Raw genomic sequence first — 487,855 nt, 5'->3', positions numbered from 1 at the left:
CGTATTGAATATGCGTATGCGAAAGAAGTTGAGGATGATGGGCAATGACCCCACTAATGCAATTATGAATCATTAAAGAAACCACGAGTCGAATTCCGATAAATATGCAAGCTCGTTCTCATTAGCAGGAACCACTGCGTGATGCCTGATGCCGTTTATAACAGCTTATATCGTCGTTAGCGGATTGTTAAGAAGAGAGTCGTGCATTTCAAATGAACTGCATCGCTTTGCAAATCCATTGTGCTTTCCACAATCAAATCGGCTACAAAGCTATTAGATTCACCATAAAAATTGAATACGATGGGGAGGTTACAAGACCTGAATTTTCCGATTGCCAACTCACCTGACATTGTTATTGAGCTTCGAACGACTATAGAGGTCGTCGGTAGTTGACCGTGACGTTGTCTTCCAACAACTCCAAAACGCCACAAGGTCTAAGAAGTAATGCCGTTTTCATAACATCTATCACCTTGGATTTCCCTTGAATTGTTGACTAGTCCCCCCCGCGCTGGGCAGAACGCGGTGAAAGGTGCGCAACATCATCGATCGAAGAAAAAAAAAAACAGCAAGGCTTACTTAATGACACCGTTTAATGGGCTTTTCTGGCGAAGCATTGATTTATGTCTAAAACGTAAACATCCAGCGGGGTAAACAGGTAAACACCACGAAAACAGTAGCGGGGCGTATAAAAATGCCGCATCGAATCAAAGGAAGAGCACAGAAGAACTTGTTCTCAGACGCGGACAAGTTGTATCCCAACTCAAATCATCATCTCACCATGGCAAAGGTATAAGAATAAAACATCATTTCATTCAAACCAAACTTGGGTCGAGTAGTTGAAATTGCAATCGCATTTTATTGTAAAAAAAACAAACAAAACAGGTGTCTTTCCTTTTGATCGTCGGATTGGCCTCGCTGGCATTGGCTGAGCCGACCACGTACGGTGCTATGCCTCCTCCAGCCAAATACGAAGCTCCTGCACCGGCTCCTACTACTCCAGCCCCGGTCAAGTACGAAGCTCCTGCCCCGATGAAGTACGAAGCTCCAGCTCCCGCTCCAGCCATGTACGAAGAGAAGAAGGAGGCATATCCGATGAAAGCCGAATACAAGAAGATGGAATACGGTGGTAAGAAGTACAGACGTTCGGTCGGAGACGAGAAAGAAGAAACGAAGAACGATGCGAAGCAGAAAAGCGACACCAAGGAGGATGCCGTGTCGGCGAACAAAGTCGAACGTCTCAGAGATGCCGTCCTCGAGGACATCGCTTCCGATCCGATTTTGGGTTTGCGTTTCGGCTTCCGTCGCTATCCTAATTACGGGTTTGGGTATCGTCGCTTCCCCTATTACGGATGGGGTTTCCGTCGTTATGGCTACCGTCGCTTCTGGGATGGCGAGCACGATGCCACGTCTGACGATCAATTCGCTAACGATTTCGAGACGGAGAACGATGATGATGTAGCGGGAGGCGAAGCCGAAGAACACGATGCCATTGCAACTCCTAAACGTAAATGGTGGAGTGAGGATGTCCTGTACAAAACGATGGACGCAGCTCCTAAACGCAAGTGGTGGACCCCTGAAGACATGGACGCTGTTGCAGCTCCTAAACGCAAGTGGTGGAGTGAGCGTGATCTGGAGGAACTGATGGACGCAGCTCCTAAACGTAAGTGGTGGAATGAGGAGGACATGGACGCTGTTGCAGCTCCTAAACGCAAGTGGTGGACCCCTGAAGACATGGACGCTGTTTCAACTCCTAAACGCAAGTGGTGGAGTGAGGATGACCTGGACGAAACGATGGACGCATCTCCTAAACGCAAGTGGTGGAGCCCTGAAGATATGGACGCTGTTGCAGCTCCTAAACGCAAGTGGTGGAGCCCTGAAGAGTTTGACGATGTGATGGATCCAGTCGGCCGCTATTGCATCATGATGGGTCGTCGTCGTATTTGTTACCCCCGAGCTCGTTGAATTGTCTTTGATTTGCCAATCGGACTTTGCCCCCTCTCCGCATTTATCGACATGAAGCTTTTCATTTCCTTCCTTCTCGTTTGAGAATTGTGTTTGCTGCGAATGTCGTTCAATGCGATCAGTGAATACAACGAAATCTTTCTCTGCTCAAAAACATTCCTTTTTTTATTGCACTGATGAAGACAAGACGTAAAACATACAACTTGATTTCTGAAAAAAATCCTTATTTGAAAAGTACGGTAGGTTTTCATTGACTTGGAACGAAATGATTTCACGTGTGGGCATTTGTGGGGATTGATCAAGTGTCATTCGGCACTTGTTCTCACGTCGCAGTTGGTCGCAACACAGCGAAACAGCACGTCGCACTTTAAATTTCATTGCTATTTAAACAAACATTGACCGTGACGCACGTCGGAGAAACGTCTTCTCATTGATTCCCGGCGCATGTTCTCTTTACCTGAACGACACGATATGTGATAGGACGGCGTGAATGAGGAGCAATTCAACATAGAGGCTACTTTCTAATGTCGGAATATAATTGAGCGTCGATATATGGATATACCCGTTTTGAATTTGAATTGTAATGTTCTTTGTATTTTGTGTAAAACCCAATCGAATACAGACCGAAAATGAAAACAAACAAACAAACAAAAATTTAAATCTAGAAATAGGTTATCGTAAAATCGTTTTCATTTTCGAAAGGAACTGCGTTTTTGTTTGATCCCGTGAAAATTGACCTGCAAGTCGAAGGCTTACGTGCAAAGCTTAATACCAAATGGGCCTTTAATACATAGTGGATCCTTGGCCTGGTCTCCAACACACTGCATTCCTCCTCTTGGTGACAGCCAGCAACGCATCCTCGGGTCCATTTCTTGGCCGTCATTGCCGACGCAAATCCTTCGGCCGGTTCTCGTTGTGTAGCACACCCGGATTGGATCCATTTGGTTAGCACCGTCGTTTCTCACGCAGATTCTTCTACCGGATCTCGAGGTGTAACATGCCCGGATTGGATCCATTTCTTGTTCATCGCTACCGACGCAAATTCGTCTTCCGGATTTCGATCTGTAACACACCCTGAGTGGGTCCCTTGCATAATCACTGCGTTTGGATCCGACACAGAACCTTCCAACGCAAAATTTAAGCGGCTCGGCTTGTTCTTCAGCATCGGCTACATCGGAACCGTCGATATCGTTGGTGATGGATGGATCGTTATCCCAGAAACGGCCGTAACCAAACGGACGGTAACCCCAGCCGAAGTATGGGTAGCCCCAAATGGGATCGGATCCCGTTGAATCATCAGCTGCATCTCCCGTTTCTTCTTCGGCATCTCCGATGGAACGTTTGTATTTTTTGGGCTGTTCCATTTTCTTGTATTCTTCTTTTTGCGGCTGTGGTTTCATTGGATACTCTTCTTTCTTAGGTTCCATTTTCATTGGGTATTCCTCTTTCTTCTCTGCGTAAGGAGCCGGAGTCGTGGTGGGCATTTCGTATTCAGCAGGAGCTTCGTACTTGGTCGGTTCAGCCAAGCTGATCGAAGCCAACCCGCACAGGATGGCGAACACGAAGGGACCCTGTTTTTAACATTGGGGTTTTGTTGCTTGCGGGAGATCATTTCTGTAAGTTATTAGATGGGGTTTACCTTTATCATCGTGAAAGTTGGTTCGTATAGCTGATGGATACAACCTGTCGATGTCGGAATCGGATTCCGTTCTGTGTTTCTACCCAAACTCAACCGTTTTTTTTATACGGACGGCATTGATCGTGTTACACACGCAAAATGGGCTGAGTTTGTTTTTGTGTTCGACCTTCAGCATAACTATTAACACTTAAACAATTAAGCCTTTAAAAAAGTACGTGTCGTTTCTCTCGAAAAACCTTGCATCGCAAACGAACTCGTTCCATTGTTGTACATCACTACCTCCGTTATTTTACCTGTGTCATTTCTACGAAGCAGATGCGATTCCAACAGGTGTTGCCATCAAAGATGAAAATATAGCCTTGTGTTGTCCTTGTGTATTGCTCTCTTCGCATTTGGCAAACAACATCTTCTGCTAGGCAACCTTCATTATCAAAGTACTATAAAGCGGCATCGAATTGATAGAGACAGGAACAGTCAGGCGTTCCACAACACCATCGAGACTAACGTCATGAAGGTATCGAAACATTAAAACATTAACATTTGTTCTGTTAATTGAATTCTCTTTCATCAATTCGCAGGCTATTTTCTTCTTAATCGCTTTGTTCGTTTTCGGTTTGGTTGTCGATGTGACGTCGATGACAACCGAAGATGACGAAACAGCTGACGATGAATTCAATCACGGATTCTCAATGGCCGATGGAATTGACGAAGACGATTTTGAAAGTGATCCGCAGGTGGATGACGAACAGGAAAGAATGGGCGATCCTCTGCGAGTCCGCATTCGTATTCGACGTCCATTGTACACCCCACCTGTTCTTGGATTCGGTGGATATGCTGGACTTGGTGGGTACGCCGGGCTCGGAGGTATTGGCCTCTCTGGCGGACTTGGACTGGGTTTCGATGATATCGAAGACAGCAACGTCCGTGCAGAGGAGGACGAAAGTGCGTTAGATGCTGATGATGATCAATATGATGAGCCTTTACGCTTTGCGGATGATCGGATGGAAGATGCGGCCAACTTTCGCCGGTTAAAGATGAAGTCCCGCGTGAGCCCACAATTGGACAGCAAACGGATGAGATTGGCGATGATGCGATCAGAAATGGCGCGTCTGCGTGGCATCTACCCTCCGCTTGCCAGTCGTCGGTTCACCTTCAAAGGCAAATGCTTATGTAGATGCCCTTAATGTCGTTGAAGAAGGTTCCAAGTTACACGTCCGACTGTTTCTGATTGTGATCCCTTTTTTTTTTTAAATCTATGGTTCCAACAATAACAAGTGGATGTATTTTGTGGGAGAATCAAATTAATTAATACACAACGTTGAATTGCATAAACAAAGAGTTCTGTCTTGTGGAAATTTCATCGATATTTTCGTTTTTCGATTCGCTCAGCATAAGAGTATATACTTGTCCAAGTACTTTTAGTTGATTGAATATCGCTATAAAATATTATGAAAATGCTTCGATATGGATGGGAATTCAATCATTACATCCCGCATACGATGAATAGCAATTTGATTCAATTGGCAGCTAGGACATGAATAAGGGATTGATGCACCCGTTCAAAAGTTAAATTAAATCGTTTCTACTTAAAGGGATTCAATCTTTGTTTTGCTGGGCAAATCATCCGCCTTTCACCTTTAATTAGCGAGAACAATATTTTGCCGATTCTCCCGACCTTGATCAAAGAGAAAGGTTACACGAATTCGATGAAGATGTTATCGAAATGATTACACCTTGGGTGATTCCCCTAAAAACATTTACTGTCTTTTCGTTTTTCGCGCTTCCCTATCACCAAAAACTATTCCTCAGCGATGTATAAAAAGATGTGCTCTTCATGGTGGTTGGTATCAGTTGATGGTTTGTTCTCTTCAGCATCGACAGCAAACTTAGTCCAACAACGATATCCAGCACATCGCCATGAAGGTATGCATTTCTATGTTTCGCTTAGCAATCTTCGGATTGTTGTTTCTAAAATTTCATTTTCCCTTCGGCAATTCAAATTGAAGGTTCGCTTTATTCTGGCCGTCCTGTGCGGAATGCTTCTGGCCGTGACGGCGCTTACGTTCGAAGATGAACCTGTAAACGACCTGAATGATTTTGATGATGGATTTACGGACACGACATCCGACGAATTCGAAGATATGCTGCAGGACAGATCCAAGAGATTGATAGAATTCGGGAGCCGCCGTCAAGACGCCGAAGAAGACGACGACATGATGGATGACCCGATGGCCGATGAATTTGAAGAAACGTTGGAATCGTCTGATGCTCAAGGCTGGAGAAGAGGCGGTGGAGGCTGGAGGAGAGGCGGTGGAGGCTGGAGGAGAGGCGGAGGCTGGAGAAGAGGCGGGGGATGGGGAGGGGGCCGCGGAGGCTGGGGAAGAGGCCGCGGAGACGCTGAAGAAGATCACGATATCCTGGAAGATGATACGGACGAAACTCTGTACGACGAGTTAGACGACACTTCGTTTGATCCTCAGGGTTGGAGAGGCCGTGGTGGTTGGGGTGGATGGGGTAGAGGTGGATGGGGTCGTGGTGGCTGGGGTGGATGGGGCCGTGGTGGATGGGGCCGTGGTGGATGGGGCCGTGGTGGATGGGGCCGAGGTGGTTGGGGCCGTGGTGGTTGGGGCGGATGGGGTCGAGGTGGTTGGGGCGGATGGGGTCGCAGACGTTTCTGAAAACTTTGTAACATCGGACATCACTAAGCTCTGTTTACTTAGAACATGTTACATTCTTTGACTATGACGAAATGATATGAAATAAACGAGAATAGCGAACTTCATCAAACTCGTTGCCCCGTGTGTAAGTCACCGCTACGTAAGTGGATGTAACATTACAAGTAGATATCTTGGCTCAGTATAAGATACACAGTTTCATTCGATAGTGGCTCAATTCATCTGTTATTGATCATGATTATTCATTGTTGTATTAGTTAATTAACAACCAAAATGACTCAGTTGCTTGCTGTGGTTTTGAACCCACTTCCCGGATGATTGAGAAACTCTTTTGGATCGTATGGAGGCGATACAGAGACTGATACGCCTCCACACCCAACAAAACGATTAAGCCTTTCATTTATTCACGAACCTATCTTGATATCAAACACGATGGCAACTTACTGGACGAAGGATAGTTCAATAATAAGCTATTTCATCATTTCTTGTTTGGCAATTGGTCCTCTATTTTGCTGGGCACAAGCCACCTCGAGTAAAGAAGAGCTTTTATCATCTGGTAAGTGATTTTAACTATTTAATTTTCCCAACTTGATTACACGCACCGTCGTGTAAATGGATTTGCATAAAAGACACGTTTCATTTTTAAAACGAGCTACGAGGTCTGCGTACACCTCCGTGCATCTTTAAAAAGGGATTACAATGTTCACGCCTCTACAAATCATTTCATATTCTTTTTCCTATCCCTCTTATTTGGAGACGATGAGTCACATCGAAAAAAAGAAAATTTTGGGCCTAGAAGAATTGTGTTTATTCTCCTTATTAATGGGCAAATGTTGATGAGAAATAAGGAGCTTACTAATGTTGGGCTGTTGCAGCCACGTGAATAATAAATGCCGTAAGCCCCTCCGGAATTAATCAGAACCATCTGGCCGCTCTAGAAATGTTTCAATAAAAGAGATTTCAAGGTCTTATTTCCTCTTAACAAGGGACGTACGAAAATTTGAATAGCGAGTCGTGCAAATTCTGTTTTGTATTAGAGTAATTAAGCAGCTGTGTCTGAAAAGATTGAATTTATTCTTTTAAAAAAAAATGTACAGACAATGAGTTGAATTCAGCCAAAGTGGATCAGAGACTCGTCGTGAGGCCGGTCGTTCGTGAATTGCCAACGACGCGTCACGTGCGATCGATTGATCATGCAGATCACGCCGAGCAACTCACCGTTTCTCTTCGCGAATTGCCTATCGTCCTAGACCTTCAATTAAACAAGTAAAATCTATTTCAAACGGCAGGGAATATTGGGAAAACCATGTAATAACCCTTCATTTGCATAAAACGTTTTAGAGATCTAATCCCGCATAATTTTTACGTCCATCATCACGGAATTGAAGATGTTTGGAGATCAGAAGAATTTTCGGCACAGTCTTTTCCCGTGTGTCATTATAGGGGAAGGGTACGGAACGTGTCCAATTCATGGGTGACGTTGTCTACTTGTTTTGGCCTCAGGTGAATACCCAACTCTCTCGATTCGATATTTTCATTTCCCAACCTTGCGCTACATTTCAATATTTTCGTTCCCTATGGAACTACACGTCAGTCTTTTCTTACTCAACCTTTACACGGCATTTAAATATTTTTCTCAATCCCTAAGCCTTTCGCTGCACTGAAAACGTTTCCATACCTCTACACTTCATTTAAATATTTTCCTCCTTTCTTCTCGATGTTTCTACCCTTTTCTACCCAACCTCTTCTACATTTCAATATTTTCATTATCCAACCTGTTTTTTTGTGTGGGTTATTTGGCAACTGAAGTGGCGCGGTTTTTGATGGCGCTCATTTATTCTACATCGAGCCGTTGAACAACACGCTCGACGGTGACCACTCGTGGATTCCACACTCGCAGCAATTGAATTCGTCCTTCACGTTTTGTGGTATTACTTTTAATTTTTCGTTAGATACCAAGTGTATTTATTTAAAATTGTTGAGTGTAGATGAAGATCATCATCGGTCATCGGAATGGCAGAGTGTCAAGGTATTTCATTGTTCAATTATTGATAAATATTAAGATTATGTGACTGTGAAACAGGTGAAAAGACAAACATCAAATCACGTGGCTGTCCACAATGTCGAGTTGGTGTTGGTTGTTGATTACGCCATTTATCTGAGAAACAATGGTGATATGTACAAGATTTTGAAACGTGTATTGGACATTGTCAACGTTATTAAACAGGTAAGAATTAATTATTCAAAGTTACGTTTCCTTATTAAATGATTTCAATGACAGATTTACTCGTCCCTGCAAATATCGGTCATGTTAGTGGGTGTCATCGTTTGGTCGTCAGGTGACAAGATCAACATTGACAAAGATGCAAGCCAGACCTTATCCAAGTTTAAGGAGTACCGGCACGCACACCTGGAAACTAAAGTTCACGACAACGCACAATTGATGACGTAAGTAAATAATAATTTAATGTATTCCATTCTATTCTTACCTGTTAACTTCTCAATTCAGTGGCGTTGATGGCAAACATTTCGGTGGTCCCGTTGGCAGGGCTTACGTCGGGACGTTATGCCACACTCACGATTCTTGCGGGATTGCTGTTGATGATCCAAATTCTCCAGCGGCTATGACAGCATCGATCATGGCTCACGAAATAGGCCATAATTTCGGCATGCATCACGATAATGAATCTTGTTCATGCCCTAAAGGCGATTGCGTCATGGCTGCAGCCATCGGGTGAACTTCCATTAATTTAAAATAATATTAATTTATTTTATTGAACTGATAATGTGCAGGCAGCCAACAATGCACTGGAGCTCTTGCAGTCGTCAACTCATTCAAGATTATACGAGTGACGCCAGATATAAATGTCTCCGTAATCGACCAAGCAGGTGATTTGCATATCGCGTTAAAAAGCCTATAGTGTAAGTTGATTAGTTTTCACGGTATATTAATTATGAAAGGTGCGGGAATATGGTAGTCGACCCCGAAGAAGAATGCGATTGCGGCCTGCCCAATTATTGCCGGAATCACTGCTGCGATCCTCACACTTGCAAATTCAGCCGGCGAAGTCCCAAGGTTCAATGTGCTGATGGCGGTTGCTGTAATCTTGTGGTACAACATAATAATTCAAAGTTGAACGTGAATTCAAATTTTTTATGCTAAAGACTTGTCAGTTGGAATTACCCGGAGTCGAATGTCGTTCAGCGGAGAACGAATGTGATTTACCTGAATATTGCCTGGGAGATGGCCCTACGTGTCCGCCTGATTTGCACAAGTTCAACGGCATTACGTGTCAATCACGCAAGGTGCATCGTGATCCTTTATTTTCTGATTAACTTGATTCCTTTTTTTCAAAATGGGTTTTGTATCTATGCAGGTTTGTGTTGACAAATGTTGTACGACGTATCTGCCAGGTGGACCGGTACTGTGCCCAGCAAATTGCACGAACGGGGGATTCTGCAATAATTTAGGTAAATGCCATTGCCCTGATGGATTTAGGCCTCCATCATGTCAACATTACGGAATGGGAGGTAGCGAAGACGGTGGGCCTTCTGTAGATCCGAAAGGTATATTTTTGCGAATTCAATTTGTTACAGAAAATGTATGTGATTCAATTTTTCTTTCAAGTCCGCCGGCTATTCCAACTCGAATTGTACGTCGTTTTCTTGGCCATCGTTCCAATCGCTGGATTCTTGTTCTTCGCCTTTTACTTCTTCCTCAACGACGAGCAAAAAGAGTCCTTTTGGGTTTGCGTTCGCCATCGTTTCGGACGTGGAGGAAATAAAGGATCCGGCATCCGACTATTTCATCCAGTGCCGTTGATTCAATCGGTCAGCATCGAAAAGCCGATCGATGAGCTGCGTGAAAAGCGCCATTTTAGCGACTGGGTGAAGAATCGTGTTGGGTTGACATTGCCCAGCATCAATTTTTTGTCTGCGAATGGCCCGTCTTCCACGATATTGTCGCCGGCTAGCGCTTGTTCGACGGCCACCGTCACCCTCAGCGCTCTCAATACTCCGGATGTGGCGCTATCGACTCCGAACGCGTTCCTGGCTGTTACGCCTTCGCTGGATGATAAAAAACAATTGACTCCTCCGGTTCCACGAATAATGCGTCCAGCTCCGCCTCCGCCGCCCAAACAGACAGCGAGTGCTGACGATAGTGCCAAGTCAGTCAAGAGCAAGTTTCCTTTGCCTGTTCCATCAAGTTCGGCCAAAACTCCGTTCCTGTGACGCGTTTGTCTTCGAAGTGCGAAACGATGTCTCCGCCCACGGTTCGTATCACCCGAAAGTTTTTGAATCAATTCCCTCACTTTTTTTTTCTTTTTATTCTTTTTTTACGTGATTTACATCTTGTCAGTGGCAATCGTCTGAATCAAAGTTTTATTTTTTTCGTTTGTGTTTAAAATGTAGAACAATTTCATGTTGATTAATCAACATGAGATTAGTTTATCAAGTGTTGAGGCAATTGAATTCGAAATCATTTTCTTTTTACTTTGTTCGTGTGTTAGTGTGTTACTCTATTCGGTATGTTTTCGAGTGGAAGTTTTTGAACAGGTAGGACATCATCGATTGGAGGATGCAGCACCAAGAGTATAGACGATGGGTGGGTCACGATAGACGGGGAGCGGAGGCAATCCGTGCAGGCCAATGCAAATGAGCTGCATCATTTGTAGTACAGTCAAGCATTCCTCCCACCGGAGATGTGTTTGATGACGGGATCCCGCGCATTCCAGAGATTGGTAAAGATACGTAGCGCAGTGGACCGGAGTGTTGAATAACGGAGTGGTGGGCGTCTGACCGCTGGGCGTGAACTGGAAACCGAAGAAACAAGCGACGGGCATGACGCAGTGATGGAAGACGTGAAAGAAAATGATTTGCTTGTTTTTCTTGCGAAAAATGAAGAAGAGTATCGAGCAAGTCTATAAACTTGGACACGTAGAGACTCTAGCTCATCAGAATGGATCGGACGGCTGTAGGAGGGTTCCAGCGGCTAGCAAAGCGGATTGTAATGGGTGGTCCATAATAGATGATATGTGTAGCAGAACATCCAGCCGTTGAAAAGCCTCTGAAAATGTTGAACATCTCGTAACTGGAAAGGCGAATGTTTCTTAATAATCACCCTGCCGCGCTCCCAGTTTCTACATTTTTGAACGCGAGCAATAGTTAAACGTTACGTGGAAATCGGCAACTAAGCTATTCTGCAATCGGACCAATTACCAAAAGTCCTGAGTTACCTTTAAGATTGTTGAAGTAATGCTCTTTGATGTCTTTGGTCGATGGACTCGAACCCAACGAATTGTTTCTTTTATACGTCGATCAGCTGTTTTGTTGGAGTGGTTCATGTACGATGCAATATCACTTATTGCGTGCACTTATTGCGTGGGGAGGAGGAATGTTTGCTTGCCTTGGATATTTAACCTTCCGGTTTCATTTTCACAGGTAAAAGCGTTTGACAAAACATTGATCGATAGTATCGGCAGTTCTAGGGAAGCCAACGTGATGAGTTCGGCTGTGTGCGTCAATGTTCTCGAAAGTAAAATTCGTTTGTGTATTTTAGAGAACAAGTTTTTTTGCGGGGGTGTTGCAGTGTTATGCCATTGTTTCTATTGTAACGTGTCACGTTCTTGTTTCACGATCGCTGAATCGGTACATCTGCACGGTTCTCGTGAAAAGCCTTTTGTGTTTACATTGTACGCTTTGCTGTGCGCTGAATGGATATTGATTTTCTTTCCCTAGCGTTATGCCGGGTTCACGTGGATCGACAGAAAAAAAAAAAAAAAATTGAACAAGACAAGCGAAAAGCAAAATTACGCATCGCTGCGCAATGACGTCACTGAAATGTTGTCCGTCACGTGACAACTAGAATGTCGTAAGCTTTCGGAGCTGTCGGATCGCACGTTTCCTGTTGGGCGACTATAGCCGGATTGGACGGAGGGTCCGGAATAGCGGAGGCGCATGAAAAGGGCAACGCAAGTAAATGGATCTATGTATTTTTTTATTTAAATTTAAACGCTGCGTTTAATCGATTTCGACTTGATTTGCCCATCTTTAATTTGTTCTCGCTTTATACTCTACTTCCATCGCACTCTCTGCAGCTGCGTTTTTAATTTCTTGTCTTTGATCATCTTATCTTTTTCTTTTTTTTGATTAGTTCGCTTGCTGGATTGGCGTTACGCAGAAATCATTCTACTTGGCGAGATGGCCCTTAGCGATCGCTGTGTTGCCCGTCAAAGTCGAGCGGCGAAAGTGAAGCACCGTACAAATGGGATTTGCGTGTCTCACTTTGCACTAATTATCATTGGTATATCCATTAGGTTTTAAGTTTACGTAGGAGCGGGCGTGCGTGTGTTATGCCCGTGCTACGTGCTTCAGAAATTGGCCGAATGCTTTCTTGATCGCCTCCCATCTTTCCATTGTTACTTGCGCTGCTGAATTTTTCGGTTAAGAAAATTGCAGCAAGTTTACGATTTTATGGCAGTGGAGTGCTTTTTAGCTTAAGAGGTTGATGAAAGGTTTGCAAAACTACGAAGTAGGTTGGTGTATTTTGTTACTGAAAACGGTGAATACTCGTGTGTACCTCGCTGTTGCTTTTAAAAGGGTAGATGTTAAGAAGAATAGCAATAAGAATCGACAAAGGATTATTGATATTCACACAGTGAATAGGTATGTGAAATCCTATGTACTTCGTTCGTGTTAAAGATGCAACATCATTTCGTACACGTACAATGAATTTTATTTTTAGTATAACAACCAAGTCTTTACCGTTGAAAAATACTTAAGAAAGGAGGATAAACATTGTATAAAAGGAGGATAAACATATCTTGAGTCTGCATTTGCATCTAATGAAGTTTACAGACTTATCCTCGTATGAAAGTTAAAGAACACTTGCTCCATTTCACCTAACCTGGTGATAATTGGCCATTTATTATCGTCGGACAAATAGCAATTCGTCAGTGCGAGTAGAGGAAATTTTCGCAATCGTACCGAAATGAATCAAAACTTTCAATAATCGATTGTTCTATCATCTGATTGAATTACGTTTAACGTAATAAAAAAAGATGCGATGTTTCCCGAACAAGATTTTTAGCAACTATCGATTTGTTATCGCTTGACTAGGTTTGATGTAAGACTTTGCAAGGAAAAATGACCGTGATCATTTCATTCCTTTTAAAAAGATAATATTAACATTGAATAACAAATACGTACTTAGGCAACCAAAGATTCTGTTGAATATTTCAAAAGATTTATGTTATAACGGGATGTGGTATCGAGTAGTCGAATTATCCGAAAGTAAGTACACAGGTCTTTTATGGCTTTACATCGTTGTTGCTTTTATCCGAGAAGGGCAGCCGGTTATTGGAGACATGCGCTGATTAAAATAACATGAATAGCTAGGGATTTAGTTGTCGTGGATACACAGATGTTGTCCGAACAGAGATACTTGAATAAAAAAGAAAGACGACTCCTTTTTTTTTGCTATGTATACATTGTAGAGGCTTGTTCGCGTATATTTCTTGCACTGTGTTTGTACCAAACTTCTTGCAACTGCTAATGGAGATTGCGTTTGCATAAACAAAGAAGAAAGGCCAACTTGCAAATGGTTCGTTCATGACGTGGAATTTTGTTTCTACCGTGTTCATTTAATTTGCTTGCCCTACACGAACTCGTTTGTTAAAGCCGTTAGCATGTGCGATAAAGTGCTTGTATTATTCGTTTGAAGGAAACGGTGCAATTACATCGAATCAATTGTTTAGGCCTATACTTTGTCTCACGTGCCATTATTGATCGAAATGATTTGAATACTCAAATTTCAGTGACTGGACGAGTTTCGAGATACTTTTTGATGTTCTCGTGGCTCGAGACTCTTGCGAGCAGCGCTGTTATGTTGGGACAATCGTTCAACACATCGGGATTCTTGCTGATCACGAACGAGAAGAACGCATAGCAAGCTATATCGGCCCAAGTGACATCCTTGCCGACGAGAACACCTCCGTTCTTCGCTAACTGAGCTTCGATGACAAGCATGTGCGGGATCATCGTGTCCGTCATGAATTTGTTCATCAGAATTTTCTGCTTCTCGGGATCGTGTTCTTCGTACACTGGCCGTCCGACTAAGAATCAATTACATGAAAATAGAAAGTTTGAAAAAAATGCGTCGCTGCAATTATTAATTACGGATCATAAAGTCTTTGATGCAGTCGGCGTACATGTCGACCTGTGCTTGTTCCCAATCGTCTTTGCCGGCCAGTCCGTGTTGCCGGGCAACGTAACGGGCGATAGCGTAGGACTGGCTTAAAGGCTTACCGTCTACTTCGAGAACGGGCACCTGCCCAAATGGCATACCTAACGTAATATTCAATTCATATCACAGATCGTTATTTAAATATCGAATATCGCTTTTTTATTGGTATACACTTACTTGCTTTCAATTGGGGCCATTCGCTCTTTTCGAAACGGACATCCTCGAACGCCACTCCGGCGTAGTGGAAAATCAAACGGGTTAACTCGGCCATTCCGCGGAAGTTGAAATAATGCAGTTTATATTGCGGCATTTTTACGAGTTAGCAAATGGGAGCTGATGACGATGCGCTTGGAGATGCGATGATTGATTAAAGTGGCTTTTGTTTCAATGGGTTCTATTTATCTTATACTGGATGGGATTTGTTTTTAAATAAAAAAGAAGGAGCTCGCACAAGCGCACAAGATGAGGTCGTGTAACGATGGATACTAAGCAGTGTTCAATGGATCGTATCGGATGTCAATGAATATTTTAAGGCTGTCCATTGTGCGTACAGACTGGACGTTATGTAAAATTCAGATTGGGGCTGATACTAAAAACAGTCAGATCGATTGGTGCTTAAAAGCAAACTTAGCAAGTCAGACCGAAATATTGGCTTTTAAGAACTCGGAAAATCTAAAAAAATTTCATTTTAGTTATTGTAGTTTTAATTTAGAATTTAAAACGTTCATGATTTGCGCATCAATTATGCCGTTGTTGAATCAAAAGCGAAGGATTGGGGTTTTAGCGCCACCTCTTTGAAATCGAATAAATCCAAAACTATACGTTTCACGTAAAAATAAAATCATATTTCGTGATCTTCGTTTAATTCTGCATCTAAATCATGTATTTTTATAGCTATAACTAAGTGTTTTGAAATTTAAAACATTTTTGGGAAAAGTCGGGGTTATTTCGTCGGGCTTATTTTTTAAAGCCTCATTTTTTTAATCAACGTCAAATTTTGATTTAAATTTAAATTAAATTTAGCCTAATAACAAAATTAAATCCTGATCCTGAATAAATCATTTGTTTATCCGTACATCGCATATTTTAAGAATTAAAAGGAATCAAAGCTCAATCGTATTATAAAGACTGAAGAGCGTTGATGTGAATTTCTGAAGCAAACGTTTTATTTTTCGTGAAAAACATAGGCAAGCACAATCGACTGGATATCAAGCTTAAAAGAAAACTCATCAATTTACAATGGAATTGGTTATGAGCATTGCACACACAGAGAAATGTAGTTTAATACCATAAATCGATTTATTGATGCTCATGAAATTTTATGATGGTAAATCAGGCAGTCTCCATCGATCCAAAACGATCCCCAGTTTCAATTCGGCAACAAAAGCCGACGTTAATAGTTGATGCCTTCGTCGTTGTTTCCCAATGTCTGTACGAGGACTGATTCCATTGGTGAACTCGATGAACGTAAACAATAGAATAGACAGAATCGATGGGGCATATAAAAAAAAAATGCGTCTACGAGACAAGAGGAAGATGAATCGATTTTAAGTGGTCGTTTCCCGCGACCGATGGATGTCACGGGGTAAAAGAAGATGGATACATTCTTTAGGTCTCTATTTTTGTTTGGCGCACATTTATTAGTATATCGATTGTTTTTCCATCGCAACTGATGGATATAACCTAATTCGGAAGCGATAAATGCATTCTATTATACAGATCTGTTGACAAGTGCTAAGGGTCAGTAGCCTAGCGAGAGAACCATAAGATGACGCAACAAAACATAACCAGTTCTATTGTTAGCTTTCGGTGCTTACAAGCCTTTCAACGTTAAGAGTCAACGTACGTGTTGGAATGCGCCGGGCGTATCCAATTCCGCTTAGACCCAAAGTCCGGTGAAATAAAGGACAATGATATTTATCTACGCAGATTGCCAACGAAAGAGAATGCAGAATTTTGTGTTAACATTTTAACTAATATATTTTTCAACGTTTTGACTTGATTTTGTAACAATAAGAGTTTTAAATTTCAGTTTTGGGACGAGATTCAACCCACTTCTTAATGTTGGGCAGCTCTTCGACAAGAGCAATCAGACTCTTCAGATGTGACGCATCTTTCAAGAAATCTTCGCCGAATTTTTCAACAAGGAAGGAGAAGAAACCATAGTAAGCCAAATCAGCCCAGGTCAACTATGAATGCAAAGTTAAAATCATCCTTGTTCGTAACTTTAATTAGCAACATGTTGTCCTATCATTTTTACCTCTTTGCCAACTAAGTGCCCAGTACCGTTCTTCTCCAATTGCTTCTCAACAATAGCAACATGAGTTGCAATGGTCTCAGTCATGAATTTTTCATACAATTCTTTCTGCTTCTCTGCATCCTTCTCCAGGAAAGCTGGTCTCATGCCTGACAACAAGGCTTTTGTCACTCATGAAAGTTAAATACAATAATATGGTCATTTACCAGTCATCAAGTCACCAATGTTGTCAGCGTACATGTCAGCCAAACCCTGCTCCCACTCATCCTTTCCAGCAAGTCCATGTTTCCTGGCAAGATATCGAGAAATGGTGTTTGATTGGGCAAGCATTTGTCCATCAACTTCCAGGACAGGAACTTGGCCAAAAGGCATGGCTATACAAAAAAAAAACAACAATACAATAAAGCCATTGAACATTGTCATCATTTTGCACAATGAACTTCTACTCACTGGCTTTGAGAGCAGGCCATTCAGTTCGCTCGAAACGGACATCCTCAAACTCAACACCAGCCTGACTCATAATAAGACGAGCCAACTCAGCACGTCCTCGGAGATTAAAGTAATGAAGTTTGTAAACAGGCATGTTGAACTAGAGAAAGAAAAAGTAAAACGAAAAATCAACTTGCTATCAAACTGCGCAGTTCGGCTGCCGACAAATGTCAACAACAGCTGATCGATGGGGGGCGGCTCAAAGCCAAATACCTCTCACGAAATTTATCACGCGCATCAAAACATTTACAACAAAATCCTTTCTATCTACTTACTCAGATCAGGCGTGTGAGCGACGAATCGTTGAACGAGACTGAACGATTCCGAATAAATGTTACGCTGTTTTTATACTGTTCATGTGAGCCTATACGGCGGGAAAGGATTGCGTGAATGCCACAATTGCCACGTGTACTCAGTAGGAGGAATTTAAAAGGATGTTTTTAATAAGGGGGGAGGGCGCAATAGCAAAACGTCATTCCGTATAACACTATCTGCTTTGTCCCCCCCAAGGATATTTCTTTAATTTTTGCGTCACGGTTCTTCTAATGCCGCTAGCGCGATAGGCAGGGCGTCTCTTTCCAAGGGCGATTACTTGGCTATACAATAATCAACAAATAAAAAAAAAACCGAATCTATTCGGTTCTAGACGCTATCGTTTGAGGCTATGAATGACTAGACAGCCAGACATGTCTGGTTTTTTTTATTTTTGCGACACAGGCCAGCCACAGATGCATGCACATCGATTCGATGTCAATTAACTGTCTACCTCTAAAAAAAAGATACTTGATCACTGCTTTTCACTTTGTTAATGGGACTGGAAGATGTGCCGTTTTTCGATTTCTTTCTTTCCCTCCACCGATAGTGGCTTCATAAGGAAAAGGTAAACTACGTAAGATATGTTTTGAATAAAGACCTTCTGAATGAAAATAGAATAGAACACACGCCAATGTCTCCATTTACAAAGGAAAATACAAACAAGGAAAAGTTTTATTTGCTTTTGAATGCTTGCTGTGTTTGAATACACGACAGCTATGACGCACGAAACCAACAGACCTGCAACAGGAACGTTTCTGATTTCGTTTTCGTACAAGTGTGTGATTACCTTCGTTTGACGTTACCCTTTAATGCCTTAACTGCTGATTACAAGCCAAAGGAAGCCCTGCCTTTATCGAAACATCAATACATCAAAGCGTGTCAAAACTTGGAAGTGAAATTCGTTCTATAGAAGTTGAAATTGTGATTATACAGTTCTAGTCCTCTAGGAAGCCACATACTTGAACGATGAGTCAGCAAATTGCAATGTGTGCATCATCAGCCGCGACCGAGGCCATCATTTTTCATTTTTGTTCTGGTCACGATTTTTCACGTCTTCAAAAAGCTGTTTGATGCCAACATTCTTTATAGCCCATATACGTATTCTTGCGAAGACCGGAAATGCCCCCGTCATCCTGATTTGCGTGTAATATAAAACACAAGAATAGGGACGTGCATTTCGCTGGCTTATATTTGATGGCTCATTGAATTTTTCCAAAACCAAACCGGGCATGGGGCAACTTAACAACAGATGTTACCCAGGATTACATAATATCTAATGGTTAAATGGTCATTTAATATCTGATTCTCTTAATTTTCTTCCGGGTATTTGGAATTCCGATAGTCCGTCCACTTCTTGATATTCGGCAGAGCTTTGACGCGATCGATCAAAGCCTTCAAACGCGGCGCGTCTTTCAAAAAGGCACTACCGAATTTCACTTCCATGAAGTCGGAGAAATACGCGTAATAAGCTAAATCAGCCCACGTCAACTGTAAAATGCAAGTAATACAAGTTATTACTTCCAACCGGCCAGACGCCAACGTTTCAAGACACTGCGGAAATGGACTCACATCGTTGCCGACTAGATATCCGGTGTTATTCTTGTTCAATTGCTTTTCAATGAGGACAACGTGATTGGCAATCGTCTCGGCCATAAACTTTTCGTACATTTCTTTCTGCTTCACTGGATCCTTCTCCATGAACGGGACGGCCGCAGCTGCTCAAGCGGAGTTCAATGAAAGCTTCAATCATTTTCAATTTTAGTTTTGCTTTTTTTTTTAAAGGATTATACCATTCAAAAGATCGTGAATGTTGTCAGCGTACATGTCAGCCAAAGCTTGCTCCCAATCGTTCTTCCCAGCAAGGCCATACTTCCTAGCGAGGTAACGGGCGATGGTGTTTGACTGGGCCAATACTTGTCCGTCAACTTCGAGGACAGGAACTTGGCCGAACGGCGTGGCTAATAAAAAAGATTTTTGCATGCTCATTAGAATACGTGATTGCATTTTTATTTTGCCTTCAAACGATATTTACATACTGGGTTTAATGGCGGGCCATTCGCTGTGAGGGAAGCGGATGTCTTCGAATTCCACTCCAGCCTGATGAAGAATAAGACGACTCAGCTCGGCACGGCCTCGCCGCGGGTTGTTGAAATAGCGAAGCTTGTAAACGGGCATGCTGGACGGGAACTTTAACGTGATCAAACTTGAATTGAATAATTTTTTACTGAGACTTACGTGGAGAGCAATGGAGATCTGCTGGAAGGACACTGAATCGTTTGCCGAGGGCGTCCTGTTATTTCTCCTTTTAAACGTTTTCATCGTTTGCGTTCGTATCCCAAACGGCAAGGCGTCCTGCCTTAGGGGATATTACGCAATGACAATCAACAATTTAAAAATGAGAAATGATTCCGCATTCAGCAGAGGGATCCAATAGGGAAATGGCTGATGAAATGCTTCACTTATCTTCCTTCTTTAACACGCCTGTTCACGATGACTTGCTTATTTTTTTTTGTACAACAACAGTTGTGTCCTTCGTTCTCGACACTATCAGTTCAGGGTTTTGCATATGGACGGGACGGACACGATTCATCCGCTGTTTACACAGCCACGGCCAAGGGCATTGCCATAGTCTAATTAACGAATGTTTTTCCTAAACAAAATTTCATTATCTCCGTGTGGTTTGACAATCGTGCGGTACCACGTGTTTTAAAAAGTACATTCACGTACGTGATTGATTCTTATGCATCTTCAAATGATACGAGGGGGATAACTGATTATTTCTTATCACTGTTATTCTCTTTCTGTAATCTCGGGACTATGATCTAAAAATAAACGTTCAAAATGCATTGCCTGATCGTTATTGTAGCACAACAAATAGTAGTAATATTTTGGTCTGCTATAAGTGGATTCGAACAACGCAAAGCCTTTTCCACGAAACTAAGATAAAAGGCTTTTTTTTTGTGGAAATCTATATCGGTAAAATACATGATGTTGGAATGGCAGTGGCAGAACGATCGACATGGAAATGTGTTGGGTATTTCCGACCGTGCCCAACGCAGACGTCTAAAGGCTACGAGAAAGTCTAAAAAGAGAAAGTTCTGAACATGTACGTCCCTCGATACAGTATTCTGAAAATTCGCTTTTAAAGACATGATTGATAATTGAACTCGCAGTAAGAAAGAAACGAATGGACGACGATGAAAGATGTTCATATGGTGGGAAACGAAGGGCCCTATATAAAAGCTATCGTAGCGAATGAGCTCAGTATCGTATCAGACATCATGGCTCTCAAACAGGTACCACATTTCATGTACCGCAATGTACTTAAATGACACATGCAATCAATTGTTTTCTTTTAAAGGTATTTCTACTTTTGGCTGCGCTTGGCGCTGTGATGGGCAGACCGACGGACATGGACGATCCTTCGTTGTTGAAGCCAAGTGAGACATCAGAAATGGGCAAGTCTGATCTTGAATCTGAGCATACTGGAATGATGGGCATGAACTACTATCCGCTTGGACGACCCATGGCGTTCATCCCGGTCTATTACTTACCTCCTCACGGCATTGTACCTAAACTGAGGCTACGCCGGCCTATGCAGAAGGAAGGCGAGGCAATGCCGACCATGGTCTTTTCAAACCCAAAAGGCTGCGATAAAACGATGCCCGAGAAAGAGATGCCATTACAAGCTGGGCAAGCAAAGAACTTGCAAGATCTTAACCCTCCTTCCATCGCTGCACAACCTGCCCAGCCAATGAAGAATCCTGACAAACTAATGAGCACGTTACCTAATGTAGAAGAACAAAGGACACACGAGAATGCACCGATCATGAATGCGCAGTCCAGTTCGCTTGAATCTTCGGCTGGACCGATGCCGGCATTGGATAAGCCCATTTCGAGAAGTATTGAGAAAGATCAGGAGGATGTGATTGGTATGATGGATGCCCAGCGAGATCTTGTTCCTTTGTCAGAGCCATCACCTCTAGCGATTCCAAGATTGAAAAGATCTCCCCAGTTTCATCGTCCACCATATTATGGATACGAAAGGTACGGCTACGAAGGCTATGGCGGTTACGATGGCTACGGCGGGTACGATGGCTATGGTGGTTACGGTCCTTACGGCTACCCCGGGTACGGTGAAGAAATCATCGATATTGATATCGGAATGTATTGAAAATGTTGAATCAAATGTATAGTTCACTGAATGTTTAATGATAAATAAAACTATTAATTGAAGTTCTTGTTTATGAATGATGTTTATGATATGATTTATGAACGTATTTTATTTCGTATGATGGACGTAACTTCTTCAAAACGATTTAGCTGCGACCGTATCTTCTGAGAAATGCACTGTCCAGTACAGCAAATTCCCACGAATTTAAAGAAATAGTATTGGCCGCTGTTTCTATTATTTGATGGCTCGTTTCAAAATAGGCAGTCGATCAATCAGAAGGGCACAAAGTCCCATGTTTCTATTGCTCCATTGGTTTTTCACCCAACAATCAAAGTCTATAAAAAGCTGCATTGCAATTCAGTTGAGTCTGTTATTCTCGTAATGTATTCCAAACAGGTCCGACAGTCCCCTACAATCAGTATTCGCAATTTCAATTGGCTTTTGTCATTCCTTCCAGGTATTCGTAACGGGCATGGAGAAGGACGAGTCACTCCATCCATTGGATCAGTCCCAATTCATTTAATCTATGGTACTGGCATTGATGAATTTTTAGCAGTTACAAGGAAGATCCCCAAACATGGACCTGCTCCGTACCCATCCATCCGGCCTCAAGCATCCTACTCGTGAAGCTGCCTTTTCTTTACTCATCACATTCCTTGTACTGTTTATGTAAACGACATTGCGTCCGTCATCGTGACTTGGTCATGCTTTCTTGTTTACATTTGCCACAGAGTTAACACGGCCCTCTCCACTCCTTCTGGAAGTGTCGTTCATCTAATCAGACTTCAGGATAGGCTGTCACCACCCTCGCATTTTACAATGATCGTGGCCTCCAAAATATCGACACGGGAGGATCCGAGAATGCTAATAGCAATAGCAGAAAGATCAACATAAACATGTTGGAGTAGTTTACGACAATACCCAATGTGTTTGAAATTCGCCTGAAAAGTTCCCGAGTTCAAAGCAAATTGTTGCTAGGAAAACGTAAGGACGACGATGATACGCGCCCAGCATATTCAAGAAATGCAATGGCTATATAAGGGATGTTCCACAAAAAAAAACTGCCCAGCATTGAATGTGTCATCATGGCTTTTAAAGAGGTAAATCGTTCGTTTGCTGCCCTATTTCAAAAATACACACACACACACACACCATTGTTTTCCATTAAACGTACTTGTACTATTGGCTGCGCTTTGCGTTGTGATGGGCACACCGGTGGAAAAGGAAGGCCATCACACGGAGTGGAATCGCACAGCGGAATTTGGCGAATCTCGTAATGAATTTGATCGGAATGAAATGGGAAACGTGGTGAAGTACAACCTGTTTGGACGGCCGATGGCATTTATTCCAGTCTATTACCTGCCACCGTACGTTATCGAACCGAAACCGAAGAAGTGGAGGCCCGTGCAGAAAGAAGGTGAGGCAGCCCCCACCTCGGCCTATTCAAGCCCAAAAGAATAGGACGAAATGACGCCTGGAACTGAGCCACCATTGCAATTTAAGCAAAAGAAACTAGAAGGTCCCGAAGGTATTCGTTGGGGTCATGAGAATCCTAGCGTGATGGACGCCGAACCAGGCCGTACATCTATACCCGAACTATCACGATGCGCCATTCAAAGATCGAAGTGATCTCCTATATTTTCGATGGGACCTCTTTTTGGCGGCGGTGCCTACGGTGGCTATCCCGGCGTCCCTGGCGTCGGTGGCTATCCCGGCGTCCCTGGCGTCGGTGGCTATCCCGGCGTCCCTGGTGTAGGTGGCTTTCTCGGTATGTATCCGCCTCCCAACATGTACTCCCAGGCGTAGTGTTACCTATAGACGGTGGATATATTTCTGATTGAAAATGTTGAGTCAAATGTTTGTCCACTTTGGAAACTTTGATGGAAAATAAAATTGTTGGTGACCCGCTGACGAGTTCAAGTTAAAGGCTGGTTTGAATTGCGGAAAGGAATATTTACTTAGCTGGTTCTGAATGTTTTGTTGTACAACATGTAAAATGTACAGACGCATAAAATCATTAACATAGTGGTGATCACAACTCTACTCCATCGATATAGAGCGAATCGTAAGGATCGATAACGTCCCCTCCCGTCTTACAGCCTCCCCAGCGGGTTATGCGAAATGGGCCGAAATGAATTGGGTTACATTAATATTTTCTCCATGATCCACCAAACGAAATCAGTGCATTAATATCTTGTTAAAAAAGAGAATGTTTGTCATGTGCCCGTATCTTATCTTCGTATACGGTACGTAATTGAACATGTGAAACGATGTAGAGTCGACCGCGTCTTCCAGGAAGACCAATGTCCAGACCAGCAAATTACCACGAATTTGCAGACAATATTTGCCAAGTATTTCCAATACTTGTTCGTTCCAGTTCGAAATAGATAGTCTCATAAGTCGACGAAGAGTAACGTTGTGCACAACGCGTGTCCTATTGGCTGTAACCAAACAATCAAAGTCCATATAAAGCTGGTTGCAAATCAATCGAACCTTATTACTCTCATCATGGATTCCAAACAGGTTAGACAGCTCGTCTTTGTAATCCCGCAATCGCAATTTCAATTGGTTTTCTTGAAATAGGTATTGATGCTGCTCGTCGTGGCCGTGTGTGCTGTGACGTGCAGACCGTTGGAGAAGGACGAGTCTTCCATCCGTAGAAACCCATCCGTAGGAATAGTCCACATTCGTTTCATCTCCGATGCTGGCGTTGATGAACTTTTGGGCATCTTCAATCCAGAGGCACTCCAACGTTCTCTAGACAAATTGCCAGAGAAAATCCCTTCGTCCGATCTTGGTAAGCCGATGGAAAATCCATTGGACCAGAAGAAAAGCGAACCGAACGTGGAACGTCCACCCATGGAGAAGGACGTTAAAGAGAATCCCGTGCATCTGATGGAAGAGAAAGAACGTGAGAAGAATCCTGTTCGTTTGCCCGAACAGAAGGAAAGAGAACCTATCTTGGAGAATCCATGGAAAGAGGAAGATGCAGGGAAGGAAACATCTGAACGCGAACAGATTCATCGGCGACGAGAAGTGCCCAAGAGTGAATTACAAACGGAATTACATGAGCCGAAATTGCTGCACGAATCACCAGACAAGATGCAGGAACAAAAGGGTGGCAAAGATTTCATAAAGAAACAAGAATTTCATCACGAGATTCCGATGGAAAATCCCCTTGAATCGAAACATGTTGAGCCAGAAAATCTCAATCCTGAAAAATCGAAACTTGGTTCAGAAAAATTGAATCCTGAAAAATCGAAACTCGGTTCAGAAAAATTGAATCCTGAAGAACCGAAACTCGGCTCAGAAAAACCGAAACTGGGCCAAGAGAATGTGAATCTTGAAAAACCGAACCTCGGCTCAGAAAAGGAGAATGTTGAAAATCCGAAGCTCGACATAGAAAAACCAAACCCTGAAGAACGGAAAGAGAGGCCTGACGTGTCAAAGGAATCGGAAGAAGAACGAAAAGAGAAAATCTATAAGTCAAAAGAATCGGAAGTAGAACGGAAATCGGAATCATTTCCTTCGGCATTACTACCACCAAAAGTCATGTCTAAACGGAGGCGTTCGGTGTTCGACGGCCTTCCTGTGGGTGATGTTGCAATGTACGATGAGAGGTCTCATTACCGTTTACCAGGCTCCACAGACATCCAATTGAGTGAGGATAGGCCTCGTTACGCAATGAGTGGAACGTATGGCGACATGTCTCGTTATAGGGTAGATGACCCGTACGGCGATTCACGCTATGGAAGACTCGATAGCATGGGCAGGCCAATCTACGACGATAGATACGGATCCTATGGAACTGATACCCTTGTTGATATCAAAATGAAATAATGCGATGTGGTGGAAAATGAATTGTACTCTTTGATTTTCTTAAAATTCTATACCGTAATTTTTACTGTTATTTTTTGGTTTGTTATAAATTTATCTCAATGTAGTTGGTCGTTTTTCAATACATTTCTTGATGGATGGGATGTTACCAACATGTTTCATTAGTTTTTTTCAAATGCTGGTGGCCGTATCTATAAGTTTCTGCCCGTCCACGGACTTTAAAGTAAATTGGTTTGTACTTTTTCATTTCCTACTTCGAAGGAAACTGGTAGTTTTCACGACGCAATGTTATTTGAAGGGATGATATTCAATCGAGGCAGAGAAAACGACAGATACAGATAGGTTTGGTGGCCAATCCTTAAAACCAACCATTCTTATCTGACAGCTGAGATAAACATGATCGTGAGCTCTCAACAACTAAGCTGTTACCATGCGCTCACATAAAAATATAGTAATATATTGCGTTTCATTCTGCAGAACAATGACCATTGATCAGTCTCGTGTTTTGGAGCAGGGCAGGAGCTTTCAAAATCAGTGAAACGATATAATACTGAAGTTGCATTTGAAATAGATGTATCAATCAAATCCGCAATAGGTTACAAAGACGATTGAAAGACTGCTTGTTTTATTGCTAGCACCACTGGAATAGGATTGAGGTTTACAGCCTGGAAGCATAGTTCTCGTACATTTAACCAGAGGTCACAGGGCGCGTTTCCACGTACTTTTTGATGTTGGGATTATTACCAACCAATTCGATCAACTTCTTAAGATGAGGAGCCTTGGTAAGAACTTCACCGCCCAAACGGGTCATGATGGGTGTAGTAAAGAATGCATAATACGCAATATCAGCCCAGGTCAACTGTAACGTTTAAACATTTTCAGTTGGTAAAACATTTCTACAGTGTACTTGTATATTCACTTACCCCTTGGCCAACTAGATGTCCACTACCATTCTTAATGAGGTGTTGTTCAATCTTCTCCAAATGGGGTTGAATTGTTTCTTCATTGACTTTATCGAAAAGTTCTTTTTGCTTTACAGGATCTGCTTCCCAAGTGGGTGTTCTCATGGCTGTATTTGAATGAAACACTAGTGAATTATCAGCCCTGATTTTATACACTTCTCAAACTTACTTCCATGCAAATCATAAATGCAATCAACATACATGTCGGCTCGGCTTTGCTCCCAGTCATTTTGACCAGCTAATCCGTGCTGGCGTGCTAGATAGCGAGCAATTGTGTGAGACTGGGCCAACATTTTATCTCCATCGATCTCCAAGACAGGGACTTGCCCAAAAGGCATGCCTAACAACACAAATGCTAAGTTATTAACAACATTCTCTGATCAAAATAAATTTGATTACTGAACTTACTGGGTTTAATTGCAGGCCATTCTTTGCCCTCAAAACGAAAGTCCTCGAACGGAACGCCAGCACAGTGCAAGATTAAACGAGCAAGTTCTCCACGTCCTCGAACATTGAAGTAGTAGAGCTTGTAACCGGTCATTCTGCAGGTACAGTAATAACACAACGAGTTATTCTTTTGCCAATAAGCATGTTTATGACATTGTTTAGATAATATAAAAACACTTACCTGTTGATCACGTAGTAATTTGACAGACGAAAGATGGATGTATAAACACGACACCTAACGGTATCGCAATGGACTGGTCCCTGTTCAACATTTGTTGCGCAAAAATCTTAAAATTAAACTATTTAATATGCGATAAGCTGATAAAGTCCCATTTCTTATCAGGGAAGAGTGACTCAGCATCCCTTATTTTGTGTAAGAAAATATGGTGATTTTTCCCAAAATGTTTACTTTTCACTAGCCATTTATCACTGTGAAATGAATTGAAAAACGTACAAGAAAGAAAGCGAAATGACGGTTCATGAACAGTGACAGGGAAAAAAGGAAACCATTGTTTCAATAAAAATTCAACCTTGTCAAAAGGAGGTTCTTGAACAGACAATCGCATCGATATGAAAAAGTCGATTATTTGAAGAGGGTTATCATGTCGCACGACATTAACGGAGACGAGCTTTAGAGAAAAACAGAAAACTATTCCATCACATATGGTGGTGCGCAGCTATAACAGCTACTTTGAAATTTCAGTCGTGCAGTTGAAATGATGAAATACCATTCGGTCTGTGAACCCATCGGTCACGATTTATGTGAATTCGGAGAGCAAAACGAGATATGATACTACCTTTGTGTACCAAGTTATATGTCTTAAAAATACGTGTTTTAGCATGAATGATTTACGTAAAACTTTGAACCGGACATAACTAGATTTTTCTGCTAGATGTGCTATGCCAAAAAAAATAAAAGGGAAGACGGCGGCCATCTTAGCCGGTAAGCCAATTTTTTGGTGGAATGAATATGCGGGCATATAATTATGCAGCTGGCGTGTTCACGAGCTGTATCCGTTTGATTCATTGGTAATCGTTAAAGAAACAAAACACATAAAAATTCGAATGTTAGTTTTATTGCCGCTGACGTTAGTGCCACCTACCGAAAGACAAACGAAGGCAATTAAACTGTCAAACAAACGGGCGAGCACATGGTCGGGTTTCTTTTTTTCGAAAATGAGCTCTTGCCCGAACGCACAAAAAAAAAGGTCAAGACTGGAAATCCGTTTGTCTGTCAATTAAACGAGTATAAACTCGGTCAATTAGACAAAGTTCTCGTCAAAAATGATTCTAATGGCACATAAAAAGTCCATATTTGGTCATCAACGTTCTTATTGCGTTCAAGAGTTTGTTTGCTTTTTCCAGTGCAGTGTGCAACCTTTTATCACGAAACCGGTGCTATTATACTAGTAGGCGAACAGGTTATTCCAGTACGACCATCAGGAAGGTAAGCAGCAAATTTTTTTGAATGGAATCTGTGCAATCCAAATTGTCTCAGACAGCACTGAGTATGATTACGTAGTTCATTGATATTCCCTTTTTCTGTGTGCCTCTCTTTTCTAGATTGGTTTCAAGTTTTTCTACAGACAGAGCATCTCAAATGGGAGACTCACTTTTCTGAATGCAGTGCTATGTCTTCCAACCTACTGGCATACATTTTTCAGCCAGAGATTACAAGGTCTGTCCACGGCAGGTGGATAGGCAGAACAAAGGACCAATTATATTAACCAATGTAAACACACTAGACTTGGGTGACACAGAGATCCCTACACGCTGATCAACAGATGGCCCAATTTTCGTTTTCCATTTTATTTGTTCTGTTTCAGAAAAAAGCTGACTGCAGGACTGAACCGAGCGTACCGATCGAACTTGACAGTTGACGAAAAAGCTGCTGCGCCAATCGGTTCAAAGATCATCGAAACTCGCCTGCCTCTCTCCAACCCGTCTGTCGCCCTTATCGAATGCTTCCTGTCAAGTGTCGTCCCAGATGTTGGAACCGCGGCTAATAAAACAACATTAGCATCGAGAAATGTGGCGCTACATCGAACATGTACGACACCCATCGCCTAATAAAATCCGTAAGATGTTCGATTAAGAAGAAAAAAAACAAGACAGAAAACAATTTTTATCGGTGAGGACGTTGAGAACGAAATAGGATCCCTCGTTCCAGCTGTACTCTACTAACCCGTTCGGTTTCTTTTTCCAGTTGACCATATGCGAGTTTGAACTGCCCTCTCGGTGAATGAGTCTATCACGTGGATATCAATGACGATCAACAAGAGAGTCCTCTATTCCGCCCTTGAGGAACCCTTGTAATCATTTGGGTACATGTTAACAGATCAGCAGGGGTCAAAATGTTATTGGTAAGTATTACATTTTTCCTTCTTTTTTTCTTTGTGCGAGCAGTGGGAGAGAAGTGGGGGGGTTTACTTGTCTCATCTTGACAGAACCTGTCCATTCATGCCATTTTCCCCCGTTCCTTTTTAAATTTTCCTACTCCGTTACCTCCCACCACCTTGTAGCCCCACCCGCCCCTTACTGGCACAGGACTGACTTTATGCCAGCTGTGTATATGCGCTTCATCAGCTGGCTACTACTAGCCCAGTCGACGGCCGACCGCCCAGCCAATTGGACGTGTACCCCCCTTTTATTTATTTATTTTTTTTTTTTACCTCTCTGATCCATTCGAAAAATTTCAAAACCAATTTGTTTTGTTTTTTAAATACCCAGAGACTGTGGCCCAGCAAAAAGCCTGGCGTGTTTACTGCCCTCCCAGTGATGAACTGAGTTTGTGTTAATTAAAAAATAATAATAATAAGAAAACAACAACTCGCAATCTGGAAATTTGATCAGGATGCTGATGCGACCTCATCGCCATTATCAGCCGGAATCGCCGGATTATTATACGTCGTTGACTGCGGCCGCTACCAGTCCATCATTGTCATTGGGGATCATCTCATCATCGCTCGAGGTAAGAAACATACCAAGTGGACATGAACACTATATTATTTTCTGTTTGTCTTGTCTGTGTTTGCCGATCTCGTGTGGGATTTACACGTCCCCCTTCTGACTTGAAATGACACAGGGAGACACAGCACACACAGAGAGAGATGGTCGCCCGTGTGTTTGCGTCTCCTATTGTCCAAAAAGGCAAAGATTTTTCTTGCGTTGATAAGATTTCCAAAATCGACATGTAAAACACAAAACGTTATTTAGATTTTTTTTTTTTTGTGTGGTCCCCCTTTTTTTATCCGTTGACATGTTTAAAGAGCTTGCCCAATCACGTCGCCTAATTCTTAATTGGAGACAGGTCCATCGGTTCTATTATCAGTAAAAAAAAAAAGATTGTAGGCATTTGATTTCTTTATGTGTTCCAGATGGCACGTGTGTCCCCTCTAAACGTCTAAAAAAAAAAAATCTGGAGTTGATTTAAATTAAGAAAAAAAATAGGAGGGGGGGAGAGAAATTCTAGGACTACATTTATTGTGTCAAAGAAATTCTTCTTTAAAAAAAAAAAAATGCAATTCAAAACGTTCGGCGGCAGAGTCGGCGGCAGTTTCTTTTTTTTTTTTTTTTCTTTTCTTTTCTTTTCTTTTCTTTTCTGTCTCTCTCTCTCCAGTTGCAGCCGCGCGCCAGGATCCGGGACAGTCTGGCGCCACCGTCCGCCGACTACTAGCTGGGGCTGGGCAACTGGCTGTGCGCTGCCAGGTCCTTATATATACTGGCCGACTCTTTGGAGCCTCCTCTCTTTCTTTTCCGTCCTTTTTTTTTTTTTTTTTTATTCTTCCCATTCTCATTCTCCCTTTTTTTTTTTTTCGATATTAGTTTGTCAGTTTTTTTTTTGTGAGGGGTGGGGGGCCACCTAAAAAAAAAAATAGTCCCTCACCTTAAACGCAAATGAAAATGAGTTTTTGTGTGTGTGTGTGTGTTGAGAGAAAACGTTACAGACAGAGTATTTTAGGTAGCGCGCGCGCTGGGAATATTTATTTATATTTTTAAATTATTAAATTGACTTTCAAGAGAGCGAAGAGAAATGTGTGCGCGCTCCCACCTGTCCCACCCCTCAAGGTGCTCACCTGTACGTCGCCACCTGCTCTTTTCCTTGACGCCAGTTTTTTGTTTTTGTTTTCAAAGGACCTATTCTTTTTTTTGTGTGTGTTTTTATTCGCCCCTCCGACTTGCTTTCTTTCTTTTTTTTTTTACGAGTCTCTTCGTTTTAATTTTTTTCTTTTCTTCGAAAACGGTGTGAGAACGTCGGCCAAACTCATTCGTCAATTACGACATTTTTCGTTTTTGTTTCGCCTTATACGGTGGCACGAAATACCGAAACCCATCGAGACTCGTTACGAAGTATGACGCAAACAAGCGGGAGATGTCAAACGAGAGCCGGGCCAACAGAAGAAGAAAGAAAATTAAAGGAAAGGCAAACGTTTCGTTTTGAATGTGACCGCGCGGGACGGTCCGTCGTGCATAATGAATCGAACTTATTCACGGGGACACACACACACACACACGATTTGATTGAAGGGTGAGACAAGAAGAAATGACGACATGCCTTAAGCTGTTGGGTTGTGTGGGTCAAGTTTTGAAAATTGAGGGAGTCAGAGCAGACGAAAAACAAAACAAACGTAATGGGAAATGCTTCATTCAGCGGATTACGTTTGCAGCGGGGCAGAGAAATTTGAAACGCGCGCGCCCTGTGGTGGTATGTCTGTGCGCAAGACATGGAAAAGAAAAAAGAAAAAAAATCTGTTTTTATTTTATTTTATTTTATTTCTTTTTTTTTTTTTTTTGGTGAGAGGGGGGGGGGGGTTCAAATGGAAAAGAGGCGCCAGACTGTCGGGCGGGAGCTTGTATAAGAAAAAAAGGCGCGCTCGCTCAACTCTTTTTTTTTTTTTTTCTTCTTCTTCTTCTTCTTTTGCTAGACCAGCAAAAAAAAAAAAAAAAAGTCCTTGATGACCGAAACAAAAAAAAAATTCACTTTGTTTGTTATTATTATTACAATAGAAAATTTTTAGGATCAAGTTTTTTTTTTTCCCGTACCATTTAACCCGGGACAATTATGTTTGAAAAAAAAAAAAAAATACGAAAGTGCGCGTCCTATCTCGTTCCAAAATTTAAAAAAATGGAGAAAGGTGAGGGGGGAGTGATGATTTGGACGAGTCAATAAAAATGAAAATGGTGCGCATCTGTAAACAGGCGGTCAGTTTGCTCGGCTGTTCGTGATTGCGTTTGATTGCCATCTTTTGTTCTAAACGGCACGAACCAAAGATAGATCACACACGTCCCGTTTGCGCCCCTTGCGTTTAGTGGCCCCTCGCATCTCCACACATACACAAAAAAAAAAAAAAAATGCGGACTCGAAAATCTTTTATGATTTTTATTATTTGTTTTTGAGCGCGCCCAGTGAATGTCGTGATAAAGCACACAACACCCTCGAAACGCGACGAGCGTGTGCGGCAAGAAACTGCCAATCAAAACAACATATCCAGGTGTGTGTGTAAAGCCTGTAAGTAAAAAGGAGAATCTATTCTTGGGGTGTGTGTGTGTGTGTGTGTGAGCAGAGAGAGAGAGAGAGAGAGAGACAGTTACGTAAATATTGAAGAAAAATAAATATAAAGAAGCTCTTTCTTTTAACGAACTGCGTGAGCGATTCGAGCCACCTGCCGTTTTGTCCGGCTTCTGTTCAACTGGCCAGCGCATTTTGGGACCTTATTTTTTTTTTTGGCAGCTGTTCAGTGTGCAGTTTAAGGGTTACCCAACAAGAGCGCAACAAACAGCCCCACTTTTTATGCAAAAATGTTGGCCCGGCCGAACTTTGCATTGGGACTCCTTTCAACCGTCTGATTATGCCATGTTCTCACTTTTTTTTTGTGCGTGCCAACGGTAAAGAGGAACATCGTTGGAAGTGTTCCAAAAAAAAAAAAAAAATTTTTCGGGATTTTCTCTGCTAGTCAGAATGTGTCCAGTCATCTCTTGAAAATGAGGTAGAAATGAGGGGGAAGAAAAAGGAGGAGAGGCTGAGTGTCAACCGATTTTGAGGCAGTTTAAATAGTCGTTCCAGGACCATCGTTTTTTGGAGTCTGCACGTGCTGATGGGCTGTTGGGAGTGACGCCGCTATCGTGTCAATAAACCTACGCAACTCCCGATACGTTTTGGAACGCCTGCTGGGACAGCAGCTGGAACATCTGTTGCTTACAAGACATTTATACTCTTTCGCCTGCTAGCAGAAGGCGCAAGAAGAAAGAACAATAAACAAATAAAAAAACAAACTAGACCAAATATCTCAGTGAGTAAAACACACGCACAAAAAAAAAAGGGATGTTCCAAAAGTGTACATTATAAGAGTCTCGAGAGAATGTGTTTATCCAGACACATGTTCCCAGTGAGAGAGTTCCAGTCGTGTTGCGATGAAAAGTGTAAAGGAATGTTTTTTTTTGTTGTTTTTTTTTTCCCCTTGATGTTGTGGAACGTGACACACACACACACACACACACACACACACACACACACACACACACACACACACACACACACACACACACACACACACACACACACACACACACACACACACATATATATATATATATATATATATATATATATATATATATATATATATATATATATATATATATATATATATATATATATATATATATATATATATATATATCTACCAGTTCTTCCCGATGCCCAGCCGGCCAGAGGGGGGGGGGGGGCCATATGGTTCATCAGCTGACCAACACTTTTTATATTGAAATTTCAATTATTTTTGTTGTTGTTTTTTTTTTTTTTTGTTTGGAACAAAATGTTTCTTTGCCAAGAACATCTGGAGCCTCGTTCCAGAACACGTGTCGAATGATGTGCTAATCGTTTCAGATTTGCATCTATTCAACGATTAATCGTTATCAAACCGGGGAGGCCAGCCAATCGAATCTGATTTGTTTGGCTGTGAAAAAAAAAATGGAATTCTTTTGTTTCTTTATTTATTCAACTCTAAAATGATAAAAAAAAGATGTGATCGATTGTGCGTTATTGGCAGGGGAGCATTTATCTCCCTTGTTTCTTGTTGTTATTTTGATTGAATTTCATTTGTCCGTTTCATTTGTTTAAATTCAATGACTAAACAGAAAATGTTTTGGAATTGCAGAAAATGCCAGTGGAACTGAGACTGAGGAGGTCCGCTGCTTTGACGCGCGATGAATACGAGAGGGCCGCAGCGCTGGACGAGGAGCTCTCTCCAAAGACGGAATGCAGCGACGACAGCGTCGAAATCCGATCGACGCCGATGCGGATCCATGGCGCTGCCATCAACAAGCCGCTCATTTTGCGACCGAACGCAATTCTAGCCGCGCACGCGCCTCTGAAGCGGCCCTGCAACAACAACAACAACAACAGTAGTCAAGACAGCCGTCATAAAATGTCGCATTGGAACGACGTGGAACAGCCGGAAGAGAAGCGAATGCGCTTGATGGTGGGCAGCCATCCGGCGCCGCTGTTGACGCCCTTTTATCACGCGCCATCTGTTGAGCAACATCAGCAAAACGGGCTGAAATTAGCCGGCCATCCGCACGATTTGCTCCTGCTGGAAGCCGAGAGGAACCGGCTGTTCCAGCATTGGATGAGACCCGACAACTGGCCGCCGGCCGTCGCCCATCCGACGGTGGAAAGCGCGGCCGCCGCCGCCCATCATCTGATGACGTCGGCCCTCCATTACCACTACCCGCATCTGATCCAGCCGGCCGGCAGCGGAGGCGGCTACAGTTTACCGCCGCCACCACCGCCCCCTCCTCCTCCTCCGCATCATCACGCGTTCCTCCATCCGGCGCCGGCCACTGCTGCGGCGGCGGCGGCGGCGGCCATTTTTAATTTATCCTACGGCCATTTGTTACCTCAGCCGATGATGTTTCATCGACGTCCCGCCTTGTTTTCGCCTCCGTCATCCGTCAGCGGAGTGAAAACTGTTGGGCCGCCTTCGCCCGTCTGTGCCCGATCCGTCACTCCTCCGCCGCTGTCGATGCTCGGGCCCCTTCCTGCCCTCGTTCCGCTTCACGACACGCCTCCGCCTTCGGATTGCAGTCGCCAAGAGTCGGCCGTCCGTCCGATGGCCAGCGCTTCCGGCCAGTGCCTTCCGTCGCTGGAGAAAAGGAAGGACGCGAGCTCGTCGCCCAGTCAACAACACACGACGCGGATGAGCCGGAAAGAGGAGAGGAAGTGCCTTCCGTCGATCGATTCCGGAAGCGATGCCAATAAATCGAACGGAACGAGTGGCGTTAAATCGGCGGCCGTTCCGCTCTTCCTCAGCGTCGAGACGCTGCTGAGCCGTGACAAACCGATGGGCCATCATCATCCTCATCATCATCGGGTCGGCCAGCCGGAAGAAGAGGAAGAAGAAGAGATGCGTCGACCGGAATTGGGAGCAGAAAGAAACGAAGAAGAAGAAGAGGATGAAGAAGAAGATGATGAAGAAAGGCGGTGGAGAGGGCGGACGTTGCGCGACCCTCGGCATCAATTTCAGCTGGCCAGAGCGGGTCGAGAGGGCAGCTCGGCCGGCACGACGACGTCCACCAGTCAGCGCAATTACAAGAATATGACGCGAGAGAGGCGGATGCAGGCCAACGCCCGGGAGCGGACGCGAGTCCACACGATCAGCGCCGCATTCGAAGCGCTGAGACGGGCCGTTCCGTCCTTTTCACACGGCCAGCGATTGTCGAAGCTGTCCATCTTGCGGGTAGCGTCGGCCTATATCGCGGCGCTCGGCCAACTGGCCGGAGAGGATGGCGACCAAGAGGGAGACGAAGGCGGCCAGCACGGCCGCTGCCAGTTGAGCGAGTGCGTCGACCGTTGCACCCGCACGCTCATGACCGAAGGTCAACTCTTGCGCCGCAACCGGAAGCGATCGGGCGTGGCCGGCCGTCCCAAGAACGCCACCGACGACGAAGATGAGGCTGACGATTCAATTCGATTATGATTTCATTTTTTAAATTTCAAATTCATTTTGTTTTGTGATGTTGTGTACATAGTGTTCATACTATTTCGTATGTTTTGTTTTGTTTTGTTTTTTTTCTTTTTTTAGCTTTTGTGCAATCATCTTCTTTATCAAAATATTATATTACATTCGTTTGAAAATTGGATTTACTTTTCTTTATTTTTTTTTTCGCACTGATTTTGATTACGTTCATCTTTTCTTTTGTGTTCGTTGTGACCGATGATCGTGTTCAACGTCTGTCCATTTCTTTGATTGATGCTTTTCAACAAGTTTCTGATCGAAGAAAAGCCGACGCATTTTGTGAGGTCACTCAACGAATCTTATCAGTTGATTTTTTTAGTTTGTCTTTTGGACTGTAGAAACATTTTTTTTTTTTTGTTTTTTTGTTACAACAAGGTCGGCTCCTCCTTCGAATCCCGGCCAGTGGCGAGTCCCGGCTCGTTTAATCCCGTTCACATCGTCCAACCAATAGGGTGTTAGTATTTTTTTTCTAATCACATTTGACGTGCGTAATGATCACATAAAAAAAAAAATGGCGTCGACATTCAATTGTTTTTTGGTTTTTTTAATTTTCGTCAACTGCCGTCGGAAGTTGATCCGAAGGGCGAAAAGCATTTGAGCATTCGCAGCTCGTTGCCGGACATTTGTGTGTGTGTGTGCCCAATCGGCAGTGAAAAATGGCGGCTCTATCAGATCAATTATTTATTAATAGAGAATTCTAGACTCGTTGGATTTAGAAGAAAAGAACTTGCTTAGTTTATTTATTTATTTATTTTATTTTATTTTTATTTTTTTTTTTCTCTCGACATGTCTACGCATCACTAGGAGCGGTCGGGGGAGGAGAAAAAAACATTTTCAGTTGTCTTTTCTACAAGGATAGAAGTGAAAAGAATAGATATTCCAAGAGCGGTGTGTGTGTGTTGAAGGAGAGTGTTGGCCGCTTACACAGTGTGTATGTGTGTGTGTGTGTGTGTGTGTGTGTAAATGTGGCGGCAGGACGGACGGCGCCAGGTATTATAACCTGACGGCCAGACCAAAGACAAGGAGGAGGGTTTTGTGAATGTTGGGTTTATTTTCTTCAGGTGAGAAAGCCAAGAAGAGAATATTAAATTATTTTCTTTTTTTTTTTTTTATTCTTTTTTTTTATATAATAATTACTGCATCGTCAGCATCGAATTGAAATGCAAAGTCTTTATAAAAATGTTGTTTTCTCATTGAATCGTGGTGGAACAACAGTAGCGGAAGAACAGGCCAACTGCATTATCGCTCGAGATAAGAGAAAGTTGACATTATTTTTCTATTTGCATTCATGAAATTTCGTGCCTGATTGATTTCGATATGTTTTTTTAAAATTATTTTTATGTAGAGAAAGTCAAGCTTGGTGTGTGCGTTTATGGCCGCCATCATCGTCCGAGAAAAACTGTATCCTCGGGGAGCACTGGACAATCATCGTCGGTAATGATCCATCATCAAACAGAGACTTCGTACGTCATTATAATAAATCATAATTGAATTTTAAAAATAAGGGAACACAAGAAAGAAAAATAAAAACATACCGCCTTGAATGTCCGAAGGCTACCAGGTGGATTCAAACGAAATTAGCGTGAGTAGCAGGCGGTAATAATAATATTCATGCGATGCTGACGTTCCCCGTGTGTTCCCGCAACGGCCAATTTCTTCACGGTGAATCCACGCCATCTATCGCCAATTTCGTTCTTTAAAAAAAACGTACGGAAAACAAACGGCATTTCATGCCGATCGAGAGTGATCATCACGTTACCCTATGAAAACAGGTAGGCATTTTCAATCAAACCAAAGAGAAAAATTCAAATTTAAATGTCTATCATTATCTCTATACGCTTGAATTTGACTCTAGGAATTAGTAATTAACATAGCGGTGCCGTGAAAGAAAAGAGGGGAGATGTTTGAATGGAGTGGCAGGTCTACAAGACATTGAAATTGCTATTTAAAAACGAAAAGAAGGCTGGATGGGTCGTGGCGCTGACCACCCGCGAATCTTGTCTATCATCATCAGCAGCACATTTTCACGTAATAGAATTATTCATAGCACATCACGCGCTTCTTTCTAAATTGTTTTCGTCGCCCCCCCCCCCCCTTGCGTGCGCTGACCGCATTTAATTCATTTTTCACCGTGTTCCATATCAAACGCGTCTCTCTACCGCTTGATTTTTTTTCCCCCCAACTGGAACACGAAGAACAAAAAGATTTGCCGACGTCATTGTTTGTTGTGTGTTACCATGTCATTGGCCATTTTCTTGAGCTGCACAGTCATGGGGGGGGGGGATGAAACCTTCATTTTTTTTGGCAATCTTCTTTTGCTGTTCAACTTTGATCGATTGGCCTGATGTTCTTTTTGGCGGCTTCCCAGTTTAGTGTGAAACAAGCGAACCTCGCGCTCATCTTTCATCTTTTCTTTTTGTTTTGTTAACGTGATCTTTTTTGTTTCTTAGTGGACCGCGTGATCCCAAACGTTTTCCAATAAATCTTTAGGCCTACGATTTTTTGCAAAGGTTGCGTAAACCAATGGTAGTAATTTTGAACGTTATTCTTTTGTTTTTTTCTATCTCAAGTTGCTGTTTAACCCAACGCTTTAAACAGCTGTCTCTTGCACTCACCTACACCGACCTGACAGGTAAGCCAACGTCCTTTGTTTTTCATTAAATTTCAGCGTTACGTGTTTAGCTGTTGGCTTAAATTCTAGATAATCTTCATCCGATCGAAATGAATAGATAGCGATCAGAATTATTTTTCGATTGTTTTGGTGCAGGATTTGGTAGATGTTTAAGTTATTTTCGTGTTACGTTTCGAACTCGTGTTTTACGTCTCGTAATCAGTTTGACGGCGCCAAAGATTTCCAAAAAAAAAAAAAAAGGGACGCGACTTGCTGTCGGTTGCTCTTCTTTTATGCGCATAGCTTAGACATGAGGAAATAATAACAAAAGAAGAGAGAGAGGGAGGGGGGGGGGAGGAGATCTGTCGGCGGCACCTGCCGCCTTTCAAGTGTTATTTCAAGAATGACGAGGACGCAACGTTGTGCATTTTCGATTCCTATCCCAACTCACGCTTCATTTTTATTCGATGCTCCGTTTCTCTTTTGTTTTTTTTTTTGTTTTTTTAAAGAAAGACAACTGGCGCCATCCAAAGATTGCATTTCGGTAGGCTGCCGTATTATTAGAATTATATTTAGAATCGGAGATCGATCCGAACGTACCCGACCACGAGGACATAACCGATGCTCATGACTTAAAGGCATGACGTAAGTGTTATACATCGCAAAATGCCACGCCCTACTCAATTATCGAGGGATGGGTTTCACCTTTTTATTTATTTTTTTTTTAAGTCTAAAAAGATTTTTTTTTCTTTTCTTTTAAAGACACATCAACATTGATTGATTTTGGTGTTTAAAACGAAATCGGAAAGCCTTTTGTGTTTTTAATTTTACATGTGTACCTGCTGTGTGTGTGTGTGTGTACATCTTGTATTTTCTTTTCTTTTGTTTTCTTTCTTTCACAGGTAGACACACACACAGAAAGAAAAGAAAAACGTTTGTGTAAAACAAAAGAAAATCTTTTTTGGGGACCGAGGGATTTCGTGGGGGGGTGGGGGTGACTCTGGACGTGTGCCCAAATGTACACCTGAGAAATGCAAGCGGGGGATAGGTGATTAAAACAGGCAGTGTAGACACGACTCTCTTGTATGTGTGAGAGAGCAAGTTAAAATAAAACAAGAAAATGAGGGGCGACAAGGAGGCGCCAACCCAAAGTTGAAAAAAAAAGAACCGCTCTTGTCTGTTACAGACATGCCCCCCTCCCCCACCTTGTGTTTTTTTCCCCTCTTTTCACGTCCTAACAATAACGAAAAAAGAAAAAGACACTGTATAGACACACAGTAGGGGGGCTCCAGGTTAATTCAGCGGGTGGTATGGCGGGTTCTCTCTCTTTTTTTTTTTTTTTTTCGAAAGAAAAGTTCAGGTAGAATTCGGGGTGTTGGAACTACATGCGAAACTACACCTTTTAACATTTTCTCTTCCTTTTTTGGGGGCCTTATTTTTTGTTACCTGGTAATTGAAGCGGCTCGTTCAAATAGTGTCCCTCCCTTTATCCTTATCTTTTGATTTTTTTTTTTGTTTAAAATTAAAAAAAAAAAAAATATGTACCATCAAAAGAATTTCATTTCAGTAGCTGGAAATGTTTTTTTTTTTTTGTTTGTTTGAAAATGAAAAAAAAAGGACTATTAAAAATTTTTATGATTTGATAAACTGGACGAGGACTTAACTTGCTGTATTATTAGGTGATGATGGTGATGAAGATTGGGGTGTAGCAAATGCGGCTATAAACACGTTAATAATGGCGATAAAGAAAACGAGGGCCAGCGTCAAGTGATCGATCTTATTCAGCCAGTGCAATCGCCGTTGGGCGGCGACGTTTGCCGGACTCGAATTCGATTGCTCCAAGTCTTTGACGGCCATCGATTTCGATTTGATGTAAGAGCCGATAATTAATAAGACGCCCGTTACGAGCTAAAGCGTTTGCAATTGAAAATGTAATTAGTTTTTTTTTTTTTTGTTTAGTCTTTTAGACTGTAAATGAATGAATGAAAACCTGTAAGATCAAGCTGATTGAAATGAGGACAATGGAAATGAGCCGTTCGGGACCTTCGGTGTAGGTCGAGTTGACGGCATTGTGCAATTGGTTGGCGTTGGCCGTTAGGAAAGCGAAATCCACTAGGCCGTTGGCCAACGTTTTCTTGCTGTTGAAAACACCGGAAAGGACTGAGTAGTCCGCGTGTTGTCCAGCTAAATTATTAGCTTCGTTTGGGCCTTCTGTCTCGTTTGATGATGCCTCTCCAGGCTGACGAGTGTCTCTGGATTCGCAAACCACTTGTTCCAGATTCCGACGTCTGCCGGATGAAAACAAATGTCGAAAACAGTCGGTCCACTTAGACTTTTGTACGACGTGACTGCGATCCTGCGTTTCCTTTATCACAAACATTTTGTTTTTCAATTAGTTTTGGGGACTAAAATGGTTCACGTTTTGTTTATACCTCTATTGGGGCATCTTGTTCCAGCGAATCGTTCTCTGTTGCCTGCTGGACAGCAGTTGTTTCTTGGATATCTTCACCAGTCGAATCCGCCATTCTTCCTACACCAGGGCTTTTAAAAAACAATTGGTGTGCAGCACGACGCGAAACGTATGCCACACCGAATGTATATCCTAAAGCTGAGAAACTGTTTACTGTTTCATTAACGGGGACTATTAAAATGATGGCAATGATAAGGCAGCATTTTTTTTTCTCTTTATTGCCCGTCATTCACAGACAAATGAAGCTCGTTGATAAAATACCCCTCCCCCCCCCCCTCTCTATTTTGTTTGTACTATTTATGAAATAGGGTCAAAGAGATTATGAAATGGAACACCGAAAACTCACTAATGGCATTAATTTTCGACAGGTGGCTCAACATCAGGAGTTGATGTTGATGTAGTGGAAAACGCGGCTATGAAAATGTTGGTAATGGCGATGATGAAAACGAGTGCGATCGTCCAGTGATCAATCAAAATTGAGCCAACGTGTTCGCCGACGGATGTACGCTTCGCTTGCATCTTCCGAGTTCGTTGTGCCATCTTGCTGATTGTTAAGTTTAGTCGGGACCGGTTTGGATTGCATGTATGACGTGCAAATGAGCAGAATGCCAGCTACGATCTGTTCGGTCAAACAAACTGCTGACTGAGTGCATTTCAATCTTTCAAATTGCATCACGCCGTCGGTTATTTTTTTTTACCTGCAAGAAAATACTGGTAGAGATGAGGACGATGGAGACGATTCGTTCGTTACCCGAATTACGGGATGCGACGGCGTAGTAGAGCTGATTGGCGTTGGCCGTCAGGAAGGCAAAGTCCATCAGGCCGTTAGCTAACGTCTTCTTGTTGTTGAAACCACTAGAAATGATGGCAAAGTCGTTATTGTCTTGCTGTGGAGGCCTGTTGGCTCCACCTAACGTCCCGTTAGTTGTTGCTCGCATCTGACCAGGCCTTCCAGGAGTCCCCGTTGGTGCCTATGGATGTTTGTTCAACGAAAATGTTTTACTTGTTTAGACTTAGAATAGAATCGTTCAATAATGGTGACGTATTGATGACCTCATTTGTCGAGTCCGTCTGGGGTGGTGTTTTGCCGAACGGCAAAGCATTTTTAATTCCACCAAGGAAACTCCTCTTTGCTTCGGTGCCACCGGGATTATTTTCCTGAATTTGTAATAGGATAATATTTAACGTCTATCATCCGAGTTTTGTTTTCCGTGATAAGATAAAAAACAAAAATAAACAAAAAAAAACCTCGTTATTGGGATCTTGGGGTCCGTCAGGATTACTTCCGTCCACTGCGACCGTTGATGACTAAAAAAAAAAAAAAAATCGTATTATCATTTGCATTCGATGTTACGGGAATTTACATGAACAAGGACCTCGTTTAGATTGCTTTCCGATTTTCCAGATTTGCCGAACGGCAGGACACTTTTGAAACGATTAAATTTTCCTGGAGTGCTCTTTTCTGCCACAACTTCATCTGGATCGTTTGCGTCAATTGCATCGGTCGATGTCTAACAATAGTTTAACAATCAAAACACTTTTCACTTGCCGAAATTAGACGAACGTTACAGTAATATCTGACGACGTAATTTAAACGATCATTCGTTATGAAATTAGTGAATGAAAGGGCATTTTTCCTTCCACCTAATTTATGTAGACCTTAGATTATGTGACTGGGATTCGTAATTGCCCAATCGGTTATTCCCAGCATATTGAATAGTCATTTTTACCTCATGATCTGGACCTCGCGGATGATCTAAATAAATTCCGTCTTCATCTATGCTCTCTCGGTTTGTTACATGGATCGTCGGATCGGTTCCAGTTCGCTGCGGTACAGCAGATGAATCTTCACTGAACGAGTCCATCGTTTTCGCTTCACGTATTTCTCACTTTTGATGGATGGTCCTGAACTCTAGGGAACCAATACTTTAAATCAAACTCTTAAACAAATTCTAATATTTACAGTTTTCGATTTATCTTATCGTTTGTCCTGAGTAGTAATCTGCAGTATAATCGAAGAGCTGATACGATTACCGATAACACTTTTGTATTGTTAAATCTTGTCATCACCTTGTCGAGGGGGAAGCTGGAGCTAACTTTTTGTTTATAGCTGATCCAAGTCCATCTCTTCTATACATTCCCCGTAAAGCATAACGTATAGGTGCGAGTGGGGAATCACAGTATAATAGTCAGGTATAGGATGACGCCAGGCCGGCGCCTCCAATCTATTGGCCATTCCGACAGAGTCACGTCGCCATTGCACCTGTAGTGTACGTTGTAATCTCGGAATTCGTTTTCATCTGTGAGAAGAGTTTGTTTTTGTTTTGTCTTTTAAGAAATGAAAAATCTTTTTACCCAACAATAAAACATTTGATGGTCTGCTGCTGAATAAAAAAAATTCCCCTTGTGTTTGTCTATTCAGGAGGTTAGAAAATGGCAGGGGGCACAGGTGTTGAAGTGCACATTGGGAGTCAAAGTTTGTCTTATAGTGCCCGTCACAGCATGCACTGCTGGACGTTGGCGCCGTTCATGATGACTTTTCCTGTTCTTTATACCCCATCAAGGAGAGTTTTACGCCACGGGTATTCCGTATTTCTTGAATTTTTGTTTTCCGATAGACATTTTTCGTTTTATCTGTGTGTGCAGAAAGCTCCTGGTGCCTGACACTGGTGAGAGATCATTCCCTTTGGAATTTGATATCTTTGAGACGAGTTAGGCAAGTTAAATCCACAAAATGGAGGCAAACCAATAGACCCAGTCGTTTCAACAACGTTTGTGCTTATGTTTGTTGATGACATTATAATTGTGACGATTTGGATTTTTTAGTTAGGTTGACAACGTCACTTGAGGCAAAATTTCCTTCTTCACGGATGGAAACTAGTTTTTAATGTTGCACAAGTTGGGTTTTCAAACCAGTCGAATTGCAACATCATAACCTTAACATTCCGGTTTTCGACTTCCATGTCATCAAGACGCCACCTAACGAGAAACTCTCTTACTATGCTTCAATGACTCACCTTTCCAGAAAGTTGTTTTCGCGTAGACAACGTAAAATTAAGTAACGAAAGTTTTCCCGTAAAAATCTGCGACATCCTATAGTTTTATTTCATTTTTCAAACGGCATTGTTGACACTGAGTATTAATCAAAACCAGGCCTTCCTCCCCCGCGCTGTTGGAATTGGGCACTGTCGTCGGGGAGAGAGTGAACAAGGAATAATAATAAGATGAGTTTTCTGTTGTAAGTTGTACTATTCTGTTGGAAACGACGGACCGAAATCGTTCTGGACTGAATCTAATCAACTACTTTGTTTATTACACTTCCATGGCTGACGATCGTTTTAATCGCAGTGGAAGCCGCTCGTCAAAGACGTTCAAGCCCAAGAAGAACATACCTGAAGGAACTCATCAGTATGATTTGATGAAACATGCAGCTGCTACACTTGGTTCTGGGAATTTAAGGCTAGCAGTTATGCTACCAGATGGAGAGGATCAGAATGAATGGGTTGCAGTCAACAGTAAGTGTTTTTTATATTCGTAATGGATTCTTGTATTGTTATGTAACAGTCATTTTACGTCTTCCCAGCTGTTGACTTTTTCAATCAGATCAACATGCTCTATGGTACGATTACTGAGTTTTGCACAGAAGAAAGCTGCCCCATCATGTCTGCCGGGCCAAAGTATGAATACCATTGGGCAGATGGTCAAACAGTAAAAAAGCCCATCAAGTGCTCTGCTCCCAAGTACATTGACTACCTCATGACCTGGGTACAAGATCAGTTGGATGATGAAAATTTGTTTCCATCAAAAATTGGTAAGTCTATACATTATAAACGTGAAATGTGAAAGGTACCAGTAATGATTTCTGTTTTACAGGTGTTCCATTCCCCAGAAATTTTTTATCTATAGCCAAAACTATACTAAAGCGCCTTTTCCGTGTCTATGCTCACATTTACCATCAACATTTCCCTGAGGTGGTACAGCTTGGGGAGGAAGCACACCTCAACACCTCTTTCAAGCATTTCATATACTTTGTCCAGGTTAGATAGAAGGGAAAAAAAATTAATTTTAATTTAAGTTTAATTTTAATTTATGTCCTTCAATATGATAGGAATTCAGTTTGATTGATCGAAGAGAGCTGGCTCCTCTCCAAGAGCTAATTGACAAGCTAGCCAACAAAGAAGGAAGATGAACTAGTTTCCCTGAATCTGTTGTTGCAGCCACTTCATATCATTTTTTATTCAAGAGGCCTTGAAACTGTCAACTAGACTCTGCTGTCAACTCGTTGTATTTTCACATGGATTTATACGTAGGATCTGCCCCTCCATGAATGCCGCTAAGGCATCTCTCTCTATCACACACATATACGATTGATGACTCCCCTGAAGTGTCACCTGAAGGATTATCTTGTATTGCAAATTTATCCTATTATTGATCGTCGCCAGGTTGTTTAGGAAAGGTGCGTGATCCGGAAGAAAATTTCAAGTGCTATTGTCCATATTGTTAGTGAGAACCGGTAATCAGGTCGTGTTTGAAGAAAGCCTAGCTCGTATGATTTCCTTGCTGCTTTTATGAAGATGGCGTTTCGTCTCACTCTTTTTAATGAGGAAATTCCCCCGAAAAGCCGCCCATCCTTTACCCCTCCTGTTAGCGTATCGGATTTTCGGTGAGACAAATTTTTTAAAAATATTATTATATAAAACAATTTTGCGCGCAAGATAAGAACAACCACGAAAAAATGTTCTTGTTCATTGTTTGTTTACCTTGTAAGTGTAAATAAACAAGTCATGTAAATATATATCCAGACATCGGTACACAAGAGTTTGGTCCACAGTTCCCTAATGTGAATGTATTTTGGTATTTAGATTTTCGTTTCCGTGAATAAGAAAAAAAAATGGAAGGAGTAGCGTATAAACCGCGCATAAAATAATGAAGATTGGAAGGCACAATGGTAAATAATAGTTCAAGTCGTCGACATAGTTTACAGTACGACTAAAATCAGATACAAATTCCTTAAAATGTAAAATTGTCAGCGCTGCCAATGCTCGAAAAATTTGCGAAGCATCTTGCACAACTGGTTTGGTACATCCGACATGATGTCATGGCCAGATTCTGGTATCACTTCTAGGAAAGCACGCGGAATAGTCTAAAGAGAAAACAGAGATCGATTAAGTCTCGTTAGTGATACATCGGTTACCGTCAAGCCGACATACCCTTTCCATTTCGCACATTTCAACCAAAGAGACGAAAGGATCTTTCAATCCGTGAACAAGAAGAGTGGGCATCACTATTTTGCGATGGAAGGCAACATCACCTTCCGGCCACGTTTGGCCAACTGCAAGATGATGCCGAACGTAGGATGGAAGACTCTGAAAGTAAATAGTGTCGTGCAGACAACTTTTGCCTATTTCGAAAATGTAAACATTTGTGAAGGCTAATTCGTGAGTGACAATTTACCAAGATTACCACGTGGTCCATAAAAGACATTTCTCCTCATCCCACACGGAAGTATGCTCCGCAAGCAATGAAGCATCGATGCAGGAAGTTTCCACTCACGCCGCCAATTGACTGGAGGTGCAAGTGGAGTTGGACCACCGCTGCTCAGCAAAGCTAACAAGGTAACATTGGCACTTCTTTGTCGTGAAAGGGCAACAGCGAATGAGCAACTAGAAATTTAAAGAGTATTATAATGTTAAGCAAACACAATTTGTGTGGAATTACCCGTATCCGTGCCCTATCAGGGCACATTTGCGTCCATTGGATATATGCGCATCAAAGACACTGATAACGTCTCCCAATAGTTTTTTAAATGTGTAGGATTTTTCTACAAGTGGTGTATGACTGAATCCGTGTCCTAGCAAGTCTATAGCAAGAACCTCATAGCCAAGACCTGCAAAATGGTGCATGAGGACCTTCCAACATTCAGAGGATTCTCCAGCACCATGGATAAAATACAGTAGAGGTTTTGTCACATTTTGCTGTTTAAAGTCATTGGCAGTGACAATTGATGCACCGGGGTCACTGGGAGAACCTTCAAAAGCCAAATTGACAACACCGTCTTTTTTTTCAACTTGAGCAGAGTCAGAGCCTGTTTGAGAAAGATCTAAGCAAGTAGTTGCGGTATTTTTATTGCTGAATTCACGGGATGCCTCTTTGATTATTTGTGAAGACTGTTCCACGGCAAAGGTAGATACAACTTTCAGATCTGTGGTGGTACTTGAGTTTTCAGATTTTGGAGTTTTCTCTGCTGCAGGAAGATGATTTTTTATGAGCCCTATAATGTTTTGCTTTTGCAGATGTTCTGCTTGAAATCGTTTAACAGTTCTTAGTGGCCTTGACCATTTGGAGAACCAATATTCTTCATTCGATGAGTCAGATTCATAGCCTTTATCATCACACACTACCTTTTTCGCAAAAGCCGCTAGTGAACTGTCTTTCTTGGTCAAGATGTCACAGCTCAAAGACGGGTCGATGTGAACTACACATATAACTCTTTTTCCTTTCCTTCCAAGTGTCATGAAGTCAGAATCACTGGGTACCGGATTGACAGGAGCCACCTTCCGCCTAAAACACGGACACCAACCAAATCTAAACAATCCTTGACACCACAGAAATCTGCTGCCATTTCTTTGAAGACTATTTTCTGTTGTCATACTCATTTCACAAAAAGACGCCAAATCCGGGCGGTTTCAAGATTCCACGGAAAACGCAACAAAACCTAAAAAGGTCAGCTTAAATAATTCATGTCCAGTGAAAGGCGAAGGAAAGCTCGACTGTTTGTAAACAACTGCCAAACTTTCACATTCGAGGATGCGCTAATCAGATAAACAGCATTCCCATTTTTTACCCGCCAAGAGGGATCGGTAACAGTGCATAACCGGCCCCGCATCATTCGGGTCGGTTTTTTAAAGACCTGGCTAGCCATTTTGGTTTAAGGTCTCTCCTTTTTGGCCCTAAGCCCTGGGTTTGAATCGTTCAAATCGCGCACAACGCACTAAATTGCTTAAAACGTACAAATCTGAATCGTAGTCGATTGATTATTTTTCGGGTAGGACGATGTGGTTTAACGGGGTCTCAGGTAACCGGTGCCAATCTTTATCCGCCCCGATTGGTTTAGGGCTGATCCGGCGATCCCTATCTTTACCACCAGAATTGGAGTTGTGACGCCATTGTTTAGGCAAACCCGAGACAGACTTGTTGTGATCTCGTTTACAAAAATTGTTTGATACTTCTTAGTTCGTGGCTTCATGGAGAAGCAGGAACCTAACTATGCCTTACGACCAAGAAGATCGACCGCGAAAGGCAAATATCGTGAAATGCTGGGTATCAATCAATGTAACGAAAGTGATCCTACTATCCGCGTGGAAACAGTTAGCAACGAATTGTCGAATGATGGGAACAAGGGATGCAAAATCTTCCTTTTACCGCTAGTGGTTTCAGGCGAAAGTGATATTCTTGCCGACAATACCATTGAAATTGAAATATCAGAAGATGTTTGTGTTTCTGAACTACCTGAGGCAGTTTTTGTGAATGAAGATGAGCAGAGAGCAACACAGTTGGAGAGAACACATGAGAATCCATTGAGGCATATTGAAGAAATCCTAAAGAAAAATGACCAACTTATTGAAAGCATACCAGAACCACCCAGTTTTAAAAAACATGGTAAACATATAAAAGAAGAAAAACATCCTGAAGCTGATGAACGTTTCCTGAGTAGTAAGTTCAGTCAGAGCTTTTCAAGTATTCCACATTGTTAATATGTTAATTGATTTCTAGCTTCTTCCCAAATTGTAAAGAGGGCAATTGATGATGCCATGGAATCAGACGAATATGGCAAAGATGAAGATTATGAAATTAGCATCGATCCTTCCCTTTACCAGAACCCCACCAAGAGTCAGCTAACAAGAAAGAGTGCTAAGAAACAAAGTTCAGAGAGAGGGTAATGAGACAAATGATATTGGCAAAAGGCAATTACGTGCACAGTAAAATTTATAGGGATTCTGGTGAGGACGGAGATGAAGGGAAAGAATCGACGGGCGAACCATTTGTCTGCGATATCTGTGGCAAGACTTTGAAACATCAAAAGTCACTCTATTCCCATCGGCGAACACACACAGACGCCAAAGCTGTTTGTCACATCTGCGGAGCGACACTTAAAAGCTCTCGCTATCTTCATCACCACCTACTACTCCATAAAGATGTCGAGAAACCGCACAAATGTGACAAGTGTGGCAAAGCCTTTTTCTCCAGTAGTGCCCTCAAAGGTTTGTGAGTATTCTAATGTTGAAGAATTATGTGAATTAATAATTAATACTTGTTTGGTAGTTCACCACTATTACAACCACGAGGAACATCCTGGACGCTTCCAGTGTACCGTCTGTGGGAAAAATTTTAAAGCTAAACAAGGATTACAGGTACAGAACCAGATGCCAATCTGAAACGTTCTATATATTTTTGTGACACGTCATTCATGTTCAGTTTCATATGGATTCTCATTCAAACGAGCTGCGGTACGAGTGCTCTTACTGTCACAAACGCTTCAGAGGATTCAAGACTTGTCGAGTCCACGAAATGCGTCATCGGGAAGCCAACGAACCAAACAAATTTAGCTGCTCGATCTGCGGGAAGCTGTTTAAAACCAGACAGACGCTCAAGGTAGGGCATTGGCATATGTTACTTAACACATCAGTAGGAAGCGTATCGTTCATTTAAAATTTATTCTCGTATTCGTTAATAATAGAACCACGAAGACGTCCATGCTTCTTTCAACAGGTATCAGTGTTCTCTCTGCGAAAAGCGGTTTAAATTACGGAAGTCCTGCTTGGCCCATATTCGAGTTCATCACACCGACCACGAACGCGCTGAAACCCAGCAAACAATTGTCCCCGATGAGGTTTTGATTCTTACTTCCCTTCTCTAGTACTTTTCCTAATTTTCAAAATTTTTTAGGGAGAAGTGGCCATCGAGTCTTTGCTAGCTGACGGAGAGGAGTACGTAGTAACGTTAGAAGAAGCTCCCGAGCCAGACGGGCTTCTTCTGGAAGAAAGTCAAGAAGAAACAATGGAAATCGTTGTTCCTGAAGCAGACGTAGAATGCGAGGTTGAAAATGTTTCATGAAAACCGTTTAAAAAGAAAACTTGGAATGAACGTTGAGGTTCGTTCTAGAGAATAAATTAATAAAAACACTAAGAAATGCGTTTACCAAATAAATGTATTTCTTGTGTTCTTATTAATAATTCCGTAAACATTCAACATAGGATCAGAATAAGGAAAAGGGAGATTGAGGTTCAATCTTTACAAGAATGTCAAGAGGGCTACGTATTAAAACAAAACACAACACCTAAATACGATCCAACCATTGCGTGATATTAAGTGGATCGGTTGTAAAGCTTATCCAGAGCATCGCACGATTGCATTTTGAAAGAATTGGCTCGATCCATCATTGTCTTGTCACCATATTGGCGGGCACGCCAAAGAAGACTCTCTCTTTGACTTCTTTCACGGTAACAGTTATGACGGAGCATTCCCACATATTCTTCCTCAATATTGGCTTCTAATCTGCGTAAATTTCCATCATAGTATTCGTTGAAATTCTCCTTGACGTAGTATGGCACCCTCAGAGCTGTGGTGTGCTTTTCAAGCGAGTATTTTCTAAGTAAATCGATCCGAGTTACAGAAAGCTTTTCTTTTACAGGAATTGAACGATTTCTAAAGCACTAACCCTGATTTTTGGAAAGCGTAAATTGGATCGGAGACGAGAAAGTTGCTCATTACTGATAAGAAGACTAGGATTAAAATGGGCATGAGTTGCAACAACAATCCAGTTCCAACAGATCCCTGCTTCAGTAAAAAATATAGTGAAAAGTGAGATTTTGTGAAGGGAAGTGTAGCTGTTGGATAATTACCTGATTCGCATTTTCAGTACGTTGCCTTTCCCATTGGCGTCCTCGTCTGACATAGACGTTCGGCCCACCGAATGAGCCACCAAAAAACATATTGAAAAGTTCCTCTGCACTGACTTCGGCTGATCAGCGTGCAGTGAAATAAAATATCGATTGATGAGTTTTCCGTTGAATAGCAGACATTCTTTACAGTTATACCTTCAAATCCTCTAGAATAGTCATGTCGATTACGATGGGAATGTCTCCTCATGCTTGATTGTTGGTCTTCCAGTGGACCATAGAGATCATACTGCTTCCTCTTTTCAGTATCATTCAAGACAGCAAATGCATTTCCAATTGCTTGAAACATGAACAGTTAGTATATGTTTGTTTAATCAATATTATAAATGAAATGTTTTACCTTTAAATGCTTCACTTGCACCTGGACACTAGTATCAGAGTAAAAGTAAAAAAATTCATGATAAAAAGCAATGCACAGAGCAACATTCTTAAAAAAAAAATACTTTGTTTTTGTCAGGATGGAATTGTAGAGCAAGTTTCCGATAAGCTTTCTTTAAGTCTGTGTCTGTAGCTTCTTTAGTAACACCAAGGATTTCGTAATAGTCCCTACATTGTTTAATTTTCTTCACTGCATCCATCTGTTCTTGTGTGTACTCAGTTGAAGCAGGTTCTGGTTGCTGAGTTTTGCGCTGATGCAAGTGTGGTTTGTCATCAGGTTTCTCTTCACTTGTAGCATTCCCGTTTTCTTTTGCATCCTCTTCAGGACCAAAGTTCAGAAAATCTAAGAGCTCTGTGCATAAATATAAGTACATTATACTATGTACATATGCCACAAAACGTAACGGAGAAAAAGTAGGGCAAGCTTGATTGGGATATTAGGTTGCACTACCTTTAGCTTTTTGTGTTGGGTAAAGTTTTTCCGCTTTTAATAAAAACCTTTTAGCTTTTGCTCTATCACCGAATTTCAGATAATTAGTCGCTAAATCTATGCACCTAAGACTTTCTTCTTTGTTTCCATCCATGATGAAACGTCAACAGATATGTAAAATGTCAACCAGCACAAGTAACTTAGTATTAGACTGCCGATTAACTCTCGTTACATCGGCTGCTAGAGCAACATAGCAAAACAGCAATTAACGATCGCTAGTTCCATCGATGCCCGATAGTATTGGAGAGATTATAAAAAGATACATTAATGCAATAAGTTTCTGTTTAATGAAAACCGTGTTACTTTCGTGTTTTGAACAGAGTATAAACTTAGTTTATTGATAAAGAATTTAGATTATTGTCTAAATGAAAAGGATTACTATCAGTAATATTTTCCCCCGTGGAGTGGCGAATAAATCAGTGAAAAATGGCTACCATCGTTCATAATGATATCTAGTGGTTGGGAATCGCGCTAGCATTGCGTCAAATATTCGGTGTATTTCAAAAACGATTAACTTAATGAAAAAAACCGCAATTTTCGCGGAATCAGCATTCAATTTTGAGTATACCCTGTGATATTCAATCAATTCCGATGAGTGTCAGTTTTTTTCAGAAAATTTTTTGTTGTCATGTGATTCTCATTGTTTACTTTGTTTTTACGTTGACAACGTGTATTTGAGTTTCCATCGTCTGAACGGTATCGTTATTTCTGTTATTTTGTTTTTTTTTTGTTGCTTTTACCTCCACCCTTATTATCGATGTGCAAATATTGCACTGCTTCGTTACCTAAACGAAATGTCAGCCGTTGCACTTGGGCTTAGAATGAGGTAATATTAATATACTTTTGGAGAACCAGGTTTCATGTTGTATCATTCTGGGTAAAGCCAGTGTTATCAGCAGAACTGTGCATGATATTTGGTGAAAATTGATGGTTTTTGTATTAACAACCTAAAGCCAATTTTCAGGATTATTAAGATAATTAATTACTACTTTTTTACATTTGAAACATGTTAATCTTATTCTGCTTTATTAGTAAACATATCCAGTAATGTAGTTGTAAGTAACAGATGAGTTCTGTTGTGTACTCTGCACATAACATGGTTTGTTGCATGATTTTATTACTTTACGAATCAATTGTAAATTATTTAGGAATTTAAATGCAGATGTTCATGCCTGGGTGTTAATGCAAAAACTTTTTTCTTTTTTTCCGACACGTAGCCATCTACCGCTCAGACTCATTATTACTGGCGTAGGCCATTTCAGTCCATTGGATGCCATTCGCAGTTAGTTCAGTAGCGTGGATGGAGAATAACGCGTGGCTGGAGGAACAATTGAAAAATGGATAAGATAATACAACAAAAGGATGGTAAGTATAAACATTATTATATTGGTTTTCAATTATTAATTATTGTTTATTAGATCAAATTATGGACCTGCAGGCTCAATTATTGCAACAGCACAAAATATTAGATAACAGCAAAGCTAAGGATGGTAAGGCCTAATACATAATGATTCTATTTATTTGCTTTTATTCATTTGTGTTTTGTAGCTCAAAGTTTGAGTCTACAAGCTCAGCTAGGGGAAAAGAACAAATTGGAATGGAACAGTTTCCAAACAGTGAAGGAGGTTTTTCCAAACTCAAACCTAACTGAACGTGAGGATGAATTGGCATTAGGCGAACACAGTCAGGTACCTAAACTTTTCAAATAAGAATTCAAAATAAGTATAGAATTTTAACAAACAATTATTTATTGTTTAGTTATTCAGTCTACCACCTGACTGTGTTAAATTTAAATTCTGTTAGTGCTGCACAAAAAGAATCGTTAGTAATAAGCCCATGCAGTGAAGGAAGTGAACAATTGTGGGACCGTATTTGGGCCGAAAATGGGTGTAGTACAGAAACCAAGATATGGCACAAGTTCAACATGAAACATGGATTAGGTACTTTTCGGTTTTATGTCTATTGAAAAAGTATTTTTAATGCTATTATTTTGCATTCACAGAATTTAATGGGGGATCAAATCAAGTCTGGAAGTGTTATAGGATGGAAGAGTCAGCCTACAGATGAAAAAACACAGAGTGCATTACCATTAAGGTATGAGGTAAAGTAATAGAGTATGCACATTGTCTAATGAGAAGTACCATCTTGTGTTAATAAATCCAGTACAACAGCAATCCTTTATAGTTCTGTCACAGCTAGAAACCTCAAATAATTCTGCTTCTCTGTCTCAAGAACAACTTGTCCTTTACGTTCAGAGTGTTGGGGAAACTGGGTACTTAAATGGCCCTAAAGATGTTTTAATTTTGCTGCCATTGCAGAGATGAACATCATACATGGACTCTTTAGGTATGAAAGGATTTTTCTTCAAATAATTTTGAATTTATGACGAAGAATTTCTCCTCCTTTTTGCCAACCAGGTCTAATCTACCAAAAAAAATTTTATCCAATAGGAAAGGATTTTCATGTACTGGGAACACAACTATCAACAATGCAACATTGTACAGGTGCTAGTTTATCATTCAAGAGCCTTATACAATGATGTTAATCTGCAATTTGTATGTCCTTCCCCAAGCTTCCACCAGAAGTTGAATCTATGAGTCATGTAAGTTATATGATCAACAGTTGATATGTTTAACGGTGTTGTTTTTCTTTTCTCAATATAGGTTAATAGTAACATTGGATCTGAAAAAATTCTTGGTTGGGGCAAGACACTGAATAAATTGTATTGATTGGATGGATGACATGACATTTCTATACTTAATTCGGATTCCCCAGACGGTATTTGATATTTTAAAAAATTGAAGTGCATATCTGGGCTCCCTTCTTTTCTGAAGCCCCGTTTCCCCTTGACTCGTAATAAGCCCGTAGGGGGTCATGCCCCTACTGTACGGTATATATAAAAACAACATATACCGAGGTTTGGAGGGCTCTGGCCGGAAAGGGGACGTGGGGTGCCGCTTCGTCCGATGATGTGTTCACGGAGGGTGACGTGGCTGCCCACAAATCCGAACTAAAGGTTAATCGCTCCTGTAAAAATGTTCCAAATCTTCAGCTCTTCTTCCGGCTTCTCTTAGCCAATCACCGGGTAATCTCCCCGGTGGGTCAACAAGGCAGTGTCTCCCCCTGCCTGGGTTGACGGCAACTTTTGAAAGGGATATTGTGCCTTTTTAAAGTTGCAAAAATAATTGAAATGTGCATAGATTTGTCAATAAATTTTTTTTTATAAAATTTTTTTGCAAATTTTGTTTCTTTCACTGTCTGTTTTCACACATTACATTTATCAACTTTTTTTTTATTCAGCTTGCGCAATTCAATTTTATTGTTTTTGCCACAGTTGTATCGTTTATCTGTAAGTATTCAATTATTATTTATTACACTTTTTGAATTCATGAACTTAGACAAGGAACAACATGTAATACCTTGATATTTTCTGAAGTAATTTTGTATTTGTATATTGTTTTACTGGCATGGGAATCGATCCCCAGACATTCAGCGTGCAACGCCGATGCTCTAACATTGAGCCACGAGATATATATTAACTTTTTATTATCGCATATCATATGTTATCGTCTAGGATGTTTATGCAGTCTTTCACAACTATATGTTTATCTTTGTATTACTTTTACAATGTTCATAGCTCTTTGGTAGAGCATTCATCTGCGATAACTGTTACCCTGGGTTCAAACCTTACCAGATGTATAAAAATCTACATCTAAATGGAGAAAATAATATTGCAGTATTGCATTTCAGTTTTATTCAAAGTGTAAATGCAAGTCCGCAAGTGACTAGAAAAAAGCCAACTTGACATCATATGATTCATGGCTCATTGGTAAAGCATCGGCGCGGAATGCCGAACATCTAGGGTTCGATCCCTGGATAATAATTGAATGCTTACAGATATACTATGCTTACAGGAAACAATGCTTACCATTAAACGTGGCATAAACAATAAAGGAGAATTAAGAAAGCTAAATAAAAAAAAAGTTGATAAATGTAATGTGTGAAAACAGACAGTGAAAGAAACAAAATTTGCAAAAAAATTTTATAAAAAAAAATTTATTGACAAATCTCTGCACATTTCAATTATTTTTGCAACTTTAAAAAGGCACAATAGCCCTTTCAAAAGTTGCCGTCAACCCAGGCAGGGGGAGACACTGCCTTGTTGACCCACCGGGGAGATTACCCGGTGATTGGCTAAGAGAAGCCGGAAGAAGAGCTGAAGATTTGGAACATTTTTACAGGAGCGATTAACCTTTAGTTCGGATTTGTGGGCAGCCACGTCACCCTCCGTGAACACATCATCGGACGAAGCGGCACCCCACGTCCCCTTTCCGGCCAGAGCCCTCCAAACCTCGGTATATGTTGTTTTTATATATACCGTACAGTAGGGGCATGACCCCCTACGGGCTTATTACGAGTCAAGGGGAAACGGGGCTTCAGAAAAGAAGGGAGCCCAGATATGCACTTCAATTTTTTAAAATATCAAATACCGTCTGGGGAATCCGAATTAAGTATAGAAATGTCATGTCATCCATCCAATCAATACAATTTATTCAGTGTCTTGCCCCAACCAAGAATTTTTTCAGATCCAATGTTACTATTAACCTATATTGAGAAAAGAAAAACAACACCGTTAAACATATCAACTGTTGATCATATAACTTACATGACTCATAGATTCAACTTCTGGTGGAAGCTTGGGGAAGGACATACAAATTGCAGATTAACATCATTGTATAAGGCTCTTGAATGATAAACTAGCACCTGTACAATGTTGCATTGTTGATAGTTGTGTTCCCAGTACATGAAAATCCTTTCCTATTGGATAAAATTTTTTTTGGTAGATTAGACCTGGTTGGCAAAAAGGAGGAGAAATTCTTCGTCATAAATTCAAAATTATTTGAAGAAAAATCCTTTCATACCTAAAGAGTCCATGTATGATGTTCATCTCTGCAATGGCAGCAAAATTAAAACATCTTTAGGGCCATTTAAGTACCCAGTTTCCCCAACACTCTGAACGTAAAGGACAAGTTGTTCTTGAGACAGAGAAGCAGAATTATTTGAGGTTTCTAGCTGTGACAGAACTATAAAGGATTGCTGTTGTACTGGATTTATTAACACAAGATGGTACTTCTCATTAGACAATGTGCATACTCTATTACTTTACCTCATACCTTAATGGTAATGCACTCTGTGTTTTTTCATCTGTAGGCTGACTCTTCCATCCTATAACACTTCCAGACTTGATTTGATCCCCCATTAAATTCTGTGAATGCAAAATAATAGCATTAAAAATACTTTTTCAATAGACATAAAACCGAAAAGTACCTAATCCATGTTTCATGTTGAACTTGTGCCATATCTTGGTTTCTGTACTACACCCATTTTCGGCCCAAATACGGTCCCACAATTGTTCACTTCCTTCACTGCATGGGCTTATTACTAACAATTCTTTTTGTGCAGCACTAACAGAATTTAAATTTAACACAGTCAGGTGGTAGACTGAATAACTAAACAATAAATAATTGTTTGTTAAAATTCTATACTTATTTTGAATTCTTATTTGAAAAGTTTAGGTACCTGACTGTGTTCGCCTAATGCCAATTCATCCTCACGTTCAGTTAGGTTTGAGTTTGGAAAAACCTCCTTCACTGTTTGGAAACTGTTCCATTCCAATTTGTTCTTTTCCCCTAGCTGAGCTTGTAGACTCAAACTTTGAGCTACAAAACACAAATGAATAAAAGCAAATAAATAGAATCATTATGTATTAGGCCTTACCATCCTTAGCTTTGCTGTTATCTAATATTTTGTGCTGTTGCAATAATTGAGCCTGCAGGTCCATAATTTGATCTAATAAACAATAATTAATAATTGAAAACCAATATAATAATGTTTATACTTACCATCCTTTTGTTGTATTATCTTATCCATTTTTCAATTGTTCCTCCAGCCACGCGTTATTCTCCATCCACGCTACTGAACTAACTGCGAATGGCATCCAATGGACTGAAATGGCCTACGCCAGTAATAATGAGTCTGAGCGGTAGATGGCTACGTGTCGGAAAAAAAGAAAAAAGTTTTTGCATTAACACCCAGGCATGAACATCTGCATTTAAATTCCTAAATAATTTACAATTGATTCGTAAAGTAATAAAATCATGCAACAAACCATGTTATGTGCAGAGTACACAACAGAACTCATCTGTTACTTACAACTACATTACTGGATATGTTTACTAATAAAGCAGAATAAGATTAACATGTTTCAAATGTAAAAAAGTAGTAATTAATTATCTTAATAATCCTGAAAATTGGCTTTAGGTTGTTAATACAAAAACCATCAATTTTCACCAAATATCATGCACAGTTCTGCTGATAACACTGGCTTTACCCAGAATGATACAACATGAAACCTGGTTCTCCAAAAGTATATTAATATTACCTCATTCTAAGCCCAAGTGCAACGGCTGACATTTCGTTTAGGTAACGAAGCAGTGCAATATTTGCACATCGATAATAAGGGTGGAGGTAAAAGCAACAAAAAAAAAACAGAAATAACGATACCGTTCAGACGATGGAAACTCAAATACACGTTGTCAACGTAAAAACAAAGTAAACAATGAGAATCACATGACAACAAAAAATTACAGTAGTTCGATTTCAGACGCTAGAGGCTGATGAATCTGCAGCGCCATCTAGTGGAAATACAGTTTGGTCAGGTTTTAAAATATGCCCGACTTTTATTATTACTTTTATTTCTTTGCAAAACCTAGATATTTCCCCAATAATACGTGATGTGGATTTAGCATTTAACTACGATGACGTAAAATCAGTAATTTTGACTTGGGAAAGGAAATAAAGTTCGGCCAGGTTTTAAAATTAATCCCGACAAAAAAATAAGCCCGACTTTTCCTGTTCTTTTTTTCGTTTTTCAAAAACCTATATAGTAACCCCAATAATAATTTTAAGCCCGACCGAGAAAAGTCGGGCTTAAAATGTTTTTTTTTTCGGTCAGTGTATGTAGAAAATTAACTAGAAACGTGACCAGTAGATGGCGATAGCAGTAAAACAGAAAAACATGGCCAATATTTTTAATTTTTTGTGGGTAAAGCGGATTGCCATATCTGTGAATGTTTGAGACGTCATATTGCATTATGCTCTCAGCTCCGAAAATTGATACTGAAACCCCTGGCGTTCGAAATTAGATTTGCTAATACAATATATATAAGTAAACATAAAATATAAGTATATACAAATAGAATTGATTTAAGCCATCAAAGTAAAACATACATAGAACTCCTAAACCTGTTTAACAATATTGGTAAGTTCATCTGAGATTATAAATAGAACTGTAACTAAAATTCTTAGACATCTTGTCATTAGAATTTTACAGAATAATGATAGGTAGATGTTCGTGTTGGAGATTCCAGGGTGAAACTATTCAATCTTCTTTCAACATGTGTTTTTCGATCATTTTGGAAATTCATAGCCATGTTTTCTTGTGGAAATGGAACATAAGCACTCATGGTTTCTTTGGTTATAATATATTCTGTGATTTTATGCAATGAACTCATAATTTCTCAATCACCAATCGAACATTCAATTGTCTAAGACATCCTTAGTGGAATAACAGTCCAGGATATAAAACCCAATCTCTTTGTGACATTGTCAATTGTCAAAACTACAGAGCATACCTCAATAAACAAGGAACAAGTTCCAATTACTGCAAATGAATGGTATCACAATAACTCCAAAACAAGTTTAATGTCTTCCATACGATCACAGATAACTGGAAATAAAATGCTAATACTCCCATTAATTATGCACTATTGTTGCAGTGTAACACAATTAAAATTGTCATACAACAAACTGGATAATGTGGGAATTTCTTCTCATATTTCTAATATGCTTTCCTTCAGAAAAGGTATACAAATGAAACGGTATATGCAAACCACCTTTCCAGGCCCTGCATTTAGATTATCTTTTCTTCAATTACCATTTTTCATCAAATACATGTACTTCTCCTTCCACATTTTGTTACCCAGTTCAACCAACATCCTTGATATTCTGGTCAGTTCATAAAAAAAAAAAACAGTTGATACCATTCTAAACTATGTTTACATATGAATGGAAATAAATATTTGCTTATACCTTAATATCAGTATGCGCACTGAATTCGAAGTGTTAGGTAATAGATGCTGCATACTGAAAACAATTTTACAGGATGTTCATAGGTTTCAATGAATGAAACCTATGAATTCATGAAACCTATGAACATCAGGTTTCAATGAATGAAACCTATGAATTCATGAAACCTATGAACATCCTGTAAAATTACGAATGAAACCGTTTCATTGTGAATATCTAATTGCTACGCTATTTTTTTACTCCATGCAGATTCCCAGTATAATAGCTTGAAAGAACTTAAAAAATTAGGTAATCAGGAAAACACTGGTAGACGCTTATGTCAAATAATGCGTACGATATACTTAACAGGTGAAATGATTTGACTCTTATACTAAGTTACCATTTTCTGCCACTGTCATTAGTCGTCTGCTTGTAGCTTGTAATAAGTATTAAAATTGTGCCGCTGATGGCAGCACGTTGTGAACACGACGTAAATCACAGGGCCTCCAACGAAATTGTCTCCAATACACTGCCATCTATTGGTATATAACATGTAACAAAATTAAAACCTCCAAAATGCTACCGTCATCTTTTGAGCTTTCCGCTTTCGATTACGTTTTGTCTAATTACATATTGAATTGCGTCTGTAAACAATTCCTGTTTACTTTCTCTTCTTTCTTATACTCACTGCTTTCCTAACGATATTGTTAAATAACGATTTCAAGGGAGGCCGGTTAGGTTGTGTGGCCACTTCGTTTCTTTTGTCATTTATCCTTTATGAAATAAACTTTCTTACCAAAGGAAACTTACAGCAGTACCCTTCAATGCCAAAAAGTTCGTTCTACGTCTTTCTATTACCTACTTGGACATTTTGACTTATCCTTCTTCATTTTGGATCACGAATTCGCGACTACCTTTGCACTGTTTCCGTTTGATTTTTTTCCAAGCCGAACAACAGTTAACTCATACTACCAGTTAATTTCAGCTAACCACATGTTTTCGCCGCTATATGCTTTGGAAAACATCTTTCGATATTTCCACGTACAGAGAGATCCCAAATCTTCATACTTTAAGGAGGGATCGGCGTACTATCCTGGAGGGGAAAAAAAATGATCATAGAAAATTGCATTGCCGTAAAGTGATTTATGGCGGCATCGGAGAAATCGAACAATACAGCATAGAAGTAGTAAAGATCTGTTAGTCGTCATCGTCTTCCGTCATTCGTTATATCTCAAGTCATAGAACTGGCTTTTTAAATGTTCTCAATCTATTACCATTTTACTTTTATACTCACACCATTGCACAGAATGTTAAAACCTATGATTTACCTTGGTTATGGTTGAAACATAGGCCTCAGTAATACCACCTTAAGGTTTGATGATCATACCACAGAAGAGATAGGAGTTCCTCTGCAAGAGAAAAGTAATTCAATCTATACTGATACAAAAATATGACATTGAACAATACCCAAAAGTTAGATTATATCAGATCCCATTCGCTGAAAAATCCCAGAAGAGCAGTGTAAAATCAGGTCCAGCTTCATTTTCATCTTTTCCATTCTGTATATGCAACTGTGTAAATATCCCAACAGAAACTTGGCATTTAACAAGCACTTAAATTTTGAAGAATGAATGTGAAAAAAATAAATTGTTGACCAAAATAACCCTTTTTCCAAAACTAAGCCAACAATAAAGAAACTAAATCTGTTGTCAGAATTATATAGCATCCCTAGTGGCATTATTTGTAAAGATGTTTTTTTTTTACCATTCAAGAAGAGCCATAACTGAGTTTGTGAGTGTTCATTCTTCGAATGTTCTTTTTCGGCTATTTCCATGGTTTCAGGTTTCTCGGTCGTTAGGTAATGAAATTTTTCAGGCACGTTGACGCTATTTTAAAAAATCTAAACAAAAATCCGTATTATATGAAATACTAATGCAAAGTAATCTAATTCATTGCATTTACAACGATCTTCTGCACAACATCTGGGAAAAAAAACACATTTTCGCTGAGAATCCACTTCAAGTTCACTCTGTCACACGAGGAGCCGGAAACAAGCGGAGCCATCTAGCAGAAGAAGAAATGATACAAGCAACGTTGCCTGCATCAAACACAAACAATTGCCTGTTACGCAATGAATTTGTTTAAACATTTTTTACGGTTACTTAAAAAATATAAGCCTAACAAAAACAATTTTGGTTTACGTCTGAAAAGTGTAATATGCGGAAACTGGTTTAGAGTTAGCAAAACTAGATGACGCTGCTTCTCCCTCCCCCACTCTATGAGTCACGCTGCACGCAATTGAAATTTTTCGAGAGCCATTTTCCTATGTATCTTCATGTCCCCTGTAAATTGAAATCGATTTCCCGTGTCACAAATTGAAAAACAGAAAATGTACAAGAGACATCGAAATCGAAACGTCATCTATGGTCGATCTGTTTGCCATCTATGGAGGAAATCTCGAGAAAAGTGAGTAAATTGAAGTTCGTTGACATGGAACAAGAGGAAATACTTTAGATAGAATCTCTACTACGAAACTATGCCATATCAGAAAATATTGCGGAAATTTTTTGAAAAGTTTTCGTGTAGTAAAGCACATCATCCTTTTGCGATGAACGCCATCCAGCTTTAATTGACAACCACAATTCTCACTACCCAAGCTCCGCATCGCTCTACCGGATCCTTGTGCCGCTGAGGGCACTGTATATTCAAGAAATGATTTGGCTATTGTGAATTTCACGAAAATACCATGAGGCGTTTAAAATGTTACAAGTCATGACGGATCACCATCGTGCGGAACGCCTCTGTGAAACGTCGTAAGCATTGCGAGGTGAAACAACCAATCAATAATTCGTGCGATTCAAACATAATTATTCGACTTGGATAGCACAAATGTATCTACCTCGTTGAGCAAACTTAAATCTCCTGAAACCTTAATCTTAAGGTCTTAAATGCGTTTCTTTCGAGTTTTCACTTTGAACTCCGTGTTGTGCTGGCCGGGATCTCCCAGTTTTAAGTGAGTGGCGTATGCGTCACCTCAACATGGCCATTTAAAATGCAATAAAAAAAATAATAAAAAATAAAGGGTTAGGTTTAGATTAGGGTCAGATTAAGGCGCGGCACTTCGTGCAACTATCGCCCACTTATCGTGATTGATAGGGTGCTGCACATCATTCGATGAGCATTATTTTATGCGATGGCTATTGCAATGCGAATTAACCATCAAACAATAACAGACTCCATCGTTTCTGGTCTGGGTTTGACCTCGTCTTATCACCTTGATGAACGCTGCAAAATGCATTGGGAAAGGATGACCGGAGAACTTCACGAACGAGAATGTCGAATTTCGTTTACTTGTCGTTTTTGTAACAATATGTTTGCTATGCGTGTGGTGGAGGGAACAAACGCCTTTTTATTTCGCAATTCGCAATTCGATTTAAAAAAAACGGGATTCAGTGTATAAGTGGATCATTAAGCCAGAGCGTAGGGAACTATAGTTGCTCACTATATACGTGCTGCACGAAATGGAAATTTAATAATGTTAAAATGATAACCGTAGGAGAGGGTTAGTGGCACGAAGGAGGATGCACGATTTTGGGAAATATAATTGATTATGACACACGGAATCTGTGGAATATAATGATAGGCGGATAAACAAAGTGCAAGATGAATAAGAGCCCATTTTTCGACCAGGCAGGTCAACGCTTGAATTCAAGGACGGCATATAGCAGTACCGATTATTAACAGTTGGCAACCATTGGCTGTTGAAAGAAGTTTCAAGTACCTAGAAGTCCAAAAGTACAACCTCCTGGCGTATATAAAAGCGCAATGATTTCATTACAGCCAGAGTGCAAAGATTTGTGTTCGTTGGCAAAGATGTTGAAGCTCAATCTTATCCTGTTCGTCTTGTTAGCGTTCACTAATTTAAGTCGTGCTTGTGACGATACTAGCCGCGATGAACAATTCGCGACAGTGAGACAAGATTCAGATGAGTATTGGGCCAGTGCGTACGGATACACTCCCAACACATTTGACTCGCGATACTACCAACAAAACCCTTTTGTTCCACCAGGTATTTAAACTTTAGCTAATCCAAATCCCTTTAACGTTTTGACACTGGATTTTCTATTTCAGAACCTGTCGTTCCATATCAAGGACGTAGCCGTCTTAACAGACCAAAATTTAACATCGAACCTTTCAAAGCTTATGTCAGCAACTGTGAGTACAATCAAGTTTAGCCTTCTGTCAACAAATCTTTATCAAACTAATTTCAATTTGAATCGATTAGACAATGATGATTACGAAAACCAGGCGCAGGGGCGTTTTGCTCTTGGTGGTTTGAAGGCTTCTCTGATCAACACGGGCCTCTTCAACAACAGATTTACGCCGGCCAACACGTTCAGACCATTCCAAGGGCTGGGCACCAGGTCGCCCGTCGTTTTGAATCCCGAGTTCGAGAACCCAATCTCAACATTCGATGGATGCACGTCGCCCAATGGCGAATCCGGAATCTGCGCTCCAGGAAACATCTGTTCGCTGTTCGGGGGTCGACCTAGCGGCGCCTGCGTTCTGGGAAAAGTTTGCTGCATTAGTAAGTTTACACATTACCTGACGTTGCTAAAGGATTTCTGATAGCGATTATTAATTTCATTGAAACAGACGCGATAACTGCGTGCGGTGGTACCGTCACGTTGAACAACACGTACTGGCAATCACCGGCTACGATTAGCGCTCCCACTACATGTTCGTTGTCGATTAAATTGGATGCCAAATTCGTTGAACAAAAGAGACCCATTTGTCAACTTCGGTACGTTGAAATTATGTGTTTTAAAAAAGAGCAGTTAAAATAATGAATCCAATCGCGGTTTCAGCTTGGATTTCATTTCGTTCACGACCGCGCAACCGGTAGCCGGCACTTGCGCAGACACTTTTCAAGTCGGAGGATCCACGAATAGAGTGCCTGTTATCTGTGGTGACAACAATGGGCAGCACAGTAAGTTAGTTAGTGACATAAATCAAAATTTAACGCGAAGAGATAGATAGCCAAAGTTGCCCGTTTGATTTAATCCTTTGCGTTTAGTTTATCTCGACGTCCCATCATCAGCTGCTAAAGCTACCGATGTCCAATTGATGTTCAACTTTGCTGCTGGAACGGGAACTATTCCACGTTCGTGGAACATCAAAATCGCCATGCTGCCGTGCGGAGCCTCATATCTTGGTAAGTTAAACCGCACTCCCTAAATACCATTCCAATGAAATTACAGTCAAATGAAAATCAATTGTTAAACTACAGCTCCCAAGGATTGCCTCCAGTACTACATGTCATCCACCGGAGTGGTTAGATCGTTTAACTGGAGAGACACTCCAGGACCCGCTACCCGTCAACTAAACAATCAAGATTACAACATCTGTTTCAGGACTGAAGAAATCGACAAACAGGTTCGTTTCCATCCTCTTTCATCCGCATTGATTCCGCATCTATCTAAACTTCTGTCGTACATTACACAGCTCTCAAACCAGGTGTGCTTTTCCACCTGTACAGTGACGAATGGTGGAGACGCCTTCTCGCTGACCACACGGCCGCCTGCGGCGGCACCTGGCAACCCTCTCGCACCTACGCCAGCCGAAATAGCTGCGGCCGCAGCAGCCGCACTGCTTTCCGCAGTGGGTGCTACCAATAATGCAGGCACGCAGGCTCTTTGCCTGTACGATTTCCTTCTCATCGCCGGCGGTTTCAATCCAGCCACCGGTTTAGCTGCCGACCGCTATTGCGGAAACCAATTGGACCCAATTCCAGGTGGAAACGCAGCCAGTGTCACCGTTTGCAGTAAGTCACGGGGAAATACTTTAATCACAGCTTCCTTGTTTTTTAATTAAAACTAAATGTTGAACGTCATTAGCTCGAATCAGACCGTTTATGCTTTCCTACCGGACTGACGGCACTGAAGCAGCGATTGCTGCCAATGCTCCGCTTGCCATAATTGCAGCGGCCGCAGATGCACCTGACAACGTAGGTTTCTGCCTCGATTTCCAGCACAGGACAAACTAAACGAGCCAAATGTGGATCCGAGAATTTGCTTTAGTGTTATTTCGCTAGCCCATGTCTTGTCTGATTTTAACATGGCATTCTTCTGGTGAAGGGTGGTGCAATACGACATTTTTTTCCACTGGATTTTCCTAAATGGCCAGGAAGGCGTGACAACTCTTTAGAGTACATTGAAAATTATGATATGAAATATTGTTTCAGGCTTAAATTATTTTCAATGATTTGCCAACTATTAATTGCCATTATAAAAAGTTTTTGTTGTTATGAAATAAATTGTTTTCGCACCTAAAACAACGTTTCGGACCTGTTTTTCTTTCATTACATCGGAGCTGACTTGTCTCAGTATCGCGTTGCGCAAAGTTAATTCCCACTTGCAATGTAACAGCCCTTATGTTAAAAGTTACGTTCGGTATACAAATAGCTTCTGTAGTTCACATGGTACTTCTTTATTTGGGCTATCGAAAATGTCCGGTGTTATGTAACCGATGAAGCTGACGTTAATCCATCACGCGAAACATGCGTATGCACGTCCAAAGAGTTGCAACGTTTTCATTTGAAAATGTATTGTAATCGGGACATCATCTTTGGCTAGTATGTGTAAATTACTATCGTCAGTGCATCCGCAAACACAATATTTGTTTTTTTGTTTTTTTTTCCGTTTATTTGCATGTTATCAATTATCCTGACACACGGTGTAGCCCAAGTACATTTCTCCTTTAATTTATTCTCTGTTGGAAATCAAGACAGAAGCCCACATTTCCCGCATCGCCAAATGCCGGAATAATGATTCCCTGATTATTGGCAAACACAGCGCCTTCGGTGTTATCGGTCTGATAGGTCAGCTTGAAAGGTTGAATTCGAGCTGCAATAAATGCAAGTATATTAAACCAAAGTCCCTCCAAAAATTTGCCCGACCAAACTTACTGCAAACTGTGACGCTGACTGCCGCGCCGTTCGGAATCGGATTCAGTTGATTGCCGCAGAACCGGTCAGCAACGAGGCCAGTGATTGGGTCTGTACCTTGCGCAATCAGCAAGAAATCGTACAGGCAAACTGCAACTGTAGCTACCGGTGGAGGTATTGGATTTGGGCCTGTTGTTCCCACGGCGGAATTAGCAAGATTGCCCGGCACAGACGTAATGGAGAACGCGTCGCCTCCATTCGTTATCGTACATGGCATCAGACACATCCGGCTTGCAATCTATGCATCCCCCCAAAAAAGGCCCCGTTCAAATGCGTGTTGGGAAAGGAAAGAAAATAATTGCAAGACCTGTTTATCCATTTCCTCGGTCCGGAAGCAAATGTTGTAGTTTTGGCTGTTGAGTTGGCGAGTAGCAACTTCAGCGATATCTCGCCAGTTAAACGATTTAATTATACCAGTAGCCGATGTGTAATATTGGAGGCAATCCCTCGGAGCTATGGGTTATGTTTTTAAAGTACAAGAGTTGATCTCGTTTGTTTCTGTGAATATGAAATGAATTACCGAGGTAATTTGCTCCGCACGGAAGCATTGCGATTTTAATGTTCCACGTACGTGGACTGTTGCCAGATCCAGCTGCAAAGTTGAACATAAGGCGGACATTGGTAGGACCATTGAGTGATGATGGGACATCAAGGTACACTATAAAATAAAATCTAATACGTTAAATTAGTCCCGATATGGACATTCAATGTTGCTTACTGTGCTGCCCGTCATTGTCCCCACAGATAATCGGTGCTATATTAGTCGATCCGCTCACTTGAAATGTGTCCGTGCAAGTTCCAGCTGTCGGCTGTGAAGTGGTGAATGAAACAAAGTCTAATCTACATAAACAAAAATGAATTGCGGCTTAAAGTTTTCGACATTTAACGCTTACCGAAGTTGGCAGATGGGTTTCTTTTGCTCTACAAATGTCGCGTCCAGCTTGACAGTTAACGTGCACGTCGAAGGAGCGCTAAGGATTGCAGGAGATTGCCAGTATGTGTTGTTAAGGGTGGCAGTTCCACCACATGATGGAACCACATCTATATTTAAACACCGTCCAAATAAAGAAATGCTTTTTATGTGTTAGACTTTAAACGATTAAGTTGAATTGTTCTGGAGTTCCCCTACTGATGCAACAAACTTTGCCCAGGATGCAGGAACCACTGGGCCGGCCACCGAACAGAGAGCAGATGTTTCCTGGAGCGCAGATTCCGGATTCGCCATTGGGTGCTGTACATCCATCGAACGTGGTGAGAAGGTTATCGAAATTAGGATTCAAAACGACAGGTGATTGTTTGCCGAGTCCTTGGAGTGGCCTGAACGTGTTGGCCGGCGTGAATCTGTTGTTGAAGAGGCCCGTGTTGATTAGCGAAGCTTTCAAACCACCGAAAGCAAAACGTCCACTTGCTTTGCCATCAGCGTTCTCTGTTGCAAAAGAAAAACGAAATCAACCCTCCCTTCGAGCGTATACAGATGACTGATTGCTGTATACTTACTCTTAATGAAATAGTTTTTAAATGGCTTGGTGTTAGAATTAGCTCGGTTCAAGGATGATCGCCCCTGATATGAAATTGCTGGTTCTAAAAGAAATGAAGGAAAAGATAAAGCACGTAACTTTTGATGGCTTTAAATTCCCATGAATTAAATACCTGGAGGGGAGGCTTGCTGGTGGTAAGGAGGATCGAAAGTGTGGGGAGGTAATCCATACGAACGTACCCAATAATCATTCAGCTCTCGCCATGTACCAGGTAACTGCTCGTCTTTATCATCGTTACAAGCTAAACTGGTTTGATTCGATAAAGCAACGATGAAAAGGAATAAGCCAAGCTTTGCCATCTTCGCTCTGTAATTTGTATGTAAGGCAAACGTGACGAGCTTTCCTAAGCAAAATGTTTGGAACAAAACGGGCCGCATAAGATTGTGGGGAACGCTGTAGCTTATATAGCCTTGCCTAGCTGGATGATCGGCGTGAACTCTTGATGTTGCAGAAGGTGGAGTGAGTCATCCCAACCACAAGAGGTTGTATCTTTTGAGTTCTCCCGTTCCATCCCATTTATGCGTGGAGTGCCTCGTTAACTTCTACCTTTGGAACGTAAAAACAGATGACCTTAGTCCGCAAAATGCGCAAGGGCAATTTGTCATGTTGTTGAGACGATGGAACACGAAATGCGCCTCGAAGAGCACAGCGTTTAAAAAGAAATCTTCATCGGTCATCTAGTCTTTCATTTACGTTTCTCACGTCAGTCCTGAGATGCTCACGCTCTTTGAATTCAATGATTATCTACTCAGAGTGTTTTGATACTCGAGAATGTAAATAAGTGTAATTAAATACAATTTCCCTTTAAATTCAATGATTTATACGAGGCTGAATCTTTGCCACAAGAGGCAAAACAATTGGAAGTCATTAAGTCATTATCGGTCTTCAACCAAGGCTAGATTAATCAGCAAAAAGACGCGTCATCACATCGACGACATGGAACGCTCAATGTCTGAAAAGCATCATACGTACCTGCATGGTTGTTCAAAGCATTGACTTTGAATCGTCAATATCTCAAACTTTCCGTGAGTCACCTTGAATCTGAATCATTTTTTCTTCTTGTATTTTTATGTCTCATTCGTAATTGTGGTTTATTATTATTATTCTGGCATCCACAGCACATATTGCAGCATCATCATTGTTTTTTTGCATGCTTAATTACGGGTGTTGGCTGTACGTAGATACAGCCCGATAGTCATTGCTATCATCCCCCTCATCATCACGGGATTTCCCTTTGAAAAACCTGTTTGTTGTGGACGCCGAATGCCTGACGGTTCGTTCAACCCTCAAATTATACAGGTAACGATGTTGCTGTGAGACTTTTTCAAGATGGATATTTTGATATTTTGGCAACGTCATTTAATGGATAAAAAATTGAACGCATCAGTTCTCTGTATAGCGATCTTGAGAGCGAAGTTCAACGCTCCCGGTTGTACCGACTAGATAGCATTTTTTGCTTTACCAAGGCCAGCAATTAATAAACGATTAGTTTTTTTTTTTCGGAGACTAATTTGAATATACCTGAAAAAAGAGTCATCAACATCTTCGCATTAAACATAACCGTAGAAGAAAGCAGTTCTTAAAAATTTTGAAACTAGATGTATCAAATTGTTTAGTTGTCAGGCATAATGGCACATAAACTATCCCCAAAATGCTATTTGCTGACGAGTCCACCACCAAAGAGAAAATTCAGCAACGAATTTACTGAATACGGAAGTTCAAGCAAAATCCGCGATTTCCATTTGTTATTGAATCTGCCGCAGGTGTAGTAACCGTCTCATCACGATTGGTTCTGTAGAAGATTCTCAACGGCGTCATGGTAGCTAATGGAACACAAAGAAAAAAACAAAAACAAGTAATCAACATCAATTTTACAAATCAAGAACAAATGCTGCTGGAACTTACTGCAAACGGTCGTTGATGCCTGGCTTCCAGGAAGCGCATTCAGTCTCTCTCCACAGTAGCGGTCATACGCTATGTTGGTTACGGCAGCCGGATTTCCGAGATTAAAACCTCCGGGAATGACGAGGAAATCGTTGTTACAGTTCAGGGATCCAAATTGACTCACATCGGGGGTAGTGGCTGCGGTTCCCGTCGCTGGCAGAGTAATCGGTAAGCTGATGCTAAACGCTTTCTGGCTTGTTACCACCGCGCACGGCGTCAAACACAATTGCCTCTGTATAAACATGAAATTAATTTTTTTTTTAGCTCGTTACATAAGAGAAATGGTGATGAGGCTTTTACCTGAATTGGTCCTGATCGGAAACAAATGCTGTAATCTTGGTTGGCCAATTGGCGAGTGGCTGTTCCAGTAACGTCTCGCCAGTTGAACGTTCTGACGCTTCCCGAACGGGTAGTGAAGTATTGCAGGCAATCGGGAGGCGCTGAACGAGGGACGAAGAAGTTTTAAAGCAACGATGAATCAGGGATTGCAATGAATTAAAAGGGAAATTGTTTTACCTAGAATTTTGGAATTGCAGGGGATCATGGAAATCAACATGTTCCATTGACGACTTTCGCCTTCCGCTGGTCCGAAATTGAACGTGAGCTGAACATCGTTGGGTGCCGGTGGAACGTGAAGATACACTTCAGAAAAACATAACGTTTCAAGATTCATTTTGATTATGCAATAGAAGAAAAGAGTTACTATGCTGTCCGTTATTAAATCCGCAAATAGTCGGGACTGTGTTCAAGGCTCCGGATACTTCGAAATAATCTCCATTGCAAACCGATTCGGAATCCGGTTGAGAAATCGTAAACAAAACAAAATCCAACCTAAGCACATACAGTTATACATTACCAGGATGTTTTAGATAGCACAAAAGGGGAAAAGTACTGACCGAACTTGACAGATTGGCTGGTTCACTTGTGAGGGTAATGTCGTGTCTAGTTTCACAGTTAACGTGCAGCTGGACGAAGGAGCGATCGTCCTGACAGGTGATTGCCAATAAGTGTTGTTAACAGTGACGGTGTCCAGCTGCCTTGCAAATCCATCATCACAAGTGTTGATGACATCTTTAGTGGAAAATAAAATCGATTTAAATTTCCCACGGAACAATGAATTGTAATTCAATGGACTTACTAATGCAACAGACGAGGCCACTGTTGCAGGATCCGCTGGCCCGACCGCCACCCGACGTGCACGATCCACTGTCTAAACAGATACCCATTTCTCTGGTCGTTGGTGATCTGCAGCTTTCACCTTGACCGCCCAACAGTTGTCGTGTGTCAACGTCTTGGACATCGTCCAATTCTGTGAGCAATTCCGTGTCCAAAACATCGCCAGGGAAAGGATCTTCTAAATCATTGCCTTGTCGAAACATGCTGACGCTGTTGAAAACAGGATTGATGGCTACACGAAAATTACAAATGATTATCACATCACGATGGAAATTCGAAAAGAAAATTTACATGGAATTCGATCGGCTGGATAGTATGGAAGAGGAGTCCATCGTCGCCATGGATATCGGGCCATCACGTAAGGATTGGCGTAAGATCGATGAGTCGTAAGAGCATTCCTGATATTGTGTAACAGCGTTTGGTCATCCCAAGCGCTGCAGTTGCAGGCTAGTGCTAAAACTAAAAGTAGAAAGCAAACCTTTGACATTTGGTGTTATTGGAAGGGCGTGAGAACAACGTCTGTGGAAAACTAACCGAATTTTGGTTTTCACTTCATCTTATATAGTCCCGAAGTTCAATTTAGAAAACACGTAAGGTAGAAGATTACACACGCGAAATCAAGCTGCAAGCCACAAACCAAGTGCGTGTATAGATCATAATTTTTTCAAAACTACACGTATCGGGCAATTGGGAGTGAGCAACCCTTCGGGAACTGTAAGTTTCTCTTGTTTTCTACGTGCCCTTGAAATCAAACATTGACCTTAATGAATACGTGATAATAGAACACTGACCCTAACTCGTACGTGAAACGTCCTTTCATACCTGTACAGAGTAGTAATTCGTGATTGGTATATCAATAACGAACAGACGGGTGACACGAATGGCAAACGTGGTAGAAAATCCCATGGGCACTTGTCTGGTCATCAAAAACTATTTAAAATGTATCTTCATGTTTCCTTAGTATTTAAAATGTGGTAGATAACTGGTAGCACATTTGCTCTATAGTTAAATGTCCATTCAGTTATTTACCTCCACTTTTAATCGCAGAGTGTTAGAGACGCACAGGTGTCACCCGTAAGACCTCGAGCTTTTAAATGTTCTAGAAGAAAATGATACAAACCTGTTTTTCCTTTCGAATCTTTCGTTCCACGTCTCCAATGTTCCACAGCCTCAGGTAATGAGCGAGGGCGAAAGTAAATCTGGAGGATAGGCGATCATTTTCAAGAATAGATGGGGGCGTAAAAAGCCGCATGCAAAAGAAAAACATAGTACCCCAAAATGAATACTAGTTCAGCTTAAATCTATTTGCATTTAACGCACAGCTGACATTGTGGAACGTCACCATCTGCCGTTATACATCCTGAATGTTTATTTTCTCGTATAAGATGTAGTACAGGTTCAAAAGCGTGCAGTTCGTAACCGACATCTCCATAAACATAAGGCCCACTTTAGTTTTTTCAACTATCACCGCATGCGTATAGTACATTTTAATAGTAAAAATTATACATCGAGCTGTAAGAAAAATTCATTATTAAATACGGAAACTGAGACAGAATCCGATGTTTCCGGCCGTTGCTGTGTCCGCCGTTGGTATAGTCAACGTTTCATCGCGATTAGCGTGATACACGATTCTAAACGGCTTTACCATACCTTTACAATGAAAAGCAAAATAAAACGATTAACAAAATACATTTTTAAAGAATGCTATCGAACTTACTACAAACGGTGGTTGATACAGTGCTTCCAGGAAGGGCATTGAGTCTCTCTCCGCAGTAGCGATCGAAAGCCATGTTGGCCACAGGTGCGGGATTGCCGATATTGAAACCACCTGGGATGATGAGGAAGTCATTATTGCAGTTAAGGGACCCTAATTGGCTCACGTCCGGCCTAGCCGTAGCCGCCGCATCAACGGTTCTTGCCACGCTGATACTAAATGCCTTTTGTGTCGTGACTACCGTGCACGGTGTCAAACATAACTGTCGCTAAACGTTGAACATTGGTTAGACATGTGGCAAGATCGGTGTTCACGCTGAAACAAACCTGGGTCAATGCTGATCGGAAACAGATGCTGTATCCTTGATTGGCTAATTGACGCGTGGCTGTGCCTGTTACGTCACGCCAATTGAACGTTTTGACGGTTCCCGTACGAGCGGTGAAATACTGGAGACAATCCGATGGCGCTGGATGTTTTAATACAGCACCATGAATTCTCAGTAAGTTGGATTGATTAATGGATCACACTTTTTACCTAGGAGTTTAGAGTTGCATGGGATCATGGCAATTAGAATGTTCCAACGGCGAACGTCAGTGTCTACCGTTCCGAAGTTGAACGTCAGTTGAACATCTGTCGGTGATGGTGGCACGTGAAGATACACTATAAGAAAAAGTACGTTTGTGTAAATTCAAAATGAAAAGCGTATTAGTTGAATTGGGGTACTATGTTGGCCGTTGTTGAATCCGCATATAGTCGGGACTACATTAGTAGCTCCGGCTACGTCGAAATAATCGTTAGCACACACAGTTTCAGCGTCTGGTTGAGAAATTTCAAACACAACAAAATCCAACCTACGCAAAAAAATTTAGATAATTGATTCACCTTGTTAGTACGTGCGAATACTAACCGAACTTGACAAATGGCCACATTATTTTGTTCAGGCAGCGTCGAATCCAACTTGACTGTTAACGTGCAGCTGGAAGACGTAGCGAAATTTCTTAACGGTGATTGCCAGTAAGTGTTGTTTAACGTGACTGTGTCACCTAGCCGGGCCAATCCGTCATCGCACGTGTTCACCGTATCTTTGAATGTCACAATGTCGTGTTATTCTTGTATCAAACAATGAAACAAGTGGATGAGCTAAAACTTACTAATGCAGCAAACGAGGCCGTTGGTGCATGAACCGCTGGCCCGGCCACCGATTGCTGTGCACGTTGTACTGTCAAAACAGTTACCCATCTCCCTGGATAGTGATCTGCAGCTTTCGCTGACAAGTTCTTGCCGTATTCCGCTTCCGATAATAACAGCATCGAACGGTTGGGTAGCTGGATCAGGCTGGCTGACGGGCAAGAGCGACGGACCTAAAGGAACACTGGATGGATTCGAAGGAAGACTAAATGGGCTTGAAGGAAAGAAGGGACTTTCAAGCGAGCCGAATTGGCGAAATAAACCGGAATGGCCACCAATATCGCCATTGATGAGCGGATGGCCTACCTCACCATCCGGTGCGTCTGTTTTAAATATGATGGATTATTGGAAAGGCATTGGGAATGCATTAGTGTTTTGTAATACGTTGGTTTCGAGCGATAGGCTGGTAAAAATGAGGATTCCATTGTTGCCAAGGATAAACGAGGAATTTGTAAGTGTTGGGCGAGGACTCGACTGCCTTCCTGCTCGAGTCTCCGAGTTCTTCGTCGTTGTTAACGTCGTCCCACTCGGCGCAACTGGCTGGGGAAAACAGGTGAACAAGCGAAAGGAAAACGAACGCTTTCAGCATTTTGTTTTGATGTCAGCTGCGGTTAAAAATGTCAAGAGCTCGTGGAGCTTGACGGACTGAAACTATGCACAAACTAGCTCCGTTTTATATGCTCTAACCAAGTAGAAGAGAAAATGAATCTAAAGAGACAACCACGCCGGTGTAATAAAATGTTACCACCCGAAGGTAATGCATCATAGATCATTGTCTTAATGAAGGGGTACACAAATACTTTTGAATGATAACCCTTCCATACTTGTACCCTGTTCTTTTTGCCGTCCTTGAAATGAAACATCGACCTTGGCAAAGACCTTTCGGTCGTGTTTTTATTCACGAACGGCGGTCGTCCACTTCTATTCGATAGTGATCGCCATCGTTGATGGATGCACGAATGCGGAATACAAACAAATGTGAGTATAATCTTTCATTTTTGTGCTGGAATTCATTTATGATGTGATTATAAATGGGGAATTTCCAAGACACATAACAAGGACGTTTTCATTTGTCTTTGAGTCACCACCACTCGCAGAGAACGCAAAGCCACGTGATGGTTCCATGGTCGGAATTGACCTGCAGGGCCTCAATTATTTAGCGCTTTGTAGTTGAAACTGGCTCATTAGCAAAAATTTTGTTTTTTTGCGCGAAACTACGCAACGGACGGGCTGATGTGTTAACCAGGGCCTTAACGTCAGATAAAAGCAATGTATTTTATAATCTTATGTTATTGGACACCGTAGAATCATTTGCGTGACTATTTTAATGATCCAAACCACGTTAATAAGCTGGAGGGTGTCGTTAATTTTGATAAGAGTAGATCTCTGAATGTGCTCAAAAAACTGCGTTCGCTCATAACGTACAAAGCACAGTCTTCTTGTTCCCTGCAGTAATATCGAGATTAGAAGGGCTCCAGAGTATTTGATCAATTGAATTGTTACAGCAAAACATAAAAAAAAACACTTACTCGTTGATGGAGTAGCCCATGATATTGTCATTGTAAGTCTTGTACTTGCTTACGAGCTCTTCGTTGCCCACTTCGCTGAGTACGCAGCGATCATACAATTGTTTGTTGGCTTCCTCCAATAATTGAGTTTGCCTCTTAATGGCAGAATCGACGTCAGACAGGCCTGTTGGTAATGTCGAATATTTCCAATTGAATTCGGCTACCTTTTCGTCGAATCGACGAGAGAAATATTGAAAGATCTGCACGTCGGCGGCCAGCCATTTCTCTAGCACCTTTCTTTCAGCGACGCTCAACTTGGAAGACTTCTCTGGCTTCCTCCTGTTCAAATCTAGATGGACGACATTTTGTAGAGGCCAATTGAGCAATTGCTTCATGAGGATGAGGGACTCGTCCATCCTATTTGCAATCATCACAAGATGGAACTCGTGATCCAAACGCTGAATTTCTTCCGTTATAGCGTTTTCGTTGTCGAAGATGTCGGGCGATATCCCCAAATCCCAGGCTATTTGGTTGCGTCCAATGCTACCCAACCAACGTTTCTCCACTACATCTGATAGGGTGGCGTTTCTGATAGCGCGGATCATATCGTGAATATCCTGGACGCCGTAGAAGTTTTTCAATTGAGGATCGAGGTAGTGGAACAAGGATTCAAAGACTTCCACGGGTTCTCGAATGACGGTGAAGGCCGGTACATCTTCGCGCAACAGCTCCAGAACTTCTTTCTTGTTCCAGCGATTGTGCAAAGCGAATATATCGAAATTGAGGTCTTTCCACTTCGTGTCGTTCAATGAATTATGGTCGAAAAGCTCAGTCCTCGACAGGTAGCTGCCCTCTTCGGGCAACACAATGTTCAGTTCGTTTTTCAATGCAAACCTGTGTGAATGGTTGAAATACAAATAAATATATGCCTCCGGGAAATGAAGTAAGGAACATTAAGTGGTGGATGATTTAAAAAAAAATACCGGAATATGATGTTTTCGATGGTACTAGTGCCGCACTTGTGAGTTTTCATAAAAATAAATTTCCTGTAATTCAGTAATTTAGAGTTGAATTTAAATGAATACGGTGCGGTAATCGAGATTCCATTTGATTGGTGCAACTGTATTGATTTTACCGAAATTCTGTGGAATCCAGCGTTTCTAGTTGCTGGAACAAGGCACGTTTTGATAAAAAAGTTAGACAACAGCTAATGATCACCGCCACGACGAACCGTTTGAAACAAAATCGTTGCCGTCGAATAGCCAGGTCATTTACTTTTAGGCACCTAACACATTTTATGCATATATCACTATGCTGCTATAAATAGATTGCGATTTCAAGTACCTGATCTCCATCGCGCGAATAGCTTTGATAGGATTTTGTCAATCTCGACAGCAAGAAGGGAAAACGTATTCTTTTGATGCTATTTCAACTTCAATCTTTTCCTTCGGAGAGGGTGTGGGGCTATTATAAATTGTAAACGTACCTGTCAAGTGATTTATGCAATACTGATGGATGATGTGGATGCACAGATGATTCAAAATGTTTTTGTTTGCTACAAATCACTGAGTTAACCAGCAAGTTTCAAACTCTGTTTGCAACTCATCGAACGTCCCCCAACGCATGTGAGTAAAACAAGCCGCCAGCCATATGAGAACCTGAACTGGTTACCTTGTGTGACAACATTTTTCGTTCGATTATGTTGCACCGCCTTTATACGAGCCCGCTAGCGGTTTGCCAACCTGAACTGCTTTGCTATTCGACAACATTTCCGTTTTCGTTATGCTAATCCACTTTTCCTGTCGCCGCAGGTACGGTAGGCTACATAGCAACAAAAGGAAAGCAAGGGCAAATTTCGAATGCAATCGGAGCTAATTCCCAATGTATGTACTCCGGTGTTTGTCATGTGTGATGCGAATATCTTTTGTACTAAACTTTAATTCACTGTTGGATAAACGAGAACTGAACTTTTTAAAAACAGAATAATCGTACTTGTGAAATCAAGCATTGACCTTCGTCAAAGAAAGACTTTAATGTGATTCCCCCCAAAAAACCGGTCGAAGTTGTTTGCTACCAATGATTTTGTCATTGACTTTAATTTATGCGCGTAGGAGTCCAGATAGACACGAATGTCACCTCCGTTTATTTGAACTAAGCTTAATAAGGCATTATTATGAGAGAGAACCAAAATTTCAAGACGGTTTGGGGCAATGATTGTCGTTTCACTGACAATCATTGTTTGATTTTTCTATTCCCATGCTTATATAACTTTTGAAACTTTCCTTTTATAGGAATTCATTTCCTATTTTTCTCAGGTGTTTTTTTTAATTCAAAAATATGTTGCGGACGTTTTTAATTAAATTTTATTCAGTTAAAACAATATAGAAACGCATAAACGGAAGTGATACCGTTCGTTATAATCCTTTTACCGCTAGATGGTACTCTTTGATCATAACAAACATTCATTGTGTTAGTCATCGGAGTGATGAGGGGATCGAGAACAGTTTACCAAAGAATATACTAAAAAAAAACCTGCCATATGTTTGTTGCAGGTTAGTCATTTGTCAACGCAGAGTATGCATTAGTGTATAACAGGTGGATTATTACGTCTGCGCTTCAGTACGCACCCTGCATCGTAATGACCCACATCACGAATCTAGACACTGTTTGGAACCACCTGAAAAGTGAAAATGTAGACCACGAAGTGGTACGTATTGTGCCCAAGCTGTTTGAACTGTTTTTCAGTTTCAAGTGACATCTTTTCCCCAAATTAAGGATCTTCAACCTCCAGAAAAATATGGTTGGTTATCAGTCTTCTGCAATCTCCTGCAACCCAAATCAAATTTGCTGCCAAAAGAACTGTCTGATGAGAAATCTGTGCTGATTAAGCTGTCAAAGTGTAAGATTTTAAAATTTAACTACCAAACAGCAGATTTTTGTGTTTACTGGTTTTTTTGAAGGCCCATTCAACCATGAAGATCTGATCCACATGCAAATGATCTCTACATTGTTCAACAAACTTACTGGCTTAAACAGTCCTGCAGCCATTGGAAGTCACTGGGAAATAATTGGGTTTCAGGTATTGGATTTCTGTAGTTCACTGTTATTCAGGCTGTGTAATTTACTTTTCACATGTGTTTTTACAGGGACTAGACCCTGCAACAGATTTCAGGGGAGTTGGAATCTTAGGCCTTCTGCAACCATTGGCTGTATGTTTGTCTGTTGACACATTGCCTTTCATGTCCAATGTAGTGAGCCTTTCACATAGTCCTAGTCAAGGTTTCCCGTTCATGGTTTTGAGTTTGAATGTGTCAAATATTGTACTGAAAGCTTTAAGGGATGGAGTTTTAGACAGGTATGTTATAAGAACAATGCTTAAAGCAATCCTATTTATTAATTAGAGAGTCTATTGCCTCTAGAATGATAAAGGAAAAAGAGGCTGTCTTGGGGGTCACCACAAAATGCTATACAGCAATCTTATTTTTTATCTATGACAACTGGAAGAAAGAGAAGCTCACCCTGTCAGACTGTGGCCCAGTTTTTAAAAGTAATTGATCGCCTTTCCTGGTTGGTTTGTTTTTATGTTATCTTTTTTTTTATTGGTTTCCTTTTTTTTCTGAAGGAGCTGAAACTATTTGCAAGAAAGAGCTGATTCGTCACATGAGCAATTTCGATAATTACGTCAAGGAACTTACCCTAAACGAAACGCCTGCTGTCCAGCTGGAACAAGTGCAATTTGATTTCATGAAAGACATGTCGAATTCAGCAGCAATGACAACGTAGCAGTACCCCGTCCAGTTGATTCAATATCGTTGCCCGTTTGCTGGTCATACAACTTTTAGGCCATATTTTTAGAGGAGTCAAAACCCACTCCAAAGTTTGCTCTATTGTTTGTTTTTTTATCTCTACTGATATGAATTACTTTACAAATACCCGTTGATAACCATTTGAAATCCAGTAAAAACATGGCGGAGCCCGGTGCTTCTCAAATTCAGTTGCCCGCAGCTTTTTTTTATTTAAATGATGATTTTTTGTGTGAAAATACACCTGTGCATCTAATTGAAGTGAGTTTACACTTGCCTTCTTAGTTGTTAATCCAGGTGATTCAAATTATTTTTCAAATTGCGCTTAAATATCAAGAAGGAGCTCGAGAATGCAACAAGTGGCGAAGATGATTGCAAACCGGCCACGCCCTTGTACATTTACAGTCAAGCGCAACTGCATCGCAATATCCAAGTAAGATTTCCATGCATTGCCTTCCGCTATTATTTATATTTTATTTATTATTGTTTTCAAGGGATATAAAAATGCGATTGAATCAGCTAACATGCTCGATCGAATACACATTTTCTATGCTGTTAAAGCAAATGCAAACCTCCATCTGATGAAGTTGGTGCGGAAACAAAATTGCGGAGCTGTTACAGTATCCGGCTACGAATTGCAAGCCGCATTGAATACGGGATTTGTTCCAGAAATGATTCTCCTAAACGGCAACGGCAAACAAATGTTCGAAACATTAATGTTTTGATTAATTACCTTTAAACGTAATAAGGATATTTCTGATTGCAGGTGGGAGATCCATTTGGCTGTGAAAAACGGCTGCATGCTCAACGTAGACTCGCTTTTTGATGCTGAAAATATCATCAGCGTCGTTCGTGAGTTACAGAAGTCAGCCAGGGTGTTGATTCGGGTTAATCCGGGATTGGAACAATCAAGTACACCTGTCCATTGTTACCTTAGCACCGCATTGAAGAATAGCAAATTCGGAGTTCCTTTGCATCAATTCGATCAGGTGCTGAAACGAAAACCTTAGAATGAACTGTTCTTCTGAACGTTTACCATGTCTAAAAGGTTTTGGAACTCCTGAAAGCAGAGAATTTGATTCAATTAGTCGGACTCCATTGCCATGTTGGAAGCACCATCCGTGACGCAACAATTTACACCACCGTGACTGGAATACTTTTGGACATTCGCCAAACAGTATTTTTGTCCCAGTCGTTTTGATTGCACTTCATTAAAATTCATTATTTAGTTGATAACTCAAGGATTTGAAAATTTGAAATACCTGGATATCGGAGGTGGTTTGGGCATTGATTACTACCACGGGACTAACGAAGGACAGTCACCGTTGTCATCGACAGGTGATCTCATTCAAGCCATCGCTTCTTTATTACCATCGGACGTGGAAGTGATAATTGAACCTGGAAGATCGATTGTTGGAAACACAGGTGCGCTTAAGCTATGCAGTTGATGTAATAGAATAATGGCTATGGAACAAAACTTAGGTATCTTGGTGACCAAAATCCTTGGCATCAAGAAGAGCCCTGATGGTGGCAAACAGTTTGTGGTTGTGGATGCTGCCATGAATGATCTGATACGTCCCAGTTTTTACCAGGCGTATCATCACGTCTTACCAGTCCGCAAAACTGATTCCTCTGTAACTATAGTCTAATTAGTACGATGATTGATTGGAAGAGGAATGTTATCATTGTTTTATTGCAGGAAGGCGTTTATGATATCGTTGGGCCGGTGTGCGAGTCCGGAGATTTTTTGGCCGTCGATCGCCGTCTGACGCAAGAGCCTGTTAAGGGCGAACTGTTGGCTATAATGGACGTAGGAGCTTACGGGATAGCCATGGCCTCTAATTACAATATGAGAGGACGGGCCATGGAAGTGATAGTCGATGGTAACAAGTGGAAGATTATTCGACGTCGAGAACGGTTTGAATCCCTTGTCCAGACAATGATTGATTGATGACGTCCAATCGATTTAAAGAACCAATTAAATGGAATGCAATTAATCGGACAGTTTAACATTGTCAGATTTTGTGTTATTTCTTACGTCATTAAACACTTTCGCATTCAAGGGTGTTGACGCTTATTGATTGGGGAGTAGAGAGTAGAATTCTAGTGTCCTTATTACAAAGACCATAACAAACACAAGGTCTGTTACCCTCGTTCGTGTCGTGAATTTTTACGTGACCCATCATATTTGATACGCAGTATTCCACGGTCCTAAGGTGTGACACTGTTTGCATTTCAAAACAACAAGTAGTATTTGTCTATGTTCGGGGCAACACGTAAACTTATTAGAGATAATGAAACACGCCCGTGGCCTGCATGCTGAATTTTCATACCGTTGCTCGTACGAGTACCTCAGATTATGGCCAAAAGACACATTTCTAATGCGATTAGGTTATACATTTCAGAAAAACAAGCATGTTAAAATAAAAAAGAGGATGACTACAGTTTTCAAATGTCCAAATTGTTAAAGAATTGTATACTTAACTGAGCATACAGTTGGGAATTGCTGGAACTCTAGTGCTCGCTACTGTCCAGCGCTTTGAGGAAACGACGTTCTATGAGACGTGGGACGATGAGGTGACGAATGGGCAACAACGAGAGGAGAATGACCGGGAAGACCATCTTCATGTACGGCCATGGCACGAAGCCAAACAGACACATGAGCATCAACTGGGCTAGTTGGCAACAGGTAAACTGATGGATTTTACGCTGCGGAACCCTACGGATATAGTGATTGGGTGGATAAGCGGATTGCTCCGTAAAGAAGAGTGCAACGCGTTCAAATAACTGATTGCCGCCTAGACCGGTGACGGCCACGTAGAGGAATAGGCCGTTGAGAACGGAAGGTGGAATGTAAGCCAACGGATAAGGCAACAAAAGGAGCGACAAGCCGATGAGAATGTGCGAAAATAGGACCGTCAGTCGAGTCTCTCGCACTCTAACAATTCTGGAATCAATAACGAATTGAGATTTAAAACTGAAAATGACGGTTGAATTTTAATTTACATTTGGTAGACGTGGCCTTGATGGACCCTCTCTTCGACATCGGCTAACGCACGGGCGTGTAGTGGAGAATGAGGTACAAGAGCGTGCATCCATGGCAATCCAACAGCTGACAACGCGGCTGTTAAAATAGCCATGACAAACAAATCCCAATGATAGGCCGGCCCTTTTTTCAAACTGAGTAAAAACGAAAATGAATTAAAATATGGAAAGAATAGCTTACAGAAAGGAGGTCGATCTTACTTATTTAAAGGTGTGTTGACCATGGCCGATGAAATATTCTGGTCCATCAAAATGAGAAGAGATAAAGCAAAACCCAAGCCCATACCACCGGCAATAGCCAATCCGGGCAGCCGTTCCAGCGGAGTCACCGTGAAAACACTTTCATTATCGTCGTATCGGAAAGGCTCAGCTATAAATGGAAACGATAATGAATTTAAGTAAATTAAACTAATCAAAATAAACATTGGCCTACCTTTGATATCTTGAAAGAAAAAGGAACCAACAAAGCTCATGGTGAGGACAGCAATAGGCAATGCGTAGTCGGCTAGAGCTTCTCGTTTGCCGGCCGAGAGGAACGGCCTAATAGAGTCATAAACATTTTAATGCTTTCCAAAATTCAAGAACTAAATGTTAAGTTACGTTTTCTTGAAATTGAAGATAAAAACGCCAACCCAGACGGTGCCCAGCATCAGCAAAAGAAAAAGAACCGAAGTGGCTTGATTGCATTCGACGAGCTCATCATTGGAAATGACATGGCCATTTTGTGTTTGATTCAGCAAATAATAAGCTAAGGTTGAACTGATGTTGCTGTCAATGTCCCCGAAGTTATCATTTTGACACTGCGGCGAGTTGTAATTCTTCTGAAAATCTGTTTATCCCGAAAACGTTTAATTAAAAGGTTATAAGCGCGAATGGGCAAAGAGAACTCACTTTTAGCCGTGTCACGGAACGCATCGACGCAGAAAGCGATTGAAATGAAAAGGCCGAAAATCTCCTCGGTCGAACGAGTACACCAGCACATTAATCGTGAAACGTTAAACAGTGAATACAAGAGCAGGAAGAACGCGCACCAGAGACCAACGCATCCGTACATGGCGTAAAAATCCAGCTCGAAATCGTCGCAGATACTAGAAATGACTTTATATAAAGCAAATGAATTTTATTAAATTATTTTTGGTTCTATCTGTACAACAATTGAACACATACCTTTAATGTAAAGCGCTAATGGAGCAGTTGTCAACATAATCAGTAACGGCTGGCCCCCCAAAAAGGCAAAGAACAAACCACCGATTGTTTGGCCAACTATAACTTTACGGACACCTTAAATAATAAAATGATGAGATAATTAATCATTGTAAAATAACAAGATGCGTACCAATTTTTCCGTTGGTGTTATGATCGTTTAGTACCCCAAACGCGATGGCAGGAAGTAGACAAGCGAAGTATAGAAAGAAGGTGGTAGACATTACTTTCTGCGGTGTTTGGAGCCAACGATGCCATCGACATAGTCTGAAAGATAATGAGGCAAACGGCGACAAAGATCTTCGCGAATGCCTTGTCCAAATCGACAGAATTCCTTTACCTTTTCATACGCAAAGAGTTAGTTTTACAGCTGATAGAATCAAACGACGAACACCCTCACCTTATTACAATTCGCATCGCTGTTGTTAATCGATTGGACGCTGTCCAGTTTGATATGACCGTACGAACGACTTTGTTGTTGTTCAATGACAAGCTCTTTCGCTCGTTTTAACACGATATTTTTGAATTCCTCTTCGCTAGTCACCTCCAACAGCTGGCGTCGTAGATTTACATCCGCCAAGAGAGTAGCGAACGTGCGGCTAGTTTCTAGTCCATTCTTCGTCCCTTTCTTTAATACAATAAAATATGTAAATAATTCATTGCAGTACATTTGTTCATCCTACCTCTTTCCCAGGACACAAGATAAGCACAAACAATTGAACGTCATGGCAAGTTTCTCCCATATTTGTTGGATGTTTCAGCCTCATTATTGCAATATGGCGTTGGGTCAATGATGGAACATCACCCCTTTAAAAAGAATTTCATTATTTGGACTTGTTTAATGTGATAATGAACTCACATTGTGCAGAGCCATGACTCGTCGTAATCAAAGGTGTTGCTGTTGACATTGTCTCGTGTGCTGTATGTCGCTTGAATGGTCTTGGCCAAGGATGGAACTTAAAATTCCAAGTGTCATGTTATTTTATTCAATAGAATGAAAGTGGATTAATATACCAATGTCGTGAGTGATGAGAATTGTTTTGGCTTCTTCAATCACACCAACTGGTAGGTCCATTTTGCCAAGTAGAAGATCAACCAGGTCCACTGGCGTCGATGTCTGTGCCACTTCATCATCTAGGAGAAGGACGCACTGCTCCAGAAACTGTTCGACGTCAATGGCCGGTCTGACTTCACCCTCAAAATCCTGAAGAGGCAAAACCTGCATTCCACGAAACGTTATATGCAAAATTCATTTAATACAGCAATTAATATACAAATTTACCTCCTGTTTCGAGTACAGCAAACTGACTTCTTCTCCATCTTCTGAATAATGACAAAGAAAGAATGTATAAAGAGATTTTAAAATGAACCTTTTCTTACTAACCGGAAGTAAGGTGCCATTTGCTGTCGTGAAAGGACCAGATTCCGCCTCCCGCTGATCTATTTTCGTCGATACTTACCCGCCGACGTTTGCGGTTAATAATAGAAGGCGAGCTGCGGCCGTTCTCAATTGTGTCGAGGCTCATCGCGTTGTGACTGGGCGAACTGAGTTGCGACGAGCTGTGTTCAGTTTGATGCCACCTTGTTGATTCCACAGCATCCTCAGTAATGACCTTCATTACTTTTGTCACGAAACTAATTTTTAAAACACTGTCACGGTCGGCTGTTGATAACAGACTAATTGACGTTATGTGACAAGGCTGAATCTTAATGCCTCTTTTGTAGTCTGAAACACGAGTGAACACTGTACCCCATGAACCCAGCAGATGAACTATGTACAAGGTGTCAAGCAAGGTCGATAGAAAAATTTAAAAGAAAATTTAGGGGGTGTAGGCTGGGAAAAAAGTGGGCGGTTTATCGATTTTTGTTTTTAGGTTTAGGCATAGTACACCTGAGTTGCGAGTGTACCTGACCCTCACCCCCCCTTTTGGAAAAAGAATGTACCGCTGCTAATTGGCTACTGCGCAGTGTTCACTTTTGCATTCGAATGTCAGAAATAGTCGTGATCGATTATATAACCACAATGGTAAACACGTAAGAGGCTTAAGTTGGCGTTACCTTTTCAGTTTTACTGAAGAATTGCATCATTTTTCTTTTTCTTATGTAATAAACGTTTTTTTCCGTTGCTGTCTCGAGTCGAAGCAGGAAGAGGCTGTATAATATTGGAATCCTCTTGGTAATGTTTAATGGATGTCAAATGTTAATTCTTCCGGGATTGGAGTTTACCGAAGAATTTGGTAATTCCCTGCAGAACATTCCAAGGCTAGAATGCACCGCAAATTCGCAGAACTTTACACACGTAAATGTTCGATGAACGTTTTTCATTAAAACCGTTGTAACATCTGTTATGTAAACATTTGCTACCTATATTGCATAACCCACAAATCGACAGGATTCTTCCTAAACTGAAATTCGAAAGAAAAATTTAGAAGCACGTATTCTAAGAACTGATGCCACTGGCATGATCAATATTGTGCTTCAGGTTTCACTGGCGATTCTGCGAAAATGATTTCATAAATCTAAACTTAACTCCTTACCGTAATGCAATTTACCAGTTTAATGCAACACGAAAAATAGAAATCCCACATATTTTTCAGTGTCAGAATGCAGCGACGTTCACGAATGTTTCCCCCTCGATGAATTCCGCATAGTAGACGGTCAGATGTATATCACGTAAGAAGAATGTTCGGAACGTTACAATTTGTCCACGTCTGTGTGTGGTATGACAAATTCCAGTCAACACGAACGAATGTGATGGAATTTTCCACCAACAGTGGAGGTGCTGCTGGTATCGCTCACCAAAGATTTATTACACACCCAACAGCGTGAATAAATACGGATATTTTCGTGCGGATCGTTGCCTTTTGGTTTTAGGATCTTGTCCAGACAATGAAAGTAAGGTGCAATAGGTAGGGATAGCAACACGTTAAATTGCCCAGAGGCATCGAGGTGTCGATTGTTTTTAGGTCTGTTTCATCGTTTCAGGTGGTTCTTATTCCCTTTAAGTTTCAACAGTTCTGAGAAAATGCAAATTTTTCAAGGACTTTTGCCACAAAACTGGGGGAAGGGGCATCAAAAATCCATGCTTCCCCGTTCTTTCTTTCCTTAATTATTCAGAACATCAGAGTTACCTCTCAAAACTAGGGTTGTTTCTGTTTGTCCCTGATTCAATGCTTTTCTAAATATTTCAAGTTGAAAAAGGTATTTCAAGTACCTCCTTATATGGGCATATGACCTCTAGACGATGAAATGAAATATGGGCATTTTTATAGAAATGCGGGCCTTTCACAAAGTGACGAGAGAATTCCATGACGTTTTGAGAAAGAGCCTCACCGCCGTCATTTGCGTATCGACGCAATCAAAAAACAAAAACAAGTGATAAAATAAAGGCTGACTCACGTCATTTACTAAGTAGGCGTGTACAGCCTATCAGTCCTTGATGTCGTCCCGCTTAACTGGCCTTTGATTTCAACCGCCAATCACGCCCACCCCTTTCACGTTTGGACAGATGCTGCCCACCTAACAGTGTTTTAGTGCTGTATGAAGTCAATCAATAAACAGGGCGTTTATCTTCCTCAATTATTAATAAAGCAAACGTTCGTCGATCTGTCAGCTGATTGATGAACTTGTCGTATTGAATGAATAATTGATGAGGCTGACTAGCAAACCTTTTAAGTGTATGACTAGTGAAGCTTAACCGGTGAATTGCTATTTGACATCTTACGATAAGCTTTGGCTCCCAAATGGACTGGTCGTATGCAAATATTTTTACCTGTTGCATCGCTTATTATGGGCAATTAGGTGTTCCTGTCATGTTAAACAATCTGTGAGAAGTGACTTAAGGTCGATGAACCGTGAATTGCGAAACCCAATATTGATCTTTATTTGCTTCAAAGTCAAAACTCAAATCTATTTAAACAAACTATTCCAGCCATGTAGAAAAAAAAGGATATCTAGAACAATTTGTTTTCGTATGCCCGCACGGAATTAGTGCTGAAATTCCGGAAGCCCTGTGCCGTGCAGGATTTTCAAGGACAAAGGTGATGGGCTACTATAATATTTTATGAAATCTGACATGCCGTACTTGCCCATAGTGTCATCACACTTTTTCTTTTATTCCTCCCTAGATTGACTGATGATTGGGTTGAATATAAAAGGAGCGTGAGTAGCCATTCTCTGACTCAAACGGACATCAGCATTCGAATAAGCTTCTTATTGCCAATCGCTGCTGCATTGTTATTAATTTCAATTTCTTTCATTTCTAAAAAATGATCAAGTCAATCAGTTTGCTACTGTTCTTCGTCTCTGACCTTTTCTACCTTGCCCAGTCGTGCGATGGCAATCACGGAGTCATGGAACAGGACTGGGAATTCCGTAATATCCAGTCTGACGATCCCTACCGTTACGTGAACATCCCTTACCTGATTCCGTATTACTATCCAACGAGTTCCAGCTTCCACACCTCAGGTAAAATCAAACGATTCCTTTTAGTGTTAACTAATTACAAGTATAAATTTTAAACAGATAACTACGAAGCGAGGACACCTAGCAAATTGGGTTTATCCAATCCATTCAAACATTCGCCTCTGAAAAGTAAGTCCATCATCTTTTGAGTTTGCTAGTGATATAGTTTAATTCAATCGCAACATCAACGAGCATTTGTTTTTTTTCGCAGATGAAGTTAATGAAGATGCTGCTGAGAATCGATTTTTAGGCAAATTGAGTTTAGCCTCTTCTTTGTTAAGCAATACTGGCACGTTCCAGAACATGTTTGGTAACAATGCAGTCGGATCCAACCACGGGCTGAAACCATTTTCCAAAGTCAGTAAATGGATGCCCTCGTTCAATAATTTGGATGTGTCCAGTGTGCTCTCCAAATTTGAAACGTGTACGGCTGCAAGCCAAGAGGAAGGTATCTGTGTTCCAGGTGCAGCTTGTTCCTTCTTCGGTGGCCGGCCAAGCGGCTCGTGTAACGTGAAAAACGTTTGTTGCGTCAGTAAGTTCGTTTCTTCTGGAATAAAAAGCATAAATTGTAATTAAATTTTTATTTAATGTATTAAGATGCTGTGGCAAGTTGTGGAAGGACAATCACGCTCAACAATACTTATTGGCAATCACCAATGACCTTACCTTCTTCCTGCTCGTTGACTATCAAACTAGACCCGACATTGCTGGAACAGGGCCAGGAAATTGTTCAAGTCCGGTACGATTCTAAGTTTTTTTTAATTCTGAAAATTGGAATTAAATCATGTCCTTTTCTTTGAACAGTTTGGATTTTATGTCGTTCAGTATCGGACAACCGAACGCTGATGGTAATTGCGCTACTGACGTTTTTCGTGTGAGCGGTGCCGACAATACAGTACCCGAGATTTGCGGCGATAACGCCGGCCAGCACAGTAAGAGAACGCCCACCTTGACAGATAAAAGCTTATTATATTTTTACCTGTAATTCCATAGTGTATTTGGACGTGCCTTCAACTGGAACGGGAATGACCTCTGCATCATCAAAGGAGATTTATCTTTCATTCCAACTCGGAGCTCAATCAAGTGCCTCGCGTGTATGGAACATTAAAGTCTCCATGTTGGCTGCTGGCTCCAAATATCTCGGTAATTGAATTCATTAATTAATTGAAATGCAATTAAAAACTGTTGATTGTAGCACCTCAGGATTGTTTGCAATACTACACGAGTCCTACTGGCCGAGTTCGTTCGTTCAATTGGCAAGATGTTGGTGGCACTGCTACACGACAACTCAACAATCAAAACTACAACATTTGCTTCAGAACTGAACTCATTAACCGCCAGGTAAAAATTATTCTTTTCAAAAACGTTTTAAAATTTAATTTCTAAAAAAAATTAGAGAGCCAATGAGATGTGCTTGTCCGTTTGTCCGGTCCAAAATGGAGGTGATGCTTTCCTGATAACTACCCCAACAGCTGCAACCAATCCAGCCGCCATTGCGGCTAATGCCCAAGCGGCCCGTGACGCAGCTAAACTTGCAACTGCGCAAACTTCTCTCAATTCAGCCCAGTCAACGTTAACAACCGCGCAAACTACTTTAACAAGCGCTCAAAATGCCGTAACAGCTGCTACACCAGCCAACATGGCCGAGCTACAGGCCGCAGTGGCCACAGCGCAATCCAATCTAAAACTAGCGCAGAGCAATCTCGCCGCAGCTCAAAATGCTTTGCTGAGTGCAGGTACCAATGCTACGCCCGAACAAGCCCAGGCCGTTATAGACGCCCGGACAGCTGTAGCAACAGCCCAGGCGGATTTGACAGCGGCCCAGGCCGCAGCCAACCCTCCTGAATTGATTGCAGCACAAACTGCGTTTGTTTCTGCCCAGTCTTCGTTCAACTCCGCCCAGTCTGCTTTTAATAGCGCCCAAAGTTCGTTCAATGCGGCCCAATTAGCATACACCACTTCCTCTAGCGCTGCTTCGGCCGCCAATGCAGCCGCTTCATTTTCTTCTTCTTCCGGCACGACTTTCACGACAACCACAACAACGTTCGGACGTCAAGAGCCTCCGGCTGACGTAAAAGCTGGAGATGTGACTTACGGAGTTTGTCTATACGATTATCTGCTCATCGATGGCGGAAGAGACGCCAATAATGCCGTGACGGATCGTTATTGTGGCAGTCAAATGAATCCGGCAAACGGTGGAAGCAACAGCGTCCAAGTTTGCAGTAAGTTTTTTGGATACATTTAATTGAATTAGGGTCTGATTTGAATATTTTTTGTGATAGCTCCCATTAAACCATTCCGGATTACGTACCACACGGATGGCACTGAAGGAGCAGTGACTGCCAGTGCGAATGTCCTTCCAGCAACGGCTGATACGGCAAACACTGGATTCTGTTTAGACTTCCAAGAGCGATAGATTTTAATGGAGAAATGACAGCATCATTTGATTTTTTAAATACCCATTAAATGAAATTGAAGGTTTTTTGTTAGTTAATGTTAGTTTTGGTGGTGGAGTTAGGTTAGTGCATTGCAGCTAAAAGCTCATTCTTTTGAATTTAATTTTATCTATTGAAATTGTAGGAATTTGAGGTGGCATATATTACAATGGAAATTTTAAAAAAGCATTGAAAACTCAATTCTCAAGAGGCGATACGATATTTAAATATTTTGCAGCGAATTTAAATATTTTTCTATTCGTTGCCTACCGCATACCCTCCCGCACCCCCCTTTTCCGCACCTTTCCCCATCTTTTCCAATCCATGATGGCCGACTTTGGCCTCTCGACCAATAAGATTCGAGGGAGGTAGGGTGAGAAAATGCAAACTGCGTCTGAGTCATTTGTCCCATGGCATCTCTGAAGAGAAAAAAATAAAACCTGAAACGTTTTGTTTTCTCACGAAAGCTTTATGTAAATTCATTTCGAAATGAGCCATAAAACAGTTGATAATAAAAAGATACTTAAAAATTTTAAAAAAATTTAATAGACATTATTGTCTTTTATGATTCTAATGCAGAAAATTGGCATAGCTTTCCCCTCTTTTGGCCTGCGAAGTCTCTCGTCGGTCAGACTCACTGTCGTCTGTGACACCACGACACGTAAATTCGACGTTATTTCGTAACCTTTCACAGTGCATTACTTTGATGATTGATCGGTAAAGACGAGCCTTGAACCTGCGTCTTGAAAAATTCCATGATATTGGCCTTTTTCACGCCAAGCTTTTCTGTTTGTTCCATGAACTGCGTCTTTTTTGTGAGTGTCTCATTTTCCAGATTTAGTAAGAAAAAAAATTGTGGATATTACAAGGTCAACAACACCGGCGATATGCTAATTCATTGCAGAGGTAATACACAAAGTGTGAAAATCTTTTGATCGTCGGCGTGCTCTGTATCGGCATATCATATTCCATCAAGATGATCCGTCAAACTCGAAAGGCCAAAAATCCAATCAAGAGGTTGGATTACAACCAGTCCAGACAAACGATAAAAAACAGTTGAGGTCAATGCCGAATTGTTCATTGAACTCTGCGATTTTTCTTTGCCAACGTGTGCCATTGACCATACAAACCGTCCCTTGGCCTCCGTATTCAAATGTACTGTCGCGTTCACCTGCGTCCTGAACGATGAAAACGGAAAACCAGACAACGTTTTTTTGTTGTTGGTGAACAAAAAAAATTGTCCATTTGATGTATCGGTTCTTGTTACAATACCAAACCTTAGTGGGAACTGCTAAGATGACAAATCCAACAGTTTGCTGGGAGTATATAAGCCGGAGCGATTTGGACCATCATCACCAAGTCCTCTTTCGTCCTTTCAACAAGTGACTACATCTCCTGAGTTAAATTCTTTAAAGGTATTGAAGATGTCGAGTATTTATTTAATTGTTTGCGTCGCAATGATGTTACAAGCCAGCCGAGCTTACTACCACCACTACGAGCATTTTCCATCGTCTCATCCGTACGGAATCGTTGCTCATCCTTGGAATTATGTCTACAGCCAAAGTCCCCGTGTTCCAGGTAATTGAGTAAAATGTAATGATACATTTTCAAGATTTATTTACAGTCTCATCGATAGGCCACCAGTTTGAAGGACGTGTCATCAACAGACAACAGCCTAGCTCCTATCCATTGTGGAAACACTTAGCTGATAGTAAGTTTAATGTATTTAACATTAAAGATTATGGTTAATGGATAAATTTAATTTTAGATGAAGTGGGCGAAGGTGAAGTGGAAAGTCGGTTGTTCAACAGGCTAACTGCCAACCTTATGAACGCTGGCTTTTTCGGCAACAGGTTCGGCAACAACGTTGGCAACGGCAAACCTGTTCAGAATTCCAGGCCCTTTTCGCTGGTTAACAAATGGATTCCGCTGACTGTGAATCCCGATTTTCCCAGTGTCATCTCGAAATTCGAAAGCTGCACGACATTCAGCGAAGAGGAAGGCATTTGCGTGCCAGGTGCTGCCTGTTCGCTGTTTGGTGGCCGGCCATCCGGCTCCTGTGGCCTGAAAAGCGTCTGTTGCATCAGTAAGTATGGTAACAATTTTTCGTGAATAATGTAAATTTTAATTGAATTTCATTACAAAAGATGCCGTCTCAAAATGCGGGACTACGATCACGCTCAACAACACCTATTGGCAGCCACCAGTTACTTTGGGCTCATCGTGTTCGCTGACCATCAAGTTGGATGCAAGTTTGGTGGAACAACCTAAAGAAATCGCTCAAATTCGGTTCATTCTACCCCCAATCCGCAACGTGAACATTTTAAATCAATTATCTTTTTTTTTTGTAGTTTGGATTTCGCTACGTTCAGCATCAGTCAACCGAACGCCGAAGGTAATTGCGCCATGGATGTGTTCAAAGTCATCGGAGCTGACAACGAAGTACCTGCCATCTGCGGAGACAATGCTGGCCAACATAGTAAAAGATTTTTTGTTTCATATTCCAAAAAATTCTATTAAATATTATTCAAAATTGTACAGTGTACTTGAACGTACCTTCCCGTGGTCCTCTGAGGTCCGGCAAAGCGACGAATGCACAACCATCGAGAGAGATCACGCTCTCTTTTGAATTTGGTGCTTCGTCCACAGCTGCACGAATGTGGAATATTCAAATTTCCATGTTACCTAAAGGCGCCAGTTATCTCGGTAACAAAACAAATCATAATAATAAAGACACAATTGCAAGAATTTGAATTTCACGTAGCTCCTGCGGATTGCCTTCAGTATTTCGCTGCTGCTAGGGGACGTATCAGTTCGTTCAATTGGCAAGACGTTGAGACCACTACGACTCGTCAGCTGAACAACCAAAACTACAACATTTGCTTCAGGACAGAGGAGATTGAAAGAAAGGTACGCATTCAAATTAATGCATCATTTTAAAGTATTTCATACGCCGTATTTCGATGAAACAGAGAGCCAGCGAGATGTGTTTGTCTGTTTGCCCGGTGAAGAACGGAGGTGACGCTTTCTCCATTACAACTCCAACTGCTGCCACTGATCCAACAGCTATAACAGTCAACGCCCAGGCCGCTGCGGACGCTGCGGCTCTCGTTGCTGCTGAAGAAGAAGCCGCAGCAGCCCAGGAGGCCTTAGATACCGCTCAAAATGATGTCACAGCTGCTGAAGAGGGTCTTGCGGCCGCACAGGCCACTTTGGCCGAACAAGAAGCTAATCTCGCTGCAGCAGATGCAACATTGGCTGAAGCTCAAGCTGTTCTGGCCGATGCACAAGCAGCTGTTGACGCCGCAGGAGGGAACCCAACAGATGCTCAAACACAGGCCGTTACGGACGCACAGGCCGCAGTTGATCAAGCCCAGGCCGCAAGGGATGAAGCGGCAGCTGCCGTGAATCCTGCTGAGGTAGATGCGGCCCAAGAAGCTTTGACAGCAGCTCAAACGACTTTAGCAGATGCTGAAACGGCCCTTACAGCCGCACAGGAGAATTTGGCTGTCGCTCAAACGGCCGCTACCGACTCCGCCAACGCAGCCGCTGTGGCCGGTGATCTCGCCTCAGGTAATGGAGCTGTTGGCACCGTCTTTACCGTTGATGGTGGTGCCACGACGGCTACATGCCTGTATGATTATCTTTTAATTTCCGGCGGAAGAGACGCTACTAATGTCGAAGCCGATCGTTATTGCGGAAATCAATTGAATCCAGCCGGCCCTGCAGGCCTAGCTGTTAGTGTTCCAGTGTGTAGTAAGTTCTTTTTTTTCAGTTTATAATGTGTAATGAATTTTGTTTTAAATGTGTTTTAATTATTGCAGCTCCAGTCAAATCGTTCAGGATGACATACAGAACCGATGGCACGGAGGGCGAAGTAGTTGAAGGACCCAACGTTATTCCGGCGCCAGCTGATGACTTAAACACTGGATTCTGCCTCATCTATCAAGAGAAATAAGATCACTGATGAGCCCTTCACTTTTTATGCAAATGTATTGCGTGATTTGAACTATTTATCTGGTTGGGCTTTGGATTTGTGTAGCTTTCTGATTTGAGTTTTCGGGCAAACGGTGAACTGTTTTACTATTTTAAATTGATTTTGTTTGCTTTAAATAAACGGTGTGTGGGATTTGAAAACGTTGTACGCAGTAGACATTGAAGGTACAGTTGACTTTGCCTGCGGGAGATCGTTTTACACGAGTTGCAGCAACGATCCATCATCTTGTCCTACCAGTTGTTTTACCGACCAAAACTGTGAGAATTTGATTCAAGGAAGAACAATGACAAGTACCCAATGACCTGTCTGGACCTTGGATTTACAATGTGTCTTTATTGACGTTTATTCACACTGTAATAAGAAATCACGTACGTGGACTTCCCCTACTGCCCCTTCGTATTTTCACACGCATTTACAGTAATAAAATGATAGTCAAGTCATATAAATATATTCTTAGTCCAAATCATATTTTTTTATTGATTGCCCTTGAATAAGGTGCAATTCAAGGCCTTTTCGACACTTTGTTTTCGTTTGAATAAAAACGGATGGTTGTTTGTATGTCGTCTTCATTCGCCTTCAACAACTTCTTGCACTCACCTTTCAAAATGTTTAACAAATACTTTAGCCTCTTTGCTCTTTTCTTAGTCACTTTCCAATCTGGCCAGACTTGTGATGACAGTTCGCGAGAAGACTTGGCTTCAATGATCACTGAAGCTCCTAGATTCCCGTTTAATCCTTATTACACGCTAATGCCAGTCAGGTATCCAACAGGTATAGCTAATCTAAGTTATTTGATTACGTAATAATTCAATTTAAAAAAAAACCAACTGCAGCTGTGAGTACAAGGACGAACCCTGCGTTCGTTCCCTTTGCAAGCTGTACAACTCCCAATAAGGAAATGGGCATTTGCGCAGAGAGCGGAGCTTGCATTCGAAGTGGTGGCCGGGCCAGTGGCACTTGTGACCTCGGCCGTGTTTGTTGTGTCAGTAAGTTATGTTGTTATTCATCTTAACATGAAAACCCTGCTACTATATCAAATTCTGTTTCAATTCAAAGACGTTGTGTCCAACACCTGCGATGATGAAGACAGGCAGGTGGTTACACTGGACAACACGTATTGGCTGTCTCCTACGACTGGCCTTAGTTCAACTACGAGCAGCTGCAGTTTGACCGTCAAGCTGGACGCCACTTTACCAGAGCAAGGAAAGGCCGTCTGTCAAGTCCGGTAAAGTGTAACTGATCCACATGATAACTGAAATCTTTTATTAATCACGTGTTTTTTAGTTTGACGTTCGTGTTGTTCACCATCGCCCAACCGAATGCAGAATCCGTTTGCAACACGGACACATTCGATGTGGCAGGTGCCTCTAACAAGATCCCGACTATTTGCGGGGACAACGAGGGACAACACAGTTCGTTTTTACTATTGATGTTGGTTTGAAACTCTATTTCATTGGCGATGTATTTCAGTGTACCTTAATGTGCCATCTTCAGACACCTCTCCAACTGACTTGCAGTTGTCATTCAATTTTGGAACGAATTCGAACTCTATCCGCGCTTGGAACATTCTCATTTCCATGATACCTTGTGATTCGGTGAATCTCGGTAAGAAATATTACTAGAAGAAAATTATAATATTATTATTTACAATGTCAGCTTTCATAGCGCCATTGGACTGCCTGCAGTACTTCACCGCACGAACGGGAACAGTGCGTTCGTTTAACTGGAGGGATGTTGCAGGAACGCGTACCCGACAATTGGCCAATCAGGATTATAGCATCTGTTTCAAAACAATGCCCGGTTTCACGGTATTAGTAATTCATTTTAAAATCCGTTTCTAATGTTGGGTTTTCAATCATTTCGTTTGTCATTGTTATAGAAGACTTTATGCTTGACGCCGTGTACGGTAACATCAACTCAAATGCCATTCAGCATCAGCGTTGCGTCTACCATTGCAGTGGCGGGCAGAGTGCCGGTACCAGCTGTGCCTACACCAAACCAGAGCCAACTCGCCCCTCTGAATTGTAATAACGATTACCTGGTCATTCCGGGTGGGTACAATAGTGCAAAGCCACCGTCCGTCGATAACATGGCTTACGATCGCTATTGCGGAGAGAGGCTCAACGCTTTGCCCGGCAACGTAGCATCTACAACTGTTTGCAGTGAGTTTGCCTTTCATTCTTTTTTTATTCAATTTATTATTTGATATGATTTTGCTTTGATGAGCAGCCACTGCGACGCCATTTAGGCTTTTATTCCGCACCAATGGCGACGAGACGACGACGACGCCAACTCCCGATTCACGCACCAATGGAAATCGTGGATTCTGTCTCACTTTCCGAAATCAATAATTCACGCAATTCAATCGCCTTATTGTCATTGTTATAGTTGTAGTGGTGTTTTCTGTATTCAATTTAGACTGGGATTCAAATAAAACAAGGTTTTTCTTTACAACTGAGCATCACAGTTTGAGTTTGAAAACGGACAGTGTCCGGAGTTTTTATTATGAAACGTTGTTCTTCTCCAATCGACATAATCTTCATACGCAGTTATTGTTTACTGGGACTAGTTGCCAAATCAGAATAACATGCGTAAACTAAAGAATATTGGATGAGATATGCAAATTTATTTTTATAGTTCCTTGTGATCAAGAACAAATAAGAGCGAATGATAAATATGAGTCCTCGGATCATTTGAGTATGTTTGGAAAGAGTACATTGACTTCACGACGGAACTCATAAAAAATCACGCGGTAGCAGAAACAATCATCGTGAGTGAAGGTCACGTCGTAGTTCAAGAAAACTTCCCCTGCGCTGCAGATCGTTTTACACAAGTGATGGCCATAAAAACGACATACACGTGTACCTTTACACGAAAACAAAGTTCAATTACCCTGAACCATTACGTTTGCCTTACATAAAAACAGCCTGATGATCAGAAGATTGTCTTCATTCAGTCACCTGGACTGCTACATAGAACATCACCTCTCTTTTAGATAGCTCACGAGATGTTTAATGTTAACTTGCCAAGCTTTTTCTTAGTCATTTTGCTTATCCAATCGAGTTGCGCTAACGAAGACGATGTCGAAGATTCAATGGAATCCGAATCTCATGAATCGGGCATCGGTGAAAGCTCACCTCGATTACCTGTGACTCCGTGGAGGCCTCAGTACTTTTACGGGCCAATGTTGCCCCAACATTCACCAGGTAATTGAAATTCTTTAAATAATTAAATTTTAAATCTTACTCCCGTTTCGCAGCTTTAATTGCAAGGACTTTTCCTGCATTTATCCCATTCACAAGCTGCACATCGCCTAACAAAGAAACTGGTATCTGCGCTGAGAGTGGGGCTTGTACCCGACTCGGCGGCCGGGCAAGCGGAGCGTGTCCAGAAGGCCGCATTTGTTGCATCAGTAACTTTTGACTTTCCCCCAATATCATTTTAAATTCATTTGACCTGGAACAATCTTTTATTTAAAAAAAAGATGTCGTCACTAACACATGCGATGATGCGGATCGTAAGGTCGTCACGCTGGACAACACGTATTGGCTTTCACCGACGATGGGGATCAGTTCTTCGACGACCGGCTGTGCTCTGACTGTGAAATTGGACGCCAAATTATCTGAACAGAGAAAAGCTGTTTGTCAAGTTCGGTTAGTTTAAATGATTTTACATTTTTTACTGGGTCATTTCTAATTGCTATTACGAATAGCTTGAACTTTGTGCTGTTCACGATCGCTCAGCCGGATACGGAATCCGTTTGTAATACGGATGCTTTCGATGTAGTGGGAGCTTCTAATAAGATACCCACCATTTGCGGAGATAATGGAGGACAGCACAGTAATAATTTCTTATTCATTTATCTTTAAAATCATCAACTAATTTTGTATGTCAGTGTATCTGAATGTGCCATCATCTGCCACCTCTCCGACTGACCTACAGTTGTCGTTCAACTTCGGGACGGATTCGAATCCCGTGCGTGCCTGGAACATCTTGATTTCCATGATTCCGTGTGACTCTCCTAATCTCGGTAGAGTATTCTGAAAAAATGTATGAATCTAATTACATCATATCTAACATTTTATCGCGCACAGCACCACTTGACTGTCTGCAATATTTCACCGGACGTTCGGGGACTGTCAGTTCGTTCAACTGGAGAGATGTAGCTGGAACGGACACCCGTCAATTAGCCAATCAAGATTACAGCATCTGTTTCAAAACTATACCGGGCTCTAGGGTAAACTAGTAATTAAATTTTATCCACTGCAATAAAATTTTATTCTTCTTGGAATTCGCACAGAGGACTTTGTGTTTAGCTCCGTGCACGGTAACGTCCGCTTCTTTGGCGTTCAGCATCAGCGTGTCAAGAACTGCAGGCGCTGTGGCTTCTCCTGCTGGTAGCAGCCAACTCCGGCCAATCAATTGCGAGAAGGATTATCTCGTTATCCCAGGCGGTTTTAATGTTGGCAATCCGCCGAGCGTGAACACCATGGCATTCGATCGTTTCTGCGGAGAGAACCTAAACGCCAATGCGGAAGTAACTGCGTTGACGTCAGTTTGCAGTGAGTCATTGTTCTTTCATGTGTTTGTAACGTGGTAATCGAATGATGGCTTTTTGAAATAGCTACTGCTACGCCGTTTAGGTTGTTGTACCGCACAAGTGATGACGAGACGGAAGACAAAACGGCCGGTGTAGTTGACCGAGGAAACCTTGGATTCTGTCTCACTTTCCGCAATCAATAATTCTCTTTTTTTTTTTTTGTTTCGTTTATGATTTTTGAACGTTGATGTCAGGTATCAGGTGGTAGTGGTTCGCTCTTGAAAGTTTTGGATTGTGATTTGATAATAAACAAGCTAATAGTAAAACAACATTTGTCATAAATCCATGCATAAAAGAACGACGAATAAATGCAAATGAACAACAACAAATAAAAATAAATCTTGCACAAAAAAAGGGACGGACGTGCCTATCGAATGCCTGTTTAAAACGTTCCCGTGTTTTTTACAGCAATAAAAACAGCACCAGTACAACATCCAGAAGATAACAATCTAACGTGAAAAACGGCGTTGTATCCAATCTCATTAACGACACCGGTAGGAAAACATAAATAGTTTTCAGCTTCTCTAATACAGAGCTACTGGAACACTGGCTCCGGTTGGTATTGGATTCACTCTCGGTTTCTGATAGAAATAATCAAAATAAAAAAAGATCGAAGTTGAGAGAATGGCATTGGCTCAAACCTTTATTGGCAAACGAATACCATAAAATCTAATACATAAAATTTTATTCATTCAATAAAAATGTTGGTAAAGAAGCTTGCTGAAAGTGCATTGAGTAAATACGTGCACGTACAATAAAATATTATGGCAACTAACTGTTTTGGTAAGGACCATTTATGGTCTGATTGCAAAGGGAAAGAACGCAAAGTTGACCGGGTGATTGCCCTTCCGCACGACAGTAGAACGTCCACACGCTGAAGGCTTTAATTCATTCAAAATTTCCGCACATTGAAACATGAAATTATCACGTTTGTGTGACAATGAAGTTCGCCCACTGTATTCCGATCCTCTTGGCTGGCTTGAAAGGACGTGAAAGACTGTCATAGACTTCCCGGGGCGTATTTCTTAACTCATAGTTTATTGAAGTCCATATCAAAACAGTTATTTAGCAATGACTCACATTTCGGCTTTTGAGAAATGGAAATGATGAACTTGCCGGAAGAAGGACAAGCCCAATGCTTGTCACATTTATGGCTGCAATTGGTAGCTAGTATGCAAATTCACATTGGCATAACAATTTCACGATAGACTGCATTTCTGAAATAAATTCGATTTGCAACCCGCTACGTGCATGTTAATGCAGTCATAAAAATATATGCAGTGACGCCTCTTTGCTAAAAAACAAGACAATCTCTTACTTATCGACAATGTATCAAATAACCCCCAGCCCACGGCAGCTGAGATTTCAACGTAGGTCTTTTGAAAATCCCGACTGATATAAAAAGGACGCGGGTTAACGTTGGAAGGCAGTTCAATCCGAGTTGTTCCAGCAGTACCATGAACGTAAAAAAAACCATGTTTGCTGGAATCGTGAAGTTCGTTCTTCTTGCGTCTTGCGTTCAAGCTGGAAATGCTTGCAAACACAACACGATCGATCAGCCGGTCTTTCGTGAAGATTCTTCAATGATAAACAACGTCACACCGACAGAATTGACTACCAATCCTTGGTTATCTTATTACTACAATAGCCAACAACAAGGCCGCTCTCCTGCAGGTAAAACAATTAAATATCATTTTTTGAAAAGGTAAGCCAACATTATTTTGAATCAGGAAATCGAGGATCTGGAGACGATCAACGTATCGAGAATCGCGCTGTGTTTAGCATTCCATCCATGTTTCCTAATCGATTGTTCGGGAACGGAAACATCGCCAATCCTTTCATCTTTAATCCGAGGTCATTGTTCGGTAAAAGTTCCAGTTCCGCGGTTTTCCCTTACGATAGTTGTTCGTCCCCTAACGGAGTGATGGGCATTTGTGCTACTAGCGGAACGTGCAATCAAATCAGTGGCACGGCCAGCGGTTCTTGCGCATTCGGCACTGTTTGCTGCATTAGTAAGTCTGAAATTTAATGCTCTTTATTATGAATATTAATATAGTATTGTGTTAAAGATATCGCTACCAATTGCGGTGGAACTGTCAGCCTCAACAACACCTACTGGCAATCACCAACAACTGGCATCAGCAGCTCGACAACCAGTTGCGCTTTAACAATTAAATTAGACACGAAATTAACTGAACAGCCAAAGCCCATTTGTCAAGTTCGGTCAGTAGAATTGTTAATTAAATTCTTGAATTGTTTTCTAATTTTATTGAATTTTTGAAAGGTTGAATTTCGTGCAATTTACCATTGCCCAGCCAGACGCCCAGTCCTTGTGTACAAACGGAGATTTCTTCGATGTCGGAGGGCAAACCAACAAAGTGCCCACCCTTTGCGGAGATAACGAAGGACAACACAGTAAATTATAATCTAATTCATTGAATGATAAGCTTTTTTCAACTGATTTCATTTAATCTTAGTGTACCTGAACGTGCCATCGTCTGCCACTAGTCCAACCGATCTCGAATTGGCTTTCACTTTCGGAGCTACAGGTGCTACCCGCGTATGGAACATTATGATTTCCATGTTGCCTTGTGAAGCCAATTACCTTGGTACTTTCCTTTTCATTTGTATAGAATATCTTGACAATTGTTAACATTTGAACATTTTTTAGCCCCACCTGATTGTCTTCAGTATTTCCCCAGCCGTTCGGGAAGGGTAAGTTCTTTTAACTGGCGAGATGTTGCTGGAATGGGCACTCGTCAACTGGCCAATCAAGATTACAGCATCTGTTTCCGGAGGACATCTTCAAACACTGTTGGTTTAAATCATTATCTTCCTAAAGGCCACATCCTTAACGTGATTCCAAATTTGTTAGGGTCGGTTATGTTTCACGCCTTGCGTGACCGTTAATCAGCTAGCGTTTGGTGTTAGCGTGGCTAACACAATAGCCAATGCACCCGCAAAACAGATAGGTGTCAGCCAAGGAATTTCCACCGATTGCAACAACGATTTCCTTGTTATTCCGGGCGCATTCGATCCAGCAAGTCCAACCCTTCTTGTCGCTAACATGGCGTTCGATCGTTTCTGCGGAGAGAGGCTCAATCCTCGACCTAATAACGCTGCATCGGTCACAGTTTGCAGTAAATTCGATTTTGTTAAAATTTATTGTTACACTTTTAAATACCTTGCTTATGTGTTTTCTTTTTCTTATTCGTTTTTTGTGTTTTAGCTATGACGACTCCGTTTCGAATCGCGTATCAAACGAATGGCGATGAAACAACGACACCAAGTACCGATCAGGTTGGCAATGGAAACCGCGGATTCTGCCTTAACTTCCAACAGTGATCACTGGAAGACTGCAAAATTATTTGATTAGATTAGTTATGAAAGGGTGATGGTAAACGGAGGGGGAAATTTCATTTGTTTATCAAGTTGCTACTGACATTCAATGCTTGCCAAAGAAATAGATTTTTTTTCAAAGCTTTGAAACTGCAACAAATTGCGAAATGTTTTTTCATTTTATCACTTTACCTGATTAGCAATAATGTTTTGGAGGCACGTCGTCGTCTCAATCAATTTCAATTGACACGTACATGGCTTTACTTGAACACTGCCGCCTCGTAGCACATAATGCGAAAGTTGTGTACATGGAAACAAGTATCGTTGCGTATTCAAACCTCGTCTCGTTGTACTGTTGGCAACCTACGCTTCTTTTCACCTGAACTGGAACACATGTTTCTTAAAACAAAAAAAAAAAGGCCACAATGTACAGAATGTACCATAAAATTCCCGGACAGAATTTCATAGACTATGTGCTATCCTTTGCTGCGTGTGTGCGTGATCACGAACTCTTGAAACTCCCGCTGTTTTTTTATTGGGGGGAGGTCCCACCAGTTAAAGCATAGTTGATCACGTAGAACGCATTTGAAATTGCAGACATGTTGGACGTCAGCCAACACCCTTTTGAATGGAGCTGGATGGTTACCATTTATCGGCTTCGTTTGCCATCTGTTTGTTATTCGGCCGCTATAGGAACTAACAGCGTCATATACGTTGAGGCAGCCATTGATTTGTTATTGCCCAGCACAAACGGCTCTTTTCTCATGTACGTTGCCATGCCCGTAAAAAGGAGAAGGGAAATAGGAATCACCTGGTAATGGCAGCCGCAGGAGGCATTTAACTAGAAGGAATATATTTGTTTTCCATGACCCTCAGTAACAGCCAGCGATGAGAACCAGGGCTGGATGCAAATAAGGTGGATGTGCATCAAGGCTATGCAATTTTTTTTTCTTTAGTCGGTGCTGCTTTGTCTTTTAGAAGTGAAAACTGATACTTAAAACTGCAAGGTGAAGGTCAAGAAACTTCAGTTTTCCCCAAGTTTGGGATGAGAGAAACGCGGAATAGCCAGAACGCACCGGGCGTGAAAGAAGCAACGACCTTTCAACTACCGGGCACACGTTTAGCCAACAGTATAAAAACACCGGCTATTCCAGATGATGTTTCAGACTGTGCAGTGGTCACTGAACAAGCTGTCGCATCTTTCCCCCATTGAACTGATACATTCATCATGTCCCGATTAAGCTGTTTGTTTCTCTTTGCCACTTTGATGTTCCATAGACAAGCCAGCTGCGCTTGGGAAGATGAATCCGGCGAAGAGGAACCTAAAATTGCTAGACCAGTCGTAGATAATTCATTTCGGGCCCCTTATAAATTCGCTGCTTATCCATGGCAACAGTGGAGCTTTCCTTATCCTGGCTATGCGCCCCTCCATCAGCCGAGTTTTCGAGTTCCACGTAATTCAATTTGAATCTCACACACTGATGAGGGGGAAAAATGTATTTTAAAAAATATTTTCTATAGAAATCAGCGAGGAGGCTGTCACTGTCTATTCTCGCCACACTCCAGGATTCACGCAGAGCTGCCGGTCGTCGTGCACGGGAGAAAAGGGCAATTGTTTCGATACTGCCACCTGCTCTGCATTGGGAGGCAGGGCCAGTGGCGACTGTCTAGGCGGCAATGTTTGTTGCATCAGTAAGTTGAAACCTTATTAAATTTCATTCTATTCTTAATTTTGATGCGATATTTTTTCGATGGTAAAAGACGTGGTGAACACCTGTCACGGTAAACACTTGCGTCACAGTGATGCGATCACGCTCAACAACACTTACTGGCAATCGTCGTTGAGGCCTATCCCTGCTTCATCCAGCTGCACGTTGACCGTGAAATTAGATTCGAGACCTGGGAACACGCCAGTCCCACCACTACCCTTCCCTCCCGTGCCTGTGTGTCAAGTACGGTGAGTACATCATCGATTGAAAACAAGTGAAAGACATTAGTAATAGAAAAATTGTGTTTAACAGTTTGAGTTTCTTGGTGTTCACAATCTCTCAGCCGGATTCGGAATCCGTCTGCAGTGGGGACTACTTCGAAGTGGTCGGAGCCACTAACACAGTCCCGAATATTTGCGGATTTAACGATGGCCAGCACAGTACGTACAATTTTTTATTTTTTGGTTGGGTTTAAATTTGAAATTTTGGCTTGTGTTTCAGTGTATTTGCATGTGCCACCATCGGATGTGACGCCAACAGATTTGCAATTGACATTTAACTTTGGTTCGTCTGACATCGAGACCCGCGCATGGAACATTTTGATTTCCATGATCCCCTGCGGTTCTCCTAGATTAGGTATTTGCTTTTTTCATTTTCTATTCAAACAGAGGCATTTAAATATCATTTGGTTTGCAGCTCCAGCGGATTGCCTGCAATATTTCACCACCAGATCAGGAATCGTTCAGACGTTCAACTGGAGAGATGTGGTCGGTACGGCCACCCGACAGTTATCAAATCAAGACTACAGCATCTGTTTCCGATCAGCGCCATATTCTCCTGTAACATTTGCATACAAAAACCAAAGAAAACAGAACATTCTTTAAATTTAATTTAATTTACAGAGGCAATTGTGCTTGACGCCATGCACGGTGGTCACGACGCAGAAGCCATTTAGCCTTAGCACATCCTCTTCGTTGACGTTGGTAAACACGGTGAATGTTACTTCACCATTGCCCGATGTTAGTCAATCGGGATCCCTCGATTGCAATAATGACTTCATCGTCATTCCGGGCGGATTCAATATCGGCAATCCTGCACCAGTTGCGAATATGGCCTTTGATCGTTACTGCGGAGAGAGGCTGAACGCTCTCCCTAGAAACAACGCATCCACAACTGTTTGCAGTAAATCATCGAGTTTATTCTTTTTTTATGAAATCGTTATCTTGATTTTTTGTTATTTTCCATAGCCACTGCAACGCCATTCAGAGTGTTGTATCGCACGAACCGGGACGAGACGCTGAGTTTCCCGACAGCGGATGCTGCGTTGAATTCCATTCCTGCCAATGGAAACCGTGGATTCTGTCTCAATTTCAGACTTCAATAATAACATTGAATTCCCTTTTTTTACTGGTGGTGAAGGGCACACACGATTTCCACGTATATTTTAATCTATCCTCAGTTTAAAAGATCGTGTAAAACCTTATCTATACTGACACATTGGTGCTGTTCTGGTCTTAATGAAATAAATACTTTGAAAAATCAGTTGTATGTCAAGTTGTTCGTAAAGTTCTTGGTATGGGTCTATTTTGTCTCGGTCCGTTGTTTGATGCACTGTACAATAAGCTACGATTGGCTTTTGAATTCGGAATTGCTTCGAGCTGATCTAATGCGAATGGATTCATATAAACGTTCTACAATAGAATTTTCGTGATTTTCATATACAATCGTCCGTGTTCAACTTTTAATAAAATATTAGGCATCCATCAGATCACTCATAGATCTGCATATTTAAGAAAAAGGTCTTTTGCTATCAACGACCACAGTAAACGGATATGGCAGTCCTTCGCGTAACATGTTTACATTACTTGTGCAGCAAAGTCTTTGCCGATCAATGTATTTTTACCAATACAAAGCTTTTGAACACATTTCCGCTCAGCAAGTCAGTTAAGCTAGTCAAACGACCTGCATAGATTGCATTTGCTGATTTTCAATCTCCTTAGTATGCCGTATAGGTTCCCGAATTCGCGTAGCACCAAGGTTACACGGCCAATAAACTCCCCCACGTACTAGCCAGTGCCTGTTTCCAATAAATGCTATGCAAAAAAACAAAGAAGAATTGCGTAAGCAGAGACTAAAAGATGGCTTGTGGTTGGCTCGCGTGCGATCACCTTCCAAGGGCAAAGACCAACCACTATGCGGTATAAAAGAGCAGGCGATGCGAAGGACCTTCCAGGTCTTTAGAAGCCACTAACAAAAGCGCTTCTTTGATCGAGAGAAAGAAAATCGGATTGGATATAATAAGCAAAGAAAACAAAAATGCTGAAACATTTGTTCATTGTATTTGTCGTTTTGATATTGCAATCTAGCTCTCACGCGTCGAATGATTTCGACGAAGAGGACATAGAGGCGGAGAGTCCGCAAGTGGCCGATTCATTTCCTAGAGCTTACGCATTTGCTCCGTATCCTTGGCAACAATGGAATTTTCAATCCTACCAGCTACACCCTCGTATTCAACGTATAATCTAAAAAATAGTTTAGCCAATAACATTCTAATTCAACTACCTGATTTTTTGCAGAACGAGACGATGATGAGGGGGACTCCGTTCCACACGCTGATCCGCGTTTCGTTACCAATCGTTGTCATTCAGCACATTCGTATACAACTACAACCTACCCTGTTTGCACGTCAACATGGACAACAACTGTGACTGTAACGAGTATCATCACTAATTCATCAATTACGACTACAAGCAGCACAACTGAAAGTACTAGTACTACAAGCATCACAACTGAAAGTACAACTCCCACAACTATTCCTGCATTTTCAGTATTTGCTTCTTCGCCTGGTCCTCTCTAAATATTTCTTGTTGGGGGCAAATTAATGAAACATTGGGTTTGTAGAAAGTGTCCCTCTTTGTATTGGCTGTGGGATTTTAAATCAAGTTTCAGAATAAATACACGCATTAAAACATACGCAAAAGATTTTTCTGTTCGGATATCCTTTATGCGCTTGAACTCTAAGCGCACGAAATCTAAATCGTAAACGAATTTTAATAGCAATAAGACGTTAACAAATCATTTCTTCACGGTGTGATATCTCTTTGCACTAAAAGATGAACAGCTTTCGTCCTTTTTTAGTTGTCTGGCGTTCCCGTCTACCCCGAAATGGTGATGTGATTGGTAGTGCCCTTCGCTAACATATAAACGCGTGTAGATCGCATGCGTCAGGCCCATTTTTCTTCACGCTCAATTTGTATAATAACACGTGGAGGTCTTCGTAATACGAACGAAGCAACGTTTCTTCTAGCTTCCTAGGACGTCCTTCATCAGCCATCTGGTCGGTACCAGCCAGTACCATATTACCGTTCCAGTCTATTTGGTAAATCCCCTTATTAGCATATAAGCAAAGGCTATTCACATAAACCTAAATGATTCGATGTTGTTATGGTTAAAAGGGTTTCCTCAATGAAAAAAGAAAGCTCATAAATATTCCAACACCGTAAGCAACATGTGTTTGTATCCAAAGACATCGAAAAGAATTTAAATTATACACGTACTCTCTCCTTTGCCCGTTCAGATTGCCGATTTTCGGCGAACAATTGCAGATACTAAAAAATCCATCGTATAACTTAAAAAAGAAAAGGCACGGTCAAGCATTTCTCCCGCTCCTCCTTGAATTTTTCACAAGGAAACTTGTAAATGTGCATATCAAGGTTACGCGAATGTCTAGGCTACACTTCAACGTACGTGACGTATTGCTAAATGAAATTTTAAAATCGTTTAACTTTAAGCCAAGGTTAAACGGTCAACACACTCTTTTTTCCTTGAGGCTCTCCCGAAGACAAGTTACACGTTTCGTGCCACGTTTGGAAAAAATGAATAATTTGTGCTGATGACTATAGAGCCACGTGACCTCTAAAAAGATCAAACTTCAATTCTTCAAGAGGAGAAACCCACCAGGAGACGTGGAGTATATAAGATGAAGCGAACCAGACGATCCTCCATGTCTTCAGCAAGTCTTGGAACCCGCTGTTTATATTTTGAACTATCTGGCTATTCTCTAGGAACCAGGATGTCACAGCTGCGTTCTCTTCTTTTAGTCCTTCTCATGTTAACAATCAGGTATTCTTCAGCTTGTGGTGGCACTAGTGGAGGACTCGGCGTCAACGGACGAAATGCAGAAAATTCAATTAGTTCTGATCGAATGATTTCTTATCCTTGGCAATCGTGGAATCCATACGATCCTTACCGGTCCCAGTACCAACCAATTTCTCGAGCTCCTCGTACGATAAAGGCTTCCATTTACTATTTATCTTTATTTGAGCTGTAACACAAACCTTTCAGTTCAATTGAATGTTTACACATTTTTAAACATTAACAGAAGATACTGTTGAAGTGGGTGGCAGTATTAGTTCCTACCCTTATCCTGGTAACATCGACAGCTGCAGGTCTTCATGTACCGGAGAGAAGGGCAATTGCTTGGACAGCCAAACATGTTCACTTGCAGGCGGCCGTGCCAGTGGCTCTTGTGCAAACGGCTTCGTCTGTTGCATCAGTAAGTTCGTCTTTATTATCGATTGGTTTTGTTGGAACGTTGATTATATTTTCGTCATTTAAAGACGTCGTGAATAGCTGTCATAGTGGTTGGGCGCGACACGCTGATACCGTCATACTCAACAACACTTACTGGCAGTCTTCATTGAGACCGATCAAACCTTCATCCAGTTGTTCATTGACGGTAAAGCTGGACTCGAGATGGCCGGCTGAATTGCCACCTCCCAATCCACCAACGCCCTTCTTCACGCCCGTCTGCCAAGTCCGGTGAGTTTTCGCTCACGTTCGCATTCAAATCACGAATGGAACAGTGATGAATATGGCTACATTTATATAGTTTGGATTTCCTGGTGTTTACAATTTCCCAGCCGGATTCGGAATCCGTCTGCAGCGGGGACTATTTTGAAGTGGCCGGAGCCACGAACACAGTACCCAATATTTGCGGATTCAACGACGGACAGCACAGTACGTACACCTGTGGTATTACCTGATTTTGTTTTGTCTCAAATTACAATTTTTGGCTTGGTTCAAGTGTATTTGCATGTACCGAATTCGGCCATCGCGCCAACGGATCTCCAACTTACGTTTAACTTTGGATCGTCCAACAGCGAAGTCCGCGCATGGAACATTTTGATTTCCATGATCCCCTGTGATTCCCCAAAACTAGGTATTCATTGCTGACTTGATAATCAATATCCCAATAAATTTTAATCGATTTAAACTTACGTAGCTCCATCGGATTGCCTTCAGTATTTCACCTCACGAACGGGAACCGTCCGTACGTTTAATTGGCGAGACGTTACCGGGACAGCCACTCGCCAGTTAGCCAATCAAGACTACAGTATTTGCTTCCGTGCAGCTCCAACCTTTCCAGTAGGTCAAGAAAATCATCCTACAATAGTCAGAATCAAAATGAATATTTATTTATTTTTTATAGAGGCAATTATGCCTAACACCGTGCACGGTGGTCACGACACAAAAGGCATTCAGCCTTAGCACACCATATGCGGTGATTGCTGGCGCTGCGACGATAACTACTTCTTTACCCGTGGCTGATGTTAGTCAAATTGGATCCCTCGATTGCAATAATGACTTTATCGTGATTCCTGGCGGATTCAATATCGGCAATCCTGCACCAGTTCAGAATATGGCATTTGATCGTTACTGCGGAGAGAAGCTGAACGCCCTTCCTAGAAACAACGCTTCCACTACTATTTGCAGTAAATCATCGAGTTTTATTTTGAACTACTCTATTATTTGTTTTAATCTCATGATCAATCTTCCATTTGACAGCCACTGCAACGCCATTTAGAGTGCTGTATCGCACCAATCGTGACGAGACGTTGACTTCCCCGACAGCGGATGCTGCGCCCAATTCCATTCCTGTCAATGGAAACCGTGGATTCTGTCTCAATTTTAGAGTTTAATAATGATCGGTGAATAGTGCTATGATTTCTTTCTGGTGGAAGTTTTTTATTGAAAACGGTTGATGGGATTACACGTTATGCATACTTGGACCTTTATCTCGATGCCTCCGCTTAGAAAACATGAGAATGAAAATTCAGCTTAGAATATCGGGTCTTGAACTTGTTTTTCTCAAATACGCCATCGAATATGAGGCGTTGTCTTTCCTTTGCAGGATTATTACTTAAAATATCGTGTTTTTTGGAAATCAATGACCATTAAGCTCATTGAGGCTGCTGTTTAGCCTCTCTTATTCTTCGTGTAGCAGACGCCTTTCCAATTACATAATTGCTGAATCATTCTCTGTTACAGTCCATCCTAAGTGGTCGCAATAATTAAGTCTCGTACTACACCGAATCGGACTACTATGATTCCAAAAGTAAGTTAGATGTTATTAGGCTAATGTTTCGTATGCTCATACAAAGAGTGGAAAGAATAATGCTGCGTCACATGTGACGAAGACTAAGGTCACAATTGATTCCCCTGCTGTGATAGAGAAACGTGTTCCTTGTTTAGTTTCACCCAGCTTTCATATCATGACCTGCCACGTTAAGCTTACTCACCAACGGCCTTACTTTGTTCATAGTAATCAACTCAATTTCGTATACGACTGCGAGCTATGTGCGTCACTCTTGAACTAGGACATAAAAACCTTTGACAATCTGAAATTTGTGGATGAAATGGCAAATGAATTTCTTTGTTTGAGATAAAGGTACCTTATTTTATTTAACTAACTAACCCAATTTTGAGGAATGTCAATTACGATCGCAATAAAAATAGCCCCACTGTAAGCACCGACATCCCAATACTACGAGAGACGACCAGGTAAAACATTAGATTGGAGGAAATCGAAATTCGATGTCAATGGCGAAAACACATTCAGGTGAGCAGTTAATAGCAAACTTTTTTCCAGTAGCACCTCTTCATGTACGGTGCAGGTTTGCATACGAAAATCTTCTTATAAATTGGACGCACAATCCTTTTCACGATGACTGGACGAACAATCTTTTTCACGACGACTGGACGCACGATTTTTTTAATGATTGGTCGGACGATCTTTTTGACAATTGGCCGGATGATTTTTTTTACGATTGGACGATAGATTTTTTTAATGATTGGACGGACGATTTTCTTCACGACGACTGGACGCACGATCTTCTTCCTAACGATAACTGGACGTACGATTTTCTTTTTCACGATAACTGGACGAACGATCTTTTTCTTTATGATAATCGGACGTGTAATGCATGGGGGAGTTACTTGGCATACGCACTGTTGACCCTTGATTTTCAATTTTGCATCGATACGTTTCTTTATTAGGAGGCGCAATCTCTTTATCCCAGGGCTGAATAGAAGGCTCCTGTCTTCAGATGTTTTTTCGTCCTCCTCAGGAGCACTCCTTTCCAAATGGGTCAAGTCCTCCTCATCGTGATCAGCCGTTGATTGCTCGTGTTCGAAGGATTCCGTATCTTGATCGTTGGCGGTATCATCAAACTGTTCAGTTGCATCGCCAAACGTGTCAACATCGTCGGACGTAACTGAATCCTCAATCATGGTCATGAGGCTCTTCATGACAGCGTCACGTGCTGCTTCGATTTCCTTAGGTGTGAATTCCTCCGCCGTCATGTCGGATTCGTCGGTGATGTCTTCCTTGCCTACTTCAGTTTGCTCGTCGATAGCTCGCTTGTACTTCATACCACCGTCCATCTTTGGATATTTAGGAGCAGCAGGAGTTTCATATTTTGGTGGAGCTGGAGTCTCGTATTTTGGCGGAGTCGGAGTTGTCGGAGCTGGTGTTTCGTATTTTGGTGGGGCCGGAGTTTCGTATTTTGGTGGAGCTGGAGCCTCGTATTTTGGTGGAGTTGGAGCCTCGTATTTTGGTGGAGCTGGAGCTTCGTATTTTGGCGGAGCTGGATATTTTGGCGGAGCAGGTGTAGCACCACCGTACATGGTCGGCTCTGCGAGTGTCACGCTGAGCATTGCCAATCCGCATAGGACAGCCAAATGGAAATTCACCTGCCATGTTTCATTATTTAATAAGGTAAACAGTAGAAGATGGATTTAATTTTATTACAAGTTACCTTTGTCATGGTGATGAAACTTAAAGAACTGCCCGGTATCAAAGACGAAGCTCCTCTGCGTCTATGATTAACCTGACCATGCCGTTTTTATATCCTTCTTCAAATGCAAGTGTCTCTGTATTGTTCCAGAGAACCCATGAAAGGTGTAATTAATCTTGTTTTTCTATCCATTAGAAAGTGAGACTTAACGATGGCCCACTGCTACGTTTTGCTGGTGGATCAACAGTTCGACGAAAACAAATGCCTGCATCTTTAGCCTGCGCGTAACTTCATGGTCGCCAGGTTGTGCGGTGGGACTGTTCCAGAATAACAACATGGACAGGTACACGATAATAGCATTTAGTTTCGCTCGCCTTAATTTATCATAGACTGAGAACAAGTAGAGATTCTGGCCTTCAGTTCCAATTTTTTGGGGAAATAACGAATAATAATGTGACAGAAACGTAAATTTGACGATTAACATGGAAGAGGCGTTGAAGCAAATGATTCCATACTATGCAAGTGCTCAAACGTGAATTTAAAGAATTAGGAATAATTGTTGACTTAGTTACACAACATTATTTATTAACCAGAAGCAAAGTCATAAGCTATACCCGTCTATTTAGCTAGCTTAAGGTTTAGCTAACGGTTTCTTTCTACGAGTCTAATCCGTGGCAATCAGGAAAATCAATATTTGAATAGGAAAATTATCAAAACTGATCTCTCCGTGGCATAGACGATTCAACATGAATTGTCAATACTAAGCATTGAAATTTGTACAAGTCAATGACCGATACTTGGCAGATGAACCTCGTCTGCATTTCAAAACCCACCGTGTACATTTCCTTCCCACTTTTAAATCATTCTTTAAGTTAATAATAACGAAAAGTAGCCTTACCTAGCACTCTCAGAAGAATCCAAAAATACCGACAAGTCCCTACAACGTTGTGTCTATTTGAATATTTGCAGAATTCATTATCGACTTCGGTGTTTCTTGACCCCCAGAAGTCTGACGCAGAGCTAAAATTACATCAGCAAATAACATGAATGTTTGTTGAACGGCCTGCAACAAGTCTAGAATGATTGGCCGTTCGATATAGTCATGAAATGGCCGAAAAAAGTGACAAACTAGAGATCAGTAGCCAACTTATGGCTTGACCCTTTTCACTGTAAGACGCTCTTGTTCAACTTGTGTTACGCCAATGGACAAGCAAAGTAGTTGGCCAAACAATAAGATGACGACAGTCGTGAAATAGACGTTCAGCGTTGATTGAAAGAACAGCAGAAGCTTCACTGCCACTTCAGAGAACGGTTCGTTGAAATTCCTTGTCTACGATTTCAGTCAAAGCATTTGGTTTGCGTTTCATCGACTGATTCATTTCCGTGCAGAACGCATCAAAAATCGCGATGAATAAAATTGTAATAGGCTTGCTGTTCGTCGGTGTTTCAGTGTTCGTGGTCGAAGCTCAGCGAACAGTGATCAGAACGCAAATCGTTACTGTTTTTTCGAGCGAAATTGTCTCGAGAAATGTAAGTTATTTCTAATTTGATTAGTTATTCCTATAACACATTATTAACTTATGTTAATTTATGTTTTGTTTGTTTCAATAATAGTTCGCTTGTGCTAAACTGGTCAACGTGACCGGACAATGTCGTCGAGGTCGTGGTGGTCTCCTCATAGACGTGCCCGTTATTCTAACGTTTGATGACGAAGTGGAAGATTCTATGGATGACGCATTTAATCGAATGCTACACCAACAATTCCTACCAACCAGAACGCTAGGGTATCAGTTCTGATATTTCTCTGAGTTCCACGTGATCCTTATTGTTTTTAACATGATTTTTAGCGTGGAGGTGACGCCCTTGGCGATCGACCCAACGGATAATTTACACGACGCAGCCGATTTCAAATATTTCCCCGGCAATCAATTTCATTCCCCTTTGCCAACCAACCACGTCGTCCAATCGTCACAGAATCCCAGTGCCAGAAATCCTGGGCGGAACAAAGTAGGCGCAGAGGGAATTGAACCGGAGCCACGGATCTATTTCTCGCAAATCAACTCTGTTCTTAACCGGATTGTTAACAATTTCAGACTAGTGACCGTCAGAGTCACACGTTACGTTACACGTAAGTATATATCCTTTTTAATATTTGTTTTGCCCGACAAACTGTTGACCCACGTTCCAAATCAACATTCAGGAACAACGCGTGTTACGGCAGGTAGCGCAACAGGTAGCTTCTTCATTATGGGATGTACTCCGAATCCTTTCACTTTTGCCACCTGCTCAAAAGCTCCTCGATCCATCTCTACTTGATGTGATGATTTCAACATTACAAAGGATAATTGTTTCATTATTTATTCAAATTTTATATGTTAACCTTGCATTTATCAAGAACTCGTATAGGTAATGGCCATAGAGTACTAGAAAATAAACCGTTGCAGCATTTGCATACGTGTTTTTGGAGAGGGTGTAGGACAAGGACGTGATTGAGTTTGAAATTGGCTAGAATGATAACCAACTTAGTTGGCAGCTGAACGATGTTCAAGTTGCGCATCGTTCAAAGTTCGCCATTGTTCGAGATCGGGTTGTTGTTTGTTTTACCAATGTCCAATCCGTGCCTTGTTGTTTTACATGTTTCTTATCAGTTTGTATCCCCAAACATCTATTTACCTTAATGATTTCAAGTACGTGTATAAAACCTGGCTACTGATTGCGATAGCAATTGGATCCAACCGTTCTCGTCAAGAGGAGGTCGATTTGTTTTCGTGCAATCCTCTTGGATACAAAACAAATGAAGACCATTTGGTTCTTGGCTGTCAGCTGTTTGATCGTAGGATCCGTCGTGGGTCAGTACGATCCAAATTGCAATGGAAAAACGGTGATTGTTCATTTTTTCGAATGGAAATGGAGCGACATTGCTGCCGAATGTGAGAGGTTTCTCGGCCCGGCCGGCTATTGTGGTAAGATTTAATAATTATATGATTTCTAATTTTCATTAATGATCTCTCTTTGTTTTTACCAATCCATTCCCCAGGATTTCAGGTAACTATTTATTGAATAAAGTGGGATTGACGATGTTCTCAATTTAACATCTTGTTTCTTGATTTGTTTAGGTTTCTCCTCCGATGGAACACGTCATCCTGCCGGATAACAACCCACCCCAGCCATGGTGGCAACGCTACCAGCCCGTCAGTTACATTTTGCATTCACGTTCCGGAAATCCGGACGAGTTTGCAGAAATGGTCCGCAGATGCAATGCTGTCGGAGTCAGGTATAATTAAATTTGACTCAATTCTAACGTGTTATATAACACTGATTGTAAACATGTTTGCATTGGCAGGACGTATGTCGATGCTGTTATCAATCACATGAGTGGACTTGGCCGTCTAGGAGTGTCGTACGCTGGCTCGCCTTACGATGGAGACGCATTAGATTTCCCAGGGTCAGTCAATCATTTCACAATTTGCGATTATTTGTAATACGATGTGTGACATTTAGGGTACCTTTTTCGGCCGAGCACTTTACCCCCAAAGATATGTGCCCGTCTTACGACGGCAATGTCAATAATTACGGAGATCCGAACAATGTGCGCAATTGTTATCTCGTCGGACTGACGGATCTCTACGGCGCATTGGATTACGTCCGTGATGCCGTGGCGGGATATTTGAATAATTTGGTAGCAATCGGAGTGGCTGGCATTCGTATCGATGCCGCCAAGCACATGTGGCCTTTGGTTAGTTAACATCAATAATACAAGAGAAATTGTTTTTAATTAATTCACGAAAAATTAACATATTCATAGGACATTGCTGCAATTACATCACGAGTTAACACTCTGCCAACCGAGCACGGATTTCCACCCAACTCGAAATTTTTCGTCTACAGCGAAGTGATTGATCGAAATGATGGGGCAGTTAGAGTCGATGAATACTACGACGTCGGTAAGGAATCATTTATTATTGTCAACCCAAAGCCAATTAACATTATTTCATAACAGGTCTGGTGACCGAGTTCCGTTATTGCATGAAACTCGCGTGGGGAATCAATGATTATGGCCAGTTAGGCGGTCTCATCGATTATGGATGGGGCATGGCTAGAGACGATCGTGCCTTCGTCTTTGTGGACAACCACGACAACCAGCGAGGGCACGGCGGAGCGGGCGACGTTATCACGCACAAGGCGCCGCGCGACTACAAACAGGCTGTGTCTTACATGTTGGCCCATCCGTACGGGTTCACCCAAGTGATGAGCAGCTACTATTTCGACAACAGCGATGTTGGCCCACCCCACAACGAAGACTACAGGTTCGTATTTCATTAGAAAATAATTTTTGCCTTTTGCATAACATTAGCATATGGAAATAGGCTCCTTAATTGTTTGAATTGTCTTTAATAGCGCGGCTGATGTTATCATTAAACCGGATGGCAGCTGTGACGGTGGATGGGTCTGCGAACATCGTTGGAATCCGATCGCAAAGATGGTGCGATTCCGTAACGCTGTGGTAGGTACAGCCATGGAAAACTACTGGAACAATGGCGGAGCAGTGTCATTTTCACGAGGCAATAAGGGATTCTTTGCCATGGCTAAAGGAGGAAGCATGACCGAGACCTTAGTCACAGGTAATAAATCATTTGGAACATTTGTGTTGACAAATTTCTATTAATTTGATTGATATGATGAACAGGTTTACCAGCTGGAACGTATTGCAATATCATCGATGATTGTGCTACCAGCATTACGGTTGGTTCCGATGGCAAAGCGCTTGTTCAAATCAATAACTACGAAGAGCCCATTTTTGCCGCTTGCGTTGGCTGCGAAACTGGTCCTGTTCCAACAGCAACTGCTGGAACTGCCCGTCCCACCACACCCACAACACCGAAAACTACTGTATACGTTCCAACAGTGCCGTGCGTTGGACCTGGTTGTTCCATCACAACCACTACTACAGGTATTCAATCATCTCTTATTTATTTGTATCCTTTACTGGAATCGATTTGCATTTTTTGCTGGAAATTCAGCTCGTCCTCCAAATGGCAACCGTACCGTAATTTTCATCCAGAAGCAAACCAATCCCGGTCAGGATATGTTCATCCGAGGTGGAATCGATCACACTGTGAGACCTGGATGCGTCGAAGATGCTGCCACATCACCTTGCGCCGTTCCAATTCAAGTAAAACTCTAATCAGATAACTCATTTATTATTCGTACTAAATCATATTTTCAAATGTTAAATTTACAGATTGCTTCTTTGGGTACCACTGCTCATTACGCCAAATATGATGCATGGGCAGTAGGTGACACAAGGTTGGACTGGTACGGTACACAGGTAGGCCAAGGTTCTTACACAGGTCAGCCAGCATCTGGAACTCCATTGGCTTGGACTTCGAATAAACCAACTGAAGCTGGATATCAAGAACTGAATACGTAATCATCTTTAAGTTTTTACATTCTAGCACCAGGGTAATTCAAAATTATTGTTAATGTGATATAACCAATGGTTTTCAGATGGGGAGATCACTACTGGATGGTGGAGATGGATATGGACTGCTCAAAGACGGAGCAGGGTTGGTTTGAAGTTAAGGCTTTCCTTACCAATTCCGGTAAGATTAATAAGAAACATGTGGAATTGATTGAAGGTTGGATGGTACTATGGAGACCTGATGAATACTTTAATTGACAGGTAGCGGATGGGAAAGTGATGTTGTACAATCGGCTTGTACTGGAAACGGTGCTGGAACTCCACCCTACACTAGCCTGTCGAATCACATGGGTCGCTGTGGCTTCATCAACGTTTTCACTTTCAGCGCAAACGTGTGCCAGATTATTGCATTTGATTAAAGTGGCTTATAACCTACCTGTAATGACCAATACCCGTTATTCTCGAAGTATATTAAGAAATTTATTGGATTTTCGTATCATTTCATTTCGTTTTCCATCTTATTTCAAAAACAAACAAAAGAAACTGGTTTTTATTTTTGCAAACCGAAATGTTTACAGCAACCATAAATACCGCGTTAATATAAAGCAATGCCAGATCGCTATTATTAAAACTGGCGGCACTTCCGGCTGAGAAGGTATTGAAGAAGGATGGGTAACAAAGAGGAAATTTCAGGTAATGTATGAAAAAAATGGTGGAAAAGGTTAGAGTGCAAAATCTCAGCCACGATATTTTTATCTTTGGGAGGGTAAAGATAATTTATTTGAAATGTGGGATGAGTTCGGAATAAAATTTGCTGGTGGTGAAAGGAGAGGCAATTACTCAGTCAGCATTTTGTCGTCGTAATCGATGGGGCGTTTATGGACCTCGTGGAACTTGCATGGAACCGTTATTAGTTGTTTGCAATTTACAGGTAACAATGATTTCTAGTCATAAAAAATGTGCTTGTTGATTGTTCAACTTTGTTGTTTGCTTTAATGTCAAAGCCCATCACTCCACGATGTAGTTAGTTTACTTTATTTTGGTAACACAATGTTACATAAAAAATGTATACCATCCATAAAATTTTTAACTTTATTCAATTTCTAACTAGATTCTAATATTACACGCAGTTTGATGACAACAAAGGAGACTACCAGCAAGACGTGTGTTCTACGTTTATTCTGGGCCTGGCACAAAAAAGTTACGTTTTACGCCAGAACTCTCCACAATTGAAGTAGCGTCAATAACAATACAACCTACAGCGACTGGTGGACTAAGACTGGTCATTCGTACAATCATACGGTTCGTCTTAAACTCGGTGCATTTTTACCATTCACGTTTAAATAGTCGATAAGTCCTTAGGCTGTAGCCAAGAGGAAATCCAGGTGTCAAACGGACGAACGATGGTTAAACAAACAGTACGGGGGCAAAGAACGATATATTACCTGTATTTACCTAATGTAATAAATCTTCGGCCTGAAATTCATACTTTCGTGTTAATCGGTGACCATTCAGGAGACCTTGAAATTGAAATTCTTCTTGTCACGAATTAACACAAGTATGGTGTTTGTATAGAGACAGATGGATGTAACCACAGGGTAGAGTATGAACTTCGGTGTATTGACTCTTTCTAGTGTTACAATGTCAAAAGGCTATGTGTTGACCATCATAATTGAATTAGCTTTGACCCCACCTTCATTTTCCATCATGTTATGTTAAAAATGTCACATTGGTGAGAATTCTTTGTTATTTTCAGGGTCATTCTCTGATGTTCATTTTCCTATTTTTTTTTTGCTGAGGAAGATGTTAACTGTCAACCAGTTTGTCAACCCCATTTCAAGGCTTGGGACAACCAGGATCATTGATTGTCAAGTTCTATGAATTTGTTTGAAAACTAATCATGAAAATAGGTAAACCTGATTTATCCAACATTCACTGTGCAATGTGTGGAGCCTCCTGCAGCAGACACTATCTCTGGTAGCTATAACCAGATTGCTTGTGTGTCCTGTTTACCATCAGGATTTTGAACTGAGAAAAGCCAGCAGTTCGTCCATCATAATAATTTCCAAGGCCAGCTAAATTTTTTAGTTGTATGTTGATTAATTTTCAAATTAACTCAAGGTTTAACTTGAACCAATATTTTACACTTCCAAAGGATATATCCATTCAAGTTATACCAAAAGACAAGTGACATGAAACTACGTGGCAAAAGTTAGGAGGATCCCGGACACGCTTATGGAGTCATCGACCATATATATATTTCATGGAACATGTTTGCACGTTAGTTAACGTTATACAAGACTCACTTTAAGCAAATAATAGCTCTCCTGTTGCATATTGCAGGAGCTAAACAGTGATGCGACGGCATGGAGCTTTTGTTTCAATTTACGTTTCACGAACAGCCAATCTTTGCATCGTTCCTACTTCACATGGTGATGACTGGCAAACATCGTAGAGGATACAACCCGTTGCTGTTTATCTTTGGTTAGCTTACCGTCTGGCACTTGGTATAAAACACGGAACGTTTACGTTCATTGGAGTCACCAGCGTTTCTGGAGAACAACCAACTAGCTGAGTTTTCACAAATCGTTTAAAGTATAATCACATTTGTTCAGACTCTTTAACTTTTTGATACAGCTAAAGTTATCTTTAATTCATATTAGACTATACGGCTACTTGTGGGCCGCTGTTAGTAATGTTTCCATTCTTGATTTGACAGATGAAATTCTCGCTAGTTTTCCTGTGTGCTTGTGTGGTCATCACTCATCAACAATTCCAGAGAACAAGGGCTATGCTTTGGCTTTCTCCTTATTATTCTTCACCACAATCGGCAGTCAACAACTATCAAGGCTATCGATACAATGACGTCCCCTACCTGGTGAGTACTTCATACGCAACAATAAACTTGCAACTCTAATTGTTCTTCACTAGACATTTTGAAACATCCTATTTCTATATTTTTGTTCGTTCGTCATATAATCGTTTACTCTGTTTTGTTTTTAGAATGATGAGTTCAACAGGGAAAAAATGGAGAGCCATGACAACTTGGATGGAATTCAATATCAATCGAAAATCAGAGGTTCCCTTGCGCAAGAGCAGGTAAACCCGCGATTTTTCTTCGGTTTAAATCCATTTGCTGGATCGGGTTCTTCTGCGGCTGTACCCACCATCATATCAATGGCTACCACCGTCGCTTCTATTGTAACATGCATTCCGGCCTTCCAGTTTTCGATTGCAACTCCCCTGCCATGCGTTGGTCGCAAGAGGCGTGAAATCGATGACGTTGCTTCTGAGCACATTCAATTTCCCATCGCACCTACTGCAACGCTAAAGTAAATAGCTCTAATTAGTATTGTTCGATGCAATTTAGCCAACAAATTTTCATTTGTAGATTGACGCCAACTCATTTGGTACGAGAAAACCGTCAGCTGACCACCGACCAGTCAATTGGTGACATATTACATCCGTCTAAGGACGATGTTACCCACGATGAAGTATCGTATGGGGACCAGACGAATATGAGAGACAGGCGATTTTTCTTAAATAACGGGATACTAAGTAATGGTTTGTTTGGTGGCAGCAGTGCCATGGGAGCGACTCCTGTGGTGAGCTACTCATTTGTTCCCACAACTTTGACACAGACAGTAAATCTCCTCGTTCCAGCTCCAACTACTGCGTGTATGACTCCAGCGTGCGCTGCTTGTTTGCCGGCAGGCTTCGTTGTCTGCCGTGCCTAAAACAGGCATTTAGTAGCTGTGCCGCCGACTCGAATAAAATATAGATTACCTTAGTTTTCATAAGATGTACTTGACGGTGTTGGTTGTCATTGTATTTCAACTCAGATTCTGTTCACCAAATAAATTCACCAAATAAAATGGAATGGCTATGCATCCAGGATATCTTCACTGCTGCCGCAAAGTGAAAAAGATCCCCAAAGTCTCCTTCGATAGCAAATCTACGTTGAGCTGCCCTCTTTTGACATCACTCCTACACAAGTTTCGGGTTTTGATACAGCCGGAGTTCTAACCATTTCATTCGTTCGTCTTGAGCTGTTTGAGCCAGTAATAAGCCTGGCCCTACTTATTCTGCCATCTGTGCTTCCTGGAACACTGATTGCCCAGCATGTTATTGACGCCACAATGCCCAAAAAGAACCTGATACAAGTTTCCCAGCAACACAGGTAACATTAGTTGTGTTATCGAATTTGTTTTTTTTTATTAAGTTCTGCCTTTATCACAAACCAATTTACGTTTATTACGATGTTGGCTGCTTCACCAAACTTTGGCCGTGCAATTGTTTTAGATAATCTGATTAATTTGTAACGTTTTATTCCACGTTTCGATTCACCACGAAAATGTCTTCTTCCACCAACGAACCGGTAAAATGAGTGTAGTGACGAGTATCATCGATTAGATACACTCCCGGCGAATGATTTTCAATCTTCACCCACACTTGGTCGCCTGCTTTCATATGAAGCGTTGCCTGGAAGCCCACCGGCCTTAGCTGAAAATCGGTAGGAATATTCACCACATCAGTCCAACCTGATCCAACAAAGTTTCCGTTCAAGTAAAGGCCAACTCCAAAATAGGTATAAGTCAACGTTGCTGGATAAAATATGTGCCCCGTGAACGAAAAGGAATAAATTCCTGTCCGAGGTGACGTGAATATTCCTGTTTCTAGATCCATGGCATTTCCTTCATTGATTCTTGCTATTTCAAAAGCGATGGGAGTATTCAATGTTGCAAAGGAAGAGTTTTTGGTAACGTAGAAATAGATGGACGCTGATTTTAAATCGGCGTAGCCTATCCAACGCTGGAAACCTGTTGGCGTTCAAATACGAATAAATCTGCACAAAAGGTAATGTTTTAATACATACAGTTATATCATTTACCTGCATCGTCAGGGAATATCGAAAAGTCACAGTAAACAGATTCCACCATTGAAGATCCCTTTACGTTGTAGATTCCATTCAGGGTATGGCCGATGCGCCAAAGATCTTTGCATGAGGTCGGCATTCCAGTGATCGCCACTTGCCCAGAGCATTCGAAACGGCCTAGTGTGTGAACTCCGGAAGATGTTTCCAGTTGCGTTCTTCCGAAATTCAAGCGAGTAATGGGCAGAATGTCCATATCGTTGATGACGCCTAAGGTAAGTGCATTCGGCATTAATAACAATTTTTTTTTTTTTCATTCATTGAAAAGAAATAATTAATTTACCACTATCGACTAGTTGCAGCGGTACTGTTGCGTCACAATTGCATTTAACAGTGGCATCGACACAATTTCCATCGATTCCGCATTGACAGATGTGAGCTTCCGTATTGCCACCGGACCAGAAATACTTTGCATTTCCATACCTATCGTTCCACCAGGCGTACGGAATGGTATTAAACTCGAAAGGTGCATAGTAGCAGTCATACTAACCAGAATGACATCTATGATTGTATCGAATTAATTTTAATGATGCCTGAATAGTGGTAAGCTACCTTGATCGCCTGATGGCATTCAGTTGACAAATCAACCAAAGCTTTCATTTGCCTGCTGCTTGCATAGTAGTTAACTGGTCTTGAGTAGCATCCAGGATCAGCGCAATGACCCACATCCAACGGCGATTCGCAGTCGTGAGGAATTGCTGTCGTACCTGTAAGGATAGTATAAACAAAGAATCTTATTTTGAGAGAAAACGAGAGACAACTTGCCATTGTTACCTGTGGTCATATTGCAATATACGTTGATCGGATTATCACCAACACCTTGGCCATCAGGGTCGATCAAGTGTAATCCAGAAGGAAGAGATGGATCAGCTGCATGAAGTTCTGCGCACGTTCTTGCCATTCCAACTGATTTAGGTGGACTTTCAAAACTATTTTCAACAGATGTTTGGTGTCTTGAGGCTGTTTCTTTCTGTCGAGGAAACATGCTAACGAAAACTGTTTCTAGCTGTTGGATTCTAGATTCCAAGACGTTGAATTTTGATAATAAATCTTGTTTTTCGTCATTCTGAACAGAAAAACAATGTATAAAAACAAAATAAACTTGAATTCTATAATTGCAGCGGGCAGACTTACACGGCCTTGTTGTTGGGCTTCCAGCTGCGTTATTTTTTCTGCCAGGTCAGTATTTTTGGCTAAAAATAGGGCATTGTTCTTCTCCAGTCTCTTCACAATTCTATTTAATTGAATCTAAGGAACGAGTATATTGAAGCACAGGTCAATTTAGGCACGACAGACGCATAATGAGAAGTAAAACTAAGTAGGGTAAATGGTGAAGGAGCTTACGTAATTTTCTCGTAGCTGATGGAATTCTTCTTCCAATGGAACGGCAGCAATGGCCGTCATCCAGCATATGGCAACAAATAGCACACTGAAGCGTACAGATGAAGCAGTACACAATTGAAACATTTCACAATCGTTAAAGTAATTTTATGGATTCTGTGCAGCTATATTTTACAACCTTCTCTGGCTAAACTGACTTCACAAGTTAAAAGATATCGAATGCGTACAGAAATCTTTAAACTGCACACTGTCAAATAGGCAGTTATCATAAGATAATAATAGCAATAATAGTGTTTTGACGGGAACCCCGGTATTGTGCAATTGTAGATTTTTCCCCCTTAGCCAACTAAATTTTCAATACAAGGTTTGGCCAAGATTGAGCTGTTTAAACAGACTTCCTTAACCTGCTTTTGTAGATTAGCTATGTGATGAAGGTATCAAGGAAAACAGAGTGATAGAGCACGTTATCTTTTTCGTCAATCAAGTCGTACCAACTGAAACACAAAATTTTAAAGCTCTTGCTTAGGCTAAATCCATTATGTACTTCAAATTTTAAGATAACCTCCTTCGTTTGCCTTTTTTCTGATGGCCGTTACGACCAAAAGAAAACTGCCATGATGTTCAGTCAGCAATCGTCAACCCAAGTACATTTTCTTTTCCCTTCATTTATCAAATATTCACTTTGTCAAATACTCACACAAAAAATAAACAGCAAAAGAAAATTTTCAAGGCTATTACTAGAACCCTAATTTGTTCAAATCACCTAAAGCAATGCACACGTCAGCTTAAAATCGGTTAAGGTAGGGTGAGAAGTTTAGTTTACCTCGTGGCCGCTAAGGCATTAAAAAAACAGTGAAAAAGAATGTGCTTTGACCTAATGTTGCACGAAATCTTTCTTCCTGAAAAGGAATAACTGATTAAGTATTCTTCGGTTTTCCCAGACACCGAATATATGGCATCATCAAGAGCGGGTAAAGAGGTAACTGAAGCAGTTTACTATTTCAATTTCTTTTACTTTCTGTGGAAGCTTGATTTTGCTTGACAAAATGGCGGCGAACAGTGTCAGTTGTCTAAATCGTTTTTGCGCTTGATTGTTCGAAAGTGAAAGATTTACACGTAATGTTAACTGATTCCAGTTTCGTACATGTTCTAGTGTAGGCAAAGGCCATAGTGTTATAGGAAAAGAGTCATTCTGAAAGAAAAACAACTATACAGCCACTAGTGTTAGACGATGTCTGTAACTACAGCATCGTGCATGAATTTGTAAGTACACAAGACTTGCTCAAAGTTGGCTCATTGCCAAAATTGAAATCGTGTGTAAATCTTCATGCAAATCAAGATGAACACAAGAGAATCCTTGACGTCCCGCCAGACCTTGACTACCAGTAGCATTCACCTGATGTTTGACTTTGAAATTTGAACATTAACTTGGGCATGCTGCTGTATGGTTTCTGCTACTCCTCCATAATGTTTTGGCCATTGTTAAGTTCATTGAGTTGTAAAAAGTAAAGTTTCATATTGACTTGTTTGTGCCTCAGTATTATATTTTTCTGCTAGAATAGACAGGTGGCTTTAATGAGAAAGGTGTGGTCACCATCAGTCGTAGAAAGCACAGACGTCTTAAAACAAAGTCATTTTGTTTTAATAATGGTATAAGAATTTTCATTTTTCCTTTTTCATTAAACAATTTACTGTTGTCTTTCTAATTGCAGGTGAGTCTTCTGGTTGTCAAAAATGCTGGTGATCACCTTTGTCCTGCCTGTGTTGTTTTGGCGACGACATGGAACCCTCACACCACGCTCACACCGACATGGAAGCCGAGACCTTATCCCATTAGAAAAGCTTGCTGTACATGATATCAAACGCTTTCCGCTAGTGCGAAGATAGTCTCGCCCGAATGCCACTTTCATTATGCAAAACAGGGCCAAGCGGATCGTACGATAGCAAATCGTTTAATGTCACAGAGACGAACGTGCCGGCTACTGCAGTTTGCCGGTTAAGTATGCAAGCCATACGTTTGTCTACATGTTCTTTTTGCTTTTTTTGTTTTTTATCAAGATTATATAGCCACCCTGTGCCAGAAAAATCTTCCCAGACGATGCGCTGAAGTCCTGATACGGATTGTCTGTCTGCCCTCGTTGTGTTCTTAGTTTGCCTATAGTGCAGAAACGTTTGCTGGATCTTCAGCCAGTTCAGCTGGTCATTAAATTGATTGGACCTTTTACATTTGGATGGGCTCCCAGACGTTAACCGCATGCAAAGGTTGCTACCCGCTTTGTCTACGTTGCAGATTCCACGTACGCAAAGTTGTCTCAACAGCCGATCCGTACTGTAATTCCATGTACCCAAAGTTGTCTTCCTGTGGCCCAAGTTCAAGGAAAAGCTCAAGAGCTGATCCGCAGTACTATATAAGACGGAACACTACAAAAAATGTTTCAGAAGTTCTTAGACGTCTTCGACCAGCATCAGTTACAGCATCTTGTATTCGTTCTGAGATGATGTCGTCTTTTTATTTGCTGCTCGCGGCCGTTTTGATGGCACAAATCAGCCGAGCCTGTGATGGTGGTAACGAGGAACAACTTTTGACGCAGGATCCGAGAGATTTTTACACCCAAGCCTACGGTTATACTCCTGAAACGTGGAACGTTCTAGAGTACCAACTAGCGACTGTTGACTCTCCAGTTGATGGTAACAAAAAACATTAAAATAGTTAATGAAAGATTAAATGGTTCTATATATCTATATATATTCTATATCTACTGTTGATCTTATGTACTTGTAATTGTTGTGTTTAAAGGTTATTCGAACCTGTACGACGGGAGGACACTTAACAAGCAGCAACACGTCGTTAAGACGTTACAGTCCACTAAAAATGATCTTCAGTCAGAAGGTCGTCTGGCTCTCGGAGGATTGGGTGCCAATTTGATAAACGCTGGCTTCTTCAACAATCGATTTACACCGGCCAATACTTGGAGACCGTTTGCCACTCTCGTCAATCGCCTTCCAGTTTCTTTAAGTCAAAGTTTTGACTATAGGTTTGATATGTTCGAGACCTGTGTTTCACCTAACGGTGAATCTGGAATCTGTGCGCCAGGCTCAGTTTGTTCGCTGTTCGGTGGACGACCGACTGATTCCTGTAGTTTTGGAAAAGTCTGTTGCATTAGTGAGTTACAGCCGTGTCAATGTGTCAAACGTAAAAAAATGTTATAACTGATGTGCCTTTTGTTTTGGTTGGACAGATACGATCAACAAGTGCGGAGGCGTTGTTACTTTAAACAACACGTACTGGCAGAATCCGTCTGCGCTCATTAACGCTCCATCTTCCTGCTCGTTAACTGTGAGGACGGACACGAAACTCACCGAACAATCAAAGAGACCTATTTGCCAAATTCGGTAAATTATATTACTATTTTCACTGATGCGTAGATGGCGAGTACAGATCTCACCGAGCGTTATATTCGTATCATTTTTCTCCGATTTGTAGTTTGGATTTCATCTCGTTTACAATTGCCCAGCCAACAGCTGGAAATTGCATTGATACATTCCAAATCGGCGAGGCAACTACAGTGGCACCTACCATCTGTGGTGACAATAGCGGACAGCACAGTATACGGAATCAGAAAATTAACTTTAAAATGATCAGAATTTAGAACCTTTTTTATCTCTTAGTGTACATTGACGTCCCATCGTCGGCCATTACTCCTAGCAACGTACAGTTCATGTTTAATTTTGCAGCTGATACGGCCAGTCGTTCATGGAACATCAAAATCGCATTGCTTCCTTGTGGGGGTTCCTACCTCGGTAACTTAACTTTAACGTACCAAAAAAAGTAGCCTGTCTATTGTTTTTACATGGTGGACTTCTTCTACAGCTCCGGCGGATTGCCTGCAGTATTTCACGGCCGCCACGGGGAAAGTACGGTCTTTCAATTGGTTGGATATCTCGGGCACAACAACACGCCAATTGAACAATCAAAATTACAATGTTTGCTTCAGAACGGAACTCATTTCCGGATTGGTACGCATCATGAATATGCGACTTCTTGCTCACAGAACTGACGCTTGATTTTCATTTGATACAGAAAGCGACTCAGATGTGCCTGTCGGTGTGTTCGGTTAGGAATGGTGACGCTTTTTCTATCACGACGCCCACCACTACCCCCGCTGCTATTGCGGCGGCTGCGGTTGTGGCTGCCCAGAATGCCCTCACAGCTTCAACAGCCATTCAGACCGCTGCACTGGCAGTTCTCGCAGCCGCTGGAGCTGGTGCTACGGCAGCTCAAATTCAGACGGCAACTGATGCAAATATTGCTGTCAGAAATGACCAGGCATCTCTTGCATCCGCTCAGGCTGCCGCTGCTGTCGCCAACACTAACGCGGCAACGCTCTCCAGTATTGGTACGAGTGCATTCATCAATGCAGTTAATACTGCCACGTGCCTGTACGATTTTCTGCTCATCGCTGGGGCTCGAGATGCAAATGATGTAGCGGCCGATCGCTATTGCGGAAACGCACTCAATCCCGCCGCTCCTCCAGTAGCGACTAGCACCCAGATTTGCAGTAAGTTGAATGACACTTAAGTTTGTTTAAGTTGGTAAAGGAGTATAGGTTTGAATGTTTGGGATAGCTCCAGTTAGACCATTCCGGATTTCGTACCATACAGATGGTACGGAAGCGGCTGTGGCTGCGGGGACAAACATCCTTCCTGCACCGGCCGATACAGCCAACACTGGTTTCTGCTTTAATTACGAGGAAAAGTGAGGTGGAATAACAGTGTCTGAAGGGTTTGTGTAGCTAAGCAAAATTCAAAAAAAAGGTTCCGTTAGCGTTAGTTATGGTGTGGTGAAGGATCATTTTAAACTACATTTTTTAAATAGTTATACTTTGACTAATTACAGATGGATGTAAAAATCTGTTGGCCGTTGTGTAACGGTTGGTTTGTTAAGTAATAGTGGGTAGAGTGAATTGAATATAATATTTTGGCGTGGTTCGCTTGCCAATAATTCTTTTTCAACCGTAAAAATTGAAATTGTTTGTTATCTAGAAGCAGCTGATCGCAGAGCCTATTCCTGTTATCAAATTGATTGTTACAGCATTAATCGTTGCTTTTGCATCTGATAAACAGGAAAGTTAATTTTTAAAAATTAAGGTAGGCAGATGGTTGGTGTGACGTGTAAAACTGACGGACAAAGCTGTGGAACCCGTACCGCAATCGGACTGATGCCCAACTCCACAAACATGTAAAAAATATGCTAGTATCGTACTGAAGATTTCATATTCAAAATATTTTTTTTCTTGCTCTTTGCAGGTTTTTATTGAATGACGCAGACCTGATAATTGAATATTAGTTATTCTCAATATGTTCTTGTTTTTAATAGTAGCAGGGAAGGGTAGTGACCTCTTCACGATAGCAATCTACGGTGAGGCGTAGAACTCTGGCAGTTTGAAGTATTTTTGTTGTTTTTCCAACGGAGTTTTTTTATCTTGTTTTTTTTTTTCAGCACTTAGTCCTTTTTCAGTCCTTTTTCAGATAGTGAACCAGCTTCGTACAAATGGTTCCTTGAACACCGACGGAGGAAATACTACATCTACCCTAGAGCGCTACGTGTAGGACGAAATGAATCGCTGGCTCTTCATTTCTTAATTTTTTAGATTTCGCCCACAGCAAATTTACTGCTAGGATTAGCATTCAGTTGAAGTCTGGATAACCAAGAAAGGAAACAAACAAAATAACGCGAGGCCTTTGTTTTGCTAACTTTTGTACACTGGAACATGACCGCACTATAAGAATTTGATGTACACCGTTTTGAGTGCAAAGTGGTAGTTAAACGCTACACCGACACTGAGAAATTCAACTTTGCATTGACCAACGCCTCTGCAGCCTTTCGCGTTGATATCTTTGTTTAGAAACGAAGAGGTGAGTTCAGTCTTTTGCCTTGTAATTTCCTATAGCTGGAATGTACAAACTGAAAAATTCATCTCATCATTCTCTCTAAGTCTTGTTTTCTTTTCTTACAGGTCTAGCCTGAGACTCCATTACAAGGAAGGAATGAGACGTCAACATTAGTTGTGGCCCAAGATGCCCGATAGTGGTGCGGAAGAAGTAGGGTTTAATCCTACCACTCCAGTATATAAGACCGTGTAGCTCAAACATTTTTCAGACGTGTTCTGAGGCATTAAATCAGAAATATGCCGAAGCTAAACGTAGTATTCTCAATTGTTTTAGTATTGTGAGCTGTCCACCCTTGCGATGAGATTGGCGAAGGGGAGCAATTAGCATTCGTAGGTTTTCAGCAATTAAATGATTCTGTCTTTGCCTACCACTACAGTTCTAACCCATGGAATTCATTTGATCGAATGAGGAGTCGTTTGCCAGGTATGTTGATGAGAAATTAAATCAAAAGAACGATTACCAAGCATTCGCTCCGTTTTTTAGGGTATGTCGATTTGTACTCAAAAGGACGAATTTCCGTCAAGAAGCCGGACTTAATCCGAAGAATTTATCCTGATGGTCGTTTCGCAATTCGTGATTTTGCTTCTAATTTCACCAACATTGGGGTTTTCAACAATCGAGTCACGCCGGCAAACACATGGAGAATGTTTCCTAATCTGGCCGACAGGATTCACGTTTCCTACATCCTACTTTTGATGATCCACTAGACAATTTTGATGCATGTGTAGGAATCAGCGGGATCTATGTTCCAGGTTCTAGAGGCCTATTTGCCAAATACGGTATGCTAATCACCATTTACCGCTGTGTTATTGATAAAATTATTTCATTTTCTTTGGTAGGCTGGATTTTACATCTTTCACTAGGACGCAGCCCACAGCCGGAACTTGTTTGGATAATTTTCGAGTCGGTGGCGCAACAACTGTGGTGCCCGTTACTTGTCCGTCTGTTCGGTCATCAATGGCGGTGACGGCTTCTCGATAACCAGCCTCTGTGAGACATGGGACGACTGGCTTTAATGCTATTTCCGCAGTCCAAAACGCAATAGCACTTGCCGCTGCGAATTCTAATGTGGGCACAACTGTCACCATCACTGCTGGAGATACTTTTATCGCGGCATAATTGTACGATTTCCTTCTTATCGGAGATGGTCGAGATGTCAGCGGAAGCACGGTTGACCGTTATTGCGGAAATAAACTGAACCCATTAGCGGGTACTCATTAGTTGCCAGGATTAGGCACTAGCAATCCCAGTGTGCTGTAAGTTACACAAGTAAAAACATCTAAATTTATAGTGCAGAAGCATTTTGTTTGATTCGTTTTGAAAAGATACCAGAGCTCCGATGAAACCGTTTCGTGATCTAATACTAAGCAGACGGGATTGAAGCGGATGATTTCACCAGCGATTCCACCAGTCAATGATTAAACCAGCGATTCCAGCCTTCGCCAGAAGTGATATCTTGAACACTGGATTTTGTCTTGATTATTAAGTGCTTTAAATGAAATCTTGGCGTTGTGAATCTTGTATTGTTTATAACCCGCATTGTGTTGCGTATAATTGTTCTTGGGATTCTTTGCACTAGCAATCAAATTATGTCACTAGCATGGAGTAGTTTAGGTTTAATGTATTTAGATATCACATGGTGTTGGCATGGTGTAATTTGTACCTGAAATTGGGTTTTCTCTTTGTTAAGGTTTCAATCAATCTAGTAGGATTGTTTTTTTCTTACTTTAAATAACATTTAACTTGAATTTTTTTTCAGAAATATGTCGGTTGAAGATAAAACACTTTAATCGCACATCAAATGAGAACTGCTAACTTACAGACCTTTATAAGTTTTGTTGTTTCTGTTTTGAAACTATCAAAAACGTATGGAGTCAAATCTCGAGACACGGACTTGGAAATTACTACTTGCTTTTATGCAAAAAATTACGCATTCCTATCATTTGGGTTCCCGTTGCAATGAAAGAATCTTACATTTCCTATTCACACAAAAGGGTTATTAAGTAAATTCCTTATACATTTTCTGTAGATATGTCGAAACTATTTTAAAGACCAGTGCAATGGCAAACCATAATGGCACAAATGCCACAAACGTGTAAACCAAAATAGCCATAAACTTGTGGTCGCCAACCCGTGATAGACAACTCCAACAATCAACTTATATAACTTTAGATGTTTCGATATGCATGGCTGGAACGAGCTACGGCGAATTGTTAACGTATTTCAAGTGTATTGAAAAGACGTCTTCATGATATCTCAAGCAAAGTGCACACCCTTGTCACCAGAAATAGCTCTTAGAAAACCCTCCTTGCATTACTTAAGATTTATGAACAGATGTGAAAACTATAATTTCTTAGGGCAACGTCGGCAAAATTCAAACAAACACGAACGTTAATACTAGCACATCTATGCTTTCAAACAATTTGTTCGATTTTAACGATGGAAGAATTTTAAAAATGATATTTCTTTTTTTCAAATACACCATTGTCTACAACACTGAAGTGACCAAGTTGAATAACCCTTTTTAAAAGTAAATTTTAAATACCTTTATCCATTTACTTTTTTACTAAGGTCAATGCCAACCTGTTGCATACAATTAGATTTGCATAGATAGGTGAGAAAAAAGAGATATTTCAGCAGATTCGCATCACACCTTTCTCCATCGTGAAAACATCCACCATTATCGATACTGCTCGCACCAACGATTTGGCAACATCTTCGTAAAAATCGTACCCTTCCCTCTAAATATTTAGTTGCAGACGATTTTTCCAGTTGCCAATTTCAGGGCTTTAACCTTGCCAATGTCCTCGCCGAGTTCACGTCGGCATTGAAAGGTGATCGTGCATAGCTTTATAGCAATCCTTCAAGTTGATTAATAGGTAACTAGATTGGGTTTCGTGACCTGTCGTGTTTTTTACATGTATCCAACGAATTCCTTCCTCAAACGGCGGGCCGTTTGTTGTACTTCTAAAATTCGAATCAAGCGTCTGTGCTGCAGGTAAATTTGCAATTCACACATATGGTCACAGCATCTCGCCCTTGATGCGGCACAATGCCCTTCGCGAAGTCAAAGCCTAGTTAAGGAAATTGCAGTATTTGACCATTGAGTCTGAAACGTACCAGCACTTCCTTAAGTGCTCTCTCGTTTATGTTTCAACGCGTTTTCTCAAATGGCAATGAAGATAAAGTTCACGGGAAGGGTATCGGGACAAGGTTTGGCACTCTACATACAAAATGCGCCAGCTGCTTATCGGTGAATAAACTCGGAGAAAGGTCGCGACGAAGAAATGCGTGGATCCTACCTTTTCAGGTACTATCCTTTGCAAATGTTTATTGCTATCTACACCTTGACAGCCAAATCTTTGGCTACGATCTTCTCGACGAGATATCTGGTTGTTTTTTTTCTTTACGTCGTTGACAAAACCTATGCAAATGCTCCACACGCAACGCAAATCGTTTTTAGTACTCTGCTTGTTCTAGACGTTAAGGTAGTAACTTTTTTTGTTTAATTTTTGGCTAATGTCCCAGCAGGTGGACCACACGCTTGAGTACGAGACAAGTGAAATAAAGATAAGTCGGGTCACAGTCCAATCTTCTGGCGTATAAAAGGCAGAAGTGATTCGGATGGAAGTTCATGTCTCTGCCGGACTTCGACGAGTAACAACATCTTTGAAGAAAAACGGACGCAGAGCGAGAAGAAATCAAGGGAGAAAATGTCTACCTTTTGTATATTATTCTCAGTTCTCTTGATGTTGCAAGTTAGCCGAGCTTGCGATGGTAACAATGAGGAAGATCAATTAGGATCAGCCCGACAGCAATCGGACGATTACTACGCAAACGCCTATGGATTCAGCCCCGAGAGTTGGAATGCTCTTTATTATCAATCATCAGGCGTACCCATCACAGGTAATTATGAAATAATTCTCGGTGCTTTGTTTCATAATCTAATAATTTCTTGTTAATGTTGCATAGAATATCCTGGCCAGTATGAAGGACGGACTACTCTCAGCAGCGGTCAGCCGATCAGCGTCAACCCGTTTGCCAAATACTTCGCTAACAGTAATTATAGTCCAGCTATTGTATAATATAATTATGTTATGAATAATAACGTACTTTACAGTTATAGTTAAACATTTTTTTCTATGCCGTATTGCTAAAGAAATCCATCGTGTTTTAGGTAATACGGGCGAAGAGGTGAATCCAGCGGAAGGCCGTTTCGCGTTTGGAAATTTAGGAACCAATTTGATCAACACGGGCATCTTCAATAATCGCTTCACGCCGGCAAACACTTTCAGGCCCTTTCAAAATTTTGGCAACAGAGTTCCGCTCATTGTGAATCCAAATTTCAACAACCCCATTAGCGGTTTCGACGATTGTACTTCACCAAGCGGCGATTCTGGAATCTGCGTTCCAGGAAAAGTCTGTTCACTGTTTGGCGGCCGACCCAGCGGTTCTTGTGTCCTCGGCAAAGTTTGTTGTATAAGTAAGTTCGTAAAGTCTCCAAGTTACAACCAATGAAGGTTGCCCAACTAAATTTAATTGATTAATAGATGCTATCACCACTTGTGGAGGAACAGTCACCTTGAACAATACTTTCTGGCAATCGCCGACTACGAGCGTTAGCGTCCCGTCCACCTGTGCCCTGACTGTCCGAATGAATAGCAAGCTAGCGGAACAATTAAAGAAGCCAATTTGCCAAATTCGGTAAGTACAAATTTATGTATTCGAACAGTCGGTACAGCGAATAACTCGGTGTTTTTTTTCTTTTATACAAATTCTCATATAGTTTGGACTTTGTTTCATTTACCACTGCCCAGCCAACAGCTGGAACATGCACAGATACATTTACGGTTGGCGGAGCAAAATCCGTGGTGCCCACCATTTGCGGTGACAACACTGGACAGCACAGTAAGCTGAGAAAAGAATATTTAACTTTTAAGTATAGATGACTGTTTTCTTGCTATTGAAACGTAATTTTTAGTGTACATCAACGTGCCGTCATCAGGAATTACCCCTACCGATGTTCAGCTTATGTTCAATTTTCCTACTGGAACAGCCACTCGCGCTTGGAACATTAAAATAGCAATGCTTCCATGCGGTGCCTCCTACCTCGGTAACATTTTTAAGAATTGTGCATTTTCGTAAGACCTGAAGACGATTACGGTCTTCCCCAATATTTAGCTCCGACTGGCTGTCTCCAATACCACACCACTGCCACCGGAAGAGTCAGATCATTCAATTGGCAGGATGTGGCGGGCGCACGTCAACTTAATAATCAGAACTACGACATTTGTTTCCGGACTGAACTCGTTGCAGCTCAGGTATGAATTCATCTTTCGAAAGTTTGCAATTAACTGATGAAAAGTAATTTTTTTTTTTTTGTTGCCGTTTACCACCTTGAATGATGGTAATGAACAGCGAGCAACACAGATGTGCTTGTCGGTTTGTGCGGTCACAAATGCCGGTGACCCCTTCTCCATTACAACTCCAGCAGCTGTGTTAGTTGGAAATGCCAATAATGCTGCGATTTCGACTGTTGCAGCCGATGTGACTGCCGCCGGTGCAAACTCTAACGTGGGTACAACCGCTCGTAATACTGCTGGCGATACCCTTGTTGCCACCTGCTTGTACGATTTCCTTCTCATCGCCGGTGCTCGAGATGTCAATGGAGTTGAGGCTGATCGTTATTGTGGAAACCAATTGAATCCAGCAGTGGGCACTCCTCAACTTCCAGGCGCAACCACCAGTGTTGTAGTTTGCAGTAAGTTATCCTTACAGTTAAAACCACGAAATAATTTTCATTTTGTTAATCATAAATTATAATTCACGCAGCTCCACTGACGCCATTTAGAATGACTTACCGAACAGACGGCACTGAAGCAGCGATATCAACCATAAATGCGCCAACCGTTCCAGCTTTCGCCGGAGCTGATACAACCAACACTGGATTCTGTCTTGACTATCAAGAGCGATAAAATTACTGACATTCAATAAGTATTATTTACCGAATTACCAAGTGTATTTGAAGTTCATTTTGTTTCGCATTATGCAGGTGGTGGGTTTCTTTACCCGTTTCTGTAATTCCGGCGTTTCTTTCGGTTAGTGTTATTAGTTGTCAATTAAGCAATGCTTTGTGTAACTCCCCTGATGTGATTTGCCTTTGACCTGTTCGGTTACGGTGATGAATATCCGCCTCTTGATTGAATATTTATTTGTAAGCACCACTGGAAGTTATCCTACCAGGCTTTTAATTTTGTTTTGAAATAAACATGACTGAACCATTCTTGGGTATCAAAATAAACAGCAAACTGTAATCCTGAGTTAACGTTCATTCGTTCTTCATGAATAAGAAAAAGAGAAATGAAATTGTGATAAAAAAATTTCTACATCTTTTCATCTATACCACTTGAAAACTGAACTTAAATTTCTGTGATTATCAATAGATTTTTGAATAGAAATTATGTATTTTAAGCAAAATTTGAAATTTGGCCGGAAATGAAAAAGTGGGAAGGGTATGCCACTTTTGTCGAAATGTGTGAAAAACAACATTTCTTGAAATTCGACAAAAATCATACGGCACAATCAAAATTACCGCTGATTTCGATTAAGCTATTGGTTTTTGCATTAAACCAGCGATTTTACCTTTCAAATTACCTGAGGCTGATACAGCACAAATCACCCCACTAGCGCCACCTTCTATTCACGGGGCAATAGCACTTCTTGACACTAGAGCCCCGTAGAATCCACAGGGCAATCTTACCTTTCAATTATTGGAAGACCGTTTCGTTTAAACCGTTAAGTTAAAGTTTCTTTTAAATCGTTAAGACCGTACGTACGTAACTCAATTGGTTGATGTGAGGTTTTATGGATACAGCCGTGAAGACTTCAGAAACTGGGTAAATGTTTTTAATCTTTCCGATCAGTGACCGAAAGAGTTAGCTTTATAAATTTTTTTAAAGGTGGAAGCTATGACGACGAGTGTGTGTTGTTGTTGGTCTCGTCAAAATAGCCTTTCATTATGCCGATTAAAATCCGTCAGATCTCTTTGAAGTACAACAAGCTTTTAATGCAATTATGGAAACAATCACTTGGAGTCAAATTCAAACAAAACCTATGGTAAATTACTCATATAATTCGAAAGGAAGGATTTTGTTCATTCTGGGAACATATCTATCAACGATGCTAGCTCCAATGGGACATGTCGTATGTTGTACGTGTATATATCAAGTATGTTATGATTTGCAGTGTCTCTCCGAAGCTTCTCTCAAAAGAATATGCTAAGCAATCAACTCACGAATCATATAAGGTATGAAATATATATATGACTCAAAAGTTTTTATGCTTAATGGAGTTTTACTGTCTTATTATAGATAAATAATAAAGTTTGATCTGAAAAGGTTCCTTGTTTGGGGCAAGGTCCTGAATAAAGTATTATGATTGGATACACTACATGGAATTTCCATACTTTTTTCACATTCTCATTTAAAAACGGTATTTAATATTTAAAAAATTGAAGTGCATATCTGGGCTCCCTTCCTTTCCGTAGCCCCGTTTCCCCTTGACTCATAATAAGCCCGTAGGGGGTCATGCCCCTACTGTACGGTATATATAAAAATAACATATACCGAGGTTTGGAGGGCTCTGGCCGGAAAGGGGACGTGGGGGTCCGCTTAGTCCGATGAAGTGTTCACGGAGGGCTACGTGGCAACCCACAAATCCGAACTAAAGGTTAATCGCTCCAGTAAAAATGTTCCAAATCTTCGGCTCTTCTTCCGGCTTCTCTTAGCCAATCACCGGGTAATCTCCCCGGTGGGTCAACAAGGCAGTGTCTCCCCCTGCCTGGGTTGACGGCAACTTTTGAAAGGGCTATTATGCCTTTTTAAAGTTGCAAAAATATTTCTATTGTGCAGAGAATTGTCAATAAATTTTTTTTTATAAAATATTTTTTGCAAAATTTGCTTCCTTCATTGTCTGCTTTCGCTGTGTTCACACGTTACATTTATCAACTTTTTTCTTTTTATTGAGCTTGCTCAATTCACCTTTACTGTTTTTGTTAAGCATTGGGCCACATTTGATGGTTAGCATTGTTTCCATTGGTTAATCGTTTATCTGATCAGTAGATTTCACTTTTCGATTCATTAGGGAATCGAACCCTGAATGTTCGGCATACCGAATCAATGCTCTACCAATGAGCCATGAATCATATGATGTCAAGTTGGCTTTTTTCTTGTCAATTACGGACATGCATTTATACTAAGAATAAAACTGAAAAGCAATGCTGCAATAGTCCTTTCTACATTTATTCTGCTTTAATTTTATACATCTACTGAGATTTGAACCTAGGGTAACAGATACCGCAGCTAAAGGCTCTACCACAGAGCTATGGACCTTATAAAATTAATAGACAGATAAATATATACTTGTGAAAGACTGCATAAACATCCTAGACGGTAACATATGATATGCGATAATAAAAAATATAGATATATCTCGTGGCTCAATGTTAGAGCATCGGCGTTGCACGCTGAATGTCTGGGGATCGGTTCCCATACGAGTAAAATATAATACAAATACAAAATTACTTCTGAAAATATCCATGTATTACACGTTGTTCCTTGAATCGAAGTTGAAGAATTCAAAGAGTGCAATAAATAATAATTGAATACTTACAGATAAACGATTAACCAATGGAAACAAATGCTTACCATCAAATGTGGCCCAATGCTTAACAAAAACAGTAAAGGTGAATTGAGCAAGCTAAATAAAAAAAAAAAAGTTGATAAATGTAACGTGTGAACACAGCGAAAGCAGACAATGAAGGAAGCAAATTTTGCAAAAAATATTTTATAAAAAAAATTTATTGACAATTCTCTGCACAATAGAAATATTTTTGCAACTTTAAAAAGGCATAATAGCCCTTTCAAAAGTTGCCGTCAACCCAGGCAGGGGGAGACACTGCCTTGTTGACCCACCGGGGAGATTACCCGGTGATTGGCTAAGAGAAGCCGGAAGAAGAGCCGAAGATTTGGAACATTTTTACTGGAGCGATTAACCTTTAGTTCGGATTTGTGGGTTGCCACGTAGCCCTCCGTGAACACTTCATCGGACTAAGCGGACCCCCACGTCCCCTTTCCGGCCAGAGCCCTCCAAACCTCGGTATATGTTATTTTTATATATACCGTACAGTAGGGGCATGACCCCCTACGGGCTTATTATGAGTCAAGGGGAAACGGGGCTACGGAAAGGAAGGGAGCCCAGATATGCACTTCAATTTTTTAAATATTAAATACCGTTTTTAAATGAGAATGTGAAAAAAGTATGGAAATTCCATGTAGTGTATCCAATCATAATACTTTATTCAGGACCTTGCCCCAAACAAGGAACCTTTTCAGATCAAACTTTATTATTTATCTATAATAAGACAGTAAAACTCCATTAAGCATAAAAACTTTTGAGTCATATATATATTTCATACCTTATATGATTCGTGAGTTGATTGCTTAGCATATTCTTTTGAGAGAAGCTTCGGAAGAGACACTGCAAATCATAACATACTTGATATATACACGTACAACATACGACATGTCCCATTGGAGCTAGCATCGTTGATAGATATGTTCCCAGAATGAACAAAATCCTTTCCTATTAAATAGGGAAGAGTTTACATAGATAATACATAATTATGTAAAAGCTTCATTTTTACTTACAAGTAAATTTTAAGAAGAAGAAATTGGTCCTTGAAATGTTAGTGAATAAGAACCTAATCCGTTTAATGTAATACCTGCAACATCAACCCTGAATCTCACTCAAAAACCAAAATTTCAATTAGACCCCCAAATAGCAAACTTAGAACAAATAAGGATAATATTGGTTGTGTTGTGTATGTGAGTGTTACTTTAAAATAAACTTGCAGACAAGCTGTCATTTGTAATTAGGCAATCATTTCACTCATCCTTAATTCAAGATAAATTTAATAAGAAGCATACCCCCACCTCAACTTGGAATGTGATTGACAAATCATGAAAATTGACAATTTTGCTGCCAACCTTTCTTACATCTGGGATGGCTGGCCACAATGAGAATCTTTTCAAATTCACGACAACCATTCAGCTATGAAAAGAAAGAAAATGTGTCACAATAAAACATTTTTGCTGATTAATTTTATGTTTAGCTCACATAAGGATGTTTTAGTAGAGAAATACTGGCATGGGAAATCAAAGCAGTATCTGGCCATTTTACAGTAGAGCAATGTGGTTGAGCACTCTCTGAAATCTGAATGGATTAAAAAAATTTGTTTGGTTAATGTTGAAGTATAGGTTAAATTCAACATGGAACTGTCAGTTCATAGTTTACTCGGCATTGAAAGAGAGCACTTTGGCATTTCTGTTACAACTGTTCCATCTTTTTTGCTAGTGAAACATAAAATGAAGCATTTCCCATTGAACACTCTTAGAAAAAATGAATGTAGCCTTTTTACAATTTATTAAACTGTTGATATTACGAATCTGAATAAAATAACGGAACTCCCATCACTATCACTTCCTCACAAATCTATCAATCCACTATTACAAACCTCTGTTCCTTGTCTTACACTGCTTGGTACGTACCAAAAAGAACAGTGAATGCTAATTGACGGTAAAATGCGAATCCGACAATTAGTTATTTAATGAACAAAACGTAACAACATAAGAAAGTTCGGACTACTGTGTGCCAAACCTCAGGATAAGGAATTAGATCTACATTGTTGCCAGTTTACTCTTTCCCCTTCTTCTGCGCCATGGGAAACCCAAATCCAAACAGAAATTCGCCACTTGCGTCAACATGTGTGGTTACTGGCGAGTTACTGACTTTTTTAATCTTTGCCTGAAAATCAATATAAAAAATTCAAATCGCTTTTGTGAGTTCTTCAAGAGGGATGAACGTTACAAAATGTATGACACACAAGAATGTGATGTTGCGATTCTTCACCTCTCTTCGCATTTAATTTACCAAGCACTTCTGGTTCGTTTGGTTAGACCTCTTGCACCTATTTCAGAATCGGAAAGCCAAAGACAGTATTCCAACAATGTTTTGTGAAACGAACAAAAGAAGTTTATTACCTTTTACAGACTTATGTTTAATCCATTTGTTATACTTTGCATTCAGTTCATTACCTCGGGTTTCATTGCCTGCATTGAAATGTGCGCTGACAACAAAACTGTCATCACGAATTAATTGATAACTTATCTCTCGTGTCTTCTGTCAATACGTGCAGTCTTTTTTCTAGCGGACCTGTGGCGAAAAATAAATTTTTATTTTTTGAAAAAGGAAGCAGGGAATATTGGCGAAACCGTTTGCCATAATACCATTGCATAATTTTGCTTCTGTAATTGACGCCCTTTTTGGGCATATGCAAACGGCATGGTCACACTTATTGTGCCGTTGGACTAATTCCTGGAATGCAAATTTTGCGAACAACCGTATTTTAATTTTAACCTTGACATGTGCACAGGAATATAATAATTTTGTCATTGATTTAAAACTTTGCTTTTATTCTTCATAGAGCAATGTGCTTTTAGTATAAGTTTAATATTCGAGCATCGTACTAACTAGAATTAGAAAGTTTGTTTCTACCGATAGCATTACCTTTTTTTAATATTAGATGGATAGAAAAATATCTTGTAACGTTCATTATACAGCAGAATTTTTTTGCTTATGTTAACTTTATAGCTTTCAATTCAAAATGGACGTTTCTTATCTTAATCTGAAAACGGAAACGCAAACTAATCTTCACGGCTGAGCTATAAAAACAAAAATGCTAAACGTAAACGATATTCAACATTAAGTCCCAGTAAAAATGATGCAAAAAATCGTGCCGATATAGAAGGATGAGGAATAAGCTAAAGAGTCACGAATTTGGTTAGATTAAGTCAAATATGGTCTGTTCGTTGAAGAAGCACTCGGCACAAACACCTTTTAGTCTCTATTACTGAGGTGTTATACGATGACGAGTGTGCGATACGAATGGACTCGAGTATATAAGGTGAAGTAAGCTACACGATATCTCGCAAGTCTCTGATAAACCACGTCGGAGTATACAACGTTTTTCAAACAGAAGCAGAGTAAATCAAATTTTAAACAAGGGAAATGCAGAAAGTCTGGCTATCAATCTACACCATTCTGGCGTTGCAAACTTGTCGAGCTTGGCACGGCGATAACGAAGAAACCCAGGCTGCAATTACCAAACAATTGGACGAGTACTTCACCGATGGCTTCGGTCTTACCCCACATCGCTGGAATTCTCATTACTACCAAATGAATCCTCAGTTTCTAGGTAAGAAACGTTAATGATTAATTCCATGAGTTTTCAGTTACAAACGTCGTTTCGTAGAGCAAGAAAGTCTTTACGAACGACGTTCACCTTCCAGCAATTGGAAATCTCACGGAAACCAGTTCAGTAAATACCTTCTTGACGGCAAGTTCGCCTAAATTTCTATCTCCGTGTCAAACAATTTAACTTGATAATTTAACATTCAGGCAATCTCCAAGAAAACAAAGTGGAAGGCCGTTTGGCCCTTAGTGGCTTGGGCGCCAATCTGATTAACACAGGCCTCTTCAACAACCGATTCACTCCAGCGAATACGTGGAGACCTTTTAACAGTTTAGCAAACAGAATTCCTATTACGTACAACCCAAATTTCAATAGTCCTCTCGACGACTTTGACGGATGCACATCTTCCAGCGGCGAAGCAGGAATTTGCGTTCCAGGATCAGCCTGTTCGCTGTTTCGAGGCAAACCAAGTGGATCCTGCGTCCTGGGAAAAGTGTGCTGCGTCAGTAAGTTCAAAAACTCTTTAATTGTTAGCCTTTTAAATATTGGAAATTATGTCCTACCTTTCTACACAGACGCCATCACTGGTTGTGGCGGAAGCGTTACGCTAAACAACACGTACTGGCAGTCTCCTATCACGGCCGTTAGCGCTTCGTCCAGCTGCACACTGACCATCCGATTGAACACCAAGTACGTGGAACAACTAAAGAAGCCCATCTGTCAAATTCGGTAAGACATGTGGTTGATTAATTCGGCTACATAAATCAACAATTCGAATTTGATTATCGTTTAGACTGGATTTTGTATCGTTCACGACTGCCCAGCCGACACTAGGAACTTGCACAGATACGTTCCAGGTTGGTGGTTCGACTTCTACAGTTCCAACTATATGCGGAGACAACAGCGGACAGCACAGTAAGTATAAAAGAAAACGAACTAATCCAATAAAGTGTAGAAAAATGGACACGATTAGTATACACTTATGTTATATTATCACAGTGTACCTTGACGTACCGTCATCTGCCACTACACCCTCTGATGTCCAGCTCGTCTTCAACTTTGGAACAGCAACGGCTACACGTTCATGGAACATTAAAATAGCAATGCTCCCGTGCGGCGCCTCCTACCTGGGTAAACGTCATTCACGTCAGATTAGGATAGCTAAAACGACTAACATAAATTGCGTCTGCTACCTTTATTGTGTTCCTAAGCTCCTGCTGGTTGCCTGCAATACTACACCGCAAGCTCAGGTAAAGTTAAATCATTTAACTGGCAAGACGTCACCACTACCGCCATCCGGCAACTCAACAATCAAAACTACAACATTTGCTTTAGGACCGAACTGCTTTCAGGACAGGTACGAATCAGTTTTACCAATTAATTCCTACTAAAGAAGAACGTTCATTAATTTCAACTTAACTGATTAAAATTCTATTTATGTCTAGCGAGCAACTGAGGTGTGTTTATCAGCTTGTACGGTCACTAGCGGTGATGCCTTTTCTATTACAACACCGACAAGCACCGCTGCCGCTACCGCCGCCAATGCAGTCGCGACAGCCACAACAGCAGTAGCAGTTGCCCAAGCTAACGTTGCCGCTGCCACGGCAGCAACATTGGCTGCTGCCACCGCAGCCCTCACAGCCGCCCAAGCCGCTCTTGCAACCGCACAAGCTACCGCTGCTACAGCCGCTGCTGCTGCTGCCCTTCTCTCCGGAGTTGGCACTAGTGCTGTGGTGAATGGCGTCACTACAGCCACCTGCATGTACGATTTCTTGCTCATCGGTGGTGGTCGAGATGCGGCAGGGATCGCGGCAGACCGTTACTGTGGTAACGCGCTCAATCCCGCATCTGCTGGGTCGGCTACAAGCGTCCAAGTTTGCAGTAAGTTTCAATTTAAATTTGCATTAAAACGTTTCAATTGTACACTTACTTTGGGTTGAATATCACGTGACAGCTCCCATCAAATCATTCAAAATGAATTACCGGACTGACAGCACCGAAGCTGCTGTGGCTGCCGCCACCAATGTTCTTCCGGCTCCGGCGGACACACTCAACGTCGGATTCTGCCTCGATTACCAGGAGAAATAGAGATGCAAAACTGTGTTTTACATCATTTTATCTTAATGGAGATATTAATACTTCCCATCGTCTCCTGGTGCTGGAATTTAATGGGTTTTCTGTAAGCTACCGTGACTGTGGAAACATGTACTGTACTGCAAACATTTAATTTTGATCAGTCAGTTCCATTTTGTTATGGTGAATATGCATTATAAATAAACAGAACATTTCACAAAACATTTAATTTTTTATCAATCGCCACTATTAATTGTTGATTATTATTGTAATACTACTATTGAATTGTTAAACCGTTAATTATTACGTCGTCTATAACTTAAGTAACATAAGGAATAAAAAGGATAAATTACCTTAATCTTTATGGCCGAGTTTCAGTGACGAGTTACATTTTCTTACTAGAATACAAAAATAATTAATGTTAATACACAACCGCTTCCAATGCGATTTTATACCTTATATTCTTCTGTATCACAGGCTCCTTCCAAACGCGTCCGCTGAATATGTTAGATGTTCCATCAGATGCGTTTAAATCATAAACATAATAATCCCTTCAGCCAAAAATTTTGATGTTGAAATTCTTTGAGGGAAATTTTCAAACTTACCAACACCTCTTCACAGTTTAACACATAAAACCACACTATATAGACCCATTTAGTCATGCTCCAACATACCTTAGCAGCCTCATCCATGGGACAAAATGTACAGTGAATCAAATTTTCAAATCACAATCAGTTTATGGGCATTAAACCAATGACTCGAAGAAGGCTAGTTTCCCTGCTGGAAACATCCGTACGTGTTGTTTTATAACCCCTACCTATTCTTTAAACCACGTACGGTCGACATTCCGGAAATGTTTTAAACGGCACGAACTTCTTTTCCTCATTCTCCGTTTTCCGCGCACACCCTGACGAATGACTGATTAGTGTTTTAATTTTAAAGGTAAGTTATTAACCGACAACCAGATAGAAATAGGTCCTCTTTTCTGGAGCGTGATTCTAAGATCCAAGGGCATGTCCGCAAACGAAACGTTCTACCTTGAACTCAAATCCCGTGAAAAGCGTCAATGCCTTTCAAAATATGGATTGAAAGCTCAAACTTGAAATGGCTTTTTATTCAGAGCGGCTTACGTCGTACTCTTCCATCTAGAAAAGAGCATCACTTATCCCGTAATCCGCCTGCAATCGCCATTCCCGGATTTGGGCTGAAATCTTTTGAATCTTGAGCATGCATTGCCTTCAAATACCTAAAAAAAAAACAAATAGAGACCAGCTAAATCTTCATATTTGAATGACAATATAGAGCCATAATCAACAGCACCATTAAAAAGATAAAGAAAAACGTACAAGAACTATAGAAATAAGAGGCCAAACAGCCCAACAGTCATGCAAAGCAAAATAAGACCCACCTGTTGTACTAGGATCATCATTTCCCCCCTCTGCACGACGAATTGCCATAATGGAGTTATAAGGTCGACCGTCCAACCCTTCTCAACTATATAAGATGGACCAGCCCGGTTGATCTGCCACAGTATCCGCAAGTTTTCGTTTGACGACGTCTTCGAAGAGAGAAAATTACAGAAATACTAGTCGATGTCGAAGAAAATGTCAAAATTCTACCTACTCGTTTCCGTAGGCTTGATGGTAGGGCAAGTCAGCCGAGCTTGTGACGAAGGTAACGAAGAGGAGCAATTAGCAGCTGCTAGATACCAATCAGAAGAGTATTTTGCTAAGGCTTATGGCTACGATCCTGTAAGTTGGAATGCTCTTTACTACCCGAAAACTGCTCAAGTCCCTGGTAAGTAGAAACGTCTCTAGTTTAATTGCAATTACATTGTGTTATTCACCTCGTATTGCTTCCGTAGGGTATGACAGTCCGTACGAAGGGCGAACAGTCTCCAGCAGTCTACAATCCAGAATCGATCCACGCAAGAAATATTACGGAAGTAGTAAGTACATCATTGAATTATCCTAGGAAATGTAGCAGCAACGTAACCAGTCCTTGGAAGAGTAAGATTAATTAACGTAATCATAAAATGTTAAAATAGAAACCTACACTGATGAGCTGGACAATCAACCAGAAGGCCGCTTCGCCCTTGGTGGGTTAGGTGCTTCGATAATCAACACAGGCCTCTTCAACAATCGTTTCACACCAGCGAATACGTGGAGGCCCTTCGCTAATTTTGCAAATAGAATTCCTGTATCGTACAATCCCAATTTCGACAATCCTCTCGATACCTTCGACGCCTGCACTTCGCCCAGCGGTGATGCGGGAATCTGCGTTCCAGGATCTGTTTGCTCTCTGTTTCGTGGACGACCTAGTGGTTCCTGCGTACTGGGAAAAGTTTGCTGCGTCAGTAAGTTTCGAATTTTCTATTATCTTCATTATAACATAACAGAATATAGACATTTGTATTGCCTTTGGTTTGAAGATGCGGTCACAGCGTGTGGCGGTACAGTCACGCTGAACAACACGTACTGGCAGTCTCCCACTACACCCGTAAGCGCCTCCTCCACTTGCGCTTTGACCATCAAATTGGACACCAAGTTTGTGGAACAGCTTAAAAAGCCCATCTGCCAAATCCGGTCAGCTTAAAATATATTAACCTAAAGAGAAAAATGATTGGAATGTTTGGTCTCTCATTCAGACTCGACTTTGTGTCCTTCACAACAGCCCAACCAACACTTGGAACGTGCGTTGATACTTTCCAAGTTGGAGGATCATCTTCCACAGTGCCCAGCATTTGCGGCGATAACAGCGGACAGCACAGTAAGATCCAAAGGCATAACAATCCGACGCATCTCCTGTCTGTAATCCTTTAGTTTAAAGAGAAGTAATATTAATGTTTAATGTTATCACAGTGTACCTGGACGTTCAGTCTTCAGCCCTTACCCCCACCGATGTCCAGCTCATATTCAACTTTGGAACAGGAACAACCACACGTTCATGGAACATCAAAATCGCATTGCTTCCTTGCGGCGCCTCCTACCTGGGTAAACAAAGTCATTAGACAATCCCACAAACAACTTTCCAAAAATGAATTTTGCTTTCCACTTTGTTTCGTAGCCCCAACAGATTGCCTCCAGTATTACACATCATCTACAGGTAAAGTGAAATCGTTTAACTGGCAGGATACCACTGGCGGCGCTATCCGTCAGCTCAACAATCAAAATTACAACATCTGTTTCAGAACCGAGTTCATTTCAGGACAGGTTGGAATTATCCTAAATTACCTTTTAAAAGAAAGTAACAGGATAAATTAAATTTCATTCTTTTGGCTGTTTACTACCTTGAATGATGGCAACGAACAGCGGGCAACACAGATGTGCTTGTCGATCTGTTCGGTCGCGAATGGCGGTGATCCCTTCTCCATCACAACTCCAGCAGCTGTTATAGTTGGAAATGCCAATAATTTGGCGATTTCGACTACTGCAGCCCAGGTTAATGTCGCATCTCCGAACTCTAACGTGGGTACAACCGTTAGTAACACTGCTGGCAATACCCTTGTTGCTACCTGCTTGTACGATTTCCTTCTCATCGCCGGTGCTCGAGATGCAACTGGAGTTGAGGCTGATCGTTATTGCGGAAACCAATTGAATCCAGCAGTGGGCACTGCTCTAGTGCCAGGCGCAGCCACCAGTGTCCAAGTTTGCAGTGAGTTATCCTTACTATTAAATCACAAGATAATTCATTTTAAATTAATCATGAATTGTAATTTACGCAGCTCCAGTGAAGCCGTTTAGAATGACTTACCAGACAGACGGGACCGAAGCGGCGATTGCGACCTTAAACGTGCCAACCGTTCCAGCATTCGCAAGAGCTGATACAACCAACACTGGATTCTGCCTCGATTATCAAGAGCAATAGAATGAATGGCATTCTATGTCTAATCAGAATTACCAAATGAATTTGTAGACGTCCCCCTTTTAGTTCAACATTAGCCCGGTGGTGGATTCTATTCGGTTCCGTATGGAAGGCCTTCTTTTCGGTTAGTGCTCTGTCAATCAAACAGAAATGTACGACTCTTGATGTAATTTAACTTTGACCTGTTCAAATGATGATGAAATATCCCACTTGTCATCAAGTATTTATCAGCTGCCTTGTTAGTCATCTTAGAACATTTAAAAAACTTTCAGTACAATGTGTACGTAATTAAACATGAACCAATCACAAGTATCTAATAGCATACTATAATCCTTGAGTCAACGTCTAACCTCTTTCTAGAATCAGACAAATAAAATTATGAAGGACATGTTTCCACATCTTTTCCTTACCTTTCCATCCTCCTTTTTCGGGGTAGTCAGCTTCAAACCGCGACAGTTTTATCGGTCTGGACAACACGTATGCAGCAATCCTGGTTTCTAAAAACCTCTGGAGGGAAAGTGGTGGTACCAGTCTGCATCAGGAAACGAGAAGTTATCCTTCTGCTGCATGTTATTTTAACAATACAGTCAAAATGGCCAATTTCATTTCCCCATTACTAGGCTGATTCCACTTTCTCACGCAGTGGCCTCCCTCGTGCCAGGTATTCCTTTCTCTTCTTCCGACACAGACTCGTACGAAACCTGGCCTTCAAAGCGTCCTAAGTCCCAGTCTGACCTGGCTGACTGCAACCTCCATTTTTATGGCCGTTTAGATTGGCTGGCAAAACACGAAACAAAATCAAGTCTGACTGTTAATTCATTTAAAGATTAGACATACAAATCTAAACTGCTTAAGTGAACTTACCTGACCTGTCGACTCGTTGTGTTCCTGCATTTAACCCCGATGTTCAAACGGAAGTACAGTTACACTAAGAGAAACTGAATGAATAAAACGCAACGTAGGATCCCTAAACACTAACTTGAATTTGCACCTTCTGTAATGGAACTTAACAGAATTCGGCCAGTATGCGACATCTTCACCGAATGAAAGAGCGACATGTTTTGTTAACAGTTGCGCAATGCGAATGACATCTACAACGTCATTACGGCCTACAAGAAAACAAAGGGAAAGGGACAGCTGAGGGGAATGGGTAAGATATTACGCCAAAACGAAAAGTAGAGAAAAAAGGTCTCTTTGCATAATTTCCTTTTTCCAAAGAAAAAAGCGACCGCTACAAAAATAAAAAGCCCTCGTAATCTTGTCAACAAATGTTTCTTTACACGTTCACTATCTGCTGATTGATGTGTGTAAAAAAAGAAACAAGACCGAGTACTCCATAAAAAATAATAAAACCTATGTGACGCTTTTTACAAGCAGGTGACGTTTAGATACTCACTACCCCCCCAAAATGGAACGTTATTAATTCGATACTTCACCTGTTTTCATGTGCTTTTGCTGACCCTTTCTGCCGGCTAGGTGGGCGTTTTTTTTTTCCTGAATTTTCACGGTTGTAAAAACATTTTGCCTTTTTGTTATTTTCAAATACGTAGCCACTAGGCACGTAGACACATAAGCCGGGCAGTTGTAAATCATACGTTTTTCGAAAACATAAAGCAAACGCGCTGTTATTGTAATTTTCCGTGCATAATAATTACGATCGGTTGCGTTTTGTTGTCTCGCCGTTGTTTTTCACTTGAGATCGGCTTGATAAAAAAACTAACAAGAAAAACAACCGTAACATGTTTGGCCATCTTCCATACGAACGTGAGTCAGCTGGTTTATAGAGGAAGTGCGTGAATAAATCACGAGATATGATGTCTTCAGAAACAAAGAGAAGTATAAAACAAAGCCAATGCTTGGTCAGCGATTCAAAACTCTTTCGTTTAAACCATTATGAAAATTTGCCTCCCATTCTAAGAAATTTTTGGATAGGATAGCTCAAAGGCAATCAAGTTTTTATAGATTCCAATCACGAAATTTCGCTTTTTTTTAGCTTGTCTGGCGACAAATGTCCTCGTTTTTGGACATCATCATGAGAAGCTGCTAGGCGCACTGCGGGACATCAAATACGACAAGTTAAAAAAAAAAAAACCACAGTCAAAATATTTTGCCATTTTTCCCTAACCGATAAATGAGTCAGCCCAAAAATTTGGCAAAGGCAAAACTATAAAAAATAGTACAGGAAAAAAAGAAAACGCTGAATTTTGTCTCAGCCTTTTTTCGGATGGAAAGCTGCAAGCGATTCTGGAATTTTTATAGGCCATAACGGCTAGCCAACCAATGTTGCAATTCTTGTTTTTTTTTTCTGTGGCCATGGCAATGACACTTTTTTTAAATTCTTTCCTTTTGGAACTTGTACAAAAACTGCGGTCACTCGGGATGTTGATTGGATTTCTTCCAAAAACAACAACATTCGTTTTGGAACGATCCCATTTTAAGCAAAGTTTTTGCCATCTATTCTCATTAACGTCTGCGATTTTTATTCATTCGCATTCGGAAAGCGGACAACAGCTGAATGGTTTAAAGCTTTGCTTGTTCAACAAACAAGTGCATAAATAATTGGCTGTTTCCCCATTCAGTTTGGCAATCGATTTTTACTCTGCCCTTGAGTCTCTTCGATAGAATTCTGTGTATCAGCTTGTATTCAACATTTTTTTTTTTTGTTTACAACGAACCAGAAGATGTTTGTTTAGTTCTGCATGAATACGACAGTTTGTTTGCGACTGCCGGCGTTTTCCTCGACCTCAAGTCCAACATCTTGCCTCAATTCTTTTTTTCCTTAAAAAAAATGCTGATCATTTGCCGCAGGTGCAGAAATGTTAACCGTCCAAGTCCCTGTCTGTTGCTTAAAATGCTCATCACCGCGGCGCCTTAAAGTATATAGCAATGTTTACTTTACTTAGTACCCTTTTTTTCCTTTTTAAAATATTTCAAGCGCTAGAACAGTATCATCATGAGGTGCGATCAAGCCATTTATTAGGTCCCTATAAATGCCGACCAATTTCAAAGTGATGGTAGCGCCGATGGGCATCCATCTATGTTACGAAGGCCGATTGTGCACCATCGGTACACAATGTCGCATTCTTTTGTTATGTTCGCCTTCTAGCAGTGCAATGCTTAAAAGATAAAAAGCTTCGAATTATCTTTAAGTGTCAAGAAAAGATCGCCGTTGCCTTTGCGAATGCTCATCGCCCAATATGGCAGAGGTACTTAATAACGCGGCTTTGACCGAAGCTTTTTCTTTTTCCGCAAAATGAAAAACCAGTCGCTGTCTGACTTCTAGAAAGCAAAGAAACACAGTTTTAGCATTGTCTTGTTTATACGATCGAGGGGTGTATAACTTACAGAAAAGATGGACGTCCGCTAAAAAACTGCGCACAATTTTTTTTTTTTTTTACGAGTTTCTTCTGCTTTTGCGGGAGCCATGTACATCATTGGGCGCTCATAAATTGCGAGGAGGAAAAAAATGTTTTTGGCTTTATAATGATCGATATAGACAATGCTGATAGAACGGCCCATCTACGGTGTAAGACAACGTACATAAATTGCGCTATACCTTTCGAGTTCATTGCTTCATTTGAATAGCATCGTCGGCGTATGCTCCTGTATGAACCTCGGCGTACCACCATTTTGCATTTTTTTCGATTCAAGGCCTCCGGTTTGTTATGAAGAGGTTCTCTTCTCTTTTTTCTCGTACGTAAAATGCACGTAAACATTGCGGGCTCCGTAATTAGAATTTGTAACAGAGACAACATCTTTCTTTATAGTCTCTCTAAGAATGTGTGTATCCTTCAACGCGGAGGTCAACGCCTCGTTTGCACTCGGGCAAACTGGGCTAAAACAACTAGGCGCGTTTTTAATGAGGTCATTATTGTTTTAATTTTCAATCGTGATTTCTGTTTTGTTCTTTTTTGCACATACTTGTTTTATGATCTGTCTGTGAAAAAACAATAAACTCGAGGTGTAACTCATTTCGTTTCAAGCGAAGGCCTGAGGCAGGCTGCAAAAATCTTTTGCAATTTTTTTTTTTTTACGATGACAGAAAAAAAAAATGTATACGAGCTAATTGACTGCGCGTCCGTCTCCTGCTAAGGAAATAGAAACGCAAGGGATCGAGCTTTATATGCACGATTGGTTTGAGCTTGGAAAAAAAAAATAAAATAATGATTGCGTATAGTTTTGGCGTCACTGCTGTCATAAACTATCTCCTTTTCAAAATAAATAAAAGTGCGCATCTCTTAGCCACTTAAGACAACCATTATGGATTTTTTTTTTCTTTTTCCTTAGGCACATGTAGCCTTGAACTCTGATGCAGATCGAATGCAAAAGGCCACGTATACTCGTCTTTGCCCTAACGCAAAATTCCAAAATTATCCTTTATTCTTCTTCGGCTGTAATGCGAACGCCTATGCCATCGACCTGCTGATGACGGGCCTGTTGTTTCTCTTAGACGCAACGAAAAAAAAAAAAAATGGTTTCAACCTTGGCGAGTTTGAAAAAAGAAAATAAATTTGTTTTGCCAACATATGCGTTTGTGTTGAATGCAGCTGCTGTAACTGATTCATTGGCTGCAGACCGGAGTACATGCATTACAATCCGTTAAACAGAGCATCCTGTGGGTACTTATTGTCCCTCTGTGCTTATTCCTGTTGTTCGTTTGAAGTTCTGAAAACAGTGTCAAGATTGCGTCCAATTATGCGCCATTCCGAAATTACACACGAGCAGTGGAAAATGCCTTGAAATTCACGTCAAGCCTTGATAAGAAGAACCTTGTCTTTCATTTTTGGAACTTTGTTTAAAGTTTATCGTTCCATTTGTTTAAATCACACCTCTTTTGGAATGCTGGAACGCGTAGACGTACATTTTCGGAGCTGGGCGGGCAGGATTTGTTGCCAAAAACTGCGCAATATTAAATCAAAATGGCAAGTGTTATTCGATATGTTTTGCAAAAATTTTTAAAAAGCAAAGCGCACACACATTTCTCATGCCGAATACGCTGGAACACGATAGGGCCAATGCGTGTTTCTATGACCACTGAACAACTGACAAAACTCTTGTATGGGGATTGAACTCTCCTGACTTGTTTTGCTACTAGCGAAATAAAAACGGCCAGGATGGGATAGGTGTCCCGCTTTCTGATTTCGCAACTGGAAGGCGGAAACGTTTAAACTGCCCACATCAAGGCTAAAAAAAATATATATATGAAAGAACATTGTGTAGTTTTGTACTGCCTGTTTATATGATTATTAAAAATTCTGCGCTCAACGGCCAAGGCTACAGCGGTCAATAAACCCCGTTTTCATTTTTTTTTTTTTCCACATTATCTCCAATAGGCAAAAAACAAATGAAATGCGCGTGCTTCTTCAAAAATTCAAGACATGGGAAAAAAATGGCCTCGTCTTCTCTTATTTTTATTTTACGACACGTATAGTCCGAAATTTTTTTTTTTGCTCAAGGTATAAACTGGATTCAAGCCGAGAGTTAGCCTGACCTTGATCACAATGTGCCGCACCTTTTCATCAGCCAAACTTCCAATAAAGTCTTCAAACTGATTACCGTGTGCGATTCAAGAGAAAAGGCGTACGTGCCTCTATAAGATAATAGGAGTGGCATTTCAAAAGCATCTCGGTTACGACAGGTCGTTATACGTCGCTAGTGATGGACGTTAAATTTTGACAATACAAAAAGAAAATATTTCAAAAATTCGGACTGAGGTACAACTGCGAGTAGCGCAAAAGATGCGCAACGTCCCCCTGTAGTTTGTTATTTTGCGAACGGTCGTATAAGGGAAGTGAACAGTACGAAATGATAAACGACTTTGATGGCAATATACACGCGGTGATTTATTGGATAGAACTGGTTGGGGTCGAGGAAAAGAAAAAAAAAAAAACGGCGATGCGTTTCAAATACAACACGCCCGAATTGATGCGAATAGGCCATTTTCGGTCGGGGCAGGGTCAGCGTTTGAATTCAAGGGCAGGTGAAGAGGTGGAAGAGGAGAACAAAACGGGGGGGGGGGAGGAACAACACGTAGAGAGGCTGTTTACATAGAGAGATATGGATGAATAAGGTAAGCCGGCAAAAAAACACAACAAGCAACGACCTGTAATGATTGGCTCTAGACACTCCTCCTACTTGCAAGAGAGAGTCCATCCTGCTGGAGTATATAAGACGGAGCGATCGGGAGTATCAACCAGGTCTTCGACGCTCTTCTTCCTAGCAAGAACAAGCTGTTTTGGCATAGACGTTAACGTTTGAAAAAGAGAAAAAGAAAATGTTGAAATTTTGTTTGCTCTTGTCAGTCGTTTTGATGTTCCAAGCCGGCCGTGCTTGCGATGGTAATAACGAGGCGGAGCAACTAGCGGCTGCCAGGCAAGAATCCGACGAGTACTTTGCAAGTGCCTATGGATTCGATTCGGCTCCGTGGGGATCTTCTTACTACCAACCCAGCGCTCGCGTCCAAGGTAATTTTCAAAAATTCAGCTTTACTTAAAAAAATCAAAGCTTGAGTGCCAACGGTACTGTTTCATTTATTACTATGTGATGCGACTTATTCTAGGGTATGCCAACCCGTACGAAGGACGCACTCCCCAAAATAGGATGCAACCCAACTATAACCCTTTCAAGAAATACTTCGCCAGCAGTGAGTACATAGCTTAGAGTATACGTAGACACAAAATTGACTGAATTTGTTTGTAACAGGCACTGGCAATGAAGAGAACGGTCAACCAGAAGGTCGTTTTGCCCTCGGTGGTTTAGGTGCCAATATTATCAATACTGGCCTTTTCAACAATCGATTCACTCCCGCAAATACATGGAGACCATTCTCCAGTCTGTCCAACCGTATTCCGGTTACAGTGAATCCCAACTTCAACAGCCCACTATCTAACTTCGATGCCTGCACATCCCCCAGCGGTGATGCCGGTATCTGTGCACCAGGATCTGTCTGTTCGCTCTTCGGTGGAAGGCCTAGTGGTTCCTGTATTCTAGGAAAAGTTTGCTGCATCAGTAAGATAAAAACCCTTTTCTTCTTCCGTATCAAATGTAAGACTTCAAACATATTTTTCAACAGATGCTATCACCACTTGTGGAGGAACTGTCACTTTGAACAACACGTACTGGCAATCACCATCTACACCCATCAGTGTCCCATCCACCTGTGCATTGACTGTCCGGTTGGACACCAAACTCGTGGAACAATTAGCAAAACCCATTTGCCAGATACGGTATTTCAAAGCGACAGAGCACAGATAATAATTGGTAAAAAACAACTCACGTTGTTCTTGATTTTTAGCCTGGATTTCGTTTCATTCACCACCGCCCAACCTACACTTGGGACTTGCACTGATACTTTTATGGTTGGCGGGGCAACTACTAGAGCCCCAACAATATGCGGCGATAATTCCGGACAACACAGTAAAACAGAAATCTGAATAGTTTCAAAATGAATTTTAGAACTGAAAATGTTCAACAGATAAAATTACTATGTTTTTCCTCATTTTTAGTGTACCTTGACGTCCCGTCATCAGGTGTAACCCCTACGGATGTCCAGCTCATGTTCAATTTCGCAACTGGAACGACCACCCGTGCATGGAACATCAAAATCGCTATGCTGCCTTGTGGTGCATCGTATCTTGGTAATGTATACGCCACTTTATGCTGGGTTACGAAAGTTAAGCGCCTAATTATCATTTTTTGTTCCATTTGTTGTCCTTAGCTCCTACTGATTGCCTTCAATATTTTACTGCCGCTACCGGCCGAATCAGGTCCTTTAATTGGCAGGATGCAACTGGGGCTCGCCAGCTCAACAATCAAGATTATAACATTTGCTTCCGAACAGAACTTGTTGCATCGCAGGTTGGTTTTCGTTTAAAAAATTTGCTACACAAGCATAATGGTAGAAAATTAACATAAAGATGTGTTTTGAATTCATATGACCGTGAGATAGAAAGCGAGCCAGATTTGCGTGTCAGCTTGCACTGTCACTGTTGGTGACGCATTTTCAATAACTAATCCAGCTGCTCAAGGCGTCGACGCTCCAGCCCAAAATGCCCTGGCTGCAACCCTCTCTGCTGTGGGTACGACTTTCGTTGATGCTAATGCAGCTACATTGGCGGTTTGCCTGTATGACTTCCTCCTCATTGCCGGTGGCAAAGACGCCAACGGGGTTGAGGCAGATCGTTATTGCGGCAATCAACTAAACCCAGCACCATTACTCTTCACAAATGCACTATTAACAATTCCAACTCCTGGTGGTGCAACCACCAGTGTCCAAGTGTGCAGTAAGTCGACACAGTGTTCATTTATAATTGTACATTCGTAATAAGCGCTTCATATTATTGCAGCTCCGGTCAAACCTTTTAAACTCACTTATCGAACGGACGGCCAAGAAACAGCAGTTACCGCCAATCCGCCTTCAGTTCCTTTTGCGGCTACAGCTGATACAGGGGTCGCCAATGTTCCAGGAAATACTGGTTTCTGCCTTGACTACCAAGAGCGATAAACAGTGAATTTGAAAAAAAAAACTCTTACGATAAGGCTCTGTTGCAGCCCCATTGACATTGATGTTGTTTTGTTTTCTTTGGTGTTGGAATTTTAAAGTAGATCTTTCTCCTGGCAGTAGGCACGTCTCATTTATGGGTTCTTTAGCTTTTATGGTCGACTCTAAATACGCTCCATGCTATCTGTTACACGCCTATAACTTTGCCTTTGATTTTCACTTGTCATTTTTGAACAAATGAATCCAAGAAAAATGTTTATGCAGAGATAAATGCAGCTTGCAAGCATGTAATCTTTGTCATAAACTTTTGTCTCGACCTAACTGCTTATGCTTAAACTGGAATCAAAATTTCCATGTTCTGGAAATAACGATATCATCGGATTAATTTTATGGTTCGTCGTAACAAACCAGAAATCACTACTTAGAGGTGATTGTTTTTGTTGCAAATTGTTCTTTAGGTACAGTATTGAGTCCAAATTACCAGTTTGTTTCATACACAACCATAAATAAAGAGCGTACCGACCACATTATAAATAATTCTGGTTTTTTCATTGAAAAAAAGGGAAAGGAGAGTCAAAAGAAAGAAATAAACAAAAATTCTGCGCAAGAAAATGAACGTCTTAATCAAATCATAACGCAACATTTCCTTTGTTTACCTAACTGGCTGAAAGTCCGCCGGAACCTTGTAGCCGGTTAGTAAAGAAACGCTAAAGTTGATAGATCGCCAAAAAAACCGAATGTATGAAACAATTGAATGGAGGATTTTGCAATATTCTGATCCATTCTTTTCATTCAGCCTGCGTTGCTGAGTAACGAGAATCCAGGGGAGAGTTTTTCTTACCTTGGCGTAGGGCAGGGGTAGCTGCAGATATTAAGCTTCCCTGAAGATTGTGGCAGCTGTTTGGAGACAGTTGACGGTCGAACAAAAGTATTCCAGCTACATTTTTATTCGGCATTGAAGGCGGAAGAGCACAAGCGAGAAGAAATCGTTCACTTTGTTTTCATGTTTTCATTTTCGTTCGAATCCAGCAAGAAGCAGAAACAACCAGAAAATAAGGTTTTCCGCAAACACTGTAATTTTTTTTTTTAACAATACGTTTTTCAAAGTAAACTTAACCAGTAATGAATGTTACCCCTAACACGACTAGCGACAGTATGGCAATGGGCGTTTGTTCAGCCGGAGATGTTAGACTTTACCTTTCACATATCACCGTAGGGTAAAGTGTTATCAACCCCTTCCTCTCATTTTCTTTTTGTGTGCCGATTAACGCATCTCACAAGGGCGAATACGCCGACCTAAAAAATATATTTATATGGCTGGATTTATGCTTCTAATAGTTTAAAAAGAAATTCCACTGTATATACCATTTTTTCAAAATGAAATTTTGGCAAAGCCACGGGTTTTCCAGTTGCATATATGCCGTTATAGTTGATTTTCAATCATTCATGACTATTCCGCACAATGTTAAAGAGTTAAATTATCCATTTTTCCAATTGTAATATCAAATAATGGTTAAATAATCACCGCCGCTGAATAATATAGTTACAATGTAAAGCGATAAATAAATTATTAAAATTCTATTAAGTTATTGTCAAATTAAATTACGGCAGCAAAAAGCCATGTCCATATATAGAAACAACCCTCACAACGTGACAGGTGGGAAATAGTGCTGACTATGTAGTCCGTAGTCCGTATCTCCCACCACAGTGTTTTAAATTCTAAGCTTTCTAATTACGTCTTTTTTATTATTGTTAATTAATTAGGCTTTTCTGAAAGGATAAAGATTTTGCTACAAAGTTCATTTTTTGCCTTTCCGTTTAATTACCTCTTATTCCACGAAAATAAGCATCTTTAGTTCGGGCTGGCATCAACGTGGTTTCGATGGAAAATAACATGGTATATAAGACTTGATGGGGACAGATATACCTTGAGGAGTGTCAGCGATGTATGGTCTAGCGAAAAATGGTTACTTCATTAGAAGTAGGCGAAAGGCTGGAGAAAATGGATAAATCTATCGGGCTGGATCATAATAGGTGGTCTGTTAAGGCGTGGTAGGTTCGATGCCGATCGTCCCCGTCGCGGCCGCTTCGCCATTCCATGGTGACATGGTTTGGCATAAGTTCAAGTTAGATAGGTGGAGCTAAAAATAAGCCGAACAGACATTGCTCGCATTCCTCTTTTGTCATTTTTGACTGGCCGTTTTGTTTATTACTGTTTAGAATTAATATGTTCCCGACAAAATTAACCAGATGTCACCATCTCCATATTTTCTCTTTATGGACCGTCGAAGCTGCCGCTGTGTTTAATACTTACACGTCGAACGATGAAACGGCAAATTATTCAAAGCCCAAATACCTTTGGCGTAGAGGGACAGCCTTATCAGGTCTTCTTGCACGGGTTTAGCGTGAGCGGCCTGTTTCATATGTTCTTCCATAGCCGTTCATTCAGGTGTTTATCAAAACGCTATCATTCCTTTTTCTTTTGAAATGCGATTTAACTTTGTTTACATTTTGTGCCTCATAATTAAATTTACCTTATATTTGACTACAGTTTTTTTTAGAAATCTGCATTCACCAGCATTAAAAAATTCAAAACTAAGACTTTGCAATTTAAAAGAACGTGAATAATGTATTGTCAGAGTTTACACAAGTTTATTGAGCAAAGACTAACAAAGCAGAATCAAAGACTTGTTGATCCTCACGCCAAACAATTTGAATCATCGCCAAATCATTTAAACGTAGGTGACGGTTTAGCTGTATGATATTGTTTTACCAAAATGCTGTTCAGGCTCTTAGATGGCAAAGCTAAAATTAGGCAGTACAAAAACTGATTCAGTCCAGACAGTTGCTTCCGTAGCGCTACGTTATATTATGCATTGACAAATATTTAAAAAGCCCGCTTTATCTGACGAGAATACCTTAGTTGAAATAAACAGCATTTCCTTGAGTCATCATCTCCATACTTTCTTTCTATAGGCGGTCGAAGCTGCCAATGAATCAATCAAAAGATTTGCCTAGTAATAGTTCGAAGTAGATATGGTAGATAAATTATTTCAAATTCTAATTAAGAGCGGGACGCAGTGCGCGAACAGAATCAAGACCGAAATCAAGACTGAAAATCATTGAAGCAGCTCGACTTACCTTTGCACAGGGCAGCGCCGTAAGCCGCATAAGTTATCCATCAGGTTAACAAGCAGTTGTTAGGAGACGGTTGACAATCGAGCAGATTTATTCCAGTAACTTTTTCCTTTTTTTGGTACTAAAGACGAAAGACCACAAAACGGAACTACTATTGTATAGCGACCACTTTGCTTTCTTTCATTCCTGTTTGTAACTAGAAAGAAACAGAAACGACTGAGTACAGCCACACCCCCAAAAGAAATTTTTCCACAAACACTATAACTGATTTTTAATAGCACTTTTCAAAGTAAACTTCAGCATAAAAAATGTCACTCTTCATAGTCAACGCGACTAACGACAGGATTGTAATGGGCGTTTTTTTCAGCCGGTGATGTTCAACTTTGCCTTTGACGAAACACCGTGGGCCAAAGTATTTTCAACCTCTTCCTCTCATTTTTTGTGTGTATCGCTTACCGCATCGCACAAGGGCGAATACGCCCCCTTAAAAATATATATATATATATTTATGATATGAGTAAATCTTACAAGAAGACCCTTTAAACACGATAGAGCGTGTATTAGAAATTTTGTGAATGAACAAAAACAAACAAAAAATTACCGTCTTAACATTGAATTTTGGATCCAAAAAAATAAGTTGATTTGTGGGATTTCTGGGTTTAGTTAACGCCAAGTTGTTACGAGGGGAATTACAGAAAATTTCACTCAGTAACACTTAAACGTCATCATTCCCAGTTCCAGTCTCACGACAACACATGCGATAGCATCCGTTCCCACTTTACGAAAACAATTCCGCATTCATCATATTGAAGGTGAATATCCGCGCAATGTCCTGGAACAGGGGATACAAATAGGGTAGTAGGATTATAGCGTACATACAAGTATGACGAGTTTGTCCTTTTCTGTGCACGACTAGATTGAGAGAATTCTCGATGACTCCACGATCAAAACACGATATTCTGCCTCTCACTTCTGGGTTGTCTTCCTGTAGCCTTTTCCACTAATTTGACTGGTAGCTGGAACTCCATGCTGATAAATATCGAATTAAAATCAAAGGAAATTTGTGAGTACCATCGGGTTCCAATAACTGCTTCAATGCGGTCGTCATTTGCAACAATCAATGGAAGCATTGCCATTTGACCCATATACTCTACCTTGACTTTACATTCTCCCATCAGTTCCACGATGTTATCCGAAGTGTCGCGCATTACTCGTGTCGTAGGAGTCAAAGCAGGGCTACCTAGTTTTTCCCAAACGGATTGCCGGACGATGGATGAGGTTGCGCCGGTATCCAACATCATGCGCAGCTCGATGTTTTGAATTTTCACGTTGATATAAAACGGCTTAGTTCTATGCGTCATGGCAGATGCTTTCAACTTGTTCTTTGTGCAGATGGCAACGTTCGATCGAATAGTTATGGTTTCAAGTTTGAAAAACATGTTCCAGTCGAGATCCATTAAAGTTGGAAACCACCTCCGTCCAATCAGGCACCGCGTACATTCATTTTCCGACACTAAGAGTGAAAGAATATGTTCTCTTCCAGCCAAATTCACTTTCGCGTTAAAGCTACCTTTTACACGAACCTCTGCTCCTGTTGCCGATCGCCTGATGGTATTGATCTTAGTTAAGGAAGGCTCACCGAGCTCTTTCCAGGTCCGCTTATTGATGATCGAATCGTGGCAGCCAGAATCTACTTTCATAATTAAATTATAACCATTTATTTCTAAATCGAGAAAATATTTCTTACCCTCCATGGTGGTAAAAGGTTATATTCAATTATTCTGAAAAGATTAAACATCTTTTCTTGCGGTCTGGTCATAAATAAAGCCGTTCTTTAAACGATTTCTGGTGAGCATGACTTTCAGCTCTCCTCTTTGTTATTTCCACATTAGTGTTTGTATAAATGCCGTTATAGTTGATTTTCAATAATTCTTGACTATTTCGCACAATGTTCAACAGTTAATTCAACATTTTTTCAATTGTAACATTAGAAAATGATTGAATAATTACCACCGCTTCACACATTTTCTTTTGAAGAACTGCGTATTACACCTGAACAAAAATGCTGTATAAATATAATTACAATGTAATGTGATAAATACATTTTTAAAATTATTTTAAGTTAATGTCAGATTAAATTATGGCAGCAAAACTAATGCCAGTATACAGAAACAATCGTCACAATGCGACAGGTGGGAAATAGTGCTGACGTAAGCAGTCCATAGTCCCTATCTCCCACCACGGTGTTTTTGAATTCTAAGCTTTTTAATTACGCCTTTTATATTATTGTTAATTGATTATGCTTTTCTGAAAGGAGAAAAAAATTGCTACAAAGTTCATTTTTTGCTTTTCCGTTTAATTACCTGTTATTCCACGAAAATAAGCATCTTTAGTTCGGGCTGGCATCAACGTGATTCCGATGGAAATAACATGAGTATATAAGACTTGATCGGGACATACATACCTTGAGGAGTGTCAGCGATGTATGGTCTAGCGAAAAATGGTTACTTCACTAGAAGTAGGCGAAAGGCTGGAGAAAATCGATAAATCTATCGGGCTGGATCATAATAGGTGGTCTGTTAAGGCGTGGTAGGTTCGATGCCGATCGTCCCCGTCGCGGCCGCTTCGCCATTCCATGGTGACATGGTTTGGCATAGAGTTCAAGTTAGATAGGTGGAGCTAAAAATAAGCCGAACAGACATTGCTCGCATTCCTCTTTTGTCATTTTTGACTGGCCGTTTCGTTTATTGCTATTTAGATTTAATATGTTCCCGACAGAATTAACCAGATGTCACCATCTCCATATTTTCTCCTTATGGACCGTCGAAGCTGCCGCCGTGATTAATACTTATACGTCGAACGATGAAACGGCAAATTATTCAAAGCCCAAATACCTTTGGCGTAGAGGGACAGCCTTATCAGGTCTTCTTGCACGGGTTTAGTGTTAGTGGCCTAAAACCTATGTTCTTCCATAGCCGTTCATTCAGGTGTTTATCAAAACGCTTTCATTTCTTTTTCTTTTGCAATGCGATTTAACTTTGTTTACATTTTGTGCCTCGTAACTAAATTTACCTTATAGCAACTACAGTTTTTTTTTAGAAATTGCATTCACCAGCATTAAAAAAAATTAAAAATAAGACTTTGCAATTTGAAAGAACGTGAATAATGTATTGGCAACCAGGGTCAGAGCTTACACAAGTTTATTGAGCAACGACTAACAAAGTAGAATCAAGGACTTGTTGAACCTCACGCCAAACAATTTGAATTGCAAATGCCATTTATCCGTCCTGGCAAAATTACAACACAAATGAAAAAAAAAAGGGAAACCTCCTTTAGCGAAACGCAGCGGGATACATCTCGACTCAGCAACTCAACCGTCAAAATCAAATATAAACACAGAAGGTGATCATAGCGAATTAAACTTAGTCACGAACCCAGCAGCAAACACTGTCCAATTTTCCACATTCAGGTCCCCCGTTAACTTCTGATGAATACCAAGATTGCATTGATACTTGGCTTCAAGTACCCCCTACCTGTCTGTGAAGGTAATAACGAACAGTTGGGCAACCAGTAGCTGCCTCCAGCAATATCCAGGTATCTCTTCAACGAGCAAAAAGACCCTTTGGTGAGGCAATTGCGCGAGCACAAAAGGCTCACGCTTTTATCCTTAAAAGCATCTTTAAAAATTCACTATAGCTGCTGCTGCAATCATCTTTGAGGGTCAATGGATGGGCAACTATACAAGTCCTTGGCCCATGGAACGTTTTTTGTTGCGTGAGATTAACAATAGCCATTCTCCTGAAATGAAATGAACCACATCACTAAGTGTTGAAACTTAAATCTCATAAAATCGTTTGTCTAATGGCAATTTTTTACCTTGAGTTTTCTTTAATGGAGAGCCGATCAATGTTGAACGAATGGCGGAAGAATTTAGACGTGCGGCTGGACTTTAGAGTTCTTGTACTCACGAGAGGTTGTATCGCGTCTTGATTGCCTTTCTTCACGCGTTTCGAAGAGGAAATGAGTTGGGCATCAGCGGTTGATTAAGATCGACCTTGGGACAGCAGAAGATACTCATAAATTCCAGCCAGGCCGGCAGAAATTTCCTATCCCGGCATTGCTCCTAATCACGATAAGGTAAAAGAAGAAGTAAAAATTAGTGTTTTGGCGAAGGTGCGTTTTAGCTAGACACACAAATAGCAACATCATAAAAACTGAAAACCAATCGACGTAGCTCATATTTTAGTTTAGCTCGATATAGGCATTTGCATGCGCATTCTGCATAAACAAATACATTGTTCGTGAAGGACGGTTATAGGCACCGCACATCGTCTGTGCCAACAAACTATTTGTTTGGCCATTGTTGAAAAAGAATCGATTTATCTTGGCAGAAGCGCTGGAGTTCCTACCTGACCGAGAGAAATCGAAGTTCACATTGTCTAATAAGAAGCAAATGTCCCGTCGCTTTTGTTTTTTAAATCGTACACACTTCAAATTTTATTTTGAAAATAAGGTTCGGGTCATTTTTCGTTTACGGACAAGAGCATGGAAAATACGCAGGGGTATCTTTTTTGGCAACGCCTTTGAAATTCGTGATCTGAACGTAACCGATTATTGTTTAGTTTTTGTAGTCTGATTTTGGAAGTTGCACATAAAAAAGTTTACCAAAACTGCCAATTCCTTTTTATGGAAGCGACGTTCGTTGTCTACCCATTTTAGGAATCCCTGAAGTGTTTCGAAATTTCAACGTTAGAATAGCGCATAATTTAAAGTCGGTGATGCTTGAAAAGATATTGTGCCGAACGCTCTAACCGACAATTCCGTACAATCCGGTCCGATTTAAAATATCAGGAAAAAAAAAATAGGGATTATGTTCCAAAATCGTGTAACGCAATATGGAGGCTCTTACAATAATAATTAGGCAAGGACTTTAAATCAAAAGGCTTTTTATGTAAAATAGAGGAACAGAATTCGCGTGAGTGTATGTTTACATATCCATGCAAGGAAGATGAACGTTTAGGCAACATACAGTCAACATATTCTGAACGAACGGCGCAAAAATGACATAAAGGAATTTCTCCGAGGCCAAGGTGAATGATATTTTTAGCCTTTCGGGACTCTGTCCCGATTAACTTAATGTATACCATCGTCCTTGGACGGGATAAACGCAGAACCAATTAGAAATACAAATCTTTCCATTTCAAATAAAAGGTGGCAAATGATTATTCATTTGTTTTCTAACCCGAACTCGACATGTTTCTAAATGAGATGTAAATGCCCTCAGCGAAGGGTCAATTTACAAACTTAATACCCGCAACGTATTATCCTAATTCAAAACATCACGATCCTCAAAATGTACGGAACAAAGAGTTCTTTGCACTGAACTAATTTTCTGGAGGGCCCCTATCATTTACCATAAATACGGGCATCATTTTAACGAAGAGTCGGCGTCCTGATACAAAGGATGGTCATACAAGAAAAGGCAGTCTATACGGAAGGCTCCTTGCATTTGGCAATCGCAATTTAAATGGAAATACGAGGACAACGTCAGTTCGTGATGATGAAAGAAATCGATTTAAAAAATTGGGCATAGAGAAGTATACGGTTAGTAGGAAAGCCCGACAATGTATGGCCTCAAACCACTTACGGTAAAAAACTAGAATTATCTGTGCTTTAACCGAAGTTTAGAATATGAATGCCGACCGTCAAGGCGCCACAGAGTCGTGAACTTGGCGGTCGGGAGTTCCCCTGACCTCTCGTTTGTTATTAAGTAAAGACGAAACACGAACCGATAACGTGAAAAAGAAAAAAACGGTTTGTAAAAAACAGGAAAATGAAATGTGAGAAATCTCATTCGAGCGGCCTTGGGAGGCACTGTTGATACTCGACACGGCGATGATTTATGTGCTAGTAAAAAAAAATCGCATAAGACCTACGCGTTGAGAGTATTTTTACGAGTAGTCGTAGCTCATCCGTTCAAATCCTGACGATCAACTTGAATCTCTTACACATTAACTTTAACGTACGAATAAAAAAAGATGAATTTCTGTAGCTAATTGCATAGCACCGACGTCCCATATTTGATTTACGACTTGGCCGGATGGAAAACAAATTTGAACGCGCAACAACGTCGACGGTCGTTGATATTTATCTGCCATTTTTTTTGGCCTTCCACGTGAAGATCATTAACAGAAAAGTTTCCATCTCGTTTGCCAAAATGTCGCAACGGCGAAAAGGCCAGCCCCTCCCCTCAAAACGTAAATCATCGCCGGAATATTAGAAGAAAAATCACAACACAATGGCAGTGTTCTGTCCAAACGTCAACTGACAGGCATTCATCTCTGCCAAGAGTCGGTTCCAAAATAAAGAAAAAGATTTGTCATCGCATCACGCTCAGACAATCACGTTCCATCAATGACACGCCGCGTTCACAAGGAGACCCCTGAATACAAATATCGGTAGATCAAAAAAAAAAAACCGACCAAGAAGGTCATTTAATATGAAGGCCAAGATATCGTAATCAACAAATCGATAATTGATTTCTCTATCTGTCAAAACTGCTGGCACTCGAGGGGCGTTGTCTACACGTCAGTCTGAGAATGGCAGTGTCTACTCAAGATCTGGTTTCGTTTCCTATTGTTTGCGATGGATATCCATACCTGATTTTCGATTTGGCAGGTGCTGATGACGTGCAACAATTGACCGAATTCATCATGAAAGAGTTCTTTCATAGATTCCCCTTAAAAGACAATTGGGACGTTGAGAAAGAACTACGACCTTGGATAGGGCAGTACATCAGTCACGTGTGCTCCAAGGGTGTTTCCATTATTCTTCGTGATACCAGTAACAATAACAGAATAGCAGCCGCAGCTATAAACGACATTGATTACAAGAATCGATCAGAAGATGATATCAGTTTAGTATCATTTACTGATCCTATCGAGCGGCCTGGGTGGCAAAACGTCTGTGATCTACTTGAAATGCTTCACGAAGCGATGAACTTGGATGACGATCCAGTCCTGTCTATCGACCTGATGACCGTGGGTGAGGACTACGCCAAACGTGGGCTATCGACCCAGTGCACCAAACTGACTGTTATGCTGGCCAAATCCAAAGGATTGCAATCGATTAAAGTCGAAGCTGTCAACGAATTTATGGCTCACGTACTTGCCAAGATCGGCTTTCAAATGGTAAAGGAAATCGACTATAACCGGTTGGAAATTAACGGAAAGATGCCTTTTGCAACGGAGGATATCCATCGATACGCACGATTATACATTTTAAAAATCAAAGACTAAAAATTAAGTACCACTAACCTTCAGTTATGCACGCTTCATCAATTTGATTTGGTAAGCCCGTAAATTTGCTGTCAAAATTGTATTGAACATGTCAATTTACGCATAAAAATGTTGATGATCATATGTATGTCTTTGTTACCATTCATTTCTTCTTTGGCGGCTTGGAAAGGAGACTGGGATCTATCTCCTCCATGGAGAGTCCTTTGATACTGTAAAGACGTGATGCACGTTCTGAAAGGGATCCACCACATTTCAGGCCAAGTCGTTGCAGTTCGTGTTTCAGATGGTTAAGACCTAACGACTCCAAAGCTTTGGAACTGTCGAAATTCTGCAAGTCGATAGGTAAGAAGACCGTCGGTTCGGGAGCGGCTGGTGTAGGAACGGCAACCTGTTCCTCGACTGCAGGTGTGGAGGGAACGACAGTCTCTTCAGCAGTTTGCAGTTTGGGTGGGGTATCAACTACTGATTTAGTAGGACTGGCCACAGGAATGTTATCTTCTTTTGGAGTATTGGGGGATTCGGTTTCATCGGACGTTTCAATTGGTTCGGTTTGCCGCTCGTCAGACGCTTGGCTGTTGGGTTCAGGTGCTTTAGATTCTCCTTCTTCGGTCTTGCAGCTAGTGTTCGGTGATGATTTGTGTTCATCTTCCGATGAGTCAGATTCTTCATCGGAAACCCCAATCCTATTTTAGAAATGCTTGTTAAATTTTGGTATTGAAACAATCAAATATGAAGAAACAGGTATACCAAAAGGCTGTTTTTTTTAATGCTGGCCCATCCTCAGAAGCTTTATGTTTTTTCAATGGTGGCTCAACAGCTGTTGAACTGGAAGCCTGTAATCCTGAAAGTCAAAGATGATGCAATCCAAAGCAAGGACAATTAAAGTAGACAATGTAACTACCTTGTTCCAAAGCCTCATTCACAGTGTCAAGAACCTCTGATCTCACTCTAAAATATTCAGGATCATGAAATTCATGATGATATTCCTGTCTTAGCTTCTCCAGCTTTTTCTGTTTTCTTTCTTCTCTCTCCTTTTCTCTATCAGCTTGCTTTGACACCCAATCTTTAAGTCTGCATTTTAAAGGGTGTTTAGATTTATATTACCACTACCAAATACATCAACAAGACAACATACCTTTTCTCCTCATTAATATCCCTAAGCCGCCTCCCACTCAAGTCACGACAAGCTTCACGGTTGGTAGTTTTTTCAATTTGGGCTCCAATAGCTCTGAAGCCATGAATCAAAAATTATAAAAGAAAAAATAAGTAAAGAAAAATTAATGAAAGAAGTAAATACAATACCTCAACATAGAACCGAAGCCACCTTTCCCGCCAGCCAATGAGATACTTGTTCTAACAAAAGTATCGCTTTTGGGCCATGGGTCACAACTGCCAGGCAAAATTTGAGAGTGTCCACAGAAAAATTTACATTGAACATCTTGCCTTGTAATGCCAAGGTGCTTAGTAAGCTCGTCGACAAGGTAATCATGAGACAATGAAGTTTGCCTTTCCAACTGAAGCCAAACCGAAAAAGGAAACGATTCGAGATAAACGTCGGCCATGATGTGTTTTGGTACGGGACTTTCGAGCGTCTGATTCCTCGTAACAGTGCAAGTCCCACAGGCAAAGAAACTAAAGAGGCTCGATAGATGGCGTTGTTGTTTGATATGATTCCGGAACCATTCCCTAGATTTCCCTTCCTTCGTAGCATGGAAGAGAAGTGAAGCAGGGTAAAAAAATGGACATGGACGATGATTCCAGAAGCATGTTTGCATTCGATGGCAATTCAAATGCTAGTTTAACAAATTTAATGTTACCAGTTTATCATGAAGAGAAGATCACGAACATTCAAGATTACCTAGATGGTAGTATCGACTTAAATACCTGTTTTGGTGATGACTTGAACACATCCGATAAAAGTGTAAGTTCCCTGCAAAATTTAACAACACCGACCGAAAGCACCGATCAGGACATTGAAAATGAAGGGTATTATAACATTTTAAAATATCTTTTCTAATTTGTTGGATTCTAATAAACATTATTTACCAGGTATATCCAGCACACTATTTCTGCCAATGAGATTTGCATGCAAATCAATCCAGGTTCTTCAAATTGTATGCCCAGTCAACCAAGTCATGCAACACTGACCATTGAATCTGTCAACTCTGAAACAGATGAAAGGACCAAAAAACGCTTCCGTTGCAGGTTTGAAGGATGCCCACGAACTTACAGCTCTGCTGGTAATTTGAAAGCTCACACCAAAAGTCACACAGGTTAATAATAGATTTTAGTAATTTAGAAACACACATTAATTAGTTTGATTTGAAATAGGTGAATATACTTTCAAGTGTACGGAAGAGGATTGTGGGAAAGCTTTTCTCAATTCTCACAGTCTCAAGATCCATGTTCGGGTGCACACCAAAGATCGTCCCTATGGCTGTGATATTGTGGGATGTGAGAAAAATTTCAACACACTCTACCGCCTGAAAGCTCACCAAAGGGTGCACAACGGCACCACTTTTAAATGTGAACAATCTGGATGTGTAAAGTTCTTCACCACTCTCAGTGATCTCCGTAAACACAAGCGCGTACATTCAGGAGACCGGCCATTTAAGTAACTAGCGCAATATGAATTCAAAGAACCAACCTCATCATTTTGTTTTAATTGAATAGATGTGAACATGAAGGTTGCATGAAATCTTTTCGCAATAGCCATCACCTGAAATCGCATTTGTTATCTCATACGGGTGAGCGACCTTATGCCTGCAGTGACTCCGGGTGTGGTCGGACGTTCGCCAAACGCAATTCTTGGAAGTTACATTTGATCAAGCACAAGAATTCTTCCTCCCAAAATGGCGATGTCAACTCATGCGACGAAACGATCGGGCGCCAAGTGCTTAATTCGGTCAATCCTGATGAAATTCGATTGACTACCGTTCCTTCTGTAGATGGGGTCCAAGGTAACATCATCTCAAACATTTCACGGCTATCTTTTTTATTTTAAATTTTATTCGTATACCATGAAGCGTATGCTGTGATTCCACTGAGCGCTGAAAGCGTGAACCGAATGACGCAACGGAGCGGGATGAGTCTCGAACAGCTTCTGACTGATCGCAATTTAGCGTTGCAACCTACAGAATCTATCGATCCATTGGTAGAATCATCTCCTTCCGCCATTACTGAAGACAGGTCCCAATCCATGCAGGACAAAGCTTTTGATGGTAAGTCCTTCGTCCAGTATGATTTTTAAAAAATAATAATTTCATTGGCTATTTTAAATAGAAACAGAGGTACCTACCGATGGTGCTGGTATTACAGACATGTACCAAACGGACATAGTAACGGCAGCTGATACTCGAGCTATAAGTGACCTTGGAAATATATGCAGTCCCCAGATCGACCAGCCAGAGCATCTTCTAAATGAGGATCACGATCGATTGCTGAAAGATGTGGCAGCGGCTGTTGATATTTGCCATTGCAATCCATGTCGCTGTGACCCTTTGCTCAATGATTGCACTGTCTCATGCAACCCGGTTTTGGATTCTTCATCGATGGATGATTCCAGCCAACCGCTAACGACAGGAAAAGGTTGCGGCTGTGGTTGTGGTAAAAAACCTACCAACGAACCCGTGGCGAATAAATCAGCAAGTCGGATGACCGGATGCGGTTGTAATTGTGGACCATCAAATTCAGCACTCGAAAATAACGTAGAACTCAACCCAGTCCAGCATCCGGCTTCTATATCTTCGTGTCATCAAACTGAAGCTATGCCTTGCTCAGAGTCATCGGATGCAGATCCTTGTTGCATTGTCGTTTGTTTGAAACACCTCAAACGACAATTTTTAATGGATCGACCTAAATGCTGTGCTTGAAAAAAAATAATTAATCTACTTATCTTAACTTCTTCACCTTATCGTTGTTGGCTATCTTCTGGGAACAAAGGAAAAAAGAAATCAAGTCACGTTTTAACTGTTCCTGCCTACAGTTTTCCCCTCCTCTTCTGCTGTTACACCATTCTTAAAAATTAGCATCTTTTCTTCCCTGTTATCTTACTATACGTTTGGTGCCGGGTTTTCTTCATTTCCAATTTTTGATGTCGAAAATGATCCTCCTCTTCTGTTGCTGTATGTTTCCAAGCGGCGATTGATCTTCTCAGACCAGCTGTTGTGTGTTAGATGTGTATTCTCTCCCCCATCAAACAGTTGCATTTCATAGCATAGCCATATGCAAATTAACTGTCATTCAAAGAGAGGAGCTATATAAACGGAATTAGAATAAGCGAACGACGTTTAATTTGTTTTTAAAACAATTAAAGCCCCCAATCACGATCATCCCATTATCTAAATGCAAATCTAAGCTATTAACGTAATATAGTTGATTAATTATAATCAATGGTGGTTTGATTGAGTCGTACCACCAATACAGCCATTCAATTGAATGATTCCTCCTGGTCCGCTCAACGAAGACGAACCCATTAACATTTGATCTACCTCTCGTGCTGCTTGCCGGCCTTCGGCAATGGCCCATACCACCAGTGATTGGCCCCTTCTGCAATCTCCAGCAGCGAAGACACGGGCAACGTTAGTCGAGTACTGACCATTAGGCGTTGCCACATTACTGCGAGGATCTTCATCGAGTTTTAATTGATCGATAATGTAGCGTTCGGGACCAAGAAATCCCATGGCTAATAGAACCATATCACACTTGAACAACTAGAACACGAAAACATTTCATTAGAATTCTGATTGTTATTATTTGATTAAAATTAATGTTACCTTTTCGCTACCAGCAATTTCCGACATGATCCATCGTCCGGCTGAGTCTTTGGTCCATTCAACTTGCACTGCTTTAATACCAGCTACTCTTCCATGTCCATCACCCACAAATTCTTTGCTCATCATATTAAACAGACGTGGATCTTTACCGAATTTCGTTTTGACTTCTTCGTGACCGTAATCAACTTTAAAAACACGACCCCATTGAGGCCAAGGATTGTCGGCAGCTCGTGAAGTTGGCGGAGGTGGAAGAATTTCAAACGTCGTTATAGAACGCGCTCCCTGGCGGAGGGACGTACCGATACAGTCACAACCAGTGTCACCTCCGCCAAGAACAATGACATCTCTATCTTTAGCAGTAAAAGCTGGATTTCCTAATTTATTATTAGGAGCCGATTGCTTCTTTTGCCATGTTTCTAAAAATGCAACGGCCTGATAGATTCCATCTAATTCTCGGCCGGGTATCGATATATCTCGAGGTTTAGTGGCCCCAAGGCAAAGGACTACGGAATCAAACTTGTTGTGCAATTCCTATGTCAAAATATAAAACCAAAAATGATTTTTGTATTAAAGAAAAAAAATATTTTAATTGATTGCAAACCTTGGCAGAGATGTCCTTGCCAATATTAACCCCTGTTTGGAAGACTATTCCTTCTTTTTCCATTAAATCTATTCGCCTTTGGACTACAGTCCTCGAAAGCTTCATGGTAGGGATGCCATATTGAAGTAGGCCACCAATGGCATCATCCCTCTCATAGACAGTGACTAGATGCCCAGCCTAAATCAATCAGAAAAGGATTAATTTATTTAATTGATTCAAATAGAAAAACAATAAAAACTTTATTTAGCTGATGTGCGCAAGCTAATCCAGCTGGACCGGAACCTACAACGGCGACTTTCTTGCCACTGCGGATGGCAGGAGGGTCGGGCTTCATCCATCCCTGTTCGAATGCGTGATCTATGATGGCGCATTCGATCGACTTGATAGTGACGGGCGAGCTATTAATCCCCAAAACGCAAGCGCTCTCACACGGAGCCGGACAAACGCGTCCGGTAAACTCGGGGAAATTGTTCGTCTGCAAAAGTTGCTCCAGCGCTTCTTTCCACTTGTTCTGATAGACGAGATCGTTCCATTTCGGAATGATATTGCCCAGCGGACAGCCGAAAGAACTCTGACAAAAAGGAACTCCGCAATCCATGCAACGGGCAGTTTGAACTTTCAATCCTTTGCGGATGTGACTGAAATTATAAATTTCATCCCAGTCGTTCATCCGTTTCTCAACAGGCCTGTAGGATTGAAGTTCGCGATTGTATTTCATAAAACCCCTCGTCTTGTCCAAGGCTTTCTCAGTTGTTGCCGAACCCAAGCCGTTGATCACGGTATCCTCAATGTCTTGAATATCAGCTGATTTCTTATGAAATCCATTCGTTTTGGCAGCAGAATTACCGTTCATCATTCGCTTTTCACGCTCTTTCAGGGCTTGCAGAGCTCGTTGATATTCATAAGGAAAGACTTTGACGAAGCGGCTGCGCGATTCCGGCCAATGTTCGAGCAAAGATAAAGCCACGTCGGATGATGTTTTCTCTACAAACTCTTTAAGTAGAGAATGAACAAGAGTGACATCTTCATTGTCGACTAATGGTAACAGTTCCACCATCGACGTATTACAAACACTAGCGAAATCGCCTTTAATATCCAGGACGTAGGCAATTCCGCCCGACATTCCAGCAGCGAAATTACGTCCCGTTGATCCTAAAATTAAGACTATTCCGCCAGTCATGTATTCACATCCATGGTTTCCAACTCCTTCTACGACGGTAGTAGCTCCGGAATTGCGGACGCAAAAGCGTTCGGCTGCTACACCACGTATAAAGACACGTCCCGAAGAGGCCCCATAAAGACATGCATTACCAACGATGATGTTTTCTTCAGAGCGGAAGGTAGAGTCCGGATGCGGATGTATAACGATCTCACCACCAGACAGGCCTTTGCCAACGTAATCATTGGCATCGCCTACCAGAGTGATGTGGACTCCGCGTGCTAAGAAAGCGCAGAAACTCTGCCCAGCAGATCCTTTCATAAGAATGTTGATGCTTCCGGATGGAAGTCCTTTATCTCCATGTTTTTTAGCGATGTGGTAGCTAAGCGTCGTGCCTACAGCTCGATTCGAATTGACGATATCAACTTCAAAGTCAACTCGACGGCCGGTTCCATTTAATACAGATGCGGATTCCTTTATTAATATCTGATCCAGATGATCCTCGAGACCAAAATCTTGGGCAATGGATCCACCAACGATATCAACTCCAGGCCGCATTTTCTGAGCATTGCGTAGCAGAGCGTCAAAGTTCAATAGTTTGGCTTTAGATGGAGCAGAAGAATCCAGCCCGTCACGGACACGTAGGAGATCAGTTCTTCCAATTAATTGCTGGAATTTCGTGAATCCAAGCCTGGCCATTTCCTTCCGGATTTCTTCTGCCAGCAGAAATAGATAATTAATAACATGTTCGGGTTGGCCATTAAATTTCTGGCGAAGAACGGGATCCTGAGTCGCAATTCCGACTGGGCACGTATTCAAGTGACATTTCCGCATCATCGTGCAACCCAATACAATCAGCGGTGCAGTGCTGAATCCAAATTCATCTGCACCTAATAAAGCGGCCACTATGACATCGAATGCCGTCCTGATTTGGCCGTCCGCCTATCAACCAATAGGAAACACGAATTTATTACGCCATAAAAAAAAAAAAATAAAGGAGCAATTATTTTAAACCTGGAGGACAATACGCGAACGTAAATCATTCAAGACTAGAGTTTGATGGGTTTCGGCAACCCCGAGTTCCCAAGGAAGTCCTGCGCTTTTGATTCCGGTCCAACTACTAGCTCCAGTGCCTCCGTCATGTCCAGAAATGGTAATGTGTTCCGCTTTGCCTTTGGCAACGCCAGTGGCTACTACACCTACACCCACAACAGACACGAGTTTCACGGATATGCGAGCCGTGGGATTTGCGCATTTCAGATCGTAAATCAATTCGGCCAGATCCTCGATGGAATAAATGTCGTGATGAGGTGGAGGAGATATCAAGCCAACTCCCGGCACGCTGTGTCGCGTGCGTGCAATCTCGGCCGTCACCTTGTAACCGGGTAATTCGCCACCTTCACCCGGTTTGGCTCCCTGAGCCATTTTAATTTGCAACTCGTCAGCATTGGCAAGATAAGCTGCTGTCACTCCAAACCGGCCACTGGCAACTGAACAACGTTAAGAGATAAGAAACAGGTCCGACAGGAAAATTGACTTTAAAAAACCTTGTTTGATGGCAGAGCGATGATTATTTTCAGGATCTTGATTCAAATAACGTTCCGGATCTTCCCCTAAAGCAATTAAATTTTATTTTAACTTTAATCATTTTATTTTAAAATTAATTTGACATTTGCCTCCTTCTCCAGTGTTGGATTTAGCTCCAACGCGATTCATCGCTTTTGCAAGGGTAGTGTGGGCTTCCATAGAAATGGATCCAAAGCTCATTGCACCTGTGTAACACATGTCATAAGGTTTCTTTTAATTAAAAAACAGTTGTTTGAAAAAAAAACCTGTTACGAATCTCTTGACAATCTCTGCAGCTGGTTCGACATCGTCAATGTTGACCGGCGATTTCGATGGAATCAGCTCCAACTGACCTCGCAAAGTGCATTGACGTAAACTTGCCATAGTCGATTCTTGGAAACGAGCAAATGCATCTCGACTATTGTTTTTGGCTGCTTCCTACAAGAAAACAGTGAGATTAATTTGATTTTTTTAAATTAATTGCGCAGTTCCTACCTGGAGATTGCCAATACTATTAGGATCATTGACATGTTTTTCTCCTCCATGACGCCAATGATAAATGCCTGGCTCGCGTAATGTGTACGTGTCACACTGACGTTGTTGAAACGTCAACGCGTGACGACCCATTGTTTCTTCAGCCAGTTCTTTGAATGTTACCCCACTCAAACGCGACGAGGTGCCCTACGATAACGCAAAATGTTGTAATTGGAAAGTAGATTGACTAGTTTTTACCTTGAAACACTTATCAACAATCTCTCGAGACAGTCCAACTGCTTCAAAGATCTGAGCTCCCTTGTACGATTGAAGGGTCGATATTCCCATTTTGGCCATGACTTTTGATATGCCATTCTCCATGGCCGAAACGTAATTCTGCAAGGATAATTTATAATTAATCAAGAGGTCAGTGATACAAAAAAAGATTATTACCCGAAATATTTCCTTGTCGTTGTATTTCTCATTTAGGATGCCTTCTTCTCTGAGACGACGGGCGGCATCGAAAATCAGATAGGGACAGATGGCATCGGCTCCGTAGCCCAGCAAGACGCACATATGATGCACCTCTCTTATCATAATAGAAATCATGTTATCAAATTTTTGTTTAAATTTTAGAAGTAGACGTACCTGGCTTCGCCCGTTTCTAAGATGAGGGCCACTTTCATACGAAGCCTCTCTTCAATCAGATGATGATGGACAGCTCCTAGAGTTAAGAGGGTACTCAACGGCGTCCTTCAGAAACGAGTAAAAATATTGTTTAAAAAACTTTTAAATACTTAAGACTTTGACAATTGAAAATACCTTTCAATCCCGGCTTTCTTATCAGACAGGACAATGAACTGGTACTCATCATTGACAGCATCTGTCACTTCCTTACAAATTCTGTCCAATTCCACGATGTAATCCAAGGGTTTACCGGCTTCAATGGTAATATCTACCACTCGAGTCTAGAAAAATCAATAATATTCAAAATCTCTGCATTTCTTTTAAATGTAAAAATTAGAAACCTTCCAATCCTGAAGGCGAGAACGGCAAATGACAGATAGATCATCGGGTGATAGAATGGGCTGGTCCAGGTATAAGCGACGACATTGTTGTTCACTCGGTTCCAAAATATTGGCTTCTGGACCAATAGGGCAAGCCAACGACATGACTATCCTTTCACGGAAAGGATCGATCGGCGGATTAGTGACCTTTAAAAAAACATTTCTATTTACATCAGGAAAAAAAAACGATTTCTGCAAATATTTAGTTTTACTTGGGCAAAGAGCTGTTTAAAATATTCGTAGAGTAAAGGATGAAATTCCGAGAGGCAAGCCAACGGGGCATCGTTACCCATTGACCCTAAAGCTTCTTTCCTAAAAAAAAAAACATTCAGAATTTAAAAGAAAATGTTTTTTTAAAAGTGTTACTTGGTAGTGAACATGGGAACGAGTAAAAGTGTTAGCGTTTCTAACGTATAGTTGAATAGCGACAGCTGCTTCCGGATATCGATGGTCGATTCGAGTTGGGAGACTGGAGCAGATGGTTCACCGTTCGATATCTCCGACGTCGCTTTTCTTAAATCATTCAGGGTGACCAGCTGGCTCAACCAAGTGGAATGCGGTCGACTACGAGCGATGCTCGTCTTGATCTCATCATCACCGATGATGACTCGGTTGGCTGTATCCACCAATAGCATTCGGGACGGTTCCAATCTTCCCTGAGTAAATATTAGAAAATAGAAACTTCCTCTCACTTTAGAACGAGGATTTCAACTCACTTTGTGTACAATATCGATCGGATCGATGTCGTAGACGCCTACTTCCGAGGCCATGACAACCACATTCTCTCGTGTGACGTAATAGCGCGAAGGCCTTAGTCCATTCCTAACATCAAAAGAAACGCATTCTGAATAGGGACAATGCTATTCTCGTCATTATTAATATCTTGCTGAACCAGCAGTTCCTAATGAATGCTCAACGAGCACGTACAAGGAGAGATTAAAGTGTAATTTTGCACAGCTAAAGATAGAAAGGTCAAAGGATTTATTTTTTACCGGTCGAGAACGGCGCCAATATAGCGTCCGTCGGTGAAAGCCATCAAAGCCGGTCCGTCCCAAGGCTCCATGGCGCATCCTGCCCAGCGGTAGAAATCTTTCTTCTCCCGATTCATATGCGGATCCTTCTCCCAGGCTTCTGGGATCATCGTCATAATAGCCTTTCACAAACAGATAAAACGTTTTTGAAAAATCTTTTCTAAAATGATTAAAATAAAATTACCTCGGGAAGTGATCTACCTCCAGCACGGACGAGGAATTCAAGGACGCAATCAGCCGATCCTGAATCACTGAGATTGGGTTCGACTACAGGATAGAGCTCAGCCAGCGCTCGTTTGCCGAACCGTTCGGAACTCATCAAACCTTCCCTGGCTTTCATGTAGTTAACGTTACCTCGAAGCGTATTAATTTCGCCATTATGAGCCAACATCCGCAACGGATGGGCACGTTCCCAACTGGGGAAAGTATTGGTCGAAAATCGAGTATGCACCAGTGCCAGATAAGTTTCATACTCGGGTCTCTGTTGACATTTAATTTGAAAGAAAAAATTCGATTAGAAGGGGGAAATGTCCGAATATCAGTTCAAAAACTTACATCCAGATCAGCGAAATACGTCCAAACTTGGTCGGACGTCAGCTGTCCCTTGTAGACGATGACGTCTGGAGATAAGCTGCAAATGTAGAAACGGGCACCGGGCCTTGGGATTCGGTGCGTTACCTTCTTCCGCAGCACAAAGACCTTAAAATATAAAGAAACTAATAATATTATTCCGTCATGTGCGAAGAAACCACTAACGTCATAGAAATGTGTGCATGTTATACAGAAGTCTATGTAACATTCTCTTTTAGGATCAATGCCAAAAAGGGTAGGACGTTATCGATCCTTTTACACGGAAAGAATTGCACTTGTTTATACCTCCTTGTATATTCCCGAGTCAATAAAAAAAAAGTCTTTTCAAACTTTTCTTAATTCAGTTCTTTAGAAAATTGGTACCCAAATCAAACCGGAGATGAACCGAGCCAAGAAAACGTGAATTAACATGCAAGCAACGTATTCTAACGAGCTTCTATTGTATGCGTCAAGGATTCAATTCCCTCTGTTTAAAACACGAACTATTCCGGTGTCAAATCTAATCCACCAGGGAAGAAATTGAATAAGGATATTCTTTCTCAGTTGGTAACATCATCTTTTGCAACCGCACAGATTTTCACGATTGACGTCACAAGAAGCAACGCCAAACCAAGTTGAGCAAATAAAAAAAAAAAAGGATCTTCTTCCCTTATCGATCGTAGAGTTACCCGCTTCCTTTTTAAAAACATCTAACGAGAATCATCCTTCATTCTTGGCAAGGGTGTATCCATTAACTTATACGAATCGTATCGATCCCCACAAAAAATGTGCTCCCCCCTTTTTTTTTGAACCGTTCAAACGTTCAATTTGTTGCCTTTGTGCGATTTTATCTAAAGGGTCAAATTTGAAACGAACCTTCTCCAAGAAGACACTTTCGTCTTCTGGCGAAGTAAACGCCGGATTGTCCCATGTAACGAAGACTTGCCTCATTAATGGTTCGCCATTGCGGGCCACTTGTCCAATGACTGAACTGTCAGTGGGTACCGTTCGCCAATAGAGTACCTAATAAAGCAATTATTTTAGGGTTTTATTTCCAATTGAGTATTGAAGAATAGGAAACCTGAAGAGAGCATTCTTTGGCAATCTCCTGGAACATGGCTTCGCTTTCGGCATGATGTTGTTTGTCAACAAAACAAATGCCAGTAGCGTAATGGCCTAATGGAGGCAATTCGATATCAGCTTCTTCCCTACAACATCCATCAGATTAAAACGGACGTGTTCAATTGTTTAAATGAGAAGAGCTTACCTAACGATGGATGCGTAAAGCTGATGAGGGATGGCTGTTAATACTCCAGCACCATCGCCCGTGTCATTGTCACAGGAACAGGCTCCTCGATGGACTAAACGAGAAGCCAACGTCCGAGCATCTTTAAGAATCTGATTTTAATTAAAAATTGCATCATTAGTCATGACATGATGCAGGTAACAATTGCATTTCTTGTTTAATCAAGAAAAGAATTTCAGGAATTCATTTGGCTTACTTTATTGGAACGGATGCCATCGATTTGGACGACGAATCCAACTCCACAAGCTTCTCTCTCTAAAGCTGGATCGTAAAGGCCGTCCACTTCAGTAGGAGCGATCCAATCATGTTTGGATTCAACTGTTTCCATAATTCCACAGTTTGGCCTCCAACTGTGTCTCCTCCTAACATAAGTAACGGGCATATTTTGTTAAAATCGATTTGTCCACAGGGCAGATTTGAAACAAGGTTCTTTTTACCAACCGATCAGACAAGAAATCTTTGTAGTACTTGTCGTGTCTGAGGTTGTTTTCGAAAATATATTGCCTTTTGAAAAGAAAGCGATTGTTTTATCGCTTCATTTTTGCCTTTGTCACAAACAGCTGTCGAGACTTTTTATGGCTTGTAAATAAAACACCACCCTCAAAAACTATCGTAAAGGACCGCGTGTTTTCAATCACTTTTCGCGATCTGACAATGTGCAAAATTCAGGAGGGAATACTAACCGCCAATTGTTTCTACAACAGAGATAAGATTCTAGGAATTACAATTAGCTGTTCTATTTTAATCAAATGTTTTTCAAGAAGATACACAGAAAAATGAGTTACTATAGAAACGATTAGTTTTTATTTACCTTTTTTTTTTTTGCTTCACTACGAACCGAGGGTATGAATGAATTATGAACACGAAGGCGTCGGATAGACGTCAGATCACGTGGTGAAAAAAAAATCAGAATAAACAAAATGATTGTTCGTGTAAACACTTTGTGAATCGATACTGTCGTTGCTGATTGTCAAACACCAATTTTGGCGCGTGTAAATTAAAAATAAATCAAAGACACAGGAGTCACGTGCAACCCACTACGACCGAAGGTTAGGGATCGACTGGCACAGAAATGCAAAGGAAACAGCAGCGAGGGAGAGAGGGGGGGTAGAGAAGTAAGTACACCAGTGGTGTAGTGAGTCGAAATAAAATAGGAACAGGAAGGAAAAAAAGGGACTAGTGGGGGAGGAAAGACAGGATAAAATTGGCTATATTTTTTTGGGTATCTTTGGAACAAGTCTTACCGTTGGCTTGTGGATGGTTCTATTTTCTATATTCAAACTTTTTTCCCCCTTCCCCACAGTTCTTCTCACCCCCTTCCCCTGTGTGTGTGCGTTTGTCTGTTGTTTATCGATTGGATGGGGGAAACAAGTAGAAAGGGAAGGGTGGCTGATGACGTCATCATTGTAGTGCGGTTTGGGTGCAAGTGCATTGTGTTGGTGTAATCATTCGTGAAAACTGTTCGATTGTCATCAGTTATTGACGAGTGAACATGTTGGTAGATTAAAGATTTCCCAGTTTAGCAGTTTGTATTTTCAGAAAAGAAACATTCGACACGCCATCTATTCATACCATTGATCACTAGGAAAGAAGTGTCGTCTGCTACAGCCATCTACAGTGTGGAATCTAAAATGCGTGAAAGATGTAAGGAAGGAGACAAAGGTAAAAGAGAATAAATACTTGAAAAGAAAAAAAAATGTACCGGAATTCCGGGTGTTGATTGAAGACAGTCAAATGCGAACTGGCTGATTGATTGGTACAAACCAAAAGAGGGCAGCCATAGCGGTTGATCGAAATGAAACAAAACGAAACCAAAATCCCACCAACTAGTAAACAGTGCCCTCCATTTCGAAATGAAAACGAGAAACAAGATCATGTTTTACGTCGTGATTTTGATACATTTCTTGTCTTTGAACATAATTATTCATGTCAGTTATGTGTACGACTAGGACGATATGAAACATCTTTTGCTATCTTTACTTGTTTTACTAGAAAACCACTCAAATCAACGTGCAATCTGACAATTTGGTGGAGTAAATATCATGCAATTTGTGCATTAAACAAATCTGCAATTCATTTCTTTGTTACAAAACGCCGACGTCAATGTGGGACATCGGATTCGTAAAAAGAGAACCTTCCCCACGTGTTCCCCAAATGAGAAAAATGTTCAAAGTAACGGACACCGTATAACAACATCCTACACTACATCATTCGATACACACACAGGGATTTTCCTTCTTGGAAAAGATATTGGCGAAAACAAAAAATTGTGAATAATCAAAAAGAAAAAACCTGTCTGGTTTCTCTCAACTGATTTCCTCTCTTCTAACGGATTGAATAATGACTTTCTCCTTCGTGTTTCAAACGCTACAGCACTTGATGTCGATCGAAATTGATTTCTTTCAGACGTTGCATCATCGATGTACGTACCCAAACTGCCATCCTGCTTAAAACAAAAGAAGAACGGGGTTAATACTGGGGCCGATTGACAGACATAACAAATGACTGTGATGATAAAAACAAAAAGAACAAATTAGTTCGTATTCCAACATTTACCGATGACTTAATTAAGTATGCAAATCATATCGCAAAATTGCTATTATTCAAACCTAATGGAATGGATTTTTAAGGATGAAATAAAAAGAGGTCAAAACAAAAAATAAACAGATTTTGTGTGTTATCCGAGGGCGAAGAAATCTATGCTGGTAATAAAAGCAAACAGCTCCAAAGGTCTCAATGGTCCTTTTTTGTGTGAATTATGATGACGTGAAAGTTGAACCTGTTACAAAACCTGTTCTTTTATCCGTGTACCTTCTTTTCCCCCGACTGGGCAATTATGGTGCCCACCTTCAGGCTAAAAGTCTACAACATCATAAAAAAGGAAAAGAAGAGGCTTACATAATCGCCAGGTAGATATGCAGCGTGTGTCCATAACATACCTTTTTCCTTCTTCAACAACAACAAAAAAGGGAGTGTTTCGTCTTTCTTGGCTAGAAAAATCTCCTCCTATTTAAAAAAGAAGTAAATAAATCAAATTGACAAGCGTCTTTTCTCTAGTTTTTACATATTCTAATGGAATCACGATACTATTCGACGTACATTGTTAGTCTCTACATAAATACACTTGTCTTGTTTTTTTTGTACTTGTCGGTCTGTTAAATATTGCCTAGCAACACATTGTGCTTTTTTATAATTAGAACGTCTTCATGTGAAGAAGAATTCATTAATTATATAACATGAAACGTCTGCTGCTGCCGTCTTCTCTCCAACCCATTTTCCAATGTTATTTTCGTTGACTTTAAAAAGTCGTAAAAAAGAAAAAAAAAGTTAAAAGTGTAACCGAGACAATTAAGAAACAAACAAAAATAGAAATCAATAAAAAAAATTTTGGGAGACCTGCACAAGCCGGACACACGTGGAGAACATTTCCTTCCTTACGGTCCCGATAATTTGGCACTCCATTTTTGTTTGCTTTTTTGAAAGCGCAAAAAAACAGGAACCTAATCAAAACGAAATAAAAAAGCAAGCCAATGCACAAAAATAGTTCATGTAAGGCGTATGTAATAAATAACAATAATACAGCGCGAATCCGGCGAACCAGCGTGAGCGTGTCAATAACATCCGCAGTCCCGATATACATAAATATATATTTTTTTCCCATCTGTTTTTATCTATTTGGGACACGTCATGTCCTTTAAAAACTAAATCCTCAAGTTTAATTATTTATCGATTTTTCCTGTTATGTGTTTTCTCTCTCTCTAAGCGTTTCGGGAAAAAATGAATATTTACTCAAACAAACATATCGACGTTTTTCGTTGCAATGTTATTGCATATAGCCTTTCTGTTATGACTATGCCATTTTTCTTTTTTTCCATAAACTGTCCTGCGTTGAGTAAAATGGTGTTACGTTTCGACGTGTGTACTCGTTATGTGTACATGTGTTGGAGTTTTGGGTGTTGTGTTGGGGTTTGTTATTTTAATTTCTCTTCTTCGTGTGCTCTTTGGGCATGACCTTTTTCGCAACCTATGCAAGCACCACAGCAAAAAAAAAGATATCAGATTGAACTGTGACGTCAACTCAATTTTCGGACGAAAACAAAAGACGCACAGATGAAAATCGATTTTTAAAAAACGTTTTCACATGGACTAATTCAAATTGGAAAATTAGTATCACAAATAATGAAAATAAAATATGAATTATGGTATGTATACACAAAACACGAACCGAACCCAATACGTCGAAAACCTTGATCCCGCGTGAACCCTTAAACTTGATGCCATTTTCAATTAAAACATAAGAGAGAGAGAAAACACAACTTTTGGATCGAGTTATTGATTGTTGCTGAATTTACACGACATCCATGATGTAAACATCTACCCCACTAACGCTGGTTTCTATTTCCCAGAATCCAAAAAAAAATTCAAATAAAGCTGATAATCTTTAAAGAGTACACAGTTACCTTTTCCGAGAAATACTGAGTTCATTCCAACGTTTCCCCAAAACAAAAATGTCTTTTGACTATTTTACACGATAACCCCCTTCTTTTTCTCCTGTTTCAATTAAAAACAACACGAGAGTTTCATTTGAAATTTCTCGTGAAAACGTATTTCTTTTCGTTGGGCGTGATACGGCGTGTACCATGCAAAGGCACTATAGATTTCCTGCCCACACATAAAGGAAGAACCTTGAATCGAAACCGGGAAAAAAGTGATTGAAAATTCATGCCGGCATGCCAAAACGATGAAAAAAGAAAAATAGAAATTTTTTTTTCTCTCCTACTTTGTTTGTGTTGCTAACCGGATTCCACAAGGCGAACGTTTAGCATTGATAGCTGCTGCTGCTACACATGAAGTCAAAATCACAAATTTATGTACACTAGCATCTTTTTTTTTCTTTTTCTTTCTTTCTTTCTTTTCACTCGTGCGAAAAAGCAATGGCGTCGTCAGTTCTGCTGTTTATCAAAACCGAACACAACAAAAACAAAGTTTTGGCGTACCCGAAAGCCAACGTGACGTAACACACTATAATATCCGATGGGAGGAATAAAATAAGCTATTAGCATTTTTTGATTTTTTTCTAAAGAAAAAGCCCAGTGGGGTTGCTGTTAATAATAATTTAATCAATAACGAATGAATTCAGAAATAAAACGAGTTTTATCTGATTGCATTCAGTAATGATTTTTTTTGTATGATTAGGTTTGGCCAACGTTCAATTCATTCTTTTTTGGCAAGACGAATCGTTTGATTTCGTTCGACACAAAGAAAGAAACGTTCAGCCAAAGTGAAAGAGGAAGAAAATCGGAGGGAAACACGACGATCCACACACACACGATGTCTTTCCTCATTATCGTCTGCTTGTTGTTATTACGTTGCCACGTGCCTGAAACAGCCTCAGCGTGAACACATTCCTTGTTGTCAGGTTATGCTGAGTTTGTAATCTGAGATGTAATATTACGATGATCGACATTCCACTGGACTGGTCACTCGTTTTTATTATTATTTTCAAATCATAAAGGCAAATTTAAAAGAAAACCTGCAACGTTGTTGGCTGTTGCTAAGCATTCTCCAATTTTGGCTTTCGCACACAATTTCCTGTTTTTATTTTAGATTTTCGAGTGACAAACAAAAACATGAAATGTTGCCATCCGTCGAAAAACTTGACAAAGAGTTTTTTTTTCAGTTGGTAACAAGGGCAAAATTGCAACTTACCTTACGGCTCTGCCCAGCAACCCAGTGTCGGTCAGGCGGGGGGGCTGAATCAAGCGCGCATAGCAACTGGAACAAGACACACAAAGGGGGAAAGAAAAAAATTGTGTTTGTATAGGAATGGAAGAAGAAGAAGAACGAAGGGAGAACCATCATCATCGTTCGGTATATTATAGAGCTCCCATGCAAAGTTCCGTGAATAATGACCATTCTCCCTTCATTTCTTTTTTTTTCTTTCACGCTGTGTCCTTATTTTGTTGTTAACATTTCTTTGGCTCGTTACGCACCCCGCTCTACAATCTCATACTCTTTTTTTTTCTCTCGACTCTTTTGTAATGTCTACAAGATATTTGAAAAAATTAAAATATAAAAAATTCGAAGAATAATCGGCCTTTTCCTGTCTTCTTTTTTTTTTACTTTGTCTGCTTAGCTCCTCCCCCCTGAGTCGTCTGCATGTATACACAGCACCACGTCCTGTAAAAGTCCATAGCTGTTTAACTACGCACGAAACTCAGGACCGTTGAAAAAATATAAATTTTAAACTAAAAATATAAAATGAACTTTACAAAGACTTTCTTCAGCATTTTTCTTGTGTCGGTCGGCGAATATCAAAATGTCATAAAAACCAATTAATGAGGCTTTGTTTAACGGCTTCATTTTCCAACGTTGCTGTTATCGCTTATTCCTCTTTTTTTTTTTCGTCGTCAGTTCAGATGAGAAAACTAATGTTTCAATTCTTTCCCCCCAAAAAAAGTTTGCTGTCGTGTGGAAAAAAATAATTTTCTTTTTTCTTTGTTGCAGGCCGAGAAAAAAAAATTAATATGCAATCAAATTCAGACGGAATCATTTTCTTGTTATAAAAAAATTGTACGAGAAATGTTTACGACTTGAAGCTATAAAAAAAACTATGCACACGAAGAGTCTCTTATAGTCTATACTTTTGGATAATAAAAAAAATATGCATTGAAGAATAAGAAAATTATGTAACACGGCCCGGGGTTGCGTGTGCTTTACCGACAAATTCATTTATCAATTTGTTTTTTGTTCTACGTTTTAATCTTCTTCCGTTGACCACCATGTTTAATTACAATAGAAATTCAATTCATTTTAAATATAATACAAGTTTCCAATGATTTTTGAACCAATAAAAAAGAAGGGGGGGGGGTGTTTTTAATGGTTTGTTGGTTGTAAAAAAAATGGCGGCCGAACAACAAACATGGAAGTTAAAGAAGGAAGGTCTGGGCTTCGTTTCTTCTTGTTATCGGTTTGTACTGTCTCCCCAATTTTAGTATTTTTTGCATCGAAGTCTAGTTATGTGTGTGCGTGTGGAATTGTCTCAAGTTGTTGTTGTTGTATGCGATAACAAAAAAAGAAGAAGCAGGAGAAAAGTGGAATGTCTCTCGCGTGCCAATTTGTTGCTTGACCGACTCGGACCTCGTGTTTTCTGGTTTCGTTTAATAATGAACTGAAAAAAAAAAAAGAATTGACAAAAATGGTCTGAAAATTCAGAATGACTCGTGTTATCGACAAGGTTGCGAATAAATTTTCAGAACCAGGAAAAGGCCTTCGTTTCTTCGCGAAAAACAGCAAGACGTTTTCCGCTAAATTGGAAAGAAAAAAGCAAGCAATGAGAGACCCTGAAAATAACTCTCTCTTTCCAAACGCTTTGGAACGGCTTTGGCCACACACAACAAGAAAAAACAAAACAAAAGCAAAGTAAAAAATCTTGAACTTGGCTCAGCTCCCACATCTTTACACATGCCACCTGAGATAAACCGAAAGAAATCTACATACTGGTTGTCATTTTTTTATTTTTGGTCAAAACAAAAACAAATGCCAAGGAATCAAGACCGGAAAGCAAACAAAAAAGAAAAATAGTTCGGATTTTTGTGTGACTTTTGTTTTGTTTTTTTTCATCGGATGTTTGAATCGGGGCACGTGTGGCGACACTACAAAATACGCAACAAAGTCAGAAATAAAAGAAAGAGGTCAAGTCGCCTCCCAAGGTTATTTTTTAATTTAAAAAATAAAAGGCAAATTGAAAAAAAGCGTCTGCTAGACTGCTACTCTCTCTTGTCGCGCCTGTTTTATTTGGCAACACGCGTCACGTCCATGTGTCAACTGAACAGTTTTTATTTTTTTCTTTCTTTGCTACACCCAAAAATCAAGAGAGCGAAAGAGAGAGAGATAAGGGACATTTGCATAAATCCACAAGTCACCTGACCCTTCCAAATAGACTTCCTCTTGATACTTTGCTTGAACAACGAATGTGGACTGGGCCAAGGCTTTTTTTCTTTCTTTAATTTGATCTGGAAAGAAAATCAAAATTGAAAATGGCGGATGTTTCCCTCCTAAATCTTATCGTCCTGAATTTCAATGTATATTAACAAATTCCAAGTAAAAGTGATGAAAAATTGACCAAGGACTTTAAATTATCTGTGTCAAATAGAAATTAATTTATTTAAAAAAATAAATGCCACGCGTATTAATGAAAATATGGAATAAAAAAAAATCTGACAGCAGCTGGATCGCGATTCGTCACGGGCGGGAAAAGAAAAGCCCGCCAAAGTGGGGTAGGTTCGTGTGACGTCACCTACCGGCGAGAACGAGAAAAATGCCGTCGTCTGCTATTGCACAGTTTCTTTTGTTCCCACTGAGAAAAAAGAAATGGCGGGTCTGTGATGAAAGAATGCAGATCAAAGTCGATTGTTACAATATCCTGGAAATGTTTCAACAACTGGGACGATAAATTTTAATTACAGCACCAAAAGTTTTTCTCTTTTTTTTTTTTCCCAGTGTGTGGTTTTAGTCCTCTATGGTTACACACATAAACAGAGAGGAGCAACAAAAACAGGCACATTGTCTATGTCCCTCCAAGGCGCCGAGCAACAATCGATAGTGGTGTGTGTGTTGGAGAGAGACGGTCGGCGGCTCTGCCAGTCACAGAGACGGCCATGTGCGTGAAAGAACTTTTTCTTGTTCGCTTTTCTCCGTTGATGGAGAATTTCGACAAGGTCTGTACACAGTTGATTCCGAGATTCGTTTTTACAGCAACAAACAACAACCAATCATCATAAAATGTAATAAATCAATACGAGACGAGTCAGAGAAGAGGTCATTATGCCAGTTTGGATCACGCAGAGAGAAATGTGCTGACGGTGAACAAACAAAAATAGAGAAACATTACTTCCGGCAGCATTTTCTTCTCAATTTTTTTTAGCTTCACAGAAAAATATTAACCACAATGACGAAAAGATTCCTTCTGAGCCGGGCATCCTTGTATTTCTTAACAAAAAAAAAGTTGAAACGTCACGGTGACTCATTTTTAGATGGCCGGCCCTAGCAACAAGCCCAAAGTTCATTGTCTGAAATCGCCCTAAAAATTTTCTTTTTTCACTGAAATAATTCCTATCAACTTAAAAATGATAACAATTATTTTTATTTTTTTTTTCACAGGCCTTTACAAGTTTTGTGTCTTCAAGTGCTTCATCTTCTTCGTGCCCAGTGGATAGAAAGCTGGGCCGTAAAAATACAAAAAAAAAAAATAAAATAAAAGAAGATATGATGGTGGTATATAGGGGATTCCGGTGCGGATTTCCATTATTCGCCCGTAAATGGATAGGCCCCTTCCTTATACTCGCTGCAGCCTTTTACATGCTGGTGTGTGTGTGTGATGGAAAAAGGGGACTTCTTTTTGTTTTGTTTGTATCTGCCTCCGTCAACAGCTGGCTCTTAACCTTCGTGGATAAAAAAAAAACAAATTCCGCCCTCACATCATACACACACACACAGACGGACAAAGAATTGTGCGTTAGGCCTTTTACATACCAACGAAACAATTTTTTTTTCAGGCTTGACCCATAGAGGAATTACATTAATTTTTTTTCTAATTTAAAAAAATATTTAATCTCTTTGGATTGATATAGAGATTTGGTGCCAAGTATTTTCACAGAAATCCTTGAGTGTAAATGGAATTTAAAAATGACGAAATAATGGCGTCTTGTTACCATAAGAAGCTCAACAAGAACCTCCCCTCATAAAGATAGTGGGGCAAATCACTCTAGGGGATTCTAATTTAACTGGAATTTTTATTTTATTTTCTTTCTTTTCTGGCTGATGAAATAATAGATCGCCATTGCTGTATGGTTGAATCTTGTTGGTAAGAAATGATGCAGAACTATCTGGAAATCAAGAAATTGGTTGGAGATGATTTTGGGTGATGAGACAAGTTGTTGATTTCTCTGTGGAAATTTATCGCGGAACTGTGCAAACAGTAGGGAAAAAAAAAAGAAGGGCGACGGTAATGACTTGTGTTGGGAATGTTGACAACGCATCATTAAGGAAAGCCCCCGACACAGAAATTAGAGAGAGAACCGTATGATGAAATTTATGGCCTTTCTTACTTTTCACCGGAAAACGAAAAGCACCTACGTGCTCTACGTACACACAGTCAACAACAGCAAAGATAAATAAAAAGAATCCATTTTGTTTTTTGTCTTCCCCTCAATGCCCAAACCGCAATAAGGTAAAAAGAGTTTCCCTGTTTTGTTTTTTTTTATGTTCGGCTACTTCGTTAAGTTTCTTCTGTTTCATTCCGATATTCATTTTTTTTTTTTTTACGACGGAGCAAAGTCGTCTGCAATTTGAACATTTCATACAATGAACTTTGTCCGTCGCCCTTGGTTCTGTACAGCTCAGCCGTACAATTCGGTTTTCAGCATGTAGCAACACGTTCGAATCGTCCAAAATGAGACACACAAAGTTCCAAGTACAACAGAAGACAACTGAAGGAGAGAGACAGAAAGAAAGAAACGCCATTGGGGAAAACGGTGTATGCCCTGACGACGATCACCAAGTGAGGGATTCCCTTCCCTGCCCATCCTTTTTTTTTTTTTTTTTTTCTGTGCACCAGAGTCTTCCCCCGGTAACAGCGAAGCTCCTCCCCCTAAACGTCTGCGATTGGCTGGCCGTTCTGAAGCCCGGTTAGCAACAAGCTCTTTTAGAACAGAACGGCCCAGAAACAAAAAGAGCCGTAACCGAATATAAAATATTGGCGAAAACATTTCATTTTTGAAGTTTCTATTTTTCTTTTTTTTTTGGTTTTGTGTAGAGACTAAGTAAGAAAGAAGTTGAATAAATTTCTGAAATTCTGGACCAAACACGTTTTGACCAACTAAACTGTTTTTTGTTGGATGGGGGGGTGTGTTGCTGTAGCGTTCGCTACGGCCGAGAACCGATACGAGGATTTATTCAAAGGGTCTCTTGCCTCTTTGTTGGGTAGGAAACAGTGGCGAGGACAAAGAGAAAAGGAAGAAGAAGACAAAAAAAACATTAAAAAGCAACCAAAAGGCATACTTACGAAGGGAGGAAAACATGACCCGTAACTGGTAGGATTGTGTTGCCGAACCCGATATGGTGTGATTCCTCCCACCCTTCCTTGTTGAGCCACAGCAGCGCCACCGCTACCTCCCTCAGCAACCCGGAGCCGACATCGCAACTTCGTCTGCCTTTGTTCGTCTCAGTTGCTGGCCGACCCTCATCCCAACAGGGTCGTAATCATTTCAAGTTGCATACAGTTCTCTTTATTTTCCCTCACATCTTCTTCCAGTACACATCCACTAACAGCACAGCATCTATCTTTTTTTTTCCTTTTTTTTTTTTGGTTTGAAATTCACATTATTGGCTGCAGTTCTGTCGAATCCAACCAGCCATTTTCGAAAAGAAGGAAAAGAAGTCATTCCCTGGTCTATCATTCGTTGTCGAAATTCTGTCTGAATGTATTTAAAAGTGGAGAGTGTCAGTGCTGTGGAGATCACGTCAACGACATCACGGTTATCGGGTGCTGTCAATCCTTTGTCCTCTTCATCGAGTCAGCGTCAAGGAGTTGCAAAAATTCCTGTGCCGCTGCAGCATCGACAGGGTGGCGGGGCGGCCGCTGCTGCTGCTGTTGCTGCGGCCGCCTCTGCCGCCACTGGAGCGTCAGCTTGCACTCCCGACGAGATCTATTGTTACACTCAGTCCAATTCCAACATCAATCGGACGACGAGCCTCCTTTCAATCACCTCCACCACCTCCATCAGCAGGAGCACTATCAATACCATCACCATTACAACCAGGCAGCTGCTGCTACAGCAACAACGGCCGCCTTAAACAGAGGATTTTCTAGATTGCCACCTCCTGCAGCACAACACCACTACGATCCTGCATCTTCAATTGCCAATTCGTCTCCCATTATGGGCCTCCATCACATTGATGTAAGTTTTATTCGTTTACCTTTTTTTCTTTCTCTAAAATGGGGAGGTTTCCCCAATTTTTTGTTTGTTCGGGAAGGGTTTCTCAGTTTCCCGCTAGGGGAGCTAGGTGTGATACAGGGAACCGCTTATAGCAACTAGAAGGGAAAAAAAACCTAGCTTCGACATCATTTATCTCTTTGTGAAACGTATTTAAAGGAAGGAATGATTTGTGGGACCTTATGGGATTATGTAACGTGGTAGTGTGACGTCATCTGGGACGATAGATAATCTTGGACCGGCGATGAACAAGTTTCGAAGCTTCTCGATTGGCCATTGGTGCACTTTTCCGCCATAGTATCGTCTTCTTTTGACCATGCTTCGTCTGCTAGCGGGAAAAAGAGCTCATTTAAATAATCGATTTGCGTTTTCGGCCAAGTTCTGCACCTCTCCTGCTAGAAATAGCACATCGCGGATTTTGACTTAGGAACAAAGGAAACAAAAAGGCATCGTATATAACGTCACTTCGAATTATCAAGAATCATAGTTTTTAAAGAAACTAGAGATGGCGCTGCCTGTCGTCCCTATGTTTTCCCTTTTCTTTCTAGGGTACAAGAAAGAGATTACATGTCCCGAATAGGGCGGGGTCGACGACCTCCTTGCAAGTTTCTTCTTTCTATCCCAACTCAATTAACAACACAATCCCATCACCTCCCCAAAATGGTGGAAATTTTTGTTACAAATTGTGACCTAGTGAAGTCGTAAACAAAAATAGGGAAGAAAGAGGATTAAAGTGGGGCCTACTCAACGAGAAGTGAAATCGGTTCCCTTTTCTTTTTGTTATTGTATTTTACGATCGTGTTTTTCTTCATGTTTGCCTTCAGGTAGCGTGAACAGCTGATTTGGCTGTTCGCCTATTGATTCTAGCCCTAGGCGTTTTTTTTTTCTTAAACTTACCGAAGATAATGTATGGGTATTTGAACACATCCGCTTTTTGTTGTGCTTTAAATTAGTTGTAAGGGGGGAGGGGGAGTTTTCTTTCTATTTCAAATTCAGTCCATTGGCTTCATCAGTTCCGCCCCCATCGTTTTCTTTTTTGTCCGTTTGATTAAACGAGTGACACATCGGCTGGAGCCTTTATGCTTCTTAATCGAGTTCTTAGTATTCACGTGTCCCAGTGTAATTGTTTTATAAAAGAAAAAAAAATGGTTCTTCCTCCCTTGGCGATCGGGTCAAGGTGAATTCGAGGACGCACACTTAAGATTTCTTGTTGGGAGGAGGTATGACTTTAAGTGACGTCAATTGAAAAAAAAAAAATTGGGATGTTTTTCTTTTCTGTTGGGTTAAACGCGAAGAGACGAACTGCTGTGTGTTGGGGTCATTTGAATAAAAACAGTTAAAGAATTCCATATGAGGAGAAAAGCCATTTTGTTTGTGCCGTTTTCTCTTCCACGTCTCGTAGAGAGGACGGGCCACAGAACACGAGAATCTGTTGGCGTCATGCGCTTGTTGTTGTTTCCAGGACGGGAGGAGGAAAATAAGTTAACGTTAAAAGCCACTCAAAAAAGAAAAAGAAAAAAATTCAAACAAAAAAAGAAAGTTATTGCGTCGCATCGTAACTTAACGCGTTCGATGTGTTAGTGGAGATATGTACCCATGACTGAAGCCATGAAAATAGAGGGGTCCCCTCTTGTTATGAAGGTCGTTTAGACGTAAACAAGTCGCGAGGTTGCTGCTTTAAAAAGAGTTGTTAGTGGTGTTTAAAAAAGAAAAATTATTTGATTTCCTTTTTTAATATGAAAAAAAGAAAGAAACAAATGGCTCCGTCCTTGGCTTATCTTTTTTGAATTTTGGGTTGGGCGGACACTTGAAAAGAATTTATCCCGCAGCTATTTTCGATTGTTGACAACGAAGCGTTTCTTTTCACGATAACAATTGGCTGTGGGGAGAAGGGGAAAAATATGGTCAGCTTATTTTTTTTTATTATGTTTTTTTTTTTTCTAAACAAAAAATAATAGGCGACAGCTTACGCTTCGACCGTCGATGTACAACACGGACCCGGTCGACCAGACCGCTTGGAACAGGTATGGACTTTCTTAATTAAGATTATAGTTTAATTAATTGGGAAAAATCTAAAAAATTGTGATATTTGAACTTGCAGGTTATGGGATTGCATCCGCAATATCTGAAAATCTACAACAAGTCGCAGTCGTTCATCATGCGAGGCGATGGGCCGTTACCCTTCCACTACCGGCATTACATCGCTATTATGGTGAGTCCCCCTATTTGCATTCGACATCACCTGCCCAAAGGGAACAACGTCAGGGGAGAAAAAAAAAACATGTTTGACGTTGTTTTTGGTCAATTTTCATTAACATAAAATTCGGGTGGCACTACGAATTTATTGGTGGTTATTTTCGAAAAGATGTCTGCGTCCTTGCCAAACCCTTTTATAGTTTCGGGTGTATCTAAAAACTTTTTCCCTATTGTCCGAAGTGATTACCATATGTGTGCCGTGTGTGTGTGCGTTGGCATCAGATTGCGAATGCGCACCTGTGTTAAAAAAAAAACCAGAGACGAGGTCAATGTTCGGCCCGCTAAAATTTCGAGTTTCTTTTTTTTTTTTTTTCGAATTGTGAAAATAAAAAAAAGATGTTTCTCTTCCCATTTACCTATCCCGCCCTAGGCTGCCGGACGCCATCAGTGTTCCTACCTGATTGAACAGCAGGTGAACGAATTCCTCCAACAGGGCGGTGACGAACGCTGGCTTGATGGCCTCCATGCGATTCCTGCCAAACTGAGGGATCTCTATGAAATTAACAAAATCCTGGCGCACAGACCGTGGCTCATCACCAAACACCACATCGAGGTATGCGATCAATTCTGATATTTGTAAATTTTTATTTTGTTCAACTCATTTCGTTGGTTTCATGCGATTTGTTTTTAAAATTCTGTGTGTGGCGCGCAAGAAGAGAAATGGATGCACTTAAAAAAAAAACCCAGTTTGTTCCAGTTTACGCACGCCCCGCTACTTGCGATCAATTCGAAATGTATGTGGCGACAGGATTGTTACGTCTGGTAAAATATATAAATTCCAAAATGGATGCGCTCCTATTTATAGGAATCGAAGGAGATGCATCCCAAGTTAAAAGTGAGATAGGAGGCAGCTGCTTTTCGGGGATGTTGGTAGTGCAAGCCAAGAGTCTCACACACACCAAAAAATGGGCAGTTAAAACTAGAAAGAAAATGCGAGAGAATGTTTTTGGCGTGTTGCCCGGAGAAAGAGAAAAAAGACATTTTTATTTTATTATTTTGGAACATTTTATTTTATTTTTTGCTGGTTCTGCTAGACGTAACTCGCCTATTCCGGTTTAAAAATTTCGTCTAACTCATTTTTTAAATCTCAAACTTGAAACGGTTGTTGTTTTTTTCTCGAATTGTCCAGTCTGCGCCAATGAGGCAACGGGTCTCATCATTTTGATTGGACTTGCATCGTTTGCTTTGCTCATTGTAGAAATGGGATAGATACGTGGGCAAAGAAAAATGCCGGACATTGGAATATGTCCATATGCTCCTGTCGTGTTTGGACCTTGTTTAGTCCAGTTTTTTGTTTTTGTTCTCTTGGCTCGGGCGATAAAAAACGCGGAGAAATTGGGACTGCGGAAAAAAAAAGAATGTTACAAATAAAAATTGTTTACGTCTACTGTCCGAATTTGGTGATTCAAAGGTCTTGCCTCAATAGCTGGGCTCAGTTTTCCTGTTTTAAATTATCAGCCGAGAAAGAAAAAAACAGGTTGAGTCACTCGGGAATGTTTCAGCCCAACAAAATGCAATCATCACTCGCGATCGTGTTATCTAATTTTTGTTTTATGTTCATGTTATCTATTTTATGGTATTTTTAAATTTTTTTATTCAAACGTCGGTCAACAAAGAACAGAAATTTTGATTTGTTTGTTCGCTTTGTTTTTTTTGCAGAAATTGACAAAAGGCAGCGACAGTTGGTCACTCGGAGAGCTTGTACACGCGCTCGTCATCCTTTCTCATTATCACGCCATCTCGTCTTTCGTGTTCGGCGTCGGCATCGGAGACGGCGAGGACGAACCGCCCTGCAGTAGCCCTTCGCCCGTCGGTCACAAGACGAGCGCCGGATCGCCCACAACGGCCACGCTGACGGGCAACAGCAGCAGCGGCCAGTCTACTCCCAATTCGTCTGCTGCGGGATCGCCACCGTCGGGATCGGCCAATCGCAACGGGGGCGGCACTCCTTTAGTATTGAACGCTGCACACAGAGAAATGGAGGCGGCCTCTGCGCGCATAGTAGTCGGTACGTGTGCACTTGGCTATCGAGATATTCATAGATAAATTATCAGTCGGTTGGGGGTGGGAAGGTTTTATTATCCGTTGTAACTTAAACCTTGTGACTCACGTCTTTTGTTTTTGTGTGTATGGGGACGTATATTGCAGCAGGTTCCAATCAAGGATCCAAGTCCAATTCGGTTTGTGGATCACCTAACGAGCCGAGAAGTGCCGTGGGCAGTCGACGTGGCACGAACGATTTTGGTATGATGCAAGATCACGAGGTGATGGCTGGCGGTTTGGATGGTCTGATGAGGAGGATGAAGAATTTGGCCGAGCATCGGCAAGAGTACAGCGCCGAAGAGCAGACGAAGCGCTACGAACACGTCGAGAGTCAGAGCGCCGAGTTGGGTGTGGTCGGCTCGTCCTCGGCCGTCGATGGCTTCTCATCGAGTCGTCCCAAACCGGAAATTAGTCAATTCATCGACGACCCCGATTTCACTTATCAGGTAGCACATCATCGTTAACTTTGTTTTATCTTTTATTTTTTTTTTCCTAGTCCTGTTTGGAAAGGGACGAGGTGGAGGAAGAGAAAACCTGTTTAAACAAAATGAGTTATTATAAAAATTTCTTTTTTGAAAAACGAATTGCAGGACTTTGCCCGTCGCGGCTCGGTGAATTTGATTCCGACGTTTCGAGTGCAAGACTATTCGTGGGACGACCACGCATTTTCACTCATCAACCGCTTGTACAATGACGTTGGCAACTTGCTGGACGACAAGTTCCGTCTGATGTACCAGTTGACGTACAACTTTATGGGCTCCAAGAAGGACGTTGATACGTCGCGCTTCCGCACAGCCATTTGGAACTACATTCAATGTATGTTCGGCATCCGCCACGACGACTACGACTACGGCGAAGTCAATCAGGTGCTCGAGCGTTCCCTCAAGGCTTACATCAAGACGGCCGTTTGCTTCCCCGAGCGCGTCACCAGAGACGATTACAATGGTGTCCTCAAAGAACTTCATCATTCGGAGAAGGTAAATTTTAAGGAATTGATGCGTGCTGCCATCTCGTGGTAACTTATGACATTTTATAAATTTTTATTTCCAGATTCACGTCAATTTGATGCTGTTAGAGGCTCGCATCCAAGCCGAACTGCTCTACGCTCTGCGTGCCGTCATGCGTTACATGACATAAAAAAAGAAAGAGGTTTTTTTTTTTATCCGCTAAAGAAACAAAATGATTAGAAAGCGGCGTTTTTACAGTAGTAGACTTCCATCACCCCACAAATCTTATTTTTTAAAACTCAGACTTTTCTTTTCCTCCCCATCTCTCTCTTTCTCTCCATTAAATTAATTTTTATCTGGCTTCTAAACAGTTTCTGGCATTTTGTTTCTCTCTCTCGCTCTCAGTGAATGTAGGGAAAAAGAGAAAGAATTTTTTTTATCTTTTAGTTTATTAAGCAAATTCTTTTAGATTTATCTCCACACACACACCGGACGTTAGATGATGAGACGAAACTGCTTTATGCGATAGGTTTTTTCGAAGAAGGCACAGAATTTGCCGCTCTATTTGTGTTAAAAAATTGCAAAATTCAACAAAAAAAAAATTCTTTTTTTTTTGTTTGATATGCCTCGTGTCTTTCAAAACTAGGGTGCGACAATTTTATCGCGTATAATTGATAAAATGTCGCACAAAACAAATTCTCCAAAAAAAAAAAAAAAATTTTTACAAAATATAATTATTCCCTTTATTGTAATGTCTCTCGCGCGCGCTATTTGAATTCTTCCTTTTTTTTTCTAGTTGAAAAAAAGAAAATTCTTCTTCTTGTCTGTCTTGTGTTCTTTGCGTGCATAGATGGATAAGTGAATTGATAGTTTTTGTGATTTCCGGCTCTCACGGGAATGTTGAAGATCGCTATAGGATGGATTGCTTTAAACAAAAAATCGTCACAATCGTGGGGTCGCAGTGGACGTTACCGAGTAACGCGTTTTTTTTTTTTTTCAAATGAAGAAAAAAAAAAAAAGCTTTGATAGCCGTAAAAAAAAAAAAAAAAAAGAGCTGTGTCTGGATATATATAACCTTCTCTTTTTTTTTTTAAATACTTCAGTGATTCATGTTTTTTGGTAGTGATCTCTTATTTCTCTAAATATCTTTCTCTCGAGTCTTATCGGACCTTTGTTGGTACACACTCCCCTCCCCCACCCACCTTTCACGGTCTTTTTTTTCTTTTCGTGAAAATGTTTGGAAATCCGGTCGGTGCGAAACGAAGTAGCCGGATCATTGTGTGATTCGTTTTGAAAGACAAATTTCTTTTAGGTTTAAACAAAATTTAAGGAGCGCTGCTTTGTCGTTGCGTCCAATATCCTTTCATTTTTGCTTTTTTTTTTTTGGATTTTTGCAATTGAACGAAGAATTTTTTTTAAAAAGAAAATTTTCTTTTCAATTAAAAAAAATCATTTGAAATACAGTCGTCCAAAAAAAAAATGGAAAAAATTCACGTTTCACCCCTCCCCCTCACACAATCCCTGTATTATTTGATTTAATATAACTTACATTAGCTGATAGGAAAATTATGGATGATGAAAAACGCAAAAAAAAAAATATAACTTGATATGTTCGCCTTTGTCGTGTTCTCTTGTCGGACTATCCCTCTCCCCGTGCTATATTACCCTCCTATACCTCTCCCAAAAATTTTGTGTGAAAAAATTCAGTGATGATGCGATCATTCGATTATTTTGAACGGAGCAAAACTAAAGTGAAAACAAAAAACGATAATAAAAAAGACTAAGAAAAAATATTGTTCACCATCTTTTTCATTTATTCGAAACGGTAGTTATTAAAACAATAATGTAAACAATACGGTAAATAAATTCAACAATAAATTATATTCAATTGAGAATTAGATTTTTTTTTTTAGCTAGGATGACTAATTTCTTTTTGGACACGGCGTCTGCGTGATGACGTGTTGTTTAGGACCAATTCCATCCATGTCAGCGCAAATGTGAACAACTATTCCAGGTTGATTATCAGTTGCTGGTAGCAGCTCATGTTTATCACCTGCATAAAGAAAATTGTGGCAATAGTACAGTTCAATAATTAGGTTAAGATTTTATGTCTCACCTGGGCCAAGTGAAGCTATGGCAGACAAAAGATCAAAGTTGACAACAGGCTCCGATTCTGGAGCAGGAGCCCAGTCAACAGGGGGACTGGCAGGCGGGGATATAAGGAACTGCCTGACAGGTGGAGGGATCTGAAGAAACTGCTGTGAGTTCTTGTTGACAATTGGAGGCTGCCCAAAAAAGCAGTTCATCACGCTATCCCCAAATGGTGTGTGATGCAGATGGACCCTGGCTTTGGTGGCAATACTGTTGGATGAGAAGTCTACTCTGGCTCTGCGAAAACTACGCAGGTAGTGGAAAGTGGCTGATTCATCAAAAGTCCTGAACAGGGCCTCCAGCTCCGTCTAGCAGAAAAAGAATCCTGTGTGAGCTTTAACTGACATACTACTAGTAGTGTGTACAAACCTTGAGTTCCTGTTGGAAAAACAATTCATTGGGAAGATTCGTCACAATGAGAGAAGTAGGTTGCTGCTCGCCCTCTTTAGTTTCATCTGTAATTTCTTTCTTCTCATCTTCTTGTTGGTTGTCTCTGGGTTCGACGTCGGCAACGCAATTTGCAATCAACTCAGCTAATTGATGTTCTCTTTCGTTGTCTGTTGTACCCGTTTCTTCGCTTATACTCAGTGACCTTAGCTTGGCCTCCAGTTCAAATTCGTCAGGTTCCATTGCTCAGAATATTGCAAAACACTTTTCTTATTACTTAACAGGAATGAGACATGTTATTTTGACAGCTCATTGTACTGCGTGACACTGTTGCCTGACTCCTAATGGGCTTCAAATTTTCAATTTCTTTTATTATATAAATTGATGTACTAAAAATTAATTTTAATTAAAAAAAATATTTTTGGGTAAAAAAGAAATTTATCAAATTATTTTGACGTGCAAGTGCAAACAGGAACCGGCTATTTGTATTGACGTAACGCGGTAACGGACCTTATTCAGGTACAGCCAGCAGAAGTCTGCTAGAAATTTCACTGAGGTACCGGAGGTTTTGCATCGAGTAGTCTATTTAGAGTGTGGATTCCAAGAATCAATAATGGAAACCGAAAGCCACTCGACGTTTTTACTGGAATTTCACACTTCAAAAGACAAGTTTTCTAGTCCTGATGGTTAGCCTGTCGTTTTTTAAAATTCATTTGAATTTTTAAAAATAAAATAAACTCTTTGCCATTTTTCTCCCGACATAGAATTGATCTCGCCAATTAAGGAATTATTGGAAAAGAATATCGGAGAAGTCAAAGAAGTTTATAGAAGATGTAACGACGAATCAGTGAATATCATCCTGGATTGTGACATGAAATCCATTGCCACCCTACAGCTCAAAAGCTCTGGTCTTATATTGATGAATATTGATGTTGATGGGCAACATTCTTCTGCATTTAATCAAGAAGTTGGTGTTTGGTATGTTTTATTACAAGACTCACATAATATTTTGTCTTTCGACAGTTGGCAAAAAAGTTCGAAACTGATGTGAAGGGAAAACTAGCAGCCATAGCTAGCAAAAGCATCTGTCCAATCAGAAGAGGAGGGCCATTGGATAGATTTCGCTATCTTACCAGTTCAGGTTCTTTTACCCTATCCAAAAGATTTCTAGACTCATATCAATAATCTGTTGCTGTAGATGAACGCTTGCTAGAATATGACGTTGACCATGTTGTTGCGGATGTCCACTCACCTTTCCAGCACATTCAAATTCTTCATACCATCAACTTTGGCAATCTCTTAGTTCTTGATGACCTCCAGAGTAATAACATAATTGTACCTATTGTGAAAAATTAAAGGTTTCAAGTTCTGTTTCGTTTCCCACAGATTTAGCCGAAAGTGATCTAGTCTACACTGAAACCCTGATCCAAAGGGGAAAAATTGACTATACTGGAAAAGACATCCTAATCTTGGGTGCCGGAGATGGAGCACTACTATGGGAATTGCTTAAGGAAGGTCCAAATATGGTCACCATGGTTGAGGTAGGAAACACATAGTTTTTTCCTGAATACTTTAGAAACGTCCTGGGTACAATTATAAACAAATTACAGATTGATGAAACTGTGATGAAACTTTGTAGTCAACACTTGCGATCGGCATGCGGATCAGCTCTTGATTCCACTACTGGGCCTCATCACCAAGTAACATAATAGTAAAATCGCATCTATTTCTTTGACCAAAGTTTCACGTTATGCGTAGATCATTGTTGGCGATTGTCTAGCAGAACTGGACAAGCTGAAAAGCCAAAGCGTTCTCTTCGATTTTGTCTTTTCCGACTTAACAGACATCCCTTTATCGATTAAACCCCAAAATAAGGAATGGCAATTTCTACTGGACGTGATGGAAAAATCTCTTAGTGTCTTAAAGCCTGATGGGCAATTTTTAACACACGTAAAAAAACATCGCCCTGCATGATTTATGCTCAATCCTGTCGGGAAAAACTAACATCTTTTTAATTAGGGAAGCGGCGTGTCTTCGGTTCAGTCGCTCGCCAACTTTGAATTGCATTTAAAGAACTTGAAACCTCCAGTCGAGTTCAAACGTTGCCAAGCGTTTGTCCCCTCATTTATGGAGGATTGGGTGTTCTATCAAGTCAGTAAGACGCCGAACAACAAGTAAAAATAGCATTAGACATTTTGAACGTATTACAATTGAAGTGTAATACTATGGTTGCTGGACTTCATTGCGCCGCTCCATTGCCATTTGATGTAAAACGGGCGCCGCTACCGTTGTGACATGCAACAAATTAGTCATATTAATGGGTTTACATCCCCGCGTGATCTTGAATTGATTCCTTGCAACCCTTATTGCTGTGTTCAGAAATGCACACTTGATTATGCTTCCTTTGTGAACCAGTTTTATGCTCTCCTCAGTCTATTATTATGATTGCAGTTGATTGTTTCCGTTAGTTATGTGATATTTTGGCGTTAGCTCAATATAATTATTTGAATTCCTTAGTCGCTCTGATCTGCCGTTAGTCAAGAGGGCCCTTGAAGATGAAAATCGTAATGTTGGAGTTACCAATAGGTGGCTGGTGGACACTATTTTTGTTCAAAAAAAGCCATCCGCATTTATTGGCTGGCCGAATCACGTGATTTAACGAGCGCTCTGGACGAAATCGGCCAGCAATCACTGAAAGTGGACATCCTGGGGGCGTAGTGTCTTTCTCAACTGACTGCGAAAGTTTGGCTAACAAACAATGCTGAAAAAATGCTTCTTCTATACTGTTTTGTTGGGATTTATTGGGGCATCTGTGCTCTACTGCTGTGTTTACGTCTCACGCCATTACACTTTTCAAGAAGAACAAATAAAAGTACGTATAGTTCAATTAAAATTCCTTGACGTTGTAAAATTTTAAAATTTTTCTACTTTGTACTAGAACTTTTCTATCCAGACGCATTGGAATCATCACACTGACGTCGAAGAATTCGATACCTGTAGCGAAAGTTGGCATCCTCCTGACCGCGGACGTAAGACAATTCTCTTGTGGCTACCGGTGTCTTACATATGGAGCATTCAAATGTCCTTAAACAGTTGCTCCATCGATAATTGTCGATTAACGACCGACCGTCGCCTGTTGAACCAGAGCGACGGTGTCATTTTCCATTTTCGGGATAGTCATCCAATGGATCGTTTACCAACATGTCGTCGACCGGAACAATATTACGTCTATCTAAACTTCGAATCTGGTATTCGTAGCGAAAATAATTTTCCTAGGAAGAAAATACCTCGCCATTTTTTCAACTTAACTGCGACGTATCGTCGTGATTCGGATTTTTATGAAAAAGCATTTGGTGGATTTCGATTCGAAGCCAAAGAAAAGCTGGAAATAGCAAAATTGGATTTGACTCACTATTACGGCATTAACATCAAGTCAAAGACGAAAATAGCCGCATGGTTTGTGAGCAACTGTAAAACATCAATCAATCGGGAGGGATACGTTCGTGAAATGCAGAAACACATTCCTGTCGATGTGTTTGGTAAATGCTTGGAGAATCACAAATCATGTCCGAGAAAAATGCAAGCGAAATGCGACAAGATGCTGGAACGTGATTACCTTTTCTACTTGAGCTTTGAGAATTCTTTCTGTCCTGATTACGTCACGGAAAAGTTCTACAGGGCATTTGAGACGGGCACCGTCCCCGTCGTGTTTGGAGGTGCAAATTATTCCTTGTTTGCACCGCCACATTCGTTCATCAATGCGCGTGATTTCGGGACGCCCAAACTACTGGCCGATTATTTACTTAAACTGAGCAAAAATTTGGATCTCTATTCGCGTTATTTTGACTGGAGGGGAAAATTCAGTTTGCGAAATAATCCTGGCTGGCCCTGCAGACTTTGCAAAATACTCAACGATTCAAACAGGATATCAAAGAGCTACGAAGATATCGAGGATTGGTTCTTCAACAAATGGCCTTGCGAAAATTATGAATGGACGAACCAAACAACGAAATGATAGTTTCAAATTCATTAAGACAAATTCTATTATTTTGTGATATTAAACAAGCCGGCTTATGCGGTGGTAAAAGGATTACAGTTGGCAAATAAAAATCAAACTACAAACAAACAAAATTAAATACGAACATTAAACCTGTCGTTACGCCAACAACATTTAAAAATTCTGCTAGTTTTCTATTTCTCTTCGAAATCTAGGCAAAATCCAGTGTTGGCTGTATCAGCAGCTGCCGCAATAATGTTCGACGACGTGACTCCTGATATCTCCTCTTCAGTGCCATCCGTTCGGTATATTAGCCGAAAAGGCATAAGCGAAGCTGTTTAAATATTAATATTATTTTAAAAATCAAAATTAATTTTTTTTTTTTTTTTTTTAATGGATTACTTACAGCAAACCTGGACGCTGGATGGCAAACCACCAGGTGGAGGTTCGGTCACCGTAAGACGAGGACCTCCTTGTCCTATGACAGCGGGATTTAATGCGTTACCACAGTAACGATCGGCTTCGACATTGTTGGAATCTCTTCCACCAGCGATAAGAAGGAAATCGTACAAACAGACAGCCCTGGTTCCTTTCACGGAATCCTTGAAAGTTGTACCGACAGCAGAAAGTGTTGCAGCGTAACTGGTTGCAGATGCTGTGCTAGAACCGCCGCTGGGTGGTACTGTCGTTATTGAAAAGGCGTCGCCTCCATTGGTCACCGAGCAAACAGACAAACACATTTGAGTCGCTTTCTGTTTTGAAAGAAAAAGAGAATTTATGTTTTGAATTATGAGAAGTTATAAAAATTGATGACTGTTGGATGTGCTTTGAGCAGTTCCGTCCTGAAACAGATCCGATAGTGTTGGTTATTGAGCTGACGAGTTGAAGTGCTAGAGACGTCATGCCAATTGAATGAACTGACCCTGCCCTTGGCGGACGTGAAATATTGAAGACAGTCTTTGGGAGCTGTTAAAGTAAATTGTTGTAAGCTTAATGGGAAAGTGCTGAAAAAGTTCCTGTTTTACCGAGATAAGAGACACCACACGGAAGCATAGCAATCTTTATGTTCCATGAACGCGGTATGTATGGATACGCTTGTGTGCCCACAGCAAAGTTGAATTTCAACTTGAGGTCGGTAGAGCTAAGTGCCGACGATTGAACATCAAGATACACTGGTAAGTAAGAAACATTTTTTTATCTTTAATTAAGATTTGATTTAATTTCTTTGTTATTACTGTGCTGGCCACTGTTATCCCCGCAAATGACTGGCGCTATGTTAGAAGATCCAAACACTTCAAAAGTATCGGTGCACGTCCCTCCTGTTGGTTGACTGGTCGTGAAGGAAACAAAATCCAAACTACAAGTCAAAACAAACATTTAATTTTGAAAATAATTATTTATCGATGATTTTCAATAATTTGGCTTACCGTATTTGACAAATGGGCTTTATTTGTTCCCTGCGTTTACTGTCTAGCGCGACAGTCAGCGAACAGGACGAAGGTGCCGTTATGGGTGTGGCTGGTGATTGCCAGTACGTGTTGTTGAGCGTGATTGCACCGTCACATGTGTTGATGGCATCTTTGAGTTAATTAAAATGGATTATGTGATGTCTTTAAGCATAGTTTAAGATGTCTTACTGACGCAGCAGGTTAACCCCAGATTGCAGACACCACTAGATCTGCCACCAAACAGCGAACAAACGGCTCGTGAGGCGCAAATTCCCGCATCGCCGTTACGTGATATGCACGAATCGAACGTAGCGACTTGGTAATTAACATTGGGATTGACAGAAACTGGACTTAGGTTAACGATGTTTTTGATTTTTTGACCCCAAGGGTTAAAAGTGCTCAATCCGCTGTTGAACTCCACAGGTCTCGTGCTGATAAAATTCTCTGTAATTACACCGCCTAATGCAAAACGATCTTCTTTATCATCCGTGTTTGCTTCGTTCTGGACATCCTCATCTTCACGTCCTGTTTGTTTAATGTAATCGGTAAGTATCGAAAGTGTAACTTCATATCATTGTATAGGTCGGAATTTCAGTTTCTATGTCAATCAGAGAGGAAATTCTACTTACCATTTATGTCATCTCCCTGAAGATTTGTTCTGAATTGTGGACTGCTAACTGGAGTCCGATTCACGGTTCGTCCTTCGTATGGGCTGGCATAGACTTTCGAAAGCAATTTGAATTAGATAAAGTCCTTTGATTAATTATGACAAAAAATACCTAAAGCAGGAAATCTTGGGCGATAGTATAGGGCGTTCCACAAATATGGAGTGTATCCATAGGCATGGGTAAAATAGTTTTGTGTTAGCTGCCTTCCAGTTGCGTATTGTTCTTCATTTGGATTGGCACCATCACAAGCTTGGCTCGCTTGAAAAGCCAAAACGGCTGATAGAAGCAGATACAATTTTGACATGTTCTCTGTCTCTTTAACAACAAGTCTGATCTTGTCGAAGACTGTTGAAAAACTGTAAGTTCATTAGCTTCTTCGTCGCCTTTTTATGCAAAAGTAATCACCAGTTGTTTATTCTTAAAAACTTAAAGGCTCTTTTCTTCAACATCTAGCTAGTTCCTCTGTCCAAAATTTTGGGGTTATTTTTGTTTTTTTAATCACTGGAGGTCAATCCTTTTACGTCCGTCATGGCCTGAATGTTTCTTAATTACAGGGTTCATATTTCTTATAGGCCAATAATTCTTTTGTGAAAAAGCCGGAGCAGCTTTTTACAGGTCGGCTCTACTCTACCTTACCCGTGAAGTCAAACAGTGACCATTGCCCACTGAAAATGGCCAAGTATTATTTATGCACAGCTTCCGTGTCAAAAATCCCAAACCGCCTTGCACTAGAGTGCATTAACCCGTTTGCAGGAAATTTGCCTTTTTCGGATGTTTGGAAGGTTAACGAGTTTTAGGTATTTTTAAATCAGACATACTGATACAGAGTGAAACATGCATTAACTCGCGTTTCGTAAAGCATATCTTCCCGTATGGACACTTTTAAGCTACCACTGATTACCAGTTATTGTAGCGAAAATCACTGCAAGCTGAATTTCACAAATGTATTCACATTGGGCAGACTTTGTGATAAACAGATTGCAGTCGATTAGATCGGCACATACGGAAAACTGTTAAATACTTAAATTTCCTATCGTTGTTCTAATTATCGATGATTTTGGATAAGCTTTATCTCCATACTCACCTGTTAATCCGTCGTTGTAAACTGACCAACGGATAAACAGAGGAGGATGTGGATTAAGCCTAATAGTAAACGGTGTGTATTGCAGTCCTATAATTAAATGTTCCATTGAAACCACAAAGTTTATGCCTATTATTTTTTACTCACCAAAGATTCCATGGACGTTTGGGCGGCAGAGGCTAAAAGGCATTTGACAGTCAAACGACTTGTGTGGCAGGTATCTTTAGAAGTTAAAAATTAGTTTTCTAAGATTATTTTCACTAATTGCTGTTCTTCCACATGCTTAATGACCCTTGCCTCTAGAAAGTATAATGCTGAACATTTGGTTAATCACTGGGAACGAATTATAAATTTAGGCTACTCTGGTGCTATTGTATGGAAAAGAAAATTTCTGAGCTCGTTTGCAAATTATACAAATTGAAAAATGATAAAAATTAATTTTTTGGCTAGATAACGAGACTTGGCAACGTCGCTGCACTAAGATACTTGTACGCGCGTAAAAAACAAGACAAGTATGGCGAGCTCTGTGAATGTGCCAGGTAACTTTGCCTCATTTCTTAATTTGCAAACTAAAATTGTGTTAATAGGAAACTATATTACTTTCAGAAATCCCCCAAGATCAGGGATTCATAAGCTTCTACGGTAACCTTCCAGAGGTAAGAGCAAACAAAGTTTATTTTACGCCCAAGTCAAGTCCTTGGCCATGATGATTCCCATGAAATTTGAAAAAAACGTATTATCATTCTTCATTTTAGAAACATGCCACCACACTTCGTTTCTTTGACAGAGGGGACTACTTTACCTTGCATGGCCAAGATGCTCTTTTGGCATCCAGAGATTATTTCAAAACACACAGTGTAGTGAAAATGCTGGGCTATGGAGCGAAGAAATTGGAATCTGTTGTTCTCAACAGAAGCCACTTTGAAAACTTTGCCCGTGAAGTATTGCTTGTCAAACACTACTGCATCGAAATTTATACAGGATCCAAAAGCGATTGGTCTCTACAATATCAAGCATCTCCTGGAAACCTTACCCAAGTGGAAGATCTGATTTTCGGATCTACTGATATTACATCTCAAGTTGGTATTCTGGCTTTCAAAATTGGCCAAGAAAATCAAGTAGGATGTTGTTATGTGGATACAAATGAGAGAAAGTTTCTTGTGGCACAGTTTGCAGACAATGATTCCTTTTCAAACTTGGAATCTCTCATTGTTCAACTTAGTCCAAAGGTAAACAGACAAGTCAGCCAAAATTCTTTTGTTTCAGTACAAGTAATAGTTGCCTTATAGGAAGTTCTAATCCCACCTGGTGATGCTTATGTACCAGCAAAGGTGGTACTGAATCGCCATGGCCTTCTAGTGAATGAGAGCAAAAAAGCTGAATTTTCATCGGCTGAAACAGTTCGATTGCTAAATCGTCTTCTACGGTTCAAGAAGGGGCAACAGGAAAGCGCTGCTGCTCTGCCTGAAGTTGACTTGGAACATTCTATGGCTGCTCTAGCTGCCTTAGTGAAACATCTCGACGTAAACACACCTTTGCTCTAACATAAGTCCTTTTACAACGAATTTAATCTTTTGTTTAACAGTTAATGGCCGATGAAACCAATTTTGGGCAGTATACTCTACTTAGTTTTGACCTTACTCAGTACATGAGGCTTGATTCGGCTGCATCCGCTGCGTTGCACCTAACATCTTACGGTTCCGAGTCGTCCATAATGCTGACTGCAAAATCTGGAGCTCCTCGTACAATTGCTGCCCTGCTCAACAAATGCCGCACTTCTGGTGGGCAGCGACTCCTGGCTCAATGGATTAAACAACCACTTACCGACAAAAGTATAGACAGTGAAATGCATCATGTTAATTACTTTGTAATGAAAAATAAATACTTGCTTTGTAGACAGGATTGATAGGCGACTGGATATCGTGGAAACGTTTGTCAACAACGTCCAATTACGACAGACTATAACAGAGGACCACCTGCGGCGGATGCCTGACTACCAAAGACTGGCTAAAAAGTTGCAAAAAGCCAGAGCTAACCTGCAGGATCTGTTCAGGTGAATTTATACCTGTGCCATCTCTATACAATGTTCACCCAAGGACTTACGAGAATCGTTTTCCACAGGTTGTACTTGGGATTGGTGCGATTACCGGTACTAGTTGATTGCTTACTTGAGCACGAAGGAGAGCACAGCGCTGTTATTCTGGCTGTGCTTATTCAACCATTAAGAAATGCGAATGAAAAGCTCGTCAAATTGAAAGAGTTGGTTGAAACGACCATTGATTTGCAGCAAGCTGATCAAGGCGAATTCATCATCAAAGCTGATTTTGACGATCAACTAGGAGGTATCTATTTAACATGGGCGTGTGCCAAGTCAATAACGAGTGAAGATTCATAAATTTCTATAGAGCTCAAAAAAGAATTGGATGAAAGCGGATCGAAGGCTGAAGGTATCTTGTCTCGAGTGGCATCTGATCTCAAACTTGAAACGTCCAAAAGCGTCAAATTGGAGAGTAACGCGCAGATTGGCTATTACTTTCGAGTCACCTTGAAGGATGAAAAGAATCTTCGCAACAATCGCAATTACCATACAATCGACACTAATAAAAGCGGAGTTCGTTTCCGCAATGCAGCGTTGGAGGAAGTCAATGAAGTCTATTTGAAAGTCCGCCGTGATTATGAACAACAACAAAGTTCAGTTGTCAAAGAAATCTTATCCGTCGCTGGTATATTTTTTCCTTGTTTATTAATCCTTTTCTCTCCACATTTCAACATTTATAATTTGCTGTTTTTACTTACAGCGGGGTACGTTGAACCTCTGCAGTCCTTGAACGACGCCTTATCCCAACTTGATGTACTTACCAGCTTCGCTGTTTGTTCAATCAGCGCACCTATTCCTTATGTTCGACCTAACATCTTGGAAAAAGGCTCCGGAAACATTGAACTTATTCAAGTGAGACATCCATGCATGGAATTACAAGACGGAGTAAATTTCATTCCTAATGATGCCATCTTTCATAAAGGTATGAAAGGACTACGTAATTAGAGGAAAAATTATAACAAGTTATTCGTTTTTCAACTCTTTCACATAGACGGCCATCGTTTTTACATAATCACTGGACCGAATATGGGAGGAAAAAGTACTTACCTGCGTTCTGTCGGCGTAGCTGTCCTGATGGCACAGGTCGGGTGTTTTGTGGCAGCTTCCTCTGCTACGATATCGATCGTGGACGCCATTTTGGCACGTGTTGGAGCTGGTGATTGCCATCTCAAAGGCGTTTCAACTTTCATGGCCGAAATGATCGAGACTGCTAACATCATTCGGGTACTATACACATTCACAATTGGTGTTAAGACATTAATGTGTAGCACATGTCTTTCACTTTTTCTGCAGACAGCAACAAAAGATTCTCTTGTCATAATTGATGAATTGGGTAGAGGAACTTCTACCTTTGATGGCTTTGGATTGGCTTGGGCGATTGCAGAGTAAAGCTTTCATCTTTGCTTATCAGCGATTTGGGGTGTTTTAACTCGTTTTCCTTTGTTGTTTCACCAGGCATATTGCCGTGAATATCCAGCCATGTGCATTGTTTGCAACTCATTTCCATGAACTCACGGCTTTAGCAGATGAAGTGCCATCAGTAGACAATCTTCACGTTACGGCGCTGACGGGCGACAATACATTCACATTATTGTATCGCATCCAGCCAGGCTCGTGTGACCAAAGTTTCGGACTGCATGTGGCCGAAATGGTCCATTTCCCTCAGGAAGTTTTGCAGGTACAAACAGTCGGTTTCGTTTTGGGTACACGCTGCAGGACAGAAATTGATTTATATTTAAATATTCATTTTGTTTTTAATCAGACGGCCCAAATGAAGGCGAAAGAGCTAGAGGCAATAAAGCCCAATTATAATGGAAATGGTTGTGATGAACCAACATCGAAACGTCGCCGACCTGATATTGGGGTTAGTACACACGGTATGCGTCACTGTTTCTGTTTTACAATTAAATGATTGATATATTACAGGAAAGTGATACAATGATGCGAAAATATTTAGAACGTGCGAAGACTATTATGGAAAAAAAGAACGATGTGAATTGTGAAGAAATGCAGGAACTGCGCAAAGAAATAATGAATTCTACGGACCCGTTCATTCGAAATGTGTTGAATATGTAAGTATCCTGGTGCCTTAACAGGCCCACTTGTCAATTTTTGCTTCCGGAAACTGAGAAATTCTCTTGTAATTACATTTATTAACTCGATACTTCGTCGTAGGTTTTTCTTTAGCCGAATTGTTTAACCAAATGCATTTAAAGACTATTTCTCTTCCTCTCGAACAAAAAAAAAAGGCGTATTATTTACGAATCAGAATAAGTTTTTGTCACCTCACCAGCTATGTGAATCGTGTGGTTAGCTTATGAAAAGGGAAAGAAAGCGCGAACCGTGGCGTCAATGCGTTTACGACAGAGGGGGCATGTTGTGAGAGCAGTGGCGCACGATGGGCAACTCATGGAATGCCCGCAGGGCAAAAACACCATACTTAGTTGCTGGTCGTAGCATATCTGGCAAAGAAGCGCATCACGCAACTTCGAGGAAGAAGGCGACACATCGCCACCACTAGCTTCTTCTTTTGGTTGCACAGCATGACACACCTCTTTACTTTCTTCATTTTCTCTTCTTTCACTTCAACAGGATTCTCCGCAGTGGCAACAGCATTAGCGGGATTTTGCTAAAAATGAAACGGAATTGAAATTCATTATTAACTAACGAGAGAAGTGGAATTTTTCTATTTACAATCTAACCTGATATCGTGCTTGGATTTCTTTGATATAATCATTGCCTTTGACAGACACTAGAAAATTGCAACGTGAGAACCAACGGGCGTGTTCGACCCACGGGTCGTCCTTGGGTTCCCAATTGCGTAAAGCTCCGTCACAGCAGTAACATTTGACGTGATCGCCAGTTTCTTTTTAAGGATGGGAAAGTATAAGTTCAGGTTAATACATATTGCTGATGTTATGATTTTGAAATTTCAACGTACTCATGTAATAGAATCCTGCTTCCGCTAGCTGGGATGGGCGTTGTTCCAAACCAGGCGGCCAATCACTGAAAGTATTCAATCTAGCTTCTAATGACGTTAATTCAGGACGCCGAGCTTGTTGATGTGGCACAAGACTCAAAGATGACAAGTTGCCCGAAGATGATGGGCCTTCGCCTCCATTTGATTGGCGGACCGTTAACGCTACTGGCACTAGTTTTTGTGCAGACAACAAAATTCTTTAACATGAACAGGTATTTGGTTGAACAGAATTTCATACCTCTTTCGGGTAATGCATTGGGACGAGCTTCATTCTGAAATCGGGAGCACGTATCTGCGCCGCCGCCATTCAATGACGGGAATACAAATGAAGGACGTGAAGATGAGGCAACAGGAAGTACAGAGGTACCACTAATATTGTTCGAGAGAGGGATGTTGGCAACTGGTAAATCTAGGACAAAGGGACAATTGGGAGCATGTCTTCTGTGTTCAGCCATTGGGTTATCTTGAGGTTCCCATTGACTGATGGTAATGCAACAAAATGCACACTGTGTCTGATCTGCTAAACCACGGTAAAAGAAACCAGCAGCTGACAAGTCTCGAGGAGATAAGAATTCTAGGGGCCATCCTTGGAAAGTAGCTAAGCGCAAAGCTTCACTTCGAAGTGCTCTTTGAGAAGCGCTGTTGCTGGATGGGGTACTTTTCTGTGAATTGGGTTGAACTGGGCCATCCACGACGTTTTTTGAATGATAAGGTGAATTATGAAAAGAAGGAAGAACTTGCACTGGGCGTGTGCTCATTCCTTTTGAGCTCATTGTTTGAGTACACAATGTCAATTTATTATAACTTGGATAATGTTGGTATGGGATGCCTCACTACAACAAACAAAAACACAAGATAGAAAGTTAGTTTTCAACATGTACAAGATGCGTCGATAACTTAACAACAAAAAGATTTTAGAGAAAAGCAAATTTACGGAATACGTGATCATCTAAACATCGGTGAAAACACGTTAAACTTTTGAGTTCCGTCTCTTTTTAGCCCTTTACAACAACTTACGACAAACTAATTTATATTAATTGACACTGTTAAATGACTTACCAATAAGAGTACGAATTTCCCTAAAAATGATACATTTTTCTTCACAACAAGCTAGTAACCAGATGGGAGGAACACGAATAAGCGTAGTGCCTTTTACAGCTTAAGATGGCGACTACAAGTTTGGAATGCGTAGAGCCTAGGGCAAAACCCAAGGATGAAACACAAAAGACCCCAAAGGGGGACTCGCCTCGCTAACAACAAGGACGAGGCAAATGCCTACGTCCAAGCAGTTGGCCTATTTCCAAGAATTGTACAAATATTTTCCAGAAAAAAATTCCACAGAATTTCGCAATTCTTTGAGATGACTACGCAAGTATGGTGACTCAAAACATTTATCTACTTTTTTTAGTTATCCGTTTTCCTTATCGTAAAATGATATTAGTGTAATGCCTCCACGGTCCACGCCCTCAACTCTCAATAGAAATTCTGATACCCTTTATGTCAAGTCACCATACTTCGGACAAGTACAGACGAAGCCATCGAGTTGTCAGATTACATATCGGCTTTGAATTAAATACTAAAAGAATGATAAATAAAAAAAATTATATAAAAAGTGCCTTATCTTACCTTTATCCCAATGCGCAGGCAAGTTTCTTCCAGTATTCGCAAAACGCAACATTCAAAATTGGATCAATGGCGAAGTTTAACTGGAACAGCTGTACGAAGTTGAATACAAAAACTATAAGTGCATTTTTTTAGATGAAAATTTTATGAGTAAACAGCTATTTTCAGATAAATTGTTCAAAAATTGACCGCACTTCGAATACGTTTCATACTCCAAATACTAATTAACTATAAAAAAAATTACTGCGACGAAACATACATACAGCTTGCAACTGCGCGGACGTTTCAGTATATTGGTCAACCGTTTGGGTTTTTACTAGCTTATCAACTCAAATACACAGGCTTATCAGCGTATGAACTATGTACATTAGATAACCGTCATATGTTATTGAAATAAGATCGAGATGAGATATGATAAAAACTACTTCACAAAGACAAGAATCAGCCTTTCTCGTCCAATGTTGTGGATTATTGGTCCGAAGCGCGCCACCGCAGTCTCTGGCCAGCGCTGTCAGATCAAACACTATGTAATGTCGACACACCATGATGTCGATTAGAAATATTAAGAAAGGTTGCGCGTAGACCTGTAAAGTTTCTGTTTAGGCTACCCTCAATCCCTCATCCTTGTGTCATTCGTAAGGTTGTTTTGGAAAATCGGCCCTGCAGCAGCTGCAGAACAAAAAACAACAGTAGAATACATTACAATATACGATTGGCCCAGCACTATACATGCAAAGATTTGTTGGAAGGTAAATGTCTCACCCTGATATGATCACCAGGGCCTTAAGATGGTCTTGTCCCAACCAGGTGCTTATGATGCTACCAAAAGTAAGGTAGATCAAAGTTTCTAGGATCCTGAGCAATGATGTGAGGGTATTATTGAGACACTTACAAGTTGAGAATATCCAATAGGCCACTTCTATGATCTGCAGTGTTTTGAGTGTCAAGCGGATGTTGGTCCCTGGCATGCTGTAAGTGTTTGATTTCTCCTTGATTGTGCCATGAATTACTATTGCCAGCCATATTCCATGATCAAGAAGCTGATGCCTTGTTGAAAAATGTTTCATATTTCTTGCTTTAAATTGTAATGTAAAACCACTTTTCCCGCCACTAGGATGCTTCTCCATTACGTTCCCAGAACATGAACTCCATTCGTAGGACTTCCATTTTAATTTCATCAACTATTTGATCAACCAAGTTGTGAAAGAGAAAACAAACCAGAGGTTACTAAAAACAAATTTTTAAAATATCTTATTCATCAATATGATTTCTTATTGTGTAGCAGTTGCTCGTATATGGGGAAAATTTTGAATCCTTCTGCAAGGCAATATCAAAACATGTTTGCCCAAAAAGTGAAGCATTGAAAAAGAGATGTTAGCTGAAACTGTGCCAAACTGGTGAGTTAATCCCTATTTATTTTGCTAAAAATTAAAAATGTTTACGGACACCTCGGGTTTGCTTGAAACTTAACGATAGGTAATTCCCTGCTTGTATTTTGTTTTTTTCTTTATTTGATTGTTTGTTGGTTTTTCTAGTGAAAATGAAATTACAAAGAATGGAATTTTCTTCAAATGATTTTGACATTTGTGATTTTTTTCCCCAGCAACCGCAGGTTTACGGAAATCATTGATGCCGTCATATACCACCTGTGCACCTGTTATCTCCACCCAGATCCTAATCTATTACAATGTGTGCCACAAATAAAAGGAAGGATAGAAATACAGTGGCAGAAGAATTAAACTCCAAAAGAAAATTTCCGTCCAGTGTTTTACGTCTGTATTTTTATGGATTACGGAATATTTCGAAGAAATGTATCTGCCTAATGACGATTTTGGTGGATATGGGCAGAATCTGCACGCCGAAACTCGATGTGGATGCAAATTCTATTTATGGAGGTAAATAAAAATACTGACTGATAAAATTTGTCGCAAGTCGCCGGCAATATTTAGGGACTGTGGCATCCAGGCAGGGTTGTTTACCATGATTGAAAAGAGAATCGTGTAACCGAGTTAACAGCTACCAACATTTGCAATTCTCAATCCAACCCATAAAAATTGCCTGGCATCTAATGAATAAACATTTTCTGGTTCTCCCAACTGATGATGGTTAAGCACATGCAGAATGCTGAATAACTAATGATATAATAATACTGATGACAGAGTCCTAAGGAAAGATGGCGGGAGAAAAAAGTAAACAAACAAAACGTATCGTACCCTCTAACAAAAAAGTCTTCCAATAACCGGTCTCATCCCTATATTTTACGGAACTCCAATGCAAAAAAAAAGTGCTATTATCCCGTGGATACCAGGTAATGCTAGTGTAGTGATTGTGCAGCACAAGGTAATTTAAAAGTTAAATAGCTGGTTTAACGAGAAAACCAATAACTTAATTAAAATCAGAGTTCAATTTTTTTCCCAAACTTCACGAAATGTTGTTTCTGGCCAATTTTAATAAAACTAGGAAGATCCGAAGGTATGGCAATATGGCAATCCGTTATACCCAAAATAAAAATAAAAATATTGGCCTTTTTTCGGTTTACGGCTATCGCCATCTAACGGTCACATTTCTAGTTAATTCTCTGCGTACACTGACCGAAAAGCTGGCCAAAAATAATTTCCATCGGACGGCGCTGCAAGTTCACCAGCCTCTAGCGGCTGAAATAAAAACTATTTTTTGACATGTGATTCTCATTGTTTACTTTGTTGTTACGTTGGAAGCGTGTGTTTGAGTTTAGTTCGTCGGAATATCTTGTTGTTTTTACCTCCACCCCTATTATTGATGTGCAAATTTTACGCTGCTTCGTTACCAACACAAAACGTAAGCTGTTGGGCATAGAACAAGGTAATATTAACGTACTTTTGGAAAACCAGGTCTCATGTTGTATCATTATGGATAAAGCCATTGTTACAAGCATGGTAGCATTCATATCTCAATGCAACAAAATATTCACAGTCTGTAACAGAAGATTTTTTTACTGAAATAAATCTTCAAGAATTTCTAACAAGATGTGCTATTTGCTATCAATATTCCGCAAGAATTGGATCTCCCGTTTACTTTTTCCAGTAATAACCATATCTGTTCCACTATCACATTAATTCTGATGGCTATCAAATTAAGGGAATGGTTTTGAAACATTTGCGTCGCTTATTATGTATGTGGTAGTGCTTTGAAGTGGTATACAGGTCGTACCTGAAAACTGAACTTTACGAACTTTGAAAGTCCATGTTATGTTAATTTACTATAGTTTACGTTTGAAACTACGCAGATCATTTGTAAGTTGTGAAGGAGAACATAGTTCATTTTTTAAATTTTCTAAATTTTAACTTTCAGTACAACTTCTGGTTTGAAAATGCCTAATAACTCACTATCTGTTGGTCTGAATGAAAAAAGAACCACATTTTCGTAATCCTCGTGAAATTTGGGGTCGAATCCATGTGTCAGTAGGAAATACCCGAAAATCGCCAAAAATCGCAAATTTCCCTGAAGTTCAGGGAAAATCGCGATTTTGGCCAAATTGGACTTTTCGCCAAAAACAGTTCAAAATAGGTCAGACACACCTTAAATTTCACGAGGATCACGAAAATCATATTCGTTTTGTTGTGGGCCCAGTATTTCTGGAGATATAGTCTACTTCCGGTCACTTCCGGTAATTTTTTTTTCAACTTCGCAAAAACTACAAAATGAATATTAATATACCAAACATTTTAAGCATTTTGATCATATATGAAATGGTGTGGTGGCTTCTTTCGTGCTTGTTTTGTTATTTTACTGCTGGTTGATTGATATACTTATGACACTACTTCGTTAACAGAGACTACTAGCATTATGTATCACGCTAATTGGAAGGTATACCTGGTAAATATAGATAATAGCTTGAAGATATACCACATACTATTATTATAACCTTATCATGCACGGCCATCTGATGTACAGTCAGGTTTAAAAATAAGCCTGTCTTTTTCTTATTTTACGTTACGCTGTAGCGTATTAGCACGCTATGGAAGTTTCGTAATACTAATAGCTCTGTGGTAGAGCGTCTGACTACGTGAATCGAAAGTCAAGAGTTCGAGTCCCATCTGGACCCTCTGTGCCAGAGGATTGAGTTACTGTTCCCTCTGTGGACAATATTTCTTTGTACAAAAAATGAATCACTCTATTGTATTTATAGGTGACATTCCGAGACGGGAATATTAATTGCGTTGGGACGCACAACAATATTATTACAAGTGCAAATAGGTTTCCTTCAAAAGACATGGAAAAATAGTTAAGCAATTTACAAGACTCATGGCTGTATGGTTGAGCATCGGCGTCGCACGCCGGAAATCAAAGGTTCAATCCCCTAAAGAGTCAAAATGAAATTAAATCAATATATATAACTCAAAATGTCAAATTAGATATACAATGCATGTATACAATTCAATATCATTAATGCACTAAAAGTTCTAGAATCTCCATGAAGTGAGATTACAGTGCATCGTTCGATAAACAATGAAGTCGTCTAACAACGAAATATTAGCTCATAATTGGGAACAGCGAAAATTGAAAATTAAACATGTACGTCAATGAAAAAAGACGTAACAACATAAATAAGGCAATGTTCACAATAGTGAAAAATGCACGGCAGTAAAAAAGACAAATTTTGTAAATTTTTTTTTTTAAGAATTTGTATTGACAATATTCTGCACAATTTAAAGACTTTGCAACTTTGAAAGGGCAAAATAGCCGATTTCAAAGTTGCTGTCAACCAAGGTAGGGGGAGACACTACCTCAGTTGACTCACCGGGGAGATTACCCGGTGCGTGGCTAAGAGAAGCCGGAAGAAGAGCGAAGGTCGCGGACAAGCTTTTACGTGAGCGATTAACTGTTAATTCGGATTTTTGGGTAGCCCCACAGCCCTCCAATGATATCATCGGACCATGAGGACATCCACGTCCCCTTTCCAGACAGCGCACTCACAACCGTTTACTGCTGATCACAGTAGGGGCATGACCCCCTACGGGCTTATTAAAAATTTAAGGGAAACGGGGCCACAGAAAAGAAGGGAGCCCAGATATGCACTTCAATTTATATAAATTTTAATACTTTGTTTTCGGGCCGCAGCAACGACTGAAGATAATGGGCAGGAATCATTTTTCAAAAATTCCTTCGGGCTTCCAACCGTTATCATTACGAAATTTGGTTCGACTAGATACCTCTTTGGATTCAATATGATTCTTAACCTATTTAAAGAAAACGAAACATGATTCAATTTTTAAACGTTTGCCTATCAATATATATTCAACAAGGATCGGTACAATCCTTCTTTACCTCTTGTTTTGGTGAACTACTGGTATTAACTGTATTCAGCTAATGGTTTGACAGACATAGCGCTTGCTTGGATGGTAAGTTGACGGGCGGCGAAGAAACTAGTCATTAAGCGACTAACTATTTTCTAATACCTATGCAAATAACACAACAAATGGCATTTTAATTAGTTATAATCATGGGTTACCAGGCACAAAAAAAGAAACAGACTTATTGGCTGAGATGGTTCAAAACGTTCCAACTTCTTTCAGGATCCCTGCATCAGAATGCCAGACTGAGGATGAGTTCGGAAGTCGCGAATTGAGATTGCCAATTTCGGTAATATACTTGATCTCTTTCATACTAGGCATGTAATCTAAATTCGCTGTACAATGTACAACAAAAAACAAAGCAGTAAAATAATTCTGTATAAAAAATTTACAAAATTGCATTTTGTGACACCTATTTGGCTTTGTAAAGTGATGCTAACTTACAACATAGTCCTGTGAAGTTGGTCACCGGGCATGACAGCAATACATCTTCTATATAAACTGAAGCAGTCTGATTCAAGAATGCTGATGGAACAGCAGAAAACCAGGATGTAGATTAACTGATTTTCCAGAAATAAGTACTTTTGACGTTTGAAATTCTGACCAACTGGTTTTGCTGTTCACATTTTTCAAAATGTTGAGCACATATTTAAGGCCACCATAGCACAGAATTTTTTCCAGTTTTGCAAACATACCATCACAGCATCTATGAGGAACAGGAGAGGTTAAAAGTTTTCTTTCTTTAAAAATCTATTTATTTCATAACATACCATGATTTTCTTTTGTAATGGGCAGCCCTCTCTAAATACTTGCATGAAGTAATGCTTAAATACTTGGAACAGCTGAAACGAGCGGTTGTGATAAGAAAAAAGTATCAGCACCAGTGTTTGGCAATACGTCTTACCCAAAATAAAAACAAAAAATACTGTCCATTTTCTGTTTTACTTGTATCGCCATCTACCGGTCACGTTTCTAGTTAATTCTCTTCATACGCTGACGGAAATTTTTTTTAAGCCCGACTAAATAAGCCCGACTTTCTGTTTTTTACGGTTAATTCAAAAAGTAAAAGCCTAGTCTAATAATATACCCCATTTTCGTGATCAGCGATCAATTTCGAATCGGAATAATGTATTTTTAATGAAATCTAGGATTTGAAGAAAATTGGAAAAGTGAGAAGGCTATAGCCTATAGCCTTCTCACTTTATTTTTCAATTTTGGCAAAAAAAAAATTTTAGATTTCGATTTTGACTTTAAATACATCATTTCTATGCAGAATTGAACGGGCATCACGGATATAAGGGTTGTTTTCTCGTGGAACTCATATTTTATGAATAAAACGTAAAAAATAGTAAAAAATAGGGTTAAAAAATAAGGCCGGGCTTATATTGTCGGGCTTAAAATTTTTTCCTATTAAAAAATATCATTAAATCTAGCCAACTATAGATGATTCTGATTCAAAATTAAACAAGGAACACGAAAATGGAATTTTTTTTTACGTAGAGTTTACGGTTTTTGAATAATCAACTAATTTAAATACTTACCAAATCTCACCTAACACACGATACTTTGACGAATTGATTTTCAGTATTTCGCACAGTAACGTGCCGTCCACGACTAGGATTGAAGCGCTAGGTACTTTTCGTAGTCCTGAAACTAATAACTGCATTCCATAAATTAGCTATTCTGATTTCTCTGAAATGACCGTCAGTAGCAAATATCATTTAATACAAGTTAGCTTGCTTCTGGCTAGTTTGGTTTACGAGTCTTTCGTTACTTAATTCCAACTCACATAGCTGTAGTATGTGTTTTCCCCAGAAGGCATTCTGTTAACAATCCTGCCATTTCATCAAACTTTATGTCAACCAATACTTTCAATTCCATATCACCAACAGTGAACATTGAAGGACATTGGAATTGAGTTAACGGACCTTGCAACCTTTCGTAACGGATACATGATATGGCGGCATATCTTGTTATCGATATTATTACAATAACAACATATGTCCGCCTGCAGTCCCCAGAGAATATGTATATGATATGGAAAAAAATCCCCATTAGTATGCAATGTTTCGGATTAATTTGGTATACGAAAAAAAGGAAATCATTTGGTAGTCTATTCAAGCTACCGGCATTGGGTCACGGCCACGACAGAGACGGCTACGGAAACGCCAAATGTCCTAAAATGCGGAATTAATACACAAGAAAATTAGCATTTCTATACTAGTTCGTACAAAATAAAAAAAGAAAATAGAGATTTTTCTTTGCCTGGAATTCGAGCTCCATGCCACGACGCTTGGCAATTTCCTCCACTTCTTTAGCAATGTTCTCCTGCGAGGTACCGCGTATGTCAATGTATTCCATGTCAGCCGAGCTAAAATTTCATAGAACGAATGTATTCATACTTGAATGTCTTCGTATATTGAAAAATTTTACCTGTAATGACACGAAATGGCTTTGCGGAATCCGTTGGTTCTATTCATTCCCGATCCATGAATTAGAATAGGATGGAAAAACACAGTATCGCCTAAGAAAAAACTCGTTTAATGTTTTCTGCCTTATTTCGAATTTTCATTCGTTTGTTACCTTTTTCCATCGGCAATTCGACAACTGGGTGATTGTCATATCCACGAACTCCATGATACATCTTGTTGACACCTTTCTCCCAATCAGGATAGTCGTGTTGGTGAAGAGCTCCCTTGTGCGTGCCGGGCAAGACAAGCAGACATCCATTATCAGGAGTGATGCGTTCCATTGCCGTCCACGCGCACACGATTCGATCGGCCGGTCGGAAGGGAAAGTAATGCAAGTCCTGTTTAAAAAAAAATGCGAATAAGGAGGAACAATCTCATTGCCCACGAGGCGGCTTACTTGATGCAGGGGATGGCGAGATGTTTGGGTACCCGTATCCGGTGGCTTATTAATCAGCATCGTATGCATGGCACGAATATTGGGTCCAACGAAGCACTCAACATGGTCTAAAACCTATAATTGGGTGGAAAATACAAAAACTTTTGTTTTAAATGTTAAAATTAGGAAAAACAAGTTTTCCAACTTACTGGTGGATAAAGGCAATACTGGAAGAGAACATCATCGTACACAAAATCTTGAGCTTTGTTGTATAGGCGTTCACCGGTTACTGTGCTACTTTTGGCCAAAGAGATGTCTTTCATCATGGTAATACCATTCCATGGCAAGCGGCGATCACACAAGGCAAGAAATCTTTCTTTGCAAGCATCTAAAAGCTGTGAACTAACAAGACGGGGTACCACAAGAAACCCATTGTCCTCATAAAACTGTCTCTGTTCCAGTGACAACAGGGGATTGTCTAATGTGTACCGGAATCTGGAATGACCATTCATGGACCCCTGTGACAAAGCAAAAGTTAAGCTCTCTCAAAATCTACCATGGGAATAAAACCAAAAGTACCTGTTGGAATCCATTTACATGACCATTCATATGTCCAAGGACTGTTTTCAACCTTGTTTCAGCCATAGTTTCTTACTCACTGCTAAGGCTTGTTTAACCTAGTTAAGATTTCTTAATTTATTTGAAAACCATAGATGAAGAGATCACTTACTATAACTTCTGCGAGAGAAACGTTTTCCTGGCAAGTTTTGGTCACAGGATGGTTGATGCCAAACCTTAAAAATGGTAACAAATGTCCGGGCAAAATCAAACGACGTAGTAGACAACTGACAAATATACAATATCGATAACACAAACTGTCTATCGATGGTTCAAAGGGTATGATAAGCACTAAAATCTAAATTAATCTATGAAGCATACGTGATGAACTACGCGTAGGAAAATGGCAGACAATAATCAGTTTCAAAAATAAAAAGATCGAAATGCTTACAGCTCCACTCCATCCAACGTCATACTTTCCCCGTAGTTTCGCTAGCAGACAATATTGACAAACAAACACCTAGTGTACCCTCTGATGGTAACTCAAAAACTATTAGCCGCACGTAAAAACGATTTAAATTTTCGCGATCCTCGTTGAATTTTAAATTTAATCATATATTCTGTATAGTTATCCATAGACAGTCAGCATTCAAGGGGAATAAAAATAATGGAGATTTTTCACATTTTTTTAAATTTGTGCCAACAATAAATCTTTTGGAATTCGTTATAACTGACTTGTTATGCTCAAAACTAAACGCCAATTTTGGAGGAAACGTTCGTTTTTTTTATTAAAACAGCCGTTATTGATAAAAAATGGAACCAGCGTGCTGCTGGCGGGCCAACATTTTTTTATGCGTTGTTCCTTCGTCTTCCACGTTTATATTACATTTTAGAGCGCAACGTGAAAACAAGCATGATTTTTGTCATTTTTGCTCAAAGCTGAGTAGAAATCATGTATTTTAAACTAAATTTAGAATTTAGTCAAAAATGAAAAAATGGGAAGGCTATAGCCTTCTCGTTTTTGTAAAAATTTGCAAATAAAAAAATCTTTTGGAATTCGGTAAAAATCACGTATTATACTCTAACTTAAACATTGACTATGGCTGAAGTGTTATTTTCACTTTAAGTTAAGCAGTTGTTGATGGAAAAAAATACTTATAGCGTTCGTGGCGCCATCGATTTTTAAATGTCCCATAAAAATAATTGAAATCCGTATAAAGTCCTACATAATAATAAACTAGCCAGGAGATTGACCGATTGCATTACTTTGCTTGCACACTTGACCTACCGTGATGCGTACGCCAAGGAAACCTTTCTTGAACTAACTGCTTTGTTTTTTTTTCTCAAAATTGCCCGCACTACACTCCAGTGTCCCCAAATTTCACGAGGATTACGAAAATGTGGTTCTTTTTTCATTCAGACCAATAGATAGTGAGTTATTAGGCATATTCAAACAGGAAGTTGTACTGAAAGTTAAAATTTAGAAAATTTAAAAAATGAACTATGTTCTCCTTCACAACTTACAAATGATCTGCGTAGTTTCAAACGTAAACTATAGTAAATTAACATAACATGGAACTAACTGCTTTGTTTTTTTTTCTCAAAATTGCCCGCACTACACTCCAGTGTCAAGATATTTTTTAATGTAACAGTGCGAACTTTTGACACCGGGCTACAGGAAAAGTATATATCTAAGCTCTTTTAGTGTGATCGATCGTAAACTGCGTAGAACAATGATCGGACTTGTAATAAAATGTTAGATGCAAATCGAGAAATTGCATCACATTAAAAGCTGCCATTAATTTCACTCGTTCTGTACGTAAATGGGCAGTAATCTCTAGCAAGCTGGGCGTACAAAGAGGTGGGTGGAACTGGCCGGCCACTACCGGAATCGTATATGTGAGACAGGAAGCTATGTTTCACTTTGTTCCAATCGGCCAAATCAGTTTTTAGCTGATAGAATACATCCGCTCTTCCGCTGCCGATGGCGTAAAAGGCATCAGGTGGTTGGATGAAGAGAGAGGAATTCCGCGAACAGAATAACAAAGTGCTTGGTGGCAAGTCGTCCCGATCGCAAAAATCGAGTATGGCTTCAGTTACTGCAGACGGGCCAAGACTCAGGTAATTGTCCGGCCGGAACGCCAAAATCATGGATTTCATCAAGAAATGGAGAAATGGATGTCCGGCAGAGAAAGCCATGACGCCGTTTTCGATCCAGTTGGGTATGAAATCCCTGACAGTGCCGACCGTGTTGTTCAGACTGTCCAGCGAACGCATCACTATGCAATCCAGATCGAGATAAATGCCTCCATTCTTCCAAAGTAGGGCCACTCGGATCGCATCACTCCTGTGAACAAGCGGAGTGGTTGATTTGTTCAACAATCCGCTGCGGTAGAACTCCCATAGCGGCGTGCCTTCCAAATGATCAAGCAAACTTTGCCGCAAGATCCGCACATTTTCGATTCGCCGCAGTAGAAATTTAGTGATGGCACAATTAACTCCGTCTTTATCGCTCTTGTTTCTTGAGAGATTCGCAATCGGTGTCTTCTCCATGTACAGCGTCACGCTGGCGTGCGGATTTGCCCTGGCAGCAGATTCTACTCCGCACGCCTGACGCGCAGTGAGACACGATCGACCGGATGTCTCAATAAAGAAAATGTTTAAACCGTTGAATTTACCAATGCGCTCATGTAGCGGCGTGACGCTTTCACGTTCAGTTCCATCTATGGAAAAAAAAAATGAATGTCATAAATGGTAATGCTGTTATTTAAATTTTGTGATCACATTGTTTTTGCTACCGTCATGGCGAGAAGAAATAAGGAGAAGTGTCATTACTCCTAGAGTTAGAATAATTAATGCCAGGAATAGTTGTTGAATTTTCAGTTTTGATATCGCTCCTGCTACTCGCATTTTGAGATCTGATTGTTCTACTGAAATTAAATTTTTGAATACTTCACCGGAAAATCTAACCTGGAATAGCGAATTTAGGATGAATCGTTAGCCGAAAATCTGCTGGTACTAATTCGATGACAACGCAGCTGACAAAAACTTTCTTTCACCAACGGGAGGAGCCGCCCACAAGAAAATATATCGCTGCCTTTTCAGTGCATGGCTTTACGCAGGTAACCTTGTGCAAGTGGAGGGAGTGGCTTGAACGGGCAATGCCAACCACCAGTAGGGCCACCCAATCCATTCCGTCAAAAACAGGATGGCGGTAGCCTTCATCGAATCCTCAACAATACTGTTGAAGATTGGTCAGGGCATTAAATCATCTTGGCTGGATATTACCGGCCTTTACAGTTTCACAATTACTGTTTATTGCATAAGATTGGCTATAAGATTGTGCCACCATCTGTTCACAGACACACACAGATCAATGTGTCGACACAACCGCTTTAAATATCATAAAATAGAAGCGTCATAGCTTTAAAAATTGGTCGGTTTGGTCAGGAGATGCATTGCACCGCGTGAACCACACATATAAAGAACGCTTGTTCAACTTATTTTCCGTGGTATCATGCAATGTAAAAGTAGCACTTTACTTGCCAACTGCAATTTGACAAATTCCATAACCAGCTGGTAAACAGGGAAGGATGGTACTAACTCCGGGAATAGCAAGAGTAGAAGTAAAGGTGCTCGAGACGACCGACCATGTAGTTGTGGTGATGCCAGTTGCAAATCCATTCCAAATTTGTTGGAAGAAGCGTTTACCCCGATTTTGCATACCGATGCTAGCCACAGCGTTCGAATCACCATCGTCGTCCATCGACGAAGATACACCAAATGGTAAATCACGAGAATTACGGGCCAGGCCTGTGCTGGGCTCGGCTGTTGGCATCACACTAGGAATTTAATTCGGGATTTAATTGATTTGGCAAAGTTAAGACACCAGACTGAAGTAAACTCACATTTTGACTTCGCTGGGAACGATGGGAAATTGGGCTGCAATGTCCTCGCCTTGTTCGTCGTTGTATTCGGCAAATCGTCTTCTACGTCCAGCGCATGCAACTGGGTTGGGTGAAAGGTTGGTCATGGCAACGCATGTCGTGATGCTCAGGGCCGTGCACGTTGACGTGATCGTGAATGTGACAGTTTTCAACAAGGGATTTCCGATGGAAGAGGAACCCGAGTTGAATAGAAATCGATTTTGTCCAACATCTTGCTGTCCTCCGAACCCATCTTGAGGCACAGTATCGTAGCCCTTGACTCTCGCTTGGACGTTGTTGTAGCTGCCAATGTACGGAGAATCATCCTGCTTGTAATTACCATACAAAATCTCATTGTAAAACAAATATGTTTCACACCTATACTATAGTTTAATGATTAAGTAGCTATTGAAATTGTTATTTGCCACGTAATCGTTGAACATCTGGTAGTGCGCGAATGGTGACATCCAGGGATGTCCCACTATCATGCGAGGATGATAATACTGCTGGTGCGAAAGAGCCACGCAAATGGTCAGGAAAATGATAGTAGGTTTCATTTTGTTTCCTATAGAACATAACTGGGGTTTTAAAACATAATTAAATACAGGTAAATGTGAAGATAAAAGTAATTACAGTGAGCTTTTGTAGTAAGACAGGTCCCAAAATGAGTGATACATTCCATCGACGTGCCACGACACTTTATATACGTCTAAGGTAGCCTTCTGCAATTGATGCATTTGTTTACTGTCTTATGTGAAATTAAATAAGGATAAAAAAATACAGCACTCTATAAATTTCAAACTTGAATAGCACGTACAATGAAGTCCCTCCGAGAAACACGAAACGCTTTACGTGTCAAATAAAACGAGGTGTGCTAGGTTAATAGGTATAAAAAGGTAATTCAGGATGTTTGCGAAGGTGATTCACAATTCTTACTTGTTTGCTCTTCCCTATTTTCACTTGGGCGTGTCTCAAGTTTTAACTTGTTGTCAGTGACATGTACAATGTCCGCACACATCTGGAAAAATGTGGGCGTTTTAGCAGTAAGCCTCTCAGACTGTGACTAACGATTGTTTGTCGTAGATGAAAGACGTATTGATTTTTTCTACCTCAACCTCTCGGTGAATGGCAGTAGGAGGTATGGAAAGAAAAAAGGAAACAAATCGATAGTTTCGGAAACGATTTCGGAATGCAGTGTTTTTGAGACTCCACCCCTTGAGTTTGAATTTCAAAAATTACAAATTAGCTCATGTTCTCTGCTTGATGTAGTTATGTTATTGATGTTTTAATTTTTTATACAGCATGTGATGTGCGGGCCACCTGAAGTGCATGAGTGCGCTGACAAATATCGTTATTTTTCGAATTCTGCTGAATCCTCTATGCCCTTACCAGTTTGTTCCAAAGTTCAATAAACTTTGTCCAAAAATATGTTTTGTCACTTGACCGTGCTAGCTAGAGTATTGTGTTGAAATTTGGCTACTGAAGACGAAAAAGTCACGCCCAGTTTCTACCATAAAAGCCACTCTTTGTCGTTTCAACACACTTTCGAATGTATCTTCAACTCGTCTTTAAATGTGCGTCATTACTTGATTGTTTATCTAACCTGATAAGCGCAGTATTTTAATTCATTTCAAGCCAAACATCTGTTTGGCCCACAAACTCTCTCTGTAAAAATTTGTATAGGAGCTCTTATAAACGAGTCACATTCTCTTTAGCATTTTATCTTGGTGTGATGTAAACACTTACCGCACTTAACGCAGGTTATGGCAGGGAAATTATGCGTGTTCGAAACTAAATAACACCTGGCCATGTAGCATGGGCGAATCGGTAACACATTTGAAGATTTTTGATGTTACGCGTATGATAGACAACACTTGATATGTCGGTTTAATATGTATTTTTTGGAACGGAACGTAACTGATCAATTCAGACTACGTTTGCGAAACGGAGTGCGTAGAATGAGGACAAGGTAAGATTTTCTTGACATTCAACTTAAAACAAGGCAGGGGCCACATCCTCGGCCCTTTGTGAAAAGCGCTCCGCGTTCCAAAGACAGAAGAGGCGGAGAAACGATAAAAATGACTGTGTAACTGACTGGCCTCAACTAGCCTCAATACGATAGACTTGAAAACTTGTGACGCTATGAATTTAAAGTGATTTTGAAAGCATTTTCAGACAGACTCAATTTGACTTAGGTCGGCTAAGTTTCATATTACTCTTTATTCAAACAAAGATACAACCAATTCAAAAACACGGTACATCAAAACATTAAAACAAGCTATCCGCAACCTCATACAAAATAATCATGCAAAAGAAACTGCACCCAGTATGTTTACGGGTATTTAGATAGGTAGCATGCAAACGGCTTGTATTGGCTTCTGTTATTACGCTTTATTTGCCAACCGCAATTTGGCAAACACCGTAGCCAGCTGGTAAACAGGGAAGGACGGTACTGACGCCAGGAATAGCAAGGGTCGACGTGAAAGTGCTCGAAACGACTGACCAGCTCGTTACAGTTACTCCTGTCGCAAAAGCGTTCCAGTTGAAGAATCGTTTACCACGTAGCTGCATGTCTGTGCTGGCGAAGCTGTTCGATTCACCGTCTTCGTCCAGCGAAGAAGAGATGCGAAATGGCAATTCGCGTGTATTGCGGGCTAGACCTGTGCTGGGCTCAGCCGTTGGCATCACACTGTTGGATTGAATTGCCAACAATGAAGTAAGTTGCGATTATTTTGTTGTAAGGTAAGGCTAATTCAGACTCACATTCGAACTTCGCTGGGAACGATGGGATATTGGGCTGCAATGTCCTCGCCCTGCTCGTCATTGTATTCGGCGAATCGTCTTCTTCGTCCGGCGCATGCAACCGGATTCGGTGAAAGGTTGGAGATAGCAACGCACGTCGTGACGCTCAGTGCCGTGCAAGTTGACGTGATCGTGAAGGTAACAGTTTTTAACAAGGGATTTCCAATGGAAGAGGAGCCCGAGTTGAATAGAAATCGATTTTGTCCCGTTTCGTCTTGTCCCATGAACACATCTTGGGGCAAGGGCTCGTATCCCTTAACTCTCGCTTGAATATTGTTGGCTTCTCCTACATAGGGATAATGGTCCTGAATTAACAGAAGAAGTATAAACATAATGATTAGAGGATAAAAAACCAGGACTGATAAATAAAATCATGTGGAAAAATACATACCATATAGTTGTTGAAGAACATGGGTCGTCGGGCAAATGAGGGCGACATCCAGGGGTAACCCATCATCATACGGGGATGATAGAATTGCTGTTGGGAAAGAGCCACACAAATGACCAGAAATAGAATAGTCAGCTTCATGTTGGTTCCTAGGAAAAAATCTAATTATTAAATAAAATTTGCTTATTAAATAATTATTGCAGAAGTAATAACCGTCTTATAAGGAATTTTACTTTATAGACGTCACAGTGGACTTTTCTATTCAGACAGCTAGGAAGGTTACTGATTTATTTTCTTGACATGTCACAATCATTTATATACGTGTGAACTTGCCTTCCGTGCTGCGAACATTTGTTTGCTATAAAAAATAATTACAGGGGTAGGCATGATTTGCATCGTTTGCATAGTACACAAGCTTACACAATACATGGGGTACACATGATTTCAAAATTAAGGAAAAAAATTTCATGGTCAAATTTCTACAAGACTAACTACCATTTATAGCAAACGTCTAAAGGTATGTTTTACTATTCTTCCGATGCTGCTAGGTTATCTTGAAGTGTTTTTACCTTGGACTAGCTGCTTAACCGGTCAAGTTTAGCCAATTGTCTATTCCTAACTTACCACTTGTGGATATATTTTCATTGCGTTCGATAATGAGCTGACTAGAGCCCGTTTACTGCAAGGCAGTGACGCTATGAATGCTATGAATGCCAGTCGTTATGGAATCTAATTACGTAAAGCAGTGATTACTTTTCTGTAATGCATGATGTCGATTTCTAGATGGGAGTAACTCCTTGGCCTTTCACCGCAGCCAGATTTTTCAAGGAATTTTCTTTTTTACCATTGAAGTGGGTCTACACTTCATTCAAGGCAAAACTGAGCGTTCACTGCCCTTGTGTTTACTCTTGACGCTTGAACGTGCTGATGCGCGTCTTTGAAGTCATTCAGTTTTTCTTTTTTCATCTGATGTGTTGCCAACACACATAGTTTGCAGTGCTACGATAGCGATCGAAACAGCTGAGAATGGCCCGAATGCGCATCAGATTTTTATTGGAGATTTATCAACGGAGGTTGTGTCATTGCATCCTCCTTTCGAGAAAATTCGTGATTGGATTCGTATGTGGTATTTTATCAACTTTTTTGTTGTCAAGACCAGCGGTCTTGTCGTGTCATCCTCGAACGTCAGCTGAACGAGAAGAATCAACCAGCCATCAAATTACGTTATTAACATCGAAAGACTCTGAAATTTCAAAGAAACGAGATCGAATTCTCTGCTGGGTCATCACGTCTCCCAAAACACATTCAAGGGCGCAGTTGATTAAACAGACGTGGGGTAAACGGTGTAACAAGTTATTGTTCATGAGTTCAATTAAAGGTAATGAGTTTTACAATTGTTGTTCTTTATCAAAACATTTTTATGACTGAATTTCTCCGTTGCCTTCTTACGTTATGGAAGATGACACCTTACCAGAAGCCATTCCATTGCCGGTGAACGACACCTATGCTAATTTGTGGGGTAAAACTCAGGAAGCTCTTAAATATCTTTATCATCACCATTTGGATGACGCTGATTGGTTCTATAAAGCCGACGACGACACGTAACATTAATTCATACTCGTTCGTATGTGTAATAAAATGTTTGTCATTTGAAAATTTAGTTACGCTGTGATGGAAAACATGCGACATTTGCTTTCACGTTTTAACGCATCTATGCCGCTGCACCTCGGTTTCAAATACCAACATCCAAAGGTCCAGCAAGGGTTCATGTCCGGTGGTTCAGGCTACATTTTAACCGGGGTAGCAATTCGCCGGTTTGTCGAAACTGCCCTAGCACGTTCACGACACTTAAGAGGCAATCTTATGTTTAACAGCCAGTGTGTTCTCGATCATCAGGGTCCCGAAGACCTCAATTTGGGTGAAATAATTTTTATGTCGTTCGTAGTTTTTTTTTCTAATGCTAGTCCCTATTGACACACACACAAAGGTATCTGCCTAGAAGAATTGAACGTAACAGCAGTTGACTCTCGTGACAAGAACAAGGTCGAACGCTTCTTGCCCTGGAGTCTGGAAGACATGATATGTGGTCATTTGAAGAACCCCGGTTTTTGGTATCTCAGGGAATTTTCATACTACCCTCTGAAACAAGTTATAGTTTACATAATTCTTGTATAGTTCCTTGCTACTGGTTTTGATGAAAGTGTTTTTCATTTATTTTAGGACATGATATGCTGTTCTCCTCACGCAGTTGCATTCCACTACGTGAAGGATTATCAGCTCAAAGTCTATGAATTTCTCATTTACGGATTACGTCTCTTTAATCACTCAGAGCAGGTGAATTAGATGGCCGGTGTGAAGATGAGACATGACGGGACTTGCATTCATTATTCATTAGCAAGAATTCCTAACGATAGACCGTAATGTGAACATATGGGTTATAAATTTGCTAACTCGTTATTGTTCTGTAATTCTACAGTAATACAAAATTATTCGCATCAATGTCTTATGTTAGGTAAGACAACAGGTTTAATTCTTCGCAAGGTGCTCTGCCTTAGCCGAATCCTATTGCCGTTTTAACACGTTCAGTGGCCACCAAAGCAATGAAAACTCAATGATTCTTGCAAACAAGTAGAAAAAAATAGTGTCTACGTCAGCATTTGCCTTCGGCGAAAGCTGAGGATAGCTCAGAGTTTGACATGGCCACCAATCGTCAACTGCGGACAGCGTTGTGGAGACGTCAAAATAATAACTAGCCAGTCAGTAGAATCCAATGAATTGTTAAACTTGGTATATTCGTGAAAGAAAATGTTTATATGGAAGTTTGTTTCGGCATTATTCATCAAACTAACGATTGCGATCAGTGAAACTATGAATCAAATTCGTCCTAAAACAATATCGGACAACGGTAAGGATTTAATGCGATATGCGAACTCAAAGTCCCACCATGTGAGATCGGAGAAAAAATTCCCTTACATAAAGGTAAACCAGTTTGTTGGTTTTAGTTTTTTTCAGTGCATATCTCTACTACTAATAATTTGATTACACTTACATTTTAGGGAATAACGAAGCTACTAAAGTATAGAAGGCACTGGCGTTCATTCAAATTGGCTACCTTCCTACTGGTCGCTGGAGTTTTATTCCTTATTTGGCCACAAAAATTTCGGTTACAGGCAGAGTCCGAAGATCCAAACACTCAATACATCAACAACTTCTTCATCAGGAAAGACAAAGCTATTAAACGAATTTTAGTTTGGAGTGGGACGCAGCGTAAAGAGGTACGGGCCTTTGGTATTGGCCAGAAAGTTTTCAAGGAAAAAGGTTGTGCTTTTACTCAATGCGAAATCTCCCTCTATCGTTGGGGATACCCGATTCATTATTACGATGCTGTCGTTGTCGTCTTTAACGACGAATTCATAACGCAAGAGGATTTGATGATGCCCGAATTTTCAAACGGACGCAATCAAAATCAGCGGTTGATTTTTTTCACTCAGGAATCCCCTACTGCCTTGAGATCTCATTACAACATGACCCTTTTTAACAACTACTTCAACTGGACGATGACATACTTGAAAAAGTCTGATATTCCTCTGCTCTACGGCCGAATTATCCCAAAAGCATCGGCTCCTCGGACATCGGAGGAAGTAGCTCAATTGAGACACAAAGCTCGCCAACCTATCCGGAAACGCGCAAATTCAGTAGTACCCAGAAAGAAGAAGAGAAAAGTTGCATGGATGGTCTCGCACTGTTGGACGCATAGCATGCGAGAATTGTACGTCATGGAACTCAAAAAGTACATCGACGTCGATGTTTATGGCCGATGCGGCAACCTGACCTGCCCCATTCACGCCTTGCACAGTTCGGATCCACAATGCTACACTATGCTGCAATCGAATTACAAGTTCTACCTGGCATTCGAGAATGCGCTCTGCAAGGATTACGTGACGGAAAAGTTTTTCAAAATTATGGCTCATGATATTATTCCCGTTGTGTATGGTGGAGCCGATTACAGCAAGTACGCCCCACCTTATTCCTACATCAACGCGGGGAAGTTAGAACCCAAGGAGTTGGCCGACTACCTTAACCTGCTCGATGCCAATGATACGCTTTACAACGAATATTTCTGGTGGAAGGATCATTATCGGGTGGAATACAGCGTGGATGATATGGCCCGTCACGGTTTTTGCGATCTATGTCAAAAGTTGCACGAAGATTCAAGTTATAAATCCTATCCGGAAATGTCGACTGACTGGGGCGAAGATAGCAAACGTTGCGCGTGATCTGATCGGCCACCAGATCTCATAATTCTGGTTGCTGAATAGGAACAAAATACTAGCATCAATTTTCAAGTTTATTGTATTGTTTTATTTTTGATTTTGTTTTTTGTTTTATTTTGTTTTGTTAAAAAACAAGAGAAGTACACTGGCGCAGTGACAGGAGAATTTTAGTGTTTGATATCTTCAACCTATCCTTGTATTCAAAAGTTATAGCATTATTGTTGTATCCTGAAAAAGCTGGATTCAATTTTTCACTTCCGACTTAAGTTCTCCTCTTATTCACAAACTTTCCCCATAGGCTTGTTTGGACAACATTCTGAAGAGGTCGTAAGAGAAGCAGTTACAGGACACCCTAAACAAACGCAAGGCCCTAGAATTTCATTGGCAAGTTGTTCGACGGTGGACAAATGAATAGGCATGGAGCACTCATATTGCGTATTTCCCTTTCATGTATTTCTGTTCATTTAGTTTTTATAAGGGCATGCATGAAACGTGAAATCACCGTTAAAGTAAAAATATCTTCGATCATAAGATGCTTAAGTTTTATTCAACATTAAGATGCCCACGAATTGAAATATTTACATTTGTTCTTCGGGTGCCACTCTGACGTCAAGTCTGAATAATATTTGGTTACTTCTCTGTCTTGATGAAGTTGTTTACACAAATCACAGAAGCCATGTCGAGCCATTTGCTCAACGCCAGCTTCTACCACATAGTGACTTTTCCACCAAAAATATTCGTTGTAAAGGGTGTCATTGGCATCTAGTACTTTCAAGTACTGAGCCAACGTCTCCGGCGTGTACTGTAAGGCATCGATGAACGAATGCGGGGGAGCGATCTGAGTATAATTGGCTCCACCGTACACGATCGGTACAATGTTACGTTTCATGATCTCAAAAAACTTTTCCGTGACGTAATCTTCGCAGATGGAATTTTCAAACGACAAATAGAACTTGTATTTGGCTTCCAGCATAACGTAGCATTCGGCATCTGAGAGCCAATGCGATTCGTTGCGATTGCAACTTAGTTTGCCACATTCTCCGTAAACGTCAATCGAAATGAATTTCTTTAGTTGATTGACATAAGTCTCCCTTAAACTGGGTGTTTCGCAATGAGACGCCATCCAGGCTGCCAGCCGATTTTTATTGACAGCATAATTTTTGACTGACGGTTGTTGCATTGTCTCAATCAATCGCCGCCTTTCCATGGCGGTCTTTGGAGCTGAAGGTCCGGGCTGGATGCGACCGTACAAGAATTGGATGTCTGAATTCAATCTGTAGCTCATCGTCCAGTTAAAATAGTTTTTCAGTTTATTGACGTTAAGTAAAAACATCGAGGCTGGCGACTCTTGCGTCATAAAGATGAAACGTTGGTGTGGTCGTCTTTTAAAGTAAGGTAATTCAGTTAACCAGATGACATGCATGTTCATGATGATGGCGTCGTAATCTTTTAGTGGCAAAGCTGTTTCGTTATGGAATATTTCACATTGGGAAACGTCGCATCCATGTCGAACAAACGGCTCGTGACCTGATCCAAAAACGGCTGTTTCTATTCGTTCTGGACTGTTCCATACCAAAATAGATTTTAAATGATTGCGTTTATTGGTTGCCAATGCCTTGTCGAATTCCTGATCCGTAGCTAGGGTATCCACAGAAATGTTTTCTTCTCTTTCAAGCCCTTCACTGAGACGTCCTGTATTATCTGCAGAGTATTTTGTTTTTGAAATGGTAACAACGATAAATATTTTAAACGACAATAAAAACAAGAGTACAATCTTCTTAAGCATGAACGATGATCGCCGGATGCAAATCCTTTTCAACGCTTTTAGATAAGAGCAAATATCGATCGCAAAAACCATGGCTACATAGAGGCTTACGGTTCTATGTAACATGGGCGTTGAATACTCGATTTAAATTATAGTTTTAGTAAAATAAAATCGAAATACATACGTTTATCTTCAGTTGCTTGACTGGCAGCGCACGCTCTCCACCGCTGATATAAGGGCCATGAAACCTTGACTGGCGTGATGTCCTGTGGTCTTACTTCAAAACTAAACAAGGAGAGTTTCATTGGGCGTTGGCTTGCCTCGCCTGGAAGCGTGAAACGAGAGATAAAGAAGTTGACGACAAATACTTCACGAAATTCTACGACATCATCGCGAGCTACTGCATGATCTCGATTGAGTATAGCCTCAAAACAAATAAGGAAGCACGGGAGTATTTGACACTTGTGATTTTTAAGGATGGAACTTATAAGAAGTTGAACAAGTTGCCTCTTGCTCACCCCTTGTTTAGTTAACACAACTAACAAATAGACTGAGCGGTCTGAAAATCATAGCAGAGTGGTATGGAACTGATCAAACAATTTATATGCGAGCATGACTTTGCTTGGATGATAACTACTTTTAAGGCTTTATCTGATATTCTACTAAAGTGAGGCGAACGTTGGGTGACATGGCCCAACTATAGAAATTAGTTTGACAATTACTGATTCAGCGTAAGGTTATTTTTGCAGCATCTCACTTAAATTGCGAGGCTGGCGAATGACGTTGTTGTTGGTCAACTTGGGCGGAATCTTATGGGAAGCCGTAATCATCTTCGCACACTGCAACTCTACGTATTTTGGCTTCGGGTCCTTGCTGGAGGACTTTATAATTTTCATCTTTTAACGTGAACAAACAACTAGCTCAATCGGTTGACGTATCATCGTGTCTTACCTTTCTAACTATAAATAAAGGGTTGTCCAAGGTCACTGGAATGTGTCAGTCGTCGCCAAGTTTCTCACAGTAAGGCTCTTTAAGCTCCGCGACTAGAAAGAAGCAAGAGTTGCTTTGAGATTTATCACATTTTAGCATTTATGAAATATTAACTTTATTTTATTTTTTCTAGGAAATGAAGCCTACCCTTATCTTCCTGATCATTTGCGTGGCTCTTTCTCAACAGCAATACTATCATCCACGTATGATGATGGGCTATCCCTGGATGTCGCCATTCGCTCACCAACCAATTTTCAACGATTACATGGTCAGCTTGAATTTCTCGCATTCACTACCAAAATCTTAAAAGAATTATTGGACTTATAGGGACATTATCCATACACGGGTGGCATGAACGGCAATAACATACACGCACGAGTTAAGGGATATGAGCCTTTGCCACAGGATTTCCAAATCGAAGACGATAATCAAAATCGATTTTTAACTGGTAGCACTATCGGGAATCCTCTGTTGAAAACTGTCACGTTCACGATCACGTCAACGTGCACGGCATTGAGCGTCACGACGTGCGTTGCCATCTCCAACCTTTCACCGAATCCGGTTGCATGCGCCGGACGAAGAAGACGATTCGCCGAATACAATGACGAGCAAGGCGAGGACATTGCAGCCCAATATCCCATTGTTCCCAGTGAAGTCAGAATGTGAGTTTGTATTAGCCTTTTCTTAAAACAAAATAATCGTAAGTTACCTTATTGTTCGAAATTCAATTCAACAGTGTGATGCCAACGGCTGAGCCCAGCACAGGTCTAGCCCGCAATACACACGAATTACCATTTGGCATCTCTTCTTCGATAGAGGAAGTCGGTGAATCGAACAGCTTCGCCAGCACAGACATGCAGCTACGTGGTAAACGATTCTTCAACTGGAACGCTTTTGCGACAGGAGTAACTGTAACGAGCTGGTCAGTCGTTTCGAGCACTTTCACGTCGACCCTTGCTATTCCTGGCGTCAGTACCGTCCTTCCCTGTTTACCAGCTGGTTACGGCATTTGCCAAATTGCAGTTGGAAAATAAAGCGCAGCTGAAAGCCAATCATCTAATCTACTCCTTCGGTGAATATGTTCTGCAGAGTGCCCTGCAGAAAGCTGGTCTGTTTCTCACCGACGTCAGAAAAGACGGTTTATACTCCTTCTGTGCTTATTTATACAGTAAATTGCATCGCTTACCTTGTTTTACCTGTCGCCCTACCTAAATAAAAGGTATACACGCATCAACTGGTTTAAGATCCTGAACGGTCATGCTTTGTTTTTTTTATGTATGACATTCCAAGGCACTAAATTTTAGTTGCTGCTGGCTTAATCATCACATCATCTCATGTGATTGAGTTTTTTTATTTCGAACTCCCTCATAATGAACAACAAAGAAATTGGGGGGAGGGGGGGATTTCCCATCAACAAAAAGGAAACAAAATGAATATGGTACGTAAATGATTCATAGGCTTGCTAATGAAATTCGTTTGGCAGGCCATAAAGCTTCAAGAGAGATGCCCCCGGAAGGCAAGGATGTATATCATACCACCAGTGGCCAATATTTTTATAGCTTTTCGGTTTTTGAACTGGATCGTTGAGTTTTTCGCACAAATTGCACCATCCGTCAAGCGGATTGCGCACCACCTCCCAGTCCTTTGTCCATTCGAAATATCTCGAATACAAACCTGGATTGTGATCAAGTAAGATCAGGTAATCTGCCAATGCCTTTGGCAATTTGAAATCAGCAGCATTGATGAAAGAATAAGGTGGGGCGTAAGCGGAGTAATCCGCACCTCCGTAAACGATTGGAACGGCTCCTACTGCGAGTGCCCTGTATAATTTCTCCGTAACGTAATCAGGACAAATTGAATTCTCAGCCGCAATGTAGAATTTGTATGTTTTCAGGGCCGTGTCGCACTCACTGCCTTTTTCAGGACCACACTCTAGGCTTCCACAAGCGCCGTAAATGTCGATAGGAACGTAATTGGCCATTTGCCGGAAGAAGATCTCCCTGCCACCAGGTGTGACGCAGTTGGAAGTGAACCATGCAATCAATTTGGTCTTGTTTGCATTTGCTGGATAATAACGACGATTAGAGTCAGTTTGAATATGTAAGAGGGCAGCAGGATCAGGAGGAGAAACCCCAGCAGGCAAAGGTTCGGGTAATACAATTCCCATACGCGAGCTGGGTTTCCGCCGGATGACGCCGTAAGGATGAGTCGAATGCACGTCGGAATCTCGACGATACGTCATTGTCCAGTTGAAGAAATTAGGCAGCGGATGGTAAAAAACGGGCAATCTATGCCTCTCGATTATCAGGGCTTCGTAATACAAGAAGACGTAACGTTGGTCAGGATTTCTCACTGAAGGCAAATCACTGGCGTTGTAATCGTTGGGATGAAAAATGAGCGCATCGCTTTGGTTAAGTAAACTCCGGTCATCTGTCGTCATACAGTTGGTGAGGCGACATTTGGCGAGGGTAAAAGGTTCTCGACCCATACCGAAGCCAAAGTCTTTCCAATTAAAGAAACTTGTCCAAAATAAGATACGCTTGAAATTGTTTGCTGGTGGTTTCATTTGTGTTATTCTTTTGATCTCCAAAATCCGAGATGGATGTGCTTCCTATGCATTAAAAAACATAGGATGTCAAGCATTTAGATTTTTCAGTGAGGACGTTGTTATACTAATAATTGATTGGTAAATTATGTGATACTAGATAGATACCAATCTGTTTCCAGATGAAGATAAGTTTTCGTGAATGGATTCAATGGTCTGTTGGTGGGTGATCATTGTCGGGCTATTATTGTTGCGTTGAATAATCAGGCCGTAATCGTGTATGACAAGTAAAACTGTTACGAATAAGAAAAGAACAAAGCAAATTTTGACCTGGCTACTTCGGTTGATACAAGCACGAGCTCTTCGTTGTTGTATATGATCCTGCATTCTGCCAACAATATAACAGACTTTAGAAAGAATTTCAGATCAAAATAGCTTTGCGAAATAATGTGCCACTACAAATGCCTCGTTCACTTTATGAGAAAACATGTAAAATGGATGCCACGGCGTGTAGCATCTTACCTGCACGGCTTACTAAAGACTCTGCCAGCCCATTCGTTTCATGAATATTGCTGCCAGTTCAAAAGCTCGGGCATCGTCTCCAAGCCGTTGGAGGGCGGCACTTTCTTATGTCCCAGATCAATCAAGGTTGTTTGGGGCAGCAGATAACTGGGCATTTATTAGCCTTGTCCAGCCTGCTGGAAATCACACTCGAATAACATACGTGAAGTATCTAGCTTTCTGACACCAAAAGGTCGTAAGTAGAGATGACCCTACTGGACTCTATGCTCTAAAATTTCTTGAACCATTGACCCACACTGCATTCCGGGAGAGTTAAGGAAATCCTAAGGAAATATGAAAACTAAAGGCGCATTGGTTAGTAAGGCAAAAAACAAAAGCCACTGCATTTTGCCGCAAATTCAATCTGTTGATGTGCAACGCCGGCTGGTCTGACAAAGCCCAAAACGTTTCGCTTATTGAGTCTCAGTTTAGTCCATCACGTTGGGAGCAAGATTTAAAATAAGAATTCAGGCTTCGGAGGCATGTCAGAATATTGGTAGAAATTCTTGAACATCTTGATGGTTTATTATTTTGCGCACATTGTGCATTCAAATGGCTAAAGCAATCGCCAAACGAGTTAAGAACTGAAGTGGAAGCATCTTCGTAATACCGGCTAACATCCAGTTTCAAGCTGAGCTCAACCGGCATCAAACGGCATTTCATTTCTTCTTGCCCACGGAGTCAGTTGGGAGTTCCACGCTAGTCTACTGTACAACGCCCTTTACATTGGAGCTGACCAGCCTGCGCTTCCGGTCTTTTTTGGCACGATAATAAAGGTAGGAATATAGTTACGCAGTTGTCCGTTCAATACAAAATAAATATGTAAATAAGTAAAGTTAACTAAAACTAAAAACGTGAAAGCCCATACGTTAGCACATAACCCAAATCATAATCTATTATTTTAAAATGATATGAAATTCATTAAAGTACAGAGCCTTCTTATGAAGGTTGTGATCCTACACTGTTCGTTATACACTGTTCATACACGATCACAGCAATTAGTATCAAGGAAAGCACTTTTTGTTTTCTTACAGGAAAAAAACTGCATATATATGTTGACTTCCCCGAAATGGGTTATGGCGCTGCTCATCTTGCAGAACACAGGCGTAAACTCGTTATTCTTTCCTGGGCTGTCAAAAAAACACGGTGAATTTACCTTAGAATTAGCGAACGCGGAGTATCCGTCTGTGCCACTAGAGCTCAGCGAAGACGCTGGGTCTGATACAGCCAAGCGGGTCGGTAAAGATGGCGATTTTTCCAATCGAAATTATTCTCGCATAAGAAAACTTATCAGCTACGACATCAATTGCAATTTCTCGTCTTGCGATGGCTGTACCTTATGTGAAAGACGTCAGTTTCTCGCACGGGAAAGCAAAATGGAAGACCTTGTCCGGTGTTTGGATTCTAGATCGGTTAAAAGAAACAGACTACCCATTCATATCGCTTTCATTGGGGATTCGACTGTTCGTCAACACTTTATTAGCTTTACCCAGGTTAGCTGATCAAAAACATTCCCTTTGTCTTTTTTTCACTTTTTTATTATGTTTTTTTTTTTTGTTAATGGGCACAAATCTATTTTTCGTTTATAGTGGCTCCCTGATTACGATAGGACGATTGTACGAAATTCGACGAAGGATGCCGAGTTTGCATTTCACGAGGACCGCAATCTGACTAGTAAGTTGATGGACAACTTAATCGTTTCCTTCTACTGGCGCCCACTCATCCAAGAAGATTTAATAGCTGATTTCAAACGTTGGGCATCAAGCAGCAAAGGTATTTCAGTACCCGACTTTATTCTTCTAGGTAGGTTTCGTCAGTCCAGAGCCCCAATTTCAGTTCAATGCTATGCACAGCAGAAAAATATTACGTGTGTGATGACGACTGTCTTTAGACTACTTTATTTCTGCAATTTAGGTGTAACAGCTCACCATATAGACAAACGCAACATCCTGGATTTTGAAAAATTCGAAAATCTTCTGGGAAATGAGTTGATGCCTTTGATCAACCGGAGTTTGACTGTCCATTCTCATCAAGAGATTGTCTGGTTAAGCCAAAGTCGAACCACTCAAACCTTTTCTAGCAAGAATGTTTATTCGCCTTTGATTGAAAAGTACAACGAGAAAATCCATCACATTTTTAAGTAAAAACTGTCCCACACAGCACCGTCTAGGCCACTGGGTCCTACTTTCAGTCTAAACACTAAACAGGATTTTATGAAATTGACAGGGACACAAGAGTTGTTTTATGGGACTCCATCAATGCCCTTATTGCGGAGTATTTACGAGCTTGCGCCATAAGAGAATTTAAACGAGGAGACAAACTGTGGTACAGTAACTGCGGAGATTTTATTCACCCAGGATTTTCCGCCTTGTTTCTAAGCACGTCGCTCATCGTCGACCACATCTGCCGATCCACCTAGTTTTGGATCATTAAACATCATGACAGCATTAGTGTACTGCACGTCAGACATCACCGTGGCAGCCGTAAGGTGAGCTGCCTATAGCTTTGTCGTCCAATAAAAGTAATCTGGCACCAAACAGGGGTTTTGTTTTTCATCTTGTAAATGGGTAAAAAAAATTTGGCGTCATACGTTGGCTTGTCTTACGCAAACGGCTGAGGTGGCCCAATAGTAAATATCATTGTTGGTCCAAGAGCCCATGCCTGGCCTCCAAACCATTGAAGAGCGGTACTTTCTCATGGCTTGGATCAATCCAGATTGCTTAGGGTGGCACTTAACTAGGTGTTAAGGAGTCTTGCCCATCCGCTCAAAAAACGCACTCGAACAACAGACACGAATTCTCTGCCTTTTTGTTACCAAATTTTCCTAATAGATGGGAAAATACTGAATTTTTTTTTGCTCGAAATGTTATGGAGCCATTGGCTCTCAGTGGCATTGAGGAAAAGTTCAGGGTGCAATTTGCGTATATTTTTTATATTAATCGTAATATTTGATTAGGATATTGAATTAGGAACAGCAAAAAAACAAGTACGGAAAAAAAGTTAACGAACATCCAACGATGAATCTGCAATGCGTAGGATGATCTCTCATTATGTGGAAAACACGATCGCTAGCCAGCCACGCCCGTACGGCGTCCGCTTCACGAGCTATTATGTAACTGTCCGAATCTCTCGACATTAACGCATCCACCATGTCATCTAGTAGTGGTAACTGTAAAGGCAATATAGTTTGATATCTAATTCAACTAATAGTTTTGCATTAGTAGTAGTCTATACCCAGCGCCACGTCATGGCGAATATGTCGGCCAACTTTCGATTTTGAATGATCTCTGTTGCATTGCAGAAATCGATGTGGCTTCCAAAGTTTAAAGTATTGTTAATCATAATCCAAGTTTCGCGATCGTGTTGTGTCAAATTGTGATAAATACGTTCCACCCAGCCTTATTCAAATTTAAGAATATTATTTTTCGCTAGTGTAAAATGTTTGGCTTCACTTTAAACGTACCTGGGTAGATCGAAGGAAGTCTACTCAGCGTTTTTTAAAAGGCTTTAAATATTTTTTCACACCATCCGCCCTCTAGAAATTTCCATAAATGGAATAGGAAATGATTTTTTAATGATCTTCTCTGGTCAGTCGTACGACTACAAGTGGATTCAAAATGGTCAAGTTCTAACAGCTTTCCTCCTTGTCGATGTTTGAAATGGATGATTTGAAATTCGTCAACTGCCATGAACTGATAGAAAAGAAAACCAAACACCAAGCTCACTATAACAAAAAATTGTGGACGAGCTAACTGGCGTAATAGAAGTCGATAATCGCTATTCATGACTTATGCACCGTTCAACTGCATGGATGTCAATAAGCTGGCTCGCCACTGTCACCCAATCTTCTGTGGGAATGTGTTTACTGGCAGCCCGAAATTTCAGCCTCCTAAACAGGGTGGAGCCAGAAGCTCCTAGAGCACCGAAGGCGTATACGTATACCTTGAGTGATAACCAGAAGCAGAAATTTTTTCATGACACGTATTTTCGAAATTCATAGAAGAATTTTCAGGTATTTAAACAAGACTTTGAATGTTTTTTTGAGAAAAGAATTTGAAATGTTTGCCCGTCAGTCAAGAGCCCTTGGCCAATTCTCTAACAGCAAGTCATATGGTCAAGTGCTACTTTGTTCAAACAAAATTCGTCGCTATACGTTGTACGTTTACAATGCAGAGTCGTAAGTGGTATTAATATGCCAGTCATCATCCCATGTCGTTCCGTTAAAAGCTGCTTCAAAAAACTATTGTTAAAGAAACAAATGACCTTGCTGTAATATCAATTATGTTGAATTCAAAGTACGGTTGTCACAACATGTAGAACCGCAATAGTTGAATAGGAGAAAAAATCATTTGAAATAAGGGAAGGAACGCGTTTTACTTTGCTTACCAACTGAGTAATAAAATCTGGAATTACACCATGCCAATTCCAGTCCGATATAGGCTTGCTCACCTTTGAGGATCGACACCTCTCGTTTAAGCCCCGGATTAGGTCGCGCACTAAAACGGACAAATTTTCCAGCTCCAGAAGACGAGAACTCTCTATGGGATCGTCAGCATTAAAACGGATTTCGACGGCCAATTGTTTGACTTTATCTATCAAATAACTGGACCGTATCATTTGCGGAATCGCCTCGCATTCAGAGTACTGGATGTCCATTTTCAGAACGTCGATGATCGCCGTGTCACCGTGGACATAGATTTTGTTACAGACGATGACAGTCGAGTGGGATCACACTCCCGAAAGTGAAGCTGCGATTACTCGTCTAATGAAGAGCAACAAATTCATCAAATTTGGCTTCATTTCACTGCAGTCTTCCTGTGAAGTAATCTACGTTCGGGATTTCCTCGATCAATATATACCATCAAAACATTAAGAGTATTATGTAGTACAAGAGCGTGTGCCGCATATAATATACTTTATTCCATACCTTCTAGTATGGATGCTAGCCTAGAGCCTATATCGTCGGAAAATTTAAAAAGAAAAATTCTAGACGTAATGATCAATAGTATAATCAGTTGGTAGCATAGCGATGTTCTTCCAATAGTATCAAAAGAACAAAATGTAAAACAAAATCGTTTCTGTTATTGTTGCTCGGTTCAGTTATCGCTTTCCGATGCAGTTGGTTTTGTTGATTGTATTTGGTCATCTAACCTGCTCTGTGACGCTAAACAATATTGCACATGTCATTTAGCAAGAGCTGAGTGGCCTCTGAAAGGGCCGATGAAACCGTATCCATGTAGTCGAAGCAGTTAACGAAAGTGGCGGCGTAGTCGACGACCGTCTTAAACGGGGATGATTGCGTAGGACACATCTTACATGTTTGCGTAGTATGACGAATGCATGCGTAGCATGCACGAAAATGCATGTTTTGAAACAAGGTGGATAACGTTAATCTCTATGGATATTGATTAGTGTTCCTTACAAAAAGGGAGTGCATTAACTGAATTCGACAGAACAGCAGCATTCCGCCCCCTCCCCCCGTTTGTAACACTAGGTACTCATGAAAAATTGTGGGTACAAGGAGAAGGTGAATGCTGTTATTCCATATGTGGAATGGTACAAAACGCGCTGACTCATCGCCGTACTAAAAAACGTCCATGAGAGGCCACTTAATGATGACGGCACGTCAAAAATCAACAACTCAACAACCGAGCTTCTTGTTGTGAGCTGTGTCTACTGCCGAGTCATCTTCAACAGCGACCATGTATTTCCATCACGTACGGTACATTGGAAATTTGGATTCTTCAGGTGGTGTATTTCATAGACATTTTGACTGATCAAGAGGCGACTCGTTCAGTTTATTGAAAACATTTAATATAACTCACAAAGAGCTATACGCGCATAACAGACCAAGCATTTCTTTTCTTTGCTTTGTGTACCACGCCTTCTTCGAATAAATGGCAGCAGCCAAGGTTAGATACGTCGCTGCTGATGTCTATACGAGGATCAGCCACATGGTCAACGATGTTATAACAATGTTCGGAGCACTTACTATAATATAATATAATATACAGTATATAATATAATATGTATTAATATATAATACTTATTATTTGATTACTAAGTTTTCCGAGAATATTCAAACAATAACGTTATTCGCTGTTTGGATTCCTTCTCGGTCGAAAGAAACAGATGGCCAATGGGCATCGCCTTTGTAGGAGGCTACACTGTTCGCCATCACTACCTCAGTTTCCTCCGAGTCGATTTTGTTATCTGCTGTTATTGTTGCAAATTTCATTTAACATGTCTGCGAAAGGCCACCTAACGAAGGTTTCTCTAATATTTTTGGTGGATTCCTGACTGCGACAGAAAAATTTAGCATAATTCTACATTGCTTGCTCGTTTATGTGAGTGTACGACGAAGATTGCTTGGGCACAGTTATTCCACTAGGCAAATAGAAATGGCGGAAAGATTGACTTGCAGAGCTTTTGCTTGCGTGCACGTACTTGTTTTGCCTACAACAGTCGAACGCCTTACTAATTCTTAATCCCAACTGTCATATGCCATTATTCTGAATGCAACTATTTGGCAGACTATGAATACCACTTCAGCTTGTTCCATCATGTTTTTACGTATGCCCAGTGAAAACGATGGCTGTCTTTGGAAACCTATCAAATTGAGAGATAAAATTATGAGATAATAGAAAATGAATCCGAATTCGTTTAAGAACGCAGCATGGGTTGTATCTTTTAGAGCAGTATTTCCCGAGGACCGCAACGCGACGATCCACCTTTTAGACAACCTACGGATTTTGTTCTACTGGCGTAACCTCATCACAAATGATTTAATAACTTTTTTCACCGATTTTAAGCGGTGGTCATCTACCAATGATGACAGTCAGACGCTCGATTTCATCCTACTTGGTGAGTCGCAAACAAATGCCTCCCAGCTACAGTATATTGTTTTTCTTCGTTTAGCATGTTTCGTGTTTGATCGCCAAATTTATTAGTGTATTGTTTCCCATTGAAAGGCATAACAGCTCATCACATGGTCGTCGGCTCAAGCAGTTTACAAATATACGAGAACTTGTTGAAAAATGAGCTGATTGCGCTGTCTAACCAAAGCTTGACTGTCCATCCTCACCAAGAAATGATTTGGTTCCTCCAGAGCCCAACCATCGAACAACGTACTCACAGCATCTATGCCGCTATACATAACAAGAAAATAAAAATGTTCAACAACAAAATTCGTCATATCTTTAAGTATGTAGTATTCTCAGTCCATATTATTTAAAATGTAATGTGACAGGCTTATGCCAACAAGCCAATGTTGACAGGTATACAAGAATGGTCATTTGGGACACGATTACTGTCGTCGTTGAAGAATATCTGCAGGGGTGGGCCCTGAGTGGATTTCAACGCCAAGATTCTTCTATGTATGTCCTCTGTAACGATTTCTTTTATCCGGGGTTAGGAACTGCAGCGCTGGGAATACAGCTCATCATAAATCATATTTTGTGTTTCAGCATAGGATTAAGGATTACAATTACGATTGGAAAGAAAAAAAAACTGCCACGCTTAACTTAGATAGTGTGAATCTTTGTGGTTTGTTATGAGCCGCGGGAGTTGGCGCATTAACTTGCATTTAAAATAAAAAAAGTATGTTTAAGTGGTTAAAGCCAAGTGGGCACACTCTCAGAGTGCGTACATGAGATAAACATGAATTGAAAAATGACAGAGCAATTTTTCTCTTGCCGAAAATAAAAGGTAACCTGACCTCCACATATTGCCACCTCCTTTGCGTTTTCTTGCTCCTCCATCGCAGAGTAGACGGTCAGTCTTGTAAACTTATTTACCTGAAACGTAAGTTCTATTACGGGAAATTTAGAGAAACCATAAAGGATTTGTCATTATTGCACACAATGGCGTTTTCTTGTCATTGCTACCGATCAAACTCGAAAAATCTAGACAATGCAATACGATTTGGCTGACAACACGCAAGGGGCGTTTACCTATAAACGCCCAATGTTGAGAACGTCTACCAACAAGGTCAAAAGATGACATCCCAGAAATTCAGGTGTTTGTTTAAGGTACAGCACTCCAGTAAAAAGGGCCTATAGTGTAGCACAAGATATCACCGCCTAGCTCGTTACTGTGCGTAACGTTCACATAATCGCAAGCGCAAAGTATCGACAGGCATAGACCATTATTTGGTTCAAAAAATAACTGTCAAATAATATGCAAGTAAATTTGCAATTAAAAGTAATATCATTATCACTTATGTCACCTGTCCGTCATTGGAGGACAGATGACCGGGACACGCAATACTAGTTCGTGTATTGTCTAGACGGGAAGCTTGAAATTAGCCTGGATGTTTGGCCGTGGAGAGAGTATTCCGTTTATTCGATGGGAGCCGCTGTTTTGATGGCAGGCAGTACGATGGAGCCTTTATTGGCAGCTTGTCAAACGACGCCATACTTCCTGTTTGACGATACGTATCTCATCGGGCTATGCACGAGCAAAGCCGGGATTGCGACGAAAGAGATGGAATTTTGCTTTACCCGGTCACAACCTTAGCCCAGGCCGGCAAAGAATGCCACGTAACAACTGCGCATTAGCAATACAGATCAATTATAGTGGCACACGTCTTTGGATTGTAATTGTCATAATTTTAGCGCTATGCTTCCATTCTTGATTTTCACATTTCGTTGTAGATGAAAAACTCAAAATCATTTGACTCTTGCACAAACTATCGAATTCCTCGTTCATTTATCTCAACCTGTCAACGATTTACAATTGAATGGGGTTCGGTTTACCGTTTACATTTACGCTATATGCTACACCATACGAATACTGAAAGATGTGAGTAAAGGTGTTTGAATTGCTCCGCCCTCCGATATTAAATAGTCGTAAAGCGGAGCTGGCAGCCAAAATTATAATGTCAGTTGACGGGTAAGGGGGTGCACGAGCAGAGGCCGATATTTTCTGCACCTCATTATAGACCTGAGAGTAAAACCATGAGATACTTGAAATGGCTCTTCAACCGCTGTTTTTCCCAACGTTCCGTTTTTTTGGCCTTTCTGGGGCTGGCCGTCATAGTTTTGTGTATGCACGTCCTACCTGCGGTTGATTTGCATTATCAATTTAGAAGAGGTAACCCTTTTCGTGATGGTTATAGGGGCCCATTCAAATCAGTTTGCGGTCACCATGCTGATCGAAGAGGTCCACATCAAAAAGTCATTAGCTATTCATTTTACGGCAACTTATCATCGCCAGTTTTTGCTAGCAAATATTTAAAATACTTTAACGAGACACTCCAAAGCGTTCCTACGGCCTATCCAGGTAAGCAAAATTGAAAGCAAAATAGGAATAATCATGTGCGAAGAAAGATCGGTTAATTAAAAAGAATTAATAAAAATTAATTAATAAAGGCTGGGTGGTGAGGATTTATCACAATCTAACGATGGACAATGATGAAGGATGGAAAATCCTTGAGAACAGCATAGCTTTCGCAGACCATATTGATCTCTGCAATGCAACTGAGGTGATCAAGAAACTTAATTTGGCCGACTTGTTTGCCATGACATGGCGCTGGGTAAGTCCTTTACTAAAACTAAAAGTGATAATGGGTAGGTTACGTTAAATCACTGGATGTCGAAAATACATGGGTTATTCAATAATATAAAATGTTCAATTAGCTACCGTTACTGGACGAGATGGTGGACATGTTAATGTCTCGTGACTCGGACACTGCGATCATAACTCGTGAAGAGGACGCCGTTCGTGAATGGCTGGCTAGCGACCGAAATTTTCACCTCATGAGAGACCATCCTCATCACTGCGTAACCTTCCTTGGATGTTAATTGCATTTTTACTCGTAGCTGTTTTACGAAGGAAACCATGAACACGGTCTCATTTTGAACAATTGCAGGTTGCTGGGGAGTGAAAATGATCCAATATCGTCCGATAATTGTCGACGCAGCGCAGAAAATGTTTCATGAAAATCATCAGCACGAGTACGACTATGACCAAAAATTACTAAACAGACTCTTTTGGCCAATAGCTCCAACTAGCATGGTAAACCTGTTTAAATAATTTCAGTTCTCAGACAATTTAACTAAAAACTCTGATGCGCTCAACATGCAGATAGCTCACGATAGCTTCTGCTGTGAAAAAATCCCGCATAGTAAGCCATTTCCGACGGAGAGGAAAGATGGCCTTTTTGTCGGCAGGCGAATGTATACAACGGATATATTGGAAACTCCATGTCCACAAAAATGTCGCCCAACAAATACCACGTCCGAGTGGACCTATTGCTAAAAGGACACATCATCTATACAATGGACGTCTGTTGTATCTTTTTCTTTCCAGTTTGAATTACTTTTGAAATTTCCTCCTTCAATTTTTCTTTTTACCGATTACCTGCCAATTAATGCGTTGTTCTTAAGAGTTTGTTCGTTTTCCCCTCCTCTCCATGATAGTACATCTTTGTAAACAAGAAGATTGCCAATAACAACACCCAATGAAGAGCACCAATGGACAACCTGGATTCCACCAGTCGACATTCCGCATCAAATCGATCCAAAAATTATCCGATGAAGAACTGTTGTACTGCTGTGTGGTAAAACAAGAGAAATTTCAGGCAGTCCCGCTAGACATCGGACATGATTCTCTTGAAATCGCCGTTGGCCATAATATAAAAAGCCCAAAATCTATTCCCGTCTTCTATAAGGAGCGTAACCGTCATGTAAATGTATCCAACTCTGGTTGTTGCACGTAATAGTAAATGATACGAATAAATAAGCGAAACATTTTGCATTATTAGAAGAAGACGAAAACTTATCTTAACTCATTTTTTTGTTAATATTAAAATTTATCCTTGTAAATCCTTTTTTTTTAAGCTGATGAAAATGTCCCATTAAAATTTTAAATGAATCTCGAAAACAGCGAAATCAGCGAGTCTCGATGAATCTCAAGGGCATTCCAACTTTAAGGAATCTTTCTTAAACCTATGGCGAATTATTTGAAGTTAGCCAAGCAGCGCAATCTAGAAACCTGCAATATTTTCGTCACGACCAACTTAAACTCCTTTAGTTTATTTTGTGTGTGAAACACAATTTCACAGCATTTGCCCCTTGTACTTATGCGCCGTATGCATCCTCTCCTTTTTTCCTTCAATTTTTTTTTTCATTTTGTAGGGGAAGGGTACGTTTCACGACAAAAGGAGAAACCTTTTCAAAAGTTTTTGATTTTTTCACCCATTCCCACAGTTGGATATTTTTTCTTTTTCTTTTTGAGATAGGCGTTGAAATTTAAATAATTACAACGGTTACGGTTGATTAACTTTCCTATTCCCATCCCTATTCCTATCCCCATTTCCTCCGGGGAAAAAGAAAGGACGACTTTTTTTAGAACCCAACAAGATCATTATACTGAAATCTCGCCAGGGACATTAGCCACATTTGCATTCGCGGGTAGAAATCCAAAGTGTCTCGGCACAACAATTGTTGCGTTACAAATCGTCGTTTAAAACAAATAAATATTTTTTTTTTCAAGTTTTGCGTGAGTTCAGTATGCACATTACCATCTTTGCTCGCTATGGCATAAATATGCAAAATGATTGAAGCCAAGTTTATCAAGTGCGAATGAAAAAGAGAGGGTGAGATTCAAGCCGAAATCGCTCAGCCATAGAAGAAAAACACCATAATCAAGTGGCAACAGTGAAATGGCGCCAGGTGAACATTAACCTAAGACACAGCTGAGAAACGATGACACAGACCCAGTGCATTGTGTTTACTTCATTGTCTGGAGGAAATACGAAAAATTAAGTACTTCTCCGTTCCATTTTTCGCATCAGGTATGTCTAATGGCTATCCTAACTTAACACCTTTGCGTTAAAAAAAAAACAGAGAATGTTTGCTATTATGAAGTGACGCACTAAACGATATTGAAATGTCCTTGACCATTATTCATTTGAATAGGCTAGAGCTTTTTGAATACTGACATTGTTCTTATATATTCTTATTTAAAGATTTTTTTTTGTCGATTTTCTGAAGTCAGTCGAGCAGCACAGTCTTTTCTACTCGGGCAACTTGAACTCCTTCTGTTTCTGCATTAATGCACGTTCATTGTCGATAACTCTCAGTATTTTTCTAATGAAAAGCTTCACAGCCCTTTGGTGTTGTGCTTTGTTGCTTCGCTCTTTACGCATCAGCTCCGTTCCTTTTCAAAGCGCACTGATCCATCTCTTGCTCTCCATTAATTTTTCTTGTTGTTTGATTTTGGGATAGGTAACAGCCAAAATTACGCATTGATTAAATCTTTAATGAAAATAACATCTCGTGTCCATTTAAAATCAAATGCACCGATCCTGATGTATCCATTGGCTTCCATAAAACTGGACAAGGCTTCCTCTCCTTCCGGTATGTTGTCCCACTCCACTGTCAGCGTCTTTGCTCGTAAAACAAATGGGAAATTAACAGGTATTTATTTATTTCTTAAGAAATTTTTTGACATATACTTTGATGCTGACTTTATGCCAGGGAATGGTCTCCAGGATTTTGAGTTCATGACCTTCGACGTCAAGACTGAAAAAATCGATTGCTGTTCGTCCAACTGCCAGTAGAACAGAGTACAATGGGAAACACTGAATAGTCAGAGAATCAGGATCGATGCCAGGTATTCCAGGTTTTTGTAACGTTTTAGCCGCCCCTTCGATGTGGCTGTGACCAGGATCAACACTCTTAGGTTGGAAAATCACCTGGAATAATAAGAACATTGTGATTGGCACACCTACAGGGAAATATATCCAGAACAAAGTGTGTCGTACTTGAGTAGGAAAAGGTTCCAGGCTAAGGCAAATGGGAAGTGTCCACGATTTGCGCTTGCGTGACAATAACTTCTTGAAAGCTTCAGGATTAGCTTCGATTAGAATTCCACCCCAATTGAATTTCCTCTCTAAATCGATGGTGTTCGACAGCGCATCGCCAGTCAGAGCTCCGCATTCCACAAAGAACCCATTCGTCTATCATCGCCAATCCATGCAGTAGTTTAAAATACGCTAAACAAAATTTTTCTAATTACAAACCTGATTTTTCAAGAGCCTGAATATGACACCTGTCTGCCCTGGAGATCGATCTTCGTCATCGTTAGAATCGAGCTGCAGAGGAACTTCTGGTGGGGATGGTTTATTCAAATAATGGCGTTTAATAGTCTCGATGACGCAAGGATGATCTTGCGGCAGTTTATTGCCGTTCATGTAATCTGTTCACGATCCATCCCAAAAAACAACGCTGAAAAGAAACACCGTTCCAAAATATGATTTGTTACCTAACGTGCACTCGTTGTTGCTAACTAGCCGTTTGAAGAATCCAGGAGTTTCATCCATCAAGTTGAATTTACGATTGCTGTCGATGACACCGGCCGTTATTTCATCACGATTAACTGAAATGAACGGTTGATTACCATTGACGTTTGTTCTTCGATAAATCAGCAAAAGGCTAATTGACAGCACGATGAAACAGCCACTCAATAACTGCAATTTGCAACGGAACAGAGACATGTAACAACCCGGTCTCATGGTATGCACTCGTCGTTTTGGAATCAATACGATCTGGTGTGGCACTTAATGCCGAATTGAAGTAGGCATCAGGAAAAGGCGGGGTTCTCGGTGAAGGCGGAACAAAGTCCGTTTCAGTTGAGTGACCATCCATCATGTTATAAGCTCAAGCCTCCATCTTATTGGCTCTCAGTTAGAAAAAATTGCAGGTAGTGTAATGTGTTACATGATGAACAAGTATAGCTCACACCACTCCAGGTAGCGCCCCTGAAATGTTAATGGAACAAATGCAGTATGTTTGAACAATTTATGTCCAGCTGGCGTTTCAAGTTTCCAGCACAGCTAAGCCAACGCCCTACGATGACATTTTCGTATTCAAGTGTGTTTTGTCTGAACGTTGAAATGATTCGCCCTTTGGCAGCTGCAATTTTTTTTACTATATGCTCAATCATTTGTTAGACATTTTAGCACTTGATGTGCGTGTAGTCTAAGCAATTTTCAAAATCTATAAAGCGCTATAGGCAAGCACCTGACCAACGAGTCAGCAAGTCCATTTGCTCACACCACAAGTGATTCTCGCTGTTTACAGACAACCATGGCATATTGTTTCGCCATAGAAAGATGGTCGGAAGGTTCCATGAATACACTGACTTGGCATGACTGGGTTGTATTCTGAAAAGTGCCTTCCAGTGCCTTGTTAGACCATCAACATATTTAAGGTTAGAGAAATCACAATGAAATTGCTAGCGATCTTGGTGAAACCACGTTCCTCCATAAAGCGGATAAGGGCTTTCTGCCCTCCGGTATATTGCCACATTCAGCTGTCAGTGACTAAAAACGTAAACACATAGTCTAATGGAATTGAGTTTCCGCTATGAATCAGACGGTAGGACGATAGAACGCCGCATACCTTAACATTAACTTGATGCGACGGGAGTATTTTGACAATTTTCAGTTCATGGCCTTCGACGTCAAAGCTGGAAAAAAAATCCACCTGCGTTCGCCAGCGGAATGGAATAGAATGGAAAAAACTAAACTGTTACCAAATCAGGATCAACACCGAGAATTTCAGATTTCTGCCATACAAGGCGACATTTTCCACCAAAAAATCCTTTCATCTGGAAAAATGAAGCACCTGTTGCGAAATCGCCAAAACAAATGGGAAAACTTAAGTCTGATTTTTCAAGGGCCGAAATATTACTCCAGTCTTTCCTGGTGATCGATCGTTATCGTCGTCATTGTCAAGTTTCAGAGGAACTTTAGATGGTCAAGGTTGGCTTAGGTAATGAGCCAGTTTGTTAAAATCACACCGAAGTTGAGCATAACAATACTACTTTGGCGAATCAAACCATGGACTTCCATTTATATTTGAACACAAAAGCCAGTCGTCGTGTCGAAAAGCGAATATTTTTTACGTTTCAGAAAATTGGCTTCTGCATCTCCCACATACAAATGCCCCGCCTTTAAAAGCTTGTACCCATGTCAGGTTAGTGTGGACGTGGTTTGAGCCATCAGTATGTCTTATACCAGGGCGTGAAACATTTGGTTGTCCCAAAAATGATTCTACGTAATGAGTGTTCGTTGGTTAATGCCTTCTGGCTTTTTCTAGTAATCAGTAGTGCTATCTATTTTATCTATTTCGTCAATTTTGTCTATTACATTCGGCCTGCGACGAACATAGGCCACCCTCAAGTTAGTACTGACCTCTTTCTTGTACTTAACGTTTCTCCAAACTCGTTCAAAAAGTTGACTCCGAATCTCTACACACACCCAGGTAGCATCGCGATCTGGGATGAATGCCTTGACAGACATTCTGAATTTGGATGATGAGGCGCTAAAGGACCGAATAGAGAAATTAAATAAAGAAAACCAAATGCTTAAAGATAACGTAAGCAGATGTCGGGAAGACAGAACAAGCATGGCTGCATTATTAGAAGCTGGACAAAAGAAACTTCAGCAAATCAATACAATTTTAAATGCGAATATTGTATTGTTAGAAAGAGAATTGAAACAAGAAAAAAAAGAAGCTGAACGTTTAATCGAAACGTTAAAGGATAAGGCAAATAGCCTTAAAGCGAATATAAGGATACATAAGGAATTTTTCAATTATGCTTCTCTTGTTTTGCGCAATAGACCGTATCCTGGTGTGGAAAATTACACAAGATACGCAGTGGCGCGCTTGGGATTATTGCCGTTGGCCAACATAGAGCCACTCGAACCTGAGTTCGGTCCAGTTATCAATAATGTAACGTCCTTCCATTATTGCATTACCGTTCCTAAATGTCGTAATGTTAATGCCAACCGCAGTGTTTTTATAGCTATCGTTTCAGCTCCTGAAAATTCCGACAAACGAAAAGTAGTCCGGCAAACCTGGGCAAAGCATTTGCAAGTTGAGAACGAAAAAGGTTTGCTGGAAATTGCAGGTTTTGCTTTCATTTTAGGATTGACTGAAAATAATGTGACGCAAAATAGTATAAAAGAAGAGAGTGCGACGTTCGGTGATATCATTCAGATAGAGATGTCTGATTCCTACAGAAATTTATCTTTGAAAGTTGCTGGCCTGTTTAACTGGTTGCACAAAAACTGTGCCGCAGTCGACTTTGTCGTGAAAGTGGACGACGATGTTTACGTCAATGCACGTAATCTAGCATATTTTGCGCAATCCTATCATCGTTCCAACCGGAGTATGTTCGGCTTATCTGCTGGATACTTAATTGCTAATAGAGGTTTTACTATTCACAACTTTTCATTTCGAATGTTGCTCATAGTTTCGTTTTTTCCCCCCATCAGTTGGCAAATGGAATATCTCTTACGAGGAGTGGCCATGGAAGCAGTATCCTCCGTATTATTTAGGTCCTGCCGTAATAATACCAGGAAGCACAATTCGTCCACTATTGGCTGCCTTTCAAACTACACCCATGATGCCTTTTGACGATGTCTACTACGGCGGAATCTGTACGGAAAAAGCTGGGATTAAAATTCAGCAGTCCTCCAATTCATTCAAGTGAGTCACAGTATAGCTCTTTTGAATTGTCGATTTGTTGTAACTCCAAGAAGATTCTCTAAGAAATTTTGAAACTGCATAGTGTCTTCGCGACAAGCCAACCAGATTTTCCACACGCATGCGACATCCGCTTATTTGTGGCATGGCTCACTGCATCCAGCAAACACATGAATACCTCTCACATGGTAACTGACGACTTCTACCACAAAAGGACCCAATGCATTGTGTCCGACGCAAGTGGAACCAACAGTGCAATTGATTCCAACCAGCCAGTCCCATTCGTCTTTGTTTAATACACGTTGGACATGCAATCCCCCCCCCCCTTTTTTTTTAAACGAGACAATTCATCCAATAACCCTTCCAATGCATCACGTGTTTCCCAAGGAAATAACACAACAAAACGTTCTCCCCGGCCGCTGATATTTCTTCTATACCAACTGTAGTTAGGATTTAATAGTCGTCGCTTCGCTATGTCACCGTAGTGGCAGCTTGCCTACAGAAATGCTTGTAACGGTAGTTGTCGAGCCACATAACCTAACTTAGATATTCTGAAGTGTTGCTTTACTTAGCGTCGCAGTTTTTTTGTTCGAATATCATTGAAACGTTTCTATGCGCAATAAAGTTTGCGTACAGTATATAACGTGTAAAGTTAGACATCGCTGCTCCATGGCCTAGTAGAAACTAACGTTGCTTTAAAATATGCTTTCTTAAATGCTTAAACCATTAGTAGTATATTGGCCAAGCTTTCCGGTATTATGCACTTAACAATGGTGCAATCGTATGAAAAAATTTTATCTTTTTTTCAACGAATAAAAGAAAAATTAAAACAAAGAAAAATGAACTACAGGTTTTTTGCTCCACGAGGGGAAGTGTCCACGATTTGCGATTGCGTAACAGTAGCTTCTTGAAAGCTTCAGGATTAGCTTCGATTAGAATTCCACCCCAATTGAATTTCCTCTCTAAATCGATCGTGTTGAACATCGCATCGCCAGTCAGAGCTCCGCATTCCACACAGAATCCCTTCATCTATCAACACCAATCCATACAGTAGTTTGTACGCTAAACAGTGTTTTCTAATTTCAAAACTGATTTTTCAAGAGCCTGAATATGACGTCTTTCTGTGCTGGAGAACGATCTTTATCATCGTTAGAATCGAGCTGCAGAGGAACTTCTGGTGGCGATGGTTTATTCAAATAATGGCGTTTAATAGTCTCGATGACGCACGGATGATCTTGCGGCAGTTTATTGCCGTTCATGTAATCTGCTCACGATCCATCAAAAAAAAAACAACGTTGAAAAGAAACACCGTTCCACAATATGATTTGTTACCTAACGTGCACTCCTTGTTGCTGAATAGCCGTTCGAAGAATCCAGAAGTTTCATCCATCAAGTTGAATTTACGATTGCTGTCGATGACACCGGCCGTTATTTCATCACGCTTAGCTGAAATCAACGGTTGATTATCATTGACGTTTGTTCTTTGATAAATCAGTAAAAGACTAATTGACAGCACGATGAAACAGGCACTCAATAACTGCAGTTTGCAACGGAACAGAGAAATGTAACAACCCGGTCTCATGGTATTCACTCGTCGTTTCGCAATCAACACGATCTGGCCTAGCACTTTATCCTGAATCGAGGTAGGCATCAAGAAAAGGCGGGGCTGCTCGGTGATGGCGGAACAAAGTCCGTTCCAGTTGAGCGTCCATCCGTCTATTTTATAAGCTCAAGTCACCATCTTATTGGCTCTCAGTTAGAAACAAATTGCAGGTAGTGTAATATGTCACACGATGAAACAAGTATAGCTCAAACCACTCCAGGTATCACCCGTGAAATGTTGGTGGAACAAACCCACTCCAGCAGGAAATTAGAAGATTCAGTTCAGATTTAACTCGTCCAACGACATGAGTACTGCCATACAGTTTCGTAAAGGTTTCATTCTATTTTGTTGCATCGTCGTCAGTTACATCACCATAGCCGTTTACAAAAGGGACGTCGCTCAAGGATTTTGTGACATCCTTGTCCGCAGTAATAGCCACGCCCAGTCGATCGACCATTTCAAAGAAGCTTTAGGGAAGAGCCAACAGAAATGGACGTCCAACAAGAACACTGTGATCGTCGGTCGTGAATTTTTCCAATATCTGGCCAGCCAATTGCGTGAAACTGCTTATCCCGGAGTAGACAACTACACGCAGTACGTCGTGACTCGATTGCAGTTGAAACCGTTACGTGACGTTGAACCAATACGACCTGATTTCGGGCCTGTATTTAACGATGTCAGATCATTTAATTATCCCATCGAAATTCGGCCTTGTCGAACGGACAATGTTCACGGTCTTCGCAGGCTTTTTGTGGCCGTGATTTCCGCACCGAATTATTTCGAAAAACGGGACATTATCCGACAGACTTGGCTACGTCAATTGCAAATTGATTCAGGCTTATCAGTGAATCTTGCTGGCTTTGGTTTCGTCATTGGGCGGACAGATGACCGGGACACGCAACACAAGATCGAGTCGGAGAGCTCAACGTACGGTGACATCCTTCAAATGGACATGGTCGATGTCTACTACAATCAAACGTTGAAAGTAGTGGGTCTTTTGAATTGGATCAACCATCACTGTTCCAAAATTGATTTCTTTCTGAAAGTGGACGATGACGTTTATATCAACACAAGAAATTTAGCAACTGTCATGAAAAATCTCGATCCAGCTGAGCCAAGTGTTTATGGAACGGCGTCGGACAGCATAGTGCGAAGAGGTAAGACGCCGCCAGTCTCTATTATACCATTTGTTTCAAAATGTTTTGTTTTTCTATAGACGGGAAGTTTGAAATCAGCCTGGAAGTTTGGCCGTGGTCGAAGTATCCCATCTATTCAATGGGAGCTGCTATTTTGATGGCAGGCAGTGCGATGGAGCCTTTATTGGCAGCTTGTCAAACGACGCCCTATTTCCTGTTTGACGATGCGTATCTCATCGGGCTATGCACGAGCAAAGCCGGGATTGCAGTCCGTGTCTCAGACAGGTACAATATACATGTTTAAGAAGATATTTCATTTCTGTCTAGTAACATCTTTTGTCCTTTTTTGTTTGCGGCACCATTCACATGAAGATTTTTAGCCGGATATGCCGATCAACTTCCAGAGCCTTGTTACGTTCACGACTCCATTACTTGGCTAACGGATTCGGTTGAGCATTCAAACAAGTCACATTGGGCATGCGCAGAGTTTTATAAGAACGTAACGCCATGCGTTATCGAGGGCCTTGATGGTGCCAATCAAACTGCCGATCCGACGAAAGAGATAGAATTTTACTTTGCCCGGTCACAACCTTAGATCCCAGGCCGGCAAGGAATGCCCTGCAACAACCGCGCATTAGCAATACAGATCGATTATAGTGGCACACGTCTTTGGATTGTAATCGTCATCATTTTAGCGCTATGCTTCCTTTCTTCATTTCCACATTTCGTTGTAGATGAAACTCAAAATCGTTTACTCTTGCACAAGCTATCGAATTCCTAGTTCATTTATTACAAACTGTCAACGCTTCCTAATCGAATGGGGTTCTGTTTTCCGCCTAGACTTGCATCCCCTATGCTTCGTATACCGAAAATGAGTGCGAAGGTGTTTGAATTGCTCCGCCCCTATCCCCCCCTTCCGTCCATATTAAACAGTTACAGAGCGGAAATGGCAGCCAAAATTGTGATTGAAAATTGTCAGTTGACGTTTAAGTGGGAGCACGAGTAGAGGTTAATATTTTCTGCATCTAAGTTTATACCTGAGAGTAAAACCATGAGATGCTCGGAATGGCTCCTCAATCGCCGTATTACCCAACGTTCCGTTTTCTTGGCCATTCTGGGGCTGGCCGTGATAGTTCTGTGTATGCACGTACTACCTCCGGTTGATTTGCATGATCAATTTCGAAGAGGCAACCCTTTTCGTGATGGCTATACGGGGCCATTCCAATCAGTTTGCGGTCACCATGCTGATCGGAGAGGTCCGCATCAAAAAGTCATTGGCTATTCACTTTATGGCAACTTATCAGCGCCAGTTTTTGCCAGCAAATATTTAAAATACTTTAACGAGACACTCTATAGCGTCCCTACGGCCTATCCAGGTAAGGAAAATTCAAATAAAAAAAGGATTAATCATGTGCGAACAAAGATCGGCTAATAAAAAAAATATGAATAAAAATGAATGAATAAAGGCTGGGTGGTGAAGATTTATCACAATCTAACGAAGGACGATGCTGAAGGATGGAAAGTACTTGAGAACACCATAGATTTCGCAGACCACATCGATTTATGCAATGCAACTAAGGTGATCAAGAAACTCAATTTGGCTGATTTGTTTGCCATGACGTGGTGCTGGGTAAGTCATTTAGTTAAACAAAAAATGATACCGGATAGGCCGGCTTAAAAACTCTGGATTTAAAAAAAATCAGATGGGTTCTTCAATAATATAACATTTTCAATTAGCTGCCATTACTGGATGAGATGGTGGACATGTTAATGTCCCGTGACTCGGACACTGCGATAATAACTCGTGAACAGGACGCCGTTCGTGAATGGCTGGCAAGCGACCGAGATTTTCACATCATGCGAGACCATCCTCGGCACTGTGCACCCTTCCTTGAGGTGAATTGCGTTTCGATTCAAGGCTGTTTTACAAAGGGAAATCACAAAGACGCTCTATTTCGAACAATTGCAGGTATCTGGGGAGTGAAAATGATCCGAAATCGTTCGATAATTGTCAACGCAGCGCAGAAAATGTTCCATGAAAATCATCGGCACGAACGTGACTATGACCAAAAATTACTGAAAAGACTCTTTTGGCCCATAGCACCAACTAGCCTGGTAAACCTGTTTAGAGAATTTCAGCTCTCAGACAAATGTAATTGATAAACTTGATGCGCTTAACATGCAGATGGCTCACGATAGCTATTGCTGTGTAAAAATCCCGCATAGTAAGCCGTATCCGACGCAGAGGAAAGATGGCCTCTTTGTCGGCAGGCCAACTTATACAAAAGGAATACTGAAAATTCCATGTCCACGAAAATGTCGCCCAGCAAATACCACGACCGAGTGGTCCTATTGCTAAAAGGACCCATCAACTATGTGATGGACGTCTGCTGCGTCTTTCTCTTACTAGTCCGAATTACTTTTGAAATTTCCTGTTTCAATTTTCACCGATCACCCTACCAAACAATGCGTTGGCCTTTTGAGTTTGTATTCAATGACAATTGTCTACCAAAATGAGCCCAATACAAATTTCGGACACAGGGCATTCACGCTCATAATTATACTCACCTCACAGGCACGTCCCACAGTTTTGCACGTAGGGAAATTACTTCCCAAAGACGTTGTCCCCTTGACGCTGCCGATCAAACTGTTGATTCACGGAAGGTCATCCAGTTTTGTGTTGCTCAGCAACAAACTTGAGACGTAAAATTGGAAAGTATTCAGTTAGTTACGCCCCTCATAATGAAAACTGTCACAGTGCTGGAGACTCGCAGCAAAAACATGCCAACGTCAGTTGACGAGCAAGTGGCTCAACCGAGTAGTACCTCACATTTTATACAGCTCAGTGTTGTGGAAAACAGGAGTTAACTCATGAGATGCTTGGGTCACATTGAGCACACTTTTTCAAGTTCATTTTTCACACTCACTCTGAAATTATGCGAGAACCTATAACGAACCAATTGTTGCAACTCAGACACCAGCTTCTCTATTCAGGTCAAATACGTTACAGATGTCGTTCACTAAAAGCTGCGTGGCTTGGGAGAGAGCCACGTCACCCGTGTGCAAAAAATCATTGCAATTGTACTGGACGGAGGGACATCTTCTCAGCGGCGATGATTGCTCGTCTCGTTCCAGAACAGCGCAAGCGCGGACGTACTCTTCGGCAAATAAATTGCTCGTATCCCATACGCGAACGTTGCTGTGATTCCTAATAAATAGACGATCAACGCGCATGCGTTAATGAATTTAAATTTCAGATGCATTATGCCGACCAGGTGACTAACTCGAATAAACGCCGAGCAACTTCGTTGTAGCCATGAATTTTCTCTGACGTAATGCCATCGGTTTTAAAGACGCCAATTTCTTTATTGAAATCTACACTTGGGTATTGATTCAGCCAAATGATTTGGCTCTCGTTCGCCAATTGGTCGAGAACCGGAGCCAAATTCAAAAGTTTCTTCCGGTACAGTTGGTAGTCCGCGCCTTCGCTCTGAAGCATGTGCCATACTGCCATACCTTTCACGTTTAGGCATACGTTTTACGAAAAAAAAAAAAAAATATAAGAAAGATTATGTAAGCAAAGTCTGGGCATTTTGTACCGAGGAAAATCAAATACGGCCGGTCGGTTTCGTTAGAATTCACCCACCGACGTATCTCCTCCGTGACGTCATCGCTGACGAGCGGTCGCCATTTAAAGGACACTCGGATGTTGAGCAGAACGCTGCTAACCTCAACGTCGTTATGATAGTTTTCGGGGATTATGATGGGGCTCGATGTCTTGTCGTACTGCGGAATCAACTGAAAACGAAATGTAAAAAATAATAAGAGGACCAGTGTTCAAGCGTTTCTTGAACGTGCAACAATAAAACGTTCTGGTCCGTTTGATACTCTGACAAAGTTGAAAAATTGTTGCCGTGTTCGGGAATCACCGATGAACGCAAAATGCAATTCCCTGCTTCGATTTCCGATAACATTCTCTAGGTCGTTGAGCTCGTCTAGACATGCCACCACTTGCTCCGTCTTGTATTGCTGAACTCTGCACGGCGTGGTCTTCGATTTCAAACGATTGCCGGCCGATTCTTTCTCGTAATGTGAACCCTTGTTGACGAGACGGTTTCCTACGCAAAGGGGCCATTCTTCTGTCCTTTACGAATCGAAAAATGCATGGCATTCATCAAATAGAACAAACGTTCCGCAATTATTACCGTGTGGCAATCCCACCGTCTCTGTGCGATTCGTGACGTTCGTTTCTTCTGCGGGATGGCACGCTAAACACGAAGATCACCAACAACAACAGGCCGAATAGGAAACAGCAACCGATGAAGAGCACCCATGGACGAAATTGATTCCACCGGTCGTCACTCATTGCGCACAAAATTCGGTCCGTTTCTTTCAAGAGCAGATCTTTTTTCCAACGATTAGAGCAACGACTTGTTGCGTTGGACGCAAAGAAAGTCGGCCATCGTAATGCCTCTGACAAGCTGCAAACCGAGCCTGCCGTGGAAAAAAAACAGCCAATTGTGCCCCGCTGGATATGAAGAACTGTGGCAAAACAAGAGCAATTCCAGCTAAAGCCAAGTCGTCGATCGATGAAAAGACAGTCACGCCTGACATCCGCCATTGAGCCACAATCAAATGCGTAAGCTAAAAATCATTCCCAGTCTTTTATAAAGGGCATGACCGTCATGTAAATGTATTCAACTCTGGCTGTAACACGTCATGGTAAATAGGCAAGCATTGTTCACGAATATATAAAGGAAAACATTTGCCAAAACGAAAACTTAGAAGAAGTCCACTTCCAGATCGGCAAGTGCGTGAGCGTAGGTCAGCGGACAATGAACGCGGGCGATTTGACTGTACAATTGATCGGATTCAACAAGGATAGGCTCTTTTTTCGACAATTTATTGTACGTGTGAACAGCGTAGCTTTCGAAAATCGGGTCGCTGCTGCTCACATTGGTCTCGAAGAAACACTTCCAATCGGCAAACTTGTACGGGTACAAGTATTTCTTACAACACTTTGATCTGCGGGCATAAAAAAAGAGGATACGTCGGTTCCGGTAATTTAGTGTGGCAATATTTCAGCACAACCGACTGTATCATGGCCGGACCCGAATACGCCCATTCTTTCGGATGGTACGATGAGGCCAGGTAAGTCATAATCTTGCGGATGATTGGATGTCCTTTTTGAAAATGAAACGAAGAGCCTGTGAGAACGCCATCGTCTTCTTCTGGAACAAAATTCCAAAAGATGTCGGCATCGAAAGGTTTGAGCGTAACAAAGTCCAAATCCATGTACATTCCTCCGCCTTTGAACGAGCTGAGAATGCGGATGTAATCGGAGAAATGCTCCGTTTTGTAAGGGCTCTTTCGCCACACACCGCGAGAGTACCAACGTTCCAACGGCTATTAACAGGAAGTTGCTTTAATTAAGAGCATTAAAATCAATCTCTATTAAACTGGTACCGTTGCCGCAAAGTAGTCTTTAGCGTTGATGAGAACTACGGCGATGTTTGGGTAAGTGTTCAAGATCAGTTCGAATGGACCGCTCGTTAAATTGACGTGGTCCGTTTGAAAAAAGATCTGGACCGATCGGCCGGGGTTCTCTTTGGCCGTCGATTCCACAGCGCACAATTGGCGCAAATTCAAACGATCACGACCTGTGGTCTCGTGAAAATAGATGCGTTTATCGTCCGATAGGATGGAAGATGCCCAGAATGGGGATGATGTCTTGTTGTTGCGTCCCCACCTGACCATGTCCTCGTATCGGACGATGTTCAGATGTTCCTGGGCAGCCGATAATGTTGCCGGACCAGCAAGGCTGTCCTGTTGATCTTCTTCTTGATTGAGAGCGGCACTTGGCCACGTCACCAAGTAGACACAAATGAAAAGGGTCACCAATAAAATAGCAATCAGCTGTTGGGGTCTCGTTCGTCGAAGATGCATGGCTCTACGATGATCGACGAAAAGTTAATAAAATTAAAGACGAATACTGTTAAGTACCTTGTAGGATTCGTTGTGATTAAAGGACTTTCTTGTGCCAACGTAATGGATGAAAGAGACTTGCGACTGTGCCGGATGTTGTGGCCAGACTCTGGATGTTGTGGAATCTATCGTTCAGCTCGTCTCAATACTGCGGACAATAGTTTATGGAGATTAAAGGCGACTGGAGATCGTTAACCGACGCGCTTGACGGTACTTTAAGCATTCAAAAAAGAAGAGAGTCGAGCAACTGAATTTGAAAAGTTCAACTAAAACTCGGTGACTACATTTTTTTTTTAAAGATGGCTCTTCTCGTTTCATGGCTATGATGGAAACAAAGGGGATCGTTTACGGTCAGCTGATTCGACATCAAAACAATCCGTTATCTCTCAACTTTAGCAACCGTTGCAGCGATCCTAAAGTCCCTCTTTTCTTTAAATGCAAAGTCAGCAAGGCAGAGAACGATTCGAGTGTTATTGTTTCATAAATAAGATAAGTTTTAAGGATTGTCGCAGCACTTACGAGATAGACTTGAGTTTCTCTACCCTGAGCGATTTTGATCTGCAGGTTATGCCAACCTGCTCACAACTCACCTTTCATCTGATAGAACAATCAATCGAAGACCAAAACTGTTCCTTCATAACGTCTTACTACTGCTATCTTTGATTAATAGTTTCATTGAGTAGGTAAAAGCCTCTGAAGACAATCAAACGATTTAAGAGACTGTGACAATGGCAAAAAAAATGGCGTTAGTGAAGTGACGTGAACGCTTACATAAGAATTTAGATCGAAAAGGGAAAAGAGGAAAAAGAGGAAAAAGAGGAAAAGAGTAAAAAAGAAAAAGAGAAAGAAAAAGAAACGATTAAAATAAAAGGCCCCCAAAACTACCTGTTTTGCGAACATTGTTCTTGCCCCGCAGTTTCCTACACCTTTTCCCTTCTTCTACCTGAAGGCAGAAGGTAGGGCTACAATCAGAAGAAAAACGCCATTGTTTTTTTTTATCGAAGCTTCAGCTCGAGGCTATTGTGACGGCAACATCAGTGTCAACGGCCTAGACTGCGAAAGTAGCATTTACAGGTGTGAGCAGGGACGTTTCGCTTTCTTTCACCTCCGCCGCTAAACAATCGCCACACCTGGCCATACCTGCACAACCAGTTTCATTTGTTTATCATTTTGCAGAGGTTGGTGGTCGTCCTTTCCTGCCTTTCGTTAATAATCAGCAGGTAACATCCGTTTTCCATTCTTCTTTAACAGACGTGATAGGACGTTATTAACGAAGGGTAACCTAGTGAGAGCTAGATGCGACGAAGAGCATTCCTAAACGACTGTTAGTTATTGACAGTCATTGCGTTTCATCGCGATGTGCGATTGTGAATGAATGCGAACGTGATTGGTGCGCTACCAATTTAGCTGCTTGAACCATTTTTTATTGAAACAGGCCGTGTATCCGGCCTTTTTTTCAGAGCAAGGGGAGGTATCTCCCCTGGAGCTGAACACTCATCAAGAACGTTAAAGACGGATGAGCGCATGTGAATCTCGTGCAACTCCTATGCCCGCATTCCTCCTACCACAACCAACAACAAACAATCTGCTGAGTATGGCCTAAAAATTACCCGCGGGGCCAGCGTTAAACTCTGAATTATTTTAATTTTGAAGGACACAGCAATTTGAATCCATCTCTATTTACGTGTCAGACTATTGCCCGCAACTCTTCAACCAAACCAGAGTGACCGGTTCTCTGCTACCGATTTCAACTTATTAACGACTAGTCAAATGCCTTCTGGGTTGGGGTGGAGAGAACGCTCAATTGCATCAACGTGTACGATTCCACAATCTTACAGGGACGAGATCATTTGAAGCCCAGCCGTCGCATCTTAATTTGGTTCATTATAAAACGTTATCACATCAAAAAGACAGGCCCAACCCCCGCCGGGCACAACTCCTTAAGGATGGATTTCGGCGGCTCAAATCTGATGGGCTTGTCGATCTTCAATATCGAAAACTGAATGTACAGCTCACACCACTTTCCACTCACATTCTTGTCGATATCGATGATATAGCAGCCCAGCTCCCTGAATCAAAATAGGGAATGCTAGGTTATAGAGTCACAGAGAGGCCCCTCCCACAGCTATACGTGCTCCTGGACTTGAGCAAGAGGGCTTCATCCAAGTAGTCAACGTTGTCTTGTTAAAAGTGTAGTTTGTCATGAGTGCTCGCTACTTCTTTATGGTTTTCCGGGCCAAACTTCGTGTTTGGTTGTGTGTGGTTATTTTAGTGTTCATTATTATTTTACTGACTTGTCTACGAAACGGTGGGTATGGTTATCGAGAGTTCGATCAATCCCAGGCTATTTACGATAGCGAGCGAGTGGCCCAAACGTCATCTCTCGTCCCTGTTCATCAGAGATGGTACAATTTAATAAACGAACCCAATGGATTCGAGAAACCGAAAAAAATTTTCTACAAGCAAGAATGCACACTAGGTTACTTAGTTTTTTAAAGTTTTATACGTTTTTTTTCGGATTTTTCTAATGTTTAATGCGTAATAGATTACATGAATGCAAATAAATTGCCGCAAGATCATCCCTGCGTTATCGAAACTATCCGACGACATTACCTGAACAAACCTTCCCCGCCAGACGTGCCTCTAAAACTTGCTTCGGACGATAGTGATGACCGATCGCCAGGACAAACTGGAGTCATATTCAGACTCTTGAAAAATCAGGTTTAGAACATCCAAAGTAAACTTTCGCATCCTATCCTTACAAAACGTTTACTATTGTTTGTGCGGTTCCAGACGAAAGGATTTTTTGTGGAATGTGGTGCCCTAGATGGTGAATATCTCTCGAATACTATCGATCTAGAACGTAAATTCAACTGGAGTGGCGTCTTAATCGAAGCCAATCCACTCGTGTTCGAATCGCTCTTGTCACGCAACCGTAAAGCATGGACTTTACCAATCTGCCTCAGCTTAAAACCGTATCCTACTCAGGTTAATACAATCAATTTTCTACTGGCAACAAGCATGAATCGTTGAGTAATTTTGATTTGCAAATGTATATACTTATTTGTACATTCAGGTTAGCTTTCAACCAAAACAGAACAGTGGCCTAAGTCACATCGAAGGTGTGGCCAAAACATTGCAGGAACCTGGGGAACCTGGAATCGACCCTAATCTAGTGACAGTCCAATGCTTTCCTTTTTATTCTGTTCTGCTGGCAGTTGGACGTACTAAGGTTGATTTTTTCAGTTTGGATGTCGAAGGCCACGAGCTCGAAATCCTCAAAACTATACCGTGGCACAAAGTTGACATTAAGGTACTTGCACAAGCGTAACAATGGCGGACATGAATAATGTGTATTTATTTGTCCTGCATGTTTGTATGTAAGGCCCTAACAGTGGAATGGGATAATATACCGGATGGTCAGGAAGCTCTGTCCCGTTTCATGGAAGCAAGCGGATTTATTAGAGTTGGCGCATTTGATTTCCGCTTCACACGGGATGTCATCTTCATTAAGGATTTAATCAACACTTAGCTGGACGTGGCGATTAATATCTGTCTAGGAGGAAAATTTCATACATTTTTTGCCGGGTAAAAGCAAAATTAAATTAGTCGTTTATTTGCAAATGTTCTAGCGTCTTTCATTTTGCCCCGTTTTCTTGTTGACAATACACAGGGCCTAATTGTTTTCTTGATTTAGGCAAAAGATAATATGGACAAGTTTTGGTAATAGACTAATGGCATGATCGATTCACAAAAAGGGCAAAATTCAATTTTCAATCTTGCGTTTTCGAATTAATAATCGTATGGTTTTGATTCGCCATCCGTGTCGGGATGTCACCATGTGTTGAACAATTATGTAAATAAACGGTAAACTTGTAGCGAATAAACGAATGAAGAACTCTCAAGTACAGGTGTTAGAGATTCTTTCATTTCCATTAATATTGCTCTGTTAGCGTTATTTAGTTAACAAACAAGTCTACTACAATGCCATCAGCATCCATTTATACCTGTAGCTCTGATTCACCCTTACGTAAGAATTGAGATTGAAAAGAAAAAGAGGGAAAAGAGTGAAAAAGAAAAAGAGAAAGAAAAAGAAACGATTCAAAACGCCCCCAAAACTACGTTTTTTGCGAGCATTATTCTTTCCGCCGCAGTTTCCTACACCTTTCCCTTTCTTCTATCTGAAGCAGAGGGTAGGGCTACAATCAGAAGAAAAACGCCATTTTTTTTTCGAAGCTTTAGCTCGAGGCTATCGTGACGGCAACATCGGTGTCAACGGCCTGTACTGTGACAGTAGCATTTACAGGTGTGAGCAGGGATGTTTCGTTTTCTTTCACCTCCGCCGCTAAACAATCGCCACACCTGGCCATACCTGTACAAAAAGTTTCTTTTGTTTATCATTTTGAAGAGGTTGGTGGTCGTCCTTTCCTGCGTTTCGTTAATAATCAGCAGGTAACATCCGTTTTCCTTCCTTCTTTTACAGACGTGATAGGGCGTTATTCACAAAGGGTAAAGTAGTGAGAGCTAGATGCGACGGAGAGCATTTCCAAACGACAGTTAACCATCGACAGTAGTTGCGTTTCATCGTGATGTGCGTCGAGAATGAATGCAAACATGACTAATGCTATATCAGTTTCGCTGATTGATGAATTTTTTATTGAAACAGGCCGTGTATCCGACATTTTTCACATCTAGGGTGGAATCTTCCCTCGAGCTGAACACTCATCAAGAACGTTAAAGATGGATAAGCGCACGTCAATCTCGTGCAACTCCTATGCTCGTAAGCTTCCTTCCAATGACCGGTTCTCGATAGATTTATTATAGAAAGGAAACTCTTTTCAAAATTCAATAATTTCTTTTATTTAGGCAGATCACAGTTCTTGGGGTCGTCCACCCACCACGTCAAGATATCGTCGTACACTTTGGACGGGAGTTGGTCATCGTGAGCCAGTTGACACAGATGACACCAGCCGCGTTTCTGATACAGTTCCACGGTGTAGTCACGTCTCCAGTCGAAATAACGGGCGTACAAAGAGTCCGTCTCGTTCAACAGGAGAAGATAGTCGGCCAGTTGTTTGGGCGAAGCGAAATCGTTGACGTCGATAAACGAATGCGGTGGTGCGAATTCCGCGTAATTCACGGCACCTCTGACCACCTGAAAAATAAATTACGTAAACATTTTCATACAATTTCATTTCATTAAAATCAATACAAAATTAACTTACAGGGACGGCGTCATAGAAGAAACCGACCATCAGTTTCTCCGTCACGTAGTCCGTGCAAAGGGCATTTTCGAATCCGATGTAAAATTTGTAATCGTCACGAACCATTTCACGGCCGCGTGTCTGATTTTCGCACGTCAAATTCCCGCAATTGCCGTAAATGTCCACCGGAACGTACTTGACGAGCTCTCTCACGTAATCTTCACGACGGCTGGTCGTGACGCAATTTGAAACAAACCAAGCGGCTAATTTCTTCTTGCCGTTGATGTTGACAGGTGAATAATTGCCGTTTAATGACGTGGTGCCATTGCTCCGTGATTTCGGATAGGCCGAGGATAAGCTGCCCTTTGGCACTACCATTCCATAGGCGTCTCGATTAACTACGTCCGAATCGAGTCGGTAGGTCATGGTCAAATTGAAGAATCCGAATCGCGTGCGGTTGTTGAGCAAAGGAATGGGATCCGTCGTCGATGGCGATTCCATTTCGTAGAAGACGAAACGTTGGTGAGGAAATCTGTGTGCGGGTAAGTCGCTTAAATTCAATTGTTGAATGGAGAAAATGACGACGTCGCTAACGTTGAACAAATTGCGATCGTCGGTCGTTACGCAACCTGTTGTCGGGCATTTTGCGTTTATAAACGGCTGCTGTCCGAATCCGAACGTGTAATCTTTTGAAGTGAAGAAACTGTTCCAGTAGAGTATCATCTTCAATGGTTTGAATGTTTCTTGATGGTTGTTGGCTGTGATTTGAATGTGATTCTCAACTGCCACTAGCTGTGATAATGTATTGATGAAGGCATGTTATTTCTTTGAAATTTTTTGGTGAATCTTTACCTTGTTGACGTTTACTTGACGGACTAGGAACACGAAGACGTAGCAGCACAAGAGACTGGCTAAAACATTGTTTTTCTTCCGCCAAAATGCGGCGATGGTTCGAGACGGTAAACATCCACCAGCCATTTGAAACGGCTTCGTTGTGAAAATGAAGTTAGAGATAGTGTTTTGGATAGCTACTCGAGCTCATCAAACTGCTGGACGTTTAGAAAAGGTATAAAAAAACAATTGTATTTTAACACATGTTCGAGACTTGGGCTGGGACTGACTCCAGCTGCCCTTAAGGAAATTGAGAAGCAAAGTAGGAGGAGTTCGTTTTTGATTAGTCGGATTCATTTTTCATGATAGTGTACGCAGACTGTGGCATCGAAGGTAAACTATTTTTAGAATTGTTTTGGATGTAGAGGAATAAAGTATAAATTGGCGAGCACACGACCTTTGAAATCAATAGGGAAAATGGGAATGAAAGATTTTAATGCCTAATTTAATCTACGTTACCGATAAACGGTGGAGGAAGCCAATAGCAACAATCTGAAATCGGCGCATGAAATTCAAGGGCAAATAAGATTTAAGCTACATTCCATACTCAAGTTCCATCTGCCTATTTAACTTACCAATCAAACTTAGGATACGATTAAATGACCAGAAAAAAAAAACTAGGCAATGTAAACCAGAGTTATCTGAGAATTGGGGACCACTTGTTCACGTTCCGACTTGAACACGTTGAACGTTTAAAATCGAATAACATTGTGAGTGAAGTATTTTTTTGGTTTTCCTCGGATACATCCAACCCTTCGGCACAACTATTTTTCAAGTTTTTTTTTTTTAGGGAGGTCCTTAAGACAACCACGTTCGTGTTATGAGATATTCGGTATGTTCAACTGGCCGATGTCTTCGAAATCTTTATTTACTCGCTGATTCGCTTAGTTCGTAGTGCCAGGCTGATTGAATCGCCAGCATCGAACATGAAGCTCCGTTTATTCAAAGATTTTTATGTCATTGGTTTGGTGGTGACAGGTCTTGTGCTATTCTCCTTTTATCGCTTTAATTATGAAATGTTGATCACCACCAACACTTGCAACTACTCGTCGTCCGTTGCTAATGGCCGGCAAAAATGTGATTTACCCACTGATTACATTACCGATCCCGATCCTGTGAGCTACCCTTGGATTGGTGATCCTACCTGTCAACATTTCCCTGTCCAGGTAAAAAAAAATTTTATTGCATTTTCTACCTATTGTAAGTTTTAATAGCATTGGTTTTGTGCCATTTTAAGTTTGCAAAGAATAAAACCAGACCTAAATGGGCTTTAACTTCTTTTCCTGGTAGTGGAGTAACGTGGACACGCCAGTTAATCGAAGGCGTAACAGGGTGAGTTGATCTCTATTCATTTATGAATTTCGCTGATTCAATTCTGTGCGTCATTAAGGATATACACTGGAACAGTTTACGGACGTGCGGAATCGCCGATCGTGTTGACGGGTATACATAATGTCACGCTTAATTGGTGATAGTTGATAAAGTTATGCTTAAACTTTGTTAATGTTAGGACATCATGGCAATACGGCGGATTTGGATTGTGAATGCACGATTCTCATTAAAGATCACGACGTCCTTTTACCCGATTTTGCATCTTTTCCGACTTTAACTAACAATCTCGTCAGTATTTTCAAATTAAAACCAAATAAGTTCACTTTTGACTCTGAAAATGTTGGGCATATAGGTGAAGGCCAATGAAACTAAGAAAAACAGAGGGCCCATCCGCAGTTTTCTCTACGGCAATCGCGGCATCCTTCTCTTACGTAATCCGATGGACGCGTTGTTTACGTTTGCACATTTCCTCGGATCTTCTGGAAATCACACGGGAGTGGTGCCAGAAAAAGATTTCTTGGGCCCCCAGTGGGATAAATACATCGATTACGTTGCGGATACGTGGGCCGATCACGCGGTCGGTTGGATTGAAAACATTCAAAACGGGACCGTCATTTTCTACGAGCGGCTTCTTCTGGAAGACACAGCGGCCGAACTGAAACGTTTATTGAACGTTATCAACTTCGTTGATCCTCATCATCCACCTGTCGATCCGGAGAGGATGCGTTGCACTCTGCTACACAAGGACCGTAAGGACCACAAGCGTACAAAGAAACCCGTGTAAGCAAAAACATAATAAGGAAAAACAAATTCGTGATGAATGCGTCACAGGTGGTAATCAATCTTAATTTGCATGAATTACTGGCGGCAGGATACCACTCACTGCTGGTCATCGCTTGAAGCTCAAGTCTTCTATCGAACGAGTTCAAGAAAGTCTGCGCAAAAAAGGCTGGCCCTTGCTGCCCGTCTACCTGTACAATTTACGCCACGTAGAAAGTCCTGGTATTTAAACGTGATTTTGTTCTTGGTCTAAAATTTCGGCTGGATATCGTATGCAATCTTGTTACTCATTTTAATGGGATCAGTTTTTAAGTTTGTTTTCGTTTTCTATCTGCAAGACGTAAGTAAAGATGTAAACAAAATGTTCGTGCAAATGATTTTGAAAAACGAAAGTTGATTTACCAGGTATGCAAACATTCAAGGGTGAAGAAAATTGAATACGGTGAGCCTGTTCTTGGTAATTGACTATCTCTAAAGGCAACTACTGGCTTTGAATTTCCTCTTGGGATGAACTAGTTTGACGACGTCAACGTCCAAATTCATTTCCGACGTGAAACTAGCCTATGCGATTTGAATCCCGTGTCACGCAAAGCCCTTGGTTTTCAACATTTCATTGCCCGACATTCTCAGTATGTTCCAGCGCACATTTTCCGCTATTGCCCCAGTCAACTTACTAACCTATTCTGCCTTTTGTGACATCCGGAACGTGATTTCAAGCCACGGCATCAAAGTAAAAGACTCGAAACAGAACTATTAGATTACTCTAATGGAATCAAACTCACAAAGTATAATACGATGCAAGGAGAACGTCGATGAAATATGAGTTAATGGTAATCAGTTATGAGATTGAATTCAAGGATGTCTGATGCTTCACGGTCGTGCTTGTTTGTTATTGATCACTTTCTCTTGTTGAATGCCAACAACCTGAGCAAGGTCGAGCACACTGTTCACGATCTTGGCAAAGGTTATTAACCGAAGATAATGGGGGACGGCCAAGACTATCCATCATCATTTGCATTGATTTTCGAAACCGACATATGGAAGCGCTCTTAATTTGTGGCCTGCAGGAAAATTACAGGAGTTTTCTTTTTCAAAAACCGTTACATTTTACCTTACATTTGAATTTTAATGGCCCTAATGAAAATATCCATCCAACAATCAAAACCCTCAGTCAAATTTTAGGGATAAAATCTTGAGCTGGCGTTACTATACCCTCCTAAAATCAATGAATTCTTAGAATTCATATCAAAGAGAACAGCCGTGCAAGCAATCCAGTGCACGGCCTCTTTCCAATGGCAGTTCTCCAACGATATTGTTGGCATTTGTACCCCCCTAGTCAACAACCAGATGATCATCAAATTTTCGACCTAGGTCCGAATTTTGTGTGGAACAATGGCCCGCTCCTTGGAGATGACCAGTTGAGTTGCTAAAATGGAAGGTTTTCTTCTGTTAGAAACAGCTATCTTTAACGACATTTTGATGACATGCCCTCCGCTCTTTTTATTCCCAATAGCCACGTTTATATCGCTATGACTATCGTTTCCCTTTGTTTGCCAGCTGTTTGCCTGAAACCACCATTTCCTTAATTCACAATTGGTTTGAAACGATCTGATGCGATAACGGTCCAGTCGCCCAAGTCATCACCATCTCTACGATGTCTGATCGTCTCGAACGTCTTTGCACTTCCTGGGCGAATTGCAATTTGAAATTACGTTTCACGCTTAAACAATTTCCAATCCAATCTGCCTCGATTATTTTCTATCTATTTTTTTTTTATCTCCACCCAGCCTTGTTCCGGTGATGGAACTGTGCTAACCCTGCCTATTTTTACACCTTCCGTCATAGCAGTGAAGGTAATACAAGCTCATTAGGTATTTTGCTTTGGAGGGGGAGTTTCATTCCCACCGCAGTTGCTGTAAAAATCCTTACCCCACCTTGACTTCTTAGAAACGAAAAAGAGAGAACAAACCAAAACAAATGAATAACGCACCAAACGTGTTTAATGCATCGGACGAGAGAGTCGCACATTTTCAACTGGAGGAATGATTGCACGTCTATTAGTAATGTGTGTAAGAGTATAGTGTAACTGATGAACTGTAACGTAATTCCCTACGACCACGCAGTTTAAAGTGTTGTTTTTTTTAAGTGCCTCCGGACTACGTCATCATCGTGCTCACATAAAAAGATTTGAAATGGATTCAGTCGAGTTCGTTGCGATTGCAGCTCATCAAGGTTAGTTTTTTTAGTTAAGGTTTTATATACAGCCCTCCTGCCGATTTTCTTAATGAATATGTGATGAGTTGGTGCAGAACCACCCTATTCGTTTTCTTTCATGTCACTCGTTACAATGACGATGTGGCCCGTGAAACTCTGACAATCGTTTCCCCAATGGCTACCCGTTTCTGTGTAGCCATTGTATCGTTTAATGCCTGATTCGTTGATACATTATGTATTCACGGCCGTTTATCTTTGTTAGTTGTTTATTACAGGATCCCTACGTAGTTGGAGCTGACGTGTGCTTGGGTCTTTATCCAAAAAGCAAAAATAGAATAGCACTAAAAATTCTTAGTACTTTGTATTGAAACGTTGCTTTAATTTTGCGTATTAACATTGTCCTTTATCAATGTCGAATTTCGTGTCATTCAAGAACACTAGGGCAGGTGTGGCACGAGCAATCTTTGTTCTTCTATGACTCTTTTCGATTCTGATGCTCAACGGCTTAATGCTTCCACTATTTATAAACCCTTTTTTGTTTCTTATAGTTCTATTGGTATCCCCTTAAGCTACGATGGTACTCCAACAAACTAAAATATTTCAATATTTTCGTAAAGCGCGGCCCTATAAACCGGACACGGCCGCTTTATAAAGCTTTAGAAAAGAGAATGAAATTGGCCGTCTGGACGTTCGTGTGAGGAGAAAAACACGGGGACAAAGTGCGGCTTTTAACATTCTTGGCTTTTCGGATCAATGCGATTGAAGTTGATTCTTTCTTGGAAACGCGCTAAGCAAAGTGGGTGTGTGTTGTAAACAATTTTCACGCTGGCCTTGATGGGCACATCATGAAAGGGACAATTGGTAAAAGCTTCGTTCGTTATAAAGGGAACAGGTGCGAAACGATAACGAAGCACCTATAAAAACATGTTGGAGGCTATCGGTAGAAGATCAATTGACAGTTGAACTGTTCCATCGGCAGTCTACATCGGGCAATTGAATTTAATTCAATTTTGCTTTGAAGCTATGTGTTAAATTTCACTTCTCCTGTTTTCTATTATTTACATATAGAAAATGAAGTTGTCCGTTATCCTGTTGATTTTGGTCGCTGCTTCCCATCAGCAATACATGCCCCGGAACATGTTCCATTTGCCATGGATTTCGACGCCGTTCGCTCAGCAGCAGCCCATCGAATATCCTCGTTACTACGACGACAGCTATGCCAGTCCCGACGTGACACCCATCATCATCGGGACTGGGGTACATGAGAAACATCCAATAGCATCGTCCAGCCGAGATAGAAGTCAGCAGTTTGATAGCATGCGCGACGAGCCCAGAGTTAAAAACTACGGGGAATGACAAGAAGACGTAACGTTCGGCAATAAGCCACAAAATCGTTTGTTTATGACGAAACAGTACCACCCGTACAAGACGGCTGCGCTGACCCATACGTCTACGTGCACGGCCATCACGTTCTCGACGTGCGTTCCGCGTAACAATTTCCTCCCAGCGCTGCCCGATCCCGTTCCCAATTGTCGTCGCAAAAGGCAATCTGAATCCGATTTGCTTGAAGATGAACACGCTAATCAATTCGCTATCGATGCCAGCCAAATGCAACTGTAAGTTTCAAAATTAAAAGAAAACGTCCAATGGTCCTATTGAATTGTTTTCTCTTTTAGAGTAACGCCAACAGAACAGCCGATGAAGGTGTCTTTTATCCACGACGGACGGGACATTACGAGTGAAATCATGTCTTCAAAGGACGAGGAAGGGCGTGGTAGGCGATTGATTGACCTGTCGGAGATGCAGATGAGAAACAAGAAGCGATTCTTGTACTTGTGGCCGACTTCTCTGGTGGCAACGATAACCATTACTTCGTGGTCGGTAACTTCAACTATTATCACCAGCACTTTCGTTCAAGCAGTGAGATTCCGATGCGTGTCTACTGGCTATCCAATTTGCCCTTAATCATCACTGTCCCAATATCCTTAGATTTTTCTCATTCACTTTAGATTTTGTTACTCACCGGGGTGTTGGTTTTATACATCTTAATTCTTATGGTTAGTGCTGTTGTTCCAGTTTTCTAGAAATTACAGCAGACACTTCCTTGTTTGCAATATGAAATTGAAAATTTCAAAGTGTGACATCACTGGCATTGTATTTGGTAGTTATTCCACTAATAGCATTGAAAGATTTGTAAACAAAACGAAACGGAATGAACACACTCTATGCATTAAGATTGCACCTGCTGTTTATTATGTTTGTAGCTTGCATTTAATTAGAGTTTTAGAAGGACGTTTCAAGAAAGGGAATTGTAAGACGTGTGTGTTACTAAGGTGCTTGTAAAAGCCATGGCAATTTGTGTGTGTGAGTTGTTACGCCACGTAGTTACGCCACGTAGAAAGTCATGGTATTCAAACGTGATTTTGTTGTTGGTTTAATATTTCAGCTGGATCGTCGTATGCAGTATCATTACTCATTTGAATGGGATCAGTTTTTAACTTTGTTTTTGTTTGTTTTTTGTTAAATCTAATTTTTTGGGCTATCACCCCAGTCAACTCATTATAACCTCTTCTGTCTTTTGTGACATTTGAAACGTCATTTTGAGCCACCATATCAAAGTAAAAGACTCCAAACATGTTCTGCTAACTATGAGATTGTTCTAGTGGATATCAAACTGCAAGTACGATATATCGATACGAGAAGAAGGTCAATAGAAGAAAGGTTAAAGATAATCAACTACGAGATTGAATTCAAGGATGTGCAATGCTTCACGTTCGGGCTTTTAGTTTGTGTTGATCGGTTTCTCTTGTTCAATGACAACAACCTGAGCAAGGTCGGGCTTAATGTTCATGATTTTGGGGAAAGGTTATTAACCAAAGAAAAAAGGGTTCGACCAGCGCTATCCATCATCATTAGCCACCGATTTTCAAATTCAAGGTACGCAGGCGTTTTTATTTGAATTCGTGGCCTGCAGGAAAATTACAAGATTTTCTTTTTTCTTAGTACTCAAAAATGATTGTATTGTTTTAAAGAACGATATGCTAGGAGGTCTAAGGATATGCTTTAGTCTTTTCAGTATATCTTTGACTGGTAGTAGATTTGTGCTATCCAACTCGCTTCCAAAAAAAAAAAAAACTCGCTAAAATTGCACGTCTAGTTTGTCGTTCAAGTAGTGCCATTGTTTTGGGGTTTTTAATTTGTTTGTAAGTGTTATAACTGTTGGTGCGTATGCCGTTTAATTTCTCCGAGATGGAACGTGGATTGCGAAGCGAAAACGTTCGGCTGTTCCTGGCTGTCGGATGCATGTTTTGTTTCCTGTCGTCAATGATCTACAGATCCATTGCTTGGCGAACGACGACACTAAATAGCATTGGGACGTAAGTAGCGATATTTTGCATGTAATAAAAGCAGGATTTTGTGGTAGTAAATTGACACTAGTGCGTTGATTTTTGAAAAGAATGAACTTGGCGGCAGACAACGAATTGCCTGTCTGCATAGGAAATCTTATCAATGGAGGGGAATACCACTACGCGAAAGAAGCAAAAGGGTCTTACATTAGCAACCGGCTGATGTCCGACGGCAGTCCTTGCAGACTTCTGCAGTACACGCCCAGTCGCATTGCAGCCTGTCTCGATGCAATGAAAGGAGAGAAATCTGTTGAAATGTTGCATTTCCTATTCATGGGAGATTCAAGGCTTCGACAACATTTTTTCAATTTCGTTAGGGTAAGTTGATGAAGTGCATTTTTACTTTGGTTTTATACCGATTGTGCTTACATGACAGTTCAAATGTTCTCTTTGAAGCTCCTTCCAGATTTCGATAAAACATCGACTCCGACCTTCATCCCAAACGCATATCATGAAAACGTAGAAATTACCAGTCAGATTCTCGGGTTGAAACTATCATTCAAATGGCAGCCGTTAATAAATGAAGGCCTTATGAAAATGACTCGTGGATGGGCGACCAGTGAAGCAGGACGACCTCATTTGATTTTCCTAAGTAAAATTGATTAACAATGAAAAACGGCCTGCTTTTCTTCTTGCATTTCACACTCGTCATTAGGTATGTCAGTCCACCATATGTTTCGCTACGGTGTGCGTCCACACGAAAATGACTTTCAAGTATATGAAGACGGGCTCCTGCACATCGGACCAATCCTGGGTCAGTTGGCGAATGTGACCCAAGTCATTTGGCTGAATCAGTATCCAAGCGGGGAGTTCTATGGCAACGGCACGGCTCCGAACACTTCCGTTTTTTCGGAAAAAATCCACCTTTTCAACGAAGCAGCTCGTCGTATTCTCGGGTACTGCTTGCAAAACGTTTCCATTTGAACTTGGTTTTTTTTTTGTTTGTTTGTTTCATAAATATGCTCGATACTAGGAATTATTCAAGCATACGCTACTACAATTCCAGTCATCCATGGGCAACTGAATACTGTCGCAGCTGCAAGGTTTTCCAACGTCACTCGCGTTTGAACGCGAAAAAAGTCGAGTCGTACATCAATTGGAATAACGTATACGTTGGCTGCAAGGATTTCATACACCTTGGCTACTCGGGTCTCTCACAAGCTACCCAGCTGTTTTTGAATGACATTTGCAATGAGCATCAAGTGTCCTACGCCATATAACCTCATGTGCATAGAACTTTCATCCATTCATACAGCACATATTTAGTACTATCGTGCTAAAATGTTGTGTCTTTTTGTTTTGTTTTGTATGCGTCCTGCAATAACGACCTTTATCGAAAGTGTATTAGTGTTTTACCGTATAGACAGTCTAGGCTATACTATACGTCCAATTATAGAATATAGGCCGGAACCTGAATGTTTAAAAATCTTGACCTCGTGCCCTTATCGTACCCCGCTAAAAATCAATGAATTCTAGGAATTCATTTCAAAGGGAACAACAACCGTGCAAGCAAATTCGGTACACTAATTGGTTTGCGCACTTTTTCCGGTGGCAGTTTGTCCAACCATATTCTTGCAAATTGTCCCCCCCCCTCCAGTAAACAATGAGTTGTCATCAAGTTTTTGGCTAAAAAAATAGATCGCATTTTGTGTGGTTCAGAACAAGTGGCCAGCTCCTTGGAGATAAAAAGTTAAATTCCTAAAATGGAAGGTTCTTTTCTGATAGAAACAGCTTCCTTTAACGACATATTGATGACTTGCTCTCCGCTCTTTTTTTTCCCCAATAGCCAGTTTTATACCGCTATGACTATCGTTTCCCCTTGTTGGCTACCTGTTTGACTGAAACCACCGATTCCTTAACTCGCAATTTGTTTGAAACGATCTGATGCGATAAAGGCTTAATCGCTCAAGTGGCGTGATTGTCGTCATGCCGTCTCTACGATGACTGATCGTCTCGGATGTTTTTGCACTTGTCTGGCGAATTGCAATTGGAAAGTTACGTTTTATGTTTATTGAACTTCCAATCCAATCTGCCAGTATTATTTTTTACCTACTTTTTTTTATATCTCGCCCCAGCCTTGTTCCGATGATGGAAGTCGTGCTAACCCTGCCCATTTTTACACCTTACGTCATAGCAGTGAATGTAATACACTCTCATTAGGTCTTTTGTTTTAGAGGGGGGAGTTTCATTCCCACTGCAGTTTGCTGTAAAAATCCTTACCCCACCTTGGCTTCTTAGAAACGAAAAGAGAGAACAAACCAAAAACAAATGAATAACGCACCAAATGTGTCGAGTGCATCGGACGAGAGAGTCGCACATTTTCAACTGAAGAAATTATTGCACGTCTACTAGTAATGTGTGTAAGAGTAGTGTAACTGATGGACTGTGACGTAATTCCCTACGACCACGCAGTTTAAAGTGTTGTTTTTTTTAAGTGCCTCCGGACTACGTCATCATCGTGCTAACTTAAAAAAATTTGAAATGGATTCGGCCGAGTTCGTTGCGACTGTAGCTCATCAAGGTTAGTTTTTTAGTTAAGGTTTTATATACAGCCCTCCTGCCGATTTTCTTAATGAATATGTGACGAGTTGGAACAGATCCGCCCTATTCGTTTTCTTTCATGTCACTCGTTGCAATGACAATGTGGTCCGTGAAACTCCGACAATTGTTTCCCCAATGGCTACCTGTTTCTGTGTAGCAATTGTATCGTTTAATGCCTTATTCGTTGAGACGTTATTTATTCAGGGCCGTTTATCTTTGTTGGTTGCTTATTACAGAGTCACTACGTAGCTGCGGCTGACATTGTGCTTGGGTCTTCTACGTGAGAATGGCAACCGTCATTGGGTTTCGGTCTTATCCAAAAAGCAAAAATAGAATAGCGCTAAAAATTCTTAATACTTTGTATTGAAACGTTGTTCAATTTTACGTATTAGCACTGTCCTTTATCAATGCCGCTTTAAAGCACGATTATCGACGGAAGAAATTTCATTTACCTACCAAAATTGCTTGGAAAATTTCGTTGTCATTCATGAACCCTAGGGCAGGTGTGACACTTGCAATCTTTGTTCTTCGACGACTCTTTTCGATTCTGACGTGCAACGTCTTAATGCTTCCACTATTTATAAAGCCTTTTGCGTTTCTTATAGTTCTATTGATATCCCCTTAAGCTATGATAGTACTCAACAAACTAAAATATTTCAGTATTTTCGTACAGCGCGGCCCTATAAAGCGGACACGACCGCTTTAAAAAGCTCTAGAAAGGACAATGAAGTTGGCCGTCTGAACGTTCGTGTGAGGAGAAAAACACGAGGACAAAGCGGACTTTTAAAATTCTTGGTTTTCTGGATCAATGCGATTGGAATTGGTTCTTTCTCAGAAACGCGCTAAGCAAAGTGAGTGTGTGTTGAAAACAATTTTCACGCTGGCCTTGCTGGGTACATCGTGAAAGGGACAATTGGCAAAAACTTCGTTCATTATAAAGGTGAAACAGGTGCAAAACCGATCAACGAAGCACCTATAAAAGCACGTTGGGCTATCGGTAGAAGATCAATTGACAGTTGAGCTGTTCCATCGGCAGTCTACATCAGGCAATTGAATCTTATTTTATTTTGTTTTGGAGCTATTTGTCAAATTTCACTTCGCCTGTTTTCTCTTATTTACATATAGAAAATGAAGTTGCCCGTTATCCTGTTGATTTTGGTCGCTGCTTCCCATCAGCAATACATGCCCTGGAACATGTTCCATTTGCCATGGATTTCGACGTCGTTCGCTCAGCAGCAGCCCATCGAATATCCTCGTTACTACGACGACAGCTATGCCAGTCCCGACGTGACACCCATCGTTATCGTGACTGGGGTACGTGAGGAACATCCAAGAGCATCGCCGAGCCGAGATAGAAATCAGCAGTTTGATGGCATGCGCGTCGAGCCCAGAGTTAAAAACTACGGGCATCGACAAAAAGACGTAACGTTCGGCAATAAGCCACAGAATCGTTTGTTTATGACGAAACAGTACCACCCGTACAAGACGGCTACGTTGACCCTTACGTCTACGTGCACGGCCATCACGTTCTCGACGTGCGTTCCGCGTAACAATTTCCTCCCAGCGCTGCCCGATCCCGTTCCCAATTGTCGTCGCAAAAGGCAATCTGAATCCGATTTTCTTGAAGATGAACACGCTAATCAATTCGCTATCGATCCGAGCCAAGTGCAACTGTAAGTTTCAAAATTAAAAGAAAACGTCCAATGGTCCTATTGAATTGTTTTCTCTTTTAGAGTAACGCCAACAGAACAGCCGATGAAGGTGTCTTTTATCCACGACGGACGGGACATTACGAGTGAAATCATGTCTTCAAAGGACGAGGAAGGGCGTGGTAGGCGATTGATTGACGTGTCGGATATGCAGATGAGAAACAAGAAGCGATTCTTGTACTTGGCGTGGCCGACTTCTCTGGTGGCAGGGACAACCATTACTTCGTGGTCGGTAACTTCAACTATTATCACCAGCACTTTCGTTCCAGCAGTGAGATTCCGATGCGTGCCTCCTGGCTATCCAATTTGCCCTTAATCATCACTGTCCCAATATCCTTAGATTTTTCTCATTCACTTTAGATTTTGTTACTCGCCGGGGTGTTGGTTTTATACATCTTAATTCTTATGGTTAGTGCTGTTGTTCCAGTTTTCTAGAAATTACAGCAGACACTTCCTTGTTTGCAATATGAAATTGAAAATTTCAAAGTGTGACATCGCTGGCATTGCATTTGGTAGTTATTCCACTAATAGCATTGAAAGATTTGTAAACAAAACGAAACGGAATGAACACACTCTATGCATTAAGATTGCACCTGCTGTTTATTATGTTTGTAGCTTGCATTTAATTAGAGTTTTAGAAGGACGTTTCAAGAAAGGGGGTTGTAAGACGTGTGTTGCTAAGTTGCTTGTAAAAGCCGTAGTAGTTTCTGTGAGTGTGTGTGCTGTGTCGGTCGGTTAAGGCAATTTGTTAAGAGCATACAATGTAGCCCTCTGGACGGCAGGTCAGGTATCCTGGTCCTTGCGCGTTACCAACACTCACGAAACTCACCGTCTTCGTACTCGTCGCAGAGAAAAACGTGTAGCTCACAACTGTTGTAGTTGTGACGAAGTGGAAAAACAATCTTTGCATTCTCGATTGCTTTGATTGTGGCATTGCTTGTGAGTTCTGCTTTTCGTCCAGCAGGTCTTCATCTTTGGACGAACTGATCAGCGGACGTTCGGCGTTTCCTGACGGCGCATTCAACGCGGAAACAATCGTAGGTTCAATTCTAGAACGAGAATATTTATTCAAAAATCATTGTTTCACTCTGAAGTGTTAATACTTACGGCTGCATATTAGTCGGGTTGATGGTTAATTGAACGTCTGATGATTCGACGATTGCGCTTCGCTTACGACGGCAAGTGACGCTAGTGAAAGCGCTGGTGTAAAACTGGTTGGTTGGAAGGCATGATTGTACTTTGGTAAAAGTCACTGATGACGTTATCGTGAAAGTAATCGTTTTCACTTTGTTCAACAAAGGGGATAGGCTCGAGAAATTGATGACAAATCGTGCGTTATTCTGCGGCAACGGTTGGTAGCGATTGACATCTTTAGTTCTTAATTTGATGCCTACATAGTTCTCTTCCCTAACTGGATCGTTCCTCTTGAAAAATTGATCAGGTAAAGATAAAATACATTTTTTGAATGATTGTGTGAAATTCAAGATTTTAAGATTTTAGATTTTTACTGGCAGTTGACGAAAGAAGGGCATTTCAAGTTCGTCGTTATTGTAGTTGGAAGTGAAATAGCCGTGGATGGTGGCTGATAGTGGTGGATAATGAGGTGCCAACCAAAACACTGCTTCACCTGGATGCTGTCGGAATTGCTGTTGGGTGACGGCCACAAGAGCTGCTAACAATATGAAGGTAAATTCCATCTAGATTTGATCGTACAAGAAAAACATTGTTTGATTTCAACTCCAGAACCATTACTTCAACTTAAAAACAATTAAATGTAAACACTCAGTACCTTAGCGTATAGAATTCGGATCCTCCTGCCCTTTGCTTTCCTTTGTTGCTGACTTGCTGCGGAGTCGATGGATCACACTACACCCAAAATGAGATGCGTGCTGACTTATATACATTTCTACTGTCCGTGGCATTTAACAGCACCCACTGCTCTTCAGCGAGGCTTTACTGTTACGCACATGCCGAGTTAAACTTCGCTCTAATTGACGGGATGGAGGTAATTAATGTATTTCCCCTAACATCTTAATCCTCGTTTATGAGCAATAATGCAATACTCAAAAGTCAGGTTGAAATGTCTACGCTGTAGAAGCGCTATAACTGCTTTATATTTAACAATCTGATGACGACGCCATAAAATTTTAATGCGTTTTCAGTGAAGTTCCCCGACGGCCGATGAACTTTGAGGCAACGTTCATTCTACACGAACGTTTGCTGTCAATCTTTGTCCAGCTACTGTTGTTATAGCTGTCGTGGACGTGAGGATAACGAGCATACTTTCAAGGACGATTTTAGAAGATCCTCGTCATTCGTTATGACTTAAGTTAGGACGTGTTTTCCCCAGGAAATTCATGTGAGAAAACGTGGTGGGTTTTCTTCGTCATCGCTAGAATTCAACAACTTGTGTATATGGTTCTTCCGTTTGCATTCGTTGTATTTTACCCATCCGCTTCTCACCTTTTTTTTTATCGTTTTTACCCTACACGATTGCAGCAGGTGTTTCCCCTTTCCCACTTCTTCCGTTCGTAATTTTTAAAACACATTTCGGTGGAAAGCAAAAGAAAAATACGCAAAGGCTTCAGCTGTTATTCGTTAATTGATACTTTGAGTAACTTAAAATGACGTTAGTTTCATCACCTGTGCGTTGCGGGGAAACTAAACTAATAACTAACAGGATATGGCTAGTTGGTATTCTTTTTTAATTAACTTTATTTATTTTTATAGAACAATTTCAGCCTTATAATCGACTACCACGTCTTCGATTGCTTCTCGGCAGGAAAGATGGTATGTTTTGTTTAAAGTCTTCCATTTTATTAAGTTATAAGATCAAATGTTTATCAATGTAATTAATCAAATATTATATTTATCCTCCTCTTCTGCATTCGTGTAACGAATCGTTTTAGCGTAATAGGAAGAAAAATAGAGGAATGGATTGGAATATTAGTTTTTTTAAATAGCATATTTGTGTTCCTTTTATCGGATACGTTTAACCAAGTACTTGATTGCAAAGAATTCAGATCGAAGGATACAGCTGCACGAAGGTGAATATCAGATTGAACGTCAAACAACGATGAAAAACAGAACTTGGATGCCTCCCCAAAATAATATCAGATAGAAGATAATATTATTTGGAAAACTCGATGAACTTAGCCCGGAAACACTGTACCGATATAAGGACAGACAGAGTAACCTTGCGGAACACAAACTAGCTGTCCCATCAGAGGATCTATTTGGCTCAACAAGTTAACCGTTTTCGTGACTGTCGTCGACAAGAACGTGTAACTGATGGCTGTTGTCGTCGTCACAAGATGGAAAAAAAATCGCTTATCTCTTATACGACCCACCGGCGTCAGTGTAACGTTCGACGATTCGTCCACAACTCCTTCATCTTTCGAAGAAACAATGCCGTGATTAACAGCCGGATCGTTTGCAAACGGTCCGTTTTCTGCCGTTGGATCTTGCGACGGTAGAGCAGTGTGCTCCACTCTACGAAATTCAAATACTTTTCATCAACTTCTTCAACAACTGAATGTCTTTGTACTTACGGTTGGACCCCTGATGGAGCGATGGCAAACTGACTCGGTTCTAATTGAGAATGTGAGGATTCTAAAACTTCGCGTCGCTTGCGACAATTCACGCCGGCCGAACCGGGAGAAAACTCTGTACTCGGAATGCACGATTGCACGCTGGTGAACGTGACAGACGAGGTGAACGTGAATGTAACCGTTTTCACTTTGTTAAGAAGATTAGTTCGACTGGCCAAGTTGATGACGATGCGCGGATGGTATTGCGGTTTCAGCTGTTGCAAAAACGAGGGCCGATAACGGCTCACGCCCAATTTGCCTCGCAGTTGGACGTCTGGAAATTGATCTTCGTCCACGTTGTTCGCATTTTCAATGGCATTCAGATACGGTTGTTTATCCTAAAAAGTAAATGTTCATTTCTGATTTGAAACAATGCGCAGTTTAATGTTTACCTGTGAATAGGTCGCAATTGCTGGCGGATGTGACCAATGTTTCAGAAATGCGTCCGTCCTGCCATCTTCGATATCGTAATTGTTAACAGGTTGGTAATTGTAGTTATGAAATGCGGGCCGTGGTGGGTAATGAGACAACAACCAAAGCAACCTTTCGTTTGTTGGTTGCTGAAAAAACTCTTGATTGGAGAATACGACAAGACCCAACAGCAACACCGATGCGAATTTCATCCTGTTATTTGAAAAGGAGGTACAATACAAATATCATTTAAAGTCAACCTATGCATAATTTGATTTTGATGTACCTTAGGGGGCAAAAAATACGAAGATTCTAGAGGAGATGTCGTGACTGCGCCCTTCGGAACAAGACATACCCAGACGGAGGATCCCCGCTGTCCTTATATAAGCACACACCCGTATGGTAAACTTGTTCATGACGGATGAGTAGCCAAACAAAAGTCATATTTCACGTGATGTGGGATAATTAATAGGCAAAAAGCGTCTCATCAATCGTCACTTAAGCGTGCTAATGAAGCCTAGCACAGTGCCATCTTCAACACACTGCAGAATGATCGTAAATTTTTGCCAATTTATGGCAGCGTGAGGTACAATAACGTTTGCTTCGTTTTATCAAGTGAAACCATGCTGAAATAACACAATTTTCGTCCTAGATTTGTGAATAATTACGAAGGCTTGAGTTGTCGCATTTTGTCGGGAAGGTCGTCGGCCTTAGCGCATCGCCCCAAGATACTGAAATCACCGATTTCATGCTTTCAAATTGAAATGATTCCTCTTCCCTTAAAATGTTTTTGAAGGCGTTTCTCGTGACATTGAAAATGTAGCCCAACCTTGACCCCCAAAACACATATTTCAAAAAAGGAAGAGGCAGGGATCACAAAATAAAAAGACACGGAAGTTATTGCTACGTGCGCAAAAGGTACTCCACACCCTCAGGAAAGATGTGGAAGGGTTAGCACGATGTCAAGATGGACAATGCAAATCGCACTGTCGCCAGTACCCATTCTGACACGAATGAGACTGGCTGCTTTGCTTACGACTAAAAAATCTCCAGTATTACCTGTTTCAGGTAATTCGTTAAACGCTAATTTCATCTGAACTGCACAGAATAATGGAGCATGTTTTATTTGTGTTTTTCTGCTACTACGGAGAAGACCCATTGTTTTGTGATGGCTATTTCTCATCTGACACGTGAGTTACGATTTTTACCTGGAAGTCGATGGACATCGGTGATGCGAATGTCCAACGGTGAACGTCCTCGTTTATTCATCTACGTTTCAGTATCAGCGAACAGGTATATCTACAAATGTAATGATACATATTATAGATGAAGGACTAACTATCTTGAATAACAAGCCGTTTTTAATTGGACTTTATCTGTGCGCACTGGAAACGAAAACAGCCCACTTCATTACTTAGGAATTCAACTTTCTCAGTTCTCACCCGAGCGTGCTGGAGAAGTACAGTTTTGATAGATGAAGACAAATGCGTAGAAATAGTCGTAAATTCAGCATCACTTTACGATACGCTGACTAAAGGTAAAGCCTTTTTGTTCTTTACTGTATGCACGTGAACCTAAACGTAAAATGTTTGCTAAAAATAGTTTCTTTTCGTGATTTTCAGAGAGGATATTGACCCGAATAAACAGATGTGGCACACGATTTCCTTCATACGGTCAGATGAGTAAGTGTTTGCCACGATTGTTTCTCATTTTGTTATGCACTTAAAGTAAAAACTTTTCTTATTCGTTATAATTCTTTCGCTGCACGTTTCTCTTCTATATGTGGATATATATGGATTCATGATGGTCCTATCGTAACTCGTCACGTCTTGAAGCGATGGACAACTGGCGGATTGGAGAAAGATTAAAAGCGTACTAGCGTTTGATTAAAGAGTGACAGATGTTCCAGGCAATATAATTACACTAATTTGTAAACAACTGGCTCAACCATTCTCGGCTGTCGCTCTCGTCTTTCGTTTTCCGAAAATGTATTTACAAGATTGCCATTCGTGCACACATGCATCACCCACTTGGATATAACGGACGCACGATGGTTTGTCATTCAAAGAACTTTAAAAAAAAAAAAATTAATATCCGCCAAATCCGGAACTTGTAAGCTAACATCTCTGATTTACAATCTTTATTTCACAGAACCCTTTACCGAGTTCTAAAGGATATGGCATCCTAAAGCAGTGGATTGCCAAACAGGATACAGCTGGCTACTTGACTTCGTTTGAAGTTTGGCTGTTCAGTCACGACGTGATTGCCTAATATCCTTTTCCTGTGTACGACATTCTTTCTAAATCTCACGCGAATGATAGGTTTAATCGTAATCATAACGTTACGTATGTGGTGCTCCATTCTTCTTTCACGTTCGGAACAATTTGGTAAAAGTTAAGTGTTGATTTTCACTAACGGTTGCGGGCGATCACCAATCGTGGCATCTGTGTGCAATGTGCAATTCAATTACTTGTGTATCCCAGTGCGCATTACGGATGCTTTTGTTATATTTGGTCTTTCAAGCGACTCCCGAAAGTAACGCCCAGCTGTTTATGATTCCGCAAGGCGAGGAACGCACGATTGGTGCCGGATCTCACCTCATCATCACCTGCATTTACAAGTATCCAGACGAATACGACCGACAAAATTACAGAAGAAACATTTCATGGACGTTTCCCTACTATCTCATGAGGAACGAGGAAGTAAAACATTCCTTACAAACACAATTGAATTGTATTTGAAATGTTATCGGTTGCTTTTTAGGGTGTTGTTGACCCTACACAGATTAGTAACCGTTTTAGCACGACAGCGGACAAGAACGAAACGCACTTGACATCAACCATGACTCTGACAAACGTCACAGCCTACGACACGGGTTATTTCAGTTGTAAGGCCATTTATAGAGACCAAGTGAAGCAATACGTTTACGTTTACGGTGGGTTGTCCCAGTAGTTTCGGACGCTTTGAATCCTTCGCGGCAGCATTAACATTTTTCAATGTGTTTATTGTTAGATCGCAATAATGCCATTATTAAAGATGACCCGCAGTTCCGGACCAAACAAAATTCGGGCGAACCGCTTCTCCTTGGATGCCGGCCCACTCATCCTAACGTTACAGTCGTTCTTCTTCGTCTAACTCGACACGTCCATCCGAAACAAGAAGACGATTACCAATGGGATTATTCAAAGGTAAAAAACTTAAGGGAGAGAAAAAACTTTTTTTTAAATGACAAAGATGATTTGTTTTATACTGGTAATTGATGGCAAGTATAGGACCTTTTATCTGGACCTAATCCGAGCTGGATACTGGACTCTCATCTGGGACTGACAAAAATGCGTGCGACCGTTGGTGATACGGGCTTTTACTATTGCTTTGGCACAATGGGCAAACCTGTTGGCCATTTGAATAAGATCACCTTCGTGGTTGGTGTCAAAGGTATTTCCCATGGGCAATTTGAATTGATTTCCGTACCTGTTTCTTCCAGTCCGTAACATTATAATAGGGGTGGAGTTGGAAAGAGTTGGTGGAACTGACGATCCTCTTGAAGGAAGTAATGTCACGTTGTTGTGTCGCACGAATGCCAATCGCGAATTTTCTTCGCCACCAGACTGGATTGTCCGGAATAAGAATACAGGAAGCATGCAAGATATCGATGAGTTAGACCCTCCCGAAGGTCTGGCATCCCGGTTTTCTTGCCGTCTGAACGGAGTATTAGCTTAGCTATAACATGAATTTCTTTTTTCTTCTATTATCGCAGGTGTTGAAGTATCAGTTGAAAGTATTACAAGACCTCAATTTACGTGGATCTATTACGAAAGCCGGCTGCAGTTATTCAACATTAGCTTAGACAGCCCCGCGACTATTCAGTGCAAAGGCAAAACGAGTAAAGGAATAGTATTTCGAACAGTTTCGTTTGCAATCAAAGGTAAGATTTAGTTCCTAGCTTATGCCACTAACGGCGCTGTGGCTCAGAATTTTGTGAATCTACCCAGTTCAGTTGGAAAAGGAAAGACCAAGGAATTTAACTTGCAGCATACCCTCACACACGGATCGTCTTCAATGGTTCAAGGTAGGTCATTCATTGGACCACATTTCTCTTCTCATTGTTCAATGTTAACGACATTTCTTTGTTAGGATGACCGAGAGTATTCCGGTCAAGCTTACTCATTGGGCAGTATGTCAGTTTTGCCTCTTCAAGGGATCGCAGGTGAAGGAGGTGCCTACGCTTGTCAATGGTACAACAGACGAGGAGAGGTTAAACATCGCAATTTCACCGTCGCACCCATTTTCTCCGAGAAAACATTTGCAGAGAGCGATGAAAAAACAGAAAGTCGAACCAGTATCGTTCTAGGTTTCTCTGTAGCTCTCGTTCTACTAATTGCCGTTGGAATTGCCGGCAGCATTAAACTCTACGCGGATGAGGTGAGCAGAGATGTGCAAGTGAGCCAATATCCGCTAATCATTCTGTGGTTTCATCGCTCGAATGCAAATCAGAAAAAACTTCGAGTATTTCCAGAAACGTTAAAGAGATTGCTTGAAGGCAATGTCAGTGGAATCGATCCGCTTTTGCCAATGGAAGAACAAACCGAACGATTACCTTACGACCAACAGTGGGAATTTCCCCGATACCGTCTCAAATTAGGTTCGTTTTTTTTCCACAGCTCTTTTCACTGGAAAACCAGGTTTTTTTGTGACGCTTAAATATTGCAGGAATTCAGCTGGGAGTTGGCTGTTTCGGCCGTGTCGTTAAAGCGAAAGCCGTTGGAATAAGAAATTCGAACGGAACTGCCAAGACTGTCGCCGTTAAAATGGTCAAGTCGCAAACCGATGTCGCAGCACTGGAAGCCCTCGTCAGGGAATTGAAAATACTCATCCATTTGGGGTCGCACGTAAACGTAGTCAACTTGTTGGGTGCATGCACCAAAGAGATGCACAAAGGTACGAAACAAAAGTGCACAAATGAGCACGTAGAAATGTTTCTCACTCTTTATGTGTTTCATTGTGTACAGGAGAGTTGCTGGTGATTGTGGAGTACTGTCGGTTCGGCAACTTGCAAACCTATTTGTCCACTCACCGTGACAGCTTTGTCAATCTGGTAGACGAATGTGGTAACATGAGATCGCAAAGCGAGACGGAGGAAACGGAAAATACGTCAAGGTAATACATTACGTAATTTAAATGCTGCTGTTTCCGGTTTGTGTTGGTGACAAGTTTTGTTTGTCGATTGTTTTGTTTTTAAAAAATGTCTTGTCGTGATGGAATAACGTTAGTATCGGGAGAAATTACTGGGAAAGAGATTCCAAATACCGAACGGAGAGCTTGCAAGAGATATGCGACAGAGATTCAACGGCCTCGACGTTTTATTTGGGTGAGTGTGTGACATTAAGAATCGAAGAGAAAAATAGCTTTACCGAGGTATTTCAAAGACTTTCTGTTGACCCTCGGATAAGATTTACTTCCAACGGATGCGACTTCCAGTGGCGAGATTGAGATGGAATCCATTTGCCAATATCAACGAGATCTGGCTCTCGGTTGCATATCCACACTCGATTTGATCTCGTGGTCGTTCCAGATAGCAAGCGGAATGGATTATTTGGCTAGCAAAAAGGTTTGTGACACATGTTAATGTATATGCTGATTGTGCAGCTCCAATTCAACGCAAATCAACGTGACTCGACCTTTCTTGGTTTGCAGGTTCTCCACGGCGATTTGGCTGCCCGCAATGTCCTGCTGGCTGACGATGGGGTGGTCAAGGTAGCTGATTTTGGAATGGCCAAGCGGATGTACTACGACGGTAAATACGAGAAAACGAGTCAGGTCGGTCTAGCTTTGCTCGTATAGAACTCATGGAACTATATCGCTCTATTCCATCTACAGGGATTGATGCCAGTCAAGTGGATGGCTATCGAATCTCTGACGGATCGCATCTTTTCCACTCAATCGGATGTCTGGGCCTTTGGTGTTGTTCTCTGGGAGCTTTTCTCGCTCGGCAAAGTTCCGTATCCAGGTAGGACGAGGCAAACGCTTTAAAAATCTCTTTGCGGAATGTTATCCAAACTCTTAACTCGAGGAATGGAAATTGGTCACCTGTTGGTCAAAGAAATTCAAGCTGGATATCGAATGGAGAAGCCGAGCAACGCGCCCAATTTCTTCGATGAAATGATGGCCAGGTGCTGGAAGGCGGACCCGAACGAACGGCCAACTTTCCGTCAACTCAAAGAAGCGATTTGCAGTCAGATGGAGTCGAGTGTTAGTTCGGAGTATTTGTTTATGGATGCTCCATATCAACAACTGGACGACGAAAAACACTATGCAAATTCTACAGAAATTTTGGCACAAGCAGAGTTGTTGAACGACCCATCGCATTGTCAACCGCCACAGAGTGGACGGTGATATCCATGATTTGCTCAGTGACGGATGGGAACATTTCGACCAAGTTAATCTGCGTCAGTGTGTATAAGCGGCCTTCGACTGGTTCGTTTTGGAACTTTATCTCATCATTACACGCTAGTTATTCAAACGACGTTGCTGGTTTTTTGCAACGAATCTAACTGGAAACCTGGTCTTGATTGCAAGCAGGTAAGACTTTCGATTTATCGTGTATTTTTCTTTGTTTCTATCGAAACAGCGAATGCCTGAGGTACGTAATACTATTTATTAGTATATAGAATAGTTTTACAGTACAGCCCTAGAAGTATCATTTGTACCTTTCATCGCCTTCTCCGGCAGCAATTGAGTGATCTTTTATGCTGTTGTAGGGAGATGTTTTATGTCCTAAGCTAGTTAACCCTTTTGTCCTTCTTTAGTTTGGTACGAAAATGCTTTTTCTAACTTTGTTTTTTACTAATTCCACGAGCAAACCAACCGTTTAACGAAATTGAATCGTAGCTGGCCACACTGAGAATTTGCTCTATGCTGTGACGGAAGGACTTTTGCAACAGTGTATTGCTAGAAAACGGTCAAGATAATGGGAAGAAATACTTTAAACCATGAAACTAGTTGTGGGAAGGTGGCATTATACTCGTCAACATTTAGAGACGACCTGTGTAAAAATCAAACTGATTTTTTTTTTTGAAATTTTGTTAAACTTAACGCGGTAAGGATGTCGTGTTATTCGAGCAGACAGTGTAACTCTGTGGAAGACATATTAGTTGCCCTGCTCCGAAAATTGGGTCCAGCAAATTCACTGTTTTCGTGAGTGTCGTCGAAAGGGACGTGTAGCTGATGACCGTCTTAGTCGTCACAAGATGGAAGAAAAATCTTTTATCTCTAGAGTACCCCAGCGGCCTTAACGTCACGCTCGGCGATTCATCCAAAGTACCATCATCTATTGAAGAAACAACGCTGGGATTCACTGTAGGATCATTTCCTGATTGTCGATTTGCTGCATTTGGATCTAACGAAAACAGAACAGTTTGCTCCATTCTACGAATTGATGAACTTCGTTATCATTTATAACGTCTTAAACAATTTATCTTTTTGTTCTTGTACTTACGGTTGTATTACTGATGGAGTGAATGTGAATTGGGATGTTCCTAATTGATGATCTAAGGATTCGCGAACAAGATTTCGGCGTTTACGACAAGTTACAGCATCCAAACCGGGGAAAAAATCGCTACTCGGAATGCACGATTGCACGCTGGTGAACGTCACCGACGAGGTGAATGTAAAGGTAATCGTCGTCACTTTGTTCAGTAGTTTGGTTCGATTGGCCAAGTTGATGACGAATCGTGGATTGAAGTGGGGTTTGAACTGTTGCAAAAACGGGAGCCGATAACGGCTGTTGTCACCTTTGTTTCTGAAATGTACTTCCGGAAATTGATTTTTGTGAACACTCTTTCGATTCGGGATGGTACGAAAATGCGGTTCTCTATCCTAAAAACTCGTGATGAGTTTTTCCTTGATTTATCACAAAGCAGTAGGTATGCAGATTTTTTAGCTTTTTACCTGCGAGTAAGTTTGGCTACCTGATGAAGGTGTTAAACGATTACTGGATGTCGCTGTCCTGCCATCGTCGCCATTGTGATAATTGACAGGTTGGTAATCGTAGTTACTAACACCGAGCTGTGGTGAATAATAACTCAACAGCCAAAGCAATCTCTCATTTGTTGGATGCTGATAAAACTGTTGATTAGAGAGTACCACTAGACTTAACAGCAAAACTAACGCGAATTTCATCTGAAGAGGTAAAAAAAAGAAATTTTAAAATACCAAATGTAGATATAACTTCTTTAAATGTCTGGTACTTACCTTGGAAAAACGGAGCCTGTTCTTGAGGAAAGTGTTAAGTATCAAACGACTGCGGAGATTCCTCGAACAAGAGAGACGTGTAGTTGAAGGATCTTGCCGTTTTTATACAACCACGCATCAACCTGCTTCGGCTGTTGGTGTCTCGTCTACACAAGTCGAATGACGTGACGTAGGATAATGAATACAGGTACAAGCACCTCATCAATCGTCACCTGAGCGTGCCATCATGAAGTGCCGTGAATGAAGCACTGTGGAATGATGATAAAGTATCGCATTTTTTGTTAAATGTTGTAGTGCCGTGAGGTACGATTACATTTAAACATTTATCGTGTGAATCGACGCCGAAAGACAACATCTTTGTGGAGATTGAGGAGTCTCAATATCGCAGATTCCACGTGTGCCTTATCTTTGAAGAACTTGTGGGGGTCCGGATTTGCTTAGAAAGGTTATCGATCTTTCGCAGGTATTTTAAGATTAGATCGTCTGAAGTTCTTGCAAGGAATGTTTCGAAATGATTCTAGCTTCCTCATTTGCTCCTAGTTGAAACTTAACCAGCATTGTTTAAAATACATTTTGGTTTGCAGGACACGATTGGTTGGTACTCCTTTCGGTTTTACTAGACGATCAGCTATCAGTTACACCTTAAATGTCTTCAATTGCATCTCGACAGAGGAGGCGGTATGTTTTTAATCTTTTTAGTATCATTTTCTGAACGTAGTCGCCTGTTTTTATTGCTCGGGAGATCTTTTATCCTTCTAAAAGTAATGGCATTATCCGCAAATGCAGAGCTTGATTCCTCCATTTACATATCTATATAAAATGGCATCAGTTTAATAAGAAACAGTAATTCCAATACAACTGGGATTGTATTTTTAGCTGATACAATGAACAATGTAGATTGTATTGCGAAACCTTGAGCATTAAGAATACGCTGCACGTTAACGTCTAAGTAGATTAATTGACGCATTGAAATTAGTCAACGTGACAAGCAAATTTCTAATGTCTTTCAAATATGAAATGAGTAAATATTATTTGATTGTTGAACTTTAGCCGTAGTATTGCGCTACATAAGGGCAGACGGCGTAACCCTGCGGAAGACAAACCAATTGTCCCCCAAAATACGGGTACAGCAGGTTCACTGTTTTCGTGACTGTTGTCGACAAGAACGTGTAGCTGATGGCCGTCGTCGTCGTCACAAGATGAAAGAACAATCTTTCGCCTCTAAAGTACCCCAACGGCCTTGATGTTACGCTCGGCCATCCACCCAGAGTGTCTTCTTCTTTAGATGAAGCAATTCCATGATTAAATGTCCCATTGTCTCCAGGTTTGACTGCAATTGGATCCACTGAAGAGAGAACTGTTGGCTCCATTCTGTAAACATGCGAACCTTATTATAAAATTGTGATAACAAAACATCTATTTTGCATGCCTCCGCTCTTACGGTTGTACGTTTGATGGACTGATGGCAAACTGCTGGATTGCTTCTGAATGATCATCTGGGGATTCGTAAAGTTCACGACGCTTGCGACGACAAGTGACGGCAGTCGCACCGGGATAAAACTCGGTACTCGGAATGCACGATTGCACGCTGGTGAACGTCACAGACGAGACGAACGTAACTGTGATCGTTTTCACCCTATTGAGAAGATTAGTTCGACTGGCCACGTTGATGACCACTCGCGGGTCGAATTGCGGTTTCGTCTGTTGCAAAAACGACGGCCCGTAACGGCTATTGTCTAATTTGTTTCTCAATTCAATGTCTGGAAATTGATTATCTTGAAGAGCTTTGGGATTTTGAATGGCATTCAAATATGGTTCCTTATCCTGCATAGTAATGAAAAGGTAATGTCTGATTTTACGGCATAGCAGCGGACGTGCAGAGATGTTTTAAGCTTTTACCTGTGAATAAATCGGGCTTATTGATGAAGTTGTTAATTGCTTAAAGAATGGTAGAGGCCTTCCATCTTCGCTGACATCATAGTTCGGAAGTAGGTAATTGTATTTCCGAAAGGTGGGCTGTGGAGAGTAATAAGTCAACAGCCAAAGAAGCTTGTCGTTTGTTGGTTGTTGATGAAACTGTTGATTGGAGATGACCACCAGGCTCAACAGCACAGCCAATGCGAATTTCATCTGTAATCAAAGAAGTATTTAAAATAAAGTAAATTCTCAATTCAATGAAATTTCTTGTACCATGTAGAAATCACTGCGGTTTGTTTGGGAGGAAATTGAATAGCGTCCGAACTTGAACGATTCATCGAAAAAGAGACGCTCAAATGGACGAATCTTGCGGTCTTTATATAAGTGCTAGTCCTCGCAGCCAACCTGTTTATGGCGGATGGCCTGCTGCTGCTGTTGTAGAGTCCAAACGAGTCACAACACGTGACGTAGGATAATTAATAGGTACAAGCGTCTCATCAGTCGTCACCTAAGCGAGCTAATGAAGTACCACTGCAGCACACTCAGTGGAATGAGCATAAACTTCTGCTCAATTTAACGTGCGTCTCGAGGTACGATTACTCTTTTCGTTCATCGTGTGAATCGATGCCGAAATAACACAGTTGTATGCAGATTTAGAGAACGCTCTTAATAACGAAGACTACACACGTGTCTTTGCTTTTACTGAGAGTCCGAGAAGTTATCGACTTAATTTGGAAATCACGGCGCATCTTATTTTTTCAAATAGAAAATAATTCTTATTAACTTACGCGGACTAGGGCGATCTCCTGTGTTGGGTGTGCACTAACCAAGACAATCGAAGTGTTTAGTCAGCAACAGTTCCATAATGACAAATTGAAATTGAAAGTAGTTAGTTGAGGTTTTCAGTCCATGATGGAGGCTTGCTCCTCCACCATTCTACATTGCATGGACTATTGCACTTTCTGTTTGGTCAGAGGGCCATGAAATTTTTCAAAACATCCAATACGAGGGAGGCAATGGAACATTAAACAATTAGTCAAGCATGTCCTGAATTTCTTGCAAAACAACTTAAATTGATCAAATAATAACACCTCAAAGCCCTAGAATTTAAAAAAGAGCAGATGTTTGCATGGACATTTACCGTCTAATCTGTTTGGACTCTAATAACTGTGCCCATAATCGAACTGATTTTTGTTATGCCATACCTCGCTTTGGCCGCCATTAAAAGAACTAGCACGAAATAAAGTTGCAAAGTTTAAAACATTAGCTTTCTTACCTCTCCTTTCTTGCCAACCTTACCCCCCCCCTTCAAAAACAAGAGGTAAGGTCACCTTTAAAAAAACGCGAAAGCTATTACGACACGTGTAAAAGGTTCCCCTCACTTCCGCATCGACTTAGGGAACGGTAAGAAAGAAAAGGTTTCGTACGACTTTAAAAGAGGCGTAGAAAGGAATTATTTGGTCAGTGCACATTCAGACACGAATGAGAGAGCTGTCTCTTTCGCTATGTCTCTAGTTGTGCGTCTTTCCCTTTCACGTGAGCTTCGCGAAAATGGAGCAGCTTTTGTTTGCGACGTGCACCTGAAGATTCAACAACGTGGACGTAGTATTTTAATAAGGTACGGTAGTTTTATTTCTGCATGTTTGTGTAGTACGTATTCTAAACGACATGTACGTCTGAGGACAAACGCGTGAAACGGTTGTAAATTTCAACAGAAGTTGACGTCATGATGACGCAGAGTTCTTTTAGATTTCTGCTACTGTATGAACTTAAGACGCGTTTAACTTTGATAAAAAAGTTTCTTTTCATCTGCAGAGTTGGTATTGACCTGGGTAGCAGCAGGTGTGGAATTTGTTTCGTTTGTAATGCCGGCAGCTGAGCAAAATATTCGCTACGAGCCACTTCTAGCAGCGCGTACAATCGTGGAGAAATCAGTTTCAATTTACATCGCCTTCTCTCAGAGTATGCTTTTTTTTTAAATTCTGTGTGTACGCTGGTGTAGGTGCTGCATTTGTCCTACATCGAATCTTAACCTTTCCTGTTTTCTTTTCACGCCGTGTGCGGACGAACAGGCCGTCGCTGATGCTGCATAGCTGGCCAGATCAAGGATCGCCATGTAACGTAATTTAAACAATGTTCAGTCTTTTGCAATAGTATATTTATGAATACTCCTTCAAAGAGGAAGAGATACTCGTTTGGAAGGAGGAAAGCATGCGATAGATAGCCGTGGAGATGCGTTTTGGCGTCCACATCCACAAGTGTTTAGGCAGAATCGACGACGACCGACTCGGTATTGAGCTTGCTTCTCATATCTGAAATGAAGTCACATTGCTTTTAGTTTTCTAGGTGCAAATCTAATTGTCTTTTCTCTTTTACGTTCTTGTAGTAGTCTGATGTACTGGACAATTCTATCCAGGCCGTCTAGTAGCGGCTTTGCAATTTCTATCAGTGCGTTGTCCTGCTCATCTACATAAACGGTAAAAGGTTTGACTTTTGGTTGATTAATAAGTCACTTACCTGATTGTTTGGGTGCAGGTTTTGGTGTAGATGGGGCGCATTTGCTTTCGCACATCTTTTGCGTGGAGAAGTTGTTGGCATTTCCTCGACATCCGCTATAAGTGAAGGGTTTACACTGGCCAGCAGACGCGTCGAAATACCAAGCAGCCAGGGATTGCCTGCATGCTCCGCGTTCCATTTTCAAGTTGCATGGATCTGCGACGAAGGGAAGCCAACAACCGGACGTGAACGTAAGAATTGTGTTAGTGAAACATTGATTCATGTATTAACTTGTGGTTGTTGCGCAGCGTTTGTCGCACGCCTCTTTCGAGTTGAAATTATTTGCGTTGCCGCTACAGCCGCTGTAATTGAAAGTTTTGCACTCGTTACTCGCTTTGTCGAAATACCATGCTTGAATTGATGCCCTGCACTTTCCGACTTCGCGGTTCAAGCTGCAAACATCTGTCAAGTTAATTGATCAATTAGTTGGCTGAATTTTTAGGCACATTTCTTTCTGATATGCGGAGTAATAGTTACCTTCAGGTGGGCTGTTTTGCGTAGTAACTAATACCAAACAAGCACCTAAAATTGCCTTAAAATCCAGAAAGAATTAATAAAACATTTGCTTAATAAATTAGGTGAGATGTTTGTACCAGGGAGAACATTGCAGTAAGATCTTGAATGTTGTGCTGGGTCACTTTTTGGCGGTTAAGGACTCGTGTGTGATTCTGGGTGAATGCTGGCAGCTTTTATACCACTGATTTGCTATAGGAGCGTGCGTGTCAATCAGATTAGCGCACCTTATAGTGTGTTAATTTTACCTAGGTGGTGTCAACCGCAACATAACGCGCTGGACTCCGGTGACTGGAACGGGATCTTGTTATTCATGGTTGGGTCACGCACGAACGCAACATGTTTCAGTTACTGGAGCCGTACATGTTTATTTATTCGGGTATTATAGCAAAATTTATTTACTCGTCGCATTTTATTTTTTAGTTGAAGTGATTTAACTTTATTTTATATCTCTTGAATTTGAGATTGGGTGACGACTGGCCCTACTGTTTTTGTTCCAGCTTTCAAAGATCTTTTACGTGTGGCAAGTCACTGATTTCCTTGTAATTCTTGATCTGATGTGTTAATTCTGGAAACGTTTCATAAAATCAAATTGCATTGTAATATTTTAACTTGTAGGATGTACGGGAAAAGAATAGTAAGAGATTAGCAATAAGCTGAAGTCGCCAGTTTTCGTAGACGTGTTGAGTTTCCACTTCCATCCCGTAAACAGTTTACCATTGGCTGAGACTTAACTGCATCTGATAAAGGTAAATTGCATTGTCAGTGTTTGTTTCTTGTCGAATACACCGATTTAGGTTTATAGTTGGCGGATAAAGAAATATAAACAAGGCTGCATTTATGTGGGCAAAGGTGGGGTTGGGCGGTTTTTTTTTTATTTTGGGTGATCGTCGATAATTTAAACGAGTTGAAAAGTTCAATACGCGTTTTTAAAGTAGATTGCTTATCAAGTTGACGTGGTCGAATTTCGGCCACAACTCATATCCCGATAACGATCTTTCTCAGCTCACATGGCGTGGACTGTTTTAGCCCTCGACTTCAATTCTGGATTTTACGGTAAGAGAAACCCTTGTTTTAGAACCAAAGTGTAATTACTCCTAGCGAAATAGTTTACAAGATTAATAATGTCACGTTTTACAGAACAGTGGGTGACAAAAGCCATTGAACAAGGATTGCAATCATGTCTGAAAAGCTCGACTACGTAACGACGCTGACACCTGAGATCCTGCAAATAGCTGAGAAAGAATTATCAGAGGATGAACATTTGCGCACGCATAGTGTTCTGGCTCTTCGCGAATGGGTCAAGAAACAGCCGCATTTGCAAGCGATGCCTCTAGGTAAACATTAAACTTGTCTTTGTTATTTTCTTTCAAATTACAGTAATGCGTGTTCTGTTTAGATGCAAGTTTTTTCTGAAATATTTACGTGGATGCAAGTACAGCATGGAGAAGACGAAAAAGAAATTGGACTTGACGTTGACTTTGCGCACCGCTCTGCCGGAATTTTTCGGCGATTGGGATCCAATGTTACCCGAAAATCAAGCGATTCTTAGTTTAGGGTAAGTCTTTGGATTATTACTCCCCGTAATTCATCAGATTCTAGTGACTGAATAAGTTGTTATTTGATGGAATTAGGGGATCTCTTCCGCTTCCAGGATATGATCATCTAGGACGTAGGGTACTATTGGCCCGCCCTGGAGCGCACGATCCGGCAAAATTCAAGGTGTTTATTTAAAAAAATATTATCATATTATAAAGAAAAGTAACGCTGGGGCTTGTTTTTTTATATCAAACAGTTTGAGCACGTGCAAAGAGTAGGTTTCATGGTGTCGGAAGTGTTGGGTGACGAAGACGAGCAGTTGTTTATCACTGGAATGGTGATACTGATCGATTTGTCCGACTTCGGAATGAATCATTTTACATCGATGCCATTGCCTATGATAAAAAAGCTAATGCCTTGTTTTGAAGTATTACTTTTTTTTTTCTATTGTTTTAGGATTCAAACTAAGATCTTTATCGCTTTGTATTCAAGGATGCAGCTCCAATCCGCCCGAAGAGCATGAATTACATTCATACTCCATCGATCTTCAATTTGATCCACAACCTGATTAACACCATGATGAAAGAAAAAATGCAGAAGAGGGTAATCATTTCATCAATCAGAATGTCACAGATAACAAGGAATTGTTTTTCTATAGTTGCGTATACACGGAGACGACATGGAATCGCTGTACAAGGAGATCCCGAAGAGTATTCTGCCTAAGGATTACGGTGGTGATAACATGTCCGTTGCCGAGCTAACTAGTTGAGTACATTTTCTAGTTCATAGTGAATTTGAATTAACGCTATCAACTTCACACAGCCTATTGGAAGAAGAAATGCGAGGATCGGCGGGACTTCCTGATTGCGCAGTCCAAAGTGAAGTCGGACGAGAGCAGACGTCCCGGCCGTCCCAAAACAGCGGATGAGCTGTTTGGCATCGAAGGGTCTTTCCGCAAGCTCAATGTCGATTGAAACTTGAATTAGTTTAATAGGGTTTAGAATGGCGAAAGAAACTTGGGGTTTGTGGCATTGAATTATACACGGCAGAAATACTCGGCATGGTTTTTAAAAAACCTAAGTTTGTTCAAAGTCCGATCATCTAATTCCTGAGCTTAATTCACAAATCAGTCAGATGGGCCAAGTCCATGCTGTTGTACAATTTTTATCTCGTTATCGTAAGGTAAACTTCCTTATCAGTCTGAAAGCGATTGGCACGAAAATACAACGTGCATCTTAATAGCAGTTTGTACAAACCAACTGAGCGTTTCAATCTTAGGTCGGTTGTGAAGCTTATGGTAAGAAAATCTGCTATTTGTTTTTGGACATCGCATGTCTCGTGATCTGATCAAGAATTTGTTAAATTTTTTCTCTAAACAGTTTTTTTTATAGCTTACCCAGCTGCGTGAAAATGTCTGAAAAGATAAACTATGTGACTACACTGACACCTGAAATCATCGAGAAAGCCGAAAAGGAACTGTCGGAAGATGATCATTTACGTACACAAAGCGTTTTGGCCCTCCGCGAGTGGGCTAAGAAACAACCTCATTTGGAGTCGATGCCGTTAGGTAATTTTTTACTTTTTGTATTTTGTTTGTAGCTTCCTTTGCATTCGTTAACGTTTTTTTTCACAATAGATGCACAATTTCTGTTGAAATATTTACGCGGATGCAAGTTCAGTATGGAAAAGACGAAAAAAAAGTTGGACATGACGTTGACTTTGCGTACCGCTCTGCCGGAATACTTCGGCGATTGGGATCCGATGACTCCCGAGAATCAACTCGTCCTTAGTATGGGGTAATCCTTGAAGACGTTACGGTAAAACTGACGATTATTTTAAAGTAAAAGTAATCATATTTTGTCTTAAAAACAGGGGTATTCTACCGCTTCCAGGGTATGACCATCTAGGTCGTAAGGTGGTAGTGAACCGACCTGGAGTGAACAATCCTGCTAAATGTAAAGTACGTCTTTTCCCTCTCTCGCATTTGCTTTTTAGTTTAACGCGTTTTTGTTTTCAACTGAATGAATAGTTTGAGGATGTTCAACGTGTAGGTTTTATGCTCAACGAAATAATGGCAGATGAAGATGAACAGATGTTTATCACTGGCCTTGTTGTTCTTATTGACATGGCAAACTTCACCATGGGTCACATGACGGCGATGCCAATGGCCGCAATGAAGAAGCTGATGCCTTGCTGGGAGGTGACTAATTGCCATTTATTCAATTTTGAAAAGACTATTACTTGAAACCTTGGATTAGGACGCCTCTCCCATCCGTCCCAAAAGCTTGAACTACATCCACACTTCGTCTATTTTCAACACGATTAATAATATGATGAGTAGCCTGATGAATGACAAAATTAAACAAAGGGTAATTATTTCTAACTTCATAATTTAATTTTTCCATTAATCTTTTCTATTGTTTTCTACAACGGTAATAGATGCGTGTCCATGGAGATGACATGGAATCCCTCTATAAGGAAATCCCTAAAAGCATTTTGCCTACAGATTACGGCGGTGATAATGTGTCACTTGATGAGATAACGGGTGAGTTAATAACCCACTAAGGTTGCGTGGGGCATAGCAAGTTTGAATTGATCGTACATTTGTTGTTTCAAAAAAAAAAAAAGCTTATTGGAAAAAGAAATGCGAGGATCGCCGTGATTTTTTAATTACGCAATCTAAAATCAAATCGGACGAATCTAAACGACCCGGGCGCCCAAAAACATCCGATGAACTATTCGGTATTGAAGGATCTTTTCGCAAGTTGAACGTCGATTAAAGGAAGACAATTACGCGGGATGAAGAACTTCGTGTCATCAGGCAGATTTAAATGTGACGTTTTCTTAACTTGCACAGAATTTCGAACCGTCTTTGTCACAGGTTTTGGTTTCAAGTCATCCCGTCCGCTAAATTGAACTCTGCTTTGAAAAATTAGTGTTTGGTTAAATAGATTAACGTGCAAGCACACATGTTTATCGTTGTGTCCAATCTCGCTATGTAAAGTCTGTTTTCTTATCGGTCTAAAAATAATCAAATCGAGTGCATTAAGCTGTGTGCTGATAACGTTCTCACCTAATTCAATCGGCCTTTCAGTCTTTTACTTCGATCGTCAGCTTACGGTAACAAAAACCCCATCTTCTAGATTTCTTTGTCAAACGTACTATTTTAGAAGAACACTTACTTATCAAACTATGTTGTAATTCAACGTCTACTAAATACATTTTTTTATTGCTTCGCAGATTTACCGGTGATTTGAAGACGAAGAGATGCCAGAAAAATTGGACTATGTATCAACTCTAACGCCTGAAATCATCGAGAGAGCCGAAAAGGAACTGTCCGAAGATGAACACCTGCGCACTCAAAGTGTTTTGGCTCTTCGTGAATGGGCCAAGAAGCAGCCCCACTTACAGGCCATGCCCTTAGGTAAACGATTAGCATATCCCTTTGCTGGCCACTTACTGAAGGATGCCGTTAAATCCTTAATTATTAAAACTTGTGTCTATACTAATCAACTGTCATTACGTGTTCCGCAAAAAAAATACAGACTCCAAATTTCTGTTGAAATATTTACGCGGCTGCAAGTACAGCATGGAGAAGACGAAAAAGAAGATCGACATGACTTTAACTTTGCGTACCGCTCTGCCGGAATTTTTCAGCGGATGGGATCCATTGTCTCGTGAAAATCAAGCGGCTCTAAGTCTGGGGTATAATTTGCATCACTTACAATCTTGTGCTTGTAAGAAAAACTATTTATTTTCATTGGCTATTACTAGAGGTTCTCTTCCCTTGCCCGGTTATGATCACCAAGGTCGCAAAGTTGTACTGATCCGTCCGGGAAGTTACGATCCAGATAAAATCAAGGTAATCTTTTCAGCAGACTAATAATTGTTATACGTCACAACAAATTACATGTTCCTCTTTGTTGATCCGATTAGCTGGAGCACATCCAACGAGCAAGTTTTATGGTCTGGGAGGTAATGGGCGATGAGGACGAGCAGATGTTTGTTACCGGAATGATTTTAATATTCGACTTGACCAATTTTGGCATGAACCATTTCACCGCCATGCCGTTGGCTACAGTCAAAAAGTTAATGCCTTGTTGGGAGGTAACTTTTTGCAATTTATTTAGCATTTTCAAATGAAAAAAAAAAGTCAGCGAATTCACTGCCATTTTACTTTGAAAGGATGCATCTCCCATCCGTCCGAAGAGCATGAATTACATCCACACGCCTTCCATCTTTAATTTGGTCAACAATTTTATGAACACTATCATGAAAGACAAAATGAAACAGAGGGTAATCGTCGAAAAAGGGGAAGAGAAAATTGTTTCCTTAATTGCTAAAAGGATGTCGATGTTACGATAGATGCGTGTGCACGGCGATGACATGGAATCCCTTTACAAGGAAGTTTCTAAAGAGGTTTTGCCCAAAGAATACGGTGGCGATAACATGTCCCTCGCTGAGCTTACTGGTTAGTTAAATGAAAATATTTACGTGATTGCAATTATCCTGCAAATGTTATTTGAACAGTCTATTGGAAGAAGAAGTGCGAGGATCGTCGGGATTTCCTTATCGCACAATCCAAAATGAAATCGGACGAATCGAAACGCCCCGGTCGCCCGAAAACTTCTGACGAATTATTTGGCATTGAGGGATCTTTTCGAAAACTCAACGTTGATTGAATATCTGTTATTGATTGGAGAAACATTTTTGTATTACCACAGGTAATTTTTGGGGATCGCACTAACCCATGGTGATTAAATTGACATTTTGATTTCGCTGATTGCAATATTTGTTTTGTTTAAAAAAAAATAGACCAATCAGCTTACAGGACAAAATCGATGTTTCTTATCCATCTTTTCTTATATAAGTTGAACCTTGCACTGTACGCAACGTGCATCTAAACCTTGGTATACGAAAAAGTTTTAAAGTTTTGTTAGAAAACTGGTACACGTGTTGTGAAAACCAAACTGATTCGCTTTTCTTCGGAAATGCGTTGGGATGGGGCTACCAATTTTTGTTACTTACACCCTCTGCTAATAGCTAAATTGCGCGGAAAATCAGCCGCAAACAAAACTATACAGAACATTTTTTTTTTGTACCAGACTTCCCCAGGTATTAATGACCTCGACATGTAAAGCTCATTCTCTTATCAGTTCTCGAACGAGTTGTGTCCACCGGCCGTGGGCATGAGATAGCAGTTTTTCATCAGCCTCTTGTAGTGTTTAGTCTTTCACATGACTTTGCGAGTTTAAGGTAAGTTGAAAATTTGTCTGTTATTTCTGTTCCAATATCATTGATGTAGATGTCATTTATTACGTAACTCTGCTTCAAACTTTTCACGGTTCACATCGCTTTGCAGGATAGTTTTTTTAGCTGGATTTTCAAAAGTAGCGCCAACATGCCTGAAAAATTGGATTACGTAACGACATTGAAGCCTGAAATCATCGAGAAAGCCGAAAAGGAATTGTCGGAAGATGAACATTTACGTACTCAGAGTGTTATGGCTCTTCGCGAATGGGTCAAGAAACAACCTCATTTAAAAGCATTGCCCCTAGGTAAACAGCTATGCCATAATGAATTACTTTTTTTTTATTGTCGGCTAAGTTTTGAGATAATGAGAGATTACGTTTAGCGTTGAAAGATAATTGAACATTCGAATATTTGTTTGTTTTACGTTTATTCATTTACATGCTTGTTAACTTAGATGCCAAGTTTCTGTTGAAATATTTACGCGGCTGCAAGTACAGCATGGAGAAGACGAAAAAGAAGCTGGACTTAACGTTGACGTTACGCAGTGCCCTGCCGGAATTTTTCAGCGGATGGGATCCGATGTCTGCCGAAAATCAAGAAGCTCTGAGTTTGGGGTACAATTTCATACCTTCCCCCCCCCCTAAATGAGTGTGAATTAAAATCTTCTTGATCTTGCAGGGGAACTCTACCTCTGCCCGGGTATGATCATCAAGGTCGTAAGGTAGTGTTAATCCGACCAGGTGCTTACGATCCCACAAAAACCAAGGTAAAACGAGACTTTTAAGATTCTGAGCCATGATGTGAGTGCAATATTGATTTGACAACAGATTGAGAATATTCAACGGGCCAGTTTTATGGTCTGGGATATAATGAGTGACGAAGACGAGCAGATGTTCGTTACTGGCATTCTGTTGCTTTTCGATTTCTCCGATTACGGCATGAGTCACTTTACGGCTATGCCGTTCTCCATGATCAAGAAGCTGATGCCTTGTTGGGAGGTACTTAATCTCTCTTGTTTGCAAACCGTTATTAAATTCCTTTTGTTTTTCTTTCGCTAGGAAGCTTCGCCAATCCGTCCGAAGAGCATGAACTACATCCACACGCCTTCCATCTTTAATTTGATCAACAATCTTATCAATAGCGTCATGAAAGACAAAATGAAGCAGAGGGTATTGAGAAAAAGTTTATAAATTTTTAATTCAATGTAATGTTTTCTAATTGTGCAACAGTTGCGCGTACACGGAGAAGATTTTGAATCCCTCTACAAGGAAATATCGAAAGATGTGTTGCCCAAAGAATACGGAGGCGAGAATATGTCGTTAGCTGAGCTTACTGGTGAGTTAATACGTTGTTTAATGCGTTGTTTTATTACAAATGTAAATAAAAAAATTATCGATGAAACATAGCTTACTGGAAGAAAAAGTGCGAAGACCGTCGCGAGTTCCTGATTGAGCGATCCAACATGAAGACGGTTGAGTCGAAACGTCCAGGTAAACCGAAAACGTCTGACGAACTCTTTGGTATTGAAGGATCCTTCCGTAAACTCAACGTTGATTGAAGGCCGTTATTTTATAAACATTTCTTTCCCGTAACAACTAGGGCAATTTTTTTTTTTTTTGCTTCTTTTTAGTTTACCCAAATATTTTGTTAGAATCGAACGTTAAGGTTGTCGTGCAAGTATTAAGTTCTAAATCATTACGTTTGAATTTTATTGATTTCCAAAAGGTGTCACTTAATAGAAATTTTGTCGAAAGTGAGAAGGCGATAGCCTTCCCACTTTTAATTTTTTGCAAAATTTTAGATTTAGTTGAAAATACGTTTCAGAATAGACCAAAAGGTCATAAAATCAAGTTAGTCTCTCATTTAGCTTGAAGTTAGGAAATAAACGTTAAAAACGAATGAACAAAAAGTTGGTGCGCAAAGAGCACTGCACCGTTTTTCCGTTTATTTAAAAAACGGCGCAGTAGACGAGAAAATGAATGGCTTTTTAAAAATTAGCGTTCAATTTCGAATATACTGTATAATTTTTGTTTAATTCCAAGACATGGCGTTTTTTGGTAGATTTTGACAAAAGTGAGAAGGCTATAGCCTTCCCACTTTTTCATTTTTCGCAAAATTCTAGATTTCGTTGAAAATACATTATTTAGATTCAAAATTGAACGACAATCACAAAAATGTAGTTATTTTTTTCGTCTGGCATATAGCTTTCGAAATAAATAGTTTTTAAAAACTAAATGAGCAAAGTGTGCTAACAGGTAACAACACTTTATTTCATTTTGTTTAAAAAACGGTTAATTTGTTGGGGAACACTATTTTATAGAACGTTATTAGCCATTTTGTAATATCCAACTCCTGTTCTCTAGTTAACCGTTTAATTGGGGAATTTAACAGAATTCGTGTATCACCATATAGTGACAATCCACATTGAAACAATTAAAGGCGCTACCTCTCAAGACTGGAGCTGATGATGATACTAAATGTTAGGAGCTCCTAACATTTAGTATCTCCAATGTTTTCGGTTTCAGTTTCCTGTTTGACGAGTTTGTCTTAAAAAAAAAAAAAAGAAAACACGAAAGAATTTGAATGTTGTCTGCTTGCATCGGTAAAAATCTAGACAAGTGTGCGATCTGTGCTATCTTTAATAATTATTAACAACTCCTGATTGTTTAAACAACTGTGATGAATCGATTTGGCCAATTGGCCTCAGACAATTGCTGACTTCAACAAACAAGATTGCTGGGGAAAAGTTCTCAAAACAAAGGGCAAGAAATCACTGGAATGGTAAAGAATATTTGCACATTATTTCTACCGGGCTCTATTTGCTGTCAAACCATGTTTTCTTTTCGTCAGCTATGGGCCATATCAGCAACCTATAGTGTGCTTCGTACACATGTCAATTCCTGAACTAAAATTCTAATTGAAAGTTGTTGAAATTTCTGCTCTTTCTGCTGATCTGTGTAATGCTGGCTTTATGTAAACAAGCTTACTATTACTTATGACCAGTGTTTTTGGCTTTCACATGCAGCTCTATGACAAATAGTAATATTAGCTAAACTGTTGTCAAACTTACATCGAAGCAACAGGAAAAAAATCACTTGACATTTTTGGATACATGGCTTTGCTTAAGATGACTCTTGAGGACGTGCATATAACTGGTTTATGGTTAAAAAACATTCAATGCCTTGGTATTCAATGCCATTGAGTTCCATTGGAAAGATTTGAAAAAGATTTGTAAAGTATTTGACAAAACCATTATTGTATTAATAAAGTAATTGTTTGGTATGCTTATATTGTCAGGTAACTTAAGAAATACTAAAAGTTGGTGGTGGTAGATTTGTTTTGTGTAGCTCCAAGAACATATTTCAGCGCCATGTACAGTGTATGATGTTGTTAATATGTATTAGAACTGTTTTTACGTTTTAAAGGAGTCATAATATAGCTATGATTTTAAAACATTACAGGATTGAGGATTCCCGTTTATAGCAATGCGATGGCGGAGTAATGGAAAGATTCTATTGATTTCTAACGAAAAAAGCAAATGGTAGTGTTATGTATTGAACATATAACATATAAGTTGAGTTTCCCATGTTGTATTACTTTTTACAGGAATTTAGTTTCCAAACTTGATTCGCAACTGCATCCATATCTGTTGAACAGTGTTTGGCCTTCAAAAGGGCCTCCCGAAATCTCCTGTCCGAAGTCTTTTGGGTTATTGTAAGTTAGTGAAACAAAAAATAACGCTAACTAATGTTTTTATTTTCCTTACATAGATACATAATGGCAGCCGTTCGGAAAGGGTTAAGTTCGTTGAGGAGGAGCGTTTTGAAACAGATAGCCGATGGAAGCGTTGCCAGAAATTGCCATGGCCCATTTACGTTCCGTCACATTATGGTATTCTTATAAAGAAATTAAAGTGCATATCTGGGCTCCCTTCTTTCTGTGGCCCCGTTTCCCCTTGACTCATAATAAGCCCGTAGGGGGTCATGCCCCTACTGTACGGTATATATAAAAATAACATATACCGAGGTTTGGAGGGCTCTGGCCGGAAAGGGGACGTGGGAGGTCTGCTTAGTCCGATGAAGTGTTCACGGAGGGCGACGTGGCTACCCACAAATCCGAATTAAAGGTTAATCGCTCCTGTAAAAATGTTCCAAATCTTCGGCTCTTCTTCCGGCTTCTCTTAGCCAAGCACCGGGTAATCTCCCCGGTGGGTCAAACAAGGCAGTGTCTCCCCCTGCCTTGGTTGACGGCAACTTTTGAGAGGGTTATTTTTCCTTTCAAAAGTTGCAAATTCGTTTATTTGTGTGGAGAATTGAAAATAAATTTCTTATTTTTTTTTAAACGCAAAATTTATCTCTTATTTTGCTACCTTTCTGATTCGCTGCTTACAATTTTCTTACTGCTGCTGCTGCCGCTGGACGAATAGCATTTTTGAGATCTGTTCTCGTTCCTGTGGTTGCATTCCACGTTATTAAGAATTGTATGTACTAATTTTGTAAGGATTATTTTGTAATTAATCACCGTTGACATTGGAATAATCAATTTATGTTTCATAGTAGTTATGGACTGCAATCCGTTTTGATGTAATTGTAACTGATTTTACTTTTAATTCTCAGTAACTATTGGGTATCGAACCCTGATATTCGGCATTGCTCGCCAATGCTCAACCATTGAGCTATAGTCACATACAAATTTTCTCTTTTATACCTTTAAACAATGCACGATAATTTTGTATAGTCAATGTTTGTCGCCTCGCAATAGTATATGTCAATCTGATAACCGGTTGCATAAGTGTCATAGCTTATGTGTAGAGTGTCCGGCTACGGAAGCAGAAGGCTGAAGTTCGAATCCAGTCCAAGCCAATAGGTCAATTGGTTACCATTTTATTGAATATGTAAAATAGGATGTCCTGAGACTACTTGCAAAAATGGTTTCCGTATATTGTAACTCATGGCTCAACGGTAGAGCATCGGTTTCGTAAGGCGAATGTATGGGGATCGATCCCCATTAGAGTTCAACCAGGTAATTTAAGATTCCCAACATTGCAATTGATATGCATCAATACCAAAGGCAGACACATTGATTCTAATTGGAATTACATCTAAAATTATCTACATAAGACGTTACTTGAAGCAGTAATAATGCTGAGAATTGAAATGGTAATACTGGTTGAGAAATCAATTTGTTGATTTCAAACAATTATATTTATAAAATTATTGACATATCAGTACAGGTAACTACATTATTCATGGCACTTAGATGGGATTCGAACCCACATATATCAGCTTGCTAGGCTGATGCTCTACCATTGAGCTACTTGTCACACTTCCATAAAGTTTAAGACTTCAACACATTAATGTGATCGTGAGCGCGAGTCAATAGAAAACCAAATCCCATTGGGGGGATATAGGGGGGCAGGTGCCAGAAAGGCAAGGCGTCCGCTTCCCAACTCGAAGGTTCCTGGTTCGATTCCCAGCCAGGTTTCCGATTCCACAGGCTTCCAAACTTCCCAGGTGTCACGATTCCACGGGGCCAGTCGGGTTGGGAAACTTCGTGCGAAGCACGCGAACGGATATTTTACTAACAGTTAATCTCGTAACCAGCAACAAATTTTAATAAATAAGTTGTGTTTCTCACTTACCGAGTATTTAGAAACTGATATGTCTTACAACGGAGTTTAATCGTAGGCATTAAGTTCTTTCTAGATAGATCATAGTGATGCACATCTATTCCAATATTTGGAAAACATTTGTGTGGTGCTTTACATATTTGAATGCATATATTTGTTTACATTTTGTTTCAATTTAAACAATCATATTCATTTAATTCGTTTGGGACTTGAACCCTTAACCTTCGGCGTACAATGCCGATGCTCAACCACTGAGCCATGAACATCCTTGGCTGTTTTTCAGAATCTATTAAAGACAACATATTTACACAATTAATAATGAAAATCACAAAAATGATTGCTTGCAGATATTTATATCCTTGGACTGGATTTGAAACTCAAGTCTTCTGGTACCGCAGACGGACATTATACGCATAAGCTATAACACTTATACATTCAAGAATAGAATAACAAATAGTCTAGCTACCTGTTATCTATTACACAATTTCAAAAATATGTGGCACAACAAACATATTAAATTGACAACGTTGCTTAATTGTCGATGCTTTTTTCGTTTGACTGGGTTTGAACCTTAGTTTACTGTCATCGCAGCCAGACACTTTACATATATGCTATGTTACTTGTACGACGATGTATCTTACTAATTAATAATATAGCGAATCGTCATCTATAACATATTTCCAATAATATGAGACACAACAAATATATATATTTCAAAATGTTAGCTTACAGATACTTATATCCTTTGACTAGATTGGAACCTTAGTCATTTGCCATCGTAGGCGGATGCTATACACACAAGCTATGACACTTGTCAGAATTAATGCAGTCTAACCAATAGTATGACGAAACGATATACATTTACTACTCAACATTATTGTGCGTTGACTCAAGGTAAAAAAGAGAGAATTTGTATGTGATTATAGCTCAAGGGTTGAGCATCGGCAAGCTATGCTGAATATTAGGGTTCGACACTCAATAGTCACTGAAAATTCAGTTAGTGTCTATAGTTAGTATTTCTGGTGTCAATTGTGTACATGTTTGAGTTGTAATAAAATGTTTCAAATGATTATGTAAAAGCTTCTCAGTTAATCATAATACACATGTTACAATAATAAAATGTAATCAGGTTCTTCTAATGTTAACGGGTATAAATTACGAAATAGTTGCCACCAAACCAGTACCTATATACCATTCAAACATCAAAAGACCTTGTGACAATAAAATTGTACACATAACACACAGAAAACTTCAACAAGCGAAAAACTTCCAATATCCAAACAATAAAAAATACAAGTTTTACAATTTAGGTATTTGCAACTTTTGAACTAATATTGAATTCAATAAATACGATTTTTTTATTCGTAAGATTATTAACAATCATTTTCAACAAATTTCGTGTTTTGCCGAGAACATAAGTTAGACAAGCTGTTTTGAAATATATTGAATAATTGTGCAATTGTGTTGGCGGATAATTTTGTTTGTAAACAACCGTATTTTAATTTTAAGCTTCACGCAGGAATATAAAAATTTTGCCATTGATTTAAAACTTTGCTTTTATTCTTCACAGAGCGGTGTACTTTTAGTGTAAGTTTAATGTTAGGGCAGCGTACTGGCACTAGAAAGCTTGTTTCTACCGATAGCATTCCTAATTTCTAATATTAGATGGATAGAATTTTTCCAGCTTTTGTTAACTTTCTAGCTTTCAATTCAAAAGGAACGTTCCTCATCTTCATCTGAAAACAGAAAGGCAACCTAATCTTCACGGTTGAGCTATATAAACAAGAAAAAAAAATGCTAAACGCAAACGATATTCAACAGTAAGTCGCAGTAAAAAGGATGCAAGAAATCATGCCGATCTACAAGGATGAGGAATATGAATCTCAAGAGTCATAATTTGGTTAGACCAAGTCAAATAAGGTCTGTTCGTTGACAATGCATTCGGCACAAGCACCTTTTCGTATCTATTACTGAGATGTTTTACGATGACGAGCGGGCGATACGTATGCACTCGAGTATATAAGGAGAAGTAAGCTACACGATATTTCGCAAGTTGCTGATAAACCACGTTGCTGAGTATACAACGTTTTTTAAACAGAAGCGGAAGAAATCAAGTTTTAAACTAGGGAAAATGCAGAAAGTCTGGCTATCAATCTATACCATTCTGACGTTGCAAATTGTCGAGGTTGGCACGGTGATAACGAAGAAACCCAGTCAGCAATTACCCAACAATTGGACGAATACTTTACCGATGGCTTAGGTCTTACCCCACATCGCTGGAATTTTCATTACCACCAGATGAATCCTGCTTCTAGGTAAGAAATGTTAACGGTTAATGTCACGAGTTTTCAATTACAAACGTCGTTTCGTAGAGCAAGAAAGTCTTTACGAAGGGCGTACACCTTCCAGCAATTGGAAATCTCACGGAAATCAGTTCAGTAAATACCTTCTTAACGGCAAGTTCAGCTAAATTACTATCTCCGTGTCAAAGCATTAACTTGATAATTTAACATTCAGGCAATCTCCGTGAAGAAAACAACAAAGTGGAAGGACGTTTGGCCCTCAGTGGCTTGGGCACCAATCTGATTAACACGGTCCTCTTCAACAACCGATTAACTCCAGCGAATACGTGGAGGCCCTTTAACAGTTTAGCAAACAGAATTCCTATTACATACAATCCCAATTTCGATAGTCCTCTCGACGACTTCGACGGATGCACGTCTTCCAGCGGCGAAGCAGGAATTGGCGTTCCAGGATCAGCCTGTTCCCTGTTTCGAGGCAAACCAAGTGGATCCTGCGTCCTGGGGAAAGTTTGCAGCGTCAATGAGTTCAAAAACTCTTTAATTGTTAGCCTTTTAAATATTCGAAATTTATGTGCTACCTTTCTTCACAGACGCCATCACTGGTTTTCAGATTAGCATAGCTAAAACGACTAACATAAATTACGTCTGTTACCTTTATTGTTTTCCTAAGCTCCTCCTGATTGCCTGCAATACTACACCGCGAGTTCAGATAAAGTTAAATCATTTAACTGGCAAGACGTCACTACTACCACCATCAGCCAAGTCAACAACCAAAACTACAACATTTGCTTCAGGACTGAACTGCTTTCAGGACAGGTACGGATCAGTTTTGCTAATCAATTCCTACTAAAGAAGAATATCCATTAATTTCACCTTAACTGATTAAAAATCTATTTACGTCTAGCGAGCAACGAAAGTATGCTTATCAGCTTGTACTGTCACCATAGTGCCTTTTCTATTACAACACCGACAAGCACTGCCGCTGCTACCGCCGCCATTGCAGTCGCGACAGCCACAACAGCAGTAGCAGTTGCCCAAGCTAACATTGCTACTGCTACGGCAGCAACATTGGCTGCTGCCACCGCACGTCCCACAGCCGCTCTTGCAACCGCACAAGCTACCGCTGCTGCTGCCCTTCTCTCCAGAGTTGGCATTAGTGCTGTGGTGAATGGCGTCACTACAGCCACCTGCATGTACGATTTCTTGCTCATCGGTGGTGGTCGAGATGCGGCAGGAATCGCGGCAGACCGTTACCGTGGTAACGCACTCAATCCCGCAGCCTCTGGGTCGGCCGCAAACGTCCAAGTTTGCAGTAAATTTCAATTTCAATTTGCATTAAAACGTTTGAATTAAACACTTACTTTGGGTTGAATATCACGCGTGACAGCTCCCATCAAATAATTCAAAATGAATTACCGGACTGACAGCACCGAAGCGGCCGTGGCTGCCGCGACCCATGTTCTTCCGGCTCCGGCGGACACGCTCAACGTCGGATTCTGCCTAGATTACCAGGAGAAATAAAGATACAAAATAAAAAAAAAAAAATGTAAATAGAAATTACCTATGAATGTTGCTGCTAAATGAAAGCTTGTCGGCGATATAAAATTTACCTACATATGGCGAGAGCCAACGCTGCAACTTTACAGGAATATTCCCCTAGTTCTGCAATAAAATTGTAATTATTTAAAATAATGTTCTTGTTTGTAATTTATAGATAACTACTAAAATTCGATAAATAGTAATTGTTATGCTTTTCGTTGCCCTGCTTGTACCGTGGTGTAACATTTCTTTAATAATATACATATTGTCCAACTTACAATGTCAATGAGGTAACTTTAAACCACATATCTGTAAAAGAAAAAATATGGTTATAAGAAAACCTTCCTATATCATTACTTATATTTGACGTAACTGCTGTTCAATGCCATTAGCAAAGTAAGGATCAATGTGGTAAGTGCTGGAAATGTAAATAGGCTAGGCCACATTTTACGGACACATCAGAAGGTGCAATTTTTCATATCCCAAGTATCCACAACGCCTATGCAAAAGAAAAAGAAAAATTAATTTATGAAGCTTCAATTAACCAGCCATGTGTTTGAGCTAGACAAAATGGGTTGAAATTCCAATGGAAGAAGGCCGATCAGATAACCTGCACACAATTACAGTAAATGGCTCGTTTCTCTACAACCATATCAGGTTTTTGTTTGGTCAATAACTTATGATGTGGTACACTGTTAAAAACATAAAATAAAAAAAAAAATTAACAATTTTGCTGATGAATAATATAAATATAATACAATAAATGAATGATCACAACCCAGGCCACTCTCTTCGTCGTCATTTACCTTTTTACTGCTGTGAATGGTATCAGTCCAAGAACGGCGAAACAGAACCCAATATCCTGTGATTGACACCACCAACTCAAATATAATTTATAAACAGTTACAAAAGATTCATTTTTTTAAGTTCACTTAGCTCATGCTGGATGTTGATTCACAGAAGACTACTGCCCTTTTAAATGCCATGCCTCATTTTTGTGTCATAGTCATAGTCTGGCAAGCTGGTAATGAATTTATAACTGTAAACTATTTTTCCATAATTCACCATGACTTGCCTAATCGTTCAATCCAAGCCATGAATTTTACAGTAGACACGTAGAATGCTCACCGATCACACTGACGAACAGATGCAGACAAAACATGTTCTGGCGCGCAGATAGTTTTTGGGGTAGGTGCACACCTAACTTCCTGTAAGCGTTGCCGTCATTACATTTCTTTTTAAATCGTTCGCTTTTTTTTTTTAATTATTATTATTATTCCTACTTCTATGTTCTATCTGTGCAATAAAATACTTTTTTAAGAATTATTTTTTTTACTGTGTTAACGAGTTATTTAACCAAGCAACCTGTTTTGTCGTTGATATTCTAGAGCTGTTGCGCCAGTATGTTTCGGTATGTTATGCATGCTTGGTCGAGATGAATGCTTTCATTGTTCCAAAACAGAGCTGCCTGGGTTGCGTCGTTCTGATGAATAACAGAAGTACATAATTACATGAGCAATTCAGCCCGATAGAATTTTGCCAGTGGGGTAAAGTTCTCGTGTCTTTCAAACGATGGAACAAATCGTGGCGTACAGACTCAAACGATTTACACCTGTCGCAGTAAGTTATCAGACTTATCAGTGATACTGGCCTTGAGGTTTGTCCGATTCCATTGCGCCCATTTGCCGGGCCAACAGACAACCTTCACTCGATGTTTCAACAATAGAAAATGCCGATTTTTTCATTCGTTTCTTCGAGTAAACATGTCGATGGCACGCCCTTCCCTGTTATTGGCAAATCCGAATTCTCGCCGGCACGATCTCTGCGTGTTTGCCATTTCAATAACAAAGGGCCATTGACTAATAACAAACGGAGATTTACACAGATGAATCACGAACGGCCTACCTTCGGGGTACGTGAACGAAAAAGGAAGGACAATCCCAATTCATGATGTTACGAAGATCGACACTGACATCATACGTCAGCTAGAACCAGTGCTGGAAACTGAACTAGCCGCTAGGCTAGTAGCATTCCGTTGATTGTGTCGCGTCTTCCCCGTCGAAAGCCTTTCTTTTAAGTCACACCTTGTTTTATCTTTTTAACATTTCAGGGTAGTAAAAAAAAAATTTCATGGCCAAGGCATCAAACATTTTCTTTCTTTCCCCCAAAAAAATTTTTAGGTTCAAATCTGTAGAGACATTGTTCGGGATTCGAATGTTACGATGGTGGCGTACCTGATTGGTAGGTGGAGGGCAGGTTGGTTATGCTGACTCTTTAAGTGTTTGGTTGTCTAGTATAAGCAGAGCAAAAGACTTGCTTGCGGTCGTGACGGTTCAGTTTACTGCCCGCAATCACGCAGGGCGTTGACGAAGACGTATAAAATAAAAGCCAATTCGATGCAAAAAGGATGAATGCTTCTAAAAATCTATTTAACCAAGAACAAGGTCATGCAAAAACACAAACGGTTCTTGCCCAATTCCAGCACCGATGTAAACAAGTCATTGAATAAAATAGATAACACGAATAGCATACAAATTAGGGTCTCAAAAATCAAGTGGTGGAATGTGGTATAACAACATTTGCATAACATACACACGATGGCCAGTTTGCGTGAATCTTTGTCTTATTAAAAAGCTTGTAATTACGTCAGAAAAAAAGAAAACGGCTTACGTTTTTATGCGCAGACCACATAGCCGGCTGGTAAGCAAGCGGCAAGGCCACCGGCTGTCGGGTCCAAGAGAACTGTGCTCGTCACAGTTGCTCCGATAAACGAATAGGAAATGATCGTAGTAGAAGCCGCAATTCCACCACCGAAGAAACGTTTCTCTCTTGGTTTTTCAGCCTCTACGGGTACGAATTTGTTTACGATCTCTTTTGATGAAATTAATTCGTGTTCGTTCTTCTCCTCATCGGCAAACAGTTGACGGGCTTCTAATTCTAGAGAGGGGACAGCTGTTGGGGTCACCCTACGAAATCAAACCCAACATCGTGAGTTTTGATTGCATTTTTTTAAACAGATGGAATTATAGTAATACTTAAGAGTTTCCGATGGAGAGATGGGGAACTGGTGGGTTTCATTGTCGTCCATTCCACGTCTTTTGCGGCCAGCGCAAGCCGGTGCCGGATTGGCGGCCAGGTTGTTGGCTGGTACGCAAATGACGATCGAAGCAAGGGTGGTAACAGTCGAAGTTAGAGTGAACGTGGCTGTTTTGAAGAAAGGATTGTTGATTGTGCTGCTATAAAAGAATCGACCTCCATTGAATCCTCTGTAGACGTTGACTCTTTGCTGGCTGTCTGGAAACTGAGCCTGTCCATTGACTTCGTCGTTATTTTGATCGTCGTCCGACAAGTCGGCGTTCAAATCCTCATTCTAAACGAAATTAAACGGTTAAACATTCGTTGGGACCAATGAAAAGGTGTTGGGCTTGCCTGGTAAACTGGGATGGGACGGGAAGGTCTGAAACGGCGGGCCGAGACGTGCTCTTGCTCGACATCGTCGTAAAGAGATTGGCCCAAGTGGAAATCGTTGCGAGCAGCCGGTTGTGGATGCAAATAAGGTGACCACCAGACCAACCCGTGCGGCCTAGGCCGCAAGAATTGTTGCTGGGACATGGCGACAACAGCCGACAGCAGGAAGATCAGTGCGAATTTCATCTGTTAGTTTTTGTTTTTAAACACGAATTTCATTGAACGAATTGAATAGAAACAAAAATAATGTTGTAAAAAAAAGCATACCTTGAGAGGAAGGATAAAACGGAGCTGTTTGCTGTTTCACCGACGGATGCTGGATGCTGAACTGAGTGGATACTATGGCCCTTTATATACCTGGGGATCCTCTAAGCAAAAGATTTCAAATAGATCGTTTACTACAAGAATTGTTGGTTGTACTGAACACTGTCAGATCCGCTTCCTTGAACAAAAAAAAATGCTAATATTTTTGTAGGTAGGACCCCCGGGGCAAAACAAGGTAAAGGCTGTACAAAAAGGGGGAGAGACACTAAAGGAAGGTTAATTTTTTTTTGCCAGAGGCCCGACAAGATGAGCTTTTTGAAAAACAAAAAAAAAGAAAAAGAAAAAGAGTTAATTTACGACCCACACTTCACTATTACAGTTGTATGCACCAATGTAGACTACGTACTGCCAACACCCGACAGGACGCGGTCTTTGAGAGAATCTCACGTCCCTAAACACATTAGACTATTTACAAATGTGGACTAAACAAAAGCTGAAATATGATGGCCTGCAGATAAAAAGTTGACCTTTATCGCAGAGAAGTAAATGAAAAGATATTTTGCTGCCCGTCCCTCTTTGCTTCCCTTAGTAAATAATGAGGCATTAATTTCTTATGGTTTGTAAGTATAGGATGACCGAAACAAAAGAGAGCCAGACAAGAATAGGCCCTGCCATCACCTTATACGAACCATGTCGGACATTACACCTACCTTTCATCGTAAATATCGTATTGTTGGCAATGTTTGCGCAAAAGAACACGAATTTATCTCACAACGCGATGGGTGTAGGTGGGGTAAGAAAGACCGCCATGCTTTCGTGTTCGCTATTCACCAAAGCAAAAGTTCAAAAGAAAATACGAACACACACACACACACGCAAAATGAATTCCAAAAAAGGTCGTATTGTATAAGGATGTAATTCCATCACCCCTCCCCTCTAGCGTAATTGAATGGAAATTGGACAGAACAAAAAAAATGATGTGGCTAAAAGAATGTTCTAGCAAACCACGTAGCCGGTTGGAACGCAATTAAGTCCGACATCGATGGCCACGTCTACCGTTTTGGTCACGGTGGTCGAGACGAAATTGTAAGATGTCACCGTCGTCGACGCCACGTAATGGGAATTTTCGAAAATGAATCGCTGCTCTTTGCGCTTCTCCGTCGGCGTCAAATAGCCGACGTCATCCTCATCTTTCGTCGATTGGATAATGTCATTATTCCACAACGATGTCCCCTGAAAAATGGGCAATTGACGTTGGTCACGCATTAACTCGGACGGGTAAGGAACTGCCGTGGCCGTGAATCTAAAAATAAAAGAAACGTGATGATGGCCATGTCACGATCTTAGAGGCCGGAAGGTTTCGTACTTTTGAGGTTCAGATGGAGAGATGAAATGTTGTTCGTTTGTTTTATCCCATTGATCGAGGAGGTAGCGTTTACGACGGCAGCGTTTGGCCTGGGCGGCCGCGTCAACGAAATCACCGGCGACGATGCAACTGACGACGCTGCTCAAAGAGATGGTCGTGAACAAAGTGAACGTTGCCGTTTTGATGAATGGATTTCTGATCGTGGTCGCCGTGCCGAAGAAGAACCGAGGGTTCAATTTCTCCGCTAATTGCGACCCTTTGCTTCGTGACTGGCTGTCCGCAAACACTTCGTTCATGTCATCGTGATCCACGTCAGCGTATTCGAATTGCTCGTCCTTCTGCTAATCATTTTAACGATTCGAATAATTAAATTTATATTTATGTTTATGATGGAAATGGATGTTTACTTGCTGATAGATGACGGGTGGATGCAGAGGGTTTGAGTAACGGAAGTATGGGATGTCGGAATCTACAGGCTTGTAGAACATCTGCTGGTAATTGTGAAGAACGGGCTCCTGTTTCGACATGTAAGGCGACAACCAAACCAGTCCTGCTGGGGTGTGATGAAGATATTGGTGAGTGCTGACGGAGAGGACGTACATCACGAAGAGTAGCACGAATTTCATCTAATAAAAAATACAGGTAAAGCTAATTGCATTTAAATAAACGTGTGTAAAATTGTGTACCTTTGAAGGAGAATGAGAGAAGGGCTTGTTGCTCTGGCGATAATCGTAAGATGACAATACGTACATGGAAAGAAAATGTCGTTTATATAGGCGCGTTTGGTGTTGATTTTATTGCTTTGCTTTTTAATGCAAAGACGAGAGGAAATGTGCGCATAATTGCGACACTTTGCACGGTTGATGCTTATGGACAATCAATTGAGCCATTATGGATCTAGATTAATAAAAGAGCAAATAGCTATAAGCGTTAAATCGAGAAACGGCTGTATGAAATAAATTTTCCGTTAATGTTGCGAGTATTGCAAAAAAAAAAAAAAAAATGTTATTAATAGTTTGGCCTGTAAAGGGAATGATAATCAATTTGTAGCGTACCTTCCTTGACAACGTCTGTTACTGCATGGGTCTTGGCATAACAGTTTGCCCTTGAGGATGATTTTTTGTTTTTAACAGCAGCAGTAAATTCCTCGTGTTAGCACAAGAGCTACGATCTGAATCCAGACGGTGCCATAAAAATGAGTCTGAAGCTTAGCATTTTATTTTTTTTTATTTACCTTTTTAATTCTCCGATAACGTTCCGCTAAAAATGAATTTTTGCTCGTTCGACCTACCTTTATTTAAAGATCGAGAGTAAACCAATGAAATAAAGACAATTAGCACTCCTTGTACAATAAGGACTTTAAGTCCTTATTTCGTTCTGGTCCTAGTACATCGGACAATTCTGTCGGGAAACCCCTTGGTCTTCGAAATTGGAATGCGGAATTAATAAAAACTCTTGGTTAAGAAAAACATACGAACCTATTTTTTTCTTTTTAATAGGAATAAACTGTTCAGTTTGTTGGCTAGAAGTCGTAAAGCAAAGCAACTCGGGCGTGTATAACTACGCTTTGAAAGAAGTCTAAACCGTTTGATAGCATTCGGCAGTCAAATGTGAATGGCCAACTGACAAAGAATGTTGAAACAGAAATCTGTATATTTTAAATAGAAACAATAACAAGGGAAACGAAACACGCTTGGACAATGGCCAAAAAGAAGAAAATAATGAACTAAAAAAGACGACATCATTACATTTGGTATTAAACTGTTTCCACCCTCTTTTGTTTAGCTGTTTCACTTGCAAAGACAATTGCTATATTTATAGCAATCTCATCTTGCAGCCGAATAATGTTGTTTATGCACAAACAACATAGCCAGATGGTATACAGACGGCGACGTTCATTCCTGTTGGATCTAGGAGAACTGTGCTGGTTACAGTAGCTCCGATGAACGAGTACGACGTCAACGTCGTAGACGCTGCGAAGCCAGTGTTACCAAAAATACGTTTCTCTCTTAAATTACTCTCGTCTCCTTCGGATGGCATTTCAAATGGCTTAATCGCTTCATCTTTAGACGAAATTACGCGCTGAGGACTCGTCTTCTTCTGCGTGTGCATCATCACTCGAGATTCGCGTGCCAGACTAACATCTGACGGAAGAGCCGTCGGAATCAGTCTGTTTTGTTTTTTTTAGAAAATGAAATTCATTTAATTCCAAACAAAAATCTATTAAGATAAAAAAATTGCTTACTCTATAGTCTCTGATGGTTCGATGGCAAATTGATTGTCATCAAGGCCAGTGGTGGAATCGTCAATTTCACGTTTCTTGCGGCCGGCGCAAGTCGGTGCTGGATTGGCCGCTAGATTGTTAGCCGGAACGCAAAGGGCGACAGAGGCGAGGGTGGTCACCGTCGATGTGATTGTGAACGTAGCCGTTTTGAAGAAAGGATTGTTGATGGTGCTGCTGTAAAAGAATCTCCCGGCGTCGTGATGGAAGCCTTTATTCTTGAATCCTTTATTGAATCCATTGAACCATTTGATTCTCGACTGGATGTCTGGATAATCATCTTGATCGTCATCGTTTTCGGCGTTGTTACGATCGTCATCGGATGTTAGGGCAGAGTAATAATCTTCGTTCTGAATAGATTTGAGTTGAAACGTTTGATTTTAAAGTAGGAAATGAAATGGAAGACTTTTACTTGAAAATAGGAGGCCGGGATCGAAGGTTTGTGTTTACGGCGGAATGAATGGGGAGTTAATTTTGTTGGAATCTCGTCTTGGATGTTATGTTCGTAAACTGGCTGGTAATTGGCGAGGACGGGGTTATGGGATGGGCTGTAAGGCGTGAGCCAAACGAGCGTCCTCGGCCTTGGCGCTCTCTGCTGGTTAGAAACAGCGAAGACAACCGACATCACGAAAATGAAGACGAATTTCATCTGTTTAATAGAATAAAATGTTTTACGCGTGTAATAATAATTTAAAAAATATAAATATAAATTAAACCTTGGGATAATTTGAGATGTACCGTGTTGGGACACTGCTAATGTCTGGATGAAGAGACTTGCAAAAACGAGGGTCTTATATATATACAGAAGCATTTTTCCTGGATCTATTTAGATTAGATAGGTCCTTATTTCCCCGAATTGAGAACTCGTAACGGTGAACAAACAATTATGCATTGTATGTTTTTCTTGTCGTAACGGACGGTCTCAAAAACGAGAGCACGAGTAGAACACTGTTGTCCTATAAGAGCAGAGTAACAGGAGGTTAATGAAGGACAACATTTTAATGGCTCCCGTTTGATATCCTTACCTGTGGGTTGAAACCATATCTTTAAATTGCCATCGATAACGACCTCAATAAAAATGGACATTAAAACGGCCAGCACTTTTATTTGTTTTTTTAAATATAGGTAATTACGTGCATCTTTACGGTTTGTCCTCTGTAATAGTTTTTGCTAATAAAAGGAAGGTGGTGACGACTTTGATAAAAACATTTGTAGATACCGTTTCTGTAGCCTATACCAGTTTTAAGGTCGCCATCGTAAACACTAGATATTATTCTTTTCTAACAAAAAAAAAAGATGCATTTAGAATGTTGTTTTAGTTTTAGTTTTCTTTTTCTTTTTTTTGACTTGACGTACTAGTTTATTACGCTCGGCGGGAGTCCTGGTGAGTTGGCATGCCCTGCGTGAAGTCCTAGAGCCAGCCGTAATGGTTACTAGTATCCTGTTGCTGCTTATTTTAATCAACATGCGTATGTATACACATAGAAAGAAAATGGCATTCGAAGCCCGGTCGTGCTTAAGTTTCAGTGCCAAAAAGAAAGAGAGAAAAGTTACTCAAAATGAATTCGATTTTGACCAACAAGGATACACGAGTAATAGCGATAAGTTACCTAAGGGATTCCGACATCCCGATAATCATCCTTTGATTTTAAACGACGTGAGGCCGTCCAACAGTTGCAGAGGTGTAGCTAGTAAATAACAATTGGAACGGAGGCCGTCTATTAAATAGGAAACACCGACTGGTCTTGTTAACGTCAGCTGAAAATGCATAGGAAGTCGGAGTTTAGTGAACGCGATAAAGGCAATTTAAATGCATAAAATAGAAACCTGAGCTCTTCTACAATGCAAATTGATGTGCGATGGAAAGAACTTCGACCTGACGTCAGCCTTTGTCGAGAAAGTTACATCATTTGGGTACGGCCGTCGTTCGTTCACGTTGTTCACGCTTTCGTCGAAGAACGACGTCATTAAACTAGATAAAAAAACATGTTTTCGTGATTGCCCACTAATTTCAATGTCACCGTTTGAGGTAATGTTACCTTTGCACTTTAGTGGAAACAATGATTTATTGTTGAAGCTTACTTTATGTAGGATGCGGTGGTACTAGATGATGATTACAGTCATAAATCTCGTGGCCAGACTTAGTGTTAACTATCCTTGCCATCACGATTATGTTGCAATCATTGCTTTAAGTTTAAACACGGTCGGACAAAGTCAATTGTTCAGGGAAGCAGCTGCTTGTCTTATAGGCTGGAGTATAGAGCAGCACCTTAAAGTTTGGTTGAAGGGCGGAAGAAAATTATGCAATGCTCAGCAGGTTGTACAGGTAGGCACAGATAGGTACAGGTCCGACACTTGCATTCCTTAAACTCTGACTGACACAAACGCCCCCAAAAGAAATGAGATTTTTCAAAACTAGAGAGGAAAGGAATGAAATTGTAAAACAAAAGAAAAAAAATAAAGCAAGTAGGTGAATAGTAAAATTAAACAAAAAAAAAGAAAGGGGGCGTGAAAGCGACAGGGAAGAGGCACGGTGAGAATTTCTTAATGACACTTACCACGTTGCGTAATACGGCCAAAGCAATTACCTAGAGAGAACATCGAATTACATAGAAAAACGAGTCTAATGCTTAATGATAATATATTTGGATTGGAGTATAGATCCGTTGGTGGAGGCCAACACCTTTACACGTAAGAAGAATATGACGGTGAAGGATGGGACGAATAACTCAGGGACACCGTTTAGCCAAGTCAACGGTTTCAATGTTAGATATGCATTCGAATTGAAGCTGGAATCAAAATGACGTTTAACCAGCGGCATTGCAAACAACATAGCCAGCTGGCAAACAGGTAACGCATACTGGCATGTTCATGCCAGCCACAGCCACACATTGGAAACCTTGGTTAGCAGCGTTAAACAGATTTCTAGTCACCGTAACGGTCGCGTTTGAGAACGAAAACGAAGTAACAGTTGAAGATATTATAAGTCGATTTTTGTTTGCAAACAGAAATCTTTGCTGCCTTAGATTACTCGGATCCTCTGTCAACATTTCCTCTGGAAAAGTGTCATCTTTGGATGACGAAAGCTCATATAATTTCGGGGAGGAAGAGGAAATAGCCGTTGTCGTTAATCTAAAATCAAAATGGTATAATCAATTATCTTGGAGTTCTAATAGACGAATGATCGAATCAATACAATACTTTTGAGTTTCCGAGGGAGCGATGATCAATTGATTTTCCTCAGCGATTGCGGCATCATCGACGTTGGTACTTCTCTTGCGACGGCAAGCGGTAGCGGCAACACCATCCAGTACTTGATTTGCTGGCACACAAGTCACAAAAAAGGTGAGCGACAGCGATGTTTGGGTTGTAAACGTCACCGTTTTGAAAAAAGGATAGGTATAAACGCTATGTTTGGTGAATAAAAACCGAGCGTCCTGCTGCTGCTCATTCGATTGTTGGTCACGATTAAATCCCTTAATTCTTAATTCAGTGTCTGGAAACGTGTGCGGTTCACCGTAACTGTTGCGTAATTGACTATCATCCTCATCGATATAGTATGTTTCAGGTTTCTTACTCTGTGGCGATGTTGAAACACAAATAAACAACATGTTGCCTTAAGTTTAGACAAATGCGAATAAATTAGAAATAAGAAACGTTGGCCTTACTTGTAAAGTGTAGATTTTTGGTGCAATGGGTTTAGAAAAATAGACAATGAATGGTTGGGGTATGCCGATAAACGGCTGTGGTGAGTAAGGTGACTGCCAGTAGGTTCCTTTAGGTTCGTTGTAGAAATACTGGTGAGTACTAACGACGACCACCGAGATGAGAAAGATGAACGTAAACTTCATCTAAACAGAATTACGAAAATTAGCTTTATCTTGAGGCATAATTTTCTATACGGCTGGCATGTAAATTTCAATTAGTAGAAGTTTACCTTCAGCTGCAAACGTATTGTCGGACACGCAGGTTTCTCTGATAGGCTACTGCTGATCGACAGATGCGAAATTTTAGAAGAAAAAACGCGTTTTTATACATGCCCGAAGAGTCCCTGCCCAAGTTTATTGGTTATGCTTCAGTTGTTTTCTAAAGAACGACTAGGCTAGAGGATATGCTTCAAAAGCTACGAGTGGAAAAGAGAATTTCAATTCGATGCCTACCAGAGTAATGACGCATAAATTTAGCAGCAGTACAAATGTCTTGCTTTGCTTTGGCTCGATCCAACAGTCTGGTAGAACTGTTAATAAATCGATTTGTTTATATCACTCTATAACAAGACCTTCAAGTTCATGATCCCATATCATTGATAGATACAGCAACGAGAAATTTCCTATATTTATATGCGTACGTCATGCCGTCGTTCTAGCTTATTTTTCATGCCAAAGTTACACGACTATCATGATACATGTTGACGATTGCTTACTACTCAAAACTTTGTCGTACGTGTATCTCAAGCACTTATAACAAGCGAATAAGAATGTGACGCATGCACGAGAAGTCATATAACATGCTTTACGCTTTACTGTAATATTCTGTACATAATTCAGATCTTGTGCATTGAATGGCATGTTTTTAGCCCCACAGCTTCCAAGTTTATAGATCATTTTTTGCGATTTGGAACTTTGTAGGGAATGTTCGATTTTCAGAATGCAACAGACGGTTTTATGCTTGTAATATTGTATTCAATCAACCATAACTAACACTTGAAAAAGAAAGAAGGCTACTAGAGGATAATGCATGATATCGTGGTTAAAACATTGAAAGTTAAGCAACAAAGCTGCTTAGCAAACGCGGTAGCCGTTGGGTAAGCAGAGAAGGCCATTAGCAGCTGTGGGATTGGCTGTTACGGTCGTCGTGGTTGTGGATATACTCAGCGAAGTCACTGTCGTAGATGCAACATACGCATCTCTGTTGGGAAAAAAGAAACGCTTGCTTCTCAAGTTCACGTGCGCTGCTGCAGATTCGAAGGTTTCAGCCTCGCCTTTAGACGACATGATCACATCGTGTGCGTCCTGTCCCGTGACACGCAAACGTTTTTCTTGCATTTGGCCAGTAGGCGAGGATGCCGCCGTCAATCTAAAAGTCCCAACAACAAATAGTCCTCATTTAGAAATTAACCAATTAAAGTAGTTGAATCATGTTAACAGTACAATGGTTCTGACGGGGCAATAGCAACTGGGCTTTCAGCTGTTTCGAGCGATTCGGGCAGATTGCGTTTGCGACGGCAAGGCGTTACTCGGGCTGCAACATTTGCAAAATTTGCTGCTGGAATACACCTGACGAGACTGCTAACTGTGATAGTCGACGACACGGTGAACGTAGCCGTTTTATAAAAAGGATTAGTAAACGTGGCTTGTTGCAAGCCGAAAAAAAAACGAGGCTTCGCTTCCTCGAGCGAAGACTTCACCCTCGGTTGAGAGTCTGCTGCGTTGTAATTCTCCTGGAACTCCGGTTCACTGTCCGCGTGTCCCTGAAACACACGGCCATCTTGTTGCAGCATCTCTGCAGCTAAATCCTAGAATTTGGTTTTTAAAAAATAATATAAGAAGAAAAGCTTCATTGACGATCGCTTCATAAACACTCAGACTGTTGAACGAAAAATGTCCCTTTACCTCTGACGAGTACAATGTTGGAGAATCAGGCTTGGAGAGGTAAACAATAAATGGTTGGTATGTATCGATAAAGGGCCGTGGAGCGTGTGGTGAAAACCAAGGCATTTCCCTAAGCTGCGCATGGAAATACGGATGGGTACCGACGACCAGCATCGATATCAGGAACATCAAGGCGATCTTCATCTATATAAGATACAGAAAATGTATGACGTCTTTTAAGTTGTGACATTCCGTGACGGCAATGTCGATTCAACTTAAATATGCTGAAGGAAAACTTTACCTTCAGCGTCAAACCAAGTTTGTTGAATACTTATAAAGCTGCTGATGTGCGAATGTGTAATTCTTACGGAAATACGGGGAGTTTATATACAACATTGCTTTTGCCTAGCTCCTTTCCACGATCGACAGCTAACCAAGTGTTGCGGGAGTTGTTCCAAAACACGGTTAGCCAAATGCTATTCATATTTGTATGAAAGCCATCGAGTTCTCAGCACATTAATCCAAAGAGGCGTAATGAGCTGAATCCTGAAACTTGTAAGACATGAAACTGGCAATGAAATTTATACCTAGCACTTTAAATAAAATTATAAATACCTGAAGGACTAGCACCTGGCTAAAAATGAGTGTTGGCTGATGGTAGAAATCAATGGTGTTTGCCGCAATCATTCAAACTCCATCGGTGTGGATATTTCGTTTTTTAACCGTAGAAGAACCAAGGTCTCAGTCGCAGGTGAGTGATTCACAATGATCTTTTTGGGCGTCAGGTAAACACAATTTGAACAAGGATTTTTTCAGTAATTGCACCGATAACGACATGCTGTGGAAAGCATGGAACGCGTCGCTATACTGTTTAAAAAATTCACCTCACTGATAGAAGAAAGATACTAAGCAAAAATAAAGACAAGTTGCACGTGCAATAGGAGAAAACGAGAAAAAAAAAGAAAAGGGGGCGTTTATAGGGAAAGTGGTTTCATTATGGAGTCGACGAGGTTGGGTGTGCAATGAAAATTAAAAACCATCCCCTTGAAAATAACGCATTGGCATTTTTACTTCTATTAGCCCCTGACTTGGAGGGCGTATTTTCTCTTAAAGAAAAACGTTTCGAAATTAGTAGACCGGTTCAGACTTAAAGCGATGCTCTAACTACAGTTTATTTTAAATAGAATTGCAACACATTTTCGGGGACCATCCCCCACCATGTTATATGGGAAAAACTCGAGTTGCTTAACTACACACAAGAATACTATACTCCATTGTGGATGAGGCCATTTTGTTAGGCACAAACAACATAGCCAGCTGGCAAACAAACGGCAACATTTTGTCCTGTAGGGTCTAGGATAACCGTGCTAGTTAAAGTCGTTCCAACAAACAGATATCGTGTCACGGTAGTAGATGCAGCCATCAACCCACCACCAAACAATCGTTTCTCTCTCGCATTTTTATCCTCTTCATCTTTCTCATTCTTTGATGAAACCAAGTCGTTGGAGTTCACCTGTCCGTCGGCCATGGGTTTTCTCGTTTCGTTCGCCGTATGCAAATACGGTAGGGCTGTTGTTGCCAGTCTATAACAACCACAATTAAAAACATGAAGGCTTTCAAATAAATGCTAGAAGAAATTAGGAATTACTTGACAGTTTCTGATGGAACTATGGGAAACTGGAAATGTTCAGAATCGTCCATCTCGCGTTTCTTCCGTCCGGCGCAAGTAGGGGACGGAACGGCGGCCAAATTGTTGGACGGCACGCAAAGTACGATAGAGCCAACGGTCGTCACAGTTGAACTGATGGTGAATGTAGCCGTCTTCAGGAAAGGATTATTGATTGTACTAGCGTAGAAAAATCGGCCAGCGTTATTATTATGGTAGCCTTTGAAACCGTTGATCCTTGGCTGGGTGTTTGCAAATTCTTCGTGACTATCGTTGGCCATCATATCGTGACTCTCATCAACAGCCATCACGTCCCGATTAAAATCCTCGTTCTGAAATAAGAGACACGTTACTAATATAGCACTTGATGAAATTTGATGTGTAACTTATACTTGCAACGAGTAGATGGTGGGCCGGAGAGGCCTGGAGTACCGGAAGTGCGGTATAACGTCTTCTGCATTGTCGTAATACAGCGGATTGTAATTCCGGATGAAAGAGGAGTAGGGCGATAACCACGGCACTACTCTAGGCCTTTGAAATTGTTGGTGAGATATGACCATCAAAGTTTGCAAGAAAATGAAAGCGAATTTCATCTACATAACAAAAGACATTATTTGAATAGAAAATTGCAATTACCCTAACTAGACATAATATTTTACTTGAATAATACCTTGAGAGTGGGGCTGCTTGATGTCTCTTTGAGTGATGGATGAAGATATGATTTCCAGTTTTGGAAAGGATGGCCTCTTATATAGGCCTACCTTTTTCGGCTCACTGCTGATTTCCATCAGGGAATTCAAATTTTCTATTACGAAGCGTTCCTTCCGGAACATAAAATCATGTTATGTTTGTCCGTTTAAGCCGACTAGGCCTGTACATCTTCATTTTTCAAGAAGAACTTGTAGGATCGTTTCCCGCTCCACTGAGGTCGATCTTTTTCTACGGTTAGCACGACCGGATGAGACGAGCCTAATTTTCACTAGGCCTATCTGTTTCCAATGCTGGAAAAACATGTTGCATCAGGAAACATGAAACCTTGAAATTTATTAGAATTTTCGGTTCAAGTGCATTAGTTATCGAAGAAATCAATGAGACATGTCAGAATCACTTAATTTTTATTACGTTGGACTCTCGTATTCATTCTAATTTTTTGTCGTGAATATTCAGAAAGCAACGAGTCGATGACTAATGATCCGAGCGTCACGGTTGTTTAAATAATCCCGACAGTAGAGCAATAAAACTAGCACTGTAAAATAAGCATTTTCCCAAAACGAGTTCAGCTCATGAACACGTCATTCTGACTATTGGCCAAGCAAGACGCTCCAAGCTAATGGACATGTATTTTTATGAAGATGGAGAAAAACAACATTTGAAATTATCTTTGCTAGACACGGACGAATAACAAACTAAATCGTGTGAACAATTTTATTATTAGATTTTGCCGTTCTTCAGCATTAAATTAAATTGTAAAGAATTTTAAATGACTCGTAGTAGCCCAAAAAGCAATAGCTGATTATTGAATTGAAAAAAAAACTCAATTAGCAAAGGACGTAACCACTTGGGCGGCAGACAAGTCGAGCCCCAACCAGGCCACCAGTTGACACTAGACTGACTGTTTTTGTGACCGTGATTGAATTAAAGCTATAAGAATACTCGGTCATTGTTACGTAGTTATTCAAAAGGAATCGTATCTCCCTGTACGGATGTTGGAGCCTCTCGTTCATATCTTCATCAATAGTCATATCATCTTTCGAAGATGCAATCATTTCCCTACCCTCGTTCTTCAGTTGGTCGATGGTTGCAACACTCGTCATTAACCTGCGATTAAAGTAACATTTAATAAATCAGATGCGTCAATAAATGATAACGTTTCACTTACGGCAGCGGCTTAGAAGGATGAATGGCAAACTGAGAATCTTCAGAAATAGCCGAGGAATCTTCGAGAATGATCCGCTTTTTCCGACGGCAAACGATATTCGATGATCCGGCTGAGAACTGGCCTACGGGCAGGCAAGGCTGAATGCGCGTTACGTTCACTGTCGACATCAAAGTCAACGTAACAGTCTTCCAAAACGGATTGTCAAATGTACTGTCACCGCCCAAAAGAAAGAGGCGGGCATCTGGTTTGTTCATCCTCAGCTGGACGTCCGGATATTCATTTCCTAACGTTCCATCCGCCCCTTCACTGCCCCTGTGATTGTTTCGACCCTTCACCCCTCCGAAACGCTCCTAATGAAAACGTATATGGATGTGGTAATTAAATAGTTAATTGAAATTTCGTTACTTTCGATTGTTCTAATGGATTGGTGAACGTCGGCGTGACGTGGAAGATATCGTCTTCAGGATATTCGTGGTAAAAGGGCCTGTAATGGTTGACGTGTGGCAAAGGTAATAAATAAGGTATCCAAAAAATTCCCTTTGTCCGTAATCAGGCAAAAATTGCTGATGAGAAAGGACGATGCAGGCAGACAGGATCAATACCAACATGATTTCTGTTTGTTAAATGTAAATTTTTAAATATTTATTTAAAGGAATTATGATAAAGTAATGTACCTGAGCAGGTGAGACTTGTTGGCTAGATGATGAAGTGGATTGCACTGAGTTGATATGAAGTGATGGGTCTCTTATATATCTTAACTTGACAAGACATTGTCTCTTCTAATTGCCAGTTAAGGTGATGATGTACCGTATGCAAACAGTCGTTGCTGGAACGATTGACACTTCCTGGAACGATGAGCTCCACCGGGTGTGGAGGATTAGATACGGCAGCTACGAGGTAAATTGGACGGATGGTGAGTTCAAAAATGTATCAAGAGGTACCGAAAAACGTGAATTGCAATCGACTGTGCGAAACGCTAATAACATCCTGATCGCCGAGCTTATTTGCATTCAATTCACGGTGTCTGTTGCGTTCTTGAAATAGGAAGCTTCACGCAAGGACTGGCGGCTAAATTTGATACCATACCGACAATACTTGGCGCGTTCAGACTCACGTGATTTCCTCGTCCCGATGCGTGAACGCATGCAGCATTATCGCAAAAAGGAACGTTATTAAACATATAGGCATCAGTTAAACGTGTATGTCGTCATGTATTTTGGCTTTCACGGTAAATCAGAGGCATTAATTCGAAACGCGCAACAGTTTGCTATTATACCACGCAATTTCGTATGCAAAAGGCACGTTAAACAACGCGATCTCCGTGAAGTTCGTGATCGACCATGGATTGTATTTCGAATCGAATCGGACCATTCCCATTTTCTCGATCGATCTCAACAGTTTGGCCCATTCGCGATTCTTAGCCATCGTTTCATCTGCCCCGAAATGAATCTCTATTCCTAATTGACGCACTTTGGACAGCATCCCAGTCGCTATCATTTCCGGCAGGGCTTTCCACTCAGCCCATTCGACATCAATCTTCAAGTAATCGATGATCCTCTTGCCGTGACGAGCTGTCAGGTTATTGTAGATTGACGTCAGCGATCGAATGGCCCATCCTTCTTCAGATGTCTCGTCCTTATCGCCGAGTCCCCAATTGTAAAAATGGATGCCGGGACTGTGGTCGTGATGATCGAATCCCATCGAAGGATCGAAAGAGAAGACTTCACATCCATAATTGTGAATCTCTTCGTCAAACGACCATTCGTTGTTGATCCCGAAAGAATAGACGAGGCACTCATCGGGATCGGGAGCCACTTCACGATCGATACAGACCGTTTTTTGTCCATCGATTCCTGAAGGATTACCAAGTATGAGCCCTCCGAAGTCGTGAGCCAACTTACACGATGAGCGGTTCGTCCACATGGCGTATTTCAAAAGCTGTGCGCCTGTTAAAGACTCTGAATCCAGTAGAATGTCCCAGTAGAAAGAAGCTTGCTCCGTTGGATTGGTGAAATTCAATTGCATTGTCGGGAATGTTTGGTAAAGGGTGAGCGTCCCAAAGGCCAATAACAACGTACCAAACATAGCAGAGCATTTGTGAAAACAACGTTTCAAATTACAGCAATACAACAAAGGCATTTTGGATGTGGCAGTTCTCTATGCTAAAGTGTTTTAATCTAAAAATCACGGGCATTGATCCAGCTCCCCAAGTGTGATGTACCTATGTTGCAAGTTGAAACAGCAGTTAAGTTTAATGACATGTATCTACTTCATTTTGATTATACTGACCTCTGGAATTGTTTGTGTACAAGCCTTGAATGTCGATTGCGTAGAGCGCAATGTTTTAAATGTGTTACCTAAGATGTAGGTAACGTACAACTGGTGATTTTTAAAACCACGTACGTTGAACGCAGCGACTGGTCCCCGACTGGACACCTGATGCTCGTCATGTCATTTTTCCCACCTGCGCTTCGTTCAGTCATGAAACAATTTTATTGATCCAGGCCACTCTAACCCACAACAAATGAATTCAAGCAGCTGTTTTGACAAATGTTTTATCATGTGAAAAGATAATGACTATAATTTTACCAACTTTTATTTTCCAAAAAGCACGTGAATACAGGCCGTCAGGTGCAACAAGTGCAGCTCATTAATGCGCACCTGTGTGACTCCCGTCTCATTTTCTTCACAGTGTATGCTCCAACTAATGAAACTCTATCACACGTTCGTGTATTGCGCATATTATTTGGAAAGCAATTACAGCAGTCGTTAATGCAAATCGCGTAAAAGTTTGCTATTATACCAGGCAATCTCGTGGCCGAAAGATCCGGACAGCCGGAATTTCTCAAAAGCGCCTGTGTACCAAGGATTGCGTTTGGAATCGAAACGGACCATGCCCATGTGTTCTAGACTTCTCAAAATTTTGGCCCACTCTCGGTGTTTTTCCAGCGACGCTCTACTGTCAAGATGAATTTCAACGCCGAGTTGGCGGATCTTCGATACCATACCGGAGTTCATGATTTCCGGCAGCGCGTTCCACTCGGCGCTTTCGATGTCGATTTTCAAATAATCAATGATTACTCTTCCGTGCCAAGCGGACAGATTGTTGTAGATGGAAGACAGCGAATGAATTTGCCAATTGTTGGAGAGCTTCACATCTCGATCGCCCAGTCCCCAATCGTAAAAATGGATAGCCGGACTGTGATTGTGTGGCGGCTGGTTCATCGATGGATCGAAAGCGAACACTAGGCAACCGTAGCTCTCCATTTGTTCGTCGAAGGACCACTCGTTGTTGATTCCAAATGAGTAGACGAGACATTGGCCGGCTAGTGGCGCTATTTGAGGATCGAGACACATGCACTTTTGGCCATCGATGCCCGATGGATTGCTCATCATATGACCTCCGAAGTCGTGAGCTAGTTGACAGGATGAGCGGTTCGTCCATGTGAAATATTCCATGAGCTGTTCTCCAGTTAGAGAGTTGGAATTTAGAAGCTCGTCCCAGTAAGAAGATGAACAGCAAGTTTTCTCTTTGCTTTCTTCGTTTCTCCTTTTCAACAGAATATGACAATAGGGGACTGCTATGAAGACGACGGTAATGAATAGCAACACATTTTTATGTGCGTTCATTCGTTTCCAAGCGACGCAGTCAAACGACATGATGAAACACCTGATATTCAACTTAAACTACACGGTGATTGGCGTTTCGAAGCTTTGCGGAAATTACAGATCTCTCAATTGCAAAGTTATACACTTAAACTGCCATGTACATGAAATACCCAGCCCGTAAAAGTATAAGACCTAGCAAGCTTCAATTGCAGCTTGAATCTGTACAAAAAAAAGGTGTTCGTCCAAAGTGCCACGAATGAACGTGTATTTGCTTTGGACGTCAACGTTGGAATACCGCAAAACTCTTATTGCCATCTGTTTAACTCCTGCACAGCAGGTATCTTTACAGTGACGATTAAACCGGAATTCAGTCTGGTTTGCATGCAAGCGTTTGACAATAGAGTGGGTTGGCCCAAGCACAACATAACCGACCTGAATTACACCAACGTTTTTTTTTTTATCTATTTAATACACAAGAACGGACACGTTACACCTCGCCAGTCTATTTGCTCTTCCCATTTCAAACGATTTTTTGTAACACTCGATAATATAGCGTGCGGTTATGGTAACGAGATTCCGCTATGCAATTATTCTCTTTCTTAAATTCGTAATCGGAGTATCGATAAATCTCAAATTTTACTTATCCTCAGGTAAGTCGTGATCCAATGATAAAATTTGATGCTTGGTCAAATATTCTTGTTCGTATTGCAAACAGAATCCGTTGTTGGCCACATCGTCCGGCAATTCATTTCCATTGGTCGTGTAATGGATTTGAAACGGTTTGATGTCGGCTGCTCAACATGCAAAACCCTTATTCATTAATTGTTTCCATTTAAGATATATAGTGCGACTTACAACAAATGGTGGTTGAAGCGGATGCAATCAGAGCGCTCTGGCTGACTGTCACGTTTCCATCCGGATTGAATATTGTGCCACAGAATCTGTCGTTCCTTTTACTCCGGTCGAACCGGTCGTACCCGTTGGCGATGAGTAAGAAATCTTCTTTGCAATGGGTTACACCAACGCCGGCCCGGAATGGACCCTGTCCAGCATTTTGGCTAACACTGAACGCCAATCCAGCCGAAGGACAAGGAGTGTAGCAAATAGATTTAGCTAACTATAAAAAATCGACTTAATTTAATTGAATTTCACAAAAAAAAAACAAGCATGGAATTATTTACCGAATTCGCTTTGAAACAAATGTTGTATTGTTGATTGGCCAATTGCCTGGGGTGGTTCAAAGGTCTCTTAACGTGAGTTGAATCCATCCAGTTAAACGATTTGACGATACCTCCGAAATCATTGAAATATTGCAGGCAATCGTTTGGAGCTATTTTTGTGTTTGAAATAGTTAAAATACATAATGTCATCGAGTTAAATTTTCATAGAAAACAGTTGGCTATAGTTACGAAGCATGTGATTTGCGCAGCAAGGTATCAGAATGATATCAATCTTCCATAACCGTGAAATCGGAGACGGGCCAAATTTGAATCCGAGTTGGACTCCGTTTGTTCCAGATCTTGGCGTCACGTATACTACGTCAAAAAAAAAATTATAATTAAGCGGTAATTCAATGGTTAATGACGAGACATGTTTCTCTTACAATGTTGGCCAGAATTTTCTCCGCAAAGTGTGGGTACTTTATTCTCGGCATTAAAGACCCTGAAACTATCGGTAGCACATTTACTCTGTCTGTTCGGTTGAGCGATAGAGAATTCTCGGAAATCGAGTCTAGAAATGAATTCAATCATTTGATTATTCAAAAACTTCAGATAGAATAGATCAATAATAAATAATTTGAACCGTATTTGGCAGATGGTTTCGCCTTGAACGTCAGTGTCTTCAGCCGAATTCAATTGGATGGACAAGACGCAAGCATTGGATGTCTGTTCGGGATCGAACGAGTCAGGCGATTGCCAGGTGGCATTCCGGTGATGGATTGACTCTCGGCAATCAGCGACAATTGGTTCTGTAACAGGCGGATAGCTCGTCGTCGTCGGGATTGTGGTAACCTCGTTTGTCGTTGTTTGTCCTTCCCTCGTCGTCAGGATTTCTGTCGTGTCCGTCGTAGAAACTGAAAAATCCGTTGATATGGTCGGCCAGACGATGGTGGTCGTTGGTATGTTTGTCGTTACTTCTGGTGTTTGCTCGTCAGTCGGTCGAGTTACTTCATCGATGGTTGTTGTTTGGCCCTCTGTGGTCGTGATTGGCGCACCGGTCGGCGTTGTTGGACTGTCTGTGATTGTTGCTGGTTCGTCTGTCGACGTAGTTGATACTTCAGTGGATAACCCGTTTGTTGTTGGTTCAGTAATGGTGGTCGTTAGCTCTTCTGTAATTGAATCTGTCGGTGTAGTAGGACCATCTGTCGGCGTGGTTACCTCGAGTGTTGTTGATTCTACTATTGTTCCAAACGACTCCTCTGTTGTTACAACTGGGCTAGTTGTTGTTGTTGCATCTGGCGTGGTTTGAACGTCTGTGGTGAACGCTGTTGTTAGTGTAGTTGTTTCGTCTGTGGTCACAACTGGTCCCTCTGTGCTCGTAGTTGGCCATTCCGTTGGGCTTTCTGTGCTCGTAGTTGGCCAGTCTGTTGGTCCCTCTGTGCTCGTACTTGGCCAGCCTGTGGTTCCTTCTGATGTTGTAATAACCGTAGTGTCTATCGTTGTTGTCGGACCCAGTGTAGTTGGTACTTCGTTACAGCCGCAATCACCTCTCTCACCCTTCTCTCCTTTTTCGCCTTTTAGCCATTGACTGATATCAGGCAGTGTTGGAAAAGACCCGCCCAGTTGGCCATTATCGCCCTTTTCGCCATTCGGGCGCAGCTGCACGTTGGGCACGAATTGCCAGCTAGATCCAGGAGGTCCTGCTGGGCCTGGTGATAAATATGCTGCAACCAGTGCAGCCAATCGTTTCATTCCCTCTTCTCCAAGCGCAGCTGCAAAGTTGTTTGCCAGTTCTGCAAAAGAGAATTCGATTGTAAATTCAGATGAGCTGGTCGTGAGAGTGAATAAGAATTTACCTATTCCTGTTGTAACTCCACCGAGTGTTTGGCCGTTCGTTGCCGGATTCATCGTATACGGCTTGCCTTTTCTGAAGCCGTTCAATAACCTCGTCCAAAACAGACGACTGCGATCTGCATGTGGTCGTGCTTCACCATAATCATCTAACGATTGCTCAATTCAAATACGATTAAAAATGGTTTAATCACTCAGTTGTTTATGTATATTACCTCTCAAGCTGGGCGGTTGATAGCTTGTCTCATACACTGGATTCAGCCACGGATAAAGCACGACGTGTTCCACTAATGGATCTTCCGTGTATTTGTATAAACGTTGCCCAGTGATGGCGTCTCCATCCTTGAAGAAGTGGATGCTGCTGATCCATATAAAGAAAACTATCCTGTTTTGGTGCGTTAACATTTTTAAGCGACTGTTCGAGTGTCAACGCGTTTACATCATTAGCCAACCACCAAGTGCGGCCTTTATAAAGATGTCAAGGGGGGTAAAATCGTGAAGAATGTTTGGTACGCAGATGAACGCCTCACGTCGGTCGTCGATGCAAAATCAATAGTACAAGTACCTTGAACTTTGTCCTAAGGCCATCGTGTGCAGGGCACGATCGCCAAGTTAAACGCATTGCGGCACATCCTCAGCAAATTCAGTTGGTCAACAAACGATCCATTAAAAAAGTCAAAATACACACGCGTCCAGCGGATATTCCACGGATTTTCAAACATATTAATAGATGGTTAAGACTTTCAACAAATGTTTCGTCATTTATTTTATGTGTCTGGACATTTTTGTTTCCCCCGTCGCTTTTACTGTTTTCTTTTGGCGTGTCATTGCCATTTTGACACCCTTCTTCGTGTTACCCTTGTTGAATTGTCAATTGAATTCAAATTTGGTCGTCACATTTTGCATCCTTTCACAACGTTTCCTTTCGTTAAAAGTTGAGGGTCATTTACGATCGGAACATAGCAGTCAAGCAATTCAAACAGAAAAGTTGTTTGCATGCTATTTTAAAAAAAAAAGTGGACTGACTCATCGTTTTTGAACACCGTTTAGCGGTGACTGGCGTGTATAAAGAAAATGATTTCTTTGTTTGTACAGACTGCAGAAATTGAATGTTTAGTATTGATTTAAGTGAAATTCTATATAACGGAACGAACAAGGAAATTTGCGCAGTTGAATTACGAGAAAAATTGAAATAGTTTTTGGGAAGAGTTTGCTAATTTTGCGTGATACATATTTCCTTGTTTCTCGTTCAGTGACACGTTGTATAGTCGAGCATAGGTAACTGTGGACGCGTAACGGCTGGAATGAGCCAACTGACAGAGGTAATAGAGAAACATTCTGCTGACGTCAGTCGGGAAAACAGACAATAAAATCTTGTGATTGCAATAGATATAGAGTTATCTCTGTTTTGTATTACATGTTTGAAAGATGCTGACTGTATGCCGAATAGTCTACCTAACCAGCTAGCCTATCGTAACATTGTTATTATCGTCCGTTATCTGGCAGCAGTGTGCGAGCTGTCACTATCTCAGCTGTGTGAATGTTGATTGGGAAATAATAGAAATTTTGCCATACGCCTGTAAAAGACATTAAGAGGGTTTTGTAGCTCTCCTTGTGCTTTGAATTTTTTCTTTCTAGTGATTGCTGGCGAGCTCTTCTGCGGAGTAAATGGCCAGCGAATCCAGGGCCGATCGTCGGCCTGTCGATTGGGCAAGATTTGGATTGTCGTCGGAGCAAAACAGTGCATCAAGTGAAGTCCACTTCGCCAACAAACCTTCTGTTCTAGACGAAACTAGCTATGGAGGACAGGCAGTCAGAGATAATGAACTTTATACTGAAGAACAGGTATTGATTTTTTGTCCTTTTTTGTCTTCGAAAGAGAATTTGGATTTGCCTAGGCCTGTGTTTCGACTACAAATTTGTTTTTTTTCAGGGTGAGAAACCGTGGTGGAAGTCAAATTTTTTCATCTCACAGCCAGTGTTGTTTGGAACGTGGGATGGCGTCTTCACTTCAGTTATGGTCAACATTTTTGGTGTCATCATCTTCTTGCGTTCTGGATGGGTTGTAGCACAAGCAGGAATTGGTCTCTCAATCCTATTAGTATTTTGTACAGGTGGGTAAAAAAATATGAATTTATATGAAGAAGCTGATATAATGTGGTTATATTCATATTTTTTTTATAGTTGGAATAATTCTTGTGTCAGTGTTGTCTGCTATCGGCATTTGTGAAAGATGCAAAGTAGAAAGTGGTGGTGTATACTTTCTACTCAGCTATGTTCTGGGTTCTCGAATAGCAGCTGCTGTAGGTCTTCTCTACTGCTTTGGGCAGGTATATTTAGGAAACATATACATTCCTTATGTGGTAATGGCTTTAGGGTAAAATTGTGCAATGAATCTCTTATTTATTATAGGCTGTAGGTGGGGCGCTCTGCCTTATGGGATTTGCCGAGTCGATAGCTGGTTTGATCGAAGTCGACGCGCAATATATACCATGGGTGCAGAGAGGATTAGCAACCGTCGTCGTTTTTATCCTTGCATCGTTCAATATCGCAGGCGTCAAGTGGGTTATCAAACTCCAGTTCCTTCTCTTGTTTGCTATGCTGTTGGCCGCCGTGGACTTCATAATAGGAAGTTTCATCAACAAGCCTGACTTAGGTGAGTCAGTTGAGCCAAAAAACACTTTAAGCAAAGCTTTCGTAGTGTAGTGGCTATCACGGCTGTCTCACACACAGCAGGTCCTCAGTTCGAACCTGGGCGAAAGCATCTGTTTTTTCATGCTCTTTTAAGTTTATTTCATTCCACTTTTAATTGTTACTGATAAATAACTGCAATTTCTTCCCTCTATTTTTTTTTTTTTTACTAATTAGAAAGCGGTTTTGTTGGGTGGAGCACCGAATTAATGGCCAATAACACCGGGCCGGCCTTTACTGAAGGAGAAAACTGGTTCACTGTACTGGGTGTATACTTCCCAACGGTCACTGGTGTCATGGCAGGCATAAGTAAGTTCAATGCATTAATATCCTTCAGATTTAACTTTAATTCTTTTAATTTAAATTACTTGCAGATATGTCTGGCGATCTTAAAAACCCGTCACGTGATATCCCAAATGGAACTCTAGCTGCTATTGGCTTGAGGTATTATATTTCAAAAGTTATACTTTATTTTTGTTTTACTTTTACTTCAAATATTTAATTTTAATTTTAATTTTATAGCTGCTTTCTTTATACGTCGTTCATTTTGATATTGGGTTCGACGTGTGTCCGTGAGCTCCTGTATACCAACTACTTAATCGCGGCCAAAGTTTCAGCACTCGGTATTTATTTTATTAATTTCGAGTTGTACTATGTTTTATTACTAAGGTCCTTTTTTTTGGGGTTTACAGAGGTCCTCTTTTTTGCTGGGCTATATATTTCTTCATTGTCGAGCAGTTTGGGAACCTTTTACGGCACTCCTCGCGTTTTACAATCGATCGCCAGCCAAAAAGTCATTCCATTTATACGTGTCTTAGCTAATGGGGTGAGGAATGGATTGCATAATACCAGCGTTATATCCTAGTCCATACTAGGAATACCATCATTGAATCTCTCTTAATTTCTATTCTGTTTTTTTTTTTACGGGATTCTAGAGAGGGCCTAATCGGGTTCCAGTATACGCTCTTTTAGTAGCAGCTTCAGTAACACTGATATTTATTTGGGTTGGCCAACTGAATACCCTGGCGCCCATCGTCACCATGCCTTTCTTACTAACCTATGCCACGATCGACTATGCCTACTTTGCTTTGGCCCAGTCTTTCAACATCCAGCAGGCCCGCGAAGAGCGTTTTAGGTCAGTTTAATTATATTTTCTCGGATAAGTGCGGAAAATAAAGAAAATTTTTATTTTATTAGGCAACAAGCATCGTCGAAAAAATTAACGAATGGAGCTTCAACTTCGTACGGATCAACTCAAAGTCCCAATCGGTTTGATTCTAGTGATTTAGATGAACTGTTTCCCGAGCGTGTTCATCACCGATCTCCATCAGTATGCCATAATCAGTTTTCTTTACTGTTCGTAAATTCTTTTATTAACATCAACGTGTTCACGATAGCGAGAGCCGAGTCTATCGCCCACTAGTCCAGTGCCTGGGGAAGATCTTCCTACAGCTCCGGCCAGTCAAGTTGGCTCAGCTGTGACTTCTCCGGGAGGCGCAAGTAACAAGTCCGTAAGCGATCAACAACAAAAGAAAATCAACATTGGTCGTAAATCGGCCAGTTGGTATTCATTATTCCTCAATCGATGGGTCTCCTTCTTTGGGGTAAAAACTAATATTTTTTCTACAAATAAGGAAAATGATTTAATTGTCTTATTTCTCTAAAACGGCAGTTTATAGTCAAGATTGCTATGATGTTTTTCGTTCACTGGGTTTACGCCTTGGTCAATTTGGCTGTCGTTTTCCTTGTTTGGTTCTACATTGGTCGAGCCAATCCAGGAGTTGCCCCAGGTGTCACAGCTGATTTCCGTTTCTTTACTTGGATGCAACAAGGCATTGCCACTCTTTGCGGGTACGTGGATGCATAGTTAATGAATCTTTTGTTAGAAAAGATGCTAAATTGGTTGGTGTCGATTCAGGCGAAAACCAAAGGGGTACGAAGAAATTGTGGTTACCTCCATGGATCCCCATATGGACACTGAAGCCTCTCAATTGACTGAGGAGAACGAGGATTTCGCTTCTCGGAGTCGCTACCACCAGACTTCTACTGTCCATGGACGAGACCTGGACAATCGACCTGAAGATGAGTTAGCCCTAGTTCCTTAGGAAAGCTGAAACATGTTTTTTTGCATAACTCTTCCGACAACCGACATTCTGAATTCAGAGGATTTACTGAAAGTGCCGTTAGCAAAATTCACCTAGACTAGGCATCAACCACCAACGTCACAAAAAAAAAGCAAAGCCTTTATTTACGATTTAGATTTTTTTTCGATAAAAAGTACCATTTATTATTATTATTTTTATTCTGACGTTTACGTTCCTAATCGCGAATGGGCAACAATAACGTTTGCAGCTAACTATATTTAACAAAAGATATTTTTTTACTTTCCCTTCAATCAGGCAAGAAAAAAAGGAAAATCAAATGATAATGACAACGCTGGTCATTGTGAAAGCACACTGCACCTTGTTACCGTAGAAGCAGCCATCGCTTGCGCCATTATATTACTGATGCACATCGTTAGAGGATTGTACAGTAATTTAAAAACTTAAGTAAGCGAGCCAGCAAACTCGAATGTCAAAAAATCCTGCAGCTAGAATAATTTCTTAGAAACTTACCCCCAAACACTTTCGAAGCAGACTACAATTGCCTTGAAAGCCACTACTGCTAATGACACGAAGGCAGCTTGAAAAACGAAACCAAATAGCATGATGTGGAAAGGAAGTATTATTAATATTTGGTTAATTTTGACCTCATTTTTCTTTTGCCCTTCACGTTCATCATTTTGATTGTGTTTGTATACAACTTAACTGCGAGCACGCTACATTGCCTGTACATAATACCAAAGCATTTGTAAAACAATGGCTGTCGTTGCCCTGCACTAGATAGTATCGAACTATTCGTTTCGATTCATTGCCCCACGTGATTAATTTTCCTTCTTTGTTTCTTGTTTGTAAAAGCCGTGGTAAATTTAGTTTTTTTTTAACCATCACAGGTATATGATAATAATAAAATAAACATTCACTGTACTCGCTAAAATGAAAATGCCCGTTTAAAAGTAGACGAAATTTTCGACAAAACAAGAGCAGGATGATGGCAGTGGTAAAATGTCGACGTAGGGTCCAACACTCAATTTGGCTGGATCGATGACTATCAGATGCTTGTGACTGTATCTTTGTTGACACCTTGGAAAATCACAGATGTGAAAATAATGATTAAGTGTGCATATTGGCTTTAATAGAATCATTCGTCTGTGCATATATATGTCCTACCTGGATCGGTAACAGGGTGGCAAGTACTCGCAGTGTTTATCTGCGTACCTAAAGATGGAAAAAAGAAATACGTTGTCAACGAGATAATCTTTTACTTTTTTCTTTTTCAGGGTTGACAGCCTTTGGTTGCTCCAACGACATGATGTACCTGCACGTTTCCAGACGCTGAATCTGAGGGAAGCGAGGCGTGTTTACGACCAAGAGGTTCCGGCCCGTGACGTCGTGAGCCCAGCCCACTTTCAGCCAAACAACATCCGACTCGCACGCGAAATTCCCTTTAAGTCTTTGATTTTGGAAGGTAAGTTAACATTTTGGCAGAAAAATGTTCTAGTAACCTAGTGCAGGTGATCTACCTGTATGAATCTGTTGTGTTTTCGATCAGGATCAACTTCTCTGCTGGGTAGCGGTACAACATGGAATGCAACTGCTCAACCAGTGGCAAGTGACTGGCCACAACTGAAGCCACAAAATCTCTGCATATTAAAAGCGAGTGGGTAAATATGTGAGATTGTTTTCTTCACAATTTAATTTGAAGTCTGTACATTGGATAAGATTCGTCGACAGCGCAGGCCACGTCAAAGCATGGTGGTCGGTAAAGAGATTGGTAATCCTTGTAGTCTTTAGAAGGATATCGATTAGGTTTCCGGTTGAGGATTCTCGTTTGTGCTTGGTCACCGTCATCATTTTGGCTTTCTACAAGGTGCGATCGACGCGTTTTACCATATACGCTTGGAGATAAAATCGAAAGTTTTGTACGGGAGTACCTGTCAAATTCTGCTGATGAAACATATGTGGAAAGATGACCAAGAGAAGAAACCAAACCGGTGGCTCCATGGTTTGAATAAACTGAAAACTAATGGTCCAATGAAACCGGTATGAATCGTTTGCCACAGAGATGAGATACTGAACCCTTGCGCTTCTAGAAGTCTCAGTTACATACTCCAAAAGCTGAAAGAGAAAAAAAAGGGATCTCAACTTTCTCCCCTGGTTCTAATGTCGAACTTCCTCTAGTTGTTTCGGGAAAGAGACGCCCTAATGTTCAGTCGTTTGGAACATTCTTTTCTCATCCGTCCTTTTCCAGGTCACTATTGTACCGCTATTATTGGAAGAAAAGACAACATGTACCAAGTCTTTATGATAGTGTTTTCCTTAACACAAGCTTGACATCCGGCGAAAGTTATGCATTCCAAATGTAACTTTAAATCTTTGACTAAAGTCTTTTCAAGTAATTTTTTGCACAGCCGCTAGGTGTCGACGTCTTTTCCCGTTGGCCGCCACTAATTCAATAATACTCAAAAGTGGCAGTGCGCCTTCTCTTCAAGCACGTGACAATTCAAGAAAATGCTTCCAAGGTGTGAAACATCAACGTGTTTATCTAGCTGACGCGGGTATTGCAAGATATTTCAATCTTCTGATAATTTCAGGTTAGATTTTTACATATTACTCTATTCATTTGCATTTGATGAAATCGAACGTAGGGCAAGTTGTACCATATGGTTAATAGTCAAATCGTGTGCATGTAGAGTCAATTCTTGAGACATGGCTTCTGTAAAAACACACATAAGTTTGGTATATTCAACATACTGGAAATTTGTTCACAAATTTCAATAAGTTTTTGTGGTCTGACATAGATCATTCATAATTCAACAATGGCACAATTCTTGAAGGTTGCACACTTTCTCTGCAAAGAGGACACTCATGCTTGGTTTGCAACCATTGCAAAATACAGTGCCAGCAAAAGAGGTGCCCACATGGTGTGCAGGCAGTATTTTTGCGGGAATCCCAGCATAGAGAGCATTTTGCCACAGTTGAGGATGTTGCACTGCCAAACTTTTCATTTGAACTGTCCACCGTCTATAGTAAGACAGCATTTTATAGGTTTTAATTTTTGTAAGGTGAAAAAGAGAGATTGAAATGTGACCTTTACCGTAATTGCACTGGATTGTTGTATAGTAGAGGTATTTTTCCATTTGGTAACTGTATTCATTAATAAAAGCAGGGCGAGGTGGGTGAGGGCCATTTGCCCAATGAGTTTGAATGTCGGATTATAATTCTCTGTCTTCAGGTAGTCTGTTGTAAAAACCTATGAATAGAATATTATTATATTGAAACTGGCCCCTTTCAACTACCCTCAAGTATTACGTAATGAATGTTGGCCATTCTTTGTGAAAGCCTGTAGTATTTCCCGTACATGTAAAAAAGCACCAAGTTAAGCCTTCCAACCCAGAAATTGCTACTTTGAACCAGTTCTATCAGTAGCAATATGTAATCTCTGGCTTTTGGTGCTAAGTCTGGAATGTGTTCTGGATTTCTAAGCCAGGTGTCCAGTTTTTTTATGACTTGACTGAACAGCCGTGGCCCTAATACTTGCAGGGCTATGGCTGTTAGCCTTGTCTGTAAATACATAAGAATGTTGTTAGTGACCAAGAATACCTCAAAGATACAGAGAATTACCAGTTTAGAGGGAAGGGCCCTTAATGTAGAGTCGACTTGGATGAGGCCTACATACTCCTCTCCAAGGGTTTGATTGTCAAGTAATGTGGTCAAGGTGTAGTAGAGGAAGACACAGGAGAGGTCTGACAGCCACTGGACCTTCAACCATGTCTGGTTCCCTGTTTGATCAGTAACAAGTTTGTAAACAAATGAGAAGGTCACTGATGGAATTCCCACTAGAAAAAAAAAATCTTGACGTTTGCTGTTTACCGAAAAGACGTTGCACAATATCAGCCAATTCGCTCTTAATAGTGTTGATGTAAGATTCGTCCTTTTGGGAGGCTCGAAGGATCTCGGGTGGATTGGCTTCTACGAACACGGACATATTTTGTCTGTTTTTGATTGTAATCTTCCACAAAATGTCCACCTTTTCGAAGCCTGTGATAAAGGAGGTACTATCTTAGTGACCATCCACTGGTTTAGACGTCCGGGGAATGAATAAACATGGTGATCGTTCCGACGAAAGCGAGTCGGGACTCGAGAGAGTAACCTTTAAGCTCCCCATGGCCGGCCGAGAAAATGATGGCACAATCGGGTCAAGGCCATCTGTTATTTTCCACGGTAAACCGCAACGACGCACAGCCGGCTCGGTTGCATTTGCCGATAAAAAAAAAAATAGATATAAGTAGGTCTTTTCCCATATACGAACACTCCAAAACGCGACATTTGTGTAAAACTTTTACTATTCGTAACACTTTTTCCCAGTTTTTTTTTTTTTTTTTTTTTTTTTAGAAAGTGCTTTAGGAAGTTGGCATAACATAACGCTTTTCACGAATTTTAAATTTTCAGAGTTTGCGGTGTTGAATCGAACAGTGTATGGTGACGTTAGACACTTGAGAGGGTCGCGTAGTTGTAACGGGGAGCGTCAGATGGCGCGGGAATCGCGCCAGTGCTGAGCAAAAAGGCAAGAGGGTGGGTAAAGAAAGAAGGGGCGAGAAGAAGCCCTGGGTTACAGGACACGAGAGAAATAGACTAGAGTATAGGCGTTAGCAATGGCTGCCTGCCCCGCAGTGTGTAAAGTGCCATCGCGCGTTGCGAACAGAAACAGGCCGGAGGTTCTCCGGGTTGTTCCGCAGTTTTTTTAGTTGTTCAGTGTAGGAATCAGTGAGCTGTATTTAAAATATTAATCTTTAAAGAGCAGAGTTTTGATCAGCAGCAGTTTTTAATCATTAATCATAGTATCCCCAAGATTAAAAAAAGAAAAATCATCCCAAAGTGTGTGTTTGAGTGAGTGTCTGTGAGAGAGTGAGTGTGTATACAAGTCAATTCTCCCCACATCTCTCGAGTTTTTTTTTTTTTTGCTCCTCCACACCGTCGTCGTCGTTCGTTCGTTCTCTTTCACAAAATAACAAAACAGTTCTCTCCCCCCTTCTTTTCGACTTCCGTTTTCGCTGCTGTTTTGTTTTTTTTTTTCTAATCGAAACTGTAGAAGACATAGAGGCGACCCATTCTTCATTCAATTTCCTTCTCTTGATTTTTCTTCCTCCCGGCGTCTCTCTCCCCTATCCATCTCTTGACTGTAATCCGAGACACACACATAAACTCGGGTCAGTTTTTATTCCTTTTCGACTCTTCTCTCATTGGAACACGAAGAACGAAATAGAAATCGCGTGTTGGTCATCTTTTTTGTTGAAAAAAAAAGAAAAGAGGATCTTCTAAAAACCCGAGGTATTGATTCGATTTTTACAAACCATCTCTGACCACACTTGTTTTATCTGATCATTTTTATGTATCACGTGGCGATCGATCAATGTGAAAAAAATCATTTCATGATGATGATTGAAATTTAATTTTTTCTGTCTTTTTTTTTTTTGTTTCTAGTCATCGACCTCGTGTAACTTTGGACCGGGCAAGGTGCCGTGAATAGGAATTCAATTACTTAACCGACGTGGCCATACTTAACATTTATTTCAACACACAAAAAGTGAGAAAACAAGACATTTGATTTTATAAGTTGGCCAATTTCATTACATCTCCCTTCGTTTTGTGGTTTTGCAGGATATCAATCAAAATGGACAACATGGATGCTCATTCGCAATCGCAACATGGTGATAATACCACCGAAGTACCCAACGATCCTGGGTAAGAATCATTCACGAATTTTTCTAATCGTAGATTTCATTACTTCGTTCCTCAAAGTCTGGCATTATCGTAGCCTCGTGGTTGTATCACTCGCGGGCTTCAAGGCTGTCTTTTTTAACTTTGAGAACTTTGGAACATTCTCTTTCTTTGCTAGCCTTTAGTTGTTCCACACACACACAAGTGTAGTGGACTGACCACTTTTTCCATACAGCCTCAGGTTCTTTTTTTCTTTAGGGCAAACATAGAAAATCACATTCTAGGAAAGAAAAAAAAAAAGATTATCAAACGAATAGAGAAGGGGTTTTTTTTTTTTTTCATGTGATGGATGGAAAAAAGATGATGATGGCCGCTTCTTTGCCTGTCCTGGGGGTACGTTTTTTTTTTGTCCCCAAAATAAAAGTTTTTTTTTTTTTTTTTTTTTGGTTAGAAACTCCACCCAGATATTCTTCAAAAAAAAAAAAAAGAGGGGGTTCAAAATAGTGTGGCGAAATCAGTTTTTTTTTCTCAAAGAAAAGTTTCAAATTTCTTTTTAAGTATTAAAAAAAAAAAAAGCTTTTTCTGATTGTCTTCCAGCGACACAAACACGTGTTCCATAATGGAAGTAGAACACACCGGGTCAGAACGGCCAGGGCGGGTTTCTCGTACATTTTGCGCCAGACACACATTTCATGTGTGTGTGTGTGTATGAAATGAGAGAACTCTGGAGAGAAAAAAAAAATAGGAGGGAGGAAAACCTGCTTTCTTCGATATCATCCGACACTCACTGAAAGAGAGAGAAAAAAAAAGGCACCGTGAAAACTGTGAACCGCCGGCGGGACTTTTTTTTTTTTTTTAAAGAGAGATGGTAGTAGAAGTAGTTGTATTAAATAATACAAAAGGCCTAGGTTACGAGATAGAATTTTGGAAAAAGAGTATCACAGGCACGTGACCTACTCACGAGAAGGGGGGGCCATCTCTTTTTCGAAAAAAAAAAGTTTGGATATTCAGAGCAGAGAGAGAGAGAGAGAGAAAAAAAAAGAGATTGACAGATCGAGATAAGATGGCGAGGAGGGATGACTTTGCTTTCTCTCAACGACTATTTCAATATTCTTTTTAGAAGCTACGTTGTTTAAAATAAAAGATCCTATTTGAGAAGGGGGCCACCATTATCAGTCGGCCAGGTCCTTGGACTTTTGGAATCTCTGCTTGTCTCTAGCTGTGTGTAATGTTTGTCTGTTTTGGTCAAACAGCTGACGATATAGAGTTGGGTGGATAGCAGAAATGATTATTGTCAGAGTTTCGGGGTTTTCGGGTAATGAACGGAAGGAAAAAAGATGATGGTTAATGAAAGATTCTTTCGGGTGTTGTATTCATTATCGCTCAATTGGCTTGGATTGGTCGTCGTAGAAAGCACTCCCTTCCGGGTGGAATTTCTGATTAGCCATAAGGGGATTGAGATAGAAAGAGGGGAGGAGAGAGAGAGAGAGACAGAAAGAAAAAAAAAAAAAATAACTGGATTGAACCTCCTCTTGGATCCTTCCGGCTCCAGCTCAGACCTGTTTTTTTTTTTTTCTTTCTCTTATTTCCCACAAAAAAAAAAAAAAGAATTATCTCTGCATTTTTTTTTTTTTTATTCTACTGCCGACTTAATTGAGTTGGCCAAGATAAGAATAGAAATAAGTCAAAATAATCGAAAACAGAAATCCCAAAAGGGGATGAAGATTGTCGTCCTACTAAGAGAAAAACGAGTCATAACAATTCGTCGGAACTTAACCCAAGTACAATCGTGACTCATCTCTTATTTTTTTTTTTTTTTTTTTTTTTTGTGCAAATGAACAAATTTCCACAGGAAAATGTTTATCGGCGGCCTGAGCTGGCAGACGAGCGCCGAGGGTCTACGCGAATACTTTAGCAAGTTTGGCGATGTGACGGAAGTCATGGTCATGAAAGACCCAACAACTCGCCGATCCAGGTACGTCCGTCCCTATTTATTTGATGTTGTGTGTCTTTTACCTTTTGAAGTTATGTCGTGACACGCGTGAATCATGTCTATCCCGTCCCATTGCGTCATCTGTCGATGTTTTGTGTTTTTTTTTCTCCGATGGCCGATTATATAAATACGACGTATGATTCGTTTATATTTACATTTGTGTACAAACAACAATAGGGGGTTCGGGTTCGTGACGTTCGCCGACGCCGCGTCAGTGGACAAAGTGCTGGCTTCAGCCCCTCACGAGCTCGATGGCAAGAAGATCGACCCCAAAGTTGCATTCCCTCGCCGAGCTCACCCCAAGGTTCGAAAATGTTTTCATTCTTTTTCTTCCATCGATCTCTTTACGGTGGTGGACAATATGTTTTGGGGGGGGGGGGGGAGGGACACATGTGAACCGTAAAGCCTTTTCCGGCTTCGATTTATTCGTGTGTGTGTGTGTTCATTATTGGGAGGGTTGTCTCTGTTAAGTCCCCCGAATTTAATGATGTCAAAGGTATAAAATTGATGTTTATTCTAATGATGTGTTTTACGTGCAGATGGTCACCAGGACGAAGAAGATCTTTGTTGGCGGATTATCGGCTCCATCGACGGTCGACGATGTCAAAGGCTACTTTGAACAATTTGGACGGGTGAGACAGAATTTTTGAAATACTTGGTTTCTTAGACCCCTTTTGTGTGACGTCAAATGAGTTGGCACGCGACTCGAGTAACACAATGAAAGCAAAAAAAAAAATAAAGAGGCACACACAAACTTTGCTCTCTCTCGCTATGAGATGTATGATTGTGTTTGACTCTTTAAGTTATTTCCCCTGGACGTTTGAATGGCGCCGGGGAACGAGTTGTGTTCGTCTTTCATCACAAATGGCATTTTAATGACTTTTTATGTCTGTCTGTCTGTCTGTGTGTGTGTCTTCTCCGCCCACCTCTAGGTCGAAGACGCCATGTTGATGTTCGACAAGCAAACCAACCGACACAGGGGTGAGTTAAGACTTTTTCCATTGATTGTTTCTCTCTCTCTCTCTCTCTCTCTCTTAATAAGTTAAAATAGGGTCCTGTCCTTGTGCCGAGTTATTTTATTTTTATTTTTTTTTTTGCTGGCGTTTCACTCGTCAATCCCCTTTTTGGCCAGGTGTAGGGACCCCCAACAGAAAAGACATGGACAAAGTTAGAGTTAGGTCAATAATCAACGGAAATGAGGTGGAAGCCTTTTCAAAGCCCTGTCCAGTGGTCCGAGTCGTTGCGCATCTTTTTATACGTTACGTGAAGGGTGGGGGGGGGGAGGGGGACCTTAAAGGTTTAAAAAAAAAAAAAAAAACAAGGGGGGGGGGAAGGAAGTCGACAAAATAACCCACTCCAAATCGATAGGGTTCTTCGATATTTTTTTCTTTTTCTTGTTTCTATCATCCCGGCGATGAGCTCTGAAAAAAAAAAAAAATAGGAGGGTTGATTTCTTTGTATGTATTATCGAATGGATAAACTACCCCCGGTAGGGGGATCTTCTATCTATCGAATAATGCCACCGTAAGAAGAGAGGAGGGTGTTATGACGCAAGCTGGTGGCCTTGGCCGTAACTCGGACGTGAAACCTCAACGTGACACACGGGAAAAAGGATATTCCTACCCGCCAGTGGTTCTGTACAGAAAATGTTGGGAACGTGTGCCGGGATAATTGTAACATTATCTCGGTTGGGGCTTTGCAAGTTTGAGGGTGGGCTTTTGCAGTCATTTGCGAAGCTATTCGTCTTGCCTTGAAAGGTGAAGCAAGTGCGCGCCCGCCTCAAGTAAAAAAGTTGTAGGGCGAGAGACGAATGATTTGTCTCGGCCGTTTGTTGCGATTGCGGGACTCAGGCGTTCGATGAAGACAGCGCCAACGTGTGCCACAACTGGAAATAGAGCAGAGGCACAAACGTCTGCAACTGACGTTTGTCGTCGTCTTTTTCTTTCTTCCACGACTCTGCCGAATTGTTTTTAGGATTCCCTTTTTTTTTTTGTTTTTTTTTTTTTGTTTTTTTTTTTTTTTTGTTTCGTTATCATCTTGTCGTGTTGCTACCATGATCGATGAATGGGGGGAAGGGGACATTTCTAGCAGTAGCTTCATTTCCTCCTTTTTTTTTTTTTTTTTTTTTTTTGTTTTTTGTGTGTGACTCGTCTTCTCCCCTCCTTTTGCACCGTGAAAAGTCACGGGTCTCTACACAGACAGAGTCGACGGTTTACGGGGACTCATTAGCGACCGACCGACGAAGACGCTGTCGGAATGGCTAAATCGAAAGAAAGGCTTTTTTTTTTCTTTCTTTCTTTCTTTCTTGCCTTCAACAACAGATACATCAAGAAAACTTGTTTTAGCAGGTTGATACCAGGTCTCTGTTTTTCAACGAGACTGCCGTCTTCCTTGTGACTTTTTTTTCTTTTTTCTTTTCTTTACCGATCATATTTTCGAGTTTGATTTCGTTTTGGAAAAAAAAAACGATGCTGGCGTTGAAAGTTAATTGTAAAGCTTGAGCACGTTTTCTCTGAAAGTTAGTCTATTGTATTCGACCTGCTCTCCATCACTGCCATCAAGCGCACAAATTCAATGGGCTGCATTTTGGGCTCCCTCTTTTTTTTTTTTCCCCATCAATGCATCCGCACGTACGCGGGCCCGCTACCTGCAGCCGTTGGGCGCTGAACAGTTGCCAATCAATCGGTTCGTGTGGTTGGGGGGGGGGGGTGAATCAAAGAACGCGTGTAAAAGAGAGGAAAAAAAAAGAGCTCGTGTGTACAGTGTGTGGTCGCAAATGAAAAGGAAAGGAGCGAGGCAGGAAGCGCTGGGATTGATTCGAGTTGCATCCGCATTAGTTTACAAAAAAAAAAAAAAACGAGTTGGGAAAAGCAAAAGTTTATTTTTAATTTTTGGTGGGGGAGGTCGTTGAAAAAGAAAAAAAAATGGGCAGATTCCTTTTTGAAATTCCCGCCTCACGAAAAAAAAAAAAAAATTCGTGAAAAAAACTTATTTTTTTCTTTTTGTTTACGAGGAAGCCATTTTGGTATGAATGTATAAATAACTCGGGAGGATCGGTCCCCTCCCCTTTTTTTTTCCTCCTAAAGACAAGGAGCGACAAGTTGAACGTGGTGGCAGCAGCAGTCAAGTTTTTTTTTTTTTTTTTTTTTCAAACGTAATGCACCTGTCCTCGTGTTTTGCATACATTCACGCCGTTTAATCGAGATTTAAAATCAAATGTCATATCATTTTTTATTTTTTTAAAGGGGGGTCACTAAAAGCCAAATGTGCTCTTTCATGCGAAGCGATTGTTGTTGTACCCCTATTTTTTCTTCGTTGCCATTCTTCCCGGAGTAGCCGGGACAAAGACAACAGCGTGCGCGTCACAAGTTCCTCTTTTCTTTTCAGTGGTAAAAAGATCATCAACGAGATGAAGAGAAAGAAACAAGAAAAACATTTTTCTTTTTGGGAATGCTCTAACGAGGCCCACCCCTGACGTCATTTTTAGAAAAGAGAGACGCTGTTTGTTTGTTACGACACGATCTTCAACAAGGAGAGAAAAGCGCGTGACTATAGCGACCACACCGGCACAACAGGGTGGGGGAGGTTAGCACCGTCGATGTGTGTAACTCTATTTATAAAAATTCGTGTTCCCATTTGCGTGGTAGAAAAAAAAAAAGAGGGACGGCCGGGGGTAGTGGGGGGGGGGGATGATGATGATGATGGTTATTCTACCTCATCTTTCGTAGCGTGTCGTTGGTGCAACGTAAACTCTGAAGAAAAGAAAGAAAGAAAAATGAAACCAACGTTTTTCTTTCTCTCTTTTAAGTAGAGTTTGATGTGTGTGTGTGTGTAAAGAAAGTCGGGCGTCGTTTCTCTTCCTCTTTCGACGCCCAGACGTCAAAAAACCTGTCCAACCTCTGTGGGTTTTTATTGTGCCCTTTTTTTTTTTCCCCCCTTTTGCCTTCTACTCATTTAAAAGGACACGCGTTTTTTTTTTTCTTCTTCTTTTGTGAAACAACGTTGGAAAATGGCAAGGAAAATCTGAACGTTAATGAAGTCAGGACCGCCGACGATGCAACTTGTTTTTTTTTTGTGGTTTTTTTCGTGTGTGTGCATCAACGAGAGAAAAAGAAAAAAAGGGGGCAAGTGTTGTCAGATATATGTTGTTACCATGGCGATCCAGTTCATAATGGAGAAAATTCTTCGAATTGAATTTGAAAAAAAAAAAAAAAAAAAAAAAAAACGAATCCCGAGTTTGGGTGGCGTATAAAATTATTTTATGGCTCTTGTTAATTCCAATACGATTCGACAGTTGATTGCCAAACAGGTCCCTTTTCGCCTTCTTTTTCAATTCGATTCTCGTCTCCCTTCACATATTCAAAAAACAAAACAAACACAAATAATGAAAAATATGTTCCATTTTCTTTTTTTTCTTTTTCAAATGTTGATAAAAAAAAAAACAACGAAACAGGTTTCGCCTTCGTGACGTTCGAGAGCGAGGACGTGGTGGATAAAGTCTGCGAGATTCACTTCCACGAGATCAACAACAAGATGGTAAGAGTTCAACACGGAATCAAACTGGCCACCGTGTGCCACACCCTTGCCGTTCTACTTGTCTCTTCTGTCTGTCTGTCTGTCCTCTCTTGTTCTCTCTCCTCTTTTGTTTCCTTTTATCTTTTCTTTTCGTTTCTTTTCTTTTTTAAAAGACAGTGCCATCAATGGCACGGGCAGAGCATTGAAAGGCGGACGAGAATCGATGGTCGTCGTGTTTGATTGTGTGCCCGCACTGTTTGCTCCGGTTATTTTCCGTTGCAAAAGACAGAGAGAGAGAGAGAGAGAGAGAGAGACAGAGAACCTCTTCTCCATTCGTGGCCATCACACACAAAAGAGAGGGTTAGCAGAAGGGTGTCTTACGCAGCCAGTGGGGGTAGGGAGGACAATAGCGCACAAATGTTCGCTCTTTTCTTTTCTTTTTTTTTTTTTTTTTTTTTTTTTTTCCTATTGTGCATCTGTTTTATACATGTGTACGTGCTCATCTAAAAATCTAAATCTTCTTTTTTTTTTTTTGCGCTGTCCTCCATGTTGAGTTGTGTCTCTCTCTTCGTTCTCTTTTGTGCGCGTTGTCCAGGCTGTGAAAAGAGGCGAACAAGGATTCGGGATTAGAATCCCCCAAGTCATCAAGGAACGATGGGGGGTAAAAAAAAAAAAAAAGGGGGGGGGGGAGAGACTCTTCATCCTCAGATCCTCTTTTTTTTTTTTTTGTGTGTGTGTGTGTGTACAAGTTTCATCGGGAACCGAGAGGTTAATTGTTGAGTAAGAAAAAGAGTAAAGGGAGGGAAGAAAGAAAGAAAAAAGTTTCGATGCGTGTGCAATCTGGCATCTGAGCACAGCATGACGCTCTTTTCAAAAAGAATTCATTTCAAACTCTTTATCAAAGTGAAAAATGCAAAAAGTAGATGATTATGTTGAAATTTTTTGCATTTGTTTGAACCTTGATGCAGGTGGAGTGCAAGAAGGCGCAGCCCAAGGAGGTGATGCTACCGGTGAACGCGGCACGCGGCAGAGCCGCCACCCTGCGAGCCGGCTACGGTGAGTTGCTTCTCTTAAGCGCCGCGGCCGCTTGCTCCGCTTCCGCCGGCAATGCCGTACCGGGGCTGGCCGCTGCCGCCGCCGCCGCCGCTGCCGCCGCCGCCTCCTCGTCGGTGCCGTCGGTGGCCACGGCTGGCGGCGGTAGTGGCGGTGGCGGTGGCGGAGGCGGCGGTGCTGGTGGTGGTGGTGGTGGGGTTTCTGGCATGGCCGGGCTGGGCCAGCTTGTTGTGCCCAGCTTGTCGTCGCCCACCGGCCTGCACCACGGTCACAATCATTCGGCCTCCGCCGCCATTCATTCTCACATATTGAACAATCCCGCCCTGTCCTCGGCCGCGCTTCAACTGCAACATCAGAGTCAATCGTCGGCCTCCGCCTCGGCTCACCACCATCACCACCATCACCTCCACCACGGCCATCAGCGCGGTGGAGGTGCGGGCGCCGGAGGCGGAGCCGTAGGAGGAGGTCAGAGTCCCGGCAAAGCGGCGGCCGCCGGCCTATCGGCTGCCGCCGCCGCGCTCTTAGGCAACGGGCTCGTCTCGTACCGTTACGCTCCTTATTCCATACCGGCCAGTTCGAACAGCGTTCACAGTTCGAGTTCGTTGAGTAGCGCGCAAGCTCAGGTGCAGGCTGCCCAGCAGCAGCAAGCTCAGGCCGTGGCCGCGCAGGCGGCCGCCAACGAAGCCCTGGCCGCTTCGATGGCCGGCTTAGCCGGCCACCACCATCATCATCACATGCCCGCCGCCCTCCATGCGCACAATTTTTCCGGCCTGTACGCTCACCCTCTGTTTGCCGCTCAGGCTGCGGCCGCGGCGGCCGCAGCCGCCGGCCACAATCACCCGACTCACGCCACCATGCAGGACGTGATGGCGGCGCACCACCACCACGCGGCCGCCGTTCAGGCCGCCGTCAATCAGGCCAACAAGCAGCGAGTGGCGCAAGCCACTCACGGCTTCCTCAACAACAACAACAACAACAATAGCAATAGCAACAACAACGCGACTGCGACGGTCGTCCACGCTGGTGGTGGTGTGTCGCAAAACGGCGAGCTCAACTTGTCGTCTTTTGCCGGCCTCGAAGGCTTCTATCCCGTCCCAGTCGGTCTCTAACAACACAACCCTCACACAATTTTGCGTCAAAACAATGATGATCTCTCCTTTTTTTTTTTCTTTTTTTTTTTTTTCTTTTTCCTCGCATCACTAACGAACAAGAAAATCACACACACACACACACACAGATCTTTAAAAAAAAAAAAAGCCAGACAACGTGATTTTGTATAGTTTTCTTTTTTTTTTTTTTTTTTTTTTTTTTTTCCCCGCCCTTTTTTTTTTATCGTTGACGAGCAAAATAGTTCTTTCAGCTGAGTATAGGTTTCTTTTCTGGCGTGTTGAGAAATGGGAAAAAGAAAAAAAAAACCGAGTGCCAAATGAATTTGAGGTTTTTTTTTTGTTTTGTTTTTTTCTGACGTCAATTGTGGTCGATTGGTTTGACGTCACACGGCCAGATGCACAAATACCCCCCTTCTTTTTTTTTTTTTTTTTTTTAAATTTCTATTTCTCAAAGAATCTCGAATTCTGGTCACTTAAAAAAAAAAAAAAAAAAAAAGAGAAAAACAAATTTGTTTAACCTTTTTTGATGTTCAAAACTTGTACCGTTAGGGCCCGAGACCAAAAATGGCGGTGACTTAAAAAAAAAAACACATTTTGATGTTTGTTGTGTCTCTCTCAATCGACATTTAGACATTTTCATTATTTTCTTTGTAAAAAAACAAAAAAAAAACAATTAATGGTCAATGTTTTTTACCCTTTCTAAAAAAAAAAAAAAAAAAAAATCGCTTTTCTCGTGAGGGATTTTTTTTTTTTTTTTCGCCAAAAACAAACAACGAAATGCCAACCGAATCAAATGATGCCAAATCGTGTATCTTCAATGTCAGTTCTTTTTTTTTTTTCTTCCCTTTCAATTTTGACTAAGGCAGCGAGAGACAGGTGATCGAATTAGCTATTTAAAACCAAAAGAAATGACGTTTTTTAATCGGACCAGATTTTTCAAATATATGTAGGACCAGTTGGATTGCCTTAGGAGCTAGTCTCTTTTTTACGTCTTCTAGTTTTGTTTGTTTCCCTCAGTTTTTTTTTTTGCTCTATTCTCATCTTCTTCCTTTTTCCTTTTTACTGTCAGTTTTTTTTTTTTTTTAAGAAGGAAAAGGTCGACGTAATAACATAGGGATAGAAATCTCGTTTTTTTTTTTTTTTTTTTTTTTTACCCAACTCCCTGCAAGACATTGAACCTTTCAAAGTCAAATTTCTATCTTGTGCGGACGCACTGGCTCGATTCTATTGTAGTAAGACGGGAGAGATAGGCATTGTTCTATTTTCGTTCCAGCTTCCAGAACCGTACGGGCCGACTGGAGAGAAATGAAAAACAAAACAAACAAAAAAAAATTTTTTTTTTCTTTTTTTCAGAATTAGTGGTGGTGGTGTAGTTTTCACTCTGAATCTCGAGTATATCTTGTCTAATTTGATTTTAGTTCCTTGTTACAGCATAGTTTGGTAGTGGAGTGAGAACGAGAAAGAGAATCTCTTGTCGTGTTGTGTAGGACTTGCCAAACAGAAACAGCTGATGTTTTTTTAGTCATTTGTTGTCGGTTGAGATTTTTGACACACAGACACAGACCAAAAAGTTTAGTCCTCTCCCTTGCGTCATTCTTTAGTCTTCCATCAAACGAGTCAAAAACAAACAAATGATAACCCCCTTCTCTTGACCTTTCATTGTATTGCGAGTCAAACATTAGTCGAATAGTCACAGTCTTCCTAGTCCTGTAAATTTGATTCTTAGATGACGTTTCATTTTGCAATTAGTGTGAGACGTGTGTTAGTGTTAACACGCAGACAGTCAGTTTTTTTTTTTTTTTACCTACTTAAACAAACAAAGGTGTTTTCAAACAAAACTTAATTAGAATTCATCCCTCCCCCTTAGCCCTCCTCCATTTTTATTTCGTGTGCTTCGTATCGCGTTGATTTGTTTTAGCCGCAGTGAGAAACATGTGGTGGTCACCCCATTCAAATACGGGACAAAGTGTGTTGTTCTTTTTTTTTTTTTTTTTTTTTTTTTTTCCGTTGTGTGCCATGATGTACATGTAGATGATGACCGAGTACGATTACTTTAACGAGCTCGTGTGTTACTTAAAACAAAAAAACAAAATTTAGGCCTTAGATTTTTTTTGCGTGTCGAAAAAGCAGAACAAAAGTTTAGGCTATTTTTCATTTTTCCCTCCTTTAAAGGCAGAGCGCAGACTTGTAGCTGATGCAAACAAAAAGTGATATACATAATTAATTAATGACTGCAATCTGCTGGTGTAGGCTCGTTTTTGTGTCTCTTGTGTATGTCGAGTGTCTCTTTTTTTATTTGATTTGGATTGCGACTACGTTTTCTTTCAAAAACAGAACGTCAGAATTCAAATAACGTGATGGCTTGCACCACACCTCAGAAAAAAAAAAAAACGTACCATTTCCTCCCAGTTTATCCAAAACAAAATTTAGATTTTTTTTTCCCCTTGCTGTCCCCCCCCCCCCTCTTTTCTATTCTGCAAAATTTTGAAAGTCGTCAAATTTTAGTTGCAGTGTTTTTTCTTTTAAAAAACGAAATGCAAATCAGTAGTTTAATCGTGGCCAATTTTGTTATGACGCATATTTTAAAATATTCTTTTTTTTTTTTTTTTAAATTACCTGCTCCTCCAATATTTCTTCCCTTGTAACGACAAAAACAAAACAAAACATATTTACCTTGCTCCCTAAAAACTAATGATTGGCCCCGGCTACCAGCTCTCCTTAGAAAAAACAAATTCATACAGACAGTTTCCATACACAAAACAAAAACAAACAAAAAAACATTCACCTCTAGTCCGAACGTAGTTGCTCAGATTTTAGAGTCGCAACAAAAAATTGCATATTCATTTTTTTTTTATTAAAAAAAAAAAAAAAAAGAAGAAATGAACAGAAAATGGAATTTGACCCCTCCAAAAGAAAAAAACAAAAACAATTTGCTAAAAATTCTTCGTAATTTAAAAAAAAAAAAAAAACAACAAAAAAAAACGAATTTCATTTTCTGTTTGTTGATCGTAGTAGTTGACCGAGAGACTTAGTCAGAGTCGGTAGGGGGGAGGTGGCGGAGGTGCGGGATTGAATGAAACAGAACATGCAAATCTGCAAAGGCCTCCGCGTCTCTCTGCCGAACTCAATCTCTCATTCTGTACTGATGCAGACTTCTTCAAATAGTTAATAAACTGTGCCTCTGTACGCAACTCTTTTGACTACACTCACTGTAGATTAGTAACAACAACAAAAAAACAAAAAAAACAACAAACAAATTAGCCTCTCTCCCCGTTTCCTGTTCTTCTCGCTGCCGACGTCCTTTTTTTACACAGCCGGGCAACACAAGAAAAAAAAAATGGCCAATCGAAAACAAAACAAAAATGGGATTAGCCCGTCATCAAACTTAGAGGATTCTTCTTTTTTTTTTTTTTTAGATTCTTTGATGATTCTTCAACAAATAATTGGTGGATGTGTGTGTGACTTATTTTTTTTGTTTTCTGGAAACGTGCCCCGCCCCTCCAAAAATGGCAAAAAAATAATTTTTTTTTTTTCAACAAATTTTTGTTCTTTTCTTTTTCTTTTTGAATTTTTTTGAATGTTTAACAAAAAATCGTTATTCTGTTTTTTTTTTTTTTGCATCCATTTTTTTTTTTTATTTATTTCAGATTTGGTCTGGTCCTTGGGCGCGCTACAAGAAGGTAAGCAAACGGTCCATCTGATTATGCAAATTTTATTTATTTATTTATTTTCTTTATTCTTTCAATTCCACGTCTAATTAAATAATTGTTTTGTTTTTTTTTTTCTCCTTCTTTTCTCTATTTCTCTCTCGTGAAAATGATTCGTCGACGTCGTCATTTATATTTTATAAAGGACTTCCAGCTGCCTACGCTGCCGCCTACGCCGGACGTGGCTACCCGGGCTACGCCAGTTTTGGACTGCCTTATCCAGCAGGTAAGTCTCCATCTATCCACATCTCTTCCCATTTATTCATTACGCGCTCTCCCGAGTATTGATTTTTTTTTTTTTTTAAATTATTTATTTTTAAATCGTATACATATGTAAATTTAAGTTTTATTACTATGTTTGACACACAAGTTCGTTCGAAAACATGAGAGAACATTTGTCGCTTCTTTTAAGTTCTCCGGTTTTTATTTGGGTTCAAATGACGATGGGATGCCGTTCTTTTTTTTTTCTTTTTTTTTTCACGAGCTTTAAAAAAAAAAAAAAAAAAAAGCAGGAGGGGGATGGGGGGGATGTTAGGGTTTTGTTTTCGGAATGACGTGTCAACGTTCAATGAAGAGTGAAGTTGTGTCTGTCGGCGTCGTTTAATGAAGAAAACAAAAGAAAAGATCGGGGCGCGTGAAATACCGTCCAATCGAAGGGATTTCTTTTTTCGTGAGCGTAACAAAAATAAGAGACAGGCAAGGGAATTGGGTATCCACTCCCCCCACCTTTAAAAAAAAAAAAAAAAATTCCTTTCCTTTTTTTTTTTTCGCCCTTGTTTCCGTCTTCCGCTTTCGCGAATGCTGGGGTTCATTTATTTTACTTTCAATCTGTGGCTTTTTTTTTTTCTTTTTTCTACTTCATTTTTTTAACGTAACAGTTTTTCATACATTTTTTTGTTTTAATTGGTGCATTTCGGTTGCAAATTTTGCTCATGTTTTTCTTTCTTTTTTATTTCCTCCCCTTTTTTTTCCTGTTTCTTTTGCCAATTTTTTTTATTCTCCTCCATTTTCGCGTGCCGTCGGTGTGTGTGTGTGTATGTTATCTCTCAAAATTCGATACACACGCGCACACTTTTGTTTTCTGCACTGGCCAAAAATGACGGTGCCAAACAAAAAACCCAAAACCCCCAAAATTGCTGGCCATTAGGCTTGATCGGTTTGCTTTCGTCTGCCGGCGTCGGCGATGCAACCGGCCCACATCATCACGGCCATCCGCGCCATCATTTGCCTCCGCTGGGCGACCTGGTCAGCTTGGGTCTGGTCAATCCCACCTCTGGATGATCATTTCAATCCCGCCCCCCCCCCCCCCCTATCGTTTTTTTTTTTTTTTACTGCTTTCTTATCTTTACATTTTCTTTCTTTCTTTCTTCTTTTTATCAAACTCCTACTCCCCCGACATTGCCCTTTCTCTTATTTCCAAAATTGAAATCCATTAAAAAAAAAAAAATAATAATAATTTGGTATATCAATCTGACTTTTAAAAATCGTCGGATGTGTTAAGACACTTGTGATTGTATCCGTCTTATTTTTTGGAATTCCTCCATCTGATTTTTTTTTTTTCTTTTCTCTCTCTCTCTCTTTTGCTCTCCTTTGGATGTTGGGTGATTTGTCTAATTCCTTGCACACCTGTTCTCTTCTCCATTTTACCCTCCGCCTCTTTTTTTTTTTTTGAAAACATTCGCGCTCACACCAACACAATCAACACACACTTTAACTGCGAGTCCAAAAAAGGTTTGACTCTCCTGTCCCGACCAGCAGCGCCGACAACGGGACCGGCCCAACTTCAACGTCGATCTTGAAACTGATTGCACTGAAAACAAACAAAAACAAAACAAAACAAAACAAAAAAACAGGGTCTCTTTTTTTTTTTCTTTTCAACTGTTTCCGGGTCTTGAGAGATTCTCGTTTGATTTTCATGTGTCCTAGCCACTAAGAAAGTCCAGCTCCCTTTTTCAAAATCACGAATTGTTCCCATGAAACGTTTGAAAACGGGACGAGGTCAATCATCGACGAGTTCCTTATTTTCTTTTTTTTTTTCATTGATGATCATGTTTCCCCCTCCCTTCTTTTTCCTGTTCTACCCGAAGTTCCTTTCTTTCATTTCTCTCTCTCTCTCTTTAAATCGAAACAAACTGAACGGGCAAAAAAAGGTCTTCATTGTTTTAGCGAATGTTTGCGAGTTGCAGGCGGAATTGACGGTTCGATTTGGACACGATTCGCAACTTAGGCCGTAGTCGATCGTTTAGATCCTAGTCCAGCATTATTATTTGAGTCAATCAATTAGAATTGTTCGTTCGTGTCCCGTTTGGCTTTTTCTCTTACTTTTTCTATTTCCCTATTGTCATCGCGCGACACACATTAGTAGATGTAAGTGGGGATGACGATTAACTTTTTAACACACACACACACACACACACGAAAAAAAAATTAAAACGAAACGAAATGGAAATTTTTTTTGAAATCAAAAACAAAATGGAATTTTGAAACGAGTTCACGTAACAAAAAAAAAATGGATCATGAACAACAGTAAAAAAAAACAAAACAAAGAGTCACAGGGACCGTACTGATATCGGTGACCGTGTATCATAATTTTCTATATCTTTTTATTTATCACACACATATATATATTATATATGTATATCCATCCGATTCATTTCATTTCGGGAAAAGTAAAAACGCGTTTGTTTTTTGTTTTTTTTTTTATTATTATTCTATTATTCCCAGGCGTTTTTTGTTTTGTTTTTTTAAAGAAAATTAAATTTTTTTTGTGTGTGTACCCATTCGGCCCCTCCCTAAAAAACTGAATTCTTTTTTTTTTTTTTTTTTTACAATGATTGGCAAGCGAAATTGAGCGAATTGAGAAAATCGAAAACCGGTGAGAAAAAAAATGGGGCGCAAATTATTTTTTGAATTTTTGAAAATGTTAAGGTTGCTCAAAAAAAAAAAAAAAGGGGGGGGGAACGAATTCTGGGCCGTTAAAAACAAGAGCTTTTAAAACAATTCAAATTTTTTTTTTTTTTTGTAATAAATTAAAAATTAAGCCAACCCGGCCAGAAGTTAGCCAGTAAACACAACACACACTTTATTATTATTGCTATGATCGTCTTTATTTCTCTCTGTGAGTGTGTCAGTGTGTGTGTGTGTGTGTATGTATGTGGAGTCTACAAAAAAAAAAAAAAAAGTGGAGCAAAAGTGTGTGTGTGTGTAAGGTCGATGGATAAGATAAAACACACACTATTGTGTACAACGACACTGTTATCTGCATTGCGGCGTTGTCGTCTTTCAGAAAGCACACGAAAAATAAAGACAGGAGCAAGTTTAGTGTTGCAAAATAAAAACAAAAAAAAGAGAAAGGGAAAAGAGCAAAATTTTTTATGAATTATTATTTCAAAAAAACAAAACGCCCTTACCGAATTTGAATCAAATGTTTTTCTTTGACTGGTCTTTTTTTTTTTTTTATTCATGAAATTCGTTTGTTTCGAATTCATTTTGAATCACATCTGACTTTTATTCTCTTCATACTACACCCACTACTACCCCTGCCCCGTCGACATTTGTTTTCCTGGAACATGTTTTTAGTCATTGTTTAGTCTTCAAGTCCCTATGGAAGAATCTATGAAATCCATCCTCGACATTAGAATTTAGATTTTTTTAAATCTCTACTGCCCCTCCACCCCTCCAAAAAAACAAAAAAACTGTGACATTTTTTTTTTTTTTTCTGCTGCCAACAACGAAAAACAAATTCGAAAATGAGGAAAACGAAACAAAAAATTCTATAATCAATACATTTTTGATTTGTCTATAAAAAAGAAAAAAAGAGAAACTGCAAAATGAATTGAAACTACGTGACACGAACAAATCAGGTTCTGATTTAAAAAAAAAAGAAAGAAAAAAACACAATTGGCTCTTTTCGGGGGTTGTGCAATTTTGTGTTAACATGTGAAGAAAAAAAAAAAAAGACGTGCGATCCGGGTCAAAAATTGGCAAGAAATTTTAAGGGGTACGCGTTTGACAAGTGCCAAATCGCAGATGGAAACATTCACGGACTTGTCCTCTTACCGCCCGCCATCCAACGAAATAAAAAAAAATAAATAATAATAATAATAATATTTAAAAAAAGAAATGCAGAAACGGGAAAGGACACGCAAGAGAAAACCTCATTTGCAAGTATATCATTTCCCGCTACGCAGACACTCACGAATTTTGGTTGTTTTTTTTTTTTTTTTTTGGTTTTTTGGTTTTTTAACCTTGGCTTTAACATCGTTGGCAAATCTTGTCCCGACCTCGTGATTTCTTTGTTTCTTTTTTTCTTCTTGTGTCTGTCTGTTTTTGTTTTGTTTTTCTTTTTGTCGGCAAAGAGAAGAAGAAAACCAGTTGCAAGTTCACTGTCCCGCCCGTTTCAACAAAATCCATTTCGATAACCTTTAGTCCGTGTTTAACCCAATGTCTCTCGCTAAAACTCACAACAAAAACTGACGTTCAAATTGTTGTCGGCTAGATCAGCTGTGTTCTATTTCGAGAAAAATGTTCACCTTTGAAAAAAAAAAAAAACATTTCAATTTTATCTTAACATTTTTAGATTAGGCTTTTTTTTTTTTTATTTTTCGTGTGTGATGTGCTAGAATCGCTTGATGATTGCTATCGTTTTCTATTTTTTTTTTTTTCTACTGTACCTTCTTCTAGTTACTACCCCCCTCTGCTCCTAACTCTTGACGGGGGTAGTGGCCGGGTGGTTGTGCAGGAAGTGCGGAAGCGGCCATCTCCCTTTCCTACTTTTTCCTTTTCTTTTATTATTATGATTTCCCTCCACCCCCCTGCTTCTCTGTGCCAAAAAAAGCAAATGGAGTGTGTCGAATGAGAGATTTCCTAGCCCCCCCCCCTACACCCGATTTCACCTCATTCACATGTCTTTATTTATTGTATTTTTTTGGCCCAACTTTAATCCTAATATCAAACTTTCTTATTTGAATAACGATGAGAACCATTCCTACCCCTCCACCTACCCCCAAAAAGTCGAGTATATTGGACCTCTTTCTTTTTATTTCATGTTCGATTTCCGATGCGGATCCCCTTGTTGACAAGGAGCTTTGAGCTGCCCATGCAAGTCCTCTGAAACCTTTTCTTTCCCTCTTTTTTTTTTGGCTTTTTTCATTTCTTTCTTTACCCTCGTCTGCCTCATAGAAATGTGTTTAATCGATAGTGATACATAGAGAGTAGGTGGAGGAGGTCTGCGTGAAAGGGGGGGAAAGTCGAGAGGGGAGGAGCTCGCCTTAGTCTTTTTTTTTTTTTTTTTTTTTTTGGCCCTCCTTACGTTCTAACCGTGGTAGTCGAAGCCTTCTTTTAGCCCACGTAACCTAACATGATTCAACTAGAAAAAAAAAAAGAAAACTAGCACTACTACTTTTTTTTTTTTTTTTTTTATGAAATTGACCCAAAGTAGTGACTACACTTTTAGTCCCTCCCCCGCTCTCAACTACTAGCTGCGTCTTGTTTTCTTTCATAGAATATAGTTGTGAAACGAACATTTTTAATTGATAAAAATTAACAAATTATTATTATATGATGTGTGTGTGTGTGTGTGTGTGTGTTAGTGCGTTTTCTTCTTAATGGAACGATATTAACATGGCATCTAGCGACCGAAAACAGCACGTTTTCATATACCCTCTTTTTATTAATTTCTTTTTAATTCAACAATTTTTGCTTTACGTTTATGTTTTGTTTGTACGTGGATTAGTTTTTTTTTCGTTTGTCCCCTTTTCTTTTATTAGTTTTTCCCCACAAAAAAAAAGAAAAAGAAAAAAAATTATGATTTGAATTTTTGTTTTTTCTATGATTTGATTTTGTTTCTTGTTTTTTTTTTTTTTTTTTGGCAATCAAAGGTTATCCAAGTTATGGATATTTTCCGGCCGCTGCGGCCGGAGCGGGCGGTCCGGCTAATGGTATCGCCGGTGGCGGAGGCGGTGGTGGTGGAGGCGGCGGTGGCGGCAGTGGCGGAGGCAACGCGCACGCTGCCGGCCTGAGCGAAGTGTCTCAGCATCGAAACGGTCCGGCCAGTGCGGGCCAGCCGACGGCAGCCGGCGGAGCGACGTATTACGATTACTCTGGCGGTCACGGCCACCACAATGGCGTCGCTGCCGGCCCGGCCGCCTTCCATCCGCGCGGCCACCACCTCGACCACCAACACAATCCTCATCAGGCCGGTAACATGGCCAATTCGCCTTTGCTACGCGATGCCTACACGGCCCGCTCAGGTCAGCATTTTATTCCCGCCCATTTCCCGCCTCTTCCGCCACTATCCGAAATTCCGGCCACCAGATGGCAGTCATCTCCTTCAACTCTGTATATCTAAAAAAAAAATTTATTTTATTTTATTTTTTTTTTTCTTTAATTATGAAAAGGAAGATGATCAATGGCGTCGAGTGATTGAGCTCACAACGATTCGACCGATTGATCTTTTTTATTTTTCGCTGAATGAGAGCCAAAGAGGAGAACAAGAGAACGTCATGATTTTCTTTCTTTGGTTGAAGAGGGATACGCCAGAGTTTTTTAACAAGGGGGTAGTAGGGATGATCATCATCAGAGCGATACACACAAAAAAAGAATGGGCAAGCATTTCATTGTTCTTTTCTCTATGCCCGAATCATAAGTTTTTGAAGACGACGAGAGTTTCGTGATTTATCAGCTGAATCTTTCTCACGATTCTTCACGAATATGCACTGCAACGCGCACAGGGAGAGAGGAAGGGGGGGGGGAGGGTTCGTAGTGAAAAGAAAAAGTCCCTGTGTGTGTGTGTGTGTGTGTGTAACATTAAGGATCTATCAAGTGGATGGATGGACGAATGCGATAAAGTGCCGATCGTGCTTTGCTTCTTTTCGCTTCAGGCTTCTTGTTTCCTCTTCTTTTATTCTTGCCTCTTGTCTCTCGATGCGGATGTCTTGTTCCGCCCTGACGCCCCGCACTTCACCGCGCCCTTTTTTTTTTTTTCATTATTTTCTTTCTTTTTTTTTTTTTTTTTTGGCACGTTCTCTCTTCTTATTTATTTATTTTTTTCTTGCACCTAACCTCTAACCAAGTTGTGCGTGTGTCGCTTCTTTTGGTTTCTATCTTTTAAGCGTTCATTATAAGGTAGAATTCAATCTATGTGTTAAGTTATCTATGGAATCGATGCCTTTAGCTATGAAACGTTGCTGTGCGCATTGATTGATCGAGAGCTGAGCTCTGTATCGCACTTGAAAATGACATGTTTCCATTCCCATTCCCGCGCTTTAACATGTGTGGAGTAAGGGGGGTAGGAGTGGGCGCTTTCGTTCCTACACACGCAACACGACGACAAGCCATCTAACATTTAAGATCGATTATCTATCGATAGGCCAAGAAAAGGGGGCGGGGGTAGCGATACCATTCATCATTGTTATACGTCTTCAGTTGGGGGGAGGGGGAGGGAGCTCTTTATCATCGATCCGTCGTTTGTTCCGTTTAATTGAATTATTCTTCTTCTAAGATGTTTTTAGATTTTAGTCGCATTCGTTTTTATTAACAAGATTTTTGAAATGAGTAAGAAAATGTGATTAATGAATTGTGTTGTTTTCTTCATTTTTCTATGATGAGCAGCGATGATTAGCAGTTATCCGCAGAGTTACGTGCCGCAATCGCAAGTCGGCGGCCGTTCGTTTCCGCCTTCTTTGGCCGCTGGACTCGGCCACGGACACGGCGGTCATCACAACCCGAACGCGTCGCCCGGACCGGCCGGCGACGTCGGCCTCTACGACGGATCGTTGCCCGGCTACACGGCGGCCGCCGTGGCCGCCGCCGCCGCCGTTTCTGCCGCCGCTGGATCGCATCAGACGGCCATGGCTAGGGTGAGTCTAACGCAACGTCATTCATTTTTTTTTCTTGTTGTTGTTGTTGTTGTTGAATGGTTAGCGTTTCGATCGATTGACAAAAAAAGGGGGGTAGGGGTAGGTGGGGTAGTGAGGGGAGGGTAGCCGGTTGAATGGTCTTTTTGCCTGATCAGCAGACACGCACGCAGGAATCGCTACCAACCGGATTGGCTTCTCGCTCGAGTGGGTCAAAGTCGTCGTCGTCGTCGTCGGTCGAGGGGGGAGGAGGTGGAACAAATAAAACAGGGGAAGGGAAGCAATGATGGGGCCGTGTGTGTGTGTGTGTAGGCAAAGAGAGAGACGATGGATCGAATGACGGAATGGATTATCGCTAATCAAATCGGACTGGGCGAAATTTCTGAATAGATATCTCTGCCTCTCTATCCATCGTTGGCCTATTGTACGGGCACAGACACACACACACACACACACACACACATATAAGACGAGTAGTCGACTTTCTTTCTTCCGGTCGGATGGCTTTCGTCCTTTTTTTTTTTTTTTTTTTTATCTGGATCGAGAAGGAAGTTACCCCCCTCTTTCTTTTTTAAGTTGGGGATATATTCGTTGCTGGGTCATTGATCCGGTCAAGCTTCCATCTTCCGCCGACGTTCGTATAATCTTCACACACACACACACACAGACGAAAAGAAAGAAGACATTATTCCTTTTTTTTTTTTTTTTTATGGGCTACGCATGGAGGGGTTTTCATGTTCTCGATTCCTTTCCCATCATCGATCGTTGATTATTATTAATATTTTATTTATTTTTGGGGGTGGGGGTGGGGAGGGTGTATTTTTTCATTGAAATGAATGTGCGAGATTCGATTGAAGGTTAACGGTTTTTCTCTCTTTTTTTAATTGGAGTTGTTGTCACATTCGTTCTCGCAGGGTACGCTGATTCCGACCCACTACACCAACGGCTACCACTAAACACATTTTTGCCGATGTATCGTGTCGCCATGTTTCTTTTTGTTTTCTCTTTCTTTTTGAACCTGACAAATGTTACGGATGACGGACAGCTGACTTTGCTTGACAGGGGGGGATGCAAAAAAAAAAAAAAAAGAAAACGCGGACAAATGCCACAAAATAAGAAAAAAAATTCTAATAACAAAGGTCGGACATTTTTTTTTTTTGGGGGGGGGGGGGGGGTTAACGTTCCCGTCTATTTTGATTTGCCAATGTTTCGGGATGATCGACCCTGACATCATTTCCTTCTTTTCCCCCAAATTTTTTTTTTCTCTTTTACGATGTACATCCTGTTCCGTGCAGTTGGGCGGGATAAAGTAAAAAAAAAAAAAAAAAAAGGGAATCCCTCCCCCCTCCACCTTGTTACATCTTTTTTTTTTTTTTGTCCTTTTTTGCATATTGACAAAAGACTTATTGATCCTCCATCCTCCGTTTAACAATAGCTTTTCAAACCTCTCTCTCTTTGACGTAGTCGTAGCGTAGCGGCGAAAATCGGGCCAGCAACACAAAATTGGCCCGTCTTTTTTTTTTTTTTTTTTTTTTTTTTTTTTTTTTGTGAACAATCTGGCGAAATAGCTCGTAGTCGACGATGGTAGATTTGAAAAAAAAAAAAAATTGAAAATTGCTTATTCTTAACGTAGTCTTTATTTAGATTTAAACAATCCCCTGAAACTTTTTTTTTTCTCCCCAATTTAAAGTTGAATTATTGGATTTCTTTTTTTTTTTTTCTAAAATGAACTCTGGGTGGGATGGAAATGATTTCGAATTGATGTTGATATATTTTGAAATCATACTCCGTTTTTCACCGACAAATTGATCCCACCCTCCATACTCACATTTTTCATTTGAGGACAAAACCGAATGCCAAAAAAAAAAAAAAGACAAAATTTTGTGTTTTTTTTTTTGTTTTTTTTAAATACCACAGGCCATATACTCCCCCCCCTCCCCCTCGAAACGAAAATCGTGTTCGTGTGTTGTTTGTGCGTTTATTTTTAAATCAATTTCTCTCACCGTTTTGTTGTTCGTGTGCCCCAAACATTTCCCGTTTTCTTACTGTTATCCCTCCCCGTGTTTTTATTTTTATTATTTTTTTTTTATCTCCTCAATGAGATGTTTTCAATTTCTTCACTTGGCCTTTTGATTCGAAACACTTTGAAAAGCGAAAACGATTCTGAACCCGATAGGATTTTTTTTTTTTTTTTTACCGTGGCGTGAGCAACAACCAAAAAAAAAAACAAGATGTGGGGAAACATTGAAAACGAATGGCAGCTAAATAATGAATTAAATTTCAATTTTTTTTTTTTGAAATGGAGGGGATGAAACTGACGACATAATCGAAATCCACTTGCTCTTTTAAAAATTTTAAATCTATTGAATAGTAGACGGATGTTTTTCGTAGTGCCAATCGACTCTGCCGAAATTTCCCCCCAAAATTTTTTGTTTTCCTTTTTTTTTTTTTTTTTTTGAATTTTCTTCGGCGGCAAACTCCACTAAAAAAAGGAAGAAGACGATATGGAAAAAAAACGAAGCAAAAATGGGAAAAAAAAAAAACGGTTTTTTTTTTCAGGTGTGTCACAAGGTCACGTGACGTTTACTACCGACTGTGATAGGCGGCCAACGCCTTCTCTCTAGTAAAACTAGCAGCTAGAGTTGAGTAAAAGCAGTAATAGTAGCTAACTACGAGGTTTCATTTTCATTTTTTTTTTTTTTATTTCTCCCATTTCTTTTTTCTTCTTGTTTCGATTCGTTTACGCGCAGTCCGTTCATTTTGTTTCTCGTGCGTTTTCCACCCTGGGAATGGACACAAAGAAAAAAAAAGGGACAGACGGAAATGTTGCAAATTCGAATTTGATCGATTTCTTCGAACGAAATCCTAAAAGGAAAAAAAAAAAAAAAAAAAATGGATAACCCGTAGATGTAAAAGCAGAGAAACGTTTTCATTTCAAAATTTTGCGGATAAATGAGAGAGACATCAAAAATAAAACAAAAACGAATAGGATGTTGTTGGTAGTCTCGACGTAGAGCAGAAAACAGAGAATTTTTAACGAAACCCATTTTTATATTTTCGTGTTTTCTTTTTGTTTGTTTTTTTTTTACCCCATCTTCGTGTGTTGTCGTTTCCTCCCGAAAAAAAAAAAAACAAAAATTTTTTCACGCATTTCATTTTTTGCAGCCTGAACAAACCAAAAAAAAAAAACAGAAAAAAACAGAAAAAAAAAATCGAAAAAAAAAAAAAAAAAAAAAAAAAAAAAAGAAACATGAAAATGTTGAAAAGATTTCAAATGACTTGACGCCATACGACAAGAGGAAGTGATTTAAAAAGAAAATCATCTCGCAAAAAAGAAATGACTTTAATTTAATTAGAACGAGTTCATTCAGTTAGGCAAAATGAACTCTTCTCTTCAATGAGCTATGCAAAACAAAAGGAAAACCCCATTTTACAAAAATCGAACGTTTTTTTTTTTTTCTTTTGAAGGTAGTAACTTAAAAGAGAAAACACTGTTTAAAATAGATTTTAGAACGAAAAATTGAGATCTTCTTCGTGTGTGAAATCAGAGAAAACGTTTGAGGCGCCGATATCAAAAAAGCTCCTTTTTTTTCTCTCCTCCTGATTGTTGTCGGTAGTTTAAAAAAAAAAAGGAAATAGAACCCCTCCCTCGAAATTTGAAAGTTGAGCGTCTTTTTTTTTTTTTTTTTTTACAAAACACACCGCCTTTTTTTTTTTTTTTTTTTTTTTTATTCGTCAAGAAAAGAAAAACCAAAATTGACAACGTCGTTTTTTGTTTTTAAATTTCAAATTTCCTCGCGCCGCCAAAAAGAAAAAAAACAATTTATTTTCAAATATTTTGATTTTTTAATTGTTTTTCGCTCTTCGATCTCGTCACCAGAAGAACACGTGTGCGTTTATGTCATCTTCAATTATTCAATTCTTTTTACAAAAACAAAAGAGAAAAACAATGACAAGAACATGAAAGAAAAATTGTTATATTTCTGATCCTATTCCTCTTCTCTCTTGATCCTTCGTTAGGTGAAACCTTTGCGTTTAGTGTGGCCGCATCAAGTCAAATGAAAAATTAAAAAAAAAAAAAATACAAATAAAAGAGCAATCCCGATGATGACGAAAAATGAGCATAACACGAAAGAATGAAAAACAAATCATTCAATTGAAACAGAAAGACCTCCCCCTTCTTATTCTAATGACATTTTCAATTTGCCAAATTGTGTTTTCCTTTTTCCTTTGAAAATTTTGTTTTTGACTTTTTTTTTTTTTTTTTTTTTTCCATCATCAAGTTGGGAGAGGTGTTTTCTGTGTCGTGTTTCAATAACAAAAAATGTTTGAACGTAAAAAAAAAAAAAAATTGTAGTTGGAAATTTGCGGCCGGTAGCTATTCCTCCTCCACATGTTTTTATTTCCCTTTTTTTTTTTTTTTTTTAAATTTGTTCTTCTTTTACGTGGCAATAATTCATTCGATTTAATGACCATTTCAAAACAAAACAAAAATCTTTTTTTTCCTCCTGAAAATTGTTGATCAATTGCGCGTTTTGTTTTGCCATCTCAGAAACCATTTTTTTTTTTTAAATTAAATTAATTTTAAATGCGTCAAAAGCTCCTCTCCCATGGCCGAGCTTTCAAAAGCGGCCCGATTGGGAAGGGCAAGGCTCATTTGCATTCTTGCCCCCGCCGAATATAATACGACCACCACCGCCACCGACTCGACTGACATAACAACAAACACAACAATCTCCTGAAATCGAATCGCGAATTGTTTTTTTTGAATTCAATCCCTTTGGATCCTATTCCTCCCTTTTGTAAAACCTCAGGATTGTTCCCACTCCCCTTCTGAAAAACAAATTTTTTTTTTTTTTTTTTTCGTTTGACAAAATGTTTGTTGTGTGTGCGCCCCCCGTGTGTGTTTGCTATTTTCTTCGTTCGTGCGCGCGTGCGTGTGTGTGTTTTCACATTTGTTACAAAACACGGAAACGATCGTGTTGGGTTTTTTTTTTTGTTTTTTGGGTGTTTTTTTTTTATTCATTTATTCCTCCTCCTTCATCCCCCCCCCCAATTAAATTTTTTTTTCTTTCGGTTGCCAAAAAAAAAAAAAAGACAAATTTGAATTTGACAAAAAAAAAAGCAATTTTTTTTTCCCGATTTTTATCTCTACATTTTTTTTTTTTTTTTCTCTCTCTGTTTTGTGGTCAAAAAAAAAAATTCTGTTTTTCACTTGTTTTTTTTTTCTCCTCCTATCCTTGATGCCGTTTGTTGAAAATGAATGGGCAATAAAATTGACAGCAATAAGCACCTTCGTTTTGCACACTCGTCTTTTTACTTGGGCCGTTTATCGTCCACCTCGTTACCGTTCTTCATCACACTAAATCAAACCGTTACCGCAGGAAATAGAGCGTTAATTTTTTTTTAAATTTAATTAAATCAAGGAGAATATCTTCATCGGAAAGAAAAGGTAAATTTAGATATCTTTTTTTTTTTTCTTTAAAAACAAAACAAAAACAATTTGTTTGTTTGTTTTTTTTTTTTTAAATGTGACAGTTGGGATGACAGAGGCAAGTTCCGGATGTTTGACGTCGATTTATTTATGACCATCCTATGTGTGTGTGTGTGTGTGTGTGTGTGACGAGAGGCAACTTTGTTTGCCTTTGTGGGCTGCGTGAAAAAAAAAAAAAAAAAAAAAAAAGCCACGGAAACGGGACAGATTTCCAGCCGGATTCATCACCGAATGGACCCCTTTCTACGACCATCCATTGTCAAACGTAAGCTGGTCCAGACCGCAAAACAATTACGACTAATTCAATCGAAATTCAAATTGAAATCACAAATCATCTTGGTTTCTTTTATTTTGCATGCGGGAGAATGGAGCTGCATCCGACGTATGAGAAACTGAACGCCATTCAAACGTAGAGGTAAGTCAAAATGAAATCCAATGATCTACAATTCTATAAGAGAGAAACGCTAACACGAGATATCCATCGATGAATGTTCTCTTATTTATTTATTTATTATTATTTTTTTATGATGTTGTAACAGAAAAGAAGTTACCATATCTGGCCAACTTCCGGATCACTGGAGCGTACGAAAGAGAAGCAACACACAACTTTTATCTCGTTCTCTCCTCCTCTCCTTTTATATCTACAATTTTTTCATGTGGATACTCTGATGTAGTTGTATTCCATTGCGTTCATTTCTATTCACTTTTCGCATCTTCTTCTTCTTCTCCTTTTGATCGATCGTTCCGCACTCGATGCCGCCCACCTCCAACACAGAACATTCTGCGTTCAAAGTTGAAGTCTTTACTTAAGGATGAAGCCCCTATTTGAGTGATGAACCAACGTCATCGAAAAAAAAAAAAAAAAAGAGGAGGCAAACGAAAAAGATAATAATGAAAAATAAAAAAATCAGGTTGGATGACGTCCAGGAAGATGTCCCTCTTTCTTGGTGGAGTCATCCAAAAAGGGAGGAGTTGAACCTGCTCCCCTGGAAAAAAAAAAAAAAAAAAAGAAAAGTGGAATGGATCCATAAAGACTTTCTATCGGTTCTATGCTGATGTCAGCGCCATTCTTTTCTTTCTATAGAAATAGATGTATACACTTCATACAAACCCTCCCTCTCCATCTCCCTCCTTTATTTTTTGCTTTGGATTCTTTGACTCTTTGCTGGGGCTGCATCCGATTTATCGATGGCATGTAATGCTCCCCTCCTCCTTCCATCCTGGGCGAGGTGCCAATCGCTCAACCTGCCTACACCCTCCTCCCCCTTTTTCTTCTTTGGAGGACGGGGGGTTCTGCTTAAAGTTAAAGTTCATGGCTGCTGGTTCTAAACCCGTAATGAAGGGAAGCTATTGGCTAATGTCATTCATCGACTCTTGTTGGACTGGGATTGAATGCCTCTGGCCTATTGTGTTCACGTGAAGAAAAAAAAAAAAAATAGAGAGGGAGGGGGAGATATCCGCAGCTGTGATGAATTCAGTTAGATCAGAAGGATGGGGGGGGATCCTCCTATTTGCTGTCGTCGGGGAAATAGTCTTAATCGAAACCTCTTTTTTTTTTATGATGCGCTCACAATGTAAAGGCGATCCCCCCCCCCCCCATAGTTTGATTCAATTCCAGGCCACACATTTTGTTTTTTAAATTTCGTCATCTTTAATGAAATTAGGTCTTCTAAACCACTTTCATTCGTCTATATACGATATGCAAATCAACAGAAATTGAGGAACGTTAACGAGTCAATAGCCCCCCCCCCCTTAACTCACTAATGCATCTTGTATACTTTCGAAAAATAGATGGATGCACCGAATGGAATGAAATCAGAAGAAAAAAGGGGGGGAGACGTTACGTAGCGATGTGTCACCGGATTGACGGTCATTGATCATCAGAAGAAAAAAAAAAAACATCGAAGGATGTATGTATCTCTGTTGTTGTGTGTTTGGCCATTGATCACGTGATTTTTACACCAGCAAGCGGAGGAGGGGAGGGGGATTGTCAGTCTCTTCCGCTAATGAAAACAAATGAGGCGAAAAGATGTTTGCTACTGCACATCCGCAACAACCCAAAAAGGCAAAAGTATATCTATCTATTTTTTATTGTTCGAAGGCATGTCCAAAAGGAAGCGAGAAGCCATTCTTCCGGATGGATGTCGAAATAGTAGACGAGTAGCGTTTGTTTTTTTGTTTGTTTTTTTTCCGTTTGTGCGGAAAGAATAACATCGTGATCGGTGGGGAAAAGGGAAACTCCTGCCAACATCCATCAATTCCGGTTTTTGTTTCACAAATAAAAATCGATTCATTTCGTTGATTTACATCGAACTGAAACGATTTTTTTTAAAGAAAACAAGAGACTCCACTAGAAGCAAAAATAGAAAAAAAAAAAACAAAAAAAAACAAATGACTGATAAACGTTTTTCTTTTTTCATTTCTTGACACATTGAAGTAGCAGTTGTTATTTTTCCTCTGAAAAAAAAAAAAAAACTGGAAGCATTCCGGGCGTCTCGTAGAACGAACGCTACCCGGAATGCTTACGCTGGCCCGACGGTGGTGGTGCTAAAAGAAAAAATGAAAAAAAAAAAAAAAAAATTGTCTTTAAAAAAAAGAAGAAGAATGCGTTCCACTTGTGTTGCAAGGTGGAATAACAAGAGGGAGGGCAAACGGCATATCATCCTTGGTGCATGTGCGTGATATTTATTTATAAAACACCCGAGAGCGCGCACCCCCAGACGGGAACATGCCATCAACGAACCGAACCGCAACCGGCAGAAACAAACGCCGTCAGGAAAAACAACAAAATAAAAAAATATTATGTTTTTCTTTTCTTTTTTGTTTAAAAACGGCAGAAGACAGGACGGGATAATTTAAGAGAAAATCCCTCCCTCCCTTTTTTTTTCCCCGAACGAAAAGGAAAAATGTGTCGACTAGAAAATGTTTTAAAATGCATCGACATTTCTTTTTTTTTTTTTTTTTTCTATTTTTGTTTAGGTTTCGATCCGACAATGACGATACATTTAGTGCATCAAGTCAGAAAGCGAAAACAATAGATGCGCTTCTCTTTTTTTTTGTTCCGCTCCATCCATCATCGTGTTCATTTAGATTATTTTTCTTGTAGCGAGATTTCGTCATTTTTATGCGTGCGCCTTCGCTTACGAATTTTGGCAAAAATGTTAAACTGGACTTGACGCTTCGCACGTCAATAAAAAAAAAAGAAAACCCTAAATAGAACGTTGGCTGTTAGTATATAAATCATCTTTCACCAATTGACTTTGAACAGTTAAAAAAAAGAAACTTGGAGAAGTTTAAACGTCGGTCAGTGCACACACATTGTAAGCGGGCCCGTAGATAAATAGGCCCATTAAAAAACGAATCGCATTTCAACAATAAAACAGGAGCCAACGTGTCTGCTTCTCTACCGATATTCTATTTATACTTAACTTTAACAGCGGAGGGTCAAAATCATTTTTGTATGATAATAATAGAAAAAAAAAAAAAACGATCCATCCGGATCCTTTTTGGACTGCTTCTGTACGTGAAGGATGATGGCGTCGAAAGTTTTTCAACATTAGAGGGGGTGGGTGGTTGCCAACCCCTGCCCTCTTTTTTTTTTTTTTTTCAATAAAAAGCCGATAGGAAAAAGAAAAAAAAAAAAAGATCATAACATGTCGGATCCACATCCTAGCTCATAATTCTTCCGCAGCCGCTACTCGTGTACCGAGGAAGTCTAAGTGTAGGGAGGGAGGGGGGGGGGGAGTGTTTGCTCCGTCATCGTTCCAACACCCTCGCCGATCTGATAAACCATCACGTCGATATGTGTGCGTATAAAATACGGTGAGAAAGAGTCTTTCAAAAAAGAAAAAATTATAGATCGATTTCATGTGATGGCCATCAAATGTAACATGCCTTTCTAATCAACCAATGCGATCCTAGAGTGCGCTGTCGACGCTATGACGCAATAAACAAAAGACAATCGAAGTGCAGAAGACACAGAGAAAAACAATCGGCGACAATCATGTCGTCTTTCAAAGATCTTCTTTTATTTTATTTTTTTGCTGTGTGTGTGAGTGTTGTGCCTTTTGGACGACAGCCATTTTGGCTCCCGTTGCCGATCGTTTCCGTCGTCCACTGTCCTCGTGAATTTTTCTTCTTCGTAATCGAATCGGTACGTATACACGAGGCAAAAGAGGATTGTAATGACCATCTTCTTGTATTCTATTGATTTCTGAGTTGCACTTTGTGATCGATAATATTCTAATGTCTATGTAAATATCGATGCAGTCGTGTCGATCGACACAAAAAAAGTACACGCATAACTTCTCGTCTTGATTTATTCTTATCGAAATGTTTTTTTTTCTTTTGTCGTACTTTTTTTGTTGTTGTTGTTGAATCGGAAATTTATACGGAAAACTGGTGGGAACAAAACTTGATCTTTTATTCTAAAAGATACATAAAAGTGATGTCGTAATACTGTGAAGAATAGTATAGTTACTATTATGGATGATGATGGCTGTCGTTTTCAATCGGTGATCATCCGCCATGCAAATGATCGGTTTCCCTCCCCCATCTTTTTTTTTTTTTCGAGGAAAAAAAAAAAGGGAAGTTTTTTTTATGGTCTGCGTTGATATGGTGATGTGGCTGGAGGTTATTTTGCAGAGGCCTCCCTTTTATTTTGAAAAAGGAAAAACCATCAATTCACGTTTGCCGGACGATTGGCCACGACGAAAAGAAACCAACCAAAAGACTTTTTCGTATTTTTACGTTCGTGAATAGTGAAACAGAAAGTTGAAGGGTTCGATCATAAACGTTTCGATGCAGCCCCACCCCATTTCCTTTTTGCATTTAAAGTCTGTTTTTTTTTCTTTTAAATACGTATGAGAAGCTCTTTATTGCATCAAAAAATTGTTGATCTGAAAATTGAAATCCATTCACCACCTATCTGGTTTTCGTCTGCATTTTCGTGGCATTGTAATCAACGTGGCGTTGCCACGAAAGCATTTTGGAGATACGAGTACATAAGCCATAAGCATTCTTCATCCACTTTACGATGATTTCCTTTCGTTTTCGTTTTGCTTGTTGTCATTTCATTTTTCTATTTCGAGAAAGGAGAGAGAGAGAGAGAGAGAGAGAGGGGATTCCTGACGGATTAATGAGGAAGCAAATCATGTCTGGAGGTATAGAGCCACTCATAGAGGGCAACATGTACGGCGCACACACACACACATAAGGGAGGGCATTTGAGATGTGGCAGTTGACAGCGGGAATGGCATCCGGACGGCTTGGCATATCCTCAACAAGAAAAGTCTTGCCTACCCTTCACGTCTTCTTGTGTTTTCTTGTCGAGTCAAACAGGCAAAACGAGAAATACCAGTTCTGATTTATAATAATTGATTCATTCGTGCCACTGGGGGTGAAGATGAGGCAACGCAGCACACACCAAAAAAACGCAGAAAAACTGTTTTAAAAATACACCCGACATTCGAGAAAATTGGAAACCTGGAAACCATCAAACACAACAACTACTTAACTAAGACTCGAGAAAAATGCAGAACCAAATTGAGGAAACTCTTTTTTTCTTTCTTCAGACGTATGCCACAGCAGCGAGACAAAGAAATAGCCAAACAATTCGATGCACGTCATAGACATCCAGAGAACTGCATGCTCGGGAATGCCAACCGTTGCACGTGTAAAATAATACGAAAGAATCTTTTTACTTTTTGTCCCCCCCCCCATCGTTGGGATAGTGTCTAAACGAGTAGAATCTGTTGGCTAGGAATAAAAACATGTGATGCTGACGTGACGTCAGAAACCTGTTTTCATAAATTCATTCCTACGAGACTAGACGATAGGTTTTTTCTTTCTCGTTATCTACATTATGCCGCCATTTGGCTGTGTCCGAATTGTTTCACAATATTATTAGGAGCTTTCTGTATACATTAAGATAAAATCATTGTCTCGATTCGTGTTCTGTGGGCATAAATTAGTGCAAACAATTTGCCGCTCGTGTACTGTGTATTTATTTAACGTTTTGTGATTTCAAGGATCGTTATATATACGCACTAGTAGACTTGCTGAGACGGTAACATTTTTGACAGACTAATTGGAATGGATTTTTGTAGAAAGACGACGCCATAATTCGGTCATGTGACGCGTGGCTTATTTTGAACAGCTTCCAGATTCTCTTTTTTTCCCTTCCTGCTTTTTTGTTTTCTTGGGCCGTGTTTATGAATAATAAACTTCCGAGATTTGGCCGGTTAACGAGCTAGTTGGAATAACCGGCAAGGGACCAACAAAAAAAGGGAAAAAAAAAAGGGCAATGAAACCCGCACACGCATAACTACATATTACGGGTGAGTAGAGGCATCAAATTAAACGGTACCACAAGGATTTTCCCCTTCTTTTTTTTTTCCTTCATTTATTTCTTCCTTTGTATTGTTAAAACGTCAACACACTCTCATGCTTGCATAATTTTTCGTCGCTCTCTATTAGGCAACAAAGTACGTGATTCTAAAATAAATGTCCTAGATAATAATGTCATTGTCTAATTCTTTTGTAGAATGGAGTCGGGAGGCAGTCGTTCGTCTCGTTCGGGACATGGCCCTAAACTTCACATTCCTCAGTCTGATTTAATGTGCAAGACAGGTTGTGGGTTTTTTGGAAATATCGCGTGGCAAGGATACTGTTCAAAATGCTATAAGGAATATTTCCTACAGAGACAGCAACATCAAGATGCCTTTGCCGCTTCACCATCTGGTTCGATAAGCAGGAAGTACGTGGGATACCACCCGTCATTCACCAGTAAATTAATGAAAAAATTATTATTTCTAGAGTTGAAAGGTCAATGAGCGATGCCAGCACTTTTTTCAACAAACCCGAGCAGAACTCTTCTACGCTCCCTCGTCATGGCTTTTCCAGGTTTGAAGAAAAGAAACGACACAATCAGGAAGTGAGGACGACAGCTGTAAAATCCCTCTTCCGTAAGACACCCACAAAAGGTGTGGGGAGCCCAAAGTCTCGAGACAGAAGAGCCTTGAGTCCAGAATCCCACACGTCAATCGTAGAACTGGATCAGTTCCTTCAAACACTACCTCAAAATGCTGCCCATCACGCCTACAGTTTCTTGAGAGTGCAAGCTGATAAATTGGATCGTTTAGTATCTTCAGGTGTCCTCACTCCAATTGAAATATCTGACAGGGTTCACAACATCTACCAAGTATTTGATGAAAAGCTGAAAACTCATTCAGGGTTCTTAGGCATGTATTTGGCCTTTATTTTATTCAATTTTCGAATAATAATGACGTTTCTGAAACAGATATGACCAGCAGCTCCATGGAATCTCTATTGGATCATAGCGAGCGCTATTTGACGCGATTGTTGTACAAAAAACTCTTTTGCCCCCCAAACTGCGATGACGAAGAGCGTGATTTGGCCGTTCAGAAGCGTATCCGCAGTTTGAATTGGATATCGGCTCCGCTTCTTGACTGCCGAATTAACGAGCTCGATTCGAAAGTGCGTGACATTCTCGAAAAGGCCATCACGCGTACGTTTTATCCAATTAAACAAACGTCTGAATTCTAAACGAGTTATTTTTAGATCTCATTGAAATGGACGGCCAAAGAGCACCTCAGGACAAACTAGCTTCTATTATAAATTGCAGCAAGTTGGTCTTTGAAATGCTTGGGTTGTCCAACAGTTCAAATGCTCATCAATCAAAAACACGCACTGAAGAGTGTAATAATAGCGACCAAGGCCAAACTGGAGAACTAAAGGAGAATGACGTGAATGATAAAGAGGAGCCACCTTCATCAACCGTTCACAGCTCGCAACCGGTGAGTGCCGACGATTTCCTACCGGCACTCATTTACGTTGTCTTGCGTGCAAATCCACCACGCATCCATTCCAATCTCAATTTCATCACAAGGTACACGCGATAAGAAGACTCATTCTTTTTTAAAAAAAAAGTTTTTTTTTTTTTTTTTTACGCCAACCTATTACCATGTAGATTTGCCGCCCCTGGTCGATTGCTTCAGGGCGAAGGTGGATACTACTTTACCAATTTGGTATTTTATTTTCCATTATAATTCACGTTAATTAGTGTATAACGATTTGCCCCCTTTTATTGGGCGGTTTCCCCGGCAGTGTTGCGCAGTGTCCTTTTTAGAAAACCTGACGAGCGATTCACTGGGTCTGTCAAGCGATGAATTTGATCGTTACATGAGTGGCAAGTCCATCCCTTTTGCGTCACTTCAAGCCGGTGTTATGGTGTCTGAGGTATTGAAGAAATTTCATCAAATTTTTGTTAATCGATTGCCTGGAAACATGTTTCATTCTCAGGGGTTGCGACTCATGTACCAAAACATGTCGACACTGTCGGAGCTCCGACACAAGCAGATAAATCTACAACAGCAAATACTTGAGCTTAAAAATGATATGGAATCCTTCAACGTAAGATTTTAAGCTCCTGCGTTTTATCGTTCGTTCTTGTTATCACTGTTGTTTATTACACATTTTTGACACAGGAATGTATGAGCAAGGAAGTGGGCGAATGTTTGCAAAGCTTTCCCGTCCAGATTCGGGGCAAACGAGCCCCGGTCAAACCCGATGAGGTGCAGCCCGAAGAGAGCGATACCCTCAAGTTGTTGCCTCCCCCATTACTCCCTCATAAAATCAATTCAGAATCGCCTCTTCCTCCGTTGGTGGAATCGATATCACCTAATTTAGAACATCTCGTCCCGGCCAGTGCCGCCGTGGTTGCTCCCGGGGGGCAGCCGCCATCACATAAGCATGCCCGAGTGGCCGACAGTCTTCAGGACGGATCACTCCAGGAACTCGATCTGTTTGCTCTTAATGAATTGTCGATAAATTGCTCGTCCTCTGGAGAGCCAAACAATCTGGAGAATGCCGACGATGACCCTTTCAATTCCCTTTCGCTGACTGTTCAAGGCCGTATCATTCCGTGTATTCCCTGCGACAACATTTCCCCCACTGGCCAACAACCTCCACCCACCAACTAACCACTCGAAAGGATCGCTAACGCTTCCTTTGTTTTTGCTTTCGGTAGTTTTTTTTTTTGTTTTTTGGAATTGAAAACAGTTAAAGGGACAAGGAATTCAATCGCGATTCCTATTTGCGAGTTTAACTCTTCGTATTTAAGTAACCTAACGATTGGAGTGTTGTGCTTTTTCGTAATCTTTTGGGCAGCATAAAGTGAAACGATGATTGCCGGACAGCTTCACATCTGTTTCATTTCCCTCTTCTCGTTCTTGTTCTAGTCTTTTCTTTTTATTGCTATCTTACTGCTGCTGTATCCTGCCCGAGTGCTTCGCCAACTGTTTCGCCAATTCCCTTCTTTCTTGTAGGGAATTATAACGAACGTGTAATGAAAATCGTTGAGTGTTCCAGTTCAAAGCTAAAAAGATGACAGTGAAACTGTCTGAATTTTTGTTAACAAAAAATTCCGGGTTCTTGGCAATGTTTGTTCATTCGTGCAGAAGAAATGTTTCAAGGACATGATAAACATCGCGAGAGTGATCCAATAGAACGTTATGCGTTTGAGAATTAAAATCTATCACTTTTTTTGTTTTTATTGTGTGAAGAATTATTTAGTTTGAATATTAATCTTATTTTTTGCAAACATATTTTTCCCAGGTACAGAATTCATAGTTAACAAGTTTATGTCTCAGTTTTATTTTAGGTGAACAACTGGCAAACGAGCTTCACATCCTTTGCTTTGGACAGATTCGCAGGGTGGTTTTTCAAGGTTCAACGATTTTGAGCACTTCATAGTGGTTGTTTGGTGATGTAGGATCTCTCTGTTCATTGAAATTTTGCATTTGAAACGTTCGTCTTAACATAGTTGGAGATTAATGACATTTAATAGTGTAACGCCATCGTTTCGTTTCATCGAGAGCCAATTGGCTTTTCCTCCAGACAACAATCCACAGTGAGGTCTGCAAATATATTCGGCGTGGAATCAACTTTCCCAATAACAATTTTTGTTTCTTCCAAAGGTAGGGGATGGATGAGCTTTCACGCACGTTCTCTCTAGAAAGTCGAGGAAAAAGCAATTAGATGTCAAGGTTAGTTTGTTCGCCTCTCCCTTTATTGTCTGTGGGGATAGGAAATGCGTAACTGAGAGAACATCGCCCGAATTCAGTTGGTGAAAAGCACTGCAAGGTCATGGGTGTTGTGTGACTGCTGTGTGTTTTGCTGGACTGCAACACGCTGTCGATACAGCCCTTGCCTACCGTTGATTTCTCCCCAATTGGGTATTGTAGCGCAAGTCATTTTCATGGTTTAGTATGTTTTTTTATTTTGATGTTAAATATTATCCGTGACTGTCTGCAATTGTGTTCCACAAGCAACAGCTAATATGAGCTATCTGCATGATTGGAGCATCGGATTTCTTAGTTACATATTCCAGGGAAATGATGCTTTTTATTTAGTTTTGTTACGCTGATTGTAACTATAGACTGAAGTGTTAAGTTTTGTTGATAGTAGTTGTACTTTTGCACGAGGTTTTAATGGGGCATTAGTGCTTCGGTCTTATTGATTCAGGATTGATAACTTGCTTTTTTACTCCCCAGTAACATGTAAATTTGTTCGTTAATCTGGTGTTTGATTTTCTATTTCATATAGGTATGTGCAGCAAAGTACTAACATTCAACGACAAGTATACTATGGCTGGTCTTGTGACGTGAAAGATTCGCTACCTGGCCACCCGCTCCCACGAAGGACGTCATGTTCATAAGCCGTCGTCTACCGTCTGAGTCCAGCCACATTAAGGTTTTCACCAATCCACTAATTAAAGGTAAAAAATTGCAGGTCGTGTCCAAAATTCAAGGTTAAATAATTGCATGTATTGAACGAGAGGCTACAGAACTAGTGCAGCTCAGTCTTTATTCAAATTACGTGGTTTTAAAATTCGTGTTTACATAATATTGCCGTCGCTTTTCATTCTCATCTTGTAGGTGGGAGTTGCTTTGTTTAATTTCGAAATGGTTGGATGGGTATTCAAGTTTCTGCGGGTGTCTGTACACCATACCTCCTTTAAATTTAGTTGCCGTTTCCTTAGAATGCATTTCATGTTTGCTAATCGAAACTTCATTGGTACTTGGTACTGGGCTACGTTGACGGGGCATTTCGCAGCTCTTGGCAAGAAAAATTTTGAGCTTCACTGGAGAGGCGTCAACGGTGCAATGGGTAAAGCAATTTGTTACATGTATTACAAATTTCATGATGTTTCTATGTATGTCAGTGACCGTGATTCATTTAACGTATGCAATGTTTAGGTTTCAACAGATGTATGTATGTAATATTGTCATTTCTCACTATTTTATAGAGCGTTATTAACCACTTTTAATATTCAACTTCTGTTCTCTAGTTAGCCACTTATATCGGGATATTAACAGAATTCGTGTATTACTATCTAGTGACAATCCACACCGAAACAATTAAGGCGCCACCTCTTAAGACTGGAGTTGATGATGATAGTAAGTGTTAGGAGAGGAAATCATTAAGTTCTCAAGCGTCTTCAGTTTCGGTTTCGTAATTGGCGAGTTTGACTGTAAAAAAAAAAAAACTAAAACACAAAGAATTTGACTGTTGTCTGCTTGTATTGGTCGAAATCTAGACAGGTGTGTGATCAGTGCAATCTTCAATAATTATAAACAATTCCTGATAGTTTAAACAACTGTGATGAATCTATATTGTCTCAGACAAGTGCTGACTTCAGCAACCAAGATTGCTGGGGAAAATTTCTCAAAACGAAGAACAAGAAATCATTGGAAATGGTAAAAGTATTCGCACATTATTTCCTTCAGGTTCTATGTGCTGTCAAATAATGTTTTCTTTTCTTCAGGTATGGCTTGTATTAGCAGCCCAATAGTGTGCTTCATAAATAAGTCAATCCCTGAAATAAGATTCTAATTGAAAGCAGTTGGAACTTCTGCTCTTTCTGCTGATAATGTGGGTTTTCCGTAAACAAGCTTACAATAACTTATGACCAGTGTTTTTGGCTTTCACATGCAGCTCCGTAACAACTACTAATGTTAGCCAAACTGTTGTCGAATTTACATTTAACTGGCATGAAAAAATCCCTTGACAACATTTTTTGGATACCTGGCTTTGCTTAATGTGACTCTTGATGCTGTGCATATTCCTAGTTCATGGTTAAAGAAACATTCAATGCCATTGAGTTCCATTGGAAAGATTCGAAAAAGATTTGTAAAGTATTTGACAAAACCATTATTGTATTAATAAAGTAATTGTTTGGTATGCTTATATTGACAGCTAACTTAAGAAATCCTAAAAGTTGGTGGGTGGTAGATTTGTTTTGTGTAGCTCCAAGAACATATTTCAGTGCCATGTACAGTGTATGATGTTGTTAATATGTATTAGAACTGTTTTTACATTTTAAAGGAGTCATAATATAGCTATGATTTTAAAACATTACAGGATTGAGGATTCCCGTTTATAGCAATGCGATGGCGGAGCAATGGAAAGATTCCATTGATTTCTAACGAAAAAAGCAAATGGTAGTGTTATGTATTGAACATATAACATATAAGTTGAGTTTCCCATGTTGTATTACTTTTTACAGGAATTTAGTTTCCAAACTTGATTCGCAACTGCATCCATATCTGTTGAACAGTGTTTGGCCTTCAAAAGGGCCTCCCGAAATCTCCTGTCCGAAGTCTTTTGGGTTATTGTAAGTTAGTGAAACAAAAAATAACGCTAACTAATGTTTTTATTTTCCTTACATAGATACATAATGGCAGCCGTTCGGAAAGGGTTAAGTTCGTTGAGGAGGAGCGTTTTGAAACAGATAGCCGATGGAAGCGTTGCCAGAAATTGCCATGGCCCATTTACGTTCCGTCACATTATGGTATTCTTATAAAGAAATTAAAGTGCATATCTGGGCTCCCTTCTTTCTGTGGCCCCGTTTCCCCTTGACTCATAATAAGCCCGTAGGGGGTCATGCCCCTACTGTACGGTATATATAAAAATAACATATACCGAGGTTTGGAGGGCTCTGGCCGGAAAGGGGACGTGGGAGGTCCGCTTAGTCCGATGAAGTGTTCACGGAGGGCGACGTGGCTACCCACAAATCCGAATTAAAGGTTAATCGCTCCTGTAAAAATGTTCCAAATCTTCGGCTCTTCTTCCGGCTTCTCTTAGCCAAGCACCGGGTAATCTCCCCGGTGGGTCAAACAAGGCAGTGTCTCCCCCTGCCTTGGTTGACGGCAACTTTTGAGAGGGTTATTTTTCCTTTCAAAAGTTGCAAATTCGTTTATTTGTGTGGAGAATTGAAAATAAATTTCTTATTTTTTTTTAAACGCAAAATTTATCTCTTATTTTGCTACCTCTGCTTCTTTCTGATTCGCTGCTTACAATTTTCTTACTGCTGCTGCTGCCGCTGGACGAATAGCATTTTTGAGATCTGTTCTCGTTCCTGTGGTTGCATTCCACGTTGTTAAGAATTGTATGTACTAATTTGGTAAGGATTATTTTGTAATTAATCACCGTTGACATTGGAATAATCAATTTATGTTTCATAGTAGTAATGGACTGCAATCCGTTTTGATGTAATTGTAACTGATTTTACTTTTAATTCTCAGTAACTATTGGGTATCGAACCCTGATATTCGGCATTGCTCGCCAATGCTCAACCATTGAGCTATAGTCACATACAAATTTTCTCTTTTATACCTTTAAACAATGCACGATAATTTTGTATAGTCAATGTTTGTCGCCTCGCAATAGTATATGTCAATCTGATAACCGGTTGCATAAGTGTCATAGCTTATGTGTAGAGTGTCCGGCTACGGAAGCAGAAGGCTGAGGTTCGTATCCAGTCCAAGCCAATAGGTCAATTGGTTACCATTTTATTGAATATGTAAAATAGGATGTCCTGAGACTACTTGCAAAAATGGTTTCTGTATAATGTAACTCATGGCTCAACGGTAGAGCATCGGTTTCGTAAGGCGAATGTATGGGGATCGATCCCCATTAGAGTTCAACCAGGTAATTAAAGATTCCCAACATTGCAATTGATATGCATCAATACCAAAGGCAGACACATTGATTATAATTGGAATTACATCCAAAATTATATACATAAGACGTTACTTGAAGCAGTAATAATGCTGAGAATTGAAATGGTAATACTGGTTGAGAAATCAATTTGTTGATTTCAAACAATTATATTTATAAAATTATTGACATATCAGTACAGGTAACTACATTATTCATGGCACTTAGATGGGATTCGAACCCACATATATCAGCTTGCTAGGCTGATGCTCTACCATTGAGCTACTTGTCACACTTCCATAAAGTTTAAGACTTCAACACATTAATGTGATCGTGAGCGCGAGTCAATAGAAAACCAAATCCCAATGGGGGGATATAGGGGGGCAGATGCCAGAAAGGCAAGGCGTCCGCTTCCCAACTCGAAGGTTCCTGGTTCGATTCCCAGTCAGGTTTCCGATTCCACAGGCTTCCAAACTTCCCAGGTGTCACGATTCCACGGGGCCAGTCGGGTTGGGAAACTTCGTGCGAAGCACGCGAACGGATATTTTACTAACAGTTAATCTCGTAACCAGCAACAAATTTTAATAAATAAGTTGTGTTTCTCACTTACCGAGTATTTAGAAACTGATATGTCTTACAACGGAGTTTAATCGTAGGCCTTAAGTTCTTTCTAGATAGATCGTAGTGATGCACATCTATTCCAATATTTGGAAAACATTTGTGTAGTGCTTCATATATTTGAATGCATATATTTGTTTACATTTTGTTTCAATTTAAACAATCATATTCATTTGATTCGTTTGGGACTTGAACCCTTAACCTTCGGCGTACAATGCCGATGCTCAACCACTGAGCCATGAACCGCCTTAGCTGATTTTCTGAATCTATTAAAGACAACATATTTACACATTTAATAATGAAAATCACACAAATGATTGCTTGCAGATACTTATATCCTTGGACTGGATTTGAAACTCAAGTCTTCTGGTACCGCAGACGGACATTATACACATAACCTATAACACTTATACATTCAAGAATAGAATAACAAATAGTCTAGCTACCTGTTATCTATTACACAATTTCAAAAATATGTGGCACAACAAACATATTAAATTGACAACGTTGCTTAATTGTCGATGCTTTTTTCGTTTGACTGGGTTTGAACCTTAGTTTACTGTCATCGCAGCCGGGCACTTTACATATATGCTATGTTACTTGTACGACGATGTATCTTACTAACTAATAATATAGCGAATCGTCATCTATAACATATTTCCAATAATATGAGACACAACAAATATATATATTTCAAAATGTTAGCTTACAGATACTTATATCCTTTGACTAGATTGGAACCTTAGTCATTTGCCATCGTAGGCGGATGCTATACACACAAGCTATGACACTTGTCCCAATTAATGCAGACTAACCAATAGTATGACGAAACGATATACATTTACTACTCAATATTATTGTGCGTTGACTCAAGGTAAAAAAGAGAGAATTTGTATGTGATTATAGCTCAAGGGTTGAGCATCGGCAAGCTATGCTGAATATTAGGGTTCGACACTCAATAGTCACTGAAAATTCAGTTAGTGTCTATAGTTAGTGTTTCTGGTGTCAATTGTGTACATGTTTGAGTTGTAATAAAATGTTTCAAATGATTATGTAAAAGCTTCTCAGTTGATCATAATACACATGTTACAATAATAAAATGTAAACAGGTTCTGCTAATGTCAACGGGTATAAATTACGAAATAGTTGCCACCAAACTAGTACCTATATACCATTCAAACATCAAAAGACCTTGTGACAATAAAATTGTACACATAACACACAGAAAACTTCAACAAGCGAAAAACTTCCAATATCCAAACCATAAAAAATACAAGTTTTACAATTTAGGTATTTGCAACTTTTGAACGGATATTGTATTCAATAAATACGTTTTTTTTATTCGTAAGATTATTAATAATCATTTTCAACCAATTTCGTGTTTTACCGAGAACATAAGTTAGACAAGCTGTTTTGAAATATATTGAATAATTGTGCAATTGTGTTGGCGGATAATTTTGTTTGTAAACAACCGTATTTTAATTTTAAGCTTCACGCAGGAATATAAAAATTTTGCCATTGATTTAAAACTTTGCTTTTATTCTTTACAGAGCGGTGTACTTTTAGTGTAAGTTTAATGTTAGGGCAGCGTACTGGTACTAGAAAGCTTGTTTCTACCGATAGCGTTCTTAATTTCTAATATTATATGGATAGAATTTTTCCAGCTTTTGTTAACTTTCTAGCTTTCAATTCAAAAGGAACGTTCCTCATCTTCATCTGAAAACAGAAAGGCAAACTAATCTTCACGGTTGAGCTATATAAACAAGAAAAAAATGCTAAACGCAAACGATATTCAACAGTAAGTCGCAGTAAAAAGGATGCAAGAAATCGTGCCGATCTACAAGGATGAGGAATATGAATCTCAAGAGTCATAATTTGGTTAGACCAAGTCAAATAAGGTCTGTTCGTTGACAATGCATTCGGCACAAGCATCTTTTCGTATCTATTACTGAGATGTTTTACGATGACGAGCGGGCGATACGTATGCACTCCAGTATATAAGGAGAAGTAAGCTACACGATATTTCGCAAGTTGCTGATAAACCACGTCGGAGTATACAACGTTTTTTAAACAGAAGCGGAAGAAATCAAGTTTTAAACTAGGGAAAATGCAGAAAGTCTGGCTATCAATCTATACCATTCTGACGTTGCAAAATTGTCGAGGTTGGCACGGCGATAACGAAGAAACCCAGTCAGCAATTACCCAACAATTGGACGAATACTTTACCGATGGCTTAGGTCTTACCCCACATCGCTGGAATTTTCATTACCACCAGATGAATCCTCAGTTTCTAGGTAAGAAATGTTAACGGTTAATGTCACGAGTTTTCAATTACAAACGTCGTTTCGTAGAGAAAAAGTCTTTACGAATGGCGTACACCTTCCAGCAATTGGAAATATCACGGAAATCAGTTCAGCAAATACCTTCTTAACGGCAAGTTCAGCTAAATTACTATCTCCGTGTCAAAGCATTAACTTGATAATTTAACATTCAGGCAATCTCCGTGAAGAAAACAACAAAGTGGAAGGACGTTTGGCCCTCAGTGGCTTGGGCACCAATCTGATTAACACGGTCCTCTTCAATAACCGATTAACTCCAGCGAATACGTGGAGGCCCTTTAACAGTTTAGCAAACAGAATTCCTATTACCTACAATCCCAATTTCGATAGTCCTCTCGACGACTTCGACGGATGCACGTCTTCCAGCGGCGAAGCAGGAATTGGCGTTCCAGGATCAGCCTGTTCCCTGTTTCGAGGCAAACCAAGTGGATCCTGCGTCCTGGGGAAAGTTTGCTGCGTCAATGAGTTCAAAAACTCTTTAATTGTTAGCCTTTTAAATATTCGAAATTTATGTGCTACCTTTCTTCACAGACGCCATCACTGGTTTTCAGATTAGCATAGCTAAAACGACTAACATAAATTACGTCTGTTACCTTTATTGTTTTCCTAAGCTCCTGCTGATTGCCTGCAATACTGCACCGCGAGTTCAGATAAAGTTAAATCATTTAACTGGCAAGACGTCTCTACTACCACCATCCGCCAAGTCAACAACCAAAACTACAACATTTGCTTCAGGACTGAACTGCTTTCAGGACAGGTACGGATCAGTTTTGCTAATCAATTCCTACTAAAGAAGAATATCCATTAATTTCACCTTAAATGATTAAAAATCTATTTACGTCTAGCGAGCAACGGAAGTATGCTTATCAGCTTGTACTGTCACCATAGTGCCTTTTCTATTACAATACCGACAAGCACTGCCGCTGCTACCGCCGCCATTGCAGTCGCGACAGCCACAACAGCAGTAGCAGTTGCCCAAGCTAACATTGCTACTGCTACGGCAGCAACATTGGCTGCTGCCACCGCACCTCCCACAGCCGCTCATGCAACCGCACAAGCTACCGCTGCTGCTGCCCTTCTCTCCAGAGTTGGCATTAGTGCTGTGGTGAATGGCGTCACTACAGCCACCTGCATGTACGATTTCTTGCTCATCGGTGGTGGTCGAGATGCGGCAGGAATCGCGGCAGACGGTTACCGTGGTAACGCACTCAATCCCGCAGCCGCTGGGTCGGCCGCAAACGTCCAAGTTTGCAGTAAATTTCAATTTCAATTTGCATTAAAACGTTTGAATTATACACTTACTTTGGGTTGAATATCAAGCGTGACAGCTCCCATCAAATAATTCAAAATGAATTACCGGACTGACAGCACCGAAGCGGCCGTGGCTGCCGCGACCCATGTTCTTCCGGCTCCGGCGGACACGCTCAACGTCGGATTCTGCCTAGATTACCAGGAGAAATAAAGATACAAAATAAAAAAAAATAAAAATTGTAAATACAAATTACCTATGAATGTTGCTGCTAAATGAAAGCTTGTCGGCGATATAAAATTTACCTACAAATGGCGAGAGCCAACGCTGCAACTTTACAGGAATATTCCCCTAGTTCTGCAATAAAATTGTAATTATTTAAAATAATGTTCTTGTTTGTAATTTAAAGATAACTACTAAAATTCGATAAATAGTAATTGTTATGCTTTTCGTTGCCCTGCTTATACCGTGGTGTAACATTTCTTTAATAATATACATATTGTCCAACTTACAATGTCAATGAGGTAACTTTAAACCACATATCTGTAAAAGAAAAAATATGGTTATAAGAAAACCTTCCTATATCATTACTTATATTTGACGCAACTGCTGTTCAATGCCATTAGCAAAGTAAGGATCAATGTGGTAAGTGCTGGAAATGTAAATAGGCTACGCCACATTTTACGGACACATCAGAAGGTGCAATTTTTCATATCCCAAGTATCCACAACGCCTATGCAAAAGAAAATGAAAAATTAATTGATGAAGCTTCAATTAACCAGCCATGTGTTTGTGCTAGACAAAATGGGTTGAAATTCCAATGGAAGAAGGCCGATCAGATAACCTGCACACAATTACAGCAAATGGCTCGTTTCTCTACAACCATATCAGGTTTTTGTTTGGTCAATAACTTATGGTGTGGTACACTGTTAAAAACATAAAATCAAAAAAAAATTAACAATTTTGCTGATGAATAATATAAATATAATACAATAAATGAATGATCACAACCCAGGCCACTCTCTTCGTCGTCATTTACCTTTTTACTGCTGTGAATGGTATCAGTCCAAGAACGGCGAAACAGAACCCAATATCCTGTGATTGACACCACCAACTCAAATATAATTTATAAACAGTTACAAGAGATTCATTTTTTTAAGTTCACTTAGCTCATGCTGGATTTTGATTCGCAGAAGACTACTGCCCTTTTAAATGCCATGCCTCATTTTTGTGTCATAGTCATACTCTGGCAGGCTGGTAATGAATTTATAACTGTAAACTATTTTCCCATAGTTCACCATTACTTGCCTAATCGTTCAATCCAAGCCATGAATTTTACAGTAGACACGTAGAATGCTCACCGATCACACTGACGAACAGATGCAGACAAAACATGTTCTGGCGCGCAGATAGTTTTTGGGGTAGGTGCACACCTAACTTCCTGTAAGCGTTGCCGTCATTACATTTCTTTTTAAATCGTTCGCTTTTTTTTTTTATTATTATTATTATTCCTACTTCTATGTTCTATCTGTGCAATAAAATACTTTTTTAAGAATTATTTTTTTTACTGTGTTAACGAGTTATTTACCAAGCAACCTGTTTTGTCGTTGATATTCTAGAGCTGTTGCGCCAGTACGTTTCGGTATGTTATGCATGCTTGGTCGAGATGTATGCTTTCATTGTTCCAAAACAGAGCTGCCTGCGTTGCGTCGTTCTGATGAATAACAGAAGTACATAATTACATGAGCAATTCAGCCCGATAGAATTTTGCCAGTGGGGTAAAGTTCTCGTGTCTTTCAAACGATGGAACAAATCGTGGCGTACAGACTCAAACGATTTACACCTGTCGCAGTATGTTATCAGACTTATCAGTGATACTGGCCTTGAGGTTTGTCCGATTCTATTGCGCCCATTTGCCGGGCCAACAGACAACCTTCACTCGATGTTTCAACAGTAGAAAATGCCGATTTTTTCATTCGTTTCTTCGAGTAAACATGTCGATGGCACGCCCTTCCCTGTTATTGGCAAATCCGAATTCTCGCCGGCACGATCTCTGCGTGTTTGCCATTTCAATAACAAAGGGCCAATTCACCTTTATTGTTTTTGCCTCCTTTGATGGTAAGCATTGTTTCCATTGGTTTATCGTTTATCTGTAAGTATTCAATTATTTGTTACACTCTTTTAATTCTTCAACTTAGACTCATGGAACAACGTGTAATACCTGGATATTTTCTGAAGTAATGTTGTATTTGATTTTTATTTTATTCGTATGGGAACCGATCCCCAGACATTCAGCGTGCAACACCGATGCTCTAACATTGAGCCACGAGATATATCTAAATTTTTTATTATCGCATATCATATGTTATCGTTTAGGCTGTCTGTGCAGTCTTGCACAACTATATGTTCATCTGTCTATTGGTTGGATAAGGCCCATAGCTCTGTGGTATAGCGTTGAGCTGCAATGCCTGTTACACTGGGTTCGAACCTCAGGTGATATATAAACTGCTTTGTCATAAATTCAAAAAATTTTTAAGAAAATTCCTTTCATACCTAAAAAGTCCATGCATGATGTTCATCGCTGCAATGCCAACGAAATGTAACATCTTTAGGGCCATTTAAGTACCCAGCTTCACCAACACTCTGAACGTAAAGGACATGTTGTTCTTTAGCAAGAGAAGCAGAATTATTTGAGGCTTCTAGCTGTGACAGAACTATAAAGGATTGCTGTTACACAGGATTCATTCACACAAGATGGTACTTCTCATTAGAGAATTTGCATACTCTATTACTTTACCTCATACCTTAATGGTAATGCACTTTCAGTGTTTTTCAACTGTAGGCTCACTCTCCCATCCTGTAACACTTCCAGACTTGACTTGATCCCCCACTAAAATTCTGTGAATGCAAAATAATAGCATTAAAAATACTTTTTCGATAGACAAAAAACCGATAAGTACCTAATTCATGTTTTATGTTGAACTCGTGCTATTTCTGGGTTTCCGTACCACACCCATTTTCAGCCCAAATACGGTCCCACAATTGTTTACTTCCTTCGCTGCATGGACTTATTACTAACAATTCTTTTAGTGCAGCACTAACAGAATTTAACTTTAACACACTGTCAGGTGGTAGACTGAATAACTAAACAATAAATAATTGTTTGTTAAAATTCTATACTTATTTTGAATTCTTATTTGAAAAGTTTAGGTACCTGACTGTGTTCGCCTAATGCCAATTCATCCTCATGTTCAGTTAGGGATGAGTTTGGAAAAACCTCCTTCACTGTTTGGAAACTGTTCCGTTCCAATTTGTTCTTTTCCCCTAGCTGAGCTTGAAGACTCAAAATTTGAACTACAAAACACAAATGAATAAAATCAAATAAATAGAATCATTACGTATTAGGCCTTACCATCCTTAGCTTTGCTGTTATCTAATATTTTGTGTTGTTCCAATAATTGGGCCTGCAGCTTCATAATTTGATCTAATAAACAATATTTAATAATTGAAAACCAATATAATGTTTATACTTACCATCCTTTTGTTGTATTATCTTATCCATTTTTCAATTGTTCCTCCAGCCACGCGTTATTCTCCATCCCCGCTACTGAACTAACTGCGAATGGCATCCAATGGTTAGTGTTATCCAATGGTTTTTGTTAGTGATGAAGATCCTACTTGTTTCTGTCATAGACTGTGGGATCCACCGTTACAAAACTCTACATCAGCAACAATCGTTTCTCACTGCTCAGAACCTGCAAATGTCGTGAATGAAAAAATTGTAATTAAAAATAATTAAAAAAATAATTGTAACACCGAGCATTATTAAACGACTTGCCTAACTAGGGAAACCGCTGGAACCACAATGTTTGTCTCCACAATACTGACATGATTGAAATGACAAACTTTGTTTTATTTCATTAATTCAAAAATAAAATGAACCGCCGTATGCATATTTACCTCTAGACGTAAATAGCTATGCGGTAGAAGTGGATACTACTGTCCAGTTGTCAGGTATGAGATTTCCTACGAAATACTACAGATTAGACAAAGAATGCCGGGGTTTACATATTTCGAAACCAAACAATAAATCAAGAAACCTCTTTTCAGCATGGCGCACAATCGGTAGCAAAACCAGCAAAGATCCTATTTGGGCCTAATGAAACGTCACAGTATCAGGAAAGCCCCAAGTCTATCCATCCGGAAAAGTCTGTGGCGAACGATAACTGGAACGGGATGGTCCTCCGGCAAACATCACTTTAACGATAACGAGGAAACAATAATTTTCGTAAATTTTAAACTACAACAAAGACAAAATACAAGCGTTATTTTTCGGAAGTCGAGCGTAAATCAATTGTTGTAACGATAACTAGCACAACTGGTTGCTGCGATGTGATCCTAAAAGCAGAAGAACAGATCATTAGATGTAGTCAACTAGAAATGAATTATAGACCATCATATATAATTTGCATAAAAAATCGAAAGAATTCTACACACTATTTTAAAATCATGTACCGCGCGTACACGAACAAAGGAAAATGCGTATTTGATATGAATCACCAAAATCTTTCCAGTCGACTTGCTGATAAATCTATATTATTCGAGAACTGAAAACAACGACGGCTGCGAAGTATTCTGGTTACGTCTTGTATAACTGCGTATAAACAAGGTCCTGCGTTAATCACATGGCCCATATCTAGACAAGCGTGAACTTCTTTTCCAATTGCTATTTGCTGCAGCTTGGCCAATTCTATTCTTCTATAAACGGCGTCCATTTTCGAGCTGAAAGAGAAAACGAATGTTGCGAGATTTATTAGAATTGCTAGACTGCGTGATATCACTTTAAAATTTCATACTTTGAGAGACATTCCAGTGCATCATGAAATGCATCGGCTGGATCCTTATCCCTTTCGGCTGAATCTAGCAGAGCTAAAAGGGCGAACACTAAGTCACTAGCTGGATTTTTTGGGCGGAACCCATATTGGGAATTGAAGCTGTATTTAATGACGTCCTCTAAGTCATATTTCTCTACTTTTTTCTGGAAAATAGAACGGAGCTCATTGCGCAACTCGATATCCATCGAGTTATATTTTTGACGACACTGGGACAGCAGAAGCCTATCATAACGAAAAGAAAAATTAACACGACCAAGAAGAATAAAATAAACTAAGTTACCCTAAGTCCGCTAGAAACTCATTGAGTTTTTTTTTCTCCTTTCAATGTCCAAAGATGAAAATGACTGGCTGTTTGAGGAGTGTACTTTAAGCTTTCCAATAAACTCCAGTGCCGATACATTGACAAACTTAAACTGAAAGAGTTATTAAAATAGTCAATCATAATTACGTATAATGGAATGATAAAAAGGGAGTGTAACTCTTTTTCGTGGGTAATTTGAAGTGCGTCCTTGGTTCCTGTCGAATCTCCTCCATGTTGCGATAAATGAGCCAGTCGAATCATATGGCTTTGTAATTTGCCATTGTCAAGCACCGAAGTTTTGGAATCGACTTTACCTAGAAGCTGCTGCTCGCCAACCCCGATTATAGCCCACCTATCATAATGGGGAATAATTCATTCAAATATTAAAATACACATTCTGAAGAAAAAGTGGTGTCACCATAACAAGTCATTGCTGTCTCGAGACAATTTCCAGGCAAGTTCAAACATAAGGCCAGTCTAGACAAGGGATGAAAAACCAAACCAATGACGTGAAACATAATTTGATTATTTGTCTGAGCTTACCGATGAAGAATAAAAAGAAAATTGCACATAGTTGAACAAAATCTCTTTTTGACAAGCTTTTAAACAAACCTAAATAATCACTATCATTAGCAGACAAAGAGATTTATTAAACCTTACAATGTGTACCTGACCACCATTATAGATGTTGCAAACATCATACGGGCGATGAAAATCAGCAATGAAGAAAACTTTTTCTTCCGAAGGTTCTAAGTGTTCAACAATGTCCAAAGTTCCTCCACAGTTTATCAGAATAATGTGGTTCGACTGTGTGAAGATTGTGTTTACCACTTCAACTGCCAATCAACAGAAATGCATTTTAACCTGTTCACAGCTTTCTTTGTAGGCTGAAATGAGATCACTTTGGTTCTCCACAGGAATTATTGAGTAGCTTATTGAATTGAAACTGTGTCCAAAAAGAATTTGTTGTTCTTTCCACGATGGTCAAGATCATGAAAGAGTGCACTGACAAATAAAACCACAGCTTTTAGGGGTTGCATGAATTTCAATGCAAAATTGATCCACGCCGGTGGTATTCAATGTCACATTCTGCTGTACAATGTGATTATCTGACTATCCACCAACTTCTGAAGTATATATCTATGCAATAGATAAAGAAAAAGAAATAAATTCATCAAGTTTCAGGTAACTAGCCATATGTTCGAGCTGTACAAAATGGGCTGAATTTCAATGGAAGAAGTTGCGTTCAGATAACCTGCACGCAATTGCAGCAAATGGCTCGTTTCTCTACAACCATATCTGGTCTTTGTTTGGTCACTAAGTAATTTAAAAAAAAAAAGCAATTGATAAAATAAATTAACAATTGCAGTTTTAAATTTTTTCCACGTAAACCTGCAAACCTGCTGACAAAATATTTAGCGCCCGAATGAAGAATTGACTTGTCACTTGTACGCCAGAAAATACCTCATGCTTTGTTGCCATACTTTTTCAAATAACCCCCAATGCGAAATAAGAGCAGTAGTCGGCCCTAAACGCCTGATTGGCTGTGATCCGGGGCTCAGCCAAGTACTTGTTTAAAAGAGGCATTCTACCCACAAATGAATGCCATTCAAAAAGTTCCCAATTCAATTAAATAAATCATGACCAAAAACAGAACTAACCAATGCAGTGAAATACAATAGTTGTTTTTACCGTAGGTGAGTCGTCATTCATCAACATGAAACTCCCAATCTGGACTAGTGTTCCTAGTTCTTGATGGTGGGGTACTTCACCGAACTTTACTGAAGCAATCTTAAAAAAAAGGAAGTAAAAGGGAAAAAGAAATGCAATAAGGCAACAAAAGCTTTCACAACTCCTGACCTTCATCAGACAATTCTGGATCAGTTTGCATCCATAACTAGACTTACATTTGTGTAGAAGACGTCGACGCCGTAACTTTGACTGTAGTATTAAGACGGAAATTCCACGTATAAGGTGGTGTACGAAGAGCGAATGGATGGTGGCTTTGGAGATCCACTGTGCGACAGTAGAAGAGGACTGGTTGAATATGGCGCGTCATAAACCTAATGAAAATGAGAAATTTGAAAGCATAAGATCGCCTCTTTCCAAAGACGAAGTGGAAGTCCAGTGACATATTACGCAAAAAAGTTCTGTAAATTTCAATACATTTAAGCAGTGTGATTTAACAGTGTTGAATTTGTGGAAGACAACCATATGGTGTGGTTTGGTTGTACTGCAATACATATAAATGAAGAAAATTGGTCAAAGCTTTTCATCAGTTGATCACAATGCCCAGTGTAATCTGTGAACAGAAATAAATTTAAAATAATTAACGAAAAAGATTTAGATAATTCAACAATACAGTACCACAGTCATAATGTTCATCTGATCTGCCAAAACAATCATATTTTCCATTACAGACTTGCTCGGTAGAAATGCAATGAAGTCCACAAAAGAACTCTTTAGCACACTTATATGGAACAAGTGAAATGAGTGTGTAATTATACATATGAAAAAGAAATTTCTGGGGGAAAAGTTGTAGTGAAAATATTACCCTTTTATTGCAGTTAACAGGAATGCCTAAATCACATTTCATCTTTCACCTATTATTACTACAAAATGTGAATGATCACAATACCTCACAAAAGGGTTGTCTGGGAACATTTGTATAAATATGCATAATGTACCGAGAGTTAGTGTCACTATTCAAAATTATCAGAGTAGGCTGGGCCATTCACAAAACTTCTACCCATACAATGTTGTGTCATTGAGACTTCTAAAGAAGACTTTCCACTGAATCCAAGCCCCTGAATTCTCAGATGCTAAGTCCACTCTGTAACTTCGACATGCATCCAACATTCGGGTTCCATTCAACAGGGCACGTCTGTTGGTTGGACAATGCCAGTGAAAACAACTGATCATTTTGTTTTTCATTATCTTTTTGCAAACAACTAAGAAAGACTTTGAAGGATCCTTTTATACTATATCCTTATTTACAGTCTTTTTGAATGCCTGATAGGTGGCATCAGCTGAGAGAACAAAAATAAAATAATCGACAGCAGCGTCATCATGTGGTAGAAAAATATTAAAATATTTAAAGCATGTTTTCGCCTCCCGTCGGGCATTCAAATTTCAAAAGTAAGCTTCGGTCAGGACTTTTGCCATTTTAGATTGTCATTTGATTCCAGGTCGTCGTTTGCTACCATTTGGTGGTTTTTGAAGCCGTGTCCGTTATGCTGTGTTAAATGACTGTAACCTTTATTTGCATGATTTATTGCATCATGAAGCGTAAAAAAGATCATTTATTGAAAAACATTTTTTAAAGCAATTATTCCAATAACTGTATAATTTCGCTGGATATATACATTTATTTGTTTTTTTTTTGTAAAATTTTTCCGCGAAATGTTTTTTCTCGGAGAATTTTTTCCTGGATTTTTTTGTGGAAAAATTTGTCCTGGATTTTTTTTTTCTGGAAATATTTTTACTGGATTTTTTTTCATGGAAATTTTTTTTTTCCAGGATTTTTTTTTGTGTGGAAAAGTTTTTTTTACTGGATTTTTTTTGTGGAAAGTTTTTTTTCCCATGAGCAACACAAAATGACTGCAACCTTTATTTGCATGATTTATTGCGTGATGAAGCTCCAATAAAATCATTTATGGAAAACCATTTTTTCAAGCAGTTATTCTAATAACTGCATAATTTCGCTGGATATCCAAACATATACAAAAATAAAATATTTATTTATGGACAAAGTATTGGTCTGAAATGAATGATTTTACTTGCAATGAATAGCCCATAGTAAGGGCTTTCGATTTTTGTAAAACTTAAAGCAGGATTAACAGGACAAAAAATATAACAAAATTTATTTTTCAGTTTTTGCGATCCAAAGATATAATGGACCCAAACGACAAAATGACAAAAAAATTTTCATTCCGGAACTTTTTTGGTTTTGGTTTTCAATTGTTATTATTCGTAAAAAAATTTAATAATAGTTTTATGATTCTATATTTGTCTTATGGTGTAGGCTTATCGTTATTATAATACAAAAAAAGGAAATCTTTTTTATTCGGTTTATTTTCATATTCGAATTACAGTCACTTATTAAACTACTTGCATTAGCGTATTTCACTGAAAAACCAAAAAATCACTTACCCTCGAGTCAAAGTAGTTGTAGTAAAAGACGTCAGTTTTTATTTCAGGAACTTTTTATGATTTTTTATTAGTAATTTTGTGATTTGGGCCTATTTCAAAAATTGACATCAATGCAGACGACGCGCATACGACACACGCAGACGCTTGCTTTCTTTCGGTGGTGGTTGCCACTGGCATCACTGGAGAGCCAATCACAGTGCAAGGATCGTGTGCTGCTGGGAACCCGAACGGTCGAGTCAACTCGCGGAGACCATGTTGATTTATTCGGGATTAAAAAATTTTTCGGTCAGTGTATGTAGAGAATTAACTAGAAACATGACCGGCAGATGGCGATAGTAATAAAACAAAAAATGGCAATATTTTTTTTTATTTTGGGTAAAACTGATTGCCATAGTCAAAACATCAAAATACGTAGTGCAAAATTGTTTAAATATAAATTAGTTGCTAAACGATCGACATATAACGCAGAACTCAATGCTTATTTAATCAGGACTTGGGCTATTTGTACATATCTTTAGGCATGTTATCGCTAGGTGGCGCTGACTTTCGTCGTCTGCACTAATATTTAGCGACTTGTAGTGGTGGATTTCCCTTAAGAAAAATGGCGTTCGTCGTTCGTCAATCAGGAAGGCTTGTAGCCCCCTTAAACAACTATCTTCGACCTGCCCAATTTGGGGGTATATTATTCGTTATTTTGAAGCTTGTTTCTCGCACGTTCTCTCTGGAAATTCGAACAAAAAACAAATTGGATGCAGGTAAAATATCAAGGTTACTTTGGTCGCCTCTCCCTTCATTTTTCAGTGGAAAGAAAACGTACCATGTGCATGTGAGGTCAGTTGTTGTAGAACGGCATCTTGTGTCACTTGCCAATAAGGAGGTAATTTCAATTGAAAGATTTTCCATGTGTTTATGTGTTATTTTAAGTGACTGCCTCAAATTTCCCAGTTAAATGCTTCTGGTAATGCATATTCTTTAATTACTTTTTATCGTGTTGATTGTAATTATTTGTTAAGAACATAGATAACTGTAGGCGTTACGTAATCGTAAACGTTGTCTTCGCACTCGTATCCTAGAACTTCTCCAGGTGTAAACGGTTCCCAGGTTGGTACGCCGTATTGCCAGCAACACATCGCATGCAGATTAATCACCACGTAATATACACCAGGTAAAGCTATTTTTTAAAATTCGGTGAATAAGCAAAGTAAGTCAGGGAATTTCTGTTTTATTAGCCAGAAAATCCATTCTACGATTAACCTGGGATTACCGTAGAGGTGACTAGGCCGTAGGTGGTTGATTGTTTTATGGTGAAATTAGTTGTCAGAATCTTAATTAGAGCTTATCGAGTTTACGTATGATCTGACGAAACTGTTTTTTAACAATCGTTGGTAGTATGTGAGGTGTGATTTAATTTGATTGTCTTTGTTGTGTGCATCGTTCAGTAGCCTGTGATATGGAAGTTTGTGTCTGTTGGTTCCAAAACAGATGATATTTGGAACAAAGTGACTGAAGCAAGGAAATAAAATAGTGAATTAGTATTAAGTTAAAAGAATAAACATTAGTAAAAAGTACACGGAAGACAAATATAAATTTCCATTTTCTATGCAAATTAGCTTTTCTTATTATTTTATGTACTACTATTTTTAACCATTTATTGGTCTGTGTAACAACGGGTGTATCACAGATGCCGGATTTGTAGGAGAGTGAAGAGTTCAAAATGAGACTTTTTCTATCCTTCTCATCATATCAAATCATACAATCAGTTCCAAAATAAACTTTTTTTTTATATTTTAACTCAGCCACAAGATTACTGACGTACTAAAGTGTTTTGATGACAGCGAAAGATGTCTGGACTGATTGCACTCATGCACATGTGCAATGCCAACTGCCTATCTCGTGACCCAGGAGTCCAGTATTCACGTATCCGGTTTTATGTTGCTAGAATATTAAACACATTTCAGGTTGCAAGTGATTCATACTTTCACCCAGTGTTCGTTTCCCCCCAGTGTAAGCCCCAGTCTTAGGTTCAACGCAGAAAAAAAAAACGTCAATGCATGATTAGCTTGTCATTTTCTAGCGATGACAGATGGCTACCATAGCTTATAGAAAATGCGCAGTTAGATACATTTAAAATTCAAATAAAGGGGAAGCTCGCACACGTTGTTCATTAGTGGATCGCCATGTCTGTGTAGCTGTGCTTTCGAGATACTGGCGACGCTTCCCCGTTCTACTGAACTCCCTTCACGATGAGTCTCGCTATTTGGGTAAAACCATTTTCAATTGACCGGTTAAATTAGGACTTAAATGTCTCCTATGTTAATTTCGTTATAAATAAAATGTCTTCTAAAAACAATGTTCACTGTGTTTTGACGCATTAGCTTTTAGGCTTACTTAGCCTGATCAGTTCCGTGCGTGCGTACAGACACACTGGCAACAAAACTGCTGGCAACAGTAAAGCTTTCTTCTTTTTCTTCTTTTATTTTGTATTTTATATTCAATTTGATACAAGCCAGTGAGTGTTCAAACTGATGATACCTTTGAAATAATAACAATTTGTGTTGGATTATAGATGTTGACCTTCCGTCTATATCCATCATTGGTGGAACGCCCGCCAGCGCCGGTGAATTTCCATTCATGGTAAATTAATTACAATTACACAACGATAGATGTTTAAGGAAGGTTCTCTGTTTTAATAATGTTACTGTTTCACTTCCATACGGTGCATCGGTCACGTAATGTTATTTCTTCATTTCGTTTGTTTCATTTTTAGGCTCTTCTCGATTTGGATGGAGCTTTGTGTGGTGGGACTTTGATTGCAGAATCTGTTGTCGTGACGGCGGCTCATTGTATTGGCAGGTAAAATGGCAAGACCGTTGCCACTACACGACTATTAGTCATGTTGAGGAAATATTTCTGCAACGATTTCCATTTTAATGCATGTGTAATTTCGCCTAACCTATCGTTGGCCTTCGCGTGAATCCATTTGTTTTGTGATTTCAGGTCCAATGAATCCAGTCTTCCCTATTTCTTTGTTTTTCTAAACACGTTGTCAGTGGACGGAGATGGGGAAGGCGCGATCGCTCGAGGAGTCACGTCCTTTTTAAAGCATGAGGAGGTAAACGTTTGCAAGCAAAATTTATCTTAGACTTGGCATTAATTTCAAGTAATTTTTGGCAAGACGCAGAAAAGAAATATGGTATTTGAGTTCGTTTTTGAGTTTTCGTGCCATAGTATAGAAGCACATTACGAAAAATATTTCAGACTTCTGAGTGTCTCCTTTTTACTAACAATCACGGTAATTCCAGGGCAGGGACATTGCGTTGCTGTTTTTGAATGAAACAGTTACCACCCTCGCGTTCGCCCCCCTTCCGGAGGACGACGGAATCCTGACGGAACCCCCGACGAAACCACCGACGGAACCGCCAACACAACCACCAACGGAACCCACAACTACCAAAAAACCCACAACGACCAAAAAACCGACGACCACCAAAAAACCGACAACGACCAAAAAACCGACAACGACCAAAAAGCCGACAACTAAGAAACCGACAACCAAAAAGCCAATGGCGAAACCAACAACAACAAAGCCGAAAACTACCAAGAAACCAACGTTGAAGACAACAACAAAACCTAAAACCACCAAAAAAACAGCCATGAGAGCTTTCCCTGACTACGCCAACGAGGCTGCCGTCATCGTTGGATGGGGAATAACCGTTCCAGGTTAAACAATCCCTATTCCTTTGATAAATTACTGCAAATTGTATTTGACCATATTCTTGTCCTAACGAGCGGTTTCTTCTTTCGTTGACCTCAATAGTGAAAGGCGCGTCAGACGTGTTGCTGAAGGCCGATGTTACTGTTCTCGAAAGCGCAGTTTGCGATAGCCAATACGGAGGCGTCGATGCCACTCGATGGTTGTGTGCCGGCGGAGACGGAACAGACACTTGCTTGGTTATTCTCTTAATTCAAATATAAATTTCCGTCGAATCTGATGCAACAAGCGATGGTTTTCAAATGTAAATTTGAATTTGAAGGGTGACAGTGGCGGTCCGCTCTTGGTCAACGGTGTTCTAGCCGGGATCACCGCCTGGGGTGGTCGATGTGCTGATCCTGAACATGCCGGTGTTTACACACGAGTGAGCACTTACGTTGGTTGGATTGCAAAACACCAAGCGAAAAAACTTGGCTCAATGTCCTAAATATTTTCGTTGGCGTTTGCCAATAAAATTCCTAAGGCACGACTTTCAGCGTATCCATTCAATTTGTTTGGAAAATCCCTTTTGATTTTTTTTTTTTTTTTTTTTTTGCACGTGCATTAACCATGTTTTAAAACGATCACCCCAAATGAATTTTATAATATTATCAGTTTGATTACGCTCGCGTGGTTTTCAAAAAGGATTTGGTTGCCAACATAAATACTTTATTGAGCAAGCTAAAACTGATGGATGTTCTTGTCACTTCCGGTTACTGCCTCTGCGCTCTCGCCATTCCATATAAAAAAAGGCGTGGACAGGTGTCAGTTTAATATAAAATAGAAATATAATTGATTTTAAGATTTCTGCGCCCAAGGTCGTCCAAAAAGATTCACTTTTCTTTGACGCAATTTTCAACTTGTAATTTCAAGAGAACAAAAAAAAAAGGAGGAAGGTTACCACTTCCCCGCTTCTTCCTTTTCATTTAGATGGCCTTTCCTCCTCTTTTCTTTGAACAAAGTATTCCCGGGCCAAATTGTTACACGTAATACTTCTGTCCTTCAGTTCCATCATTACCGTTGAGCATGTTGTACGCAACCGTTTCTCAACCGTCCCATCTTTTTGTTTTTGTTTCAAAGTGATCACGAATGGACCCGTGCGTCAGTTCTGCGTTTATTGCTTTTAAGCTCAACGCGAATTCTTCTTTGTTGAATCAATATTAGACCAAGATTCTCTTTGTGCAAACTGTTCATTTTAGTGTTGCATTCAAAAATCAAAATGTATGGCCTATTAATAGACCTTTCACAAGGCAATTCTTTGTTTATTTGCAAGTTTTCCTTTAACGCTGAAAGCATGTGTACACGTCATCATTTTTGAGCCCTACCCCAGCACGTCCAGGGCCTGTCCGTGTTCTTTTCACGGATACTGGTCAGGCTTGTCTAATGGATGATCTTAATGGAAGATCGTGCTGGGCGCTAGACTGTCTGTTAACACTTTGATTTGTCTCAAATTTAAAGTATCTTTTATTGCCTTTTTTTCTGGGATTTTATGAGGAAAAAGTCAAGTTATATTGGTTGAATAAAGCTACGAATTCAGGCAGCCTAGCCCATAGTGTATTTAACCTGTGTACGTGATGTTGACTTCACCTGGGATTGTTTTACGTATAGCTACAATTCATAACGTATATGGAAAGCTTGTCACGTTTATTGCAATTGATTCATATCTTATGTCTGTACAGTTGTGAGAATTCTTCTAATTAGTTCCATTTACCTTGTTTTCCGTTTCAGACACAAATTACCTGTTGAGACTGGAAAGCGATGAAGACACGACTTGCGTGAACCCCCGATACAGTGTAAGTGTGCCAATAAAATTTGCAATGAAATTTCGAGAAGGCAGTGGTTGGATGAAACTTGTCCCGCGCCCCTCGAACGCCATTGGATGCCTCCGTTCGTCGCTCGTCGTTTGTTACTCGTCGTTTGTTACTGAGATACATAGCAAAAACGGGAACGCATGTGTCCAAGTGTCGAGAACCGCGCCTTGTGCATAGGAAACGACTCACTCTCTTTCCACCCTCACTCCCGCCTTATCAAACTCCTAAATCTAAGACTCGATTGAAAATATAGCAAACTTCCAAGCAATTGCACTTGTGTAGCTTCTGGATACTGTGTGATATTTACGTCAGCGAAGGTGGCCAAACTGACAGGAGTGAGACACATGTGCGCTTTTCCAATTTACTGGTTCACACATTTTTTTTTTTTTTTTTCTCTACACGTATGTGTGTGTGTGTTGCGAGAATGTCCAATAGAATTTCAGCACATGTACAGTATGCGTGCGTGATTCGCACCTCCATGTTTATTTTAATTACTTTCTGTTAGTCACATTTATCTGGGTTCAAACTTTTCAAATGCGCGGGCAAAGCGTTCTGTTTTCCAGCAACGATGGAAAGCTGCCAAGATTCGTGGGACAAACGGAGTTTGGATCTCCCTCGAATTGAAATAAAAAGGAGACGCTCGAACACGATGATCATTCGTGGATCGCCATCTCTGCCTAGCTTTGCTTTCGAGATACTGGTGTCGCTCTTCCCATCTACTGTACATCCTTCGCAATGAGTTTCACCATTTGGGTAACACAACCTTCGTTTTATTATTTTAAGCTAGAATTGATGTTGTCTTCTTTTTTCGCTCGTGGTCGTAAATTGAAATTGAATTTAACTATGTTTGGATGGAACAGGCTTTAGGCTTAATTTGGCTGGTTGGTTCCGTGCATCCGCACACACTTCGTGCCCGCAATAGTAAGAACATTTTTGTTTTGTTTAAGTTTTGTAGCAGCCATGATCATTCGTCATGATCATTCGTCATGAATTTTCGTTGGACTGTAGGGACTAATGTGCCAACCGTGTACATCGTCGGTGGCGATCCCGCTAGCGCCGGTGAATTTCCTCACTTGGTAAGCTAATTACCTGCAATGCAAATGAATTATTTTTGATGCCAGTTTTCTGTGTTAATCAGTTAAATGTTCATATTTTTTTTCCATACGGTACACCATCATGTAATTTTAAAATTTATTTATGTATTTGTTTCGTTTCCAGGCCAGTTTGGATTTGAATGGAAATGGATGCGGTGGAACTTTGATTGGAGAAAAACACGTCTTGACAGCGGCTCATTGTGTTCATGGGTAAACTGATGAAGACCCTTCGCTATCCATATTGAGGAAATATTCTAGCAACAGCTTCAATTTCTAATGCATGCTTGTTGTTGTTTTTTTTTTTTTTTTTTTTTTCGAACCACTCGTTCCCTTTTGCGTGGATTCACCTTGATTTTAGGTTAGCCGATGCTACCAACTTCGTTGTGTATCTTAACACGTTGTCAATTTCCGGTGGAGGAGACGGCTCCGTTACCAGACAAGTAGCGTCATTTGTGATGCACGAAGCTTACGACGATGCGACTCAGGTAAGCGTTTCCAAAGAAAAATGACTCCTATTTTAAACATATATTTGCGATCATTTGAAGCTATGTGCAAAAATCGAAATGCGACATTTAATTGCCTTCGGAGAGTTTCAGTGTTTGGTATAGTATTAGAAGCACGCTAACACGTTTGCCGTAGAACACGCACATCTTTCCACTATAGTATCCAATTTGAAGTGTTAACGATTAGTTTGATTATTCTGTTTGCGAAACATTTTTTCGACTTCCAGGTGTTCCACTCATCATTTTTTTTTTTTCATGGGCTATTGTGTTCATTAAACTTCCCGTTAATTTGCAGATGAATGACGTCGCATTACTGGTGTTGAGTGAACCGGTGACAGACATCCAATTTGTCACTCTTCCGACGGACGACGGGGAGCCTGTTACTGATGCGCCTACGGATGCACCAACGGAACCGCCAACCGAACCGCCAACCGAACCGCCAACGGAACCGCCAACGGAACCGCCGACAGAACCACCAACGGAACCCACAACTACCACAAAACCTACTACCACCAAAAAACCCACTACTACCAAAAAACCGACGACCACCAAAAAACCGACGACCACCAAAAAACCAACATCGACTAAAAAACCAACAACTACCAAAAAACCGGCGACCACCAAAAAACCGACGACTAAGAAACCGGTCACTACCAAAAAACCGACAACCAAAAAGCCAATGGCGAAACCAACAACAACAAAGCCGAAAACCACCAAGAAACCGACGGTGAAGACTACAACAAAACCGAAAACCACCAAGAAACCAGCCATGAGAGCTTTCCCTGACTACGCCAACAAACCGGCCGTCGTGGCTGGATGGGGAACGACCTCTTCGGGTTAAACATTTCTCCATTCCTTTGATACATTTCTGAAAATGTATTTACCATTTGTCTTGTCCTTAAACGAAACGATTTCTTCTTTCGCTGGCTCAATAGGTGGAAGCGCGTCAGACGTATTGATGAAGGCTGACGTCACGATTCGAGAGAATTCAGTTTGTAGCAGTCAATACGGATCGGATTTCAACAGCAATGCTATGTTGTGTGCCTCCGCAGATGGGAAAGACGCTTGCCAGGTTACTGTCTCAAGAAAAATATCGAATCGAATCGAATTTGCAATCGCAGACAACGGTATTTAAATGTCAATTTGATTATACAGGGTGACAGTGGCGGTCCGATTTTTGTTGACGGAGTTCAAGTGGGTATCACTTCCTTTGGCAGAGGTTGTGCTGATCCTGACCATGCCGGTGTTTATACACGAATCAGCACGTACATCAACTGGATTAAAACCACCCAGGCGAATACTAGTAGCTAAATAGCTTATCAGTTTTCACCCGGTACATCCATGCGGTGTGCAGCTTTCGCCGTTACGACTGAACTTGTTTTAAAAGAAAATCCTTTTTTCCTTTCACCTGCATTCAGCATCTTTCTAAAATGTACCTTCAATGCATATTATAGTATTTAGTTTGATTATGCACGCGTGAGAAAAAAAAATTCCATTGTGTTGGTAAAATGAATTCTTTATTGAGCAAGCATAAAACTGATGGATGTGTTTGTCTCTTTGGATTACTGCCTCTGCCTCTGCCCCTGCCCCTCCAGTACGCCCTCCTCTATTATAGCATAACTTCAAACGGGCATCGATATGGATTTACTAGTGCTCTTCATCGTGTAACGGAGCAACCATCTTTCCTCTGCGTTGGGTATGGCTGACCAAGCGGAACTATGTCATAGTCCATTTGCTGGTTGATAAGTATGCAGGTGGCGTGTATGTGAAAAAAAAAACAGAGTGTTCCACACCTGTGTCGCAGCCATTTAGGTAAGCCCGTGAATGTTTTTCAAATTCTTTAATTGGAACAATTATGCGTATGGTAACTTTGTTGAAAACAATCACAGGGAACCCACTGCAACGCGATTCCATACAAAAAAAAAGCGTGGACAGGTGTCAGTTAATGTAATATGGAAACGTCATTAACTTTAAGATTCCTGCGCCCAAGGTCGTCAAAAATAATGAATTGTCTTTTGACGTAAATTTCAACTTGTAAAGTAAAGGTAACAAAAAAAAAAGAAAAAAGGAGAAAGGTTACCACTTCCCCGCTTATTCCTTTCCATTTAGATGACCTTTCCTCCTCTGTCTTTGAACAAAGTAATACCGGGAAAAAGCCAAGTTATGTTTGCTAAATAGAGCTACGAAGTCAGGCAGCCTAGCACATCGTGTATTTAACCTGTGTACGTGATGTTGATTTCACCAGTGATTGTTTTCGCGTAGCTTCAATTCGTAGTGCATATTGAAAGCTTGCCATGTTTATTGCAATTGATTCATATCTTATGTCTGTATGGTTTTGGAATTCTTCTAGTTATTTCCATTTCAGATTTAAATTACCTGTTGTGACTGGAAAACGATGAAGACACGACTTGCGTGATCCCCTGATTCAGTATAACTAAGCCAGTAAAAAGTACAATGAAATTTCTAGGCGGTAGTTGTTGGATGAAACTTGTCCCGCACTGCTCGAACGCCATTGGATGCCTCTGTTCGTCGCACGTCATTTGGTACTGAGAAACATAGAAAAACAGAGTGCGCATGTGTGCAAGTGTATCGAACCGCGCCTTGTGTAGAGAAAATGGCTCTCTTTGCTTCCGTCCTCACTCCTGTCTTATCAAAGTCCTAAATCTAAAACTCGATTGAAAATATACCAAGCTTCCAACCATTACACTTGTGTAACTTATGGATACTTTGTGATATCTACGTCAGCAAAGGTGGACGAACTGGCAAGAGGGAGACACATGTGCGCTCTTCCAATTTACTGGCTTCACACACTTTGTTATGCTTTCCATTTGTATGTATGCGTGTTGCGAGAATGTCCAATAGAATATCAGCACATGTACAGTACAGGTGCGTGATTCGCACCTCCATTTTTTTTTAAATTCCCTTCTGTTGGTGACGTTTGTCTGGATCTAAGCTTTTCAAATGCGTGGACAAACCGTTCTGCTTTCCAGCAACGATGGAAAGGTGCCAAGATTCGTGGGACAAACGCAGTTTGGGTCTCCCTCGAATTGAAATAAAAAGGAGACGTTCGAACACGATGATCATTCGTCGATCGCCATCGCTGCCTAGCTGTGCTTTCGGGACGCTCTCCGGATCCATCCTTCACAATGAGTTTCGCCATCTGGGTAAAACAACATTCGTTTTATTATTTTAAGCCCACATACATGTTGTCCTTTTTTTTTGGCTCGTGATGGTAAATTGAAATTGAATTTTATTATGTTTGGATGGAATAGAGATTAGGCTTAATTTGGCTGGTTGCTTTCGTGCATCCGCACACACTCCGTGCCGGCAATAGTAAGAACATTTTTGTTAAGTTGATATCTTAGAACGTGAAGTGTAGAAGAGAAAGTGAGGGGATGGACGGGCAGAAACAGTGAGTGGGTCGGCGGGCAAGAAAGAGGAATTCTTGACTTGTAAAAAGAATTAAGAGTAGACGGGCGAAAAATGGCGTTGATCGATTTTCTGAAAAGTAGCGTTTAAATACGCTAGCGCCACCTAACCCCCGGCCCTGGACGGGCCCAAAGTTACTAGTACCTTGTCATATGCAAAGCAAATGATTTGACATTGTTTTGTTTTTCCATTTTCTTCCCCATTTGTATCTAACACTGGATGTCGTCGCTCAGAGTGTGTCGGTAAGTTTGCAATCCCTCACTAAATGGCAATGCCAATTTTTAAATTTCCAATAATTTGCTGGAACAGAAAACAACGAGTGCCCGACCGACAAGGTGTGCCACAACTTCCGTTGCATCAATCCTTGCTCCACGTCTTGCGGTGTTGACGCTGAATGTACCGTTCGCAATCACGTCACCGTCTGCCAATGCCCAAGGGGATTCACCGGCGATCCGTTCGTCTCCTGTACTCCGTCTTCCAGCTCCAGCCAGACCAGCCGTCAAAGTAAAATGAGAAAACACTGTTGAAAAAAACGAAATTTTAATGATAATTTTCAAACTTTTAAAGCTGGTGGAGATCACTGTACCCCTACTCCGTGCGGAGCCAACTCCGAGTGTCGGGTCGAGAACAATCGTGCTGTCTGCTCTTGCTTGGATGGATTTATGGGCGATCCCATTGAGGTTCTAATGACATAAATAAAATAATAAACAGTAAATTGATTAATAACAAAAGAAAAACTAACTTAAAGGGCTGTTATCGTGAATGCGAAACTGATTTCCAATGCGATACCAACCAGGCTTGCGTAGGCTTCCGTTGCACAGATCCATGTGGAAGTTGCGGAACTGACGCCGTGTGCAACGTTCGGGTATGTATTTTTGGAAAAACCCTCAAAAGTTTCTGGTTTTGTTCTTCCCCCTAAACGATTACGTAAAAATGGTTACGTCATGTTGTTGTTCCTGGAACGCTCTTTAGAACCAACGCGCAATCTGTAGTTGCCCGGCCAACCTCTTGGGTGATCCGTACAGCGGATGCTACCCCGAGTGCACGCAACACGAGGATTGCCGTAGCAACCAGGCTTGCTTCAATCTCAAGTGCGTCGACCCGTGCCAAGCAGCTTGCGGCGACCGAGCCGAATGCCGTGTCGAGAACCACAAGGCCATTTGCTCTTGCCCCAATGGCTACACTGGACATCCATTCACTGCTTGCCGACCATTCGACTAAGAGTAAGAATGTCATAAGCAATCTTCAGGATCTCTTCTAAGCCATATCTCTTTTTCTCTGGTCAAAACAGGTGATCTTTGCAATTTTTGGCTTTGTACCTAATTTAACGTGTCTCAACAACTGCTTATTTCCTACAAATGGCATGATATTATCTTTAATATTATACCTGAATGATTAACTCTGGCCTTAAAATACAATGAGAAAATTCGTTTTCTGAAAAAGACTACTTTGCATATTTATCATTTTTGTAGCTGTATTTGTAGCTGAAAGTTCTAATAGGTGGTCGCTCTGGAGAAAGGCAGCCTTAAAGAACGAAATCTTATGTTTTTAACGAAGTCCAAAAGGAACTCTTGTGCGCGCGTTTTCAACATGTCACCCCCATAGAAAAAAGAAAACAAAGGAAAAAGGTTGCCACTTCCCTTTTTATTCCTATTCTTGTTAGGTAGCCCTTCCCCCCCTTTTTTTTTTCTTGAGAAAGAAAAACCGGGCAGTTTGTTATGCAAATCTGCTACCCTTTAGTCCTTTGTTTCTCCTTGACCATGTCAGACGCAACAGTTGCACAACTGTCTAAATCGTTTCTAGTTGAAAATTATCACGAATCGAACCGTGCATTTATTGTGTGTGTTAACATTCTGCTCAGCGTGAACTTTTCGTTTTGATCTAATGTTCGTTTGTGTAATTCTTCGTGAAAAGTTCAGAAGGCTGAACAATGGTAGGTGTACGAAATGAAGTGGTGCAAGTATGAAAATTACTATCATCGTTTTAAGTGTCTAGTACTCAATCTATGTATTTGCAGACGGACGTAGTTTAGGTATTTGGAGATACTCCTCTAAAATTGTTCAATTTCACAGTTTTTCGAACTAGACTTAATTGGATCCCTGATTTTAATCTTAATTGACAATTGTTATGGCTGATGGATTCGCTTCCATCTAACTTGCATGAGCAATGAAATTTGGAAAACGGCGTACTTGGGTAATACTTGTTAGTCATTCCTTGAACACTATCGATAGCCACCATTCATCATTTCTTCAAATTTCGCTTTCAGAGCACACAGGGGTACGCAGACGTTCCAATGCCTAGCTTCCAGCTAGGGTGTGACATCTAGGTTATAGGTAAAGTGACCGGCCTGACAGAGAGCGATGCAGATGTGCGCGCTTTCAATTCGCCGTAGTGTTGCAGCTGTTAGTGTACTATAAGCTACCTTCCACACACTTTAGTTTTGCAGAAATATGTAGCCTACATGTTATACTTTTTAGAATATACAATAGGATATCAGCACATGTTGCCGATCTGCGTGACTCGCACCTCACGTTGGTTTCATTTGCCTTGTATTGAATCACACTTGTGTGAATTCAAAAACTGACGACGCACGTGGCAGCCCGCCCAGTTATTGCACTGATGACAGAAGGCCGCAGAAGCTTGTTGAAAAGAGGCAACCGAATACCTCTCATATACAAATTTAAAAAGGGAAGGTAACGTTATAACCTAACCGTAAACGTGGCAACCGCCCCGCTGTAGAAAATGTCTCTTCTGTCATCCCGTCATTGGTCCATTGGCATAGGGGAGGGGGTGAGCCCCGGATCACAGGCAATCAGTCGTTTAGAGCTGATCGATTACTGCTTTTATTTCGCATTAGGGCTTATTTGGAAAACTATGGCAACCAAGCATGAGGTGTTTTCTACTTTTCTGGCGTACAAGTGACAACAAAGACAAAGGGTTTCTTCATTCGGGCGCTAAATGTTTTGTCAGGAGGTGTGCAGGTTTACGTGGCAAAAATTTAAAATAATGTAATTTTTTGCATCAATTGCTTTATGTTTAACAAATATTTATTGACCAAACAAAGACCAGATATGGTTGTAGAGAAACGAGCCATTTGCTGCAATTGCGTGCAGGTTATCTGAACGCAAGTTCTTCCATTGGAATTCAGCCCATTTTGTACAGCTCGAACATATGGCTAGTTACCTGAAACTTGATGAATTAATTTCTTTTCCTTTGTCTATTGCATAGATATATACTTCAGAAGTTGGTGGATAGTCAGATAATTACATTGTACAGCAGAATGTGACATTGAATACTATTGGTGTGGATCAATTTTGGTTCAGTGCCTTCAGCATTTATGACAAGGAAGAAATTCATGCAACCCCTAAAAGCTGTGGTTTTATTTGTCAGTGCACTCTTTCATGATCTTGATCATCGTGGAAAGAACAACAAATTCTTTTTTGACACTGCGTCGCTATTGGCTGCAATTTACACAACATGAACTATGGAACATCTTCATTTGGCTCAAACTGTCATCATTCTCCAACAGGAGGGGATAAATATTCTCACCAATGAATTCAAGTAGGCACTATATTTGATTCTTTTGTATTTGTAGTTACACTCCTAAAATTAATAATTATTGAATAATTCCTGGTGTTAAGGAATATTAAGAACTGGGTCATTGTGACAGGCTTGGCTTCTTTCTTTCCTAATTGAGCCAAATTGGCACAAGTTAGATACTAAATGCTATTCTTTCTATTGTTCTTGGTAATAGAGGCAGAATCCAGTGCTGGTTCTATCAGCTCTGGCTTGGAAAGTTTGAAACATTTCCTTAAAAGAATTTCAACATCAAAAGCTTTGCCTGAATCTGTGTTCATTTTAACGTATCCGATGGAGCATATAACGCATTCAGCGCATGTGTCTGGAAGGAGTCCGTGAGAAAAATATAAGGTACAAAAGCGCATTGGAAACGGGTCCGTTTACATTAACTATGTTTGTATATTAGTGAGAAGGTACTGCTACCGCCGTTGTAACTGTTGCGCCTGCAATGGTGGTGGAAATGGCAGTGGTGCTTGTCGGCCCCGCTGGTGGTTTTGTAATAGAAAAGGCATTAACGCTAATAACTGTACAATTTGATAAGCACATTTCCGTTGCTAGCTAGATTCAAATAGATTCTTAATCAGTTAAGGAGGAATAGGATGTTATACATTCGTAGGAATTGATTGGCAAAATTTATTTGTACTGTCCTGTACTGCAGTTCAGTCTTAAAGCAAATATTGTAGTTTTGTTTGTTGAGTTGGCGGATGGCAGTGGTGGTGATGTCTTGCAAGTTAAATGATTTAACTTTGTCGGAGCTTTGCCGGAGCGAAGAGGCAAATAGCAGGAACTCAGGAATACAATTGAGGTAACAGATGCAATTCATGTTAGATGTGTTAGCTATGCTAATTTCACGTGAATGACGGTTACTCAGGTAGAAGGCACTGCACGGAAGCATTGTTATTTTAATGTTCCATGTATGTGTAGCAGTTCCTGTTTCAAAGTAGAAGACGAGCTGAACATCAGAGGGTGTAGTGGCAGATAACAGTGCGTCGTGCTACATTGTGGTAATATGTAACGTTAGTACATAGCTTTTTTGAATTAATTAGTTTTATTTTTACTTACTATGCTGTCCGCTGCTGTCTCCGCATATAGTTGGAATTGTAGAAGTCGATCCACCAACCTAGGAAGTCTCGGTGGAAGTTCCTAATGTCGGCTGGGCAGTATGGCAGTATGTCGATGTGGTTTCTGCTTAGATATTGAACATCATCGATGCTGATTTACATTTGTGTTAACGAACTTAGCTCATCCTCCATTCACTACATGCTCGGTAGGCAAAAATACGGTAAATTACAAAGAAGAATTTGGTATTAGTATATTGTTTCAAGTGTTACAAATATTTCAATTTATATACTCAATTTAATTAGTACTATAATATTAACATTAATAATTAATGAACAAGTTAATAAAACTCACCCTCATTTTCTCCATATTACGATAAAAATTCCCAAACCAGAATAATGGCAGATGTGGTGGCCTACGACACCCCTGGACAACACCGAAGATAACAAAGCAAGGTAACATTTGACATTGAAAGGTAAGTTACTAAAATAAAATACCTAAACGTAAAATCACATCACATGTATCAGTCATGCCGAGGGACGATAAGCGCAACCCGTTTGAGGCAATCAATAGTACACATTGGACGAGCAGAACACTTGAAAACATAAAACAAAACGATTTCAGAGATTAGTTCAAGAAAATGTATAACAGAATACTGTGCCACTATGTGATAGAAACGAAAGACTTATTATTAGGGTCCAGCACCAGACATCAGGTAATAGGATAATAACTGATACAGAAAATGGCAAAATGAAAATTTTGTTTACCTTAGCAACAGTCAGGTGGCCTTTGCAACCCATGCTTACTATTCACACACAATTACTGCAAAGTTAAAATGAAAAACATGTAATTTACAAGTTTAAATCCTGCACAAATGCATAACACTTTGAAATCAAAGATGAATTTGCAAATTACTTAAAATTACCAGTGAAACTCACGAACATCCGAAATGTACCACAATCCCTTTTCCAGAAGCAGAGTTGATTGAGTGAATGGATTCTCACACTTATTTTCGAGCCTTAAATAGCAGGTCCATTCCTCCTCTTTCCCCTTCAATTTAGTTATAGCGGTGGCGTCTGGACTTACTTCATAAATATTTAATGAGGTAAAACGTACTTTCTTCTTCCATTATTTAATTTCTGTTTAAAGCTGCATTGCTTTTACGTTCATTTTAGTATGTGTACAAGAGGTATAAAAAATTTCAGTATTTATCCAAGAACCCTTCTTTATCGTTTGTAGGAAACTATTGACCTAGGGCCTACCACATGATGCATTGTTTGGCGTGGCTGTACAAAACCTAAAACTTGTTTTTATTTTATTTTTAAATCAGCTGGTTCAACAGCTGGTTTAGCAGACTAACTAAACAAAGCAAACATATAAGTGTATTACCCGAAATATCCATGAGCTACTCCAAAGGGCTGAATATATAAACATATAGGAGCTACATGGAAGCTTGTACAAGACTATGTAAAAAGGTGGAAGTGAATTACGGCGATTCCATATGTGAAGCTCTTAAAGGAAAAAGGTTAAGCTTTCTGTGTTCAATTTTTGTTGTACTATCAAGAACTTATTCATTTCTGCTCTGTAATAGGTCAGCATCTCCAACTGAAGGTAGAGAAAAGAATCTGAATTATTACTCCGAAGATGCAAAGTTTCAGCTTGTGGAAGCCTCCTAAGCACATATGTTGTTTGCAGCAAATTTTCATCATGTGCCTATTGTGAAAGCGCTAGCTGTACCAGAAAATGGCTTTCTCTCTTCATCTGATATATCTCTTAAATTTCTCATGCACAAGTAGAGCTATCTGGAATTCATTACCAGTCTGGAGAATTTGAAAAAAAAATAAACTATTAATCTACATCCAAAGCAGGTCCAAAAGAACATTAATATATCCCAAGTGATTGCCTGATGAGCATCGGATAGCAACCAAAGAACCTTATAGTTATGAAGATTAGTTTTCCCCAACGTGACATTCCAAATTCAATTCATCACTGCTAAGAGATTTATATTAGTTGTCTCACTTGTACCCTCTGTACATTCTTTTAGGCGTCTCACTATACTTTTTGTTAGTTTGACCTGAATATGAATAAGTGGCATAGCAGTTTAGGCCACCATAGCACAGAATTTTTTCCAGTTTTGCGAACATACCATCACAGCATCTATGAGGAACAGGAGAGGTTAAGTTTTCTTTCTTTAAAAATCTATTTATTTCATAACATACCGTGATGAGCTCTTCTTTTGTAATGGGCAGCCCTCTCTAAGTACTTGCATAAGTAATGCTTCAATACTTGGAATAGCTGAAACAAGTGGTTGTGATAAAAAAAACTATCAGCACCACTGGCAAGAATGTAAACGTGTATGGCAATCCGTTATGGCAATCCGTTATGGCAATTCGTTATGGCAATCCGTTATGGCAATCCGTTTTATATGGCAATCCGTTTTACACAAAAAAAAAAAAAAATTTCGCCAAAAAAAAAAAAAAAAAAAATCACACTTTTTTCTTTTTTTCCGACACGTAGCCATCTACCGCTCAGACTCGTTATTACTGGCGTAGGCAATTTCAGTCCATTGGATGCCATTCGCAGTTAGTTCAGTAGCGTGGATGGAGAGAATAACGCGTGGCTGGAGGAACAATTGAAAAATGGATAAGATAATACAACAAAAGGATGGTAAGTATTAACATTATTATATTGGTTTTCAATTATTAATTATTGTTTATTAGATCAAATTATGAAGCTGCAGGCCCAATTATTGGAACAACACAAAATATTAGATAACAGCAAAGCTAAGGATGGTAAGGGCTTATACGTAATGATTCTATTTATTTGCTTTGATTCATTTGTGTTTTGTAGCTCAAATTTTGAGTCTACAAGCTCAGCTAGGGGAAAAGAACAAATTGGAATGGAACAGTTTCCAAACAGTGAAGGAGGTTTTTCCAAACTCATCCCTAACTGAACATGAGGATGAATTGGCATTAGGTGAACACAGTCAGGTACCTAAACTTTTCAAATAAGAATTCTAAATAAGTATAGAATTTTAACAAACAATTATTTATTGCTTAGTTATTCAGTCTACCACCTGACAGTGTGTTAAAGTTAAATTCTGTTAGTGCTGCACTAAAAGAATTGTTAGTAATAAGTCCATGCAGCGAAGGAATTGAACAATTGTGGGACCGTATTTGGGCTGAAAATGGGTGTGGTACGGAAATCCAGAAATAGCACGAGTTCAACATAAAACATGAATTAGGTACTTTTCGGTTTTTTGTCTATCGAAACAGTATTTTTAATGCTATTATTTTGCATTCACAGAATTCTAGTGGGGGATCAAGTCAAGTCTAGAAGTGTTACAGGATGGAAGAGTGAGCCTACAGTTGAAAAACACTGAAAGTGCATTACCATTAAGGTATGAGGTAAAGTAATAGAGTATGCAAATTGTCTAATGAGAAGTACCATCTTGTGTGAATGAATCATGTGTAACAGCAGTCCTTTATAGTTCTGTTATAGCTAGAAGCCTCAAATAATTCTGCTTCTCTTGCTAAAGAACAACTTGTCCTTTACACTCAGAGTGTTGGTGAAGCTGGGTACTTAAATGGCCCTAAAGATGTTTCACTTCACTGGCATTGCAGCGATGAACATCATACATGGACTCTTTAGGTATGAAAGGAATTTTCTTGAAAAATGTTTGAACTTATGATGAAGCTTTTCTCCTCCTTTTTGCCAACCATGTCTAATCTACAAAAAAAAATTTAAACAATAGGAAAGGATTTTCAGCATACTGGGAACACAACTATCAACAATGCAACATTCTAGGGGTGTTATTTTATCCTTCAAGAGCCTTATACAATGAATTTCATCTACAATTTGTATGGCCTTTCCCGAGCTTCTGCCAGAAGTTGAATCTATGAGTCATGTAAGTCACATGAGCAACAATTGAGATGCTTAATGGTGTTGTTTTTCTTTTCTCAGTGTAGGTTAATAGTAACATTGGATCTGAAAAAATTCTTGGTTGGGGCATGACACTGAATAAATTGTAATGATTGGATGGATGACATGATATTTCTATACTTCATTCGGATTCCCGAGACGGTATTTGATATTTAAAAAATTGAAGTGCATATCTGGGCTCCCTTCCTTTCCGTAGCCCCGTTTCCCCTTGACTCATAATAAGCCCGTAGGGGGTCATGCCCCTACTGTACGGTATATATAAAAACAACATATACCGAGGTTTGGAGGGCTCTGGCCGGAAAGGGGACGTGGGGTGCCGCTTCGTCCGATGATGTGTTCACGGAGGGTGACGTGGCTGCCCACAAATCCGAACTAAAGGTTAATCGCTCCTGTAAAAATGTTCCAAATCTTCAGCTCTTCTTCCGGCTTCTCTTAGCCAATCACCGGGTAATCTCCCCGGTGGGTCAACAAGGCAGTGTCTCCCCCTGCCTGGGTTGACGGCAACTTTTGAAAGGGCTATTGTGCCTTTTTAAAGTTGCAAAAATAATTGTAATGTGCAGAGAATTTTCAATAAAATTTTTTTTATAAAATATTTTTTGCAAAATCCGTTTCTTTCATTGTCTGTATTCGCTGTGTTCACACGTTACACTTTTTATATTTAGCTTGCTTAATTCACCTTTATTGTTTTTGTCACCTTTGATGGTAAGCATTGTTTCCATTGGTTTATCGTTTATCTGTAAGTATTATTTATTACACTCTTTGAATTCTTCAACTTAGATTTAAGGAACAATCTGGATATTTTATGAAGTAATTTTGTATTTTGTTTTACTCGTATGGGAACCGATCCCCAGACATTCAGCGTGCAACGCCGATGCTCTAACATTGAGCCACGAGATATATCTAAATATTTTATTATCGCATATCATATGTTATCGTCTAGGATGTTTATGCAGTCTTTCACAACTATATGTTTATCTTTCTATTGCTTTCATAAGGTTCTTAGCTCTGTGGTAGAGCTTTTATCTGCGATACCTGTTACCCTGGGTTCAAACCTCAGTAGATGTGTAAAAATGAAGTAGAGTATTGTAGAAGAGTATTGCAGAATTGCATTTCAGTTTTATTGTAAGTGTAAATGCAAGTCCACAAGTGACTAGAAAAAAAAGCCAACTTAAAATCATATGATTCGTGGCTCATTGGTAGAGCATCGGCGAGGTATGCCGAACATCCAGGGTTCAATCCCTGGATAATAAAGAATGCTTACAGATAAACGATAAACCAATACCCGTCACCTTACCATCTAATGTGACAAAAACAAATAAAGCAAAGCCAAAAAAAAAATTGATAAATGCAATGTGTGAACAAAGCTAACACAGACAATGAAAGAAACGAATTTTGCAAAAAAAATTTTATAAAAAAAATTTTATTGAAAATTCTCTGCACATTACAATTATTTTTGCAACTTTAAAAAGGCACAATAGCCCTTTCAAAAGTTGCCGTCAACCCAGGCAGGGGGAGACACTGCCTTGTTGACCCACCGGGGAGATTACCCGGTGATTGGCTAAGAGAAGCCGGAAGAAGAGCTGAAGATTTGGAACATTTTTACAGGAGCGATTAACCTTTAGTTCGGATTTGTGGGCAGCCACGTCACCCTCCGTGAACACATCATCGGACGAAGCGGCACCCCACGTCCCCTTTCCGGCCAGAGCCCTCCAAACCTCGGTATATGTTGTTTTTATATATACCGTACAGTAGGGGCATGACCCCCTACGGGCTTATTATGAGTCAAGTGGAAACGGGGCTACAGAACAGGGGAAACGGGGCTTCAGAAAAGAAGGGAGCCCAGATATGCACTTCAATTTTTTTAATATCAAATACCGTCTGGGGAATCCGAATTAAGTATAGCAATGTCATGTCATCCATCCAATCAATACAATTTATTCAGTGTCTTGCTCCAACCAAGAATCTTTTCAGATCCAATGTTACTATTAACCTATATTGAGAAAAGAAAAACAACACCGTTAAACACATCAATTGTTGATCATGGAACTTACATGACTCATAGATTCAACTTCTGGTGGAAGCTTGGGAAAGGACATACAAATTGCAGATTAACTTCATTGTATAAGGCTCTTGAATGATAAACTAGCACCTGTAGAATGTTGCATTGTTGATAGTTGTGTTCCCAGTACATGAAAATCCTTTCCTATTGGATAAAATTTTTTTTGGTAGATAAGACCTGGTTGGCAAAAAGGAGGAGAAATTCTTCGTCATAAATTCAAAATTATTTGAAGAAAAATCCTTTCATACCTAAAGAGTCCATGTATGATGTTCATCTCTGCAATAGAAGCAAAATTAAAACATCTTTAGGGCCATTTAAGTACCCAGTTTCCCCAACACTCTGAACGTAAAGGACAAGTTGTTCTTTAGACAGAGAAGCAGAATTATTTGAGGCTTCTAGCTGTGACAGAACTATAAAGGATTGCTGTTGTACTGGATTCATTAACACAAGATGGTACTTCTCATTAGGCAATTTGCATACTCTATTACTTTACCTCATACCTTAATGGTAATGCACTTTCAGTGTTTTTCAACTGTAGGCTCACTCTTCCATCCTGTAACACTTCTAGACTTGACTTGATCCCCCACTAGAATTCTGTGAATGCAAAATAATAGCATTAAAAATACTGTTTCGATAGACAAAAAACCGAAAAGTACCTAATTCATGTTTTATGTTGAACTCGTGCTATTTCTGGGTTTCCATACCACACCCATTTTCAGCCCAAATACGGTCCCACAATTGTTCAATTCCTTCGCTGCATGGACTTATTACTAACAATTCTTTTAGTGCAGTACTAACAGAATTTAACATTAACACACTGTCATGTGGTAGACTGAATAACTAAGCAATAAATAATTGTTTGTTAAAATTCTATACTTATTTTGAATTCTTATTTGAAAAGTTTAGGTACCTGACTGTGTTCGCCTATTGCCAATTCATCCTCATGTTCAGTTAGGGATGAGTTTGGAAAAACCTCCTTCACTGTTTGGAAACTGTTCCATTCCAATTTGTTCTTTTCCCCTAGCTGAGCTTGTAGACTCAAAATTTGAGCTACAAAACACGAATGAATAAAAGCAAATAAATAGAATCATTACGTGTTAGGCCTACGATCCTTAGCTTTGATATCTAATATTTTGTGTTGTTCCAATAACTGGGCCTGCAGCTTCATAATTTGATCTAATAAACAATAATTAATAATTGAAAACCAATATAATAATGTTTATACTTACCATCCTTTTGTTTTATTATCTTATCCATTTTTCAATTGTTCCTCCAGCCACGCTACTCAATTAACTGCTAATGGGATACAATGGACTGAAATTGCCTACGCCAGTAATAACGAGTCTGAGCGGTAGATGGCTACGTGTCGGAAAAAAAGAAAAAAGTGCGATTTTTTTTTGTTTTTCCGACATTTTTTTTTTTTTTTGTGTAAAACGGATTGCCATACAAAATTGCTTAAATATAAATTTTGTTGCTAAACGTTCGACATATTACGCAGAACGTAGTGCTTATTTAATCCCTACTTGGGCTATTTGTACGTACCGTTAGGAATGTTATCGCTAGGTGGCGTTGACTTTCGTCGTCTGCACAAATATTTAGCGACTTGTAACTGGTGGATTTCCTTTAAGAAAAATGGCGTTCGTCGTTCGTCAATCAGGAAGGCTTGTAGCCCCCTTAAACAACTATCTTCGACCTGCCCAATTTGGTAAACGCTGCATTTCCACGTCTAAAAAGAACGATGAAACGGCTGTCGTAACCGAAAAAATTCCTTCGCATGAAGCAACCCAAAACTCACACGATGTGAATACCACTGCTGCAGCAACTGCCGCTAAAAAGGTGTAAATGAAATTTTATAATAGTCTCTTCAATGAAGGTCCATCTGTCGTTGAAAATTAAGTCTAGTTGCTTTCACGGTCAGTTTGTGTCATTCTGTACGCAAATTTTACTTGTATATATTTCTATTTGTAAGTCTTGTTTGGTTTCTGAGACCCAGTGGTGTCACGAGCCCTTACAGAATTGACTGTATTTTCTTCTTGTTTGTAGAAATGGATGAATTATGGTTTCCACCCGACAGACCAATATGAGGATGTTGCCTCTGCACACATGTTCTCATTTCTTGGTGTGACAGTGTGCATAGTCTTGGGCTCCTTTGCATACTATTACGGGCCTGACAGAACGTAAGTTGTAAATGCTGTAACAAACGTGAGATAATAATCTACGACTTTTTCGCGTTGTCTCGTTTACCCAGCTTGAGAGATTGGGCCCAACGAGAAGCCTACCTTCTTGTTCGGGAAAGGGAGGCAAAAGGACTTCCTCTGTTAGACCCCAACTATGTCGATGAGTCCAAGATTGTGTTGCCGTCTGAAGAAGAACTGGGTGACTTTGAGATCATCATTTAACATAAATAAGTAACGAAAGAAAATAACTGTAGATGATGCTTTGTGTATACAATAAACCAACCAACTGAAAGGTAGACTAAAACATGTTCTACCTGGCACTGAAATGAATTGGGGACAGAAAACAATTGGGAAAAGCATTGCAAGATGCAAGAAGCCTGCTATATTTACAACATAGAGGACGCGCTAAACAACACCGAGAAACGGTTGGAGGGGAACGTAACCATACAGAAGAGAAAAAATCAGGGACTGTAATTTTATTGAATGGAGAAAAAAAAAAAAAAACGTTTATCGTGAAAAGAAAGAAAAAATCAGAAGAGTTAACGTTGAATTCAGAAATTCAGTGACTTTGAGAAACCAAAAACATTACGATGACATCACAAAAAAAGGGGAGGGGGATAATTCACATGTAAATTCGTCTGAGGTGAGTCGGCGAGGTAATCAAGTTGCATTGGGGGCACAGCTTCTTGTTACCCTAAAAATGTTTTTCCAAAAAAAATTCAGCAAACTCTTTTCATTGATATTCAATTGTTTTAAATGTGTGTTTACCAATGCTTGAAGCCAACACTCTTCGCAATGAACATGCCAGCACGATGTCGACACTACTGGCTGCCGATAATCGCCCTGCACAAGACAAATATGTTTTGATTAAGGATGTTTGTTTTTTTTTTTGTTTTTTTTTTTTTTTTTTTTAAATCAGTTCATGAGTGGAATAAACGAAATTACCAAACAAATGAGGCAACGATTCTTCTGTTTGGCCTCTTTGTTCATCTCTTCCAAATCACAAACGCGATTCTTCAAAGCGTTGATAATGTGATCTTTCGAATCAGTCTCCTTGTACGTGGTCATCTGTGCATCCCGCTCGCATTTGACTAAACCTGCATCGCAACGTTTTTCGTTATCAATGAGAACAATTCATGAAATATAACAAGAAGCTGCTTGCACGATTTACCTTCTTCTTGGGAGGAATGCTCAGCTGCGGCTGATTGGATGTCGTTCTCATTGAACTGTGGCTGACCGAAGGCGGCCGTATCGTCACCGTCGACCACCACATCTTCCGTTTCCTCGTCGCCGGCTTTCGAAATGTGCATACCGACACCTTTACAAGTAGGGAAATTGTTAGTCGTTCCTTGATTTCAAGAACTTATTGCTGTAACTGTAGAGTTATACCTCCAAAGCCTCCTTCTAGCAGAGTACTGGCCCTGACGCGTCGCTGTCCGGCCCATTCATACTCTTCATAGCTGTCGCCTTCGACATCCAACGGCTCATCGTCATCGGCTTCTTCTCCATTCTGTATTTATTTATTTATTTATTTTTTTTTTTAAATATATTTCCATTAATTTAAATAAAAATGAACGGTTCAAGGTAAGTGAAGGGAATAGGTAAACTTGCCCGTCTCAGACATTGGACCACGTGCTGATTGAGTTCTTCAGCTGATCCGTACATTCTCTGCCCGCAAATGGGACACGGAGTGCTGGAACATCCGGCTATTCCACTGGCGCCGTGTTGCAGATGGTGATGACCGTTTTCGGGAGTATCTTCACGTTCATCGGCTCTACGCTTACGGGCTTTGGCTCTGACTCGATTCGTTCGGTTAATTCGAATGCGATGAAACGTCTGAGTCATGTTTCATTGAAGCAATTAGTTTTTGTTTCAATTTTAGAGATTCATTTGATTTCGAAATGTACCTCCCAGCGAGTATCCTGTTCACGTTTTTGAACTTGGGACGTGGCGGCTGGCGCAGACATGCCGGACGGGCTGACGCTGCTCCCACTGGCGCCGGATGCGTGGTGATGATGCGACGATGAACGAAATGTGCGTGAAACGCGTTCAAGACGTTCCAATTCCTGAACGAAGTGGACTTCCAAATCGGACGATCGCAGCGTGATGCCGCAAACTGGACAGCACGACGGATCCAGCGGAGACTTCTTCCGGCCTATTCAATTTCATCAAAATTAAAATTCATTTTTAGTATTTTTTTTTTTTTCTTTATTTTTTTTTTTTTTTTAAATTATTATTATTGAATTGCAACGTCTATCGGCCGCTAGATGGCAGATGTAGTCGGACACGTCCTAAACCGCATTGAATTTTTGTGAATGAATTTCTTTTTATGAAACAAAACCAAAAAAAAAAAGAAGGGGGGGGGGAGGAGAAGAAATTAATTTCCTAGTCGAAATCAAAAAAAAAAAAAAAAAAAAACGCGCTGCACGGCATAAGAAATAACAATCGTGCCTGCATGTGTGTATATAGATTTATAGTCTTTTAAATATTCCCGCCGCCGGTACAAATCACAGCATGCTCCGATCACAAGGGGCCAAGCAAATTTTCCCTGGCGGCGGCAGTTGACTGTTGGCTCGGCGGCGGCAAGCCCGAGTTATAAGACTCCCCTTAAAGATCATAAAATTAAAAGAAAAAGAGAACAAAAAAAAAAAATCTCCTTCCTTTTGATTTTTTTTTTTTTTTTTTTTTTTTCTATTGGTGAATGAGTTTAGGAAGGAAAAAAGAAGAGACCGCCGACCGGGCCAGCACAGCAAGAGACCAAAGGGAGACGATAAGGAAAAAAAAAAAAAAACTCTTTCTAGTTTCTAGATCGCTGGAACGTCTAAACAGCAGCAGCCAGCATTGAACATACAAGACTCACAAAAAAATAAAATGCCCATTTTGAAAGCGGGGGGGGTTTCTCCGATGGCGATCTAACACACAACCGTGAAGTGTGTGAAGCCCGCGCCAAAGCAAAAAGGGGAGACCTGGCCCAATAAGAGAGCATTCTTCTGTTTGTGATTTCTCAAAACCGGAAGAGGAGGAGGAGTTTTTTTTTTTTTTTTTTTTTCACGATAGACATTCTCGGTGCTCTGAGTTGAACATCAACTGTTACTTGCAACAATCAAACACAAAAATCCATTTCCGCTTATTTTTTTTGGCGCGCGTTTCAGATGTTCACACGAACAACGTCATCCTACGTCCGAGTTTAAAACAAAAAAACGCAGCAGTCTTCTCCTGATTTGTCGAAAAAACCTTGCCCATCGTCCCAAAAGAAAAAGAAAAAAAGGGAAAAGAGAAACAGTTGTAACACGAGATTCGTGAAATCGTCATCAAAACATCATTTTCACTGGTTTGTATCAAATTCGATCGTGTCGTTTCTTTTGTTTCAAAGGGGCAAGAGAACCAAAAAAAAAAAAAGAGGAAAACTTTCACGTCAGTCGGCGACTTGTTCTTTGTCAAGTCTCTCGGTCGCAACAACACATTTCCACAATATCAGCTGACACTATCAAATAAAAAAAAAAAAAATAAAAATCCCAGTGGCTATTCTTATTTCCACTACCCCTCCAACCCCCTCCCTGAAAAAAAAATAAAATAATGAAACACCTACAAAAGCCAACTACTTACTAACTTAGAAAAAGGAAGAAGAAGCGTATCCATTACGAAGTGAGGGGACTAGGTATGCAATACACATTATGATGCTGGTTAACGTGTGTGTGTATAAGTTAAAAAAACAAAACAAAGACGACTGAAATGCGCTTGAATTACACGAAACGATGTGGTGGGAAATTTCAACATGAAAATCTTCTTTCCAAGCGGATCGTGTGACACACGCGAGAAGACTTCTCACGTGTGTGTGTGTGTGTTCCACGATCAGGCAGGAGAGATGCAAGGGGGGAGGGGAAGCCAATCGGAAGCTTTGAAGGATAAATACGACGAGTATCAATTTTGAATGTGACATCCCTCCCTTTAGTAGCATTTTTTTTTTTTTTCTTTTTTCTGTGTGTTGCTCTGTCGAGTGAAGAGCAGACGCGAACATTTCAATGGATTTCGAGCGCACACAAAAACGAGACACACACGGCCGTTTAGTATCCAAAAGTCAAATGAACTATAATGGACGTAGCTTTTGAAAGAAGAGAAAAAAAAAAACGACTTTGAGGGGGGGGGGGGGGGGGGGGAAGAGCTCGAACAACATGATAGGGTCTCTCCATCATTCAGCTCTTATTATTGTATATAAACGAGTATAAAAAAAAAAATAAAAAGAGGGAATCGATTGATAGCTCTCGGCTGGGGTGGATGTTCTTAAACGGACAGGGCAAAATAGGGAGAGAGAGAGAGAGATCTTTTGTAGAGTGTCAAACAATTGCACGGTGCCCATTTTTGGTGTTTTTGTTTCGTTACAAATAAGCGACACGCACATCGAATAATAAAACAGTTTTTAGGCCTTCCAATGACACACAAAGAAAAAAAAAAAAAAAAAAAAAAAAAGATTTAGAAAAAAGCTGCTGATGTGACTGTAATGCCCTCCGACAAAAGAATCACTGACGATATATAGACACCCCCCCCCCCTCTACCTTTTCTTTTGGGTATGAAGAAGAAGGGAAGCGGAAGCTCCTCTTTGTGTGTGACTACCACCAACACCACACAGAGGCGCACCTTTGCCAGTAAAGTCATCCATCACGTCAAATTATCGATTCAATCGACCGTTGAGAGAGTCAATGTCTGTCGATTTAGAAGCTTTTCTTTTTTTTTTTTTTGCTTGTTGTTGCGCTCCCTTTTTTTTTTTTTTTTTTTTCTCTTTTTTGGAAGGGGACAGCCGGAGTCGTTTCTGCCAGGCTAATATCCAACAATAGTTGCCCCCCCCCCTTTTTTTTTAAAAGAAAAAAAAAAAACAAAAAAAAAACATCCCTCCCTGAGTAAAAATCACACCTGAAAACATTTGAATAGGAAAACGGATTTCTTTTTTTTTTTTTTTTAAATATTTTCAAACCTTCATCCGGTTTTGCTCTTCTTTTCTTAGTTGGCCAAAGAGGAAATTCAGACTGGGCTATTTAACCAAAAATTTCGAAAGGAACAAAGACAAAAAAAAAAAAAAATGGGTATATACGGTGGATGATTGCGATAGGCAAAAAAAAAACAAAACAAAAATGGATGAATAATTAAATCTATTGATTTTGTTTGTTTTTTGTTTGTTTTTTAACGATAGCAAAACATTTTTCGGAATGCGATGCGGATGAACTATACGAAAATGAAAGAATTTCAATAAGCCGACCCAGCCCATTTTTTTTTTTTTGTTGTGTGTGTTCCTTTTTGATTCTTTTTTGTTTGAATATGATTCATAAATATCGCAGCGGGAAATCCAAATATCAGAAAGGAAAAAACCAACTGCGGGAGAAATCTCCCGCAGTGAATTGTTTTTTTTTTTTGGCTACTTATTTGTGTCGAATAAAATTGACGATTATTGGCTCCTTCCTTTCTCTCGTCTCTCTCGTCTCTCTCTCTTTTCTTTTTGTAGACTGAAAACTTGTAGCGATTCACTACTTACAACTAGTAAATAGTGAATCATTTGCCAGTCGTGAAAAAGATTAAAATTCTACGTTCCCAATCGCATCGGGAAGGCAAACAAGAAACAAACATTTTTGTTTCTTGTCTTCTTGTCTTCTTTTTCCGTCGGCTAAAACCCACCCACAGCGTTTCCACCCATTTCTTTTTCTTATTCTTCTCCTTTTTTTTTTTTCAAAGAAAAACATTCGTATAGCCCTATAATAAGAAAACAAAAAAACAATGCCCGCATTCAAAATACTTCCACACCCCGGAATGTTTTCCGATCAAAAATGTTTTTCAAAACTGGACTACGAAACAAAGTTTCCTCTTAAAAAACAAAACAAAACAAAACAAACAAAAATGAAATCATTGAAATCTATTCATCATATGGAAAATTCTGTCTATCTGCTTGGCTGGATGTCCGCTTTGCGCACATTATGGCACAGACGGATGGCTGGATGGAATGTTGTTCATCACATCGCCGAAAAAAAAAAAAAAAAAAAAATAGAAAGGAAGGAAGCGCGGGGGGGGGGGGGGCGAAATTGAGAAATCATCAAAGGGGTAAAATAGCAAAAAACGGGCACGTGCTCCACAGCAATTTGAATGATTGAAGATACGAGACCGTTTTCCCTCTATACTCTTCCACACACACACACACACACACACACACATAAAAAATATGTATCATATCATAGCCCACAAAGAAACAGGGGAGATACATCAAACGACGTAGAGCGCGGCCCTTCCTGTTTCAAATTGTAACACGGCCGCGGCCGGAAAGGATGGGGAAAACAGCTGCTGCTATAGAGGAGGATCTGTGTGTATGTGTGTGTGTGTGGCAAATTGGATCATAAAACAGATTGTGCCGAGAGAGTTTTGCCGCCGATTTCAGACCTCTCCCTCCCTTCCCTGTATTTTTATTCCAGGGGCTTTGCTCCGCCTCGGACGCCAATTAGCCGCTCTCTAATTGACAAACATCGGCGATACTGGGCGGCCTATATAACGGCCGCCCAGTATCAACACTCACTTACATACACACACACACACACACACACATCGGCTGAGGGATGGGCTCTATCCCCCCCGATAGCGATTTTTCATACTATGGATGTACATATAAAAAAAAAAAAAAAAAAAAAAAGGGGGATGAAAAATGATTTTTAATATGATCAAATACTTAACACATGTCGGACGGACTGTATATAAACATGCATAGACTTTTGATAATAGCCAGTGTGAGGGTGAGTCTCCCCCTCTCTTCAAAGTGTGGGTTCAAATCGTTTTGGCTATCGCGTTTTTTTTCGATAACGTTAACAGCTGTCGTCGTGCGTAGCGCAAAATTCAAAATTTGTTTTTAAAAAAAAAAAAGCAAATCAAATGTTTCAAGTATAATGAACAAGATTTGGACACACGAAAGATTTTTCTCTCAAGTTACGGCTAGTCTAACTCGTAAATAAAGAGGGAAGAAAGAGTGAGAAAAAAAAAAAGAGAGGCTTTTCCTTGTTCATTTATTAGTAAGATGTTTCATAATGTGAGGACGATCTCGAAAGCTACGGGCAAAAGAGGATCCTTATAAACACGACTATTTTTACAGACGCGCACAAAAGCGGCCGCCATTTTAGGTCTTGTTCTTTTCAACGCCAGTCTCGAGTGGGGGCCAAAGAGACGTTCAACCTCAAAAAGAAATAACTTCTTGTTCCCTCTCTCTCTCTCTCACTTTTTTTTTTTTTTTTTCTTTGATAAGGTTTTAAACGCGTATTACACATACACACAGGGGAGAGCAAGGAAAGTATAAACTACCATTTCAAAAGAATACGAAGAGGAAAAGCAAATCCCTCCTTTTCGGATCAAAGGTAGACTCCGTGTGTGTGTGTGTGTGTGGGTGATAATGCGCTACACACACAAGAGAGGACACATTCATCTTCATATCGTCCGACAGGGACCGTCATCTTTTTTTTTCCCTACCAACGTTTTTTTTTTTTTTTTTTTCAGAAGCTTTAGGCTTTTTTTTCTTGTCGTTTCCCGAGTTTGAAAAAAAAAAAGGAAGGGATGACGATGCCCGAAACAATCTCAATAAAAAAAGAAAAAAAAAAAAAGAAAAAGAGGAGGAAAGAAAAAAAAAACGACGACACAGGTGTCTAATGTTATTCCAAGATCTTCAAGTTGCAAGTCCATTCCACCCCGATCCCCTTAAACATGCTCTTTTTTTTTTTTTTATATATCTTCAAAAAAAAAAAACCTCTCTCTCTCAATCCTCTAACAAAAAAAAAATTCAAAAATGATTTCAATAGAGGAAAAAGAGTTGATACACAAGTATAGAAAAAATAAAGAAAGAGAGACCTGGGCTGCTTCTTCTAACGCGCCCCCCCCCCCCCCCCCCGAAAGGCAAAGAAGAAGCTTCACAGAGTTCGCTAGAGTGTGACTAAATCTTTCACAAAGTCAAAGAAATGGAGAGAGAGAGAGAGAGAGAGAGAGAAGCCGCTGACAAATGGACGAGGCTCAATCACCTGCTTTTAGAAATCAATTAGGCGCATCAAAGAGTTTTCTTCTCTGTTTCCTTTCAATAAAAAGACAAAGAGGAAGAAAAAAAAGCTCATCGGCACAGACAAACTTGCCAGCGGAGGAAGAAATGAAACAGTTTCACGTGAAAAATCACACAGACCATTTTTCTTTCTTCCTTGTGAGATGTTCAAAACGGTTTCTCGGTCTAACGTGTGTGTGTGTGTGTGTGTGATATTAAAATGGGCAGCAAACATCGTCGCGTGCTTCGTGTGTGTTTATGTCCGGTCGGGACTGGACTTGTTTACGTCTCTCAGTACAGTCGAAAAAGGGCAAGAAATATTCATGGCAATCAAAGAGTTTAGCCACGTGGAAATCATCTCTTTTGTGAATCTCTTTTTTTTTTTTTTTTCCTTCGGCTACCGGTTACACGTTTTCACGCACCAGCAAATCGCCTTCTTTTCCTTTAGAAAAAATAAAATGCGGGGGGTGACGTGTTTGTGTGTTTGTGTGGATGGATACGTGAAGAAAGAGTTACACCACCTGTGCTACTGTGTAAAGAAACGTTTGCAAAGACAGTTTGAAAAAAAAAAATAAAATAAAATAAGAACAAAATCTCAGTTTCTATTCCCGTTGAACGTTGTCAAGTCAAGTGAAAGAGACAGCCGGAAACGGTACCTCATTCTCCGCAACCAACACACACACGTAACATTTTTTTTTTTTTTTTTTTTTTTTTTAAGAAAAAGCCTACGGGATCATTTTTTTTTTTTTTTTAATAATCAAAAAAAAAAAGACCTTCTTTCCCTCGGTTTCGTTTATATTAACACAAGAAAAAGAGGGGGGGGGGAGGAGGAGGGGGAAGTAACAGCAGCTGGACGCATCCGAGCGTTACCTGATGCGATTTACACACCACCACGCGCTCCCGTTTATTGAAACTCGTACAACAGTCGTCATTTCGTCAATTTCTTCTCCTCCTCTCCCCCCCTCCTCTCCCATCTCTTCATAAATAATAAAAAAAAAAAAAAAAAAAAAAAATGTATTCCAACTTCACAGCCTCGAAAGGCGCATTAGAATTCCCCAAAAAAGACAATTGTTTACGATCTTGGAAAAAAAAAAAAAAAAAAACGAATGAGGAAAAATAAGAAAGACGGGCAAGATATTGAAGGGACGAGACACATGAAGATAGAACCACTTATCACTGGTAGTCGAGGGCCTCCTTTTGCCAGTCAGTGGTCGTATAATCATAACCCGAAAAAAAAAGAAAAAAAAAGAACGGGGTGCGCGTTAGGGAGAGGGCAAGGCAACAAGAAAAACGATGACAGCGCGTGAAATTGCCGCGACGATTTCCGCTAGCGTTTTGGCTCGTCAACTTATATAACCGAAAGAGAGACGGCCAGGGAATATAAATAAATAAATAAATAATAATAAAAAAAAAAAAAATAGAGGAGGAAAAAGAAAAACTTGGGGGCTGAAGAAGAAAAAAAAAAAAAAAAAAGAAAAGACGACGACAATAACAAGGGGGGAAAACATTTTACCACCATTGCCGAACGTTCGAATTAGGATGACAACGAGGTGATTGAGCAACAACACGCGTGACTACATTTATACATCTGGCTCTCTCTCTCTCCCTTCTTTTTTCTTCCTTTAAAAATTGAATAAATAATAATAAAAGAAGAAGGATTCTCAAGATGCTCAAAAAACGAAGAGAAAAGATTGGAAGGGAAAGGTCGTTTTTGGGTCCGTTCGTCTGTGATGGGCATCCCGTCATAAAAAAAAAAAAAAAAAAAATGGAGACGTGTACAATTTGCTAGCGGGTTGTTTAGATATGTACACGAGACAACAACAACAACAACTTAAAAAATATCAACTATTCTTTTCGTTCGTGTGACGCGTATCGACAAGACGGCGCTACAAAAATTCACGCGGCTCGTAAAAAAAAATGAATATCCCTTCCCTTTTCTTTTCTTTATTATTATCCTAACGACTTCTCATTTTTTTTGTGTGTGTGTCATCATATAAACAACAAGAGTAGCCTTTCGAAAAAGATTTCCATAAAAAAAAAAAAAAAAAAAAAAAAAAGGACATCGTTTGACACGATGTACGATTCCTTTTTTTTTTTTTTTATCATGCAACACTGTACATGATTACGACATCGTTTTATGTAGATTGCGCAGGAACCCCCCCCCCCCCCCCCCCCCCAGCCCCCTTCCCTTCTTCTTCGTTTCTGATCCTCTGGTGGTTGAGATGTCGGCATCAATAAAACATGACCTCTCACCACTTACGATGGCTAAAAGAAACAGGACAACGGTCGAACGGGGATCCTAAACGCATCCAACCCCAAACAAAAAAGACCATATCGTTTTGGTTTGTTCCCCTCTGCCCCTCTCTCTCTCTCTCTCTCTCTCTCTCTCCATCTGCTAGTAAAGTATGTGTCAACGAGATAAGCGTCGACGGGTGTTGGGTGGGGAGGGGTTTAAGGGTTGGTGAGACAGGGGGGGGGGGGTAGTTGGCGTGAAGAGACAATAAGCCAGCCAATCAACGAGGGATATACTTTGTTATACCCTTTCTTCTTTCTTTTTTTTTTTTTTTTTTTTTTCTTTCATGGCTCTTTTAGTAGAAGATGTTCTTTTTGTTTTGTTTTTTTTTGTTAGAGAGGGAATTATGGTAGCTGGACATCAGATAAGACACCACATGGAAAATCCCATTTTCCAAGTTTGAAAAGGAAAAAAAAAAAAAAAAAGGAGAGAGAAGCGGGGGGGATCAAGGTGGGCGCGAACGAAAAATGCGGGATTACCGAATCTCAACGTAAAACGAAACGGATGCCAAGCGGCAAAAAAAAAAAGAAAAAAGAAAAAAGAAAAAAGAAAAAAGAAAAAAAAAAAACTGAAAAAAAAAAGGGGGAATTTAAAAGTTGACAGAGTAAGGTGAAAATCAAAATGTGCAGACAACCAAATATAATTGCTGCGTTATTTCTCTCATATCGTTTCTCCCCACCCCCACCCCCCTTTTTTTACACTTGGTTTCGTGAATCGTTCAACCCAACAAGACACACACACACACACACACATCACAAAAATGACAGCCAGAATGTTCTCAATCTGTTGCAAATCCCGACGGGTGACACATTTCAAACAGTTTGGGGGGGGGTAAAAAAAATAAATAAATAAATAAAAAATCACTTGACGGTAATGCAATCATCTTTTCCTATTAAAAAAAAAAAAAGAAAAAGAAAAAAAAAAAAAAAAAAAAACCTTCTAGCCAAATCGGGGGGTAGAGAAGAAGAAGAAGGAAAAAAAAAAAAAAAAAAAGAGCAAATTCCAATCACGTTCCTATTTCACGTTATTTAAGCAAAACGCAGTTTAACACGACCGTCAAATGAAAAAGAAAAAAACATTCACGCAAACTCTCTCTCTCTCTCTCTATTGCCCGACCCTCTTGGTTTCGTCTAAACGGTCGTGCGTGTGTAATCATGTACGACACATTCCCCCCTCCCCATCGCTCTCTTTAAAACTCAATGGAGCGGCAAAAAGAAGAGCATTTGCCGCTTTAAGCGTTTCTTTCCTCGTTTTGTCGGCAGCCGAGGGATCAAAAAATAAAATCAGTTTCAGCAAAACACGCGCATCAAGAGGAGCTTCTCCTTCTTTTAATGTTGCAGTGGAATCGTCCGCCTCAAGCGTTTAGAAACATTCCCGTCTCAAAAAGAAAAAGAACGTACACGGGGTGTGGGGTTAGGAAGGAGATGGGGGGGGGGGAGGGGAGGGTTTGCGCGATCAATTTCGATCACGTTGGATCCGACGCCCGTTTTAGCGCTGGAATGTTTTCATTTCGACACCCGACGAAGAGGAGCTGGAAAAAAAAAAAAAAAAGAGGCGATCGATTCGTCTAAATGACGTCATACACGAGGGCAGCAAAAGAAAAACGTATGCCACACTAGCAGCGCCCGGACAAATGTTTTATTGTTAACAAGAGCGCGTTAGCACAACGCGTGTAAAAGAACATCGGCGATGAAGAAAGTGGAGGGAGGAGGGGGGGGGGAAGGGAAGGAAAGGAAAGGGGAGGGAGATGGATGACTTGTGATTATAACCTCTTTTGCGGCCCTCTCCCTCAGCCGCCAAATGTAGTTAGCGTGACGTTATTGCCCACCTCGTCATCATTTGTCCAACGAGACTTGGCACAGCGTTTCAGGCCGGCGAAGGCTACGACGCTCGCAATAATCCACCACATAACAAAGTCCTTCTTCTTCTTCTTCTTCTTTATTTATTTATTCATTATTTTTTTTTTGGCTAGTAAAAAAAAAAAGCCAACAGCCAATGATAATAATAAATCGGATAAATAAATAAGCAAACACAAAAGTTATTATTGGGGATGATTTCCACCCCCCAAAAAAAAAAAATTCTCGGCAAGCAATATGGCGTCCTAACCGCTTTTTTGCGCTAAAAAAGCCCTACACTTTTTTTTTTTCCCGAAAGATGGGGGTTTGTTTGATAGAGGGGCACCAAAAATGGATCCGATATAATCTACTTTTGTGTATGTGTGTGTGAGTAAGGGGGGGGGGGGGGGTAACAATCTCCTGTTATGTGTGTCAAACATCGTAAATCCTACACTGCCGACGCCATTTTCTTTTCTGCTGGAAACCACAACCGGGAACGGGTGTAATGATGGTCGGCGGTGGTTATACAACACAACTGGCTTTCCAACAGCCAATCCCCTGGCCCACCAACCCCCCCTGGTTCGCATATAAGAACAAGTTACAGAAAAAAAAAAAAAAAAAAAAAAAAAAAGAAAAAAGTCGTTTGGTCATGTCGTCGTTGTTGTTATACAGTTGAGTACAAGTTGTACCAAGTTCTCTATTGTGTCCATCTCTACTCTGCCCTGCCCCTCTTTTTTTTTTTTTTTTTTCTTTTTTGTTGTTGATCGTGACGGGTGGGAGGGGAGGAGACAAGTCACGCTCTCTGATCTTTTTTCGTACGTTATTACTTTCTCTTTATTTATTTTTTATTTTTTGGTAGCTACCCTCCATCGTTTAGATTGCCTGTTCTCGTCTTCTTCAAACTTCGTTTTCGCAATGCAATGCAATGCAATGCAAAAACAAAAACAAACAAACAAACAAAAAAAATGCGATCGAACGCGCTTTGGAAACGAACAGCCAACTACCTTTGAAAAATCAATTGTTTAAGATACACCCTAAAAGGGTTTTTGAAAAAGAGTGGGGTTGGCGGCTCTTCTTGAAAAGATAGGGTGTAAAGGGCGCACGAGCTTCTTTCATCCAAACACCTGTGAATGGCCCAGACTTGAAGGATAGTGGGGTAAGGGAGAGGAGGCAAGAATTGGAAAAAATCATTCGATAGTTGCCCCCGAAAATCAACAATTAAAAGGAAGACATCAAATAGAGGTGGGGGGGGGGGGGGGATGTGCGCACTGCCCAATTGAATAAAAAAAAAAGGGGGGGGTGGGGGGAAGGAGCGAAACAAGCAAAATAAAAGAAGCACAGGTGCGTCCAGATGCGCCACCTGTGAAACAATTGTGCAGCCAATGTTTTTTTTTTTTTTTTTTCTATCGCCTCCTCCCAATGGCATTATGCAAATCAAAAGATTTTCCCCCCTTTTTTTTTTTTTTTTTTTTTCATCTTTCAATACAAAATTTTTTTCGCCTCTAGAGTCTAGAGGGAGGAACAACATCGTTCTTTTTTTTTACCTTTACCTTTACCTTTACGACGATCTTGTAAAGGAAAAGAATATTTCCTTTAGGTCGGAGGGTGAAAAAATCATAAAATAAAATGAAATAAAAAAAAAAATTTAAACTACGTCGACGACAATGAAAACTCGTTGACGACAGACACATTTCATTTTTAGAAAGAAATGAAAAATGGCTTTGGAAAAAGAAGAAGAAGAAGAAGAAGAAGACGAAGAAAATCATAAAAACCGGATCTGCGCTTATTGGTGGGACAGGTCCGTACGTGGAAAAAACGAGAAATGATATGCGAGATGGATTCACATTAATCATTTCGTTTTTTTTTCCTTTTTCTTTTCTTTCCTTCTTTTTCATCTTTGAAAGAATAATAATAATAAAAAAATAAAAAAAAAAAAAAAATAGAGAAAAACGAAAAATGCCTAACAGTAGCAAAGTGACTTGACTGGGCCCATTTTTGGTGGCGGTGGCGGCGGCGGCGGCGGTGGCGGCCCCTTTATTTTCCTAATTGAATATCATTTGATTTTTGATTCGACAGTCTTCTGTTTTTGTTTTTGTTTTTTCTACCGACTGCAGTGAGAGCGAGAGAATGAGGAAAAAAAAAACAAAGGAAAAAAACGCATCCGAAAACGTTAAGGGAAAAACGAAAAAGAAGAGATAAATGACTCGACTGATGTCAAGTGAAAGGTTTTCCGTGTTGGGGGTGCCCCCTTTTACCCGTTTTTGGGGGTGGAAAAGAGTTGCGACTCCTTTTATAAAAATTAAAAAAAAATAAAATAAAAGAACGAAAGAAAAGAGAGGGCCAAAATGCCACAGCGTGAACACGAGACTCTCTCTCTCTCTCTCTCTCTCTCTCTCTCTCTCTCTCCTCTTGTCTTGTATTCGACGATGTGCGTGTGACAGGTGCCGTGAGAGGGTTCGCGACCGGCATCCCAAATGTGCCGCCCGTTCGTTTTTCTATCTAGCCGCGCCAGTTGTTGGTTTACCTTCTTTCATTCAAAATCTCGTTCTCTCTCTTTTCTTTTTTCTTTTTTTGTTTTTTTTGTTCTTTCTTTTTTCCCTATTCGAAAATGTCCTACCGGTAGCGCAAAAGGAGAATTAAACAAAAGATAACGCTCTCTCTCTCTCTCCCTTTTTGATTCCAGTGTGTGTGTGTGTGTGTGTGTGTGTGTGGGTACGCAACCATCTTATTAATCGCCTGTCAATTGTCGGGCTATTTTCTTCCCTTCGCGGTGAATCCCATCAAAAGACAAGTCCCTTCCATTGTGTCTTTTTCCTTTTTTCTTTTGAAAAAATATATATTCATTTCTTTCTTGAACTCTCTCTCTCTCTCTCTCTCTTGATTTTTTGCGCTTGCGCGTGATGCGGAATCGACCAGCCGGATTACAACGAAAAACTCTCTTTCTATTTCTCTCTCGTGTGTCTGGAAGGGAACGCGGTGCGACGGGGACGTTAGATTTCAGCAGCAGCAGCAGGCAAGGCGAGAGAGCGCGCGCGCGCGCGCCAGCGCTCACCTACAAAGTCAAACTCGCCGCCGCCACAGATTACTCCGCTTCTTTTTCCCTTTGCCGCTCAAGAAAAAAAAAATAAAATAAAAAAAAAATCATTTGCCTCTCTCTCTCTCTCGCCCCCTCCCCTTCCCCATTTTATTATGATATCTTCTTTCTCGTCCGATATACATATATGACCCTCACGTGAAATTGTGCGTCCATTTGTGCGCCACTACCACCGAAAACAAGGCAAATACGTTTCGTTTTCTTTTCCTTCTAAAAAAAAAAAGAAAAAAGAAAAAAAAAAGAGGCAGACCCGAAAATAAAAGTGGTAAGGGATAACAATGGTCGCATCTCTATTGACACCCACTTGTCATCTGACACTGTTATTAACCGACAGAGGAAAACGCATGAAAACGTACCAGACGCACTTGTTTCTTTCTCAACAAAAAAATTCAAAACATTCAGAACTTTTTCTTTTTGCGCCAGTTTCGTACGAACGTGTCGTAAAAACGTCCAATCAAAAAGAAAAAAAAAACAAAACAAAACAAAAAAAAGGGAAGGAAAAATGGGTTGGGCATAAAAGGCGAATGTCAATGCACCGATTGATCGCCAACTCTCCAAAGTTACCATTTTATGATCCTCCTTCTCGTGTTCGTCAACAAGATGGAGACGACCAAAAAAAAAAAAATAAAATAAAATGAAAAAAAAAACGAATCATTTCCTGGGAGGACTTGAGTTTGGGGACTCCTGGGCGCATCTAGTGCATAAAAAGATGGCGCCGCATCTATATACTACCCCCGTCTATTTCTTCTTTTTTTTTTTTTTTTTTTTTTTTTTTTTTTCAGGGGAGGGGGGCGGGGGACCATTTTTCGTGTTGCCGACAAAAGGGCGCGGCTCCCCGAAGAAAACAAAATATTTTTCTTCTTTCAAAACCACCACCACCACCCCAAAGAGAGGGGACATCATAAACTTTGAAGGCAAAAAATCAAAAAGGGACACACATTTTTGAATTTCAAAAATTGACGAGATAGTGCCAAAAAAATAAAAAATAAAAAAAATAAAAAAAAAATGGAAAAAATAGTTTTGGCTCGACAAGGAAAAGAAGGGGAAACTAATAATTCAACATGTTCGAATGATTTAAAGAGACGTTGTGTGTAATCATTCACAAAATGGAGTTGTACGTTTGCCTTGACAAACACAAAATGATTTGCTCGGGTCACGCGTTTGCGCTCCTCTCGGCCCCTGACGAAAAACGTTTTTTTACGACCGCCAAAATATGTCGGGATTTTTTTTTTTACGGATAGACTCGGACACGAGTGTCGTCGTTTATCATCAAACAAACCCCAAAAAAAAAAAAAAAAAAAAAAAAAAGTTTAGAAAACGAAAAGATGAGGGAAAAAAAGAACACCATTTTTTTTTTCCTTTTCCAAAATATCAAGTCGCCTCAATAAAAACCAAATCTTGTCTTCAACGGACGTGACCGTGTTAGATTTTTTTTAACGCATCTTCTTCTTCTTTTTTTGACATGTGGCAATAATTCAATGCTCCTACCCAATTTCGAAAAAAAAAAAAAAAAGAAAAAAAAAAAATGAAGAAGCAAAAAACGTTGCCATTTTGTCCCGCTTCGATTAGCGCATCGCTACAGCTAAAACCAAATTTCTGAAAAGAAACGGCGGGAGGGAGGGGACACCCATCAAATGGATCAGCGCATGCTCTCCTCTCACTCCACAATTTTTTTCCGTTTGCCTCCCTTTTTATGAGTGGGAGAGAGAGAGACACACACTCAACATTGCCCTCCCAGTCTTCCCATTGGCGCAAACGGCCGGCCGTTGCACGCGAGAAGGGCAAAAAGGGGAGGAGCATCTAGCGGCACTCATTCCCCCCCCATCTGCCAACCCATTTCCGTCGAGGGATTGTTATTTCAAAAAAAAAAAAAAAAAAAAAAAAAGGCGACGCAACCAATGACGAGAGGAGACGGCGTCGACGCCGCCTCCCCCCCCCCCCCCCCCCAAAAAAAAAACACAAAAAAAAAATGGACAAACACGAAAAGAAGAAAAGATAAAACGGGACTCACGTCGTGATGTGCGGATGTCATCGGGAGTGGAACGTTCTGTAGCTGCGTCAGAGAGGGGCGTCCCAGCAGTCTCGCGGCCATCATTGTTGTTGTTATGGGCGCTGGAAGACGAAGCGGCCGATGACGGATGAGACGATGAATCGGCACAACCGGCCGACGCCATGGTCGGAGACATGGCCGACGCGGCGGCAGCAGCTGCCGCCGCTCCACTATTGTTGTGATGATGATGATGATTAGAGGGCGATTCCGGCTGACCTTGAATGACCCTCTGACCGTTGTTGAAGACGAGCCGACCGGCCGCCATCGACGTCTCCATGGAGATGGAATTGAACAGCGGATTGTAGCGGCTCAAGTTAAACGGCAAACTCTCAATCTTGCCGCCACCGTTGCCACCAGTGCCACTTCCGGAATGGTGATGGCCTTTCTGTTGTGGCTGATGGTGCGGAGACGTCAAGCCGGCGGCAGCAAAAGCGGCCGCTGCGCTGCTGCCGCCTCCTCCTCCAGGATGAAACGACGAGGACGAGGACGACGATGACGAAGACTTCAAATTCTGAAGCTCTTCGCCCGGCGTCAGTGGCCGGAAGGCGCCCGTGCCGAACGGCAATCTCGGATCGAGCGACGGAACGTGATGGAAAAACGGATTCTGCAAGTGCAGAAACGGCCACGTCAGCCCGTGATGATGGGCGGCGGCTGCGGCGGCGGCTGCTGCAGCGGCGGCGGCGGCACCCACCTCCGACGGACGTAATCCACCCAGATTCACAGTTGAAAATGGATTATTTAAATCCTTGCCATCTGAATTCTGCACACACACACACAAACACACACAAAAAAAACAAACAAAAAAACAATTGTTTCAATTAGTACCAAAGTCAGTCGTTTTTCCAGTCTGGAAAAAATGCAAAAGATTCCGGCAATGATAAGAAAAAAAAGAAAAAAAAAAAAAAAAAAAAGGCAAAGGTCACAAAGGGTGGGGTATCTACAGACAGACGAAGACGGGGGGGGGGGGAGCAATTTAAAGGATGAAATGGAGGCTCCACATTTTGTGTTTTTGATGAAACTAAAAAAATATGAAAAAGAAAAAAGAAAAAAAAAAAAAAGGAATTGGCGACGGGTTGTTGTTTCACCTGGGGAAAGGGTCGCGACAACCTTAGGGCCTCGCTCAGACTACTGGCCTGCGAAAAGGCCACCAGTGCCGCCGCCGGATGCTGAGTCGGTATCGGAGACGGACCGTAAGCGCTATTTTCCATCTGATTAAGGAACGTTTCACAAAAGCCCGATGAAGACATTTCTTTCTCTTTTTTTTTGTGCTTCTTCTTTTCACCACCACCCCTTTCTCTACAAGTATTTGCTTTTTACCCACCCAATTAATAGCAATTTCTCTTTTTTTTTTTTTTTTTTCGTTTCACCCTTTTTTTTTTTTTTTCTTCTTTGGAATCAAACACTTACTTTGCCTTGCATCGCCTATTTCAAACAAATGTGTAACGCTTAGCACAGAAAACTAAAATTGATATCAAGTTGAATATCGACGGAATTTCGCAATTTCGTTCCAACTTTCGATGACGTCGTTTAGCCAAAAAAAAAAAAAAAAAGAACACTCGATAAGGTGGGGACGTGCTATTAGATCCGTGTGATAGGCAGAGAGGCAATGGAGATAGACGAAGAAAAAAAAAAACCACTCAATCAATTGGAAATGGGGCAAATCAATCTCGGTGGCGAATGGATCCGATTAATGTCGCGAAACGACGAGGACACAGGATTACAAAGATACTGGGCGCTACAGCGCCTGAAAGAAAACTGGAGAGGAACTCACCTTAGACGTTCGTGTTGATGCACATGGACGATGTGAGCTGGTTTGGCTCCGCCCACTTATCAAGTTGCCATCGACAGATGATTGCTTTTCTCGCCGCTAGATGGTAGTCGCGCGTAGGGCCTGGAAAAGGGAAAAAAAATGGATTGTTTACACTTAAAATTTGTCTAATATTAAATCATTGCAGAGAGAAATAATTAATTCCACAAAAATACGACCATTAAACGGACTATTTCAGGGATATTTAAAATCATATGATAAAAATTAGCGGTAAAAATATACGAATTGGGAAGCAACATTGCCGGCTATTAGTACTCGCGTTAGTTTTTCTCCTGTCAAAACAAACGGATAAAGTCTGTATTGATCCAGCTGATTGAACGAAAATTAACTGAACATTGTCAAACACGCGCACGTGAAGAACTAACACACACAACTTGTTTGTTTTTAGGGGAAACCTCAAAGCAAAATTGGAAAGCAAAATGAGTAATCCACCCATACAAAAGAAAATTATACACGCTGGTAATCACGTCGCCGAATTCCCACCCGATACCAAAGTAGTCTAGAATCATCCATTATTTCAAGACAAACGCAAAAACCTAACGACCATTTGTTGTAGGTGCGGTTTCACTTCATCACCCAAGCTATTACCAAAAATTCAGATGGAGAAATCGTACTGGGAGATGTTATCGATGACAGTCGTACCTATTCTCAGCCCATCGAAATTTTGATTGGCAAAAAATTTAAACTCGAAGTCTGGGAAACGATAGTACAGACTATGGCTGTCAATGAAGTGGCAGAGTTTCATGTTGAAAAGAATGTAACACTTATGATAACGAGTTCTGCTTTTTGAGGCAACTAGTTAAGTTTGTTTTGGATTGCAGCTTTGCTTGGCCTACCCTCTGGTTGCCAAAACACTCCGAGATGCCTACTCCAAAGACAAGTCCAAGGCCCACGAACACACACCTTCTTCCCACTGTTGCGGGGCCATGGCTTTAGCAAATGGTCCCAAACTGGGATATGATGACCTAAACCAACTCATGGAAAAACCCACTGATATGCTCTTCAGAATAGGTCAGTTAATGTGACTAAATCCCCAAAAGATAGTCTGATTCACGTTTCAAACAGAGCTGCTTGGTGTTGATTTACCACAATCGTATAAGAAGGAGACGTGGCAAATGGACGAGATAGAACGACTGAACGCATTACCCAGACTAAAGCAAGAGGGTAACGAATTGTATCAAAATAAAAAGAATGCCGAAGCATCCTCGATTTATGCACAAGCCATAGGAATAATCGAACAACTGCAACTCAAGTAATTCCAGGCATCTAATTGGAGATTCACAATGGTTTCCACATTTTTTTTTAAATGTTTGTTTTCCATAGAGAAAAACCAGGCGAAGAAGAATGGAAAAACTTGGCAGACATGAAAATACCTTTTCTACTTAACTACTCTCAATGCCAATTGTTGTTGGGAAATTACTATGAAGTTATTGAACAATGTTCCCAAGTTTTAGTTCACCAACCAGGTACTTTGTCATTCTTTACTTTTGCAAAAACCAGAAAATCATTTACTTCATTACATTAGATAACGTGAAGGCATTGTTTAGGAGGGGCATGGCACACTTAAATGCCTGGAATCCCAAAGAAGCTAAAAGTGATTTTGAAGTGGGTTCCTCACTCTGCTAGTCTTATGTGTAATAAAATGCTAAAGAAGATTGTCTTACCTTTTTCAGAAAGCTGCTATCATTGACCCCTCATTGTCGAAAACAGTTCAGCAACAACTCAACAAACTAGAAGAGATGATCAAAGAGAAAAATAAGTCAGATAAAGCATGGTTAAGTCAAGCATTTGGGAAAACATCATCCTAGGCTATTACACCAGGAGTTTCATTGTACTTCTTTGTTAACACTAAAAAAATAAAAAGGTTGATTGAAAACAAAGTTTTTCTTATTTACACTGCATCTTCAGAATAGTACTGAAAGTTACAAGGTACCTTGTACCTAGTATTGACATCTCACAATTAAATAATGTAATTTTTTTGTTTATGATTAAATACAATAAAACTACACAGCAAAATGTAATAAAACTATAGAAAAGAGATGAAAAACATTAAATGTTTGAGATGTAAGCAATGTAGGACGTAATCTATTAAGGGGGAATTGAAGAAAGAAGTAAAGTACCTTTGTAAACGCGGCGGTTTTATTGATACTAATCGTGTTAATATGGATTCTGCATCACTAAGCAACTAGAGTCTATAAAGTCACCTAATAACTCACGTATAATTCAACAACTATTAAGATTTAATGGAAACTCACTGATACACTGGAATATTTCTATTTCACTTTAATATTTGACGGTGTTATTGAGTCTTGTACGTTTAAATATTACACCGATATTTATAGATAATGTTTGTTGTAGTTGAACTTCTATCAACACGTTTGTTTTCGCATTTGAGACTTCTGTCGTCTGCTAAGGTAAAATTACCATGACAACCGAGAAAGCGCGGGAAGTATGAACAGGATGCGAGAAAGGTTGCAACATGTTACAAATTCCAACAGCTCGGCTAATACTAATTCTACCTACATTAATAGTTAACAACTGAGGATTTCGTACCAAATTACATCATTTAATAACAGGCGAGAAAATAAAAATAAACTAACAAAAATACCGGCAAATTTTCCGTTGTTACGGCCGGAACGAAAGAATGGGTAACGGCGAAGGGGAAATATTTTCAACTAAATCAGCACATTTAGATATTCTTTGTCGTGTTTCTTCATCAGCCAACTTTTCGCTTGCAAGCTTGAATAAGAGCCAAGACAAATGGCTAGTAAACTGTGGTTCCAGACATACCCAGCAATATTCAATGGTTAGTTCCATCAACTGGAAAAGAGAAAGAAAAAATATGTATTTGTGTAAATTTAGCTAAAATTTCTATACAACTGGGAATCAACTAGGCTACAAATAGTTAAAAAAATTGCGTAAATAATATTTTTAAACCTAATCAAACGCCTGAAGTACTTGAAGAAAAAAAATGATTTTGGCTTACCTCAACCGTCAAAACGTGAATATCGAGAGTAACACCAACTGCAAGATAGTTGTCCAACACAGCAATCACTGAAGGAAGAAATTTTGCCATTTTGATTTTCATTGAATGGAAAAGAATAACCAGAATCTTTAGGTTGCATGTTGCTGCAGATGGTGAGTCTTGGACTAGAGTTGATTGCAACAAATCATTCACAAGACTATCATATTCCTCATCCTAATAGAAATATCATAAATTAAAGCTTAATAAGAAAAAAATGTATAAGCTTTGTACCCTGTTCCAGTGTGATGGGCCTTCCAAATCCAATGTCTGAAGTTTCAGGCAAATGTCAAGGCATTTGTACAAATTCAGTCTATCACTAAATTGAGTATTTTTCTTCAAGCTGCTAAAGATGACTTCAAGCCATCCTCGTTTTTGCAGAGATTTAGGATTTTGCTGTTAAATAACAAATGCAATTAAATGGAGAAAGTGAACAAATCCTAAAGGTAAGTCTTCCTTGGTACGTTTAGTATATGAGATATGCAGTCAAGACCTTTCTGCTGGTAGGTTGGTTCCCAATCATCAAATAATACCAAGGAAACAGGTATGGCAAAGTCTACAGATTCGTCAATGGCAGGTAACTGAAAAGAACATTTAAACAGGAAAGTTATTATTATGAGCCAAGTTAAGTTTAAAATCTTTATACCTTAGTGTTGGTGATAACCCAGAGGAAACAATTTACTGCAGCAGGATATGCTTTTATTTGATTTTTGCCTAATTTTGGCTTAAGTTGTTGCAGAACTGTATGAGCAACCCCTTTACAACAAAGTATGTCACAAATGTTTCCAGCATCAAGTTTGAATAGCAAAAGTTCGAGAAGATCCTTTACGTTCTCCACTAGTTTCTGGGTATTCCATTCAGCACAAACGTTGTGTTCACCACACAGTATGAGTAACTGCAATACATCTTTGCCTTTTTCTATTAATTCGTCTTTAGATGGAAACGAACAATTTGGTAACCTATTCTTCAAATCTGATACTGCAGAGTCTACTTTGGTAGCCCATTGACACTGGAAACCTTCCTCAAAGAAACTCCGGTCATTGATTATCTGTATGGGCAAAAGGAAAGCTTCTCTAGCAACTTCGGCTAATTCGTTCATAGCGCAATGGTTCAATCTTTTTCAACACGTGCACAGCTTTAAAAAACACGCCACCGAAGAAACAGCAGGATTGGAAACTAGATATTTGAAGTTACAGCATTCACAACAGGTGCAGACGACACCACCAATCCGCCATCTTACGTTAGGAATCTAAACTAACTCCTTTATTACTTGAATTGGCGGCAACAGTGTGAATTTTCAAATGCCTATGGTATTATTTTCCTCGGTATACAGAATTTATTCAGCCGAGCAAAGTTTAAATTATAAAAAGTGTCAATTCTTATAAAATGGTAACATCAGTTTAAAAATTACAGCTGAATTTTCAAACTAGTGGCATTTCTACGTTCCCAAAACAAATGAACGTGCGGAGCTAAACTTACATTGCGGATTATTAATAAAAAGTGTTATTTGCTGCATATAAATTTTATTTTTTTCCACTACAGTATTCCGAACCAATAATTAAGAGAAAAACCCGAAATAACGCACATTGAGATGCAACAGCTCAAGCCAAACAGAGGACTTTGTTACAACCAATTTAACATGGAAAATTCGGTTTTATTAATCCGCACGTTATCCAATGAATAACTGTGAACGGCATTTCGATTTTCTTACGGATTGTTGGCTCGCGTATTCGCTATCCAATCAACGTAGGTAGAAACTCTGGTGTACACTCCGGCGTAATTAGGAAGAGCGCAGCCGTTGCCAAAGGAGGTGATGCCTATTTGAACTCCGTTGACGATAATTGGACCACCACTGTCACCCTATGTTACAGATGTTATTTGCTTGTTATTTACGTTTAACAGAATCGCCGAAAGACAAGAACATGTTGAAGAGCTAACCTGGCAGGTGTCTTTGCCCGGGGCGGCGGCACACAACATGTCAGCCCCAATAAATCCAGTACCATATTGACTGGAACAAATGGAGTTGACCAAAACGGTGACGTTGGCTTTCAGCAACACAGTCGAAATGCTGCCACCTTTTATTTAATTGAGGAAAGTAATGATTATTTCTTTTAATATTAAAGACAATGGCCATGAAATTTTTGGTAATAACCAGAAGATGTTGTCCCCCATCCAACGATGACGGCCGTCGCATTCTCATAAGTACTAAAAGCTCGTCCTTGTGGCGCTTTGGTTGTTGTGGTGGGTCTCGTTGTTGTAGCGGGTTTCGTTGTTGAAGCGGGTTTCGTTGTTGTGGTAGGTTTCGTTGTTGTGGTAGGTTTCGTTGTTGTGGTGGGCTTTGTTGTTGTGGTGGGCTTTGTTGTTGTGGTGGGCTTTGTTGTTGTGGTGGGCTTTGTTGTTGTGGTGGGTTTCGTTGTAGTCGTGGGTTTCGTTGTAGTCGTGGGTTTCGTTGTAGTCGTGGGTTTCGTTGTAGTCGTGGTTTTCGTTGTTGTGGGCTTCGTTGTTGTGGGCATCGTAGTCGTGGGTTTCGTTGTAGTCGTTACATTCGTTGCGGCTGAGTCGGTGGGAAGTGAAATAAAAGGGATGGTTGTAATGGTGGTGTTCAAAATCAGCATAGCCACATCGTTATCCTGTAGATCATTGACAAATTGAATGGCTATGCAAGTCCTTTGCATGAAAATTGGTTTAACAGCAATAAAATGATTACATTGAAGTATAAAAGCTTCTAAGATCGTAAGCACGCGAGTCTTAAGGGTAAGCGTACAGGGCTTTACGGAGACCTGCTTATCTACGGGTTTCCAGTATGGTAATTTAAGTTCAATATCTTTTCGTTAGAAAAATGAAATTGGGGGATAACACTCACGTTAGTGTTAGGGTTATATTTTTCATGGATGATGAATTTCGTGACTCCGCTCGTAACAGAGCCAGTTCCGCCGCCATTCACCGACAAGGTGTTAACGTAAACTTTGAATCCGGAAACAGCTGTGGCAGCAAAACTGAAAGCATTCACGCCAACCATAAGTTAGGGGCTCGAAAAACTTAAAAAATTACAACAACGTGGCTCATCTGCATTATTTGAAGACCACATCTTACCCGGAGAGGCAGTGGGCAGCAGTCAAAATGTACTTAGATCCAATTAAGGTGCCACCGCACAAATAGGTACTTAAGCGCAAAACAGCCTGATTGAGACAAAAAAAATATTGGAATGGCAGTTCAGCATCAAAGAATTTCGTAAAAATGAACGCGTTACCATGTAAGGAAATTCCGCGGCAGCAGCTGCCGTTCCACCAACGATAGAAATGGTGGGTAGTTCAGCACCTTTAATCAAACACAGTACATCATGATATTTGAATTTTTAGAAATAATAAACGCCTATCAAAGCCGTGGTGTAGAAAATGCTTACCTGTATCACGTTTCAAATTGGCCAAGGAATTTGAACGAACACAGCCAACGAGGCAGAGCAAGGCAATAACCTGTCAATTAAAACAGCAAAGAAAATGAAATAAAATTCTAACATGCTAACGAAAATAAAACAACGAAAAGTGGTCGACTACAAATTACAATTACAGAGTTTGGCAAAAACAAATGAAATTGTTACCGAAATGGAGAAACGCATCGTGAAAGATATTGTCGGAGTTGGCTATTACGAAGAGACCACAGCGACGTGGGGTTCAAACTGATGATCGGGTTGAAGAAGCATCTCCTTTTTTATACAAAAAGTCTAATACATTGGGCTATTGACGTAGAAACACAGTGGCACGGGGTCATGTGGAGCTATTGCCACGAGTACCGGGCGGCAATTGGACCTAACACTTCTCCAAACAGATAAAAAAATAATTGCAGAATAACCAATGAAAATGTATTTGAAAGATAAGGACAGCAAGTCACGCAAGTTGTCAACGACCACATGAAAAGAAAAGCTGTTTTCAACGTGGAAAATATGGCGAAGCGTATTTGGGAATGTCATCCAACTCCCATTTGACAAACTGAGATCCCCACAAAGTTAAACAACCTAAAGCCAATAATTAGAAAAAAAAAACACATGTGTTTTGGCCACGGAGCTACCCCATTGGTGCACAGCTTATAGCGCACATTGAATTGCGTCAACGCACCTTGTTGCGTGCCATAGTTTAATAAGCGTTATGTTAACGAAGCAGAAAAGCGTGAAATGGCGTGCCTGTTCCAACCGATAAAAATGATAATCCTTGGAAATATAATAGAGAAATAAGGGCAACAGGATCTAACGCAAACGCAGGACCTTTCTAGTTTTCTACATCAATGGACCCATACTTCTAATATTATGGAACAAATGCGTTGCAGATGTCAACATGGCTTTCATTGGTGAGCTGGCATAATTCCGCTGCGCGATAGACTCATTGGTGGCCTGCACGTTGCTGTGCCCACCCACTTTTCTCTATAGATTCACGAATTAATTAATGTATATTCGCCTAAGTTTAGTTCAAATTCTGAATACTTTACGCAAAGACGTGAGCAAACCGCAGTAGCTATTAAGGCTAGCAATCTATAAAGTTGTTATCCTGTAAATGGTACAAGGGTATGTTTAACGTTTAATTACCAAAGAGCTGCAAATGGCTTTTCTGCGATCACCTCCCGAGCAAAAGGACGAATTTCCTGCGATCGCAAATAATAAACTTTAACACGGGCCGACAAACATAGTTTTAGAATTGTTGTATAATGTTAAATTGTTGTTGGAAGAAAGAATTCAAAGCTAACACATTAGCTATGCATTCACTGCAATGCATTCCAGTTCCATAACAAAATTGTTTCTTTCCTATCATAAACTTACCCGACCTTAAGACACAACATGTCCGGTCGTCCATGATGTAGTAGCACTTTTTCTAATAAACTTACTCTTCCATTATGCACCCTTTAACCGAGTAAAAACACTTAACAAAATCCACGGTCCCTGCTCTTGTAGGGAATTATTTAGAATCTACAATTCATATCTCACAAATTGCATTTCTACAATGACTTGTTGCCCACCCAATGTAGACATTTAACATCAGACACAAAACAAGTTAGTCCCCACGTATTCCCAAAGTAGATTCTTTAAGTTTAGGCAGATAATTAGTCTAAAGATGGCTTCTAACATTACTAACAATTTTTTCAATAAACCCGCGCGTAATGTGTTCGCCACTAACGATTAGGATAAAAGGAAATCACAATCTTTTGCAAACTGCGATACAATCTCTAGGAAGCTTAGAGTTATTGCACACCACCGACCTGACAGGCGCAGGTACATCAACTGAATCAAGGACACTAACCATTTACTTCCATTACGTAAGATTTTTTGTGCTTCGTCTCCCTTCCTCGAGAAAAGAATTGGGATGGGTTACCTAAATAAAGACCCCATCCTTACGGTAGGATATGGTTGCCAAACAAAGAAAAATGGCTCCCAATCTTGTCATGATAACGTTTGTTACGTAAAATTGTATACGTGAAGAAAAAACAATTTTTTCAGGGAATGTTGATGCAGAAACCGAAGAGGAAAAAAAAAAAAAAAAACATATAAAAAAGCCGATAAGAAAAAAGGCGACGCTGTAAAATGAAAACTCGAAATTTTTGGATTCAACGAAACAGGCCAATTGAAACAATAGATTTGTTTTACGAATGAAAAAACTTGCATAGCCAATGACGCAGGGACGCACAGCTAATGTACTACGTCACTTCTCAAAAAGGTGCATTTTCAGATCCGGATATGCATTGAAACCAAGAAATGAAATAATGAACGACAACGAATCTGAAATGAAACGGCAGCTATGGCCTCTGTGTTTTCTTTCTGTGTGTTCTCACTGTTGCACGATTTAGAAAGACATCGTACAACCAGACATCTTCGGTGGTGCGATGCGACGCTGCGCGATTGCACCATTACGTCACGGTATTAAAATAACATATTTAAACAATCTGATCATTGTTCACAGTAAAATTGTGCGCGATATTCCTGTTGAATAATGAATTTTATTTTGGCCCGTTCAATACATACACACCCCAAACAAAATTTGAAAGGAAATCATATCATCGGTGATAACAGATTCACGAAGAAAACACCCAAACCAGGTAATGTTACGTAACAAACGCCAAAGTCAAGTAAGATGCAGGTCCAAGTCGTTTTTGTTTGATTGTGCACTGGATAGCGCCAGCTACCTAGGCCGGGTTGCTGGCCACCGTTTGTGCGATCCAATCCACATACGTCGTGACTCGTGTGTAGATGCCAGCAAAATTAGGATCAGCACAGCCGCTGCCCCAGCTGGTAATGCCAACTTGAACACCGCTGACGTAAAGAGGACCGCCGCTGTCACCCTAAATAATTCAGTTTATCCACCATTAGGTACATTTGATCGCCGAATACTACTGACTTGGTTAACAAAACTCACCTGGCAGGTGTCTTTACCCGGGGCGGCGGCACCCAGCATCGCCGTGGGGATGAATGAAGATCCGTATTGCGCAGCGACAACTGAATTGTCTAGAACCGTGACGTTGGCTTTCAATAAAACGGATGAAAGACTGCCACCTTTCGAAATTGGATTTTAAAAAATGAGTGTCAAAACTACTTGGAAGGGAATGCAAATGTTAAGAAAATCTAACTTGAAGACGTTGTCCCCCATCCAGCAACGACGGCCGCTGCGTTCGCGTACGTACTAAAAGCTCTCGATTCAACGTTTTCGGCTCTTTCCTGGACCCTTTGTTTCACCGTTGCCGGTGAACAGGTACACGAACATGATGGTTTTGTGGTCGTTGGTTTCGTGGTTGTCATTGGTTTCGTGGTCGTCGTTGTTTTTGTGGTTGTCACTGGTTTCGTGGTCGTCGTTGTTTTTGTGGTTGTCGTTGGTGACTGTGTGCTTACGGCTGAATCCGTCGGAAGCTTACCGAAGGCAAGGGTTGTGACAGGCGAAGTCAATACCATCACGGCAACGTCGAATCCCTGTCGGATAATGTAAAGTTTTAGTTCGGAGAGTTAATTGTTTTTCAGCGTTCGTCCCGTTCAAAATAACCGGAGCAAAACAATTCTCTCCATGTTTTGTGACGGGTACAAAATTAATGTAAGTAAATACATACATATATAAGGGTAATGGTAGTAAAAAGATTAGCAATACTTTGGTTACGTCGGTGTAACTTGGATGAATGATGGCTTTCTTCACGGCTCTAGAGATAGAGCCGGTGCCGCCGCTCACCGTCGTCGAGTTGAACATCATGCTTAATGTGCTAATGCTTGTCGCACTCAGCCTAATGATGATCAAAGTCAATTGTAATGGACGAATTCAAGAAACAAAAAAAGCACGAGCACAAGTAGAGGTAACGCTGGTTATTCAAAAACTGTTTAACGACTAGTTACCCGAACAGACAATGTGCAGCCGTCAAGACGTGGGAAGGTGCAATCAGAGTTCCACCACAACGAAGGGAGCCACTGCTATGCCGCATAGCACCCTGGAAACAAACATCAATCGAAATTTGGAATGCAAATTCTGTTTGAAGCAAACGGCCCACAAAGCAGTATAATAGTGGATGATATAAATGAGGGCTATATAGCTTTTACCAATGATGGGAATTCGCCAAGAGCCGCTGGAGTTCCACCGACGACAGAGATGCTGGGCTGGCGATTCTCTTTGAAATTGAATTCCAAATAACAAGAAATTAAACATTTGAAATTTCGCACAAAACGTTGGGAAAAAGCGATCTCAGTTGCATAACAAAAAGCTAAAGTACCTTCGTTAGGCTCTGCAGATCTTGCTGACACCAAACCAACAAGGCAAAACAAGCCTACGGCCTTTTAATTCATAAACATTAATTGCGTGGATGAAATAATGAAGAAAAAAGACAATTTTTACCCATAAGGTGAAACGCATTTTGATGGTCGGAATTTCAGAAAGAGCGCTTGAAGAATGACAGGTAACTGTGGGCAATCGACTAATGGACAAGGTGATCCGTTGCAGCTGCTTTTATTTCCAAAAAATCCCTTTGATATCCCTTTGGGCTCATAATGAGGACCTAAGCCCCGCTATCTATTTCAGACCATATGCTGCACGCGTTTGCACCAGGTTTTTCTGGTGGCGTGCAACAGTCCAACACGCTTCAATAAATTGAATGGAATAGACACATTGATATTTCTATTCGTTTCGGCTACGAATGAACCAAGTGGAAAATCGAATGACGCACATACACAGCTCACGCTCGTCATTTTTCATTAAAACGTGTGCAGTAAGTTCCGGTTACGCAGAGATAACGTGGACCAACGTATTAAAAAAAAAAAAAAAAAAAAAAAAGGCAACTATGTCACGCTATAATATGGGCATCACTTGAACGAACCCAACCCACAGTGGAACACTTGTTGATTGGAACAAAATGATTAGGAGCGAGTGGCAAAGCCCTATGGACAACGCCACGAATAATACTTAGTAACCGAACAAATAAGCGTCGTTGTGAAGGTACACAAACAGTTAGTGAAACCGGTCGACATTTCCCAACATACCCTGCCAACTTCACTTCACTAACGGACGGTTACCGATCCAGGACCAGCAAGGCGATCTCGTTGTCCTAAAAAGTGATTTATAGTTTTGCATTACACTTTGGAAGGCTGTCCTTTTCACATGTAGCAAGAGATGCTGTTGCAGTTGTTTGCATAGCTACAAAATAGTGTAGCGAAACGAATAATGGAGTTGATTAATGTTCGATTAGCACATTCGATGCCATTAAAATGAACAACTGAAAACTAGAAGAATAGGCACAGGTGGCTAGGTGAACACTAGGTGGCTAGAAGAATAGGCACATGTTCAGATAGTCGGAGGTAGGACAACTAAATCTGAAAGGACAGGTGATGTCCTTGTGCACCGTACGCTGAGCTTTTATGATGTAACACCTTCTTTTGTTTCGTTTTACGTCTCCCTTCCTCGGGAAAGCGATGGGATAGGTCACCTAAATAAATTCTTCGAGGGAACAATGCCACGTCACTGAAAGAGCAAGAGTTCGCAATTTGATGGCTGTGCACAAAACTATATCGTGTAACAATGATGAAAGGAGATAAACCATTTCCATTTTTTGCATGCTAAATAAAGAAATTTATTTTCTCGCCCATGTACATTTCACAAACAATAAGAGACACGTAATTATGTGGTCTTATCAATTCAAAATCGCACAAGCGACAAAAATTTTAAATTAAATTCATTTTCATATCAGGTTCGGTTTACGTCGTAGAAGAGACTGCAATTCCAAAGGTAATAGTTTTAACCAACTGTTGCAGGAGGATTGTTAGCCTTGGTAGTTGCAATCCAACCGAGATAAGTGGTAACACGAGTGTATACACCGGCATAGCTGGGATCAGCACAACCATAGCCAAAGGATGTAATACCCACTTGAACTCCGCTGACGTAAAGAGGGCCACCACTGTCACCCTGTAAAATTGCACATCAGCATTTGATTGAAATGAACCAAGTAACTTTCAACAGCAGTTGTTTTAAATAAAAATTACCTGACAGGTATCCGTACCAGGAGCAGAGGCACACAACATGTCAGCAGCAATAAATCCAGTGCCGTATTGACTGGTGCAGACGCTATTGTCCAAAACAGTGACGTCAGCTTTCAACAACACTTGCGAAACGCTTCCCCCTTTGGCATTTAAATGAGAAAACAAATGATTCAAACGAAAAAAAGGATAAACTGGAGTTAAACAGGTTAATACCTGAAGATGTGGTTCCCCATCCAGCGATGACGGCCGGGCTGTTGGAGTAGGTGCTGAAAGCTCTTACCGCGGGGGTAGTCGGTGGCGGGCAAGTGCACGAACACGTCGGTTTGGTTGTCGTTGTTTTCACCGTTGTGGTAGATTTGGTGGTGGTTGGTTTTGTGGTCGTTGTTGTGGTCGGTTTAGTAGTTGTAGTTGTCGATGGTTTGGTTGTTGTTGTTGGCTTCGTTGTCGTCGTCGAAGGCTTAGTTGTTGTAGTCGTTACTGGTTTGGTTGTTGTGGTCGATGCTGGTTTGGTAGTTGAAGTGGGTGGTGGGGTAGTGGTAGGTTTCGTAGTGGTTGTCACCGATGAATCGGTCGGAAGGGTAACGGGCGTGATTGTCGTCACCGGTGAGTCCAGGACCAACAAAGCAATGTCGTTATCCTACCAAGTTATTTGGATTGTTAACTAACTACATGATGGATGATACACTAAGAAAGCTATGTTTCGGTACTAGGATATGTTCCAGTTTTTTTTTTTAGTCTACATACAAGAGGAAAGGCTCACCTGAGTATTGGCGTTGTAGGCTTCATGGACGATGAATTTAGTCACTTTTCTAGTCAGAGATCCTGTTCCGCCACCGTTAATTGACAACGTGTTTAGATACACAGTGAAAAGGCTCGACTCTGATTGGGCGTGACTGAAATAACAAAAAAACAAACAAATTAATTTCAATTTTGTTCAAGAAGTTTTAACTGTCGAAAAAAGTTCGAATCACAATGAAAGAATAAGCCAAACGAATTCATGTTCTAAACATTTAAGCAATTGAAAACAAAAACAATTCATACTCTGCCAAGCAATGAGCAGCCGTCAGGACATAAGATGGAGCAATCAAGGTACCACCGCACAAGTAGCCATTTAAAAGTAAAACCGTCTGCAAAATGTTTCAAATGATCACAAAATGAATTAGACTGTGCTGCTGTTTAGAAAATTTAAGCTCATACGATAGATGGGAATTCTCCAGCAGCTGCCGGGACTCCGTTGACGATTTTGCTATCATCCACTAGCCCTACTGAAATCAAATTCAGTTTAAAATTGAAATAGATTCTTCATGAATAGTGGCATAAAATAAGATTTTAAAAGTGCATCATTCAGAACAGACATACCTTCACGAGCAGGATGAGAACAGACAGACGCGACGACCCAAAGGAACACCTACAGCCAGTTTAAAATAATTTTTCTAAAGTACAAGATTTAATTTAGGTTAAAAAAATGTGATTACCCCAACAGCTAAACGCATCGTGAATAAATTGGAAATTGCGTGAAGGTGAACTAGAAGCGAATGCGCTCAACTGATGATCATGTCAGCCTATTGGGGTCCTTTTTATTCAAAATCCAAACGCCGTTACGGGCTAGCTACATAATCCCAAATCTGTAGTTCTTTTATTGCCGTATGTTGTTCAGTTGCGTCAGTTCTCAGCTAGACACTTCCATAGGTGGAAGCGGCATAAAAATTTAACGTACATAGTTAAGTTCGCAGGTGTAATGTAAGGGATATTGGAATGACGCACGTCGCTTATTCAGATTCGTATGAGGATCCGGTTCAGAATAATGTTCGAGACAGGCAGTGTCTGTTTCGAACCAAGTATTATTGAAGAGCTTGTTGACAATACGCCATATGTGTTCCATACATCCCGTCTGGGTTGCGTCTAGGCTACCATTGTCGAGGTGGGCGTCAGTCCTTTACACTGCAGAAGATGCCATTTATTACCGCCGTTTATGAGCATATGCACCAACGCCCCAGGAAATTCAATAGAGCTGTTTCAAATATGAACTGTAGAAGGTTTGTAACAGCTCCAAAATGCACACGTATCTGAAACGGGTGCATATTCAAACGGGAAATCAACTACATAAAACCTTAGTGTAAGTTGGTAGAACGAGATGCATCGCATTTCAACTGAATGCCGTTGATGACGAAGCATAAAGGTAGAACTGGTAGGATCTTGCAGGTGTAACATCAGCTCCTATTTCGAATAGGATAGGGCACCTAACACCAAGATTTTAGAGGTTGAGAGTAATTATATTATACTACACACAAAGCAAACACAAGAAAAACATGGATTCGATGAAAACCGATTCATGGAACACCAACACCTGGTAATGCTAAAAAGTGAAATGAAGAGGAAGTTCAAAGTCATGCTCGTCCGCTCGTAGCGTGGCGCCAAATATCTAAGCTGGGTTGTTGGCCATGGTTTTTGCGATCCAATCAACATAGTTCGAGACTCGCGTGTAGATTCCAGCATACTCAGGAAGAGCACAGCCGGCGCCCCAGCTGGTAATACCAACTTGAACACCGCTGACGTAAATAGGACCACCACTGTCACCCTATATTATCCAATTTTTTTTTTTTTAGAATGAGATAAATTTGTTGACAGAATAATATTGTCTTGATGAAAACACTCACCTGGCAGGTATCGAAACCCGGAGCGGCGGCACCTAGCATCGTTGCGGGATAAAACGAATCACCGTATTGATCAGCGACCACTGCATTGTCTAGAATCGTGACGTTGGCTTTCAATAAAACGTCCGAAAGGTTGCCTTTTTTAAAGAATTACATTAAATACATTATTCATCAAAACTGATTAGAACTGGTAGAGCTACGTAAATTTGAGAGGGTAATGAAATCTAACCATCGGACATTTCGCCCCATCCAGCAATGACGGCCGATGCATTCTCGTACGTACTGAACGCTCTCGATTCAAAGTCTTCGGCTCTTTCCCGAACCCTTCGGTTCACGGCTGCTGGTCGACACGTACACGAACACGGTGGTTTTGTGGTTGGTCTTCGAGTTGATGTTGTGGTCTTTGGTTTGGTTGTTGTTTTCGGTTTGGTTGTTGTTTTCGGTTTGGTTGTTGTTTTCGGTTTGGTTGTTGTTTTCGGTTTGGTTGTTGTTTTCGGTTTGGTTGTTGGTGGTTTTGTGGTTGAAGCTGCTGGATCCGTCGGAAGTTTAGTGAAAGGAATGGTTGTGATGGGTGAAGTTAAAACAAGGATGGCGATGTCATTGAACTGTAGACCAACGCGCACATTTTAATTGTCAGATATAATTTTCAATTGCATTTGTCAACATCTAAAATAGCTCCATTTTAAGTAACAGAATACCCTCCACGTTTTGTTGTTCATTGAGAATCTATGTTTTAAGAAACCTGACAAAAAGAAATCAATTACAAAAAAAAAAATTGGATTACCTCAGGGCTGTCGTAATCTTCGTGGATGACGCCTTTCTTTACATTTCTAACGATGGCGCCATTTCCGCCACTATACGTCAACGTGTTGAAGATCATGTTGAACGTGCTGATTTCGTCCGAGGTGAATCTAATGGTAATAAACTTCTTGTTAATGGACGAACAAGATCACCCGTGGAATCTACAAGAAAAAGATACTATTTAACGGCTTGTTACATTGATATACAATGGCCAGCCGTCAAGACGTGGGACGGCCCAATTAAAGTTCCACCGCAACGAAGGGAACCACCACTAAAACGCAGAGCGCCCTAAAAACAGATGACACGAAATTTATGTGATTTAAAAGCCAAAACTACATAAAACTGTTGACTTTAGTTTTATTACCAATCCTGGAAATTCACCACGAAGCGCAGGAATACCACCGATGATGGAGATGTTTGGTTGTCTATTTTCTTGTAATACAATAATAAAAAGTTAAACCTTTGCATATTCTTCGCGTAAAACTCTAAATACCTTTGTTATACTCTGCATTTCTCGACGACACTAAACCGATAAGGCAAAACAAGCCTACAGCCTTTAATCATGACAAGTTGTTAATATAATTAGCGAATAAATTCAAGCCGAAAAAAGAAATTTACCCATAAGATGAAACGCATCTTTACAGTGTACTTGAAATTTCAGACGACTTGCAACTGTCAGGAGAGCCAGTGAAGTTAATGGACAAGTTGATCCGTTCGCGCTCCGTTATATTTCGACAATTTAGAACGTCATTTCTGTAGAAAGAAACACCAATGCACAAAGTTGCAGACCATATGCTACAGTTGTTTGGAAAAATTAGGTGGCCATGTACGCTATAACGGACGCAACCGGATACGGACGAACTGATTGAAGTTAAATTCGACGAGTAGAAAAATGTGCAACACTAAATGACGCAGATAAACAACTCTCATACGTCATTTCTCAAAAACACACGCGTCGAGTTTCCAGTACGACGAAGAAGCAAGGACGAAAAAATTAAAAAATAAAATATTGCAGCTGTCACCTCGCATAAGTGTACACGTGCCTTGCAAATACGAACGCAAAGTGCACACTTGTTGATAAAACCTACAATTTAATAACTAAAACCTGTAGCCTAACGTCGACGTGTTTTTTTAAAAACATTTTTATAGCAAACGCGTGATAACAATAAGAAAGCCGACAGAAACAGAATGTTAGATGAGACAAACATCAGCAGTTCAATTACCCAGCTATAGGAGGATTGTTGGCCTGGGTGATTGCAACCTAATCGACGTTAATGGAACAACGCACCAAAATAAGGATCATCACATCCATAGCCGGAGGAAGTTACAGCCATTCAAATTCCGCAGACAAAAAACAGGATCACCACTATCACGCTTAAAAATAACAACTTTTATGTTCCATTTATAATATAAACAAGAAAATTAACGGAAAAAAAAGAAAGAGAGCTTCCTTCAGAAACGAAAATGAACATGAAATGAGATATAATACATTCGTCATAAATCCATTGCCTATAATCACATTTTGTAAACGTAGGATTCATAAAAGGTACAGTCATTAGAAGGATTTGAACAATTGCAACAACCCATAGACGTACCCATAGGCCACCACGTACTTGATACGTCTTAAATTGTACGTCCCAATTGGTAACCAAGAAAAACCAAAACAGACGCGCTAATATGTTACGAAACAGACCCAAACATTAACCCCAAGGAACCGGCTTCTAACCATACAATGTTCCTTCGATCGCTCCAAACCGCCAGAATGGATTTCTTGCCAAGTAAAAATACTCATTTAGTTTAACAACATCACTCAATGGTGTCAATGTGCCAGCAAATTTTGTACACAATACAACCCCAATACACTGGACCACGATCTATGTCGGATCGCATCTCCTCCAACCAGACGGATATCTGGTTATCAAGTCACTTGGTTATCGCCCTCTGGAAACTATCAAGTGCAAATATGCATTCTCCACCAATTCAGTTATGGTAATTGTATTTTTTATGAACTGCAACCCTCTACCCTACACCCGAAAATCCATTTCCGTCTGAACGGCTCATTACGTCCATAAACTTCTATATCTTCCTTTGAGTGTCTGCAATCCAACCAAGATAATTGGTGACGCGAGTATATACGCCAGCGTACTTCGGATCTGCACAGCCCCTGCCAAAACTGGTAATACCTACTTGAAATCCGGCATATAGCAATGGACCGCCACTATCACCCTGAAGATAAATATTACAGAATCAATCAAAAAACAAAGTTTGGTTCAAACACGAACAAAAAAAAAAAAAAATAAAAACTGACAGACCTGACAAGTGTCCTTCCCAGCAGCAGCTGCACACATCATCTCACTAGGGTAGAACGCACTCGATAAAACGAACAATCCAAATAAAGTCCTTCCATACTGTCTACGGCACACACTGTTCCCGAGAACGCTAACCGTTGCTTTGAGCAACGTGCTGGACACACCTCCACCTATTGATGGCAAAACTGAGTTAAACTTCGCACAACAAACACCACAGCCAAGAGGAAATTTATTTAAAAAAACACACCCACCAGAGGATGTCGTACCCCATCCGGCAATAACCGTATTCTGGCGCTCATACGAAGTGCCTGCGTCTGAGAAAAACGGTAGCGGGACAGGCGTGACGTTGTTAACAGGAGCATTCAAAGCCATCATGGCAATGTCGTTTTGCTGTAATCATATTCAAACGACGTTATTAATTAGGAATACTAAAACACCACCATCATTGTAAATAATAAACCCCTACCTTTGATACGGAATTGTAAGAGGGATGCACAACGAACTTCCTGACAGCCCTGACCTCAGCACCGGCCCCGCCGTTCGCGGCCAATGTATTTACAGTTACTTGCAACGAGCCCGTAGATGAAGCAGGTACACTACGAAAAAATGAAAACGAACAAACTAAATTGCACCAACTAAACCCATGGAGGGGTGCCAACTTTGGGAGAAAAACGGGGTCGCGAAATTCTTACTTTACTAGACAATGTGCAGCCGTCAAAATAAACGAAGGCGCAATCAAAGTCCCACCGCAAAAGAAAACGCCGTTGATGCGCAAAATTGCCTAAACAAAATTGCAAATCACTCCAACTAGCATGCCGACCACAAAAAGAATCTAATGCTTACCATATACGGAAATTCCCCAGCAGCAGCTTGGGTCCCACCAACGATCTGATCAATCTCTTCCGTCCCTTATTTTAAAACAAACTTAGCATGAGTATATGAAACGGCAAACGAAAGCGTACTCACGATTGTTGAGGCCCCCTCCGGAAACGGACTCCGAATAAACGCATCCGAGAAAACAGACCAGCAAAACTATCTATAGTTAAAGACAACCCCAGTAATTAAACGGTTCATCATTGCCAACAAGAAAAAAAAAATTACCTGAGCTGTCGGACGCATGGCTGACGTTTAGCGTTGCGAAATATTCCCTAACCCTCGATGAAACAGCGATGCAAATCAACTGGTGATCGAGTTCAACTCCAGCGACGCTTTTTAAATCACATCCTTCAACGCAATTACGCCAAACATGTGGTGAAGGATGAAACTTGCAACAGCTTTCACTAGAACAAATTCAAACACAGTTGGATACAACGCACACAACGAAAATCAATTACGAAAAAGACATACGCGCCAGAATAAATATCTATGAAGCTATTACCAACATGGCCGACGAGACAAGTTGCAGTTTTCATTACGCTCAGCTAATCAGGAGAGATGTACACATGCCCATCTGTACATCAGTTCAGCTGGTCACAACGAATGACAAACATTTCCTATCACATGCACACAGACAGTAGGATAAAACTATTAAGAAAAGCAATTAAACTCTAACGTAAACACTAGAACATGTGACATACCTCTACAAACTGTGCTCCTATACTGATGAGAAAGGGCAGCACAGGTCGGTATTTAAACCTTATTAAAAAGGGGTTCCGGTAACCAAATGTCAAGTATAGCCTCCGGAAACTCCAAACCATTGCGAAAAACATTCAAATTTGTTATGTAACAGCGGTAAGGAAGGGTCTGCTTTTAGCGTCTTTAAAAGCAGTAGAACAAAAAGGGAGAAGAAATAGGAAACGTAAAGGAAGGGAACGAGAAAATGCCTCTCCAACCAAATGAGAAACTCTACGTGGCTTTCTGTCACAGCAAAAAAAATAAATTGTGGTTTCGATAAAGAAGGAAACAGCGGTTGGATGTGGATGGGTGGGACCGAGACGTGACGAGATATCCTTGCAAAGTTAGATTATATTGCGCAAAGCGAGCGATACAACAAGCAGTCTGACAACAGGCGTCTTTGTTAGGCACAATTATCGAAACAGTTGATTGTCTTAAAATGCTAATCTTACGGTCATTTTCAAATTCCACACGTCATAAGCCCTCAATCTGTGTCAAATGGTTTGTTCTCTTCTTCTTTCATGTGGCAAAGCAAAACCAAGTGGACGATCCTTACGATTTTCTAAGATTGATACCCGAAACAGAGTGGCAGGTGATTACGCCTGGTTCACATCTGACGCTGACTTGCATCTCCATGTATGACGGTATGTCGTGGTTGCTACCGAATCGTTTCAACACCAATCGGGTATGGCATTACATTTTCTATCCGTCTTTTACAATCCACCATAGTTTTGGCTCTAAAATATGTTTCATTGTTGCACCTTACGACAAAAGAAATTGAGTACCACTCGTGTGCTGAAAACGTTTGACAAGAACCAAACGCATTTTTTTTCGACATTAACTCTGAGAAATGCAACGATCGCAGACATCGGCAGTTACGGTTGTGCTTTGCCCGCGATATCTGGGAAGGCAATAATTAGAAAACAATACGTCTACATTTCCAGTTTGGTTTGAATTACTGTTTGCAAGTGGCCAACAATGGCTATCTTTAACACTCTCTCATTCACTAGCTGACACAGATCTCGTGTTCCTCGACGGAACGCAATGGAAAGTCAATTACAGATCCCATTTGGGTGTACTCATGTTAAATATTGTACAACATCGCCCTGGAATGATTCCTTGCCTGCCTACCCACCCGAATGTCACTATTTCACTTGTATACGAAACCAGCACAATCAACGACCCTGAATTCGAAATGAAGAATATAAAAGTATGACCCAATGAGACATTGTCGACATACTTGCAAACGCTAATACTTTCGTTGCTGCCCACAGATCCCAATACCCAATTCCAGATGGTCGTTCGATCCGGAAGATGGACTCAGGCTAAATAATTCAACGCTAAGCGACAACGGAGAGTATACCTGTGTGGCATCAAAGGGCAATGTCACGCGAAGGAAGCTGTTTGCATTAAACGTCATGGGTATTTGTGGCCAAATAAGATAGCGAAATTCTACTGACATTAAACAAATGATGTTTGAACTACTAGGAATAGAGCTGAAAAGGTTGGGCGATCCTAGTGATCCACGTGAAGGCGAAAACGTCACATTAGTTTGTCGTTACGTAAGCCCGATCTACTCTTCGCTGGATTGGTTCTATCGAAACAGTAGTGCTGGGAAAATGCAAATTATAGATACAAAAAAACACACAAAAGGTAGTAGGAAAAAAAAATGTTTTGATGCACGAAAAAGTTTTGCATTTAAAAGTACGTAAGTTGGGCAGTAACGTCTAAATTGTTTATAATGTGAGACTTTGAAATTGCGACGTATAAGAAAAATACGGGGAGGTTTTTTGCTGGCTTTGACACGCTAAGTTATTTGCGTATCGTCGGAATTCATCTGAACACGGCTTCAGCATTTCAATGTAAAAACCAATATTGGAGTCCAGACAAATCAAACGAAATTTCTTTTCGAATCTTGGGTATTAACCTAGTTCCATAATTCATAATCGCAACATATTGAAATTGAAAAACGTCTACTTGCAGAAGCAATTAGCGATCCCGTGGATAATTTGGTCACAATAGAAAAAGATAGAGCTCAAAATCTAAGTTGCAGACGGCCGCCAATCAGAGATCACATCCAATGGCTCAAGGTAAATTTTGTTAACAAACACGTGCACTAACCATTATTCCACGATATTTCTAGGACGGACAATCATTTGAATCAGATCAAATACTTTTGACACACGATTTCTCCAAAGTGTCGCTTAAAGGAAGTCTGGAAGAAGTCGGTACGTACACGTGTCAATGGGAAAATACCATCGGTGAAGTGAGGTATAGGAATTTTACCGTGTACTTCAATGACACGCCGACGGAAAACCTGGACAAGACGACCATCCTCCTAACTATTATTTTATTGGTTTTATTTCTGATTGGAATTGGGATCGGCGTTAAAATCTGTTTGGATCGGGTGAGCCAAATTCATTTCAAAAACAGTAATTCAGTTTAAAAAAAGGCTGCCATTGACATTTTTCTTTCGGCAAAAAAGCAGAAGAAAAAATCTTTTATAGGTGCAGACGAATTATTGAAGGGAAAGACCACTGAAATCAATGACGACATTCCCCCGGAATATCGAATTGAATTTTCACCTTACGACAAACAATGGGAATTTCCGAGACATCGCCTCAAACTTGGTTCGTTACGTTTTCAAGTTCCTTTTCCTGCTCATCAAGTGGTGGATACACGCGTTCACAGGCGATCAACTGGGAGCTGGATGTTTCGGTCGGGTTATGAAAGCCGAAGCTGTGGGACTAAAAGACTCGAATGAAACTGTTAAAACGGTGGCAGTTAAAATGGTCCGATCCGCAACTAACGCTGCCGAAATGGAAGCTCTAATCAGAGAATTGAGAATCTTGATTTACCTTGGATCGCACATTAATGTCGTAAATTTATTAGGAGCCTGCACAAAAAGTGTATCCAGAGGTTCGTAAGATTTTTGAAAATAGCTGGAAGAGAAAAAAACGTATTCTAACCGTTACAGGAGAACTGTTGATCATCATTGATTATTGTCGATTCGGAAATGTGCAAACCTATTTGAAGAACTGTCGGGGCAATTTTATCAATCGAGTGGACAAACAAGGTCAGCTGAAAAGCGAAATGGAAGTCCAATCGACGAATGTGCCAGATTGCACTTCATCTGACACAGACCAAACTGCAAGGACATCGATGTCATGTAGGTGACACATGAATAATAAATCGACTAACTCTTTACTGTTCCTCGCCTCTTGGTAGTTAAATCCATCTCTGACCGATTATACCCACCAGATTTCTCGCAACAACAACAAGATCCAAATTCTATTTCAAATCAATGCATTTCTACAAGAGATTTAATATCCTGGTCTTATCAAATAGTTCGGGGGATGGATTATTTAGCCAGCAAAAAGGTATCATTTTACAATCTGTTATTTTTTTTTTAAAGCACATCATGCGCCCCGTGAAATCAAGGTAATCCACGGAGATTTAGCTGCTCGTAATATTCTGCTGGCCGACAAGGGAGTGGTCAAAGTATCAGATTTCGGAATGGCCAAGAAAATGTACTACAAAAGCAATTGCGTGAAAGAAGGGCAGGTATTGTGCTTAGCAGATTTGAATACGACCACTGACGGAAATTTCAATATTGACAGTGTCCAATGCCCATCAAATGGATGGCCATCGAATCCTTGACGGATAAAATATTCTCCAGCCAATCAGACGTTTGGTCCTACGGAGTCCTGTTATGGGAACTATTTTCACTAGGAAAAGTTCCTTATCCAGGTGAGAATTGTTTAGAAAATCCATTTTTAAAGTTTGGTTTCAACGTAAACAAATTGCCCACGTTAATTTCAAGGAATGGATGTTGCTCACGTTCTCGTGAAGGAAATACAGGAAGGATATCGCATGGAAAAACCTAATTTCGCACCAAATATTTTTGGAAAAATAATGGCAGATTGTTGGAAAACGAAACCGGACGAGAGACCAACGTTCGGTCAGTTAGACGAACTGATCATCGGGCAGTTGGAATCGTCTGTTCCCTCCATCTATTTGAATATGAACGATCAATGCGCGACAATGGATGAAGAAAGCGGTGCAATCACCAATCACAATGTGCTGGTGGAAAGTGTGGACAGGGCTACTATGGCTTAGTACGATGAACTACAATTTAGCAATAAAAAAAAATTTCTTTGGTCAAGGAATCACATCCATGTGCAGATGTAACATGGATGTTGAACCCAAACTTGCTCTTCCCATCCTGATGGACGTTTTGCCATATTTTAACTTTTAGTTGCTTTTTTAAGATGAACGATGCGACGACGACAATTTGAAAAAAAAAAGAAGTTCTTGCCTTTCTAAAAAAAAAAATTCCTCGCCACTTAAAAGCTTGAAAGTGGACAGAGGGAAAACAAGTTGTTCTAAAAAAATTTGCCTGTGAAAGACATGCTCTGCTTGGGAGCCGTTCCTTCCTTTTTTGTCTGTCTTGGTTGCCATCGGTCAAATGAAATTGATTCAGGAAAAGAATCTTACCTTTTGTTATGATTTATTTCCCAGCCATCAATGGCGCTGACTAGTTTCTGACGTTGGCAATCGTCGCGAGACGTTGAATTTCGTGATCGGCCATTTCAACTTGTTGTCTCATGCAGTCCCCTTTCGTCTCCCCAATTGGACATAACTGAAAACTAAACAAGTTACAAATACTATTAATCTCAACAAACTTAATCTACGTGCAAAAACGAAGAGAAAGAAAAATTTAATTCCATAACCATCTTGGATTCCCCTTTTGTTGATTGAAAATGCATTATCCAAAAAGACAATGCATTGCAACTGCGTTTCTTTTTCGTTTTTCTAAGAATTCGTAGATGATATCTATAATCACTGCTTAACCCTTTCGATGCAACAATTGGATATTCAATTTTTCCAGCCATGAGGAAAAAGACAAACGAGTTTTTCCCCCCTAACCAGACTGAAGGACACTAGGTGGTACTCTACCCCCAAGCCATTTCCTTTTTAGCTACCCTCTTTTTTCTTTACATTTTCCAAATTCATTTTTCTCTTGTTGAAACAAATATTTGCGTAAAAAGAAAGCTTACCTTTGTGCTATGATTTTTTTCTAGTGTCTAGCAGCTTTCTCTGGCGAAATGGCACTATATCATGCAGCCTTCGAAGTGAGAATGCTCCATGCTTTCACTTAATGGCTGTGCCCGCTGGCGATCTAGGGACGTCCCTTTGTCGCAGACGACAATTAATTGAAAAACAAATGAAGGACGATTTCTTCATTGCTGTAGTTGGTACACTGTACTACCACAGCAATTGCCTTCGACCTATATAACCCGAAAATAGTTTAGTTTTTTCACGTTCAATTGTTCAACGTTATTTTCGTGTAAAAAAAAAATAGTTGTTTGCTGCCTCTAGGCATTTTAGAGTTCCCACATGGGCGAAGGTACGTAAGAAATACGATACAAGTGACATTGAATCTCAAAGCTATTGGGGTGAGGTTGTTTTGAGAAAATGTGGATCACCTTGATGGCACCCTACCTGCGTCCTACTTGAATCACGCTCGAGTTAAATGCGTCCTCCATCTATTCAAGTCTCGTCCTCTCCGCCTAAAGTATTTTTAATCTAGGTTTTCTTTTTTTATGAAATTATTTTTTACAGTTAGCCATAGTTTCATGATTGCCCCGGCAAAGGCGTATAAAAAGCGAACGACGCTGAGACGCCTCATGTTAGTCCGTTTTGGTGATTCTGTTGCCTAAGACGCCGCAATCGAAATCACGTTTTGTGATTAAGCATAAAAACTTGTGCCAGTAAGAAAGTTAGAAAAGTGTTTGCAGCGATAAAACAAGTTCTGAAATTTTGTACATCCTGGAAATCTCTGTGGTAAAGAAATAGTAAGTAGCAAAGGAAACTAACAGGGTGAACCACATTTGAGGATATGATCTGATTACGACCCATTTCAACTTCCTTAACAATAGATAACAAAGCCGTAGCGTTTCGTTACAACTAAACCGACAGTGTTCCTCCAAAGTTAGAAATACGACACATGTGATAAGTTATTCATTAGGGGTCGTTCGATTAACAGGTCCTGCAGTTTTCCCCGCAAAAGCCCGTAAGGCAATCTTAGTTTGTCCTAAACCGTATGTTCAATTTCCAGGTGGCAAACCCTTTTTGAGCAATATCTGGTGACTTGAACAGCTCAGTCAAATTTGTTCCACCAAACTGTGTAAACACGTAAGAACAGAGCAGCGTGAAAAATGTTCCAGAAGAATGCCTTGGCAAAACTTAGTTCCATTAATGAAGTGAAGTGACTCTCATTTAAAAGAATAGCTTTTTGTTCTTTCATTGTTCGTTTTCTAAAATCATTGTTGATTTCTTTTTTGTTTTGCAGACAGGAACAATGAAGGCTGTACGAGTCCATACATTCGGAGGCCCAGAAGTCCTGAAAGTCGAATATGATGTCCCGATTCCTATCCCAAGTGAGACTCAGGTAACTCATTTTGACGTTTTTAAAAATATGTCCAGAAAATCTCTAACAGCAAATTGATGATAGGCTTTGATTCGAGTTGGTGCAGCTGGTGTTAATCCTGTGGACACGTACATTCGTATGGGATTATTTGCACAATTGCCAATTCTGCCTTACATCCCTGGTCGTGATGGCTCTGGAACGGTGGAGAAAATTGGCTCTGAAGTTACTACACTCAAGGTTTTGTATTAGTAACCCCATTTAACAACAGCTTCAAGGGCATAGAAGCCCAACATGAAACTAGTTTATTCTCATTTTTCGCTTGGCCTCGTGACTCTTTAGGTGGGAGATCGCGTCTTTTTCTCTGGAGCAACTGGCTCTTATGCCGAGTATGTTACTTGCGAATCGCATTCCGTTTATCACCTGCCTGATCGCCTCTCCTTCGCCCAAGGAGCAGCTCTAGGCGTCCCATACTTCACAGCTTATCGCGCAATCTTTATCAAGTAAAATGAAGAAAAACTTTTAGAAAGGGTTGTGGGAAAAGGTAAAAGTGAAATTTAATTGTTCTTACTTGTTTACACAGAGGAAATGCCAAACCAGGCGATCGCATACTCGTACACGGTGCTAGCGGAGCAGTTGGTTTAGCAGCTTGTCAACTTGCTAAAGCCCATGGTAACCAATAAATTTAACTGTGACCGCATAAGGTGAAAGAACAATCGAGACGTGAAGGTCATTTCCAACAGGTTTGATCGTCGTTGGAACGGCTGGCTCTCCGCAGGGGTTGGAACTGGTGAAGAAGAATGGTGCTCATTGGGTATTCAATCACAAGGAGAAGGGCTATCTAGAAGAAGCCGCCAAAGCAGCAGGTGGTGAAGGTTTCGACATCATTCTTGAAAACGCATCCGACATTAATCTTGACAAAGATTTGACTGTAATTGGTCCTGATGCTCGTATTGTGGTACGTATAGGATGGTTTTATACAAATTAATTAATTTACTTCACCTGTCGGTTCCTTTGCAGGTTGTGGGTAATCGAGGCAATGTTGATATTAGTCCTCGCTTCCTGATGGCAGTAGAAGCTTCAATTATTGGATGTGCTCTATTCAGGTCCACTCCGGTAAGGCGAATAGAATTTCGATTAACTTTGCTAAATTTAATTATGGTTGTCGTGGTGTAGGACGAGTGGGTCCAAACGGCTGCAGCGGTAGTTTCAGGCTTGGATGTAGGTTTCCTGACTCCGTTTGTCGATAAAGAATATACAATGGAAGGTGTTCAAGAGGCTCATGCCAGCGTACTTAGTCATGAAGGAGGATCTCGTGGCAAGGTGGTCCTGAAAATCATGAAGTAGCTCAATCAGTCGTGTGCTGACACCATTTATGGAAAACGAATATTCAACCAATTGGTTTATTGAAATGAATAAATTCTGGATGTGGACACTTGTTTTTCTTCTTCACATGACCTTTTAAAAATAAGTGATGAAATATTTTGCCATCGAAATGAAAGGAGCTAAAGAAATACAAATGCAGGGACATACCCAATTACGTCGTAAAGTTGTTTAACTTGCCAAACCCGTAATATTTAAGGAGAGAAAGTAATGGCTAATCAATCTCTGTGCATGTCCTTATGGAAAAGTATAGGATTAGATACTAAATATTCGAACCTGTTTTATTGCAAAACATTGTAATTATGGCGTACAAACTTGGCAAGAAACTGCAAATTCCCTATCGTGTTAAGGTTGCATTTTGTCATGCTTTGGATAACTAGCATTATTCTTTATGTTATAAATTATTAAAAATTTACGTTATATTATATAATAAATATTTCGATGCAAATGGAGAATTCAATCATGCAACCGGTGAAACCAATTCCAATTTTACGGTACCTTAATACTTTACTTAACAAGCCGACTGGACGAGAAACGATTGTCAATTGCAACTGCTAAAACACCCAAAACATCATGACCTATTTAAGTTATAGACTAGTTTTGTATGCACGGGAAGACTTGGACAAACATACTTGCCCAAATTGTTGGTTGGTAATAAGCCAATTTCCATTATTAGTTGTCCAAATGTTGTGGTTTCTCTTGTTGTTGATGTATGTGAGGTACTCATTTCTAGAGTAAAAGGCAACTGGTTAACCACGACATTCGTCAGGGAAAGCACTTAAAAATAAGAGCATAATTATACAACCAGCAAGTAAATGATCGTTCTAGCTTTGCCCAAACCTATACACGTTTTAGGATTGTAATCTTTCATACCTTTTTTGCACAGTTTTGTCGTAACGAGACCATTGTTCAAGTACACTTCATCGCCATCGGCCTATTAGTAACTGATGGAAAAACCGATATGGCGTCCCGATGCAAAGCTGAGATTTAAAGGCATTTTTACGTCTAAACTGATAACTTTTATAGCCCTGACTTCACATGCAACGAGACTTGGGTTTGTAAACTGACTCAAAATAAGTGCAATTTTTTCAAACTAAACATTAACAATAATCCATTGGAATCGTTCGGTCGAGTTAGCAATAATTAAATTATTAGCTATAGGTCTAAACTTAGTCTGCTTTCTACCAGGCGTGACGTTTGCTACCGGTTCATCTTAGAGGAAAACCATTTATCACACGTACACAGAATGAGTAAAATATCACCTATCCTACCTTTTTATCGTCTTACAATGACCATGAAACAAAAAAGGCATTTCAGGGATTGTGGTAGTTTAAAGTTGGCTGTAGCTTCAGTTCACCTGTTGTGGTACAAACCAGACATATGACGTCTGATTCTCTTTGCCCCTAAAATACCTGTTGTAAGTATCGCGGGCAAAGATGACAAAAGACTGTGCTTTTTTTACTTACATTGTAAAGGATCGGGTAGCCAGCGGGGGATATCATTTGGGGTATAAAAGAAACGATGAAACTCCATTAGGTCATCAGTTGTTGCTGCCAAGTGTCAAAGTAGCCTACAGTAGTAATTGCCTATCTTATCATCCCCTTGATTTTAATTGTTTTAAAAATTATATTTCCAAGTTTCCCAATTTCATCTTGTTCTACCATGTCTATCAGGTAAGCATTTTACTAATAAACACAACTGTGTTGGTTTTTATTCTTTAAAATGGAATGATGAATGTGAATTGCATGTTGTATACAGAATCTTTATTGTTGCTGCCTTTCTGCTAAGTGTCACGTACGGTGTCTTGAGTGCGAGTGTAGCTGTAGATCTCATCGATACATCTGTGAAAGACGATAATACTACCGTCGTAGACAATTCGACAAAATCCCTGAATATGAGCGATGCTAGTTTCATCAAAATTCGAGATGTTCTTGAAGTCGCGGTAAGACCATTTCACTTTAAACTGTGTTAAACTTAACAAAATGTATGTTTATCTTTTGGTAGAAGCTGGGCCCCATGTGCCAGTGTTTGTGTACCAACGTCACTGATGTCGATGTGCAAATCAAAAGTGTTCCTCGTTTAGACAGCTCTGCGGGCAGTGCTTCGAAAGAGGGCAGCCATTTCTTCGAAGTGCGAGCTGTCCGGCAAGTGAATGTAACGATCATTCTTTTCAGTGTTTGTGTTTTGCAATTAAATTATTTCTTGACATTAGGAATCTGGTGTCAGTGTCAAACTGGATTCCGAAAATGGTAAGCTGTTTGATAATTCGACGGACGAGGCTTTGAACGGAAGCGAGAGCAATGTAACTCTTCCGCCTTCCATCGTCGTCCGGGATGTTGACGTCCAACTACTGGTAACAAAATAATTTTAAGGGTAAAGTTTTTAGTTAAATCTTTATAATTATTAATAGAAGCTGGATGCAAATGTCTCTGACGCCTCTGCTGCCAACTCAACTCTGAATGCAACAGATGATTTGGCCTTTTTTGAGATCCTTGGAGGAGCGTGGAGTTGATGGCTCGGAGTTCGACGACGTAAGTTTGCTTAATTCTATTGTTCGTACTCTTCTTACCAGTCGATCTAAATTTCATAGGGTATTATGGGTGACACTGCCAACGTTTCTAACATTACCAGCGTGATTTTGGAGTTTGCATTCGACGTAGCTCCCAATGCTTCGCAGGCAAATGTGTCATCGTTGATTGTTGAGCGTGAATCTGGTGGAGATGTGCAGGAGTCTGATGACACTGCTTTCGATGAATCAGACATGGATCTCGAAGGTTTGATTTTGCTGAAAGATGAAAATAACTCGACTGCTAATGCAAATAGCACGTTTGCTGATTTGGATGGATCTGAGGTGTAAAACATCGACGGGTAATCGTTCGGGATTTGCGAAGTGAGTATGTGGTAATTGTAAATATCTACCTGCAGTTTGTGAACGGCCGTATATCGACTCCATTGTCTTGTCTAAAATGTTGTCTTCGTTTCAAAATGTGTACAGAGCTATAATTTTAATCTGTGTAGAGTACACGATAATTTTAAACTCTTAGCATTTTCGTTAGAGGCCTCTGAATTTCATGATGCAATTTTCAAGTATTTTAGGACTTCCAGGTCATTCGAAATGTTCCTGCAGAATCATTGAAAGTATTTAATAATAAAAAATTATTCCACTGCAAAATGGACTGCTTAAACTAATCTACAAGCTGTTTTATGTGTGAAGGAATCCAAGCTTTAGGAATGACTAAACTACCGTCACCTGTTCAAGTTGCACATCAAGTTGGTGTTTGCAATCCATTTGAGGTAAGCGGTGATTCGGTTAAAAATGCCGGCAGGTCTGTCTTCACGATTTCTTGTATTCCAGGTGTGTTACATGGCATCGACAGAAAAAAACGGAGCTTCCTGGACAACAAATTAATCTTAAGGAGCTTAATTTTTTTAATAGAACACGAAATGTCCTCGTTACAAAAGATTAAATAACTTACCAATTCTCCCAAGCCGTGGAGCGTCATGGGATCCTGGAACGGCGATCAGGTAAAATGACGAATCTACAGCCCTGGTATTCCTAGAAATGGATCGATTATGATTAACGAAGGGGGTGGGGGAGCGATCAACTGCTGGGTATAAAACCTCTTCCATAGTCGGGACATTCATCAGTTACTTGCAACATTCTAAACAAGACACTACAGTCCTCATATTATAATCGCTTAAATTTTAATTAGTCGTCACAGAAATTTAAAATGTTTTTCAGGTAAAAACAAACTGCCCTGTCTCCAGCGCAATAGTGTAATTAAGATAACCTGATTTGTTTGTGGATCCTGTAGGAAGTTTGTCGTTGCTGTCTTCTTGTTGACTGTCGCCTACACAGTTTCAGGTGCCAGCGTCGCTACGGATGGTAGCAATTCCGAGGAGGCAACTGAAAACAACTCCAAAGAGGCGTTTGAAGATGGTTCCGAGCTGGGCAAAGCGTCAAAGTCTTTGAATGAAACCAGCATCATCAAGTTGCGCGATGTCAGCATCCAATTAAAGGTTACCCACTTGTCTTATTCACTGCTTATTACAATCTAAATCTAACGTGATTAAAATTTGTAAACAGAAATTAAAAACCAAAGTCTCTGAAAACGAGCCAACTGTAAACAAAGCCCATAATTCAACCTCGGGAACTTCTGATGTTAAACTGGGTGACGAAAAAGTAGGGCCTTGTGCTAGGACCACTTGCTTTACTAAGAATGGCACAACTACGTGCACCCTATCTCCTGCCTGTACTACCACCAAAGCTGCTACTTCTTTTAAACTGTCGAAACAAACAACGGCGAAAGCCACCACTGCCAAAACGCCAGTGTTGGACATTTCATCGGATACCTTGCCTAAGAAAATCTGAAATTCTTGTTAGATTTACGCACTTTATGTCGTATGACGAGAATTCTTTTGTTGCAATTTCATACTAACGTATTGTAACGCAATTCCTTATCGACAGCTGAAATAAACAGAGACTTTCAATGTGGAAATGTTTCTTCCATTCTACTCGCTTCTATTCCTTTTCGAAGCAGATGAAAAATAGATTTCTTGTTACTCTTATAACTCATCGGTATTCGCATGGGACATCGCTACCTAGAATGAAGATTGAAAAATTAAAAAGGATGCCATTTAAACATACTTGTAATATTGAAACAACACAACCTGTTAATAATGGTTAATTTGTAAAAATAGCCTGTGATACAAATCTGACCATAAATAAAATTGGAAAGAAATCCAGGAATTCTGACGAAGATGGTAAAAGGGGTTGACTAGAAACAAAAAGATTCTCTCAACGTATCTTACGGACATGCTAGGTTTCAACAACCATCGGATTCAGACGGGTAAAGAGGGAACAGCTTTTCAAACTCTTCGTGAGCTTTACGTATTTGTTGGTCAGAACAATGGAGATTCAACCGTGACATGATATTCCATACGATCTGGAATGAGTTCTGGACACTCTTATCGAGCCGAGACAACAACCGAATAGCTGAAAGTAGTATAACTTTTGATATGATATCCGGGGCAACCTGGTCAATTAAAAAATTAATTCAATTATCAAATCATTGGCTCTTTGTTTTGGTTGTACCTTTATCACCCTGACTGGTTTGGGTTCAGCTAAATTGATAATTTTCGTCTGCAATCTCTTTTGCCTCCTGTAGGACTCCAGTGCTGCCTCCATCCGTTGTTTGTCGATAAGGTCTTCTTCTTGCGGAGTTTTTTCTCCACAAAGTGATTCAGATGATGACGGACTTTGACTAGTTTCTGTATCATCCTTCGTTTCCAGCGAGTCATTAGTCTTTTCAATTAATGGGTTCTGCTCGTTCAATTCTTCGATTGATGCAGACTTTACTTGCAATGTTTCATTTTCGTTGGAATCCCCTTCAATCCTTTGTTCAGTGTCTAATTGCTTCGGAGTTGATTTGTCGATGTGTTTCGATATTTCGCTATCTGTAGATGTCACACCTTCCTCGGACTTGCTCGAAGATACGAGCTGGAACTCGGGTATGACCATAGCGGGTTGGGCGTTGGTGGGTGCAAGCTCATTGCCCGATTCTTGAAAGTAGAAATCGATGAGAAAGTCCAACCATTGTTCGAGATCTCTCATGTGGCATGAATAATGTAGCGCGATGTTGGTCAACGCGATGACCAGCAAATCCGAGCTAAGCCCAGTCACCTGGGCCAAACTGGGGAGTTGTGCGAAACCGTAGAGCTTCTGAAGATGCCTCCGCATACCAAGTGCAATTTCGAAGTCGATTCCGAATTCACAACCGCTACGTAAAACACCACTCAAGATGGCCAGGATCTTTGGCTCAACTGCAGCGCAAGATTGCATGTTCTCAGCAAACACAGCTGATTCGAGGATCTTTTCGTTTCTAGACAAGCAAAACAAAGACCAATGATGCTACATCATAACAAAGTAAACTACGAATTATTATTATGTAATTTACCCTGTCAGGATAACGTTGCTGTAGCAGACGATATTGGCGATGGTGTTGATAGCCAACTGGAAGGAAAGTAAAGCGACAAATAGGTTGCAGCTGCACATCGGAGAAAGCGACTCGGCCACAGGTTGATTGAAGATTTGCATAGATAAATGTTGTAATCGAAACTGCTGTCGTTCTTGTTGCTCACCGGCTTTGTCGCTTTGAATCAGCCTTTGCACGGTGGTGAGGTTGCAACGGACGATGAGACAAAGGGCGGAAGCAGCCACTTCCCATAATTCGCCGGAAGGGCACAGAGTCTGGAACTGTTGGCCGCAGTTGATAATCAAATGACGCAGACATGAATTGCCTATACGGACAAGAGACTCATCGTCTTGGACGACGCATTCCACGTAGAATAGAGTGACTTCACGAAACAGAGCGGACACGTCTGCTGTATTCACTTGGCTGGCCGTTTTTTCAGCTGCGAAGAGTCGGGTCATGACATCGCAAAGGAGACCACATACTTGTTTGAATGTGCCTAAGCCGGCCTGACACGATTTGTTGATGCTCAGTAGGCTTATCAACCAGTGGCTCATACCAGGCAATATGGAACACCTCAGACAGAGAACTGCAAACTCGTACTCTACAAAGAAAAATGGCGGATATTAATTCCTTCAAAAGAAAGAAGATGATGCAATTTGATGTTCTATCGTAAGCGTAGACTTACCAACGTGATAAAAACCAAAAAAGAGGAAGCAACTGAGAATTGCTCGAGACCAACTAAAAAAAATCATAAGCCAGCGTGCAAGCAAACAAGCAAAAAAAAAAAACAAAAGAAAATTAAAAACATAAAATGGAGAGGTGGTAAAAAAAGAAATGTAGAATTCTGGCAAAAAGAAGGCAGATATATGAACCTTCAATATCGACAAGTAGTATGAAGGTGGCCATGACGACTTCGCCAATAGATTTTTGAACGGGATCTTTGGCGTGCGTTAGACAGCAAGTGATTCCGTCAACCAGCAGATAAAAGACTTTGTAAATGCCTGTCGAGTTGTCCCACAGCTTTACAGCGTGACCTGACTGAGGCCTGGGTATGTCGAACAGATTAGACCAGCAACCATAATCTTCGGCTTCCATCTGATCGCGATGCTCGGTCGCCAGAGCGATCAGCGGTTCAAAGTCGCATTCGTTCGGTAAAAACGTCAAACTTCATGGAATTTAATAATAGAACTATGTTAACCTGCGGTTAAAATTAAACGTCCAAATGCGATACCTCATGGCAGAATAGAATACGGGCGCTTGGGTCGGTTTGATACACAGCTGGCCAAGCATTTTGGCAAATTTTTGAAGGTAATCCAATGCTGGATCGGAGAGCTCTGCCACGTACCCTGTCCATACAAAGGAAGTCTTAATCACAAGTGAAAAATAAAGAAGAATATCATTTAAAAATGACTCAACTGTAACACTTTAGGTAGTGCAGTTGACAAAGAATGGCGTCCATTGCAGCATTGGCAAAAATGAGCGGATTGCCACTGCCTTGCTGGACAAAGGCAGCCAATACTTCTTTGACGGTGCTGATATTCTCGGAATGGATAAGCCGACTGCTGCTGCAAATGTCCGTCGGTCCCTGTGGTGGGGGAGGCCAGCGTCGCAGGCAAGCGAATAATGGACGCCAGCCCGAACGAATTTCACCACTCCAGCATTCCACCAGTTCACACAGGGAACTCATCACCTGATCCTGAAGATCGGGATTCAAATTTTCTCTACAAAGGACATGCTCAAAAGGTTTAAACAGCGCTTCGTTGAAATGAAAGTGAAGGGGTTCCGGCTGTTCCTGCAAAACGTGACTGATGATTGATCGCAGGATCTCTACCGATGTCTTGGCAATAGCTGAATCATTGCTGCAGGCCGCTTTCAGCAGAGTAGGCCCGACAATTGCCCAGCAATGTAGAGCGTGATAGAGTGGACGTCCTGTTTTGACGCTCCTTAGCATCACCTCTCCAATTCGATGTAAGACCCAATGGCATTGCAAACTAATGTTCTCTTCGTCAAGGTGGCTCAACTGGACGTGACACAACTGACAGAGTTCCTCTATCAAAAGCAACAGACTTTTCAGGTTCAACTTTGCAGCTGCGTCCTCCATAAGCAAATCGACGCGTTCGCTCAACACTCCGATGATTCGCGCAACCAATTTTGCGTCCATCTGGCCACTGTTTCTGTTCATTTTTGAATGATAAGTTATGAACATTGATCGTATATAAATTTAAACTAACCGATAATTGTCACATTTAACTGCTTTTTCCAATAATTGCTGGATATCATTGTCACTGTTGGGGAGCTGGCTCGCTGCCGTTAAGAAACTGTAGCTGTCAGTAGAACTGCTAAAATGCTTCATGAGTACATGTTTCTATAATTTATATAATTTTATAAAACCTGTCTTCATCCAATCCTCCGAAGGCGGTTGAGGCCAAGTTCAGATCATCATTCGAAGGATCCTTTGAACTACCTGAATTGCTCAATTTCCATTTGATTTTAGAGGTATACTGTTTTAGTTGGGCAGTCACTTTGAATTTGTCGTTCTTCCGAGATTGGTAAAGGCGTCGTTCTAGTTCCGTCACATACAAGCAGCACCTACAAGAATTGCAGCAATCCACAAATATGAAAGAGAAAAATCTATGAACTATACAAATAGGTTAGATTTTATGGCATACCTGAGAATGTGAGTCCAGGCTTCTTTGTTGTACGATGCTAGTTCGAGGCCTTTGTTCAAGACGACATCGAGGCTCAGGATATGTGGTAGATCGATATCAAACAAGGGTTTTGATATTAATCCAGCCATACGAGCCTTCATCAAACGATTTTTGAGGGAGGATTTTTGACGAACCAAGGCACTTCCAAGCTGCGGATTGCCGCAAGCGACAGATGCCAACAACGAGAAGATGGTCCCACATCGATCCTGCAATCCTGCATTAGGGAAATCAAGATTTTCAACGAAATGTAGACGTTAACTGATACACAAATCAAATAAAGTACCGAGAATGTTGGCTAATTTCGCGGCACTCTGCAGACATTCTAGTGCTTGAGAAATGGCTTGATTGTCCGTTTCATTGGACGTCGGTGACACTCCATTAGAATAGATAAAGAGGAACGAGTCCCAGAAGCAAGTTAGCAGCCGGCGGGCAAACTTGAGGCCTGCACAGAATAAGTCAATAAGAAAACTCATTATGAAGTCAAGTCCCAGATTCAATTTGCGCTGGGGGGAGGGGGGGGGTAGTTGGTGTACCTGCTTGACGACGAGGTTCGCGTAGCAAGAAGTTGGGTGTAAAGGCGAAATGAAGTTTGCGGCAATCGGACAGGAAACACGTCGCTTGCTCAGTGCATTTAACTTGTCTAACGTCTATATTGTTGACGTCAAAGTTGAAACGTTAAACTGTATTAGCGATCGTTCAACCAAACTTAGATTTCATATTAATCGTGCGTACCAGTTAGAAGATTGATAAATGCACAGCTGGACATCATTGATGTGTTGGAATCTGCATTAACATGAAATCCTGCGTTACCGATTACATCGCAGACCAGTACACCCTGGTAAACTTCCGCTAAGAATTCGGGTGTCAAATAAACCAGTATTCCACTGTTTAGTACGCTAGCGATGAAATCGTCCTATTTCAAAAAAGTCTAAATTAATTGCAGCAAACAGAAAATTGTTATAACTTGGAATTACTTCGCTTTGAGCGACGAAACCGGATCGCGACGGATAGTATTCGCGTTTTGCCAGCTCAAAGTTGAGCAAGAGTGTCACGTAAGTGGCCAAGTAGATGCCGTCAGCGTTAAAGATGACGTGGTCCTGTCCAGCGCCTATGAAAAAATAATGTTATTTCCTAACATCTTTAGATTTTTCCGAGTGTACTCAAAAATAAAATGTCCTACTTTCGCAATAGCTGGAAGCAAATTGCTGGAGCGCCAAGTCCACCTCCAGGGGACTGCGCCAAGAGCCAAGATTAGGAATGAAAGATTGAAGATCTTCAAGAAACTTGCGAGCGGCCAGTCTTTCTAAATCAACGTGATTCGAACGAGCCTAATGAAATCAAATTAAAATGAAAGAAATCTATGCATATCAATGACATTAATTGTCAATACTGCGTATCCATCGATTTGCCCAAATAGCTGGATTTCGTGTTCGGATTCTTTGTCCATCGACTCGACGTCTTGATCAATCATCTCTGGTCCTTCAGTCACTCCAGATGCAGTGCTGCAATTGTCATCATCATTGTTAGTCATCATAGTTTCCTTCGTTTCCTCGTCTTCCATTAAATGGGTTAGATCGATCGTGATAGTTGGTGGCTTCAGGGGAATATTAGTTTGATCTCTCAGCAATTGCTCATAGGTTTTAGGCATTCGTAATCTAGTAGGATAGCTCAGGGCACCTACCAAATCAAGCAATGCAATTAAGGAAAGTGTCCCTGCGTGATGAAAACTATACTACACATACCGATATAGTCACAACTTTGCAAATCCTCGTAGAGCAAGTTGATTTTTTCCATGAAACTATCAGACATTTGCAACGAAGTTGGAGAGGCCGTTAGGCTCAATAGGGAAGTCAACAGCGTATTTGCACAGGTCAAAACAATTGTTCTTAACTCGACGTTATCGGTTTGCATGCTTTCCTCCATTCCATCAAATAGTCTGGAAACGAAAACAAACATTGTAAAATCAATCGCTTGAAAGTAACATAAATTCAACGTACACTCGGAGAATGCCGAATTCATTAGGCTCGGGAAACGTTTCTTGATTGTTTGCTTCGATGAGAAACGGTCCGCCAATGACTAACAATCGGTGAGATTTGGAGAAGACCTGAAAGCGAAACAGATTTGAGCGCATTATATCTATTGCAGATAGTGAATCGTTTACCTCTTTGATGGTTTTAAACATTTCAATTCGAGTGGCGATATGATCAGTGACCAATAGGCGGTGGAATAGGGATTCTAACGGTGCACGTAGCACACTGACATTGCCAAAGAGTCGTAACAGCTCGCACCCTATGCTGGCAACAGATCGCAGATCAGAAATTCTGCACTCGGTGGTGGCTGGAGCATTGGGACAAGGGACACCAACAAGTTTCAGAAGAGTGGGACAGAGGGTTCTCCAGACAAAACTGTGGCTTCTTGAGCTTAGCACGACTCCATCAGGTAAATTGCTAAGCAAAGCTTGGATAGACTCCAACGAGAATTCGATGGGGAATAATTGGGATGTCACCAGGCCATCTTCTAGTTTGTCACACAGAAACTGAATGATCGGAATGATCTGGTTGACGTCACAATCACCAGGAACGACGTTCTGTGGATTGGGTGTCACGCTGATGGCTATATTTTTGGCAAACGTTTGTAAATTTTGAACAGATGCGGTTTGGAGGGCTAATTGGTGTTTGCGCGATCTTATGCCTCCATTTTGACCCATATCTAGCAACCGGGTAAGGAGATCTACTGTGACGTGTGCGTTTAGGTTGAGATATTTTGGCTCCAAGCAAGCAAAACTGATATAAATCTGTAGGAATAGATGCTGAGGTTAATGAGTTTAAGTGTTGGGCACAATCAAGCAATGGCTACCTTTGACATTTCAATCTGGACTTCCTCTGAAATTTTTAACCAACATGGAAATGAAAGGCAATCCAGTAACTGAGACATCAGCCACTGACGATCATCTGGAGGATCACAGTGCTTTGCAACAAAATGATTGTCTCGTAGTAATTTCTGTATTACAAAAATGTTGGTAAATGTATAGACCAAGGAAAAGATGTATATTAAGAACTTTGATACCTGAACACCCATCAATCCTAGTTTGAGTAAGTGGCCTGAGTTAGAGACGAGAGCAGAGTGCAGGGCAACAAAACATTTTTCCCTGAGTTCGTGTGGTGTGCTCTGAAGTAGTCCAGTTTGGGATTCCAACATTTCTGGAAATGAAAATTAGTAAAGTAAAGCATTGTTTTGAAACACTTAAAAATTCATTGTAAATATTGTTCATACCCAAGGCTACTTGACTCTGCTGCTTGATGTGTAGGAAGCCACGTCCGAGTGCTTGTGAGTCTCGAACGAGACATTTCAGCACGTTTTCCATTGCCATTTTGCACTCATAAAATCAATAGTAGTTTTCTAATATGTATATCCCGTCTACGTAACGAGGATAAATAACGAAGAAATACAATAGATCCAAAACGGAAATCAGGCGCCCAATCGATAACATTGGGCACAACCTGTTAGTGACTAGAAACGTCGTCTGCTTGCAACTCTTATATTCAGTTTGCCTCGAGGTCGAACAGAATTCGAGAAAAAGATTAAGCCATTTCTCAAAACAAGGTCTGTCGAGATTAACTGCAATTCAGCACGAGATATCTTCATTGTACCTAATAACCAAGAATTGAAAAAAAGGCCATTATTTGCTTTACAAATGACCAAAGAAAACTCCACATGTGTTGTCGATCAAGGTGTAAAACCTGCGTGCAGAAAAAGCTGAAACTGAACAGGAGGTAATGCAATTTCGCTCATAAAGTATTTGAAGTATAATTGAGGATTACCAACTGCACAGGTACATCGAGGTCATAAAGGATCCACATCAAACCCAATAATATGGCCGACGTTCGTTCTTGTTCGCTTGTCGTCCCGCCTACCATTCCACAACAAAGTACTCACTGTGGTAATAAAAAACAGAAGAGGGTGAACGAGCAAAAGAAATTACTACGATAAATCCGTTTCTGCTTCGTTCGTGACTAGACCCCATTAGAATCAAGCAATCGGCTGGGCGCCTTAATCGTTAACACACTTCATGTAAGTTCAACAATGGCGATTTGTCTGATCCTTTGTTACAACAATGAAACTGAAACCCTTTTTTCCAAAATGGATTTTCTGTTCATCAAAGCTATAATGAGGGACTGTACAAAAAGCAGAAGCCAAAGGTCAGTGCCAATTAAGTCAACAAATTTACGCAATTACGAAGCATTTTATTAACGACTTGCACCGAACAACTGAGTGTCTCTCGTTGCCAAATGGGTTTTTCGCAATTTCACTTTGTCGTTCAATGATGAAACATCTCGATGCCTATGGCGCTGAGGAAAGTAGTACAAATAGTGTAATATACGCAGCAAATAGCACGTCTTATTAAGAAAGAAAAACTGAAAGAATCGTGAAGAAAGGAAAAAGAAAGTATTGATCCATAAATATTGCACTTTGTTTCATTTAAGAAATAGCTAGAAGCTATTAGCCACTATCAATTCATCACTCGCGTATTCAACACGACCCACTCATTTCAGTGGAATTATTATTTTTTTTGGATAGATGAAGTGATTCATTATTTTTATTTTTCTGGGGGGAGGAGATCAACTATACGCTGCCATCTTAATAATTAGGACCCTTTCAGTCATTTGTCTTGTGCCGGAACCACCACCTGAGGGAAAGAGTTTTGTATACGCTCAAAGAATTTTTTTTCTTGTTGATTTTTAGACCTTTATGCTGCGTATACAACCAACGAAAGACATCAGCTGCATTGTGAGCCATTGCTAATGGCAGGCGTCGTTCGTGTTGCAGTTATTTCTGGTGCAAAAGAGGAGCCATAGATCTGCGTTGCAATGTCGTAAATCAATTTACTTTGTCATTCCATCAATCCTGGATAGAAGCTATTTGATAAAAATGTGGTTGAAAACGAAAAAACAAAACAAAAACCAATTCAAAAGAAAGGCCACATCTGGGAGCATATTAAAATATACTTTTTTGCTTTAGTGCGCAGCCGGTAATGCATTTACAACTTGGGTGTACTCCATCACAGCACCTCGTTAAAAATTAACGAGCTCATCGGATAGACACAAGCATCTACTGAAATAACTTTGTCCTATAAAAAGGTATTTTCAATCTTGTTATGATTTTTTAATCTAGTTATTCTGTTTGGTTGATGTGACTAGATCAAAAGCAATGGCCATTTTTATTAGCAAGATGGATACGTGGAACTCCCGTATCGGAATCGAAAAAAAGGAATCTGGTGATTCAGTTTGAATTATTCAAACTCTTTATTGTTACGCTCGATCCAAATTATCCTCCC

At 40.5% G+C, this 487,855-nt stretch overlaps 116 protein-coding genes, 19 long non-coding RNA genes, 1 other non-coding gene and 4 pseudogenes across 158 annotated transcripts; 75 read left to right on the top strand and 65 right to left on the bottom strand.

Annotated features, from left to right (window-relative positions):
- Positions 1-4,109: 4,109 nt before the first annotated feature.
- Positions 4,110-4,785, top strand: LOC132088024 (uncharacterized). The gene is made up of 2 exons (XM_059495583.1): positions 4,110-4,115; positions 4,180-4,785. The coding sequence occupies exons 1-2, from the start codon at positions 4,110-4,112 to the stop codon at positions 4,783-4,785; spliced, it is 612 nt and encodes a 203-aa protein (XP_059351566.1).
- A 957-nt stretch (positions 4,786-5,742) lies between these two features.
- On the top strand, positions 5,743-6,279 carry LOC130689506 (rRNA 2'-O-methyltransferase fibrillarin-like). The gene has a single exon (XM_057512449.2). It carries the CDS (start codon positions 5,743-5,745, stop codon positions 6,277-6,279), a length of 537 nt encoding a protein of 178 aa, XP_057368432.2.
- A 416-nt stretch (positions 6,280-6,695) lies between these two features.
- On the top strand, positions 6,696-10,660 carry LOC130689655 (disintegrin and metalloproteinase domain-containing protein 12-like). Its single transcript, XM_057512592.2, has 13 exons — positions 6,696-6,832; positions 7,374-7,542; positions 7,618-7,779; positions 8,086-8,204; positions 8,265-8,305; positions 8,360-8,503; positions 8,558-8,724; positions 8,786-9,010; positions 9,070-9,165; positions 9,238-9,388; positions 9,442-9,582; positions 9,654-9,843; positions 9,905-10,660. The coding sequence occupies exons 1-13, from the start codon at positions 6,709-6,711 to the stop codon at positions 10,507-10,509; spliced, it is 2,334 nt and encodes a 777-aa protein (XP_057368575.1). The 5' UTR covers positions 6,696-6,708; the 3' UTR covers positions 10,510-10,660.
- Positions 10,661-13,985: 3,325 nt separating this feature from the next.
- Positions 13,986-14,903, bottom strand: LOC130689693 (glutathione S-transferase 1-like). Its single transcript, XM_057512633.2, has 3 exons — positions 14,699-14,903; positions 14,455-14,622; positions 13,986-14,390 (listed from the first exon to the last, which is right to left on the bottom strand). Exons 1-3 carry the CDS (start codon positions 14,829-14,831, stop codon positions 14,083-14,085), a joined length of 609 nt encoding a protein of 202 aa, XP_057368616.1. The 5' UTR covers positions 14,832-14,903; the 3' UTR covers positions 13,986-14,082.
- Positions 14,904-16,475: 1,572 nt separating this feature from the next.
- LOC130689692 (glutathione S-transferase 1-like) lies at positions 16,476-17,696 on the bottom strand. Of its 2 annotated transcripts, XM_057512631.1 has the most exons (5): positions 17,543-17,696; positions 17,229-17,367; positions 16,985-17,152; positions 16,782-16,927; positions 16,476-16,710 (listed from the first exon to the last, which is right to left on the bottom strand). In XM_057512631.1, exons 2-5 carry the CDS (start codon positions 17,359-17,361, stop codon positions 16,543-16,545), a joined length of 615 nt encoding a protein of 204 aa, XP_057368614.1. In that variant the 5' UTR covers positions 17,362-17,367; positions 17,543-17,696; the 3' UTR covers positions 16,476-16,542. The 2 variants fall into 2 exon arrangements, with proteins under 2 accessions (XP_057368614.1, XP_057368615.1); XM_057512632.2 differs by lacking the exon at positions 17,543-17,696 and having other exon boundaries at positions 17,229-17,428.
- Positions 17,697-18,753: 1,057 nt separating this feature from the next.
- LOC130689690 (glutathione S-transferase 1-like) lies at positions 18,754-26,103 on the bottom strand. Of its 2 annotated transcripts, none has more exons than XM_059495806.1 (5): positions 26,099-26,103; positions 19,619-19,758; positions 19,373-19,540; positions 19,152-19,297; positions 18,754-19,070 (listed from the first exon to the last, which is right to left on the bottom strand). In XM_059495806.1, the coding sequence occupies exons 2-5, from the start codon at positions 19,755-19,757 to the stop codon at positions 18,891-18,893; spliced, it is 633 nt and encodes a 210-aa protein (XP_059351789.1). In that variant the 5' UTR covers position 19,758; positions 26,099-26,103; the 3' UTR covers positions 18,754-18,890. The 2 variants fall into 2 exon arrangements, with proteins under 2 accessions (XP_059351789.1, XP_057368611.1); XM_057512628.1 differs by lacking the exon at positions 26,099-26,103 and adding an exon at positions 19,818-19,842.
- On the top strand, positions 20,860-21,817 carry LOC130689507 (uncharacterized). The gene is made up of 2 exons (XM_057512450.2): positions 20,860-20,878; positions 20,944-21,817. The coding sequence occupies exons 1-2, from the start codon at positions 20,864-20,866 to the stop codon at positions 21,754-21,756; spliced, it is 828 nt and encodes a 275-aa protein (XP_057368433.1). The 5' UTR covers positions 20,860-20,863; the 3' UTR covers positions 21,757-21,817.
- A 98-nt stretch (positions 26,104-26,201) lies between the features above and the next one.
- On the bottom strand, positions 26,202-44,079 carry LOC130689691 (glutathione S-transferase-like). The gene is made up of 6 exons (XM_057512629.2): positions 44,075-44,079; positions 27,184-27,237; positions 26,964-27,097; positions 26,725-26,895; positions 26,517-26,662; positions 26,202-26,452 (listed from the first exon to the last, which is right to left on the bottom strand). Exons 3-6 carry the CDS (start codon positions 27,094-27,096, stop codon positions 26,282-26,284), a joined length of 621 nt encoding a protein of 206 aa, XP_057368612.1. The 5' UTR covers position 27,097; positions 27,184-27,237; positions 44,075-44,079; the 3' UTR covers positions 26,202-26,281.
- LOC130689658 (arginine-glutamic acid dipeptide repeats protein-like) lies at positions 29,396-36,143 on the top strand. Its single transcript, XM_057512595.2, has 2 exons — positions 29,396-29,973; positions 34,160-36,143. Exons 1-2 carry the CDS (start codon positions 29,857-29,859, stop codon positions 35,978-35,980), a joined length of 1,938 nt encoding a protein of 645 aa, XP_057368578.1. The 5' UTR covers positions 29,396-29,856; the 3' UTR covers positions 35,981-36,143.
- LOC130689704 (uncharacterized) lies at positions 37,200-38,501 on the top strand. Its single transcript, XR_009000792.2, has 3 exons — positions 37,200-37,453; positions 37,525-37,791; positions 37,875-38,501. It is a non-coding gene; the product is annotated as an uncharacterized LOC130689704 (long non-coding RNA).
- Positions 40,248-41,228, bottom strand: LOC130689688 (ninjurin-B-like). 2 transcript variants are annotated; one of them, XM_059495805.1, is made up of 4 exons: positions 41,063-41,228; positions 40,897-40,995; positions 40,621-40,860; positions 40,248-40,538 (listed from the first exon to the last, which is right to left on the bottom strand). In XM_059495805.1, the coding sequence occupies exons 1-4, from the start codon at positions 41,153-41,155 to the stop codon at positions 40,290-40,292; spliced, it is 681 nt and encodes a 226-aa protein (XP_059351788.1). In that variant the 5' UTR covers positions 41,156-41,228; the 3' UTR covers positions 40,248-40,289. The 2 variants fall into 2 exon arrangements, with proteins under 2 accessions (XP_059351788.1, XP_057368608.1); XM_057512625.2 differs by having other exon boundaries at positions 40,621-40,995.
- On the bottom strand, positions 41,378-44,057 carry LOC130689684 (ninjurin-A-like; annotated as a pseudogene).
- Positions 44,080-44,102: 23 nt separating the features above from the next.
- On the top strand, positions 44,103-45,916 carry LOC130689689 (MOB kinase activator 1B). 2 transcript variants are annotated; one of them, XM_057512627.2, is made up of 5 exons: positions 44,103-44,338; positions 44,449-44,615; positions 44,684-44,911; positions 44,974-45,137; positions 45,209-45,916. In XM_057512627.2, exons 1-5 carry the CDS (start codon positions 44,325-44,327, stop codon positions 45,287-45,289), a joined length of 654 nt encoding a protein of 217 aa, XP_057368610.1. In that variant the 5' UTR covers positions 44,103-44,324; the 3' UTR covers positions 45,290-45,916. The 2 variants fall into 2 exon arrangements, with proteins under 2 accessions (XP_057368610.1, XP_057368609.1); XM_057512626.1 differs by lacking the exon at positions 44,103-44,338 and having other exon boundaries at positions 44,423-44,615.
- Positions 45,917-45,919: 3 nt separating this feature from the next.
- LOC130689664 (uncharacterized) lies at positions 45,920-47,890 on the bottom strand. The gene is made up of 4 exons (XM_057512601.2): positions 46,819-47,890; positions 46,564-46,763; positions 46,311-46,501; positions 45,920-46,243 (listed from the first exon to the last, which is right to left on the bottom strand). The coding sequence occupies exons 1-4, from the start codon at positions 47,754-47,756 to the stop codon at positions 46,127-46,129; spliced, it is 1,446 nt and encodes a 481-aa protein (XP_057368584.1). The 5' UTR covers positions 47,757-47,890; the 3' UTR covers positions 45,920-46,126.
- A 345-nt stretch (positions 47,891-48,235) lies between these two features.
- LOC130689663 (zinc finger protein 506-like) lies at positions 48,236-50,320 on the top strand. The gene is made up of 7 exons (XM_057512599.2): positions 48,236-48,813; positions 48,874-49,036; positions 49,093-49,361; positions 49,423-49,511; positions 49,576-49,752; positions 49,838-49,990; positions 50,047-50,320. The coding sequence occupies exons 1-7, from the start codon at positions 48,345-48,347 to the stop codon at positions 50,212-50,214; spliced, it is 1,488 nt and encodes a 495-aa protein (XP_057368582.1). The 5' UTR covers positions 48,236-48,344; the 3' UTR covers positions 50,215-50,320.
- On the bottom strand, positions 50,291-52,108 carry LOC130689683 (dnaJ homolog subfamily B member 12-like). Of its 2 annotated transcripts, none has more exons than XM_059495804.1 (7): positions 51,889-52,108; positions 51,503-51,789; positions 51,400-51,427; positions 51,198-51,338; positions 51,003-51,121; positions 50,819-50,934; positions 50,291-50,748 (listed from the first exon to the last, which is right to left on the bottom strand). In XM_059495804.1, exons 1-7 carry the CDS (start codon positions 52,019-52,021, stop codon positions 50,466-50,468), a joined length of 1,107 nt encoding a protein of 368 aa, XP_059351787.1. In that variant the 5' UTR covers positions 52,022-52,108; the 3' UTR covers positions 50,291-50,465. The 2 variants fall into 2 exon arrangements, with proteins under 2 accessions (XP_059351787.1, XP_057368603.1); XM_057512620.2 differs by having other exon boundaries at positions 50,819-50,937; positions 51,889-52,106.
- Positions 52,109-53,153: 1,045 nt separating this feature from the next.
- On the top strand, positions 53,154-54,768 carry LOC130689703 (uncharacterized). Its single transcript, XR_009000791.2, has 6 exons — positions 53,154-53,292; positions 53,346-53,417; positions 53,476-53,615; positions 53,686-53,867; positions 53,930-54,273; positions 54,345-54,768. It is a non-coding gene; the product is annotated as an uncharacterized LOC130689703 (long non-coding RNA).
- Positions 54,769-56,117: 1,349 nt separating this feature from the next.
- Positions 56,118-57,969, bottom strand: LOC130689700 (uncharacterized). Its single transcript, XR_009000788.1, has 6 exons — positions 57,831-57,969; positions 57,706-57,777; positions 57,508-57,647; positions 57,256-57,437; positions 56,850-57,193; positions 56,118-56,778 (listed from the first exon to the last, which is right to left on the bottom strand). It is a non-coding gene; the product is annotated as an uncharacterized LOC130689700 (long non-coding RNA).
- Positions 57,970-61,404: 3,435 nt separating this feature from the next.
- LOC130689705 (uncharacterized) lies at positions 61,405-62,099 on the bottom strand. The gene is made up of 4 exons (XR_009000794.1): positions 62,017-62,099; positions 61,819-61,954; positions 61,522-61,625; positions 61,405-61,463 (listed from the first exon to the last, which is right to left on the bottom strand). It is a non-coding gene; the product is annotated as an uncharacterized LOC130689705 (long non-coding RNA).
- A 1,808-nt stretch (positions 62,100-63,907) lies between these two features.
- LOC130689659 (uncharacterized) lies at positions 63,908-66,150 on the top strand. Its single transcript, XM_057512596.2, has 9 exons — positions 63,908-64,123; positions 64,186-64,269; positions 64,340-64,642; positions 64,711-64,858; positions 64,923-65,044; positions 65,132-65,269; positions 65,345-65,490; positions 65,560-65,878; positions 65,952-66,150. Exons 1-9 carry the CDS (start codon positions 63,928-63,930, stop codon positions 66,098-66,100), a joined length of 1,605 nt encoding a protein of 534 aa, XP_057368579.1. The 5' UTR covers positions 63,908-63,927; the 3' UTR covers positions 66,101-66,150.
- Positions 66,151-66,813: 663 nt separating this feature from the next.
- Positions 66,814-68,897, bottom strand: LOC130689508 (uncharacterized). The gene is made up of 9 exons (XM_059495582.1): positions 68,778-68,897; positions 68,558-68,675; positions 68,190-68,486; positions 67,954-68,101; positions 67,779-67,900; positions 67,581-67,718; positions 67,368-67,513; positions 67,022-67,298; positions 66,814-66,959 (listed from the first exon to the last, which is right to left on the bottom strand). Exons 1-9 carry the CDS (start codon positions 68,895-68,897, stop codon positions 66,814-66,816), a joined length of 1,512 nt encoding a protein of 503 aa, XP_059351565.1.
- A 1,375-nt stretch (positions 68,898-70,272) lies between these two features.
- LOC130689699 (uncharacterized) lies at positions 70,273-75,251 on the bottom strand. 3 transcript variants are annotated; one of them, XM_057512638.2, is made up of 8 exons: positions 72,010-72,230; positions 71,681-71,950; positions 71,439-71,613; positions 71,246-71,373; positions 71,059-71,184; positions 70,843-70,982; positions 70,504-70,774; positions 70,273-70,421 (listed from the first exon to the last, which is right to left on the bottom strand). In XM_057512638.2, exons 1-8 carry the CDS (start codon positions 72,203-72,205, stop codon positions 70,300-70,302), a joined length of 1,428 nt encoding a protein of 475 aa, XP_057368621.1. In that variant the 5' UTR covers positions 72,206-72,230; the 3' UTR covers positions 70,273-70,299. The 3 variants fall into 3 exon arrangements, with proteins under 3 accessions (XP_057368621.1, XP_059351682.1, XP_057368580.1); XM_059495699.1 differs by lacking the exons at positions 70,504-70,774; positions 70,843-70,982; positions 71,059-71,184; ... (2 more) ...; positions 71,681-71,950; positions 72,010-72,230 and adding exons at positions 73,436-73,700; positions 73,759-73,898; positions 73,967-74,092; ... (2 more) ...; positions 74,584-74,943; positions 75,005-75,251 and having other exon boundaries at positions 70,280-70,421; XM_057512597.2 differs by lacking the exons at positions 70,273-70,421; positions 70,504-70,774; positions 70,843-70,982; ... (3 more) ...; positions 71,681-71,950; positions 72,010-72,230 and adding exons at positions 73,182-73,368; positions 73,436-73,700; positions 73,759-73,898; ... (3 more) ...; positions 74,584-74,943; positions 75,005-75,251.
- A 664-nt stretch (positions 75,252-75,915) lies between these two features.
- Positions 75,916-77,498, bottom strand: LOC130689676 (galactosylceramide sulfotransferase-like). Its single transcript, XM_057512613.2, has 5 exons — positions 77,473-77,498; positions 77,264-77,413; positions 77,112-77,174; positions 76,150-77,022; positions 75,916-76,066 (listed from the first exon to the last, which is right to left on the bottom strand). Exons 1-5 carry the CDS (start codon positions 77,481-77,483, stop codon positions 75,940-75,942), a joined length of 1,224 nt encoding a protein of 407 aa, XP_057368596.1. The 5' UTR covers positions 77,484-77,498; the 3' UTR covers positions 75,916-75,939.
- Positions 77,499-78,574: 1,076 nt separating this feature from the next.
- On the top strand, positions 78,575-80,192 carry LOC130689687 (ELMO domain-containing protein 3-like). Its single transcript, XM_057512624.2, has 6 exons — positions 78,575-78,835; positions 78,904-79,027; positions 79,089-79,207; positions 79,275-79,483; positions 79,548-79,675; positions 79,751-80,192. Exons 1-6 carry the CDS (start codon positions 78,767-78,769, stop codon positions 79,909-79,911), a joined length of 810 nt encoding a protein of 269 aa, XP_057368607.1. The 5' UTR covers positions 78,575-78,766; the 3' UTR covers positions 79,912-80,192.
- Positions 80,076-82,247, top strand: LOC130689671 (diaminopimelate decarboxylase-like). Its single transcript, XM_057512607.2, has 8 exons — positions 80,076-80,192; positions 80,269-80,364; positions 80,426-80,634; positions 80,698-80,920; positions 80,980-81,108; positions 81,161-81,356; positions 81,414-81,565; positions 81,631-82,247. The coding sequence occupies exons 1-8, from the start codon at positions 80,094-80,096 to the stop codon at positions 81,880-81,882; spliced, it is 1,356 nt and encodes a 451-aa protein (XP_057368590.1). The 5' UTR covers positions 80,076-80,093; the 3' UTR covers positions 81,883-82,247.
- LOC130689654 (solute carrier family 4 member 11-like) lies at positions 82,144-85,896 on the bottom strand. Its single transcript, XM_057512591.2, is given in 15 exon segments — positions 82,144-82,878; positions 82,938-83,111; positions 83,178-83,346; positions 83,410-83,516; positions 83,577-83,805; positions 83,868-84,074; positions 84,144-84,257; positions 84,313-84,423; positions 84,426-84,519; positions 84,580-84,807; positions 84,863-84,986; positions 85,039-85,135; positions 85,194-85,398; positions 85,462-85,502; positions 85,564-85,896. Coding segments are annotated over 15 exon segments (2,568 nt in total). The 5' UTR covers positions 85,799-85,896; the 3' UTR covers positions 82,144-82,445.
- Positions 85,897-88,860: 2,964 nt separating this feature from the next.
- On the top strand, positions 88,861-91,094 carry LOC130689657 (uncharacterized). The gene is made up of 7 exons (XM_057512594.2): positions 88,861-89,175; positions 89,241-89,382; positions 89,448-89,575; positions 89,637-89,786; positions 89,839-89,984; positions 90,040-90,865; positions 90,926-91,094. The coding sequence occupies exons 1-7, from the start codon at positions 88,947-88,949 to the stop codon at positions 91,057-91,059; spliced, it is 1,755 nt and encodes a 584-aa protein (XP_057368577.2). The 5' UTR covers positions 88,861-88,946; the 3' UTR covers positions 91,060-91,094.
- A 1,378-nt stretch (positions 91,095-92,472) lies between these two features.
- Positions 92,473-95,058, top strand: LOC130689656 (uncharacterized). Its single transcript, XM_057512593.2, has 9 exons — positions 92,473-92,656; positions 92,715-92,789; positions 92,847-93,164; positions 93,226-93,367; positions 93,430-93,557; positions 93,620-93,784; positions 93,843-93,988; positions 94,051-94,834; positions 94,903-95,058. The coding sequence occupies exons 1-9, from the start codon at positions 92,503-92,505 to the stop codon at positions 95,034-95,036; spliced, it is 2,046 nt and encodes a 681-aa protein (XP_057368576.1). The 5' UTR covers positions 92,473-92,502; the 3' UTR covers positions 95,037-95,058.
- A 646-nt stretch (positions 95,059-95,704) lies between these two features.
- On the top strand, positions 95,705-97,463 carry LOC130689678 (uncharacterized). Its single transcript, XM_057512616.2, has 8 exons — positions 95,705-95,846; positions 95,909-96,061; positions 96,132-96,300; positions 96,360-96,487; positions 96,546-96,680; positions 96,741-96,883; positions 96,955-97,237; positions 97,305-97,463. Exons 1-8 carry the CDS (start codon positions 95,777-95,779, stop codon positions 97,424-97,426), a joined length of 1,203 nt encoding a protein of 400 aa, XP_057368599.1. The 5' UTR covers positions 95,705-95,776; the 3' UTR covers positions 97,427-97,463.
- A 562-nt stretch (positions 97,464-98,025) lies between these two features.
- Positions 98,026-99,833, top strand: LOC130689675 (uncharacterized). Its single transcript, XM_057512612.2, has 8 exons — positions 98,026-98,281; positions 98,335-98,487; positions 98,560-98,728; positions 98,788-98,915; positions 98,971-99,105; positions 99,170-99,312; positions 99,376-99,637; positions 99,700-99,833. Exons 1-8 carry the CDS (start codon positions 98,083-98,085, stop codon positions 99,816-99,818), a joined length of 1,308 nt encoding a protein of 435 aa, XP_057368595.2. The 5' UTR covers positions 98,026-98,082; the 3' UTR covers positions 99,819-99,833.
- A 1,304-nt stretch (positions 99,834-101,137) lies between these two features.
- LOC130689666 (uncharacterized) lies at positions 101,138-103,048 on the top strand. Its single transcript, XM_057512603.2, has 8 exons — positions 101,138-101,349; positions 101,406-101,687; positions 101,745-101,898; positions 101,960-102,090; positions 102,153-102,284; positions 102,347-102,489; positions 102,551-102,815; positions 102,905-103,048. Exons 1-8 carry the CDS (start codon positions 101,151-101,153, stop codon positions 103,018-103,020), a joined length of 1,422 nt encoding a protein of 473 aa, XP_057368586.1. The 5' UTR covers positions 101,138-101,150; the 3' UTR covers positions 103,021-103,048.
- Positions 103,049-104,208: 1,160 nt separating this feature from the next.
- On the top strand, positions 104,209-106,265 carry LOC130689667 (uncharacterized). Its single transcript, XM_057512604.2, has 8 exons — positions 104,209-104,468; positions 104,536-104,706; positions 104,776-104,971; positions 105,036-105,163; positions 105,225-105,359; positions 105,420-105,562; positions 105,626-105,905; positions 105,971-106,265. Exons 1-8 carry the CDS (start codon positions 104,243-104,245, stop codon positions 106,105-106,107), a joined length of 1,416 nt encoding a protein of 471 aa, XP_057368587.1. The 5' UTR covers positions 104,209-104,242; the 3' UTR covers positions 106,108-106,265.
- Positions 106,266-106,974: 709 nt separating this feature from the next.
- LOC130689695 (uncharacterized) lies at positions 106,975-107,680 on the top strand. Its single transcript, XM_057512635.1, has 2 exons — positions 106,975-107,238; positions 107,300-107,680. Exons 1-2 carry the CDS (start codon positions 107,040-107,042, stop codon positions 107,578-107,580), a joined length of 480 nt encoding a protein of 159 aa, XP_057368618.1. The 5' UTR covers positions 106,975-107,039; the 3' UTR covers positions 107,581-107,680.
- A 1,100-nt stretch (positions 107,681-108,780) lies between these two features.
- On the top strand, positions 108,781-110,794 carry LOC130689669 (uncharacterized). Its single transcript, XM_057512605.1, has 8 exons — positions 108,781-109,006; positions 109,105-109,278; positions 109,343-109,544; positions 109,615-109,742; positions 109,810-109,944; positions 110,008-110,150; positions 110,215-110,497; positions 110,571-110,794. Exons 1-8 carry the CDS (start codon positions 108,796-108,798, stop codon positions 110,702-110,704), a joined length of 1,410 nt encoding a protein of 469 aa, XP_057368588.1. The 5' UTR covers positions 108,781-108,795; the 3' UTR covers positions 110,705-110,794.
- Positions 110,795-111,849: 1,055 nt separating this feature from the next.
- On the bottom strand, positions 111,850-112,866 carry LOC130689509 (proteoglycan 4-like). Its single transcript, XM_057512452.2, has 3 exons — positions 112,823-112,866; positions 112,002-112,757; positions 111,850-111,903 (listed from the first exon to the last, which is right to left on the bottom strand). Exons 1-3 carry the CDS (start codon positions 112,829-112,831, stop codon positions 111,850-111,852), a joined length of 819 nt encoding a protein of 272 aa, XP_057368435.2. The 5' UTR covers positions 112,832-112,866.
- LOC130690006 (uncharacterized) lies at positions 112,470-115,168 on the top strand. Of its 2 annotated transcripts, XM_057512960.2 has the most exons (7): positions 112,470-112,782; positions 112,997-113,144; positions 113,771-114,112; positions 114,191-114,331; positions 114,416-114,585; positions 114,649-114,929; positions 115,002-115,168. In XM_057512960.2, the coding sequence occupies exons 4-7, from the start codon at positions 114,209-114,211 to the stop codon at positions 115,115-115,117; spliced, it is 690 nt and encodes a 229-aa protein (XP_057368943.1). In that variant the 5' UTR covers positions 112,470-112,782; positions 112,997-113,144; positions 113,771-114,112; positions 114,191-114,208; the 3' UTR covers positions 115,118-115,168. The 2 variants fall into 2 exon arrangements, with proteins under 2 accessions (XP_057368943.1, XP_059351683.1); XM_059495700.1 differs by lacking the exons at positions 112,470-112,782; positions 112,997-113,144 and having other exon boundaries at positions 113,770-114,112.
- Positions 115,169-115,526: 358 nt separating this feature from the next.
- LOC130690007 (alpha-amylase A-like) lies at positions 115,527-118,711 on the top strand. The gene is made up of 13 exons (XM_057512961.2): positions 115,527-115,764; positions 115,839-115,846; positions 115,918-116,075; positions 116,145-116,246; positions 116,303-116,537; positions 116,607-116,745; positions 116,802-117,108; positions 117,200-117,423; positions 117,489-117,752; positions 117,823-117,974; positions 118,044-118,228; positions 118,310-118,404; positions 118,485-118,711. Exons 1-13 carry the CDS (start codon positions 115,596-115,598, stop codon positions 118,640-118,642), a joined length of 2,196 nt encoding a protein of 731 aa, XP_057368944.1. The 5' UTR covers positions 115,527-115,595; the 3' UTR covers positions 118,643-118,711.
- A 312-nt stretch (positions 118,712-119,023) lies between these two features.
- Positions 119,024-119,915, top strand: LOC132088048 (uncharacterized). The gene is made up of 2 exons (XR_009421169.1): positions 119,024-119,154; positions 119,335-119,915. It is a non-coding gene; the product is annotated as an uncharacterized LOC132088048 (long non-coding RNA).
- Positions 119,916-120,659: 744 nt separating this feature from the next.
- On the top strand, positions 120,660-121,975 carry LOC130690005 (uncharacterized). The gene is made up of 4 exons (XM_057512958.1): positions 120,660-120,818; positions 120,943-121,101; positions 121,227-121,555; positions 121,615-121,975. Exons 2-4 carry the CDS (start codon positions 120,943-120,945, stop codon positions 121,958-121,960), a joined length of 834 nt encoding a protein of 277 aa, XP_057368941.1. The 5' UTR covers positions 120,660-120,818; the 3' UTR covers positions 121,961-121,975.
- A 537-nt stretch (positions 121,976-122,512) lies between these two features.
- LOC130690004 (uncharacterized) lies at positions 122,513-124,725 on the bottom strand. Its single transcript, XM_057512956.2, has 7 exons — positions 124,501-124,725; positions 124,291-124,404; positions 123,931-124,222; positions 123,709-123,863; positions 123,440-123,641; positions 123,115-123,366; positions 122,513-123,043 (listed from the first exon to the last, which is right to left on the bottom strand). The coding sequence occupies exons 1-7, from the start codon at positions 124,621-124,623 to the stop codon at positions 122,550-122,552; spliced, it is 1,632 nt and encodes a 543-aa protein (XP_057368939.1). The 5' UTR covers positions 124,624-124,725; the 3' UTR covers positions 122,513-122,549.
- Positions 124,726-125,363: 638 nt separating this feature from the next.
- LOC130690002 (uncharacterized) lies at positions 125,364-129,472 on the top strand. 2 transcript variants are annotated; one of them, XM_057512954.2, is made up of 10 exons: positions 125,364-125,476; positions 126,060-126,147; positions 126,210-127,185; positions 127,295-127,660; positions 127,737-127,890; positions 127,982-128,103; positions 128,167-128,298; positions 128,369-128,514; positions 128,579-129,056; positions 129,124-129,472. In XM_057512954.2, exons 3-10 carry the CDS (start codon positions 126,729-126,731, stop codon positions 129,255-129,257), a joined length of 1,989 nt encoding a protein of 662 aa, XP_057368937.1. In that variant the 5' UTR covers positions 125,364-125,476; positions 126,060-126,147; positions 126,210-126,728; the 3' UTR covers positions 129,258-129,472. The 2 variants fall into 2 exon arrangements, with proteins under 2 accessions (XP_057368937.1, XP_057368936.1); XM_057512953.2 differs by having other exon boundaries at positions 125,387-125,476; positions 126,055-126,147.
- Positions 129,473-131,138: 1,666 nt separating this feature from the next.
- Positions 131,139-132,058, top strand: LOC130690455 (uncharacterized). Its single transcript, XR_009001008.2, has 3 exons — positions 131,139-131,228; positions 131,289-131,705; positions 131,775-132,058. It is a non-coding gene; the product is annotated as an uncharacterized LOC130690455 (long non-coding RNA).
- Positions 132,059-134,091: 2,033 nt separating this feature from the next.
- Positions 134,092-144,862, top strand: LOC130689828 (uncharacterized). 3 transcript variants are annotated; one of them, XM_059495697.1, is made up of 9 exons: positions 134,092-134,355; positions 134,422-134,508; positions 134,627-134,932; positions 135,000-135,153; positions 143,553-143,674; positions 143,759-143,890; positions 143,971-144,116; positions 144,205-144,640; positions 144,714-144,862. In XM_059495697.1, exons 1-9 carry the CDS (start codon positions 134,163-134,165, stop codon positions 144,845-144,847), a joined length of 1,710 nt encoding a protein of 569 aa, XP_059351680.1. In that variant the 5' UTR covers positions 134,092-134,162; the 3' UTR covers positions 144,848-144,862. The 3 variants fall into 3 exon arrangements, with proteins under 3 accessions (XP_059351680.1, XP_059351679.1, XP_057368748.1); XM_059495696.1 differs by lacking the exons at positions 143,553-143,674; positions 143,759-143,890 and adding exons at positions 135,236-135,357; positions 135,431-135,562; XM_057512765.2 differs by lacking the exons at positions 143,553-143,674; positions 143,759-143,890; positions 143,971-144,116; positions 144,205-144,640; positions 144,714-144,862 and adding exons at positions 135,236-135,357; positions 135,431-135,562; positions 135,631-135,770; positions 135,868-136,210; positions 136,282-136,763 and having other exon boundaries at positions 134,093-134,355.
- On the top strand, positions 137,201-137,755 carry LOC130689830 (uncharacterized). Its single transcript, XR_009000825.2, has 3 exons — positions 137,201-137,345; positions 137,409-137,565; positions 137,636-137,755. It is a non-coding gene; the product is annotated as an uncharacterized LOC130689830 (long non-coding RNA).
- LOC130689831 (uncharacterized) lies at positions 140,298-141,160 on the bottom strand. 2 transcript variants are annotated; one of them, XR_009000826.1, is made up of 3 exons: positions 141,057-141,160; positions 140,626-140,721; positions 140,298-140,559 (listed from the first exon to the last, which is right to left on the bottom strand). It is a non-coding gene; the product is annotated as an uncharacterized LOC130689831 (long non-coding RNA). The 2 variants fall into 2 exon arrangements; XR_009000827.1 differs by having other exon boundaries at positions 141,023-141,157.
- Positions 143,040-143,555, bottom strand: LOC132088047 (uncharacterized). The gene is made up of 2 exons (XR_009421168.1): positions 143,323-143,555; positions 143,040-143,257 (listed from the first exon to the last, which is right to left on the bottom strand). It is a non-coding gene; the product is annotated as an uncharacterized LOC132088047 (long non-coding RNA).
- A 595-nt stretch (positions 144,863-145,457) lies between the features above and the next one.
- LOC130689833 (uncharacterized) lies at positions 145,458-146,380 on the bottom strand. Its single transcript, XR_009000829.2, has 3 exons — positions 146,241-146,380; positions 145,795-146,078; positions 145,458-145,739 (listed from the first exon to the last, which is right to left on the bottom strand). It is a non-coding gene; the product is annotated as an uncharacterized LOC130689833 (long non-coding RNA).
- A 42-nt stretch (positions 146,381-146,422) lies between these two features.
- LOC130689822 (uncharacterized) lies at positions 146,423-148,734 on the top strand. Its single transcript, XM_057512759.2, has 9 exons — positions 146,423-146,629; positions 146,697-146,780; positions 146,880-147,188; positions 147,264-147,417; positions 147,480-147,601; positions 147,694-147,825; positions 147,899-148,044; positions 148,144-148,486; positions 148,557-148,734. The coding sequence occupies exons 1-9, from the start codon at positions 146,425-146,427 to the stop codon at positions 148,697-148,699; spliced, it is 1,638 nt and encodes a 545-aa protein (XP_057368742.1). The 5' UTR covers positions 146,423-146,424; the 3' UTR covers positions 148,700-148,734.
- A 6,173-nt stretch (positions 148,735-154,907) lies between these two features.
- LOC130689824 (uncharacterized) lies at positions 154,908-157,517 on the top strand. Its single transcript, XM_057512760.2, has 9 exons — positions 154,908-155,160; positions 155,256-155,339; positions 155,399-155,704; positions 155,769-155,922; positions 155,991-156,112; positions 156,202-156,333; positions 156,414-156,553; positions 156,645-156,978; positions 157,042-157,517. The coding sequence occupies exons 1-9, from the start codon at positions 154,971-154,973 to the stop codon at positions 157,197-157,199; spliced, it is 1,620 nt and encodes a 539-aa protein (XP_057368743.1). The 5' UTR covers positions 154,908-154,970; the 3' UTR covers positions 157,200-157,517.
- A 5,964-nt stretch (positions 157,518-163,481) lies between these two features.
- LOC130689825 (UBL fusion protein SDE2-like) lies at positions 163,482-169,246 on the bottom strand. Of its 3 annotated transcripts, none has more exons than XR_009000822.2 (8): positions 168,935-169,246; positions 168,768-168,860; positions 168,534-168,703; positions 168,380-168,473; positions 167,772-168,315; positions 167,651-167,700; positions 164,211-164,457; positions 163,482-164,132 (listed from the first exon to the last, which is right to left on the bottom strand). XR_009000822.2 is itself a non-coding variant. In XM_057512761.2 (5 exons), the coding sequence occupies exons 1-5, from the start codon at positions 169,192-169,194 to the stop codon at positions 167,775-167,777; spliced, it is 1,158 nt and encodes a 385-aa protein (XP_057368744.1). In that variant the 5' UTR covers positions 169,195-169,246; the 3' UTR covers positions 167,715-167,774. The 3 variants fall into 3 exon arrangements, 1 of the variants encoding a protein (XP_057368744.1); XR_009421167.1 differs by having other exon boundaries at positions 163,482-164,129; XM_057512761.2 differs by lacking the exons at positions 163,482-164,132; positions 164,211-164,457; positions 167,651-167,700 and having other exon boundaries at positions 167,715-168,315.
- On the top strand, positions 166,933-167,718 carry LOC130689826 (uncharacterized). Its single transcript, XM_057512763.2, has one exon. The coding sequence runs from the start codon at positions 166,934-166,936 to the stop codon at positions 167,630-167,632; it is 699 nt and encodes a 232-aa protein (XP_057368746.1). The 5' UTR covers position 166,933; the 3' UTR covers positions 167,633-167,718.
- Positions 169,247-169,313: 67 nt separating the features above from the next.
- On the top strand, positions 169,314-171,910 carry LOC130689820 (metal regulatory transcription factor 1-like). Its single transcript, XM_057512755.2, has 6 exons — positions 169,314-169,618; positions 169,682-169,905; positions 169,964-170,246; positions 170,306-170,592; positions 170,659-170,853; positions 170,915-171,910. Exons 1-6 carry the CDS (start codon positions 169,371-169,373, stop codon positions 171,502-171,504), a joined length of 1,827 nt encoding a protein of 608 aa, XP_057368738.1. The 5' UTR covers positions 169,314-169,370; the 3' UTR covers positions 171,505-171,910.
- On the bottom strand, positions 171,797-181,206 carry LOC130689827 (uncharacterized). Its single transcript, XM_059495695.1, has 25 exons — positions 180,993-181,206; positions 180,378-180,543; positions 180,143-180,273; positions 179,957-180,083; positions 179,752-179,898; positions 178,861-179,004; positions 178,490-178,786; positions 178,267-178,427; positions 177,991-178,096; positions 177,641-177,930; positions 177,487-177,586; positions 177,236-177,421; positions 177,030-177,175; positions 176,856-176,960; positions 176,661-176,796; positions 176,466-176,603; positions 176,229-176,414; positions 176,000-176,171; positions 175,838-175,939; positions 175,715-175,774; positions 175,182-175,657; positions 173,247-175,109; positions 173,009-173,185; positions 172,408-172,938; positions 171,797-172,344 (listed from the first exon to the last, which is right to left on the bottom strand). Exons 2-25 carry the CDS (start codon positions 180,507-180,509, stop codon positions 172,021-172,023), a joined length of 6,237 nt encoding a protein of 2,078 aa, XP_059351678.1. The 5' UTR covers positions 180,510-180,543; positions 180,993-181,206; the 3' UTR covers positions 171,797-172,020.
- A 1,577-nt stretch (positions 181,207-182,783) lies between these two features.
- On the bottom strand, positions 182,784-183,973 carry LOC130689829 (uncharacterized). Its single transcript, XR_009000823.2, has 3 exons — positions 183,578-183,973; positions 183,121-183,187; positions 182,784-183,043 (listed from the first exon to the last, which is right to left on the bottom strand). It is a non-coding gene; the product is annotated as an uncharacterized LOC130689829 (long non-coding RNA).
- A 7,436-nt stretch (positions 183,974-191,409) lies between these two features.
- On the top strand, positions 191,410-199,208 carry LOC130689739 (sestrin-3-like). Its single transcript, XM_057512680.2, is given in 9 exon segments — positions 191,410-191,933; positions 191,936-192,141; positions 194,136-194,201; positions 194,279-194,389; positions 194,804-194,986; positions 196,093-196,441; positions 196,582-196,922; positions 197,067-197,453; positions 197,527-199,208. Coding segments are annotated over 9 exon segments (2,001 nt in total). The 5' UTR covers positions 191,410-191,662; the 3' UTR covers positions 197,614-199,208.
- Positions 199,209-199,214: 6 nt separating this feature from the next.
- LOC130689737 (protein sarah-like) lies at positions 199,215-200,299 on the bottom strand. The gene is made up of 3 exons (XM_057512678.2): positions 199,944-200,299; positions 199,540-199,882; positions 199,215-199,476 (listed from the first exon to the last, which is right to left on the bottom strand). Exons 1-3 carry the CDS (start codon positions 200,202-200,204, stop codon positions 199,346-199,348), a joined length of 735 nt encoding a protein of 244 aa, XP_057368661.1. The 5' UTR covers positions 200,205-200,299; the 3' UTR covers positions 199,215-199,345.
- A 188-nt stretch (positions 200,300-200,487) lies between these two features.
- Positions 200,488-202,477, top strand: LOC130689717 (spermine synthase-like). Of its 2 annotated transcripts, none has more exons than XM_059495798.1 (8): positions 200,488-200,647; positions 200,726-200,928; positions 200,985-201,096; positions 201,160-201,282; positions 201,348-201,502; positions 201,572-201,661; positions 201,720-201,911; positions 201,981-202,477. In XM_059495798.1, exons 1-8 carry the CDS (start codon positions 200,575-200,577, stop codon positions 202,137-202,139), a joined length of 1,107 nt encoding a protein of 368 aa, XP_059351781.1. In that variant the 5' UTR covers positions 200,488-200,574; the 3' UTR covers positions 202,140-202,477. The 2 variants fall into 2 exon arrangements, with proteins under 2 accessions (XP_059351781.1, XP_059351780.1); XM_059495797.1 differs by having other exon boundaries at positions 200,985-201,102.
- Positions 202,478-202,583: 106 nt separating this feature from the next.
- On the top strand, positions 202,584-204,072 carry LOC130689713 (4-galactosyl-N-acetylglucosaminide 3-alpha-L-fucosyltransferase 9-like). Its single transcript, XM_057512650.2, has 2 exons — positions 202,584-202,833; positions 202,900-204,072. The coding sequence occupies exons 1-2, from the start codon at positions 202,720-202,722 to the stop codon at positions 203,974-203,976; spliced, it is 1,191 nt and encodes a 396-aa protein (XP_057368633.1). The 5' UTR covers positions 202,584-202,719; the 3' UTR covers positions 203,977-204,072.
- A 46-nt stretch (positions 204,073-204,118) lies between these two features.
- Positions 204,119-206,420, bottom strand: LOC130689711 (uncharacterized). Its single transcript, XM_057512647.2, has 9 exons — positions 206,186-206,420; positions 206,036-206,128; positions 205,596-205,931; positions 205,386-205,536; positions 205,194-205,315; positions 204,984-205,130; positions 204,773-204,924; positions 204,365-204,710; positions 204,119-204,292 (listed from the first exon to the last, which is right to left on the bottom strand). Exons 1-9 carry the CDS (start codon positions 206,376-206,378, stop codon positions 204,153-204,155), a joined length of 1,680 nt encoding a protein of 559 aa, XP_057368630.1. The 5' UTR covers positions 206,379-206,420; the 3' UTR covers positions 204,119-204,152.
- LOC132088097 (uncharacterized) lies at positions 205,002-206,919 on the top strand. The gene is made up of 4 exons (XR_009421315.1): positions 205,002-205,133; positions 205,239-205,725; positions 205,794-205,951; positions 206,647-206,919. It is a non-coding gene; the product is annotated as an uncharacterized LOC132088097 (long non-coding RNA).
- Positions 206,920-207,328: 409 nt separating this feature from the next.
- Positions 207,329-211,415, top strand: LOC130689708 (DNA mismatch repair protein Msh2-like). Its single transcript, XM_057512643.2, has 15 exons — positions 207,329-207,372; positions 207,606-207,694; positions 207,762-207,811; positions 207,911-208,384; positions 208,445-208,678; positions 208,741-208,987; positions 209,052-209,208; positions 209,277-209,497; positions 209,561-209,878; positions 209,954-210,175; positions 210,245-210,477; positions 210,547-210,638; positions 210,709-210,931; positions 211,016-211,117; positions 211,180-211,415. The coding sequence occupies exons 2-15, from the start codon at positions 207,670-207,672 to the stop codon at positions 211,327-211,329; spliced, it is 2,748 nt and encodes a 915-aa protein (XP_057368626.1). The 5' UTR covers positions 207,329-207,372; positions 207,606-207,669; the 3' UTR covers positions 211,330-211,415.
- LOC130689740 (putative inhibitor of apoptosis) lies at positions 211,149-213,617 on the bottom strand. The gene is given in 6 exon segments (XM_057512681.2): positions 211,149-211,822; positions 211,825-211,882; positions 211,956-212,119; positions 212,195-212,404; positions 212,472-213,066; positions 213,293-213,617. Coding segments are annotated over 5 exon segments (1,221 nt in total). The 5' UTR covers positions 213,007-213,066; positions 213,293-213,617; the 3' UTR covers positions 211,149-211,568.
- Positions 213,618-214,346: 729 nt separating this feature from the next.
- Positions 214,347-216,728, top strand: LOC130689742 (uncharacterized). Of its 2 annotated transcripts, XR_009000801.2 has the most exons (5): positions 214,347-214,605; positions 214,664-214,827; positions 214,971-215,079; positions 215,139-215,253; positions 215,460-216,728. It is a non-coding gene; the product is annotated as an uncharacterized LOC130689742 (long non-coding RNA). The 2 variants fall into 2 exon arrangements; XR_009000800.2 differs by having other exon boundaries at positions 214,347-214,827.
- A 1,816-nt stretch (positions 216,729-218,544) lies between these two features.
- Positions 218,545-219,878, bottom strand: LOC132088058 (uncharacterized). Its single transcript, XR_009421205.1, has 4 exons — positions 219,634-219,878; positions 219,371-219,524; positions 219,164-219,294; positions 218,545-219,075 (listed from the first exon to the last, which is right to left on the bottom strand). It is a non-coding gene; the product is annotated as an uncharacterized LOC132088058 (long non-coding RNA).
- Positions 219,879-221,025: 1,147 nt separating this feature from the next.
- LOC130689718 (phytanoyl-CoA dioxygenase, peroxisomal-like) lies at positions 221,026-222,821 on the bottom strand. The gene is made up of 8 exons (XM_057512658.2): positions 222,767-222,821; positions 222,616-222,713; positions 222,246-222,554; positions 222,058-222,171; positions 221,773-221,998; positions 221,623-221,713; positions 221,455-221,560; positions 221,026-221,366 (listed from the first exon to the last, which is right to left on the bottom strand). The coding sequence occupies exons 2-8, from the start codon at positions 222,679-222,681 to the stop codon at positions 221,307-221,309; spliced, it is 972 nt and encodes a 323-aa protein (XP_057368641.1). The 5' UTR covers positions 222,682-222,713; positions 222,767-222,821; the 3' UTR covers positions 221,026-221,306.
- Positions 222,822-224,379: 1,558 nt separating this feature from the next.
- LOC130689510 (lactosylceramide 4-alpha-galactosyltransferase-like) lies at positions 224,380-225,504 on the bottom strand. Its single transcript, XM_057512453.2, has 2 exons — positions 225,393-225,504; positions 224,380-225,317 (listed from the first exon to the last, which is right to left on the bottom strand). The coding sequence occupies exons 1-2, from the start codon at positions 225,502-225,504 to the stop codon at positions 224,380-224,382; spliced, it is 1,050 nt and encodes a 349-aa protein (XP_057368436.2).
- A 569-nt stretch (positions 225,505-226,073) lies between these two features.
- LOC130689734 (uncharacterized) lies at positions 226,074-227,285 on the bottom strand. Its single transcript, XM_057512675.2, has 4 exons — positions 227,154-227,285; positions 226,949-227,085; positions 226,503-226,849; positions 226,074-226,436 (listed from the first exon to the last, which is right to left on the bottom strand). The coding sequence occupies exons 2-4, from the start codon at positions 227,075-227,077 to the stop codon at positions 226,133-226,135; spliced, it is 780 nt and encodes a 259-aa protein (XP_057368658.1). The 5' UTR covers positions 227,078-227,085; positions 227,154-227,285; the 3' UTR covers positions 226,074-226,132.
- A 1,591-nt stretch (positions 227,286-228,876) lies between these two features.
- Positions 228,877-229,854, bottom strand: LOC130689735 (uncharacterized). Its single transcript, XM_057512676.2, has 3 exons — positions 229,714-229,854; positions 229,284-229,627; positions 228,877-229,209 (listed from the first exon to the last, which is right to left on the bottom strand). The coding sequence occupies exons 1-3, from the start codon at positions 229,849-229,851 to the stop codon at positions 228,912-228,914; spliced, it is 780 nt and encodes a 259-aa protein (XP_057368659.1). The 5' UTR covers positions 229,852-229,854; the 3' UTR covers positions 228,877-228,911.
- Positions 229,855-230,736: 882 nt separating this feature from the next.
- On the top strand, positions 230,737-232,079 carry LOC130689512 (glycoprotein-N-acetylgalactosamine 3-beta-galactosyltransferase 1-like). The gene is made up of 5 exons (XM_057512454.1): positions 230,737-231,088; positions 231,170-231,311; positions 231,372-231,628; positions 231,698-231,858; positions 231,931-232,079. The coding sequence occupies exons 1-5, from the start codon at positions 230,737-230,739 to the stop codon at positions 232,051-232,053; spliced, it is 1,035 nt and encodes a 344-aa protein (XP_057368437.1). The 3' UTR covers positions 232,054-232,079.
- A 499-nt stretch (positions 232,080-232,578) lies between these two features.
- LOC130689513 (alpha-(1,3)-fucosyltransferase C-like) lies at positions 232,579-233,987 on the top strand. Its single transcript, XM_057512455.1, has 3 exons — positions 232,579-232,615; positions 232,767-232,786; positions 232,881-233,987. The coding sequence occupies exons 1-3, from the start codon at positions 232,579-232,581 to the stop codon at positions 233,985-233,987; spliced, it is 1,164 nt and encodes a 387-aa protein (XP_057368438.1).
- A 535-nt stretch (positions 233,988-234,522) lies between these two features.
- On the bottom strand, positions 234,523-236,579 carry LOC130689514 (alpha-(1,3)-fucosyltransferase C-like). The gene is made up of 2 exons (XM_057512456.2): positions 236,507-236,579; positions 234,523-235,685 (listed from the first exon to the last, which is right to left on the bottom strand). The coding sequence occupies exons 1-2, from the start codon at positions 236,577-236,579 to the stop codon at positions 234,538-234,540; spliced, it is 1,221 nt and encodes a 406-aa protein (XP_057368439.1). The 3' UTR covers positions 234,523-234,537.
- A 269-nt stretch (positions 236,580-236,848) lies between these two features.
- On the top strand, positions 236,849-237,791 carry LOC130689736 (uncharacterized). Its single transcript, XM_057512677.2, has 3 exons — positions 236,849-237,007; positions 237,067-237,401; positions 237,476-237,791. Exons 1-3 carry the CDS (start codon positions 236,876-236,878, stop codon positions 237,771-237,773), a joined length of 765 nt encoding a protein of 254 aa, XP_057368660.1. The 5' UTR covers positions 236,849-236,875; the 3' UTR covers positions 237,774-237,791.
- Positions 237,792-238,201: 410 nt separating this feature from the next.
- On the bottom strand, positions 238,202-239,671 carry LOC130689515 (alpha-(1,3)-fucosyltransferase C-like). Its single transcript, XM_057512457.1, has 3 exons — positions 239,623-239,671; positions 239,453-239,577; positions 238,202-239,350 (listed from the first exon to the last, which is right to left on the bottom strand). Exons 1-3 carry the CDS (start codon positions 239,669-239,671, stop codon positions 238,202-238,204), a joined length of 1,323 nt encoding a protein of 440 aa, XP_057368440.1.
- An 832-nt stretch (positions 239,672-240,503) lies between these two features.
- Positions 240,504-242,302, top strand: LOC130689715 (uncharacterized). Its single transcript, XM_057512654.2, has 5 exons — positions 240,504-240,621; positions 240,880-241,338; positions 241,435-241,648; positions 241,760-241,985; positions 242,072-242,302. Exons 2-5 carry the CDS (start codon positions 240,898-240,900, stop codon positions 242,262-242,264), a joined length of 1,074 nt encoding a protein of 357 aa, XP_057368637.1. The 5' UTR covers positions 240,504-240,621; positions 240,880-240,897; the 3' UTR covers positions 242,265-242,302.
- A 6,500-nt stretch (positions 242,303-248,802) lies between these two features.
- LOC130689516 (uncharacterized) lies at positions 248,803-250,452 on the top strand. Its single transcript, XM_057512458.2, has 5 exons — positions 248,803-249,127; positions 249,217-249,380; positions 249,484-249,643; positions 249,717-249,862; positions 249,932-250,452. The coding sequence occupies exons 1-5, from the start codon at positions 248,803-248,805 to the stop codon at positions 250,103-250,105; spliced, it is 969 nt and encodes a 322-aa protein (XP_057368441.2). The 3' UTR covers positions 250,106-250,452.
- A 1,636-nt stretch (positions 250,453-252,088) lies between these two features.
- Positions 252,089-253,364, bottom strand: LOC130689716 (uncharacterized). The gene is made up of 5 exons (XM_057512655.2): positions 253,115-253,364; positions 252,873-253,048; positions 252,615-252,809; positions 252,306-252,545; positions 252,089-252,235 (listed from the first exon to the last, which is right to left on the bottom strand). The coding sequence occupies exons 1-5, from the start codon at positions 253,362-253,364 to the stop codon at positions 252,089-252,091; spliced, it is 1,008 nt and encodes a 335-aa protein (XP_057368638.1).
- A 1,897-nt stretch (positions 253,365-255,261) lies between these two features.
- LOC130689517 (UDP-GalNAc:beta-1,3-N-acetylgalactosaminyltransferase 1-like) lies at positions 255,262-256,640 on the top strand. Its single transcript, XM_057512459.1, has 3 exons — positions 255,262-256,069; positions 256,134-256,347; positions 256,430-256,640. Exons 1-3 carry the CDS (start codon positions 255,262-255,264, stop codon positions 256,638-256,640), a joined length of 1,233 nt encoding a protein of 410 aa, XP_057368442.1.
- A 748-nt stretch (positions 256,641-257,388) lies between these two features.
- LOC130689518 (uncharacterized) lies at positions 257,389-257,926 on the bottom strand. The gene is made up of 2 exons (XM_057512460.2): positions 257,677-257,926; positions 257,389-257,608 (listed from the first exon to the last, which is right to left on the bottom strand). Exons 1-2 carry the CDS (start codon positions 257,924-257,926, stop codon positions 257,427-257,429), a joined length of 432 nt encoding a protein of 143 aa, XP_057368443.1. The 3' UTR covers positions 257,389-257,426.
- A 256-nt stretch (positions 257,927-258,182) lies between these two features.
- LOC130689519 (lactosylceramide 1,3-N-acetyl-beta-D-glucosaminyltransferase-like) lies at positions 258,183-259,726 on the top strand. Its single transcript, XM_057512461.2, has 3 exons — positions 258,183-259,104; positions 259,164-259,368; positions 259,456-259,726. Exons 1-3 carry the CDS (start codon positions 258,252-258,254, stop codon positions 259,676-259,678), a joined length of 1,281 nt encoding a protein of 426 aa, XP_057368444.1. The 5' UTR covers positions 258,183-258,251; the 3' UTR covers positions 259,679-259,726.
- A 408-nt stretch (positions 259,727-260,134) lies between these two features.
- Positions 260,135-261,442, top strand: LOC130689520 (uncharacterized). Its single transcript, XM_057512462.1, has 5 exons — positions 260,135-260,459; positions 260,550-260,713; positions 260,821-261,004; positions 261,053-261,198; positions 261,269-261,442. The coding sequence occupies exons 1-5, from the start codon at positions 260,135-260,137 to the stop codon at positions 261,440-261,442; spliced, it is 993 nt and encodes a 330-aa protein (XP_057368445.1).
- A 611-nt stretch (positions 261,443-262,053) lies between these two features.
- Positions 262,054-263,449, bottom strand: LOC130689521 (N-acetylneuraminate 9-O-acetyltransferase-like). Its single transcript, XM_057512463.2, has 5 exons — positions 263,289-263,449; positions 262,972-263,227; positions 262,683-262,881; positions 262,368-262,599; positions 262,054-262,291 (listed from the first exon to the last, which is right to left on the bottom strand). The coding sequence occupies exons 1-5, from the start codon at positions 263,447-263,449 to the stop codon at positions 262,054-262,056; spliced, it is 1,086 nt and encodes a 361-aa protein (XP_057368446.2).
- A 415-nt stretch (positions 263,450-263,864) lies between these two features.
- On the bottom strand, positions 263,865-265,767 carry LOC130689714 (lactosylceramide 4-alpha-galactosyltransferase-like). Its single transcript, XM_057512652.2, is given in 4 exon segments — positions 263,865-264,096; positions 264,098-264,489; positions 264,550-265,216; positions 265,659-265,767. Coding segments are annotated over 3 exon segments (1,104 nt in total). The 5' UTR covers positions 265,030-265,216; positions 265,659-265,767.
- A 1,842-nt stretch (positions 265,768-267,609) lies between these two features.
- Positions 267,610-268,774, top strand: LOC130689523 (protein Star-like; the record flags this gene model as incomplete). Its single annotated transcript, XM_057512464.2, has 4 exons — positions 267,610-267,789; positions 267,862-268,056; positions 268,145-268,381; positions 268,454-268,774. Coding segments are annotated over 4 exons (759 nt in total), but the record flags the coding sequence as incomplete, so codon positions are not given.
- Positions 268,775-269,926: 1,152 nt separating this feature from the next.
- On the bottom strand, positions 269,927-271,265 carry LOC130689524 (alpha-(1,3)-fucosyltransferase C-like). The gene is made up of 3 exons (XM_057512465.1): positions 271,125-271,265; positions 270,294-271,064; positions 269,927-270,223 (listed from the first exon to the last, which is right to left on the bottom strand). Exons 1-3 carry the CDS (start codon positions 271,248-271,250, stop codon positions 269,927-269,929), a joined length of 1,194 nt encoding a protein of 397 aa, XP_057368448.1. The 5' UTR covers positions 271,251-271,265.
- Positions 271,266-272,049: 784 nt separating this feature from the next.
- LOC130689741 (sialate:O-sulfotransferase 1-like) lies at positions 272,050-273,550 on the top strand. The gene is made up of 6 exons (XM_057512682.2): positions 272,050-272,329; positions 272,401-272,495; positions 272,554-272,606; positions 272,674-272,783; positions 272,848-273,275; positions 273,367-273,550. Exons 1-6 carry the CDS (start codon positions 272,090-272,092, stop codon positions 273,503-273,505), a joined length of 1,065 nt encoding a protein of 354 aa, XP_057368665.2. The 5' UTR covers positions 272,050-272,089; the 3' UTR covers positions 273,506-273,550.
- On the top strand, positions 273,310-277,519 carry LOC132088095 (uncharacterized). Its single transcript, XM_059495799.1, has 3 exons — positions 273,310-273,319; positions 276,779-277,105; positions 277,166-277,519. The coding sequence occupies exons 2-3, from the start codon at positions 276,891-276,893 to the stop codon at positions 277,452-277,454; spliced, it is 504 nt and encodes a 167-aa protein (XP_059351782.1). The 5' UTR covers positions 273,310-273,319; positions 276,779-276,890; the 3' UTR covers positions 277,455-277,519.
- A 1,201-nt stretch (positions 277,520-278,720) lies between these two features.
- Positions 278,721-280,776, top strand: LOC130689744 (N-acetylneuraminate 9-O-acetyltransferase-like). Its single transcript, XM_059495691.1, has 5 exons — positions 278,721-278,866; positions 278,947-279,214; positions 279,293-279,488; positions 279,552-279,792; positions 279,870-280,776. Exons 1-5 carry the CDS (start codon positions 278,739-278,741, stop codon positions 280,114-280,116), a joined length of 1,080 nt encoding a protein of 359 aa, XP_059351674.1. The 5' UTR covers positions 278,721-278,738; the 3' UTR covers positions 280,117-280,776.
- Positions 280,777-282,545: 1,769 nt separating this feature from the next.
- LOC130689732 (uncharacterized) lies at positions 282,546-283,768 on the top strand. The gene is made up of 2 exons (XM_057512673.2): positions 282,546-283,110; positions 283,171-283,768. Exons 1-2 carry the CDS (start codon positions 282,566-282,568, stop codon positions 283,460-283,462), a joined length of 837 nt encoding a protein of 278 aa, XP_057368656.1. The 5' UTR covers positions 282,546-282,565; the 3' UTR covers positions 283,463-283,768.
- LOC130689733 (uncharacterized) lies at positions 283,728-284,999 on the bottom strand. Its single transcript, XM_057512674.1, has 4 exons — positions 284,936-284,999; positions 284,655-284,843; positions 284,254-284,570; positions 283,728-284,195 (listed from the first exon to the last, which is right to left on the bottom strand). The coding sequence occupies exons 2-4, from the start codon at positions 284,841-284,843 to the stop codon at positions 283,895-283,897; spliced, it is 807 nt and encodes a 268-aa protein (XP_057368657.1). The 5' UTR covers positions 284,936-284,999; the 3' UTR covers positions 283,728-283,894.
- Positions 285,000-286,080: 1,081 nt separating this feature from the next.
- LOC130689719 (uncharacterized) lies at positions 286,081-287,360 on the bottom strand. The gene is made up of 3 exons (XM_057512659.2): positions 287,129-287,360; positions 286,698-287,074; positions 286,081-286,638 (listed from the first exon to the last, which is right to left on the bottom strand). The coding sequence occupies exons 1-3, from the start codon at positions 287,357-287,359 to the stop codon at positions 286,299-286,301; spliced, it is 948 nt and encodes a 315-aa protein (XP_057368642.1). The 5' UTR covers position 287,360; the 3' UTR covers positions 286,081-286,298.
- A 1,034-nt stretch (positions 287,361-288,394) lies between these two features.
- LOC130689746 (uncharacterized) lies at positions 288,395-289,191 on the top strand. The gene is made up of 4 exons (XR_009000804.2): positions 288,395-288,440; positions 288,583-288,684; positions 288,770-288,829; positions 288,983-289,191. It is a non-coding gene; the product is annotated as an uncharacterized LOC130689746 (long non-coding RNA).
- Positions 289,192-289,493: 302 nt separating this feature from the next.
- LOC130689707 (vascular endothelial growth factor receptor 1-like) lies at positions 289,494-293,577 on the top strand. Its single transcript, XM_057512641.2, has 16 exons — positions 289,494-289,849; positions 289,911-290,082; positions 290,160-290,335; positions 290,420-290,582; positions 290,650-290,820; positions 290,905-291,072; positions 291,140-291,216; positions 291,282-291,569; positions 291,642-291,789; positions 291,858-292,085; positions 292,157-292,304; positions 292,418-292,515; positions 292,598-292,755; positions 292,842-292,964; positions 293,025-293,154; positions 293,218-293,577. Exons 1-16 carry the CDS (start codon positions 289,601-289,603, stop codon positions 293,538-293,540), a joined length of 2,820 nt encoding a protein of 939 aa, XP_057368624.1. The 5' UTR covers positions 289,494-289,600; the 3' UTR covers positions 293,541-293,577.
- Positions 293,578-294,235: 658 nt separating this feature from the next.
- Positions 294,236-295,325, bottom strand: LOC132088023 (uncharacterized). Its single transcript, XM_059495579.1, has 3 exons — positions 295,095-295,325; positions 294,643-295,022; positions 294,236-294,572 (listed from the first exon to the last, which is right to left on the bottom strand). Exons 1-3 carry the CDS (start codon positions 295,323-295,325, stop codon positions 294,236-294,238), a joined length of 948 nt encoding a protein of 315 aa, XP_059351562.1.
- Positions 295,326-296,443: 1,118 nt separating this feature from the next.
- On the bottom strand, positions 296,444-299,042 carry LOC132088022 (uncharacterized). The gene is made up of 4 exons (XM_059495578.1): positions 298,989-299,042; positions 297,297-297,527; positions 296,839-297,221; positions 296,444-296,768 (listed from the first exon to the last, which is right to left on the bottom strand). Exons 1-4 carry the CDS (start codon positions 299,040-299,042, stop codon positions 296,444-296,446), a joined length of 993 nt encoding a protein of 330 aa, XP_059351561.1.
- Positions 299,043-299,823: 781 nt separating this feature from the next.
- On the bottom strand, positions 299,824-300,475 carry LOC132088021 (inter-alpha-trypsin inhibitor-like). Its single transcript, XM_059495577.1, has 4 exons — positions 300,464-300,475; positions 300,348-300,402; positions 300,102-300,272; positions 299,824-300,026 (listed from the first exon to the last, which is right to left on the bottom strand). Exons 1-4 carry the CDS (start codon positions 300,473-300,475, stop codon positions 299,824-299,826), a joined length of 441 nt encoding a protein of 146 aa, XP_059351560.1.
- A 1,048-nt stretch (positions 300,476-301,523) lies between these two features.
- Positions 301,524-302,956, top strand: LOC130689723 (retinaldehyde-binding protein 1-like). Its single transcript, XM_059495975.1, has 7 exons — positions 301,524-301,720; positions 301,764-301,941; positions 302,018-302,105; positions 302,179-302,349; positions 302,415-302,525; positions 302,581-302,686; positions 302,745-302,956. Exons 1-7 carry the CDS (start codon positions 301,564-301,566, stop codon positions 302,894-302,896), a joined length of 963 nt encoding a protein of 320 aa, XP_059351958.1. The 5' UTR covers positions 301,524-301,563; the 3' UTR covers positions 302,897-302,956.
- Positions 302,957-303,120: 164 nt separating this feature from the next.
- On the top strand, positions 303,121-304,849 carry LOC130689724 (alpha-tocopherol transfer protein-like). 2 transcript variants are annotated; one of them, XM_057512664.2, is made up of 8 exons: positions 303,121-303,219; positions 303,314-303,489; positions 303,559-303,718; positions 303,795-303,882; positions 303,952-304,122; positions 304,181-304,291; positions 304,362-304,467; positions 304,551-304,849. In XM_057512664.2, the coding sequence occupies exons 2-8, from the start codon at positions 303,333-303,335 to the stop codon at positions 304,700-304,702; spliced, it is 945 nt and encodes a 314-aa protein (XP_057368647.1). In that variant the 5' UTR covers positions 303,121-303,219; positions 303,314-303,332; the 3' UTR covers positions 304,703-304,849. The 2 variants fall into 2 exon arrangements, with proteins under 2 accessions (XP_057368647.1, XP_057368645.1); XM_057512662.2 differs by having other exon boundaries at positions 303,136-303,219; positions 303,302-303,489.
- Positions 304,850-304,937: 88 nt separating this feature from the next.
- Positions 304,938-306,762, top strand: LOC130689722 (retinol-binding protein pinta-like). The gene is made up of 8 exons (XM_057512661.2): positions 304,938-305,042; positions 305,163-305,346; positions 305,468-305,627; positions 305,697-305,784; positions 305,859-306,029; positions 306,108-306,218; positions 306,288-306,393; positions 306,453-306,762. The coding sequence occupies exons 2-8, from the start codon at positions 305,190-305,192 to the stop codon at positions 306,602-306,604; spliced, it is 945 nt and encodes a 314-aa protein (XP_057368644.1). The 5' UTR covers positions 304,938-305,042; positions 305,163-305,189; the 3' UTR covers positions 306,605-306,762.
- A 400-nt stretch (positions 306,763-307,162) lies between these two features.
- LOC130689720 (retinol-binding protein pinta-like) lies at positions 307,163-309,025 on the top strand. Its single transcript, XM_057512660.2, has 8 exons — positions 307,163-307,178; positions 307,285-307,480; positions 307,630-307,789; positions 307,854-307,941; positions 308,003-308,173; positions 308,234-308,344; positions 308,405-308,510; positions 308,582-309,025. Exons 2-8 carry the CDS (start codon positions 307,324-307,326, stop codon positions 308,731-308,733), a joined length of 945 nt encoding a protein of 314 aa, XP_057368643.1. The 5' UTR covers positions 307,163-307,178; positions 307,285-307,323; the 3' UTR covers positions 308,734-309,025.
- A 6,114-nt stretch (positions 309,026-315,139) lies between these two features.
- LOC130689525 (uncharacterized) lies at positions 315,140-316,628 on the top strand (annotated as a pseudogene).
- Positions 316,629-316,809: 181 nt separating this feature from the next.
- On the bottom strand, positions 316,810-317,782 carry LOC130689743 (uncharacterized). The gene is made up of 3 exons (XR_009000802.1): positions 317,453-317,782; positions 317,020-317,338; positions 316,810-316,955 (listed from the first exon to the last, which is right to left on the bottom strand). It is a non-coding gene; the product is annotated as an uncharacterized LOC130689743 (long non-coding RNA).
- Positions 317,783-319,054: 1,272 nt separating this feature from the next.
- LOC130689729 (uncharacterized) lies at positions 319,055-320,540 on the bottom strand. The gene is made up of 4 exons (XM_057512669.2): positions 320,382-320,540; positions 320,076-320,300; positions 319,682-320,016; positions 319,055-319,612 (listed from the first exon to the last, which is right to left on the bottom strand). The coding sequence occupies exons 2-4, from the start codon at positions 320,298-320,300 to the stop codon at positions 319,321-319,323; spliced, it is 852 nt and encodes a 283-aa protein (XP_057368652.1). The 5' UTR covers positions 320,382-320,540; the 3' UTR covers positions 319,055-319,320.
- An 801-nt stretch (positions 320,541-321,341) lies between these two features.
- On the bottom strand, positions 321,342-322,496 carry LOC130689526 (uncharacterized). Its single transcript, XM_057512466.2, has 4 exons — positions 322,431-322,496; positions 322,152-322,370; positions 321,745-322,085; positions 321,342-321,681 (listed from the first exon to the last, which is right to left on the bottom strand). Exons 1-4 carry the CDS (start codon positions 322,494-322,496, stop codon positions 321,375-321,377), a joined length of 933 nt encoding a protein of 310 aa, XP_057368449.1. The 3' UTR covers positions 321,342-321,374.
- Positions 322,497-323,580: 1,084 nt separating this feature from the next.
- LOC130689527 (uncharacterized) lies at positions 323,581-324,670 on the bottom strand. Its single transcript, XM_057512467.2, has 3 exons — positions 324,438-324,670; positions 323,990-324,375; positions 323,581-323,914 (listed from the first exon to the last, which is right to left on the bottom strand). Exons 1-3 carry the CDS (start codon positions 324,648-324,650, stop codon positions 323,596-323,598), a joined length of 918 nt encoding a protein of 305 aa, XP_057368450.2. The 5' UTR covers positions 324,651-324,670; the 3' UTR covers positions 323,581-323,595.
- A 2,010-nt stretch (positions 324,671-326,680) lies between these two features.
- On the bottom strand, positions 326,681-328,013 carry LOC130689728 (uncharacterized). Its single transcript, XM_057512668.1, has 4 exons — positions 327,963-328,013; positions 327,694-327,876; positions 327,227-327,603; positions 326,681-327,157 (listed from the first exon to the last, which is right to left on the bottom strand). The coding sequence occupies exons 2-4, from the start codon at positions 327,874-327,876 to the stop codon at positions 326,833-326,835; spliced, it is 885 nt and encodes a 294-aa protein (XP_057368651.1). The 5' UTR covers positions 327,963-328,013; the 3' UTR covers positions 326,681-326,832.
- Positions 328,014-328,749: 736 nt separating this feature from the next.
- On the bottom strand, positions 328,750-330,459 carry LOC130689730 (uncharacterized). The gene is made up of 5 exons (XM_057512670.1): positions 330,232-330,459; positions 329,918-330,168; positions 329,638-329,820; positions 329,176-329,540; positions 328,750-329,101 (listed from the first exon to the last, which is right to left on the bottom strand). The coding sequence occupies exons 3-5, from the start codon at positions 329,818-329,820 to the stop codon at positions 328,807-328,809; spliced, it is 843 nt and encodes a 280-aa protein (XP_057368653.1). The 5' UTR covers positions 329,918-330,168; positions 330,232-330,459; the 3' UTR covers positions 328,750-328,806.
- Positions 330,460-330,770: 311 nt separating this feature from the next.
- LOC130689731 (uncharacterized) lies at positions 330,771-331,981 on the bottom strand. Its single transcript, XM_057512672.2, has 4 exons — positions 331,953-331,981; positions 331,675-331,875; positions 331,265-331,614; positions 330,771-331,199 (listed from the first exon to the last, which is right to left on the bottom strand). The coding sequence occupies exons 2-4, from the start codon at positions 331,873-331,875 to the stop codon at positions 330,911-330,913; spliced, it is 840 nt and encodes a 279-aa protein (XP_057368655.1). The 5' UTR covers positions 331,953-331,981; the 3' UTR covers positions 330,771-330,910.
- A 2,371-nt stretch (positions 331,982-334,352) lies between these two features.
- LOC130689726 (probable methyltransferase-like protein 24) lies at positions 334,353-335,361 on the bottom strand. Its single transcript, XM_057512666.2, has one exon. It carries the CDS (start codon positions 335,298-335,300, stop codon positions 334,404-334,406), a length of 897 nt encoding a protein of 298 aa, XP_057368649.1. The 5' UTR covers positions 335,301-335,361; the 3' UTR covers positions 334,353-334,403.
- A 543-nt stretch (positions 335,362-335,904) lies between these two features.
- On the bottom strand, positions 335,905-336,984 carry LOC130689727 (uncharacterized). Its single transcript, XM_057512667.2, has one exon. The coding sequence runs from the start codon at positions 336,819-336,821 to the stop codon at positions 335,931-335,933; it is 891 nt and encodes a 296-aa protein (XP_057368650.1). The 5' UTR covers positions 336,822-336,984; the 3' UTR covers positions 335,905-335,930.
- A 360-nt stretch (positions 336,985-337,344) lies between these two features.
- LOC130689709 (uncharacterized) lies at positions 337,345-340,242 on the bottom strand. The gene is made up of 8 exons (XM_057512645.2): positions 339,997-340,242; positions 339,787-339,930; positions 338,574-339,723; positions 338,374-338,501; positions 338,180-338,305; positions 337,952-338,100; positions 337,626-337,887; positions 337,345-337,561 (listed from the first exon to the last, which is right to left on the bottom strand). The coding sequence occupies exons 1-8, from the start codon at positions 340,184-340,186 to the stop codon at positions 337,407-337,409; spliced, it is 2,304 nt and encodes a 767-aa protein (XP_057368628.1). The 5' UTR covers positions 340,187-340,242; the 3' UTR covers positions 337,345-337,406.
- A 1,054-nt stretch (positions 340,243-341,296) lies between these two features.
- Positions 341,297-345,498, top strand: LOC130689710 (solute carrier family 12 member 8-like). The gene is made up of 13 exons (XM_057512646.2): positions 341,297-341,626; positions 341,715-341,895; positions 341,966-342,111; positions 342,194-342,437; positions 342,650-342,781; positions 342,847-342,916; positions 342,995-343,095; positions 343,165-343,298; positions 343,408-343,607; positions 343,670-343,802; positions 343,870-344,076; positions 344,145-344,323; positions 344,391-345,498. Exons 1-13 carry the CDS (start codon positions 341,450-341,452, stop codon positions 344,575-344,577), a joined length of 2,091 nt encoding a protein of 696 aa, XP_057368629.1. The 5' UTR covers positions 341,297-341,449; the 3' UTR covers positions 344,578-345,498.
- Trnav-cac (transfer RNA valine (anticodon CAC)) lies at positions 342,473-342,545 on the top strand. Its single transcript has one exon. It is a non-coding gene; the product is annotated as a tRNA-Val (tRNA).
- Positions 345,499-345,513: 15 nt separating the features above from the next.
- LOC130689738 (uncharacterized) lies at positions 345,514-346,634 on the bottom strand. Its single transcript, XM_057512679.2, has 6 exons — positions 346,506-346,634; positions 346,284-346,434; positions 346,095-346,214; positions 345,890-346,024; positions 345,742-345,789; positions 345,514-345,654 (listed from the first exon to the last, which is right to left on the bottom strand). The coding sequence occupies exons 1-6, from the start codon at positions 346,573-346,575 to the stop codon at positions 345,522-345,524; spliced, it is 657 nt and encodes a 218-aa protein (XP_057368662.1). The 5' UTR covers positions 346,576-346,634; the 3' UTR covers positions 345,514-345,521.
- A 150-nt stretch (positions 346,635-346,784) lies between these two features.
- Positions 346,785-371,496, top strand: LOC130689712 (RNA-binding protein Musashi homolog 2-like). The gene is made up of 15 exons (XM_059495860.1): positions 346,785-346,933; positions 346,983-347,165; positions 350,056-350,158; positions 350,233-350,316; positions 352,145-352,267; positions 352,463-352,589; positions 352,825-352,917; positions 353,218-353,266; positions 356,739-356,821; positions 357,769-357,856; positions 362,610-362,642; positions 362,815-362,895; positions 368,549-368,920; positions 370,281-370,528; positions 371,416-371,496. Exons 4-15 carry the CDS (start codon positions 350,246-350,248, stop codon positions 371,479-371,481), a joined length of 1,434 nt encoding a protein of 477 aa, XP_059351843.1. The 5' UTR covers positions 346,785-346,933; positions 346,983-347,165; positions 350,056-350,158; positions 350,233-350,245; the 3' UTR covers positions 371,482-371,496.
- On the bottom strand, positions 347,295-348,851 carry LOC130689725 (peroxisome assembly protein 10-A-like). The gene is made up of 5 exons (XM_057512665.2): positions 348,445-348,851; positions 348,196-348,353; positions 347,884-348,135; positions 347,669-347,824; positions 347,295-347,595 (listed from the first exon to the last, which is right to left on the bottom strand). The coding sequence occupies exons 1-5, from the start codon at positions 348,557-348,559 to the stop codon at positions 347,374-347,376; spliced, it is 903 nt and encodes a 300-aa protein (XP_057368648.1). The 5' UTR covers positions 348,560-348,851; the 3' UTR covers positions 347,295-347,373.
- A 10,866-nt stretch (positions 371,497-382,362) lies between the features above and the next one.
- On the top strand, positions 382,363-385,559 carry LOC130689789 (rab5 GDP/GTP exchange factor-like). The gene is made up of 9 exons (XM_057512727.2): positions 382,363-382,504; positions 382,564-382,776; positions 382,836-383,260; positions 383,320-383,547; positions 383,601-383,928; positions 384,010-384,067; positions 384,147-384,278; positions 384,342-384,452; positions 384,527-385,559. The coding sequence occupies exons 2-9, from the start codon at positions 382,565-382,567 to the stop codon at positions 385,019-385,021; spliced, it is 1,989 nt and encodes a 662-aa protein (XP_057368710.1). The 5' UTR covers positions 382,363-382,504; position 382,564; the 3' UTR covers positions 385,022-385,559.
- Positions 385,560-392,766: 7,207 nt separating this feature from the next.
- LOC130689528 (uncharacterized) lies at positions 392,767-394,460 on the top strand (annotated as a pseudogene).
- Positions 394,461-397,032: 2,572 nt separating this feature from the next.
- Positions 397,033-397,565, bottom strand: LOC130689456 (uncharacterized). Its single transcript, XR_009000744.2, has 3 exons — positions 397,462-397,565; positions 397,208-397,391; positions 397,033-397,145 (listed from the first exon to the last, which is right to left on the bottom strand). It is a non-coding gene; the product is annotated as an uncharacterized LOC130689456 (long non-coding RNA).
- A 1,007-nt stretch (positions 397,566-398,572) lies between these two features.
- On the bottom strand, positions 398,573-400,427 carry LOC130689529 (cell division control protein 45 homolog; the record flags this gene model as incomplete). Its single annotated transcript, XM_057512468.1, is given in 10 exon segments — positions 398,573-398,645; positions 398,808-399,029; positions 399,104-399,364; positions 399,423-399,454; positions 399,456-399,555; positions 399,622-399,795; positions 399,862-399,920; positions 399,987-400,055; positions 400,113-400,250; positions 400,308-400,427. Coding segments are annotated over 10 exon segments (1,248 nt in total), but the record flags the coding sequence as incomplete, so codon positions are not given.
- A 5,009-nt stretch (positions 400,428-405,436) lies between these two features.
- Positions 405,437-407,320, top strand: LOC130689531 (spore germination protein 270-11-like). Its single transcript, XM_057512469.2, has 5 exons — positions 405,437-405,512; positions 406,162-406,229; positions 406,363-406,448; positions 406,593-406,707; positions 406,898-407,320. The coding sequence occupies exons 1-5, from the start codon at positions 405,437-405,439 to the stop codon at positions 407,318-407,320; spliced, it is 768 nt and encodes a 255-aa protein (XP_057368452.2).
- A 2,503-nt stretch (positions 407,321-409,823) lies between these two features.
- On the top strand, positions 409,824-410,223 carry LOC132088040 (uncharacterized). Its single transcript, XR_009421121.1, has 3 exons — positions 409,824-409,910; positions 410,018-410,078; positions 410,166-410,223. It is a non-coding gene; the product is annotated as an uncharacterized LOC132088040 (long non-coding RNA).
- Positions 410,224-410,299: 76 nt separating this feature from the next.
- LOC130690285 (trypsin Blo t 3-like) lies at positions 410,300-412,200 on the top strand. The gene is made up of 6 exons (XM_059495575.1): positions 410,300-410,323; positions 410,376-410,461; positions 410,610-410,736; positions 411,050-411,590; positions 411,690-411,826; positions 411,910-412,200. The coding sequence occupies exons 1-6, from the start codon at positions 410,300-410,302 to the stop codon at positions 412,063-412,065; spliced, it is 1,071 nt and encodes a 356-aa protein (XP_059351558.1). The 3' UTR covers positions 412,066-412,200.
- Positions 412,201-413,830: 1,630 nt separating this feature from the next.
- On the top strand, positions 413,831-415,627 carry LOC130689933 (neurogenic locus notch homolog protein 1-like). The gene is made up of 5 exons (XM_059495574.1): positions 413,831-413,918; positions 414,493-414,687; positions 414,751-414,863; positions 414,932-415,048; positions 415,156-415,627. The coding sequence occupies exons 1-5, from the start codon at positions 413,831-413,833 to the stop codon at positions 415,402-415,404; spliced, it is 762 nt and encodes a 253-aa protein (XP_059351557.1). The 3' UTR covers positions 415,405-415,627.
- Positions 415,628-418,375: 2,748 nt separating this feature from the next.
- Positions 418,376-419,807, bottom strand: LOC130689935 (uncharacterized). Its single transcript, XR_009000854.2, has 6 exons — positions 419,747-419,807; positions 419,589-419,643; positions 419,319-419,416; positions 419,176-419,247; positions 418,825-419,018; positions 418,376-418,756 (listed from the first exon to the last, which is right to left on the bottom strand). It is a non-coding gene; the product is annotated as an uncharacterized LOC130689935 (long non-coding RNA).
- A 1,536-nt stretch (positions 419,808-421,343) lies between these two features.
- On the top strand, positions 421,344-423,182 carry LOC130689936 (uncharacterized). 2 transcript variants are annotated; one of them, XR_009000855.2, is made up of 7 exons: positions 421,344-421,488; positions 421,542-421,613; positions 421,672-421,811; positions 421,882-422,065; positions 422,128-422,221; positions 422,312-422,472; positions 422,576-423,182. XR_009000855.2 is itself a non-coding variant. In XM_059495733.1 (6 exons), the coding sequence occupies exons 1-4, from the start codon at positions 421,461-421,463 to the stop codon at positions 422,035-422,037; spliced, it is 396 nt and encodes a 131-aa protein (XP_059351716.1). In that variant the 5' UTR covers positions 421,344-421,460; the 3' UTR covers positions 422,038-422,065; positions 422,128-422,472; positions 422,576-423,182. The 2 variants fall into 2 exon arrangements, 1 of the variants encoding a protein (XP_059351716.1); XM_059495733.1 differs by having other exon boundaries at positions 422,128-422,472.
- Positions 423,183-426,410: 3,228 nt separating this feature from the next.
- LOC130689932 (NADH dehydrogenase [ubiquinone] 1 beta subcomplex subunit 11, mitochondrial-like) lies at positions 426,411-427,291 on the top strand. The gene is made up of 3 exons (XM_057512871.2): positions 426,411-426,658; positions 426,866-426,999; positions 427,071-427,291. Exons 1-3 carry the CDS (start codon positions 426,455-426,457, stop codon positions 427,219-427,221), a joined length of 489 nt encoding a protein of 162 aa, XP_057368854.1. The 5' UTR covers positions 426,411-426,454; the 3' UTR covers positions 427,222-427,291.
- On the bottom strand, positions 427,245-445,523 carry LOC130689923 (E3 ubiquitin-protein ligase Rnf220-like). The gene is made up of 9 exons (XM_057512861.1): positions 445,401-445,523; positions 444,277-445,075; positions 428,907-429,154; positions 428,611-428,835; positions 428,389-428,509; positions 428,171-428,317; positions 427,945-428,096; positions 427,768-427,842; positions 427,245-427,693 (listed from the first exon to the last, which is right to left on the bottom strand). Exons 1-9 carry the CDS (start codon positions 445,521-445,523, stop codon positions 427,622-427,624), a joined length of 1,962 nt encoding a protein of 653 aa, XP_057368844.1. The 3' UTR covers positions 427,245-427,621.
- A 903-nt stretch (positions 445,524-446,426) lies between these two features.
- LOC130689929 (AH receptor-interacting protein-like) lies at positions 446,427-447,977 on the top strand. Its single transcript, XM_057512867.2, has 7 exons — positions 446,427-446,637; positions 446,700-446,900; positions 446,965-447,154; positions 447,209-447,395; positions 447,467-447,609; positions 447,669-447,748; positions 447,817-447,977. Exons 1-7 carry the CDS (start codon positions 446,563-446,565, stop codon positions 447,949-447,951), a joined length of 1,011 nt encoding a protein of 336 aa, XP_057368850.1. The 5' UTR covers positions 446,427-446,562; the 3' UTR covers positions 447,952-447,977.
- A 448-nt stretch (positions 447,978-448,425) lies between these two features.
- On the bottom strand, positions 448,426-450,349 carry LOC130689925 (uncharacterized). Its single transcript, XM_057512863.1, has 5 exons — positions 449,812-450,349; positions 449,630-449,746; positions 449,400-449,561; positions 449,130-449,342; positions 448,426-448,963 (listed from the first exon to the last, which is right to left on the bottom strand). Exons 1-5 carry the CDS (start codon positions 450,262-450,264, stop codon positions 448,769-448,771), a joined length of 1,140 nt encoding a protein of 379 aa, XP_057368846.1. The 5' UTR covers positions 450,265-450,349; the 3' UTR covers positions 448,426-448,768.
- A 380-nt stretch (positions 450,350-450,729) lies between these two features.
- LOC130689924 (uncharacterized) lies at positions 450,730-452,851 on the bottom strand. The gene is made up of 8 exons (XM_057512862.2): positions 452,764-452,851; positions 452,569-452,638; positions 452,416-452,483; positions 452,259-452,344; positions 452,029-452,161; positions 451,318-451,795; positions 451,104-451,240; positions 450,730-451,025 (listed from the first exon to the last, which is right to left on the bottom strand). The coding sequence occupies exons 1-8, from the start codon at positions 452,779-452,781 to the stop codon at positions 450,873-450,875; spliced, it is 1,143 nt and encodes a 380-aa protein (XP_057368845.1). The 5' UTR covers positions 452,782-452,851; the 3' UTR covers positions 450,730-450,872.
- A 2,273-nt stretch (positions 452,852-455,124) lies between these two features.
- On the bottom strand, positions 455,125-457,107 carry LOC130689930 (trypsin alpha-4-like). Its single transcript, XM_057512869.2, has 8 exons — positions 457,013-457,107; positions 456,891-456,951; positions 456,721-456,788; positions 456,520-456,611; positions 456,281-456,410; positions 455,772-456,108; positions 455,561-455,697; positions 455,125-455,486 (listed from the first exon to the last, which is right to left on the bottom strand). Exons 1-8 carry the CDS (start codon positions 457,028-457,030, stop codon positions 455,331-455,333), a joined length of 999 nt encoding a protein of 332 aa, XP_057368852.1. The 5' UTR covers positions 457,031-457,107; the 3' UTR covers positions 455,125-455,330.
- Positions 457,108-458,234: 1,127 nt separating this feature from the next.
- On the bottom strand, positions 458,235-460,200 carry LOC130689926 (trypsin Blo t 3-like). Of its 2 annotated transcripts, none has more exons than XM_057512865.2 (8): positions 460,122-460,200; positions 460,006-460,054; positions 459,844-459,908; positions 459,688-459,773; positions 459,407-459,539; positions 458,860-459,283; positions 458,650-458,786; positions 458,235-458,572 (listed from the first exon to the last, which is right to left on the bottom strand). In XM_057512865.2, exons 1-8 carry the CDS (start codon positions 460,137-460,139, stop codon positions 458,405-458,407), a joined length of 1,080 nt encoding a protein of 359 aa, XP_057368848.1. In that variant the 5' UTR covers positions 460,140-460,200; the 3' UTR covers positions 458,235-458,404. The 2 variants fall into 2 exon arrangements, with proteins under 2 accessions (XP_057368848.1, XP_057368847.1); XM_057512864.2 differs by having other exon boundaries at positions 459,844-459,911; positions 460,122-460,197.
- A 798-nt stretch (positions 460,201-460,998) lies between these two features.
- On the bottom strand, positions 460,999-462,849 carry LOC130689928 (kallikrein 1-related peptidase b3-like). Its single transcript, XM_057512866.2, has 8 exons — positions 462,720-462,849; positions 462,595-462,655; positions 462,466-462,533; positions 462,298-462,389; positions 462,085-462,211; positions 461,530-461,905; positions 461,304-461,437; positions 460,999-461,224 (listed from the first exon to the last, which is right to left on the bottom strand). Exons 1-8 carry the CDS (start codon positions 462,735-462,737, stop codon positions 461,069-461,071), a joined length of 1,032 nt encoding a protein of 343 aa, XP_057368849.1. The 5' UTR covers positions 462,738-462,849; the 3' UTR covers positions 460,999-461,068.
- A 1,231-nt stretch (positions 462,850-464,080) lies between these two features.
- On the bottom strand, positions 464,081-465,601 carry LOC130689931 (trypsin-like). The gene is made up of 8 exons (XM_057512870.2): positions 465,512-465,601; positions 465,377-465,446; positions 465,254-465,318; positions 465,103-465,191; positions 464,877-465,006; positions 464,662-464,800; positions 464,414-464,580; positions 464,081-464,327 (listed from the first exon to the last, which is right to left on the bottom strand). The coding sequence occupies exons 1-8, from the start codon at positions 465,527-465,529 to the stop codon at positions 464,178-464,180; spliced, it is 828 nt and encodes a 275-aa protein (XP_057368853.1). The 5' UTR covers positions 465,530-465,601; the 3' UTR covers positions 464,081-464,177.
- Positions 465,602-466,817: 1,216 nt separating this feature from the next.
- LOC130689532 (uncharacterized) lies at positions 466,818-467,878 on the top strand. The gene is made up of 3 exons (XM_059495780.1): positions 466,818-467,234; positions 467,299-467,446; positions 467,513-467,878. Exons 1-3 carry the CDS (start codon positions 467,106-467,108, stop codon positions 467,734-467,736), a joined length of 501 nt encoding a protein of 166 aa, XP_059351763.1. The 5' UTR covers positions 466,818-467,105; the 3' UTR covers positions 467,737-467,878.
- On the top strand, positions 467,775-470,143 carry LOC132087718 (vascular endothelial growth factor receptor 1-like; the record flags this gene model as incomplete). The annotated part of the gene is made up of 10 exons (XM_059495573.1): positions 467,775-467,943; positions 468,008-468,114; positions 468,168-468,431; positions 468,510-468,654; positions 468,716-468,943; positions 469,002-469,193; positions 469,253-469,404; positions 469,466-469,588; positions 469,645-469,774; positions 469,848-470,143. Coding segments are annotated over 10 exons (1,806 nt in total), but the record flags the coding sequence as incomplete, so codon positions are not given.
- A 1,573-nt stretch (positions 470,144-471,716) lies between these two features.
- On the top strand, positions 471,717-473,887 carry LOC130689805 (quinone oxidoreductase-like). 3 transcript variants are annotated; one of them, XM_059495984.1, is made up of 9 exons: positions 471,855-471,871; positions 472,146-472,290; positions 472,380-472,478; positions 472,542-472,694; positions 472,797-472,957; positions 473,038-473,126; positions 473,198-473,412; positions 473,475-473,570; positions 473,631-473,887. In XM_059495984.1, exons 2-9 carry the CDS (start codon positions 472,246-472,248, stop codon positions 473,799-473,801), a joined length of 1,029 nt encoding a protein of 342 aa, XP_059351967.1. In that variant the 5' UTR covers positions 471,855-471,871; positions 472,146-472,245; the 3' UTR covers positions 473,802-473,887. The 3 variants fall into 3 exon arrangements, with proteins under 3 accessions (XP_057368729.1, XP_059351967.1, XP_057368728.1); XM_057512746.2 differs by lacking the exon at positions 472,146-472,290 and having other exon boundaries at positions 471,717-471,871; XM_057512745.2 differs by lacking the exons at positions 471,855-471,871; positions 472,146-472,290 and adding an exon at positions 471,980-472,100.
- Positions 473,888-475,349: 1,462 nt separating this feature from the next.
- On the top strand, positions 475,350-476,880 carry LOC130689905 (uncharacterized; annotated as a pseudogene).
- A 618-nt stretch (positions 476,881-477,498) lies between these two features.
- Positions 477,499-478,327, top strand: LOC130689907 (uncharacterized). Its single transcript, XM_057512846.1, has 3 exons — positions 477,499-477,579; positions 477,653-477,857; positions 477,925-478,327. Exons 1-3 carry the CDS (start codon positions 477,569-477,571, stop codon positions 478,207-478,209), a joined length of 501 nt encoding a protein of 166 aa, XP_057368829.1. The 5' UTR covers positions 477,499-477,568; the 3' UTR covers positions 478,210-478,327.
- Positions 478,328-478,466: 139 nt separating this feature from the next.
- On the bottom strand, positions 478,467-485,955 carry LOC130689903 (brefeldin A-inhibited guanine nucleotide-exchange protein 3-like). 2 transcript variants are annotated; one of them, XM_059495719.1, is made up of 21 exons: positions 485,794-485,955; positions 485,587-485,720; positions 485,377-485,520; positions 484,682-485,314; positions 484,518-484,624; positions 484,263-484,456; positions 483,911-484,197; positions 483,701-483,848; positions 483,495-483,628; positions 483,253-483,433; positions 483,054-483,167; positions 482,804-482,962; positions 482,482-482,734; positions 482,204-482,401; positions 482,044-482,148; positions 481,229-481,986; positions 481,044-481,158; positions 480,685-480,977; positions 479,795-480,413; positions 478,933-479,719; positions 478,467-478,873 (listed from the first exon to the last, which is right to left on the bottom strand). In XM_059495719.1, exons 1-21 carry the CDS (start codon positions 485,888-485,890, stop codon positions 478,664-478,666), a joined length of 5,670 nt encoding a protein of 1,889 aa, XP_059351702.1. In that variant the 5' UTR covers positions 485,891-485,955; the 3' UTR covers positions 478,467-478,663. The 2 variants fall into 2 exon arrangements, with proteins under 2 accessions (XP_059351702.1, XP_057368827.1); XM_057512844.2 differs by having other exon boundaries at positions 482,044-482,151; positions 485,794-485,954.
- Positions 485,956-487,855: the final 1,900 nt, after the last annotated feature.

The sequence above is a fragment of the Daphnia carinata genome, chromosome 6, assembly GCF_022539665.2.
Source record: "Daphnia carinata strain CSIRO-1 chromosome 6, CSIRO_AGI_Dcar_HiC_V3, whole genome shotgun sequence".
Classification (NCBI taxonomy): Eukaryota; Metazoa; Arthropoda; class Branchiopoda; order Diplostraca; family Daphniidae; genus Daphnia; species Daphnia carinata.
The sequence above is the reverse complement of the archived record's forward strand: the minus strand, read 5'-3'. Positions and strand labels throughout refer to the sequence as shown.

Bases quoted from the DNA above. Each gene is read 5' to 3' on its own strand.
- LOC130689730 (XM_057512670.1), bottom strand. From the start codon at position 329,820: ATGAAGATCGCCTTGATGTTCCTGATATCGATGCTGGTCGTCGGTACC. The intron at 329,541-329,637 runs GTAAAGGGACAT...ACCAAATTCTAG, and splicing joins CAACATTGTACTCGTCAGAG to GATTTAGCTGCAGAGATGCT. The intron at 329,102-329,175 runs GTACTGTTAACA...TGGGACTTTTAG, and splicing joins ATTGCCCCGTCAGAACCATT to ATTGACGGCGGCATCCTCGC.
- LOC130689728 (XM_057512668.1), bottom strand. From the start codon at position 327,876: ATGAAGTTTACGTTCATCTTTCTCATCTCGGTGGTCGTCGTTAGTACT. The intron at 327,604-327,693 runs GTAAGGCCAACG...ACATCGCCACAG, and splicing joins CAAAAATCTACACTTTACAA to AGTAAGAAACCTGAAACATA. The intron at 327,158-327,226 runs GTATTGTATTGA...TTTTGATTTTAG, and splicing joins GCTCCCTCGGAAACTCAAAA to ATTAACGACAACGGCTATTT.
- LOC130689718 (XM_057512658.2), bottom strand. From the start codon at position 222,681: ATGGCTGAAACAAGGTTGAAAACAGTCCTTGGACATATGAATGGTCAT. The intron at 221,714-221,772 runs GTAACAAACGAA...GTTTTTTCTTAG, and splicing joins CGAATTGCCGATGGAAAAAG to GCGATACTGTGTTTTTCCAT. The intron at 221,561-221,622 runs GTAAAATTTTTC...ATGAAATTTTAG, and splicing joins GCCATTTCGTGTCATTACAG to CTCGGCTGACATGGAATACA.
- LOC130689512 (XM_057512454.1), top strand. From the start codon at position 230,737: ATGGCCCGAATGCGCATCAGATTTTTATTGGAGATTTATCAACGGAGG. The intron at 231,089-231,169 runs GTAATGAGTTTT...ACGTTATGGAAG, and splicing joins GTTCATGAGTTCAATTAAAG to ATGACACCTTACCAGAAGCC. The intron at 231,629-231,697 runs GTGAAATAATTT...ACACACACAAAG, and splicing joins TCCCGAAGACCTCAATTTGG to GTATCTGCCTAGAAGAATTG.
- LOC130689527 (XM_057512467.2), bottom strand. From the start codon at position 324,650: ATGTCGGTTGTCTTCGCTGTTTCTAACCAGCAGAGAGCGCCAAGGCCG. The intron at 324,376-324,437 runs GTAAAAGTCTTC...AAATCTATTCAG, and splicing joins TCCCGGCCTCCTATTTTCAA to AACGAAGATTATTACTCTGC. The intron at 323,915-323,989 runs GTAAGCAATTTT...AAAACAAAACAG, and splicing joins GAACCATCAGAGACTATAGA to ACTGATTCCGACGGCTCTTC.
- LOC130689712 (XM_059495860.1), top strand. From the start codon at position 350,246: ATGGACAACATGGATGCTCATTCGCAATCGCAACATGGTGATAATACC. The intron at 352,590-352,824 runs GTTCGAAAATGT...TTTTACGTGCAG, and splicing joins CTCGCCGAGCTCACCCCAAG to ATGGTCACCAGGACGAAGAA. The intron at 362,896-368,548 runs GTAAGTCTCCAT...TGGCAATCAAAG, and splicing joins TGGACTGCCTTATCCAGCAG to GTTATCCAAGTTATGGATAT.
- LOC130689710 (XM_057512646.2), top strand. From the start codon at position 341,450: ATGGCCAGCGAATCCAGGGCCGATCGTCGGCCTGTCGATTGGGCAAGA. The intron at 341,896-341,965 runs GTGGGTAAAAAA...TTTTTTTTATAG, and splicing joins CCTATTAGTATTTTGTACAG to TTGGAATAATTCTTGTGTCA. The intron at 344,077-344,144 runs GTAAAAACTAAT...CTAAAACGGCAG, and splicing joins GATGGGTCTCCTTCTTTGGG to TTTATAGTCAAGATTGCTAT.
- LOC130689518 (XM_057512460.2), bottom strand. From the start codon at position 257,926: ATGAGACCGGGTTGTTACATTTCTCTGTTCCGTTGCAAACTGCAGTTA. The intron at 257,609-257,676 runs GTAACAAATCAT...GATCGTGAGCAG, and splicing joins CAACAAGGAGTGCACGTTAG to ATTACATGAACGGCAATAAA.
- LOC130689735 (XM_057512676.2), bottom strand. From the start codon at position 229,851: ATGAAGCTGACTATTCTATTTCTGGTCATTTGTGTGGCTCTTTCCCAA. The intron at 229,628-229,713 runs GTATGTATTTTT...CTGTTAATTCAG, and splicing joins TGTTCTTCAACAACTATATG to GACCATTATCCCTATGTAGG. The intron at 229,210-229,283 runs GTGAGTCTGAAT...TCAATCCAACAG, and splicing joins GTTCCCAGCGAAGTTCGAAT to TGTGATGCCAACGGCTGAGC.
- LOC130689723 (XM_059495975.1), top strand. From the start codon at position 301,564: ATGTCTGAAAAGCTCGACTACGTAACGACGCTGACACCTGAGATCCTG. The intron at 302,106-302,178 runs GTGTTTATTTAA...TATATCAAACAG, and splicing joins ACGATCCGGCAAAATTCAAG to TTTGAGCACGTGCAAAGAGT. The intron at 302,687-302,744 runs GTTGAGTACATT...AACTTCACACAG, and splicing joins GTCCGTTGCCGAGCTAACTA to CCTATTGGAAGAAGAAATGC.
- LOC132088095 (XM_059495799.1), top strand. From the start codon at position 276,891: ATGACGAAACAGTACCACCCGTACAAGACGGCTGCGCTGACCCATACG. The intron at 277,106-277,165 runs GTAAGTTTCAAA...TTTCTCTTTTAG, and splicing joins GATGCCAGCCAAATGCAACT to AGTAACGCCAACAGAACAGC.
- LOC130689820 (XM_057512755.2), top strand. From the start codon at position 169,371: ATGGACATGGACGATGATTCCAGAAGCATGTTTGCATTCGATGGCAAT. The intron at 170,593-170,658 runs GTAACATCATCT...TATACCATGAAG, and splicing joins TTCTGTAGATGGGGTCCAAG to CGTATGCTGTGATTCCACTG. The intron at 170,854-170,914 runs GTAAGTCCTTCG...TATTTTAAATAG, and splicing joins GCAGGACAAAGCTTTTGATG to AAACAGAGGTACCTACCGAT.
- LOC130689827 (XM_059495695.1), bottom strand. From the start codon at position 180,509: ATGGAAACAGTTGAATCCAAACATGATTGGATCGCTCCTACTGAAGTG. The intron at 178,428-178,489 runs GTAATTTTATTT...TGTTTGTGAAAG, and splicing joins GAGGTAGATCACTTCCCGAG to GCTATTATGACGATGATCCC. The intron at 176,961-177,029 runs GTATTTTCAATT...TCGTTTCTGAAG, and splicing joins AAGAAAGCCGGGATTGAAAG to GACGCCGTTGAGTACCCTCT.
- LOC130689521 (XM_057512463.2), bottom strand. From the start codon at position 263,449: ATGAGTGACGACCGGTGGAATCAATTTCGTCCATGGGTGCTCTTCATC. The intron at 263,228-263,288 runs GTAATAATTGCG...CGATTCGTAAAG, and splicing joins GACGGTGGGATTGCCACACG to GACAGAAGAATGGCCCCTTT. The intron at 262,600-262,682 runs GTACAAAATGCC...TAAACGTGAAAG, and splicing joins GCCGTATTTGATTTTCCTCG to GTATGGCAGTATGGCACATG.
- LOC130690004 (XM_057512956.2), bottom strand. From the start codon at position 124,623: ATGTTTCAATTGTGTACTGCTTCATCTGTACGCTTCAGTGTGCTATTT. The intron at 124,223-124,290 runs GTAAGTCTGCCC...TTTTCTGTTCAG, and splicing joins AAGCCCAACAACAAGGCCGT to AATGACGAAAAACAAGATTT. The intron at 123,642-123,708 runs GTAGCTTACCAC...CATTCTGGTTAG, and splicing joins AATGCCATCAGGCGATCAAG to TATGACTGCTACTATGCACC.
- LOC130689690 (XM_059495806.1), bottom strand. From the start codon at position 19,757: ATGCCCGTTTACAAGCTTCGCTATTTCAACAACCCGCGGCGAGGCCGT. The intron at 19,298-19,372 runs GTATAATCCTTT...CCGCTTGAGCAG, and splicing joins CATTCACGATCTTTTGAATG to CTGCGGCCGTCCCGTTCATG. The intron at 19,071-19,151 runs GTGAGTCCATTT...TGCATTTTACAG, and splicing joins GATATCTAGTCGGCAACGAT to TTGACGTGGGCTGATTTAGC.
- LOC130689720 (XM_057512660.2), top strand. From the start codon at position 307,324: ATGCCTGAAAAATTGGATTACGTAACGACATTGAAGCCTGAAATCATC. The intron at 307,481-307,629 runs GTAAACAGCTAT...TTGTTAACTTAG, and splicing joins TTTAAAAGCATTGCCCCTAG to ATGCCAAGTTTCTGTTGAAA. The intron at 308,345-308,404 runs GTATTGAGAAAA...ATTGTGCAACAG, and splicing joins AAGACAAAATGAAGCAGAGG to TTGCGCGTACACGGAGAAGA.
- LOC130689733 (XM_057512674.1), bottom strand. From the start codon at position 284,843: ATGGAATTTACCTTCATATTGTTAGCAGCTCTTGTGGCCGTCACCCAA. The intron at 284,571-284,654 runs GTAAAAATCTAA...CAATTTTTCAAG, and splicing joins CCTTCTTTCGTCAACTGCCA to AGGAACGATCCAGTTAGGGA. The intron at 284,196-284,253 runs GTAAGTATTAAC...TTCTCGTTCTAG, and splicing joins AACCCGACTAATATGCAGCC to AATTGAACCTACGATTGTTT.
- LOC130689666 (XM_057512603.2), top strand. From the start codon at position 101,151: ATGTTTGCTGGAATCGTGAAGTTCGTTCTTCTTGCGTCTTGCGTTCAA. The intron at 102,091-102,152 runs GTAAATTATAAT...ATTTAATCTTAG, and splicing joins AGATAACGAAGGACAACACA to TGTACCTGAACGTGCCATCG. The intron at 102,816-102,904 runs GTAAATTCGATT...TTTGTGTTTTAG, and splicing joins TGCATCGGTCACAGTTTGCA to CTATGACGACTCCGTTTCGA.
- LOC130689737 (XM_057512678.2), bottom strand. From the start codon at position 200,204: ATGGAACCTGACGAATTTGAACTGGAGGCCAAGCTAAGGTCACTGAGT. The intron at 199,883-199,943 runs GTTTGTACACAC...TTTTTCTGCTAG, and splicing joins TTTTCCAACAGGAACTCAAG to ACGGAGCTGGAGGCCCTGTT. The intron at 199,477-199,539 runs GTGAGACATAAA...TTCTTTATGCAG, and splicing joins CATAGCTTCACTTGGCCCAG to GTGATAAACATGAGCTGCTA.
- LOC130689711 (XM_057512647.2), bottom strand. From the start codon at position 206,378: ATGTCAAAATTGTATCTGCTTCTATCAGCCGTTTTGGCTTTTCAAGCG. The intron at 205,316-205,385 runs GTAAGCCAAATT...TTTGACTTGTAG, and splicing joins AAGCCCATTTGTCAAATACG to TTTGGATTTTGTTTCCTTCA. The intron at 204,711-204,772 runs GTCATCAATTTT...CTTTCAAAACAG, and splicing joins TGCTCAAAGCACATCCAACA to AAAGCGACTCAAATGTGTTT.
- LOC132088022 (XM_059495578.1), bottom strand. From the start codon at position 299,042: ATGACGTCAACTTCTGTTGAAATTTACAACCGTTTCACGCGTTTGTCC. The intron at 297,222-297,296 runs GTAAAAGCTTAA...ATTACTATGCAG, and splicing joins TAAGCCCGATTTATTCACAG to GATAAGGAACCATATTTGAA. The intron at 296,769-296,838 runs GTAAGAGCGGAG...GCATGTTTACAG, and splicing joins AGTCCATCAAACGTACAACC to AATGGAGCCAACAGTTCTCT.
- LOC130689707 (XM_057512641.2), top strand. From the start codon at position 289,601: ATGTGCAATTCAATTACTTGTGTATCCCAGTGCGCATTACGGATGCTT. The intron at 289,850-289,910 runs GTAAAACATTCC...GTTGCTTTTTAG, and splicing joins ATCTCATGAGGAACGAGGAA to GGTGTTGTTGACCCTACACA. The intron at 291,073-291,139 runs GTAAGATTTAGT...GAATCTACCCAG, and splicing joins AGTTTCGTTTGCAATCAAAG to TTCAGTTGGAAAAGGAAAGA.
- LOC130689656 (XM_057512593.2), top strand. From the start codon at position 92,503: ATGTCGAGTATTTATTTAATTGTTTGCGTCGCAATGATGTTACAAGCC. The intron at 93,368-93,429 runs GTTCATTCTACC...TTTTTTTTGTAG, and splicing joins AAAGAAATCGCTCAAATTCG to TTTGGATTTCGCTACGTTCA. The intron at 93,558-93,619 runs GTAAAAGATTTT...AAAATTGTACAG, and splicing joins AGACAATGCTGGCCAACATA to TGTACTTGAACGTACCTTCC.
- LOC130689691 (XM_057512629.2), bottom strand. From the start codon at position 27,096: ATGACCGGTTACAAGCTCTACTACTTCAATGTTCGAGGACGTGGAGAA. The intron at 26,896-26,963 runs GTAAGTTCAGTA...TTGTGTTGTTAG, and splicing joins ATGGCCTGCAATTAAACCCA to GCATGCCTTTTGGGCAAGTC. The intron at 26,453-26,516 runs GTAAGTGAATAT...TAAACGTTACAG, and splicing joins GACATCTAGTTGGCCAAGGG to TTGACCTGGGCTGATATTGC.
- LOC130689734 (XM_057512675.2), bottom strand. From the start codon at position 227,077: ATGAAACCTACTATCATTTTCCTGACCATTTGCGTGGCTCTTTCGCAC. The intron at 226,850-226,948 runs GTGGCAAATAAC...GGTAATTACAAG, and splicing joins ACCAGATGTTCAACGATTAC to CAGGATGATTCTCCGTACAT. The intron at 226,437-226,502 runs GTGAGTTTACTT...TTAAATTCCTAG, and splicing joins GTTCCCAGCGAAGTCAAAAT to TGTGATGCCAACAGCCGAGC.
- LOC130689692 (XM_057512631.1), bottom strand. From the start codon at position 17,361: ATGCCTGTTTACAAACTTCATTACTTTAATCTCCGAGGACGTGCTGAG. The intron at 17,153-17,228 runs GTGAGTAGAAGT...TTTTTTGTATAG, and splicing joins ATGGCCTGCTCTCAAAGCCA to CCATGCCTTTTGGCCAAGTT. The intron at 16,928-16,984 runs GTAAATGACCAT...CCTTGTTGTCAG, and splicing joins CATTGGTGACTTGATGACTG to GCATGAGACCAGCTTTCCTG.
- LOC130689678 (XM_057512616.2), top strand. From the start codon at position 95,777: ATGATCACTGAAGCTCCTAGATTCCCGTTTAATCCTTATTACACGCTA. The intron at 96,488-96,545 runs GTTCGTTTTTAC...GATGTATTTCAG, and splicing joins GGACAACGAGGGACAACACA to TGTACCTTAATGTGCCATCT. The intron at 96,884-96,954 runs GTATTAGTAATT...TCATTGTTATAG, and splicing joins AAACAATGCCCGGTTTCACG to AAGACTTTATGCTTGACGCC.
- LOC130689513 (XM_057512455.1), top strand. From the start codon at position 232,579: ATGAATCAAATTCGTCCTAAAACAATATCGGACAACG. The intron at 232,616-232,766 runs GTAAGGATTTAA...CTTACATTTTAG, and splicing joins TAAAACAATATCGGACAACG to GGAATAACGAAGCTACTAAA. The intron at 232,787-232,880 runs GTATAGAAGGCA...TTTCGGTTACAG, and splicing joins GGAATAACGAAGCTACTAAA to GCAGAGTCCGAAGATCCAAA.
- LOC130689531 (XM_057512469.2), top strand. From the start codon at position 405,437: ATGTCTGGACTGATTGCACTCATGCACATGTGCAATGCCAACTGCCTA. The intron at 406,449-406,592 runs GTAAAATGGCAA...TTGTGATTTCAG, and splicing joins GCGGCTCATTGTATTGGCAG to GTCCAATGAATCCAGTCTTC. The intron at 406,708-406,897 runs GTAAACGTTTGC...CGGTAATTCCAG, and splicing joins CCTTTTTAAAGCATGAGGAG to GGCAGGGACATTGCGTTGCT.
- LOC130689532 (XM_059495780.1), top strand. From the start codon at position 467,106: ATGTTAAATATTGTACAACATCGCCCTGGAATGATTCCTTGCCTGCCT. The intron at 467,235-467,298 runs GTATGACCCAAT...TGCTGCCCACAG, and splicing joins TCGAAATGAAGAATATAAAA to ATCCCAATACCCAATTCCAG. The intron at 467,447-467,512 runs GTATTTGTGGCC...TTGAACTACTAG, and splicing joins GTTTGCATTAAACGTCATGG to GAATAGAGCTGAAAAGGTTG.
- LOC130690006 (XM_057512960.2), top strand. From the start codon at position 114,209: ATGAATAAAATTGTAATAGGCTTGCTGTTCGTCGGTGTTTCAGTGTTC. The intron at 114,332-114,415 runs GTAAGTTATTTC...TTTCAATAATAG, and splicing joins GCGAAATTGTCTCGAGAAAT to TTCGCTTGTGCTAAACTGGT. The intron at 114,586-114,648 runs GTATCAGTTCTG...CATGATTTTTAG, and splicing joins CTACCAACCAGAACGCTAGG to CGTGGAGGTGACGCCCTTGG.
- LOC130690002 (XM_057512954.2), top strand. From the start codon at position 126,729: ATGGGCTCCCAGACGTTAACCGCATGCAAAGGTTGCTACCCGCTTTGT. The intron at 127,661-127,736 runs GTGAGTTACAGC...TTGGTTGGACAG, and splicing joins TGGAAAAGTCTGTTGCATTA to ATACGATCAACAAGTGCGGA. The intron at 129,057-129,123 runs GTAAGTTGAATG...TGTTTGGGATAG, and splicing joins GACTAGCACCCAGATTTGCA to CTCCAGTTAGACCATTCCGG.
- LOC130689524 (XM_057512465.1), bottom strand. From the start codon at position 271,250: ATGGCTGGTGGATGTTTACCGTCTCGAACCATCGCCGCATTTTGGCGG. The intron at 271,065-271,124 runs GTAAAGATTCAC...ACATTATCACAG, and splicing joins GTCAAGTAAACGTCAACAAG to CTAGTGGCAGTTGAGAATCA. The intron at 270,224-270,293 runs GTAAGTTAATTT...TTTATTTTTCAG, and splicing joins TCTTCTATGACGCCGTCCCT to GTGGTCAGAGGTGCCGTGAA.
- LOC130689925 (XM_057512863.1), bottom strand. From the start codon at position 450,264: ATGAACGAATTAGCCGAAGTTGCTAGAGAAGCTTTCCTTTTGCCCATA. The intron at 449,343-449,399 runs GTACAAAGCTTA...TATTTCTATTAG, and splicing joins GCCCATCACACTGGAACAGG to GATGAGGAATATGATAGTCT. The intron at 448,964-449,129 runs GTAAGCCAAAAT...TCTCTTTTCCAG, and splicing joins TTCACGTTTTGACGGTTGAG to TTGATGGAACTAACCATTGA.
- LOC130689826 (XM_057512763.2), top strand. From the start codon at position 166,934: ATGGCAGTGTCTACTCAAGATCTGGTTTCGTTTCCTATTGTTTGCGAT.
- LOC130689731 (XM_057512672.2), bottom strand. From the start codon at position 331,875: ATGAAATTCGCTTTCATTTTCTTGCAAACTTTGATGGTCATATCTCAC. The intron at 331,615-331,674 runs GTATAAGTTACA...CTCTTATTTCAG, and splicing joins CCACCATCTACTCGTTGCAA to AACGAGGATTTTAATCGGGA. The intron at 331,200-331,264 runs GTAATTCCTAAT...TGGTTGTTATAG, and splicing joins GTTCCATCAGAAACTGTCAA to ACTGGCAACAACAGCCCTAC.
- LOC130689669 (XM_057512605.1), top strand. From the start codon at position 108,796: ATGTCACAGCTGCGTTCTCTTCTTTTAGTCCTTCTCATGTTAACAATC. The intron at 109,945-110,007 runs GTATTCATTGCT...AAACTTACGTAG, and splicing joins CTGTGATTCCCCAAAACTAG to CTCCATCGGATTGCCTTCAG. The intron at 110,498-110,570 runs GTAAATCATCGA...TCCATTTGACAG, and splicing joins CGCTTCCACTACTATTTGCA to CCACTGCAACGCCATTTAGA.
- LOC130689716 (XM_057512655.2), bottom strand. From the start codon at position 253,364: ATGAGACCGGGTTGTTACATGTCTCTGTTCCGTTGCAAATTGCAGTTA. The intron at 253,049-253,114 runs GTAACAAATCAT...GATCGTGAACAG, and splicing joins CAACAACGAGTGCACGTTAG to ATTACATGAACGGCAATAAA. The intron at 252,810-252,872 runs GTTTGTAATTAG...TGGCGATGATAG, and splicing joins TCAGGCTCTTGAAAAATCAG to ACGAATGGGTTCTTTGTGGA.
- LOC130689520 (XM_057512462.1), top strand. From the start codon at position 260,135: ATGAGATGCTCGGAATGGCTCCTCAATCGCCGTATTACCCAACGTTCC. The intron at 260,460-260,549 runs GTAAGGAAAATT...GAATGAATAAAG, and splicing joins CGTCCCTACGGCCTATCCAG to GCTGGGTGGTGAAGATTTAT. The intron at 261,005-261,052 runs GTTTTACAAAGG...GAACAATTGCAG, and splicing joins TTGCGTTTCGATTCAAGGCT to GTATCTGGGGAGTGAAAATG.
- LOC130689515 (XM_057512457.1), bottom strand. From the start codon at position 239,671: ATGCAGGATCATATACAACAACGAAGAGCTCGTGCTTGTATCAACCGA. The intron at 239,578-239,622 runs GTAGCCAGGTCA...TATTCGTAACAG, and splicing joins TCGTGCTTGTATCAACCGAA to TTTTACTTGTCATACACGAT. The intron at 239,351-239,452 runs GTATCTATCTAG...TTTAATGCATAG, and splicing joins CTTCATCTGGAAACAGATTG to GAAGCACATCCATCTCGGAT.
- LOC130689715 (XM_057512654.2), top strand. From the start codon at position 240,898: ATGTTGACTTCCCCGAAATGGGTTATGGCGCTGCTCATCTTGCAGAAC. The intron at 241,339-241,434 runs GTTAGCTGATCA...TTTCGTTTATAG, and splicing joins ACTTTATTAGCTTTACCCAG to TGGCTCCCTGATTACGATAG. The intron at 241,986-242,071 runs GTAAAAACTGTC...TGAAATTGACAG, and splicing joins AAAATCCATCACATTTTTAA to GGACACAAGAGTTGTTTTAT.
- LOC130689924 (XM_057512862.2), bottom strand. The intron at 452,484-452,568 runs GTAAGCATTTTC...GTTTGATTAAAG, and splicing joins CAATTTGAAACGTGATACAG to GTGCTGAACTACCCACCATT. The intron at 451,796-452,028 runs GTGAGTGTTATC...AATGATCTACAG, and splicing joins AATATAACCCTAACACTAAC to GATAACGATGTGGCTATGCT.
- LOC130689736 (XM_057512677.2), top strand. From the start codon at position 236,876: ATGAAGCCTACCCTTATCTTCCTGATCATTTGCGTGGCTCTTTCTCAA. The intron at 237,008-237,066 runs GTCAGCTTGAAT...TTGGACTTATAG, and splicing joins CAATTTTCAACGATTACATG to GGACATTATCCATACACGGG. The intron at 237,402-237,475 runs GTGAGTTTGTAT...TCAATTCAACAG, and splicing joins GTTCCCAGTGAAGTCAGAAT to TGTGATGCCAACGGCTGAGC.
- LOC130689932 (XM_057512871.2), top strand. From the start codon at position 426,455: ATGGCGTTCGTCGTTCGTCAATCAGGAAGGCTTGTAGCCCCCTTAAAC. The intron at 426,659-426,865 runs GTGTAAATGAAA...TCTTGTTTGTAG, and splicing joins CAGCAACTGCCGCTAAAAAG to AAATGGATGAATTATGGTTT. The intron at 427,000-427,070 runs GTAAGTTGTAAA...TCGTTTACCCAG, and splicing joins TATTACGGGCCTGACAGAAC to CTTGAGAGATTGGGCCCAAC.
- LOC130689514 (XM_057512456.2), bottom strand. From the start codon at position 236,579: ATGATTACGGCTTCCCATAAGATTCCGCCCAAGTTGACCAACAACAAC. The intron at 235,686-236,506 runs GTGAGATGCTGC...AATACTCTGCAG, and splicing joins TCGCCAGCCTCGCAATTTAA to ATAATACAGGACGTCTCAGT.
- LOC130689695 (XM_057512635.1), top strand. From the start codon at position 107,040: ATGCTGAAACATTTGTTCATTGTATTTGTCGTTTTGATATTGCAATCT. The intron at 107,239-107,299 runs GTATAATCTAAA...GATTTTTTGCAG, and splicing joins GCTACACCCTCGTATTCAAC to AACGAGACGATGATGAGGGG.
- LOC130689789 (XM_057512727.2), top strand. From the start codon at position 382,565: ATGGAGTCGGGAGGCAGTCGTTCGTCTCGTTCGGGACATGGCCCTAAA. The intron at 383,548-383,600 runs GTACGTTTTATC...AGTTATTTTTAG, and splicing joins TCTCGAAAAGGCCATCACGC to ATCTCATTGAAATGGACGGC. The intron at 384,279-384,341 runs GTATTGAAGAAA...TTTCATTCTCAG, and splicing joins CCGGTGTTATGGTGTCTGAG to GGGTTGCGACTCATGTACCA.
- LOC130689744 (XM_059495691.1), top strand. From the start codon at position 278,739: ATGGAACGTGGATTGCGAAGCGAAAACGTTCGGCTGTTCCTGGCTGTC. The intron at 279,215-279,292 runs GTAAGTTGATGA...TTCTCTTTGAAG, and splicing joins ATTTTTTCAATTTCGTTAGG to CTCCTTCCAGATTTCGATAA. The intron at 279,489-279,551 runs GTAAAATTGATT...ACTCGTCATTAG, and splicing joins ACCTCATTTGATTTTCCTAA to GTATGTCAGTCCACCATATG.
- LOC130689676 (XM_057512613.2), bottom strand. The intron at 77,023-77,111 runs GTATTTTTTTTT...CCATTCACACAG, and splicing joins ATCGAAAACATCATATTCCG to GTTTGCATTGAAAAACGAAC. The intron at 76,067-76,149 runs GTAAGTGTTTTT...ATATTACTGCAG, and splicing joins ATGGGCTACTCCATCAACGA to GGAACAAGAAGACTGTGCTT.
- LOC130689516 (XM_057512458.2), top strand. From the start codon at position 248,803: ATGAGATACTTGAAATGGCTCTTCAACCGCTGTTTTTCCCAACGTTCC. The intron at 249,381-249,483 runs GTAAGTCCTTTA...ATGTTCAATTAG, and splicing joins TTGCCATGACATGGCGCTGG to CTACCGTTACTGGACGAGAT. The intron at 249,644-249,716 runs GTTAATTGCATT...GAACAATTGCAG, and splicing joins CTGCGTAACCTTCCTTGGAT to GTTGCTGGGGAGTGAAAATG.
- LOC130689936 (XM_059495733.1), top strand. From the start codon at position 421,461: ATGGATAAGATAATACAACAAAAGGATG. The intron at 421,489-421,541 runs GTAAGTATTAAC...ATTGTTTATTAG, and splicing joins GATAATACAACAAAAGGATG to ATCAAATTATGAAGCTGCAG. The intron at 421,614-421,671 runs GTAAGGGCTTAT...TGTGTTTTGTAG, and splicing joins TAACAGCAAAGCTAAGGATG to CTCAAATTTTGAGTCTACAA.
- LOC130689508 (XM_059495582.1), bottom strand. From the start codon at position 68,897: ATGGCAAAGCTTGGCTTATTCCTTTTCATCGTTGCTTTATCGAATCAA. The intron at 68,676-68,777 runs GTACGTTCGTAT...AGCCATCAAAAG, and splicing joins GAGAGCTGAATGATTATTGG to TTACGTGCTTTATCTTTTCC. The intron at 67,719-67,778 runs GTAAGCAACATT...TTTATTTTATAG, and splicing joins GGACAATGACGGGCAGCACA to TGTACCTTGATGTCCCATCA.
- LOC130689822 (XM_057512759.2), top strand. From the start codon at position 146,425: ATGTCGAAGAAAATGTCAAAATTCTACCTACTCGTTTCCGTAGGCTTG. The intron at 146,630-146,696 runs GTAAGTAGAAAC...TTGCTTCCGTAG, and splicing joins GAAAACTGCTCAAGTCCCTG to GGTATGACAGTCCGTACGAA. The intron at 147,189-147,263 runs GTAAGTTTCGAA...TTTGGTTTGAAG, and splicing joins GGGAAAAGTTTGCTGCGTCA to ATGCGGTCACAGCGTGTGGC.
- LOC130689663 (XM_057512599.2), top strand. From the start codon at position 48,345: ATGGAGAAGCAGGAACCTAACTATGCCTTACGACCAAGAAGATCGACC. The intron at 48,814-48,873 runs GTAAGTTCAGTC...ATTGATTTCTAG, and splicing joins TGATGAACGTTTCCTGAGTA to CTTCTTCCCAAATTGTAAAG. The intron at 49,362-49,422 runs GTTTGTGAGTAT...CTTGTTTGGTAG, and splicing joins CTCCAGTAGTGCCCTCAAAG to TTCACCACTATTACAACCAC.
- LOC130689741 (XM_057512682.2), top strand. From the start codon at position 272,090: ATGAAGCTCCGTTTATTCAAAGATTTTTATGTCATTGGTTTGGTGGTG. The intron at 272,496-272,553 runs GTGAGTTGATCT...TGCGTCATTAAG, and splicing joins TTAATCGAAGGCGTAACAGG to GATATACACTGGAACAGTTT. The intron at 273,276-273,366 runs GTAAGCAAAAAC...TACTGGCGGCAG, and splicing joins AAGCGTACAAAGAAACCCGT to GATACCACTCACTGCTGGTC.
- LOC130689732 (XM_057512673.2), top strand. From the start codon at position 282,566: ATGAAGTTGCCCGTTATCCTGTTGATTTTGGTCGCTGCTTCCCATCAG. The intron at 283,111-283,170 runs GTAAGTTTCAAA...TTTCTCTTTTAG, and splicing joins GATCCGAGCCAAGTGCAACT to AGTAACGCCAACAGAACAGC.
- LOC130689658 (XM_057512595.2), top strand. From the start codon at position 29,857: ATGCTGATGCGACCTCATCGCCATTATCAGCCGGAATCGCCGGATTAT. The intron at 29,974-34,159 runs GTAAGAAACATA...TTGGAATTGCAG, and splicing joins TCATCTCATCATCGCTCGAG to AAAATGCCAGTGGAACTGAG.
- LOC130689903 (XM_057512844.2), bottom strand. From the start codon at position 485,890: ATGGCAATGGAAAACGTGCTGAAATGTCTCGTTCGAGACTCACAAGCA. The intron at 485,521-485,586 runs GTATCAAAGTTC...TTTGTAATACAG, and splicing joins TAGGATTGATGGGTGTTCAG to AAATTACTACGAGACAATCA. The intron at 483,168-483,252 runs GTACGCACGATT...TCAACAATATAG, and splicing joins ATTTATCAATCTTCTAACTG to ACGTTAGACAAGTTAAATGC.
- LOC130689709 (XM_057512645.2), bottom strand. From the start codon at position 340,186: ATGTTAACGCACCAAAACAGGATAGTTTTCTTTATATGGATCAGCAGC. The intron at 338,502-338,573 runs GTTCAAATTATT...ATTCATTTCTAG, and splicing joins GAAACCATCTGCCAAATACG to ACTCGATTTCCGAGAATTCT. The intron at 338,306-338,373 runs GTAAGAGAAACA...TTTTTGACGTAG, and splicing joins AGAAAATTCTGGCCAACATT to TATACGTGACGCCAAGATCT.
- LOC130689675 (XM_057512612.2), top strand. From the start codon at position 98,083: ATGTTTAATGTTAACTTGCCAAGCTTTTTCTTAGTCATTTTGCTTATC. The intron at 98,282-98,334 runs GTAATTGAAATT...CCCGTTTCGCAG, and splicing joins GTTGCCCCAACATTCACCAG to CTTTAATTGCAAGGACTTTT. The intron at 98,916-98,970 runs GTAATAATTTCT...TTTGTATGTCAG, and splicing joins AGATAATGGAGGACAGCACA to TGTATCTGAATGTGCCATCA.
- LOC130689717 (XM_059495797.1), top strand. From the start codon at position 200,575: ATGGAAACCGAAAGCCACTCGACGTTTTTACTGGAATTTCACACTTCA. The intron at 201,103-201,159 runs GTTCTTTTACCC...CTGTTGCTGTAG, and splicing joins TCGCTATCTTACCAGTTCAG to ATGAACGCTTGCTAGAATAT. The intron at 201,283-201,347 runs GTAATAACATAA...CGTTTCCCACAG, and splicing joins AGTTCTTGATGACCTCCAGA to ATTTAGCCGAAAGTGATCTA.
- LOC130689655 (XM_057512592.2), top strand. From the start codon at position 6,709: ATGGCAACTTACTGGACGAAGGATAGTTCAATAATAAGCTATTTCATC. The intron at 7,543-7,617 runs GTAAAATCTATT...AAAACGTTTTAG, and splicing joins CTAGACCTTCAATTAAACAA to AGATCTAATCCCGCATAATT. The intron at 9,166-9,237 runs GTGATTTGCATA...TAATTATGAAAG, and splicing joins CTCCGTAATCGACCAAGCAG to GTGCGGGAATATGGTAGTCG.
- LOC130689923 (XM_057512861.1), bottom strand. From the start codon at position 445,523: ATGGAAAATAGCGCTTACGGTCCGTCTCCGATACCGACTCAGCATCCG. The intron at 445,076-445,400 runs GTGAAACAACAA...GTGTGTGTGCAG, and splicing joins TGTCGCGACCCTTTCCCCAG to AATTCAGATGGCAAGGATTT. The intron at 428,510-428,610 runs GCAAGTTTACCT...AAATAAATACAG, and splicing joins TGGTCCAATGTCTGAGACGG to AATGGAGAAGAAGCCGATGA.
- LOC130689687 (XM_057512624.2), top strand. From the start codon at position 78,767: ATGACCCACATCACGAATCTAGACACTGTTTGGAACCACCTGAAAAGT. The intron at 78,836-78,903 runs GTACGTATTGTG...CCCCAAATTAAG, and splicing joins AAAATGTAGACCACGAAGTG to GATCTTCAACCTCCAGAAAA. The intron at 79,028-79,088 runs GTAAGATTTTAA...GTTTTTTTGAAG, and splicing joins GCTGATTAAGCTGTCAAAGT to GCCCATTCAACCATGAAGAT.
- LOC130689657 (XM_057512594.2), top strand. From the start codon at position 88,947: ATGTTTGGTAACAATGCAGTCGGATCCAACCACGGGCTGAAACCATTT. The intron at 89,383-89,447 runs GTACGATTCTAA...TTCTTTGAACAG, and splicing joins CAGGAAATTGTTCAAGTCCG to TTTGGATTTTATGTCGTTCA. The intron at 89,787-89,838 runs GTAATTGAATTC...TGTTGATTGTAG, and splicing joins TGCTGGCTCCAAATATCTCG to CACCTCAGGATTGTTTGCAA.
- LOC130689825 (XM_057512761.2), bottom strand. From the start codon at position 169,194: ATGGCCGACGTTTATCTCGAATCGTTTCCTTTTTCGGTTTGGCTTCAG. The intron at 168,861-168,934 runs GTATTGTATTTA...TCATGGCTTCAG, and splicing joins GGCTTCGGTTCTATGTTGAG to AGCTATTGGAGCCCAAATTG. The intron at 168,474-168,533 runs GTAGTTACATTG...TTTGACTTTCAG, and splicing joins GAATGAGGCTTTGGAACAAG to GATTACAGGCTTCCAGTTCA.
- LOC130689931 (XM_057512870.2), bottom strand. The intron at 465,192-465,253 runs GTAAGCATTAGA...AATTTTGTTTAG, and splicing joins CTGGGGAATTTCCGTATATG to GCAATTTTGCGCATCAACGG. The intron at 464,581-464,661 runs GTGGGTGTGTTT...TGCCATCAATAG, and splicing joins ATGGGGTACGACATCCTCTG to GTGGAGGTGTGTCCAGCACG.
- LOC130689805 (XM_059495984.1), top strand. From the start codon at position 472,246: ATGTTCCAGAAGAATGCCTTGGCAAAACTTAGTTCCATTAATGAA. The intron at 472,291-472,379 runs GTGAAGTGACTC...TTTGTTTTGCAG, and splicing joins AACTTAGTTCCATTAATGAA to ACAGGAACAATGAAGGCTGT. The intron at 473,127-473,197 runs GTAACCAATAAA...CATTTCCAACAG, and splicing joins TCAACTTGCTAAAGCCCATG to GTTTGATCGTCGTTGGAACG.
- LOC130689933 (XM_059495574.1), top strand. From the start codon at position 413,831: ATGATCATTCGTCGATCGCCATCGCTGCCTAGCTGTGCTTTCGGGACG. The intron at 413,919-414,492 runs GTAAAACAACAT...TTGCTGGAACAG, and splicing joins CAATGAGTTTCGCCATCTGG to AAAACAACGAGTGCCCGACC. The intron at 414,688-414,750 runs GTAAAATGAGAA...AAACTTTTAAAG, and splicing joins CAGCCAGACCAGCCGTCAAA to CTGGTGGAGATCACTGTACC.
- LOC130689688 (XM_057512625.2), bottom strand. From the start codon at position 41,155: ATGGCGGATTCGACTGGTGAAGATATCCAAGAAACAACTGCTGTCCAG. The intron at 40,996-41,062 runs GTATAAACAAAA...TTTGTGATAAAG, and splicing joins AACAAGATGCCCCAATAGAG to GAAACGCAGGATCGCAGTCA. The intron at 40,539-40,620 runs GTTTTCATTCAT...CAAACGCTTTAG, and splicing joins CAATCAGCTTGATCTTACAG to CTCGTAACGGGCGTCTTATT.
- LOC130689517 (XM_057512459.1), top strand. From the start codon at position 255,262: ATGGCTGCATTATTAGAAGCTGGACAAAAGAAACTTCAGCAAATCAAT. The intron at 256,070-256,133 runs GTTTTACTATTC...TCCCCCCATCAG, and splicing joins ATACTTAATTGCTAATAGAG to TTGGCAAATGGAATATCTCT. The intron at 256,348-256,429 runs GTGAGTCACAGT...GAAACTGCATAG, and splicing joins CAGTCCTCCAATTCATTCAA to TGTCTTCGCGACAAGCCAAC.
- LOC130689689 (XM_057512626.1), top strand. From the start codon at position 44,423: ATGGCTGACGATCGTTTTAATCGCAGTGGAAGCCGCTCGTCAAAGACG. The intron at 44,616-44,683 runs GTAAGTGTTTTT...ACGTCTTCCCAG, and splicing joins TGAATGGGTTGCAGTCAACA to CTGTTGACTTTTTCAATCAG. The intron at 45,138-45,208 runs GTTAGATAGAAG...TCAATATGATAG, and splicing joins ATTTCATATACTTTGTCCAG to GAATTCAGTTTGATTGATCG.
- LOC130689719 (XM_057512659.2), bottom strand. From the start codon at position 287,359: ATGAAATTCGCATCGGTGTTGCTGTTGGGTCTTGTCGTATTCTCCAAT. The intron at 287,075-287,128 runs GTAAACATTAAA...TTTACTTTTTAG, and splicing joins CAATTGCGACCTATTCACAG to GATAAACAACCGTATCTGAA. The intron at 286,639-286,697 runs GTAAGTACAAAG...TGAATTTCGTAG, and splicing joins GCTCCATCAGGGGTCCAACC to AGTGGAGCACACTGCTCTAC.
- LOC130690285 (XM_059495575.1), top strand. From the start codon at position 410,300: ATGTTCATATTTTTTTTCCATACG. The intron at 410,737-411,049 runs GTAAGCGTTTCC...GTTAATTTGCAG, and splicing joins CTTACGACGATGCGACTCAG to ATGAATGACGTCGCATTACT. The intron at 411,591-411,689 runs GTTAAACATTTC...CTGGCTCAATAG, and splicing joins ATGGGGAACGACCTCTTCGG to GTGGAAGCGCGTCAGACGTA.
- LOC130689693 (XM_057512633.2), bottom strand. From the start codon at position 14,831: ATGCCGCAATATAAACTGCATTATTTCAACTTCCGCGGAATGGCCGAG. The intron at 14,623-14,698 runs GTAAGTGTATAC...ATATTACGTTAG, and splicing joins ATGGCCCCAATTGAAAGCAA to GTATGCCATTTGGGCAGGTG. The intron at 14,391-14,454 runs GTAATTAATAAT...ATTGATTCTTAG, and splicing joins CATCAAAGACTTTATGATCC to TCGGACGGCCAGTGTACGAA.
- LOC130689729 (XM_057512669.2), bottom strand. From the start codon at position 320,300: ATGAAATTCGCACTGATCTTCCTGCTGTCGGCTGTTGTCGCCATGTCC. The intron at 320,017-320,075 runs GCAAGCCCAACA...AATTTCGTTTAG, and splicing joins GTCCCATCCCAGTTTACCAG to AATGAGGATTTGAACGCCGA. The intron at 319,613-319,681 runs GTATTACTATAA...TTGATTTCGTAG, and splicing joins TCTCCATCGGAAACTCTTAA to GGTGACCCCAACAGCTGTCC.
- LOC130689824 (XM_057512760.2), top strand. From the start codon at position 154,971: ATGTTGAAATTTTGTTTGCTCTTGTCAGTCGTTTTGATGTTCCAAGCC. The intron at 155,923-155,990 runs GTATTTCAAAGC...CTTGATTTTTAG, and splicing joins AAACCCATTTGCCAGATACG to CCTGGATTTCGTTTCATTCA. The intron at 156,979-157,041 runs GTAAGTCGACAC...ATATTATTGCAG, and splicing joins CACCAGTGTCCAAGTGTGCA to CTCCGGTCAAACCTTTTAAA.
- LOC130689506 (XM_057512449.2), top strand. From the start codon at position 5,743: ATGCTGCAGGACAGATCCAAGAGATTGATAGAATTCGGGAGCCGCCGT.
- LOC132088023 (XM_059495579.1), bottom strand. From the start codon at position 295,325: ATGAAATTCGCGTTAGTTTTGCTGTTAAGTCTAGTGGTACTCTCTAAT. The intron at 295,023-295,094 runs GTAAAAAGCTAA...ACGAGTTTTTAG, and splicing joins GTAGCCAAACTTACTCGCAG to GATAGAGAACCGCATTTTCG. The intron at 294,573-294,642 runs GTAAGTACAAGA...ATCAATTCGTAG, and splicing joins ACTCCATCAGTAATACAACC to AATGGAGCAAACTGTTCTGT.
- LOC130689929 (XM_057512867.2), top strand. From the start codon at position 446,563: ATGAGTAATCCACCCATACAAAAGAAAATTATACACGCTGGTAATCAC. The intron at 446,638-446,699 runs GTAGTCTAGAAT...CATTTGTTGTAG, and splicing joins AATTCCCACCCGATACCAAA to GTGCGGTTTCACTTCATCAC. The intron at 447,749-447,816 runs GTGGGTTCCTCA...TACCTTTTTCAG, and splicing joins AAGCTAAAAGTGATTTTGAA to AAAGCTGCTATCATTGACCC.
- LOC130690007 (XM_057512961.2), top strand. From the start codon at position 115,596: ATGAAGACCATTTGGTTCTTGGCTGTCAGCTGTTTGATCGTAGGATCC. The intron at 116,538-116,606 runs GTTAGTTAACAT...ACATATTCATAG, and splicing joins CCAAGCACATGTGGCCTTTG to GACATTGCTGCAATTACATC. The intron at 118,229-118,309 runs GTAATCATCTTT...AATGGTTTTCAG, and splicing joins GGATATCAAGAACTGAATAC to ATGGGGAGATCACTACTGGA.
- LOC130689659 (XM_057512596.2), top strand. From the start codon at position 63,928: ATGTTGAAGCTCAATCTTATCCTGTTCGTCTTGTTAGCGTTCACTAAT. The intron at 64,124-64,185 runs GTATTTAAACTT...TTTCTATTTCAG, and splicing joins AAACCCTTTTGTTCCACCAG to AACCTGTCGTTCCATATCAA. The intron at 64,643-64,710 runs GTAAGTTTACAC...TCATTGAAACAG, and splicing joins GGGAAAAGTTTGCTGCATTA to ACGCGATAACTGCGTGCGGT.
- LOC130689727 (XM_057512667.2), bottom strand. From the start codon at position 336,821: ATGTCGTTTGACTGCGTCGCTTGGAAACGAATGAACGCACATAAAAAT.
- LOC130689699 (XM_059495699.1), bottom strand. From the start codon at position 75,209: ATGCTGAAAGCGTTCGTTTTCCTTTCGCTTGTTCACCTGTTTTCCCCA. The intron at 74,093-74,155 runs GTACCCCAATTC...TTTTTCTTATAG, and splicing joins ATTCAACAACGGCCAACATA to TGTATCTTCACGTGCCACCA. The intron at 73,701-73,758 runs GTTTGTTTCAGC...TTCAACGTTTAG, and splicing joins TCCGATCAGCATTGACCCAG to CGACAGTTATGTTTGACACC.
- LOC130689722 (XM_057512661.2), top strand. From the start codon at position 305,190: ATGCCAGAAAAATTGGACTATGTATCAACTCTAACGCCTGAAATCATC. The intron at 305,628-305,696 runs GTATAATTTGCA...GGCTATTACTAG, and splicing joins CAAGCGGCTCTAAGTCTGGG to AGGTTCTCTTCCCTTGCCCG. The intron at 305,785-305,858 runs GTAATCTTTTCA...TGATCCGATTAG, and splicing joins ACGATCCAGATAAAATCAAG to CTGGAGCACATCCAACGAGC.
- LOC130689519 (XM_057512461.2), top strand. From the start codon at position 258,252: ATGAGTACTGCCATACAGTTTCGTAAAGGTTTCATTCTATTTTGTTGC. The intron at 259,105-259,163 runs GTAAGACGCCGC...GTTTTTCTATAG, and splicing joins GGACAGCATAGTGCGAAGAG to ACGGGAAGTTTGAAATCAGC. The intron at 259,369-259,455 runs GTACAATATACA...ATTCACATGAAG, and splicing joins GCAGTCCGTGTCTCAGACAG to ATTTTTAGCCGGATATGCCG.
- LOC132088021 (XM_059495577.1), bottom strand. The intron at 300,273-300,347 runs GTAACTATTACT...TTAACTTGACAG, and splicing joins GCAAAACAGCCCACCTGAAG to ATGTTTGCAGCTTGAACCGC. The intron at 300,027-300,101 runs GTTAATACATGA...CCTTCGTCGCAG, and splicing joins ACGCTGCGCAACAACCACAA to ATCCATGCAACTTGAAAATG.
- LOC130689667 (XM_057512604.2), top strand. From the start codon at position 104,243: ATGTCCCGATTAAGCTGTTTGTTTCTCTTTGCCACTTTGATGTTCCAT. The intron at 104,469-104,535 runs GTAATTCAATTT...TATTTTCTATAG, and splicing joins GCCGAGTTTTCGAGTTCCAC to AAATCAGCGAGGAGGCTGTC. The intron at 105,906-105,970 runs GTAAATCATCGA...TATTTTCCATAG, and splicing joins CGCATCCACAACTGTTTGCA to CCACTGCAACGCCATTCAGA.
- LOC130689708 (XM_057512643.2), top strand. From the start codon at position 207,670: ATGGCGAGCTCTGTGAATGTGCCAG. The intron at 207,812-207,910 runs GTAAGAGCAAAC...TCTTCATTTTAG, and splicing joins TCTACGGTAACCTTCCAGAG to AAACATGCCACCACACTTCG. The intron at 208,679-208,740 runs GTAAACACACCT...TTTGTTTAACAG, and splicing joins CCTTAGTGAAACATCTCGAC to TTAATGGCCGATGAAACCAA.
- LOC130689664 (XM_057512601.2), bottom strand. From the start codon at position 47,756: ATGAGTATGACAACAGAAAATAGTCTTCAAAGAAATGGCAGCAGATTT. The intron at 46,502-46,563 runs GTAATCTTGGTA...TTTTCGAAATAG, and splicing joins TGTCTTTTATGGACCACGTG to GCAAAAGTTGTCTGCACGAC. The intron at 46,244-46,310 runs GTATGTCGGCTT...TTTTCTCTTTAG, and splicing joins AAATGTGCGAAATGGAAAGG to ACTATTCCGCGTGCTTTCCT.
- LOC130689928 (XM_057512866.2), bottom strand. The intron at 462,534-462,594 runs GTATTTAGAGTT...TTGTATTACAAG, and splicing joins AAATGCAGAGTATAACAAAG to AAAATAGACAACCAAACATC. The intron at 461,225-461,303 runs GTGAGTGTTTTC...TGGATAATATAG, and splicing joins CGGGTTTCGATACCTGCCAG to GGTGACAGTGGTGGTCCTAT.
- LOC130689713 (XM_057512650.2), top strand. From the start codon at position 202,720: ATGCTGAAAAAATGCTTCTTCTATACTGTTTTGTTGGGATTTATTGGG. The intron at 202,834-202,899 runs GTACGTATAGTT...ACTTTGTACTAG, and splicing joins TTCAAGAAGAACAAATAAAA to AACTTTTCTATCCAGACGCA.
- LOC130690005 (XM_057512958.1), top strand. From the start codon at position 120,943: ATGAAATTCTCGCTAGTTTTCCTGTGTGCTTGTGTGGTCATCACTCAT. The intron at 121,102-121,226 runs GTGAGTACTTCA...TTTTGTTTTTAG, and splicing joins ACAATGACGTCCCCTACCTG to AATGATGAGTTCAACAGGGA. The intron at 121,556-121,614 runs GTAAATAGCTCT...TTTCATTTGTAG, and splicing joins GCACCTACTGCAACGCTAAA to ATTGACGCCAACTCATTTGG.
- LOC130689526 (XM_057512466.2), bottom strand. From the start codon at position 322,496: ATGTACGTATTGTCATCTTACGATTATCGCCAGAGCAACAAGCCCTTC. The intron at 322,086-322,151 runs GTAAACATCCAT...TAAAATGATTAG, and splicing joins CACCCGTCATCTATCAGCAA to CAGAAGGACGAGCAATTCGA. The intron at 321,682-321,744 runs GTACGAAACCTT...TTTTATTTTTAG, and splicing joins TCTCCATCTGAACCTCAAAA to ATTCACGGCCACGGCAGTTC.
- LOC130689671 (XM_057512607.2), top strand. From the start codon at position 80,094: ATGGCGGAGCCCGGTGCTTCTCAAATTCAGTTGCCCGCAGCTTTTTTT. The intron at 80,193-80,268 runs GTGAGTTTACAC...TTAAATATCAAG, and splicing joins CACCTGTGCATCTAATTGAA to AAGGAGCTCGAGAATGCAAC. The intron at 80,921-80,979 runs GTGCTGAAACGA...CATGTCTAAAAG, and splicing joins CTTTGCATCAATTCGATCAG to GTTTTGGAACTCCTGAAAGC.
- LOC130689930 (XM_057512869.2), bottom strand. The intron at 456,789-456,890 runs GTACTTTAGCTT...TCAATTTCAAAG, and splicing joins ATCTGCAGAGCCTAACGAAG to AGAATCGCCAGCCCAGCATC. The intron at 456,411-456,519 runs GTAACTAGTCGT...GATCATCATTAG, and splicing joins GCTGCACATTGTCTGTTCGG to GCTGAGTGCGACAAGCATTA.
- LOC130689926 (XM_057512864.2), bottom strand. The intron at 459,540-459,687 runs GTATGAATTGTT...TTGTTATTTCAG, and splicing joins GCTGCTCATTGCTTGGCAGA to TCACGCCCAATCAGAGTCGA. The intron at 459,284-459,406 runs GTGAGCCTTTCC...ATAACTTGGTAG, and splicing joins CCTACAACGCCAATACTCAG to GATAACGACATTGCTTTGTT.
- LOC130689828 (XM_059495697.1), top strand. From the start codon at position 134,163: ATGTCTACCTTTTGTATATTATTCTCAGTTCTCTTGATGTTGCAAGTT. The intron at 134,356-134,421 runs GTAATTATGAAA...AATGTTGCATAG, and splicing joins ATCAGGCGTACCCATCACAG to AATATCCTGGCCAGTATGAA. The intron at 144,117-144,204 runs GTACGAATCAGT...ATTTATGTCTAG, and splicing joins CCGAACTGCTTTCAGGACAG to CGAGCAACTGAGGTGTGTTT.
- LOC130689509 (XM_057512452.2), bottom strand. The intron at 111,904-112,001 runs GTAACTCCCCCA...AGTTATCGTTAG, and splicing joins GTCAACAGTGCGTATGCCAA to GAAGAAGATCGTGCGTCCAG.
- LOC130689683 (XM_057512620.2), bottom strand. From the start codon at position 52,021: ATGGATGGAAACAAAGAAGAAAGTCTTAGGTGCATAGATTTAGCGACT. The intron at 51,339-51,399 runs GTAAAACATTTC...TCATGTTTCAAG, and splicing joins TGCAAGTGAAGCATTTAAAG to CAATTGGAAATGCATTTGCT. The intron at 51,122-51,197 runs GTATAACTGTAA...CACGCTGATCAG, and splicing joins CTATTCTAGAGGATTTGAAG to CCGAAGTCAGTGCAGAGGAA.
- LOC130689725 (XM_057512665.2), bottom strand. From the start codon at position 348,559: ATGTCCGTGTTCGTAGAAGCCAATCCACCCGAGATCCTTCGAGCCTCC. The intron at 348,354-348,444 runs GTAAACAGCAAA...CTGATCAAACAG, and splicing joins TATTGTGCAACGTCTTTTCG to GGAACCAGACATGGTTGAAG. The intron at 347,596-347,668 runs GTAAAGGTCACA...GTCTTACTATAG, and splicing joins AACAATCCAGTGCAATTACG to ACGGTGGACAGTTCAAATGA.
- LOC130689907 (XM_057512846.1), top strand. The intron at 477,858-477,924 runs GTTACCCACTTG...ATTTGTAAACAG, and splicing joins ATGTCAGCATCCAATTAAAG to AAATTAAAAACCAAAGTCTC.
- LOC130689724 (XM_057512664.2), top strand. From the start codon at position 303,333: ATGTCTGAAAAGATAAACTATGTGACTACACTGACACCTGAAATCATC. The intron at 303,719-303,794 runs GTAATCCTTGAA...TCTTAAAAACAG, and splicing joins CAACTCGTCCTTAGTATGGG to GGGTATTCTACCGCTTCCAG. The intron at 304,468-304,550 runs GTGAGTTAATAA...AAAAAAAAAAAG, and splicing joins GTCACTTGATGAGATAACGG to CTTATTGGAAAAAGAAATGC.
- LOC130689510 (XM_057512453.2), bottom strand. From the start codon at position 225,504: ATGCGAGTAGCAGGAGCGATATCAAAACTGAAAATTCAACAACTATTC. The intron at 225,318-225,392 runs GTAGCAAAAACA...TTTTTTCCATAG, and splicing joins TATTTCTTCTCGCCATGACG to ATGGAACTGAACGTGAAAGC.
- LOC130689726 (XM_057512666.2), bottom strand. From the start codon at position 335,300: ATGCCTTTGTTGTATTGCTGTAATTTGAAACGTTGTTTTCACAAATGC.
- LOC130689738 (XM_057512679.2), bottom strand. From the start codon at position 346,575: ATGGAGCCACCGGTTTGGTTTCTTCTCTTGGTCATCTTTCCACATATG. The intron at 346,215-346,283 runs GTACAGACTTCA...TTTAATATGCAG, and splicing joins GTCGACGAATCTTATCCAAT to AGATTTTGTGGCTTCAGTTG. The intron at 345,655-345,741 runs GTAGGACATATA...TGATTTTCCAAG, and splicing joins CCACCCTGTTACCGATCCAG to GTGTCAACAAAGATACAGTC.